Genomic DNA, 568,640 nt, shown 5'->3' with positions numbered 1-568,640 from the left:
ATCCATTATTGCTGAGGCAGAGCAAAAGAAATGTGTAGACTGCTCTCATAAGAGCCCGAGTGGTGTGCAGGCTGGCCGGGTAGAGCGTTTGTTTTACAGGTGCAATTCGGGAACACTGACGTTCTGGTGATTTTTGCCGGTGCCTTGAGTATGTTGTATTGGGAGTCAGAGGTCATGTTTCCAAAGTAGCTCTTCCAGATTCTTTGAGAGGTGTTTTCATTGGGGAAAGGAAAAAAGGGACCGTGCTTGGAGGAGGAGGGCTCATGAGAGATGTTTGAGGATTTTACTGACTAAACAAACGCCCAGGCCTCAAGGTGGGGCGGCAGAATGGAAAATGGATGGGTCGCTTTCTGCTACTACTACTGTAATCATTTCTGTAGCGCTACTAGACATATGCATAGCTGTACTGTACATCAAAACATAGACAATCCCTGCTCAAAAGAGATTACAATCTAGTCGAGAGAGACTAACTGGACAAGAAGGTGCATCTATACACTGCTCAGGTAGGAGAATTACAGAGGGAATGATAAGACAGATATTAGTGCTTAGCCAGGTGGGCTGGGCGTTGGAATTGAAAGAAGCTTCAAAGAAGTGGACTTTGAGTCTGGATCTGAGTACTCTTAACTTATAATGTACAGTATACTTGAATTTTCTGTCAGCAGTTCTTTTCATACTGTACTAAAACATTAATAATATGTTACACTTCTAACACTAAATTGCCTGATCATCTGCTATTAATTATTGTTTGAAATGTCTTCTTGTCCATCCGCTGCTTCTTGTAGTTTTTGTTTTGGTTTGTGGGTTTGTTTGTTTTTTTGCATGTTTTTCTGTTTCAAAAATGAGCCCCATAGGCACCTAAGTGTCTCTATAACATATCTGCACAGAAGTTGCCAAAATGAAACCCTCTGGATTCTTTGCTTATTTCTTAAGTTTAATTAATTACTATCTGTAATGTATGAATAAGATATCAAATACCATTATTGAAATGAGACAAAGAAGTAATATCTAAAAAGGTTTGTATACCAATGCCTTCAGTATGGGAAAAAAATTTCCAGACCTAGAGGCTCTAATGGTAGAAGCTAATTTGGATGTAGTAGCAGAGAGATGTGGTTCATGGAGAACCACGACTGAGATATAGTTATACTAGTGTTTAAGCTTGTTACATTAATGGGTGCTAGAATAAATTAGTCTGATCCAGTACGGTTATTCTTATGTTCTTACCCCCATATACAAGCTCCCATTTCCCCTTTTACCTTCCCTAGTTCCACCAACTTAAAAATCTGCCCCCTTTTTCTGTCCTTTACCTCCATAGAACTTCCTCTCCATTCCCCCTTTCCCATCAACCTTTGCTTCTGCATCTTTACTTATTCTTCCAGCTCCTATCTTCAGCCCGTTTTTCTCATATGCTCCCTTTTTAGTCCCCAGCTTCAGTCCCAGTCCTTTTCTCTCACATGTCCCCTTTTGTATCCCCCTTCTCCCACCTCCCCCTTTTTTCATCCCCAACTCCCTTCTCTCACACATTCCCTTTTTATAGCCCCCAACCCTAACCTCCTTCTCATACCTGCTCTTCCAGACCTCAGTTCTAGCCCTAGTCTCCTTATCACACCTGTCTTCCTTTTCAGCCCCCAAATCCAGACATAGACCTCTTCTCTAACAACTTACCTTTTGCATTCTCAAGCTCCAGCCCTCTTCTCCGAACTGTCTGTCTCCTACATCAGGTCTATTTTCTGAAAAACCCCCCTTTAAAGCCTCTTTCCTTAACATGTCCCTTTTTTCAGCCCCAGCTCCAAACCCTTTTTTAGCCCCCCAGATACCTTCTCCCATCTTTTCCCTTTCAGCCTCCAGCCCCAGCCCCCTTTTCTCACATGTTCCTTTTGCAGTCTTCCCCTCCTTCTCACACATATCCCCTTTTCTGCCCCCAGTCCCCTTCTCTTACACATCCCCATTGTCAGCTCCCAGCAGGTCCGGCAAGTGGCACCGCTTCCTCCGCCTCTATCAGTTTCTCCCGCCCCACAGCGACGGAGGCACAGAGTTTCAAGGCTCGCAGCATCGCCAAGGGAGGGCAATGGGGAAACCGCTGCAGGAGAGAGTTCTATTCTACTGCGCATGCGGAGGCATGGAGTTTCAAGTGCGCATGCGGAGGCATGGAGTTTCAAGTGCGCATGCGGAGACATGGAGTTTCAAGTGCACATGCGGAGGCATGGAGTTTCAAGCAGGGCTGTGGAGTCGGTAGATAAATGTTCCGACTCAGACTCCTCAGTTTTTTGTACTTCAGACTCCGATTCCAGGTACCCGAAATTTCCTCCGACTCCTCAACTCCGACTCCACAGCACTGGTTAATTTTCAGATCATTAAAATGGAATGTCAAGTTGAGAGACATGAGCATTTTCAACACCACCTTCTTTTTGCTTTTAATCAAGGTTCTAAGGCCGCAGAAGCTGCTCGCAACATTTGTGCTTTGTATATAGTGGGTGCTATAGCTGAAAGAATCGCTCGTGATTGGTATGCCAAGTTCAAAAATGGAGTCGGTAGATAAATGTTCCGACTCCTCAGTTTTTTGTACTTCTGACTCCGACTCCAGGTACCCGAAATTTCCTCCAACTCCGACTCCTCGCTCTGACTCCAACTCCACAGCCCTGGTTTCAAGTGCGCATGCGCGCTAAGGGTTTTATTATTATAGATGTGACAATAACCTATTCATGAGGAACAAGATAGGTAAAAATAATATTAAACTGACAGAATTGCAGGACATAGAGGGCAAAGTACACTGGGTTAATCTGGAAAAATTGAATAGAAAATGTATCTTTACATTATTGTGATACTCGTATACAGACCTTCACAGTCAGAAGAAATGGACAAAGATTTAATTGAAGACATTCGCAAAATAGCTATAAAGGGGGAAGTACTGAATATTGATTGGGGCATTCCTGCTGCAGGGTCATCTAGAAGTAAGGGAATCCTGGATTCACTACAGGAAGAATTGTTCCAGCAGTTAGTAATAGAACCCAGGTAGAATAAATCTATTTTGGACCTGGTGCTTACAGGGAAAATGTTACTGATGTCTTGGTGGGAGATAATTTGGCATCTAGTGATCACAGATTGGCGAGGTTCAATGATTTACTGTATTCAAGATTGAAGGTTCTAGACTAGAGAGTTGCGCGGGAACATAAATCTCACCCATCCCTACCTGTCCCCGTCAGGATCCTCTCCATCCCCGCAAGGAATTACCTCCATCCCCGCCCGTCCCCATAAAAAGCAACAATTACTTCTGACAGGATCATCAATTCCACAGTTTCTTTTGTGTTTGCGCTGCTGTTTTCCTTGTGGAATCTCTTTAGTGGAACCCTTTTTTTGTTTTCTGTTCAGGTAATTAACTTATAAACCCCCTCTTTTACTAAGGCTGACATGTCTATTATATTATATGGATGAACCCTGCTTCCAAAGCCTTCCATCCCCATGGGAGTCCCGTTGGCTAGAGGGGGGTCCCCGTGGGAGTCCCGTGGGCCAGAGGGGGGTCCCCGTGGGAGTCCCATGGGTTGGGGGGATTCCCGCAGGACCTCCGTGGGACGATCCCTGTTCCCGTGCAGACCTCTATTCTAGACTTCAAAAGAACTAACTTTATCATGGAGGAGTTAGTTGGATGGGAAGAGCTGAATGAAGTAGAATAGCAGTGAGCAAAATTGAAAGGAGTTATTTTAAAAGCAACAAACCTTTGTTAGAAAAGTACACAAAGGGAAAAAAGGCCGCTTTGGTTTTCAAATGTAGCTGAAAAGGTAAGGGGAAAAAGGTTAGCCTTCATAAATGAAAAGATGTCACAGAAAGAGGAAAACAGGCAAAAAAGCTACGAGTCAGAAAAGCAAAAATGCAAATGGAAGAAAAGATAGCCGATACGATAAAACTGGGGGACAAGATATTTTTTAGATATGTCATTAATAGGAGGATGTGTCAAAATGGCATTGTGGCACTTTCTCAACCCTCTTCAGCCTTCACCCACTCTCTCTTACATTATGTGACTCATAACATTTAAATGCGTAGTTTACAGAATTACAGCTTGAATGTGTAAGTATCGACACTTACACATTCAAAGACATGAGTGATACTGCTATAGTTTTAGCTGGTTGTGTCTTTTTGTAAAACAGCTGCTCTTGCTGCACTTGTTGCATGATAAACGTACTTTGAGTGGCCTTAGAGCAGGGGTCTCCAACATTTTCACCTTAAGGACTGCAAAGTGTTAGCGAGAAAGCTCTGAGGGCTGCAAATATCAACTTCATTCCACCCCCAAAGTTGACATCCACCCACCCACCTTGACCCTCCAAATCTTCCACAAATTTTGAAATATTGCTTCTCCAGCCCTTCCATCCGCATATGCTCTCTCCTTGCTACTTCTTTAAAATGTTATGCTCCCTCTCTCAGCTCTCCCCCTTCAGTCTTCATCACTCTTTATCAAATCCCGCTCAGCCTTCACCTACTCTCTCTCTCTCAACCTTCAGCCTTCACTCACTCTCCCAACCCTCCTTCAGCCTTCACCCACTCTCTCTCACTGATGTTTAAATCTCACCTGTGGTCATGTGGGCAATTCTGGTCATTCTAGGCTTACTTGGGGTTAAGTATAAGCCAGCATTCCTGACCCCTGAGGGTCACCTCGGAGCCAGTGCAGCTCTGTCCTAATTGGGTTCCAAGTGTAGGGAGTCTTAATTCCCACCCCCTTTGATAGTTAGGGAAACACCCTGGGTCAGCTGAACTATTCCCTTTTTCTGGGCTTAAAGGGACTTCCCAGCCACTCTTTTTGTAGGTCCCATCCCCCTCCTCTTTTCTGGCCTAAACAATAGGGTTGATTCCTTGTATGATGAACACTTAAGCACCCTCTTTTCCTTTTCCCAGGCTCGGGGCCCCTGTGACGGGACGTACGCCCCATCACCTACCCTCCCCCTTGGCTCAAACATTTGCAGTTGAGCATTTGGTGTGTCTGGTCCTACCTCACAGGACAGAAAATCAGTGTTAAGTTGGGCCTTCCTGGCTCTGTGCTGTACCCTGAAATTATAGGCTTGTAATGTGAGGTACCAACGCTTTAGCTGAGAATTACTGTTTTTCATTTGATTGAGCCATTTTAGCAGGGTGTGATTGGTGACCAATGTAAACTCCCTAAGAGATAATATTGGAGGGCTTCAACAGCCCATTTTACTGCTAGGCATTCTTTTGGTAGTAGAATACCACTGCTCTTTTTCTGATAGCTTATGGCTAAGATAATTTAAGGGGTGCTCGTCTTCTCCCAGTCCCTGACAAGACTGCTCCTAAGCTTACTCTCAATGCATCCATCTGTAGAATAAACTGTTGTTTAAAGTATATTTTTCAGGACTGTTTCTTGACAGGGATTCTTTGAGTTGCCCGAAGACCTGATCAACTTCCTCATTCCATTTTCCTCATTCTATTGTATCTTATTCTGCCGGAAATTCCACAACAAGTCAAACAGGTGGCTTTCTTCACAAAGTTTGGTATGAATTTACTGTAATATCCAATCATCTAAGAAGTGTCGCAGATGCTTCTTGGAGGTTGGACCATCTGGACCACTTCTACTTTAGACGACAGGCTTAACTCATCCACTTCCCACACAATAGCCCAGACTGCCATTAAGTGACATAAAACAAAAAGGTTGAGGCAAAAATTCTAATTGATCACTTAACACTCAAAAATAATAAACCTCTCTGTAATAGTGAACTATACCTTTAGAAGGAAGGACATCGTATGATTTTTAATATATCAGATCATAGTATCTCTTATGACACACAGTTATTCCAGATCCCTATCTTGTATTGTAACTTATAATCATCTGTCCACCCCCACGTCCATACAACAAAACAACGTAGGCAAAAATTTATGATGTTATATCTTCAACTTCTTGACATATTTTCTTGACTGTATCAAAACTTTTCAAAAAGTATCTTTTGCGATGGCAACACTCAAGGACTCATAATAGAAACAGATACATCTAAAATCTCATCCAAGTCGGCACTTGGACGATCAAAAAGAGAGGTCGTCCAAGTGCCAATAATCGAAATGGGGTTTGACGTATCCAGACTTTTTAGACCTGAATCCCACTGTGTGCTCAGACTAGAAAGGGGTGTTTTTGGAGGAGTGGTTAGGGCAGGGTGTGTGCCAACCTAGACTTGGTCATACTGCAGAGATAATTTAAAGTTTGCAAGACTACTTAGACGGAACTTATACGTTATGACTTAGGCGATCTAAAAACAGGTTTAAGTGCCTAAAAGGTAGGCAATTCGACCAGATAACCATTGCAGACACAAAGTATAGACCCCCCACACACTCCCCCAGTGATCACTGACCCCTCCCCCACCACCATAAAAATCAGAATAAAAATGTACATACCTGCCTTCAGAACATCAGCACCTGGCATAGGAAACCCTAGTAGAGCTGCACAGAGGTAGCTTAAGTAGTCTGGGCTAGTGAACCAAAGAGAGGAAGACCCAGGCCCATAAGCCACTCTAACCACTGCATTCTTGGTGGAAAATGTGAGTCCACCAAAACCCTACTGTACTGCCGTATAGGTGGCACCTGCATCCATAAGGGCTATTGGGGTTGTAGACAGGTGGGTATAGTAGGTGTTGGTGTTTTGGGGGGCTCACCATGACCTGCAAGGGAGTTGTGAGATGTTTATATAGATGTTTAAATTAGAGCGGGGTGGATGTTAGCGGTCTTGCATGAAATCCCTGACGAAGCGGATGCGAAACATGTTGGGTCCTACCGCTGTACTAGTTAAAAAGATAAGTACATACTTAAGCTAAAAAAAGCTAAAAAAAAGTTTATATTGATAAAAGTAGTTAGGACCAGTGAGGAGAATTACACCTGTGAAGCTCCCCGTTTGAAATATGAAACAAATAACAGTTGGAGGAGGGTGTTTCTGAGGTCCTTGAAAAATTTGTATCAATATATGGACCTCTTAGCTTATAGGCACATCTTTGTTCCAGCACTGGCGAACTTTCCTCACTCCCGACGCTCAACCAACTTGTGTGTGTTTTCAATTCAAACGATGCTTCGGGCTCATCTCAGCCTGTTTTCAGACCGGGAGTGTCAACCTTTTTTCAGAATTATATCTTCTTGACCTCCCTAGACAGTTGAGTCATTTAATTTTGTATCGACTGTTTTTCCGTCATTATCAAAGCCTTCCAGTGGCATCAAGCGGTGTACTCGGTGCAACAGGACCATTTCAGCTACTGTTCCATATAACTGATATGTCCAGTGCCTAGGATCTCAACACCATCCTTTCTCTTGGCCGCACTGCTCTAGACTGCAGAAGAAGTCGCTTAAGGCTTGTCGGCTCCAATTTCAAAAACTTTTTGGGGCAATTTTGGAAGCATTGAGGATGTCTGCCCAGAGACCATCCAGCTTCTATACCAGTGCAAACATCAACAGCTCGATCAACCTCTACATCATCGGTGCTGTCTCTATCAGGGGAATCGGCTAAAAAGGCTGAAGCATAAATGTCCTTCCCCATCCAAGCACACATCGGCGTTGTCTTAAATATATACACCATCAACACATCCCAAGCATCAGTGCACAGAGACAAGATCACCATCCTTGCTAGTGGTGCCTTGACACCATCTGTACCGATGACTATCATGGTACCATCCCTACAGGACCAAATCAGAAAATTGGTACAAAGGGTGTTGTATGGCATGTTACAGTCCCACGCAGCACAAGCCCCTGCTACAGTGCATCCAGTACCAACCCAGTCTAAGCAGAGCTAGATCTCGGACTCCACATTGTCGATGTTTGAGGTCAAGGAGAGCTGCATCGTTAAGACATCACAGTTCTTCCCAGTCCAGACACTCATCGGACCAGTACCACAGAACATCAAGTATTGTTTTGACACTCTCTTCAACAACATAGTCAACACTCTCCTGCACGCTCACCCTGACACCTCAACTTCCATCTCAACACTCCAGCTCTGAGGCAAGACATAGAGGAATATGATTCTGATTTATCTCACCATTCCTTCTCTGATTACCCAGAGCTGTCTGCTGAGGAATCTTATGGAATTCTGTCAGATCCATCTCTTCCTCCTCCTCACAGATCACCACCCAAAAGTCTCTCCTTTACGAAATTCATCAAGTAGATGGAATAATCTCTGTCAATAAAAATGGAATCGGAGCCTGAACCTAGAGCAGAACTCTTCAATGCTTTAGGCTACAAGGAATGGCCAAATAATTGTTTCAAACTTCTTTCCATAATTTGATGAATTTCAAGAACTGGGAATCACCCCCTCTATTCCAAGTGGCTCTATGCAAGCTGGACACTTTGTTTTACAGTGGCTAGTCTTGCCCAGGATTCAAAAAGCCCCAGTTGCAGCACCAATATCTCCTAGTAGAGTCTGAGTTGAAGAAGGCAAGCAGTTCAAGAACCTATGCCAGTACTCCTCCTGGTAGAGAAGGCAGAACCTTAGATAAATTTGTTCATAGACTTTTCAAAACACCATGTTAACCGGCAGAATACTCAGTTATAATTTCTACATGATATTTTGTATGAAATTATCTCACTATGAACAATACATACCTGAAGACAAATAATGCATTCCAGCATATCTCTAATTATCTAGAGAAAGGAAAGTATATGGCATGCTCTGTCTTTGATGTCACCTCACGAGCATCAACAGTATTTGTTGTCATGAGGATACAAGCATAGCTCAGTGTGTCTGACCTAGATGCCAACGTCCAGGAATGTTTGGCCAACATTCCATGCCTGGCAGACAGGTTATTTGCAGACAAAATTGAGGCCACCCAAAAAATCAAAAGGCATGAGGACTCAACAACTACACTGTTATCTTTAAAGTCATCCAAGCCAACCTCCTAAGCATTTTTACAATCCTAAACATTCCTCTTACTATCCCAAACACAGATATATTCCACTGTCTACATCATCCATAGCTCCTCACAAAGATGCCCAAGACAAAGGACTCAAAAATCCCAATCACAGACTCGGCAGAAATCTCAACAGTCTTTTTTACTTCATCCTGGACAGCCTAGCCAGCATAATACAACCTATTCCTCAGACTGTCCCTATTGGAGGTTGTCTCACTCACTTCCACCAAGGTTGGGCCCTTATAACAACAGATTACTGCAGGGGTGCCCAACGCATCGATCGCGATCGACAGGTCGTTCGCTCAGGCGACCCCACTCGATCGCACAGCAGGTTCCCTTCTTCCCTTCTCTTTTTTTCTCCTCCTGACTGGCCCGCCTCTTAAAGAACGCTGGCCAATCAGAGTGCTGGAAGGGCGGGGTGAAGGTCGGTGGGGGACGGAGCTCAGCGCATCACAAGAAATAGAAGCGCCTGTAATGATTGAGATAAGAGCGAGGCCTAATGCTGCCCGATATACAATTTTAAAAACCCCAAAATCGGCCTCCCAATCAGTGGCGTACCGAGGTGGGGCAGTCCGCCCCTGCCCCAGGTGCACGGTTTGGAGGGATGCACAGCCGTCCGGGTCCTCCTGCCCTTCCTTTCCACCGGTCTGCGCATGGGGCTCGCACCCGCCGCCCAAATGGTGCTGTTGGTTATCGCGAGACTCGCGGGAGTTGACGGCACCATTTGAGGGTCGGCGCGGGACCAGGCAGGCGCAAGCCCCGAGCGCAGACCGGAGGAAAAGAAAGGCAGGATGACCCGGACCTGGCCGGCTGTGTACCCCTCCAAGCCGTGCACCCGGGCGGATCGTCCCCCTTCTAAATCCATTGTACTTGTCTTTTATTCAGTTCCACTAATGAGCATTGTGACAGGCAGTTCTTGGAAGTATTTCTTTGTTTTTCTGTGCCTAAGTATTCTATTAATTTAACTTCCTTATTCCTGTGGGGATCTCCAAAGGGGACGAATGGGAGACGGCCGGTGGCAGGTGGTACTTTAGCAATTCTTACAGGTTGCCATAGGCCTCAGGAGCTGTCTTCCCTCTGCCGTGGTCCTGCCCCTCCTCTAAGTCAGAGACAGGCTTGGGGCAGAGGGAAGACAGCTCCTGAGGCCTATGGCAACCTGCAAGGATCGCTAAAGTACCAGCGATCCTCTCTGCAGACTGCTCCCTGCTGGAATTAGGTAAATGGATGTGGGGAGGGTAGGCCTTCGGGGGGGGGGGGGAGTGCAGTCCTTCAAGGGGTAGTGCAGGCCTTCAGGGGGGGAGTCAACCTTTGAGGGGGAATGTGCAGACCTTCAGGGGGGGTCAGGCCTTCGGGGGAGGGGGGCTGTATAATAAAAAAATATTTGAACATAAATATATATATATATATATATATATATATATATAAATAAATATATATATGTTTAGCATTTTTATTGTTGGTAGATCATTTTGACTTGGTCATTTTAAAAGTAGCTCGCAAGCCCAAAAAGTGTGGGCACCCCTGGATTACTGGGTCCTCAAAGTAGTGAGACAAGGTTATACCCTTCACCTACAGAAAAGACCTCCAAACAATCCTCCAAGAGAGTCATCTTTCAACTCCCATCAGACCACCCAACTTCTCGAATAGCTCTCAGACCTCCTGCAGCTCAATGCCATTGAACAAGTACCGTATTTTTCGCTCCATAAGATGCACTTTTTTCTCCCCAAAAGTGGGAGGAAATAAGGGTGCGTCTTATGGAGTGAATATACCCAGCCATAGAGAGAATTACACCCTCCTCGGTCCCTGCACACTGCCCTCAAGCGCTGCAGCTCTGCTGGTGTCTGGGTGAATGAGAAGGTGGGTTGAGGAGGCCGGGATGGTGATGCTAAGCACTCACAGCTGACCTCGTCCTCCATCCGCGATGAGCTCAGAGGAGAGCACAGGCACCGCCGCAGACACAACCGCAGGCCTCTATTAAGAACTTCCGGGACAGTGAACTGTGACCGCGGCTGTTCCCCTGCTCGGGGAGGAAGCGGAGCCCAAGGACGAAGAGCCGCCGGCGCCTACAGCCAATGGAGCCGGCAATGGGAGCAGCGGCATTCCCCAGCCAAAGCAGCACACCAATGCCAGAGCCCCCAAAGCCAACAGAGGTTCCGTCTGCAGCAGCGACAACATCAGCCCGACCCCCATCTGTAAGATCTGCTTCCAGGGTGCCAAGCGGGTACCGGAGCGCGCTCATACACACCCCTCTCGCTGTTTCTGCTTCACGACTGCCTTTTGCTTACTGGTATATTCTTCCTATTAAGAGAGAGAGAATGGTAAGTTTGGTGGTCTCTTCTGAGTTAGGGAGGGGTCGCAGGATGGGTTGTTTATTCTTTTGGGTGTTTTGGTTGGTTGGTTGGGAGGGGGAGCTGTTACCCCTGAATGTTGAGCTAGCCTGGCTGTCACTGTTGGGAGGGGTTGTCTGTGCTGGATCTCTGAGCCAGTGTTGGCAGTCGGGATCCGGGGATTATAAGAATCCAGATTCCTGGGTTCCTCATTTATGACTTTAGGGTGTATGGTATATTGGTATGTGTACCGTATGGGTGGGGGCAGGGGGATTTTTGGGGGTGTGTGGGCTGGTTTTGTGATGTATTTGTTACTTGTTTGTTGGATTTTTGTGTGCTATATTAAATTCAATAAAATGTTTCAACACTGAGAGAGAATGGGTGCATGGGGGGGGGTGTAACAAGCTGTGCATTAAAGATAAGATTTTACCAATTGCTGACTCTGCAGCATATACATGTGTCTGTGGGCACAATGCATGGACGTGTGTTGTACAATGTTAAGTTCACAAAGATTTCAGTGTGGCTATGTATTATTACATCTGCTTAATTAGATGAGACCTCAAGAAGATTCCTTAGAAGAAAGTAGTTCTGGTGAGGTTGTGATGAGGGTAACTTAAGTATGAAGAATTTTTTTTTTCTTGTTTTCCTCCTCTAAATCTAAGGTGCGTCTTATGGAACTAAAAATACGGTACCTCTGCAGGAGAGAGACTAAGAGTTCTACTCATAGTATTTCCTCATACTGAAAAAACTGGAGATCTTTGTCCAATTCTAGATCTCTCTGGACACCCTGTTACCACTATTGCAGAAAAATGACTGGCTCTCCTGTCTAGATCTCAAAGAAGCCTACACACACATTTCCATCCTCCTAGCCCACAAGAAATATTTTCACCTTTGAGTGTAAACACGCCATTTCCAATACAAAGTACTCCCATTTGGGCTGGCTTCTGCACTCAAGAGTATTCACAAAATGCTTAGCGGTAGTAGCTGCAATCCTCCGCTCTTGTGGTTCCCATGTGTTTCCTTATCTAGACAACTGGTTGATCAAGGCCCCAACATCTCAACAATCTCACCAGGCCATGAATACAACAGTTCATCTATTAGAACTGCTGTGATTTGCAGTCAATTACGAGACATCCCATCTCCAACCCACTCAAACTCTGGACTGCTGCTGGAAGGTCATAAAAACATAAGAATAGCCTTACTGGGTCAGACCAATGGTCAATCAAGCCCAATAGCCCATTCTCACGGTGGCCAATCCATGTCACTAGTACCTGGCCAAAACATAATGTAAGAGCAATGGCAACTTCAGTAGTTCATCTATGTTTCGCTCCCATTAAGGACATCTGTAAAGCAGCCACCTGGTCCTCAATTCATACTTTCACATCCCTCTACTGTTTGGAAGATAATTACAAACTGGATAGTTGGTTTGGCCAATTTATTCTCCATTTAGATGCCAACTTTCCTCCAACCTGTTTGGTTTTGTCAGGCTCACAATCATGATCCTAGCAGCTAGGGAGTTCCACATATGAGAATATGCTGCCTGCTTGTCCTAAGATAAAGCAAAGTTACCTGTAACAGGCATTTTATGAGAACAGCAGGCAGATATTCTCAAAACCCTCCCACTTCCCCTAGTTGGTTTCTTAGCTTTTTTACTGACCTGATGGTCCTATGAGCTGATATCTAGCAGGAAGGCACCAGCGCATGCGCGGTATTGGCAGTCTTGAAACTTTTCAGTCTTTTTTAAAGTAACAGTACACTTTTTGCACTGTCCGTACTGAGTTCTTCCTTGGGTAACACCTGTTATAGGTAAGTAACTGTGCTGTTCTGACTGGTCTTGCAGTTTCAAGTCCTGGAAGGCCTGAAGCCGTGAGACTCCTGAGCTTCCTGCTCTGTGCAGCTAAGGATTACATAGCCAAATTGCGGTGGAAAAGCTCTGCACTAGCACACTGCTTCTGAAGAGGGGGAGTCCTAAGCAGTCCAAAGCAATGGCAGTAGAGGTAGCAGTAGGTATGTGAGGACCACAATGAAGGATGGCCAGGGCTGCACGCTGCATGTTGGAGACCCCCTGCCTTGGAGGTATTTTACAGAAGGTTCTGCGTTCAGTGAGTATTTATAAAATACAGGTATCCTGAAAATTATGAACATCCAGACTTGGACATTTCTTTCCCCTACCTTAATGACCTATACAAATTAGCTTTGTTAAAAAAAAAAAATAACAACTGCGATAATACGATATGAATAATATAGTTGAACCATACAGTTAAATCCTTGTGTCTGTTAATAATCTTTTTCTAAAATCAATAATTGTATACAGATCTTCAAACTAACTTTACACACGCATGACAGTGTCATTAAACCTTGTTTGGTACTTAATTCACCTTGAACAGAAATGAAGGTAGCCTGCCCTAACCATATGTTGCAAGACATGGAGTAGACAGATTTTAATGTTCACGAAGGTCTTAAAATTATTAGTAACCATGAACCATCTGTGAACCACGGCTAACCTGAAAATAATGCAAATGGATTTCACTAGGATAATTTTATTCAGCATAACTGGATAGAAATATATGTACAGCTTACCCTATTAAAGAGGCAAACATGGCTACTATGAGTAATCATTGATAAATAAAACTGTTTAGTTATGTGACAAAAAATGACGTTGGGTCACAGAAAAGTTATTCTGGAAAATCTGAATAGAAGAAACCATGAGTATTTATAGAGGAAGGATTTGCTAATATGTTATCCATCTTCCACACATATGTACTTTGTAATGTTTATAAGGTAGCCACAGCAAGAATCTCGAGTCCTGGTCTGTCTTTCAGCACATTTGTAGGTCTCATATGTGGTAGAACAACCTCGTTTGCTATAGTACAGTGGAAATGCAACACATTCACAACAATGGAAGATTTTGAAATGGATGCTGAGTTGAGTAATCTGACAGAATACATGTGCCTAGACTCATGCTGTGATGTCTTCCAGTACTTGTGAAAGGTTGAGATCCCCGGGAGGTATAGACCATATACCAAACCATAAATAAATGATTAATAAATTAATAAGTGTGTGTATCCTCAGTGTCATTGGTAAACTATAACGACGACTGCCACAGCAGAAGTCCAGGCTTTAATCAATCGACAGGCTATTTTTCAATCCACGCCCACACCATCATAGGCATACACTGGTGTGTAGTGAAATAACACAAAAAAGTGCTCAAAAGTGAATTTATTAATATGAAAATATCTCCAGTGAATCTCAACCAATAATTTACTCAAAAACGGAATCAAAATTTCAAAATAATACTTAGCTCTAGTGTCCATAGTTCATCCTCAATTCATCTCAATCAAAAGCTTATTTTTCAAAAATACTCAGGTAAGTCCCAACTGTGGAGAAAATTATTTCAGGCTTTACTAAGCCTACTTTCGGGTAGATCCCTTCCTCAGGAGCCTTCCACCATCGCCAAAAGCAGCCTTGGGCTAAGAAGTTGAAGCCATGAATAAGCCAGAGAGAGTGAATTTATCACTAATAGCGAAGCCAAGTTTTTAACTCTCCTCCACCCCAATTCTTCCTCTTTCCTTTCTCCTCCCCCCTCCCCATGTGTACATCTTTCCTCCCCTCTCATCCATCCCTTTCTGTAGCATCTTTCTATCCCTCCCATCCCCCTGTGCAGCAGAACCCTACTAATCCTCCCACTGCTCTGAGGCCTCCTAAAGCAGCAGAGGTGGGGGTTGCTGAATCAATGAGTCTGTTTTGTTTTGGGGGGTTTTCCAGCAAATCAGGCAGCACTAGTGTCAAAGATGGAGTCAGGGAGTGTTGGGGACATTCAGGGGAGGGGGTGCTTCAGGGGTCAATCTTAACCAGGGCTTATTTTTGAGGTAGGGCTTATATTAGGAGCATCTTTAAAAATCATGCTAGGGCTTATTTTCGGGGAAACGGGGTAGTTACACACTGAAACCTTATCTATTATACCACAGAGAAAACTGATAGAAGGGGAGTGGGCAAGGGATACTTATTTAGGAGTCATTCCACTACCTGCATGTAGATTTAGCTCAGGCTTTTTTCAGATACAGCTCAAAGTTACATTTAGGTTCAGTAAATATTTTCTTGTCTGTAGAAGACTCACATTGTACAAAAAATAGTGATCACAGCATTTTCCAGTCTAGTTCTTATTTCTTTGATTTCCTTTCATGCAAGGAAGATGTTAAACCTATAAACCTATAAATGTTATTATTAACTGTAATCCAGGCTTAGGTGATGTCTCATTCTGCAGAGTTAAATGAATCATGATCTGAGATCATAAAACTGGGATTTTAATGAACCACGTCTCCCATACAGTCAAGAAATAATTTATACTCTGGTTTTATTAGACAGTTTTTAGCTAATCTGAGATTGCATTACACGTAAGCTTGTCTGACTTCAATTTATAGTAAGTAGTTAGGGATGTATATTTGTTAGTATGCATTTGGTTTGTTAATGTGCTTAAATTATGTGCGTAAAGTGAATTTAATATATTCCCCCCCCCCTTTACAAAGCTGCCCTAGCATTTTTAGTGCTGGCTGCGGCAGTAACAGTTCAGATGCTCATAGGAATTCTATGAGCGTCGGCGCTGTTACCGCCGCAGCCAGTGCTAAAAACACGTGGTTTTGTAAAGGTGGGGGGTTAATATATGAATTAATATGCATAAAACCAATGAAAGTCCAACAGGACAAAAAACCCACAGGAACAAAATCACACAAGAAACAGGGTTACTGGTGTAAAACAGTGTAAAAGAGTCTTATTTATTCCAATAAAAGGACATATAAAAACTGGACCCGACGCAGCACTGTGTTTCGGCAAATCAAAACGCCTGCATCAGGGGTCACTGTGATATTGTAACCCACAAACAAGTCCTTTGTCAGTACAAGGCTGGATGAAACAAACACAAAGGGCTCCTTTTATCAAGGTGCGCTACGGGGGTTAGCGCGTCGGACATTTCATCACGCGCTAAACCCCGCGGCACACAAAAAAAAACTAACGCCTCGTCAATGGAGGCATTAGCGACTAGCGCGGCAGGCGGTTGAACGCACGGTATTCCGCGCGTTAACCGCCTACCGCAGCTTGATAAAAGGAGCCCAAAAAGTCGAGTGCTAAAAAACTGTTGCACTTCTTAATATGCATAAAGCCAATTTCTATGCATTTTTTAAAAGTTCTGAAAATTAGTCAAAATGTTTTCCATGTGTACATACCTAATAGGAGTATGAATTGTGAACCAAGATTGTCATTTTGTGGCCTCTCCAAATGTAGCCTTGCTGATGGCATCACAGTTTATTTTTCTGTTTTGTCTTTTAAGCCTTTGAGTAATTATGTTATTAATTTGTTCCTTTTATTGGGAGATCATGGTTTTGTGATACAATTTATTGTTTTAAAAGTTTAAAATCATTTGAGGGAAAGTAGCTAGCGATATATGTACTGTAGTAAAAAGAAGAAAAAGAAATACATGAATTCTCTGATAACATCAGTAACTGATGGGTGGTTTTTCTAAGTTCAGAATTTTAAAAACATCTCTTAAAGACTGTAGTTTGACAATTTCCTGGCCAGATGGCTGCATTTAATGCCTTTCTGCTTACAGCTTTTTCTGTCTGACTAAGTTGCTGATGCTTTCCAGTACCTGACCTGATTATCTATTCTAAATGCTGATGCACTCATCAGTCAACTTGGTGAAAACTTCAGACCAGTACATCAACAATCTATTTATATAAATAGTTTTGAGTGAATAGTGCAATGGTTTTCTCTCTGTGCACAATTTGAACCCATGAGTACCTCAGTGCGTAACACCCCACCTATCTGTGTATCCTTGACCCCTTTGTGGACTTTCTATGCATGTAAAATAATTTAGCAGAATTTCCCAAACTTGGTCCTTAGCACCCTTTTATCAAGAATAACAAAATAAACAAACCAACCTGGCTCTCAAGCTAAGCATAAGTAAAATAGCTTATGCATATTTATTTAGGTTATCCTGAAAACCAGACCTGATTAAGACTGGACAATATTGAAGCAGAGCACAATTAATCGATTTTCTTTTCTCTGCCTATTTTACAGTTAAGCAGGATCATCTTGGAGAAATAATTTAATGATGGGCAATTTTGCTGTTGAACAATATTGTGTTGCATTCTTGTATCTCATTTCTCTTGATTACTTATTATGTATGTCAGTTTCATGCCCTGTATTATTTAATATTTCTCCTATTCTTCAGAACTTATGTTGGTTACCTGTTTGTTATCACATGATCGAAACATTCAAGATATTGAAGGGAATTGACTTAGTAGAGAAAGAGAGATTGTTCACTTTCTCCAAGGTGGAGAGAACGAAAGAGCACTCTCTAAAGTTAAAAGGGGATAGACTCTGTACAAACGTAAGGAAGTTCTTCTCCCAGAGAGTGGTAGAAATCTGGAACGCTCTTCCAGAGGCTGTTATAGGGGAAAACATCCTACAGGGATTCAAGAAAAGGTTAGATAAGTTCCTGTTGGACCAGAACATACGCAGGTAAGGTTAGACGCTAGTAGGGCACTGGTCTTTGACCTAAGGGCCGCCGCGTGAATGGATTGCTGGGCACGATGGACCACTGATCTGACCCAGCAGCGGCAAATCTTATGTTCTAAATAAGATATTAGTGCTCACCCACATATTAAGGAATTCCTCCTCATCGCTTCATTGGTTATTCTCCATGTTCCAGTCCATTCCCTTCATGCACTGCATGAACAACATGTAGTTCTTCTACTTCCTAACCGAACTTGGAGTCAGTACATAGTTTGGCCTTCTCTTTTTGGCTTGGCTCGTGCAGAATTCTTTGCCTACACCCTTGCATAAGGAATTAACCTTAAAGAAATTTAAATCTATACTGAAATCCTACTTCTTTAAGGTAGCCTATACCACCTAGTTTATTTTTGGAACAGTGATTCTCATGCAAAGATCTAGTTTTATTAATGCTACTAAATGGTTGTTTTATTGGGTGTGTGGGTGGGTGTATCCTATTTAATTGGAACGCCTTTCCTACTCTTTTAATAATTTATTTGCAAACTTTTGACCTGTTTTCAGAAAAAGTAGTTTATCAAGTTTTAATTGCCCTTTATATGGCCACTTAACCCCTAGGATAATACCATGAGACTACAGTATACAGTAGCTAGTGGTCTCTGGTGCCATTTTGAACTTGGTACCAGCAAGAGGCAGGGACAACAGGCGATTGCTCCTGCCCTGATCCCACTAGACACCAGGAAACATTTAAAATTGGCCTAGTAGGCTTCCAGGAGGGTGCAGGGTTTATAGGGAAGGGGGGTCTACTCAGGAATCAGAAATCTGGTTCAGAAGGGGAGTGATCTCTACCAGGACGGGGAGTTCTTCAAAGGGAAGGGAACCAGAGTTGTACAAGCCAATTTTCAAGTGCATCAGGTGGCTTTGCAGCCTGATGATCCCGGGACAGAAGGATACCATCAACTTCTTCCTGCAAGTATCTCACCAGGAATAATGCTTGAGAGCCACAAGACCACCAATGATGACCCCCTGAGTAAGCGCTGGGAGAAAGGGAGGGCTCTGGGGGTAGGCTTTATTTACAAGAAGTGATGTTTATGTGCTGGAGGTTGGGTCTTGAGTGGAATGGCCTGGGCTTTAATGGGGAGTGTCTGGGCTTAATCAGGTCTTGAGTGGTAGGGTTGGGGTTAATGTGTTGAGGGTCAGTTCTGTGATCAGAAAGATGGGGGGGGAGATCAAGCTGGTATTGGGTGGTTGAGGTGTGATCTGGGGGTCAGAGTCTCAGCCAGGAGGGTCAAATCTATGATCAGGTTGTATGCGGGGAGGGGGTTGGGGTTGTGACTTGAAGGATCATATAGGGCAAGGATGGGCTATCTTTGCACAGAGAGAGCAGTAGGTACTGCTATCCCTAGGGGGCTGGAACATTATGTAATGTCAAAACTAAAAATGCAACTGCTGTGATAAATAAATACATACCATATATACTCTAATATAAGTTGATCTGAATATAAGTCGAGACCCCCTTTTTCCCCAAAAAAGGAGGAAAAATGGTTCACTCGAATATAAGTTGGGTGGCTTAATATTCAAGTGTCCTGCCCTGTCAGGCTCTGCACCCAGCACCCTTCCTTTCTCCCCTCCCCTGTCAGGCTCTGCACCCAGCACCCTTCCTTTCTCCCTTCCCCTGTCAGGCTCAGCACCCTTCCTTCCTTCCCCTGTCTCGTGAGAATTCATGGGAGCCAGTAAGGAAGCCACTCAGCACCGAGCAGCAGTGCCAAATTGCACTGCTGTTCGTGCCGCTCAGCTGAAGAAACTGGATCTGCACTACAGGGCAGGAGTTTAGAAAGCTTGCTCCTGCCCGCTGCACCTCCACCAGGGATCGGCAGAGGTATGATAGGACAGGGAGGAGGAGGAGGAGGAGGGGGGCAGAGCCTGGCAGCGGCCTAAAAAAATTTGGGGAGGAGGTGTTGGCCCAAATATAAACTGGAACCCCCATTTTTGGGCCAAAAATCCTGGTTTATATTCGAGTATATATGGTAAGAGAAAATAATGATGTTTTCTTTGTATATTGCTCTTTAGTCTTATGGGCTGCCTATAATTCAATGGCTGGCCACAGGTTGTTCACCCCTGGGTTAGGGGGAGAGAAGGGAGGTGCACCACTATATCAAGCATTTTTAATTATTTAACTCCAGTAGACACAAGCAAACTGGGAAACTGCTCCAGTGTCTCAGAAACCACATCCAGCCAACCCAACCTAACTAGGAGCACCATTTATAGAATAACGCTCCATGTGGATTTTTTTCAGTGCCATTTACTGAATCTAGTCCATAATGCAGGGGTTCTCATCCCAGTCCTTGAAACACATCTAGCTAGTCAGATTTTCAGGATATTTACAACAAATATGCATGAGATAAATTTGCATGCACTACCTTTACACTCATGCAAATTTATTGTAAATATCCTGAAAACCCGATTGGTCAGGTGTATCCCAAGGACTGTGTTGAGAACCTCTGACGTAATGTGCACATCCACAGTTTTACTGACACCAACACTAGCTGTGTACAGAATAGCGTTCCAGCATGCACATATGTAGAAACATAGAAATAGACGGCAGATAAGGGCCACGGCCATCTAGGCTGCCCACCCCAATGACCCTCCCCTACCTTTCTCTGTGAATAGATCCCACGTGTCTATCCCAATTGGCCTTAAAATCAGGCACGCTGCTGGCCTCAATAACCTGAAGTGGAAGACTATTCCAGCGATCAGCCACCCTTTCAGTGAAAAAGAATTTCCTGGTGTCCCCGTGCAGTTTCCCACCCCTGATTTTCCACGGATGCCCCCTTGTTGCCGCGGGACCCTTGAAAAAGAAGATATCTTCTTCCACCTCGATGCGGCCCGTGAGATACTTAATTTACTCGCAGTTCATAGATTCTCAGAAGCTTGTTGCCCTAAAATAAGAGGGAGGGGATGACCTAGTGGTTAGAGCTGTTGCCTCAGTGCCCTGAAGTTGCACGCTCAATCCCAGCCTGCTCTCTGTGACCATGAGCAAGTCATTCAAACTCTCCATTGCCCCAGGTAGCTCAGACTGTGAACCTGCCAGGACAGGCAGGGAAAGGACTCATGAGTACCTGATTGCCATTTAAGATATTGAAAAAACTGCTTTGGGTTAACCTCTTCATGAAAATGTGGTTAATAAATCCAAATAAATACATTTTTGCTGCCTAACACCATAAGGTACCCTTCTTGTAAAGAACAGTTTGTTATTTTTTGCATTTTCTAAATGTATTTTAGGGGCACTTTTTTATTTCTAAAAACAATTTTGTGGTGTAACAATGCTCACAGCTCTACGCATATCTTCATCCTCATGGTAATGCACTCTGCATGACCATGAATAAGTGAAAATGCCTGTGAATAATGAAAATGGGTTACTCGGTTTTGTGCAAATAAGCAAATATGCCGCATGAATAGTGAAAATAGGTTACAATTTATTTTGCGCAAATAAGCAAACACACGGATAATGAGAACAAGATGGCGCTTGACTAAGTCATCAGCTGTGGTACTCTCCTCACCCCACTTATCTTATTCCGGGGGGGGGGGAAGTTTCCTTGCTTTGTATTTTTGTGTACTATTTTGTTAATTTCTCTTGTTTTGTTTTGACCTGGTTCTTTTGGTCTGGAGCCTCCAGTTTTAATCTTTACATCACTAACTTTTCCAGTTCGACTGTTGGCTCTGGTCCAACAGTCGAAAGGCCTCCTACCTGCTATCGGGCTGGGTGCTTGAGGGATGTTGACTCTGGCAAATGGCACTGGTTTGGGCCTCCTCTACTTCTCCATCCGGGGTGACAGGGATCCAACTTCGGTGTGGCTCCTTTGTGCTATCGATGATTGCACTGTACCTAACGGCCGTTCTGACAGCTTCCTCTCTCTAGAACGTGGTCTTGTCTCCAGGTTGATGCTGTGCCGCTCCCCTGCAAATGGAGATTATGGTGCTGTGGGCTGGACGCATCCTTTGCCGCCTTCTCCAGTTCACCAGAGGCGCAGTTCATTTTATCAGAGGACACCTGGATGTTGAGCGACCGAGTGGTGCTGGTGTCGGAAGACTTTCCTTGACCTGCCTCTTTGGCCAGGACCTGCTTGGCTCTTCGGTGCCTGACCTCTTCTGCCTCATCATCCATTTGTCTGGTCTGTTTCCTCCTACTCCAGCCTGTTGGGGAAGGTCCTGCTTTCGGCTGCCTCGAGTCTCAGCCAGCAGCTCCTTTTTCCTCAGGAAGTTCTGGACCGGAACAACGACAGGCCACTCCAGAGACCAGCTTCCTGTTCTTCAGGACTGTTTTCTATTGGGTTTGTTTTTGTTTTTGTTGTATTACTTTTATATTCATTTTTCCATTTTAGCTTGATTGTAATTATATATTCTTTTTGTTACCTACTACTTTATTTTTTGAAATGTAACTTTTTTTTATTTTCATCCTCCCTGGATACTTTGGGGTTCCTGTAGCTTTATTGTATGTTTCCTCTAGGGCAGTGGTGTCAAAGTCCCTCCTCGAGGGCCACATCCAGTCGGGTATTCAGGATTTCCCTAATGAATATGCATGAGATCTATTAGCTTACAATGAAAGCAGTGCATGCAAATAGATCTCATGCATATTCATTGGAGAAATCCTGAAAACCCGACTGGATTGCGGCCCTCAAAGAGGGACGTTAACACCCCTGCTCTAGGGCTTCTTCTCTTTTCTTTTATTCAAGCATTGTTTATTCTCAGGCACTTTAGTTTTATATTGAGAGCCCACCTGGGACAGAGAGGGTGGTTTTTAATGTGCCTATTATATTATTAGCTGTGTATACCGCTTAATACTTATGTACAAGGGGTACATCAAATTCAATGAGTACAAATACATTTATACAACACACTGTATTTAACTTTAATAGCATTGTTTATCAAACCTTTTGCTAGAGGTGCAGAACAGAGTGAACCCTTTAATAATAGTCCAGCCGATATTCAGCTGGCAGTGGTCAGCATTTTTTTAAAATGCATACTGTTTCCAGCTAGCTTAGCCTCCAGTAGTCAGTGTCAGGTCATGCCTGGGCACTGGCATGGACTATTGGGGACTAAATTACTTGGGGATGGCCACCATAACCTAGGTGGGTTCTGGCAGATACTCAACTGGAGCTACCTCCAAGCTTCCAAAAGTGCTCCCTCTCCCTCTCCCTGTCCGTCCCCCAGTCCTCAGGAAGCAAAGTCCCTCCCACAAACATTTCCCCCCCCCCCCAATAATCCCTTCGCCCCCAGGTCTACCTCCAACCAGTGGCGTAGTAAGGGTAGGAGGCACCCCTGCGCACCCCACTCCTGCGTCAATCCCCCACACCTTCCTGCTCCCCATTCCACACGTGCCTCCCTCCCCACCCCTACATACCTCTTAATCTTCGCCAGCATGAGTGGCTTCAGTAGCATGCTCCTCGCACAAGCGTTGGATTTCCCTCTAACATCATGACCCCTGGCCCTGTGACCCGGAAGTGATTCAGAGGGGAACCATGCTGGCACGAGTGAAGAAAATACAGAGGTATGGGGTGGGAGAGGAGGGATTGCGTGAGCATGGAGGGGTGCGGCGGAGAAGAGCCAGCGCCCCCATCGACTCGGTGCCCGGGGTGGTTCGCAACACCCACATCCCTGATGGTTTTCATGGGGTGATCGGAGGCCTCGCTACTGCCCTTTGCAGCTGCCTTAGTAAAATGTCTGCCATGACCTCTCATGGCAGCTCGCAGTACTAGACTGCACAGCTCCTGCGCAGCCAGAGTAATCTGTAAATACTATCCTTTTGTGTCACCTGCACAGCACCAAGAAGAAAAGGCTGAGATGTGCTAGGCCAAACCCAAACTAGGCCCATAGTTCCCAGTTTCAGGCTGACTGGGTGGTGTCTTCTTTCGCCAGTGATCACACAGACAAACCTTGTATGTTTTGTATTGCTCAGTGTACCAATTATAAAGATTTCTAGTTCAAGGTTTCTTTACCTGCTGAATGACCAGTTTGTGAAACTGTGAAATAGGACACCACACCTAGGAACGCAAGACTGCTGCAGGAAGCCTAGCCTTACAATATTTGAACTTGTCCTGGGTGTTTGGCAGTTTCTTTCCTCCTCCTTTTGAATATCCTGAAAATTTAAACTTACCATATGAATTCTTAGGCTTTGACGAGCACATTTGCTCCTCTGAAGGCAAATATAATTTACAAATAAAATGCAAAGTACTTGAAATACTTAGAAATAAAAACATAAAGGAAAAAAATTAATACCTTTTTTATTGGACTAACTTACCCCCCCCTCCTTTTTTTTTTTTTTTTTACAAAACCATAGTGTGTTTTTTTAGCGCCAGCCACAATGGTAACAGCTCTGGCGCTCATAGTAATTCTATGAGCGTTGGAGATGTTACCGTCATGGCTGGTGCTAAAAATTGCTCTACAGTTTTGTAAAAGCATGGGGGGGGGGGGGTTAATGTAGTTTATGATTAACTTTCAAAGGTAACCCCTTTGAAAGCTAATCATAAACCTCAATAAGTTAGTTCAATAAAAAAGGAATTATTTTTTTTCGTTTGTGTTTATGCTTTATTTCTACATATTACCTTGAAAAGTGGATGAACGCAGCCACCACACCATTTCACTTTAAATGCACCCTGCTTGATTCACTCTCTCTTTAGTGATAATTCATCTGAAACAGTAGTGGAACTGGTTGGCTCAGGACTAAGGTTACATCTGCACCATTAAAGAGCTTCCAGCTGTAGGCTGCTAAACCACAGCTAAAGTAGCCTATGTGAAATGAAATGGTCTTTTAGTTCAGTACCAGCACTCAAATCAAAGCTTTTGTCAGGTTCCTGTGACATGCGCAGCACACTTCATCGCTGACTTGAGACATTCCTATGACACAAAGAGAAGCAGTACAGGAAATATAATTAAACTGTGTACACAGTTCTGTGCTGCTGTAGAATGATTTGCAGTTAGTCACATGCATTAAAGTCAAAATACGTCTGACAGTTACATAGTATGAGGGAGTGAGAATATTTATTTCAAATTTTGGTTTCACAGCTGTGCTCCTCAGTTACTGTAAAGTGAAGTGCTGGAAGAGGTATGTGGGACTCTCAAGTGACCTTAACTGGGATTCTCAAGTGGCCTCTATTAAATTACACTTCCCCCTCCCCATTCACGGTTTCTGCACTCGCGATTTCACATAATCACGATTTTTTTCTGGGGAGGGGGAAAATAAAAAACCCCATATTTTTTACCTCCCTGCCACCTTCCCGGCCTTACCTGATGGTCTAGTGGGCTTTCGGGGCAGGAGCGATCTTCCTACACTCCTGCCCCATGCATATCGCCATAAGGAAATGGCTGTAGGGAGTTCCCGTCGTAGTCTCGAGAGACTACGAGAACTCACAGCAGCCATTTCCTCATGGCGATCTGCACGGGGCAGGAGCGTAGGAAGATCGCTCCTGCCCCGAAAGCCCTCTAGACCACCAGGTAAGGCCGGGAAGGCGGCAGGGAAGTGGGGGTGGGTCAGAGCCGGATAATTGCGGTTTTTCGCCATTCGCGGTCCGGCTCTGCTCGTATCCCCCGCAAATAATGAGGGAGAAGTGTATGTAATGTTAACAAAGAGGCTCAAGGAACACAGCTTCTGAGATTCTCTCTAAATCAGGGGTTTCAAACCCATTCCTTGAGGGCCACAAACCAGTAGGATTTTCAAGATATCCATAACTAATACTGTACGTATGTGTGAAATAGATTTACATATCCACCTGTTTCTATTGTATGCATTTCTTTCTCTTGCATATTCTTAGGTATAGCTTGAAAACCTGTCTGGTTTGCAGTCCTTCAGAATCCAAGTTTGAGACTTCTAAACTAGACCTTTACAATAAAAAAAAATTCTTAACATAGTACTGAAACTATGATGCCATGTAACTGTGTATACAGTATAAGCCCTTTAATTGTGTTTGTGTATATGCACACATTGTAAACTGCTTTGATGTTTGTTTCATTTAAATAGTCGCGAAAGTGGTACCATCATCATCATTTGCAATATGGGGTAGTGTATCAGTATTTCAGTTTCTAGAACAGAGTAGCAGTCTTGAAGGAGATTACAGGTTTATTCGTTTTGATATACTGCAAACTTACAATATCATCTAAGCGGTTTGCAATTTTAAATAAAATCACATATTGGAAAAGAACTCCATATATTTAGATAGGAAAGTCCCCACCAACAGTCCACCCAAATACAGAAAAACCCAAAGTATTATTTTTAATTTTTGTATTGCCCCATATTTCTCTAGCATGGGTACGTAGAAGTCATCTCCACCAAAGCGTCAGAAGAATATGATACTTTATTGCATAAACATCAGATAATACCAAGCAATGCAGACAGATATCAGATAATATACAAAGAATAAACAAATAGATGTCAGATAATATACAAAGAATAACAAACAGATATCAGCAAATTATACAAGAAATAGACAGAGAATATCTATATACACTTGACCATGTCTGGCATGCCCCCTTCCAATACTGACCGGGAACCTAATCGATCAAAGGAAGAGACCCAGTCTCATGGCACTCCCAGGGCCGCGGCTAGATTCAAAGTCCAGTCTGTGTCTCCTGGCCTTTATAGGGCACAAAGAGTACTTAATTCTCACACACACAGACACTGCTGTTTCTGAACACCAGGTGTCTGTCTTATCTCCTAATTCTCGGACATGGAATGTGCTGCTCAGGCCCCTAATTACTGTACCATAGGAAACCTTCGGCCCTTCTCAGTGAAATACAAAACATTACAAGAGATATGATAAACCACTTGCTCTCACGAAAGTAAGCTGTAAGGCTGCTAATTAGCACAGATGCTAGCTGAAAAAGCAAGTAGACCTGAAGATTCATTCCTCATAGCCAAAGTGACCACTTGCCATGCCCTGGCCAGCCATGGGCATAACATTCCACCCCTTGAATCTTCAGGTCTGCACTTCATGATAAGAAACCATCCGAATGGATGTAGTCATGGTACATTTATATACAAAATAAGTAAACCCACAATTGAAAAAAGGTTAACATCAAAATAAACAGCATAATAGTTGTTTCAATATGATCAGTCACTGAATGTAAGTTGTCACCTAAAAATGCAGTGTAACAAAGTGAGAGTACGATTAGCTTTATACAAAATATCTACATGCTAGATTATTAATTCAATTTAAAACAGTAGTAATACTACTATCTAGGCTTGAAAACACTATTATTTACGAAATGGAGCATAATATCATCATCATATTCCAAACTCTTGGTTATGTACAGTGTTGGAAGTCAACATCCTTCCTAATGAAAGACATCCACCATCCTTCCCTCTGACATATGGAAAAATGGCATACTATAGAAGTATTTAATAATGCGGGAGCATTTAGGGTTTATCGCATCAACATCCCAATTCCAGATTGATATAATGTCCCCTAGGCCACTGCTGACATAGGTTAGGCCAACCAAAAATTCTGGCTGCTAACATAGCCTTTCCTGTTTTACACTTCAAAATGAGGCAAGCTTGTGATCTACAACTGTTTCATAAACAGCCAGTTCGCCTTCTGCGGATGCCTCTTTTATTAGTACGTCCCCCCCTTAAGCCTGCGCAATCTCCAAGCTATGAAGATCCCATTATGAGTTCAAACCTCTGTCTTAGGTTGTACAGTCACCTGGGCGGGGAAACCCAGCATGATACATCTTACCCGTCTTTGAGCGAATGGACGGTGCATAATGGATGCAGGAAACTTTCTCAGGAGGTTCAGGCTGAAAGGTATCAGGATGCCATGAGGATGAGAGTATGGGACAGGAGATCATATATCATATCTGACCCTAGCTTGCGATGCAATAGGTCATGCCAAATTAACCAAATTAGAATCCAGTTAGCCAAATTAGCAAGTGTCAGAGAAAATTCACATATAAAATTGAATGCATGATCATTTCATAACACAGGAAAACATAACTATACATGGCAAAATTTGTTCAATACATAAAGTAACGATAGAGTGACTTAAAATATCAAAGCATGATAGGTATAGGCAAATGCCCAAAGAACAGTCCTCAAACTGAGACATAAGCGTCTCGTAGTAAATTTTCAACAGTTGTGCAATCTGTCCATAATATGATTCACTTCTTTAGAGGTAGTTTTTAAGTTGCTCAATGTCTGTAAAATTCACCAGCTCATGGAAGTGGGTGCACAGCAAATCTACACCAGGTATGATTTACAGCAAAGCATCCTCAGGAAGGTGGCTGTGAAAAGAACAGGTGAAAAAAAAAGTCTCTTTGCAGTCAGGGTGCAGGGAGATGAATTAGTCCAATAGAAGCTGACAGCCTCTTTAAACTGCACATACAGGGACTTAATCACAATTATTTACTGATTCAAAAAATTATGTCAGGAATGTGTCCTGAATTAATCTTATCCAGTGAACACCATAAAATAAACACTACATAAAACCTTTCCTTAATATAACATAGCCTACTTCACACTTAGGCTATGTACACTTATAACTAAAAGGATATTGCGCAATTGAACTAGTAAAAATATATATAAAGAGCTCAAAAAAAAATGGCCAATGTCATGTATCCCGGGGTACCCCTTAAACGGAAACAAATAAACAAAACAGAGACCACATGGCACAAACAAAACAGAAAACACAAAGTTTCAGGCTTGGAACAGTTCTTCCATTTGTCAGGGCTGAACTTAAATCTGCAGATAAATGCACAGTTATACAAAAACAAGCATCCATTATAGCACTAACCATTTTTAAATTTCTTATATAACATGGCATACTAAAAGGCATCTAAATGTCTACTGGAACTTCTGAAAGAGAGAACATAAGAATTTAATCACTTTGACTCGTTGACCTGCCTATTTTATTCATAGGACATGAGAGATAATGTAGACAGGGATGCAAACTGCTAGTTTGTGCTTCAATCTTTAAAAATAAGCAGAACTTACTAGTTTAAACAAGATACAGTGTACAATGTTAAATATAGAGGTATTCTGAAGTATTGCAATGTCAATTCTAAGGGAAAAAAAGAAACATGTTAAATCTTAAGTGCAAGGTTATTTCAAGGTTATTTAAAGCATAACTTTTTCCTCCTCTGGTTCAGCAAAAGATTCTTTGTGCCAAAAACGGGTCCGGAACAGCTCTGTATGTATGCCAAATGACTGCCAAGACAAAGAAGAGACATTTCAACTTGACACCACCCCTAAGGTCACTTAGCCATGTTCCCTTCAGGCTGACCTGGTACCCTTGTCTGCCACCTGGGTCTTGCTACACTCTGAGGAGTGGTCACTGCTGTGCAGAGGTTAGGGGTAGGCTAGATGTGGCTTCTTCAGTCTGCACTGTCCTTACATAACTATCTCCTTACTCTGGAGTTTTAACTACCAAGTTTATTTTAAATGTATTTCTTTTTCCAATTGTATTTAGAATTTGATTGATAATAACACTTTATACAAACGTGCATGGGAACAAAAAATTCATATTCCAAAATATGAGATACGACAGACCTAATAAAGAACACCAGTATACTGGAAAGCAAGGGAGACTATTATTTTTATAATTCCCCATTCTGTTCTTCCCTTCTACCCCTGCTAATATCATATACCACTGTTTTCAATTCTTTTTCCAAAGTAATACAACAATTTTTCCCCGTGAGGGATTTGTTTGTTTGGTTTTCCCTTCTTACTGAAAGCAAGATAAAGGCACTGATTTACAGTGTAACTGTAAATCTATAAAAATAATTTAAAATACTATGTCATTTATAGATGTGGGATATTCTATCATAGTTATAATTACCTACTTAAAACTATCCAGTGCAATCCCTCTGCCTCTACAATGTGCTTGGCACCTCGGTTCAAGCATAAATTAAATACTAGGCATAAGTAAACTTTTTCCTCTTTTTTTTTCCCCTCTCACATTCTCTACGCTAAAGCGGGAAGCGAGATAAGACTCCTATGGATTTATGACATTGCACATACGGTCACACATACAAAAACATTTAGCCCTGTTTTACTCATTAAAGCAAAGATCTCCATGTCCTTAGTTCAAACGGGCTATTTCCACAGTAACATATCTAGAATTTTGGCTCATACAAACTCTCCAAAACCCATTAATCAAGTTTCAAGTTTATTAAAAGACTTTTTAAACTGCTTAAACAGGTTTCTAAGCGGTGTACAATATAAGGCTAACGGGCAGCTTAAGGAAAAATACACCAGAAAGAAAACAATTTTCCCTAACTCCTATTGCTCCACAATTTCCAAAGTGTACAAACTACTTTTGCTTTTCAGTACAGGAAGCCTGTAATGATCTGTGAAGTAACTCCCTGTACTCCTCAGTATCTTAGCTTAATTATAATGGCTCCATCTACCTTCATAGATTATATTTTAAAATTCCTCAACCGGCTAATGTAGTTGGAAAAATCTCACAGCAACCCCTTCCTTTTTACCACAACTGGGAATGAGCCTCCTGTACTGTCTGTTCTTCTAAGCTCTATACCGGAAAAAGTAATCCGTCCCTTTGCCAAAATCTAATCTTTTTTATATTAACATACATATACACAACGGCACATTCCCTAATGCTATAGCTTCCTAACTCTTGCTAAGCAAATATATATACAGGCATCATAAAAAACAGATTATACTTATCATTAGATAATATTATTCCTTGCATGATTTTACAGGCAGCACATGAATATCATTTAACCAAAATAAAGCATGCATATGTAAAAAAATCATGTTTCTTACCCTCAACATTGACCAATACTGATGCGACCCCCAAGGCAGGCGGCTTTCCACCAAAACATGGTCCGTGTCCGGTCTTTTCAGCTGTTGGTGTCTTTTATTTATTGATTTGATTTTTATCCCATTTTCCCAGAAGCTCAGAACGGCTTACAATTTAACATTCATGATCAATTTAAGAACAGAATGACAACAATTAAGTTACATTTAGACAATTACAGAATTATTCGAGGGTCCAGCCTAGTCATAGCAAAGGGTAGTTGGAGAGTGCCCTATTGTTGGAAGAGGAAGGTCTTTATTGCTCTACGGAAGGACATTAGTGAGTCTAGTGACCTTATCTGTGTGGATAGCTGGTTCCATAGTTGAGTTTTTGGCTAGAACTTCATTGGTCCTCCCCTACTTTTCATTTCATATACTGATAACAGCCTTTCACCTGGCTGTTGAAGAGAATGAAAGGAAACTTGGACTTGCTGCCATCCATGGTTGGAATATAGGGTGGGGAAAAAGGCAATCTGGAAAATTTGTAGTATTGACATAGAACCATGCCCCATACTATTTCTCAAGGTCTGTGGGAGGAAAGTCATGAGTAGATGATTGATCCAGCTTTGACACCCTGGTTGCTAATGGCAAATAAATTGAGATTAACAATTAATACAAATTTTCAAAAAAACCAACAACTAACTTGAAATCACCAAACCACCTCCACTACCACCCCACACGTAAGCAGTGGATAAAAGACTGTAAGAGATGGCCTATGATTATGAGTTCACTGAAAGGTAGAACAGACTTTTTCCAGAAGAGTTGGTTGCCTTATCTAACTTTTCCTTACCTAACTTTTCCGTAACCAAAAAAAAATGGAAGTGAGAACTAAAACCACAAAAAGCTCCCGATTCTTTTGTGAGCAATATAAAAGAACCAGCAAAGTTGTTACTTATCTTTATTGAGCAACAAGGATTTGGTTAACACTGAAAGGGGCAAATAAATCTTTTGCAATCATTCTGTTAAGGTGCAGCATAATAATTACTGAGTCAATATTCAGCCAATGCGGCTGAGGCAATTATAAAAACATATTTATTCTGCTTCGCCATCTGGATAGTTAAAGGTGCTGAATATGCATACAGTCTGCTGACTGCCACAGAGTTTGTAGTTTAAAACGATTCATTTATTTACTGCCTTTTTGAAGGCATTCACTCAAGGTGGTGTAGCTCATGAAGTGGTTGTATTGATAAGACAAGTTCTAATTCAAACAGCCGTGGGCACTTGAGGTCACTGCTCCTCAAAAGATTAATTTTTAAAAAGAAAGAGTGTACTTTCTATGTTTACCATAGTAGAAGGGTGATATGTCATTGACAAAATATTAGAAGGATAATACGATGCAGTTACATTTATGCCAACCAAATGACTGGTGCAAATGCTCGTGCCAAACTGCGTCACTGGGGTTCCTGTGGGGATAATCAGCTATCATTTTCTTTCTATATCTTAGACAGTGTAAAGCTATTTTTAATATCGAAGAAAGGTTCATGCTTTAAAATGTTTTCTGAACTCAAAGACTACAGACATTTTATTGCATTCACTAGTGATGTGCAGAATCGATTACTGTAACTCATTTTTTAATGGGATGCCCTTTATATCAGATCAAAAGGTTGCAGGAAAGATGTTGTATAATGCTCAACAATCTGATCATGTAACACCATTGCTGAAAGTGCAACACTGTCAGCCAGAATTAAATTCAAGGTTTAGATTCATGCTCATACAGTTATGTAATATAGAATTCCAGTTTAGGTACATTCGTTATTACTAATTTGCCAATGTATTCATATCTTGCATTCATCACAAACAAATGCTTTGACTGTCCAGTCACAAAGATATAAAAAGGACGGAATTGGTCCAGAGGAAGGCTACTACAATGGTGCGTAGTCTTCATTATAAGGCGTATGGGAACAGACTTAAAGATCTCAATCTGGATACTTTGGAGGAAAGGTGGGAGAGGGGAGATATGATAAGAGACGTTTAAATACCTATGTGGTGTAAATGCGCATGAGTTGAGTCTTTCATTTGAAAGGAAGCTCTGAAATGAGAGGGCATAGGATGAAGTTAAGAGGAACCTAAGGAAATACTTTTTTTTACAGAAAGGGTGGTAGATGCGTGGAACAGTCTTCAAGAAGAAGTGGTGAAGACAGAAACTGTGTCTGAATTCAAGAAGGTGTGGGATAGGCACATGTGATCTCATAGAGAGAGGAAAAGATGATGGTTACTGTGGATGGGCAGACTGGATGGGCCATTTGGCCTTTTCCCACCATCATGTTTCTGTGTTTCTATAATTTAATTTAATGTGGTGCTTTATATACCGCTAAATCTCCCAAAGGATTTGAAGCCGTTTACAAAACAATTAAATTGACTTAAGTAATGGCTAAAAATCTAATCAGGTACTTTGAATTTCCTTCTCTGTCCCAAAGGGCTCACAATCTAACTATAGAACCTATGAAAGGAATAATTATTTACACAAAAGGAAGAGAGAAAAGATAATACAATAAATTCTGTACTATACGGCCTCTTTTACAAAGCTGCGCTAGCGGCTGCACTGCGCTAACGTCCCCAAAGCCCATAGAGATTTAAAGGGCTTCGGGGTTGTTGCCGTGCGGCAGCCGCTAGCACAGCTTTGTAAAAGAGGCCGATAGGTGTGTAAAAGGCACAACAAAAGGGAAAACTTCAATATCAAAGAACCCCAAAGAAAAATCCTAAAAGTAAAAGCAGGGGAAAAAAAAGCAAAATTAAACAAGCCCTTCAAAAATAAAGCAAAAAGAAACCCCAGTCATTCTCACCACCCTCAGTCTCAGTCAGGTTCTAATTCCATTTCCCCAGTCGAGCCAGGCCAGCCCAGGATAGTACCACAAAAGACAATATATTTAGATTGTTCACTTAACCAGTTAGTGCCGCTGAAAATATCCAGTTTGGAGAATAACAGAATGACAGAATTTATCCCCGCAGATAACCACGGGAAACCATCCTGTGTCATTCTTTAATATCTATCTCAACCTCAGTCCATCTACACCAGCATTCTTCAGGGCAAAGCTTGAGGGTCAGTAGCTTTGCCCATTCATACTCTGATTCTTCCCTCTCTCCTTAAAGCAGTATATCTCAAATTATGTTCCGAGGCACACTAGTATGTCTCCTGAGATTCCAAGTGTGCCGCGGCACACTGAGGAGGAAGAGAGGTGCCTGCCAGCTGACTTCCCTATGCGGTACAGCGCCAGTGTTACTCGATTCGCTGAAGGCTTGCATGTTTCCCTCTTCTCTCTAGCGTCCTCTGGCTTCCCCCTGGCCTCCCGGTCTCATCTTTAAAACTAATTACAGCAGCCTGCAGAGGATTGCTGGTAGGTGAAATTAATGAAAATGACAGCCAAGAGTGATTGCATAAAAGATATTGTGTAGAAATAGGCTTAATATTACAGATATGCAATACTTAGTAGAAAGATGCATCAAACATATGCTTGGTACTAAGGTATTGAAAAGATATTTTGTAAGAAAGCTGTTTCTGTGTGTGTGGAAGAAAACATGGCTTTCCCAGAACAGAGAGTATGTGGTTTACCTGCATAAATGTGTGTATGTGTGTTTTCTTAGGCCTGGATAATGGGTGAATAGGCAGAAAGGGAGAAAAAAGCAAATGGAAAATTCAGCAAGAGATGAGAAAACCAGAGAGAGGGAGTAGGGGTGGTCAAGAAAGGAGGCTTTTATAGGTTGGAATCATGTTCTAGAAATAGCATCTATTGTGATTAAATACCCATAATTTTGAAACTGTTTGAAACAATGGTAAGGAAGGTATTAAAGAGAGAGAAACAGGAGCTAAGCTTCCCTCATAGACTTAAGTTTCTGTTATTTTCCAGTATCTTTCTGTGACAATGGCTCTTAAAGAACATGCAGCTGAAGCTATTCTTTATCTTAAGCACCGGACCTTAGCACATCTATTGAAACTGTGGATCCTCCCAGCCTTCTGTCAGGTCTCTTTGTTAATCTTCAGTACTGGTAATTTTCTAATGTCTTTTCTGAGATTGAATGACCAGGAGCCCTAAGGTTTATCTGCACTGACATTACCAGGGTCAGATCTGTTTAATATCAATTTTCCATCTGTTTAATATCAATTTATTGACTTTGGCTAAGCCAATAGAAAATGCTGACAGCTAACAATGCCACTCCACAGGATCTAAGGGAAGAACCATCATTGTATCGGTTCAAATCTAAATTAAAAACTTTTTTATTCAGAGACGCTTTTAATACTTGAACGTCCTTTTCAGGACGACTTATGACTGTTAACTTTTAACTCCTTCTTTTAGCAGAATTTTAGACATCATTTGCTCCCTTTACTTTTGTTCTTTCCCTTTTAATGTTCTTTCCTAGTATTATATTGTAGTTCTTCCCTTTATTACCCCATTGTACCAGTAAGTCTCTAGTCATTGTTTAGTAAGTCCTTAAACGTTGGTCTTTGTAAAAAATGTAAAAATTAAACCTATGAGCTGTATTTTATTGTTCGTCGCCTTGAAACTTTGTTTAGGCAATTAATCAAATTTTTAATAAAACTTGAAACTAGTAAGGCTGACAACACCCAGGCCCTGCCAAAGCTCCATCCGCAGATGGCTCTGGAACTAATCAGACCTTAAAAGGATGGTTAGAGGTGACATTCAGTGGCACTGTCCAGTTAAGTGCTAATGAATGTCAGTGGATAGGAAGGCTCACACGTTTTAACTAGGCAAGAGCCTCTCCTGCTTGGTTAAATCACTTTAAATATTGAGCCATGATGATCCCAGATTGACAGTCAAGAAATTTTGCTGAGAGGATCAAAAAGCTCTTAGGAAAGCATATGGAATTAATAGTGGGTAGAAACACTGCTATTTTGAAAGGAATCTTGGAGGAGATAGGTAGCCAATGTTTAACCTTCAGTTAAGTAAAGGTCAAGTCTTTAAATATAATTGAGCTTAACAGCACTGGGAATAATAGCCAATAAAATTATTAATATTTAATGCAGGCTTTAAAAAATGTATAGACAATTCATCTAACAAAATAGTCACTAGATAACGTGAGCCAGGATAGATTATCTCAACTTGTAACTGCCATGCATAGATAGATAAAATCAGTAGCGCAGCGAGGGTGAAAGGTCCTGGAGTGGTGGTGCCCCTCCCTCTCCCCATCCCCGCGTGCCCCCCCTTCCCTTCCCTCTAGTTAAAGTTGTTGCTCGCAGCAGTCAACAACGTTCTTCATGCGACCCCGTCGGCTCTCCCTCTGATGTCACTTCCTATGCATAGTACCCAGAAGTGACCATAGCGGGAGAGCCAATGAGATTGCGGAGGTATGGGAGAAGGGAAAAGGGTGCACGCGTGTAGGGGAGGAATGGGAAGAGGCAGGGGGCGGAGAAGAGGAGGGATGCCAGCGCATCACCAACATTGGTTACCAGTCGAACATAGAAATAGTTACAAAATCTTATTTTTAACATTTACAAGATTAAATAATCAACCAGAGTTCATTAACACACTTTTAATTCATTATACTTTAAAATCGCTTCATTCAATGTCTCAAAATCTTCTCGTCATACCTTCTTTAAAATTGATCAGTACATTGCGTTCCAATAATTTTGCTGTCACTGCCCCTACTCTCTGGAATTTGCTGCCTAACTATTTGCGCAATGAATCTGAAATAAAACAATTCAAAGCAAAATTAAAAACATTCTTGTTCCAGGATGCCTTTGGACAACAACTGTCCTTTTAAGGATAAAAAACTTAAAATCATTACTTTTTACCCTAACCCACTGTGTTTTCCTTTTTTGTTTCACTTTTCTTTTACGATTGTAGTTCTTCCCCTCTTTTCCTATTGTTTAAAGTTGCTCTATATGTCTTATTAAGTGTTTCAGATTTTATCTAGTATCCCAAAATGTTTTTATGTAAATTGTATATTGTACACCGCTTAGAAATCTGATTAAGCGGTTTAAAAATTTTTTTTAATAAAATTGAAACATAGCGCCCCGGGCAGACCGCTCCCCTCACTCCCCCTTACTACGCCACTGGATGAAATGGCAAGATCAGACCTATCAATTTATAGCCCACCTCTTCATAGGGAAATAAGTGTATGTTCATAGAAGCCATAAGACACACCAGCATGTCTCTTTCAATCAGATGTTATTTGATAGTCATTATCACTGTTGTACCAGTAAGTAACCAAGTGGTAAATTAATTTTGTCTCTCTGTTCCCTTTAATTTAGAAAAAAAATATGTATATTTTCTAAAAAAAAATATTTCGCTGAGAAAATGTCACTGAATGAAAATCCCCAAATGTGGCAAAAGCAAACTGTTCTAGACTGCATGGTGCCGTTCTATAATTAACAAATCAGTTCTAGCTCTTCTTTAAAGACAGTAGGTCCTAGGATTAGTGGAAATAGTATGACCTTGGGGCTGCCACAGTATGATTTAGTGCTTGAACAGTGCTGTGGAAAAATTCTGAAACATGATTCTTTGTGATCTAACAGGAGATGAATCATTGCAGCCAGTTTTTATTTATCTATTTTAAAAACTTATATTCCGCTTAAAAGTCTGAGCAGATCACAACAGCAACATACGCAATCAAAATATGACAATAAAACATCACAAATCTCCTAACATCATATCAATCAGCTGCCAAGAAATTAAGATGACAAAAAGGCTTTAACAAATAAATGTGTCTTTAACATTTTCTTAAATGTTACCTAATTACTACACAGTCTAAGGCAGTGGTCTCAAACTCGCGGCCCGCCAGGTACTATTTTGAGGCCCTCAGTATGTTTATCATAATCACAAAAGCAAAATAAAACAGTTTCTTGATCATATGTTTCTTTAGCTATAAATGACAATATTATTATTAAGACTTAGCCAAAAGTAAAGATTTATAAACTATAAAGAGTTTTACCTCATGCAAAGTTGTCATTTCTTTAATAAGATGTTAACTATTTTTTCTGAGACCCTCCAAGTACCTACAATTTCCAAAATGTGACCCTGCAAAGGGTTTGAGTTTGAGACCACTGGTCTAAGGGCTCCTGGTAATGCTTTCCACAAATGTGGACCAGCAACAGAGATCACAGTGGACTGTGTACCATATATACTCAAATATAAACCGACCCGAATATAAACAAAGGTAACCTTTTTTTCCCCAAAAAAAGGAGGAAAAAAGGTTGACTCAAATATAAACTGCAAAAACTTACAGCAGTCAATCATAGACAGGAGTGAAGGAAGGTTGCTCCTGCCGCGATTCACTGCTAAACCACTGAAGATACTTAAGGTATGCGGGGGGAGGTGGGACGGAGATAAAAATAATTAGAATCGGCTGGGACAGGATGTGGGAGGGATCCCTCCTGTCCCTGCCATCGCTGGACCACCAGGTCTCATGGCAGGCCCGGCAGAGGCCTGCAAACAGGATCAGGAGGGGGCAAGTCAGCAATGACCCGAATATAAACTGAGACCCCCTGTGGAAGAGTAAGGGGTTTTCTTCTGTCAATGTGGCCAGTCTACCTCCATAAAGCAGGGGCTGCTAGTCTAAGACTGTGCGGACTGCATGTCCCAGACCACACTGGGCTTTACCTTAAGGTAAACATGCTGAGTCAGGGGGCGGGGTTTAGCAGGGAGGTGTTTATCTGCCACATAGGAGAATCATTTATAGAGGTCCTTGGTAGAAGAAAAAGGATTTCCTAGCTTTCCCCTAGACATGGCTGCGGCAGAAGCCTGGGGAAGTTAACTCCACTTGAGCTGAGGAAGAAAGACTATGCAAGGTGAAACAATTGCTGATAGCTTGGCTCAGGATATCTGGGCTGCATGTGTGGACCAGCTTTGTCACATATGGAGGGCCCCAGAGGGGACATAGGAGCTAGGGAAGCTGATTGGAAGAGCTGGCCTGGTTTGCTGATAGAATCTACTGGAGGTAAGATTCTCCTATGTGGAAAACTCTGGCTGTATTCCAGTGCCTGACCAGAGCTGTGATTGTAGGTTGCATAAAATTGTTTCTTGCAACTGATAGACTGGTTTGGGACGTGGCAAGCCCTACTGAAAATATGACCTGTGTTTAGCGAAAAGACTTATGAAAAGCATAGCTGTTTCTTGGGAAAAGAAACCATTAAGGGAAACTTGTGAAGAAACGGGCTCTTCCCTGCTGTTTTTTGTTCTGAACACTACAAAGTGTGATACGTGTGCTTGTACAAATCCTTTCCTGAGCACCATGCCCTGCTCTGTCACACTGCCATTTTTTGGCCCCAAAATCTCAGTTTTTATTCGAGTATATACGGTAGTCACATATTTTACTTCCCTCTGTGTTGCAACAGATACTCTCATAGCAGATTCAGATCACAGACATCTGCTCAGTACATATTTCTTCAAAGCATGGACCACATACCAACACGAATGGCCATACACAACCTGATGAATAATTGACAGGATCTTATATTCAATTTTAAACATTACAGGCAGCCAATATAATTGCTTCAACACCAGTTGAACATGTTTGAAGTGTGAAGCACCTACGATCATTCTAGCAGCAGTATTTTGTATTACTTGCAATGCTCATATCCTAGTTTTTGTCAGCCCCAACCATAGGTAAAACAGTCCAAATTCATCATTCTACTCAGTATTAAGAATAATTACCAGGAAGGAGATTGCTAACCCATTTACTTTGCTTTTTTTTTTTTCAGCACCACTAAACCAGGCACATTTGAACCTGCTGCTCTAAAGGAAGTAGAGATTACCGTATTTTTACTCATATACCGCGCACCCGTGTAAAACGCACACATGGGTATAGCGCGCAGGGAACTGTTATTTATGTAAAATTAATTTTTATATACCTGTATATATACCTGACGTCAGAGAAAGGGCGTGACCGCCGGAATAGGAAGCAGCGTAGACGCAGGGCTAAGAGAAGGGGCAGGACCGCCGGCAGAGGAAGCAGCAGGACGACGGTAGGAAACTTCTACATGATGGGGGGGGTGGGGAGGCTGTGGGGGTGCGAGCGGTCCTTCGGGGTGGGGGTGCGGGTGCGGATGCGTGTTTGAGCACGAGCGGTCCTTCGGGGTGCGGGTGCGAGCGGTCCTGCGGGGGGGGGGGTGAATCGGACGTCGGGGGGGAACTATGTAAAAAAAAGGGGGATAACCCGCTCACGAATATAACGCGCATGGTTATACATGGTTGGAGCCAAATTCAATTGCATTAGAGCCAAATTCAATTCTGGGTACACACATGTTTTTTTAATGTCTGTAGCTATACAGTCAAAATTTCCTCTAACAAGTATGTTACATGATCAAATCAAATACTCCTACAAATTTTGAGAGAAGTATAAAACAGTGTAGGAAGAAGCCTATGGCCTTCCTTCCCTAGAAGGAGTCTAGTAAAGAGGATTTCGTGGTACTTAGCCGACCGGGAGCAGCTCCCAGCCAGCTAAGTACCACTAAGCCAGTAACCGCTGATAGCCGACTATCTACCACAGAATATCCCTTAGGCGTTGGAACAGGAGAGGCCCCAGGGGCCATGGCCTCCCCAAAAGATGGCGGTCAGAAGAGTCAGTTATGGCTCTACTCTCCCACCCACCTCCTCCTGGCTGCTGTAATTTTAAATCTGTGGGCAACCACCATGCAACCACTCTGCAGTGTTGCTGTAAAATGAAGACTTCCGTGGCTGGCTGGCTCATTGATTCTGTGCGGTGGCTGCCTGAAGATTTAAAATTACAGTGACCAGGGAAAGTAGGGAGGGGAGTCGTCATACTACAGGATCCTGCTGGGGCTGGGGTGGAGCTTTTGGCTCCTCCCCCAAACAAAAACGTGTTCTGCTTCCTATGAAATATTTTATTCAGCAGATTGGCTGGTGACTGGCTATGTCGCATAACATATTCGGTCATCGCCAATATTCATCAACTCACTGGCTAAGGCGTGCAGGCTGATAGACCCACCTAAAAAGCAGGACTATCTTTGGCCACTAGGCCTTAGCCTGCCAGCCAATCAATATTGGCTTGGCTGGCTAAGTTCACAGCAGTGAACTTTAACCCAGAAATTCAATGCCAGTGGCCAGATACAGCCTGGCATTGAATATTTGGGATCACCACCAACTGCAGGAGGTAACCAGGATGCCTTCTGCAATCTGAATATCGGGCTGATAGTACAGTATATAGCAAGGGTGCTTAATGTTGGTCCTCAAGGTCCACAACCCAGCTGAGTTTTCAGGATATGCATGAGATCTATTTGCATTCATTGCCTCCATTGTATTCACATCGATCTCATGCATATTTATTGTGGAAATCCTGAAAACCCAACTGGTTTGCGGACCTCAAGGTCCGACACTGAGCACCCTTGGTGTGTAGAGTAGTAGATCTCTTGCCCTGGGGCACATCAGAGTTTTTTATCTCTACCCATGAGGCTAAGGAGAAGAAGGGAAAGGTCAGAAGTGGACCCTGATCCTGTTAATAACGAGAAGGAAAGTGTTGAAAGTTTGAAGTTTGAAATGAGCACAAGGTTCATTAAGGAGGAGAAAGGAGCAGACCCACTGAGAGGGAGGAATGGGGGACAAGATTCCCCCAGACTCAGCCTCAAGGGGGACCCAGTGCCGGCCATAGAAAAGCCATCCTTTACTTGCCTCAGAGACTGCATTGACAGTGCTAGCATGAGGGAGCCAGCTGGGCTCCACAGTCCTGCATCACCCTTCCCTCCTTCCCTTAACAAATCTCTTTCTCAAGGGATTGCTGGCAATGGCTGCAGCAACTCTTACACTTTACCTGCAGCTGATCTGGAAACCTCCCCTTTGCTGCATCCCACCCCTCTGATGCAACTTCCTGATGCGACAGAGGGGAGGCTTCTGGGTTAGCTATAGGCAGTGTATGAGAGTCACTGCTCCTACTGGACATTAAAGTGAAGAAGAGGGAGGAAGAGATGCATAGGAGGGATAAGGGACAAAGAGGAACATGTTGGATCCAGGAGCAGAAGGGAGGGAAGGAGAGATGCTGTACAATAGGAAGGAAGGAAAAAAAAGAGAGAGAAATGCTGTACCATGGGGGGAGGGGTCAGAAAGGAAGAAAGAAGAGATGGGAAGATACTAGGGAGGGGGGAGTGAAAGGGACTGGGAGATGTCAGGCAAGGGGAGAAAGACACTGAGAATATAAATAGTCTGTCTCTAAGCATTATATATAATTATAATATATTAAATTATAAATATTATCAAACTTTACTTCTGACTGATGGTGCAGTAGGGCTCTTAAGACTGCCTCGGGCCCAGCTTTGTCTCTCGGCAGCCCTGAAAAAGAGGGATCATAAAAGAAGTGTTGTCCTGTCCTCAAAGAGAAGAGAAGAAAATCATTGCATTAGGTTTACGTCCAAGTTGAGGAGAACACTGGAACCCATGGCAGTGCAATGTGAGTACATGCTAGAAGCCTATGTGTTAGGAGGTGGGACAAAATTAATTATTGTGCCAGTTGCAAATGAAACCCAAAGGAACAATGTACCTGGGTTAGGCTCTGTACAGAAACGTGCCCAAAGGTCTGACAAAATAAATCTTGAAGCGGCAGGCATATCCTTGGCACAGTCTCAGTTTAAGCCCTATGCTATAAAGATAAAATGAAAACAGAATTCAAAGCAGAGAGTACATTTATATTATCAACATGAGAAAAAGCACATGAGTTTCACAACTTTCGAACCGAAGTACCCCCCAGACGCCTATAATGAAATGCATTCTTAGCTTTCTCCTTCTCTAATGGATGACCTTCCTTCTGCATCAATCTTAGCAATAACAAAGATTCCTTCCAAACATTTGTCATGAATATAATGAAAGGTAAGCTCTCTTGAGTGTCACTTTATATTACTATTACCCTGAAAAAGAATCTGTCTTCTTAAGTTAGTGCAGATTCCATTGCACATGAATATGAACAAGCAAATAGGGTAGGAACCAGTGGATAGCATAGGAAAGGAACCCTTAAATGGGAGGGGGGAATATTCATGGCTCAGAGCCCTTCTTTCCATTTGGAAAAGTGGTGAGTTCCAGGGGTATGGACCCACTTAGTTGAGCCAACATCAGGGTCAGAGCCCCTTATAAGATCTCAGTGGGTGGCATCAGAGCTTAGAGCCCCTTCAAAACCATGACAGGTTCATCTCCAACCTATCTGTCCCACCAATTCGAATTGCCAGGCACACCTAATACACACAGTACCTACTTGTTCGCTTTTCCATCCCTAAAGGGCTGCACCTACAAGAGATACCTCGTCAGAACACTATCATTCCAAGCAGGCAAATGGAAGAAATGTTTAACCGTCATCTCAAACGCACTTTCGTACCAAACGTTTAGGAAGTCAGTAAAAACTTATCTCTTTGACAAATTTCTCTGAGCCCACTTCAACCTGATGTACTTCCAAAACGCTTCCAGATAAACCTGACTAAGCTTAACATGCCAAAGTAATTTCGAAAGTTCTCTGTAATGTCACTGTCTGTATACAGTCTCTTCTCTTGTAAACCGCTTAGAACTGTTTGTGGTATGGCGGTATATAAAAATAAAGTTGTTATTATTATTATTCCATAATCTTGGTAGAGGGGGCTTAATGAATTTTGATGATCCTTTAATTAACAGTGGCAGGTGGCAGGCTGATGGTGCCAAAGTTGCTAAGGTAACTGCATTATTGGCTGTAGTAATATTGTATTAGTCTATATTAATACATGTTAAAACACACGTTAACATGCTTTTTTTTTTAGTTCAATATTTTTTAATTAAAATTTCCATAAAATACAGTATAATGCATCAAAACTTGAATTTCATATGTAAATATAAAAGATTATAAAGAAACAATACAAATAATACTCATTAATGCTATCATAAATACTACAGTAAAGACCGTGTGGATGTACACTTCGCAAAACAAATCCTCATATTTTAGCAGGTGCAAAACTCTAATAATCCAAAGGCTCCCAAATTTTATTAAACTTTTTTAATGCATTCAATCTTTCAGCAGTAACATGCTCAAACTTAGCAGTTATGCACACAGTGTTCCACCAGGGTATACAGTATATTCAACCCTCGATACATCCTTCCAGTGTTTTAAGATAATTTTAATGGCTTAATTAAGCAATATCCTTAATAATTTTGATAGATCTTCAGATATTGGTTGTCTAAGTCCAAGATGCTTTGGCACCATAACTTCTAATGTAAATGGTTCATTAGTTTTCAGCAAATTGCAGATTGTATCCCATACTTTTAGCCAATAATCCCATATATTGTCACAGTAATATAGTGAGTGGACTAAGGTACCAACATCTTTTAAACATGACCAACATTTGTTTGATTGAACACTGTTAGTTTTTGACAATTTGACATAAAGAAGGAGGTTTCAGAGGAATGTTGGGAACAAGTTTGGAATTCCATTCATGAATCATTACGATCAGCAGCAATTAAACAATCCATATTTTTTGTGCTTCCTAAAGCTATTTGGACTCCTTATAAATTGTTAACACACATTTTTAACATGCTTTTCTAACTAGGCCTTTTAATTGTGGAAAGATGATTCCAGTTACAGCTTTTCAATGTCAATCCACCTCCAACTTCATTGGTGAGAATTATGTTTTTAATATTTTGGGTAATTATACTATGGGGCTCATTTTCAAAAAAAGAAAAACGTCCAAAAAGGGGCAGATGGACATTTATCTCGCCAAACCTTCCCATTTTCCATTTCAGATTTCTTTTCTTTTTTTTTCAGTTCAAATTTTTTATTAAAGTTTTGCAATAAAATCCATTTCAGATTTCTATGGTAGTTGTCTGCAGTGTATCTAAATCTGAAAAGGGGGTGTTTTACTGGCCTCCCTCAGTAGTACACTATTCATCATTTACAGATTCTTCAGAATACAACAATTAAATTGCTCTATAAAGCCAACTATTTTTTGAGCACATAACCCCTTTATTAATTGAACAGCATTGGCTTCCAGTGACCAGCAGAATTAAATATAAGACACGTCTTCTGGTTCATAACTCCTTTTAAACTGGACATCCATATCAACCTATAAGAACTCTACAAACCTTTATTAAATTGGTTACGACTGGGATTAGAGTTGGATTAGTGTTAGAACTACAATGAGGACTAGTGTTAGGGTTAGGTTTAGGGCTAGGGTTATAGCTAGTGTTAGTGTTTATGGTTAGAGCTAGGGTTAGGATTAGGACTAGGGTTAAGGATAGGGTTGGGATTGGGGTTAGAGATAGGGTTAAGTTTAGAGTTATAGTTAGGGTTAAAGGCAGGGTTAGAGTTGGAGTAAGGGCTAGGGTTAGGGTTAACATTAGGGATAAGGTTAGGGTTAGAACTAGGGTTAGGTTTAGGACTAATTTTAGGGTTAGGAATAGAGTAAGGGTTAGGGTTAAAGCATGGGTTACGGTTAAGGTCAGAGTTACAGTTAGGGCTAGGATTGGGGTTAAGGTTGAGCTAGGGTTAGGTTTATTGCTAGGCTTAGGGTTAGAGCTAGTGTTTGGATTAGTTTTAGAGTTAGGGTTAGGACTTGTGCTAGGGTTTGGGTTAGGGTTAGGGTAAACATTAGGACTAGGTTTAGAGTTAGGATTAGTGTTAGGGTCAGAGCTATGGTTAGGATTAGGGTTATTGCTAGGATTAAAACTAGGGTTAGTGCTATGGTTAGGACTATGGCTTGGTTTAGGTTTAGAACTAGAATTAGGGTTAGGAGTAGGGATTAGGGTTGGAGTTATTGCTAGGCTTAGGTGTAGGGTTAGATCTAGTGTTAGGCTTAGTGTTTAAGTTAGGATTAGTGTTAGGACGGGTTAAAGCTAGGGTTAGGGTAAGCATTGGGACAAGGGTTAGAGTTAGGATTAGTGTTAGAGTTAGATCTACGGTTAGGGTTAAGGTTAGTGTTATGGTTAGGACTAGGGTTTGGTTTAGGGTTATAACTAGGGTTAGGGTTTGGACTAATAGTTAGGGTTAGCATTAGGGATAAGGTTAGAGTTAGAGCTAGGATTATGCTTAATGTTAGGACTAGGGTTAGGGTTACAGTTAAGGTTAGGGCTTGGGTTAGGGCTATGGTTAGAGTTTTTGGACTAATGATAGGGTTAGGATTAGGACAAAGGTTAGGTTATGGATAGGGTTAGGTTTAGGACTAGGTTTAGAGTTATGGTTAGGGCTAGAGTTAGAGTTGGAGCTAGAATTAGGGTTAGGCTTTTGACTAGTGTTAGGGTTAGAGTTAGGATTAGTGTTAGGGTAACAGCTATGATTAGGATTTGTTTTATGGCTAGGGTTAGGGTAATTGCTAGGGTTTGGTTTAGTATTAGTATTATGGTTAGAACTAGGGTTGGGGTTAGAACTAGATTTAGGGTTAGAGTTAGCATTAGGGATATGGTTAGGGTTAGAGCTAGAGTTATGGTTAATATTAGGACTAGGGTTAGGGTTACAGTTAAGATTAGGGCTAGAGTAAATGTTAGGGTTAGGACTAGTGATAGGGTTAGAGTTAGGGTTATTTCTAGGATTTGGGTTAGGACTAGGGTTAGGTTTAAGGTGAGGGCTAGGGGTAGGGGTAGGACTAGGGTTATGGGTAGGTTCACACTTAGTATTATGGTTTTAGTTAAGGATAGGGTAGGGTTAAGGTGAGGGCTAGGGTTAGTGTTAAAGTTAGAGTAAGGGTTGGGGTAGGTTAAAGACTAGGCGTTGGGATAGGGTTTTGGTTAGAGCTAGGGTTATGGTTAAGGTTAGGGTTAGGTGTAAGGATAGGGTTAGGTTTATTTCTAGGGTTATTTTAGGGTAAGGTTTTAGACTAGGTTTAGACTTAGGGTGAGGGTTATGGTTAGGTTTACAGGTAGGGTTAGGTTTGCAGTTAGGGTTGATAGGAATAGATGGCATATCTAGATTAATAAACCATAAACCGTATCCAGTTAGTGGTATATATGGAAGCCTTTTAGATACCTAATTTAGGTGCCTGATATAGGTGTATATTTTAGGTTTAGGTTTACACTTAGGATTAGAGTTGCAGTTAGGTTTAAGGTTAAGTATAGGTTAGGGTGAGGGTGAAGGCTAAGGTTAGGTTTAGAGATGGTTAGGACTAGGGGTAGGTTTACACTTAGGATTAGTGTTGTGATTAGGGTTAAGGTTAGGTATACATTAGAGTTAGATTGAAGGCTAGGGTTAGGACTAGGGGTAGGTTAGGGTTATAGCTAGAGTTAGAGTTAAGATTAGGACTAGGAAAAGAGTTAGGCTAGAACTAGGGTTAAGGTTCGAGCAAGGATTACTTTTAATGTTAGGGCTAGGATTAGGGTTAGTTTTAGGGTTATGTATAGGGTTTTGGTTTGAGCTTGTGTTAGGATTTAGGTTATTGCTAAGGTTAGTGTTAGGATTAGGTTTAGGGTTAGGGTTAGAGCTGGGGTTATGTTTAGGTCTAGGGTTAGGGTTAGGACTAGTGTTAGAACTTGGGTTAGGGTTAGGACTAGGGTTATGGTTAGTATGAGGGTTGGGGTAAGGTTTACAGCTAGTTTTAGTGTTGCGGTTTGGGTTAAAGATAGGAATAGGTGGTATATCAGGATTAATAAACCATAATCCATATCCAGATAGGTAGTACATATGGAAACCTTTTAGGTGTCCTCTTTGACAGTCTTCTGGTTTCTTACCTGCCTCCAGCTAAGAACTGGGTCATGACACTGTTGAGTAATATCAGATCCTGAACCATCTACTGTTTCTAACATATTCATATAAGTGGCCTCAGTATTTGATAAATAGCATCTCAAGGGCAAAAGAAAAAAAAAAAAGAATCCCTTTAAATCGGCACCGAAAGGCATTAAAAGAGGATTACATTTGTGACAAATTAATGTTCGTTTATCCTTGTCAAAAGTATTATACTGTAGCAGAATTGATTTTTAAAACCCCTTCAACTGTGATCCATATATTATACATTTGAAGGGGTATTCTTCTGTAAAAGAATATTCAGATACTCATATGGCAAAATTACCATGTAACACCTCAGTGAATCCCACAGTACACTACTTTTTGCTGCAGTAAGCATGTATTAGTGCCTCCTGCAGCCCCTTAAAGTCTTTTTGCATACTTATTTTTTCACATTGATATTTGAGGTTCATTCTGGAGGACAATGGGAAGCCTATTGACGCATGTGGGGGATGCAAACATGCTAGACCCCAATCTTTGATAAGCCTAGACTCCCCTCCGCGTTTGCCCCCTGGAGCAATTGTAATTTCCTTGTGGCTTCAATCCAGCCATGCAGTAGGATTTTTTTTTTAACCTTTTTATCATTAGGATTAAAGTATTCTAATATATTGACAAAAATTAATGCATGTACTGCATAAATATTGAGTCAATTCAATGGTGCGTTATAATGTGTTTACAGTGTGTTCTTATTTCAAAGAAACTCTCTATTCAGTTAAATATACCTACATTTTATTAAAGGTTTTTTCTTGCAGTCTTTATTTTTCTTTTCCTTGTTATTATTATACAGGAGGCCCCTTCAAAATTTTTCTCCATAGGCCCCTGATGTTCTAGCTATGCAGTAGGTTAGTGGAGGAGTAGCCTAGTGGAGATCCTCTAGAGCAGTGGTTCCCAACCCTGTCCTGGAGGACCACCAGCCAGTCAGGTTTTCGGGATAGCCCTAATGAATATGCAAGAGAGAGATATGCATATAATGGAGGCGACAGGCGTGCAAATCTGCCTCATGCATATTCATTAGGGCTATCCTGAAAATCTGACTGGCTGGTGGTCCTCCAGGACAGGGGTTGGGAACCACTGCTCTAGAGAATTGTGTTCAATACCCTCTGCAACTCCTTGTGATTCTGGGCGAGTTGTTTAACTCCCAGGTACAAAGAAATAATTACCTGTATATATAACAGGTAAACCACTTTGACTGTACCTACAGAAAGGCAATATATCGAGTCCCTTTCTCTTTAAAGGTTACCACCTAGTTCTCTGTCCAATTAGCATGTCTGAAAAATCGACATATAACATTAAATATGCATCTTATCCATTTAGAATTACCCCTGTTAACTGAGCGTTTGTACTTTCAACATAGCCCACAGCCAACCCCAAACTAAAGTTCCATTTTAACACAGAGCCATGTAAAACCGAACCACATCCAACCAAGAAAAAGCACTTATGTGTTTGGCACAGAGGAGGACAGCCACTGTGTTGCCCTGCTTCGGCTGGTTGCTGCTAAATACAAGCTCGTGGATAAATATCGAAGTGAAAAGTTTTCCATAGTCAAGCTGTTTATTTGAATATCGGAATTTTTTGAAATTGTGTATTTTTAAAAAATGGGGTGGGGGATTATGCCAGTGATTGTAAGGTAGGAAGCAGATGAGTGTTGTTTTAACACTGCATAAAAGCTTTTCCTACTTCTGAGACTTTTCCTACACCATAAAAAAAAATAGAAAGAAGAATTCTTAAACACTGATAAAACTAGTGGCGCTAGAAAAGGTTCAAAGAAGAGCGGCCAAGATGGTAAAGGGGATGGAACTCCTCTTGTGTGAGGAAAGACTACAAGGGTTAGGGCTCTTCAGCTTGGAAAAGAGACGGCTGAGGGGAGATGTGATTGAAGTCTACAAAATCCTGAGTGGAGTAGAACCGGGTACAAGTGGATCGATTTTTCATTCCGTCAAAAATTACAAGGACTAGGGGACACTTGATGAAGTTAAGGGGAAATACTTTCCAAAACCAATAGGAGGAAATATTTTTTCACTCAGAGATTAGTTAAGCCAGAAGTTGTGGTAAGATCGGCTAGCGTAGCTGTTTTTAAGAAGGGTTTGGACAATTTCCTGGAGGAAAAGTCCATAGTCTGTTATTGAGAAAGACATGGGGGAAGCCACTGCTTGCTCTGGATCAGTAGCATAGAATGTTGCTACTGTTTGGGGTTCCAGAATCTTTTGTTACTCTTTGGGATTCCAGAATCTTGCTAATCTTTAGGATTCTGAATGGAATGTAGCCATTCCTTGGGTTTTGGCCAGGTACTAGAGACCTGGATTGAGCACGGGCTACTGGGCTTGATGGACCATTGGTCTGACCCAGTAAGACTATTCCTATGTTCTTTTTTTTAAGAAAAAAATTTCAAATAATGTTTACAAAGAAACATAACAGGATATAGAAACATAACAAATCATTTTACATAATTATTATCATTACAAAACCAGAAATTCCATCTAGCCCTCATAAAAAGAAGAGGTGCACTATTTAATAACAGAAATCTATTTCAAAGGAAAATTCCTATGTTCTTATACTATACAGTGGGCTTTAATAGTATGTTCTGGTTTATATACCACTGTCCTTATTGTTATTGAAGTGATAACACCGCCACCAGTCACAAAGGGCGTCTCTAGGGCAGTACAATAGCTCTTTCAGAATCAATTCCCTCGCTCGTCCTTTGATTCGGGCTGACTCAGAAGATGTAGCACTATGAGTTTCTGGTAGCGAGAAGCTCAGTGGTTTTCTTAACATGGAAAGTCTTATATACAGTATTCACATTCACCATTCAAGTGGTCAGATAAAAACAATTAAATAATTGTGAGCAAGGATCCTGTATCCATACAATGCAATGCTTGTGTATGTACACAGCAACAATCACAATGCAACATTCTTCCAGCTAAACTTATTTTCACATACAGAACAGCTATTCTTAGCCAACCAGATAAGCCTTGTACGCATCCTTTGTTTTCCAGCAGTCGGAAAATGCTAGAAGGTCAGCCTTAAGTGTATGTGATTGTTGTCTACAGAAGTCATGAAACTTGCCCTGACTATTTCAGACTAAACTCTTCTACTACTAATCATGTCTATAGCTGTACATAAAACATGAAAGAGACAATCCTTGCTTAACAGAGCTTACAAACTAATTGAAACAGACAGGACAAAGAGGGTTAGGGAATTTCTCACAGATGAAATGATCTCCCATTGCAATAAATGATATCCCTATTATTTCTGTGTCTACCACTAAAATCTTCAGTGTAATAATAGATAACAAACTGACTTACCACCCACAAATCAGCGCTGTAGTAAAGAATTGCTTCATTAGACTAAGGATGATTTGATCTCTTGTGAACATTCTGGACCCTCAATCTCTCAACATTTTAATACATTCTCTTACCATATCTAATCTCGATTAGTGTAATGCATTTGTCAAAAAGATATCCGTCGCCTACAATTGATACAAAATATTGCCATAAAAATTATCACAAACAGGAAAAAAATTTGACCATGTCACTCCCCTGTTAAAAAATGCTCACTGGCTACCAATTCCACACCAAAATCATATATAAAATAGCTATCCTCTCTTTCAAGTCTCAAAACACTAAAGAACCGGCCTTTATCCACAAACTTCTTATTCCACATGAACCTACAAGAGTCCTAAGATCCTCCTCTCAGCATCTTCTTCACACACCATCCTTGAAAATCATTAGCACACGTCGGGCCACCTCATTCGCAACTATGGCCCCTATGATATGGAATTCCAAACCACTTTATATCAGGGCAGAAAAAAATTTAGACAAATTTAAGAGAAATCTAAAGTGTTACCTCTTCCAAGATGCATATAATTGTTTTATTTATTTATTTATAAATTTTTCAAATATAACAATCAAGTACAGAAAGCAAAATTCAAGAATAAAGAAATTGATTCAAACATAATATATGAAATCAGGAAAAAGGTCTGTCTTAAATCTCACTCAAGTCCTCATCATTTGAGATCCAAGATTAAGTAAAAACGGAATTTAAGCAATCAATTAAAAAAGAAAAAAAAACAGTTATAGGTAAAACTGTGCTAAGGAAGTCATTTATCATTTTATCCATCTTGAGCTTTCTCCAGCCTTGACAGTGATAGGAATGTTGTCAGTTGTGAGGGTTCAAAGAAAACAAATTTATGCGACTTATAATGTACTATGCATTTACAAGGATACCGAAGAAAAAAGGTAGCACCCAGAGCAGTAATTGCTGGTCTCAATATCAAAAATTATTTTCTCCGCCTCTGTGTGTCTCTGGCCAAATCAGGAAACATTTGAACTCTCAGACCCAGAAATTCTTTATGTTTATTTTTAAAGTATAGTTTCAATAACCATGTTTTGTCCATTGTAAGAGCCACTGAAATAAGCAAAGTTGCCGGAATGGCTACTTCCCTATCTGAGGATTCTAATAAAGCTGTCATATCCAAAGGCTCTTGATTTACTTCTTGTAAATTTTTTTTATCTTTAGTGTCTTTAACAGGAAGATAATAAACCTGAGTGAAAGGTGGTATAGAAGATTCAGAAACTTCCAATATTTCCGTTAGATAGGGAGTAATCATTTCTCTAGGAGTTACTGTTGTAATCTTTGGAAAATTGATTAATCTAAGATTATTAGTTCTTGAGGAGTTTTCAATTAATTCAAGTTTTCTTCTTAGGTTTGTATTATCTTTGATTAATGCCTCCTGTACTACTTTGCAAGAGTTTATATTCTGTTGTTGATTTTCTCATTGTAATTTATTATCGGTGGTAATTTTCTGTAATTCTGAAATATCCTTGTCATACATATTAAACCGTTCTTCTACTTGATTTAATTGAGACGTTAGAGTTTTAGGAATAGTGGCAACCAAGTCCCACAGGGCATCCAATGTTACTTCCTGGGGTTTGTTTAACTGAGGAAATTGAAAATGTAAAGTCTTATGCTCACCCACTGGCAAGTCTTCCGCAAACTGTTCAGTCTGGACCAATCCTTCTCCCGCAGTTGTTGAGGCCTCGAACTCCATGCTCAGGTTCCCAGAAGAAAACTGGGAACCCGAATCTCCGTCCCCCGGACTGATCTACACTGCCTCTGAAGGAAGAAGCTCTCCGACTCCTGGAAGCTCCCCCTCCCTCGGGGAACTGGCTGTTTGGGGATGCGGGGGTGGAGCTCGCATTTCAGGGCTGAAGGTAGTTTCAAGCCCCAGGGAGAGCTGCTGCATGCCGTTCTCCTGCAGCGTCTCCAACGGGGGAAGCCCTGAACGAGTCGACGTTCCCTGCATGCGCCGGATAAGCTCCTCAATATTGCCCACCGCAGAAGTCTCGGAGCGCCGCGAGGCCGCAGCGGCGCTTCTCCCTCTTCGCTTGGGCATCTCAAAAGTAGGAAATTATATTCACCTCCAGAAATATTTAACTGCTTCAGGGAGGCTATTGGGAGCAAACGCACAGGCTACCTATCCCGTCGCCATCTTGGATCTGTATACTTTTTTTTTTTTTTTAAAGATGCATATAATTGTTGAACAGACTTGGATACAGCCAGAGTTGTTCAATAATCCTTATTCCCTAGCTTCCCTATTGTGGTTTACCTTTTATATATTCTTTACTTTTAATTTGTAGTTCTCCCAACTTTCCTATTGTTTGATGTTGATCGAGTATTATTTAGTGGGTATTTATTTGTTTATTGTCTCCCCCTTTTTAATACAAATTGTAAAACGCTTAGAAGTCTTGATTTGCGTTTTATCAAAATTTTAATAAACTTGAAACTTGATTAAACAGATATTAGTACTTTACAAGTGAGTAGAAGATAGGAGATTTTTTGAGCGCAAGGCCTAGACTCAAACTTGGTCTTCTAAATTTTTAGGAAGAAGGGAGGGAAGTAGAGATAAAAAGGAATCTTGTTTTCATTAGGCATTGTAGCTACAGAATAAAGGTATTTAATTATTGTACTTGACTATGTGATATGACAAGCCCTGTCTCTGGGACCAGAATTCTGCACCTTTGTCTCTGGTGGGTTTAAAATGTTCTCCTCATGAAGCTGGATTTTTTTTCCACAGCTGGCATCATGCTTCTTGCAGGTTTCCCGATCTCGCTGCATCTGGTCAGGTAGAAATTGACATGTCAGCCATGCTGTGGCTTTCTTCAGGGTATGCTGTGAGGTCTACAGTTTGTCTTTATATAGTAGCTCCTCAAACCCAATTGGTTGGGGCTTGAGGGGAGAAAATCTTTAAACCCACCAGAGACTTTTCCATTCTGTAGGAAAAAAAGACCAACTGACTTTCCCACCAAAATTCATATTTGTGACCAACCGACTTTCCTGTCAAATTCAAATTGGTGACCAATGGACTTTCCTACCTCTTTCCCCTCAAGCCCCAATCAATCGGGTCTGAGGACCTACTATATAAAGACAAACTGCAGACCTCACAGCATACCCTGAAGAAAGCCACAGCATGATGACTGAAACAACAAGACACAGCAAGACCTGGAAACCTGCAACAATAATGCACAGAAAAGATCTCCATACAACAGAGGCAGTGTATGCAAATCAATCTCATATATATATTCATTGTAGATATCCTGAAAACCTGACTGACAAGGGGGTACACCAGAACCATCTTAGGAAACACTGCTCTGTACAACCTGTCTGGCTTTTATTTTTATTTTATGTATTTATTTATTTAAAAAATTTCCATACCGTTTAAAACTAAATGGTTTACATAATTTACATAAATAATTTTTGTAAAAACATGATAAAACAGACACACAAACAGTCATCAAAAATCGTATCTACAAACTAATACCATAGCTTATTCAGGGGTAGGGAACTCCGGTCCTCAAGAGCCGTATTCCAGTCGGGTTTTCAGGATTTCCCCAATGAAAATGCATTGAAAGCAGTGCATGCAAATAGATCTCATGCATATTCATTGGTGAAATCCTGAAAACCCGACTGGAATACGGCTCTCAAGGACCGGAGTTCCCTACCCCTGGCTTATATAATGAGAATCATGAATAATTTATCAATTGTGCAGAGAGGAAAATTATTGGCTAAAAAAAGCACCTACAAATAATTGTGTCTTGAGTCATTTTCTAAACATGCCCTTTTCACTACAGTTTCATATTTGGCCTACAAGGGAGTTTCATATTTGAACTCCTGCATAGTATAAAGTCATTTTGCCAGTCTTAACAAGCCGTGGGTTAATATTTGTCTTCAGTAGAGCTAAATTCTTACAACATAGTGATCTGTTTGGTGTACAGCTAAGCATATTATTTTTAAACAATTTTGGTATGTTACCATAAAAAACTGATGTCAAATCATCACTGCTTTATATTGTATTCTGAAGGCCATTGGTTAATAGGCTCTTAATTAATTTCCACTTGTTAAAGACTCATAGAAACTACCTTTTACGTTCCTTCACTTTAAGGCTTTTGTAACCTGCTTTGTCCCCAGTTAGAGTGGAGTGGCATCTTAATAAAACTGATTACAGTTAATCAGGAAACTAAAACAACATGCAATACTATTACGAGGGGATCACTGAAAAGTTTTCAGCCTAACTACAAAGAGAGTGATATGAAAAATGTGGAATAACTTGTAAGTCCCCTTCAAAAATTATTATCAGCTAATAAATATTTCTTTAAAAAAATAAGACTTTAATGACTTGCAAAAAGAAAGGTAAGAAACCAGAGACCTAATATGAAAAGTTGCTGAAAAGTTCTCAGCCCAACCAAAAGAGAATGATAGGGACATGTGTCAATCAACGATCTGAAACAATGTCAAAACAAATTGGCATTTAATGAAATAACACTCTTTTCAGCTACAGTGTCAAAATAATGCTCAGAATTTAGGAAGTTGGTTGTTTGGGCTGAGAATTTTCAGCACCCCCTCGTACTTGGCAGAAGAGAACCTTTTACATTAAAACAAAAATAAATGGACTAGTACATAGTTTCTCAACACTTGGTACATGTGAGCCGCTTGTTCGGGGTACAAGGCACTGCACGGGTCTCCTGCCCTCCTTCCTCCTAAAGCTGCTGCTGCCGGGGATTCCATGCCCTCCTTCCTGCCCGCCCCCCTCCCCAAAGCCAACCCAGAAGGCTTCCCTCCAATGTCAGAGCCGATATCGGAGGGAAGCCTTCCGGATCAGCAGGGATCCCAGTTACCTCCTTCCAAGTGAGCTATTCCTTCCTGCCTTCAGCAGCACTTGTTGTAGGGACATGTGATTCTTGCACACTGCATGTGGCTGACCCAGAAGCCTTCTCTTTAATGTCAGAGCTGACATCAGAAGGAGGGCTTGTGGGCCAGCCAACCTGCGTCACTGCAACAAATGCCACTAAAGGCGGGAAGGATCAGTCCAACTGGATGGCCCTGAAGGAAGCGAGTGCAGCCCTGGAGTGAGCAAGTAAGGGAGAGAGGGGACATGATCTAGGACAAGGGGAGAAAGGAAGGGAGGGAAAGTGAATGTTAGGACAATGGAGGGGACATGATTTTGGGACAAAGGCTGTAAGGCAGGGAGGGGGCACAAACTCGGGACACAGAAATAAGGGAGGTGGTATGAATTGGGGACACAAGGGAGGAAGAAAGGAGGCACTAACTTGGGACATATGAGGGAGGAAGGGAATAGAAAGGGAGAATTGTTGAGCATGAATGTGTGAATGAAAGGGAAAGAGATGATGCACATGGGGAAAAGAAGAAAGGAAAATTGGGCATAGAGAGAGAGGTGCGAGGTAGAAATGCATGGGGAATAGAAGGATGAGAGGGAGAAATGTTGGATATAGTGGTTGAGAGGGAACAGAGGGACAAATTAAAGGGGATGCAAAGGAGAGGAATGTTGAACATAGTGATGGAGGGAGCGATGTGGCATGGTGCTGGAGAGGGGTAATAGAAGGAGAAATGGGCATGGGGCTGGTGGGCAATGCTGAGAAATGCTGCACATGATCCGGGGGATGAGAGAGGGAGAAATGTTGGATGTGACAGTAGAGGGGGTAGGAGAGATGCACCCTGGATCTCTATCTTTCCCCACTCTCTTTGAAGCAAAGGAAGGAATGAGAGAAAGACAGATGGGCATTGAGAGAGAGGGGGAAGGGAATGAGGTCTGGAGGAAAGGAAGAGTGCAGGAGGCAGAAATAAATAAATATTGGATGCACATTCAGAAGGAAGTGCAACCAGAGACTCATGAAATCACCAGAAAACAAAGGTAGGAAAACTGATTTTATTTTCAATTTAGTGATCGAAATGTGTCAGTTTTGAGAATTTATATCTGCTGTCTATATTTTCCACTATATTTGTCTATTTTTCTATAGTTGTTACTGAGGTGACATTGCATATTTTAAAGTCATCTGCCTTGAACTCTTTGAAGAAAAACACTGTGCTTTGTGTTTTTTTAATTTTGTGGTTACCATTATGTATTAATAAGGTTATATTGTGTGTATATGAAAAATGAATGGAAGAAATTGTATTACAATTAGTACTATTATTATGGGGGTGAGGTCAGGGGCGGAGCTTGGGCAGGTCTGGGGTGGAGCTTGGGCAGGGTATTCAGTTTATATTTGTTAGACTTAGTGGGTACATGGCTTGAAGAAGTTGAGAAACTCTGGACTAGTAGACCCGACGTGGAGGTGCTGAAAAGTTCTTAGCTCTACCAACCAACTTCCTAAATTCTGGACATTATTTTGTCACTGTAGCTGAAAAGAGTGTTATCTTATTTAATTAAGTGCCAATTTGCATGTTTGACATTGTTTCAGATCATTGATTGAACCATATCAATGTCATTCTCTTCATGGTTGGGCTGAGAACTTTTCAACACCCCCTCGTAAAACTTTGATGGAATTACAAGATTCTTCAGATAAGTAACCTTCCAAAACTTTATAAACCAAATATATTTTGAATAGCACACGAACACTGATTGGCAATAAAGATGTATTAATAACGGAGTTATGTGATCAAATCTTGAGCAGCAATATTGTCATGTCTGTCTGTCCAAGTTAGATTGTAAGCTCTTCCGAGTAGGGACTGTCTATTTAATGTAAAAATGTTCAGCTCTGCATACGTCCTTCAGCGCTATAGAAATGTTAAATGTTAGTACTGTAGTAGCATTCAGAATCAACTAGATACTGTGTAATTTTGCTTGAATGCTGGCATAAACAGCATTCAAGCTGAGAGAGAATTGGTGTTTGTACCATGACAGCAAAATGTTCTTGCGAAAAATAGGAACAAATTGATTGTAACTGCTTAAATCTAAAATAAAGATTTCCCCCTCAGAGTGCTTAACTGAGGCTCCATGCTCAACAAAGAATCTAAAACCCTCCTAAAACCCTGGAAGGGGATTCTGTTGTTGTGGGGAGCCAGAAGGGGAGTTGGGTCACATTGGAGGAAGTTGGAAAAGCATGGAGACATACGCATACTACCTGTCACTAGCCAGAAGCTGCGCAAGTCCTATTTGGTTGCTTGGTTATGCAGGGCTCCGGTCACAGTATAGCTGGTAAAGTAACCCCAGTTAAAAGCTGGAATTATTTTTGGGAGCATCAGGCTGCCAAGCTGCAGCCCAATGGAGGAAGAAAGCCTAGCCAAGTTCAAATTCCAACTGCAGCACCTTATTCCCTGAAGAAATCATTTAACCCCCTATTGCCTAAGTACAAAAAAAACTAAGATTAAGGGCCCAGTAGGGACAGAAAAAAGTACCTGCATATAATAAATGCAAACTGTTTTGGTTGTATCACAAAAAGTCAATTTCAAATGCATGACCCTTTACCCTTCAGTCAACGCGAGCCAAAGCCCCTCTTGTTCTCCCCTCTCCATAGTGCCAGCCTAATCGAAGGCTCCCCCCAATGGTGCCCCCATACCTGTAACCAAAGATATCGGTCACCCTAGATGAGCCCACAGCTGTGCCATGCCCCCCCCCCCTCCTGTAGTCAAGCATCTCCCCTTACTTTCTAATACTCTTACCCAGCCGATCAGCTTCTCATCTCCTCTTCCCTACTCCTCACCCCATGTCCATCATCTCCCTCTTTCCTTTCTCTGTTAGGCCTAACACTGCCGCCACCTATCCCCTTCCAGGTCATCCTGATGATTAAAGAAGCATCAGAACTGCATGTTAAGTACAGGCCCACGCTGAAGTGCTGCTTTCTCCCCTCCCTCCCCAAGGCAGATTTCCTGTCAAAGGGAGAAGGACGAAGTGATGCTTCAGCAGGGGCCTCTGCTTAATGGGCCCAGACAGCGATGATACTTATTTAGCATTCTGGTTACCCTAGGAGGCAAGGGTGGGGGGGGCAGACCTAGCAGCAAGAAAGAAAGCAGGTGAAGATGAGTGCCGCATCCCCCCCTTAAATTGTTCCATCCTAGACAGCCATCTAGTTTCCATAGTAGCTGTACCAGCTCTAATCTGGGCACATGCGGTGGTGTATTTCCTCTCTCACCCGGGCACTGCTCTATAGTTCCACCAGATTTACATAAGGGCAGCAGATTCTGTACAAGTCCCAAACAAGTGTTCGGATCACTCTCTCTGCACAGCTCCAACGTGGCATTTTATTTTCAGCTCTCCCTGGCTCAATCCATGGGTCCCTCGGCAATTCAGGTTGTCTAGGTTTAGTAGCTAAAACCCCGTGCAACAATCCTTCCAGCCTAGAGGGTGATGTCTCAGGGAGAAACCACAGTCAAGGGGATGAACGTTTAAAAGCTGAATCATAAAAACAGCTTTTAAAAGGTTTTAAACCACAAAGGAACTCAAACGGCTTCAGCTGGTCCAAAATGCAGCAATCCGACTCCTATACGGCCTAACTACCGTGACCCCACTTCTCCAGCTCTCCAAGCAGAACATTGGCTACCTATCAAGAAACGCTGCATCTTCAAAGCTCTAGTAATTGCTCACAAAAGATTCCACAACATAACCCCTACATACATAACTTCCAAACTACACCAGTACACTCCCAATCGCCCCCTTCGCTCAACCGCGGAAAGACGACTGTGCATCCCCCATGGAAAATCCCTCCAGATGGAAACGACCCAGAAACGCTCATACAGTCATTTCATTCCTCAGATCTCAGAACTCACTGATGACATTGCGGAGAGCAGTGAAGACCATACTTTTCAAGCTGAACTGCGACATGCAACAAAAACAATTCTTTTCATCTAAACAGACTCTGACAGACTGCCTCCCCCTTCTGTAACCCTCCTTTGGGCCCCTGTATTTAATGACCAATCTCAACCTTAGTCTCTGTGAAATTTCAACAATTTTCTCCCGTCGTGGGTAGAATGTCTGCATTGTGAATGTCCTGATGTAACCCGTTCTGAGCTTTGGGGAAGACGGGCTAGAAATCGAAATAAACCATTATGTGTCTTTATTACAGTAAGCTTTTTAAGGGCAATATGATATTTTGAGATCTGGTGTATATGGGAGTTATTTCTGCAGTATTTATTTGTTAAAGACATATCTCTCCTCTTCATAATGCGCCTGATCTTTACTCATGTATAAGCTAGACTCCATAATGCAACTTCAAAGAATGTCTGAACCAGTAAGGGGTGGGGGAGGGATGGTCTACCCATGGTGTGGTCCTCCTAAAGGCGTGGCACCACTTCTCCTCTCTTCCCCCATCCCCCACTCCTCTCCTTGCCGCTTGCACGTGCCCCTTGCCTTCCCCCGTACCTTTTTTTTTTTTTACTTCCCCCAATTTGCTGCCCGCGGCGTTCTCTCTGATGTCACTTCCGGGACCCGCGCCTAGAAAGTGACATCAAAGGGCAAACCGATACCGACATGGGCATGCTGCTCACGCCGGAGAAGTTAAAAAGATATGAGGAAAGGGAAAGGGGGGGGGGAGTGCGGCAGGGAGTGTGGGAGAGGGAAGCCCCCACCCCGGGCGCCCCTTACCCTTACTACACCCACTGGTCTGAACATCTTTTGAAAACTGCAATGAATCCTTTGCCAAAATTTTCATGGTATAAGAAACTGTACGCTAAGGTATGGTAGGATATGCCTTCTTCCCTGTGGTTCCTCCTCAATAGACGTAGGGTCTGTAATGCCATATGTTGTCCGTATCAGCAAGATGGTCAACAGAGATAAATGACTCCAACTGCGCTGCAGCCTCCGTCTTTTCTGATTGCTGATGGCTAATATTTAGAATTCCAGGCACACACTGCATCTTGTTTTCTGTTTATTATGCAGCTGCTGGAAGAAGAAACAGAAGTGTCTTCCTATTTTGCAAATCTGGTTTTTAATTGATTGGTAGCCTGAAACAGAGTAAAAGGACATCACGATCAATTTGTGCTAATAGGCATGCTTATTTTGCGCGGTACCATCACTAACTAGTTTATTTGAAATAATTAAATATCTTTACAGACTATAAGAGTGATTTTTTTCTCCTATTTAGACTGCTTTCCTTTCAATTCATGTAGAGATTTTGTGGAGTCAGTGACATAGAATTCTTTATGATATAGGGCTCCTTTAACTAAGGTGCACTAGCGTTTTTAGCATCTGCATAAGATTAGCGTGCACTAGCTGAAAAATTACCGCCTGTTTAAAAGGAGGCGGTAGCAGCTAGCACGCCTTTGTAAAAGGAGCCCATAGTATCGCCCTCAAAATTTTTAGACCCCCCAATGCACAAAAGGTTTCACTAAAGCAGTCTTACTGGCACAGAAACCCTCCTCCCCAATGTTCAAAAGGATTCTCCATAGCTGCTACCGATGCTCATATCAGCCGCCTTGAACCCTACGGAAATGCATCGCAAGGAGCTCATTAGTATTCTAATGAGCTCTCCTTGCGATGCACAAAAGGAAAAGCCACCTCTTTTGTGCATCGTTATTTTCCAGCTGCTCTGGAGCTGCCAGTAACTGTTGTGCATTCACACAACATAGGCACAACAGCTTTAAAGAAAAAAAGACCACAGTCCTCCTGTTCAAATTTATGCTGCTCTCCCTTCCAGTTGATCAGCTGAGCCGGCAGGGGAAGCCACCAATCAAATGAAATCAGTTCTTGCCACTGACTTAGAAACCACGGTGTCAATATTGAAAGGAATTTAACCAGAAAGAAAAAGTTTCTGCCCACTTAAACCCTGCTTAACCAGGGTAGTGCCGCTGAACAGCTGATCTAATCAGTCGTTGAGAAAAGGCTAGGGGCCGTCCAAAGGCAGAGTTTGGGTGGAGCCACTACTTAGCTGGTTTGCGGTGATATTCAGTCCACCAACTGGCTAATTAAGTAGAAACATAGAAACATAGAAAAAAAGCGGCAGAAAAGGGCTATAGCCCACCAAGTCTGCCCATTCCAAGTATCCCTCCCCCCTGAGTTTACCCCCTTAACGATCCCACATGAGTATCCCATTTTCTCTTAAAATCCGTCACGCTGCTGGCCTCTATCACCTGGAGTGGGAGTCTGTTCCAATGATCCACCACTCTTTCGGTGAAGAAGTACTTCCTGGAGTCTCCATGAAACTTCCCTCCCCTGACTTTCAGTGGATGCCCTCTGGTGGTCGAGGGTCCCATGAGCCAGAAGATATCCTCTTCTGTCTCGATGCGTCCCGTGATGTACTTATACGTTTCAAGTTTGGACAGCAAAAAGGATGTCCTAACTTTATCTGCTAAGTTAACAAGGTAGCACTCTTCCAGGTTGCCCTACTAACTCAAATATTCAGTGCCAGTGGTCAGAAGAGATGGCTCTCCCACCTCCCCTACCCACCTCCTTCCCGGTCGCTCTTATTTTAAATTTTCGGGCAATGACGATGAATGAGCTCGCTGTCATCAGCATGCCCTGGAAAGTCTTCAGTCTGCAGCATCCAGTTGCTGTAGGTGGGGGGATAGTGTGGCGCAGTGGCCAAAGCTACAGCCTCAAGCCCACATTGCTCCCTATGATCCTGGGCAAGTCACTTAATCCCCTCATTGCCCCAGGTACATTAGACAGATTGTGAGACCCTCAGGACCGACAGAGAAAAATGCTTGAGCACTGGAGCACTGGAGACCACACTACCGTAAGGACATGCTGAGGATCGAGTCGGTTCAGCGAATGGCCACCAGGATGGTCTCGGGGCTAAAGGATCTAACGTATGAAGAAAGACTAAAGAAATTGCAGCTGTACTCACTTGAGGAACGAAGAGAGAGGGGAGACATGATTGAAACGTTTAAGTACATCACGGGTCGCGTTGAGTCGGAAGATGATATCTTCTGTCTTAAGGGACCCTTGACCACCAGAGGGCATCCGCTGAAGATCAGGGGAGGGAAGTTTCATGGAGACTCCAGAAAGTACTTCTTCACCGAAAGAGTGGTGGATCAGTGGAACAGACTCCCACTGCAGGTGGCTGAGGCCAGCAGCGTGACGGATTTTAAGAGAAGATGGGATGCTCACGTGGGATCTAAAAGGGAGTAAATTCGGTAACAAATACTTGGAATGGGCAGACTTGGTGGGCTATAGCCCTTTTCTGCCACTATGTTTCTATGTTTCTTGAATACATTCATGTAAACCACTGTGAGCTCCCTTGGGAGAACAGTATAGAAAATTGAATGAATGAATAAATAAATAAATAAATACTGCCATGGCCTGAATACTGAGCCCCACAAATGTTAGTTTAACTTCCAAGCATTAATGTCTTCATGTCTTCAAAATTTGTATATGTGCCATTATTTATTATTTATCAGTATTTATTTTTTATTTATACAAGGATTCAACATATTGTATATACTCGAATATAAACTGAGATTTTTGGTCCAAAAATATGGCCCACAAATAGGGGTCTCAGTTTATATTTGGGTCAGCACCCACCCACCCCCTCCCAGACCTGTTGCAGGCTTCCACTGGGTTTGCCGTAAGACCTGGTGGAACAGCGGTGGGCCAGGACAGGAGGAATCCCTCCTGCTTCCTGTCCCAGACAACTCTAACAACTCTTACCTCCCTCCCACCTCCCCAATTAGTAATAAGTATACCTTTAAAATCTTCCTACACTCCTGCTTCATGCAGAGTCGCTATATGAATGGCTGCGCACTAGATCACCAGGGCTTACGGAAGTCCTGGTGGAGGCCTTCAAGGCATCAGGAGAGAGTGGGAAAGGGTGAAGAGCCTAGCAGGGCAGGGAAGGAGGGGGACAGGATGCAAAGCCTTGCAGGGCAGGGGAGCAAGTGAGGGAGGGAGCTGAGTGCAGAGCCTGGCAGGACAGTGCACTTGAATATAACCCCTACCCCTGGTTTATATTCAACCTTTTTTCCTCCTTTTTTGGGGGGAGGGGGATTAAGGTTACCTTGGTTTACAGTTGGGTCAGTTTATATTCAAGTATATACAGTAATAATAATAATAATTTATTTCTTATATACCGCTATACCGTGAAGTTCGAAGCGGTAATCACAAAGATGGACTTTGTGCCTTAATTATGCCTATAAGATTAAGAAAACATACAAAAGAATAAACCTAAGTCCAGATCTATAGTCCAGACTATTCATTTATTTTTTATTGTCTGTTGTTTACATGACTGTGTATGCTATACCGGTGGTTCCAAACCCTGTCCTGGAGGACCATCAGGCCAGTTCTGTTTTCAGGATAGCCTTAATGAATATGCATGGAGCAGATTTGCATGCCTGGCACCTCCATTATATGCAGATCTCTCTTATGCATATTCTTTAGGGCTAGCCTGAAAACCCAACTGGCCCGGTGGTCCTCCAGGACAGGGTTGGGAACCACTGTGCTATACTATTTTGTAAGCTACCTAGAATTGCTTAGAGTGAGATATCAATGGTTAAAAGTAAATACATTATTTGACTTCCAAACTGTGATGTGTAGATACATCTTTGTCATGGGGTTTGTTATATTCTACATTGATTCAAATCTTTTCTCCTCCCATTTATCCAGCACTGGGTCAGCTTTTCCTATATCAGAAAGATTCAAAATGAATGCCATCAAAGGCAAGAGTCGGGGGGCTCCAAGCCAGTCCTAGCTTTTGACGTTGCTCCAGGGCATTGTAGTACATGTAATGTTGCTTTAAGACTGAAGAAAGTGAACTGCAAAGATGATACATAGGGAGATAAGTTCCAAAACAACCAGTACTTGCCAAAATGTTCCCTAAACAAATTAGGCAATGCAGCATACAAACTGTATTTGTAAATCTGGCTGATACACAGTATTTGGATAAAGTCTCCCTGTGCAGGGATGGGCTCGAGAATAAAGTAACCAAAGCATTTATCATATATCCTGTTTCTGAAGGTGACTGCTGTGGCCAAGACCCTCATCATTGTCATCCCAACTTCTCCATTTTCTGTTGATGTGATTTTTGATTGTCTCCCGGCAAATTGTGGGCATTATTTAACGCCACAGATCAGCAATAAACAATCTTTTCAGCCATGCACTATGCACTTCCTTTGCCTAAATTCAACAGTTTGCACAGAGACTGTCCAAATATACCAGGAAGGCTGCCAGCAGCTGACAGCAACCTCGAATGAAAATATAAATCACAAGTTAGATGACAGTTGCTACAGCACATGATAAGGATTCCTTTATTTTACCATCCCATCTCAGTACAAACGTTCCAAGGAAATTGATATCGAGTTATACAAAGACTGTTGTTCCAAATCAGTCTTCACTCTGCACTGACATTCACCAGCGTGGGCAGACCTTATATGAGGCTTATCCAAGTTCAGTCCTCGAGGGCTGCAAGCAGACCAGGTTTTCAGGATATCCCTAATGAATACGCATGAGAAATATCTGCGTGTCCACTACATTCACTGTATGCAGATCTCTCTCATTGCATATTCATTAGGAATTTCCTGAAAACCTGGCCTGGTTGCAGCCCTGAAGGTCTGAACTTGGACAAGTCTGCTTTATATCCATTTCACTGCAGAAACACATCCAGTAAGGCAGTAGCTCTCAAAACCAGTCCTTGAGGCACATCCGGGAAAACCCATCAGCTGAGCTCCCCTGGCTCAGGCTATTCACTCTCCGGGAAAACCCAGACAGGTCTTCGCATCGCATCCACGCATGCTTGGAGGTCCTCTAGACGTGGCCCTGAGCTCAGGGAAGAAGAGACAGTGTTTTTGTGGGGGGCGGGGCTGGAGCTGGGCCACGTGTCCTCTTTTTTGCTTCAACAAATCTGGTAACCCTATCCAGAAATCATAATTTTAAAGGGTCTGGATTCTGCTATCCAGATTTTTGGACCTTTACTGTATGTAAGTGGCCACTTATGTGCTTTAATAACCTCTTATGGAATACTGACTAGCAGAAAAGTTTGTGCCACGATTTGATGCAAGTACTTTGACAATGGGCATGCCCCTGGGTGGAGTTTGGGCAGAGCATACAAGTAAACATGTTAATGATAGAATATTAGAAAAGCAGATGCATACTTTTCTCCTTAGAATAAGCTCACAATAGGTGTTCTCCTATAGAATTGTCCTCCATCCACTGTTCCCTCTAAGCTGAGCAGGAGTCCTCCACCTAAAATTCATCCAAAAATTGGGTGGAGGAAATGTCAATTTTCGAACCCCCCAAGACATCTATCTTTCTTTTTTCCTTTTTTTTTAAAGTGGTCCAGCTAGATATCTAATTTTTTTTGCCATTATCAAAAAAGTCTAAATTAAAAACGTCCAAAAGAAGCCATTTGCATGTAGGAGGGGCCAGAATTTTTAATGGACTGGCCAGAAGAGTAGTGGGGCACCTAGGGGGCACTGCTGTGAATTTCACATTAAGGTTACCAGGTACACATTTCATCATAACTCCCATTATATGGTGAGCCCACCCCAATAGCCCTTGTGCCTGCAGATGTCATCTATATGGCAGTACAGTGGGCTTTGGATGGGTTTTGGTGGGCTCACACTTTCCATCAGAAATGTACTAGTTAGGGTGACTTAAGGGTCTGGGAACCTTTCTCTGCTCTCCACTGTACGGCCCACCAGGTTATTCCTGAGACATGCTTGCAGATCCTAGAAATTTTTCCATTACTATGCAAGATCTGCAAAAATATTAACACAAAAGCACTTGTCCACCTCATGTTTAAGAGGCATTAAGTACTCCCTGTTAGGTCTGTATTCTCCAGTTAGCACAAACTAATGTAAATGTATTAGGTAGATAACATTTCCACATCCATTCCATGACCATAACATACCCCCTCCCCCCCCACAATTAAATAAAATAAATAGTGCATAATTAGCACATGCCAACAGGCAAATTACTGTAAAACACTAACACATTTTGTTGTAAGTCTTTTTTCCTGCATTGTGTATTAACACAACGCAGATTACTAAAAGGGCACCATGGTATCATATAGGAGTTATTTTAAAAGCATCTCTTTTTGTATATATTGGTTTTTACATGAGCAGTTCAGCTACACAAGCATATGGGGCTCCTTTTACAAAGCTGCACGCAGAATTTTAGCATGCGCTACGCAGCTAGAACTAATGCCAACTCAATGCTGGTGTTAGCATCTAATGCACACTAAAACCACTTTCACAGCTTTGTAAAAGGAGCCCATCGTGATTTTAGAAAGCTGCTATTTAAATTTGGAGATCCACGCCAAGCAGACATGGTTTGGGCATGCCCAAAATATTCTTCATATCCTCTTTCATGTACCAGAGTCACATCTGCTTGTCTGCAATCCTCTAGCACTGTTAACTTTGCCAGAAGTTATTTTTACCAATAACATCTGTAATTGTGTTCCTATTTGAGTTCCAGCAGGAAAAATGATTTTAGTTTCCTTACTTAAGGGTCCGTAGGTTTTGTGATGTCTGATGCGATCCAGATGCAGATATGACACTCTGGCCTATTTCACTTAATTTCCTGTCTCCATTCTGTGATAGCACTGCCCAAGTCCATTGCAAAATAAATTGTATTCAGTTTAAAGAATAACATTTATCAGCTCTATAATCTGGAGAACTCTAACAGAAGAGCTCTGTCTGTAAAAAATAAATAAATGATGGGCCGGGGGGGGGGGGGGGGGTGTAATCTAATTTTACAGTGTCAGTTTCATGGTGAGATAACTAGAACTAAAAGTCCTTGTGGAAACACAGAGGAAAACCTGATTTGAAACAATAGCCTTTGTACAACATAATATCTGTCTCGCTCTGGCAAGTTACTACTACTATTTAACATTTCTATAGTGCTGATAGGCATAAGCAGTGCTGTACAACAACATTTTTAAGAGATAGTCCCTGCTCAATAGAGCTTACAACCTAAATTAACAGACTTGAGGAAAGGGGTGATGTGAGCTTAGTGACTGGTGGAATATAAATTGTGCAGCAGCATTCTGAACAGACTAAAAGGGAGAGAGATGGTTACGCATGAGGCCAGTGAGAAGCAGGTTGCAATGGTCTAGGCCAGGGGTAGGCAATTCCGGTCCACGAGAGCCAGAGCCAGGTCAGGCTTTCAGGATATCCACAATAAATATGCATGAGATAGATTTGCATCTCAAGGAGGCAGTGCATGCAAATCCATCTCATGCATGCTCATTGTGGATATCCTGAAAACCTGACCTGCCTGTGGCTCTCGAGGACCGGAATTGCCTACCTCTGGTCTAGGCGAGAGGTGATGAGGGAGTGAATAAGGGTTTTGGTAGTGAGGAAAGGTCAGATTTTGGTGATGATATAGAGAAAGATGCAACAGGTGTTAGCAGTCTTTCAGATTTGCGCAGAGAAGGAAAGAGACTTAAAACATATGCAACCAAACTTAAACAATATTCTCGCCTCAATTGGCAGCCAGTGCAATATATCATAATATTTTGCAGTGAGAAGTGTATTTTTTATGTTTGTATACTTGTATGTACTTAAGAGCAACATATCAAAGGGGCTTCCACTATGAGGGACTATATAACACAACAAAGGTTACAGTTATGCAACAGTATACAGACAGTCCCCGGGTTAAGAACGAGTTACGTTTTTAAAGCTGTTCTTAAGTCGGATTTGTATGTAACTCATAACTTGTAGATTTTAAGATTCTTGCTGCTTACCTCTGCTCCCAGCTGACAAAAGGGCCAACTGTCCCAACCAGTGTTCCCACTAAGATGCAGCAGGCACAACCACACAGTATTCTTAATGTGACCATGCATCTTTCCTGAATCTGCTACGAGAAGTGTAGGAGTCTATGCCACTGGAAATGCTGCTCGGTGAAATCAGATGAAGCAGCAACCATGTTCTTAAGTATGAGTTGTACTTAAGTTGGGCATCTGTAACTTGGGGACTGCCTGTACTGCTAAGAGAAGAGCTAATAACCTGTCAGTTTTGCTCTAACTAGTAAAAGGAGCCCTTGGTTTTAGATCTTCCTGGGGCTTTCCACGGCCTTCCCAAGGGGGGTTCCCAATGGTGTCGTAAGGTGTGTCTTCTTGCTCGCAAATGCATTTTGCAATCTTGGACTGTGTCTCAGCCTCCCTCATATTGGATTTGGAGATCTTTGGTGCATCATTTGTCCACCTGGGAGGCCTGAGAGGCGGTTGGTCGCCCTCAACGTCGGCGCAGTACCTGCTGATTTGGGGAGCCTATATGACTTCCTTATCTCCTAGAGGTCATAGCCTCCTTTTGAATCCTCATGCCTAGCTTCGCTGGTGTTCCACGTGCTCGTTTCCGGGGTCAGTCACTGCCTACCACACTTTTTTTTTTGGGGGGGGATTCTTTCTGCTGTAGCCCATGGGCCACCAGAGTACGGGCCTATGGAATTTGTGAGACCTTTTGGTCGCTTTTGTATATTCTCTGGAAGGGGATATGGGGGGGTTGAATTCAGGGATTCTGGTGGATGGGTCGGGTTGGGGAGTTAGGGGATGGGTTTTCTATTTTGGCTATTGCTGGAAAACTGTGTATTGTTGGATGTTATTTTCCTTGTTCTTATAGTATTTTGTTCTTTGTACTTTTTGCATTTGCAATAAAAAAGATTTGAACATAAATAATTTATACTTTTTTTTAGCATTTTATGACTTATCTGAATCATTGTAGATCTTATAATAAGTTTATGCAATTCAAGTGGCTGGACCAATTGAACTGCATAAACCAGGGGTAGGGAACTCCGGTCCTCGAAAGCCATATTCCAGTCAGGTTTTCAGGATTTCCTCAATGACTATGCATGAGATCTATTTGCATGCACTGCTTTCAATGCATATTCATTGGGGAAATCCTGAAAACCCGACTGGAATACGGCTCTCGAGGACTGGAGTTCCTTACCCCTGGCATAAACGTATTATAAGATCTACAATGATTCAAATAAGTAAAAAAAATGCTAAAAACCTTATAAATTATTTAAATTAAGCTATTTATTAAAGAATTAATTATGAAAAAATGCCTAGGCCTATGAGGAACAAACACCAAAAAATCTCCCCATTAAGCAAAATATATACTGGACAGTGGAGTGGTGAGGCTTTTGATGCATTCAACTTCAGAAAATGGATTAAATGAATTAAATGACTGAACTGAATGAAATTTTGCAGCATCTTAGAGTATATAAACTTTAAGATTACTGCTTATAGAAAAGCATATAGAAATGCAGCTGATTAAAGGTGACTAGTGTTGTAAAAAAACCAAACTTCAATTAGGTTAAAATCTTTACAAAAATGACAATGTGTAGAAAGAAGAAAGCATTTCAGAAACTGTGGTGAAAGGACATTGCAGGTTTAACATTTGGGGCTCCTTTTACGAAGCCGCAGTAGCGGCTTTATCGCACGCAACTTTTAATCACGCGTTAGCCGGAAAACTACCGCCTGCTCAAGAGGAGGCAGTAGTGGCTAGCGCGGCCATCATATTAGCGTGCGCTATTATGCGCATTAAACCGCTAACGCGGTTTCATAAAAGGAGCCCTTAATCTACTGATTAAACAAAAAATTAAATATAACAAATTTGTACAACTTTTCTACTACTATGTAGCATGTTACCATGAATCCCATTCAATAAAAAAAATTTTCAAGTGATACAAAATTGGAAAAAAAGTATTTTCCATAAGACCCAATGTGCTCTTTCAGGGTTTATGCAGCTTACCAACTGACTTTCCCACCATAATTCAAATTGGTGACCAATGGACTTTCCTGCCTCATTCACCTCAAGCCCCAATCAATGCTGTTATAGAATTGTCGTCCAGTGCACGGCATCAGTGTGCCTAACTGGAGATGCTCAATTATAGAATTTCCCCTGTATTTTCTTTTTTTTTACATTTATTTACTTATTTATTTTTAAAAAACTTATAGTTCACCTATTACCTGGGCAGATTGCAAAGAACACACATAATAAAACAAACAAAAGCCCTAAACCCTTTAATCTCTCCTTAATGTCCTTTATATTGCAAAAATATCTATACAGTAAGAAATGCCTAAACAAAAGACCCGTGGCCACTGCATAAAAATAAACAGGTAACGTATCTGCTTATCTCTGTGCTCAATACTGTATGCAATCCTAAGCGGTTTTAGCGTGGGGAGCCGCGCTGCATGGCTCGCACTGCTCCCGATGCTCATTGAGTTCCTATGAGCGTCGGGAGCAGCGCGGACCATTCAGCGTGGCTCCCCACACTAAAACCACTAGTGTGGTTTAGTAGAAGAGGTCACTTGGATGAATTTAACTGTTTGGACTGCAGCCGAATATCACCAACACTTGGATACGAGTTGGCAAACACTGTCCAGAGGCAGGACCAAGTCAGTCCTGAAGTATCACCTTGCCAGTCACATTTTCTGGATCTCCACCACATGTATTTATTTACTTACCTGTAACCCGTCTTGAGCTCCTTGGGGAGGACAGGATAGAAAATGAATTAAATAAATAAATATTGGGATTTATTAACTGCTTTTTCATGAAGAGATTCACCCAAAGAGTTTTACAATACATTGAATGGCAGTCGGGTACTCTAAAGAACTTTATGTATGAAATTGATTTGCATTCACTGCCTCCATTATAAGCAAATCTCTTAATGCATATTAATTGTGGATATTCTGAAAACCAGACCTGCAAGGGGGTACTCCAGGACTGTCTTGGGAAACACTGCTCTGTCTAATTTTAGACAGATGAATTTTCCCTGAACATCCAGTTATCCAGCCAAAATGAGCCTGTAAGTTGGAACAGAATTTTAGAAAGGTATTTATGTAATTCACACACACTGTTGAATTACTGGCTTGTAGGGATGGAGATCTGATAAGTTCTGATCCAGGGCATCAGAACACGGGCAGGGTCAGCACACAGGCGGTTCTGAACACAGGTCAGATCGGCACACTGACCTAGGTCCTGTGTGCGGATCTAGGCCTGTGTGCGGATCTAGGCCTGTGTTTGGATCTGAGGTCCTATTTCTCATTCCCTCTCCTTCCTGCCACGTATACTTTCTAAGGAAGGACAAGGTTTTCACCTTGTGATAGAATGCTGAGGAATCTCTCCTCCCTTCCTGTCACATATTAACCTGACACACATTTACCCTTATTCCTTATCTTGTTTAAGCATTCCTTATTTGGGCAACAATCAGACTTTGCCTATGTGCCAAAGCAGACCCTGACTTAAGGCTAATCAAGAAAGCTTAAGAAGCATGCATTATAACCTTTGGACTGTCACATGCCATAGTAAGATTTGAGACATATCAGAAATGTACACATTGGGAATCACTTTATTGTAACTGTTATTATGTATTCAGATGTCACGTGAGATAGTAGCTTTGAGAAGCACATGATGTAGATAAACAATAAGTTACCTTGGTCTAATCCTCACTGTAAATGCATTATGAAATTATAACTTTGTAGAACATTAATTAAGTAATTAATGGAGCTATGATTCTCAATAAAAAGGAGGAAAGACCATTCATTTGGACCCAACCCAGCCCATGTGCCTAAAGGCCCCGCTGACAGGAGGAGCCTAAGGCTCCTGGGCCTATTCTGGTTGGCCCAGGCGCCTTGGACCCCACCTGTGGGCAGGGTTTGAGCCGCCTGGGCCAATCCGGCCCCATTCCTGGGATGGCTGGCCTGCCGGATGGGTGGCTTAGCACCCGTCTGTCCGGCCAATTATTTCAACGATTTCAAGGTACGGGGGTGGGATTGGGGGTGGGGGAGTCATGGGGTCGGCGGGGGGATTGATCGGGGGTTCGGGGGGGCAGTTGTGTGGGGGGGGGGCAGTTGTGTGGGGGGGTTGCGTCGAGGGCAAGAGGGCCTGGGATCCCTCCTGCCTGTATTTTAGTGGGGGGTGGGGGTTAGAGGGTGCCACTGGGCCAGGAGGGCTTGGGCTCCCTGCTGGCCCCATCGGAATCGGCAGGGGGGGTTTGGGGATTGCGGAGCAAGAGGGTTTGGGCTCCCTCTTACCCCGATGTTGACGGGGGGGGGGGTCGCAGTTTGATGGGGCAGGAGGGCTTGGGCTCCCTCCTGCCCGGATCATTGTAGGGGGGGGGGGGTTGATTCTGTATCGGTGTTGTTTTTGACAGACACCGGTTACAGAATCCAGCTTTTAGGCGAAGGACACTCCTCCGCCTAAAAGCCCTTGTTTTGGACATTTGGGGCTTAGGCCTTTTTTAGGTTGATTTTATGGTATAAGTTTAGATTATATGGTATAAGTAGTGGTGGTCTGGGCGTTTAAACAGCTGAACGTAGAGGCAGGCCATTATAAAAAAAAAAACGTCCTTTTGGACGTTTTTTTTTGATAATGGACATTTTCCCTGCTTCTACTTTCAACGTTTAAGGCCTTAGGCCAAAAGGGGACTTAGACATTTTTTATGATTATGCCCCTCCACGTGTATTAGTTAGAGTGGGATATGGGCCTGGGTCCCCATCTCCATAGTCCACTGTACCAACCACTAGGCTACTCCAGGGACCTGCTTGTTGCTCTAATAGGACTGGCCATAACATCTGAAGCTTTCATACATGTACTGCTTATTTTGCTTCTTGGGGGGGATGTCAGTGTCCACTGGGGGAGAAAGGAGGGAATGCCTTAATCTCTCCAGTCAGTGGTGTAGCAAGGAAAGTTTGTGCCTGGGACAGAAGAGCATGTCATCGTCTTGCCATGCACCCCATGTTCCCCTCTGTACTGCCACACCATGTGTGTCCCCCTATGTACCCTTCCCCACATCATGAGTCCCCTCTCTAGAGGCACTCTTCCCTGTAGCTCTCCACCCCTTACTTTCCTCTTCAAATCTTCACCAGCCATGAGAAGCATCTCTTACCTACTGCTCATGCTGGTCTCATCCTTTCATCTGATGTCACTTCCTGGTTCCTGTGAACAGGAAGTAACATTGGAGGGAAGATGAGGCCAGTTTAGGATAAAGCAGTGTAGTAGCTATGTTAATAAATGTTAATAAATAATGAAATGGAAATAAGGTACTATCTTTTTATTGGACTAATTTTAATACATTTTTGATTAATGTTTGGAGACCAAACCCTCCTACCTCAGGTCAGAACAGGGTACCATAACTGCTGTATACTGTCCTGAGCTGAAGAAAAGTTTTGGCCCCTAAATGCTAATTGAAAAAATGTATTTAGTCCAACAAAATTGTATTATTTTACTCAGATTTTGTTTTATTTGTATTATATCAGTTTTTAGGATTTACTTCTGCTATCTTTATATTTTGCACAGTACAGGGGAACGTGTGTCACCTTTTCTCTTTCTCCAGTGTTGCACTGTGGCTTCTTGGGAGAGTATTGCGGAGTGGGCTGGTGAACATGGGAACCCTGTAAAGTAAAGCATTGGGGAGGGGCGATAGAAAGCATCAGGGAAGGGGTTGTAGAGCATGGGGGGGCTATCTCAAATGTTGTTTATAGCCCATGATCAGTAGTAAAAGAAATATTTTAGTAGCTCGATAATTTTTGTTTTTCATTTTTCATATGCCACCTGCATCTTTTTGATTTAATTAGATATGGAATGGTACAGCTGAATTAAATATTGTTAAACTAGTAGATGGAATTTCTATTAAAACAGCAGTCATTGAAGGCTGAGGATTGGAGGCTGAGGAGAGGCTTTGTTATGTGACAATCTGGGTGTTTGATTTTTATTACATTTTAAATAGAGGTAGAATGGGGTTGATTAACCTTGTTGTATTAGCTGCATTAAGAAAGAAAGAGAGGAAAAACTCCCATCAGAACATGGCATTAAGGAATACAGATGTTTCAGTGTCCTTTGTGTAGTTTAATTTTATGGTTACCATTATACGTATATTGTTAATAAGGTTATATTGCATGTATATGAAGAATGAATGGAAGAAATGGCATTACATTTAGTACTAATATTATGGGGGTGAGGTCTGAGGCTGAGCTTGGGCACCCCCAAACAAAAAGGCGTTCCGTTGCCCCTGATGCTTACTCTGCCCCTTTGCCAACAAACACCACTCCCTTATACAAATTCAGATTCTGCACACATGAAGATGGTTTTACAGTCGACTCCACCTACATCAGATAAGAGCACGCTCCAGTTATCCGCACCCTACCACCATGGTCCCGGTTTTTTTACATTAAAGTCAATGGACGTAAACTGTGGATATTTGCACTTCTGATAATCACACAATCCGCTTATGTGCACTGATGTCATAGGTCCCACCTGTATTCTTTCAAGTTACCTTCACTCCGGTTATTGCACTGCATTTACTATCCCCCACCCCCCTCCCCGGAACCTCACAGCATCACGAGCCGTCCTAGGCAGCAAGTAGACGGGAGACCTACGCCAGTGCGCCGAGCACTCACCAGCACCTTCCTCTCAGCACTGCTTGCTTTTGCCGCCATCACCCCAGGTGATAATGGATTAACAACCGCCTCACTAAAAAGGGATACTCCTATTAAGCACACACTCCACTTAAGTGCACGTGGCGGTCCGGTCCATAGGCCTTGCACTTAAGCGGAGTCGACTGTAGTAAGTGCATAATACAGCATTGGCTTAGTCAGTTTCCCTTATTTTGGGGAAACTGAAGGCTCAGAACTATGTAAATGAGTTTCTCTTTTCAAAATCTTTTCCTTAAATTCTACAGGCCGCTACTGCTATAAAACCCAGTTTTATGTTTAAATCTTTTTTTATTAGAGAACAGATACCAGCGTTACAAAAGCTAATTCACAAGTCAAAATGGGATTTTAACAACAATGGCTACCCACCATGGAGGACTGTACTCTTATATCCTCCACAGGGACACCCCAAACACAAGAACCCTACCCCAGAACCCCACCCTAACTCTCCCCCCCCTCAGTCTCCCCACCCACCAACCCAACCAAAACAGTGTACAGACCAATATCAGAACTTAAACAGGTAGGGCAGTATACAATTGAAGTCCGTTCAAAATAGAGCTTCTCTACTCTCTGCAGACAAAATGTTCAAATATGGAGTCCAGGTGGCAACAAAGTCTCTGCTCCGCTAATCTGCATTCTCTGCTTACCTGTCTTTGGGGCATCCCTTTTCTTAATGGGACTCTGTTTTTTTTCTCTGTTACATCTCCTCACTTTCTGATCTTCTTTTCCGCCTAAATCCACACAAACAACTTCCCTCTTCCACCTATTCCCCCAAATACAACTATTTCTCTACTGTTGAACTCTTGTAGACATACTGGTAACAAAATTAAATTTAATATGCTCATAATTATAATGAACTGTTCCTTACAATCCAATTAATAATTTAATAACTTCTTTACTATGTGAGAAAATGTATAATGATCTTGATATTTATGGCAGCATGTATTAAAATAGGAAGACCAATGGTTCCCTTAAGCCTTTCCAGAGAAACTCTTTCATCCAAAGGTGCATTAGCAATCAAGGGCAAAAGAATTTCCTCAGCAATTTATTATTAATATTTATATACCACTTATAACCTAAGTGGTTTACATTCAGGTACTCAAGCATTTTTCCCTATCTGTCCTGGTGGGCTCAAATTCGATCTAATGTACCTGGGGCAATGGAGATTAAGTGACTTGCCCAGAGTAACAAGGAACAGTGTGGGATTTGAACCCACACCCTCAGGGTGCTGAGGCTGTAGCTCTGACCACTGCACCACACATTCCCAGTAGAGGTGGTGGAGACAAACACTCTGTCTGAATTTATGAAAGTGTGGAACAGGCACGTGGGATCTCTTAGGGAGAGGAGGAAATAGTGGATGTTGCCGATGAGCAGACTGGTAGGGTCATTTGGGCTTTATCTGCCATCATGATTCTATGTTTCTAAGCAACATCAACAAACCAGAATCCAATGGAGAACCATAATAGACCAGCCACTGATTTAAGCATAGAAATATGATGGCAGATACAGGCCAACTGGCCCATCTAGTCTGCCCATCCGCTGTAACCATTATGTAATGTAATGTAATTTATTTCTTATATACCGCTACATCTGTTAGGTTCTAAGCGGTTTACAGAAAATATACATTAAGATTAGAAATAAGAAAGGTACTTGAAAAATTCCCTTACTGTCCCGAAGGCTCACAATCTAACTAAAGGAAGGGTAATAGAGAAGTGAAAAGTAGAGTTAGAGGAAAAATAAAAATAAAATAAACATTTTAACAAGACAGCATTGATCTAAATACTTTGGAAGGTAGAAGAGAGGAGAGAAAGGAATAGAAGCAGAAGGGGGAGCCGTTGAACAGTAGAATTCTGGAGAAATTTAAATGATAGAAATAGAACTCTCCGAGAGATCCCACATGCCTATTCCAGGCCCTTTTGAATTCAGACCCAGTGTTTCAAAGAGCAATGGGGGAGTATACACCCCCACCTCACCAGGATAAGGACAATAACTATAACAGATCACTATCTTTGAATAAACACCCTCCCCAGCTATTTTTAGATTAATTGCCAAAGACTCTGCAATATCCTGGATTTTATCATTAAAATACTATGCCAGTTTTATATCTTATATTTCTCTTGATAAGGAGGACTTTACAGGTTTTTTTGGAGCAGGATCTATAGGGCAGTGTTTTCCAAGTTGGTCCTGGAGTACCACCTTGCCAGTCAGGATTTCAGGATAACCACAATGAATATGTATGAAATGGATTTGCCTACACTGCCTCATTATTTGCAAATCTCTTTCTTGCCTATTCATTGAGGATATCTCAAAAGCCTAATTGGCAAGGGGGTGCTCCAGGACCAACTTGGGAAATACTGTTCTAAGGCAATGCTTTTCAACCGAATCCAAAGGCACACATGAGTTTTCAGGAAAACCATAATTAATATGCATGAAATAGATTTGCATGCATTGCCTCCTTGATATGGAAATTTGTCTTATGTATATTCATTGTGGGTATCCTGAAAACCCGATTGGCTTGGTGTGCCCTGAGGGCTGCGTTGAGAAGCCCTGCTCTAAGGGGCCTTTAGTGTGTAAACATGACTTTATCAAGTTTATTATTTATTTGATATACCACCTATCATAACATCTAAGCGGTTTACAATAAAATTTTAAAAAAGCATATGTACAATATATTAAAACAGGGAATTAAAAAAAAAAGATAGCATCATTACAAAAAGAGACAATGACTGGAGACAAAAAGGAGGGAGAGAGAAAAATACAATATTCACAAAAGAAAAAGGCCACACAAATGGAGGGGGGGGGGAGAGGGGTAAAACAAATGTTCTGTGCTGATAGTGATCAGATCCTCTTCGATAGTATATGCATCCTTAAACAGAAAGGATTTTAGCTTCGACTTATATGCTGGCAAAGATGTTTCTTGTCTACGGTAGCTTTTTCCAAGGACATGTTTGCACTTTCTATGCTTTACAGCAGAAATTAACACACACTAAGTTCAACGACTATGTGGTGATTCTTGGAGGTGTGCCCAGATACTCTCTGCAGTTACTGCGCTACACATGTTAAGGCTGTTTGCAATTAGCATAGATGCACATGCAGCAAGTATACCTGCACAAATATCAGTGCAAGTTAAGTACCATGTGCCAACTGCAGTGTGCTGTCCACCTCATTTTTTGCCCGTAACCTACCCATTTCCCACCCCCTAATATAGCATGCAATTAACATGTGAATTAGCATGCGGTGACCTACCAATGTAGTAACAGCTACTGCACATGTACAATAACAGAGCACACTGATTTACTTGTCAACTGCTTAATCCACTTTAGTGAAAGGATTCCTAAATGGTTTTACAACTGTAGCATGACCACACTCCATACACAAAATGGTCTCTCTTTCTTTCTTTTTACTATCTTCTCTCTCTCTTTTTCCTCTCTCCCTTTTTCTTTCTCTTTCTCTCTTTCAAGGTTTAATAAGTATTTTGTATATAGTTTGTTAGTAGAAAATGTGTGCTTTTATCTTATATTCCCAAATATGTATATTTATCCCCTCTTTTACGAAACTGCGATAGCAGTTTCTAGCAAGGGGAGCTGCGCTGAATGGCCTGCGCTGCTCCTGACGCTCCTAGAAACTCAATGAGCATCGGGAGCTGCGCAGGCCATTCAGCGCGACTCCCCGTGCTAGAAACTGCTATCACAGTTTCGTAAAAGGAGACCCTAGTTTTGTTGTAGGTAAATTATTTAAGTTTGCTTGAATTATTGCCTGACCCAAGAGATTATTAATTCTGAGGAACTTAAAATAAAAATGATATGGTTTTATAATTCTGCTTGGAGTTAAAGTATATTAATTTGATGGATTTAAAAGTGAATTTCTGTTGTGGTCTCTGAGCCAGCAGAGCCATCTGGTCAGAAAAGTGTTAAATGCCCCATTCAATAGAGCTAAACAGAACTTTAACAGGATGTAGGTCAGCAGCATCTCTTAAATTCATCTCTGGACTACTCCAGTCTGCAAGAACAATAGAAGCTCATCACACCATTTTAAGCCACTCAAAGAAGATTCAATCACATGACCTCATCCACCTAGGAACAGAGAAAAAGGCTGGACTGCTATGCATCATGGGTCCGGGGAATTTAATCATGATGTCGTCCACCTAGGATTTTATTTTTAGAACAGGTCTCAACCCTATAAATATGAGGTGAAATCCTTTCTAACAACGTTCTCTCTCTCTGAAACCATCCCTTGATCAAGCTGCAATAACTCTTCTTTTTCCTGGATTACCATGCTGCAACATCAACCATGTGCTTCTAGACTATGTGCTTGGCCCTACCATGTGGTCTTTTCTCCTTTTAAGGACTTATTCACATCGTGAGTAACTTTTTGAATCCAGATAAATTGATCCTTCTGTTTTAGCAACATTTTGTCTTGTGTAGTACTATTTTTCCTAGCTCAAAAGATCCTATCTGTAACTGCTTTACCTGCTTGATTTTAATTTTATAATTAATCCTGCTCTATAAGAAATAAAATTCTAGTTTGCAAATGCTTTGAATCTTGGTCTTTTTGACTTAATACATTATTATTATAGAGCTAAATTTTAATCAAGTGAGCTTCTTTCCCCTTATTAATATTTCTTTATAAATTATATTCCTCTCTTGGAGAGAGTGTATAGTTTATTGGTGGAGTTCCATCCATCCTATATAATAAAACGCTAGCCGCACATGCGCACTCAGACCTGCGTGATCTGTAATCCCTGATCCGTAGGTCCGTGGCCAGAGTGCGTATGCGGCGGCTACACAAAGCGGGAGAAACAGACTCAGGATGGGAGGATGCACCGCAGCAAAGTGCTGCAAAGGTACTGCAGGGGAAGAGACACATAGAAGACACATAGACACATATCGCTTCTACACAAACCTCCCTTCAGCGTTGGCAGTCGCAGCACGTTAAACAGGCTGCTTCGCGACTTTCTCCTGCAGTTGAGTCCCTCTGCCGCGTCACTAATGATGTCATCAATGATGCGACAGATAAGACTCAATGGCAGAAGAAAGCCGCGAACCAGCCTGTTTAGCGTGCTGCGGCTGCCAACGCTGGAGGGAGGTTTGCTATTAAAGTCATCTCGCCGGAAGGGTCACAAAGTCAGCGGGGGTTGGGCTGGGAGGGGAGAGAACCGTCTGCCTCGGGTGCTTCAGGCAGCAGCAGCGTTTACAATTCGCTGCTGTTGCGGCTTCAGGCCTTCCTCTCTGGCGGGTCCTGCCTACTTCATGAACACAGGACCTGCCAGAGAGGAATACCTGAAGCCAGCAACAGCAATGAATTGTGAATGCTGCTGTTGCCCGATGAAGTAGTTGAAGGAGGAAAGTGAGCACAGGGGAGAGTGGCTTGGAGGGAAGAACAGATGGCAGGACATGGAGGGAAGGAGGAAGGTATGCCAGACCAAGGGAAAAGGAAAGAGGAGATGGAGAGAGGCCATATGGGACAGAGAGAGAGGGGGCGCACACTGGATGGAAAGAGAAGAGAGGGCAGTGAATGGAAGGGGCAACATAGAGGGTGAACAGTATTCCAGCACCCGTTAATGTAACGGGCTTAATGACTAGTTTAATAATAATTTGGTAACTAAAACAGGTCTCTGGATCTATAACCCCTTTCTACCACAAGTTGCACTGGCTGCCGTTCGAATCCAGAGTTCTATTTAAGTTCTCATGCATCTGCTATAAAACAGTATTTGGTATGTCGCCGGATTATCTTTACCCTCACTTCAACCTGAGCCACAACAACAAGAGCTCCCGCAGAATAAACCTGTTCGCTTTTCCCTCACTAAAATCGTGCCACCTGAAAAGATTCTTCGAAAGAACCTTCTCCTTTCAAGCGGCTAAACTAAATTCATGGCTCGCCCAAACTATACTTGATGCCTCTTCATATCTCAATTTTAGAAAGTAAATTAAAACTCAGCTATTCAACAGTCCGAATCCCAACCATACCACATGACCTACCCCTCTCACGCTTCTAAGACTGAGGCTCCCTCCTTACGGCTTGCATACTTTTTCCTTACAGGCTCTTTCCTCATGGCGTCTATACAGTTCTCCTGCACGTACTTATTGCATCTATTACATGTATTTTGCTGCATGTACTACGGCATGCACTTATGCATGTCCTTATTCCTTGTACTTATTGTAATTTATTCTCTTTGTACATGTTGCATGTATTTTTTTTTTTTTTTGCTCCCTTTACTTAAATTGTAGACGTATAACCAGCATGTTACTGTTTATAATTGCTTTGCTCGTTTTGTTGTCAACTGCACTGTTTGTACTGAATCTATCTGTTGTGAACCGTCTAGAACTCCCTGGGTATGGCGGTATACAAAATAAAAATTATTATTATTATTATTATTATTATTAAATATTGAGATATTACTACATTACTATTTAAATATTGAGATATTGCTACATTTTTTTTGCATGTGATCACTTTGGAATAGAGTGTAATTTGATTTGTGGTGGAGTAGCCTAGAGGTTAGAGCAGCTGCCTCAGCACCCTGAGCTTGTGAGTTTGATTCCCACTGGTGACTCTGGGCAAGTCACTCAACACTTCTTTGCCATCGGTACAAAATAAGTACCTGTCTAAAATATTTAAACTGCTTTAATTACAACCACACAAAAAAAGTAGCATATCAAGTGCCACCTGATCCTCTTTAAATAGTCTTCCCTAGTTTGCTATCCATCTCTAACTGCTTTATAGCTTGATGGCATATGTGAAACAGAATGTGAAAATGGCATAAGTAAACATCTTTGTTGTGGGAAAAATAAGTGGAGATTTTCTGTTTAAACTTTAATATAATGGTTTGTCTAAGATATTTAGAGGTGCTTAGGTATCAAGGATGAAAGGGTGATCTCGGAATCATCAAAAAATTATTAATCTACAGTGGAAGATGCAGTCTAGCAGATGTATTCAACACAATAAATGTAATTGTTTGCAGATGGGACTCCTCTTTGCTCCAAAATCATGGAAACCAGAGTTGTATTTTAGATACTCATGCCCATAGGCACAAACTGGAAGGAGAAAGGCCCCCCCATCCTCCCCACTGGCATAAGATCAAAGAGGTACATAGGCGTAATGCTCCTGGAATGCCTCTATGAGCTCCTTCCCGCCTACCAAACTCTTCTTCATCTGAGATCTTGACCTGTCACCTACACCAGTCATAAATAAAGAAAAAAGTCAACACTATGTTTGCTCATAGGTTTTGCAGAAATGCCACCACTCCTTGTATTTTCCCTGTCTTTACAACCTTTCCTAGCCCAGTATTGGTTCTGGATCATACAAATCTATCTCATACACATTGATTGTTGATATCCTGAACACCCAATGGGATTAGATGTGACCTAAGGACTGGGTTAGGAATGGCTAGGGTTACCAGACATCCGGAAAAACCCAGACATGTCCTCATTTTAGAGGACTGTCAGATGGACTTTCCAAAACCCAGCAGTTTGTCCGGGTTTTGGAAAGCCCCAAGCTCCGTCAGCATCTGGATGGCCTTTGACAAGGATGCATGGATGACGTCGCACACAACCGCGCATGCTGGATGCCCTCCAGACATGACCTGGAGGTCATTAAAAAAGAGACAAGGTTTTTCGGGGGCAGGGATGGAGGTGGAATGGGGCGAGAATGGAGGCAGAATGGGGTAGGTTAGAGGCAGAACAAGGCAGGGCTGGGGGGCAGAATGGGGTAGGGTTTGTCCATCATTAAATATGGTAAGTCTAGGATTGGCTGGACCATGGATTCCATTCGAAACACTGTATGCATGCACTATAGTTCCACCCACTAGGTTTCACCTTGACACCCATACCTACCCCTGGCCCAAATGCTTCCCTAGTCCCAGTCACTCATTGAGTGAAAGCTGAGTAACTGGGGCTAGTCTGCCATTTCTTCCTAAAGTATTTATTTATAAAACTCAGTAGTATTGAATTTGATGTTTCATCATAAATGTTCTTTACTGTCGTCATTTGTCTTGCGTTTAAAAGAGCAACATCTGACATTTAGGTCTGACAAAAAAAACACTTAAATGTTCTGACTGGTTAAATAAAGTTTTATCACACATGATATTTGCAAGTTTGTTCTCTGACTCAGGGAAAGATTGAAGGAAGCTTCCCCCATCTTCTGCTCATCTTCTGCAGTGCATAACAAATGCATACTATTAAGAAGAGCTGTTTAAACCCAGTTTAGAATTGCATATTTTTTATATGACTCTGCTTTGAAGGGTCATGAATTATTCCAAAAGGCTAAGGGAACTAGTTTCATAAAATTTTCACAAACATCCTCTTCCACACTTCCTGATAGAGGGCCCTAGCGCCAGGAAGGCTCAAGGTCATTCATTGCCAGCTCTGTGATCTCTGAACAAACTACCTTTCTGCCAGTCACAAAGCTGCAGATTTTATGATCCTCAAACAAAAAGCTTATTTTTTTCTCTGCCGCAGCTATTCTTCAGAGAGAGAGAGAGAGAGATTGAAAGATCCAAACACCTCTACTTGCTGTAAAGATTAGGACAGAGCTCTACCTGCTGGTGATATTTGCAAATTTCAGCCTATCGTAGCAAACATTTCTTCTTTCCATAAAAAGATCTGTATATTTATACAATAGTTACATTACTATTTTTGTTTAAAAACTGAAGTTTCATAGGATTTATTGGGTTATGTTCCCAGGTGCATTTTTTAAGGATCTTCTTGCCCGGCTTTAACTATCATGTCAGTTAAATTATTTTTCCACATCGTATAGGTCATCCTTGGCTGGATGTGTGATGTATAAATCCGTTTAGATAAATAAATAACTTTGATTTTATATGTAAAAGACTAAATTCAGACACCTTCAGAAAGATATAAACAGGATGGAGTCAGTCCAGAAGAAAGCTATTGAAATACTAAAATGGTTGGTTGGTCGGTCTCCGTCATAAAGCGTTATGAGGACAGACTTAAAAATCCCAATACATATACAGTAGACTCTGAGTTAACCAGCACCTATGGGGATTGATAAATGTACTTTCTGGTTGTTTGAGAGTTACTATTAAAAATAGACCTAACTAATACTATGCCTAACCCTATACTATGCCATACCATAAACTGTTCCAGACAAACTACTGGACATGTGGTAGACAAAGTGTGGGCATACTCAGGTATGGCGTGCCAAGTTTATACTTCAATTTGCACAAACAAAATAGAGAAGGCGACCTATGGTATTCAATATCTTTATTGTAGACAAGACTTCACACGTACTTGTTTCAGCCCTAAGGCCTTTCTCAGGAGTCTGGGCCTCAATGCAGAATAATGTATCACTACTCTTCTCTCTTATAACTGAAATACTTAAGTCAGTCAATGAGTAAAGGGTGCCTTCGTTGTGCTGTGCAGTGTAACAGTTTCTCCAGTTGTCTGAAAACTGTTCAATTGACTGTCTGACTCAAGTATTTCAATAATAAGAGAGAAAAGTAGTGATACATTATTCCGCATTGAGGCTCAGACTCCTGAGGCAGGCCTTAGGGCCGAAACACCTATGTGTCGAGTATTGTATTGAGCCATCTTCTCTCACGTCTGTTTCTTCTTAAGGATATCCCCAATATTACAATAACATATAGTCCAGATATAGAAAGAATGACTTCTCTATTAAAGTGCCAATGGGATATCAGATTCCCTCTGAGCCATCATACTCAAAAGGGTTAATTCCTCATTCTTCCCTCAAGGCACAACTTCATTAGTTCCTTGCTTTGATATTCTTATTAAATTTCATAAATATATAAAGTTTAATCAATAAATATATAACTTAGTTCATTAAATCATTTTAGTAGTATGAATTCATGATTTAGTAACACTACTTAGTTTTTCAGCTGTTAGTATTAATCCCCTCCACCAACGCATTTCACTTTCTTTGTCAAGGTACGGGGCAGCTCCAGAACTTTTTCTTACTCATACAGCCCTCGGCACTTTAATAGAGAAGTCATTCTATCTATATCTAGAGCAGTGTTCTTCAGCCTTTTGACATCTGTGGACCGGTGGAAATGAAATAATTATTTTGTGGACCGGCACCGGTCCGCGGACCGCAATTGAAGAACACTGGGCTAAGTCGTGCCCATCTCCACCCAATCTCCGCCCCAGATCCCGCCCCCATAATAGTACTAATTATAACACCATTTTTTCCATTCATTTTTCATATATACACACACAAAATATAATCATATTAACAGACAGCAGATGTAAATCAATCACTAAATATAAAAAAGAAGGCATTCCCCCTATCATTGTTGTCTCTCTCCCTCCATGCTGTGACTTGCCTTCTGGCCTTCCCCCTGATATTATCTTCGGGCAGGTCCACGGTCCGATCAACGTGGCGTCTTCGGGCCAGCTCCCTGAGTGCTGCAGTGCACAAAGCTGTGGGCTGCGGCTCCTCGTGCGCGTCCCGCACCTCAACTGGAAGTCTTCCCTCTGATGTTGCGACGTCAGAGAGAAGGCTTCCAGTTCAGGCGCAGGATGCACGTAGGAGCCTTTTCCCATGGCTTTGTGCACTGCAACACTCAGGGAGCCGTCCTAAAAACGCCGCATTGATCGCACGTGGACTAGCGACTGAAGAACACTGTCTTGGGCCCAATGGGCGTGCTGGCCCTGTGGAGCGGCAGAAAATTTCAGCGGACCGGTGGTTGAAGAACACTGATCTAGAGTATTGTATTGAGCACCATAGGTCACCTTCTCTGTTTTGTTTGTGTTTCTACTGTGACAAGGTAGGATCTTCTGTTTGGGTGCATTATACTTAAATTTCTGCCAGAAACTGATTTTATTTTCATTTTATTTAAAGTATTACAGTATTTCTTTGATTTTTTTTATTTTTTTTTTTTGCAGGTTGCTTGAGTTCCGGTTAACAGAGAGACTACTGTACTTTGGAAGAAAGGCAGGATAGGGGCAATATGACAGAGGCGTTTAAATGCCTATAACCATTCCAGACAATACTTATACACAATATATAATACGAAAGGGAGAGGGAAAATGGATAGGATTTGATATATCACCTTTCTGTGGCTATAATCAACACAGGTACTTATTTTGCACCTGGGACAATGGAGGGTTAAGTGACGGTGTGTGAGGAGGAACAAGGAAAGGACACACCACATAGTACACCTCACCTTTGCACTTCAAACCAGGAGCAAAGTATACACATCAGTTAAGATTTCAATCTGAAATCCCTATATGTACCTTCCTTACCTCAACCTAACCAGCCTCTTTTATTTGCTGGTAAAAGTAGTCACACTGCTTCAAAAATGAATGCTCTTGAACTTGTAATAAGAAAAAGCCATTTTTATGTGCATACAAAGTTTCTCTCCTTACCCCTACAAAACCCATAATTAACAATGACCAGACACCTTCGTACTGCTGGAATAAGATGAAATTAGTCCCTAGTCTTATACTCCGGTGTGTAGAGATTTTGAAATTCTGCTTTTCCTCTATTGCCATGGGATAAAAGTGGGCTGATTCAGCCTATCCCGTATGCCATAGAACGATTTGGTCATGCTACAGATAACATGGATATGCATCAGCGAAGGAGGATCTCCTGTGAAACACTGCAGGACCTTAACTGGAAATGTTTTCCGTCATGTCTTTTGCTTCAGACCTTTCCCGGCTACTCCCTCAGCTGTGAAAAGAGCTGAGCCAACAAAGGGTCTGCGCTCACTTGGCTTGTCTTGCAACTGCTATGAGAAATGACCCTGTCCAAACGCCTCTACTCTGTGAGCACTGGGCCACAACACAGCAAACTCCTACTGGAGCACAGAGGCCTCCGAGTCAATCTGCCTCCGAGTACATTCTCTTCAAGCTAGAAACATATTTGTTTTCCGGGAGGATGTTTCTTTTTACATACATGCCAGCACCCGCAGCAGCAGATTGTAATGTGAGATATATTATGTTACTGTACCATTGGGAGAAATTCAGCATAATAAATGCATGAATTTATCTCTGCTGGTCCTAATTCATTTTTTTTTTCTGTGCCCTTGTGCCTATGGCCTATGCAGCTCTTGTCAGTCATAGGTGCTCAGCCAATGAAAGCATGTTGCCTGAGTTTGTGCCTGCACCTTGTTCCTATTTTTTAAGCAACCCTAGAGCTACAAGGTTGTCTTTCGGTGATATTTTAACTGTTGTTTTTCCTGTGCTTCCTGTACCTGTCTAAAATAGGGTTTACAGATGTCTGGATTTACCCGGCCAAGTCCTCTTTATAGAGGACTGTCCGGGTGTCCAGATGGCTTGGGAACTTTGGAGGAGTTTGTCCCGGTATGGCTCAACGTCCCCCACCTACCACCTCTGCTGAACGTCCCCCACCTACCACCTCTGCTGAAATTTTCAATCTTTGGGCAGGCCAGCAGCATCGATGAGGTGTGCCTGCTGCTCTCAGCCTGCCCCGGAAGCCTTAATTCTGCAGCTATCCTGCCTACGTGGGAACAGGAAGTCGTTGCAGAATTAGGCTTCTCGGGCAGGCTGGCGGCAGAAGGCTCACCTCACTGACACTGCCGGCCTGCCTGAAGATTATGGACGTAAAGGAGTTTATGCCTGAAGGATGTTCCTGGTGGCAGACATAAACACCCCAAAAGTAATTTAAGTTCCTGCTTTGCCCGCCAAAATTGTCTTTGGTACTTTCCCACCTCTGATCTTCCATCTCACAGAGAAAGCCCCTATTTATTTTTTCCTGACAAACCTGCCACTGTCTCAGCATTTTATAAAATCAGTCTGCCTGTACCCCCAAGGGAGGGTAAACAAAGATTCAGGAGATCCTAGGACCAGAACCAGAACTAACCCAGTTGCTCCCTGGCATTGTGTGGTGCACATCAGAGAAATCCAAGGGTAGGAGAAGGAGATTTATTTAAGCAGTGCATTTTAATCCAGGCCACTGCTCTTTCCACCTAAGGGACTGGTTACATCTAAGACAGAGGGGGAATTTCATTTTCTATTCCAGCTAAGTTAAAGGTACAGTAGATAGCAGATCCTTTACATCTGACTATTGCTGGCTGTGTTTCCATCAATATACTACAATACAGAACTCTAACATCTGTAACTAAAGAAACAGTCTTATAACATCTGTTAAAGTATTTTCTGCTGGAGAGGAGAACTGATGTAAATAGATGACCACATGTACAAAGGGTTTTGGAGTTGCTTCAATTGAAAGCAATAGTAAAGTTGTGTTTGGTTCAGATAAAACCTGGTGTGGACTACTTTATTTCTAGGAGAAACCAGTCTGATGCTAAGCTTGCCTAGCTTTTCAGGTCAATCCTGATCCCAGCTTTGGTCCTCCACTAATACGAGGGTACATCAAAAAGTAAAGGCAAAATACCTTTAACAGCTTTAATAGAAGTAACTGTAAGCAACTGAACATATCACTTTTTTCACATAGTTCCCATGCAAGACAATGCATTTGTTAGCTTTTTCCTCCTTGTAGAATTGTCTATGGTGCACAATTACTTTTGTGTTTCAAGATTTCAAGAGAACAGAGTAGGTAAATAGAGGGGTTCCCCAGTTATTCAAAGTTGTTAAATCGCAAGAGAATTGTGAAAAATTACAAGAGGACCTTGTGAGGCTGGAAGACTGGGCGTCAAAATAGCAGATGGCATTTAATGTGAGCAAGTGTAAAGTGATGCATGTGGGAAAGAGGAACCCAAACTATAGCTATGTGATGCTGGGTTCTATGTTAGGAGTCACGGCCCAGGAAAAGGATCTAGATGCCATTGTTGAGAATACATTGAAACCCTCAGCTCAATGTGCAGCGGCTGCTAAGAAAGCAAATAGAATGTTAGGAATTATCAGGAAAGGAATGGAAATCAAAGATGAAAAAGTTATAAATGCCCTTATATCACTCTATACTATGGTATGGCCACACTCGACTACTGTGTGCAGTTCTGGTTGTCATATCTCACAAAAGATATAGCAGAATTAGAAAAGGTAGAGAAGGGCAACAAAAATGATAAAAGGGATGGGACGACTTCCCTATGAGGAAAAGCTAAAGCGGCTAGGGCTCTTCAGCTTGAAGCAGAGACGGCTCAGGGGTGATATGATAGAAGTCTATAAAATAATGAGTGGAGTAGAAAGGGTAGATATGAATCGCTTGTTCACTCTTTCCATAAATACTAGGACTAAGGGGCATGTGATGAATCTACTATGCAGTAGATTTAAAACAAACCGGAGAAAATATTTCTTCACATAATATGTAGTTAAGCTCTGGAATTTGTTGCCAGAGAATGTAGTGAGACGTCCATAGGCCATTATTGAGATGGCTTGGGGAAATCCAGTGCTTATTCCTAGCATAAACAGCATAAAATCTATTTTACTCCTTGGGATCTAGCTAGGTACTTGGAACCTGGGTTGGCCACTGTTGGAAACAAGATACTGGACTTGATGGACCATCGGTCTGTCCCAGTATGGCAATTCCTATGTTCTTATGATCTTATGAACATATCAGAATTAACCCTTTTGAGAGCAAAATACTAAAATAAAAAAGTCAAGTGCAGGCTTAAATATACACTGAGATCTTCATTGCTATCATCAAATACTGTAGATCTTCCAGGCAATGTAATTTCTGTAGTCACATGGGGTATTACACCATTGTCTGTTTTATATCATGATGTAATATTCTGAACAATGCAAGAGATTGAATTCTGTGCCTGAAGTATCACTAGCATCTGTCTGCTCCACTGTGGTTTAAAAACGAGCACACAGAGCTTTCGATGTCTGCTTAACAATAGTAATCAAAGTATAAAACCAATTCCAGTTAGCGCAATAGCCTTTGTATTGCCCCCCCCCAATCTTTTCCTTTAACCCAAGTTAATGGCTGCCCTCTAGACTGTCTCCAACTTATGAGCATGTTGCTTTATTGCAGTGATCAGTCAGTACCTTTCCTGAGATATTTATGTAGTTTGAGCTATTCCCGCCAACAATCCTTCTAACAAGTTGACTGAGGTCGGATTACACAAAATGCTTGTAAAACTGCAGGCTGAATATCTTCCTTTATTCAGTCTCAGAGGAAGATCTGCATATTCAGCTATGCTTGCTGGTAGTAGAATTTCTGTAGTGGTGATTATACCCCATATTCTATATATGGTACCCAAAATTATGCACATATCAGACACACTCCATAGTTGTGTGTGCAACTTATTGACAAATGAGCAGTTATTTGGCAATAATTAGGCACTCACAATCAATTCTTGGTGTTACAAGGTGTGCTGAAAGGTTCTCAGCCCAAACCAACTTCCTAAATTCTGAGTATTATTTTGCAACTGTAGCTAAAAAGAGTGTTATTTTATTTTGCAAAGTGCCAATCATAATTCTATGTTTTGACATTGTTTAAGATCTTTGATTGAATCATGCCAACATTTTAGCAGGAATCTCTGTCCTACTTAATTGCCAGAATTTCCACTCAGCCATCCACAGTGTAAGGTCTTACTTTTTTTTTTTATTCTAATTTGGGGAGATATTTGATAAATCTCTTCCTGTTAGCTGTTCTTGTGTATTGCTGAAACAAACATTCCCTCGAAATTGCTGAGAACAGAAACCCCTACATATCAGTGGTGTTAACTCAGATTGTGAAAGAAAAAATTTGTAAGGGCCAAAAAAATATTTGTTGATCTGTAAGTCGCCTTGACAATCATTTTTGCTTTCAGACTTTGAAAACTGTATTAATTTTGATCGATAGTTATATCATTACATTACATTACATTAGTGACTTCTATTCCGCCTGTACCTTGCAGTTCTAAGCGGATTACAGAGTAAGATAGCTGGACATTTCCAGGAATTACAAATAACAGTATAAGGTAGCTGGACATTTCCAAGAAGTTACAATTTACAGTATAAGATAGCTGGAAAACAGTATAAGGTAGCTTGACATTTCCAGGAAGTTACAATTTACAGCATATGGTAGCTGGACATTGCCAAGAAGTTGCCTTTTTGGGGATGATTACATAGTAGAAGCAGGGGATGCTTATATAGTGGATGCAAGGGAATTACAGAGTAAGGGTGTTGAATAGAAGGGAGGAAGAGGTTTAGGGTTGGTTTCGTGATAGGGTCAGAGGGGGGATACAAGTAGAAGGGGGACGTTAGCTAGTAGTTTGTGTGGAAGGCGGAGGAAGCGAGAGGAGGGAATAAGAAGGTTGTATAGTTTTTTTGAAAAGCAGAGTTTTGATTTCTTTTCGGAATGATTTATAGTCACTTGTAGTTGTCAGCAGGTTGAGGATGGAGGGGTCCAGCTTCGCTGCCTGCGTCGCCAGGAGGCCATCGTACATTTTTTTGCACTGAGTTCCCTTAAGTGGTGGGTAGGAGAATATGGTCTGGGTTCTTCTTGGTCTGGATATGCTGTTAAGATTTAGCCGGTTGTTGAGATAGGTGGGTGCAGTTCGGTTTGTTGCTTTGAATAAGAGACAATAGAATTTGAATTGGATTCGAGCTCGTATCGGTAGCCAGTGTGAGTCTAGGTAGGCATTGGTGATATGGTCAAATTTTCCGAGTGAATAGATCAGCCTGAGGGCTGCGTTTTGGATGGTCTGTAGTTGGTTTATCAAGATTGTGGGGCAAGGAAGATAGAGGATATTGCAATAGTCCACTAGTCCTAGGACAAGAGATTGGACTATGATCCTGTAGTGATCTTTTTCGAAAAATTTTCTTATTTTTCGTAAGTTGCGCATGGTGAAAAATGCTTTTTGAGTGGTTTTGTTGATTTGGATCTGCATTGACACTCCAAGGATTTTGAGGGAGGGCTGTATGGAATATTTGGTGGCATTTATTTCTAGTTCTGTTATGGATGAGATTTTGTCTTTTTCGAGTAGTAGGAATTTTGTTTTGTCCGAGTTTAATTTCAGTTTGTGGTCTAGCATCCAATTTTCCACTGCTTCCAGTGTTGTTTTTAGGTTGCCTAACGAGGAAGGGTCCTGGATGTCGAAGGGGAGTAGTATGGTAATATCATCAGCGTAGCTGAAAGAAGTTACATTTAGGGTATCTAGGGTGATGCCAAGGGATGATAAGAAGAGGTTGAAGAGCATAGGCGACAACGGTGATCCTTGTGGAACTCCACAGGGGTTAGACCAGGGGTCCGATTTGTGGTCGTTTGTTTTGACTCTATAGGTTCTTGTTTTTAGGAATTCTTGGAACCAGTTGTATACTACTCCTGAGATCTCTATGCCATCAAGTATCTGTAGCAGTATGGTGTGGTCGAACAGGTCGAATGCCGCTGAGAGATCAAGTTGAATTAGCAACATTCTTCTTCCTTTACTAAGGTGCTGTCTAGCTGTATCTAGTAGTGTTGCTAATAATGTCTCTGTACTATAGCTGGATCTGAATCCTGATTGAGAGGGGTGAAGTATGTTGTGGTCTTCTAGGTATTTGGTGAGATATTGTGCTACTAGTCCTTCTATTATTTTAACGTATAGTGGGATTGAGGCGATGGGTCTGTAGTTAGAGGGGGTGTCTATTGGGCCTTTGAGATCTTTCAGTAGAGGGGTGATTATAATTTCACCTAGTTCAGATGGGAATTGACCTTCCGTGAGTGTGGTTTGAATCCATTGCATGAGGTTGGCTCTGAATTTAGAAGTGGCATTTGTTAGTAGATATGAGGGACAGTTATTCAAGTCACATGAGGCTTTGCTATATTTTTTGTAGAGACGGTCCATGTCAGACCATTGAACTAGTGGAAAGGTGGTCCAGATCCTGTCTGCTGCTATGGGTTCTTCTATTGTAGGTTTTGTTGTGATCTCGTTGAGGTATGTTGATGAGTTGTTGAAGGTGGATCTGATTGTGGAGATCTTGCTTTTGTAGTGGTCAGCTAGCTGGGAGGCTGTTGGTGGGTGGTTTCCTTGGGTGGCTAAGAGAGGTTTGGTGTCAGTGAGGTTCTTTACTAGTTTGAAGAGCGTTTTAGTGTCTGAGTTTGCTGTGCCAACTAGTTTGGAGTGGTAGGCTTTCCGTTTTTCATTAAGTTTGATCTTGTATTGTTTGATTAGGTTTCTCCATTCGACTTTGGTTTGATCCTGGTTCTGTTTTTTCCAAGCTCTTTCGAGTTGTCTACAGTGCCTTTTTAGTTGTAGTAGTTCGGTGTCGAACCATTTGTTGGAAGGCCTGCAAATTCTGTTTTTAGGTTTTAATGGGGCTAGTTCATTCAGTGTTGTTTCGCTTAAGGTTCGCCAGTGGTGTATAAACTCTAAAGGATCTGATGAGTCTATAGTGTCTATAGCAGGGTTTATTTTTTCCCAGAATGTGGTTGGTTCAATTTTTTTGACGGGTTTTGTAGGAGGTTTTGTGGGGTTCGGGTTTTTGTTGCTTTGTGCCCAGTTGAAGGTATATTTGGGGTGGTCTGACCAGAGGGAGGGATGCCTGGTACCGTTAGTGATGTGGATATCTGGCGTATTGGAGTTTTGGGCTGTGTATGCTGCAATATCAAGTTGGTGGCCTTTTTCATGGGTGGGTTGGGGATTAAGGATTTGGTAGGAAAGTGCGTTGAGGTATGCGAGTAGATCTTCGACTTGTTTTGAGGTGTGGTCTTCTAGGTGTAGATTAAAGTCTCCAAGGAGCAGGTTATGTGTTGAGTTAAGGGAGTTCTGGAATATGAAGTCTTCGAGTTCGTGTTTGGAAGTGTTCCATTTGCCTGGTGTAATATAGCAAAGAAAATAAGTTAAGGTACCTGTGAGTGTGTGGTCGGATAGTTGGCATGCTAGAAGGTCCAAGTGGGGGAAGGAGCGTTTGTTCAGAACTTTTAGGTTAAGGTTGTTTTTTACTAGTATGGCCAGTCCTCCCCCTCGCTTGTTTTGTCGGCAGACTAGTTCTAGTTTGTATCCTCTTGGGCAGAATTCAGTTATGCGTGGGTCTGAGTCGGAGGTTAGCCAGGTTTCGGCTAAGAAGAGGCAACCTAGGTGTTTAGTTATCCAGTCTTTGATTAGGCCTGCCTTTGGGCTGATTGATCTAATGTTCATGTAAGCACAGGCTAAAGAGGTGAATTTTTTGAGAGGAGTGGAGGTGATCTTTGGAAGGAGTAGTTGTCTAGGAAGTGTCCAAGGTTTTTGAGGTGTTGTCTTGGGTTTTGGAGGAGGCCTTTTTCCCCAGATGGGGAAATCATAGGAATTTATTCAAAGAAATCAGTTTTTTCGACTTTTCTCATATTTATATTCTCAACAGCTACTGTGTTTTGGCTTTTCAGGGCAATGCCTCCTGAATTTTGCAGAAATGAATCCGTTGAGAACCCTTTTGATCAAGCTGCATTAGGATTTTTTTTTATCTTGGGTCACTACGGTAAAAGCTCCAACATTCATAGGAATTGTATGAGCGTCTATGCTTTTACCACAGCGTCCTACGATAAAAACAACCCTGGACTACTGCAACATCGTCTACCTGGGTATCCCACAAAAAACAATAAAAAAACTGAGATTAGTACAAAACACTGCAGTTTGCTTAATCTTCGGACTGCGAAAACAAGACCACATTAGCCCATATTACAAAAAACTGCACTGGCTACCAATGGAAGCGCGAATGCAGTTCAAATTTGCATGCATCTGCTTCAAGCAAATCTGGGGCCTAGCACCTTCCTACCTGCAAACACACTTTGCTTTACACAACCCCACACGAATAACCAGAAACAAAAACATCTTTGCCTATCCTAAAATTACTGGCTGCAAATACAAATCCTACCTTGACAGAACCTTCATGTTCCAAGCTAACAGACAACAATCCTGGCTGGGAAACTACATAAATAAAACCAGACAAGACCTACAATGCATTCCGAAAATCTATCAAAGCCACTCTGTTTGACAAATTCATCATCTAAACAGACCTATCCGCGCTCTCTACACTTTTTCTCCCTACAAACCCTAAGCAATCTTCAGGCAATTCCTAACCCTCTCACTTCCCCCCCCTTACTTCCCTCCCCTACTACCCTTTTCTTCTGTAACTTTCCCCTCATACATTTGTATTTCGCTGAATGTCCAGCCTTCTTTCAATGTGAACCGCCTAGAAGTCATCTGATTATGGCGGTATAGAAAAATAAAGTTATTATTATTATTATTATTATTATTATTTAGCTTGATAAAGGGAGGCCTAAGTTATGCATCTACAACTTTTCCTTTATTTAAAAAAGGAAATTGATAGAAGAAAACCAGTGTATTATTTTTTCAGAAATATAGAGTATTTCACTGCTATTCACATGACCATGTAATGAGAGTGATCTCCATAAAGACACCATGAACATCAACTCCATCAACAGAAATGTATTTTGATGCCGCTGAAAAAGTATCCTATCTGCTTCTGAGATTATTAGACGAGCTTCAGACATATGTTTTGGAAACCTTGACACAAATTAAGAAGCTTGTGAAATTTACAGTTTGGGAATGCTAGGTTATATGCTGGGTCAGCGACTGCACAAGAAAACATCTTTATTTTCCAGGATCTCTGCATGGGGCGCAAATATAATTTAAGTTCCAAAACCTATTCACTTTCAAATAGATTGCTTCCTGCTTCATTTGCAAATACAACAAAGATATACATGTTTTCATGAAGGACAGAAATGAGATGATAAAATAATATATAGGTAAACAAGAAATTTTTGGGGGGGGTGCAAAACTCATGGAGGGGCATAATCAAAAGGAACGCCTAAGTCCGTTTTCGTCCAAGTCGCAAGTCATTCAAAGTAAAAAACGACATAGGACACATTTTTGAAAAATACGTCCAATTTTTTTTTGTTTTGAAAATCGTCTAACTATACGTCCTGCTGATCTGATCGTCCAAGCCGCTAAATCGTCCATCTTTATACTACATTTTCATCCAACTTTACATCCAAGTCAAAAATGCCTAGAACAAGCCCTGTTGGACGTGGGAGGGGTCTGCAAAGTGATGGACTGAACACTCAGACATGGCACCTAAATAGTGGGGTACCTTACAGGGCACTGCTGTGAACTTCACAAAAAGGGTGCCATGTCATCATCTCACTACAGCTTCCTTATAGCTCATGGTGAACCCTCCAAACCACTTCCAGAATCCCCTAGACCCACTTATCTTGAGTACTGCGTCCAACATTGGTCGCCGTACCTTAAGAAGGATATGGCATTGCTCGAGAGAGTTCAGAGGAGAGCAACACGTCTGATAAAAGGTTTGGAAAACTTTTCATATGCTGAGAGATTGGAAAAACTGGGACTCTTTTTCCTGGAGACTTAGAGGGGATATGATAGAGACTTACAAGATCATGAAGGGCATAGAGAGAGTAGAGAGGGACAGATTCTTCAAACTTTCGAAAAATAAAAGAACAAGAGGGCATTCGGAAAAGTTGAAAGGGGACAGATTCAAAACGAATGCTAGGAAGTTCTTCTTTACCCAACGTGTGGTGGACACCTGGAATGCGCTTCCAGAGGGCATAATAGAGCAGAGTACGGTACTAGGGTTCAAGAAAGGATTGGACAATTTCCTGCTGGAAAAGGGGATAGAGGAGTATAGATAGAGGTTTACCGCACAGGTCCTAGACCTGTTGAGCCGCCGCGTGAGTGGACTGCTGGGCACGATGGACCTCAGATCTGACCCAGCGGAGGCATTGCTTATGTTCTTATGTTATCTGCCACCCCAATAGCCCTTATGACTGCAGGAGCCACTTATATGCCAGTACAAAAGGATTTTGGGGGTGTATAGGAGTGCACATGTTTCAATATCAATGCAGTGATTACAGGGGCTTATGGGTATGAGTCCTCCTCTCTATGGGTCCCTAACCCACCCCCCAAGACGGCTTAAGATGCCTCTGTGCAGCAAGACTAGGCTTTCCTATGCCAGGCGATGATGTTCTAGAGGCACAATTTTCAAGTTGTGATTAATATTTCTATGGGGTGGGGGGTCAGTGGTCACTGGGGTAGTGTGTGGGGGTCTGTATTATGTATTTGCAGTGCTTATCTGGTCACTTTAGGTGGGTTTTTGTGACTTAGACCATGTTCCGTCGATCCTGTGCTGTATAACTTTCGGTTATACATGCAGTAGGACTAAGTCTAAGCCTGCCCACGTCCCGCCCTTGACACTCCTCCTGACACGCCCCGTTTAGCTATGGTCATTCAGCGGCACTATGAAGGCCTAGGTCGTTTATAAATACATCCAAAACCTGGTTTTATTATCGGCACTTGGACGTTTTTGACTGATGATCGTCCAAGTGCCGACTTAGGCCGGTTTTTGCAGGTTTTGCTCTTTTGATTATGAGCCCCTTAATGTGTAGAAAGCAAAAAAAAAACCCTCTAGCACAGCTTTGTAAAGGAAGGGGAGAGTTTGGGAGCAGCACAGAGCTACAAACCGCTATTGATCGTTGTGTGTGTCATAGAACAGTCAGATCAGGAGCAATAGAAGAGTCAGCACAGTTCAAGCCTCAGAAGACAATGCCCACCCATCATTTTTGACAGGCCTCTTTCTTTACTATAACAAAAGAGGAATAAGGTTGCAGCTTTACCATTGGAGCTATTATTTTACTGTCAATAGTCTCTCTGAAATTGGGCTTTAGTATTATATGACTGTGTCTTGAAAGTTAGATGTTTCCAGGTGAAAGCAAAGATGTAAGGAAAATTGTATTTATTTCTTCCTTTGTGCATCACACAGACCTATACAAGCTGTAGGCAATATTACAGAGGAAGGGGTTAGAAGAGGGTAGGGAGGACTATGGAGGGCAGGAAGGAATGGAGAGGAGAGAAGCATGTAGAATAGTTCATAGAAATTCCTAACTTTACAGATAGGAGCACCATTTATGTAAATGATATGTAAATGAATTAAAGTAATATGTAAAAAGAATAGAAGGGAGGAACTGTTAAACAATAGAATTCAGTTAATAAAATAAAAAGAATAGGGGTAAAAACAATGGAATAAAATTTTAAATAATTCATAAACTGGAAGAAAAAATTGAAAAACAAAATCAAATAAGTCTGGCAGAAGTCCAATTTCCTGAAGCAGCTCTGTTGCCTCAGCATATTTTAAATAATCCCAACGGCAAAAATCCAATACTGGTCGCCGTACGGCCCAACGGCAAAAGTTCAATACTGGTCGCCGTACCTTAAGAAGGATATGGTGATACTCGAGAGGGTCCAGAGAAGAGCAACAAAAATAATGAAGGGCATGGAGAACCTTCCATATGCTGAGAGGCTGGAGCTCTTTTCCCTGGAAAAGCGGACATTTAGAGGGGATATGATAGAAACTTACAAGATTATGAAGGATATAGAGAAGGTAGAGAGGGACAGATTCTTCAGACTGGCAGGGACAACAAAAACTAGAGGGCACTCAAAAAAATTGAAGGGAGACAGATTCAGAACAAATGCTAGGAAGTTCTTCTTCACTCAGAGGGTGGTGGACACCTGGAACTCGCTTCCAGAAGAGGTGGTAGAACAAAATGGGATTGGACGAGTTCTTGAAGGAAAAGGGGATTGAAGGGTATAATTAGAGGGATACTATACAGGTAAAATGTCTTAAATAATAGATAACTTACAGGTCATTGATCTGGGGGCCGCCGAGGGAACAGACTGCTGGGCATGATGGACCTGTGGTCTGACTCAGCAGAGGCGATGCTTATGTTCTTATGGGACAGATATCACTCAGGCTTTCCAGTTGCTGCAGCCCTGACTCATTGCTTCCAGGCAGAAGATGCACAGAGATAGAACAATCCAGTGCCGGGCCGCACTTCTCTCAGTGGGCGGCAGATGCTCATGGGCAGCTCCTGAAGAATACAGTACTCTGTCTCCATCGGACAACCGATCTGGGTTATTTTAGTGGTACAGTACAATTTGACAAAGCATCTATCACATTTGGATAATGGATTTTTTAAACAAAAATGTAAAATATAGCATTTGTTTAAGGTTCTTTCTCAAAATTACCATATATACTGTGAAACCCATTGACATATACTCTCAAATTATATCTGCTGGATCTCACCGTTTGATTAGCTTGCAGAAATGCTATTTTGTCAGCAGAAAATAAATAATGCTTATTTTTAGAAAATTCAGCATTTTGACTGCATAAATATCATGCCATGCTTTATAATAGCACTTATTAAGCATGTAACTAAGAAAAAGCCCACTGATTCATTTGCATAAGCAACTGTTCTTGTATACAATACTTAATAACAAGCCACAAAGGATAGAAATTTGGCAAATCACATCATAACCACTTTATTACTCATTTAATCCTTTTTCCACACAGAAAGCATAAGGCAGGTTACTTCAGTAGAATTTAACAATTATAAGGAGGTCAGGGCTGGGACCACCTTTCACTGAGAGGCCATTTTGGTATTTAAAATCCACTTACTCTGTACTTCGCCAGCATACAATAATCCAGTCCATGCCAAACAGCTTACTGTAAACCCAAAATTTCTATTTAAACATTTTATCTGCCAAATATACTTACATCTATATCAGTTAGTTCATCCCCAGAGGGAACTCTAATGTAAATTTATCTTGGTAGATCAGGAACTGTTCTCTGATTCTCTTCTGTTCCACTAGGCTGGATGTTTCAGTTTCTCCACTTCTTCGCCTTGGAAGGACATGGTGGTAGGCTGGTTCCAGTGGTCACCTGGGAAAAATGAGCAGCTTAATCAGCTTCTACCAGAGACCTCATCCCTTTTCTGTAATGGTACAATGACCAGGGAAGCAGGAGTTGGTTGGGTATTTATACCAACACAGTTTCTCCAAGGGGTGTTTCCTCCTACCACTCTCAGGCCCAGATGCTCTAAAGCCAGTGATCATCACTAAACCTGTTTCAACAGCTTTAGCAACGATCGCATTTGCTGACCCAATACAGAAAAAGGCTCACTGCCTGTTTTTCTGCACGATCACTCATTCCCCAATCCGACCGTGCAAATAAGCTGATTAATATTAAAATGCCATGTAAACTAGTAGCGCGATTGATACTCTATCATGGCTTCCTGATGCACTATAAAAGTGATAACTTTTAGCGATCCAAAAAAAAGTTAAAGTGTTGACTGAAAAAAAAGAAACCAAGTTATTTTTCCTCCATAACTGGGGTCTTTCAGTTAAATAAACCATCTAGCACAGGACTTTCCAGCCTTTTTTGAGGCTGTGACCCATGATAGCAGCCAAATAAAATTTTGTAATACCCAGAGGTGCAGAATATTGAAGGGCCCACCCAGAAGATGATCCCAAAAGTGACCTCATGAAAGTGCTGATCTAACTCCTCCAGCAGACACAACCCAATTGAATAACCAGCTAGAAACCATCATAGTTATGTCCTGTATTATATTCAATGGAGCAAAGGAGTCAATATCTTTAAATGGAGCCATGCCAACTTTAACAATGGGCAAATGGTGGAGCTGCCTGGGCCCAGCTAACAAGAGGTCCATAAGTAAAAACAGTTCTGAGTGCATCACCCATTCTGGTCCAGCATCTTCCTTTCTTCCCAGGAATAAAAATGATATAAAGCCATGGAGCCGTTAGTTCATGCCACTGATGGTTCTGCTAGTTCCACCCTTTCTTACATCACTTCCTGTTTGAGGGGCAGGACCAAAAGAACCAACAGTGGCATGGACTTACAGTGGCTCTGTACCTTTATTCTGCTTTTTAACCCTAGCAGCAAGGTAAACTATGCTGATGGGGGGAAGAGCACTGCTGGGCGAGGGAGGACCATCCACAAAAGTTTGCCCAGGGCCTGATGTATAATTAATGCAGTCCTGAATGGAACCCACTATCTGATAAATTAAACTACAATAATATAGTGCAAAGCAATGGTTCCCAAACCTGTCCTGGAGGACTCTCAACCAGTCAAGTTTTCAGGTATACAATGAATATTCATGAGATAAATTTGCATGTAATGCATCTATACTGTACTGAAAACTCACCTGGCTGATGACCCCCTGGGCACTAGTGCTGTCCAATTCAGGGAAAAGTTTTTCGATTTGATTCAGCCTATTGAATTGATTTTTTGATTTGATTTTCCTGCCCAATTGGGTGTGTTTTTTTCAAACGTCCTGGCGGGTTTATTTTGTAGCCTCTTCACCCATCCCACCCCACTCCCTTTGCCCTCTCCTACCCATGCTGGCTGCTGTGTGAACAAACTAAACAAACAAAAAAGACTTTTCCTCTCTCTGTTAGGTCCTAGCTCGCATTCACTGTCTAACACCAGCTCTGGCAGGATACACATTTCAAATCTGACATATTGTAATCAGAAAACAAAAAATAAAATTATATTTTCTACCTTTTGTTGTCTGGTCATTATTCAAATCATGCTGGTCCCAGGCTCTGGTTTCTGTTTGTCTTCTGTTAACTCGTTTGCCAGAGTCTCTTGCCCATTTGATGTTTTCTTCCTTCTCCGTACTCACCATCCATCTTCCATCTCTGTCCTCCCCTTCCATTTTCCTTCCTTCCCCCAAAGGTCACCTCTTTTTTTTTTTGTCTCCATTTCCGCAGTCCAGCATTTCTCTAATGACCACTCCCCCATCCAGTATTTCTATACCCCTTCCCACCAGGCCTCCACACCATCCCTTGGGTTCAACTTCTTTCTTTCTTTTCCCTCCCTCCTTCCCTCTCCTCTGTTTTAAAACCCATTATTTCTTCCCCTCCCCCCACCCTCAGTCCAGTATATGCCCCTCTTTTAGACCCCTTCCCTCTGTGTACTTCTAATAGCTACACCAGGGGCCCCCCCAAAGACCGGCATGTTTCCCCCTTCTCTCCACTGTCGTCCAGCTTCCCCCTGACCTCCCGGTCTCACTTTCAAAACAAATTACGGCCTGCAGAGGATTGCTGGTGATGTAGCAATTCTAGCAGGCTGCCGTCGGCCCCCACCGCATGTTCCCTCTGCCGCAGTCCCGCCCCCTCCTCTGATGTCATGTCCAGTTTTGCTCTGGGATGGGCACCATTACTGGACACTGAAGCCCATAAAAGCAAAATGAGTTCTACAGAAGAATTATATCAGCTACTGACTAGGCAGAGGTAAATACCATACATGTATGTTCAAGAAAGGAAACCTTTAGAAAAATGCTGTGTACTTTTTATTAACGTCTTGCTCTTCAAATATGCAGATGTAAAAGAGGATATGTATCAAACCAATATTCAGAGGTGATGAACCTTAAACCACCCCTCAATTACCCTCAATTTCTTGTTAATAAATAATCTTCAGACCCTAAGTTGAAGGCGTAATACATTGTATCAGTAAAAGTAAACACTTTAGTTAAAAGTGGCCCGGTGAAGATTGGATGCATAAAGCCAGTTGTTATGAAATACATTTGAACATCTGGTGGCATTTCTGATGATCTGAAGATTATTTAACAAGAAATTGAGGGTAATTGAGGGGTGGTTTAAGGTTCATCACCTCTGAATATTGGTGTACTTTTTATTAGCACAGATTTAAAATGAAAGGACCTTCTTCAAGCAAATTCTGCTATCTTTAAGTATATGTTTGATTGTTCTTATGCATTTTGTTTTCCAAGCTCCCATGTAATGCCTGAGCTATTATGAAGCTGCACTCAGGTCTGGCTGAGTGCCTCCTTGTAAAAGTGATCATTAGCATGCAGCTGCAGTAACTTCTACAAGACTTACAAGCAATTATAATACAGTGCTGGTATTTTTCATTTTGAGCACCAACAAGATGAAGCATTGTCTCTAACAGACAGAGAATCTCAAGTATAATTCTGAAATGTTTTGCTTGATTTCTTTCACATAAATATTTATCTGTGTATTATTCCATATAGTTATAAAGCAGCACGATACAGTCAAAACACTGGAAATATAAACCTCTGGTCTTATTTCTAGCATTTTGGCTTTTGTCCGGGAATGGACATCAAATCAGAATGTTCTGACTACAGAATGTACCTGGTCATTTTCTGGTCAAATTAAAAAAGAACAGACTATAATCCCTGTTTTATAAGTTGGACAAAGCATTCTGTCTCAAGAACAAGACAGAAACACCACCTGAGCTTTGAAGAAATTGCAAGTCAATGCAAATGTCAGATAGTTAAGACCATAAAAGCATGTTTTAATCAACTCCATGTGTTGTATCGATTGAAACAAATGATTTCTCCTTTTGATTTTAGGACCGTTGCGCAAGGGATGGTTTTATTGAGGTTAGATTACTGCAATGCTTTTTATCTCGGTATTTCTAAAACGAAAGAAAGAGTGTTGCAGTTAGTGCAGAATGCTACAGCTCAGTTGGTTATGGGTATTGAGAGAACTCTCTGAACAGGCTTCTTATGGCCCACTGAGGCCTTCCCTCTGCCACATCACTGATGTCACTGATGACATAGCAGAGAGAAGCTCTGGTGGAGCAGGCCGCAAAATATCTCAAGGTGGGGAGGGGGTCAGTCAGGTCTGGAGGTGCTGAACAGGGGGATGGAAAACAGCTGCACAGGGGGATATGAGGGAGGTATAGAAAACTGCTGCACATGTGGGGGGGGGGGGAGAGGAAGAATTGTTGGACATGGGTTGGAGAAGAGGACAGGAGGTGCAACAAAGATGTAGAAAGGAGTGAGAGGGAAAAATCCTGCATATGGTGGAGGGAAGGGATACCTGCATGGAGAAGAGAAAAGAAGAAATGTTGGACATAGGGTGGAGGGCAGGGAAAAATGGTGCATGGGGAGAGAGAAAGAAATGCTACACATCATAATGGAGGGGAGGAAGGGAAAGATGATGCATGGAGGAGAATAGAGAGGTTTGACCCATGGCACAAGGCAGGGAGGAAGAGAGAACTGTTAGATAGTGGAGAGAAACAGAAATGTTGGATATGGCAGTGGAAGGGAAAGCACAGAGATGGAAGATGGATGGTGAGCACGGAGAAAGAAGAAAACTTCAAATGAGCAGGAGACCTTGGTGAGACAGTTAACATAAAACAAACAGAAACCAGAGCCTGGGACCAACATGATTTGAATAATAAAATGACCAGACCACAAAAAGTAGGAAAAATAATTTTATTTTCTATTTTGTGATTACAATATGTCAGATTTTAAATGTGTATCTTGGTGTTAGACAGTGATAGGACCTAAGAGAGAGAGGAAAAGTCTTTTTTATTTTGTTTACACCACAGAACTGGCGTGGATTGGAGAGGCTGTAACTAACACTATGTACTATTATATTGTAACACTATGAATGTTAAATTGTAATCCTTTCTGAACTCTCTGGGGAGGATGGGATATAAAAATAAATAATACTAAAAATATTTTTATATGGGGGGAGGGGTATTAAATATGATCGGCCCTGGGTGTGACATACCCTAGATCCACCACTGGCAGGGAGAGATGGTGCATGGGGAAAGAGAAATGTTGCACATAATAAAAGAGGGGAGGAAGGAGGGGAATAGCGAGGTTTGACTCAGGGCACAAGGCAGAGAGAGAGAGAGAGAGAGATGGTAGACAGTGGGAAAGAAATGTTGGATATGGCAGTGGAAGATAAGGCACAGAGATGGAAGATAGAAGGTGAGCACAGAGAATGAAGAAAACATCAAATGAGCAGGAGACCCTTGCAAGAGAGTTAACAGAAGACAAACAGAAACCAGAATCTGGGACCAGCATGATTCGAATTTTAAAAAATGACCAGACAACAAAAGGTAGAAAAAATAATTTTATTTTCTATTTTGTGATTACAATATGTCAGATTTGAAATGTGTATCCTGTCAGAGCTGGTGTTAGACAGCAAGCATGACCTAGGACCTAAAAGAAAGGGGGAAAGTTTTTTTTGTTTATTTTGTATATACAACCGTGCCGGCGTGAGAGATTGTAACCCTAGGTAATGTTATATTGTAGCATGATGAATGTTAAATTGTAACCTGTTCTGAGCTCTCTAGGGAGGACGGGATATAAAATTAAATAAATTACTAAAAATATTTTTTAATATTGGGGGGGGGGGGGGGTGTAAAAAATGATCGACCCAGGGTGTCACATACCCTAGGTCTGCCACTAGTCTGAGAGGGTATATTGGAGTGATCAACAAGAGTTCAATTATTAAAACATGGGATGGGGGAGATGGAGGAGAGAACTAGGGCCTAGATACACGAAAGTCAGCGATCCTCAAATAATTTGGCCTTTATCTGCCATCATGTTTCTATGTTTTCTATGCTCCAGAGTAATCTAAGGAAATACTTTTTTACAGAAAGGATGGTAGATGCATGGAACAGTCTCCCAGAAGGGGTGGTGGAGACAGAGACTGTGTCTGAATTCAAAAGGGCCTGGGATAGGCACGTGGGATCTCTCAAAGAGAGGAAGAGATAATTGTTACTGCAGATGGGCAGACTATATGGGCCATGTTTCTGTTTTCTATGATCATTGATAAACTGGTTTTGGAATAGTTTTAGAACAGTCAGATTTGCTGACCTGTTGCAGGAAACAGCTCACCGGGTGGTTTTCTTCAGGATCACTCCTCATTCTCCAATCCGGCCATGCAAATAAGGTCATTAATATTGAAATTTTAAAAAAACTCTGTGGAGTGACGATGTTCCTAAATGGACTTTATTTAATCTTTTAAACTTGGCAGTAGTATAGAGTTTTATATATGGTTTTAACCCCTGAAATTTTAAATTCAATATTATTTTAGTTTCCCACGTACTCACCTTTATAGGACCCCCAGGGTATGTATTCTTCATTAATTTTTTATCCTATATAGTTCCCTTTGTGTCTTTCTAGCTTGTTTAAACACAAGTATTCACTGATCATTTGTTTAGCATGGTCTTTGCACGTCCACCATTTTTATAATCCAATTAAGTTTTTCACTTCACTCTGCATTTTGCATAGACTCAAATATTTTCTGTTTTCACATATTTATGATATTTATCACTTTTTTCACCAACTCATTTTTATTAGTGCCATTTACATCACTGTGTCCTTTATTACATATCTGTCATACTCTTTGCATGTCAGATATCATTCATAGTTTCACATTTTATCACCACTACTATTCATAACTTACATGCATTCTTTTTTTTTAGTCAATGTTTATTTATTGAATTTTTACAAAATTACAAAGTATGGAATAAAACAATCCATAATAGTGGAAAACAAAAGATATGCCAATGAATGGAATCAACAAATACAGAAAATGAAATGCAGAACATGAACATGGATTCGTACATTCCTCAAGAAATTTTCTTCATAGCATATCTAATACAACAAACTGTATCCTAACTATCTAAACAAGCACGTTCCAGGTAAAATAAAGGTAGAGAGAGAAATGTGTGAGAAAGAAAGAAAGAAAGAGAAAGAGAAAAAAAGAAAATAAATACATAAATAAGTGAGTAAATAAATAAATAAATATATATATAAACAAATAAGTGAGTAAGTAGATAGACGAATAAGTAGATGAGTAAAAGAAAAGGGAGGAAGGGAGAAGAAAGACTAGAGAAGGGTCCACTCAAGGGAGAGAAGAGTGCAGGTAGAGTTTCAGTAGATTCCATCTAAGCTGGAAACGAGGAAACCTGTTGGAGGACTTAGCCAAATACGCTTCAGTTCTGTATGTGAGACAAACGAGGTTCCACCAATGAGAGTGTGAAGCTTTGGATAAATCCTTCCAATAAGTGAGAATAGTCTTTAAGGCCAAGGTGAGTAAAATATCAAAGAGAAGATGATCAGAGTCTGAGAGATCATCAGATATTGCGGAAGATTTTAGTAAGAGCATTTGGTAAGTCAGTGGAATATTGATCTGGAAGACTGAGCAAACTGTAGCCCAAACTGAGGACCAGAAGGAGCTGATTGCTGGGCAAGAGAAAAGAAGGTGCTTAAGAGTACCAACTTCAGTTTGACAGGTCCAACATTTATTGGAGTAAGTGGGGTTGATTTTATGAGATTTGACTGGGGTCCACGGAGTTCTGTGAAGCAAGAAAAACATATGTTGAAGAATGGATGCAGAGCGGGACGTTCGAAAAGTGGATTTATAAACCATATTCCAGACTTCATTGGATATTTGAATCCCCAAGTCCACTTCCCATGAGGAGTGTAATGGGGTTAGCGAGGAAGGAAGGAGAGATTTGAGAAGTTTATAAAAGTGTGATGCTGTATGACCTAATGCTAAAAATTGATGGGAAAGGGAATATAAAGAGGGAGTGGAGTTTACTGGAATAGGTAATAGGCCTGATTTATTGAGGGAAGATTTCAGCTGTAACCATTTATAGAAATGAGATTCGTTGATTGAGAAGGAGTCCATGACCTCACTGAAGGTAAGAAAAGACCCATCTGGTCGACATAAGGATCCAAGGTCCCAAATTTGTTGTTGAAACCAGGAAGGCCAGCAGATGGGTTTTTTATCTATCAGAAGACATTTGTTATACCATAAAGGGCAAAAGGAAGATTTGTTCCAAGGTGTGTCCAAGTGGGTATCAAGGTCCATGAGGGTTTTGTGTGTGGTCGCCATGATAGGATTACTGGAAAGATTTGGGGAGTAATTAGTACCCAGAAGTCTTATCAGCGGAAAGGGAGACATCAAAGACATTTCTAGGCGCAACCAATTGGGGTGATCATTGGGGGAAGGGGATACAAGCCATTCAGCTCCTTGTCTGAGGATAAAGGCTTTATGGTAACTGAAGAGATCTGGAAAGTTGACTCCGCCTTGTAAAGTAGGGGTTTTCAACTTTTTAAGAGAGATTCTATGGGGTTTGTCATTCCATAGAAAACTAAGCATTCTAGTTTCCAGTTTTTTGTATACAATAGGGGGGAGTAATAGAGGAAACATATTGAAGATATATGTTAATTTCGGAACCACAACCATTTTTAAAGAGTCGAGACGGCCCCACCAAGAGAGATGTAAGGGAGACCAGGATGATAGGGTGGTGGAAATCTGACTTAGAAGAGTGGAGCAGATTGCTTGGGTAGTGGAAGATAGGTCCCTATCGAAAGTGATTCCAAGATATTTGATTCCCTTAGAGACCCATGTGAAAGGTTGAGAGGAGAAAATAAAGGGAATGCAAGAATCATTGAGGGGCATGAGTTCTGTTTAGTCCCAATTGATTTTATAGCCTGAGAGTGAAGAGAAGGAAGTAATTAATTGCATTAAAGAGGTCAGTGAGGGTTCCGGGTCAGACAAGTACAGGAGGACATCATCTGCATAAGCCGAGATTTTAAATTCTATATTGGCGATGGTTATGCCTTTGATGTCCGTGGACTGTCTGATGGCTGTGAGGAGAGGTTCGAGGGCTAAATTAAACAAAAGAGGGGACATTGGACACCCTTGACGGGTACCTCTGTGGAGTGGAAACTGCGAGGATGCTTCGTCATTAACTATTAATTTAGCAGTGGGAGACTGGTAAAGCAGTGAAGTTAAATGAATGAAGGACGGGGGGAAACCATATTGAGCTAGGACAGCGAAAAGGTACTTCCACTCTAACCTGTCAAACGCTTTCTCAGCATCAAGTGAAGCAAGAACAGCTGGAGTAGTGCTCGTCCGGGCATAGTGAAGTACGTGGCAGAGGAGTCTAGTGTTATCAGCTCCATAGCGACCCTTCATAAAACCAACTTGGTCTCTGTGAATTAAGGAAGACATAACTTTTTCTAAGCGAAACACAAGAATTTTAGCAAATATTTTATAATCTATATTTAACAAAGATATAGGGCGATAATTCTTTACTAACTGAGGGTCTCTGTTCGGTTTTGGGAGAATGATGATATTGGCTGCTAGAAATCGATTGAGTCCATGTGGAGTTGATTGTAGATCTTGAAAGTAGGAAAGTAAATGAGGCGTGAGGAGGGTAGAAAACGATTTGAAAAATTCCGATGAGAGGCCATCAGGACCAGGCGCTTTGGCTGAAGGTAGAGAGGCTATGGCCTGAATAACTTCATCCGACGATATTGGCTGTTGAAGGGATTGTTGCTGCGTTTCTGATAGAGCAGGTAGGTTCAGTCGACGAAGAAAATCAGTGATGGAACTATCAGATGAAATATTATCAGATGAGTAAAGCTCTTCATAGAAAGAGCGGAAATCATTTAGCATATCTTTGGTAGAAGTGTGAATGCTACCATCAGAAGACTTGATGTGGGTGATCCGGTTTTTTGAGCGTTTGCCTTTTAGGTAAGTAGCCAGGAGGTGACCAGTCTTGTTGGATGATGAGTAATACGTGGCAGATCGACGAAAGATGGAAGCTGATGCAAGGGAGCTGAAGATTTCGTTGTATTGAAATTTTAATTGTTGAAGTTTCTTATATAGAAGAGGATCATGTCGACTGTACAGTTGGGATTCACTTGCGTGAATATCCATTTCAAGTTGATGCAAAGTTGATTTACGTTTTTTGAGTTGGAAAGCTGAAAAGCTGATTACTTCACCTCTAAGCCAGGCTTTATAGGATTCCCAAACGGTTGAGAAATGCGATACTGAGTTGAGGTTATTGGAGAAGAAAGTTTGAGATTCTGATTTGATGTGAGAGAGGAAGGTCTCGTCGTGTAGAAGAAAATTGTTTAGTCGCCATTGTCGAAATGAAGGATTGGCGGACCAGTTGAGGGTGCAGGATACAGCAGCGTGATCTGAAATTGTGATATCATGAATTTGTGATGAGGTGACAAGGTTCACAATGTCTTTGGAGCCCAAAATATAGTCAATTCTTGAATGGGACTGATGGGGAGCGGAGTAGAAGGTGTAGTCTCTAGTGGTGGGATGGAGGATTCTCCAAATGTCCGACCATCCATGGAGGTCCATGAGTTTGGTGAGAGCCGCTCGAACCCTCAGTTTGGCAGGACGGCAAGTAGAGGAGCGGTCGATGAAGGGATCTATCGGAAAGTTGAGGTCTCCTGCAAAGATGGTGTTGGAGGTCGAAGAAGAGGTATTGAGAGATTGAAAAGCTTGGAAGAAGGAAGGGTCATCCGCATTGGGGGCGTAGACATTGAAGAGGTTCAGAGGTTTGCCTAAAATGGATCTCGTGATTAAAGACCATCTACCATTAGGGTCAAAGCTGTGTGAGGATAGCTGGAAATTTAGATTTTTCTTTATCAAGGTGATAACTCCATTCTTTTTGTTCTGAGCTGGAGCGGCAAGGCAATGCTCCACCCAACCACCAGTTAGTTTCTGTGCTTCATCCAGAGTAAGGTGGGATTCTTGTATTAAGCAGATGTCCGCAGCAAGATGCTTGAAGTAGTGTAGAATCTTTTTCCTTTTAATTGGATGATTGATTCCTTTAACATTGAGAGAGACAATATGAAGTTTAGTCATCAAGGCGGTTGTGCAGCGGTGTAATCCAGATGATATTGGAAATAGGAGAGTGGAATACTGGTAGGAGCAATGGTGGGTATCTCATCCACAAGGGAGGAAGCAAAGAAGGAAAAAACTAAAACAACACAGGAAACATGCTTGTAGACACTGAGAAGAATAAAACAAATGAAGATCCAAGAATGGGATCGCATGCTGGCAAGAGAGGCTCAGCAATCTCTCCGCAATCAGCCCCATTGTCAGAACAAATGCTGGGTGCGGCCCCGCAAAGTGAAAAGCGGGTTTAGCAGTTTAGTGCAGGAGATCAGGTCATGACTCCTATGGTTTCATCCAGATATTTTTGAAGATCCACTGGATTATCAAAATTTTTGGTCTGGTTATGGTATGTCACTCTCATGCGGGCCGGGTAGAATAATCCATACTGCGCACCTATGGACTTTAGCTGAGGTCGCATGGAGAGAAAGGCTTTTCGTTTCTGAGCAGTTGCTTTTGAGACATCAGGAACAAATAAAATGCGTTTGCCATCTGCCATTAAATTTGAGGCAGACCTTGCAGATTGGAGAATTTGGATGGCTTGAGGGTAGCGTAGTAATTTTATAACTACCGGCCTGGGAGGCTTAGCAGGCGATGGAGGGCCCGAGGGAACCCTGTGCGCTCTCTCGATCTCTAGTGGTGGAGAAAACTGAAGTTTCAGTGTGTCCGGGATGAAAGTATGTAAAAACGCCATCATATCAGATCCTTCTATTAATTCTGGTAATCCAATGAGGCGCACATTGCTCCGACGCATTCTATTAGATAAATCTTCCAGGTCAGACTGCAAGGAGGTGATCTTATGTAAATCACGCTGGATTGCTTGGTATTGAGAATCATGTGCTGTAAGCCGTTCCTCAGCTAGATCTAGACGAGCATTATGGTGTTTTAGCTGGGACATTATGGTGCCCATCTCATTTTTAATTTCAGCGGTGGCAGCGAGATTCTCCTGCATTAGTTCGCGAAGAACTTGTAGGTCTTGGGAGATTGAGGAGTTAATCTCGGGTGTGCAGGAGGATGAGGCCTTGGCGGGAGATGGTGGCTCATGTTTAGAGCGCTTTGAGGCAGAATGTGACGTGCTGGGAGCCGCGGCAGAGGAGGAATCAGTCTTACCCTGTTTAGAAGACATTCTGCGATGTTATAAGAGCGATTTCCGGTCACTCTGAAAACTTCGGGGGCCGAGCATGGAAAAAGTTTAAAGGAGCTGAAGCGGAGGAGAGGAGCTAAGCGGCCATCTTACAAGCAGGCACGTGACGCCCCCCCTTACATGCATTCTTAATGTACTCCTCATTATTTATAGGACCCCTGAAGAAGACTTTTTGTCGAAACGCGAACCATGTTGGGTCCTCTATCCTTAGCGGACTACGTCCTTTAAGGCTCTTATGTGGATAGAATTATTTTATGTGGATGATTTCAGTGTACCTTTGGAACTTTGACACTTTCAAATAAAGTCCATTTAGGAACATCGTCACTCCACAGAGTTTTTTTTTTTTTTTTTTTCTCTGGATTTTCTTCTTTGTGGATATTTTGGGGTCAATTCCTTTTGTTTTTCATTAATTACATTACATTACATTACATTCGGGATTTCTATTCCGCCATTACCTTGCGGTTCAAGGTAATGGCGGAATAGAGCATCAAGCTATGTTAGAGCATCAAGCAGAACGATTGATGCTCTAACATAGCTTCCCAATGCACAAAAAAAAAAAAAAGATTGCTTTCAGTGATCCGACAAAAGCAGCTTGTCAAGAACAGTCGCTTACCTGTCCCACCGATACAAAAATATTTATAACAATGCCAAACATTTTTTTTTAATGGACACCAGGGAAAGCAGTGATCAGCAGGTATTGTGTGCGTGTAACACACCCACAACATCTGTGTCCATAAAAAAAAAAAAAAAAAAGTTTCCTGCCCCGACAACTGAGTGGCAGAGACTTCCCCTGCTGGCTCTGCCAAGTGTGAGAGCCGCTCTCACAGCAATCATTCAGACCGGAGAGACAGGGATTACGGCCAAACTCTGCAATTTGCATGCAAAATCTTCTATAGCTCTTTTATAATCAGCCAAAAATCGGATAGGAGCGGACCCGAGCGCTCTTACCGATCCTAGCCCGTGTCTGAAAGTTACTAGGTTTAAAGATGAAAGGTCGCTTAGGAACTCCAATACCCTTGCACCGGCCGAGTCCTCTCCAAATGTTGCTTCACTCAATAGCTACCACTGAGCAAGTGGTGGGAGTGATCAGTGGAGTCTGGAGTAGGAACGGTACGAGCGAGCTCTGAGCGCTGGGGAAATCTGCCCCCGTTGGTTGGTTGTTTGGGGTTTTTTTTAAATTAACAGTTCTGACTTCTATGCACCGAAAATGCAAATCCTGCTTTTTTCGCCAGGATCTCAATACAAGTCAATGAGTATCCTGGAAATCCTGGGTTTTCACCATGTTCCACATCGATGCTTCCCAGTGATTTTCTCTCGGGTTTTTGTGTTTTTTTTTGTTCTTCTAATAAACACCGATAAATTGCTTTAACCCACCCCTCCCCCAAACAAAAAAAAACCCCCCAAACAAAAGCCCGATCAACCGACGTCTTTCTAGTCTAGCCAGACATTCGCCGGCGCTCGCAACCTCGTCCAGAGCCGCCCGCCAGACGAGAGCGCGAGACGCGACTGGCGACACGAGCAGGCGCGCGAGGCGCCTCTGCGCTCCGCCTTCAGCCGCGGCTCGTCTCGCGAGAGTCCGGTCCCGTGCGCCTCTGTGTGGCGTGGTGGGGGCCGGCGTGCAGCTGCGCGCAGCCTAGGAAGAAGCCCCGACTTGTTTTGGAACCGAGAGCCAGCAGTCCATGAAGACGCTCGCCCCTCCGCGCTGCTTCGGAGGCTGAGGGCGGGGGGGGGCCGCTCTGTGACGGCCACTCCAGACCTTTGCCGAGAGGGCCGCGCGCGGGACCGAAGCGACCGGCTCGCTCTTCTTTTGCCTGCAGCGGCCTGTCAGCTGGAGGGAACTTGATTTGCACTCGGATTCTGCCCGGGAGGGGGAGGGGAGGGGGGGAGTGATAACGCTGGTTCTCCCCTGACCCTCTCCAATGGCGTCCGACAGCGACACGGAGGAGTTCTATGATGCTGCCGAAGATGTCAACATGGGCTCGTCCCCCGCGGTGTAAGTGTACCGCTTTTGAAGCTTGATTGTGCCTGGTTTTATTTGATATTCCGCCTTTCCTTCGCAGCTATAGTAAACTCTCTGAAGTAGTTTCCCTCTCTCCCGGCGGCTGACTTGCCCAGGGTCACAAGGAGCGGTGCTGGGCAGCTGAGGCTGCTTCCCTGCCTTTCAGCTCACTGCTGTCTTCCATCAGTTTTGCTTCTTAGGAGATGTATTATTTTTGCTGTGTTTGTTAAAGGGAGGGAAATAGATTATAATTAAGACCAGAAACTACAGAGAAAAAAAAAAGTGTATATGGTACTAATGCAAGAGAGGAATGGTAGGATTGGAGGAGGATCATTTTATTCTACTTTAACAGAAACAAACACACAGGCAAAAATAATAATAATGTTGTTTTTTTTTTTGTTTTTTTTTTGCTGTAGCTTGGGACTGTCTGCAACTGCTTTAAGGGCTGCTTTCCTGCTACAGTTTTAGAATACAGCTTGTGCTCTTTGCATTCAAGGTACTAACAGCATTTAAATTATAGTGGGTATAACAACCTGTAGCCTTTCCTTACTGTCCTGCTTTGGCATCAGCGTTTCTTGTCCTCAAGTTATGTGGTCCGGAGCAGATTAGGAAAGCTTTGAAGAAGGTAGTGAAAGGTAATTGGAACAGGACAGAAATATGCCAGAGTTGGTATCGCTGGTAGGCCCAGTGATAAACATGCTGCAGTTCAGAGCAGAAATTCTCTATAGTTTTGAGCAGGTGTAGGATCCCTGTGGTCCAGGGGTCCAGGGCAGTTGCCCTTTTTTTGAACCTTCCTAATGTGGTCCCTCTGTACCTGAGGGGGGGGGGGGGGGTTGTTTTTCTGTCACCGGATACTCCATATCCCATTCTACAAGCATTTGTAGATCTAACTTTTAAATCTTCAACAGATAAGATATAGGAAATGAGCTTTTAAGATGTCACATGCTTTTCTTCTAAATGGAAGATGAGGCCTGCTTATATACTGTAACTTTTTTTTGGTCCTTTAAAAAAAGGGTGTAACCTACAAAGATTCTAGTGCAGTCTCTTGAGTGCTGCACTGAGGAATATGTCCTGATATGCTTAGGTCCAGTTTCTTAGTTTTGCTGCTCTCCCTTTTTTTTTTTTTTTTTTTTTCAGTCAAATCACATTATTATGAGCATCTGCTGATATCCAGAATAACTGCTTATGGCAGCACGGACGGCAGCCAGACATCTTTGGAGTGACTCAGTAAGATGCTGGATGGTAGCTAGAGGTATCAGGAGCCATGCAGACTGCAGTGCATCCAACATTTGTTGATGGGTACAAGGTGATGGATCCAGTTGTTGAACATTTTGATCAAGGTGGTCCCAAATGTGCTCGATTGGGTTAAAGTCTGGAGAATTTGGAGACCAGGGAAGTAACTGGAAGTCTTGGTCATGCTCTGCAAACTACTCATGAACAATTCTGTTGATATGACATGTTGCATTGTCCTGTTGAAAAGATCCCTTCAGCCAGAGAGAAGACCATCAACATGTATGGGTATACTTGATCAGCAAGGATGGAAAGATATCTATATAGGTTGAGATTGCCTTCCATAGGTATCAAGGGACTCAGACCATACCAAGAAAACATTCCCCAGATCATAATACTGCCGCCACCAGCTTGCGTATGTCTAACAATGGTTGCTGGGTGTTTGTTCTTGGCAGTTTCACACCTGACATGCCAACATCCATTCGTTAAATGGAGCTCAAAATGTGACTCATCGGAGAAGGCAACCCTCTGCCAGTCAGTGCAAGTCCAATGTCAGTACTCCTGTGCAAATTGCAGACGTTTTTGTGCAATGAACTCTTCTGAGCATGGATGCAGTCACCAACCATCTGTTCCAGAGCCCCATTCGCAACACGGTTTGTTCACACATCTGGAAGCCCCTGGTTCATTTGGATGATGAGTTGCTCCACGGTAGCGTGCTGATTGTCTTGCACCAACCTGTGCAGTCGACATTCACCTCTTGTCCACTCACAGTACACTTTAGCCACAGCAGCCCATGAACAGTTCAAAAACTCCTTCGTTTCCAAAATGCTTCTGCCCTTGTCCCAATAGCTGATGACTATACCTTGTTCAATGTCCAATAAATCGCGCATTTTTCCCCTTAACAGCCACTGTTGCTATATTGGCAACTTGCTGACATCCCACCTTATATACCAGTGTTCTTCCTAGCGACTTTTAGCCGGGCACTTTGCCCGGCTAATTTAAGTGAGCGTCTGGCTGTGAATTTCAGACAGACAGTCTGGAACGGCACTTGTTAAATAGTGAAACCACAACTACCCTTCAAATTCTAGTTGATGGGATAGTACTGGCTACAGTGATTCTCATTACAGGAGCTCACAAATCTTTCCGCATTTTTGGGCTACTTTTTGGCCGGTTCTGGACTGCCTATTGCTGATGGGTTTTTTTTCATTGGTTGAGCTGTAGCACAACAGGCCAATTACAAACGACCTTAGAACTCTGAGGTCGTTTGCGATTGGTCCGTTGTGCCCTAGCTGAGCCAATGAAAATTCTGGCGCCGCAGCAGGAGCTTCGACTTTGAGAAAGAGCCGTGCCGCCATCGGTAAGGGAAGAGCGCCAACACTAGCGAGCCTGCCGTGGCCAAAGAGGGAGGAGAGCAAAAAACCTTTGGACAGACCCGCGCCGACTGGAAGCAGTTTATTTACAACCCGCGGAGTGGAGAGGTCCTGGGGAAGGAGCCTGGAGAGTGAGGGAGGAGGTTTGGAGGTGAACCGGTGGGTTATTTTATTTACCAGTAGCTTTCATCAGTGTGAGAGGCTTGTGTAGGTGTGTAGGTGTCTGTGTGTGTGCGCAAGCTGCCGCCGACTGTACAGTCTGTGTTCCCTTCCCTGAGCGGTGACAGCCTTCGTGTAATGAGAGAATGCGCTGGCGATTCAGATCCCAGTGTTACTGACTGCCTCGCCAGGAGAGATTTTTCTTGTAGAGTCTTTTTTTTTCCCATCTCCCACCAGTTTTGTTAAAAAGAAAAAAAAAAAGTCAAAATTTGCAGTATAGGGAAGCTAAAAAGAAAGTTGTAAGGGAGAAGGAGATGAGCTGAAGACTGAATGGAAGCCTCCTAAGGCAGACTGATGGGCCACTGACTTCTAAGTCCGATCTTGCATTTATTGTATTTAATTCTGTTCAACCCCCCCTCCTTTTTATTATTTTGTATGTAGAGGGGTCGAATGGAAGATAATTGGGGAAGGTAATTGAGGAGGAGGAGGAGCTATGGCATGAAATTGTCAGCCACCCTCTTTATTTAATCCTGCGGACAGCCATAGTGGTTCGGTGGATTTTGTAAAGTTCTCTAGAGTTGAACCTGCCGATCCATGTGTTATCCTCTCATTGTGCAGATAACCTCTTTTCCTCCACCCCATGAGCTCCTCTTTTTGTTGGTGTGTGTGTATGTGTGTGTGTGTGGGGGGGGGGGGGGGAGTTATGTTTTGCTTTGATTGGAAGTATACTATACTTTATTCTTTTCCCAAATGGGGGATGCTGTGTGTATACCCCATGTCTTTTTGAATTGCATAAAAACAAAAGAATAGCCTGTTTGGGATATGTGCAGTGTGTAAATAAACAGTTTGTATTTGGCAACCCTGACTCAAATCGAAAAGAAGTTGGACACTACAGAGCAGGAGTTAAGAGCTCAAAGGAGCGTCTGTTGCTCAGTATAGGGTAATTTTGTAGTACGATTGGTTATGTTTCTGTGCTCGGGGAGTTTCAAAAAGAAGAATGTGAGCAAGTTTGGCGGGGGGGGGGGGGGGGGTTATGATTAATATTACAGGGGAAAGGGTGTATGAATTTGTCGGTAACTTTAAAAAAAACTTTTCAGAGACGGTGAATCTGGACATGGAGGGAGGGAGAGGAGGAGGAGACAGAGATATAGAAAAGGACCTTGAGAAGGGGTGGGAAAGTAGACTTAAACCAAAAGGGAGGGGGAAGACAGGGCAGTTGCTGGACTAGAGGGGTATAGAGGGAGAGAAAGAGACTGCAGAGAGGGGAAACACCCTGAACCGAGGAGAGAGAGATGCATATGCCAGGTCCTGGGGAGGTGGAAGACAGTGAGAGTGAGAGATACAGAAAGACCTGAAACAAAGGTGAGAGGACTCGAAATGTTAGTAGTAGGAAGATAGAGGGAGAAACCTGAAACATAGGGGAGGCAGAAGAGAGGGGGGGCAGATGTTGAACTTGGGGATATATAGAGGGAAGAGAGAAAGAGACTGCAGAGAGGTGGAAAGATTCTGGACCAAGGAGGGAGGGAGGAAGGAAGGAGAGAGAGGCAGAGAAAGACCTGGAAGAAAGGAGAACAAATGCTGGACATGGGGGGTGTTTGTAAGCAACAAAGAGAGAGAAGCCCAGACCAAAGGGGCAGGCTGGATGGGCCATTTGGTCTTTATCTGCCATCATCTTTCTATGACATGAGGCAGATGCTGAACTATGGGAGGTGCAGACAGAAGAGACGGGGGTGGGGGGGGGACCTTGAGGAAGAACAGAGAGATGCAGGATCATAGCAGAGGAGGGAAAGACAGGAAGACATATTGCCAATAGGGTGGAAGAGAGAGGAAGGAAAGTTGGACTCATGGAGGGACAGAGAGAGATGTTGGTTGGGGAAGGGAATGAGGTCCGGAGGAAAGGAAGCACGCAGGAAGCAGAAAGAAAGAAATATTGGATTCACAATCAGAAGGAAGTGCAACCAGAGACTCATTAAATCACCAGACAACAAAGGTAGGAAAAATTATTTTATTTTCAGTTTAGTGATCAAAATGTGTCAGATTTGAGACTTTATAATCTGCTATCTATATTTTGCACAATAGTTGTTACTGAGGTGACATTGCATATTTTAGTCATCTGCCTTGACCTTTTTGAAAAATAAAACAGATATAAATTATAATTTTCATTTTCTCTGCATACAGTATGCATTGTGTTTTTTTAAAAAAAATGTTGTGGTTACCATTGTGAATTAATAAGATTATATTGTGTGTACATGAAAAATGAATGGAAGAAATTGCATTACAATTAGAACTGTTATAAAAGGGGGTGGGCTAAGGGGCAGAGCTTGGGCTGGGGTACTTAGTTGGTATTTGTTAGACTTACGGGGTACTTGAAAAAGTTGAGAAACACTGGTCTAGGTGACTATGGAGTTCACGCAGTAAGGGCCCCTTTTACAAGGCCACAGTAGCGATTCAATTCCTATGGGCTTCAGTGCATTTGATGTGGCAGAATTGCTATTGCAGCTTTGTATAAGGCAGGAACTACTGTCTCTGTGCTATGTCTTAAACAAAAATCAAATTGCTGGGGATGCAAAGCATTAACTGATTCAACATGAGTTTGAAGTTGGTTGAATACCACTCTCTCAAGCACGGTAGTTTTGAAAGAAATGGAAGGTTCGATACTGGCTGGTAGTTATTCGGAATAAGAGAATCTGCATTACTTTTTTACAAGGTTGGCTTAAATGCTACTGGAACGCTGCCTAAGCGTCAACCCTTTAAAAAGGGAGTCATATTGAGCATTGGAAAATAATAATACTAATTAATAAAAATAGTGCACATTTAATTTTCACTAAACAGGTATAGAAGATGAAAAAGTGAAGCCCAAATGGAAACAACCACAACGACCACAATCCTCACTGTTCGGATTTAACAAAAGGATAGCAATAAGGCTTTCAAAGTCGTCAATATCAGTACATCAAACAGATATATGTCTGGCTTTGGCTCATCTCATTGCCTCCTTATGTGATGTAGCTTGTCTAATTTACTTCTGTGTCATTTATCCAGAAATAAAAACTAGTTGACAGCATAAATTCTTTTTACTTATCGTTTTAATGCAGTGTCTCTAGCATGCCCCGACGGGACCCATTTCGCTCAAAAGGCTTTCTCAAGGGTTCATGGAGGAGCTCATTTACGGCATCCTTCCTCGTTTAGGGCTAGAGTAGAACTGCCGCACTGTGCACGAAGCCGCATGCAGCGGCTCCTCGTGTGTCCTGCACCTGAACCGGAAGCCTTCTCTCTGATGTCGCAACGTCAGAGAGAAGGCTTCTGGATGAAGCGCGGGACACGTGAGGAGCTCCAGCACGCAGTTTTGTGTGCACTGTGGCTGTGAGGAGGAGGGAGACGACCACAAAATAACACTGGGAGCATCAGACCGCGGGCTGCATAAAACGACCAGGCAGGCCAGTTTCGCCCCACGGGCCTTGAGTTTGACACCTGTGCTTTAGAAGGAAAGATGAGAGAGAGAGGATATGATTGAGACATTTAAATATCTCTATGGCATGAATGCGCAGGAGGTAGGTTTCTCTCAACTGAAAGGAAGCTCTTTAACGAGAGGGCATAAGATGAAGTTGAAAGGGGATAGACGTAAAGTAATGTAAGGAAGTACTTCTTCATGGAAAGGGTAGTTGATACGTGGAACGACCTCCCAGTGGAGGTAGAGACAGGGACTATAATTGAATTTAAGAAACCATGGGGCAGGCATGTGGGATCTCTTAGGGGAAGGAAGAGATAACAGATGATGTGAATGGGCAGGCTGGATGGGCCACGTGTCCTTTATCTGCCATCATTTTCTCTGTTTCTGTCTAAATTAGTAAAAAGCTAGGCTTTCAACCTCTTTCAAAAGGACAAGTAATTCTTTGCCAATCTAAGGTTAATGTAACTGCTGAGAAGACAAGCCTCCTAGAGGGAACTTAACAAAGTCTTTGGGCCCCTTTTACAAAGCTACGGTAGTGAATCCTGGTGTGACAAATGTGATGCAGCCCATAGGAATTGAATGGACTGTGTCGCATTTGCTGTAAGGGAATCATCACTGTGGCTTTGTAAAAGCCCTGTATGCCCTGTATGCAGTTTGTTCATAGGTAAAATGTGACTACGGTATAGCACTAACATCTTTATGGTATATTACAGTTTTTGAGACCATCCTGCCTGATGGGCCGCCGCGGGAGCGGACCGCTGGGCAGGATGAACCTATGGTCTGCCTCAGCGGAAGCAACTTCTTATGTTCTTATGTTCTGTTGTATTTAGTGAAAAATAAGCAGAGCTCTATAGAATAGCTTCATGAACATTATGCCTTAATGTGCTAGCACCAATGATGCATAAACTTATTATACGTATCTGTTCAAAATACCCACCAGCTCATTAGAATTCATTATACTTACAATTTTCAAATATTTTCCAATGTAGTAATCAAAAACTATTGCAAGAATCTTTTCTTTGTCTACAAAATCTTTTCTATTCCTTATTTAGATTGATTTTTTAACATTTTATTATTCCATGCATGACTAATTCAGTTACTCTTAATATCTGCTTAGAAGAGTTTTATAAGCACCTTCTTGATATATCTGCCTTATTGTAGTACAGTATACAAGCTGAGTGATTAAAATTCTCCAGTCCATCACACTATAAACTGAGGTAAAACAACTACGACTATTAGTGCTACCAGACGCAGCGTTGCACAGAGTCACAAAGAGTAAGAAAACAGTCCCTGCTCGAAAGAGCTTACAATCTAAACAGGCAAGACAGGCAAGCATACATAGTCGATAATAGCAGAAAGACCAATTTACTCAGTCTGATTTATTCTTGTCCTCATTACGAAGGATCCCAGTTTTAGGCTCCTCCCAGTGTATCCCAGAATGCACTGGGAAGGAGAAGGCCCGCCATTTTGAAGAGGTGGGCCTGCCAGCATGAGGGAGTGGGCACCCCCTCCTGCTTTCTTTTGGGTACTTGTTGATGGGGTGGTGGGAGGGAGGGCTTCATGTTGGTGATGTGGGGGGTCCCAGTGGCCCAGATGCACTAGGGTTGCCGAGGCATGAGTCAATGGGCATCCCTCCTGTCTTTTTGGGGGGGCCATCATTAGGAGGTCCATGGTTGTCAGAGGTTCGGTGGCTGTCATCAGGGGTCCTGCAATTGTCATCAAGGGAGGGCACGACTTTTTTTCTTTTAAAGATGACATATTTTATATGGGTAAAACATGCACAATATCTGTGCCCATTAGAAAAAATATGGCAGACCTGTTTTTTTTATTGTCATTCAAGGTAATCGCCAAATTTAATGCATGGTGAAGCGATGTTAGGGCATCGATCGGTGAACTAGTTTTAATATTAATGATTTCATTTGCATTCCATTTAATATTAATGATCCTCGTTTGCATGGCAGAGTCAGAGAATATACGAACGCACAATCGGGTCGGCAAATTAGATCAGTTTGACTATCGTAAGACAATTGGAGCGTTTAGTGCACCCTGGCCTGAGAGTTATTTAGTAGTGTTTGCTAATGCTGTTAATGTGCAGTATTTACTACAGGACTCATTGCAAAAAATGGGCCTTACATTAAATATGCACTAACCAGATTAGCATGCTTTAACTGTTAGTAAATGACCCCCTACTATGATGAGAAAGTATAATAAACCTACAACATTGACCTTGAATGAATTGTATGTGTAAGATCTAATTTCACTAAATGGCCGACTGCTTGCTCAACTATGGATAGATATGGTAGGCTTTCTAAAGTAAATAGATTTCATTTCATTTCCTGTTTTAATGAATAAGTACTAGGAAGTACATTTTTTAGATGTAATTAGATGTAATTTCTACCATTAATGGTGACTTAAGGGATGATTCTGCATTTATGTATTTTACTCTATGCAGCTTATTGTTCCCGTAAAAGGAATAAAATAAAGTTATTTGCAATACTAGTTTTTTTAGCCCGTTACATTAACGGGTGCTAGAATAGATGTGTAGACTTAGGCTTTTCTTTCTTTCTTTCTCTCTGCCCCCCTCTCCCTTACTTTTACCTCCCCCCTGTCCAGCAGCACCCCTTCCCTGCTCCCCCTGTCCAGCAGTAGCCCTTCTCCGTTCCTTTTATCTCCCCCCTGTCCCCCCTTCTCCCTTACCTGCTCACTGTCCAGCATCTGCTAGGCCGGGCAGCCTCGGGGCTTTTGCTAGGCCCGCCCACTTCGCATTATCGAAGTGGGCCGGCCTAGCAAATGCCCCGCGGCTGCTGCCGCTGCTGGTGAGAAGGAGAAGCGTCGTCAGAAGTCAACCAGCGTCGAAGATCGGGGCAGGAACGTTGCTGGGGAAACCACCGCACAGGTCGTAAACCGCCGAAGGCTCCTACTGCGCATGCGGCAACACGGAGCCACGGATCACGGTCACATGTGTGCTAAAGATTTATTATAGCGGATGACTGTGGGGTGTTTGAGGTTTTTTTTTTGGATGGGACAGAAGCCAGAATACAATTCAGTGGTTATTTATGAACTCCTGATGACAGCTATTATAAAGTTATTTACATTACTTATTACTACTGTGTTTCATCCGTACTTAGTCATCATGTTCCTTTTGAACAGGATGTTTTTCTACTTTTTCTCAAGACGAAGGAATGGAGATGTATTTCTACAAATTTGAATGAAAGTAACAGTGCAGACAAACTATATGGAAAACAAAAAAAACCCCACAATTTGTCTTCGAGAATTTTTCATTTGGACTGGATACAATGTTTTATTTAACCAGCGGCAGTAGACATACTGCAGTGGTTTATGCAGTTGGAAAGATGTAGAGGAAAAAAATTAAGAATAAAATATTGAAATAATTACAATATGATATTTAGATTTACAATACACTATTTAAACCATCTAAAGAAAGCACACAGGCTATGAAAAGATTTCTAAAGTCTCGTTGCCCCCCTGTTTTAATGCCAGTATGAATAGGTAAAGTTTGATTCCAGTTCTAAAACAGGAATAAGATCACTTTGAGGATGATAAGGGGAGTGAGCTCCACAAAAGTGAAGCTAAATGGCAGAACACTTTGATTTCTAGTCTATTTTTTTAAATTTTTTTTTTTTAAGCAGAAGTGAAAAAGGGTTGCTTTGGGAAGATCTACGGAATCGATTTGGGATATAGAGAATGAATAAATTTGAGAGGTAAACTGGAAATCCACAATGATCCACAAGATCTTAAATCCTCAGTTTGAAAGAGATCAGTAGCTAGGAGAGGGCAGATATGTGATCTCTGTAGCACAAATGCATAGGAGTTGAGACTTGATTTCAATTGAAAGAAACCTTTGAAATGAGGCAGAGGAAGCCAAGGATGAATGTGAAAGAGGATAGACTGAGATGCAATCTAATGAAATATTTCCTTATGGAATGGATGGTAGATACATGGAACAGCCTCCCGGTGTAAATGGTGGAGACAAAGACTGAATTGAAGAGAGCATGGGACAACGGAGAAGAAGAGATAGCAGAGAGTATGGATGGGCTGACATTATTTTTGCTGTCATTTTCTTTCTTCTACCCCCACCCCAAAATGTTTTAATTTTCTGCATTCAAAATCCAAAAATGAGTAAAGAACAATATAATACACAAACTATACCAAAATACCAAACTTTCATCAAGGGTGCATACCAGCAAGTACAACAGGAAAAGGCAAGGGAGACGTCCTTTCAACCAATAGCAAAGTCTTTATTGATTGATAGATATGGTCCCAACAAGTTTCCTAGTTTCGGCGTAAGAAAACGCCTTCCTCAGGGGACACTGGTTCGAGCAGCTGAAACTGTAAGAATGCTTTGAAAATACGAGCAAAAAGCTAAGAGCGAAACTCTGAGCGTCAGATTTTAACCCTGACATTGTATGCTGACTGTAGGGTTGTCCATGCGTGCTGACGAGCATTCTGCAGAAGATGTCAATTACAGCTTTTCAGCTCCTCCTCCTTCCCAGTCTCTTGCTCACAGAGGATAGAGGCACAGAGCATATAAAAAAAAAAGAAAGAAAAAAAACAAGATAGACATTTTGCAGTTTTGAAAATGGACTTTTGTGCGTCTTCTGCAAAATGACTAAACTCAGATTAAGACATCATATTGAAAATGGCCCTTTTTGTATCAGGAAGCTAAGTGCCTAGGCGGGTACTGTGAAATATGCCCCTCCATGACACATTTACATAGCTGTGATTATCCTGACATGTGCAGTTGTGTTCTCTTGTGTCTTTGGGCCATTTAAAGCAAATGGCTTGAATGAAGTACCTGTGAGTCAACTCACTTTCAAGACAGTGTTTCCACATAAAGGAATAAATACACGAGCAAAGACTCCAAAGAACATTGAGCACCATTATTATGAGGAATAGAGAAAAATCATAATTACGGTTTCTCTTCTTAAGTGCTTATCCATTGTAAATTCAGACTTTTTTTTATTTTCTAGCTAATCAGGGTCCTTTCATTATACAGAAAAATATTTATTGATGTTCTCATGGAGCAAGTTCCATTTGGTTTTCTGGTTGAATCAAAAACACACATTTGTGCAGCTGAGTGGAGGATTCAGAGCAGGCAAAAGGAGAAATGAAAGGAAATTAAACAGAAGTAGGATTTTTCTTGTATTCATCCAATAAACATCATTTTGGTTGGTACATTTTGTTGATTTTTTTTGTTTTGTTTTGCATAAGGATGCTTTCCTGGAGTTCATCTGTTAAAACCTAAAATTAAAAACCCTAATCATAATAAAAAAAATTTCCAAAGATATGTTTATCTTTTGTATTTTAAATGTTTATGTAAAAATATATTTATAAATATATATATTTTAATCCCAACAGGTCCCCAACCAAAGTTGGATTTCCAACATTAAAGGTATGGTTTATGTAATCATTTGTTGTACATGAAATAGTATCTAACATATACATTTTTTTAGCAAGTATGGAATTTTGTTGAGGTTATTAATAAGAAATTGTGATTTTTTTTGTGTGTGTGTTCATGAATCTGATACTATGTTAAATGTAATCTGCTGCTTGAACTGTTAGCAGTAATGCATTAAACCATTTTGATGTCTATATTTATGCACATATGGAGATATCATGTGTTTATGATAAATTATATTTTAAAAATGTGGCAGCTGCCGTATAAAGTAGTATGACTTTCTTCCTTCCATTAGACATGTCATGGGAATTGCCTGTCTTCTTGGCATAGTTATTAAGGCCAGTTTGAATGTACAGTCATGTGTGTGGAATCTGATTTAGCAGTGTAGCTATGGCACAGCCAAAATTAATTTAGTTGAGAAAACTGGTATTGCTACTCCCCACTCAGGTAAATAGAATGCTGACATCTATCAACTAAATATATTGTAACTACATTCCTGAGATAATTAAGTAGGTCAGGAATGACTGCATTACTATAGGATTTATTTTATAGAGAGGTCATTCACGTTAAAGGAGTGAGGGTTAATGAGCAATTTAAAAAAAATATTGCTCGGCTTTAAAACTATTGGCTGTTTTTTTTTTTTGTTTTGTTTGTTTCATCATGGAGTGTGTTCCAGTTATTCTTTTTCTTTGCTTTTTTTTGTTTCAATTGGTACTTTGTTTCAGTCTGAGTGTGGCGCAGTGGTTAGAGCTACAGCCTTGGCACCCTACGCTGCTCCCTATGACCCTGGGAAACTCATTTAATTGAGCATATGAGAGTCTGTCATAGGGGAAAAACACCCTCTAGGGATTCAAGACAAAGTTAGACAATTTCCTGCTGAACCAGAACATAAACAGGTAGGGCTAGTCTCAGTTAGGGCGCTGGTCTTTGACCAGAGGGCTGTTGCATGAGCGGACTGCTGGGCACGATGGACCACTGGTCTGAGCCAGCAGCGGCAATTCTTATGTTCTTATGTCCACTGCGCCAGACAGGGGAAATGCTTGAAGTACCTTTATGCAAACCGCTTTGAGTGTTTATGGTTTTTATTTATAGCCTGCGTTATACAAAGCGGGTTCCAAAAGCTCATACATAATAAAATACACAGATACCCCACACATTAAAAATACATACAAGTCCCAATCCCTTTCTAATCTAATCTAATCTAATCCTTAGGTTTGTATACCACATCATCTCCACGTTCGTAGAGCTCGACGCAGTTTACAGTAGGAGAAATAGGAACGAACTACAACAGAGGGTTAGAGGTAGAAGTGTGAAGAAAATTTAGAGGACTTGGGATGCCAAGATATAAGACTTTCCTTGATTCCTAAGTTGGAGGGAGACTTACATTTTTTGAGAAAAGCCAGGTTTTCAGATGTTTCCCTTCCCTTTTTCAATATATCATAACTTGCTAGGGGACAGGCGGGAGAGATGCTGGACTATTTGTGAGAAGGGGGAGAGAAAGTAAATGGAGGACTACATGTTTCGGTGGGAGAATGTAGAAGGTGTGCCTTGACAATTTTAGTGCCATGAGATGAAAAAGGTTAAAAATCTCTGTTCTAGCCCTTGTCCATCTGCCCATTGCTCCTCTTTCATTTATTTACCGTATTTTTTACTCCATAAGATGTACCTGACCATAAGACACACCCTAGATTTAGAGTAGGAAAACAAGAAAAAAACATTCTGAACCAAATTGTGTACTAATATATATCAGGCTCTGCACCCAACCCCACACTCCTTGCCAGGCTCTGCACCCTGCCCCCCTCCCTCCCTGCGACAAACAGTAAAAGGAAAATAAAGTGACAGCACTTATCATACTATATAAAATTCAGAGTACCAAACTCAAATACAATAATACTTAATTTCACAAAAAAAGATGCTTTTTCAATAATTTTTTCAAACTCCATAAATTATTTTGCTGATGGATATTTGATGGAAGCTTCCTCAATTCCTCGGGGCCTATATACAAAAATATAGTTTATCCCAGGACAAGCAGGCAGCACATTCTCTGGGTGACGTCATCCACGGAGTCCCGTCGCAGACAGCTTTTCAAGCAAACTTGATTGAAGATCTTAAAGTTTGCTAGTGCTGCACCGCGCATGTGTGTGCCTTCCCGCTCAGCTAGAGGGCATGTCTCCTCAACGTGGTCCTCAGTTCTTAGTTTTCCGTGGAGCCAGAAAGCCCTGTCTCTCTTCTCTGCGAATCTAAGTGCCTTTCTTGCACCGCGGCTTTTTTTATTGTTTTCATCGAAAGTTGTTGTGCCCACGTCTTTTCTGTTTTATTTAAAAATATATATATAAATAAATAAATAAATAAATTTTAATGTCATCGATCGCGACCGGGGGTCCCAGTTTTTTCCTAGGCCGCCCAGCCTCGCGTGGCCACGGCCTTTTTTTCCTGCCTTATGTCCCGGCCTCTTACTGGTTTCAAGAAGTGCATACAGTGCGGTCCGGTGATCTCGATCTTCCTTCGAGCGGTCTACATTCAAGGCGCGCAAAACTACCTGTTGGACAGGTTGAGTCACCTTCTCCACATGAATGGTCGCTCCACTCCGCGACTCTGCGTCAGGTGTTTGCTCAATGGGGGACACCGCAGATAGATCTGTTCGCCTCGCCCCTCAATCACAATCGCTTCTGCTCCAGGATTTACTCCCCGGATCATCTTGAGGCGGATGCTTTCCTTCTAGATTGGATGGGATGGTTCCTCTATGCGTTCCCTCCATTTCCTCTAATTCTGAAGACTCTCGTTCAACTCAAGTTGGTCCACACCACCATGATTTTGATAGCTCCTCGGTGGCCCAGACAGCCTTGGTTCTCCCTTTTCCTCTGACTCAGTGCCAGGGAGCCTCTGCTTCTGCCTGTATTTCCTTCTCTGCTGTCTCAGAGCCGGGGTTCGCTGCTGCATCCCAATCTGCAGTCTCTACACTTAACGGCATGGTTCCTTTCCACCTAACTCCCTCCTTCGGTTTTTCTCAGTCGGTGCGGGATGTCCTAGAGGCCTCTCGGAAGAGTTCCACTAGATCAGTGTTCTTCAACCTTTTTACACCCGTGGACCGGCAGAAATAAAAGAATTATTTTGTGGACCGGCAAACTACTAGGACTAAAATTTAAAAACCCCGTTTACGCCCCATCTCCGCGAGCTCGGTCCCCGCAAACCATCTGATCCCATCTGCACAAGCTGCAATTATGATTTTATATTGAACGTATTTTATTAAAGTATAAAAAGAAACAATATTCTGAACAATTGTGATTTTATAAATACAAATATATAGAGCACGGACCAACAAAACCCCTGTCTCTCCTCCCCTTCACATATATCCCCTCTACTATCAAGAAAACTGAACAAGCCAAGTTATTATAGAATGCTACATATAAATATCATGCTAACAGAATACTGCAGTCCCCAGTTATGTCTCTAGCAGGATATATAATTCAAATCTGATATATTCTAATGACAAAATAGAAATAAAATTATTTTTTTTCTACTTTTTGTTGTCTCTGGTTTCTGCTTTCATCTTCTTTTCACTCTTTTCCTTCCAGCATCTGCCCGTTCCATCCAATGCCTGCCCTCTCCCACTTCCATATGTATCTGACTTCTTTCTATGCCCCTCTTCCTTGTCCATCCTCTTCTCTCCTTTTTACATCATTCATTCCAGCTTCACTGCCTTCTTCATTTTTATCTCTCCTACACCAGATCTAGCATCTTTATCCCTCTCTCATTTCTCTGCTGACCCCCTTTCCAGCATCAATGTCTCTCTACTTTCTCATTCCTCTCTCTCCCCTTTCTCTCATCTGATCTCTCCATTCCACCCTGACCCCCTTCCCCTCCTGTAATCTCCCTGCCAGCTGTTTCCTTCCTTTTTTCCTTCTCCCTTCCCTCCTCCCTCTATCCAACATTAACTCTCTTCCCATCCCTTTCCCTCCTCCCTCCCAGCATCAACTCTCCTTCTTCTCCCTTCCCTCCTCCCTCTATCCAACATTAATTCTCTTCCTATCCCTTTCCCTCCTCCCCTCCCAGCAGCATCTCTCCTTCTCCCTTCCCTCCTCCCTCTATCCAACAGTAACTCTCTTCCCATCCCTTTCCCTCCTCCCCTCCCAGCAGCATCTCTCCTTCTCCCTTCCCTCCTCCCTCTATCCAACAGTAACTCTCTTCCCATCCCTTTCCCTCCTCCCCTCCCAGCAGCATCTCTCCTTCTTCTCCCTTCCCTCCTCCCTCTATCCAACAGTAACTCTCTTCCCATCCCTTTCCCTCCTCCCCTCCCAGCAGCATCTCTCCTTCTTCTCCCTTCCCTCCTCCCTCTATCCAACAGTAACTCTCTTCCCATCCCTTTCCCTCCTCCCCTCCCAGCAGCATCTCTCCTTCTTCTCCCTTCCCTCTTCCCTCTATCCAACATTAACTCTCTTCCCATACCTTTCCCTCCTCCCCTTCCAGCAGCATCTCTCCTTATTCTCCCTTCCCTCCTCCCTCTATCCAACATTAACTCTCTTCCCATCCCTTTCCCTCCTCCCCTCCCAGCAGCATCTCTCCTTCTAACTCCCTTCAAGTCCAGTAACAGCTCTCCCTTTTCCAGACCTTCCCAGCCTCCTACAGTGGCTTCCTCCCCTTCCAGCAGCTCTCGGTACTTGCCTGCAGGAAGTTGCCGGTAAATCACTGCCCTGGCAAATTGGAGAGCTGGTGGGAGGGGAGACAGCCACTGTGAAGGCTCCCCAGGATCTTGTTCGCACACGCTGACCATCTCCCTCCACCTGCACCTGAATCTGCAGCTCTCTCCGGTCTAATCGCAACTTCCCCCGCGGCCCTCTTCAGCAACTCGGTTGGGGTGGCGATTAAGACACGCTGCCAACGTCGGGACCTTCACTCTCTGAGTCCCGCCTATTTTGTTTCAACTTCCTGTTTCCGAACAGGCGAGATTCACAGAGGGAAGGCCCCGACGTTGGCAGCCTATCTTGATCGCCTGAGGCTGGGAGGAACATTAATCAGCAGGAACCGCAGTCGGCAGGAAATTTAACTGCCGACTTGATCTCGTCAGCCCTGCGCGGACCGGCAGAAATTTTCTGCGGACCGACACCGGTCCGCGGACCGGCGGTTGAAGAACTGTGCACTAGACAATGCTACTCCCAAAAATGGACTATGTGCTACGCATCGCGTGCAGCCGCTGTCTGCCTCCTTGTCCTCCGTGCTGGACTATCTGCTGCACTTGTCTCAAATCGACTTTTGTTCTAGTCCACCTCAGTGCGATTACTGCCTTTCATCAGCCGATTGATGGGAATTCGCTCTCCATCCGGTGATTTCCCGATTTATGAAGGGCCTTTTCAATGTCCATCCTCCACTAAAGCCCCCCCCCCTGTGGTTTGGGATCTTAATGTGGTTCTGGCTCAATTGATGAAACCTCCATTTGAACCCATTGATAAAACTCATCTGAAGTATCTCACTTGGAAGGTGGTGTTTCTGATTGCCCTCACGTCTGCTCGCAGAGTCAGTGAGCTGCAAGCTCTGGTTGGGGACCTGCCTTTTACTGTTTTTCATCATGACAAGGTGGTCCTTTGTACTCATCCTAAGTTCTTGCCTAAGGTGGTTTCGGATTTCCACCTCAACCAGTGCATTGTCCTTCTCGTGTTTTTCCCTAAGCCCCATTATCATCCTGGAGAGGTGGCGCTTCACACTCTTGACTTTAAGAGGGCGTTGGCTTTTTACCTCCAACGCACCCAGTCTCATCAGACGGCTCCTCAACTCTTCATATCTTTTGATCCTAATCGGTTGGGGCGTCCTGTTTCCAAGCGTACCTTGTCCAACTGGTTGGTTGCTTGTATTTCCTTCTGCTACGCTCAGGCTGGTCTCCTGCTGCAGGGTCTGGTCACGGGGCATAAAGTCTGAGCGATGGCGACGTCTGTTGCTTTCCTCAGGTCCACGCCTATTGAGGAGATCTGCAAGGCCGCCACTTGGTCCTCGGTTCATACATTCACCTCTCACTACTGTCTGGATACTTTCTCCAGGCGCGACGGCCAATTCGGCCAGTCGGTTTTACGTAATCTGTTCTCCTGAATTGCCAACTCTCCCACCGTCCCATCCTGGTTAGCTTGGAGGTCACCCACATGTAGAGAATATGTTCCCTGCTTGTCCTGGTATAAAGCACAGTTACTTACCGTAACGGGTGTTATCCAGAGACAGCAGGCAGATATTCTCACAACCATCCTACCTACCTGGGTTGGCTTCTTTGCTAGCTATCTGAACTGAGGACCACGTTGAGGAGACGCGCCCTCTAGCTGAGCGGGAAGGCACACACATGCGCGGTGCAGCACTAGCAAACTTTAAGATCTTCAATCAAGTTTGCTTGAAAAGCAGTCCGCCATGGGGCTCCATGGATGACATCACCCACATGTGGAGAATATCTGCCTGCTGTCCCTGGATAACACCTGTTACGGTAAGTAACTGTGCTATTCAGTAATAGTCATCATTATGCTCTGTGTTACCTGTTCACGCAAAGATTCTGAACCCTAAGCCTGACAGCCTGGGCCCAGGCAGAAGGAAGTGACTGTTGCTTAGGTTTCTGTAAACAGCCCAAGGCCGAAGCTGCTGTGCCTGCATCTTGCACTTAGTGATCTGGCCTCAGCTGTTCCGGGAGCCACAATTACCAGGCACCCCACGCAATCCCCCGCTTTTTTTTTTAAACAAGCTATTATCTAAGTCCGTCTAGAGAGCTCAAGTATTACGTGGAGACGATTTCCAATACAGGCGCCACTGTGTTATATAACGGGGCAGTTGCCGTAAAGGAGAAGACCGAGGGCTTGACGGCCATGTCGGGGTTGTGGGCAAGAGATGAGATGCTTGTGCGGTGCTCGGCGATGTTTCAGCTTCAGAAGCAAGAAATGATGAAGCGAAATAACGGGCTGGAAGCACATGCCAGCAAAATACATGTTCCGAGGATGGGGGGGGAGGGAATCCCCCCGAGAGAGGCCTAAGTGTGCTCTAGAATTCTTTTTTTTCCCATATGAAAAATTGCGGCACAGATCTCACGCTCGTCCCCCCTGGGTGATTCTGTGCCGTGGGACCCGAGGGAGCGTGTCCCGGCCAGGTTCGTCTGTGCTGCAGATAGTGGTACTGGAGTATCCATAGCTCTACAGGTTGCTGCGATGGCACTTTCTGCCTTTTATAAGACTCTGCTCGCCTTCTTCGTTGTGCTTCCGAGGTTTTTCAGAGGAGCAGGAACTGGCAGATCTGCGCGAGAGAGCATTTAAAAAATGGTACGGGAGAGGTGTTAAAAAAAAAATTTGTATTCGCTCCATAAGACACACCCACTTTTTGACCCACTTTTTTGGGGGAAAAAAGTGCATCTTATGGAGCAAAAAATACGGTATTTTATTTTTTATTTTTTTTATTTTTAGCCCATCCTCCCAAAGGAGCTCAGAATGGGTTACAAATCAGGTACACTAGCATTTCCCCTATCTGTTCTGGTGGGCTCACACCTAGGCAATGGAGGATTAAGGAGAAGATTCTTAAAACTTAATGCTGTCTTTCACGTGTCGATATACCTGCTCCAGCCATTTTAGCATGCATGTATTTTAGCAGTGGATGATCAAAATGGCTTACCGTGGTCTTTTCGTATCATCGAAGTGGGCCAACCTAGCAAAGGCCCCGAGGCTGCCTGATGAGTCTAAACTGATGATAGTGGCAGCTGTGTGGCTAAGTTAAAATCATACTGCCGCTGCTGGGGTGGGGAGAGAAGAAGAGGAAAGCAGGAGTCCTGGCAGCCTATCGGTGGCAGAAGGCAGGAAGTTGCAAATCAGCTGATGCCAGCGCCAGAGCCTCTCTTCCTGCCCAGTGTGTGGCGACAAATCTGAGATTGTGTACCGACTACGGGCTGTAAAATAGTTCCTGTCGGGCCGCATGCAGCCCATGGGCTGTGAGTTTGAGACTGCTGCTCTAAAGTCATCCAAGGAAAAAAATTTAAAATTACAAGATTCACATAAATTATAGTAGGTTTTTTTTTTTTGGGGGGGGGAGGTGGGACAAAAGCAAGCTTCTTGAGCGTATGTATTATAGGCATGTCTTATGTATTTCTGGCAGTGGCTCAGGATAAAGTTTGACATTAAAAACAAATTACAACATTTACATGAATTATAGTAGTTGAAAGCCTATGTTTGCATCAACCTTCCCTTCCCTTTCATCCAATAGCTCTGGCCCCTTCTCTTTCATCCAATAGCTCTGGCCCCTTCTCTTTCATCCAATAGCTCTGGCACGCACCAGAGAAGAGCGACAAAAATGGTTAAGGGACTGGAGGAATTGCCATTCTATGAGAGGCTAGAGAAACTGGGCCTCTTCTCCCTTGGAAAGAGGAGACTGAGAAGGGACATGATTGAAACATTCAAGATATTGAAGGGAATTGACTTAGTAGAGAAAGAGAGATTGTTCACCTCATTTGCATGCACAATTTTTTTGAGAATGACTTGCCTTTTTGAAATCGTTGTAATAACAGCTGCGACGGCGGTCCGTTTTTACTGTGAAATTTTAAGAATCTTCTCCTAAGTGACTTGACCAGGGTCACAAGGAACAGTGCAGGCTTTGAACCCACAATCTTAGGGTGCTGAGGCTGTAGCTCTAACCACTTTACCACACTCTCCAACCCAGCTACCTCCCTCCCTGTAATATTTATCCTAATCCAGGAAAGGTCACCATACTGCTCAGCCTTTACCACACTGTGGTGCTGATTTGCTGCAAAATGTATTATTCTTACTTGACTCAGCCCTGGGAGTTCTATTTGTATAGCTTCTTGCAAACATTAAGCACATTAGGCTCTTAGGTAGAAAGTTAAATCCAGAACCTCCAGGGTAGCATTTTCAGAAGTGCTCCCTGTGAGACTTAAAGATCTCAATCTGTATACAATGTCTGTGAGGAAGACTGGCATCAAAATGGCAAATGACATTTAATGTGAGCAAGTGCAAAGTGATGCTTAAGAACATAAGAGTTGGCATATTGGAATAGACCGAAGATCCATCAAAGCCCAATATCCAGTTTCTAACCGTGGCCAATCCAGATTGCAAGTACCTGGCAAGTTCCCAAAAGAGTAAAAATGATTTTATGCTGCTTATCCTAGAAATAAGCAGTAGATTTTCCCCAAGTCCATCTTAATAATGGCCTATGGACTTTTCCTTTAGGAAATTAACAAAGCCTTTTTGTAAACCCTGCTAAGCTAACTGCTTTTACCACATTCTCTGGCATTGAATTCTAAAGTTTAATTGCACATTGAGTGACAGCAAGAATTTCAATATTAAAAATGAAAAGAAAAGTGTATATGAAAGTCTACTTATTTCATACCAAAAGCACAAGTTTATAATACAACCTTTCCAGTCATTCGACTTTTGTAAGACTTCCAAGAGTGGATCTGCCAGGACTATCCTGCATAAGATTCCAACAATAGTCTGCCATTATTTGTGCATCCTAACTTTCTTGTTTTCTGGCTTCCATTGTTTTTATGTCTTGGTGAAATCTTTTTCACTTTGTTTAAGTCATCACGGTTCTCTGGAAAGCGATCTAAGTGACTGTGCAGATAATGGACTTTAACACTTACATTACAGCCAAGCCTGTTGTGGGAAAGAGGAACACGAACTATAGCTACATGATGCTGGATTCTGTGTTAGGAGTCAATGCCCATGGAAAAAATCTAGGTGTATTGAGGATATGTTGAAACCCTCAACTCAATGTGCGGCAGCAACTAAGAATGTTAGGAATTATCAGGAAAGGAATGGAAAACAAAGATGAAAATGTTATAATGTCCTGGTATCGCTCGATGGTATGATTGCACCTTGAATACTGTGTTCAGTTCTGGTGCAGTATCTCAAAAAAGATGTAGCAGAATTAGAAAATGATAAAAGGGATGGGATGACTTCCCTATAAGGAAAGGCTAAAGCGGCTAGGGCTCTTCAACTTGGAGAAAAGACGGCTCAGGGGTGATATGATAAAGGTCTACCAAATACTAAGTGGAGTGGAAAGGGTAGATGTGAATCACTTGTTCACTCTTTCCAAAAATACTAGCACTAGGGGGAATACGATGAAGCTACTAAATAGTAGATTTAAAACAAACCAGAGAAAATATTTCTTCACACAACATGTAATTAAACTCTGGAATTTGTTGCCGCACAATGTTGTGAAATCAGCTTAGCAGGGTTTAAAAAAGGTTTGGAAAGAGAAGTCCATATGCCATTATTGAGATGGCTTGTGGAAATCCACTGCTTATTCCTAGGATAAGCAGCATAAAATCTGTTTTGCTACTTGGGATCTAGCTAGGTACTTGAATCTGTACTTTGCACTACCTCGACAATTTATTTTCATCACTATTTCTAACTAAGCTTAGCTCCATGGACAATCCCACCACATATGAAAGAGACTATCCCAAAATATCCCCTCCAGTACGTGGGGTGGGATACATTCTGTAAAGAAGTTTGTACCTGTTCTCCTACAATTGTGCAGAGCATTCAGTGCTATAACTGTCTTACAGGTTATCTCCTGTTTTTCCTTCCCCAAATTCATCTTTCACCCCTTCATATACACTGTTCTCTCTAACTCCCCTTTTTAGTGCAGGCCGGCACACTGAATGCTCTGCACTGCTCCCGACACTCAGAGTTCCCATGACCGTCAGGAGCAGTACACAGCATTCAGTGCGCCAGCCTACGCTAAAAACCGCTATGGTAGTTTTGTATAAAGGGGTGTAAGTCTGGTATCATAAGCACCTATAGATAGGAAACCTTTCCTTTCCCTCCCTTAAACCAGATCTTCCTGGTAATTTTGTAAAGATTAACTGCTAGAACAGGAGACCTTTGTTACAGCTTCATACATTGTAAGATTTTGTGACTAAAGTATTTACTGTTGAGCTCTTAGTATGTCGTGGAAGTTCAAAGTTTAATGTGCGTTTAATATAAATCAGTATTTCCCAACCCAGTCCTAGAGGCACATCTCACCAGTCTTGTTTTCTGAATATCTGTAATAAATATGCCCAAGATTAATTTGCATAAACCAGGTCTCTAAAGCCATGGCAATATTTATTATGGTTGCTCTGAACATCAGAAATAAATATTAAAGTTAGCATTCTGTCTTTAGTCATTATATTAAGTCTGTTTTCCATGGAGATTAAAAATCTTTTTTTTCACCTCGTCGGGGTGTTATACAAAAGTTTCCTAGATAAGAAGCTGAAAATGTAAACATTATGATTTGCCCTGCTCTTTAGGTTTAATTTAAGATGAACTCAGCTATATTTGTTTTGCAAATTTATAATAATAGGAAAAAATATGTGGTGGAGCCTTGTCAAAGTTAAGCATTACTGTACGAAGGAGAGCTAGTAAATGTGAGAACCTTGTACCTTTTGATGTGATACTTTTGTGAGAGTTCAAGTATTAGGGACAGTTGAAAAGTTTCTGGCCTAATCAAGAAAACAATTTTTTTTTTTTTTTTGGCAGGGGGAGGGTGGGGAAATAAATTTATTATCCCAGGACAAGCAGGCAGCATATTCTTAACGCATGGGTGACGTCACCGACGGAGCCCCGGTACGGACACTTTTACTAGAAAGTTCTAGTTGGCCGCACCGCGCATGCGCGAGTGCCTTCCCGCCCGACGGAGGAGTGTGTGGTCCCCAGTTTCTTCGTTTCCGCGGAGCGAAGAAGACGCATGTGTTTTCAACGGCCGTTGAAAAGTCAGTTCCTGCCTTCCCGCTCGCGTAAATTTTCGTTCTTTTTCTCTTTTTCCCTTCGGGTTACTTCCCTTTTTAATTTAAAAAAAAAAAAATTGTTGATTTTTCTTTATTTTTCAGACCGGCCCCGGCGGGGCCTGTTGCCACCATACAGGCCTCCGTCTTCGATTTTGCGGAGGCCGTGTTTCCCTTCATGCCCCCTCAGCCGGGCTTTAAGAAGTGCCAGCGGTGTGCACACCCGATCTCCCTCACCGACCCACACAATTGGTGCCTGCAGTGCTTGGGTCCGGATCATCGGGTTGACACCTGCACCCGCTGTGCCACTCTTAAAAAGCGCACATTGAAAAATAGACAGATCCAGCAAAATATTCTTTTCGGTACCGGATTTGCAATGGAACCTGCCGCGACGTCGACAGCACCTCAAAAGTCGGCACCGCCTACTTCAACGCCACCGGATCCTTCTTCGGGGTCGCTGGCCCCAGGTAAGCCGGCTAAGAAGCCTTCCACTTCCCTTGAGCGCCCTCCTGCCACGGCTGCGACTCCGGTCCTCCCGGCATCGCGCCGACCCCACAAAAGCTCCGCTCCGATATCGGTGAGTGCCTCGTCATCGGCCTCCTCATCGCCGGAGCGTGGAGCGGCACCTATGGTACCGAAAAAGAAAAAAGCGGTACCGGTGCCTCCCCTGGAAGACCGCATCGCGGCCATACTCCAAACTCAATTGCAACAGCAGCTGCAGCAACAACTTCAGCACCTGTTGCCAGCAATGTTGGCCCCACACCTTCCGGTGCAGGACCGGTCCGAGCCTCGCACGGTCCCATCGGTGTCGACCCCCTCGGTACCGCTCAACACTTCCATGCCAGTGCTCTCGGCTGAACCACACCGTTCCCATCCTACGGTGCAGGCCCGCTCTGATACCGACCCTTCCCGGCACCCGGACCGGCGCCGGTCTTCCTCACCCGGTACCGCCTCGGTACGCTCCGGCAAGTCTCTCTCCAAGACCTGCCATACCGAGCCCTCCACACCGACGTCCCGACGTGCGCACCCTGACATCAGGGACCCGGACTTATGGGAAGAATCCCCACCCGTTACCGAGGAAGACGCTTCTTCAACAGACGAGGAACCCTCGGTGGTTGATACCGGTTCGAAACCCGAACAGTCCTCTTTCACCAAATTCCTCAGGGAGATGTCGGCGGCTCTTTCCATTCCCTTAGAGTCCGACTCTAAAAAGTCCCAGGCTTTTCTCGATGCCCTAGACTTTGAGCAACCTCCCAAGGAATTCCTTAAGTTACCCGTCCACGACATCCTAAGGGAAACTTTTTACAAAAATTGGGAGAACCCCCTCACTGTCCCCAAAGCCCCTCGCAAACTGGATAGCTTGTACCGGGTCATTCCAATCCCAGGGTTTGACAAGCCTCAATTGCCCCATGAATCTCTCCTGGTAGAGTCCACCTTGAAGAAAACTCAGGGCTCCAGTGTCTATGCCTCCACCCCTCCTGGCAGAGAGGGAAAGACTATGGATAAGTTTGGCAAGCGCCTTTTCCAGAATGCGATGCTGGCCAACAGGGCAAATAATTACACCTTTCACTTCTCCTTCTACATGAAGCATCTGGTGCAACAACTCCGCCTTACAAAAATACATCCCCTTACAAAAATACATCCCTGAACGTAAGGTCCCCCTCTTCCAACAGCAAATTTCCAGTCTGCTCCAACTCCGGAAATTCATGGTACGCTCCATTTATGACTCGTTTGAGCTGACCTCTCGAGCATCTGCCATGGCTGTTGCCATGCGGCGTCTGGCCTGGCTGAGGGTTTCTGACCTCGAAATCAACCATCAAGACCGCCTGGCTAACGCACCTTGTCTTGGTGATGAACTCTTCGGGGAGTCCCTGGACTCAACGACCCAGAAACTCTGGGCACACGAGACCAGGTGGGAAACTCTGGTGAAACCTAAAAAGAAGACTCCGCCTGCTCGCCCCTACAGACAGCAGTCTTCCTACCAGCGCAGGTTCTCGGCCAGACCTCTCAACCCGCCACAACAGCAGCCTCGCCGACCTCGTCACCAACATCAAACTCAGGCTCGCTCCCAGTCTCACCAGCCTGCCAAGCCTCTTCCTCCGTCAAAACCATCTCAACCCTTTTGACTCCTTTCTCCAGGGCATAGCCAGTCTCCCGCCATCATTGCCTCTTCCTCAGCCTATCGGAGGACGCCTCCAACTTTTCCTCAGCCGTTGGGAGGTCATCACATCAGACCAGTGGGTCCTCAACATCATTCGCCACGGCTACTCTCTCAACTTCCAGACTCTTCCACCAGACAGTCCTCCTATAGAGTCTGCTTTCCACTCCTCCCAATCTTCCCTCCTCCTGAGGGAGGTCCACTCCCTCCTTCTTCTCAACGCCATCGAAGAGGTACCCTCAGACCAAAGGGGTCAGGGATTCTACTCCTGCTACTTCCTGGTTCCCAAGAAGACAGGAGACCTCCGGCCCATCCTCGATCTCCGGGACCTCAACAAGTGTCTGGTCAAGGAAAAGTTCAGAATGCTCTCCCTGGCCACGCTTTACCCTCTTCTCTCTCAACACGACTGGCTATGTTCCCTAGACCTCAAAGAGGCCTACACTTACATTCCAATTCATCTGACTTCACGTCGCTACCTCCGCTTTCAGATACAGCACCGCCACTATCAGTACAAAGTGCTACCCTTTGGCCTCACATCATCGCCCAGGGTGTTCACCAAGTGCCTCATTGTGGTGGCGGCCTTTCTCAGGTCTCACAACCTCCAGGTGTTCCCCTACTTGGACGATTGGTTGGTGAAAGCACCTACGTCTCCGCTTGTGCTACAAGCCACTCAGCACACCATCTCCTTCCTCCATCTCCTGGGGTTTGAGATCAACTATCCCAAGTCGCATCTGCTTCCCACACAGCGACTTCAGTTCATTGGAGCCGTTCTCGACACCACTCTGATGAGGGCGTTTCTCCCCTCCGACCGCCAACAGACCCTGCTCCACCTCTGCCGTCAGGTGCTCCTTCATCACTCCATTCCAGCTCGGCAAATGATGGTCTTCCTTGGCCACATGGCCTCGACGGTCCATGTGCTTTCTCTGGCGCGACTCCACCTCAGGACACCTCAATGGACTCTAGCCAACCAATGGTCACAGACCACGGATCCTCTTTCTCATCCCATCTCTGTGACATCGTCTCTTCAGCAATCTCTTCAATGGTGGTTGAACTCCTCCAATCTTTCCAGGGGTCTACTCTTTCATCTACCCCCTCACTCCGTGATCATCACCACAGATGCCTCCCCCTGTGCATGGGGAGCTCACCTGGGAGATCTTCGCACCCAGGGACTCTGGACCCCTCAGGAGCGTCAACATCACATAAATTTCCTGGAACTCAGGGCCATGTTCTATGCTCTCAAGGCCTTCCAGCACCTTCTCTACCCTCAGGTTCTTCTCCTGTGCACAGACAACCAAGTCGCCATGTACTACATAAACAAGCAAGGCGGCACCGGATCTCCCCTCCTCTCTCAGGAGGCCATCCGCATCTGGACCTGGGCCACGACCCACAGTCTCTTCCTCAAGGCTGTCTATATCCAGGGTGAACAGAACTCCCTGGCCGACAATCTCAGCCGCATCCTTCAACCTCACGAGTGGACTCTGGATCCTCCCACACTCCGCTCCATCTTTGCTCGGTGGGGCACTCCTCAGGTGGACCTCTTTGCAGCTCCTCACAACCATCAGCTGCCCCATTTCTGTTCCAGACTCTTATCTCCTCATCGTCTGGCCCCGGATGCATTCCTGCTCAACTGGACGGATCGGTTCCTCTATGCCTTTCCTCCACTGCTTCTGATGTTGCGGTCGTTATTCAAACTCCGCAGGGACAGAGCCACCATGATTCTCATCGCCCCTCGGTGGCCTCGCCAACACTGGTTCTCCCTCCTGCTCCAGCTAAGCTCCAGAGAAACCATTCCTCTTCCTGTGTTTCCTAGTCTACTTACACAGCAGCATCAGTCTCTACTGCATCCCAATCTGTCCTCGCTCCACCTGACAGCTTGGTTTCTCTCGGGCTGACCTCTCCAGAGAATCTGTCTCAGCCTGTCCGTCGTATTTTGGATGCCTCCAGGAAACCGGCCACCCTCCAATGTTACCATCAGAAGTGGACCCGGTTCTCCTCTTGGTGTCTACTACATCACCACGATTCCACCTCATTGGCGGTGGAAACTGTACTGGACTATTTGCTCTCTCTATCCGACGCTGGCCTCAAGTCTACCTCAATCAGAGTCCACCTCAGTGCCATCACTGCGTTTCATGAGCCTATCCTCGGAAAACCTCTCATGGCTCATCCCCTGGTTTCCCGGTTCATGAGAGGCCTCTTCAATATCAAACCACCTCTGAAGCCTCCTCCAGTCGTCTGGGACCTGAATGTGGTTTTATCAGCCCTCATGAAACCTCCTTTTGAGCCTCTTGCCACCAATTCGCTCAAATTTCTTACGTGGAAGGTGCTTTTCTTCATTGCCATCACCTCTGCCAGGAGGGTTAGTGAGCTGCATGCACTGGTTGCCGACCCACCTTTCACTGTTTTTCACCATGACAAGGTGGTTCTGCATACCCATCCTAAATTCCTTCCCAAGGTGGTCTCGGACTTCCACCTCAACCAGTCCATTGTGTTGCTTGTCTTTTTCCCGAAGCCCCATTCTCATCCTGGGGAACAGGCGTTGCACACGCTGGACTGTAAGCGTGCCCTTGCATACTACCTTGACCGTACCAGGGCTCACCACTCGTCCCCTCAGCTCTTTCTGTCCTTAGACCCTAACCGTCTAGGTCGTCCTGTCTCTAAACGGACGCTTTCCAACTGGCTTGCTGCCTGCATTACGTTCTGTTATGCTCGGGCCGGTCTCTCACTGGAAGGTGCTGTCACGGCCCACAGAGTCAGAGCTATGGCTGCTTCTGTGGCTTTCCTCCGTTCCACGCCCATCGAGGAAATCTGCAAGGCTGCCACTTGGTCCTCAGTTCACACGTTCACTACTCACTACTGTCTGGACACCTTCTCCAGACGGGATGGACACTTCGGCCAATCTGTGTTACATAATTTATTTTCCTAATGGCCAACCATCTCCCCTTCCCTCTCTGTTTGCTTAGAGGTCACCCATGCGTTAAGAATATGCTGCCTGCTTGTCCTGGGATAAAGCATAGTTACTTACCATAACAGGTGTTATCCAGGGACAGCAGGCAGATATTCTTACATCCCACCCACCTCCCCGGGTTGGCTTCTTAGCTGGCTTATCTTAACTGGGGACCACGCACTCCTCCGTCGGGCGGGAAGGCACTCACTCGCGCATGCGCGGTGCGGCCAACTAGAACTTTCTGGTAAAAGTGTCCGTACCGGGGCTCCGTCGGTGACGTCACCCATGCGTTAAGAATATCTGCCTGCTGTCCCTGGATAACACCTGTTACGGTAAGTAACTGTGCTTTTTCAACGTAGTCTCCTTTTAACTCAATACATTTGCTTCAACGTATTTCCAGACCTTTCTTGCTGCCTTTTCATTGACAGTGTAGTTGTTCTAGTAATGGACTTGCCCTCTTGTAGCGGTTCTTTTTGCAGCTGTGTTTTGTAGTAATTGAAACCTCTTGCATTCCTTTTCTGTAATGCCACAATATAGTGAGTTGCAATAGACCAGGTATGGTATTAGGACAGATTGTGCTACTGTCCTGAAGTTAGTTTTGGTCAGAACTGATCTTATTGTCCTCAATTTTCTCATTTTAAAGAAAAATCTTTTTACTAGAGTGGTAATGTGTATGTTGAAGTTTAAGTTTGAGTCTAGTGCGACTCCCAGGACTTTGGAGGTATTCTCTATCTTTAAACGCTCACTAATGGACAGTTCTAGCTCTATGCTTGGTAGCAAGTTGTAGTCTCCAAACCATAATATTCTTGTCTTAAAGATTTGTTCAGTTTAGAGGAAGTTTCTCGTCGTCCAAGTACTTAGGTTGTTGAGGGTATTTTTCAGGTATGTTATGATGCTATTGAATAATTCTTTCTCTACCAATCAAAATTGTACCCACTTTAACTTGAATCTCTACCAATCAAAATTGTACCCACTTTAAAGTTGTTTGGAGTCATCTTTGACAGTAAATTCTCCTACCACTATCATATTAGCACAGTTGTCCAGAAATGCTTTCATCGTCTTAGAATGATTCATTCTCTTTCAAAACCACTGGAACCAGCTTCCTTGAACATATTAATCCACTGTTTGGTAATTTCCTGTATAGATTACTGTAACGCCCTTTATAAGGGCATAACAAAAAAGGAAATAAGATGCCTTCAGATTGTGCAGAACACAGCCATCAAAATTATCTGTAACAAAAAAAAATACGATCACGTCTCACCTCTTTTGTTCAATGCGCATTGGCTTCCTGTTGAACATAGAATCAGCTACAAAATTCTACTTTTAACCTTTAAAATACTTTCAAGCAATCAACCAAAGTTCATTGACAGACTTTTAATCCCTTATAGTCCTTCTAAATCGCTTTGTTCTATGTCACAGAATCTCCTTGTTGTACCATCTTTAAAGTCAATCAACACGTTGAGATCTAATAATTTCGCTGTCACTGCACCCTCTCTCTGGAACTCGCTGCCCACTTACGCATCAAATCCGCATTAAATCAATTTAAATCTAAGTTTAAAACATTCTTGTTCCAGGATGCTTTTGGACAATAACTGTCCTTTTAAGGACTAAAACAAAGCTTCGTAGTTTTTACCCTCTCCTATTGTTTTTTTCCTCTTTTTGTGCTCTTTTCTCCAAAGATTGTAGTTCTTGCCCTCTTTTTCCCATTTGTTTGAAGTAAGTCTATATGTCACGTCATGTGTTCTATTAATTTGCCCTGGTATTGTTTAGCATCTCTCAATTTTAATTAGTTTTTATGGTAGTTTTCATTGTACACCACCTAGAAGTTTGATTAAGCAGTATAAAAAATTTTAAATAAACTTGAAACTATGCGGAGAATGAAGATATCTGCATAAGAGAAGATATGATCCTGGGTCAAGGGATGGTTATTCCCTAGTACTCTTAAATAGATGTTAAATAGTACAGGAGATATTGGTGATATCTCCACAGCCCAAGCCATCATCAATGGGCAATAGCTTGGTGAGATTTATGGCTTGGGGCCTTTACCACAGGGAGTATGGGTCCCTATCCCTCCCCAAGCTCCCTGCAACAAAAAATCCTTATGGACTTGTTTGCTTAGCTTTATTCCCCTTTTGCTTATTTCTGACCTGAAAGCTAAAGGTGTTATTTTATCATAAAGACACATCTTTACAAGGTAGCCTATCTAGATAGCTTATGAAGCTTTGTAGTTTTGATTTTGGAATCTTGGATCATATTGTGCCATGTGCCTATGGCCCCACCCACAGGAAGGACCTAAGACAACTGGGCCGATTCCGGTTGGCCCAGGCGCCTCAAGCCCCACCTGTGGGCGGGGTTTGAGCCGCCTGTGCCAATCAGGCCCTAAGGCCAGCCATTCCCGTGATGGCTGGCCTGTCGGATGGGCTTGGCACCCGTCCGTCCGACCAACTTTTTTTAAGGTATGGGGAAGTGGGGGTGGGGGGTTCGTGGGGTCGGCGGGGGGGGGGGTGTCGCGAGTCGGGGGGGCCGATTGGGGGTTTGGGGGGGCAGTCGTGGGGGGGAATTCGTTAAGGGCAGGAGGGCCTGGGATCCCTCCTGTCCGTATTTTAGTGGGAGGTAGGAGATAGAGGGTGTCGCGGGCCAGGAGGGCTTGGGCTCCCTCCTGGCCGGATCGTGTGGGGGGAGGGGAGGAGATCGCGGGGCAAGAGGGCCTGGGCTCTTGAGGGGGGTGGTTTCTGTAAATGGTGTTGTTTTTGACAGACACCGGTTACAGAATCCAGCTTTTAGGCGAAGGACTGGATCCTCCTTTGCCGCAAAGCCCTTGTTTTGGACGTTTGGGGCTTAGGCTTTTTTTAGGTTGATTATATGGTATAAGTTTAGACATAGTGGTGGTCTGGGCATTTAAACAACTGAACGTAGAGGCAGGCCATTTTCAAAAAAACTCCTTTTGGACGTTTTCCCTGCTTCTACTTTCAACGTTTAAGGCCTTAGGCCAAAAGGGGACTTAGACGTTTTTTTTTATTATGCCCCTCAAAGCTTTTAAGACAAGAAAATCTAAAAAGAAAACACTTCAAAATACAAAATTTACCTTAAATCAGCTTAAGTATACAAAAGATCCAAAATGTAATATATAAACGGAAATTAAGGAAAAACTTATATGTTATTTTTAACATTTATTGTTACCTTCTTAGGAGTGTAGTTATAGAGTGAAATGAAAATGTGACTGGTTGAACTACGTACTCACAAGCACAACAGGGCCTGAATAGTTAACAATGGCAATGCTTTTTTTATTTGTAATATGTTTTCTGATAAATGAATATTTTTTAAGGTAATGTGTCTTACTGTCTACCTGTGTTTTTATAGGAAGTTTACAGTAATACGGAAAAATGTGGGGACGGTCCAATGGTTATAGAACATAAGAAAGATAACTCCAAAGAGGTTTGTTTTTAATTATTTATTTATTGTTTTAATATCAACTGGTTGACACTTGGTAAAATTCACTGGAGGAGCTATTCATTCCTCTGCCCCTGCTAAGTCACCTCTCTTTATCTTGTCACCTCTTTCCTACAAATTTAGCTCTTCTGCTATTTTTGCCTCAAACTCTGCTACTGACAACAACTCCAGCTTAAACCCATATCCATTCTCTCGCTATGCCAACTTCCTCTCTCTACCATGTACATTTGCTATCTCTTTGTTTGCTGTCCCCACTGGTTAGTGTCTCTTTCCCTCTGTGTCTTCCCACCCTCCTGTACTCACTAGCTCTTTCTCCCAAGAAGAGGCTGGGAGGGGGAGAGCTTTAGAGGTGTTTTCCTGCACTCCTTCCATATATTTTGTCAATGGTTCTTTCTCTACACCTATGGCGCAGTGTGGCACAGTAGTTAAAGCTACAGCCTCAGCACCCTGAGGTTGTGGGTTCAAACTCATGCTACTCCTTGTGATCCTGGGCAAGTCACTTAATCCCTCCATTGCCCTTGGTACATTAGATAGCTTGTGAGCCCACTGGGACAGATATGGAAAAATGCTTGAGTACCTGAATAAATTCATGTAAACCGTTCTGAGCTCCCTTGGGAGAACGGTACAGAAAATTGAATAAATAAATATCAGACTTCTCCAGAACCAAAGTGAGATTCTCCTAGTCTTGGATAGTGCTTTCTCCAAAATATCTGGATATCGGAAGAGAGTTGCAGAGGTGTGCTATATGTGCACATCTGCTCCACTTCCAGTTTCTATCGTACAGGTCTCCCTCTTTTACTCATTATAATTTGTGTCAGGAGGTCCACTCAGAAGAGCGGATCATTGTTGATCTGCTTCAGCAGTCATTTACTAGGGCTGTGTTCAGCTGCCCTACCGCTGTTACCGTATTTTCGCGGATATAACGCGCACCATTGTAAAACGCGCACAGGGGTATAGCGCGCAGAAATCACGATGATATGTACAAAAACTTTTCTATACCGCGCTCAGGCATATAACGCGCATGCTGCCCGACTCTCCTTTCGCCCGCCCTGACTTTCCGTGCGCTGTCCCGACTCTCCGTTCACCCCCCCTGACTTCCGTGCACTGTCCCGACTCTCCGTTCACCCCCCCTGACTTTCCGTGCACTGTCCTCCCTTGAAGTCCTGTCCCCCCTTGAAGGTCTGTCCCCATCCTGAAAGCCTGATGCCCCCCCCCGACGTCCGATACATCCCCCCCCCCCGGCAGGACCACTCGCACCCTCACCCCGAAGGACCGCCGACTCCCCAACAATATCGGGCCAGGAGGGAGCCCAAACCCTCCTGGCCACGGCGACCCCCTAACCCCACCCCGCACTACATTACGGGCAGGAGGGATCCCAGGCCCTCCTGCCCTCGACGCAAACCCCCTCCCCCCAACGACCGCCCCCCCCCAAGAACCTCCGCCCGTCCCCCAGCCGACCCGCGACCCCCCTGGCCGACCCCCACGACACCCCCACCCGCCTTCCCCGTACCTTTGTGTAGTTGGGCCAGAAGGGAGCCCAAACCCTCCTGGCCACGGCGACCCCCTAACCCCACCCCGCACTACATTACGGGCAGGAGGGATCCCAGGCCCTCCTGCCCTCGACGCAAACCCCCCTCCCCCCCAGCCGACCCGCGACCCCCATGGCCGACCCCCACGACCCCCCCACCCCCCTTCCCCGTACCTTTGGAAGTTGGCCGGACAGACGGGAGCCAAACCCGCCTGTCCGGCAGGCAGCCAACGAAGGAATGAGGCCGGATTGGCCCATCCGTCCTAAAGCTCCGCCTACTGGTGGGGCCTAAGGCGCGTGGGCCAATCAGAATAGGCCCTGGAGCCTTAGGTCCCACCTGGGGGCGCGGCCTGAGACACATGGTCGGGTTTGGCCCATGTGCCTCAGGCCGCGCCCCCAGGTGGGACCTAAGGCTCCAGGGCCTATTCTGATTGGCCCACGCGCCTTAGGCCCCACCAGTAGGCGGAGCTTTAGGACGGATGGGCCAATCCGGCCTCATTCCTTTCGTTGGCTGCCTGCCGGACAGGCGGGTTTGGCTCCCGTTTGTCCGTCCAACTTCCAAAGGTACGGGGAAGGGGGGTGGGGGGGTCGTGGGGGTCGGCCAGGGGGGTCGCGGGTCGGCTGGGGGGGCGGTCGGAGGTTCTTGGGGGGGGGGGCGGTCGTTGGAGGGAGGGGGGTTTGCGTCGAGGGCAGGAGGGCCTGGGATCCCTCCTGCCCGTAATGTAGTGCGGGGTGGGGTTAGGGGGTCGCCGTGGCCAGGAGGGTTTGGGCTCCCTCCTGGCCCGATATTGTTGGGGAGTCGGCGGTCCTTCGGGGTGAGGGTGCGAGTGGTCCTGCCGGGGGGGGGATGTATCGGACGTCGGGGAGTCGGCCGGGCAAGAGGGCTTGGGCTCCCTCTTGCTCCGATCGTGGATGCGGGTGCGGGTGGGAGCGCGTGCGAGCGGTCGTTCGGGGTGGGGGTGCGAGCGGTCCTGCTGGGGGGGTGAATCGGGCGTCGGGCGGGGTGGGAACTATGTTTAAAAACTTTTGTATACCGCGCTCAGGCATATAATGCGCGGTACGTAAAATCACGTATAACGCGCGCGTTATATCCGCGAAAATACGGTATATATCATTACACCTGACCAAATATACTTTATTCCTTAGCTGTTTATATGTTTTTGCTTACCTTTATCACTTTGTCCCATTCATTTTCATCCATGCTAGACCATTGCAGACGTGGAAATAAATATAGCAGTAGTTCTTAAACATTTACTGGGGACCCCCAGCCAGTCAGTTTTCAAGATATCCCGAATGAATATGCATGAAGCAGATTTACATATAATAGAGGTGACAGGCATGCAAATCTGCCTCATGCGTATTCATTCGGAATATCTTGAAAACCCGACTGGCTGGGGGTTCCCTAGGACAGTTTTAAGAACCACTGTACCAGCAGGGGGAAACAGAGAGTTCCTGCTGCATCTGCTATAGAGTGCAATGAGTTGCCTGTCAGTATTTGCTCTGTGTCCAACAAGGTAGGTGACTAGTATAGTGATGAAGACCATTCTGAAACATAAAAGGATGTAGGTGATTTTTGTTACCTGGTGCAAGGAAAAGTATGTGTTTTTTCCCTATGAAGAGTTCAGATCCCAAACGTTGTGCAGGCTGGGCTTGAGAGCGGCCTGGCATTTAACTCCTGTGTATAAGAGTTACCCTGCTAATACATCCTGTAAAGCTTAAGGAATAACAAGCCAGCAGGCTGCTACATCTACAAAGCATTACAACTCTCTGCTATCTGGTGATGATTGAATCTTTCTGAAAGACCAACAGGTTTTTATACTTTTTGGCAGTTCCCAAAGCGGTGAGGTGGTTTCAAAAGCCACTTTGGTCACAAGAATAAGGGAGGCCATCACAGTGACATATGGCACACACAGATATGAAGCTACAAAGGTCCCCAGAAGTGCATTTGTGAGAGAGGACCCAGTAGCCCCTGGACAGAGTATAAATTTGTTTTCCTGGAAGATATCTGTAGAGTAGTGATGAAAACATCTCTCCATCACTTTTCACTTCACTATAGACTGGAATTAGTTGCCAAAAAGAAAGTCACCTTTTGAAGCAGAAGTCTTTGCGACTGGTGGATTCCTCATACCATAGATAAAGAGGGTTTTTGTATACATCTTTTGACTGGAACCCACCCAAGGAGTATGCAGGTACTGGGAGTGAGAACGAGAGAGGAAGACATTGTGAGTTCCATAACTTACTAAAAAAGAAAGGGGAGTGGGTGGATATATGAGCATAAACATTGGACTGTAAGTGATAAGAGATTCAAGGGCTTAGCTATAGTGATGGCTTGCTAAATGAATACTGAAAGGTACCTGTGCACTGGCATATACAATAGAGGAATTTAATCTGTCTGATTATGCTGGAAAGAGGGTATATTTCTAGGATAGAGTGATGTTTGTGGCGAAATGTCTTTCATTGATAATAGTTTGCAGAGTGTGCACTCTTCTTATAAATTGTGCAGTGTGGAAAAAGGGCACCCTCTTTAAGAAAAGTGCACATGTAACAACATTTCTGAATGGAAAAAAATGGGCGTGAAAGCCATGCTCCTAAGGCTCCTCCCCTTGTATCCAGGGTACAGAGGGGGCCTAAGGGAGTCCCTGATTGGCTCAGACACCTAAGAACCCACCCAAGAGGAGGGGCTTGATGCCTCTGAGCCAATCAGGGCCTTAGGCCCCTCCATGTGCATCAGATGATGCACCAGGGAAGGGCTTAAGGCCTTTATTGCGGATGGGACTGACTGAGCACTCCTCCTGCTCTCGACTAAAGGTACCAGGGAGGAGGGGGTCTGAGGGAGGAGGGGGACCGATGGAGGGTAGCCTCTGCTGACAGGAGGGAAGGGCATCCCTTCCGCCATATTTAAGTTTGGGGGGAGGGTCTGGTGGCAGGAGGGAGTGGGCATCCCTCCTGCCATTTTGGGAGGTTTGGGGGTCTTTTGGGAGACGTTTTACTTTTTTTTTTTTAAATTGGGCAGATATTCTGCGTGTGTAATACATGCAAAATATATGTGCCAATTCAAAAAAAATGAAAAAAAAATCAGGGAGACCCGTCGGTAACACAATTACCGACAGGTCTACAGCAATCAGGTTTTAGGATCAGTAAAACCTGATGCTAAATAGCCAAGCAATGTAAGTGAATCATTCGCTTGGCTATTTTGCATGGGGTTTTGCTAATTTGCATAGCCGGATCGGAAAATGGACGATTGAGGGGAAAAACATGCAGTGGGTCATTTTGTGAATCTGGTTGGTTAGCAGCGATCGTTGCTAAACCTGTGAAAACAGGTTTAGCGACAATCGCTGACTTTAGTGAATCTAGCCCTTGGTTCTTTCCTCACACTGGTAGACCCCCCCTTCCCCAAGGCCTACCATATCTCTCTAGTTGTCTAATGGTGCATTGGGGCAGGAACAATCCCCATTCACTCCTACTCATTCTGTGTCTGTGGTAAAAATGGCTGCCTTGTTTTCCAGCAGCAGTCTCATGAGATTGCATTTGGAAGTTGTAGCAGACATTATTACCGCAGACAGAGCTTGGGCAGGAGCAAGTGAAGTTTGCTCCTGCCCCAAAGTGCCACTAGTCCACCTGAGAGGTACAGTAGACCTGGGGGGGGGGCACTGGTGGGTCTGGGAAGAGAGGGAGGAACTAAGTGCGAGTCATCCCTGTTTGGGGTGGGGGGAGGGAGTGAATGAGTCAGTGGGCTGGCAGTGGTGGTAACAGGGGCAGAGGAGGAAGGATACTGCTGAGAGGGAGAGAATGTAGGAATGCCGGACATCTCAAGGGTAGGAAGAAAGTAGGTCTCAAATATAAACCAAGATTAATTTTTGATGCCTTTTTTGGCCAAAAAAATCTATTTGTGTGTATGTATGTGTTTGTAAAATTTAATATATACCTATTAATCCATTTTTTTAGTGCTATAAACTATTTACATTTATTCTTCCATCCTTCCCCCTGCCCAAACAATTTTAAAAAAAAACCAAACTTGTGTAAGTAAAAGCTTGCTTTCTCTTGTTTTTCTTCTCCATGCCAGTTTTTAATTGCAAATCAAATTTATCAGGACGTATACCCCCCTCTTTTACTAAGGCGCGCTAAATGATGACGCGCCTATAGAATATAATGGACGCGTTAGCATTTAGCGCTCACTAAATCGGCTAGCGTGCCTTAGTAAAAGAGGGTGATAGTTATTTTGCTTATCTGAACCTGTTTTGGTTTAAACTCCTGAAAGCTAGTCAAGAAATATATTAAATTCGTCTAGTAAACAAGCATTGTCTATTTTTTTTGCTTTGTTTTTAAAGATTGAATTTTATTTCTGTGTTTCTGATTTAACAGTGATGAACATTCAATATTGTCATTCTTTTTCCTAGAAAACATTGTAATAATTGGTAAAATGTTGGGGGTGTTCTACATATATGTCTGTATTGTTTGCTTCTTGATACTTATGATGTACAAGTTCTTAGTTTTTAAGAGACACTTAATGATTTTTTTTGTAAGATTATTGACAGTATTCTAGAAGAAAGCCAGAAGTCAACTGAAGTGGGAGATGGACATTTGAACGTCACTGATAATGAAGTACCTAATGATCATATTTCAGATACCAGTAATTTAAATGCTGAAACAGATCTTCTTAAAAATATTCCCGAACTGTTAATTACAGAAACAACACTGCCAGAGGATATTGGAGACTCTCTGAATAAAAATTCTCATGAGCAAATTGAGAGTAATTCTGAAAAGCTTTACTCTCCTTTAGAGGATGTCTCAGAGATCCCAATAGATGAACTTACTGAATTAGCAGACATTATAAATGCAACTCAAGAGTGTCGCAAAATAGAGACAAGTAGTACTTCTGAAAAAAAATTGAATAATGGGGAAACAGAATTGAAATACAAAGACCTGGAAGAGCAGATTGTCTTGGATACTTCACCTGCCAAAGATTTATCTACCACAGAACAAATGCCTCCTGCTAAACCCCCAAGACAAGTTACTGTAGAACCAGATATAGTTGCTAGCACAAAGAAATCTGCTCCAGCCCGTCCTCCACCTCCAGTAAATGCTCCTCCTCCTAGACCACCTCCACCTTCAAGACCAGCCCCACCGCCACGAAAAAAGAAAAATGAATTAGAATTAGAGGTTCCGAAGTCATGTTTAGAAGGTCAGTATACGTGTGGATATAATGATATATGCTTTAAAATTCTGTTTTTTGTGATTATAAATGTGCACTAGATACTTTTTCTGACATGGTGTGTTTATTTTATATATTTACTTATTTGAAAAATGTGTATCCCACCTATCCACAAATCCAGGTGAATAACAACATTTACCAACAGAATAAAATAACAGAAATAACACAAACATGTAATAAGAATGCTTAGGCTATAACAGAATCATTAATCATGCAAAGTATCTATTTTTTGATGTGTCAAAAAAGCAGTACTTCTTACCAAAACCTCCAATCTAATGTCTTGGGGAGGATTTTCCAGATCCGTTAGATGAGTCTGATGTTATGGGCGGAGATTTTTCAAGGTGCCGGTCCCACTCCAGGGATTAGTTTGGCACAGCCTACACTGGTAGCTCCTGTCTTTCAATCTGATTCAGGGGTGAGTCTCGATCATCCCCAGTGGACAGTGCTTCTCATGTATGCCAATCTTCTCGGTTGGGGAGCTCAGTGTCACTCGGCTCAGAGATGCTGGTCGCCAGTGGAGGTGTCCTGGTTGATCAATGTTCTGGAGACCAGAGCCATTCATCTAGCATTGGTGGAATTCCAGTCCTGGCTGGAGGGCAAGTCAGTTCGAGTCCTCTCAGACAATACCATGGGAGTGGCCTGTGTCAATCATCAGGAGAGCACCAAGAGTTATCTGGTGGCACTGGAGACCTCTCTTCTCATGGAATGAGTGGAGACTCATCTTAGGGACACCTTGGCTTCCTACATTGCCGATGTGGACAATATCCAGGTGGATTTTCTCAATTATCATGTGCTGGATCCCGGTGAGTGATGTCTCAGGCTGGAAGCCTTCGAGTTGATTGTTCAGTCTTGTGGTTGGCCGATCATGGATTTCATGGACTCAAATGTCGACACCAAAGCACCGAGGTTTTATCAGTCATGTTCAGGGATTGTCAGGCCGAGGGTTTGAATGCTCTGGTGCAGGCTTGGCCAATGGAAGGCCTACTGCATGTCTTTCCTCTGTGGCCTCCAGTAGGCAGTGTTCTTCTTCACATTGCCCAACACGCCGGCCACGTGATTCTCATGTCTCCGGTCTGGCTCAGGCACCCGTAGTATGCAATTCTGGTTCGTCTGCTAGTGGCAGATCCTCTCCCGCTGCCCCCCCCCCCAGCCTGATCTTCTGACTCTGAGTCCTATTCCAGTGTTTGATCCGGGTCCTGTTAGACTTATGGCTTGGTTCTTGAAAGGGTTCGCCTAAGGAAAAAGGTATATTTGGATAAAGTGATCTCTACTCTGGCTTATATCTGTGGTTAGCGTATTTTTGAGGAGTAGTGTTCTGCACGTGGCATGGTTCTCCAGAATGTGAGGCTGTTTTGCCTCACATTCTGGAGTTTTCTGCAGGATGGACTGGAGCGAGGCCTTGCTTGGTTTTCCTTTCAGGTGTATATTGCTGCTTTGTCTTCCTTTCATTGTGTTTTTCATTGTAAGCAGGGCAGGATTAACCAATAGGCCAAGTAGGTACGTGCCTAGGGCCCGAAATGGTCAGGGGGGCCTGATGAAGGAGGGCATCAACATTGTTTTGTCCAAACGGCGATGGGCCCCTCCAACATCGATCGCCAACGCGGGCCCCCCCCAATCGGCAATGCGGGCCCCACCCTGATCAGCAATGCGCCCTCCCCCATCGACGGAAAGTAAGACAAGCAAGCAACGCGGGTAAGAAAGGCAACAGGAATTGTAATTGTGCAAGATGTGCTGCTTGCCCGTAGCTTCCTGTTTCCGCCTGGGCGCATGGTGGGGTGGGGTGGGGCAGGGGGCCCAGTGTACTTGGGTGCCTAAGGTCTCTCGACAAATTAATCCTGCCCTGGTTGTAAGCATTTAGCCTCCTCTTTGGATGTGATTCGGTTCTTGAGAGTTGCAAAACTGATCCGGCTACTGATCCGGTTGTCGGTTCCTGCCTGGGATCTCCAACTAGTCTTTTCCATGCTTGTGCTACATGAAAAAAGGCCTACAACACTGAAACGAGTCTTGCGGAAGTAATGACCCCCAAGAAAACCGCCTTAAGAGTAAGGTCCTTCAATGTACAGCCCCTGAGAGGTATTTACGTAAGCTTTCCATTTAAACCTTTCTATGCCGAAAAGCGGGCAAATTTTTTAAATGTTGCATGGTAAATTACGTTTCACGTAAAATAGCTGTAACTTCTGAATCATTGCTTATTTTTGAATAAAACTTTCAGTTTCTTTTCTTATATTGAATTCAGTAAAGCGACGTCGCATATGTGTGAAAGATAAACAACCAGAAAATGTCCAAATAAAGAGATTCCAGCAGGAGATTTTTAAAGAATTAAAAGAAGTAGAAAAGTATGATCGCTCATCGAAACTGACTGTAGAAGAAGCCATCCTCGTTTATCCCGAGATTATTAGTGATGTGGCTAGAACCGTAACAGCAATGCCACCCACCCAAGTCAGTGTTGAAAGACTATTTTCAGCTCTAAAAATAATCAAGTCAGATTTAAGAGCTTCTATGAAAGAGGATCTGGCAGAAGCAATTCTGTTTCTTAGAACACTACATTGAATTAGTTTTGGATTGCATTTAACAGCTATTCTACTCTACAACTATATTCCAAGTTTAATATATAAACTGTTTTAGGTTTTCCAGCTTTTGTTTTTGTTAATGTAGTTAAGCTACTACTTTATAGCCATTTGATAAAAACAATAAATAAAACTTTATTGTTTAAAATTTTTTTGTCTTTTATTTAAACTGGCCAATACAGTAGAGCGTCAGCTTCCTAGTCAGTAGTTCTGTGGTTAAATGGCGTGCATGTTGCCTTCTTTCAATCAATGTGGAAAATACATTACTATATTAAATAGTCGGAGTCATGGGTACAAGAAACTGAGGAGTCTGAGTCAAAGGATTTATCTACCGACTCCACAGCCCCCCTTCCCCTTCCAGTTGTCCAACATTTCTCTCTTTCCCCCTTCCTGTGGTCTGGTAACTCTCTCCTCCCTACCATAGTCTGGCATCTCTGTCCTTCCCCCCTCCAGGAAGTCTGAAATTTCTCTCTCCTCCTTCCCTAGTCTGACATCTCTCTCTACTTCCGTCCCCCCCTCCAGTAATCCAACATCTCTCTCCTTCCCTTTCCCCCTTCTTGTGGTGTGGCATCTCCTCTCCTTCCCTTCCCTTTTCCCTCTCCCTACTGTGGTCTGGCATCTCTGTCCTCCCCTTCCCTTTCCTTTCCCTCCCCCAGAGGTCTGGCATCGCTTTCTTTCTTTCCTCCCCATCCCCGTGATCCAGCATCTCTCTAGTACCCTCCCCCTTTGATTTCCTCCCACCTCCCACCCTTCTCCTTCCTGGCAATGCCACTCTGTCAGTCTTTGAAAACAGTAGCAGAAGGAAAGCTTTTAGGCTGTCAAAAGCAGCGTATTTACTTCACTCATGCTGCTGGCAGCCTGAGGAGTGAAAGAGTGGTGCTGCAAGGAAGGCTAAGCATGAGCAACTAATTAAACTCTGGGACAGGTGCGTGGGCCACCCAGAAGGTCTCTGTTTGCTGCCTTTGGCTCACGGCCTTACATTGAAAACCACTGTTCTAGGGTAACACATTTACTCCTTTTAATTGTGGAACAATCATGAGCAATCAGTTCAATAGCTGAAATAAAATGGTTATTTTCTTTTCTTGATGTAAACTGAAGTAGTAACAGTAAGAAATACTGGATAGTTGTGGTTTTTTGTTGTTATAAAACTAAGGCTGTAGGCCAAGATATAAATGTTATTTCTGACCAAGTTGTTTGGAGCTGCTTATGTTAAATAGGTAGCAATATACTATTATTGTAAATCTGTAATTTTTTTAAAAGTAAAACCTCAAATTTGTTGTGTTTTTTTAATTTACTTATTTTGTTATATATAGTTCTATAGAATACAGCAATAAAATGAACCCTTTGCATTAAGACTTTTCTGAAAATGTAAAATTTTGTGTGGGTTTTGGGCCCAAGATGAAACATTGTCTCTGGAAGCCTTAGGAAATATCATTCCTCACTGTCATTACACTTAGATAAGGATTCACTGAAAAGCAATACACTTCAGCTATGCTGACTTTATAACTTAACAAATTATAAATTAATTGAATGAAGCATCCAAGGTGAATAAATTATGAAAGACCTTGCCCCCTGACATTGATCATTGCTTAAGACTTTACAATACTAGTAGATCTAAAGAGGCTAATGCTTGTACTTTATTGTGTGTTATCCAGTTTGGGTTTTTAATATTAAAATATTTTACAGTTGCTAGGGACAGTTTTACTTCTGATGGTCTCCTGTCTCCAAATGCTGCCACAGAGGGTATGGCCAAAGATTCACAACATTCTTTGGATTTAGCTAGTGCAACTAGTGGAGAAAAAATAGTTACTGCTCAGGTTAGTATGCTTTGTATTTTTTTGAGAAACCCCTGATCCCTTTGCACAAACACTTTGCCATTCACCAATATGTGTACATTAATTTTATGCAATCCAAATTCATTTCCAGGAAAATGGAAGAGCAGCAGATGAACAGATAGCAACCATAGCAATTGAAACGTTCGGTCCTCAAAGACCCCGATCTAACTCCGGAAGAGAACTTACTGATGAGGTAACAGTCATCTAATAATTTAGGTTAACTCTGTAAAACATGGAAAAAGTACAGAGGAATGCTGGGTGTACATGACTAGTGCACATTCCACAGATAAGAACATAGGAATAACCATAGTAGGTCAGACCAGTGGTCCATCTAGCCCAGTATCCTGTTTCCACAGTGGCCAGTCTAAGTCACAAGTACCTGACAAAACCCCAAATAGTAGCAGCAGTGCATGCTATAGTTAATTTCTAAGCTGATAGCATTCATGATCATCAAGTTTGGATCAAAATTAGTACCTGAATAGTATGCTTGACCTGTACTCCATCTCATCACATTTGCTAGCTGACAAGAACAGTCTTACTGTTGGTGCTTTGGTTGTTGCTGTCATCAAGTTTTGTTAGATTGCCCAAATTGTCTCACCGGTGGCGGCGGTGGTGGCGGTGACCGTCTTAAAAGTGGTCCCTGATTGCATGTCAATCATGCGATAGCACCTTTTAGAGAATCGTGCCTCCAGCAAAGGTAGGCACCAGAAATGTAGGCCAGGGTTTTCCAAGTCTACACTTCCAGTGGCGTGAATTGCGCCACTGTAGGCATTAGCCATGCCTACAGTGACATTAGGTGCTGTAAAGCGCCTATGGAGGCAGGATTCTGGCACTTTTAGGTGCCTTGAAAATCGATTTAAAATGTTGTTTAAACAGCATTTTTCACTTAGCTTGGGTGCCTACCGGTTCTGTTAATTTTACACTTTACACATCACTTAAAATCTTTACAATATATAAATAGATCAATACATTTTTCCCATCAAAATATTATTATATAGTTATTAATGAAATATATTCATATCCTTCAAAAAGTGCAAATAACATTTTTCATCTTTATAAGGAAATAGTAAGCACCTATATAAATATTTAATTATTCAAAACCCAAACCAATCCAACCCACCCCATCAATCAATAAAAAATTCAAAAATTAAATTCAAAGAAAAATCCATCCCCCCTCCCCCTGGATGTGCATTTGATATATCAACAAAATTCAAAACTATAATAATTCTACAAACGACATCAATGGGCCCCATATTAATTTAAAAATTTTTATATTCCCCGACAAATCAGCATTCATGTTCTCATATTTATAAATTAAACATAAATTTGCCCACCAGAATGTGAAATTTAGACGGTCCCAATTTTTCCAGTTTCGCATAATCAATTGTATATCTGTACCTGTCATAATTAAAAACAATCGCCTCCTATATTTATCTAAGCAGGCCTTTCAGAAAGGGTTCCCTGATTGGCGTAATTTGAAAATTTTTTATAGTTTGCAGTTTCTCTCCTTTCAGACAAATATGCTAGGACATCAGGCCGCCAGGTGGTATAAATTAATATCAAAATTTGTGGCTAGTAAAGACCTGATGAACCCATGAAAGGTTTTGAACTAGGATCTCAATGACTGATGAACTTCACTGATTTTTAGAGGATGACTTTTTGTATAGGTTATATGGGTCAGAAAATGAGCATTTGGGATAATGCATTCAGATAAAAAGCATGTGTTTTTAGAAAAGATGTTCAGAGGATGGCATTACTCATGAAAGCGCATCTTGTTTTTGTTTTTTGGTTGGGTTTTTTTTTGGGGGGGTTCCTGTTGCAGATACTAAAGAGGTTACAGCTAAACGTAATCATAGAAACATTTGAATACAATGGCCAAAGTGGACCATATTGCCCATTGTTTGTCCATCCATACCAACTGCTAAGCTCTGCAGTTCCTTCCTGTCCCTTAGAGATCCTTTGTGATTGTTGCATGCTTTCTTAAATTTGGATGCCATACTCATCTCTACCATCTCTGCTGGGAGGCTGTACTGTGAATCCATCACCCTTTCATCTTCATCTTATGCCCGCTCATTCTGTAGGTACCTTTGTTACCTTAATAAAATAGATATTTTGAACATCTCACACAGGTGCCCTGCTACCCTTTATATGTATAAGTGGTAAATGTTGTAAAGCTGCTTGTCTGGGGAGCTAGCCTCTAAAACTTTTTATAATTTGAGGTGGGCTTGAGTTCTGGAGAGAAAAGTGCAATGCCTACTGAAATACATCTTGAGATCCAAATGAGAAGTTAGTTAAGAGTTATGCATCCTTTAAATTTGCCAGAATATATGTGTATTGTAGTTCAGAAGCATGCAATACACACATTCTTTGAAGAACTGCTCAAAACATACCTTCACATCTCTGTGTGTTATGGCATATATGTATAAGTAGTGCCTTTTATAACTGCTTGCTTTTTGGTTTGCCAGTATATCTACATAATCTTGATAGTGTTTTGAAAAGGTATTTTTGCATTTAACTTAGTTAATGCAGAGCTTTTGTGAATCACGGACTCTATTCTATAAAACCCAGATTAAACTCAAAGAAAAATTCCTTTTGCTAAAATTTCTACTTTTTGGGTTATTTGTATGATGTAAAGGCTCTTGTCTGCTTTTGTAATCTTTAAAAACGTCATATGGTGATAAGAATCTAAATGAAAACTTTGATAATGCAAAGCATTGCATTTATTATTGTGCTTTACTACAGGAGATTCTGGCAAGTGTAATGATCAAAAACCTTGATACCGGTGAAGAAATACCATTGAGCCTAGCAGAGGAAAAGTTGCCAGCAGGCATTAACCCCCTGACTTTACATATTATGAGAAGGACGAAGGAATATGTAAGGTATGGCCAGTTCCAGTGTATATTTTTTTCAAATATGAAGAATCTAGTTGTATTTTTTTTTTTTCTATATCAGCTGGGTTTTTTGTTTGTTTGTTTTATATATCTATGAACATAATTTAGTCTACAAAGTAAGGAACAGTGATTTTAGATGAACTTACCATTTAGAATCTTTTTTTTATAATTTTATTTTTGTGATCTTGGTCCTAACTGTACTGCAGTATTTAAATAGAAATTTAGAGCCAAATGTCCACATAGTTGACACTGAATATCTGTATGTTAAGGACATAATATTAAGCAGTTAAAATTCTGAGTGACTTTTTGAAGACTATTAGTGATGCAATTTTGATGCTGAATTTTCATAATCCATACACATTTTATTCATTAGCTGCATGAATCAACAACACAAGTGGGTGACATCATTCAGCTTCACCAAAACAGAGTAGCTCTCTTAGCTCAGAAAGAACTAGAAAAATGCACAGGTGCACAGGGATTCTTCAAATTAAGGATTGAAAAATAAAGGCTCTCCTCTACACAGAACCTTGCCAGGTCTGCAAATACGAGTCGAGTCTTCTGTGGAGTGGCCTGCAATCTTCTGACCATAATATTTCTTTTTGTGAACTCTATCACCTGATCTCAAAAAGAACCAGTCAGCTGAAAACTCTTACTCCTGCCTGAGGCATCAGAGGGCTCAAAAGTCCCAACCAGCTCCCCAGTCAGAGCAAGGGATGAGTTTTTGATTGGCTCCAGGAGAGAATACTTGTAGTAAAAAGTGACCATGCCAGACAACCTGCTGGTTGAGGGAGGCTGAATTTTTTTCAGGAAAAGTGAATCCTTATAACCTCAGACTAGTGGTTTCTCAGGAGTCCACACAAGTTACACATTTCATTGGTGAAGACTAGAGCTGCCTGATTCAAATTGATTCACTTCAGTTGAATTGATTCGATGTGGGGAGAAAATCGTCCTCACCAATTCAGTGCAGGCCCAGCGTTATCATGGTCAGGAACTTCTCCACAGTGGCAGCCTTCACAAAATGCTGCTCTTGCCAGTGTTGGGCCTTTCTTTCTGCCGGGTCCTGCCTTTGCAGAAACAAGAAGTAGGCAGGACCTGACAGAAAGAAAGGTCTGGCGCTGGCAAGAGCAGTGTGTTGTAAAGGCTGTGCTGTTGACAGGGTGTGTGTAAGGTGGGCGGTGACAAAGAGAGCAAGTGAGGGAGGGGTGTAAGGGAATAGGGGGAGTAATCAAACCTCGAGGGACATGGATGAAAGGTGCAGAATCTTGGGGGAGGAAAAAAATGATGCCTTACTACAGGGCAGGCACCCTCTAAAATTGAAAGGGGTTAGATTCCGTATGAACATAAGGAAGTTCTTCTTCACCCAGAGAGTGGTAGAAAACTAGAACGCTCTGCTGGAGTCTGTCATAGGGGAAAACACCCTCCAGGGATTCAAGACAAAGTTAGACAAGTTCCTGCTGAACCAGAACGTACGCAGGTAGGGCTAGTCTCAGGGCGCTGGTCTTTGACCAGAGGGCTGCCACGTGTGCGGACTGCTGGGCATGATGGACCCCGGGTCTGACCCAGCAGTGGCAATTCTTATATTCTTATGAAGGAAATGGCCTTGGAGACAAGAGAGAGATTAGATAAGACAGTGGGGAAGAGTGGAAGAGGAGGAAAAGAGAGAGAGATGCTGGGACAGGGGAGCTGGAAGAGAAGAGAGAGAGAAATGGGGAGAGTGGAAAAGATGCTAAATCCATAAATGGAGAGAAAAAGAGAGATGCTTGCCCTGGGATGAGGGGTGTAGGATAAGAAAGGGAACAGAAGGAGAAAAGCTGGACAGAAGGAGAGGCAGGGTCACGGGTGGGGGGATGATGGGGACACAGTGGATGGAAGGGGCAGATGCATGGAAGGGAGAGAGGACAGACGATGGAAAGAAGACAGTGAAGAGGATGATTAAAGCAGAAATAACAAAAGGTAGAAGAAAATTTTTTTTGTTGTTGCTTTATTGTAGTTCTATTGAAAAAAATGTTTTTAAATAGAAAATGGAAATAAAGTAATCTTTTTAGTAGACTAATTTTAATACATTTTTTACTAACCAGGTCGGGATAGGATACCAGAATAACAGTATATTGTACTAACTTGAAGAATGAGGGTTTGGCCTTTGAAAACTAATTTAAAAATGAATTAGTCCAGTGAAATGGTATTTTCCATTTTTGTTTTATTTCTATTTAATAATTTGTAAAGTGGTGATTAATATTTGTCAGTTTTTTCAAATTTACATCTGCTATCTTTATATTTTACACAGTGTTAGGGGACATGTGTTACTGTTTCTGTGGTGTTGCATTGTATGCAGAGTCTGGCTTCTTGGCTGTTTAGTTTAACTTTTGTCTACATATTTCTATCTTTAGTTTGTCATTACTTATTTCATACTGGGCGAAGGTATATCTGTGTTCTGTGTGTATGAAAACAACATGCTTTTCTGTTAGCATTGACTGTGCAGGATCAATCTGTTATTAATTTGGCTTGTTTAGTTTTACAATAAAAATTGATTCAACTTTAAACTTAAAAAGTTGTGTCATTGAAATCAAATTGAAAAATTGATTTGATAGGCTAAATCGAATTGAAAATTTTTTCCTTGAATCGGACCGCTCTTGTGAAGACTATCTTCAAAGTGCTCACCGAGAGTGTCAAAATGAAGCTCTCAGCACAAGGACTTGCTTCTACAGGAACTCTCTTCCATTTTGCAGGTCAATGAGATCAATCGATAGATACATTTCTTGTATTCTGCCAATTTCCAAAATAGGGTCAATGTGGGTCACAAAATACTGTGGAAAAACTCACAGAAAAAAATTTGCTGAGCAAGTCAGTCTTTAGATTTCTTCAAAGAATAGTAAGAAGATGAATGTTTCAGATCAATTTGGAAGAGATCTTTAAGAACAGGAGCCCTTTAGTGCCTTCCTATAATGAATTCCTAAGGAGGAAAGAAAATACGAGGTAGAGCAAATGTGTATCATTTGCTCTAGAAGTTCTCTTATGAAAGAAGGAATGATAATAAGTTAGGTAGATACTTGGAAGTAGAACTATCCAATATCATTGTGGTCGAGTCTGTTCTATCAAGGAAGAAATAAAGAAGATTTTATTCCAAGTACTTCTTGATCCCCCAAAAGACAGGAGATTGTTTTATCCTAGACCTATGAGCCAAAGAAAAGTTCAGGATGATTTTCTTAGGCACCTTAATCCCATAATTCAGGAAAATGATTGGCTTTGCTCTCTGGACTTAAACGATGTTTATACAACCACATTCCATATACTTTCCATAAAGCATCTTGAGTTCAAAGTAGGGATACACCGTTACCTGTACCACCTTCTGCCATTTTGCCTCATGTTGGCTCCCAGTTTTTATAAAATGTCTCATGGTAGTCACAGCATTGCTACACAGACTGGGAATTCGCGTGTTTCCTTATCTAGATGATTGGTGAAGAATACATCAAAGGAAGGAACTATTCGGGTGTTGGAGCTACTAAGGTTCATTTTCAACTACCCAAAGTCCCACCTGCTCCCCATCCAGTGACTGACGTTCATAGGAGCCCTGCTAGATAAGGTTCTCCCAGATCAGCACACATATGCCCTAGTCTGCATCACACTTCAGGTCCATCTATCCTACCATGTAAATTGACCCCTAATTCCCATCTCATCCCTCTCAGTAAAGCATTTGATGATGATAAAAGCTCAACATGCTTGTGCCACTTATTTGCCCAGTTTGTGACACTTGACAGTACTATTAGGATGACTGTTCTACTGATCACATCTCTAATTCTGTAATAGTGAACCTATTTTTAGTTCTCCAGGAAAGCACCTATTCTATAAATAGACATGTTTTCTTTATAGAATACTAATGTAGCAGGACAAATATGTGCCTATATTTTAGGCACTGAACCTTTCACCAGCCATAGAACGGGTATAAATGCCTGCATTTATGTTGCCAGGAAATGTATGTACATTATAATATTCTGCCAAAATGACTCGGATATCATGAAAAGTCAATAATAATATATAATAACACTTCAATTACAATTGATGCTTGAAGTCCAGCGGTATAAGTAATGTAAGGACAACATAGACTTTCTTCCAAATTCAAACTGAAGGAAAAAGCCTCAGACAAGGGCCCTCCCACCTCCACAAAAGTGGTTTCTTAAAGGTGGTTGAGCGGTCACCTCATTGACAAAAAACCTTCAACAAAAAAATGAAAAAAGCTCTATGCTGTGCTATGCTATAGAAAACAAAAACGATAGAAGAAAAATATATTTCCACTTATCTTTCGCTGATCGGTACACCGACGGTGGCCAGCGTTTCACAAATCTGCTGCCTCAGGATGTGACACAACCAATCAGACTTTAAAGTGGAACGTTGAACGCGTCCCCTGCCTCTTTTTTGTTTTTTATAGCATAGCACAGCATAGAGCTTTTTTTCATTTTTTTGTTGAAGATTTTTTGCCAATGAGGTGACCGCTCAACCACTTTAAGAAACCACTTTTGTGGAGGTGGGAGGACCTTTGTCTGAGGCTTTTTCCGTCAGTTTGAATTTGAAATAAAGTCTATGCTGTCCTTGCATTACTTAGATCATTGGACTTCAAGCATGTGGGCTTCTATTAAGCATGTGGGATCTCTTCATGGAAATTAGGGGGTGGATCATTAGAGTGGGCAGACTTGATGGGCCGTGGCCCTTTTCTGCCGTCATTTTCTATGTTTCTAATTGTAATTGAAAGTGTTATACATTATAATATTCTGTACATATATTACATAGCTCACAGAGATGTCCATTGTCTTACTGCAAACTAAACACCACCTTTTTTTTTTGTGCTTAAATATATGCACACTTATATGTAGAATGTGTAGACTGTTTCTTTTTGTTTAATAAAACTAAACATATGCTCAACTCTTTTGAAATATGTTGTAGTGATTTTTATTTTTTTTAAAAAATAGACTCATAATTGTTGTCCCCTTCTTTATAGTACTGATGCTGCACAGTCAGATGATGAGGACAAGCTTCAGCCACATCAAACCGATTCTGATGGTGGAAAGTTAAAACAAAAGACGTAAGAGACTTGTTTTAATAACCACTTTTATTGACTGATATGTTTAAAATCATGCAATGTCACATTTTGCATCCTTCTTGCTAGGTATTGTTTTCTCCAGAGTGGACTGTGCTTCTGTTACATAACATAAAATGTTGCTGAATATGGGGAGCTACGTGCTTTGGAGCTTATGTTATAAAATATTTTGGTATGGTACTTAGTTGTAGGGTGGTGCTATATAAATGACATAGAACAGCATTGGGCAAAATTAAAAAGTGCCATTGTAAAGGTGGCACATTTTTATAGATGATAGTGAAGAGAAAATATCTGGTTTCAGGGGTGGTGAAAAATTAGCATTCAAAATGTACAAGAGCTGTCAGAGGACAGGGGTACCTGCATGACCATATACATATTTAGCACATAACAGAAGCCCGTTATTCCACAGTAAATAAGGAAAATCCAAGGAAAAAGGAGCTGTGAAATCGATGTTCTTGATGCAAAAGTTTATTGATCACCATAAAAGACAAAATCATCCAAAATCAGTAACTAAGGACCCAACACAATCTGTGTTTTGGCTTCACAAGCCTCCTTCAGGGGTCCTGGCTTGCTCTCTTCTTTTTTTCTCTCCTTCAGTTCCCTCTGGAGCGCTTAGGTTCAATTTTATTTTTTATATCCACTTTCACTTTTATCCACTGAGCGGACACTGCCCTGCACGCCTGAAGAAGGCTTGTGAAGCCAAAACACAGACCGTGTTGGGGCCACTGTTACTTATTGCGGATGATTTTGCCTTTTATGGTGATCAATAAACTTTTGCATCAAGAACATTGATTCCACAGCTCCATATACATATTTACCCTCACCATATCTGTAGGATGTAGTCAACAATGCTACTGATAATGGAGGCAGAATATCTTAATTGTTAACTTCAAAATGCATTCCAGTCTTCTTCCTGGTTGCCTGCAGCTGAGCCTGAGTGGGTTCTCCAGCCTGCTTCCTGAAGCAGAAGTAGGGGCTTAAGAGGTAGAGATAGGTCTTGCTTACTTACATCTGTTGTTCCTGTTGCTGTATAAAGTAAATCAGCTGGGTTGTCTTTTTAATGAATTTAGGACAATACATAATATGAAATTAAAACCCTGCTATTCAGAAAATTTATCAAGAAAAACTAAAACATCTCCTTATTGTTCCCAATCATGAAATTTTCCAAGTAATCTCTCAACCATGTAATTAGCACCATTTTCTGTAACCTTCCTGAAAATGTCCAGTTATCTTTCTGTAATCTGCCTAGAACTGCAAGGTATAAGCAGAATAGAAGTTACTAATGTAATGTAATGTGCAGGCAATTCTTGTAAGGAAATGTAGACAAAAACCAAAGGTCAGGTAGGGTCTCTGATTATATAACAGGACAGGAAACTATAGTAGACTTTGGGCTCCTTTTACTAAGCTGCGCTAGCGGTTTTAGCATGTGCTGCATTGCCGCATGTGCTAGATGCTAACGCCAGCATTGAGCTGGCGTTAGTTCTTGGCGCTTAGCGCGCGCGGCAATGCAGCATGCGCTAAAAATGCTAGCGCAGCTTAGTAAAAGGAGCCCTTTGTGGTCTTATTTGTTTTAATTAAAAAAAAAAAAAAGCATAGCACTGATTAATTATTTGCTTTAGGGCCATCCATGTGCACTGTAGCTCAGGCAGTCTTTAGTATAGACTCTGTAGGAGGCTGCTAGTATGATGGCAAAGGTGTCCGAGGAGAGAGTTGTGCTCAGAGGTTGAGGCCTAAAAATAGGAAAAGGCAAAAATAAACCTTGTGATTTGTATTTCACAAGCAAATTGGCCCAGAGACAGTCCCATCTAAATATCATGAATTATTATATTGATTTATCGCATCACACGCTGGAGAAAGTATATAACCTTTTCTGTGTCTTCAGGACTCAGCTGAAAAAATTTTTAGGTAAATCGGTGAAAAGAGCAAAACACCTTGCTGAAGAATATGGTGAACGTGCTGTTAATAAAGTTAAAAGCGTTCGGGATGAAGGTAAGCTTAATTGCTAAATTATGAAAAAACAATAGTGAATTCATATATAAATTTGGGCAAAAAACAAACTTTACTTTATACTTATGGGTTCTGGTAGAGGAACATGGAGAGAGAACATCTGAATCCTAAAAGAGATATTTATTATCACTTGCTTTGTTTGTGTTTGAATGAATCATTTTTTAAACTTTTTAGGCCTGTATCGACAATTATGAATACAAAAACCACTCTCCATCTTCTTTGGTTAATACTGTGTAATTATTACCAGTGAGGAAACTCTTAAGTCTGTGTTAATGATGATGATGATGTCAGCTGTTCCAGCAGCTTATATTTCACTGAACATTTTTTTCTGTGCTTGATACAGTTTTTCATACCGATCAAGATGATCCATCTTCTAGTGATGATGAAGGAATGCCATACACAAGACCGGTAAAATTCAAAGCTGCACATGGCTTCAAGGGTCCTTTTGACTTTGAACAGATTAAAGTTGTTCAGGATCTCAGTGGTGAGCATATGGTACGTTTTATATTTTAAGATCCCACTAGATTATCAGTTCAGTGTTCTTAGAAATGATTTTTGTTTCTGTTAATGCTGACTTGGAGAGTCTAGATATCATGTTTCTCATGTTGAATTGGTATTTTGAGGTAATTCTGACCCCTTGCTTTTCTTTCCTGAGTCATAGACAGAAAAGGGGGTAGTGTCTGGAAAGCAGTATATACTAATGTTCGAAGTATGGTGAACAAGATTCTGGATCTAGAAGCTGTGATGGAAGAAGATGAGTTGGATATAGTGGTGATCACAGAGCCAGGGTTCATGGAGAACCATGACTAGGACATAGTTATGTAGTACAAAAGGAAGTGGGAACGGACAATGAGCACTGCACTGATGTAAAACCAACTTGTTTATTTAATAAAATGCTTCCATAGCTTTTCAGTGATTTTGGTTAATCTGGCATGTTAGTTGGACCAAGCTTTGTTTTATCCCAGTGAACATATAAGCCACAGTGACCCCTGATGCAGGCGTTCCTTAGACGCCGAAACACAGTGCTGTGTCGGGTCCACAGCTTCTGCTTGTGTCCTTTTCTGAAATATACAAGTTGGTTTTACATCAGTGTTCTTCAGTGGAGTGTTCATTGTCCGTTCCCACTTCCTTTTGTACTGTTTTATACCTGTGGGTTCTCTGTCCTGTTGGACTTTTTGGTGTTTACTAGGATATAGTTATACCAGGCTATAATCTGTTCAGGAAAGAAAGGCTAGGAAGAAAAGGAAGGGGGAATAGTGTTAAAAGATCATATTGTTGAGACATGTGCATGTTGTCAGCTAGCCATTTGATATAATTCAAGGTCTTGTGATACAGCAAGGCACTGGAGAATTGCTATTTCCTTTTCTTTCTCCATGATATGGTCAGATTGCATCTTCAGTCAATCAAACTTTTTTTATATATATTCTTTATTCATTTTTAAAATATATTCAATAAGTGAAATACAGAATATATTAATCATTTTACACATTAAACATCACTTAAATTTTTCAAGATTCATACATAATGCATTAATACTGAATATAGAAGCACCTTTTTCCCTATTGATTATTAGTGTCCTAATTCTAAAATACCACAGCATGCCTGCCTGCCAAATACTGACAGTAACAACATTTATTTATTTGAATTTATTAACCACCTCTATGAAGATATTTACTCAAAATAACTTGCAATAAAGAGCCATTTCTCTATGCTAATTGAATGGCAGATTGTTAGGAACACTCCTACCATGTTTCCTCGTAAATAAAACCTAACCAGAAAATAAGTCTTTGCATGATTTTTAAGGATGCTCCTAATATAAGCCCTACCCCCAAAATAATTCCTAGTTAAGATTGACCCCCGAAGTCCCCCCCTCCACCCACCCACAAAATGTCTGTGCCAAGAGGAGTGGCCAGTTCCTCCTGCTGCTGGCCTCATCATTCCCCAAACCCCACCAAACACTCCCCAACTCCATTCCTGACACTAGTGCTGTTCGATTTGCTGAAAAAATCAGACTCATCAATTCAGTGACCCCCCCATCCCAATGAGATCTGACATACCTCCGCTTCGAGGCCTCCTAAAGCAGCAGCTGCAGCAGTGCTCTGAACGGTAATGTCATCAGTGATGTGGCAGAGGGAAGCCCTAGCAGAGCAGGCATTGAAGCAGCCCATTCAGAGTGCTGCTGCCGCTGCTGTTTTTAAAGACCTTTGAGGTATGTTAGTCTCACAGTGGGAGGGTTGGTGGGGTTCTGCTGCACAGGGAGATGGGAGGGAGGGATAGAAAGATGCTGCACAAGGGGATGGGTGAGAGAAAGGAAAGATGCTGCACGTGGGGGGTGGGAGGAGAAAGGAAAGAGGAAGAATTGGGGTGGAGGGGAGGAAGGGAGAGATGATTGTTATACATGAAAAAATAAGACACCCCCAAAAATAAGCCCTAATGCATTTTTGGGAGCAAAAATTAATATAAGACCTGGTCTTATTTTCAGGGAAAGATGGTATCAATTAATACAGAGGCAAAAGTTAGTGTGCGTTAATTTTGTCCATTATCTACTGGCCACACAGGCAGCAAAACTAGACCACCAACTCTCCAACCTACTGATCACAACCCCAGACTACAAAACTTTCAGAAAAGAAATAAAAACTCTGCTATTCAAGAAATCAGTTAAGATAAAACTAACACTGCAGGAAGCATTTCAATCCCCTGAAGCAACCCACTCTACTCTGGATATGTCCAGGTAACCTCTTATGTAATCTGCCTTGAACCGCAAGGTAATGGCGGAATAAAAATCACTAATGTAATGTAACCTATGGCATCTGTAAAATTGTGTTACACTTTAATAAATAAGCCCACTGCTTTCTTATTTGCTTGTCAGTAATGGTAGTTTCTGATGTGCTTCTTGCAGGGAAGTGTGTGTGTGTGTGTGTTTTGGGGTTTATTTTTAATTATTTTGTTCTTATAGGGTGCTGTGTGGACTATGAAATTTTCCCACTGTGGCCGATTGCTCGCATCAGCAGGACAGGACAATGTAGTGAGAATATGGGTTTTAAAGAATGCTTTTGATTATTTCAACAACATGAGAATCAAATACAATAGCGAAGGTAATTTTAGTTCTTTTACACTATTGCTTGTTAGTAGCAAGTCATAACTTTGCCCTTATTGATTTTGATTTTTCAAACCACTGTAAATACATTTTTTTCTTTGTATTTTTGTGGTCTTAAGGACGTGTGTCTCCCTCACCATCGCAGGAAAGTCTGAATTCTTCCAAATCTGATACTGATGCAGGGGTATGTATGTATATGTGTATTCTGAATTGCAACCTGAATGTATGTAATGTATGTATTGCAAAATAATTAGTGTTACATGTTGTTGAATAATTATTAATGCATCATGCATCTATAAATTATTGTTTTCTGCCTAATACAAGAGGCAACTTATTTTGCTTTGGGCGTATTGGGTATCTTGATTTAAAAATATACTGCATATGGATGGACTTTGGTACAGAGGGTTTTTGGGGGGAGGGGATTGACAGGGGAAAAAATTTTAATACAAAATTTCATACTTTTTTACCTATGGCTATACAACCTAACCGTCACATTTCCTATGCTAGGACCTCATATATCAAGGCTAAAAAAAAAAATCATCCTTGTAAAAAGGGAACAACTAGGATACTAAAGCAAACACTAAATTTTAATTACATTTGATATGTAGTCAAAAATGTAGACGTATGTTCTCAATTCAAGAATAATATTGAGCAAGCTAGAAAAGTTTTACTTCTAATAGAGCAGCAGTGTTCAGGTCTTGGCTCAGGGACAACTAACTGCCTGTAGTTTTTCAAAGTTCTCTTGCGCGACTATTTTAAATATTAGCATATTTCAAATAAAACGCATGTAAATAGACTTGAATATTAAAATGAAGTGAATATTGGAATGTTTGCAAATGAAGTGATTAGTGTCATTGCTCAGAGAATGATAAATGAGTAAATGTTCTATCCTTTCCATTTATTGATCCCATTTACCAACTTCAGAGTACTTTAACAAACCAAAGTGTAGTATACAGCCACATATGACATTTAAAATTCAGTTTTAAAAATTATTAGTAATTCTGAAATTATAAATTACACTTTTTTGTTTATTTTTTAGTAAGCCCATCTCCTTCTCTTAGAAAAGATAGAGGGCAGCACCAAGACTGAGCTACTGTAATATGGGTTTCTTTTTCTTTTAAATCCCTTGTGAAAGGGATAAGGGAATTTGGTTTAGGAGTGTGAATTTGGTTCATTTCTATGAATTTCAATTTTAAGGTACCCAAATCACTTGTATGCACATATACCTACCTATAAATTAACACAAGCACAATTGATTTGCTTACTTAAAAGTTCTAGTGTATATAGAACGAATAGGAAAAGCAAATACAATCTACCCCCCCCCCCCAAAAAAAAAAAAAAAAAAATCTGGAAAAATTAGATTTAATTCTAGCACAAACCAAACTCATTTTTTAAGCATGTGTACCAGATTTCAGGTAGATGATCATTTTTGCATAGAACGAATGCAAGCCTTTCAGTCATATCTCGCCATGCCTCTTATAACTTATTTTTAATTCAGGCAAAGAGGACAGGTGCAAGGGATGTTTTATGTAGAGTCTAAATTATCACACTGTATCTTCTCTGCTGTATTTAAAATTTATTGACAGGGGTTTGTAGTTCTTTGAATATTGGATCTCGCTTCACATACCATTACAGTCTTCCCTTTTATACTTCCATTTTGAATATGTCCTTCAAACTGCTTTTTGAATATAGAAGAAGCATGGTGAATTTTGCTTTTATCTTCGTGGTTCTGACTTTTCAAAAAATATTTGAGTTAAAAAAAATTTAAGTTAAAAAAGTCAGGCAGCTTTAGCAAGTTGTAAACATTTTTTTTTTTTTAATCTTTGAAGATCTGGAACACAACATGTTCTTAAATTTTGGATTTTTTTAGAATTACAATTCTCCAGTTGAAATATATTTTAATTTTAAAATTAGACATTTTACTTCATGATGCAATGAACAGTTTAGGCAGTGCAGAATAATAAGCACAAGAATTACTGGGTAGCCACTTTAAGATAATTTATTCTACTACCATGTGACATTTTGAAGGTAATTATATAAACGACTTGTATGTAAATCTCTGTTTTAAGGATGTAGAAAACCTCATAGACTCCCTCTTTAATCAAGATGCACTAGAGGTTTTTAGTCCAGGCCAGTGAGGTAAGTGTTCCGATACTCATAGGAATTCTGTACGCGTCGGAGCATTTACTGTGCTGGTCTACACTAAAAACCTCAAGCGCAACTTGATAAAAGCTGGTAAAAATTACCACATGGTATATGCAAATGAAAGTATACACAATGACAAGGCATGTACTGTGCAGCCCAAGTGTAGGTGTGTTCAGGGGCAGAGTTTGGTCAGAACACATATTTTAATAAAATATGCATTTTCCTCAGTCATGTACATTTATACCTGCTCAGGAGGAAGCTATTTGTCTTTATAATATAACCTCAAAATAGGTGCCTACATGGACTCCCAACATAAGCAACCTTTTTTGTGCTCTGTTCTGATGGTTGTGCAATGTTTTATGTATGGTTTGCATTTTGTACAGGTTTATAGTGGAACTGATGAAACAGACCCAGATGATAAAAATGCACCATTTCGGCAGGTGCCATTTTGCAAGTATAAAGGACATACAGCCGATCTTCTTGACTTGTCATGGTCCAAAGTAAGGAATGTTGCATGTGCGTTTTTATATTTCAATTTGTACTTTTTCTTCCCACCATTCTTCTAATAGAGCCAACATCATCATTCTTTATATTCTAAGTTTGATATACAATAGGACAATGTAAGGTGACTCATTTTGCCAACAACATATCAGATACATATTCCAGTGCAAAAAACACATGAACCTGTGGGTAGTGCATCTTCACCTGCCAAGGGATGCAGAAGATATCGTCTTACATTTTCAACTCCGCCTCCCTTCATCACCGGGCACTGCCCTCTCTCCTCAGTTTTTTCCTTCTGCAAGGTGTCTTTTTCAACAGAACTGCTTAATATTTATTATTTTCGGATATTAATTGAAGTTTTTTCACAAAACTTTGGGTGCTTTAAAGCACTGCCTAGGAAAAGCTGCAGACTCGGGGTTCTGAAGTCTCTAGCTGGGCGGATCACCTTTGCTGCAGAGCATCTATCTGGCCAGCCTGCCCTAAAACTTGGATCAGTTCAGGGTTCAGCCCCTGGGAGTCTGCTCACCTGGTTTTGTTCAAAGCACGTGACCGCAGGCTGTTTTCAGGTCCTGCGCTGGTTGGGAGACCTTGTGGTTGTTGGCTGCATGCCCTTCCCCCATGGAGAAGTGTGTGGAGACTATCTGGAGATCTTGTGGGTACCAGCTGTGTGCCCCCTGCCCCCCTGAAGAAGCATTTAGAGACTAAGGTGTAAAGATTTCAGGCTGGTTCAGCCTGTGTAAAAGGAAGCCCAAAGAGACAAGCCCCTGGATATCTTGATTGCTTGTTTGAGGCAGAAAAAGCTTTTCCTCTATTCAGCTACAGTGTAAAATGATGCAGGCACAGCACATTGCAGCACAGTGAGTACTGCCCATTGCTGTCTATGAGAAACATTGGTGTGGAGTTGAATTGGGGGTTTTGAGGAGCTTCTGGGGCTTCCTTGAGGGTTTCCCTCACCTAAAATCCTGTTTTTGACCTTTTTCTTCCATTTTTATAACTCCCCTGGACCATTTTTGGTGCCTAAATTTCTGCCGCCACAGCCATCTTGGATCTCTCAATTTTATTTTAAAAGCCTTTTCCTACTTCAAAACACCTCATTTGTGTCTATTATCAGTCAGAATGGACTTGGTGGTTTAATCACTGTATCATGCCAATTTTGCGCTGGATGGACACCTGAGAAGCGACTCTGCACCATATGCTGGGGCATTCGAGAGGGCGCAGGAGCATTGGGCTTAGGCCCCCCCCAGATTTTCCTGAGGCTCAGAGGCACAAAAGCTCAAGAAATGGGACATAAATCCTTCCTAGAGCCCTCTCCTGTGAAGCGAAAATGCATAGATGCAACTTTTACAGGGAGGTCCCCTGAGGGGAGTCCTAAAGAGGTCCTCTGGGGATTCGGGTCAGATTTTTAACGATTGTGTGGCTCTTATGTATGAGGCCTATGTAAAGTACAAATAGTCTTTAAGCCCAGCTTAGGCTGTACCTGTTAGCATGCAGGAAAGTTTCTCTCTGCAGAATCTGGCTACTAACGGGGTCTCCAGGAGCCTGAGGTCCAGTCAAAGGAGGAGGACAGGGACAGTTGGAGATCCGAGTCTATGCCTCTTCTTTCTCTGCATTCTCTCTGTGGGAACTGGATTTAGAGGTTTCACACGAGATCTGTAGGGCCGCTATGTGATCCATGCTACACACATTTTCTCTTTTTTTTATATTTTTTTATTATTTATTTCTATTATTCAACAAAATTTACAAGAATACATCTTGCTACAATAAACACAGGGAGGCAAAAACAATACAGAAGTATTATAAACTCATACTTATAGAAATAAAAAAAATATTTCTTTATCCCCTTCTTAGACCACAATTTTAGGGGGATGGTCAATCAAAAAATATATGAGAGAAAAAGAAGAATTTAATTAACTAAACTAAACTAAACCATTAGGTTTGTATACCGCACCATCTCCGCATGCGCAGAGCTCGGCACGGTTTACAGCGGTTAAGAGGAAAGGAATTACAAAGAAGGGATATAGGAGAGGGACTGAGAGGATAGAGAGGGGCAGGGTACTAGAGAACGGGAGGAGAATTAGATTTTTGAGAAGAGCCAAGTTTTCAAGCGTTTACAGAAGGATTGGAAGGAGCTAGAATTTCTGAGCGGGGATGAGAGGTTGTTCCAGAGTTCAGTGGTTCTAAAGGGGAGGGATGTTCCAAGTTTTCCTGCGCGGGATATACCTTTTATAGATGGGAAAGATAGTTTCAGTTTTTGGGAGGGTCTAGAAGAGAGCGGGTTTGATGAATTCCAGAAGAGTGGGATAACGGGAGGAAGGACGCCATGTAGAATCTTGAAGGCTAACAAATAGGCTTAATGTATCTAAGCACCAGCTATTAAAATTCCATTATCCCTCAGTCCTTGATGATCTTCTTCACATCCAAGAATTCCTTCAGATGGTTTGGAGAGAAAAAAGTGTATTTGACTCCCAAATACCTAACCAAGCATTTGCAGAGGTATGCTAGAAGAAACGTTGCTCCCAAATTAATAGTATCTTGACGCATAGAAAGAAATTCTTTCCTCCGTTCTTGTGTAGTCTTTGCGACATCAGGGTATATCCATATTTTCTGTTCCCCAAATAATTTTTGTGAGTTTTTAAAGAACAATTTCATAATCATATTCACGTCTTTCTCAAAAACAAATGATACTAAGAGCGTAGCTCTATCAGTGTCAACAGTTATTATTTGTTCAAGAAGAGCAGTCACATTAGCAAATTCTATTTCAATATTTTTTATTTTTTCTTTCTCGATCTCATTCTCTCCTCCTTCTCTTCCAGGTATCTTCTTATTTGGTAAATAGTAAATTTTATTTATTGGAGGAATACAGTTTGAGGAAATCTTTAAATTTTCAATCAAATATCTTTTCAATAAATCAAAAGGCAATATACCTGGAATTTGGGGAAAATGTAAAATACGGAGGTTCAAGCGTCTATTAAAGTTTTCAAATTGCTCTAATTTTTTATGTATAGAGGGTACTATCTTTAATAGAAGCCACCTTAAACTGTTGTAAATGCAGTATCTCCTCCTGCATCTGCTTAGTTTGAGCCACAGAATCCAATTTCATTGTTTCCACAGTTTTAGTCAATGAGTCCAGATTCTCCACTATTTTAGTTACCTCTTCAGACGATTTTTCCATTTTTGTCTCCATCCGCTGAAGCAAAGTCCAGATATTGTACAAGGAAACCTCCGTTGGTGAAGACAAATTCTCCCCACTCTTGCTTGCTTCTGTCAGCTGACCAGGCTCGGACGCTGTGCCCTCGTCAGGAGATACCGCGCCTCCACTCCCAGGATCACATGTCTCTCGCCTCAGCGTCTCGGCGGTCGCTGGACACGGAGATGTGAGGGTAACCGGAGGAGACAAAGATGTTTCAATGCCCGAGAGGGCAAGCGACTCCCTCACCTCACTGCCCAAAGCCGGGCTCTCCACTCTGGAAATTGCGGGAGCCGGAAGAGCAGAAAAGAAGCGGTCCATAGTTTGCTGCAATGGGGTGGACGCCAAGGAAGGACCGGCCCGGGGTGGACACCAACGGGCTGGCGAGGAAGGACCCCTGACCACCCCTTTCCTCTTCATGTGGGGCATCTAAAAGCGAGGTGTAATTATTATCAGAAAGAAGCAAACTTGGAGAGATCTCAGCGCGTCTCTCACTGCTCCTCACATCGCCGCCATCTTGACACCCCCCCATTCCCGCTGCACACATTTACTAAGTTTTACAGAGTGGATGTAGCAGCAGGACTTTGCTTTTGGGTCTGTGGTGCTAGCAGCAGGCTCTTCTATCCTACCCTAGGCTTGAGGGACTGCTTTGATACATCCTACAGGTTCAGGACTCATCTGCTTTTTGCACTGGAATGGAAGATTAGGTTTTTACCTCAATGATAATCTTTCCAGTAGAAAAACACATGAATTCTGAAGCCCTGCTCTATCAGTTTTCAGTATAGCCTGCTTTTAGCCTCAGACAGGTATGTTTATGCAGAAGCTTATCTAATGGCACTCAAGCAAGAAGAAGCAATTCGAAGCTACAGCTTCAGAGAGACAGGTTTACTCTTGACAAAATCAGAGCCAAACAAGTGTTAGTGCTGCACTTAGGTAAGTGGTTGTTTTTGTTCTGCCTTGTTAGTGCTATGTTGCATGTGTTAATGAGTTGTGTTTTCTTGTAGAGTAGATCAAAAGTATGCAATCGGGGAGTTTCCCCGTGCCTCTCCTTGTTTTTTTCTCCTCTTTCAGAGGTTATTTAGTACAAACTGAGGAGAGAAGGAAGTGCCTGGTGATACAGAGAGAGGCAGAATTGAAAATGTAAGATGATACCTTCTGCATCCATTGCGGATGAAGGTGCACTACCCACAGGTTCAGTACTCATGCTTTTCTACTGAAAAGAAGATTACCAAAGTAAGAACCTAATCCTCTGTTGCTGGGATTCCTCTCTAGAAAATTATATTTAAATAGAAATAGAAATTGCCTTTTAAGATGCATTGCCCTACAATCTTCTTCAACTTGAGAGCAATCTTAAAATCATGTTTCCAGAAAATTTAATGACTTATGATAAGGTCCTTAAAATTTCTGTACAAGGTTTTGTTGAAAACAAGGGATAGAAAAATCTCTATTGCAACCAAAAATTAATTCCTGTGCTTCAGCTGGATAAGGCCCCAGCTGGGATGCATTAGGTTGAAGAGCTGGTGCTGTTGAATCTCCATGGAAGTTTTTCACTCAAATAATAGTTAAACTCTGAAACTCATTGCCAGAGGATGTGGCAATAGCAGTCAGCAAAACTAGGTTTGAAAAAGGTTTGAACAAATTCTTGGAGGAAAAATCCACACATAGTCTGCTGTTGAGACAGATATGAGGAAAGCCACTGCTTGCCCTGAGATTGGTAGCATGGAAAGTTGCTACTTTTTGGGTTTCTGCCAGGTACTTGGCCTGGATTGGTCACTGTTGAAAACAGAATACTGGGTAGATCAACCATTGGTCTAACCCACTATGGCTATTCTTAAGTTGTTGTTGACTAGAGGAATCTTGGAAAGGGGGAGGAATTTTAAAAATATGAGGCAGACTACTATATGAAGGAAAGGGAAAAAAAAAACAAATTATAAAAACCCAACAACAAAAATCTACTATAAAGCAAAGAAATTTTTTGAAGACCTAGGTGGGGGGGAAATGTTTGTGGATTTTTTGGGCTTTTATTGTGTGTCTGATTATTTTTTTTTTAAGTTCCTTTGCTTTATATTCCCACTCCCATTCCAGACATTTATTTACTGTGGCCTAGAGTGTAAAGGTGTTTGCAAAGAGGGAGGGGAATAATTTTGATTTGGGGTTCCCCCTGCCCCCCCCCCCCCCCCCCCGGCCATTTTTGGTTTTTTTCTAGCACACACTATTTCATGTTGGTATGTGCTAAGGGAAATAGCAAATGGTTAAAAAAAACCAAAAATGACACAACCCCCCCAAAAACATCCCTAGCCCACAGCAGCAGCTCCTGAAACAGGCTGTACTGGTGGTGTTTTTATGACCCTGGCCACAGTGGCAGCTCCATAAGCTAGACTCCTGTGGTAGTGGTAGTAGCATTCTGACTCTTACAGCAGTGGCAGTTTTTCAGCCATAGTCATGACCCTTCAGCTCCAAATGCTGCTGCTCTAAATTTTAGGTGTCAGGGCAACCTGGTTCCTGAGAACTTCCTTTCCTGACCCACCCTTCCCAAAAGTATAAAAGGAAATAAGATGGATATAATTATAGCTAAAAGAAAATGATAATATTTTCCTCCATCCAGATTTGTTTCTAAATATTTTTCTATCACTTGTTTTTAAAACTTGGATTACCATTTTCTTTTCATATGTGTATTTATTTATAGTGGTGTGTTGTTCAATGAAGGTCTCCTGTGTACTTTAGATAATTTAAGAAATTAATATTGGAATACAGGATTTTGCGTGTGAATCCAGTATGATTAACTATGAATTGGCTATGTTTATGGAAGACTGAGTAGATTCAAAGACTGTGAAACAGAGTTCACGTCAAATAATTTCAGCCTGATCAAGCAAGGAATTTGTTGTCAAGATATTTTTATGGCTTATCTATTTTACATTGCTCTTCAGAATTACTTTTTGCTGTCCTCTTCTATGGACAAGACGGTCCGATTGTGGCACATATCCAGGAGAGAATGCCTTTGTTGTTTCCAGCACATAGACTTTGTCACAGCGATAGCTTTTCATCCAAGAGTAAGTGGCTTCTTCGTATCTTTTTTTTCAGTGAATTTTAGTTTAACCTTTAGACTAAAGTAAGCATTTCTTTAGACAAATAATAGAAAACAAAGTATTTTATATACTTAAATATAAATTGAAATCTTTGGGCCAAATAAATGGGGGGTCTCTGTATATATTTGAGTCTGCGCCCACCCACCTTCTTCCTAGACCTGTTGCAGGCTTCTCCTGGGCCTGCCCTAAGCACTGATGGGCCAGGACAGGAGGAATCCCTCTTGCCTCCTGTCCCAGCTGACTCTAAAACATCCCACCTCCCCTACCTCTAGAATGCAAGCCTTGGTGGTCCAGCGGTGAAGTGGGGCAGAAGCAATCTTCTTACTCTCCTGCCCTGTGCGAGACGCTATCTAAAATGGCTGCTGTGAGTTCCCGCAGTCTCGCAAGGTTTGTCGTGGAAACTTGCGGCAGTCATTTTAGATAGTAGCTCGCACGGGGCAGGAGCATAGAAAGATTGCTTCTGCCCTGGTTCACTGCTGGACTACCAGGGCTTTCAAGGTAGGCATTCTGGAGTTCTGGGAAGTGGTATGTTTTAGAGTCAGTTGGGATAGGAGGCAGGAGAGATTCCTCCTGTCCGGCTCACCACTAGGGCTTACAACAGTTCTGGAGAAAGGCCTACAAGGCATTAGGGGAGGGAGTGGGTCAGGGTGCAGAGCAGGGAAGGGATTGGGGGATAGAGGGGGAATGGATGCAGAGCCTGGCAGGTCAGGGAGAGAGGGAGTGGGGCTGGGTGCAGAACCTGGTAGAGCAGGATACTTGAATATAAACCCATGGTTTATATTTGAGTTAGCCTCCCCCCCTTAGGAGAAGCATGTACTTTAATGTCTATTTACAAAGGATTTGAGGAGAGTAGCTGGTGTACTGTACACTCTACTTCTACCTATTTGTTATTATTGCATGGATCAGATTTTATTCTAGATGTATACACAGTAAAAGATTCTGTTTTATATTCAGTTAAGTCAAACTTCTAAAATATTCTGTTCTCAGTATATAAATGTAGAATATATCTTCATAGGTGAAGGGTGCAAAATGCTTTGCATAGAGAACCTTACTTTGTGATTTTTTTTTTTTTTTTTGTCCCTATAGGATGACCGGTATTTTTTGAGTGGATCTCTAGATGGCAAGCTCAGGTTGTGGAATATCCCGGATAAAAAAGTGGCTTTATGGAATGAAGTGGATGGACAAACTAAATTAATCACAGCAGCAAACTTCTGTCAGAATGGCAAATATGCAGTGATTGGTACCTATGATGGCAGGTGCATCTTCTATGATACAGAGGTGAAACACTTGAACACTGTTAAAACAGGAAGTTATTTTAAAAGCAGCCTTCATGCTCTTTTGCGCTTCTAGGGCTGGGATTCTGGCAGCATGAAACTTTATGCACAACTAGCCATGGAATTTTCCCCAATTTTGTATCCCCTTACAACTTAACTTTAATGCAGTCATTGCAGTGAGAGCTTTCAGTAGGGGACCACATGCCAGGTCTCCTTCCAGAACCTTGTAATCATGGACCCTAAATCTGGCCACTGACCGTTGCCATTGCACAATGACAGACTACTTTTCCTTCCCCCTCCCCATCCGAAAAAAAGACTGAACATTGTCTTTTTAACATCGCAGTCAACCTGGGGAACCAAAGACCTTATACAAATATAGAACACATTTCCCTCTGCATTGCTGTGCATGGTTACCGAGTTACCAGGCTGAACCAAAAGTGATTTTTCTTGGTACACTTTGGGCTCCTTTTATCAAGCCGCGCTAGCGGTTTAACGCGCGTAATAGCGCGCGTTAAACCGCTGGACGCGCTAGCCGCTACTGACTCCTCTTGAGCAGGCGGTAGTTTTTGGCCAGCGCGGGGGTTAGCGCGTGATGAAACGACACGCGCGTTAACCCCGCTAGCGCGGCTTGATAAAAGGAGCCCTTTGTTTCTGTTGTCAAAATGAAATAAATTTAAACATATAATTGCTAGCTGAATCTTTCTGTTTATTTTGGTTAAGAAGCTCAGCGGAAGTCAGTAAATATATATGTATTGGATGGTACTGCAGTACTATGTTCAACATTACATCAAGCTGTGTGGATTTTTGTTTTACTGACTAAGGAACATCTGTGAATTTTTAGTTAAAACAGGCCACTATCTTATCAAAATATTCTTTTTCAGATACACTCTCTTTAGCTGAGGCTATGTTTCTCTGTTCTTATATTTCTGGCTCTCAAATTACACTTCTCCCTCCGAATCCGCGCTTTCAGTATCCATGGATCAGGTTATTTTTTAAATCAATTTTAATTTTGGGGGCTATTTTTTAAGCCCTCTGAGACTCCCCAGAACTGTACCTGGTGGTCTAGCGGGCTTTCGGGGCAGGAGCGATCTTCCTATGCTCCTGCCACGTGCCAATCACGCATAGGAAATGACTGCCGTGAGCTCCCATAGTCTCTCGAGACTACGACAGAAGCTCACGGCAGCCATTTCCTATGAGTGATCTGCACAGGGCAGGTGTGTAGGAAGATCGCTTCTGCCCCAAAAGCCAGCTAGACCATGAGGTACGGTTCTGAGGAATCTCAGAGGGCTTAAGGTAAGGTCCGGGATTCCGGGGGAAGGCGGGGGGTGGGTCAGATCCATCCCGAATATTATTTACGGTTTTTTAATATTCATGGGCCGGCTCTGCCCCTAACTCCCGCGAATATTGAGGGAGAAATGTAACTCTTGTTTTACCCATGAACACTGGGCCTAAATTAACATTTACACTATAGTTCTGTTTTCCTACTTAATTTCTGTTCAGTTGTCAGGCAGTCCTCAAATGTTTGCTATAACTGTGAGGTAACTTTTTAAAATGTAATCATTAACAATACAGCTAATACATATATTAAGGTACATTTTGTTTTCTTTAGCATTTGAAATACCACACTCAGATACATGTACGTTCAACCAGAGGACGAAACAAAGTTGGAAGGAAAATCACTGGCATTGAACCCTTACCTGGAGAGAATAAGGTACTATAGTATATTCATAAGCCAATCTACACACGTGAGGGCTAATTTTTATAACAGAGAATCTATATGAGAAATTTTTTTTTTAAAAGCCTATTTATAAAGGTGTGTGATTTTTTTAAAATAGACTTGTACAATGACCTTTAGTAGTTTCCGTATATTCTCTCACAAATTTATTCCTGCTCGGAAGGAAGAGTAAATTTGCTCATATGTACGTACATTTAAAAAAAAAAATACATGAATACTGTACATCATAGCTCTGCCTAAGCTATGCCCCTGGGAATGCCTATTTCTTTAGCACTCTCCAGACCAGTAGAGGTTAACTTTACGATTGGGTATATATCTAATCATGACCAGCAGGTGGAGACTGAAAACAAAACTTTGGGACAGTATATCCTAGCCCCTCCTCTCTATTTCCCTCAGTCTTCTTTCAGTCTCCAGCAGGTGTTGAGTGATCTGTACCCATCTCCCTTGGTAGGGCTGTTGGAATTTGTTTAGAGGTTTATTGTCCCTGTTTTTAGCCGGACGGAGCTTGGACGGACTCTGTTTGGGGGTTCGTCCGACCTCGGGGGTGTCAAACCCGGCGGGTCACGAGCGGGGTCCCTCCCCCCACTTCCTCCACCTCCCCATATTTTTTTAGAGGAGCCTCAGCAGTAAGCCTTGCCCCCTAAATCAAGCAAGGCATATTGCTTCGAGAGCCTGTGGAGTCTGTTCTGTAAAAAAAAAAAAAAAAAAAAAAAAATCCTGAGGTAGTGCTGGTCTGGAGGGTTGTATCCCTTTAAGAAAACTGTATTTTACTGTATTTTTTCAACTAACCGGCACTTTTTTACAGCTAGGTCGCGTATGGAGCAATGAGCACTTCTAAAGGGAAAAAGTGCTCATTGTGCTCCAGACGCGAGGCACTCGCGGCCGGCCTGTGCAAGCGGTGTTCAGGCCGGTGCGGTGGAGGAGCTCCGTCGGCAGCGGCTGCAGGCGCCCAGAGCTCCCCGCCGATGGTGCCTCGCGAGTCGGCAGGGAACGGTGGAGAAGCCCGGTCTTCTCCGTCCGCCCACGGAGGGATTCCCCGAGCCGCCGACGGTCGGGTTTTAGAGGATTCCCTCTCAGCTGATATTTTGACAGCTGATGCCGGCTTGCCTGTTTTAGCGGCTGAGACTATTCAGGTCTCTCAGCCGCTTCAGGCTGTGGAGGGAGCTGTTTTGGCGGGAAAGACGCCATCTTCTCTGTCTGGCCCCTCCATTTTGTCTTCCACCTCAGGTGACCTTCCCCCTGTTTTGTCTAAGCAGGGGCAGGTTTCTGCTGGGTCCCCTGCTGTGGCAGGGAGTCCCTTGGGACCCTCGGGGGGTTTTTCCCCTGATTTTTTCTTTTCATTATGCAAAGCCTATTTTCAGGCGGCTGGGGGTCCCGGTTGCGCCCAGGGGGTCTCGGGGGGTGGGGTTTCCTCCGCGCTCCCTGCGGCTTTGCCTCTCTCGTCTGACGTGACGTCCCCTCCGCCGCCTCTCTTGTCCAAGCGTCCGCGGGTGTCGTGGGACGAGGATTTGTGGTCGGAGGAACGTGTCGGTATGGAGGAGGACCTGGACCCTTCTGAGGAATTCCAGGACCCTCTGGAGGGGACGGAAGCTGGCGGCGGGTTGTCGGGTTTCCCGTTCTCCAGTGACGAGGCGTCCGTGGTGCGCCTTTTTCAGAGAGATGAGCTGCCTGACCTTATTCAACAGGTTTCTTCGGCTTTGCGTTTTGAGGACGCGCCGCCGGAGACTCCGCGTGTGGGGGACCCTCTGTTACGAGGGATCCGTTCCGTTTCCCGCTCTTTTCCTATGCATCAGGATATTCGGGATATTATTCTTGAGCAGTGGAAAACGCCGGAGACGCCGTTTCGGCTGGCGCGCAGCATGGCTCGCCTGTATCCCATTCCTGAAGGGGATCGGGCTACGTTAGCTTCGCCAGTCGTGGATGCGGTGGTCTCGGCTATTTCCAAGCGGCATACCGTGCCTGTTGAGGGCGGTTCTGCCTTGCGGGACTCTGAGGAGCGCAAATTGGAGACCATCCTTAAGCAAAATTTTCAAGTCTCTGCCTTTGGGGTCCAGGCGGCTATTTGTGGGGGACTGGTCGCTCGCGCCGTGTTTCGGTGGGCGGAGCGGGTCTTGGATCGAGAGTCTGACGACTGGTCTCTGGTGGATCAGGAGGTAGCAAAGATTGAGATGGCTGCCTCATTCCTCTCGGATGCTCTGTATGACTTGGTGCGGATCTCGGCTAAGTCCATGGCTTTTGGCGTGGCCGCAAGGCGTGTGTTGTGGCTGCGCGCTTGGGCGGCGGATGCTGCGTCCAAAGCTAAGCTTACTAAATTTCCCTTTCGGGGGTCGTTTTTATTTGGAGAGGACTTGGATAAGTTAATTCAGACTCTGTCGGACTCGAAAGTTCCCCGTTTGCCGGAGGACCGTGCCCGCCCGGCGTCTCGGGGGGGTGCGGCCCGGGGGCGTTTGCGGGAATTTCGCAAGTATCGCCCTGGGCGTGGGGCTGCTTCTTTCCAGTCTCCGGGGTTTTCCCGGGGTCGGTTCTTCCAGCGCATGCAGCCCTTTCGGGGGGCCCGTCGGGGGGCAGGGAACCCCTCCGCCGGTTCCCCCGCTTCCCGTCCTGCACAATGACGCCTTGCCGGCGCCCCCCTTGGTTCCGGTGGGGGCCCGGCTGCGCGACTTTTTTCCCAAATGGGCCGAGATCACGTCCGATCAGTGGGTCCTGGAGGTGGTGCGGGACGGTTATGCCCTGGAGTTCGCCCGCTCTCTGCCGGATTTTTTCCTCGCTTCTCCGTGTCAGACTCCGGGGAAGAAGCAGGCTTTTCGCCAGACCCTTCAGCGCTTGCTAGATCTCAGGGCAGTAGTTCCGGTGCCCTCCCCGGAGTGGGGCACGGGCAGGTACTCCATTTACTTTGTGGTGCCCAAGAAGGAGGGGACTTTTCGGCCCATCCTCGATTTGAAAGGGGTCAACAGGGCTCTCAAGGTTCCCTCTTTCCGTATGGAAACGCTGCGGTCGGTCATTCTGGCGGTTCAGCCGGGGGAGTTTCTCACTTCTCTCGATCTGACGGAGGCCTACTTGCATGTTCCTATTCGGACCTCTCATCAGCGTTTCCTGCGCTTTGCGATCTTGGGTCGGCACTATCAGTTCTGTGCGCTTCCCTTTGGGCTGGCCACGGCTCCCCGGACGTTCACCAAGGTGATGGTGGTCGTCGCGGCAGCCTTGCGGTCGGAGGGCATTCTGGTACACCCCTACCTGGACGACTGGTTAATTCGGGCCAAGTCGTTGCAGGAAAGCTACCGGGTTACGGCTCGGGTGGTGGAGTTTCTCCGGTCGCTGGGCTGGGTGGTCAACCTTTCCAAGAGTCGGTTGGTTCCGGCTCAGCGTCTGGAGTACCTCGGGGTGCTGTTCGACACCTCCTTGGGGAAGGTCTTCCTCCCAGAGGCCCGGGTGAGCAAATTGCAGTCTCAGATTCGCCTGCTTTTGGCGTCCCGGTGTCCTCGGGCGCGAGATTTCCTCCAGGTCCTGGGGTCGATGGCGGCGTCCCTGGACGTGGTGAGGTGGGCGCGGGCCCACATGCGTCCTCTTCAGTATGCTCTGCTCCGGAGGTGGTCTCCCCAGAGGCACGGGATGGATGTTCCGGTTCCCCTGCGAGGCTTGGCGCGCTGCAGTCTGCGTTGGTGGCTCCGGACCCCTCACCTAGTTCAGGGGGTGGGTCTGGATCTTCCGCAGTGGACGGTGCTCCTTACGGATGCGAGTCTCCTGGGTTGGGGGGCCCAGTGTCTGGGTCACTCTGCTCAGGGAACCTGGTCCACGGAGGAGGCCTCCTGGTCGATCAACGTGTTGGAGACCAGGGCGGTCCGGCTGGCGCTGTTGGCTTTCCACTCCCTTTTGTTGGGCAAGTCGGTCAGAGTCCTGTCGGACAATGCCACGGCGGTGGCTTATGTCAATCGTCAGGGGGGCACCAAGAGCACTCTGGTGGCGCAGGAGGCGGCTCGGCTCATGGTTTGGGCGGAGTCGCATCTTCTGGACCTCTCGGCCTCTCACATTGCCGGGGTAGAAAACGTTCAGGCGGACTTCCTCAGTCGTCACTTCTTGGATCCGGGAGAGTGGTGTCTCGGCGCCGAGGCGTTTCAGTTGCTAGTGCGTGCTTGGGGGCAGCCCCTGATGGATCTGATGGCTACAAGTGGCAACGCCAAAGTACCCCGCTTCTTCAGTCGTCGCAGGGACGGTCTGGCCGAGGGTCTGGATGCTCTGGTCCAACCGTGGCCAACGGAGGGGCTGTTGTATGTGTTCCCTCCTTGGCCATTAGTAGGCAGAGTACTGCTTCGCATTGTTCGCCATCCGGGGCTGGTGGTCTTGGTGGCTCCGGATTGGCCTCGTCGTCCGTGGTATGCGGATCTGGTGAGGCATCTGGTGGCGGATCCTCTTCCTCTGCCTCTCGAGTGCGATCTTCTGACGCAGGGTCCCATTCCCATGTTCGACCCGTCTCCCTTTTGTCTTACGGCTTGGCTCTTGAAAGGGGCCGCCTGAGTAAGAAGGGATATTCCGACAAGGTGATCTCTACACTTTTGGGGTCCCGGAGGCTTTCTACCTCTCGGGCTTATGTACGGGTTTGGCGTCTTTTTGAGGACTGGTGCCGAGCGCGGGGAGTGGTCTCCTTTCGCGCTTCTCTGCCTAACATGCTAGAGTTTTTGCAGGATGGCCTGGATAGGGGCCTGGCCTGGTCTTCTCTTCGGGTTCATCTGGCGGCCCTGTCGGCTTTTCGGGGGCTGGTGACAGGTCAGCGTTTGTCAGCCATTCCTGATGTGATTCGCTTTCTTAGGGCGGCCAAGTTGCTCAGGCCTCCCATAAGGCCCTCGATTCCCTCTTGGGATCTCAATCTGGTTCTCTCTGTTCTAGTGCGCCCTCCTTTCGAGCCGTTGGATGGCTGTTCGTTGAAGGACCTTACGCTGAAGTCGGTCTTTTTGGTGGCCATTACTTCCGCTAGACGGGTGTCGGAGCTACAGGCTTTCTCTTGTAGGGCTCCCTTCCTGGAGTTTTCAAAGGAGCGGGTTGTTTTGCGGCCTGTTCCTTCCTTTCTGCCGAAGGTAGTTTCTCCTTTTCATGTCAATCAATCGGTGGTCCTCCCGGTCTTGGGTAGTCGGGAGGGTTCTTCTGAGCAACGACAGCTGCGCAAGTTGGATGTCGGTCGGGTCCTCCATGCTTATGTGCAGCGGACCCGGGATTTTCGGAGCTCCGATCATCTCTTTGTGCTTCTGGCGGGTCCTCGTCGGGGGGCTGGCGCTTCTAAGGCTACTATTGCGCGCTGGATCAAGGAGACGATCGCTTCCGCTTATCTTCTGAGTCAGAAGCCGGTTCCGGAGTTTCTCAAGGCTCATTCCACTAGGGGTCAGGCGGCTTCTTGGGCTGAGTCGTCGCTCGTGCCTCCGGTGGATATTTGTAAGGCTGCGGTTTGGTCCTCCTTGCATTCATTTGTTCGGCATTATCGGGTAGATGTTCAGGCGCGTCGGGACGCGGTGTTCGGTGAGCGTGTTCTGGTATCGGCCCTTCGGGGGTCCCGCCCGTGAGAGGGACTGCTTTGGTACGTCCCAATCGTAAAGTTAACCTCTACTGGTCTGGAGAGTGCTAAAGAAGGAGAAATTAGGTTCTTACCTGCTAATTTACTTTCTTTTAGCTTCTCCAGACCAGTAGAGGTCCCCTCCCTGTCTGTTGTTGTTGTTGTTGGGGCTGTTGCGCGGGCAGTTTTTGGTTTTTGCTGCGGGTTCTAGTATTTTTCTAGGGCCGGGGAGAATTGAAGAACAGCGGCTGTGGCTCGGCTGGCTTAGCTGGCGAGCTGTGGGGACCTTCTTCCTTCGGGAATTTCTCCTCTGCATTTTCCAACAGCATTTTTTGGGTATGTTATTTGTTACTCCTTTCGGAGTATTGTTTTTTCTCTCTGTTGTTTCCAGTTCTTGGTTCTGCTTGGCTATTCGGCAGACTGAGGGAAATAGAGAGGAGGGGCTAGGATATACTGTCCCAAAGTTTTGTTTTCAGTCTCCACCTGCTGGTCATGATTAGATATATACCCAATCGTAAAGTTAACCTCTACTGGTCTGGAGAAGCTAAAAGAAAGTAAATTAGCAGGTAAGAACCTAATTTCTCCTTACTGATGGTGTAAAATAGATGCTGGTGTTCATACACGGAATGTTTTCAGATGTTCGGTTCTCCACTGGTTATGGTTTTAGTGTCAGTTTTCCTGCTTGCAGTTTTATTTGATCCCTCATTGACCCGGGACCCCTGATGAAGGCGTGTTTACTGAAACAAGGACCATGTCGGGTCCCTTGGTTTGTTTTTAAGGTGGTATTTTTAACTGTTACAAATAAATTTAGCCTGCATCATTGTACGCGTTTCTGCAGTTTTCCTTGTTCTTGTAAAATAGATGCTATCATTCAGCACACCTACTTTTCCTGAGTGTATATCCATGGATAAAGCTTTATAAGGTTACCCCATGAGGGGAAAATAAATCAAACCATATTTATACCTGAGTAAATAAGAGGCAAATATTATATTTTATACCCTTGCCCTTTGATCCCCACCTCCCAGTATATGTAGGTAAAAGTATGTGCAGGGTTTCTCAACATGTGTGGTTTATTTATTCACAGAAAAAAGGCTGTAATTTTGGAAGCAAATGTGCGCACACATTTCATTTTGGAATCTTTGTATGTACTTTCCTGCTTATACTTTGCACCTGAGTTGTGTGCACTGGACAGATTTGAAAGGGAAACTGTGCAAGGAGAGTGCTGCTTCCGGTCAATGTTTTGAATGCTTGCTTTCCTTTCTGTATTTTGAAATTAGAACTATTTTTGAAGAACCAACCTGGCTTTAAGATCAAAAGAAGACCCTGTCAATAATATATGCTGTATATTTCCAGTGTAAATGCATATTAGAGAATGACACGGGGAAAAAATCTGTCCCCGTCCCCGGCCCACCATCCTCTGCACCGCCCCGTCACCGCCGTTCCCTTCACCGCCCCGTCACCGCCACTGCCATCCCATTCACCAGCCCATCACCGTCCCCGCTGCATCCATATAAGCCTTAGTACTGTAATATTTAGCTTATTCCTTTCTTATAAATCAAAGTTCCTGCTGCTGAACTAGAGAAAGAGATGTTCAGCTGGCAGGGCTTTGTTTATAAATTTTTATCAACACAACTAATATACTACTTTATCATAAAGCAAAAAATAAATAAATAAATAGAATTTTTTTTTCTACCTTTGTTGTCTGGTTTCTGCTTTCCACATCTTCTCATTCAATTCCTTCCATCCACTGTGTGTCTTCTCTCTGCGTCTTCCATTTGCTGTTACTGTGCCTCTCCCTTCACCCCCCCCCCAATTGGTCTAGCACCCATCTTCTTCCCTCCGCTCCCCCATAGTCTGGCATCTGTCTTCTTCCCACTCTGTCTTCCACATTTCCCTTCAGGGTCTGTTCCTCTCCACCCTCCTTCAATGTCTGTCCTATTCCTTTCCACCACCACCCTTCCCTCCCTCCTTTACCATCTGTTCCTTTCTACCACCCTTCAGCTCCTCTCGCGTGGCCTATCTATCTACCTTCCTCCCTCTTATTTTCATGGCACGTTACAATGCAATTTGTGCAAGCCACTGGAGCCTGCGAGCTCGGTCCCTGTCCCATCCCCACAAACCATCTCGCTTCTGTGCTCCTATTTTCCCCATTTCTAATATCTCCCCTATGTATTTGCCATTGCCCCCCCCCTGTGTCCATATACCATCCCCATGGCATGTCCCCTTTATGTCTCTGTCCCTATGCCCCATGCACATAATTTCCCCTCTTTCTGTTACCTTCCTGTGTCCAGATTTCCCCTATCTTCCTCTTCCATATCAGTGTGTCTCGTCTTTTCAACCCCATCTAGCTTTTTTCCCTCTTTCCTCCCCCCTCTGGCTCACCTGCCTGTCCTTCCCTTTCTTTCCTGCTGTGGGTTTTTCTTTCCGTCTTCATCCCCTTGGCCCAGAATCCTTTTCCCTTTCACTCCCTCCTTCCAGTTTGAGCCGGGAACACGCCGCAATCGCACAGTCCCCGCAGCCCCCACCCGCCTGCCCAATTGATCCTAGTGTTTAGCCAGCTCTCTCCCTTCTCCTCACCTTAGTTGGCAGGCTTTCTTTTTCGGCGACCTGCACGCTTTCCCAAAGAGGAAAGCTCAGTGTTCAATCTTCTGCTCTGCTGCAACTTCCTGTTTCTGGTTGCGTCAGAGCAGAAGATCAAAACTGAGCAGCAGCGGGTGCGTGGCTCTTTGATAGCGTGCGGGTCGCCAAAAAAGAAAACCTACAAACTAAAATGAGGAGAAGGGAGAGAGCTGGCTAAACACTAGGATCGATTGGGCAGGCGGGTGTGGGCTGCGGGGACTGCGCGATCCTTCATGCCTCACTGCAGGGACAAGACCATTCACCGCTCCACGGGGCTAAACACGGTGGCTGCGGGTAAACCGCCACAGTGTCATTCTCTAATGCATATATTGAAAAGTACTTTTCTTTAGTGCTGTTAGTTATTATTTGCATTACTTCGGGCTCGTTTTACTAAGGTGCTCTAGCGTTTTTAGCGCGTGCTGGATTGCCGCATGCGCTAACCCCACGCTACGCGCCAAAAACTAACGCCAGCTCAATGCTGGCGTTAGCGTCTAGCGCGTGCAGCAATGCAGCGCGCGCTAAACACGCGCTAAAAACGCTAGCGCAGCTTAGTAAAAGGAGCCCTTTGTGATGCTGTACGATTTTGGCTGAAAGTTAACTTCCAGGAAAACTAACACATAATGCCTAAAAGACCCAGGTTGTTATTTACCACATTACTTTGTTCTTTAACACTCATTTTCTAGCTAATCTTAGGGGTCCTTGGGTGCGCTAGCCGTTTTAGCGTACGCTAATGCGTCCATTATAGTCTATGGACATGTTAGCATTTAGCGCGCGCTAAAACGCCTGCTGCGCCTTAGTAAAAGTTACTACTGAACAACTAACTCATTTTATAAATGACTATTGTTTTTTAAGGCACTCAGGGATGACATTAAAGTGTTTACATAGATCAAATGCATTTTGCCCACGTGTAATTTGCTGACCAAAATTTCTTGTCTCAGTGCTGTACTTTTAGCCCTATTGTGAAGAGGCATCGATGGGGTGTGTGTAAATGGTAGGAGTGAAGTACATTGTATAGATTACATTTTCAAATCTATGCTTGTATTCTCAGTAAAATTCTACTCAGAGAGGTGTTTATAGGGTGATAGCATACTTTTGTATGCACTGCAAATTTCAAGCCAAAAGTACTCAGATATTTACACCTTGAAAACTGATGCAAATCCCACATGTAAAGAGTGCATGCAGTTTCTATTTTACTGTATGGATTACTGTTCTTAAAGTAACTGTATGCATTTAATTTACTTGTAGATACTGGTGACATCTAATGATTCTAGAATAAGGCTTTATGACTTAAGAGATTTGTCTTTGTCTATGAAATACAAAGGTTATGTCAACAGCAGCAGCCAAATCAAAGCAAGCTTTAGGTAAGATCATAATAGCAGAAATATGCACACAGTAATAGTGTTTCATAAATTATTTGATCACGATGAATGACCTGAGTGATTTCACCACATTTTAAACTAAAAATTTATATAGTTACAGTACTATTTTAATGAGCATTTTATTTGAATGGTTTTCTTGCCATTGTAAGATTTACAGTCGAGCTAACCCAATGATTCCATGACAATTCAGTACACACTGGAGATGCTTGGGTAACATTTTTACCTCAAGATTTCTGCTTTACTGGATGACTGGAGATGGTGATGCTGTAGAGATGGCATTCACAGCCCCTGGAACAGGAAGTTCGTCCCTGCACAGTGCTGATACCAAGTGGTCAGATTTAGTGCCCATGATTGAAGACTGCAGCTAAAATGAAAGGGCTAAAGGACAGATTCTCAAAACTAAAATGCCACTTTAACGTGTTTGCTAAACTGTTTCCAGCCAGTTTAGCATGCATGTATTTCAACGGCAGATTATTAAAATGGCTTACCATGGTCTTTTCCAAGTTTTCTAGCAGTCTCAGATATTGCCATGCAAATGTAGTACAATGAGATCATTAATATTAAAATGAGCACGCTGAGCGATTCTCTGTAATCACCGAATGATTCCCTAACCTCGTTGTGCCACATTTGCAGCCAAAATTTACCGACAGGTCTGAGCTGTCGTTGCCTTACTTTCTGATCAGTGCCTGAGCGCTGATTGGTTCAGGCACTGACAAGAAAGTAAGGCATTGACAGCTCAGAAAATTTTGCTACCATTAAGCAAACCCCCAACACCCCCCTCCACAGCAGCGGGAGAAGTGTCCACTCCTGCTGCCAAGCAATTCCCCCTGCCAGTAGGAGATATGCCCACTCCCTCCTGCCACCAAGCAACCCCCGACCCCCCCCCCCGTGCCTCAGACGAATCCCCGAAACCCCCCCCTTACCTTGTTTACGATGGCAGGCCAGACGGATGCCTATTGCCTGTTCCCTCTGGCTAGTAGACCCACCTCTTCAAAATGGCGGGCCATCCCCTCTCCAGTGCATCCCGGGATGCACTGCGGAGGGGCCTAAGCTCTAATTGGAAGTAATTCAGAGGGGAACCAGGCTGGCACGAGCAACAGGCAGATGTTGCTCGCGCTAGCGAAGATAATACAGAGGTAGGGGGAGGGATGAAGTGAATGGTAGAGGGCAGAGAGGTGTCAGCGCCCCCAAGCGACTTGGCACTTGGGGCATCCCCCTTACTATGCCACTGCCTCCCACCTCCCCTGGTTGGCTTCTTAGCTTGATTATGGAACTGAGGAACCGCAAGCTGACGAGTGGGAATGCACTCGTGCATGTGGGAAGTCTTGAAGCTTCGCTAAAGCTTAAAGTGACAGTACACTTTTAACACTGTCCATACTGGATGCGCCGTGGATGATGTCACCCACATGTGAGAATATCTACCTGCTGTCCTGGATAACACCTGTTACAGTAAGTAACTGTGCTGTCTTTAAGTAACTGCTATCTTTTCGTGTCAAATGTGGATTATCCTAGGACAAGCCAGCAGTACATTCTCACATATGGATGACGTCGTCCACAGAGCCTGGTACAGACAGTGCAAAAGTGTACAGTCACTTTCAATTTTTTAAGTCTGGAGATTACCTGTACCACGCATGCGCCAGTGCCTTCCCACCTGTCGTCAGTTCACGGGACCATCAGTTCTAGGTTTTCCACCTAGATGAGAAGTTGTGTTCTTTGGAGTTAGTCCAAAGCGCGTCAAACTGAAGGATTTTTGGGTTTTTTTTGTGCCTTCCCGTGTGTATATTCCTCAGTATTTTCCTTTATTTTTCATTTACTTCTTCACTTTTGAAAATAATTTTATTTCTTCCATTTTTCAGTTTTGTGCCTTCGGCCCCTAGCAATCCTATTTTCAAACCACCGATTTCCTTCTTTCCTTTCTTTTTTCCCTGTCTGTCCCAGTGGGCTTACAATCTGTCTAATATACCTGGGGCATTTGGAAACCAAGTGACCTGTCCAAGGTCACAAGGAACAGAACAAGTTGTGTTCATTTTGTTGCCCTCTCCTTATACACCTCCCAGAGAACTCTGTTCCTCAGATTAGTTGTAAATTGATCTTTATTTCTATGTATTTAAATGAAGTAACACAGCATCCGTACTCTTTTATTCTGAATTATCAAATCTTTCTAACCCTTCTATATTGTAGTAACCATATAAGAAATGTACCTTATATTTCTTGTTACATAGCAGGAATACATTCTGTGTTCTCATTTTTGTGCAGTGGTATTGTTCACATTTCCAGGATGGTAGGTGGAGAGAATAGGAGGGGAGTCCCAGCAGTATTTAATAGCAGAGCATAGGATACACTATGAAGAAGAATTGAGAATGGCTCCTGTATGCGCTGTGCTAAGGAGAGGGGGTAGGGATAAATGTGTTTTGTGCACCCAAGAGCCAGATGAACAAAAACTACTTCAGTTAGAAAGTTAAGAGATGTAAAGATGAAAACTTCAGGAACATTTTAACAAAGGGAAAAATGTAAATATACTAATATAGGCAGCAATAATTAAGTGCTTGACTTTTTTTGTTTTTGTTTTTTTTTGTTAAAGCCATGATTATACTTACATTGTCAGTGGTTCTGAAGACAAATATGTTTACATCTGGAGCACTTACCATGACTTAAGCAAGTTTACTTCAGTAAGGAGAGATCGTAATGATTTCTGGGAAGGTATTAAAGGTAAAAATCTAATTTTTTTATGATTGATAACACTAAAACTGGGTATAGTTCACTTAGAGCTCCTTTTACTAAGCTGCGTTAGCGTTTTTAGCACACGCAGCATTTTAGCACGCTCTAAACCTGCGCTGCGTGGCTAGAACTAACGACAGCTCAATGCTGGCTTTAAGGTCTAGCGTGTGGGGCAATTTAGCGCGTGCTGTTCCGCACGTTAAAGCCCTAACGTGGCTTAGTAAAAAGAGCCCTTAGCGTGGATGCCTTGAACAGCTGCTAAAATTGAGACGAATAGAATAATCTGGTATATCAATAATTTTAAAGAGGTGTATCGAGGTTCATTTGGGTGTTCTGTTTGTTCCAGCAGCAATTGTTGATTGATACATAAAACAAACTGACATTCCTTCTGTAGTCACATAACTGCTTTATTCTTTAGCGTTCCTCCAGACTGGCACAGAAACGAATGGGTTTACAGTCCTTCTGCCAGCAGGTGAAGACTGAGACACCAACTTTTGGCTATAGTACAAGTGGGCTTTTTCAGTCCTTATTACAATCAGTCCTTATTACAATCCTTATTATAGTCCTTATTTCAGTCCTTATTACAATCTGGACAATTTCTCAGTTTCCAGTTTCTCAATTTCTCAGTTTCCAGCAGGTGGAGTGGTAAGCTTGTTCAATCTGTGATGAGGTTTGTTTGGGCCTCTTGGATCTGATTTAGTGGATCTTTCTTGTCCCTTTTGCTGTCAGGACAGAGCATGGGGGACCCTCTTGAGAGTCCTACTGACTTCGGGGGTGCCACACTCGGAAGGGTTGAGCCCCTCCCTCCACCTCCCTAGCTTTTCTGAATTTAGAGGAGCCTCAGCTGTACGCCTGGCCACCTGTTCAGCACAGATTAAAGTTTAGAGTGCCTGTGGGGTCTGCTATTTTGAGACAGCTGGTGAGCTATGAGAAGTTTAAAAAAAAAGACAAGAAATAAAAGGAGCATAAAGAAGTCATGAGGCCGCCATTGTTGAACATGGGTTTTTGGCGCATTCATTATGCTTAGCTTCAAAAAAAGCAGCACAAGTGTGTTTTATATGGGTGCTGAACGATGGATGTGGCTGGCGGGTGCACAAAATGTTCCGTCTCCTGATAGGGGACCCAGCTTCTGGTGTCGGTGTGTCCAGCTCCCCTTCGCGCGCACACCACTTGTCGGTGGGAAGCGATGGTAACACCCGGGCCTCACCTGCTGCCCACGCCAGGGTTTCTTCATCTGTCAGTGGCCTAGCATATTCGGTGTTGTGGACCACTGGGGAGGCTGGGGGATTCCCTTATCGCTGCAACTGGAGCTGCTAGCGGTGTTTCTGTAGCGATGGGGGTCAAGTTTGGCTTCAGTGCCGCATATTATTTCTGGTGATAGTTTAGTGACGGCCCTTCCCTTAGTTTTGGTGAAAAGCGCGTCTATTTTGCCCACAGACTCAGGCGATCTTCCTCCTGTCTTAGAACGACAGGAACAGGTCTTAAATGTGTCTTCTGCTCCTATGATTGCTTCCAGGCTACCATTTTGCACTGGATCAAAGAGGCTATTGCTTCAGTATACCTTCTCCAAAAGAAGCCTGTTCTGGAATTTCTCAGTGCTCATTCCACTCGGGGTCAAGCATCTTATTGGGCTGAATTTTCTCTTGTACCTCCAGTGGATATCTATGCAGTTTGGTCTTCTCTCCATTCTTCTGTTTGATACTTACATGTGGACGTTCAGGCACATCGGGACATGGTGTTCGGTGAGCGTGTTCTTGTGGCGGCCCTTCGGGGGTTCCATCCATGATGGGTGCTGCTTTGGTACATCCCATCCATTTCTGTGCCGGTCTGGAGGGATTCTAAAGAAGGAGAAATTAGATCCTTACCTGCTAATTTTCTTTCTTTTAGTCTCTCCAGACTGGCACAGGCTCTGCCCTGTCGTTTTTGTTCAGTGTTTTTCATGAAGAGTGCGGGGTTTTTCTGTGGGAATTGGTTGTTTGGGGAGTTTAAAAAGAGCAGCGACATTTGGCTCGGCTGGTTTAACTGGCGAACTGTGGGGTGTTTCTGAAAGGTTCTTGTTCTAATCAGTATCCAACAGTGTTTTCTCTTTGTCTTCACCTTGTAAGTGGGGAGTAAGAATGCTATTGTTTTTCAGCCTTGTTGTTTTCTGCTTGGCTATTCATTAAGATTGATTGTAATAGGGACTGCACAGCCCACTTGTACTGAAGCCAAAAGTTAGTATCTCAGTCTCCACCTGCTGGCAGAGGAGTGTAAACCCATCCGTTTCTGTGCCAGTCTGGAGGGACTAAAAGAAAGAAAATTAGCAGATAAGAATCTAATTTCTCCATGCAGTTTATCTTTGGAAATGTAACTATAGATTATGCACGAAAGAATTAATGTAGTGCTTATAAGGATAATATCTTAAATCCTTTGTGTGAAAAATTGAACTACATAGCCCAGAGTAGTTATCATTGGGTTTAAAAACATGTCTTGGAAAATGTTTTTTTTAAAGTGACATAACCATAAGTTTTAGTAGCACAAAAAAAACGACCCCAGCGGTTGATCTTAGGCTAGTACAAACCTGTTTGTGTGTGTTTTTGTCGGCTCTCTTTAATTAGGTGCTGATGTTTTGCTTATCTGTTGGGATTATGTTAACCATTCTTCACTTTAAATATATAGAGGTGCTAGACTAGAACTTAAAGGACTATATTTATAGGCACCTGAATTATTTCTAATTGACATGCTGAAAGCAGTTCTAAGCTGTGTTTTTGTAACTGAAATAGACACTGTGTATGATTACAGCTGATCTGACATTAGAGTACAACAATTTTTTTTTTTTTTTTTGCATACTTCCATTAAGATTTTGTGTATAACCAAATTTACAGCACACTTTTTTTCACAGTTCAATGACATTTTCTACTTTTGATAAATTAAAGTTTAAAGTTTATTAGTATTTGATTAATCGCTTAATCAATTTGCTAAGCGATGTACAATCATATAAATAGAGAATAGGTTACAGAAAAAAAAAAAAAAAAAGAACTTACAAAGTAAGATAAATTTTATAATTAAAACAAACATGGAGCGGGTAGGAAAGGGGGGAAAAGTTACAATTCTTTCTTAAAGGGAATAAACAAAGAAGGATAAAACAAAAGGGAAGGGAGGAATTTAAAAAGCCTGAGACAATTATATCATGTCTAAAATTTAAATATTAAAAGCATTTTTAAAAAGATAAGTTTTTAAGGATTTTTTAAAAGAAATAAGATCCTTTTCGTCTTTAATGTATTGAGGTAATGAGTTCCACAATTGAGGACCCATTATAGAAAACATATCATGTCTTCTTGTGCCTACTATTTTTAGAGATGGGATAGCTAAGAGGTTCTGGGAGGTCGACCGAAGAGATTGAGAGATATTATGAGGGATTAGCATTCTGGTTATATATTGGGGTTCATTGAAGATTAATGTTTTAAATACTAAAAGTAGCACCTTAAAGGTGATGCGATGGCTTATAGGAAGCCAATAGGAGTCGATCAGTAAGGGTGTGATGTGGTCATATTTCTTTGCATTGTGGATTAACTTAACGGTTGTATTTTGAATAATTTTAAATATTTCCACACCTAGTTGAAATGCATGAAATGCTGCTTTTCATTTAATTTTAAAATTTTAGTCATAGGAGCCTATGATTACAATTTTAAAAGTGAATGACAAGCAGAACTGTAAGCACCTGTTTAGCAGTATCCGTAAAATCGCATAACATTATGAGAGTGAGAAGAGCTTATCCTTCAAATAGGACTGCTGCTAACATAGCATTAGTATTCACAGGAAGGTTTTGTAAGCAATATATCATCCTGCTGTTTAGCTGCCATTTGAGCTGATACACATGGCATACGTGGTTAAGCCTCCTGATTCAAAATGTTTTATGAACGATGCAGTTGTGCTGCAGGGGGACTTTGAATGAATTTAGCCTTGAGCCAAAAGGTCTAGGCAACAAGTTTAAAATGCTCACACCTGATGCTCACATCAGTTTACAGTTTTACTGTCCTTTAACCTTTTTTTTTATTAAGGTAAACTATTTATTTTATTTATTATATATCTTTCTGGTAAATACCAAAGTCAAAAGTCAATTCTAGTGCAAAAGGCATATGAGTCTCGAACCAGTGGGTTTTTCTCCTTTGCTCGTGAGTTTGCAGAAGGCATCCTGTACCTTTTTCTCTCAACTTTGCTTCCTGCATCTCTGGATTGTGCCCCATCTATAATCTAATACAAGATTTCCGAATCTCTCTAATACCGTTTAATTCAAGACGATTTACATCAAAAAGAAACCATAATAATTCTATGTGAAAATACAATTATTTGGATAAAAAGATATCCTTACAATTCTTTGATTAAAAATGCTAACTTTGCAGTCTATCATATAAAAATGTTTTCAACATTCTACAAAACTTTCAATAACTTCTATAAGTAAATCATTCCGAATAACAATAGCAGCATATGTAAAAGAAAAATAAATTGATGTTTAAAACATATACCTCTAAAAGGGGGAAACAGAAATTAAAAATGAACTAATCTATTAAATGAATATTGCAAACGTGAAAAGAACAAAGTAAGATGATCGGAAACCTCGGCCTGTATAATATGATTTATCAGACAAGCAGTTTTAAACTATACATTTCTCTTTAGACAGCCAATGAACTTTCTTATAAAATATAGAAACACTGTCGTATCTCTTCAGGCCATATAACAATCTCACTATAGTATTTTGAATCAGCTGCAATTTTTTTTTTTTTAACCATTTTTGAATTTAAGTTCAAGTTGTGATCATTTCAACATCTGAAGTGAGTTGGAAGGTGTCTTTCTAATCTGCTTTGATTTAGATTTTTTATTTTGGGGTCTTCATCTGAGCTGTGAGGCTTGCAATGCTCCATATGTTCCCAGTCTGACAAGGACAGCTCTGCCTGGGAGAAAGGACAGACTGTGGGGTCAGTAGTCTGTAGTTAGGAGGGAACTTGCCTGGCCAGTTGGGAACTGTTCCCTGGGAGCACGGCTCACCCTGGGTTTTTTTTTGCCTGAGCTTTAGCATAGGCTTTGTGAACAGAAGAATTGCCGCTGCTGGGTGAGACCAGTGGTCCATCGTGCCCAGCAGTCCGCTCACGTGGCAGCCCCCAGGTCAAAGACCAGTGCTCTAAATGAGTCCAGCCTCACCTACATACGTTCTAGTTTGTGTTCCTTTGAATGAAATGTGGTGGTATAGAATTTTGAACAATTTGTAGGTGTTTTGTTGTGTGTTTTTTAGGCTCCTTTTACTAAGCTGCGTTAGCGTTTTTAGCGCACACTAAACCCATGCTATGCGGCTAGAACTAATGCCAGCTCAATGTTGGCATTAGTGTCTAGCGAGCGTGGCAATTTAGCGCGCGCTATTCCACGCGTTAATGCCCTAACACAGCTTAGTAAAAGGAGCCCTTAGTTTTAATCCTTGTCCTTGTCCTGTCTTCCAGTTGAATGTTCATGCCTCCATTTATAGTTTTTAGTGAGCAGTTAGTTAAAATGATGCAGTAACAAATCGTTGTGAAGTCCCATGTCTCTCCTATGTTACAAGTTTTGATAGTCATTTTGAATTACATTAGATGTTAATTCTAAATTTGAAATATTCTTCCTTTGTTAAGCACACAATGCAGTTGTGACATCTGCGATCTTTGCACCAAATCCAACCCTGATGGTGTCAATGGAAAATTTATCTGAGAGACCAGAAGCTGATCACAAGGGGGATGATACTGAATCATCAGATACCATACCTTCTGGTAGGTACATAAAATCATTCATGTACCAACAGTGGAGTGAAAACTAAGTGTTCATGTGATGTGTTCTGTTTTCTCAAATATTTTTGCTTTGTACAACATCTTGCTATTCTTTTAGGAAATTCAGTATATTAAATCTAATAAATCATATTTTAGCTTGAGAGCTGTGATACCCTGATCCTTAATATTCATCACAAGAAAATTCTGGAGCTGCTTAACAGTTTTTTCTAGCACTCCCACCTTAGTATTCTGCTGCTCCAGATTCAAGGAAACAGTCCAACTTCTCTTTCAAGAGGTTTGCATTTTTGACCACTGATTTAGATATTAGATGGGAAAGAATTGTGCAGATCTTGAATAGCATTCCACAGGGACTCTACAGTCACTATAGCTGGTTTAACAACCTGCCAGGACTTCCAGTAGCAAGTTCTTCATTCCATAAAACAGCACTCCTGGAACCAGGCCACTACAAAGCTAGCAACATTCTCAGAGAGAAGTCACAGTGGGTGTCCCTCCTATACTAACAGACATGGCAACAGTATTTAGCTCTCCTTGTCCCAAAATGCTAACCTCACCAACATTGCTTCTGGATTGAAGTGGAGCTACTCTAGGGAGTGGGCTGAGCAAAGTTCCTTCCAAGCTGCAGTCTGTCAAAAACGCCAACAGACCCCACTGACATAGTATTAGTCTCCAGTGGCTGAATCTCAAAATGATCTGGCATCTGATTTGACACTAGGTTACTCCCAGAACCAGGAGGAAAGCCCCAGGACTTAAATTTCCTCTTACCCATCAAGGAAATACCATACCATACAGTTTCTTCTATACTGCAAATTTCAGCTAGGATTTAGTGTGGTTTACAATAAGAGTGATGAGATTTACAATAAGACATATACAGTTTACAATAAGGTGGTTGAGATTCACAATAGGATGTGGTGGATTCCTGACAAAGAGTCTTACTGAGGGCATGAACTCCAGTCAAAGTAATATAGGCAGATTAGGGCTGTACATATGTGTTTGGGGAGAAGAGGTGAGTCTTTAGCTTCTTCCTGAAGAGATAGTATGATCATATTTGTCATAAATGAAGCGGAAGGTTTTTCCGAGTCTTGGGTCCTTTGTACTTGAATGTGGATTCATGTAGTTTTTTTATGAATGACCTATGCAGGATGGGAGAGCATTAGTTTGAAATGTTGCTGTGGTCTGGTGATGAGAAAAGAGGGAGCAGTTGTGATTTCTGAGCTCAGTCCTGTGGAGTTATCTGTTCTCTCATTGGGGAGGGGGCTGGTGGTGTCTCCGGATCCATGGAGTGGGGCCATACTGTGGACTCCTCCTCCTCCCAGTTGTCCGCCGATGGAGGCAGAGTGCTGTATTCTTCAGGAGCTTCCCATGAGCATCCACCGGCCACCAAGAGCAGTGCGGCCCGGCACTGGATTGTTCTATCTCTGTGCATCTTCTGCCTGGAAGCGATGAGTTGGGGCTGCAGCAGCTGGAAAGCCTGAGCTGATATCTATCCCATCTGGACTTTTGCCGTTGGGATTATTTAAAATATGCTGAGGCAACAGAGCTGCTTCAGGAAATTGGACTTCTGTCAAACTTATTTGATTTTTTTTTCCCAGTTTATGAATTTTATTCCATTGTTTTTACCCCTATTGTTTTTATTTTATTAATTGAATTTCCCTGAATTCTATTGTTTGAACAGTTCCTCCCTTCTATTCCTTTTTACATATTACTTTGATTCATTTAGATATTATTTACATAGATGGTGCTCCTATCTGTAAAGTTAGGAATTTCTATGAACTATTCTACATGCTTATCTCCTCTCCACTCCTTCCTGCCCTCCATAGTCCTCCCTACCCTCTTCTAACTCCTTCCTCTGTAATGTCGCCTAGAGCTTGTATAGGTATGTGCGACGCACAAATGGAAGAAATAAAATAAAATAAATGGCCTTGTGGACCATGCAAGCTATCATATTGAGAGCCAGTGAAGCTTTTCAGGAGAGGAGAGACTGTCGAATTTGCTTCATCGGAAAATTAGTCTAGCTGCTGTGTTTTGGAGGAGTTGCAGTTTTTTGTAGTCTTTTTCTGCAGTATCACTGTATAAGAAGTTGCATTAGTCCAGGTAGAGGAGGATGGCTGCTTGTGCAATTGTTCTGAAGTTTGGTTGGCTTAGTGATGATCTGATTGCTCTTAGTTGTCAGAGGCGGAAGAAGAATTTTTTAGCTAGGGAGTTGATTTGGTCCATGCAGGGGAGATCTGAGTTTAGGAACACACCCCTAGTACTTTGAGCATCTCTCTATTTTGAGCTTTACTCCAGTTGTCAGTACCAGGTCAGTGTGAGGTAGTATGTTGAAGTTTCCGAACCATAAAATTTTGGTTTTCAGTAAATAGCAAGAGAAGAGGAAAAAGCTGGTACTTGGGAGCTCTCACATTAGAGCTGTGTCTCGCAAACTTTCCGGCCAATGGCACACTAAATCTAGGGTCCCGGCCGGAAAGCGCATGATGTCATTTTGTTGACGTCCACGCATGCACAGAGGCCCATCTGGCTGTGACCCGCTTCGGTGGAAGGGTCCGGGGAGAGGAGGAGAGATGCCAGACACGAGCATCATCTGCGCCAGATGACTTCCTAAAGGACGTGCCTCTTGCCATGTGGATGACTCTCCTCCTCACCAGTGTGTTGCGGTACACCTGAAATCTCAGGAGGCACACTGGTATGCTGTGGCACACAGTTTGCAATACACTAGCAAATGACGCAGGGAAAAAATTTGTCCCCACAAACTTAGCCCTACCCCGCCCATCCCTCCCACTTCAGTCCCCGTCAGCTCAGTGCCCACCCCTGCCCCGTCCCCATGAGCTCAGTCCCTGTCCCCACTCCGTCCCCACAAACCATCTGATCCCATCTGCACAAACCTCGAATTGTTATGATTTTATACTGAACTTATTTTATTTTATTAAAATATAAAAAGAAAAAATATTATGAACAATTGTCAACAAAACCCCTGTCTCCCCTCTCCTCCCCCTCACAAATATCCCCTCCACTATTGAGAAAACTGAAGTCAAATTATTACAGAATGCTAAATAGAAAAATCAAGCTAACAGAATACTTCTGTTACACATGGCACAAATAGTGGGGAGTGCAACTACGGCTACTACCCTCTGGTCAAAGAGAGCCTTAAGCCAGCTGGAAGCTAAATAAGCACAGCCTGGGCTTTGCAGTCCCCAGTTATGTCTAACACCAGCTCTAGCAGGATACATATTTCAAATCTGATATACAGTATTCTAATCACAAAATAGAAAATAAAATTATTTTTTCTAACTTTTATTATCTCATCATTCTAGTCTTCAAATCATGTTGGTCTCAGGCGCTGGTCTGTTTTCTTTTGTCTTCTCTTAGCTCACTTGTCAGGGTCTCCTGACCATTTGACATTTCTTTCTCCATGCTCACCTTCCATCTTCTATCTCTGTGTATGTATTGTTCCCCGTGTTCAGCGTCTTCCTTCTCTATGTCTCCTATATGTCCCTTTCTAGTATTTTCCCTGTGCCCATCTCCCCATTCTATATCTTCCTTCTGCGTTCTTATTCTCCCCCATGTCTAACCATCTTCTCTCTGTTTCCATATACCCTCCCATGTTTAGCATTACCTCTCTTTGTCCATATACCACACCCATGTAACATTACCCTTTTTGTCCCTGTTCCTATGCTCCCATCCATGCCCACCATCTCCCCTCTTTTAGTATATCTCACTGTGTCCAGCTTCTCCCCTCTCTTATTCCCTTACACCAATGTGTCTCTCACATTCTCTCTTTCTTCCCTCCACTATGTTCAATATTTCACTCTCTCTTCCTTCATCCCCTTGATTCAGCTTTTCTCTTTCCCTTTCCTTCTCTCTCTTGCTCCCTGCAGGTCCTGAACCTTTCTCCCTTCCCATCAGTCCATTGCCTCTATCCCCTCCCTTCAGCGCCCAGGTGTGCATCTGGCACCTCTCCCCTCCAGCTCCACCCATCCACCACATGGGCCCAACACCTGTTTCCCTTCTTCCTCCAATCCCCAGACCAGGTCCAGTAACTATTTCCCTTCCCTTCAGCTCCAGCTGTCCAGCAGCCCAAGCAAACCCTTCCCTTCTTCGCGGGTGTAGCAGCAGTCCGCCTCGTGAGTCCTGCAGCCCTCCTGCTCCCTATCATAGATCCAACAGCCCTCACTCCCTAAACGCTGGTGGAAAAACCAAAAACAAACACACACAACAAACTTATGACTGTCCTGCATCGGCCCCTTCTGCCTCCCAGCCATTTGGAAGCTTCCTGCACACAGCACTGCTCCGGGAACCTTCTTGCTGCCGAGTCTCTCCTTCCAATGTAACTCCTAGGCAGACTTAATGGATTATGTTGATTTTTCTCTGTTACTATAGATGATCAGAGTTTACTTTGGGGGTGTACCAGTGGTTCCCAAAACTTGTCTTGTGAGATCTTAGTCAGTCATGTTTTCAAGTTCTAGTGCAACAGACACTCCATTCCTGAACTTGTGGATGGTCAATCCCTTCTCACGAGAATTTTTGTAGAATTCTTGATATATTGAATAGCGGTATAGAAAGTGTGATAAAAACAAACAAAACAAAAGCAAACATTTAGTTCACTTTCCATCCTAGCAGCTAAGACCATGCAGTAGGAGGGTGTGGCTATTTTTTATGAAGCTAACGGGCAATTTTATATTACCACACACCTTACTGAGGATTCTTACCTGGAATTTCATGTATATTTGCATCAATGTCTAGGCACTACTTACACCAGTACCAGTTGATCACATGTTTTTCTGACATCTACTTTTGTTTTCCTTGAGCTCATAAATTTGGAGTAAGGGATGCTTTTCAATAGAAAGAAGTGTTGTTTTAATGCTATGGTCTACAGCAGGGATCTCAAAGTCCCTCCTTGAGGGCCGCAATCCAGTCGTTTTCAGGATTTCCTCAATGAATATGCATGGAAAGCAGTGCATGCACATAGATCTCATGCATATTCATTGGGAAAATTCTGAAAACCTGACTGGATTGCGGCCCTCAAGGAGGGACTTTGAGACCCCTGGTCTAACTATTTTATGATACCAAGGTAGAGTTTATATGTAACATGGAGCAAATCTTGCCTAAAGTGTGTACATTTTATATACATTTCTCAGGGGAGGAAGATTGATTGAGTTTTTATTATACGTTTTATATACCGCACTATCCGTAGTACTAGGCAGTTCACTAAGGTTCATATATGTAAAAAAAATATATATATATATATATATATATAAACTTATAGAAAATTAAAAAATAAAATAATTCACTAACTCTTTGACATAAAATTTAAAACCAAAAACAATACATCAAAAAAGCACCTGCTGAAAAAGCAAAGCATTCAGCTGCTTCCAAAACTGTAAATAGAACTGCATTGTATACAAATATTTTGTAAAAACATTCCACAGTTGAGCTCCTTCAACATAAGCAAAGGAGCAAACGAAACCTTCTGGAAATAGAAAATGAACAAAATAAAAACCCAGTGAGGTACAGATGACAAATCCAGGTAGGTTAGAAAATGACCATGATGTTGTAGGAACTACTTGTTTTGGCAATAATACCTGCATCAGGAATTCTCCATAGAGCCTTCAGTTCATTTGTACTTTCTAAGGGGATACTTTTCCTGCAAGCATCGCTCATAAGCACATAAGATTTGCCGCTGCTGGGTCAGACCAGTGGTCCATCGTGCCTAGCAGTCCGCTCACGCGGTGGCCCTTAGGTCAAAGACCAGTGCTCTATTTGAGTCTAGCCTTACCTGCGTATGTTCTGGTCCAACCTTTTCTTGAATCTCTGAAGGGTGCTTTCCTCTTTAGCAGCCTCTGGAAGAGCGTTCCAGATTTCCACCACACTCTAGGTGAAGAAGAACTTCCTTACGTTTGTACGGAATCTATCCCCTCTTAACTTTAGCGAGTGCCCTCTCGTTCATGCTTAAATGTTTCGATCATGTCCTCCTCAGTCTCCTCTTTTCAAGGTAGAAGAGGCCAAGTTTCTCTAGCCTCTCTTTGTACAGCAACTCCTCCAGTCCGTTAACCATTTTTGTTGCTCTTCTTTGGATCATAGAGTCTTTTTTCATGTATGGCGACCAGTGTTGGACACAGTATTCCAGGTACCGGGCGTACCATGGCCCGGTACAGCGGCATGATAACCTTCTCAGATCTGTTTGTAATCCCCTTCTTAATCTTTCCTAGCATTCTGTTAGCCCTTTTCACAACCGCCGCACATTGCGCGGACGGTTTCATTGACTTGTCTACAAGTACTCCCACGGTATCTGTGCTGAATTGTTCTGTACTCCTATCTAGTATGACTTTTTTGAATCCCAGTATTTCTCCATAGCACTAAGATTGATGGACTCCTGATGGCAGATGTCATCACCAAAGAATGGTCATGTCAAGTCCTTACAATGAAGTAGTCATTTTTTAACCTACCTGAATGTGCTATCTGTACCTTACTGGGCTTTTGTTTGTTTGTCTCCTTCAACATATAACATCTTAAATCTGTATTCTTCCAATCCTGAATGAAGGAATATCCAAAACACACTTATTTTCTACTGACCATAACATTTGAGGTGGGCAGTAAATACTGACTTGAAGCTCTTATTAACCCCCGCCCCCCCCCCCTTTTTACATAGCCGTGCTAGCGGCTGCTGCTGCGGTAACTGCCCCGAAGCCCATAGGGATTTAAAGGGTTTGGGGGGCTTTTGCCATGGAGCAGCCGCTAATGCGGCTTTGTAAAAGAGGGGTAAAAGCCTTATGAATTAAGGTCAGAATCTTAAATTGAATATGCTATCTTACTGGAAGCCAATGCAGTGACGACAACACTGGGAAATATGGTCAAATCTTATAACCTTAGACCAAATTCAGGCAGCAGCATTCTGTACAAGGAATTTGAATGCATTGTTTGGAACTCCTAGAAACAACGAATTACAGTAATGAAACAGGGGCAGGATATGTGCTTGTACAATAAGTCTAAAATTAGATCTTGATAATTTAAAAAAAAATCTCAAAACCATTATTTTATTTTATATTTTTGACTAACATTTAAAGATGAACCCTAAATGAAAGGGAAGAATCTAATTTCACCCCAAGGTATTTGATTTTCTTAACTATTTGAATCACAAAATCGCCCAACTTAAATTCTGGCTATACAGACGTCATTTAGCTAGTACATTTGGTCTGAACATTACAGCTATAGGCAAATTAGTTCAGACTAGACTAGAGTCTTCAACTTTCTTCAACTTATCTTTGTTTATCGAAACTTAACTGTTTCTTCTTCTTTTTTTTCCATTTTTAGGTGCTTTGAAATCTGACCATACAGAAGTGCTTTTATCTGCTGATTTCACTGGTGCAATCAAAGTCTTCATTAACAAAAAGAAAGCTATATCTTAAACTTTATAACCATTGAAATATCACTCTAAATATCCTACAAGTAAATCTCAATATGGAAGCAAATTAATTACATACAGCAGGCTTACAAATCTTTTTCACAATATTTTTTGCAGAGTTACTAAACCAGGTTTATGGGGATTTTATGTTGGCAACCTATTCATAACTGGGCCAATTAGGATAGGATGGACTATGTAACGATAGCAACACCAAGCAGTCATTAAATTATTTTTTAATGTTTTTTTTTGTTATGATTGTAAACATGCACAAATTTCTGCATGATCATATATTAATATATTCACACTTATGTGTGCCTTTTTGGGTTACATGTATTAAGTTGAACAGTAGACAAGTTAACTTATTTGGTGGCTTCACAGCTACTAAATCTTAAACAGAAATTAGCAAGTGTTTATTTTTGTTCTGTTTTATTGGTAAAGTCTAGCTTAAAAAGATAACTTTATTCTTTCTGTTTCTGTTGCACAAAATTCCAATTTTGAGAGACTTCTCAGTTTGTAATTAGCTATTGTTCTGAGGGTATACATTATAAATTTCTGATGGGTCAAATTAAAAAGTATGAATTTTTTATAAGTTAATTTCAGGTCATGTGGTAGTATTTTTGTTGTCTTTTTTATATGTTGCAGATTTTAGATTCCTTTTTTAAGTTTATTTCCTTCTTTGCACACTGGAGCAGCATATTTGTGTGAAGAAGCCTATCTCATTCCTTATTCATGAGCAGCAAGGCAATGCTAATTTGAATTAAAATTTACAGACTTTAAATGAATTGAATTATTTTCCAGCTATGTAAAAGAAAATACTGTTTACATATTTTTTTAGGCATTGTTAGTAAAATAAAAATGTTTTGGGGATTTTTTTTTTTCTGTGTAGAGCAATAGTACTGGATTTTGACATCTATGTAAATATTGAAAAAATGGACCAATGAAATAACATTTTGGATTGTCCAGCTTAAATAATGTTATTGATGGTTTCAGAACAGAAATAATGTATCATTAAAAAAAACAAAACCAATTACAGAGATTTGGTAAAAATCTTTTGATTTCTTCATTATTTTTGTTGGGGTTTTTTTTTGCTGTTAACTTATGTGTTCAGTGTTCTGATAACAAATTCTCTTTCTCAAGTGCCCCATTACTTCTCTGATAACCTCATTTCGCTATGCTAAGAAAAAACACAACATGACCTCTTAGTGCCTCAAAAAAATGATATCTGGTTTTGTTCCCATAGGTCAGAAGTAACAGAGTTATCAAAGATGATCCCAGGGCTATTAGGAGGAGTGTGAAAAAAAATCCAAAAAATATAGCAGGCATTTTATTTGGACCCATAGCCTGTAAAAAATTTTATAGTTATTTTCAGACCTAAAGCTACTGTCAAATACAGTATCTTATAGCTCGGGGGGGTCATCTTTCCCATAATTATCTGTTTGGCTTGCAGGAAGACATTGACTCTATTGTCAGATGTTTTCAACATCTCGTGGAGTCCCAAGGGATTGGAGACAGGCAGATGTGGCCCTACTTCACAGAAAGGAAATAGATATGAGATTAGCAGTTATAGACTACTAAGGCTGATTTGGGGATAGAAACATAGAATATGACGGCAGAAAAGGGCTATAGCCCATCAAGTCTGCCCACTCTAATGACCCACCCCCCTGACTTTACTCCCTTAGAGATCCCACGTGAATGTCCCATTTTCTCTTAAAATCTGACACGCTGCTGGCCTCAATCACCTGCAGAAGTAGACTGTTCCAATGATCGACCACCCTCTCTGTGAAGAAGTATTTCCTGGAATCACCACAAAATTTCCCTCCCCTGATAGACGTCAAGATCTCAATATGTATACTTTGGAGGAAAGGTGGGAAAGAGGTGATATGATAAGCTTAAAATACTTTACCTATGTAGCATAAATGTACATGAGGTGAGTTTCAAGGAAAACTCTGGAATGAGGGGTTGTAGGATGAAGGTGACTTAAAATACTTTACCTATGTAGCATAAATGTACATGAGGTGAGTTTCAAGGGAAACTCTGGAATGAGGGGTTGTAGGATGAAGGTGACTCAGAAAATACTTTTTCATGGAAAGGATGGTGAATGCTTGGAACAGCCTCCCAGTGAGGTAGTGCAAATGAAAACTGTATTTGAATTCAAGAAAGCTTGGGACAAGTACATTGAATCTCTAAGGGAAGAAGAAGGATTGTAGATGGCAGGAACAGGCAAACTAGATGGGCCATATGATCTTTATCTGCCTTCATTTTTCTCTGTTTATCTTGATGAGAATACATTAAGAAAATACACACAAAGAGGGTCAGAGTACAAAAAATCCAAACACACAAAGAATGCACAAAGGGCTAAGACTCATCTTTATTGACCCAGGACATGCCATGTTTTGGCATACAACGCCTGCTTCAGGGGTCTACAAAACACATCAATAACAGAAAATAAATATTTAATACAGATATGTCAATAAAAAAATATAGTGGTGTGCAGAAGTCTGGAACCACTTGTGAATTTTTGCATTCTTTCAACTTTCTGACTTTTTATTTTAATTTTTTTTGTTGACCCAATAAATTTGTCTGTATACCACATTATAAGGTATACATTTGGCTATTAGAATCAACTTTTTATTCTAGCTTGGCCATAAGTTTCTAAGTTTGTTTGTTAAAGTTGCCATGTTAATTGTTTTTCTACATAAATCGAGTAATGTACTTTGCTGGCCAAAAAAGTACATACAAGCGTCATCTATCCTTCATATTCACGTAGGTGGCCTTGAAAAAGCTGTTTTGTGTGTCAGTTATAGCTCAGTATTTGTTCTTTATCATCAGTCTGCACCGTGTTTGCATTGAGTGAACCAGTTTGATGAGGTGATCATGGGTGACAATGCAGTTCCAGGCTTCAATGAGTGACTCAGTCAACTCGCGTTTTGATGTTGGATGTCTCTTGTATATCTCCTAGGCCACCTTGTGTTACAAGTTCTCAATCAGATTCAGTTCTGGAGATTGGGCAGGTTAGTTGATCAACTCAATGATGTTCTGATGCTTCCAGTTGATCACCTGTTTGGAGCAATGGCAAGGTGCATTGTCATCTTGGAAGAGGATCTGGCCTGGAAACAGCTGCTGAGCTGATGGCACCATGCACTTTTGCAGTATTGTGATGTACTTGGTCCAATTGACCATTCCATTGACAATGTGCAGACATTCAACACCACTGGCAGTCATGCAGCCCCATATCATGACCTTCACGGTGAGGTTGAGGCACTCAGACTTGAACTCCATATGTAGGTGTGGGCCTGGTTTACCAAACATGTTCAGCTTGAATGCTTCCATGTCCATTCAATCCAGTTGCGTCTTTGTACGTCAGTCACCAGTGGCTTTTTGCGGGCTTTGCAGCCCAGCAGACCAAACTGCAGGTACTGGCAACGAACTGTTGATGAGCTGACACTGACATGACACTCGTCTGACCACTCCCACACGAGGTGAGGTTAACATACAATTGGTCAATTAAATGTGTTGATGTGCCCTTTTTTAGCGTCATCTTGATACACGTGGATGACTGGACTGAGGCTTGTCTACCACTGAACCCATCGCTTTCTTCTTTTTACTATGTGACTGCAACCAACTTTGCTGGTGATCTGGTGCCACAAAAATCCTTGCTCATCACTGACACATGAACACACTCCTCCAGTGTCAGGTTCCAAGTCTTGTTCATGGTTGATGCAGAAAGTGTATGAAATCCAAAGCCTATGTTTTTTATAGATGCCCTGTTACCTAGATGTTTAGACTGTTATTGCCTGATGAAAGCCTCCTGATTGGTCAGAAATAGCATGTGCTGATTGGATAGTTTATAGTAGCTATGTTCCAGTATCAACAAAATTGTAAAATTAGAAATAAGTGATCTTAAAAAGTCTAATAGTCAGATGTATCTTTTATAATGTGGTACACAGACAAATCTATTGGGGCAACAAAGAAATTTAAAATTAAAAGGTCAGAAAGTTGAAAGAATGCAAAATTCACAAGTGATTCCACATTTTTGCACACAACTGTAAAGATATATTTAATAAAATTAGAAACATATATAGTAGAATCCCGATTAACTGGTGCTCAAGCAATCGGCACTCTCACCCAACTGGCAAAAAAAAATCACCAGCCAGTAACTTATCCCATTCTCTACAAGGTTAGGGAATCCAATGTAATTTCCTCATCACCCTCCCCAGGGTATTTGACAGCACCACCCCTTAGGATAGTTCTTCCTCATAACGTCTATCCCACCACTGCATGCTGTTAACAATGAGAAAAAAAGGGACATTGGGAATTTCCTTTTCATCTCATACCCATTCCATATCTTAGGTCTTTTCTGGGACTTTTAGACTAGCCTACTTCATGCCCTTGGGGTTTAGCTGAGTCTTTCCTGGTTCTTGTGGTACTTCCACCTACATAGGAGCTTTCTTATCCACCCAGAGTTTTCTACCTTAGAGGAACCTTCTGCAGTCTTTTTATGATGGTACTATATATTGCTTGTGACCAATGGGGTTCATCGTTCTAAACAGTTCTATACCTGGCAGGGTACTTTAGAAGGAGTCCTCATTCTTCCTTCTCTCCTGATCATGATAAGTTTTTGGGACTGGTCTTGGGAAGGAGTCCTAGTTCTTCTTCCTTTCCTGATCAAGGCAAGCTCTTGGGTTGGGGAATGTGTTGGATAGAGAGAGTAGGAAGAAAGTAGGGAAAGCTATGTCCCATTCATTTCTAAGGTACTGCTTGAGCAAGATTCATATAGAGCTTAGCCCTTAAGTCAACACTAATTGAATGTTATTACTTGTCAACAGATTTGATGATCCCCAACTAATGTTCTTTCTCACTGCTGCCATTCCATCCCTTGATCTCTATGCCTTTTCCAAGTCCCATTTTTATCTCCCCCTATACCTAAAGTATTTCTCCACCTCCCACTTTCCGTCCTGTTTTCTCTTTTCCTCTTCATAGTAGGGGCACTTGATTTATTTTGGAAGCCAGGATTAAAGTATGACGAGTATCATGCTCCTAAATCAACCTACATGATTAATTTAGCATGCTTGTTACTGTAAACAATTTCAAACTATACTTTACACATATGACCTGTCTAAATTAGATTGTAAGCTCTTCTGAGCAGGGACCGTCTATTGTATGTTAAAATGTACAGTGCTGTGTACGCCTTTCAACACTTTAGAAATAATAAATAGTAGTAGTAGTAATTATGACACACTGAAGAAATTAACCTTGTTTCCACTAGATGGTGCAGGATGTTTAGAAACATGTCTCCCTTTTAACTCATTCACATACCTAAATACAAAGCAGATCACATTGATTGACTATACAGTATTTACAGAATAGATCATATTGATTGCAAAAGCATGCAGTATTTTGTTTCCAAGTGGCCATTATATAGCTCAATATGTTATTTAAAAAAAAAAAGATTGGTAAATCAGTACAAGCAAATTAATTTATTTTAATGGAAAAATAGATGTTATATAATCATGCATATGACACTGTATATTTGACATACAAAGCAAAAATATGCTTGTTATATATAAAATTGCAATTATAGTGTGAAGTAGAATGGTAATGCCCTCAAGACATGAACAACCTCTCAAGGACTCCTAAGCAACATAAGAATGCCATACTTTGTCTGACTGAAGGTCCATCTGGCCCATTATCCTGTTTCCAACAGTGACCAATCCAGAACAAAATACCTGGCAGAAACCTAAATATTAGCAAGATTCCATGTTAACAATCCCAGGCCAAGAAGTTACTTCTCCCATGTCTTTTTCAATAGCATGTCTTCTTCAGAGAACCACCAAACCTATCCCCCACCCCAACTTTCTACCCTTCAAGCCCTTTCTTCAGGGTCCCTCCATACATATCTTGTCCAAGGAAAGCGCCCTCCTCCATTTTTAAATTGGATCTGGATCAGCTGAAGTCAGCAACCTTAAAAATAAAAAAGCTAACAGGAATAGATAATAATAACAGTTTATATATTGCAGGACTGTGAAGTTCTATGTGGTTTACAATGATTAAAAGGTATTACAGATCGAGTGCAGATAATGGACTTATTTGCCCTGTGATGTGAGTAATAAATAGGGACTAGAAATGAGACCATTATAGAAACACAGAAATATGATGGCAGATAAAGGCCAAATGGCCCATACAGTCTGCCCATCCACAGCGTCCATTATCTCCTCTTCTCCCTAAGAGATCCCATGTGCCTGTCCCATGCTTTCTTAAATTCAGACAGTCTTTGTCTCAACCACCTCTACCGAGAGCCTATTCTGTAAAAAAAAGTATATTCTTAGATTATTCCTGAGTCTCACCTTTTAACTTCATCCTATGTCCTCTCATTCCAGTACTTCCTTTCAAATGAAAGAGACTCGCCTCATGCACATTTATGCCATGTAGGTACTTAAACGTCTCTATCGTATCTCCCCTTGCCCGCCTTTCCTTCAAAGCAGGGGTGCCCGCACATTTTTGGCTTGTGAGCTACTTTTAAAATGACCAAGTCAAAATGATCTACCAACAATAAAATTTTAAAAACCACAAAGCACACTGTACGCAGAGAAAATGTTAATTATCATATTTGAGTTTTTTTCAAAGAGGTCAAGGCAGATGACTTTAAAATATGCAACAACACCTCAGTAACAACTAAGCAAAAATAGACCTAGCATCCTTCTAGCTTTCACTGTCACCATTTTGACATGTTTGGCCACCTTAAGATCATCACATTATCCCAGGACAAGCAGGCAGGTATTCTCACTAGTGGGTGATGTCATCAGACAGAGCCCCGGTACGGACGTCTCACAAGCACGTGTTGCTTGTAGAAACTTAAAGTTTCTAGATGCCCGCACCGCGCATGCGCCGGTGCCTTCCTACCCGGAGATCCGGGCGTGTCTCCTCAGTTCTTTCTTTTCCGCGGAGCTGAGAAGTTCAACTTCTTCATGCGCTAGCTGAATTCAGTTAAATTTGCCTTCCTTGTCCGCGTTTTCGTTTTCGTTTCTTTTAATTACTTTAACAGTTCTTTTTCTTTTTCAAAAAAAAAAAAAAAAAAAAGGAGAAGATTATTTCCTCCGGCGGGTCGAACGGGCCGGCCACGTGGCTCAGGCCCACGGGCTTCGACCTCGCGGCAGAGATTTTCCGGCCTATGTCCCGGCCAATCACCGGTTTTAAAAAGTGCAGCAAGTGCCAACGCGCGATTTCACTCACGGACCCTCACTGGCGCTGTTTGCAGTGTTTGGGCCCTGACCACATCCCGAAATCGTGCGGGCCTTGCTCTACCCTTACGGCACGCTCTTTCAAGCGGCGTTGCCTATTGTGGGAATCGATGTTCAAGATGGACGCAGCTAAGGATCCCTCAGCCTCCACTTCATCTGATACCTCCCCGGTGCGGGCGAAACCGGCATCGACTCCTCCTGCATCGAGTGCGGTGAAACCGGCATCGCTCGCCCCGACACCATCCACGAGCTCGACGTCGGTGCCTGCCCCGGTCTCCTCGGTTCAGGTACCTCTTCCTTCCACAGTGCCACCAATGGTCATCAAAGTGCCGAAAGCTACTAAGCAGAAGCACTCGACCTCGAAGGAGCGCGATGCCCGTGCAGGAGGACCCCCTTTCGGTGCGGATCCCTCCCTATCGGCTTCGCTACGGTCCGTGCTGGAAGCTCAATTCGTTGAGCTCATGCAGACCATCGGACCCGGGCTCATCGCTGCCATACAGGGTGACCTCCCGGTACCGGTCCCAAGGGGCGGTCCGCCCCCTCCCCCTCACCGTTCGACCTCGACAACCGAGGACGAACGGGGGAGGGCGGCGATACCCACGCGGCAAGCCTCGCTTACCGACATGCCGCCATTAGAACCCATTACGCCTCCGCGCCAACATGGGACCAGACCTTCGATCGATACTCGAAGCCCTGGGCATAGTCAGGAAGAGTTCCTCCGTACTCCTTACCAGACTTGGGTAGCATCGCAGGAACCCGCATCGCAAACCCAGTGGCGATCCACTGCTTCCAGCCCTATCCACTTGGGGACCTCGGGAGACCATGCGATGCACAGACGATCCCGATCCCCGTCCCGCCACCGAGACGGGCACCGATCGAGACACTCATCCTGGCACTCCTCACGCTATTCGGAGGTGTCACCGCAGAAAAAACTGCAACGTAGGGGATACTCCTCATCAGAGGCGTCCCCTCCGAGGGGCCCAGAGTACGAGGAGACACCGGTGCCCGATTCTCCTTGTCACTCCCCGATGTCCACGGACCTGGAGGCCTCCTCCTCCGCCAGCCCGTCCCACAGACCGACGCTGGCGGAACAATTGTCCTTCTCATCATTCCTCCGACAAATGGCGGATGATTTGGATGTGACCCTTGACACGGGCTCCCGATACTCCAAAGAGTATCTGGACACCATGCATTTACCTAACCCCCCAACGGAGTCGCTTCGGCTCCCCCTGCATAAATTGCTGGATCAGACCTTCATGCAGTGTTTCGAAACACCGTACTCCATACCGGCGATTCCCAGCAAACTCGATGCTCGATACCGCATCGTGCACCATAAAGGGTTCGAGGGCCCCCAACTCTCCCACCAATCCCTGCTGGTCGAGTCCTCCCTAAAACGCTCTCATCCCTCCCAGGTCTACGCCTCTGTACCGCCGGGCCGAGAGGGGAGAACGATGGACAAATTTGGTAGAAAATTCTACCAAAACTCCATGATGGCGTCACGGGTGCTAAACTACAACTTCTTTTTCTCTTCCTATTTGGAGTTCTTCTTGCCGGTGCTCCGCAAGTTCACTCCGTTCATAGACAACCAAGCTCGATTCGAGTTCGAGGAAGTGGTAGCCTCTCTCTCCCAATTACGCCTCCAGCTGATGCAATCCTCCTTCGATGCATTCGAACTCTCGGCACGCGCCGCCGCAAGCGCGGTAGCGATGCGTCGCCTGGCATGGCTCCGTACCATCGATATGGATCCCAACCTTCAGGACAGACTCGCCAACGTACCATGTGCTGGAGCTGACCTGTTCGATGAGTCTATCGAAACTGTTACCAAGAAGCTGTCGGATCATGAAAAATCCTTTCAATCCATCCTGCGGCCCAAACCCAAACCGCAACAGTCTCGACCTTCCAGGCCACCCCTGATTTACCAGCGGCGTTACATGCCCAGACAAACGCCTGCTGCGAGGCAGCCTGCGAAGAGACAACCTCCCCAGAAGTCTCAGCAAAAACCTCAGCCACCGGCCGTACCTAAGGCCCCCCAGCCCTTTTGACGCCCCCTCCGGGAGCATAACCTCGGCCTCTCCCATAGGGGGCCGCCTCCATCTTTTCTACCATCGATGGGAGGCCATAACTACGGACCTATGGGTCCTCACCATCATGAGAGAAGGATACTCTCTTCAATTCCACCGGGTCCCCCCGGACCATCCCCCAAGAGAGTATCCTTCAAGCTCGACGCAGACCGCCCTTCTTCTTCAGGAAGTCCAAACCTTACTCCAGCTTTGGGCTGTCGAGCCAGTCCCGTCAGACCAATTGAACCGAGGGTTTTACTCCCGGTACTTCCTCGTCCCGAAGAAAACGGGCGACCTGCGACCCATTTTAGACCTTCGGGCCCTCAACAAGTTCCTGGTCAAAGAGAAGTTTCGCATGCTGACTTTGGCTTCTCTATACCCCCTCCTCGAGCAGAACGACTGGTTATGCTCCCTGGATCTCAAGGAGGCCTACACTCACATCCCCATTCACCCGGCCTCCCGAAAGTTCCTCAGATTTCGGGTGGGAAATCTGCACCTACAGTATCGAGTGCTACCATTCGGCCTATCTTCGTCCCCCAGAGTCTTCACAAAGTGCCTGGTGGTAGTGGCCGCAGCACTCCGGGACAGGGGTCTACAGGTATTCCCATACCTCGACGACTGGCTCATCAAGGCCCCGTCAGCCCCAGAGGTCACTTCGGCGGCCGTGGCTACAACCTACTTCCTCCAGAATTTGGGCTTCGAGATCAACTTCTCCAAGTCTCATCTACAACCCACCCAGTCCCTCCCCTTCATCGGAGCGGTCCTGGACACCACCCGACTCCGAGCATTCCTACCTCGGCAACGCATGGAGTCTCTTCTTCATCTCTGCCAGTCGGTGTCGACTCGCCAAACCCTACCGGCGAGACAACTGATGGTGCTCCTGGGCCATATGGCCTCCACAATACATGTGACACCCTTTGCCAGACTCCACCTCAGGATCCCCCAGTGGACCCTGGCATCACAGTGGAATCAGACATCCGATCCACTATCCAAACGCATCTTAGTCACACCTGCTCTTCGGCAGTCTCTACTTTGGTGGATGACCTCTTCGAATCTATCCAGAGGTTTGCTGATGCACTCTCCCCCCCCATCAGAAAGTCCTCACGACCGATTCGTCGAATTACGCATGGGGGGGCCCATCTGGAGGGTCTCCGCACCCAAGGATTCTGGACCAATGCGGAGAGACTACACCAAATCAATCTACTGGAACTCAGAGCCATCTTCAATGCGCTCCAAGCTTTCCAACACCTACTCCACGACATGGTAATCCTCATTCGCACAGACAATCAAGGCCGCCATGTATTATATCAACAAGCAAGGAGGCACGGGCTCGGCCCTCCTTTGCCAGGAAGCTCTACGAGTCTGGGACTGGGCGGTGCGCCACAACACCCTACTCAGAGCAGTATACATCCAGGTGGAGAACAACGTCTTAGCAGACAAACTAAGCCGTCTGCTACAACCGCACGAATGGACTCTCCATTCCAGCCCCCTTCACCAAATCTTCACGCAATGGGGGACGCCTCAGATAGACCTCTTTGCGTTCCCCACAACGCCAAACTGCCTCAGTTTTGCTCCAGGATTTACACTCCTCATCGCCTCGAGGCAGATGCTTTTCTACTGAACTGGGGGAAACGATTTCCTATATGCGTTCCCACCATTCCCGCTGATCCAGAAGACTCTGGTCAAGCTGAAACTCGAACGGGCCACCATGATTCTAATAGCTCCTCGGTGGCCCAGACAACCTTGTTCTCCCTCCTACTCCAACTCAGCAGCAGGGGAACCAGTACCACTTCCAGTGTTTACCTTCACTACTTACTCAACATCAAGGATCACTACTTCATCCCAACCTGCAGTCCTCTCCACCTGACAGCTTGGTTCCTCTCAACGTAACCCCTCACCAATTCTCACAAGAAGTGAGGGAGGTCTTGGAAGCTTCCAGGAAGCCCGCCACTCGACAATGCTACTCCCAGAAATGGACCAGATTCTCCTCATGGTGTGTTTCTAAGTCAAAGGAACCTCAGCGAGCTTCCTTATCCTCCGTGCTGGACTATCTCCTACACCTATCTCAATCTGGGCTCAAGTCCACATCCATACGAGTCCACCTGAGCGCTATTGCGGCGTTCCACCAGCCTCTACAAGGGAAACCCCTCTCGGCCCATCCGGTGGTCGCCAGATTTATGAAAGGACTCTTCCATGTTAACCCTCCTCTCAAACCACCCCCAGTGGTTTGGGACCTCAATGTAGTCCTTTCCCACCTCATGAAGCCCCCGTTTGAACCACTCAACAGGGCCCCTCTGAAGTATCTCACCTGGAAAAGTGCTTTTCCTTGTAGCCCTTACGTCCGCCCGCAGAGTCAGCGAACTCCAGGCATTGATGGCGGACCCACCATTCACAGTATTCCACCATGACAAGGTGGTCCTCCGCACTCACCCGAAATTCCTGCCTAAGGTGGTCTCCGAATTTCATCTCAACCAATCCATTGTACTTCCAGTATTCTTCCCTAAACCTCATTCTCACCACGGAGAATCAGCCCTTCACACTCTAGACTGCAAACGTGCCTTGGCTTTCTACCTGGATCGCACCAAGCCACACAGATCCACTCCTCAACTTTTTGTCTCCTTCGATCCTAATAAGCTGGGAAGACCCATATCAAAGCGCACCATCTCTAATTGGATGGCGGCTTGTATCTCTTTCTGCTATGCCCAGGCTGGATTATCACTTCCTTGTAAGGTCACAGCCCATAAGGTCAGAGCAATGGCAGCCTCAGTAGCATTCCTCAGATCAACACCAATCGAGGAAATTTGCAAGGCTGCCACCTGGTCCTCGTTACAACACATTCATCTCACATTATTGTCTGGATACCCTCTCCAGACGGGATGGACAGTTTGGCCAAACAGTATTGAAAAAATTTATTCTCTTAAGTCGCTCAACTCCCCCTCCATCCCACTGAGGTTAGCTTGGAGGGTCACCCACTAGTGAGAATACCTGCCTGCTTGTCCTGGGATAAAGCAATGTTACTTACCGTAACAGTTGTTATCCAGGACAGCAGGCAGCTATTCTCACGTCCCAACCCACCTCCCCTGGGTTGGCTTCTCAGGCTAGCTACCTGAACTGAGGAGACACGCCCGGATCTCCGGGTAGGGAAGGCACCGGCGCATGCGCGGTGCGGGCATCTAGAAACTTTAAGTTTCTACAAGCAACACGTGCTTGTGAGACGTCCGTACCGGGGCTCTGTCTGATGACATCACCCACTAGTGAGAATAGCTGCCTGCTGTCCCTGGATAACAACTGTTACGGTAAGTAACATTGCTTTCTGTCACTCCCAAGTCTCACTCCTCTTTCATACACAAAAGTTCTTCAACCCCCTAAACTGTACCGTTCCCTCAGGTATTTGCAGCCCAAATACATTTCTTAGCAGGCTGCCAAATTTCAGTCCATTCTTGAAGCTTAACTAAGTCCTTCATGTTTTTCACACCATCAGGAGTGTCTACTCTTGCAAATTTTGATATCGTCCGAAAAGATGCAAATCTTACCTGAAAGCCCTTCAGCAATATCGCTTACAAAAATGTTAAAAAGAACAGGCCCACTGAGAACATCCCTTTCCTCAGAATGATCTCCATTGACCCCCCCCCCCCCCTGTCGCCTTCCACTAGCCAGTTCCTGACCCAGTCTGTCACTTTAGGACCCATCCTGAGGGCACCCAGTTTGTTTATTAGATGCCTGTGTGGAACATTGTCAAAGGCTTTGCTAAAATTGAAATGCACCACATCTAGCGCACTCCCTCTAACCAATTCTCTGGTTACCAGTCAAAGAAATTGATCAGATGTCTGACAAGATCTGCCTCTAGTGAATCCATGTTGCCTCAGATAGGTAGAGGTCCTATAACTTGAAACACTTTGCCAGTTGAATTAAGAACTCTCCCAAGTTATTCTATGTTTAGAAGTGCACTAAAAACTGGGGTTTTCCATAAACATCTGTTCTAATCTGTATCCATATTAGAAATTTTACTGTAATTATTTTACTTGTGGAAATTGTACTCTTTAGTACTACTAGACCGGGGGTCGGCAACCTACGGGCTCCAGAGCCGCATGCGGCTCTTTTCCACCTTTGCTGCGGCTCCGGTAGTGTGTGCACGCAGGCATGCAGCTTAAGGTCCGGCGTCGCGGCGGGAAAATAGCCATGCTGAGCAGTGAGCTCAGCACATACACAGATGAAAGCCTTGCTTGCTGATTGGTCCGGCGGCCCCGCCCCGCCGGACCAATCAGCAAGCAAGGCTTTCATCTGTGTAGTGCTGAGCTCACTGCTCAGCATGGCTATTTCCCCCGCGACGCTGGACTTGTAAGGGTGCCTGAAAAAGAAATCATCCTAGGCCGGGGTCGGTGTCATGCTCCGGAGATCTACAGCCTTCCTATCTCCCCTCTCCCTTCTACCTGCTTCCGGCCACATCCCCTGCTCCGCGGCTCTCTTCGGTCAACTCAGCAGCAGCGATCGACACAAGCTTCTGACGTCGGGGCCTACCCTCTGCGAGTCCCGCTTGTTTCAACTTCCTTTTTCCACAAAGGCGGGACTCGTAGAGGGAAGGCCCTCGATGTCGGCAGCTTGTCTTGATCACTGCTTGCTGACGAGTTACTGAAGAGAGCCGCGGAGCAGGGGGGTGTTGCCAGGTGCAGGTAGAAGGGAGAGGGCCAGATGCAGGACTCGTGGTGAGGGAGGAGAAGAGAGAGAGAAAGAGAGAGGGGGAGGGAAACAAAAGGAAATATTTCATACTGGGCTGGGCCGGAGTGGAGGGAGGGTGGAAAGATTCTGGCTACCGGGTGCAGTAACAACGGAAAAGGGGGGGAAAGCTGAAAATGGAGATAGTGACACAAAGAAGAGAAAGAGTAAGCAGGACCTACTGAATAAGGGATAGAGATACAGAGGGGACATGAAGAGGGAGGTGAAATAGAGACATAGAAGTAATGCTGAAAAAAGTGTGTGGGGGGAGATAAAGACATTGAAAGGGCAAATGGTGAACATGGCGTAAAGATAAGGAACAGAGACAAATGAAGATTCTGAAAAAGTGGTGAGATAGGGGATATAGGGTGAGATGGACACAAAGAAGGGTGATGCTGGAAAATAGGTGGAATGGTAATTCTGACAAACACAGAAGGGAAATGCTGGATCAAGGAGAGATGGGGCTCAGGCTGGATGGAATGAGGAGAAATGCCTTGTTGGCCCGAACTTCCTCTCCTACGTCAGAATTGACGTCAGGGAGCGGAATGCTGGTCAGCGCAACACTTCTGCAGGGAAAGCTTGGGACGGCGGTGGCTTGGGGGCTGTTCCCCGATGTGCGGTGGCAGCAAACCGAGTGGCTTGGGGGACGCACGGAGACAGAAAGAAGGGGGAACAGGGAGACAGAAAGAAAAAGTTGGGGGAGAGAATGAGGTCTGGAGGAGAGGAAAGCATACAGGAGGCTGAAAGAAAGGAAGAAAGATTGGATGCACAGTCAGAAGAAGAAAGTGCAACCAGAGACTCATGAAATCACCAAATAGCAAAGGTAGGAAAAATGATTTTATTTTCAATTTAGTAGATCCTGTATATAGCATTAAGATAAGAAACAATATATGCAGTGTTAGATTTGTTTTTATAATGGTTTTGCGGCTCCAAGTTTTTATTTTCTTTTCGAAAATGGGTCCAAGTGGCTCTTTATGTCTTAAAGGTTGCAGACCCGTACTAGACATACACAGCACTGTTCACATTATATACAAGTATTTTCTCTGTCTCCAGTGAGCTCACAATCTGGGGTGGGGGGGTTCTACCTGAGACAATGGAGGGTTAGTGACTTGCTGAAGGTTACAAGAAGCACTGGTAATTTCTACAATAAACCACTTTGAGCTTCGTTGGTTAAGCAGCCTATAAATGTTTACATTAAATTAAAATTAAATAATGGAGGATGGTCGCTAGATAAGTTAAAGCAAACAGAAATGGGGGGGACCAACAAAAAAAAAAAAAAAAAATCTTGGAGTCTTTTGACATTTTATCTTTTTAAAATTAAAATAAAATATTAATTTGTGTATTTGAACTCGGCTTTGATTATGTACTTTAGTCATTTTTAATGTATTGGCATCATTCTTATGTCTTGTGAAGTGCTTTGAATTGGATGGTATATAAATATAACCTTTGGTTTGGGGTATTATTTTATTTATTTAGTTCTTCCATTTATGCCTCACACATACCTATACAAGCTCTTGGTGACATTACAGAGGAAGGGGTTAGAAGAGGGCAGGAAGATACAGGTGTCAAATGGATGAGTTTTTGGTTTCTTCCAGAATATGGTGTAGTTAGGTTCCATCCTGGTCATTTCAGTAAGGTCATTCCAAGTTTTTACGCCTAGAAAGGTGAGCATGGAGTGGAAAACACGTTTGTATTGCAGATTTTTTTGCGGAAGGGAGATTTAGAAGTATTTCTGTTGAGGGTTGTGCGAGAAGTAGACTATGCCTTGGAAAAGAACTGGATGAGAGGAGCCGCGGAGTTTCCGTGAAGTATACAGTGAATGATGCATTAAGTTTTGAAGGTTATTTGTGACGGGATGGGTAGCCAGTGCAGTGGCCAGATGAAGGCTGTAATCGAGTCATATTTTCTCAGGTTGAAGATTAGTCCAACAGTGGTGTTTTGGATGAGCTGCATTTTGTGAATCAGAGTAGTGTTGATTCCCATGTAGATGGAGTTGCAGTAGTCAACTAGGGCAAAGTGGTGTTGGTGAAAGTATGGGGCTGATTAGTCTTAGTTGTCTCAAGGTAGAGGGGAGACTGGAGATTTGAGGATGCAACCTAGCTTGGCTGTTTCTTCCTCCTTACCCGATAGCACATCAGTGCCCCGAGTTGTGATGCTATCCGAGGACGCAGCTACGGTGATGTTTCCCTTCCTAAGCAGGCTTTGTTGAGTGTTAGGTGCTTTTTTTTGAAAGGGCGGCACCCTCAATCTTGCTATGGTGTGAGAAACACGTGGGGTTATCCTAGTCCGCCTGAGAGAGCAGATGAGATTTGCACGGACATGGCCGCTAGATCGGAGCTAGCCGCCCCTCCCCAGTAGTGTCGCCGCCGTCTCGGGTACCGCGTTGTCCCGGGACGCTTCTTAACCCTTTCCCGCCTTCTGCTTCGAGGGGGAGGGGGGGCGACTTCGGTCTTGAGGAGAGAAGCGATGGCGATGGGGACGTCTAAGCCGAGGGCGTCGTCCCTCCCCCGTGGCGCACACAGAGCCTCGCCAGCCCGCCTCACTCCCCCGATACACCCCCGCCCCTTCTTCCGCCCTCCGCCCCTCCCCCCACCCAGCGCTCCAAGCCCAAATCCGGCGGCAGCGGTGGACGCAGGTTGAGCGGGGGCCCTGGGACCCCCCCTCCCCCCCCCCCAACGAGGGAAGATGTCCGAGGTGCGGAAATTCACCAAGCGGCTCAGCAAGCCAGGCACGGCCGCCGAGCTCCGGCAGAGCGTCTCCGAAGCGGTCAGGACCTCGGTGATCCTGGTAAGTGAAGCAAGAGATGGGGGGGGAAGTCCTGATCCCTCCCCCCCCCCCCATCGGCTACGCATATCGCCGGTCCCAGTTGCTCGTCTCTTCCCTCCCTCCCGTTCGTGCTAACGTTGAAAGTTTTCTGCAAACGGTACCAAAGCAGGAACCGTTGTCACCCAGCAAAACTAGATCTGCACGCGGAGGGGAGGGGAGGGGAGGGGGGGGGGAGAAGCGTTTTTGTTTCGATAGTGGCAGCGGCGACACCCGAGTTTTCTTTAGAAATAAACGGCTGCATTGAGGTGGGGTGTTGGTTCGGGCTCTTCCTTTTTTTTTTTTTTTGCTTGTTGCCTGATGCTGGCTCCCCTCTCGGTTGCGATGATGGAAAGCCCCACCCTGAGGCTGGGTGACAGCTGGGGAGGAGAGAAGAGAGCAGCCGGCGGTCACTTCCTCTTTCCGATGCTGCTGCAGCGCGGTGGCGCTTTCTAGGCTGGCCGGGGTCTCCTTTCGGTTGCGTCATGATTAGGACCAGAGTTCGTCCGATCGTTTGCAGGTTGAGACGCGGAGCTGGTGCTGACCCTGCTGCCACCACGTGCGGTTCGGTGTCTTCCGGCTCTGAGCTGATGCATTTTAGTGCTTGAGCTGCTCCGATTTCGTGTCGCCCTTTTAAGTGAGGCTTAGCACAGCCAGATAAAGATAGTTGTGCAAGAAATTGAAAACTCTCGAGCCTCTGTAATTGGATCAAGTCTTCAGAATGAGCAGAGTGGAAAAGCTGACATTGCTTTTTAACCAGATGAACTGTTGGCAGTCCCGAGTGAGAAGACACTGATTATTGGCACTTTAAGGGTCTGGAAAAAGAATATGTACTGGTATTTCATATTAAATTCTTTCCTGGCTTCAATCTTTCCTGCACTGTGGGGGGAGATCAAGGAGGGAGGAGCCCCACTTGCAGAGCTGCTCCCAGATCTCCTGGGGCAGACACTTGTTCCCCCAGTTTGCTACTGGCTTTCAGATGTTGTACTTTTTCCATCACCAAAACAGCTGTAGATTGATTTTTAATCTTGCTTGGCATTATTGATTATGAGCCTTGATTTGAATAAAATTATGGCATCCAAATAAGCTGTCAAAATTCCAAGGTCGTCTGTGACATTTCTTAATTCACTGCTAAATCGCATTATTAATGCAGCTTAATTTGGTGTGTTGCTATAAAAATTGCTTTGATGCCAAGAGTCTAGCTAATGCTTCCCTTGGTGATGTCAGACATAGAACAGTGTTTGCACTTCATGGGCTGGTGAAATTGTTCACACAGTGCATTTTAATGAGATTTCGGGGATTAGACAACTTTTTCATATTCTTGACTTTTTCCTATCTATAGTTCTATTTTACTAATAAATAGAAATGTTTCCTTGATGATAGATTGTGAGCCCACTGGGACAGACAAGGAAAAATAGTTGAGTACCTGAATAAATTTATGTAAACCGTTCTGAGCTCCCCTGGGAGAACAGTATAGAAAACTGAATAAATAAATAAATGAGATTATGAGCCTTAGGTGATTATTTTAGAAACTCTATTCTTGTTTTAGGTGTCTAAAGACTGGCATTTAGATGTTCAAATCCCAATTTTATAAAGCCAAGATATGGATGGCTAAAACTACAGAATATCTATATGGCAAGAGGGTGTTTTGGGTGGTACTAGGAAAGAGCCAAAATATGGACTTCAACTCCGATTGCAGAAGGGGAAGGGGTGTCCATGTTCAAAAAGATGGCCATATATATTTAGGCCTGATATGTGGCTTGTCCAGATTACTGAAAGGCAGTGGCGTAGCAGTGGTGAGTGGTGCCCCTCTCCCGCCCTCTTCCCTGCCGCCCCCCCTGCTGCGCACCCCTTCCCAGTATCTTTTTTATCTTCGGCACGAGCAGCCATAAACTTGCAAGGTCATGTTGGCTTTGGAGCTCTCTTTGACGTCACTTCCTAGGTGCAGGTCCTGGAAGTGACGTCTAAGAGAGTGCCGAAGCCGACATGAGCAGCAAGTTTGTGGCTGCTTGTGCTGAAGTTTAAAAAAAGTACGGGGGGGGAGGGGAAGGGTGCACGCACGGCAGGGGAAGGAGTGGGAGGGGTGCCAATGCTCCAAGGAAGACCGTACCTGGAGTGGACTGCCCCCCTTCCCTTACTACGCCACTGCTGAAAGGTACTCTTAATTGAGCAGCTGTCCACTGAATGGATTAAGACACGTCACCTCCCTAACCCCCTAATGGTTGCTGCTAGAGAATGACACAGGGACAAATTTTTCCCTGTCCACGTGGGAACTCATTTTCCCAACCCGTCCCCATGAGTTCTTTTCCTGTCCCTGCCCCATTCCTGAAAGCTCTGTCCTCATCTGAACAAGCCTCAAAGACTTTAATATCATAAGTAGCAACATTCTAGAGCTCAAATTGTGATGTCATAATGCCTCATTCCACCAATGCCTGAGCTCTGTTCTCATCTGCACAAGCCTCAAACACTTTACAGTCATATGTAGCAACATTCTAGAGCTCAGATTGTGATGTCATAATGCCTCATTCCACCAATGCCTAAGCTCCGTCCTCAACTGCACAAGCCTCAAACACTTTAAAATCATGTGTTCGATGTTTGTGCGGTTAAGGCAGAGCTTGCAGGAAAGGGACAGGGAGGGGGGCGGAGAAATTGAGTTCCTGCGGGGATGGGGGAAAATTTGTCCCCGTGTCATTCTCTAGTTGCTGTCTCTCTCCCTCCTCCAAATGTGAAACTGGCAAGGGATACCAGGCTCTATGACAGCTTCAGGAACTACAGATATTCCTAATAGTTCTCCTTGCAGATCTGAGGAGTAGCCTAGTGGTTAATGCAATGGAATGAGAACTAATGACCCAGGTTAAAATCCCACTTCAGCTCGTCTTTTTTTTTGTTTTTGTTTGTATATTGTGAGCCCTCTAGGGACAGAAAATACTTTATGTACCTGAAGGCTATTGAAGTGGTTTACATTCAGTTACTGTGGGTATTATTCTGTTCTTGGAGGACTTGCAGATAAAGTGGAAGTTGAAACTGGGTCGACTGGTTCTTAATCTACTGCTTCACCCATAGGTGTCAGAATGGGGAGGGGGGGTCCACAGGGGCAATGGCCTCCCTAATAATTGGCAATCAGAAGTATGACTCTTCCAACTCCCCCAACCTACCACCTCCACTGTAATTTAAAATCTTTGGGCAGCCGTCTGCCTGCCCAGGAAGTGTTCTTTCTACAGCATCTTGCCTACAAGAGGAAGTGCTATAGGGACATAGGCAGCGACTCACACGCTGTGTAGCTGACCCGCAACCTTCTCTCTGACGTCAGAGGGATGGATTGTGGGCCAGCCACGTGCAGCGTGTGAATGGCTGCACATGCCATCCCTACGTGGAGTTTCTGCTGGGAGTATGGAGCTTCTGTGGACGGGTCAACTTCGTGGGAGGGAGGGGTGTGTGGGCGGAGCTGGTTGGGATCCCTGGCGATGCAACTTAATTTTGTTACAAAAGCTGGAAGGCGGGGAGGGGGCACAAAATCGACACAGAAAGAAAAGGGGGTATGAACATGGAACACAGAATGGAGAGAGGAAGGGGGCACTTACTTGGGACATAGGGGGAGGGAATAGAAAGGGTGAATTGTTGGGCACAAGTGAGAGATGGTGCACATGGGGAAAGGAAGAAAGGAAAATTGGGCATGGAGAGAGAGGTGAGTAAGGTGGAGATGCATGGAGAATAGAAGGATGAGAGGGAGAAATGTTGGATGTGGTAGAGAGAGATCAGGGGGACATTTTGAAGGGGATGTAAGGGGGAGGAATTTTGGACATAGTGATGGAGGAAGATATGTGGCATGGTGTTGGAGAAGGGTGATAGAAGGAGAAATGGGGCTGGGGGACAGTGGTGAAAAATTGTTGCACATGATCTGGGGGATGAGAGAGGGAGAAATGTTGAATGTGGCAGTAGAGGGAGTAGGAGAGATGCCTGGATCTCTCAAGACAGATGAACAGTGAGAGAGAGACTTGTTGCCAATAGCGGTGGAGGATAGAGGAAGAAAGGTTGGACTCATGGAGGGTCAGAGAGAGATGTTGGTTGGGGAAGGAAATGAGGTCCGGCGGAGACAGAAATATTGGATACACAGTCAGAAGAAAGTGCAACCAGAGACTCAAGAAATCATCAGACAACAAAGATGGGAAAAATGATTTTATTTTCAATTTAGTGATCAAAATGTGTCCAGTTTTGAGAATTTATATCTTCTGTCTATATTTTGCACTATATTTGTCTATTTTTCTATAGTTCGTTACTGAGGTGACATTTCATATTTTAAAGTTATCTGCCTTGACCTCTTTGAAAAACTCCCCAAATATAAATGTAGTGCGCTTTGTGGTTTTTTTTTAATTTGTGGTTACCATTAATAAAATTATATATTGTGTGTGTGTATATGAAAAATGGATGGAAGAACTTGCTTTACAATTGGTACTATTATTATGGAGGTGGAGTCTGGGGTGGGGTTTTGGTGGGTCTGGGGCAGAGCTTGGGGAGGTCTGGGGCGGAGCTTGGGCGGGGGTACTCATTTGGTATTTGTTAGGCTTAGGGAGTATTTGGCTTGAAGAAGTTGAGAAACACTGTTATAGGGTCCTTGGCTATCTTAGATATACGCTATACCAAGAATACCATAACATAAAGTTAAATATTGTAATTTATTGATTTCTTTAATTCAATTCATATCCTAAAAACTAACAAAATTTATTTCATTTACATTTAAAATCTACAATAACATGTAATACAAAGTGCAAAGTGCTACTAATAAAAAATCATAGGCTGGGAAAAGCTACAGGTACTATCTAAAACTTTAAAATAGAGTCCATCAATCAATCTTCAAGGTTCTTAATGATGTTAAATTTTGAAGCCATTCAGGCCCAATGAAACTTATTTAACTTGATGACGAGTCAATTAAAGTCCCAATATCTCCTTGAGTAGTAATCTGTAGGCTTGACCAGGCCAGTTGTGTATAAAAATATGTCACCAAAAATGCACAGCTCACAAGACAAACTGGTACATCCAATCTCCTGTTCCACAATCTTTTTGTTGTTTTGCTGCCCAACTCAGAGTGCCATTTATAGAATAGCACGTAGCACTCATTTGTTTTGGTGACCAAACATGGGAGAATTTAGCCCACTATATGGATTTTCAGCATTTTCACACATGATAGTATTCTAAATTTTTATGTGCATAATTGATGCATATATGTTAGCACACCCTTTATAAATTATTCCCTAATGAGTTACCTCTGTACAGGTCACCTAAAATTAGGACCTAAAGTGTGTTAAGTGCAAATTCTATAACAGCAGTAGATCACCAGGGATTCCTAAGGTGGGAATATGCTGGAGTGTGATCATTGGGCCTCCACCCATTGGTACCCACCCTCACGTGGTGAGGGTGGGTAAAAAGAATTTCAATTTCAGTCAAAAATATGATTTTAGACCAGTTGTAATGCTGAAACTGAACCTAAAATTCGGTCAAACTCTATTGTGCACCAGTCCAAAAATGTGCACACAAGATTATAGAATGAGGGGGGTAAGTGGAGTAACATAGCAGCTGCAGGACTTTATCCAAGAGCTGCTGATAATGAACTAAATGTCCTGAAAAGAATATGCCCTTAAGTAATGTGGAGGACACTGAGATAAGTGATTTACTACAGTATTGCCAAAATGTGATGATGAATTATAAAAGGCTCGTACGCAAACACAATCTATTAATTTAACATTTCTGGAAAGGAAATCAAATAGTCTTAATAACTCACCTGGAATGATTTCAGAAAGGAGAGAGATGTAATTTGTCATGCTGGGCCGGGAAAAAGCTAGATTTGTAGTAGGTTGTTATACCATCTGAAGGATGAAAGACTAGAGAAAAAGGTCTGGTAGGTGCCTAAGCCTTGGAGACCACATAGGTCCCTTTTTGATGTTCCAGTATAGAATGTTTGTCCCAACCTAGCATAAAATTTGTTTTACTACTTGGGATCTAGCTAGGTACTTGGGCTCTGGGTTGGCCAATGTTGGAAACAGGATGCTGGATTTGATGGACCTTGGGTCTGTCCCAGTAAGACATAAGAACATTCTTATGTTCTTATGTGTATCCTCCCATACCTCTCATAGAGAAGACTGCTGAAACTCAAGGAAGATCAGGGAACCATGATCCTAATCGCCTTGATTTGGCTGAGGCAGATCTGGTTCCCATTTCTTGTGGAATTGTCCTCTGAAGAACCATGGAGATTGGAGTATTTTCTGACCCTTATCATTCAGAATGAGGGGTTTCTTCTGCACCATAACCAGTCTCTGGCTCTCATGGCCTAGATGTTGAGAGCATATGAATCCTTGAGCAGCAGTAAATTGAATTAAATGTTTCTCACATCACCCTTGAGCAATTTTGGCCCATTCTTTCACACAGAATGGTTTCAGCTCTGAACCTGCCTGAGGGTGTTGCTAGAATCTTGCTCAAGTTCTAGGAAATATTCCACTAAAAAATGTTATTCTTTTAAACGGAGGAGGTTTGCCATCGGGTGTCACTTGTCAATCAGCAGGAAAAATCTGAATGTGATTGGTGGTCCGTGGAAAGAAACCAAGAACCTTGCTACCTGCCTCAGGTTTACCAAAGGGCATTTAGATAACCCACAAGACTTCTAGAATATTGTTAAATTTTGGGCTTATCTGTCCATAAAACCTTTGGTTAAAACCAAAACATAAAACAAATGCTTTGTTTGGCACAAACTAAATCTTGCCTGGCTAAGTAGGAATTTCATCTTGTCAGACATGGTGGAGATTATCATGGGATGGGCTGCAATGTTGCCATCACTGATAGAACCATATATTCTGATTTATGATAGATAACCTGACAATCTCTTCGAAAACATTCTGTCTGTGAGCTGAAACTGAGCCAATTAATCTGCTGTACAATGGCTGAAGAAGATATTTTTTGTTCTGGATTGGCCAAGTCAAAGTCCTGACCTAAACCATATTCAGGTGGTGTGGCAAGACCTGAAGCAAGCTGCTTGTGCAAGGAAAACCATCAAATGTCACAGAGCTGAAACCATTCTGTGTTGAAGAATGGGCCAAAATTGCTCAAAGGTGATGTGAGGAACATTTAGCTCAACTTAGTCCTGCTCAAGGTTGTGCCACCAGTTATTGAATGATGAATTCACATGCTTTTCCACACAGGGATACATGGAGGTCAGTATTTATCCATGTAGCAAGTATACTGTCATTTGATTATGTATGTATTATGTGAACCGCTTAGGTTTAGGCGGGGTACAAGTTTTTAAATGAATAAATACAATTTTAAATGTATAAAATAAACATTTAATAATATATGTGAACATAAATAGCCTTACTGGGTCAGACAAATGGTCCATCAAGACCAGTAGTCCGTTCTCACGGTGGCCAATCCAGGTCACTAGTACCTGGCCAAAACCCAAGGAGTAGCAACATTCCATTCAGAATCCTAAAGAATAGCACAATTCTGGAATCCCAAAGAGTAGCAACATTCCATGCTACAGATCCAGGGCAAGCAGAGGCTTCCCCCATGTCTTAATAACAGATTATGGACTTTTCCTCCAGGAATTTGTCCAACCTTTCTTAAAACCAGCTACACTAATAAGAACATAAGAACGGATGTCTTACTGACATCTAAAATTAAACCTGACTCCAAACAACAGTGATGCATTGTGGGATGAATAACTTAAATTTCATTTCCACAATGCTAGGTTCCACAATAGGAATAGGACAAAATGTACTGTTCAGTGTGTGGCAGGGGTCAAAAAAGCAAACAGAATGTTAGGAATGATAAAGAAAAGGATAGGAAAAAAAACAAAAAAAAATTATACCTCTATATCACTCCATGATGTGATCACATGCTGAGTATTGCATGCAATTCACAATTCTGGTTACCAAAGTGCAAAAAAGATATAATGGAATTAGAAAAGGTACAGAGAAGAGTGACAAAAATGATAAAGGGGATGGAACAAGCCTCCTATGAGGAAGGCCTAGGGAGGTTGTGGTTCTTTAGTTTGGGGAAGACAGGGATGAGGGGAGATATGATAAAGCAGTGATTCCCAACCCTGTCCTGGAGGAACACCAGGCCAATCGGGTTTTCAGGCTAGCCCTAATGAATATGCATGAGAGAGATTTACATATGATGGAAGTGATAGGCATGCAAATTTGCTTCATGCATATTCATTAGGGCTAGCCTGAAACCCAATTGGCCTGGTGTTCCTCCAGGACAGGGTTGGGAACCACTGTGATAAAGCTCTAGAACAGGGCTGCCCAAGTCCGGTCCTTGAGATGTACTTGGCAGGCCAGGTTTTCAGGATATCCACAATGAATATGCATGAGAGAGATTTACATACCAAGAAGACAGGCAAAAATCTCTCTCATGCATGTTCACTGTGGATATCCTGAAAACCTGACCTGCCAGTAGATCTCGAGGACCGGACTTGGGCAGCCCTGATCTAGAATATCCTGAATGGAAAGAAGCGAGTAAACTCGAATTGACTGTTTTACTCTTTCAAAAAGTACATAGGGGGGCACTCCTTGAACTTATTAAGTAGTACATTGAAAACAAATCAGCAAAACTATATATATTTTTTCCACTTGGTGCATAGTTAAGCTCTGGAACTTGTTGCCAGGAGGATGTGGCAAAAGCAGTTAACCACAACTGAAATGAAATGAAGGGGCCTCTTTTACAAAGCCGCAGTAGCAATGCTGCCGCGGTAAATGCATCAAAGCCCACAAAAATCGAACGGGCTTCCTAACGTTCATTTACCGCGGCAGCTTTGTAAGTCGCCTTGATCCTTTGTAGGCAGAGCGCAACTCGCAGATTGGATTAAGAGGTCCTTTTACAAAGGCGCGCTAACCGATTTTAGCGCGTGCTAAATCGGTAAGGAGCCCTAAATTTGTTGAAGACTCCCAGAGTTTGAATAAATTCCTGGAGGAAAAGGCTATAAACCTGTTCACAAACAGATGTTAGATGGACCTAGGGAAAGCCACCGCTTACCCCTGGGAGCAAGTATTTTGGAATCTTGCTACGTTTTGGGATCCTGCCAGGTACTTGTGAACTGGTCGCCGTACCTCAAGAAGGATATGGCAGTACTTGAGGGGGTCCAGAGGAGAGCAACTAAACTGGTAAATGGTATGGAAAACTTTTCATACGCTGACAGGTTGAAAATGCTGGGGATTGAGGGGTACAGATAGGAGTAGAGGTAGGTTATAGAAATAGTCAGGGACCACTGCTCAGGCAATAGGCCTGATGGGCCGCCACGGGATCGGACCGCTGGGCGAGATGGACCTCTGGTCTGCCTCAGCGGAGGCAACTTCTTATGTTCTCCCTGGAAAAGCGGAGACTTAAGAGGAGACATGATAGAAAACTTCAAAATCCTGAGGGGCATAGAGAAGGTGGACAGGAACAGATTCTTCAGACTGTGGGGAACCACAAGTACAAGGGGTCACTTGGAGAAATTGAGAGGGGACAAGTTTAGAACAAATGCGAGGAAGTTCTTTTTTACCCAAAGGACACATGGAACGCGCTTCCGGAGGTTGTGATAGGCCAGAGCACAGTACAGGGTTTCAAGGAAGGTTTAGATAGGTTCCTAAAGGATGAGGGGATTGAGGGTTACAGATAGATGTAGAGGTAGGTTACAGAAATGGTCAGGAACCACTTCACAGGTCACAGACCTGATGGGCTGCCGCGGGAGCGGACCGCTGGGCGCGATGGACCTCTGGTCTGACCCAGTGGTGGCAACTTCTTATGTTCTTATGGATGTGCCACAGTTAAAAACAGGATACTGGCCTAGATTAATCTTTGATCTTGGCCAGGACTTTTTTTTTTTTTTGCAGTACTTCTATTTTTATTAGTGTAATTTGAAAGCTGAATTGTTTTGAGAAAGTAAAGAAATGCTGCCATTGATTCAGCTCTTAATGTATATAACTTCTGACATAACCTAAAAAATCTAAAACAACCTCTAGTTAAATAAATGCTGGGTACTATACCAAAAATTCACCCTAACCTTCCAAATGAAAACATTAAAGAGAAAAAATATTAAAGGGGGGAAAAGGTTGTGATTTACAACTTCTGACATGTCATTTTCAGAAATCTGTTTATTGCACCTACTTATTTAAATAACTATTCCCCTTCCTTTACTAATGAGTAGTGCGGGTTTTAGCGCCGGCAGCAGCGGTAACTGCTCCGACACTCGTAGGAATTCAATGAGCGTCGGAGCAGTCACGCTATGCATTAGTTCAGGATATACCCCCTCCTTTCCTCTCTGTAATTCTTGGTGGCTTACAAAAAACATGCACAATAAAAATTCACAAACTACAATATACAAGTAGCATCATAAAACAATTGGCAATAAACTTCTACCCTGAAATAGGACCTAAGAATATCCAAAAGCTACTGTAGTTACTATTACTACTACTAATCATTTCTATGATCAGCATTTCATTAGCGTGTAGTCGCGCTTTTCTACAGCGGCCAATCGTTGCTACACTTGTTTATCTTGCAGTTCACTAGCGCACATCTTATATAGCTTAAACCGTTAGCGTAGAAGCCACAAGGAAGGTGAAATTATGCGAGTGCACGAACGACGAAACTTGAGCTACACAGCGTTTTCTTATACCCTCACTTATCTAGCGATTCTGTTGCGCGCATCTTGTATAGCTTTCAGCGTTAAAAAAGTTAGCAAATGAAAATATAAACATACCTTGCAAATGAAGAAATTTGGAAGTAGTGTCGCCCTCACTAAAGGCGAGTGAAATCCGCGCAAGCGAAATACCTGTTGTAGAGAAAGTTCTAGACCAGACCTATAACGGACACAGTCAGGCAGCGAAAGGAAGGCGGACTGTTCTGAGCACGTATAAAAGGAGCAGACGTAACCAATCACAAAGAGGCTAGCGAAAGGAAGGCGGGCTGTTCTGAGCACGTAAAAAAGGAGCTAACGTAACCATAGTAACGAGAATGCATTCACGTGACTCACGTTTATGTGAACATGCGCGTGCTTGTCATTGCGCTCATTTGTCCTTCCGCTCATTTGTCTTGCGCGCAATTGTCGTTGCGCTCAGTTGTCATTGCGCTCACTTGTCTTGCGCGCAATTATCATTGCGCTCAATTGTCTTGCGCTCACTTGTCTTCATGCAGCTAAATAATTTCAGATCATATATAAGATAACATCTAGCTTGTGATAGGCAAGATAATTCTATTGCAGATATAGTACTAATTATGCAAGGGTTTCCATTGTTTGTTTTTTTGGTTATTATAATTTTCAAAATTATACAGTTATACAAAGTATAAGAATGGAAAGGGGGGTTCCATTGTAAGGTTTGTTTGTTTTTTAAATTTGCTTTTTGTTGTTTAATAGCATAGAATATATTTTATTTATTTTTATTTTTAGCATTTATATACCACTTATAGGCTAAGTGGTTTACATTCAGGAACTCAAGCATTTTTCCCTATCTTTCCCGGTAGATTCACACTCTATCTAATTTACCTGGAACAAAGAGGGATTAAGGCCTAGATTCACTGGCCTTACCGATCGTGTCCCTACCACTTTGCGACCCCAACCTGATTCACTAACCATCCTCCTGATCCAATCTGCACCTGATCCGATCCGCACATACAAATGAGAGGATATGGCATGCAAAAGTAGGAAGGCAGCGATTCACAAAAAAAAAAATCAGGAACACCGACTGGGCTGGCCAATCAAAAAAGAAGCGACTGCTGGGGACAATCGCTCACGTCCTTTCCGACTGTCCTGCTCTCTGCTGCCCTTCGAGTAATGAAGCACTGATACCACTTATCTTAACAGTCTTCTCTGACTCCAGCGCTGAGACGCATGGACATACATGTTTCTCTCGCAAACTGTCCAATGTGATCGTTTCGATCCCTCCGATCTTCATCCGGGGATTCTCAGAGACTGTGCCCTGCTGAGTGAAACTTAGGACATTTAGTCCTAAATCGCAACAAAACTTTCAATCGGCAGCGTTGCCTCTACTCCAAATCGCCAAAAGCTTTTTGGTTTGGTTAATTATTACCCCTTTTTCTTGTTTATTTAGCTACTGTGGGCATTAATCTGTTTGAGACCTTTTTTTTTGCTTTGAGTGCCTCTTATGGTACCATCAAGACAGAAGAATAGCATTGGGGATAGGGAAGATTGCTTTTTGCGCCCCCCCCCCCCTCCCGCAACTCCATACCCAACTCATAATCTGTCCCTCTGGTCTTCTGAAATTAAGATTAAAGAAGCTTTTATTGGCACGACAGAATTTGTACACATGCTGCCATAGTAAAATAAAGAGGTTATAATGAAAACAAACAGCCATAATAGTTCTAATAATAGTAATTAAAGTTACAGGGTTATGACTGATGTGTTCTGGAACTGGGATGTGTTGTCCCTGATCACAAAATACAGGGACTGGTGCCCAAACTGGTAGCCAGTGCCTTGCAGAGAAAAGCCTTCTCCCTACCTTTCCTCTTAGGCTGCAGCCTAAAATCAGGAGAGGGAGGGGTGAGACTGCCACAGATAGAACCGAACAAAGAATTCCTCTGCTTTCTAATCTAGCCCCTTCCCACCTGTCATTTTTCAGGGCTGATGCAGAAATCATGAGGTAAAAAAAAAAAAAAAAAGGTTCCAATACTAAGCACCATCAACTACTGGAAAAAGAAATATGTTCTGGCTAAGTATAAGAATACAAAAAAATTGCATAAGCCCCGTGCCGATATTATACTGCTTATAGTCACTCAGTAAAGGCCTTTTCTGTGTATTTCTCTCACAAATCATCATAATCCACCAAACACATTTGAGACAGAAAAAAAGCACACATTACGAGTATTAGCACAAACGGTTTCATTCTTCAGTATCTATATTACAAGTCTACGTTTTCCTTCATTACATGCATGAAACATTGTTAGCTGCTTGGTCATGGACCTGCAGTAGGATATCATGCAACGGAGGGTATTCTAAAATTTAGGGGGTCGATATTTAAAGTGATTTTACTGCTCAGAAACGACTCCTAACCAGTTAAGTCGCTTGTTCAGGGCTATCTGCTAATATTCAGCAGCAGTTAACCGGTTATTGCCGCTGGATATCGTCACAACATCCGGGGCCCATCATTTTTTGGCACCCCCCCCCCATCTGTAAGAAAAACATGATTTTTAGTAACAAACCACACGTCACACATGAGTACCTAGGAAAAGGCAGCATCTTACATATTGCAGTGAGCAGTACATCAATACACCCATTGTAAAACTAAACAAGCCAGACCAGCACAGATCAATCCTACACCGTCAATCCTAACAGAAAACCATGTCTTTCGAACACACAGAACACAGAAAACACCTTCGCCTAGTAAGGAATATGTAATCACAAACTAACCCCTCCCTCTTTTACAAAACTGTAGTGTGGATTTTAGCTACGGAGGTAACAGCTCTGATGCTCATAAAATTCTGAGCATCAGAGCTGCTACCACCAAGGCTGGTGCTAAAAACGCTTCACAGTTTTGTAAAAGGGGGGATAAAATAAAAATACATAGACAAAGGTTAAATTGAACCAGCAAGAAGCTGGACTCTGCATACAATGCTTCACAGAAACAGTGACACATGTCTCCTAAAGCAATAAATAAATAGAAATTTTTTTCTACCTTTGTCTTCTGTGGTTTCTCCTTTCCTCATCTTCTTGTAACTCTCTTCCTTCCATTCACTGTCTGCGTCTCTCTTCCCCTATATGGCATCTTCTCTCCTTCTATGCCCCTTCCAGAAACTGTATGCCTCCCCCTTCCATCTCTCCTTTCACCCCATTGGTCTGGCATCTCTCTCCTCGCCTTCCCTCTCCCACACCTCTCCTCATAGTCTGGTATCTCCCCTTCCCTGATTCTCTGGCATCTCTCTCCTTTCCTTTTCTTCCATCTTTCCCCCCCCCCCCCCCCCCCCCCCCCCCATCCCCCCCCCCCCCCCCCCCCCACTTCTCCCCCTCCATGCTCTCACATCTCCCCCTTCCTTTTCCCTTAGACTGGCATACCTTCCTCCTATGCTCCAAGCCCTGGCATCTCCTTTAATTCCCTCCCTCATCTTCCTTCTCCCTCCAGCTGGGTACCGCAACACTCTTCCCTGCAGCTCTGCACTTCCCCACAATTGCCATGCTTCGGTTCCTCTTCTTCCTTCCTTCCTCCCCCCCCCCCCGCGGGACCCTGCGGCACCATCAACTCTTACTCCCTCTAATGTCGGCCTGCAGCTCCAGACTTCCTCGCACCTTCTCCCCTCCCCCTTTGGATCGCTATTATTTTAAATGTTATAGCCGCGGAGCTGTATCCATCAGTGGAGATGTCTAACCTCGGCCTGCCCCGGAACTCTTACTGCAACAGTGACTTCCTGTTCCTCCTAGACGGGCGGCTGCTGCAGTAAGAGTTCCGGGGCAGGCCGAGGTTAGACATCTCCACTGATGGATACAGCTCCGCTGCTATAACATTTAAAATAATAGCGATCCAAAGGGGAGGGGAGAAGGTGCGAGGAAGTCTGGAGCTGCAGGGCCGACATTAGAGGGAGTAAGAGTTGATGGTGCCGCAGGGTCCCGCGGGGGGGGGGGGGGGGAGGAAGGAACTCTAAACTCAAAGCCGGCTAGTTTTTGGGCGGCCCGTGGGTAGAGTCGGCACGACCGCCTGAGCTAGGCGGATAAATCCGACTGCATGAAAGTCAGTCCTGTTTTGATGCGGTGTTGCGTCTGCGGTTAATTGTTGAATATTGCACTTAACTGCATTAGAGATATCTAGCTGCATAAATATAGATATTTAGTTCCAGTGCCTGGCATTGAATATCTGAGAAGAATGCCAATGGTGGCAACAAAAAAATATTCACCGGCTGAGTATCAACCCTTTTAATTTAAAGCATTTTTTTTTTTTTTTTTTCAATCTTCCGCTTAACTTTCCTGAACTCTTGACCTCCTTTTTTCTCTCTCGCATCGGCCATGCGTCTTCAGAAAACAAATGGACATCAGTCAGTCATGGCTTCCACTGCTGCCAGCGTTTTTAAGCACTGTCTGGCGCAAATGGGAAAAATAAACCAACTTTTGCACGGTGCCGTGAGTAGAGCCAGTTCTAATGCACTCCACAAGTGCCTCTGCTCGTGCAAAGGCAACAGAAGCAGAATCCTAAACAGAGTGATCTTGTGTTTGGAAAGTAAGCACAGTAGCGATGGAAACAAGAGATGAGCCACTTGTTGAATTATTTTATCAACAGAAGAGTTGTCTCACTAAATGGAACAAAACTTTCAAGAGCTGCAGTTAGAAACATAGCATAGTTATGCAGCAGAAAAAGACTTGTATGATCTATCCAGTCTGTCGAGCAGTCGCATTCATTAACTATTTGTGATGAAACCAACAGTATTACTAATATTGTACTTGCTAAATTCAACTTTGTTGTCTTTCCCTCCTCCACTGAGATACACAGCACCCACACTCACTATCCTTTTCATATGCAATCCTGCCAGATGAGCGACTGGCTCTCCATTCCCTGGAGACCTGTAGAGCTTACCTGTTAAACAGCACCCCCCACAGGCAGGATTATATACGGACGGCTTCAGCTTAACTTAGAGGGAATAGCGCTTACCATTTCAGAAGGTTTCTAGCTGCAATGTTTAAACAAAAAACATATCCCCCCCTTTTTTTACAAAGCCACACAAGAGGTTTTTAGCGCCAGCTGGCATGTTGGATGCTCTGCCCTGCTCCAACGCTCATAGAGTTCCTATATGTATCAGAGCAGCATTCAGTACACTGGCCAGCACTAAAAACTTCTTACACGGTTTTGTAAAAAATGGGGGATAATTAGTCCCCTCATATTTTAGTCAAACTTAACAAGGAAAGAAGGTTGTTCCAATTGCTAAAACCTTAGATGTGAGAAGAAGAAAAGCATTTCTTCTTACCCGGGTGGTCTTTAAAATAACCGGAAATACATTAATAGTCTGACCACAAAATTTTTTCATTGTATTTCGCAAAATAAACCTTCAAACATCTGGTATTTTTTTCTAATTCAGAAAGAAAAATCACAAGTAATGTAGTTCTAGCAGTAGTAATATCCTAGGAAGACTAGGAAATTAGGCCAAAGTGACGCAGATTTTTAAAAAGGGTTCCAGAGGTGATCTGGTAAATTATAGACCAATGTGTCAGGCAAAATGGTAGAGACTATTATAAAGAACAAAATGACAGAACATTCTACATATGCATGGATTAATGAGAGAAACCCAACATGGATTTAGTTGAGGAAAATCTTGCCTCACCAATCTACTGCATTTCTTTGAAGAGGTGAATGAACATGTGGATAAAGGTGAACCGGATGATATTGTGTATTTGGATTTTCAAGAGGTATTTGACAAAGAACCTCATGAAAGACTTCTGAGGAAATTAGAAAGTTATGGGATAGGAGGTAATGTCCTATTATGGATTAAGAACTGGTTGAAAGACAGAAAACAGAGTAAGTTTAAATGGTCAATATTCTCAATGGAGAAGGGTAAATAGTGCCGTTCCCCAGGGGTCTGTGCTGGGATCGCTGCTTTTTAACATATTTATCAATGATCTAGAGATGGAAATAACTAGTGAGAGAATTAAATTTGCTGATGACACAAAATTGTTCAAAGATGTTAAATCGCAAGAGGGTTGTGAAAAATTGCAAGAGGACGTTGTGAGACTGGAAGACTGGGCGTTAAAATGGCAGATGATGTTTAATGTGAGCAAGTAGTGCATATGGGAAAGAGGAACTTGAACTATAGCGACGTAATGCTGGGTTCTATGTTAGGAGTCACTGCCCAGGAAGAGGATCTAGGTGTCATCGTTGAGGATACGTTGAAACCCTCAGCTCAACGTGCGATGGTAGCTAAGAAAGCAAATAGAATGTTAGGAATTCTCAGGAAAGGAATGGAAAACAAAGATGAAAATGTTATAATACCCCTGTATCACTCTATGGCAGGGGTAGGGAACTCCGGTCCTCAAGAGCCGTATTCCAGTCGGGTTTTCAGGATTTCCCCAATGAATATGCATTGAAAGCAGTGCATGCAAATAGATCTCATGCATATTCATTGGGGAAATCCTGAAAACCCGACTGGAATACGGCTCTCGAGGACCGGAGTTCCCTACCCCTGCTCTATGGTATGACTGCACCTTGAATACTGTGTGCAATACTAGTCGTCGTATCTTAAAAAAAAAAAAAGATATAGCAGAATTAGAAAAGATACAGAGAGAGGTGTCAAAAAAGGGATGGGACGACATCCCTATGAGGAAATGCTAAAGTGGTTAGGACTCTTGAGCTTGGAGAAGAGATGGCTCAGAGGTGATATGATAGAGGTCTATAAAATACTGAGTGGAGTGAATTGTTTGTTTTGTTCTTTTCAAAAATACTAGGACCGTGAAGCATGCGATAAAGCTACTAAGTAGTAGATTTAAAACAAACCGGAGAAAATATTTCTTCACACAATGTGTAATTAAACGCTGCAGCTTGTTGCCAGAGAATGTGGTAAAAATCATTTAACTTAGCAGAGTTTTAAAAAGGTTTGGATAATTTCCTAAAGAGAAGTCCATAGGCCATTATTGAGATGACTTGTGGAAATCCACTGCTTATTCCTAGGATAAGCAGCAGAAAATCTGTTTTATTTATTTGTTTCTTCATTTTTATAGCCCATCCTCCCAGGAGCCCAAAATGGATTACGTAGAATACATACACAAAATTTTCAGAGATGCACAGAGATACGCATGCTACAGGATCATAATACGAATCTATCAACTTGCAACTTATAGGAAAATTAAAAAGAAATGAAATATAAATAAAATCTTCTCAATAACTAGTCAAATTAGTCTTAACTACAACTGTAAATATGAAATATAAATAAATAATAACCAAAACAAATGTAAGAAAAGAAAAATAAACAGGGAGAGAAATTGAAATGAAGGTGCCTCGGCCCAGATTCAGGAACGGCAGATCACTGAAGGAAAAGTCGGCTCCATTCCTACTTAGGATCTAGCTAGATTCTTGGGACGTGGGCTGGCCACTGCTGGAAACGGTATACTGGGCTTCACGGGCCTTTGTCCTGTCCTAGTAGAACAATTCCTAAGTTAAAAGGGGGTCCTTGTACTAAGGTGCACTAATGGATTTAGTATGTGCTAAATGTCATGCAGCCCATAGGAATACAATGGTAGCATTTGGTGCATGCTGAATCTGTTCGTGAGCCTTGGTATATTCACAAACTCTCTGACTATTCTCAAGAATTTCTAACTGAAAATGCACAAACTGTCTTTAAAGTCAGAAACACTAGCATTTTGTAAAGTCCCCATTGATTCTCACCTGGTAAATAGGAAGGGTCTACTTAGGTTATTTTTCTATTGATTTATTCATTCATTCATTCAGTTTTCTATACCGTTCTCCCAGGAAAGCTCAGAACGGTTTCCATGAATTTGTTTAGGTACTTAAGTGTTTTTCCCTGTCTTTCCTGGCGGGTTCACAATCTATCTAATATACCTGGGGGGATTAGGGGACTGGCCCAGGGTCACAAGGAGCAGCACCCCAGGGTGTTGAGGCTGTAGCTTTAACCACTGTGCCACACTCTCCCCTACTGTGCCACTCTCCCTCCCTATCTTGGTCCTCTAGTGGCAGCAATCTCAGATGAAAAAGCTGCAATCTAAGAATCAAAATTCTGGAGATAAGCCTCTGTCTGAGTCACGGTCTCTAAATATTTGTCAAAGTAACCAATCTCGCTCAGCATGCTTTTCTACTCTGATCCCCTCTGTCAGTTTATCCAACTGAGGGGGAGCTATAACCCAGAGAAGAGGGAGAATTGTAGAATTTTACTCCAAGGAAAGAAATGAGGTAACTGTTCTTGAGGCTTTTTCGCTCATATCAGGCTTGGTAACTCTTGCTGTTGGTGGGGTCAGGGGGTATAGCTGCCATTGAGCAAGCCTGGCAAAATGTCCAGGGCTTCCCATTGGTAGGGGCTGCCTAAAAGTGCTCCACCCAAAGGTCCAGCATCCCTACCTTCCTCCCTCTCTCTCTTTGGTTCCTCCCCAGTGCTGTGGTGGTTGACAAGAAGTGGCACAGAAAGTGCTGAAAACTGGCTGTCTCCGGCTAGTGGGGCCTTACCTCTGCCACATCTGTAATGCAGCAAAAGAAAGGCTTTGCTGGTCAAAGACAGTCTCTTTTCAATGTTGCCTCTACCACTGCTGGCCACCTTTTGCAGCACTGGGGAGAAACCAGAGAGTTAGAGATGGTGGGGTAGGGGTAGATGGAGGGCTGGAGAGATGCTGGGAGAGCAGGGGGAAAGAGAGAGAACATGGGGTATGGCAAGAGAGTAGGGGAGTAATGCTAGACTTTGTTGGGGGGATAGATAGAAGAGAGGGGGCAGATAGATGGAGATAAGAGAGGGATCTGGACCAAAGGGGCAGATGGAAGTGAGAGAGGGATCTGGACCAAAGGGGCAGGAGAAGAGAGAGAGGGATCTGGACCAAAGGGGCAGGAGAAGAGGGGCAGATTCTGGACTAGAGGGGAGGGAGAAGGGAGAGAGAGGGGTAGAGATGCTAGAACAACAGAGGGGGAGAGAGAGAGAGATGCTATACCATGAAAAGGGGGGGTGCAGGAGGATGGGTAGAGAAAGAAGGGGCACAGAAGAGAAGCTGGCATGGAGGAAGCGTAGGAAAAGGAGCACAGAGGGGTAATATTGGACACAAGGAAAGATGGATGGTAGACCTGGAGAGAATTTTTTAAAAACCCAGAAAAAAGTAGAAGAAATACACTAGGACTAAAGTGTTGCTCAGACAACAAAGGTAGAAAAAAGGTATTTTCTTCTTAATTTATTAACTGTAATATGCTAGCTTTGGGAAATCTGCATTCCTCTTCCCCTTGATTTTTCTGCCAGGGGCTCATTAAGTCCTGGCTAAGCCACGGGTGGAGGTGTTCTCAAATCTGGAAACAATGATGCTCCAGAATCTTGGGCAGATACAGGAGAATTTGTGACCTAAATAGATGCAACTAACTGAATTTGACCATCCATTGGACAAGTGGTAGAACTAGAAGCAGCAGTACATACAGTTCAAGAATTTCTTTTTCTTTGCCCATACTCTTGGGCACCTCTAGGCACTGAAGGGGCAAGGCATGCTTCTCTGGGCATCCCCTTTTGGGCACATCCCTGTGGCTGTAGGCTTGCCTTGGTATTAAGGCCACAGAGGGTGATGACATCAGTGTAGGGAATGGATACTTGGATCTTCTAGGCAGCTACCAACCACCAAAATTTCCTCCATAGAAACTTCACAGCAGCCAGCAAGCCCCTCGCACAAGTACTGTAACAGCAAAGTTCTCCTTCCACTCTCAAAAAAGTATTTGGCAAATTATTTTGGCTATTTGTCATTAAAAAAAAAGCATGTAGTGAACAACAGTACACAATGTAGTCTGATAGGAATATATTTTTCTTTAGGGTAATTAAGTAGTTTTATGTATCTTATTTAGTATATTAGGCAGGACCTTTTTCCTGCCAGTACTATTCTTCTCTGCATCCAGCCCCTGCAAAATGACAGGAGATGAGGGGGCTGGATTTGAGAGCAGAGTATAGTAGTTCCTTGTTCTAATCTGTCTGTCCTAGACTCGCACCCTCCTCTCCTGATCTTTACAGCAGTGCTCTCCAACTTTTTCAAGCCCAAGGCACATTTACATCAATAAAAATGGAGCAGGCAGTGTGGACAAGGAAATATATGGCTTAAAGAAGAGCAGGGAAACACTAAAACATCTACCAGTGATTGGAAGGGTTCAAAGCAGTTTGGGGGAGGAAGATGGGGGAGATACTATGTGCAATTTGCACTCTGCATAAAGTGAGGCCTTGGCTGACTATGGGCTCCACCCTAACCAGGATGGAACCAAGCTGATGGTATCAACATTTAAAAAGGAGATAGAGCAGCTTTTAAACTAGAAACTGGGGGGAAGGCCGACAATTGCTCAAAAGTGCATGATTCGGAACAAGATATCTTTAAAAAAATATCACCAAAACATGGAGGATAGGTCATCCCATTAGTGAGGCTACAATAGAGACCATAGTTGATCAGGTGTCATTAAATACAGAGCAGTTAGATTTAAAGATCGCAAATTATCCATGTCAACCTCTAAGCAAATTGTAAATAGGAATGACAAACTGTTTGAAATGTCTATATGCAAATGCCAGAAGCCTAAGAAACAAGATAGGAGAGTTAGAATATATAGTAAAGCCTTGGTTTGCGAGCATAATTCGTTCCAGAAGCATGCTTGTAATCCAAAGCCCTCGTATATCAAAGTGAATTTCCCCATAGGAAATAATGGAAACTCAGACGATTCGTTCCACAACCCAAAAATTTTAGTACAAAATACTATACATACTTGTATTGCAAGACCTCACTCGTTTACACCCGCAGCGCCAGAGAGAGAAGAACCATCAGCTCAGTTGTGATGTGTGTATACTGTATGTACTTGTATTGCAAAACATTGCTTGTATATCAAGTTAAAATTTAATAAAATGTTTTGCTTGTCTTGCAAAACGCTTGCAAACCAAGTTACTTGCAATCCAAGGACTTTTTTTTTTTTTTTGTAAATCTTTATTGATTTTTAAACTTTGTCAGTGCAATACAAATATTGCAATAAATGAAAGGATAGCTATAATAGACATCTCTGAGACCTAGTGGAAGGAATAACCAATGGGATACTGTGTGATCAGGGTACAAATTATTACAATGATAGAGTAGATCACATTGGAGTTACGCTATATGTTAGAGAGAATGGAATCAAACAAAATAAACATTGTGCATGACATAGATAGCAGCATGGAATCCAGATGGATAGAAATTTCATGTGTGAAAGGAAGAAATATACATGTAGGGCTATACTACCTTCTCCCAAGGCAATGACCAGACAGATGAAGAAATTTTTACAGAGACTAGGGAAACTGGCAAATTGGGCAACAGTATAATAATGGATGATTTCAGTTACCTCTGACAAAACAATACATTTAAGGACAAGGATGGTTATCAATCATAAAACTACTCTATTCTGCTGAAATAAGGAACTGGATCCGTAATAGTGGAGGAAAAAGATCTCGGCTCTACTAAAAGCACTGCAGTTATACACACAGCATTTTAATAAGCAACAGGCTTTCCATTCATCGGCCAGAAAAAAACCTCCATTCTTTATCATTTGTTCAGTAATCAAAGCTTCTCAGTTCCTTCAGTCAGCAGGAAATGCCTCCGGATATTATAACTTCTTCTTAAAGATTGTCTTCGTGACCCAAGCACCCCAACGGTCAAATGTCTCCAATGTACACTACAAGGTATCTGCTCCAACACAGTACATTTAAAAGAGGAAAATGCATGTCTCATTTCTAAACAGTGTTCCACTAAAGGTTCCATAATTTTACCAGCTATAATGCGGTGTTTATGTTCTATCAATCTAGTCTTTAGTAATTTTATGGTCTGCCCCATGTACAATTTATCACAAGGGCAGACCAGAACATACCCCCACATACGCCATGAAATTTCCCATCCCTGATTTTCAAAGGATGCCCTCTTGTTGCCGTGGGTCCTTTGAGGAAAAAGAGATCCTCTTCCACCTCGATACGGCCTGTGACATATTTGAACGTCTCGATCATGTCTCCCCTCTCTCTGCGTTCCTCGAGTGAGTACAGGAACGACTGGGTAAGTTGCAGTTAATAATAGTAGAATATAATTTTTTTGTTTGTTTGTTTTAATTTATAACATTTTATTGAAGAAATCTAGTAAATATACAATAATATAATACAATAAAATAGTCATTACATTAAAATTCATCATATTAATTTCCATCAAATGTCTTTCATTTCTTCAAAATATATTTCCAAATTACCCATTATATATCTCAATACTCTCCCCCTATTTCCTTCCCCCTTCCCTTTTCTCTATTCACCTCTCCCCCACCCCACAATTTTTAATTATAACATTGTAATAAATGAATTAAACAAAATACAATTCAAATAATTCCACATATATTACTATCATCCCCTTTTACCACTCCGACTCTAGAATGAAAGGTGACATCAATTACCAAATACTAAAAATGCAAAGAATGATTCCAAAGCTTCAGTGTAAAGTATTAAGAATCATACTTCTTGCTCTAGAGGATAATTTTAATAATAATAGTTTGTTTTGTCACATTAGATTATGTGCGTTTAAGTGAAACCCTCACAGAACTGTGGATGCAGCGGGATACAAATTTTTAAATACATAAATAATTATTGCAGACTATTTGAAGTGAGGATTGTTATAGGTTGTGAGAGCTGGATCGATTTGCCGAATGCGGCTGTTTATCTCGCTCCCAGAAAGGACCCAGCTATACATAAGAAACCGCTATTTATAGAAGATAAGTGACTGCATTTACAGTAATTTTTCATTTGGATAGTTGTGTGTACTGTGAATGTATAGATGGATAATGCTGTTTATGTTATAGGATGAAAATGTGGGTGTGTTACTGATTTGACCGTTAGGGTGTTCGGGCCATGAAGACAGTCTGTATGAAGAAGTTATAATGTCCAGAGCCATTTCCTGCTGACTGAAGGAACCGAGAAGCTTTGATTATTGAAGAAATGATAAAGAGTGGAGTTGGGGGTTTTTTGACCGATGAATTAAAGCCTGTTGCTTATTGAAAAGCTGTTCTTATTAGAAGCTGTGGTTATATCTGCAGTGCTTTTAGTAAGGCTGAGGGGTTTTTTTTTTCCTCCACTATTACGGATCCATTTCCTTTCTTTCAGCAGAAGAGAGTGGGTTATTTAGTAGTGCTAAAGAGGTAAAATTCCTAGATGTAATAAATGGCTGTTTCTTGGAGCAACTGGTCCAGGAATCGACAAGAGGGGGAGTTACTTTAGATTTAGTCCTTAGTGGAATGCAGGGCATAGTATAAGAAGTAAGGGTGTTGGATCCGCTGGGTTCTTAACATTTTATCATTATAACTTTTTTTATTCTTCTTTAAGATTGTTGTACCCTTTTTATATGGCATATATGTATTTTTCCTATATTGTATGCACATAACTTGTTGATGCTCAATGATTTGCATTGTTTGTATTACAATTAACTGTTGTGAACCGCCTAGAACTTTTTGGGTATGGCGGCATATAAAATAAAATAATAATTATTATTATTATTATAACATGCTCAGATTTGAGCTGATACATGGAGTGATGTCACTAAAGAAATCTACTGTAGCGAAATTTAATTTTCGAAAGGGTGACTATGATAAATGAGGAAATTGGTTAAAAATAAGCTACAAAAATTGACGGCATAGGTTAAGACTTTAAATCGGGTATGGACGTTATTTTAAAATACCATCGTGGAAGCCCAAATCAGATGTATTTCACGTATTAACAAAGGTGGAAAGAAAAGCAATCAAGAGATGGCATGGTTAAAGGTAAAGCGAAAGAGGCTATTAGAGCCAAAAGAATACCCTTCAAAGAATGGAGAAAGGATCCAAATGAAGAAAGTAAGAACAAACTAGAGAAATGCGCGGGGACAGAAATCCCACCCATCCCCGCCAGGATCCTCTCCATCCCCACCCGTCCCCATCAGGATCCTCTCCGTCCCCACCTGTCCCCGCAAGGAATCACCTCCATCCCCCCCTCCCCATAAAAAGCAGCAATTACTTCTGACAGGATCATCAATTCCACAGTTTCTTTTGTGTTTCCGCTGCTGTTTTCCTTGTGGAATCTCTTTGGTGGAACCCTTTTTTTGTTTTCTGTTCAGGTAATTAACTTATAAGCCCCCTCTTTTACTAAGGCTGACGTGTCCATTATATTATATGGGTGAATCCTGCTTCCAAAGCCTTCCGTCCCCGTGGGAGTCCTGTTGGCTAGAGGGGGGTCCCCGTGGGAGTCCTGTGGGCCAGAGGGGGGGTCCTCGTGGGAGTCCCATGGGTTAGGGGGGATTCTTGCGGGACTCCCACGGGACCCGTTCCCGTGCAGACCTCTAGAACAAACATAAGCACTGGCAAGTTAGATGCCAACCATTGACAAAGAAGGCGAAAAAAGAATATGAAGAGAAACTTGCCAAAGAGGCAAAAACTCATGGTAACAACTTTTTCAGGTATATCAAAAGCAGAAAACCTGTAAGGCTTGAAGTTGTCCAGAGGAGGGCGACGAAAAAAGGAGGTTTGCGACAAAAGACGTATGAGGAGAGACTGGAAGCCCTGAATATGTATACCTTAGAGCAGAAATGGGCAACTCCGGTCCTCAAGGGCCTGAATCCAGTCGGGTTTTCAGGATTTCCCCAATGAATATGCATTAAAAGCAGTGCATGCAAATAGATCTCATGCATATTCATTGGGGAAATCCTGAAAACCTGACTGGATTCCGGCCCTTGAGGACCGGAGTTGCCCACCCCTGCCTTAGAGAAAAGGAGGGACAGAGATTCAGATGATTCAGACGTTCAAATACTTGAAAGGTATTAACGTAGAACAAAATCTTTTCCAGAGAAAGGAAAATGGTAAAACCAGAGGACATAATTTGAGGCTGAGGGGTGGGAGACTCAAGAGCAATGTAAGGAAATTCTTCTTTACGGAGAGGGTGGTGGATGCCTGGAATGCACTCCCGAGAAAGGTGGTGGAGAGGAAAACAGTGATGGAGTTCAAAAAAGCGTGGGATGAACACACAGGATCTAGAATTAGCAAAAAAAATAATAAATATTGAAGAACTAAGGCCAGTACTGGGCAGACTTGCACTGTCTGTGTTTGTATATGGCTGTTTGGGGGAGGATGGGCTGGGGAGGGCCTCAATGGCTGGGTGGGTGTAGATCAGGGGTCTCAAAGTCCCTCCTTGAGGGCCACAATCCAGTCGGGTTTTCAGGATTTCCCCAATGAATATGCATGAGATCTATGTGCATGCACTGCTTTCAATGCATATTCATTGAAATCCTGAAAACCCGACTGGATTGCGGCCCTCAAATTGGGACTTTGAGATCCCTGGTGTAGATGGAGACTTCAGTAGTTGGAACCTAAGAACAGTACCGGGCAGAGCTTTGGATTCTTGCCCAGAAATAGCTAAGGAAAAGAAGAAAAAGCCCCACAAATTTTTAGATTTAATCAGGTTGGGCAGACTAGATGGACCATTCGAGCCTTTATCTGCCATCATCTACTATGTTACTATGTAAGGCAGGGGTCCCCAAAGTCCCTCCTTGAGGGCCGAATCCAGTCGGGTTTTCAGGATTTTCCCAATGAATATGCATTGAAAGCAGTTCATGCACATAGATCTCATGCATATTCATTGGGGAAATCCTGAAAACCTGACTGGATTCAGCCCTCAAGGAGGGACTTTGGGGACCCCTGATGTAAGGGAATCCATAGGACTGTTGGATCATCAATGAGCGAAAGGGGCACTTAGGGGAGGATAAGGCCGTAGCAGAGAGACTGAATAAATTATTTGCTTCAGTCTTTACAGAATAAGATGTAAGAGATGTACCTAAACCAGAAATTATTTTCAAGGGTGACAATGAGGAGGAACTGAAAGAAATTTCATGAATTTGGAAGATGTACTGAGCCAAATCGACAAGCTAAAGAGTGATAAATTAGATGGTATACAACCCAGGGTACTGAAAGAACTCAAACATGAAATTGCTGATCTGCTGTTAATGATCTGTATCCTATCACTAAAATTGTCTGCAGTACCTGGAGAGTGGCTAATGTTATGCCATTTTTTAAAAGGTTCCAGTGGTGGTCCGGGAAGTTACAGACCGGTGAGCCTGGCTGCAGTGCCAGGAAAAATAGTTGAAATCATTATAAAAAATAAAATTATAGAACATGTAAACAAACATGGTGTATTGATAGAGTCAGCTTGGGTTCAGCCAAGGGAGGTCTTACCTCACTAATTTGGTGCATTTCTTTGAAGGTATGATAAAGGTGAGCCAGTTGACATAGTGTATCTAGATTTTCAGAAAACTTTCAACAAAGCTCCTCCTTGAGAGGTTCCTGAGAAAATTAAATAGCCATGGAATAGGAAGCAATGTTTTGTTATGGATTAGGAATTGGTTATTAGACAGAAAACACAGGGTATGGTTAAATAGCCATTTTTCTCAATGGAGGAGGGGGAATAGTGGAGTGCCACAAAGATATGTTCTGGGACCAGTGCTATTTAACATATTTATAAATGATCTGGAGAATTGGAACGAGTGAGGTGATTGAATTTGCAGATGACACTAAACTTCTTAAAGTTGATAAAATGCATGCGGACTGTGAAAAATTGCAGGCAGTCATTAGGTAATTGGAATATTGGGCATCCAAATGGCAGATGAGATTTAATGTGAACAAATGCAAAGTGATGCACATTGGGAGAATAACCCAAATCATAGCAGATGCTAGGGTCCATCTTAGGTGTCAGAAGCTAAGAAAAAGATCTAGGTGCCATCATAGACAATATGCCGAAACCTTTCACCCAGTGGCCAAAAATGCAAACAGGATTCTAGGAATTATTAGAAAAGAGATGGTAAATAAGACTAAGAATGTTATAATTCCAGTGTATCGCTCCTTGGTGCAACCTCACCTTGAGCATTGCATTCAATTCTGGTCACCATATCTAATAATTAGAAAAGGTTCAAAGAAGATCAACCAAGATGATTAAGGGGATGGAACTCCTCTCTCATGAGGAAAGCTCTCATATGAGGAAAGACTAAAGAGGTTAAAGTTCTTCAGCTTGGATAAGAGACAGTTGAGGGAGAGATATGATTGAAATCTACAAAATTCTGAGTGGTGTTGTTGAGTGGGTCTAAGTAAATCAGTTTTTTTTACTCCATCAAAAAATTACAAAAACTACCCCCAGCCCAGGCAGCCTCTATCCTTCCTTCCTTCTCACCTCCCCCTCCCCCCATTAAGCATGCCATTGAGCCCTGCTTGTCCCACCACTCCAGAGCTTGGGATTGTGGCAGGCCAGGAGTCTTCCTTCACCAGAGATGGAGTGCTGGGCTGCATGGAGGCGTGTGAGTGGGACTGCCTCTGCAACCTGACCCAGACACAGTTCCTGAGCCACTGGGGCAAGCTCTTCCACGACCTGCACTGCATGGGTGAGTGCTGGGCCGTTATCCCACACATACTCGCAGTACCACTGGGAGAGACTGGGCAGGCCTGAGCTGAGATTGGGTGAGCAGGGCCTGCCCAGGCCCACCTGTAGCTATACCCCTGCTGTAACTTGGATCGACCATGTGGAAACAAGATAAGTTAAGGCACCATTTAGAGAATATGGGTTTTCCTTATATAGTTGCTCTGAAGCATTGAAGTTTGACCTCCATATGTAGACTTTATTGACTGATTGAAATATGCTGAGTGAGTGGATTAAGCTTTGCTAGTTTCGGCCCTGACCGTCAAACAACAGTCCAAAATCAGTGCTCGATATTCACTGATATATAATTTAAATTATTTTAACCTCTTTGGTTTACTTTGGTGAAACATGTAAAACTGCTTTGTTTCCTGAATCAACCTGAGGAAAGCTCCACTGGAAGAGGGGGGGAGAAGAGATAAAGAAAAGCACAAATGGTGTCCCACCCCATCTATCAGTCGTCTTCTCCCCTGTTCCTTTCCCCATATCACAATGGCGGCACTGCAGAGGAAGCATCTCCAGAAATGAGTGCTGTCCTTTTATGCCTGCTATCAGTAGGGGGAGGAAGGTTGCACTAAGACTGAGTTCTCTAGTTGGTTGCAGGGGATTCCACCGCAGTATTTTTATTTCGTGACGCTTTTACCTGTGCCTAGAGCCTCTCCTTTTTTAATTAACCAACCGCTTCTATAAAGCGACCCCCATCCTATATGTCTTACCCTATTCCCTCTTTTTCCCTTCTAACTATGTAACTTTTCCCTTCCTTTCCCTTTTCCCCTCACTCTCAAGTCTGTCCAGTCAATGTCCTTGATGTACACTTTCATTATTTTTTTAAATATTTATTATCATTATCTTTTTTAAATATTTTATTGTAAACCGGCCAGATACTTGTTGATGGTCGGTATATTAAAAGTCAATAAACTTGAACTTGTATCCACTATCTCCTCCTCTCCCTAGGAGATCTCACATGCCCGTTCCACACTTTCTTGAATTCAGACACAGTCTGTGCCTCTACCACCTCTACTAGGAGACTACTCTAACACATCTTACCACCTTTTCCCTGAGCCTATCGCCTAACTTCATTCCATGCCATCTCACACTGAAGGTTCCTTTCAATTGACTCACCTCGTGCATTTATGCAACATAGGTATTTAAGTGTGTCTCCTTTCCTGCCTTTCCTCTAAAGCAGTGTTTCTCAACTCAGCCCTGGAGTACCCCCTTGCCAGTCAGGTGTTCAGGATATCCACAATGAATACGCATGAAAGAAATTGACATATAATGGAGGCAGTGTAGGCAAATTTCTTTCATGCATATTCATATGGATATCCTGAAAACCTGACTGGCAAGGAGGTACTCCAGGACTAAGGTGAGAAACACTGCTCTAAAGTATACCTATTGAGATCTTTGAGTCTCTCCCAGTACGCCTTATGATATAGTCCACTGACCATTTTAGTAGTCTTCCTTTCAATCAACTCCATCCTGTTTATATCTTTTTCTGAGGTGCGGTCTCCAGTATTGAACACAATATTCTAAAAGAGGTCTCTCCAGAGTCTTGTACAGGGGCATCAATGCCTCCTTTTTTTCTACTGACCATTCCTCTCCCTATACACCCAAGGGGCCAAATTTTGGTATCAGTGGGCTCACTCACAGGAAATGCTTCAACCTGCCCCTCAGGGGCTTCTTTAAGCACTGTGGCTCACAGTGCTAATGCTTCCAAGGCTCAAAAGGGAAAATCACCTAAAACTGAGCATTGCCTCAAACACCATAAGCAGTCGCATGCTTCCTCAGCACCAGCTGCGAAGATGACACGGTCACAGGCTGTTTCACATGCCATTCCAACACATAGTTCATCCTCTAAGTCAGGGGTGTCCAACCTTTTGGCTTCCCTGGGCCGCATTGGCTGAAAAAAATGTTTCTGGGGCCACACAAATGTGCAAACGCTGAAGCAAGACAGAGGAGGGAGCCAACAAGACAGTAAACACCCGGGGGCAGCATTGCCCTTGACCAGGGCCACACAAAATACTTCACGGGGCTGGACACCCCTGCTCTAAGTCAAGGCTGCCCAAGTCCGGTCCTCGATATCTACTGGCAGGCCAGGCTTTCAGGATATCCACAATGAACATGCATGAGAGAGATTTGCATACCAAGAAGGCAGTGCAGGCAAATCTCTCTCATGCATATTCATTGTGGATATCCTGAAAACCTGGCCTGCCAGTCATCTCGATAACCGGACTTGGGCAGCCCTGCTCTAAGTGTTCCCGGGATTCCACTCCTCCACCACTCATGGTGCAAGGTACCGACACACCTCAACCAATTAAAAAGTGAATAAATCAAAACACCTCTCGCAGGAGCAGATTCCCTTCAGGAACTCTCTGTAATACCTCTAGTTTCTATAACTATGCAGTACCAATCTACTCAAGATGCTATTTCTCTGCTTTTGCACCTGCAGGATAGAAAGCTGATTTGATGGGTCAATGGACACATACCTAGCTTAAGATTAATAATAATAATAACTTTATTTTTCTATACTGCCATAATTTTGCGACTTCTAGGCAGTTCACAGAGAAGATTAGCTGTACAGTCAGCGAATTACAGTGTACAGATAAAGAAGAGATTACAGCGAATTACAGTGTACAAATTAAAGAAGCCTATGTAACTGAAACCAGCTTTAAATGTTTTACAGTTGGTCCATGCATAGGCAGTCTGTTATTTCTCATAAGCGTTTGCTGTTGTTCTGGGTGACTCAGTACGACACCAAGCTCTGCTTACTGGCTTCAGGCCAGATAATGGGCCAAACACGCTCTGCTATCTCCTGTCAATTAAACTTCCTTGGGTGCTATCACCTCTGTTCCCCGAAAACTGGAGTCCTCTCACCTACAGTCTTGCCACTGGGGTGGGTGCTATTTTACTATCAAACACTTCCCAAACCACAACAATGTGAGTAAATAAACTGATCCAGATACCTCAAAAACAGTTTACTCAATGAAAATCCATGCCACTGTGATATCAAACTTGATGCCTTAACAGCAAAAGAAGTCTTGACACAACCGTATTGTCACACACTTTGAAGAGGCCAATTTGGTGAACTAGGTTCCCGTCAGTTTATTGATTGAACGTCTGCTATGTTGGGAGTTCAGTGAGATAAACTGTGTTCTCAAGATAAGTGATTTATTCATTTTTTTCAATATTGAATTTTGCTGTGGATGTAGAGATTCAAAATGGTCTTAAAGAGACAGAATCCTTCTATATGATCGCTGTTTTTGCACCATATCCGACATAGTGGTTTTTATTTCATTAAGTTCCGTCAGGATGAAAATTTCTTTTGTTGTATAAATTATTGAAAGTTAAAGGACAAAAAATTACACATGTATGAAATGAGAATAAATGGATGTTTTGATACTACAATAATTTTATTTAAAAAAAATTGAAAAAATATGTTGCAGGTTTTTCAAGATCAATGAAAGAGATTACAATCCAGCTATAACCAATAGACACTAAAATAGTCTATGGTTTGGATTCCTAAGATATCTTTAATCAAGTTTGATATCATAGTGGCATACATTTTCATTGAGTAAACAATTTTTTGTGTGATTTTACTATCTCATGTTCAGTAGTAAGTTCTACAGGACACCAAATAATTTGTCTATCCCTGGCAATTTAAAGTACAGCGTTGAGGCACCCCACTGGCAGCTGTGCAGTTGGAGGACTTCTGCTCAGTTTAAAGGAAACAGTGAATTACTATGATGTTCTAATGCAATGTGTAATTGCCCTGATGCCTTCTCCCCCCTCTCCCCTCCCAAGGATGATCCTGCAGTACTTACTTTCTAACTAATGTGGGTACTCCCTGTTTGAACCTCTGTTTGGAGAGGTGGATGCCTGGGGATTGCAGAATATATTTTTTAATTTTTAATATTTGTTTTGGGGTTTGGTTTTTTTTTTTTTTGGGGGGGTGCTTAGGTCATATGGGTGAGACACTTTTCCAGAGTACTATACTAATGTGGTGTACGCTCCATGTCCTTTTCTGGTGCCTGTGTACAACATGGAAATATGATGGGCATACAGATGAAATCAAGTCCACTCTTCGCAAGTTCTCCACTCCTCAGTGAAGGAGTAGTTAAGAAATGAGTCCGCAGCACACTTGTGATATATAACTGAAATGCCAGCTTTGCTACAGGAATTTAGGGCAACAACTTGGTAAAGTACCTCCATCTAGACAGAACACCATTTTCTTTTGGGTTTCTTCTTGGGATAGTCATATATAACTCATTTGTCCAGTTCCCCTGGCTCCTTGGATAGCACTAATGAGATCCCCTCTGCTTGGGAGGCCCTCTTCATTCTGGTGCTAACTCATATTGGTTCCTGTCTTTTCCTTAGTATTTTTACCTCATGGTTCTAAGGGTACCATACCTTAAAGGATCTGAAGCTCTCTTCTCATCTACTTCTTGGGAGGCAGGAATAGTGGATCCAAAAATAACACCTCTCCTAGGAGTTTACCTCCTTTTTCTATTATCCTGAGATCTGAATGATTTCTCAAGACCCAACTGTACAAGGCTTTGATGTGCTGGGTATGGATGTTTCACTTGTTTTCAGATGGCTAAAAGAGTCAGAAAAAGGACTTTTACCTTCCAGAGCTCTGACCTTGAATAACCTATGGAATGTGCCTAACTCTTCCCTTGGGCATATCCTTATTAGTTACCCTGCTAGAACAATCCTTGGTGTTTATCCCCCCCCCCCCCCCCACACACACACACACACAGTGCAGCTTCCAGGGCATTTCAACTGCCTGATGGGGCCTAAAAAGAAGATCTTCACTATTAGCATGCAAGGCTGTTAGTCATTCTAGGAAAATGGCACTTCACTTAGCAGCCCTCTCCTTTGCAATTTCTAGAATGAGGCCAGAATTTTAGGAAGAGTCACGGCTTCCTGGCAGTCTCTTCTGGTTTTCTAGCCTGGAAGTCTGCTCAGCTCATTATGTATCAAACTGCAGTACAGAGTTGGCACCAACACATTTATTGAAAATGATGCAAATTATTCAGAGAATCAAGGTATGTTAAGAACAAAAACAATTTTGTAATCTTTTTTTTTGGGGGGGGGTTTCTCCCTCTTGTGCAGAGGCGTACCTAGGGTATGTGACACCCAGGGCCCATTGTTTTTTGACACCCCTGCCATCATTTTTGACACCCCCCCATGTAAAAAAATATTTTTAGTAATGTTCCCCCCAGGTGCAAGCCATGAGGGGGTGTTCCCAGCCTGGGAGTCATGATCCGGGAACTTCCTTTCTCACAGCCTGGTGCCAAGGCTCTGGATAGTCCCCGTGGCCCAGCATGTTCCCAGCCTTCTCTCCCTGTACCTTCCGTGAAGCTGAAAAAACTGCCGGCCTCGGCAGTGATTCAGCTCCATCGTCAGCGGCTCCCCTTCCTGCTTTCCATGTCTGTCTCTGCCGCAATCCACCCAGACGGAAACAAGAAGTTGCATCATTGGCAGATGCGGAAAGCAGGAGATGGAGGTGGAGATGGAAGAGAAGAGACAGAGATGCCAGACTATGGGTGGGGTAGGAAAGGAACAAGAGAAGGAAGAAAGATAACAGACCTTTGGGGGGGATTGGGAGAGAGGGAAAGATGACTACGGTAATTTTCATTTATAAAAAAGTGTGTATGTTTTGATATACTGGCTTCCTGATGGAAAGAAAACAGAGAGCAGAGCGGCAAAGAAAGAGAGCGGACACTATATGGAAGGAGGAAAAGGGCAGTCAGATTTGAAAGGAGAAGGCAGACAATGGATGGAAGGGACAGAGAAAGAGGTCAGATACTGGATGAGGAATGCAAGAACCAGAGACGACAAAGGTTAGAAAAAAAATCTTGAAAAATGTATTAGTCCAATAAAATGTATGTTTTTTTCCATATTTTTGTTTTATTTCTGTTTGCTAATTTGTAAAGTGATTGATATTTAACAGTTTTTTTTCAAATTTACTTCTGCTATCTTTATATTTTGCACAGTATTGGGGGACAAGCATCACCGTTTCAGTGTGTTGCATTGTATGCAGAGTCTGGCTTCTTGGCGGTTTAGTTTCACTTTTGTCTACATATTTCCATTTTTAGTTTAAGATTACTTATTCCATATTGGGTATAAAAAAGAAATGGTTTTCTGTACTAATCTGGTTTATTTAGGGCTCCTTTTATCAAGCCGCGCTAGCACACGCTAAACCGCCGGCCGCGGCTGCTACCGCCTCCTCTTGAGCAGGCGGTAGTTTTTGGCCAGTGCGGAGGTTAACACATGATGAAAAGTCACGCGCGTTAACCCCGCTAGCGTGGCTTGATAAAAGGAACCCTTAGTTTTACAATGGATGTGTTAATGTTTTAGTGCTCACTGCAGTATTTAAGATGCTGGAGACCCAAAATCAAACTAGGGGAATACAAATCTAATGTTTGGTGGATCCAAATGATGAACAATTCAATGATATAAATAACCGATCCCCGCCCTAAATCACAATAAAATAATACAATAAGATTAATCAAACAGATTTGCAGTGTAGGAGTAAGTGTAGTGATAGACCAAGAGGGTTTGCATTTTGGTGCGTGTCCCCATTTGTGGCTTCTCTACCTGAGGGTTCTGAGCACCAAACCACGCTTCCCTAGCTTTATTTGTGTACGCAAGAAAAATGAAGGTCTGATACTTTTTGAACAGCCCTCATACATGCATATGCATATATGCACATACATATATACACATATTCATACATTGGAAAAGCAGCACAGTCGTATAGAACCCAATCAGTTTACATATATGTGTATACATTTAATGGCTCTTGATTTTGCTAACTGTATTTGTTGTTTTGTCTTTATATACCATACTATTTTATCTATTTCAGAGTTGCTTTTATAGGAACTCATTATGTAGTTTCTTTTTTTTGTAAATCTTTATTCATTTTTATACGTACAATAACTGTGATAATACATAAACACATTTGCACATTGAGAATATCACTTAATATTTAGCAGTAATACCAATCATAAAATCTTATCTCCCTCCCTTCCCACCCCTTCATAATAAGTAATTAAATTATTTTATATAAGATGTTATACTTAAAATCCCCCCCCACCTGAAAAATGAACTTTAAGAATTAAGGGAAAAGTAACAACTAATCATTACAAAATTTTGTTAATGGCTCCCACAGATCTTGAAATTTCCTAATATATCCTCGCTGTGTTGCTATTACTCTTTCCATTTTATACATATGACATAATGAATTCCACCAAAGATTATAATTTAGTCTACGCCAGTTCTTCCAGTTATAAGTAATTTGTTGAATGGCAACCACAGTCATTATGAGTAATAGCTTGTTATTATTTGATGATATCTGACTCTTTGCTCTCTTTGACATACCAAATAATACAGTATCATGTATGTTATGTATTTTCTTATACTTCTGTATGAGATCAGTCTGGTAAGAAGCCATTTATTTAAAAAAAATTTTACATAACATTTTAAAATTTATTTATTTATATATTTATTTGGAAAATTCACAATACTGAAAATACAACATTCGTAAACACAGCCCAATCTGAAAAAACAAATGATAAGAAAGTCTACCACGTGGTTCTTCGCGTAGACTATATGGACACGGAAAACACACCCATACCTCTCACCCCCAACCCACTCCCCACCCCAGCACTCACTCCAGTGTCAAAAATTCAGGAGAGTACTTCAGGCTCTATGGGATAAGTTGTTCCGAACAGGTGCCCAAATAGCCCGGAATCTCCTCCAATGCCCAGGACCACCATGTTTAATATCCAAATGCTCATATTTTAACAAAAGAAACACTTCATTTCTCCACATGGTAACAGTAGGTACTTCAGCCTGTCTCCACAATAAAAGAAAACATTTCCTAGCCAACAGGGAAGCTTTTTGTAACAATCGAGGATGACCCCTAGACAATCCCAAAGAAGAAAATTATGAAAAAAGCAAAACATCCGCCTGCAGAGGCATTCTGCACCGTAATATCGTCTGCAGATATAGACTGACAAAGGATCAAAAAGTTTGCACTCGGTCACAAGACCAAAACATATGAATAAAATTTTTTATTTTATGTGAGTGTTTATTATTCTTAATGTGTTTTATAGATTTGAACTCTTGATGAAGGCTTCATAGCCAAAACACAGCTTGTGTCGAGTCCTTTACAAGAACTTTTTATCAATAAAGAGCTTCAATGAAATTGATTACTTCACTTCTCTCCATTGTGCCTTTTAGACTCCCACTTGCTTGAACACTTTGCTGGATTTTTGTGGGTTGTTCATATCTTTGGTGCACTGCCAAAGTTCTGTAGTTGGAGCTATAATAGGATGTTGTGTTGATAGTATGGATTGTTACCTAACTCTTCCCTTGTTAATTTTCAACAGTTTGTTCTTTTCAGTTCTGGCAGCAATTTTAGGCTATAGTTTTGTAACTTATGTTTCAGCTACACAAGTTCTGCAAGGTCTTTCTGCTAGAAGACACCTGTCTGATAATATTTGCATATGGTGTTACATCATCATGGCAAAAGTCCCAGAATGCAGTATATATTGACATGGTGGCTCTGCTAAAAATAATATAAATATCGGTAAAATCTGGCTTCCTACAATAACAGGCTGGTCCTGATTATGAGTTGAGTAAACTGAGGACTCATTATCACAAATTTCTAATGTATTAATATATATCAATTATAACACGATTATTTAATGTGGTTTACATCTTTGATACTGATCTCCCAGTGTATTTGTTATTATTAGGAGGAATTTTTATAGTTCCAAATTCTTTTCCTTGTTTTGGGGTTTATTTTTTGTTCAAATTGTTTCCTACAATTTAAAGCACAGGTGTCAAAGTTGGTCTTCGATGGCCGCAATCCAGTAGGGTTTTCAGGATTTCCCCAATGAATATGAATGAAATCTATTAGCATACAATGAAAGCAGTGCATGCAAATAGATCTCATGCGTGTCTGCCCCCCCCCCTCCGCCCCTCCCCTTGCTACACCATTGATTGTGAATAACCTGAAAACTCAAGAACTGGATTGACAAACCACTGATTTTAGGGAAGGAATTGTGAAGGAGTTTATTTCATTGCTTCAGGATTGGTTGCAGAGCCAGTCAGACCTACGGCACATTCCGAAAATCAATTAAAACCATTTTATTTGACAAATTCATCGCCTAAACAGATGACCTTTTCTCACTATGATATTTCCCCTTGGCAAACCTGATGTAATTCCTCATGCAACTCCTATTTCTTATGTAACTCTTCTCTCCTTTGCTGATTGTCCAGCCTTCTTCCAATGTAAACCGCCTAGAAGTCATTTTGACTATGGCGGTATAAAAAAATAAAGTTATTATTATTATTATTATTATTAATGCTTTTGTCTTCCTCAAGATACCATGTAGAGGGGGAGCCTTTTCACCAAACTCTGATAAAAAGTGTCCTTAGATGGGTCTTCCCAAGTGCTAGGGCCATGTTTACCGCCGTCGTAAAATGACTAATTTTCTGTTTTTTTTAGATAAAGGCCAGATGCCAATCATGTTTTTTGTTTCTTGCGCTCAGTAGAACAAGCAGTGTCGCAGCCTCTGTTGTGATCTCTTCGTGGCGGTTATTGTGAAAACACTTTGTTGTGAATCAAGGCTATGCATGTTGTCCTTTGATTCTATATGTATCTCTGAGGCAGACTTTTAAGCCAAAATATGGACCGTGTCAGGTCTACTTTTATCAATAAATTTATTTTATATCCAAAATTCACCTTCAGCATTTATTCTCAGGTGATGTGTACAGCTCCATCCCCACTTCTTTGGTTGTGTTTGTTTCTTGTGGTGCTCTGTTTCCTTGTTCCTAGGATTGACAGATGCTATTCTTGCCACTAGTGCATGAGCCACTAATTTTGTAAGTGGTATAGGCTCATGAGCTAATCACGTGATAATCAGCAGTGGCAACGTACTGTAGCTACGCTGATTCATACTGTTAGACCCACTCTCCTTCCTCAGGTATGCCCCTTTCTGAGAAAATTAAATATATTTTTAATATGCAGTTTGCACATCCACATTGCAAATTTTACCACAGAGCCTTAGTGTTCCTCATGGTAAGAAACGACAAAATCTACCATAAGAATTCCACAGGGAGAGCAGGAAGGCAGGTACAATGATCTTGATCCAAACTTTATTCAGAAAAAGCTTGATCTACAAGGTGCAGTTCAAAAATCCAAAACGAGAATACACACAGATAAATTCTGGTATAGACCTGATAACAGCCCGTGTTTCGATCAGGAATGAACTTCCGAGGTCTGGTATACTATGAACCACAAGGGATGGTATGCTGATAAGCAGGACAAAGTACTTGTGTATTAGGGAGCGTAGCTGATTAAGCAAAGCCGCCTAGTACTGACCGAAACACGGACCGTGTCGGGTCTATACCACAACTTATCTACTGTGTATTTTCGTTTTGGATTTTTGAACTGCACTTTGTACGTATATCAAGATTTTCCGAATAAAGTTTGGATTAAGATCATCGGTTCCACAGTTGTTTCCTTTGTACCTGTCCCTCATGGTAAGCCATTTTACACTGCGATAAGAGTGTGCTTGTACTTACCCGAGCTTTGTAAAAGAACCCCAGAAAAACAGAGACAAGTGAAAGCAGATAAAGACCACGTGGTCTATGTAGTCGTAGGTTTACCAGATTTCCACTTTTAAAAAACGGAGGACACCTGGCTCCACCCTCTTCCAGCCCTGCCACCACACGAACCTCGTGTCTCCTTCCCCAAGCTCGGGGCCGTGTCTGGAGGACCTCTTCGCATGCGCAGACATCAGTGCGATGATGTCATATGCATGCGTGTGATGTTGCCATGTCGATGTCCATGCATGCAGAGAAGCCCTCCAGGTGCAGCCCCGAGTTTGGAAATTCCTCCGGGCACCTAGACAGTCCTCTAAAGCAGTGGTTCCCAACCCTGTCCTGGAGGACCACCAGGCCAATCGGGTTTTCAGGCTAGCCCTAATGAATATGCATGAGAGAGATTTGCACATAATGGAAGCGACAGGCCTGCAAATCTGCTCCATGCATATTCATTAGGGCTAGACTGAAAACCCCATTGGCCTGGTGGTCCTCCAGGACAGGGTTGGGAACCGCTGCTCTAAAGAAAGGACATGTCCGGGTTTTCATGGACATCCGGTAGCCCTCTCTAGTCTGCCTATCCATGCCATCTACTGTCCTTTCCTTTCCCTTAGAGATCTGATGTACTTGTCCCAAGCTTTCTTGAGAGCTAAGAAGTAATTGGAAGAAAATTGTATTTGATAAACCTGTTGTCTTCTTTCAGCCTTTTGCTCCAGCTGTGTATCAGTGGAACTCATAAGTTTGTTCTGTATGCAGAGTCTGGCCATGTTCGTCTTCTCATTTCCTGGGAGATTACTGTTTTGTACTTGAGAGAGTGAGATTTGCGTCGTGACTCTTTTGGCTCCCATTAATTCACATTATCCCCCTTTTCCTACCTGAACCCCAGCCAGCCGTCAAGTTTCTTCTGCACAGGTTGCAGAGGTGCATTGATTTTTGAAAGCTGTTAATTAACTTGATCTCACAAAATAATTTAGCTGGATGTTCTAAGCAGTTTTTCTAGAGATACAAAACAGAATAATCCCTTAGTATTTCTGGTTCATTGGGTTAGTGCAGACATGGGCAACTCTGGTCCTTGAGGGCTGGAATCCAATCAGGTTTTCAGGATTTCCCCAATGAATATGCATTGGAAGCAGTGCATGCAAATAGATCTCATGCATATTCATTGGGGAAATCCTGAAACCCCAATTGGATTCTGGCCCTCGAGGACCAGAGTTGCTCATGTCTGGGTTAGTGGCTCCTGTGGTAAAAAGATAGATATATGTAATGAACCTGTTGCCTTTAGCAAGCTGTTAAATATACTGTACTGAAAGAGTGTACTGTAAATTAAGACAATTGCAATCCAGTAGAAGTAAGTGAGGTGCAAGCTATATCAGAATTAAAATGGGGAAACACTTCTAGGAAATTACTGTTTAGAGAAGGCCAGACGTACCAGCAGGACAAATGAATCCAAACTGACAGATTAATTTAACCTTTTATTCGGTGTGCAGAATACTTTAAAAAACTGTAGACAATACATTTAGAAACAGCCTTTTAAATCCAACATTCAGGTTTTTATTTTAAAGTATCTACCTTTTGTAGAACTGTTTTTTAAATCAAGTTTAATGCATATTTGTGCTTTTCACTTTGTTCCTTAATAAAAATGGGGGCAGGATCCAAAGAAGGTGCGGTATTGCAAAAGTCAGGGAAAAACCAGCTGGGTAAGTGCCACTCCTGTTGTTTTCCCATCTCTTCCTTCATTCTCAAGCTCTTCTCCTCATCAGACATACGGATTAGAGAATGGCACGGGGACAAATTTGTCCTCATCCCCACAGGAACTCAATTTCCCCATCCCCACGAGTTTTGTCCCAGGCCCTGTCCCATTCCTGTAAGTTCTGCCTTAACCGCACAAGCCTCGAACACTTAGGATTTTAAAGTGTTTGAGGCTTGTGCAGATGAGGACGGAGCTTAGGCATTGGTGGAATGAGGCATTATGACATCACAATCTGAGCTCTAGAATGTTGCTACTTATGATTGTAAAGTGTTTTAGGCTTGTGCAGATGAGGACAGAGCTTAGGCATTGGTGGAATGAGGCATTATGACATCACAATCTTAGCTCTCGAGCTCTACTTATGATTTTAAAGTGTTTGAGGCTTGTGCAGATGAGGACGGAGCTTGCAGGAATGGAGCAGGGCCAGGAAAAGAACTCACGGGGTCGGGACGGGAAAATGAGTCATAAGAACATAAGAATAGCCTTACTGGGTCAGACCAATGGTCCATCAAGCCCAGTAGCCCTATCCAGGTCCCTAGTACCTGGCCAAAACCCAAAGAGTAGCAACATTCTATGCTAGTGATCCAGGGCAAGCAGAGGCTTCCCCCATGTCTTAATAACAGACTCTGGACTTTTCCTCCAGGAATTTGTCCCCGTGTCATTCTCTAATACAGATCTTTATGACATGTATTATATACAGAAATACATCACAGAACATGACCTTCATTTTACTAGCCTGGATGTTTCATTCTAACTACCCATGAATTTTGTCACATTGCATGCATGATGGTCACTACACATCCTCACGCTGCCATGGCATGTTAATTTAAACACTATTGAGCACAGCTGACATGGAAAACATCTTAACAGTTGCATGTGGAATATATTTTAGTAGAAGTGTTGCTATGTGTTCCTTTCCCTCAACAATACAATGAATGTTTAAAAAAATTATGTATTTTTATTTTTTTACATCTTAAGGGAAAGTAATGGAAAAATCCAAATGTAAATGGTTGTTTGAAAGAATAAATAACAGTGGTTTCCAGTGCAGCAGTAGATCCAACAATTTTAAACATTGCCCCTGTAGGATTCTTGCATAAAAATGGCTTGGCTGGTTGAACCCCTATTAGAAATTTAAAAACTGCCCATGAAGAATGTCTCTCAGTGCCTGCTTTATCTAAGATAAGCCCCCCACCCCCCCTTTACAAAACCATAGGGCGGTTTTTAGTGCTGGTCATGGCGGTAACAGCTCAGACGCTCATAGGAATTCTAATCCAATCCTTGGTTTTATATACCGATTCATCCCTACAATAGGGCTCAACTCGGTTTGCAGAAATAATTATTGAACATGGAAAGAGTATTAAGTTACAAGCTTCGTCATTTATAATCACTAATTTTAAAATAGAAGAATCAGTTAGGAATTTCTGAAACAGATAAGTTTTCAAGGCTTTCCAAAATGTTAATAGAAAAGGGAGAAGTCTAACTTCTGAAGGAAGTTCATTCCAAATTTATACAAAAGAAAAAGCAAAACCTAAAGCCTTAATTCCTATAACAGAAGGAAAGGCAAGTTTGTATTTTTAAATTTCCCTATGAGCGTCGGAGCTGCTACCAACACGATCAGCACTAAAAACACACTACGGTTTTGTAAAAAAATGGGGGGGAGGGGAGGTTAAGTAGCTTCTGCTATAAGCCCTTCTCTGACGTTGGGTCTAGATCAGGTGTGTCAAAGTCCCTCCTCGAGGGCCACAATCCAGTCGGATTTTCAGGATTTCCCCGATGAATAAGCAAGAGATCTATTTGCATGTACTGTTTTCATTATATGCTAATAGATCTCATGTATATTCATTGGGGAAATCCTGAAAATCCGACTGGATTGCGGCCCTCGAGGAAGGACTTTGACATCCCTGGTCTTGATAGTGAAATTCCCTTCCTAAAGAAACATAGCTGTCTAAGGGATCATCTTTTTATTGAAGAACCTCAATCATCATATGTCTATTTTCAGAGACCTATGAATACATAGCATTTCAGTTTTTATGGGTTTATTGCTGTGCATTCTGCAATTGTATGTTATGTTGTATGATTTTCCCTGAAATGTAATTTAAAAAACCAAAATTGGCTTACCTTTCTACCTTTTTTTTTTTTTTTTTAAAGTTTTAAGTGATTTATTAATCTTTGATTTGACATATATTTTTTTTATTCTCTTCTATTCTTTGATGCTCTTACATTCCTACCTGATCACATTGAGAAATACAGTTTACAAATGTGATAGCTAAATAAAGGGGTCCTTTTCCGAAGGCGCGTTAGGGCCTTAATGTGCAGAATAGCGCACGCTAAAATGCCGCATGCGCTAGCCGCTACCGCCTCCTCTTGAGCAGGCGGTAGTTTTTCGACTAGCGCACGATAATCCGGTGCGTGCATTAAAAACGCTAGCACACCTTCATAAAAGGAGCCCATAGTAACATAGTAGATGATGGCAGATAAAGACCCGAATGGTCCATCCAGTCTGCCCAACCTGATTCAATTTAAATTTTTTTCTTCTTAGCTATTTCTGGGCAAGAATCCAAAGCTTTACCTGGTACTGTGCTTGGGTTCCAACTGCCGAAATCTCTGTTAAGACTTACTCCAGCCCATCTACACCCTCCCAGCCATTGAAGCCCTCCCCTGCCCATCCTCCACCAAACGGCCATACACAGACACAGACCGTGCAAGTCTGCCCAGTAACTAGCCTAGTTCAATATTTAATATTATTTTCTGATTCTAAATCCTCTGTGTTCATCCCACGCTTCTTTGAACTCAGTCACAGTTTTACTCTCCACCACCTCTCTCGGGAGCGCATTCCAGGCATCCACTACCCTCTCCGTAAAGTAGAATTTCCTAACATTGCCCCTGAATCTACCACCCCTCAACCTCAAATTATGTCCTCTGGTTTTACCATTTTCCTTTCTCTGGAAAAGATTTTGTTCTACTTTAATACCCTTCAAGTATTTGAACGTCTGAATCATATCTCCCCTGTCTCTCCTTTCCTCTAGGGTATGTACAGAAGGTTTCTTTATGGCTAAACCTTCCGTTAGCAAGTGGCATATAATCTAGACCAGTGGTTCCCAACCCTGCCTGATGGACTTCCCAGCCAGTCGGGTTTTCAAGATATCCCTAATGGAATATGCATGAGAGAGATTTGCATATAATGGAAGTGACAGGTATGCAAATCTCTCTCATGCATATTCATTAGGGATCTTGAAAACCCGACTGGTTGGGGGGTCCATTAGGACAGGGTTGGGAACCACTGGTCTAGACCAGGGGTAGGCAATTCCGGTTCCCGAGAGCCGGAGCCAGGTCAGGTTTTCAGGATATCCACAATAAATATGCATGAGACAGATTTGCATCTCGAGGCAGTGCATGCAAATCCATCTCATACATATTCATTGGGGATATCCTGAAAACCTGACCTAGCTCCGGCTCTCGAGGACCGGAATTGCCTACCCTTGGCCTAGACCTTCAGAAAAATTGTTTTCCCTGTTTGTGCATACATTTTTGCTTCCTTAAAGTGTTATAATTCTCCTTGGTTCTCTCAATTTGTGGATTTATGTGTATGTGAGATATGAATTAGGACTTTTATTTTCCTTTTTTTGTGAGCACATGGATGTATTTTTCTTTACCATTTTTTTTCAACTACTATATTCAAAACTGAAGATAATAATAAAATATTTGCCAAGACCTGAAGGAAAATATTCTGAGTTGGCGTTGCTGCTGAAGATAGTCCATTAAGATCTGTTGCTATGCCCACATTAAATTCAGACACATCTCTAATTGTTTTTAGGACTCTGGAAGTCTGGAAACCTGACTACATTTACTTCTGCGCAAGGCTGGCATATGTTGAAGCTCAAAATGTTGTGCTCTGCAGCTCCTGTTACCTGTCAGGACAAAATTTACTGATGTGTGCTACTGCATTAACCTGCACTAATGTGTTATTAATAAATAGCTCCCAGTCATAAAGTAAAACCTTTAGTAAATCACATGTTTATAATGTTAGCACCTTTTAGTAAATCTAGCCCTTAGATCCATCTAGAATATATTAAACACACATTCCACTTCCCCCCTCCTAGTCACATTATATTAAAGTAATTAATAAAACTAGAAAATAATATGAAAGTTATCATTCCTTCAATATACATTTCAATATGACCTATTTCATCCTACCCATACACCCCCCAATTCTCCGGGGTAGTAGGGAGGTTGATATAGGTCATATGGAAATATATTTTGGAGGAATGATAAAAAATATGTATGAAAATATTATATTTGTGAATCTTTTTGAAATGAAATCTATTTGTATTATATTATACCTAATGATTTCCTTCAATAAAATGTTATAAAGTAAACACACATTCCAGTTCCAAAAACACAACAGATGAATATTTTCTTCAACTAAATGCAGATATTATAGATTCCATTCTTCCTTTATTCGGTCATTTCCCCCACTTGTTCCTATGGAATTGGTGGTTGTCAGTGTTTATATATTATTTTTAGTCAGATGTTTGGGCAAATGTTACTGACCTCTGAATTGACTTCATTCTGGAAGCTTGTTCATTATCAATTTCTTTCCAATTTCTGGAATCCAGTCTGCACATTGGAAAAGGCAATTATGTATTGCGGTGGGTTTAAAGAACACGTGAAGTGTGTTTATTGAGTTTTCTAGAGTTACATGGGGATTCAGTCATGTTTTTTTAAACCTAGGATCTGATTATTTTTGTTCACTCAGTTCAACAAATAGCGTGGTTGACCGTACATTTTTCTAAACTCTGAGTTGACCCCATAATGAAACATGCAAGCAAACTTTTCGCAAACTGACTTTTCTTTTAAGATGAAAGAATTGCTTACACAAATTTCTGTTATACCGCTCATCATTCAGAAGCCGTGGGTACATTCTGAGTGATGTCTCCAAATAGATTAATTTTGCCACAATAGGAATAAACCTTGTTCCTGGGCCAAAGTATGTGGGAGATGATCTCGGTTTCAAATTCACAGTCAGTATTTGCCTAAACACTTGCATTTTTCCAGAGAGCATTCTTTTGGAGATCATAAAGTATAAACTATTCAGGCAACATATCAAGCCACACAGGCTGGTGGCACCGAGCAGAATTGGGATAACTGTATCTTTCTGCTACATTTTCTTGGTCTCTGGTTGTATTTATTGGTACTTGAGGCTCTTCTCTTTCTCCCCACATAATACGGAATAGTCATTTAATACTGACACTTCAGTAAGGAGTACTTTTCTCCTATAACGCACTGTCTGGTTGTCTTTGCATTGAACCTTTTATCTGTGGCAATCAAAGGTAACCACAACTTATTCTTTCTCCAAGGTTCTGGGTTCATAGACAACGGCGCGAAAGACAAAAGCGCACGCCGACAATTGAGTGCGCGCCGCACAAAATTACAGTTTTTAGGGGCTCCGACGGGGGGTTTTGTTGGGGAACCCCCCCAGTTTACTTAATAGACATCACACCGGCGTTATGGGGGGTTTGGGGGGTTGTAACCCTCCACATTTTACTGTAAACTGAACTTTTTCCCTAAAAACAGGGAAAAAGTTAAATTTTCAGTAAAATGTGGGAAGTTACAACCCCCACACCCCCCACAACGCGGCGCGATGTCTATTAAGTAAAGTGTGGGGGTTCCCCCCATGCCACCCCCATCGGAGCCCTAAAAACTGTAATTTAGAGCGGCGCGCGCCTCCGTGCTGCGCTCAATTGTCTGGGCGCGCCTTTGTCCCGGCGCGCTTTTGACCTGACACCAAGGTTCTGTCTGGGTCATGATTCCTGTATGTTCTTGTACAATGATATTAGTGTCTACACCAGTTGCTGTGAAACTGTAGGTTGAGACCCCAAATAAGGTCATATCATCAGTGGACGGTAATCCGATTTTGCAGAGTCTGCATTTGGCTGCCTGTTGCACAGCGTATTGAGTTAAAGACTCTGTGTTTGATCTTTAAAGTTTTGATCGATAAAAGTCCAGTAGTTTTGAACGCATCGTTTTGCCGTTATCAACCAAAGGGAATTTTTCGTTCCAAGAATCTGATGAATCTTGAAGTACAATAAGAGATCAATAAAACTTCATCAGTTTATGAGGTCCGTTCAGGGAGCTGTAGTATGGGATCCATTGCCTGTTGAAATTAAGCAATCCTCAAATGTGATGCAATTTAGAAAAGGAGTGAAAACGAAACTGTTTGAGAGAGTAAGTTACTTTATGTATTGCAGGCAGGTTTTTATTTTACTGAGAGTTTAGGACAGGTGAAAGTAAATCGTATGCAGCAGTGGTCTCAAACTCAAACTTTGCAGGGCCACATTTTAGATTTGTAGGTACTTGGAGGGCCTCAGAAAAAAATAGTTAATGTCTTATTAAAGAAATGACAGTTTTGCATGAGGTAAAACTCTTTGTAGTTTATAAATCTTTCCTTTTGGCTAAGTCTTAATAATATTGTCATTTATAGCTAAAGAGACATATGATCAAGAAACTGTTTTATTTTACTTTTATGATTTTGATAAACATACTGAGGGCCTCAAAATAGTACCTGGCGGGTCTCATGTGACCCCTGGGCCGCGAGTTTGAGACCACTGGTATACAGGTAGTCATCGACTTACGACCGCAATTGGTTCCGACTGCTCGGTCGTAAGTGGATCAGGATGTAAGTCGGCCTATGTTAAATTAAGGCACGGATATTAGACTGGGTAATGATATTTTAATCATCATAAAGCAATCTGTTAACAACATTTTCTTTCTTTGGAGATCGGAAGTCACGTCATAAGGTCGAACAGTCGTAACTTGGATAGGTCGTAAGTTGATGACTACCTGTACTGTATTTTCCCCATATATAGGCCGCGGCCTATACATGGGTTTTACAAACCTGTCTATGGGGCACGGCTTAGTTAATTGGGGCGACCTATCTAACAATTTAAAATCATTCCACCGGTACCTTTTTAAATCATCCCCCCATATCTTTTTTTTAAAAAATCTCGCTGGATGGTTGCCTCCTTGAATCTCCAGCGGTGCAGAGCAGTTGCGATCTCTTTGGCATCCAGCCTGGCCCCGCACCACTTGCTGAATGGCTGCCGTCAGCTCTTGCGAGTCCCACGAGAACTGACGGCAGCCATTCAGCAAGCGGTGCAGGGCCAGGCTGGATGCCGAAGTGATCACAACTGCCCTGCACCACTGGAGATTCAAGGAGGCAGCCAGCAGGTAATGTACCAGTAAGAAAAGCCGCGGCTAATACCATGGGGTGGCTTATCTTCCAGTTTTAAAACATAGGTTGCCCTTTTCTATGACCTATATATGAGGACGGCCTATATGTGGGGAAATATGGTAAGGATTTTCCTTATTATTTATTGTTTATTTGCTTGTCATCATTTTATTATGTATTTATGTAACCCACTCAGAACTGTGGATGTAGCAGGATTTAATTTTTTTTAATGAATCAATCGGTCACAGAAACAGTGACTATGGGACTTATTTTCAAAAGACAGACGCATCCAGTAAGCGAGCCTGTCCCTTACTGTTGAATATCTGATAGTGAAACAGCATCCCCTACTGACAGGATTGTAGGTGGAGGACTCCCGCTCAGTTTAGAGCAGAGGTGTCAAAGTCCCTTCTCGAGGGCCACAATCCAGTCAGGTTTTCAGGATTTCCCCAATGAATATGCATGAGATCTGATAGCATACAATGAAAGCAGTGCATGTAAATAGATCTCATGCATATTCATTGGGGAAATCCTGAAAACCCAACTGGATTGCGGCCCTCGAGGAGAGACTTTGACACCCCTGGTTTGGAGGGAATAGTGCTAGTTAGTATTATATAATAAAACATTTACGTTTGCATGTGGCCACATATATTTGGGAATGACTTTATAAAATTACCTCCCCCCATCACTAGTTTGATCACCATATCATTTTGATATAATTTGTATCCTGGTACCGTAGTATCTCATTGGTTTGTCTCCTTCCATCAGGTCTCCCAAGATGTCTTTTTTGTTTTATATTTTATTTTAATACCATATATTCTGACACTATTTTTATATTTTAGACTTCTGGCATTTATATACAGATGTTTCAATGTGTAGGGGTAATTTGGCATCATTCATCTCTTTGCACTCTTACCTTGGCTACTTCTGCGTTTTTTACAATTCTCTATTTATTATTTATTTATTTAAAAATTTTACAATTCTAAGCAGTTTACAGTCAACATACAAAGTATTTAAAATAATACATCTTATATCTAATAAAAGCTTCTGCTGCCCACATTGCTGACCATATGCCTTCTTAGTCACAAAATCTCATAGATAAAACGCTATGGGCCTGTTTTACAAAGCCCCGCGGCAACAGCCCCGAAGCCCTTTAAATCTCTCTGGGCTTCGGGGCCGTTACCGCGTGGCAGCTGCTAGCACGGTTTTGTAGAAGAGGGGGGTATATCTTCTGCTTTATAAGAAATACCACAAATCCCATTCAATCATATTTGCTCTTTTCACATAAACACGTCATCAAAAAGCTGCGTCTTTAAAAGACTCTTAAAAGTATTTCTAGGACTATACAAGCGCAACTGACTTGGCATTGTGTTCCAAAGTTTCACACCAGCAACTGAAAGCAGAGAATTTCTAACTCTTGCATGCACTATATTCCTCTCCTCAGTAGATAATCTCATGGCATTTTCTGATCTTAACACCTTTCTTAGGCGATAAAACGCTAACATGTCTTGGAGACATACAGGTGCTTTATCATATAGTGCTCGCTGGATTATCGATAATACTTTGTATTGTGCCCTTTTTGTATAGTAAGCCAATGGAGTTGCTTCAAAACCGGCATAATATGGGTCATCCGTGATACACCTATAATCATAGCAGCTGAATTTATCAACACTTGTAATGCCTATGTAAATGTTAAAGATGATAATATAATAGATGATAATCAACCCAGATCTGTGTGCACACCCAGTTCAACACTGCATATTACATAACAGAACAACTGCAGATGCATAAATGCAGCTGGGATGTGCATAACTTGAGAGCCTCATCCACATCTGGCCCACGGTCTGCCCATGTATATGACCCCTTTCATTAATGTGCTATGTCAGTGGTTCCCAAACCCAGTCCTGGGGGACCCCCAGCCAGTCAGGTTTTCAAGCTATCCCTAATGAATATGCATGAGAGAGATTTGCATATAATGGAAGCGACAGGTATGCAAATCTCTCTCATGCATATTCATTAGGGATATCTTGAAAACCCGACTGGCTGGGGGGTCCCCCAGGACAGGGTTTGGGAATCACTGTGCTATGCTGTCACTTTCACTGATGAGTGTGCAACCAATGCATACATATGGCTTCTCCTGTTATCGAAATGTCCTTAACAGTTTTTTTGCAGCCCTTAAATTCAGAGGGCACAATATCTGACTTTGTTGCTGCTCTTCCTGAAAACTCAGTTCATTATGTAGAAAGCATTGTCTACTCTCTCTTTCTTTAATGCTTTCACAGGAAAAACCCAGAGTCGTTGAGCCACTGGAGTATGAGAATGTCGTCTCGCAAAGGAAAGCCCAGATTTTCAGCGATCCTCTCAGAGACCTGCTGCTGTTTCCAATGGATGATGTATCTGTGAGTTCATTTTATATTAACTTAGAGATAGCTAATGCATATTCGTTTAAACGCAAAGAATAAAAGTGTTATACTTTACAATTTTCTTTCCAGATTTCCACAATAGGCCATCATTTGAGGACTATCCAGTCCACAGTACCTGAGGATGCTGAAAAGAAGGCTCAAAGTCTGTTTGTGAAAGAAGTAAGGAAGGAGTCTGCAGGAATACAGATAAAATTTGGTAGCTGCAATCCATTTAGAATTCAGTGGAGAGGATAGCCCTACCCCTTACCATCCTAACTTGACACCGAATCTAGTTTTCTTTCTGCCTTCCTGGCATTTCTTTCTATCTGCCGGTGTCCTCTTCCTGCCTTTCTTTTGCCTCCCTCCCTGACCCATGGAGAGCTACAGTTTGAAAATACTCTTCCAGGCATATAGGGTTTTTACAATGTGTTCTTTCTTTCTCTTTTTTTTTCTCTCTCTCTTTCTTTCTCTCTTTCTTTCTCTCTTTCTTTCTCTCTTTCTTTCTTTCTTTCTTTCTCTCTTTCTTTCTCTCTTTCTTTCTTTCTTTCTTTCTCTCTTTCTTTCTTTCTTTCTTTCTTTCTTTCTTTCTTTCTTTCTTTCTTTCTTTCTTTCTTTCTTTCTTTCTTTCTCTCTTTCAAGTGTGCTGAGTGGTGGTTCTTTGTCTAGAAGAAGATGCACACCCAATCCAACTTTGCACATTCCACCATATTCAGTGGTATAACAAGGATGAGAGGTGCCCGAGGTGGTGGCACCCCTCCCTACCCTCTTCTCTGCTCCCCCACCTCCACATGTTCCTTCCTTGCCCCCTCCTGCCATATGCGCACCACTTCCCTTCCCCCCTACCTCTGTAACATTCCTGGTGCGAGCGGCAACCCCCAAGCTGCTGTCGAGGCAGCGTCGGATCTTCCTAGGCACAGGTCCAGGCCATGACGTCGGAGGAAGAGTCAATGCTGGCGTAACAGCAGCTTGGGGGTTACTGCTTGCGCCAGAGATGTTACAGAGGTATAAGTGAAGGGAAGTGGCGCACGTGTGGCAGTAGGGGGCAGGGAAGGCACGGGGGGGGCATACAGCAGAATGGGTGCCTGTGCCCTCACCAAGATGGCGCCCCGGACCCCCCTCCCCCACGTACTATGCCACTGACCACATTTATTCACACAGACTTGAACTGCATGTACTTTTTCTGTTCAATAAGTTTTTTTATTATAGTTTGAATAATACATTATCCAATAATATAAAGGAAAAAAATAGAATCTACAAACAAAATACGTAATACATCATACATAAATCCTTTTTAAGCCCACTAAAAGGGGAAACAGGATACTACATTCAACAAAGAAAATAAAGAAAAGATAAAGGAAATAATTCTCAGTTCACCTACGCGAACCTTGTATCATTCCTTACTGTTTTAGGGGTACATTCCTCCTCAATAGCTTAGCAATGAAACATACAAGAAAAATAATACTCATTTCTGCTCACGAGCAACTAGAAATTGTTGTAATTGAATGGGATCCCAAAAGACATATTCAACATCATGTAACTTAACTAGACATTTGCAAGGAAATTTTAAATAAAAAGATGTCTCCAGAGCCAGAGCTCTAAGTTTTAACCTCAAAAACTCTTTCCTTCTGCATTGAGTAGCTCTGGAGATATCAGGGAAAATCCTGACTAAGTCACCACAAAATTTAATTAACCTATTTTTAAAGTAAAGTTTCATGAATAACATTTTATCTATCTCACTCATGCACGTTATCACCAGGGTAGACCGACTCTGAATCACATCTTGAGTATCTTCCAGACCTGCATGTACTTTCAGTTACACACTGACCCACCCGCATGCACAACTCCAGTATGTGCTCACTTCCCATCTGGCCTATAGGCGCAACCATGACTTGTTAGGAGACAGTGGAGTGTGCATTCATTCTTCATCCCTATCCCAACTTAAAGGGACGTCTAGTAAATCATTGGAAATAATTGAAACATTTATTTGGGTCTTCCCGAGAAGTCAATCATGTGTTTGCAGTTGCTGCAAACACCCAACAGCCTGGCTGATTTTGGGGTACCTGAGGTGGGAAAAGGTTACCCTTCTCTTGAACACTCTTCATTGGCTCCCTATACAGGCAACAGTCTCATTCAAGCTCTTGACTTTTTCCTGTAAGATCATATATGAGTTGGTGCCAGTGGCGTAGTAAGGGGGGGGCAGTCTACCCCTGGCGCCATCTTGGTAGGGGCGCAGCGCCCATCCTCCTCTCCGCCCCCCCCTGCTGCACGCGTGTGCTGCTTCCATTCCCCCATACCTCTGTAACATTTGTGGCACAAACAGCCATCGTGCCTGCTCTTCTTTTTTTTTTTTATTCTTTATTTATAATTTTAATAATTGACAACAATTACAAGTCAATAGAAGAAAACATACAATGTAAGTTGAAATTAAATCAAATTTCCAAACAGCTAAAGAATATCAAACTATACAACGCATTATTAGTCCATAATTTGGAGACGAAGCTGAAGAAAAAGACTGAAATAAGTCAAACCAGGAAATTTAGTATAAGGCAAACAAAAGAGGCGGTTTGAGTGCTCTTGAACCAATCTTTAGAGCTTAACTAGAGAACAAAGAAGCTCATGAAGACTCTCTATCAGAAATAAATTTAGATAACTGCTGTGAATCATAAAATACATACCTATTCCCCCCAAATGTCAAAACGCATTTACAGGGATATCTTAGGATGAAAGTCGCCCCTAACTGTACAGCCTGAGGTCTCAATATTAAGAATTGTTTTCTTCTTCTCTGGGTTGAATGAGAATCATCAGGGTACATCCTAATTATATTTGTCATGAATGGAACATCTCTGTGCTTAAAAAACATTTTAAGCAGCCAATCCCTGTCTGAATCAATTGCAAACTGTAATATTAACGTAGTGGGGACCTGATTCTCAGTATCCGACCTCTCTAGAAAATGTGTCAAATCCAAACTGTCAACCGATAAATTCTGCTGATTTTGATTTTGAGATTTAACTCTCGTTGGAAGGTAATATATTTTTCTGAGAAGTGGGTACGAAGTTTCTGGTACCTTCAAAATTTCTGACAAATATTTTTTAAACATAACTAGGCCAGTTGTTGTTTGTACTTTTGGAAAATTGATAATCCGGAGATTACTTCTCCTAACAGAATTTTCCAACATTTCTTGTTTAAAGTGCAAACTAGCACTGTCCTTGACCCAAGTCAGGGCTTGTACTTCCAGAGTTTTACTTTAGTCTCAATGTCACTCATTTTATTCTCCAGACTTGTTACTTTATTTTTGAGTTCCAAATTTTCTGATAGAACAGTAGTACAGCGCAGAGATAATTGTTGAATTTGACTCCCCAGTGAAGTTTGCATATTAGATATGGCCTCCTATATGGATTCCATTGTAATTACCTTAGGCCTTTGCAGGGAACAATCTCAGTTCCAAGTGTCCCTGCTATGCCCATCGAAACAGACCACTTCAGTTATCAAAAGATTTTCTTGGGCTACCGAGATATCTGTAGCCTCCGGGGTGCTTGAAGAATCTCCTTGGGCTTGCTGAGATCTCTTCACTGCTTGCTGTGATCTTGAAAGCTCTTCCTCCCCCCTTCCAGGGTCAATCCTCCCACTCTGAGAGGACAGCAAGAGGGCATCTCGAGCCGGCAAGTCGATGAACGACTCCTCCGTCGCAGCGGGACAGCTGGGCGGTCTTCGCTCATCCGGAGAAAGGATGACAGCCTCGAAGGAGAGATCCCGCACCTCAGCCTGTGCGGTCTCTCCAGCCGTGGCACCCTCCGGCTGTGGCGTTCGTGAGCCGCACTCCACGAAGATGTCCATCGGGCCTGATGGTGCCGCTGCCTCAACGTGGAACACCCGAAGTTTAGACTTCCTTTTCACCATAACTCATAGGGAATCCTCACCACGAGCGCTGCCATCTACTCCCAAGCTGCCATCTTGGGTAAGCTCCGCCTCTTGCTTTTCTTCTGATGCCACTTCCTGGACCCGCACCTAGGAAGTGACATCAGAGGGAGATCCCATGCAAGTGCAACAGCAGGTTGAGAGTTGCTGCTTGCGCCAGGCATGTTACAGAGGTATGAAGGAAGAGAAGCAGGGAGCACGCACGGCGGTGGGGGGGGGAGTTGGGGGGTGAGGAGGGAGCATGTAGGGGTGGGGTGGAGAAGAGGGCAAGGGAGGGGCGCCACCATCCGGAGCTGCTCTCGCCCTGGCTACGCCACTGGCCAGACTATCTAAGTAAATTGTACGAGTGATATGCAGAATGGCCATTGATTGAGATTTCCATCTTGCCAGACCCGCAGGCTGGCAGCTATTCAGTCTTTTACTGTAACTAGTGTCACTTTGCTTTATGGCACCAACTACTTGCCAAATTGTGTAGAAGGTTCTTGTCTTGGCTTTTCTAGAAAACCTATAATGCAATTATTTCAAAAGTTTGTTTTTAATTAATGGGTTTGTGTTTTCAGTTCAGGAGTAAATGACTCATATAAATAAATGTTTTTATTATTCTTTCTCTGATTTTATGTATTTAAAGAGCTAAATGTCTCTATGGGTAATGATTAATAAGCAATGATTCTAATGAGCCCTGGATTTAACAATTGGACAATTTAGCTGAAAATAAGTTAATGTTGTGTAGCTTATCTGTGTGTATTTGAGGCAGATTTCAAATTCACTCTTACTTTGAAATGCTTGTTTTTTTTAGAGCAGAGTGTCATTCCAGAGAAAGAAGCTGCCGGGGGTTCCTATTTTCCCAGCAGAAGCCGACTCCAGCCCCAGGAGATATAAACATTCCACTGGGGTTCCCAATCCAAGCAACAGGCAGCTCCTATGCCGTGATTAAGAAACCAATTTGTTGAATAATTACAATAAAGAAGGGTTAGTGTAGCAAGGGCTTCTACCATTTCTCCTGAGGGTAGGGCCTGACCAATTCTGTCTCGCTACCAGCATCAGGACTGCAGTGTGTCTCTGCAGCCCGGCAGCCTCTGATTTCACTAACTCAGCCTTTTGGGATTTTCATGAGTTTTGTTTTTCTATGAGAATCAATGACGTATTCAATTTTCCTTGTAGTGCATTAAGTTTTACAGCTCTGAATGGAAAGTGGTAAACTACAAATATGAAGAATATTCTGGAGACTTTCGGATTTTGCCCTGGTGAGTGACCTGTTGCAGGAATGTTGTATTTGGTCTGTGTTTGCCACTTGGCTGTAGGTAAAATACTGCTTATGAGAGCAGAACTGACAGGTTCTTCTACTAAATGGTACATACCATATTTCCCCGCATATAGGCCACCCCTCTGCATAGGCCGCAGAAAAAGCCAGCCTATGTTTAAAATCTGGAAGATAAGCCACCCCATGGTATTAGCCACGGCTTATCTTCTGGTACCTCCCCTGCCTTTTACATTCATCCCCCCCCCCCAACCCGGTACCTTTTTAGGAAGCCCCCTCGCTGGCGCAAGGCTTGGGTCTCCAGAGGTGCAGGGCAGCTGCGATCTCTTCGGCATCCAGTCTGCCCCCATACCGCCCACTGAATGGCTGACATCAACTCTCTTGGGACTCGCGAGAACTGACCTCAGTCACTCAGCATGCGGTGTGGAGGCAGGACGAATGCCGAGGAGACCCGAGCCGCGTGCCAGCAAGGGGGCTTCCTAAAAAGGTACCGGGGTGGGGGGATGATTTAAGAAATACATTACATTTAAAAGTTTTATATAGGCTGCCCCATATAACTAGGCCATGCCCCATACACGGGTTTGGAAAACCCATAAATAGGCCACGGCCTATAAATGGGGAAATACGGTAATACCAGGGCAAAGCAATAGGTTTTGTGTTAATTTTTTTTTACTTAGAATGCACTAATTTTTTGTGTGCTTTGGAAAGGGATAAGGAAAAAGGGGATTGGACTTGATATTCCACCTTTCGGTGGTTATTTGCAGGTACTTATTTTGTGCTTAGGGCAATGGAAGGTTAAGTGGCTGCAAGCTGTTAGGTTTACTAAATCATGTTAGCGATCTCTGAATAATTATAGCATACATTAAAGCCATTTAGCTTGTGCAAAAATAAAAACATGATACAAAGGGCTAGATTCACTAAGCCCACCGATCAACTTCCGACCACTTAGCGACCTCTTTACGACCCGATTTCCCTCTGACCCGACTCACTAACCTCTGTCCTGATCATCCTCCGATCCGCACATGCGAATGAGGGTGAACGGCATTCAGATGCAGGGAAGAAGCGATTCACTAAAATAAAAAATCAACCCTGACTGGGCTGGGTGATCCAAAAATAAGTGACTGCTGAGGACCATTCGCTGAGGTCCTTGCCAATTGCCCTGCCTTCTGCCACCCTGCTCTCGGCCCTGCTTCTCTGCTCTCTGCCCCGAATCTCCTGCTCTCACCCCCGAATCTCTCCTGCTGCCCCAACTCGCCCCGAATCTCTCCTGCCCTTCCTGCAGAGCAAGTCTGTTTTTTTAATCCGTGGGTTTAAAGCGGGTTAAAACCATGGGCTCGCAAAAAAGTTAAAAACCAGTTGTTGTGTTTTTTGGTTTTTTTTTTTTAACTGCTCTGCCGGGCTCGGAGGGCCAGCGCACGCGCGTTGGAATTGCTAGAGAGCGATCTAAGCAGTCGAATGGGGGGCTTGATTCCGATCGCTCTCATTTGCATGAGGGTGATTCGTGAATCAACCCCCCCAAACATGGATCGGATCCCTCACGGATCCGATCCAATCCATGCCCTTTGTGAATCTAGCCCAAAGTGTTGTTTTATTGTTTGTGTTCTGTTGGATTGAGAATGAAACAAAAATTTTTTTTACCTGTGCTATGTTAAAAAGGCAGTGCATCCATAATTTTCTTCATAGCAGGATTCTGTGAAGGAGCAGCAAGGTCTTGTTATATTTCCATGGAGTTAAATGTTCAGGCTGAATGCAAACCGGATGAATTCTGACGGTGTCAGGTCAAAAGCGCGCTGGGACAAAGGCGCGCCCAGACAATTGAGCGCAGCGCGCGCCACCACACCGCTCTAAATTACTGTTTGTAGCGCTCCGACGGGGGGGCGTGGGAGGGGAACCCCCCCCACTTTACTTAATAGACATCGCGCCGCGTTGTGGGGGGTGTGGGGGGTTGTAACCCCCCACATTTTACAGAAAACTTCACTTTTTCCCTGTTTTTAGGGAAAAAGTACAGTTTACAGTAAAATGTGGAGGGTTGCAACCCCCCATAACGCCGGCGCAATGTCTATTAAGTAAACTGGGGGGGTTCCCCAACAAAACCCCCCGTCGGAGCCCCTAAAAACTGTAATTTAGAGCGGCGTGGCGGCGCGCGCTTTTGTCTTTCACGCCGTTGTCTATGAACCATTCTGACACATCACTTTCTGAGCGTTCCTTTAATTTTCTGCTTTTATTGTACTTTTTCAGTAAATCACTTAGACCAGACAAAATCCCCAGTCATGTATTTGAAATTGATGAAGACTGTGATAAAGATGAGGTAAGGAAGAGGAGGAGAAGGCGTTATGAGTTAGGGTCGGTGTTAATGAGCAGAAAATGGACGCTTTAGTGTCAAGTCAGCTGTGTAATTTCTATGTCACAGTAACTGGTTTGATAACTTGTGTTGGTTTGTGCTTCAGAGAAACTTATTTTGCTCTTTGCCTAAATGCTCTGTTCATTTTGAAAATGCTAAACCTTTATTTATCTCAGAGTGGTCAATCTCATTTTTCTAGGTCTTTGCCCAGAGGGGGATCTGGGTTTTAGGGGGGGGGGCGATATTCAGACAATAGGAGTCAGTAACTCCCGCAGTTGACACTGATCCTGGATATTCAATGGCGGTCCATTTCCAACAACTGTCATTGAATATTTGGGGTGTTTTTGATCAGCGCTACTTTAAAACTAACCCCCCCCCCTCCTTTTACTAAGCCATGGTAGAGGCATGGCCTGGAGCACTAAATGCTTCAACGCTGCTCCGACACTCATAGGATTTCTGCCCAAGATGACCCAGCATGAAGAGCAGGTCTGCCTGCTTGACTGTGAATTTTTTGTTTTGGTTTTTTTTTGTGGTGGGAAGGAGGGTGCAGCTATTGTGCATGTGTTGTGTGAGTGCACAGAAAAATCTCTTCATAAATGGAGGGGGGCATTCCCTTTCATTCATCACAAGGAAAACTCATTAGAATACTACTAATGAGCTCCTTGTAATGCATTTACATAGGGTTCTCAGTGGCTGCTTTTGTGCATCAGGAGAGCTTCCATGACTGCTTTAAGAGTCTTACTGGCACAGAAAGCTTTTGAGCATTGAGGCCTCGGTAATCCCCTGGGGAATCTCTCACAAATCCTGGCACCTTCTTCCCCTAGGGGGTTTACTTATATCTAATCTACATGTAGACACAATTCTCTACATTACATACCTAGATTATTTGAATAATTACCTAGATGTTGATTTCTCTTGATAGTCTTCATTAATATTTCAAGCTCCTGAGTAAGGTCTAAATATTGAGCCCAAAACCATAGCTTAATGTTTATCCTAAATTCTGGAATATTCTATCAGCTGCTTAGAAATTAATAATAATCCCTCTGTAAAGGTCAAGAGATACACCTTAAGTATCTTATACAATTCAGAGCCAAATGGTTCTGGTTTGGGGAAAATCACAAACCTTGAGGCCTTGATTTATAAAAAGTAATATAATTCCTTAATTATAATTAATCTGGTGTTCTCCATTTTTCTTTTGATAAATGTGTTATCCTTTACTAAAGTTGGATTTATAACTTGAACTTCTTTATCAAACTGATTTTATTTTTAACATTTTCAATCTTTTTTTCTGTGGAATATTTTTTCTCTTCTGGTGTTTGACCAGAAATGAAATCATCAGGCCAAAAGATGTATAATATGTCATGATTCTGAAAACAACCTAACTTGCTGTTTTTCTTGACTTTCCTTTGCCCTCAAATCATGCTCTGCATTTTAAATTGAGAATATCTAGTAATTTTGGTTCTATTCATTCCCATTAAGTGCTCAGCTGGCACAGATCCAACACTTGCTATATTTAGGGGTTTTTTTTTTTCTTGAAGTAAGATGACTGAAAACAGGGGACATTTAATTCTGAGAATTATATGTACATTTAATGAGCAGGAGAGAAAAAAAGTTCTGAACTGACTAAAATATAAATCTTCCTATTTGCTAATGCACTCTAAGATTGTAATGGGCATGGGTGACTGCTAACAGGTTAAATATATATAATTTGTTGTAGGATTCATCGTCATTATGCTCTCAGAAAGGAGGAGTAATAAGGCAAGGCTGGCTCTATAAAGCCAATGTGAACAGCACGATCACTGTCACCATGAAAGTAAGGCTTCCACCAACTTTTCAAAAATTCATCAGAATGTCCATTCTGGGTGATGTGAAACTACAAGGAATCTGTGTTTGCATATTTATTATAGAGAATTGCTGATAGCAGAATTGCTTTGAGGGAATGTATCATCACTGTCGCAGACATTCAGAATGTATGTAAAGTCCCCTAGTGGAGATGTGATGCAATTACATTACTATTTAATTACAATTAAATGTATGAGATGTTATAATCACGGTCAGATGTTTCAATAGGTTTCCCCTTCAATTCACAACAACACAGAAGTTAAACATTTAAATGTTTGTATTTATTTGTTGCAACTAAAGAAAAACAATGACAGTTGAGGGTGAAAGAAAACTAAATATATTCAACAATTGTTTTCAGAAGTTCAAACAAGGTAAATTAAATTTAAATATAAATGTAAGATAGCAAGGCTAATTTACCATTCATATATGATCAAATTTACATTGATAACATCATTATAGTTAGTGATAATATTCAAACCTCAAACAAACATGGCATGCCTTTCAACTTAGCACCAACTTTGTTCTAGGATATCCTAAACCACAGGTAAATATTTGACTAGCTGATGTTTTTAAAACCAGAAAGTGTTTCTCTGTCCCAAAGTTCAATAAAATACAAAAATGTGTATATCTGTGTACACACAAAAAATGATGAATTTTAAAAACCTGTTTTCACCAGTATCGCCACTTCTTGCATTGGGTACCGCCGAGTTGTTCTCCCATCACCTGTCTGGAACCAGCAGCTCCTCTGGAGATCCAGATGGTTGCTACTATCCTATCTGTAAACAAATGAAAGGTAGCAAAACCCTAATCTTCCTAGATGAATGCAGGCTAATCAGTGTCTTCTTAGGCCAAGGCCCTATATTTCTAACTAACACCCCCCCTTTATGCAAAAGAACAGATAATTCTTTTATCCCTAAGCTGACCCTCCCAGGAAAATTAGAAAAAAAATGCTTCTGATATGAAATCAGCTCACAGAGGTTCAACACACATATTCACACAATATCTGAGCAACCTCAGCTTTATCCGTGTATCGAGGTAATTTTGATTAAGAAATAATGAAACTTCTCTATAATTATCTCATAGTTCAACCCAGCTTCCTCACTCAGAGCCTTCTAGTATATCAGAAATGCTGACTGCAAACAAGCTCTGCACCACAGAAAAGGGTTGCCAGATTTCCTCTTCAAAAAAAGAGGACACCTGACTTCGCCCCATTCTGCCTCTAGCCCCGCCTGTTCTGCCTCCAGCTCCTCCCTGTTCCACATCAGCCCTGCTCCAACAAGAACCTCCCTGAGCCTGGGGCCGTGTCTGAAGGGCCTCTGCACATGTGCAGACATCAATGTGATGATGTCATGTGCATGTGACATCATCGTGTTGACATTTGCGCATGCACAGAGGCCCTCCAGATGCGGCCCCGAACCTGGGGACTTCCAGAACCCAGGCATACTACTAGGTTTTGGAAATCCCTCCTGGTACCCAAACAGTCCTCTAAAAAGAGGACATGTCCGGGTTTTCCCAGATGTCTGATAACCCTATGCTTGAGGGTTGGGCTCATGCACAGAGCCTGGGAGCTGCATGAGATCATAGAAATGAGGGACAAAAGGACAGAGAGTCTTCCGCAGGAAGCTCTGTATACAATAGCACAGTGTTACCAATTGGGCGGTTTTCAAGCCTAACGGTGGGAAATAAAGGTCATGGGCAGGTGACGGGTTTTTGGGCTATTTATTTCTGTAGTTGGGCTATTTTGGGCAAATGTCCTGATTTTTTTTTTCCCCATTGATTCTTCTGCAGCACAATGGGCCAATCACAAATGACTTTAGGGGATCTGAGTTCATTTGTGATTGGTCCATTGTGCTCCAGCTGAACCAATGGAAATGAGACTAGAGCGGAACAGCATGCACTGTAGTGTAGGGCAAGCACAAGCAGCATGCTGTGAGCATGGCAGAGGGCAGGAGGAGGTAAGAGGAAGTCTTTCGGCGTGTGACGGACTGCGGCAGAAGGAAAGTGCAGCATAGAGGCTGTGGGCTGCCTCTGAGAAATGCTTCAATGCCAGCGATTCTCTGCAGGTGGTAATGATGTCTAAAATTAGACTGGGAAGGGAAGGGGTAAGGCCATGAGGATGCTGGACGAGGGAGGAAACAAGGGGGAAGCATGACGGCCTTTGGGAGGGGGGGCTCCTAAAGCTGCAGGGCTTAGGGCAACTGCCATGTTTGCCTTAAAGGCCCTTGAAGTTCCCAGGGTAGGGGGATCAGACTGAGGGTGGGGGGAAGAAATAATGGACCTGGAAACAGGGGAGAGGGAGAGAGATGGTGGACAAGAAAGGGGGTGGTGTGGAGGGAGAGGGTATAGATTAACTGAATAGGAGGGTAGTTGGGAAGAGAAAGGGAGAGATGGTGGACCCTGGGATGTTGGGGAAGGATGGAGAGAGATGTTGGATGAAAGAGTAGTTGAGAAAAGGAAAGATGGTGGGTTTGGGGATGGTGGGATCCATTGCTGCATCTGCTTTTTCACTCTTTGTGCCGCCGGCAGAAAGATTGAAGTAAACCTGCTGCCTGGAAGCTTTCCCTCTGCTACTGCTTCTTGTCCCCACTTAGGAGCGAAGCAGTAGCAGACGGAAAAATTCCAGGCCACCAAAGACAGCGTATTTACTTCACGCTGCCGGCAGCCTGAAGAATGCATGAGTAGCTGCTTTATCGGATCCCATGGAGGGGAGGAAGGCAGTGGGATTGCAGGGAAGTAGTCCGTCCTTAGAAATATGCTGGACTGCTGGGATGGAGAAGAAAAACAAGAAAGAGATGCCAGACTTCCAGGAAAGGGAAAGGGAGGACAGAGATGCCAGACTGTGGTAGGGAGGAGGAGGGAACAAGAGAAGAGGAGATACCAGACCACACGAAAGGAGAAAGGGAACAAGAGAAATGTCGGACTACTGGAAGGAGAGAGAGATGCCAGACCATGGAAGGGAAGCAGGAGAGAAAGGTAGGTGAGAGAAGGGGAAGGACAGGGATATGGGAGGCCACAAAAGAGAAAGAGAGAAGGGAAGGAGGAGAGAAAGATGCCAGACTGTGGGAAGGAGAGAAGAAAGATGTTGGACCACCGGAGGGAGGAAGAGAGGAAGCAGATGGTGTGTGTGAAAAGGGTATGGTTTTCTGTTAGCATTGCCTATAGCAGTCAGTAGTAGTAGTAAGAACATAAGAATAGCCTTACTAGGTCAGACCAATGGTCCATCCAGCCCAGTATCATGTCTTCACGGAGGCCAATCCAAGTCACAAGTACCTGGCAAAAACCCAAATAGTAGCAGCATTCCATACCTTTGATCCAGGTCAAGCAGTGGCTTAACCCATGTCTGTCTCAACAGCAGACTATGGACTTTTCCTCTAGGAAATTGTCCAGACCTTTTTTTTTTTTTTAAATTAGCTACATTAACCACTCTTACCACATCCTTTGGCAACGCGTTCCAGAACTTAAGTATTCTCTCAAGTGGAAAAATATTTCCTCCTTTTGGTTTTAAAAGTATTACTCTGTAACTTTGAGTATCCCTGAACTCCCCACTCTGACACCCCCCTAAACCCCCACCAAACATATGACCCCCCAACCGCCAATACTCCTGACCCCCCCAACACCCCTCAAGCTTCAAACCCCTCCCCCCCGACACCTCCCTCTCCCCGTACCTTTTGTAGTATGGCTGGCCGGAGGGATGCCTACACTCTCTGGGTGACAGGTCTGCCTCTTCACACTGGCGGGCTTTCCCCTTCCCGGTGCATAGAAGGGGCCTTAGGCACCTGAGCAATCAGGGCGTTAGACCCCACCCACCCCTTCCCAGTGCATCCTGGGATACACTGGAAGGGTTTTGGTCAATGGTCAAAATGATACCCCCACTGTGAGTTGCATCTTCCATAAAATGTGACTGGGTCAGTGTGTGACTATGCTGTTGTTATTTTTATAGGTGTTTAGAAGGCGTTACTTCTACCTAACACAGCTCCCTGATGGCTCCTATATTCTTAACTCCTACAAAGATGAAAAGAACTCAAAAGAAACCAAAGGCTGCATCTTCTTAGATTCTTGTATTGATATTGTTCTGGTATGTCTACTGAATCCTTATCAACTCTTTGTCATCTGCTGTCTGCAGGTGAAACAGTGTACGAGTGAAATATTTTTTGCCAACATTGCAGTCTAACCCCCCCCCCTCACCCCCTTTTACTAAGCTGCAGTAAAGGTTTCTACCACGGCCCGGAGCCCTAAATGCTCATATAATTCCTAAGCAAAAACAAACAAAACTGAGGAAATCACAATGTTCTGGACCTCTTGTTTTATTTCTTCCAGCAATCTTGAAAACAGCCTTTGGGACTCTGCCCACATTTCTGCGTGGAAGAAATAAAACAGAAGTCCAGGACATTGCGATTTCCGCAGTTTTGTTTGTTTTTGTTTCGCTTTTTATCCTGTGGAAATGTGGGTCGCCTTGTTTTGCTTTCCTGCATAGAATTCCTGTCAGTGTCGGAACTTTTAGCACCTCTGGCCACAGTAGAAATCTCTTACTACTGGCTTAGTAATAGAGGGCCACAATTGCTAAATTGTATTATATGCAGGGTGTGCTGTGCATAAGAGAAAAAAAAAATTTTTTTCACAAAAATATGTCTATCTTTAGTTATTAAGGCCCCTATTTATGAATGCTTAGTACACAATAACAGTATTATTAAATGCTACAAAGTCCCATTTTGGTGACATTATATAATTAGGCACCCTAGGTTTTTCCCTGCCCCAGAGGGCTTACTTAAGACTGTGTTCTCAACCCTGTCCTGGGGACCCCCCAGCCAGTCGGGTTTTCAAGATATCCCTAATGAATATGCATAAGAGAGATTTGCATATAATGGAAGTGACGGGTATGCAAATCTCTCTCATGCATATTCATTAGGGATATCTTGAAAACCTGACTGGCTGGGGGGTCCCCAGGACAGGTTAGGAACATAAGAAGTTGCCTCCGCTGAGGCAGACCAGAGGTCCATTGTGCCCAGCGGTCCGCACCCGCGGCGGCCTATCAGGCCTAATTGCCTGAACAGTGTCCCTGACTAATTATGTAACTGCCTCTAATCCTCTAATCCTATCCCATTGATCTAAGAGTATCTGAAGCAATGGAAGTGACTTACTCAGGTTACAATATATAGTAGGGGTAGGGAACTCCGGTCCTCGAGGGCCGTAATCCAGTCGGGTTTTCAGGATTTACCCAATGAATAGGCATTGAAAGCAGTGTATGCAAAGAGATCTCATGCCTATTCATTGGGTAAATCCTGAAAACCCGACTGGATTACGGCCCTTGAGGACCGGAGTTCCCTACCCCTGATATATATTGATAGTGGGATTCAAATCTATGGCTTCTCTAGCTCTCAACCCACTTGCACTAACAAAGAGTCTCTTCCTCCACTCTGCTAGGCTCTTTCTCCTAAATGGATTGGAGGACTAGCCAAATGTTTAGAACAGTGAATACTGTTCACCGTTCCTGGGGAAGGGGGAGAGGGATACAGAGTTCTGTTTTATCATGCAATGAGGACACTTACAAGTATAAGGACATATTAATAAGACATTCCCATGGGCTTTTATAAAATTACCCTCCTGATATGAGGACAAACTTGTGTAGTGCGTGTATGCACTCGTATATGTTCCTAAGTTTATCTAGACTGAGCGGAGGCATTGCTGAAAGTGGGAATAGGGGAGGGATCATTAAAACATAAAGAGTATAACAGTTGCCCTACTGGGTCAAACCAAGCTCAGAATCCTGTTTCCAACAGAATTCTGTCCAGATCACAAGTACCTTGTAGAGTCTCCCAAAGGAGTAAGATTCCATGCTACTTGACCTCAGAGTTAAGCAGCGGCTTAGCATTTATGCTCAGACTTGATAAAAATATGTGTGTACGTGCATAAGTTAAATGGGGAACTTTTCACGCGTGCATAACTTTCCTGGGATAATTTTCAAAGTAGAAGTTTTGCGCAGAGGGCCTGATTCTCTAAAGCAGTGTATCGCAAACTGTGTGCCCCACGAGATTTCAGGTGTGTTGCGAGATGCCAGGGAGGAGGAGAGGCGCCAGCGCTGGCTGACTGCCTACAGGACGTGCCTCTCGCAGCGAGAGGCACATCCTGTAGGCAAGCAGCCGCCGCCAGCGTTTCTTCTTCCTGGCGTTTCTCCTCTTCTCCGTGCCTCTTCTTTTTCAGGACCACCTCCTCCCCCCTCCCCCCCACTGGTGGCTCAGGTCCCCATCTGGAGGGCCTCCAGGCTTGCATGGACGTCGACGTGATGAGGTCACGCATACGCATGACGTTATCGCGGCGACATCCGCACACCTCTGGGTGCCCTCGAGCCATGGCCACCAGTATAGTGTGCCACAGCTTGTAACGTTTGTGAGACCCTGGTCTAAAGGATGCCAATCCCGGCGACCGCCTAAGAAGCAGCTGCCGCTCGTGTGTCAATTAGAGAGTTGAGTGGGGACAGAAATCCCACCTGTCCCCACCCGTCCCCGCCAAAATCCCACCCATCCCCACTCGTCCACGTGAGGAATCCCACCCGTCCCCGCAAGGAATCCCCTCCGTCCCCGCCCATCCCTATAAACTTCAGAAATAGTTATTTCATTTAATTATGCTACTGAATTAAAGGCTCTGGTAGAGACCCATTTACAAATAAGCAAAGAGACTTTATTAATTTGGAAATATTAATTGGGAAGAATACATACTTTGTAAACGGGTTTCTACCAGAGCCTCTAATGTAAATATAAAATACTCAGCTGATGAGAACCCCCAAGCTGTCAGCTGAGGACTTCCTTTGCAGTTGGCCGGGGGGTCCCTTTTGCCAAGCTTGGCAGGCAGCAGTAGCGTCCCTGAGTCACAGATGCTGGCACCTCAGTGGCTCATGGATGTTGCCAGCGACTGCTGTGCTTGGTGGAGGGGAGTTCTGGCGGTCTCTAGAGGAGGTCCTCTGCTGGCGGTGCTTGGGGAGCCCCACCAGTCACAGCAAGGGTCAACAAGTACTTCAACACTGTAGAAATAAAACCAGAAATGCATTTCCTTTTCTTTTGAACACAAAAGCCCTCCCTCTGACGTCAGCGCTGACATCGGGGAAGACTTCCGGTTGGCTATGTGTGCTGCGGCAGAGTAGGTAGGAAAAAGAAGACGAGCCTCGCATCTCGAGTTGCATCGAACCCCGCGGGATCCCCGTGACCCTAGGGGCGTCCCCATGGGATCCCTGTGACCCTAGGGGGCATCCCAATGGGATCCCCGTGACCCGAAGGGGGAACCCGCGGGATCCCCGTCGTCCCTGTTCTTGTGCAGCTCTCTAGTGTCAATCACCCATTGGCATCCTTTAGAGAATCGCGTCGTTTTCTTTTTCTTTTTTTTTTTCTAACAAGACACCTTAAATATAGGCTAGCATATTACAGTCCTAATTTAAGGTGTCTTGTCTCGCACATATGGACACTTACAGATGTCCATGGCCGCTTCCGTAGGAAACCACGCCAATGCTGGTCTTGGGCATTGGTTGGCATGCCTAGATGCCTCTGTTGGCACGAGTCAGAAGCCTATATTATAAGCATCCTTCTCAGCATGGATTTTTTTATTTATTTATTTTTTTAAATCATGCATCCTGATTGGCTGGTGAGATGGCAGTAGGACGTCTACCTTTGTCTACATTCGGGATACCTTTTGAAGAATCAGCCCCATACTGTCCTTTTGAAATTTGTTGGTTCAATGTTTTTAGGTGCTCTGGGCAAACCTTTAGCCTTGTCTTTCAGACCCCTGGTATCCTTCCAAGATTTTGATAGTTAAAACTCAGCAATCATGGTTGTACCTGCTTTTTGCTAACCCCTAGAAACCAATTCGCTAGGCAACTACCTGGTCATCCTAACGGGTGAACTGGCCCTGCTGGTGCCCATACAGGGAAGGTATTCACATACTACTTATGCATCTGTACAGTTATAAAATAACACCTAACCTCCTATCTCTAGACTTCAGGGCCTTCAGTACATAAGAACATAAGAATAGCCTTACTGGGTCAGACCAATGGTTCCATCAAGCCCAGTAGCCCATTCTCACAGTTGCCAATCCAGGTCACTAGTACCTGGCCAAAACCCAAGGAGTAGCAACATTCCATTCAGAATCCTAAAGAATAGCAAGATTCTGGAATCCCAGAGAGTAACAAAAGATTCCGGAACCCCAAACAGTAGCAACATTCCATGCTACCGATCCAGGGCAAGCAGTGGCTTCCCCCATGTCTTTCTCAATAACAGATTAGGTTTTTAGAAGGAGCATCAGTGACTAATCCTGGCCGTAGACTGAGTGAGTTGGGAGGGGGATATTAAATAAGAAGGGACCATCCCCAGTCAAAGATTCACTGGTTTCAACTGAGCTGGAAGTCCAAAGAAGCAGGAGGAAACTACAGTGTACTCAAACAGTTTTTTTAAACAAGACATTATTTATATTGAAGTTACAGGAAAAAAAAGGTCAGAGAGTTGGAGTCTGAACCAGCTTTGTTTGCCTCTAGTGTCCCAAGATGCGGCGCAATGCCTTTGAGCTGAAGATGCTGGATAAGTACAGTCATTACCTGGCAGCTGAAACAGAACAGGAAATGGAGGAGTGGCTGGGAACCCTGAGGAAGATCATTCAGATCAATACGGACAGCTTGGTCCAGGAGAAAAAGGACACAGTGGAAGCTGCTCAAGGTTATAGCTTTAGGAGAAAATAGCAAATCATTGTTCTCAGCCCTTGCGGTTCTTCTCTTTTAGCACACATCAAAGAGTCTGTTGTGTGATCCTGTTGGATAACTCGATTGCTTTCCTGTTAAAGATTACACTTTCATCTTTTAAGCCAAATGCATCAGATGTTTAACATGCTTTTCAGTTTATGCAAGGTAATATATAGAAATTTTTAAAACTAAACTAAACTAAACCTTAGCGTAGAGCTCGGCACGGTTTACAGGGTTAGGTTGAAAAGGAGCTACAATGAAGGGTTATAGGAAAGGAGCTAGGAAGATAAAGAAGGTCAGGGTACCAAAGAGCGGGAGGTGTTAGATTTTTGAAAAGAGCCATAAAACATAAAGAAAAAAAAATACCTTTTTTATTGGACTAGCTTAATGTAGTTAGCTTTTGAAGGTAACCCCTTCTTCCTCGGATCAGAAATAAGCAAATTTTGGCAAAATCTGTATATATATATATAAGGGAAACGCCTCTTTGGGCTAGAGGCACTAGAGTCGGCGATCGTCGCTAAACCTGTTTTCACAGCTTTAGCGGCGATCGCTTTTACCGACCCGATGCACAAAATGGCCCACTGTGTGTTTTTCCCCTCGTTTGCCCATTTTCCGGTCCATGTGCAAATTAGCGAAAACCCCATGTGAAGTAGCCAAGCGATTGAAGCACTAACATCGCTTGGCTATTCCCCAAAAAATGGGGTTTTAGCGATCGGAAAAACCGACTGGTCTACCTGTTGGTAACTGTGTTACTGACAGGTCTGCCTGGGTTTGTTTGAGGGGGAGGTTTCTTTTTTTTCCAACAGCACAGCTATTTGCTCGGATGTCAGACCTTAGGCCCCTCCCTGTACTTCACATGGGATACAGAGGGAGGAGCCTAAGGTGGTGGTTGGTGATGGTAAGAAGGAAAAGAGATGAGACAATTATTGAGAAGATGGCAGGGGGTAATAAGAGAGGTAAGGGCAGAGGGAAGAAGAAGGTGCCAGTATCACTGGTGCATTAACCTATTTTGACAGCAGTACAGACTTGTGTGATGATGTTTCTTTGAACTAAAAGCTACAGCTTTTTGTCAAAAATGTGATTTTTTTTTTTTTTTTTTTTTTAAATCAAAACTAGGCATTCTTTCTGAGAACACCTAGCCCATCTGTCTAGGCAGGGGTTCTCATCCCAGCCCTCGGGATGCATCTAAACAGGTTTTTTAATATGCGTGAGATAGATTTGCATACAATGGAGGCAGTGCGTGCAAATTTATCTCGTGTATATTCACTGTGGCTATTTTAAAAATCAGATTGTCTCGTTGCATTCTCAGGGGAGTGGGGAGAATCCAAAAATCACATCTGCACAGGAATGGTAAGTTTCTTAAGTATTAGAACATTAATGGAAAATTTGGAAAATGTTCAGAAATCTGAGTAAAGTTTCTTTTAGCTACTCGGGTAAAGTTTGAAGAATGTAAAGGCAATTCTTTAACCAGGTGTGTGCAGTAACCCATGCCTTGCGTGCATAAATATGCCAATTAGCACAAATTACATGCCCACTTGCCCTACGTAATAGTGAGGGAGATATACATGGTGTAGTATCGATGGGTCATGGGTGTGGCTCTAAATGAGGCAACAAAGTTATAGAATTACCCCCTATATGCTTATTTCTGTTGTCGCTCATTGTTTCGTCTGTTTTTTTTTCTTGATTTTGTAGATGATGATACAAACAGCCAGGGCAAATCAGAAAGCATCATGGAAAGTCTGGAGAAAAGCATGCACCCTGAATTGGTGAAGGTGAGAAAGCAGGGCGGTAAATAGGGGCAGAAAAAGTCCATCCGGCATTCTAGTTGAAATGACTTCTCTGGTGTTCTACCACTATGGGAGGATGAGCATAAGGATTTCCAAATGAAGACCGGTTCTCTTCCTTGTCCTCCACAAACTCTGCAACTGCCCTCCTCTGCTGCTTTCCACATCTGTCTCAAACATGTCCAAAATTTGCCAAATTTCTGGCTTTTGTTGGACCCTAGGCAAACAGATATGTTGGGGCCCCTCATTGTAATTTAAATATATTCGAAAGCTCCCACAAATGGAGCCTTGCATGATTCTGACTGCAGAGGAAAACTGGCAGAGGAGGAAACAGCAGATAAGAAGCCTTCCTCGCTGGCTCCCCCTGCTGACTAGAAGGCAGTACACAGGGAGTGAGGAAAAACAGCCAGACCTCTGTGGTGAACAATGGCTCTGCGCCCTCCCGATTCTCCTCTCTGTGGCAGCAGCTAAGGTACCAGGGCAAAACTCTGACTTGACTTACACATTTGAGAGGGCCACTCCTAAATATTTGGGCCCTAGGCCCATGCCCTTCTTTTATCACCTATACTAGAAGCCATTTTGCCATCTTCCTTTCATACGCTGACAGGTTGAAAATGCTGGGGCTGTTCTCCCTAGAGAAGAGGAGACTTAGAGGAGACATGATAGAAACCTTCAAAATCCTGAAGGGCATAGAGAAGGTAGACAGGAACAGATTCTTCAGACTGTGGGGAACCACAAGTACTAGGGGTCACTCGGAGAAATTGAAAGGGGACAGGTTTAGAACAAATGCTAGGAAGTTCTTTTTTACGTGCTTCCAGAGGTTGTGATAGGCCAGAGTACAGTACAGGGGTTCAAGGAAGGTTTAGATAGGTTCCTAAAGGATAAGGGGATTGAGGGGTACAGATAGAAGCGGAGGTAGGTTGTAGAAATGGTCAGGGAGCGGACCGCTGGGCGCGATGGACCTCTGGTCTGATCCAGTGGAGGCAACTTTTTATGTTCTATGATTCTTGGACAAGTAAAGACTGATTATCTGGGTTCATGCCTTCTTCCTAGGTTCTGTCATCATCCTCGCATCCACTAAAATTAGTGAGACTCGTGTTCAGGTCATTCAGCATACCCATGTTTGTTTGGGTTTTTGCCATGTAGAGTACCCCAGCTGTTTGAGAAGTTTAACACTACTGTACCACTGTAGTTGAGGGTTGTACCAAACCTGGCAAGGCTATGGGACTGTTATCTGGCCTCGTAATACCTCATGAACTTACTGGACAGTACCTGGCCACCATCAACCTGATGTCCTGACCCAGTTAGTTTCTGGGGAGTCATAGGCCACTAACATCAACCTAGATTAGGGGTGGGCAACTCCGGTCCTCGTTTTCAGGGGTGGGCAACTCCGGTCCTCGAGGGCTGGAATCCAGTTGGGTTTTCAGGATTTCCTCAATGACTGTGTATGAGATATGTTTGCATGCACTGCTTTCAATGCATAGTCATTGGAAATCCTGAAAACACAACTGGATTCCGGCCCTCTAGGACCGGAGTTGCCCATCCCTGGCCTAGATACTCCCATGACTCGCAGGATTGCTAGTTTGTGTTTCCTTTGTCTGCTCTTTCCTTGACCTTATCGCATCTCTTATCTGTCTTCTTGAAAAAGTGAAAGATGGGTTGTTTGATATCATAATCTCTCATCTTAATGCTGTATGATAGCAACAGCTACTTGCCTGTGTAACATACTCAATTCTAACCCTGGATACCACACTACTGCCATTTTAATATAGTAGACCCAATGGTGAGGCCTTGTGGCCCTCCCACTTTCTCTTTCTTTTAGCAAAGGATATTTCCTGCAGTGACTAGGTCAGGGGTAGGAAACTCCGGTCCTCGAGAGCCATATTCCAGTCGGGTTTTCAGGATTTCCCCAATGAATATGCATTGAAAGCAGTGCATGCAAATAGATCTCATGCATATTCATTGGGGAAATCCTGAAAACCCGACTGGAATACAGCTCTCGAGGACCGGAGTTCCCTACCCCTGGACTAGGTTCTCCAGCGATCAAGGACATGATATTTATTAGTGTGGTGAATTCTCTGAGATATGTTCAGAAAGTATTAACCTGTCACTTGATTCTCACTGCTTCTTATAGTACGGAAGAGAAACCGAGCAGTTGAATAAAATAAACAGAAGTGAAGGCAGACAGAAACTCTTTTCCTTTGACCCCGATGTCCAGGTAATTCCAACTTTTTCACCTCATTTTCAGCTGATGGGGGGGGAACAGTGCTGTGGGCCAGACCGTGACCTTACTGCCACCTTTAAAGGGTGTTGGGATATCTGAAGCAACTTTGCGCTTGCAAAATCTTTCCATATTACCGCCATTGCATGTGTAACGTAAAAGAGCAGCAGAGACCCCTGGAGTATCATTAACAATATGTTGTCTTTGTATAAGCAGAAACATTAATCTTGATAAAAGAAACGTTTTGATGGGCTTTCTTTTTTTTTATATATATTTAAGTGTTTATTAAAAGTTTTGTAAGAACATATATACACTGACTGCATTATTCAACACTAGTGTTAAAGCCCGTTACATTAACGGGTGCTAGAAAGCAGCCCCCTTTCCCTCTCTCCCTCCAGTTCCTCCGTGACTGTCTCTCCGTGGCCCCCTTCTGTCTCCCCTCCCCCAAGCAAAGCTGTCTGCCTCCCAACACACCCCTCCCCCCAAAGCAGCCTCCTTTCCCTCTCCGCCTCCAGTTCCTCTCTGACTGTCTCTCCGTGGCCCCCTTCTGTCTTCCCCCCAAGCAAAGCTGTCTGCTTCCCAGCACACCCCTCCCCCAAAGCAGCCCCTTTTCCCTCTCCCCCTCCAGTTCCTCCCTGACTGTCTCTCCGTGGCCCCCCCAAGCACAGCTGTCTGCCTCCCAGCACACCCCTCCCCCAAAGCAGCCCCCTTTCCCTCTCCCCCTCCAATTCCTCCCTAACTGTCTCTCCGTGGCCCCCCTTCTGTCTTCCCCCCCCCAAGCAAAGCTGTCTGCCTCCCAGCACACCCCTCCCCCAAAGCAGTCCCCTTTCCCTCCCATCCGACCCTCCCTTCCCGCAGTGTGGCCGGCTCCCTTAGTCCCTTGCCGCCCCCTTCCCTTCCCGCGGTTCCGACAAATGTCCTGATTCCAGCAGCGGCTGCAGCACTCTAAACACGCTGCTTTGCGGCCTTCTACTGCCCTGATTTGCTCTGCTGTGTCAGGCAGAGCAAATCAGGGCAGTAGCAGGCCGCGAAGCAGCGTGTTTAGAGTGCTGCAGCCGCTGCTGGAATCAGGACGTTTGTCGGGACTGCGGGAAGAGAAGAGGAGCGGCGACAAGGGACTAAGGGAGCCGAAGGGAGGCTCGGATGGGAGGCTGAACGGGGGTTCGGGTGTGCCGGGGAGAGGGGCGAAGACGACGCCGACGACCTTTACAATTGGGGCCTTGACTCCCTTAGTTCTGACCGAAGTTAGTTTTAAGTTCTAAGCCATGGCAGCGGCTTCTCTCACGATCCCTGCCTGCGTCGGAAGCCTTCTCCGACGCAGGTGCAACTCGTGAGAGGAGCAGCGGCTTGGAACTTAAAACTAACTTCGGTCAGAACATTACCTTTGGTTCCGCAATCTAGTCCTGTTTGGTCTGCCACTGCCTGGAGGAGCTGAAGAGCAGGGAGTCCCGCGTACAGATTCTCTGCCGGCCACTGTCACAGCTAGGCGCGCATGCGCACTCCTGCGGCCACAGACCTACAGATCATGGAAGCACACAGTTCAGAGTGCGCATGTGCAGCTACGGTTTTATTATTAAGATATACAGCCAATGCATAGTAAACAAGTACAAAGCAGTAAAGCACATCAACATTACAATTTTCTCCCACATACCCCCCTTCCCCCCTAAAGCCATATCCAATGACAATTGACCACCCAAACTCCCCCTCTCCTCCCCTCCCATCGAGTAGCAGACCAACAGAGTAGTAGGTTGATGGGCTTTCTTGGGGCTCTGTTGACAGTGACCCCATGAGAGCATGTACCAGTAGAAGCATCTGGTATACCGCACAGCCCATGTATAAATATCTTCATATATATTTATGTTTATTAAAATCTTTATATACCGCATATACATCCCAAAAGGCTCAAAGCGGTTCACAATATAACTCAATCAAATTCATGAAAAGAACTCTGTATGTCTTCCTATCTTCACCATCCTATATGCTGCATTAAAATTAACAAGGCTATGGTTGTTGTGTCCCAGTCTACTCAATAAGCTGAAATTCAGTCCCTCTTTTACTAAGGTGCGCTAATCAATTAGCGCGCGCTAAACGCTAACATGTGCATGTTAGTCTATGGACACATTAGCATTTAGCACATGCTAATTCGATTAGCGTGCTAATCAGTTAGCGCACCTTAGTAAAAGAGTGTGCACAGTGACTCATGCACAGGAGTAAGTTTAGTGGGTTCTAGTATAAATTTAGTGGCAACACAATTGAGGTACAGGCAGCCCCCGTTTAAGAACGCCCAACTTACATCGGACTTGTACTTACAAACTGGGGTCCTGCTTCTCCCTTCATGTGCTGACGAGACTTTCTTCCTTCCTTCTGTGTCCCAATGCACCCGTCATCCTCCTTGTTTGCCTCCCTCCCGTGGGTGTTACCTCCTGTAACCGACTCCCTCCTTCCCGCTCTACTTCTCTTCCAAGGTTGTGGTTCCTACACGCAGCCTGCAGCTGACTTGGAAGCCTTCCCTTCCTGCCCCAATGTGCCCCTCTACCTTCCGTGTCCCAATGTGCCCCTCGTCCTCTTTATCACTTGCTTCCCTCCCGCAGGTGTTAACATCCTCTGGCCGGCTCCCTCCTTCCTGCCATACTTCTCTTCTCAAAGCCACGGCGCTGACCTGGAAGACTTCCCTCTCTGCTGGGAAGGCTTCCAGGTCAGTTGTGGCCCCATGCACGACCCATGGTTGCAGATTTGAGAAGAGAAGTACAACAGGAAGGAGGGAGCTGGCCAGGGGAGGTAAAACCTGCGGGAGGTAGGCAAGGAGAAGGAGGACAAGGAATGCATTGGGTCATGGAATGGAGGAAGAGAGGCACATTGGGACACAGAAGGAAGAGAGGAAACTTCAGACAAAGGATGGAAGGGAGAGAGGGAAGGGACATGAACTTGGGACATAGGATGGAAGAATAGAAAGAGTGAGGGAAAGAGATGCAGAGGTGGAATAGAAAGGAGAATTATTGGGCATGGGAGTCTGAGTGAACATGGGGTGCACATGGGGAAATGAAGAGAGAAGAGGATTTTTTGGGCATAGGGAGGGAAAGAGAAATACTGGACATGGTGGTGGGAGAGGCATGAGGTACAGATGCATGGGGAAGAGAGGGAGAAATGTTGGATGTGGTGGTGGAGAGGGAACAGTGGGACGGATAAAGAACGAAAGTAAATGTAAACCTATCTTTTCTTTCTATTTAAACCACAGTACTTTATTTTGAGGACTGTTTCTTTAATTTTTAATGTTCTTTAATGTTTTTATAGACTTGTGTATTGTACAGGATCTGAGTTTCATAGAAATTCAACATAAGAACGTTTTTTAAAAAACAGAACCTGTTCTTAACCTGGGGACTGCCTATAGTCGGGAGTTGTGGGGCTGCAAGAAATGAAATCTGGCAGTCCTAGAACCCAGTGCAATAAAAGAGCTGAAAAAAGAAAATTGTGCTTGGCACAGTTCCTTTGCAATGAAATTTTAGGACACGTATTTTTAATACTGTAGTGAAGTAAACAAATGCTATGCAGACAGAGCTAAAAAGACTGGAACAGAAGGGGAAAGAGAAGGGGATTACAGGGTATAGATAGAAGGTTACACTACAGGACAAAAGCGAAAAGCATATCTGAGTTTTAGGGTAGGAGCACTATCAGGTCCTGGACCTGAGGGGCCGCCGCGTGAGCGGACTGCCGGGCACGATGGACCTCCAGTCTGACCCGACAGAGGCAAGTCTTATGTTCTTATGTTCTTAACAATATGTAAAGGTTAAAAATAAGACATGCACTAGCTTTTTAATGTGTAAGTTATATTTATCTTGAGTTTTTAAAAACTTGAGGTTCTTTGGGTCAGCCCAGGATTCCCGAGGCAAAGGGATTCTACTCGTAGAACTGAAAGGTTTGTATTGAGAGAAGATTGCAGTTTAATTGCTGAACTTAACTAGAGTTTTCCAACTGAGGTTTGTTGTTTTTTTTTTAATATAGTATCTGTGCATCAGTACTAGTCATGCATATTAATCTTTTCAAGAAGGAACTGTGCCAAGCCCTGTGATTTAAAGGGATTTTATTCTAAACAGAAGACAAACTTCTAAGAGCTCTTCATTGTCTCCATCTCTCGATTTTCTTGGCGTTTGAATCCTCATGTGAGCTCACTGCGTGCTGTGCTAATTCTGTTCATGCCCCTTCAGGAACTGATCCAAGCTTGCTAATTACTGTTAAGAAATAGGGACCAGTAGTTTTTAGTGTCAGCTTTCTGGTTGGCTAGCTGAGCTACAGCCTGATTTTGATTGGCTGCTGTTGAATGAAAGGAAAACGAGATCGGAGATGCTAATTTAATTTTCAGTTGTCATCATACAGGGGAGATGCTTGCTTTTATAGAAAGAATAGTCTGAGGCACGTGAAATGACATAGGACACGGATCTGATCCGATCTGTGTCCGGGGGGCTGATTCATGAATCACCCTCATGCAAATGAGAGCGATCAGAATCACGCCCCTAACTGCCTCCCCAGATCACTCTATAGCGATCCCAGCGCATGCACTGGACCTCCAGGCCCGGCAGAGATTTTTTTTTTCCTTTCTTTTTTTAGCTTCCGTTGGAGCCCATGGTTTTAACCCGCTTAAGCCCACAGGTTAAAACCACGGGCTTGTACTGTGGGGAAGGGTGGGAGAGTCGGGGCAGGTGGCAGTTAGGGCTGGCAGGAGATCCGGGGAAGTGGGAGAGTTGGGGCTGCAGGAGGCGTTTGGGGCGGGCAGATCAGGGCAGCGGGAGAGTTGGGGCTGCAGGAGGTGTTTGAGGCAGGCAGATCAGGGCAGCGGGAGAGTTGGGGCTGCAGGAGGCGTTTGGGGCAGGCAGGAGATCGGGCCAGCATGAGAGATCGGGGCTGACAGGGCGGCAGAAGGCAGGGCAGCCGGAAAGGGCTTGTTTGTGATCAGCCAGCCCAGTCGGTGTTGCAGGGTTTTGCCTACTTTGCATGCTGTTCCCCTCATTTGCATGCGTAGATCGAAGGATGGTCGGCAGAGAGGTAAGTGAATCAGGCCGGAGGGAAATCAGGTCGCAAAGGGGTCGCAAACTGATTGGTACACGATCAGTTTGCTTTGTAAATCTAGCCCATAATTGACTAGCTACATAAATTTCCAGGTCGCCATAGACCCCTGCCTAATGAGGCTCTGTCTTTCAGACCAGAGATTGAAAAGAGTTTCAGAAGGAAGAAATGGGAGATGATGTCATCACCCTCAGGATGTGCTGGAAGCAGTAACTCTATTACCCAAGCTAATTGAACATATTAATGGCTCATTTTCTTCTTGTGGTGTGCTAGAGAAAATTTATGTTGCCACAAGAATAGTTTTTAGGACATATAACGTTACAGTGCCTTCTGAAATGGTATGCAATAAATGAACAGTAAGAGGGCATCACATGAAGCGTTGAACCCAGTGGGAGCGTGGGTTGTTTTTTTGGGGGGTGGGTTTCTTCTACTCCCTGATAAGGCTCTGTCAGCTCTGCAGTTAGAATTGCAACTCGTCTGAATGTATATTCCCACATTCTGCTTGGATTCAGTATAGGAGGTCCTAACCAGGGGCATAGGGATGGATTTAAGTAATGGTTCTTAATCTTGTCCTTGGATGCCATCCAGGCAAAGTGGTTGTCAGGATATCCACATTGAAACTGCTTAAGCCACATGAGGACATGGTGTAGACCAGGGGTGTCAAAGTCCCTCCTCAAGGGCCGCAATCCATTCGGGTTTTCAGGATTTCCCCAATGAGTATGCATGAGATCTATTTGCATGCACTGCTTTCATTGTATGCTAATAGATCTCATGCATATTCATTGGGGGACATCCTGAAAACCCGACTGGATTGCGGCCCTCGAGGAGGGACTTTGACACCCCTAGTGTAGACAGTGCATCCAAGGGTAGCAGACTTCCCAGGTGGTCCCCATGTGACTAGAAGGAGAATAGGGGACCAGTTGACTTCAGGAGGTCCTTTTGAGCTCTATTGCGATTTTCTCAAGGTTCCTATCCTTGTGTGATTCTTATGGCATTTTATGAACCAGTGTCAATATTGGCAGTTTTGTGGAGCACCATCCTTAGAATGTACCTGAATTGCAAGAAGATTGTATTGTATCCCGATAACCAGCACCTCATTCATAAATTTCTTTTCTAGCGGTTGGACTTCTCAGGAATTGAGCCAGACATACGGCCTTTTGAAGAGAAATGCAGTAGATGTTTCACTCTGAGCTGTCATGATTTGTCCTTTAATCTTCTTGGTCAAGTAAATGAAAGATCAGAAGGACCCCCAACAAATGTATGTACTTTCCATGCCAAGGTCCTGTTATTTGCAACACTTTCCTGTGATTTATTAGATTAATGTTTTTCTGAAGTGTCACACCATCACTGATAGTCATGGAGAATACACAGCCAGTCTGGGGAAGCTAAAGATCACCTGGAGCAGGACTCAGTGGAACAATAGCTTTGTCCCTGATGGAACTTATATACGTTCCACATGAATTTTTTTATCCTTAATTTAATATCATACTTCCAGCAGTTTCATAGTTCTGGAGGGATAGTCTTGCTCCCTGTCTGTGTGTTAACAGTGAAACCCCATTGGAAAAGTAACTTATTAGGCTCGGATTCTAGTAGCAGCATTCCGAAATTAGGAGATGGTAGGCATCCCTCCTGACGTCTTAACCAATCGGGATGCCCTTTAAAAAAAAAAAAAAAAAAATGTGGTGAACAGCGTCTACGTTGAAGGCACACCTACGGAAGGGTCTAGGCATGCCTAAGGACGCCTGAGGCCGGCGAAGTGGCCTTAAGTGTCCTTAGGTGATGCTAAGCGCTTCCATAGGCGCCTTAAATGTAGGCTTGTCAAATGTTGGCCTGTTTAAAAACAGCCATGATTCCATAAATGTCGCCAATGCATGATTGACACGTGATCGGCAGCCGATTTTAGTTGGCCACCGATACCAGTGCCGTTTATAGAATCTGGGCCCTAGTGTCCTCAACGTCAGGACATTCATGAAGTTTCTCTTAGAAAAATGCCCATAAATGAAAGAATAGAGCACGTCAGTCCTGCTAGCAGTGAGCCGAGGAGATTGAGGGGGCAATTGTTGTTTTTTAAAATGTACAGCCTGCTATATCCCTCAAGCACAGCAGGTTACAACATTACATACACAATAATAAAACAATAAAAAGACAATGTAACAAGTAAAAAATATAATCCAACAATAAAAAGTGCGATCATACATGCAATAAATGAAATGGTCTTCAACTCAAAGTTTTGTGACCCCCCACTAGATGCAAAGAAAATGGGGTTAATCATATACATTTCCAAGTGTAATGGTCCAGGATCACCAATAACACAGCAGCAATGGTCCAGGATCTCAAAACGAGCAATTACTCAGCGCTGCTATTGTGTGAAAGATCAAGAATTCGCAGCCCTGCTGTTTACAAAAAGGTATAACCGATCGTATCATAAATACAGTAAAACCTTGGTTTGCGAGCATAATTAATTCCAGAAACATGCTTGTAATCCAAAGCGCTCGTATATCAAAGCGAATTTCCCCATAAGAAATAATGGAAACTCAGACAATTTGTTCCACAACCCCAAAACTTTAATACAAAATACTACACGTACTTGTATTGCAAGACCTCGCTCGTTTAGAACAGTCACTACGCTCCCACAGCATCAGAGAGAGAAGAACCATTGGCTCAGTTGTGATGATGTGATGCGTGTCTACTGTATGTACTCGTATTGTAAGACTTTGCTCATTTAGAACAGTCACTCCTGCAGCATCAGAGAGAGAAGAACCATCGGCTCAGTTGTGATGTGTGTATACTGTATGTACTTGTATTGCAAGACATTGCTTGTATATCAAGTTAAAATTTAATCAAATGTTTTGCTTGTCTTGCAAAACACTTGCAAACCAAGTTACTTGCAATCCAAGGTTTTACTGAATTTCCATTTGTACTTGCCAGAGAAAACGATAAAATAGCAATCGCTGTAATCCGTAAGATAAGATTAACAGAATGAAGCAATGAAATTCTCAAGCATCACTTCCCAAACCTTCACAATTAATTATAGTTGGGATAAGTGAGCTGAAACAAGGTTTCAGTTCTGTTAAGGCCCCCTTTGTAGAGCCAAGTGTCGCGTGGCAAATGCTCAGATGCCCATTTACTTTCTATTTAAACATTTTAGGACCCCTGAGGAAGGTGGTTTGCCGAAACACGGCCCGTGTTGGGTCCGTACTATACAAATGTGGACAGTGTTTTTAGTTTTTGAAGAAATAAAATGAAGATTTTGAACATTGTTGGTTTCTACAGCTCTGTCTTGTTTGGGTTAGTGCAGCCATAGGTAGTGCAGCCATAGGTATTGATACCTCATGACTGAAAGTTTTATGCACTAGCAACAAAACAATGTTAAGAATTTTGCATAAAATCCTGTTTTTCACAAATATATAAACTGGCTGATATCCCTCCCCCACCAATTAACCACCCTGTGTTATAGAGTGGGGGGGCAGTCCCATATTTCAGAAGTCTGTTGAGATATTTGGCACGTCAAACAGGGTGCTTGACTAAAACATTTTTTGTAAAATATACTGTAATTTATTTTTGCTTTTTTAAAAAAATTATTTTCAAATTACAATTTGACAAGAAAAGCAATCAATATACTGACATGGAATCTCTAAAAAGGAAAAAAAAAATCTGATTAACCAGTGATAAATATAGAAAAAAATAATTGCACAGATTTCATGCCATTGAAAAATGGGAACTATGAAAGGAAAGAGCTTATTATCAAATTCACCTAAATTAAAAGAAGAAAAACAAAAGGATAAAAGAACGGATTCCCCCCCCCCTCACACACACACACAGTATCAACACTTGCCCTGTCAAATTCTCTACTTATTATGCCAACCAAATTTTTTTATTTTAATGGATTTGCATTCAGTTTTGCTTGTTTTAATGTACAGCGTTATGAACCGATAAGTAATTACTTCTGTAGAGGTTTGCATCTTATTCTTTTATTAAAAAGTAGATTTTTGCACAGGAGCTCTCATGAGCTAATTAACACTCATTAAAAGTGCTAGCAGCAGACATAAAGCGGCAGCTCTATAACCAAGTGTCTTTGAGATCTTGGGATGGAGGGAGGAATTTGGGCCTTCAGTTTAATTGGGGGAAGGGTGTACGGTTGAAGACCTGCTGAGTGCTCCCAGTACTCTTGCATCAGTCCTGCATTTCAGGCATGAATAGTACTTAGAGACCTGGTATAAACTTCTTGCCGCAAGCAAAATCCATTTTTCTTACCATACAGTGAGAAGCCCTTGCACCCCCTAACAGCAGGTTCACTCAGCATTTTTGCTCTGATGTCCCCCTACTGATCTTTCTTACCTTGACCTTGTCTAATCAGGCCTCTGCTACTTCCCCAGCGTTTTCCAAGAGCAACTAACTTAGGCGCTTAATTAGACTCGGCGGACTGACCAATTAGGTTAGCTCTACCTTTGGTCTATCTCTTTTGCCAGACTAAGAGGCTCTTTTAAAAGCATTCAGTTTTGGAAGAGTGGCCTAGTGTTTAGAGCAGCGTCCTCAGCACCCTGAAGTTGTGAGTTCAATTCCCGCTGCAGCTCCTTCTGACTCTGGGTAAGTCACTTAACACTTTGTTGCCCCAGGTACAAAATAAGTGCCTGCCTAAAATATGTAAACTGTTTGGATTGTAACCACACACAGAAAAATCGGTATGCAAGTTCCATTTATTTATTTATTTTAAAAAATTTTTATTCCACCTATCAACTATTACGGATTACAAAGTAAAACATACATAAAATGAAAAACCTACCAAAAATACAAATTCAACTAAAAACGTACTAATGAAAATTACAGAAAGAGGTAAAGTTCAGCCAAGACCCTAAGGGGGAAATTGTCGAAATGGCATCTAAACTTAGGCAGATAAGTTAATTAGCAAACGCCATTTAAAATAGCAAAAAAATACAATGTTAAAAGTGCCTACCGGCGTCTAAATAATACGTGCCTGAATCACACCTACCTAGGCACTTTAGGCCATCTAATGCCACTATGGGCATGGCTAACGCCAGAAGTGGGATTAGGTGGCCTAAAGCACCTACCCAAGGTACTATTCACGAAAAAGATAGGCGCTGGAAAAGTAGGCCTGGAAAACCCTATCCTACATTTCCAGTGCCTATCTTTCGTGGAGGCACGATTCTCTATAGGGCGCCGTTGCGTGATTGACATGTGATTGGCGGTGCTTTTTAGGCAGCCGTCGATATCAGTGCCCTATAGAGAATCCAGGCCTTAATGCTGTTGCACAGTAATATGTTTCCATGCGTTAACCTTGCATTAAAGGCTTAACCCCATTTAATAAAAGGGCTCTTAAGTTTGGTTCTAGCTCTCTTGACTTATAGTCCCCCCCCCTCTCTCTTTCTTAAGGTGTCATTACGTCTTTTTCTTTCTCATTTCGCTCTCTGTTTTTTCTTTTGTAACACCTTCTGCTACTCTGGTTGACTAACTCCTCCCTGTCTCAGACCTGATTTTTACAGGGTCCTTATTTCACCATAAAATCAGTAGTTGTCAATACTTGATCTTTGGGGCTGTAGATTAAAATGTGGAAGACCAAGTGATAATGCTCTTATCCAATGTGGCTTACCTCCAGGAAGAAATTCTGCCCTGATTATATTAACGTAAACTTTTGTTCTTATGACCAGGTTGAACCTTTTTTCGTCAGCTTTGCATTATTTGATTTGAAAAATAATTGCAAAATTTCTGCCGATTTCCACGTGGACATGAACCCTCCCTGCATACGTGAAATGCTTTCAGATGGCTCGGCAGAGCCATTGAATGGAGGACTGCCTCGAGGAGCTTCGTCCGGTGAACCTGCCACTCATGGACTCGATGAAGCTCTCTTTGTTGACATAAAGCAGGTGCTGGATTTTACTGGTTTTAGCTTGTTGACTGTGCTGTTAAATTGAAGGGTGCCCCTACGATTCTTGCAAACTAAACTCAACAAAACTACTGAAAGCTCATTTCTGTTTGCCCAAATTCCCAGATTCTGTATAGGTCACCCAAATTTGGTGCGGATCCCAGATCTGCGTGTAAACTAATTAGTTAATTTAGTGCTAACAATCAATTATTGGATATAACAAGCACTGGATTGGCAATAATTAGGACAATAGTTCTTGTTTGGATGAAAAATCTGCAATTTTATCTGTCATTGTTGAATCCAAGTCAATTAATCTCTAACCCTGTCCACCATGGATTAACTAATGAGCATCTGAATTAAAGGTTATCCAGGCTGCTATGAAAGAGGTAGGCCGGATTCTTAATAAAGTCTCGTAAGAATCCCTGCACCCCTCCCATATTCAAGATAGGACACCCTAGTCTAGCATTGGCTAGACCTAGCCCTCGTCTCAAGGAATCCAGAAGTACTCTAGGGACCGAATTTTGTATATGCACTAAAAAAATAAGTGCTGATAAAAATTAGCTCTAAGTGCTATTCCATAAATGGCACTTAGATTTGGGTACAAACTAGCATACCACTATAACCATGAAGTGCATCACACTCTTCTACCACGGTCTCAGAACTGGAGCCTACGCATGGTATTTATATCGCAAACTCGAGTGATCAGCGTAGCAATTTAGATTTGGGTATCATTTTTAGAAGAGCATTTGGTGCTGGGGTTCGTGTCCAGTTTTGGGCGCAAGGATTTATACCAGCTGAAACCTGGTGTAAATTCTTGTGCCTAAATTAGGCACAGATCTCTCTTATTCTGTAACAAGAGTGCACAAATTCCAGGAATACCCCTGATCGACCCATGCCACTCCAGTGGCCACGCCCCTTTTTCAGATCTGTGCGGTTGCGCTTGGATCCTGGCGCTTAAAGAAGACATTTAGCTCTGATAATTGATTAGCACTCAATTATCGATGTTAATTGGCTTCCGTGGCCTAACAGCTAGGGTTACCGGATTTCCCATGATATGCCTTCCTTTTGAGGACATGTCCAGGGGTCAGGACAGCTTTTCAAAACCCGATACTTTGTTATATTAGGCAAGCAGATGGCTGGTAGTAGGGTTGCCAGATTTTACGATTGTAAAATCCGGACACCCTAGACCTGCCTCCCCAGGCCCGCCCATCTCCACCCCAGTCCCACCCTAAAAGTTGAGCTCATTTCTTTGCTCGCTTCAAGCCTGAGGCTTTTTCCTCCATTGAATTTGGATTTTCAGTATCACGCTGTTGCAGCGAATGGATGGAGTTACATGGTGCTCACGTTCTTTTCCTACTGTGCATTTTTAGATTGTACACTGCCTTGCTCTGTGCCTACAGCTAAAGATGATGTAGAAAATACGGAATAAATAAAGAAAGAGGGGTGTGCAGAGATACATCTGTAGCTGGTTAAGGAACACTTGGGATTAGCTAACGTGGAGGTTCTTTTGCCCTCAAGAAAGACTTTAAGGCACGTAAACAGAGCCTAAAATATAGGCAACGAGGGATGCAGTGTATAACACTTGTCAATCTTAAGTTTCTCAATAACAGACTATGGACAAATTCCTGGAGGAAAAGTCCATAGTCTGTTATTGAGACTACTGCTTGCCCTGTATCGGTAGCATGCAATATTGCTACACCTTGGGTTTTGGCTAGGTACTAGTGACCTGGATTGGCCATTGTGAGAACGAGCTACTGGGCTTGATGGACCATTGGTCTGACCCAGTATGGCTATTATTATGTTCTTACGTGAGCCAAGTATAGGACAATTAACTATTGTAACATCACTGATGAGGTTGGCTCTGAGGCACTGTGGAATGAGGCATTATGACATCACAATCTCAGCTCTGGAAGGTTGCTCTCATTGGGGTTCTGGAATCTTGCTATTTTTTGAGATGCTGGAATGTTGCTACTCCTTGGGTTTTGGCCAGATACTAGGGACCTGGATTGGCCACCGTGAGAACAGGCTACTGGGCTTGATGGACCATTGGTCTGACCCAGTAAGGCTATTCTTATGTTCTTATGTTAGGCACTGTTTATAGAATCGTACCTAGTGCTGCCTAAAGTAGACTTAGGCAGTGGTAGGTGCCTGAACCTTAGGCGTACCATATTTATGCCAGGGTTTTCTTGGTCTAAATGCAGCACCAAGTCCATTTTAGGTGCCTACATGCAAAGCGCGCCCATGAGCCACCCCTAACCATGAGTGCTCTTTGGTCTAAGCGCCTACTGAGCTAGGCCCCTTCCACCCAATTAATTTTAATTTGAACTGGTTACAAAGTGCTAATTGCTTGTTATTGCTGCTAATTGAGCTTTTTAAATAATGAAGTTAGGCATGCCAATCTAGGTGCCTATCTTTAGGTATCTTTTATAAAATCAGGGCCTAATTTAGTAAAAAAAAATTAAATTAAAATATTTGTACACTTAACATAATAAAGCACCTACAAGGAAATTTTAGTGGGAACTTAGGCCTCAGAGCCAGGACTCTTGGTTTAACTACCTTCATCTGTCTTGTGTCATTCTAGAAAGATCAGGAAAAATTCTAATAGATGAATCCATAAACAGTTCAGAAATATGTCTAAAGTATAGCTGAAGAACAGTGTTATGATCTTGCTCACATGCAAATGACTTAAAAGATGTTGTCAAATTGAGATTTTCTTCCTGAACTGCCCTCTGACCACTAGCTGCTCCTCCCGAATCCACACTAAAGATGTTTAAACAAGTTGCTCCAAACATAAAGGGCAAATTTGATTCAGACATACCAAGGATATCCTTGAAGTATCTTTTAACCATATCTAATGAGGGGACTTCAGATAGTTCAAAAAGCATAAATTGATTTTCCAAATAACAGTGGTTCCCAACTCTATCCTGGAGGACCCCCAGGCCAGTCGGGTTTTCAGGATAGCCCTAATGAATATGCATGGAGCACATTTGCATGCCTGGCACCTCCATTATATGCAGATCTCTCTCATGCATATTAATTAGGGCTATCTTGAAAACCTGACTGGCCTGGGGGGTCCTCCAGGACAGGGTTGGGAACCACTGTTCATTGATCCTCTCTCCTTGATATGTCTCTAGGAATTCCGTTCTAGCAACCTGCTAGTTCTGGATTTCAGCTTGATCAGTAACTTTTTTTTCAATCTCTTCGATAACTGAAATGAGTGTACCTGGAGAGGATAATCCATCTGCTGCAAAGCCATCCTTAAGGTGTTCATAGTGACAACTTCGGGTTTTTAGCGTCATTGCAGCTCACAATGAAGCTGTATTGTTCCTACGAGGCCACCTAATGAAACAATAACAATACCCCAAGGTGCCTCTGTTATCCCCAACAAGGCGGTGAAGATGCCACTGGCTCTTCAAAGCTGTACCTCCACAATTCTTGAGAGTGGTACTTCCAGCCAGACTGCTTCCAGGTTGTGGCGGTATCGCAGGCAATATTGGGCTTAATGAGGCCCCATCCAATAATAACAGACCCACCCATAGCCAATGGGGGCCTCCAAAGTTATATGCTTCATAAGGGGAGGCTTCACAGGACCTGGTGGGGTAGGTCTGTTTTGACTTTCTCCTCCCCATTGTGATAGCAGCTCTGGCTAAAGAGCTCAGTACACAGTGGCTAAAGAGCTGCTCATTACTTAAATTCTATTTATTTATTTTTAAAATTTATCCCTCTATCCTTCCTTGCCCCGACACCAACTACCACCAGATCTGCCCACAGACATAAACTATCCTTCCCCTCTCTACACGGCATCCTCCACGCAGGTAAACTGGGTAGATCCCTCCTTTCCAAAATCACCGGCCTCTGGAACGACCTCACTGTCCCGCTGCGGAACCTGGACTCCCTCCAACTATTCCAAAAACAACTGAAAACCTGGCTTTTCTCTAGCATATAATAATCTCTTCTCCTGATTACATCCCCTCTTTTTATGCTTTGTAAACTCTTTCTCTTCTCTTTTTACCCATATTTTTAAACTCTGTAAACCGTGTTGAGCTCCACTTCAGTGGAGAAGATGCGGTATATAAACCTAAGGCTTAGTTTAGTTTAGTTTAGTTTATACTCTGCTTACTCCTAAGCAGTTTACAAAAAAGGCATATATAAAACCATCACAGTAAAACTGACAAATATAATGAATTACATCATCAAATCAAAGCTTGTAAAGATGGGTTTGAATTGAATTTCTGCCACGTACTGCGTAATCTAAAGTGCATAAAAACAGTCCAGCAGTAAACCTAGACATGGTGCACTACAGTAATTAAAGTATGAAATCACTGGACTTTGAATTACAATTTAAAAGTTAGAAAAATTCAAATAAACTTCCTATACTTCCTTAATTTTTTTAGAATTGGTATTCATGACCATCAGTGGATAAGTGTATTTTTCCAGCATAATCATACGATATAGCTGCCAAAGGACAAAATCTGCATCTTGACCATATTAAGGCAGAAGCGACTGGCTCGCATCCAGGAATTAATTGAATGCAGGCATAATTTAACAAACTCTAATGTGGAATCAATAGATGTTTCAACTGGGACAAAAAAACGGAAGATCATCAGCGTAGAATCGATAAGTCATTCCCAAGAAAGGAAGTACTTTACAAATGGGAATCATGTATATTAAATAACATGACCAATAGTGCGGTACTGTGGATGAGCATTTAGAACCCTGAAAAACTCTAAACATTTGATTAGAGAAGATTCAAACCATGAACCGAGGAGGTGCTGAAACGTTCTCGGCCCAACCAGTTTCTGAGCGTTACTTTGCCACTGTAGCTGAAAAGAGTATTGTCTTATTTTGTTAAGTGCCAATTTGCGGAAACGAAAATTCTCTGTTTTGACCTTTTCAGATCATTGATTGCTCCATATCCGCGTCGTTCTTTTCTTGGCTGGGCTGAGAACTTTCCAGAACCCCCCTCATAAAGGTGTACCAATTTAGATTTTTAGTATTCTATAACAGCATCCTGGTGCTCTGGGCACAGCACTGGCACCTAATTGCAGGTGCCAGGTTATAGAATCGCCCCCTTTATTGGAGTTTATTATTTGCCGTACATGAAGAAGGACACGGTACTACTCGAAAGGGTTCAGAGAAGAGCCACTAAGATGGTCAAGGGGTTGGAGGAGCTGCCATACAGCAAAAGATTAGAGAAACTGGACCTCTTCTCCCTCGAACAGAGGAGATTAAGAGGGGACATGATCAAAGCATTCAAGGTACTGAAGGGGATAGACTTAGTAGATAAGGACAGGTTGTTCACCCTCTCCAAGGTAGGGAGAACGAGAGGATACTCTCTAAAGTTGAAAGGGGATAGATTCCGTACGAACATAAGGAAGTTCTTCTTCACCCAGAGAGTGGTAGAAATCTGGAACGCTGTTCCGGAATCTGTCGTAGTGAAAACATCCTCCAGGGATTCAAGACAAAGTTAGACAAGTTCCTACTGAACCGGAATGTACTTAGGTAGGGCTAGTCTCATTAAGGCGCTGGTCTTTGACCAGAGGGCCACCGCGTGAGTGGACTGCTGGGCATGATGGATCACTGGTCTGACCCAGCAGCGGCAATTCTTATATTCTTATGCCATTATGAACAAATCCAGTCAGGGTATACAACAGGTAACATGGTCCTTATGTATTAACTGGTGTCATGGTTGCGATACATTGAATTGTGATGTGGCAATGTTTTACCAGCGAGGTCAAAACCCTGTGGTTAATTCATTCTGTCCACAGTCTGGATCTAGTGGTGCATTGGCACCGACAGCTAAATACTGAATCTGGGAAATTTCTTTCTTTATCGTTGTGCCTGCAACTCTAAGGGCACCTAAATCACTAGGGACCGTTGGAAATGACACCTAGAACATGTCAGTCAAAGGTAGGCGCTGTTTCCAGAATAGAATCTACTGGCATTTAACTCAACTTAGGCACCAGTAGGCATCATAATGTTAGTCACTAGTATATTATTTACTGGGGCCTAACTTATACCACGCCTATACTCCTCCCTTAACCATGCCGTCTTTTCGGGTAGGTACCTCAGTGTGAGCACTGCGCTGAATTCCACGTGTAACTTTTAATGTTTTTTAATCATTAGCTTTTAATGACATTTTCAATTAAAATGGCAATTAAGCTAGTTAAAAAATTTTTGAACTGTGCGCGGAATATGGTTAGGTGCTGCCAATCTGGCCACCGTTTATAGAATCTGGCCTTAAATGTTTTGCTCTTATTTAAGGTAATATAAAGAAATAAAACAAAGGAAGTAAGGTGATACCTTTGGAAAGAGGCATGTTATTACGTTGGTGAAACAAACCAAACGCTAAAGACCAGAATCGGCCTACATAGATGTCATATTAAGAATTGCGATACCAACCGGGATGTCACCTCTGTCAGGCAACACTTAGGAAAAACTAACCATTGCACCGATGATTTTATGGTGAGAATACTAAAAGGCAACCTTTAAAACAATCCAAGAACATAAGACCCTTGAAATCAAAATGATAAGGTATATTGACACCTACCAGACAGGAGTTAAAGATCTGGGCTTCCTTTCTCATTACAAAGACATTTAAAACTGCTCTGCCACCTTTCCATCTCCTGCCCCGCCTCCCCTCCCTCTTCCTATCCCTAAAATGCTTTCATGTTTTCCTCATATATACTGATATTTGTCTACATTTGCTTTTTTTTTTAACTGAAGAAGAAGGATTACCTTTGAAAGCTCATCATAAAATGCATTGAGTTAGTTCAATGAAAAGGTTTAACTTTATTTCCTTTGTTTTTTGTTTTATTTCTTTATATTAGCTTGGAAAGTGGACTAACATAGCCATAACATAACAAATTCACTTATATATCGCAGTAACCTCTCAGTTCAATGCGGTTAACAACAATCAAAAGACTGTACAAGCCCAGTGTATTATAATCACCTTCAGAAGAATTTATCAAATAAGTAGGTCTTTAGCATTTTTCTAAAGGAAAGATAGGAGTTGGGAGTTTATCAGGACAGAAAGGGTTTATCCCATGATCCAGCTTGAAAAGATAAAATTCTATGGAAAAATCTTTTGTATGTGCAACTTTTTACAGTTTTTGCTGTGAGGGTGACCTGTACTAGCTTAAAGACCTCAGATATTGGAGAAAGTTCTCTCTAATGGGAGAGAAGCCACAGCTCACCCGTTAGTGCTACAGGCACTATTGCAGACTGTGTTTGGTAGGGATGCGCATTTGTTTGGTAAATCTGCCTTAGATTTAGGGCTCCTTTTACTAAGGTACACTTTCGGGTTTTTTTTAGTGCGCGTATCGGATTAGCGAGCGCTGCCCCCACGCTACACGCCAAGAACTAATGCCAGCTCAATGGTGGCGTTAGCGTCTAGCGCGCGGGGCAATGCAGCGCGTGTTAAGTGCACGCTAAAACCTCTAGCCCAGCTTAGTAAAAGGAGCCCTTAGGGTGTGCAAAATTTGTTTAATACACCCTAACTCATCAGTTAACATGAATGCCATTGATTTGTATATGTTAAAAAAAAAAAAAAGACTTAATGTGTATTAAAAGGTTATTTATTAAAACAAATCTGTGGAATGAACAAACCCCACCCCCCCAAAAAATGGGGAAAAGCCATAATTTTCCAAGTGCACGGAGCTACCCATGCGTGACACGTGCATTATTTTGGTGACCACTAGGTGTTGCTGCTTCTCTAGAAAACATTTAGCATACCTGTAAGTACTGAAGTTATTTGTTTTGAACTGCTGTGTATAAAATTGGGAAAGAATAGCTCTGAGTACTCAATTCACAAACTTTTTTTAGGAGCGTTTCCTAATTATATATATATTTTTATAAATTGCAGGGAATCTTTTCAGTTACAGACCCACATCCTGACATTTTCTTGGTTGCACGTGTGGAGAAGGTGTTACAAGGAAGCATTACACACTGCGCTGAGCCATATGTTAAAAATTCAGAGCTCGTCAAGGTAGTTGCTGAGGGCCCATGTTGAAAGTCTTTTTATGTTTTATTTGTATTGCATCATTTCCTTAATTATGAGGTTAATTATTTAACAGGGCACCTATTAAAGGCATTGGTTATGGTGCCTATTTCAAGCCTGTTCTTTAAAGAAAAGGAAGCACCTTCTTTTCTTTAAAGAATATTACTGAAAATGAAAGAGGACAGGCTTAAATTTAAGGCACAATCACATACTCCAGCCCTATAGTTATTGTCACTGTTCCCTCTAAGCACCGCAGGAGTTCTTCAGTGGTGCTTCAATATTGTGTTTTTCAATAGCTAAAGAGACAGGCAAGTTCTCTGAAGTCCTGCAGAGCTTGCCCATCCCTCATTATTGAAAATGTGATAGAAACAGCGCCCTCCATTGGCAGGATTGTAAGTGGAGGACTCCCTCTCAGCTTAGAGGGAACAGTGATTACTGAATATGTCTGTCTAGATATGCACTAGAATGCATTTAAATTATAGTATTCTGTAATTTATGGGGCCAATATTCAAAGAGATTTAGTTGGCCACTGACTGGTTAAATCACTCAATCACGTCTAGCCACAGATTTTCAGCAGCACTTATGGCCCCTTTTATCAAGCTGTGCTTTAGGTTTTTAGCATGGGCCAACGTAATAAATGCTTTGTCGCTTTTAGAATTTCTATGAGCATCAGAGCACTTACCTCACTAGCCTGCACTAAAAGCCTCTAGCACCGTTTGATAAAAGGGGGAGAGGGTTAATGAGCTAAGTGCCACTAAAATTCACTGTGAATGACTAATTCAAAGCTGGCTAGGTTGAGGGCATTCCTTGGTTGGAGTCAACACTTGACCGCTTAAGGGCTAATATTCAATTAAGAGGCTCCTCTCTCAATTAAGTAGGCTGTATATATTAGGTTTAATAGTATTCCACGCTTGTTGAAAGAGTATAAATAAAATGCTACATTAAATGCAAATATTTGCATTAATTATTTTAAATGTATTTTTTTTAATTAAAAAAATATATATATATTTACCCGCTTAAACCTAAGCGGCTTACAAAATACAATCATAATCATAAAATAACACATACAAAACATAATACAGTTCCAACATACTCATAAAAAATCACCACTCATTCACTTAAAAGCCTCCATAAACAAAGTTGTTTTTAATAAACATCTTAAATTTCTGAATATCTGAAAATAATCTCAGTGATTCTGTCAAATTATTCCATAGTGATACCCCTGCTGTTGAGATTACAGATGCTCTCATATTTTCATAATGTGTATGTAAAAACTCATTTGTAGATAATCGCATTGCGCCCTCTGACCTCAGGCTGGTAAAGTGTTATCGCCTGTGTCAGATACCAAGAAATTTTATAATGGATCATTTTAAAGACCAACACAAGGACTTTAAAGACAATATGACATTTTACAGGCAACCAATGAAGCTTTTTCAGACGTGGTATAACATCTTCAAATTTGTTTCCAGCACATATCAAGCGTGCTGCGGCATTTTGAATCGTCTGTAAAGCTTTATGCCGTGAAGACGCTATTCCCAATAGAGCGCATTGAAGTAATCCATCCTCAAAATAATTGTGGTCTGTACCACCAACCAAAAATCATATCCTGATAGCATCAGTTTAAGTCTACTCAGTAAGCGCATGTGATCGAATGCAGATGTAATCACTGCCACTATCTGATCTTTCATACAATATCGAATCCAGCCAGACCCCCCAGAATTTTCAGTTGTTTATGTATCTTAAGTTTCATACTATTTACCTCAGTATTTTGGGACCACATGGGGTCTTCGCTCCTTCCAATCTACATTCAGTACCAAATTGTGATCTAACATCCAGTCATTCACAGCTTTCAAACACATCGATAATTTTGATTGCCATTCAATTTTCCAATCACTCATGGGGGGGGGGGGGAACTGAATTTCATCAGCATAAAAATGATAGCTGACATTCAGTTGCTGAAACACAATTCCCAGAGAGGCCATATAAAGATTACAAGGTAAAAGCCGAGAGTACTGACCCTTGAGATTTTTATAATGATGATGATCCCCCTTTAATGGGAGATCCCAGCTTGTCTGTGTGTAAGGACCATTAGCCCCATCTAATCTATCCTGGTTCAGTCCTGGATCTCTGGCTTCCCCTCTCTTCCATAGTGCTCCATCATGGGTTTTCCTGAGCTTGGTGACTGCATAGGTCTCCATCACAAGAAGACTGTTCCATGCTCTCTTCCCCCCCCCCCCCCCCTTGAGAGGTGGTCTTGAATCTAACTCACTTGGGGCCTCATTCTTGGACTGTTTATTCTAGAGCAGGGTTTCTTAACCTGGGGTTCGTGGATCCCTAGGGAGTCCATGGATAGGTTTCAAGGGGTCTGTGAGGGTCAGATACAAATTAACATTTATATTCACTATACATCCCAGCACTGTTGATTTTTCTTGCAGATAACGAGAGAGTAGATGTAGTAGTAAAGTAGATCTGTTTTAATTTGCACAAGAGGACTGTATTCCATAATTATGAGTGGCCATTACTTTTTGCATAAAAAAGGAGTGTTTTTTTAGATTGTTGTGTATGTTATATATGTATGAGACAGTCAAATCTCAATAAATAAAGTACATTATATTCACTGCATGCAAATTTGTGTTTATGTGAATATGTCTGGGGAAGGAGGTCCATAGCTTTCATCAGATTCTTAAAGGGGTCCCTGATTCAAAAAAGGTTAAAAATCACTGCTTTAGAGCAGTGTTTCTCAACTCGGTCCTGGAGTACCCCCTTGCCAGTCAGGTTTTCAGGATATCCACAATGAATATGCATGAAAGAGATTTGCATGTAATGAAGATGATAGGAATGCAGATCTACCCCATGCATATTCATTAGGGCTATCCCAAAAACCCGACTGGCTGCTGGTCCTCCAGGACAGGGTTGGGGACCACAGCTCTAGAGTATTCGTTCTTTTGATAAATGTATTCTGATGTGTGGTTTTTGAGTTCTGGATATGTCGTACTGAAATGTTTCTCAATGTTACTTTAGACTTGCCAGAAGGTGCATAAGCTTGCTAAGCTGATCTGCAGCAGGCTGGGACAGTATAAGATGCCATTTGCTTGGGCTGCCAGGTTAGTTTATTTTAAGAGCCATCTTGGAATGGGGAAGATTCCTTTTGTTTTTAATTAAAAAAAAAAAAAAACAGTCTCTTTATAATAATGTCTTGACTGTAGATTTAGGACCCTAATGATTGCTTCTCTTGCAGTGTGATACACACTTGGATTGAATCAAAGATTTATATATGGAAGCATGCATTTTGACTTCTTTTCTTTTTTTTTATTTCTAATTTCACATTAAACTCCACAAGAGTAAATCTTGCACCATTAAACACAGGGAGGAAAATCAAATCAAGGCATTGAACAAATCAAACTTACAATATCAATCAATCATAATCCCCTTCTTAGACCTCAATATTGGGGAGAGTGGTCAAACTGTACGAGAGGTGAAAAAAAAGGAAATTTGTTAAGTGCATTTTGACTTTTTAATGAAAACCTGCTTGTTACAATGCTGCCTTTGGCCAAGGGCCTCCTAAACCTGCTCTGGGGACCCTACATCCAGCAAGATCTGCAATCGGTATGCAAGAGATAAGTCTGCATGTACAGAGTCTCCAGTGCATGCAAAATTATCTTAAGCATATTCAATGTGGATATCCAGAAAACCCATCAGGTTGGCAGGGGGGTGTCACTAGGGCATGTTTGAGAAGCCCTGTTTTAACCCCCAGTCTTGTCTCTTTACAGCACCTTTGGCTAATAGAAGCAGTATACTCAATCTATTATACAAAAACCTACCAAATGTAAGACAATTATCAAAATATGTTCCATCAGTATCACTCCTCTTACCCTCCTCTCGCCAGCTCTAGTATCTCCCTCTCTGTCTTGTTTCTCATGCTGACCTGGAGATTTCAAACACTTCTCCTTTCCTACCAGAAGCAATTATGGATCCTCCAAAATAACTCCTCTTCTTTGTTGACTGCAGCACTAATTTGAGGGTGGTGGCAGACTGGGGTATGGCCCACCAGAGGCACGAGTGCTGAAGCCAATGTTCTGTATTAGAGAATGACACAGTGACAAAATTCATCACCGTTCCCGTCCCCGCAGATAACTGCGGGAAACCATCTTCATGTCATTCTTTAAGGAAAGAGGAAAGAATCAGAGTATGAATGGCCACAACCACTGACCCACAAGCTTTGCTTTGAAGAATGCTGGTGTAGAAAGACTGAGGTTGAAACAGACACTACAGAATGACAGTCTCTGGTATCTAGAGCAGATATTGTGATGTCATAATGCCTCATTCCACCAGTGCCTAAGAGCCAATCACATCAGTGGTGTCACAATGGCTTCATTATCCTTGGCTCACATAAGAATCAGAGCATGAATGGCCACAACCACTGACCCGCAAGCTTTGCTCTGAAGAATGCTGGTGTAGAAGGACTGAGGCTGAAATAGACACTAGAAAATGACATGGGATTATTTCCCGCGGTTATCCGCGGGGACGGGAATGGTGATGAATTTTGTCACCGTGTCATTCTCTATTCTGTATCACTGTATATCAGTGATGCCCTGAGCTGAGCATGGAAGGGAGGGGACAGGATTTTGCTGAAAAAGACTACTGTGGCATTAAAAAAAACCCTCTGCTTAGCCCTGTTGCAACAAGGGTTGCATCTTTGAGTTTTACTTCTACTAGGGTTACCAGATTTTCCCGAAGGAAAATCCGAACCCATGGCCAAGCCCCTAGGCATGCCCAGTTCCACCCATTCCACCTGTGTCATGCCCCATTTCGCTCCCCCAGCCCTGCCCCCAAACGGAATCTGTGCATGTGCGGACGGGATGCAGTGACATCACGCACACATATGCTCAGATGCCCCTTCCTGATGGGAAGCTTTTCAAAACCCAGACAATGTGCCGGGTTTTGAAAAGCCAGCTGGACCCCCGGAGGACATGTCCTGGAAAACCCAGACATCTGGTAACATAACTTTTCTACTGGCCATAAAAATAAATAAATAAAATTGTGACAATGACAAAGACTGTGCTAAGGATCACTGAATTAAACTGATCCATTAATCAAAAGGGAGCAGCAAAAAAGAGGGCTATTCCTCCTTGCATTTTTATCCCTATCCCTGCAGGGGGCAGTCTTTTTCCATTTTCCCCACTTTTGCTGCTAGATAGTTTTGTTGGCTGAACTGAAAGGAGCGTGTCCAGTAGAGATCGGATTCGGAAAGCAGCACAAGCCTGAACATAGGCCGCTTTTGTTCAGGCCCTGTCTTCCCTCTAACATATTCCACTAGGGTTACCAGATTTTCTCTTTGGAAAATCTGGATCCCTAGATCCGCCCCCCAGGCCCGTCCAATTCCATTCATCCCCGTCCTATTACGACCTAGCTCCGCCTTTGCCCCGCTGCCTGATCTCGTCGGGTAGGAGTAATGCAATAATGTCTGTCATTGCGTGGCATCCACACATGCCCAGATGAGCTCCTGCCTGACAGTGATTTGTTCCAAGAATTCCATGAGCCATAAGATCAGATATACTGCTGAAATCAAACTGTAAGATCAGTGCTGAATAATTTGTGAAGATGATCCGGTAAAGAAACTAAAACTGTTTCCGTACTATGGAAGGAACAAAAATCAGATTGGGTGTCATGTAAGATAGCAAATTGATCCAAATAATTCATCAATTCAGTGTTAACCAGACCTTCCATAAGTTTTGCAAAAAATGGAATACCTGCAATTGGTCTGTAATTACTAATTAAAGACAAAGATTAATTTGGATTTTTTTTGTTATTGGCATAATAATGATAAGACCTAACTCTTTCAGAAATTCTCCTTTACATAATAAAGTAATTATCTATAAAACTGATAGGAGCTGGTTTCATAATCACTGGAGGATAGATATCTAGTGAACAATATGATTTTTGCATATTTTGAATAAAGTTTAATAAATTGATTCCAATCTGGAATTGTACAAGAATTCCAGTTTAAATCTGCAGAAGATTATTTTTTGATGGAAGCATCATTCCCATAGATGTTAATCTTAGATTAAGAACAGAACTAAAAATAGGAACTTTGACTATTTCAGCCTTTGTAACTGTGTAACGGTGAGAAAATCACGAGTCGGGGGATGCTCCCCTGTGAGTGTTTTCAATCGTCTATCATTGCACCATCTTCAATTGGTAGAAAGGGGATGAAATAGACTTCAACAAAATTTTAAGTGAACTTTATAGTGTAGAACAGATTCCCCCCAAAATTTCTAAATAAAGCTCATAAGTTAACAAAAAAGTTTTTAAACTTAACTTTCTACCAATTGAAGATGGTGCAATGATAGACGATTGAAAACACTCACAGGGGAGCATCCCCAGACTAGAGGTCTGAACGGGGATCGCGGGGGTCCCGCAGGAATCCCCCCTTAACCCACGGGACTCCCACGGGGACCTCCATCTAGCCAAAGGGACTCCCACGGGGATGAAAGGCTTTGGAAGCAGGGTTCATCCATATAATATAATGGACACATCAGGGGGTTTATAAGTTAATTACCTGAACAGAAAACAAAAAAAGGGTTCCACCAAAGAGATTCCACAAGGAAAACAGCAGCGGAAACACAAAAGAAACTGTGGAATTGATGATCCTGTCAGAAGTAATTGCTGCTTTTTATGGGGACGGGCGGGGATGGAGGTAATTCCTTGCGAGGACGGGTGGGGACGGAGAGGATCCTGACGGGGACGGGTGGGGACGGAGAGGATCCTGGCAGGGATGGGTGGGATTTCTGTCCCCGCGCAACTCTCTACCCCCGACTCGTGATTTTCTCACCGTTACACGGTTCTGAGCACCGCTTTGGTTGCAAAGGCTGAAATAGTCAAAGTTCCTATTTTTAGTTCTGTTGTTGAGTTCTACACTTTGGGAACTTCTGTGTTATATTCTCACCCAGTAGTCTAGTTGGGAATCTTAGATTAAGAACTTTTGAACTAAAGTATAATGCTTAATCATCTGAAGAAGGGAGAAGGTCCTGTTGGGTTTGCCTAAATTGACTATATATCAAAATTGTATTAACCAATCTGAGCAACTCTTTACTATTCAATATATTGGCTCTTATTTTTGAAGAATAGTATTTATTTATTCAATTTTCTATATCGTTCTCCCAGGAACGGTTTACACAAATTTATTCAGGTACTCAAGCATTTTTCCCTATCTGGCCCGCTGGGCTCACAATCTATCTAATGTACCTGGGGCAATGGGGGAATTAAGTAATTTGCCCAAGGTCACAAGGAGCAGTGTGGGTTTGAACCCACAACCCCAGGGTGTTGAGGCTGTAGCTTTAACCACTGTGCCACACTCTCCCCCTTAGTTATGACATTTCTTCTTTACCACCTTCTTATAATCTTCTATCCTTGTTCTCTATTTCAGTCTATTTCCATCTCTTTTTGTTTTTACTCCAAATTCTTTCAAGCCGCCTTGCAGCACGTTTTAAGTCAAGAAGTTCAGAATCGTACCATCCATCAATTAAACTTTGGTTTTTTTCTAGTGTTCTTACTGGGGCAATTTTATCTAAGGTGGTCTTTCTAAATTTCTTCCAATTAGAATTCAAATCCGTACTTGTAACCTATCCGGGTAGCAGGAATATTCGAATAACTTATCCAGAGAGTGGACTGAATATCTTTGGATAAGTTCCAGCACTGGCCCCGTTGTCCTGGACGTTCAGTATTGACTACTAGCCAGATAGCCACTGAATATCTAGATATTTTTGTACCACTGTGGCTGGTGTTTTAAAAAAAAAAAAAACCCAGTGGCTGAATATTGATATCTAAGTTTGTACCTGAATCAGCGGAGAGTATAATGACTTGCCCAAGGTCACAAGGAGCTATTCAGTAAGCGATTCCATCAAGGACATTAAGAGGCTTCTTGCTCTGTTGTTTTCCTCTCATTTACCAGCAGCAGTATGGGTTGAAAGTTTGCCGAGTCATTTCTTGAAAGCTCCTCACTCTTGGCCACGTCTGCTTCTGTAGAAATAATTAAACAGGGCTGCTATTACAGGGACTGACATTTAAAACAGTCTTCTTCAACCGCCGGTCCACGGTGCGATCGATGTGGCGTTATCTTCGAGCCAGCTCCCTCTTCCTAACTGATTCAGTGCACAAAGCCACGGGCAGTGGCTCCTAAGGGCATCCTGTGCCTGAACCGGAATTCTTCTCTCTGACGTTGCAACGTCAGAGGGAAGGCTTCCAGATGAGGCACGGGACGTAAAAGGTACAATTAGTACTATTCTGGGGGCGGGGTCTGGGATGGAGATTGGGTAGAGATGGGCGGGGTCTGGCCCACGACTTAGCCCAATGTTCTTCAACTGCCAGTCCACGGACCAATGACGGTCCACAGAATAATTCTTTTATTTCTGCCGGTCCATAGGTGTAAAAAGTTTGAAAAACACTGATTTAAAACACCTTAGAAGCATGAACACAGCAAACACACACGCTGGAAGGGCGACTTCAGAGAAACAAGTTGTTTGACAACAAGCTGCCTGTCCTAATAAAACAGTCAAATGTTTATCTGAAAAAAAGGCATGGGGCTCAATATTCAAACTGATTGAACTAAGCAGGTGACGCTCCTGCCTGGTTAAATTGCACTGAAAGGGCCAGGGGAGGGTATTCAAGAGCACTTGTCTGGGTACTGCTACTGAATATACCCTCTGTGCTGGGGCAGTCTAGAGGCAGAGTATAGGCAGAATTCAAGAGTTATGTGAGCACTTAAATATTTATTTATATACCACTTATATCCTAAGTGGTTTACATTCAGATACTTTATCCTATTTCCCTATCTGTCCCGGCGGGCTCAAACTCTGTCTAGTGTACCTGGGGCAATGAGGGGCTTAAGTGACTTGCCCAGGGTCACGAGCAGCGAGGGATTTGAACCCACAACCTCAAGGTGCTCTAACCACTGCACCACACACGCCCCTGTCTTTGGTTAACTATGTAGCTACCTCCACTGACCTGAACTTTAGTTCAAGTGCTTGAATATCTGGTAGTGGTCAGTGTTTTTATTTCTTGTATTTGGACTTTTCTGCCTTTCTGCTGCTGAGTTTGTATTCTGTCTGGTTGTGACCCTTTTAACTTTGAATAAAATTATATTAATAAAATAAAAACATTTAAAATGATATGTGTTGATTGTCCTCCCTCTCCCCCCCCCCCAACAATTTGTTGCTGTAGGGTTACCAGATTTGTTCAAGAAAAAAACAAAAGAGTACTTTTGGTCCCACCCCAGCTCTACCCCCACCCAAACTTTGTCTCTTCTCCTTCCCCGAGTCTGGGCCGCGTCTGGAGGGCCTCCGAGCAGGTGTGGATGCGACACAATGATGTCACACTTTATGTGCACAACTTGGTGTGCATCTTCTATAAAATCCATGTCAATTCTAGTACGTGAATCTGGAAAGGGGGCTTGGTTAGGGGGAGGAGCATAGACGGATTTGGGGGGTGTTCCTAAAAGTTAAGCGCACCATTATAGAATACGCCCAATCTACGCACAAGTTAGGTGCAAGTATTTAGGTCTGGTTTACCTTGGCCTAAATAGTAGAGCCTAAAAGTTGTGATGCGTGCTGGCACTTAGCATGATTCGATAAGTTTTGCATACCTTTTGTAGAATGGTGCTAAGCGCCATTCTAGTCGCACACATATAGAATATGGCTCTTAGTGCGAAAGTACCTGACACAGCCTTGACCCAACTATGCCCCTCCTAGGTTAACACCCCCCTTGCAATTACACGCTATAGTACCTAAGGCAAGGGTGGGCAACCTCGGTCCTCGATCGCAATCCAGTCGAATTGTCAGGATTTCCCCAACAAATATGCATGAGATCTATTTGCATGCACTGCTGCCATTGCATGCAAATAGATCTCATGCATATTCACTGGGGAAATCCTGAAACCTGACCGGATTGTGGCCCTCATTGCCCACCCTTGACCTAAGGGCAGTTACGCGTGTAATGACAAATTGGTGCCAGATAATGCACTAAGGGTCATTATTGGCAGTTCAACCCAATTAGCACCCACTTAAAACAGTTATGTTTGGCTCTGTTCTATAACTTGCACTAGTTGCAAAATTGTGCATCCGAGTTTATAGCATTAGGGGGGTAATGTATAAGCGATTTTAAGATAAGCAGCATCACTTATATGATTCCAAACAATTTTACATATAAAAGATCTCTAAATCCTTCACTTTCTGCCCAGCACCTTCCCCCCCCAAAAAAAAAAAAAATGCCCCCTGTTGCCTTTTAACTTTATGTGCAAATATATTTTATTGAGCTAAATCTTAGATGGAAAACTCCAGATAGGTCACCTCTCTGATCCAAAGTCAGACCACCTGCTTAAAGAAATAAAGACCACCCTATTCAATAAATTCATTTCCTAGCCAGACTTCCTCCCCCCTTTTCAAAGTTACCGCTTATTTTACTGAATCCTTTTTTCCTCATTTATGACACCCTGCACTCACTGTCTGTTCAATGCTCTCTTCACAATTTGTATCCAGCTATTCGCTGGCTTTTTTTTTACAACCATTTCAATGTAAGTTGTCAAAAAAAAATTTATATAGTAGCTTCCTCTTGCCAATTTGCACCATGTAATCACTGACCGCCCTGTGATCTCTTCTTTATCTGTACACTGTAATTCGCTGACTGTACAGCTAATCTTCTCGGTGAACCGCCTAGAAGTCGCAAGATTATGGCAGTATAGAAAAATAAAGTTATTATTATTATTAAATGGCCAAGCTTTCAGAAGCTTAAAGGAACAAATCTCTAGTTGGTATTACACAACTGCGGATCAATGGTAGAAAAAAGCTCATCTCTTTTTCGTGGAAACTTTGCTTGGGACAACACTGCAACATTTAAAAGTGACTCTTGCGAGGAATACAATAGCCTTCTTGCATTTTACATTTTGTTATTAGGTGCCATTGGCTCATGTTCAAGTCCTAACATTATACATCAGCAAATATTGTTTCTCTCTTTGACGTATGATGCGTGCAATCTTTGTTTTGTTTTAGGCCACTATTCAAGGACACTCAAGGCTGTTTGGATCTTGAAGCAAAATTCTCTCCCTTGTATAAACAGGATAGCAGCAAACTCTCAAATGAGGATCTTATGAAATTGTTGGCAGAACTGAGGAAGTAAGTGGGTTGGTTTGTGTTTTTTCAACAGAGAGCCTTTTCAGTGAGGATGAAATTTTAAACTTTCAAAATAGCTGTAAAAATGAATGTTAAGCTATACATCTGGTTTCTCCATGTATCAGCGGACAGAGACATACTGACAAACGTGAAATAGTGTTAAAAATTCCCTTTTCTCTAACAGATGCCATTCTTAGAACCACAGTTATAATTAGGGCTTCCGATTTTAAGTTTTCCTGATAAACATCGATAAGAACATAAGAATTGCCGCTGCTGGGTAAGACCAGTGGTCCATCATGCCTAGCAGTCCGCTCACACGACGGCCCTCTGGTCTAAGACCAGCACCCTAACTGAGACTAGCCCTACCAGCGCACGTTCTTGTTCAGCAGAAACTTGTCTAACTTTGTCTTGAATACATGGAGGGTGTTTTCCCCTATAACAGCCTCCGGAAGAGCGTTCCAGCTTTCTACCACTCTCTGGGTGAAGAAGAACTTCCTTAAGTTCGTACGGAATCTATCCCCTTTCAACTTTAGAGAGTGCCCTCTCGTTCTCCCTACCTTGGAGAGGGTGAACAACCTGTCCTTATCTATTAAGTCTATCCCCTTCAGTACCTTGAATGTTTCGATCATGTCCCCTCTCAATCTCCTCTGTTCGAGGGAGAAGAGGCCCAGTTTCTCTAATCTTTCGCTGTACGGCAGCTCCTCCAACCCCTTGACCATCTTAGTGGCTCTTCTCTGGACCCTAAGTGACACAAATGTACATGTTTCATTCCACTGGAAAGTACCAGCAATAGTACCTGTGGTGTAAAAACAGATATCAACACTAAGAACATAAGCAATGCCTCTGCTGGGTCAGACCTGAGGTCCATCGTGCCCAGCAGTCCGCTCACGCGACGGCCCTCTGGTCTAAGACCAGCACCCTAACTGAGACTAGCCCTACCAGCGCACGTTCTTGTTCAGCAGAAACTTGTCTAACTTTGTCTTGAATACATGGAGGGTGTTTTCCCCTATAACAGCCTCCGGAAGAGCGTTCCAGCTTTCTACCACTCTCTGGGTGAAGAAGAACTTCCTTAAGTTCGTACGGAATCTATCCCCTTTCAACTTTAGAGAGTGCCCTCTCGTTCTCCCTACCTTGGAGAGGGTGAACAACCTGTCCTTATCTACTAAGTCTATCCCCTTCAGTACCTTGAATGTTTCGATCATGTCCCCTCTCAATCTCCTCTGTTCGAGGGAGAAGAGGCCCAGTTTCTCTAATCTTTCGCTGTACGGCAGCTCCTCCAACCCCTTGACCATCTTAGTGGCTCTTCTCTGGACCCTAAGTGACACAAATGTACATGTTTCATTCCACTGGAAAGTACCAGCAATAGTACCTGTGGTGTAAAAACAGATATCAACACTAAGAACATAAGCAATGCCTCTGCTGGGTCAGACCTGAGGTCCATCGTGCCCAGCAGTCCGCTCACGCGACGGCCCTCTGGTCTAAGACCAGCACCCTAACTAAGACTAGCCCTACCAGCGCACGTTCTTGTTTAGAAGAAACTTATCTAACTTTGTCTTGAATCCATGGAGGGTGTTTTCCCCTATAACAGCCTCCAGAAGAGAGTTCCAGCTTTCTACCACTCTCTGGGTGAAGAAGAACTTCCTTACATTCGTACGGAATCTATCCCCTTTCAATTTTAGAGAGGGTGAACAACCTAGGAACATCCCCTACCTTGGAGAGGGTGAACAACTTGTCTTTATCTACTAAGTCTATCCCCTTCAGTACCTTGAATGTTTTGATCATGTCCCCTCTCAATCTCCTCTGTTCGAGGGAGAAGAGGCCCAGTTTCTCTAATCTTTCGCTGTACGGCAGCTCCTCCAACCCCTGGACCCTTTCGAGTAGTACCGTGTCCTTATGGAAATAACAGCTGTTTATTAGATAAATATTAATAACACATTTTTTCCTTTAAGACTCCCTTGGTTTGTCTATATCCTTCACTCTCCTTTTGTGCTTTTTCTGCACTGATGACTCCTAAGTGACACAAATGTACATGTTTCATTCCACTGGAAAGTACCAGCAATAGTACCTGTGGTGTAAAAACAGATATCAACATTAAGATATCTGGGTCATACCTGAGGTCCATCGTGCCCAGCAGTCCGCTCACACGGCGGCCCAACAGGTCCAGAACCTGTGCTGTAATCCTCTATCTATACCCCTCTATCCCCTTTTCCAGCAGGAAATTGTCCAATCCTTTCTTGAACCCCAGTACCGTACTCTGCTCTATTACGCTCTCTGGAAGCACATTTCAGGTGTCCACCACACATTGGGTAAAGAAGAACTTCCTAGCATTGGTTTTGAATCTGTCCCCTTTCAACTTTTCTGAATGCCCTCTTGTTCTTTTATTATTCGGAAGTTTGAAGAATCTGTCCCTCTCTACTCTCTCTATGCCCTTCATGATCTTGTAAGTCTCTATCATGAAGGGTATCCTCAAATAAGCTGAAAAATAAACACCTACATTTATAATTCTAAATATATAAGCATAGATGTTCTGATATACTTACTGATGGTGGTCTCATATTTAAAGTTGTAACATTGAACTACTTCACATGGATCTTCTACCTCCAGATATCGATCTTCGCATCGACATTCTAGCTCATCTCATCAATGTTCTCCATCGAAGCATCGCCTCTCTTCTTCAACACAGCGTTCTACACCAAGGTACCATAGTTCCTCATTGTATCGATCTCATGCTTTGAAGCATAAAAGGTATACTTATCGATCCTCATCATCGGATTGGATCATCGTCTTCATCGGATTTGAAATCTGACTCGAGAGTGTGCACTTACTTTATCTGCTCCTGAATCTTCTGTCATACCTTCAGAACAGTCACCACAGAAAATGTCTCCCAGAAGATCATCTCTACCAGAAAGACTTCCCTTTACTTAGATATATTAAGCAGCTGGGCAAAGCTCTACCTGTCCAATTGGAAACTGACACTGGACCAAGTGCTGAGTACTTGAACGTCTTGATGAGCCTTCCAAAGAAGGGGTACACAGGCTGCTTGTTGGGGGTACGAAGCCTGGCCGCTAATTCCCACCTGTCCGTAGAGGCCAGCACTGGGAAGCCCACATTCCTCCCCCCCAGCGCTGAAGCCTCTTCCAACATCTCCCCCCACCCCCCGTACTGAAGCCATACCGACGATCCTCACTCCTGAAGCCGACACAGAAACCTTCTAGCCGCACTGGCTCCTTCCCTCTTCAGCGGCATTCCTTGCGTGGGCGGCACACGGTGGTTATCCGTGCACATGGGCACTGTAACAGGTGTTATCCAGGGACAGCAGGCAGATATTCTCACATCCCACCCACCTCCCTGGTTGGCTTTTTAGCTTACTTATGAAACTGAGTAACCGCGAACCTACATTGGGTGGGAAGGCACTCACGAAAGCACGGTGTGAGCAGTCACGAAGTTACTTAAAACGACAGTACACTTTTCATACTGTCCGTACCGGGCTCTGGGGATGACGTCACCCACATGTGAGAATATCTGCCTGCTGTCCCCGGATAACACCTGTTACGGTAAGTAACAGTGCTGAACTGCATGTTTTTTTGAAATCAAGTGAGAGCAGGCAAAAGTTAATATTCAGCCATTGGACATAGAATTTCGACATCCAAATGATGGCATGTAAATCACAGGTCCAACTTTAAGATTTTTCCATGTGTAAATCGTATTTTACTCATGGAAAAGTGATTTTATTTAATTTCATGACCACATATATGTTGTGTGAAAGTTAGACGAATGGAAAGTGTGCTGTATGTAAGCATTCTAGGGGCATGTTTTGGCGGGAGGCAGTTGCAATGCATATGATATATGTTCTAAAATCAAACTCACAATTACTCATATTTGCAGCAGCACAATCCATAAATATAACTTTTGTTTTGTACTACTAAAGAGATTTTTTTTCTTCTTTTACCTTCTACATTACACTTAAGACCAGAGAAGACAAAACTACAGGTTATTCCTGGTCATCTAAATGCTACAATTGACTGTGTCCCCCCAGACCTTTCAAGTAAGTCTTTTGAAACAGAATATGAAAGTACACAGATATTAGATATAGAGATGCATTCAGAAGGGGTTCCCTGATTGGCAAAATCTTAAAATCAGTATAGTTTGCCAGTCCTATACTTCCAGACAGATTTCCTGGGTCATCAGGCCACTCAGTGGTACAACTTAATATCTACATTTTTGAATAAGAAACTAAAGACTGGTCTTCGTGACATTTGGAGCATTGAGATAAAGCAGCAGATTTCTGCGTCTCAATGGCCACGAATTTGGACTTGGAGGATGAGATGTACGGCGTCTGCATCTATGAGACAAATATGGATTTTTTTTTTGTTACATAGATCTTTTTGGACCACTGTCATCTTGAGGTAGGGACTTTGGATCATTTACTGTACTATTGTCCCTTGATACTTGGGTTTTGGAGATCCATTTGGGGTCAAGTGAATAAAATGTTGGAAAGTCCAGTGGCATTGTCATACGATACCGTGCTATTTGGCACGTTAATGAGGGCTAAAAGCCAAATATCTTCCCAGAATAATAAACTTCTCTTTATTATGACAGGGGTTGCCATACAACTTCTTATGAGAAACTGGAAAAGTTGGGATCGGTTAAATTATACTTTCTGGTGGAAATCTCTATGCCACACGTTTAAAATGGAACGTATGATTGTTATACAGCAGGGACATTATAGAAAGTTTATGGATATTTGGGAGCCATTGACAAAATTCTGTAAGGAATGACTGTTCATTTTGCCAGGGTGAATGGGTGGGAGGGGGGGTGGGAAGATACTTTTAATTTGAGTGCAATTTTTGGAAATGTAGAAAAGGGGGGATGATATATATTTGTCATAGAATATAATTTTGATTGAATTTAAGGGCTCTTTTTACGAAGCCACATTAGCAGCTTTATCGTACGCGACTTTTTATCACACGCTAACCCCTGCGCTAGCCGAAAAACTACCGCCTGCTCAAGAGGAGGCGGTAGCGGCTAGCGCGGCCGGCAGTTTAGCACGCGTTGAACCGCTAACGCGGCTTCGTAAAAGGAGCCCTAAGTGCTGTTAAAATGTAAAATGTCTGTATATGTTGCACTTATTTTTGGCTTTAAAATGAATAAATATAAAAAAATAGCGATGCAGGATTTCCATGCAGCATGAAACACAGTTGTGAATCAAAACATAAATGACTTGCACAAAATAAAGAGCTTAAAAGGGGTAATAACATGCACAGAGCAGCAGGTAAAAACACTAACAAACGGGGGAGAACAGCCGGCAATGAGTGGAAGGTGCGATCCTGGCCACCTTTCTGGGCATACTGGATGGATCATGCTGGTCCTTATTTGCCATCATTTACTGTGCTACAGTGTTATTAAATTTCTCCTGATGCAAAAAACAACTGTACTTAACTCTAATGCAGTTTTGTTTTTTTACTTGTGTTATAGGGATGAATTGCTCTAGAAACACAGAAATATGTCAGCAGATAAAGGCCATCCAGCCGGCCCATCTGCAGCATCCACTATCCCCTCCTCTCCCAAAGAGAATTCATGCTTTCTTGAATTCAGACAGTCTTTTTCTCCACCACTCTACCGGGAGACTGTTCATGCATCTACCACCCTTTCTGGGGAAAAAATTATTTCCTTAGATTACTCCTGAGCCTATCACCTCTTAACTTCATCCTATGCCCTCTCATTCCAGAGCTTTCTTTCAAATGCCACGTAGGTATTTAAATGACTTTATCATATCTCCCCTCTTCCATTTTTCCTCCAAAGTATACATATTGAGATCTTTAAGTCTGTCCCCAAATACCTTATGATGACCATTTTAGTAGCCTTCTTCTGGACAGACTCCATCCAGTTTATATCCTTTTGGAAGGTGCCGTCTCAAAAATTGTACACACTATTATAAATGAGGTCTCACCAGATTCTTATACAGGGTCATCAGTACCTCCTTTTTCCTAGTGGCTATACCTCTCCTTATGCACGCAAGTATCCTAGCTTTCACCATTGCCTTTTCAACCTGTTTGGCCACTTTAAGATCATCACATACTATCACACCCAAGTCTCGCTCCTCTTTCATATTCAAAAGTTCTTCACATATAAACTATACTGTTCCCTCAGGTTTTAGCAGCCAAAATGCATCACCTTGCACTTCTTAGCATTAAATCTTGGCTTCCAAATTTCTGTCCATTCTTCAAGCTTCGCTAAATCCTTCCTCATCAGAGATGTCTACTCTGTTGCAGATTTTGGTATCGCCCGCAAAGAGGCAAATCTTACCTGACAGCCCTTCAGCAATATTGTTACAGAAATGTTAAAAAGAACAGGCCCAAGAACCGAACCTCGAGGCACACCACTGGTAGCATCCCTTTCTTCAGAGCGATCTGTATTGACCACTATCCTCTGATGCATTCCACTCACCAGTTCCTGACCCAATTAGTCACTTTGGGGCCCATACTGAGAGCACTCAGTTTATTTATTAGATGCTTGTGTGGAACACTGTCAAAGGTTGTGCTCAGTTCTCTGGTCACCCAGTCCATGAAACTGATCAGATTTATCTGACAAGACCTGCCTCTAGTGAATCCAGGTTGCCTCGGGTCTTGTAATCCACTGGATTCCAGAAATGTCACTATTCTCTGTTTTAAAAGCATTTACATTGATTTGCTTACCACAGAAGTGAGACTTCCCTACTTCTTCCTTCCACTTTTGTGGAGAGGGCCCACATCCGCCCTTCTCCAGTCCTCCAGTACCACTCCTGACTCTACGGAAGCATTGAAAAGGTCAGCCAGTGGAGCCACCAGAACTTTCCTTTCAGTACTCTTGGATGTATACCATCCAGCCCCATCGCTATGTCCACTTGTACAAAATAAGTACCTGTATACTCGTATATGTAAACTGCTTTGAATGTGTAACCACAAAAAAGTGGTATACAAGTCACATTCTCTTCCCTTTTAGATTAAGTAGCTCCTCACAAGCACAATCCTCTGAAAATTGATCTGGGTCTACCACACCTCCATTCCTATTTGCATTTGTCTTCTGTGATTCTGCTCCCGGCACTTCAGCTGTGAACACAGAACAGAAATATTTGTTAAGCAATTCAGCCTTATCTTTATCAGCTTCTACATAATTGGGCCTGAAAGCCCTGAAATGCAAAGCTCAAAAATGTCAATGTTAGCCCAAGTGCCCCTTCAGATCCCTTCAATCCCTCTATATTTACCTTTAAGTTTGGAGACAGAAGCAATAACCACTTACTCCTGCCTCCATACTGCCATCTTGAAATTATCAGCACATGACCTTGCACTGTGCATCCCGGGGTATCCAGCACAGGAACATGTGCTGCCATATTTCAATACTGTATGCAATTCTGATCACTGCATTTCAAAAAAAGATATAGTGGGATTAGAAAAGGTACAGAGAAGGGGGACAAAAATGGTAAAAAGGATTGGATGACTTCCCTATAAGGAAAGGCTAAAGCGGCTAGGGCTTCAGCTTGGAGAAAAAATGGCTCAGGGGAAATACGATGGAGGCCTATAAAGTATTGAGTGGCGTTAAATGGGTAGATGTGAATCACTTGTTTACTCTTTCCAAAAATACTAGGACTAGGAGGAATGCAAGGAAACTACTAAATAGTAGATTTAAAACAAACCAGAGAAAATATTTCTTCTCTCAACGTCTCTCTTCGGTATGGCAATTTTTAAGATAGCAATGTGAAGGCAGGAGCAAATGGGCATCACTTCTGCCTCCCAACTTACAGGTGCACGGGGAGTGAGGGGTGGAGGTCAGGGACTGTTTGGGCCACCAAGGACATTTTTGAGTTTGGGGATGAGGGTTCGGAGGTCCACATGTGCCACCAGAGATGTTTTGGGATTTGTGTGCTATGTACGAAAAAGAGAAGAATTAAAATAGGCAAAGACTGTAAAATCCACTTTTTCTATAGCTGGACCCATACTTTGGAATGAGATTTCTGGAACAATACGATTGTATTGCAATTTAGGAAACTGCTTAAAACTAACTGTTCAAGCATGGGTGAAATGATGACCTTTGACATTCAGATGGATGTGAAGTAAGAATGTTTAACAAATCAGATTAAGAGATGACTTTCGCATGATATCTCCGTTGGTTCTTTTTAATGTTTAGATAGATGCTTTTTTGTCTTTTTTATGATTATGTATGTTTTTTTATAGTAAGCCGCTTAGGCTATTAAGCGGATAATAAATAAAATTTGGTTTCTTGAGGATTCGCTTAGGCCACTAGGGTCCTTTTTGAAGTCCAAGGATGGAGGTCCAGGAGATGACAGGTGGTTCACTCGGGACATGCTTGGGACTGGGGGTGGGGTCCAGAGAATTGTGGGTGTTGGGAGTATCCAGTGGTGCCGGAGGATATCTTTGAGTTGGGCCTGTTCTAGTGTCAGCTGGAAGTCTTGTACAAGACCTTCAGGTGACAGAAATGAACGCCCACGTGCACCTACAACCAGTGTGCTTTCTCGTGTTAGTGTACATTTTTTACATCAGGCCTATTTGAATACTATTTGGATACTGCACTGGGCAGCAAAACTCTGGCATTAGACTTGCATTAGGAAGCCATCGGCTAAATTTTAGTGCACAGCTCTAATGCAAGCTTACTTCATCCCCTCTTTCTGGACGGTTCTTAATTCCTTTGAGTGGATGAGCATGTAAACCTTTTCTGTTTCTGCCAGGAGTTCTGTAATTGTGCCTGTTTTAACCCACTCCTTATTGGCTCTGCCAGCCTGCTTGTATGACAGTAATAGCTGAAAACTGGTGTGAGTCTGCTCAGTGACTGTAAGCCCAAATGTATATGTAAATCTTTAAACAAATTTCCCCTGGGTTCAATGTCTCCAAACAGGTTTCTTTTTTTTGCATACTAAGATAAGAGTGAATGGCACCTCTGTGCAAAGAGAGAGCGGCTGATCCATAAAACAGCTAATTTTCTTAGACCTAACATGACCTAATATTAGACTGTACGGTGGCTGGTATGCGCTGCTACAGAGTCTGGCTATATCTACAGAACCTGTTCTGCAAAATTTGTAAATGCATTAAATTTATGGATTTATATATCCATAACTTCAACCTAATATACCACCTCTGTCATCAACCTGAAGCAGATCACAACAGCTACAAAGTACATAATAAAATTACCAATTAAACAAACAAAACACACCTGCACAAAACTTCCTCACAAAATTACAAATAGTGAAAAAAGATTAAAAATCTTACAAATCCCTTTTCATCAATGCTCAATTCGTATCTTTTATCACAATACCTCACCACCTGTACATCAGCCCATATTACGAGTGCATCTGCCTGTTGCATACTGTTGGGGAATATTACGCAGGCAATCCCCGGGTTAAGTACGAGTTCCGTTTTTTAAACCGTTCTTAAGTTAAATTTGTATGTAACTCTGATCCTGTACAGTACATAGTCTATAAAACCATTAAAGAAACAGTCTTTAAAATAAAGTGCTGTCGTTTAAATAGAAAGAATAGATAGGAGGTTTACACTTATTTTTGTTCTTCATCAGTCCCACTGTTCCCTCTCCTCCACCACATCCAATGTTTCTCCCTCACCTGCTTGCTTCATTTCCCCATGTGCACCAACTCTCTTTCCCTCTCACCCTGACCCCCAGGCCCAACAATTCTCCCTTTCTATTCCCTCCCCATCTCAGCATCTCTTTCCCTCACTTCCTCCATTCTTCCATTCTGTGTCCCATGTTCATGCTCCCTCCCTCCTTTCTTCCATTCTTTGCCCAAAGTTTTTGTGACCCCACCCTTCCTTCTGTGTCCCAATGTGAACCTGCTTTACCCTTCCTATACCAATGCAGTCCCTCTTCCTCCCTTCCTGTCCCAAAGCGACCTTTCTCCTCCCGTGTCTCAATGCACCCTTCATCGTCCCCCTCTGTTCTGCATCCCGAATTCATGCCTCCCATGGGTGTTTACCTCCTCTGGCCAGCTCCCTCCTTGCAGCCGCACTTCTCTTAGCAAAGCCGCAAGCGGCAGTTTCTGCACGCAGTCCATTGGTCTTTGCGAAGCCACGATTGGTGGCTCGTGCACGCAGTCCACAAACCCGGAAGCCTTCCTTCTGGCATCTACGTCAGAGGGTAGGCTTCCAGGTCAGTGGAGCACATGCACGAGCCACCGATCACGGCTTTGCAAAGACCAGAGGACCACTTGCAGGAGCCGCTGCTTGCGGCTTTACCAAGAGAAGTGCGGCTGGGAGGAGGGAGCTGGCCAGAGGCGGTAAACGCCCGCGGGAGGCACGAATTTGGGACGCAGAATGGAGGAGGACTACGAGGGGAGTGTGTGTGTTAGTGTTATGTTGTTCCCATACCCTAAAGCGGTGATCCCCAACCCTGTCCTGGAGGACCACTAGCCAGTAGGGGTTTTCGGGATAGCCCTAATGAATATGCATGGGGCAGATCTGCACTCCTATCATCTTCATTGCGTTGCAAATCTCTTTCATGCATATTCATTAGGGCTATCCTGAAAACCTGGCTGGCTGGTGGTCCTCCAGGACAGGGTTGGGAACCACTGTCCAAAAGATGTTGAACTCTTGCTGCCATTTGATTTTGGTCAACCCTACTCTTCTTGGAAGCTCCATTGTTAACAAGGTGCCTCCATTAAGGTAACCTGATAATGCATGATAGGAGCATATTCTGTAAAGGACACCCAGGAATCATCATAGAACACAACCATAACCGGGAATTGGCATGCCTAACATATACTGTGTTTCCCTGAAAATAAGACACTGTCTTATATTAATTTTAGGCCCAAAAAAGGCGCTAGGTCTTATTTTCGGAGAGGTCTTATATTTTTTCATGTACAATGATTATCTCCCCCTTCCTCTCCTCCACCCTAATTCTTCCTATTTCCTTTCTCTCCCCCACATGTGAAGCATCTTTCCTCCCCTCTCACCCATCCCCTTGTGCAGTATCTTTCTATCCCTCCCTCCCATCCCCCTGTGCAGCAGAACCCTTGCAGCCTATATCCCTCCCTCCCCTTGCACCTTATATTCCTCCCATTCCCCCGTGGAGCATTTTTTAATCCCTCCCATCCCCCTCACCACACACCCACCCCTCTCCCTGCTGACCCTTCCATCTCTCCCATCCATCCGAACCCCGACTGCGAGACCGAAATACAGTACCTTATAACAAACCACATTGTCGGCAGCAAAGGCCCCATCGTGGCTTTCTCACACCCGGGCGTTCCTCTGCCGCATTGCTGATGGGGCCTGTGCTGCCAATGACGCAGTTTGTTATAAGGTACTGTATTTCGGTCTCGCGGTCAGGATTCGGATGGGTGAGAGAGATGGAATGGTCACGGAGGGAGCACTGCTGCTGCCGGCGACTAGGGTTTATTTTCGGGGATAGGGCTTATATTAAGACCTACCCCGAAAATCATGCTAGGGCTTATTTTGGGGGAAACACGGTACATACCCACAGTTAAACTAGCCACAGAGCTGGCAAAACTCTGGATGCCTAAATGCAGCTGGAACACACATAACCCCCAAATTCTGTATATGGCGCCTTAAGTTGTGTTCACCAATCGTGCACCCAGCTGATTTGCACGCACAACTTAATTGTTTAATAGGTCTAATTGATGCCGATAACTGGCAATTGATACCTCATAATTGACACTTAATTGATGCTAATGAGAAGTTACATTTGCAGTTGGTAGATGCATCCTATAAAGTGGTGCGCATCAGTTCTAGGGTGTGAATCCGAAAAAGGGGCATGGCGGGAGAAGGAGCGTAGGCGCACCTAAAATTCACGTGCACAGTTGCACATACAAGCAAGGCGCAGGTATTTAGACCTGGTTTTCCTTGGCCTAAATGGGCACGTCTAAAAGTTATGATGCGCTATTTTAGTCTGTGCCAATGTTTTGGGGTACCGTGTATAGAATATGGCCCGTAACAAAGAGTATTCTATAGGTTACAGGTGTGACTGGGAGCCTTGCCTATCCTCCACTCTTGTGTATGCTCTTTGCAATAGTACGTAAACTTGCTCTTATAGAATAGTGCACAGGGTGCTTACACAACACATAGGTGCTCATATTTTCTCTGCATTTATGAGCACAAGGGGGCACTAAACTACTGATGCTTATAGAATTACCCTTTTGATGTGTAGAGTTTGACTCGGCATTGGAGGAAGGAGTGGCGTAGTGGTTAGAGCGACAGCCTCAGTACCCTGGGCATGTCGCTCAATCCTACATTGCCCCAGGTACATTAGATAAGATTGTGAGCCCACCGGGACAGATAGAGAAAAAAAAAATTCTTGAGTACCTGATTGTAAGCCCCTTAGATAACTTTAATAGGCGCTATATAAATGCCTAAAATAAATAAATAAAGCTTGAAACATATAATTAAAGTCTTTTGTGTAAACCTGTCGCTCCTCTTTAGATTGCGTCACATCGTCATACATTCCTGTCAAGCCTTTTGAAAAGGACCGTAAATGGGTTGCCGTCGAAATTGAAGAACTTGTGCCGGAAGTTACAAAGTACTGCTACCCTTTCACCATTTACAAAAATCGCCTCTACGTCTACCCTTTGCATTTAAAGTATGACGGCCAGAAAACATTTGCCAAGGTAAGCGACTCGGGAGTAATGCTTCTGGAAAAGGTGACTTGTATTTTAAACATGTTTGCAACATATTTCCTCATTTTGTCTTCTCCCAGGCAAGGAACATTGCGGTCTGTGTGGAATTCAGAGATTCGGATGAGGGTGATGCAGGTGCTTTAAAGGTTTGCCCAGTTACACTTGTCAGTCTTAATGCTGCCGGATCAGAAGGCTCTTTGCACAACAGTAGGATAAAATTTGGGCCTAAGTAGAGTAATATCAAGTCCAGATTACTTTATGTCCAGTTTATCTTTCTTATGGTTTCTTAGGACATTGAAGGTTTATTTTTTTTATTTATTCAATTTTTCTATACCGTTCTCCCAGAGGAGCTCAGAACGGTTTACATGAACTTATTCAGGTACTCAAGCATTTTCTCTGTCTGTCCCGGCGGGCTCGCAATCTACCTAATGTACCTGGAGCAATGGGGGGGATTAAGTGACTTGCTCAGGGTCACAAGGAGCAGCGTGGGTTTGAACCCAGGGTGCTAAGGCTGTAGCTTTAACCACTGCGCCACACACTGTTGGCAGAAAGGACCATTTTGTCCATTCAGTGTACCAATTTGTGTCTACTGAATTTTGTAGATCTCGCTCTACCTCAGTGGCATACCTAGCATATATGACACCCAGGGCCCATCATTTTTTGACACCCCCCCCCAATCTGTATGAAAAACATGATTTTTAGTAACAAGCCACACGTCACACAAGAGTGTACCTAGGAAAAATCAGCATCTTACATACTATAGCAGTACAGCATCCATACACTCATTGTAAAACTGAACAAGCCAGACTAGTACAGATCAGTCCTGCGCAGTCAATCCTAACAGAAAACCGTGTCTTTCGAACACATAGAACACACCTTTGCCTAGTATGGAATATGTCATCACAAACTAACCCCTCCCCCCTTTACAAAACTGTAGTGTGGATTTTAGCCACAGTGGTAACAGCCCAGACGCTCATAGAATTCTGAGCATCAGAGCTGTTACCACCATGGCTGGCGCTAAAACACACTTTACACTTTTGTAAAAGGGAGGATAAAATAGAAATACGTAGACAAAGGTTAAATTGAACCACCAAGAAACTGGACTCGGCATACAATGCAACACCACAGAAAGTGTAACACATGTATCCTAAAGCAAAAAAATGCATAAATAGAAATTTTTTTTACTACCTTTGTCTTCTCTGGTTTATATCCCGCAGCACCCCAAATTTCTATTTGGGTTACAAACATACAATGGTTTCTACCCACATTTCAAATATTCTTCTATTCCTGCTGAGGTTTCCTCCCTTCAGCCTCATGTGATGACCTCCTTTCCTAGAGCTTTTTATTCTCAAAGTTACAGTCTAATGCTATTCCAAAATACAATGCAGAGTACATTTTCTTTGAGGGTAGAATACGACATGTTGGGGTTTTTTTTTTTTTTTTAATTGAACAGGAGAGCTGCTGGTCTTTTGCAGTAGCTTTGGGTAGACTCTGTGGCAAAGAGTTTTTTTTTTAAAAATGCAATACAGTGTCTGAGATTCTGTAGTAGTACATGGCTTAATATGGATAACATCCAAGTTTAGTGTAGAATATTTTTTTTCTGAATATTTTCATCTGATAAGGTTTACAACTTTTGTTTCTGAATTTGTTTTCATTTATCTCCACTTTAGTTTTAAGTTTCATTCCTTATGTTCTCCCTTTTCATACCTCTTCTCTCATATCCATTGCCTATCCTTACCATCTTTTATGTCAGTCTGTCAAAGATGCCGGTCTCACTAGGGTTGTCCGGAAAAACCTAAAGTTGGAAAAAACGGTGCGAATTGAAGTCTTTCCCGTGAATTTGATTATGCTTGATCAGAAAATAAAACAGACTTGATTTGATGTCTTTTTATCAGTGTATCATTGCTGAGTGTGAAAACGTAAAAGTTAAGCAAAAATAATTAAGCAAATAATTAAGCAAAAATAATAACAAATTTTAAGAAAAACTGAGCTTTATGTAATCAGTGGCTTTGAGGGACCCATAGGCGTCGGAATGGGGGAGGCCACAGGGGCCATGGCCTCCCCAAAAATTGGCGGTCAGAGTCAATTATGGCCCTACTTCCCCACCCGGCAGCCACCACACAGCGTTGCTGCAGAATGAAGACTTTCGGGGGCAAACCTGCTCGTTGTCACTGCACGGCGGCTGATGGAAGATTTAAAATGACAGCGACCGGGAGGAGGTGGTTGGGGGAGTTGGGAGCTGGAGAGAGGTCATGCCACAGGATCCTGCTGGGGCTCGGGCTGAGCCTTTGGGCCCCCCAAATGAAAAACATTCCACTACCTATGGAGGGACCCCAGGATAGGCTTAAAAATTTTTTAAAAAATTATTTTCTGATCAAGTACAATCAAATTCATGGGAAAAACTTCATTTTACTCAGTTTTTCCAACATTAGGTTTTTCTGGACAACACTACTGTCTCACCTAACTGCTCCCCAAGGCTCTCCTAGCATTTCCTTCTGTCTCCCTTCTATTCCATCCTTAAAATATATTAACACTTTAAGATCCAATAATTTTGCAGTGACAGTACCTTCCCTCTGGAATTCCATTCCTAATTAAAATAAAGGAAGAAACTTCTGTAGTCCTATTCATAGACACTTTTGATACATAACTGCCCTCGTAAGGGCAACAATCTCATTGTTTTGTTTCAGGTCAACCTTCTCCTTATTGTTCTTCCCTTATTTGTTCTTTCTTTTACTTATTGTAGTTCTCCCTTTTCCCTCTTGTTTTTACTTCTGTTTGTCTAGTGTATGTATTTTTGTTTTTACTGACCAATCCCCAGTAATGATATGTTCTGTTTTTAATCATTTGTTTTTGTGCTGATAATGAATTTTATTCTACACCGCTTTGAATTTTAGATTAAGCGGTATAACAAATTTTTTATAAACCTTGAAACCTTGAATTTACCCATCTTTACTGTTTTTTCTCTCTGTATGTCTCCTGTTTTCCTGATGATCGTATCTTCCTTCCATGCAGCCTGTGCTGTTTGAATTCTGTTTACTGTCAGACGCTTATGGGCTGGAGCTAGCATGGGCGGTAGAAGTGTGAAAGAAGGCCCTGCAGTTGGAGAGAATGGCCCCAGGAGCACCTCTCCGCAGGTGTCGAGCAGAAGAAGAGAGAGAGCTGTGCTGGTAGAAACTGGTAGTGGAGGGGTGTGGGAATTTTATTTGATGGGGGGGGGAGATAAAATCTGATGGAGGTGAAAGTAGAATTAGCAGAACTTGGCAGGAGAAAAGAGTATGTGGAGGCAAGCGAGTGGTAGAAAGCAACAGACTGCGGTGAGGCGGGTGGGTAGGTACGTGAAAGCAACAGTGAGATGCCGGTGACACCGGTGGGCAGTTCACGGCAATTCCACGCCAAAAGGACAGTTCAGCCGTCATAGCTGAAACGGTAAGATTGTACCAGGTCTGGGCTCTGGGTAGAAGGAATCCTGTATGTAATGCTCTCCATCTGCCTGCATTCCTACTGTCCAGGCTAGCCTGCATTTTCTTTCTATTTCAGTGTATTTATGGAAAGCCCGGAGGCAGCATTTTTACCACCAGTGCCTTCGCCATCGTTCTGCATCATAACCAAAGTCCGGAGTTCTACGATGAGGTAAAAGGAGAGACAACTTTGCAAATGGCCTATGAAAGTAGTATTTTTTTTTTTCTTTTGGAAGAAGCAGGTGGAGAAAAACCAAACATTATCTCCCCCCAACCCCCACCCCTGATATTCAGCAGGACTTAGCTATCCGGGAACGACTCCCAACCAGCTAAGTCCCATATGTCCAGCTATCTATTGATATTCAGCGAGAGATAGCCAACTATGTATGATTTTTGTAGTATGTTTCTAATTCTGCAAAACTATTGTGCATATAGTTTAAAAAAAAAAAAAAAAAGGGAGATTTGAATTAGCACAAGATGGAAACTTCAAAGCAGCAGAGTATGTTGTCAAGGCTACTGTACATTTTCATATTACTTGTAAGCATTTGTAATCCAAGTACTTAAGTTATAAATCTTTAATTCAATCACCTTATGCTCAGATCAATAAGAAGAGCCAGGCAAAGCTCTAATGGAGCAGTAGACGCCATCTAACCAGAAGCTCAATAACCTCTGCTGGTCTGTACAGATCAGCTTGAAACTTACCCCCCTCTTCTGTTTTAGCGCAGAGAGCTGCGCTGAATGGCCCACGCTGCTCCCGACGCATCCATAGACTAACATGCGCGCGTTAGCATTTAGCGCATGTTAAATCGGTTAGCGCACCTTAATAAAAGAGGGCCAAAGATTTTGAACATTGTTTTTGTGTGGTTAATAGTTACACGCAGTCTAAATGCATGATTAAATTACATTTTCTTTTTTTTCTTTGATATTTTTGGGCCACAGACTGTAGAAGTCCACCCGATACTGTCCTTAGGTCTCAACTACTGGAGTTGCTGTCGAAGCTCACTCCAGCCTATCTAAACCATCTCGCCATTTGTAGGATACAGACCGTAAAAGTCTTCCCAGCACCGTCCATATGTTCCAAATTACTTGTGTTTCCCATTGAAGCCCTCCCTAGCCCATCCTGAACCGAATTGCCATATACGGGGCACAGACCATGCAAGTCTGCCCAGAGCCGGCCTTAGTTCTTCAATTTATACTATTCATTATGTAATTAGTGATCTTCTGTGTTCATCCCACACTTTCTGTCACCGTTTTCCTCTCCACCACCTCTCTTGGAAGGGCATTCTGGGCATCAACCACCCTCTCCATGAAAAATAATTTCCTAACATTACTCCTAAGTCTACTTTCCCACAAACTCAATTCATGCCTTCTAGGTTTACTATTTTCCCTTCTCTGCAAAAGATTTATTTCTATATTAATACCTTTCAAGTATTTAAACGTCTGTATTATCTCCCCTGTCCCTTCTCTCCTCTAGAGTTAGAGGTCTGCATGAGAACGGGGATCGCGGGTCCCGCGGGAATCCCTCCCTAACCCACGGGAGTCCCACAGGGACCCCCCTCTGGCCCACGGGACTCCCACGGGGATGGAAGGCTTTGGAAGCAGGGTTCGTCTATATAATATAAGGACACGTCGTCCTTAGTAAAAGAGGGGGTTTATAAGTTAATTACCTGAACAGAAAACAAAAAAACAGGAAAACAGCAGCGCAAACACAAAAGAAACTATGGAATTGATGATCCTGTCAGAAGTAATTGCTGCTTTTTATGGGGATGGGGGGGGGATAGAGGTAATTCCTTGCGGGGATGGGTGGGGGAGGAGAGGATCCTGGCGGGGACGGGTGGGTATGGGTGGGATTTCTGTCCCCGCACAACTCTCTACTCTAGAGTATATATATTCAGGTCTTCCATTCTCTTCCCATACAGCCATTTAAGTGTCCCACTTACCTGCCTAGCTATGTGGGCATTGGTCTAGCATTGAATATCGCCAGTGCCCGCATAACTCGCAGCTCCACATCCAGATCGTCCTTGTACTGCCCAAATAGTGATATGTTGGTCAGAGGGGGTATACAGCAGCACTACCCTGTCAAGTGCTGCTCCTCCTGACCTGCTCAATGTGATTTAACTGAGCAGGAGCGTCTTGTATATGGATAAATTTATTTATTGAATTTTCTATACTATTCTCCCAGGGAGCTCAGAGTGGTTTACATGAATTTATCCAGGTACTCAAGCATTTTCCCTGTCTGTCCCGGCGGGCTCACAATCTACCTAATGTACCTGGGGCAATGGAGGGGATTAAGTGACTTGCCCAGGATCTCAAGGAACAGCGTGGATCTGAACCCACAACCTCAGGGTGCTGAGGCTGTAGCTTTAACCACTGCGCCACACTCTCCCCTGAATATCAGATCCGCTGAGAATGAAAAGATGCTTCATTTCATTGTATGTTTAAGTATTACTGCAACATGTTTGTTTTTTTTTAATTTCAGATAAAGGTGGAACTTCCCATCCACTTGCATCAAAAACATCACTTGCTTTTCACCTTTTACCATGTCAGCTGTGACATCAACACTAAGGGAACCGCTAAAAAGCACGACACTGTTGAAACTGCCGGTATGTTTCCCGTCTTCGATGTTCGGTGTATACACTGAGAAGTAGAGTTTAGAGAATGACACAGTGACAAAATTCATCACCGTTCCCGTCCCCGCGGATAACCGCGGGAAATAATCCCATTTCATTTTCTAGTGTCTATTTCAACCTCAGTCCTTCTACACCAGCATTCTTCAAAGCAAAGCTTGCGGGTCAGTGGCTGTGGCCATTCATACTCTGATTCTTATGTGAGCCAAGGATAATGAAGCCATTGTGACATCACTGATGTGATTGGTTCTTAGGCACTGGTGGAATGAGGCATTATGACATCACAATATCTGCTCTGGATACCAGAGACTGTCATTCTGTAGTGTCTGTTTCAACCTCAGTCCTTCTACACTAGCATTCTTCAAAGCAAAGCTTGCGGGTTAGTGGTTGTGGCCATTCATACTCTGATTCTTCCCTCTCTCCTTAAAGAATGACATGAAGATGGTTTCCCAAGGTTATCCGTGGGGACGGGAATGGTGATGAATTTTGTCACCGTGTCATTCTCTAGTAGAGTTGTGGAGCTGCTGTGGGTCACTGTCTTTCTACTAGCATTCTGTTTCCTTTGGATGCCCATTTTCTCATGAATCCCATGTTTATAACAACAGTGCTGATACATTTTTTTGCATGCAAGCATTAATTTGTTCTATCATTATTGCAATATAAAACCTCGTATGGCCAAACTCGAGGGACATTATGACCGCGTTATACCCTGCTAGAACCGTAGGTTTTCTGCTGCCTCTCTCACAAGTGCCTTATCTGTTGGAAATTATAACCAGTGGCCAACATCATTTGTAAATTCTCACAAAAAGTTCTAAAGCAGTTGTCTCAAACACGCGGCCCGGGGGCCACATGCGGCCCGCCAGGTACTATTTTGAGGCCCTCAGTATGTCTATCATAATCACAAAAGTAAAATAAAACAGTTTCTTGATCAAATGTCTCTTTAGCTACAAGTTACAATATTATTATTAAGACTTAGACAAAAGGAAAGATTTATAAACTATAAAGAGTTTTACCTCATACAAAATTGTCAATTCTTTAATAAGACATGAACTATTTTTTCAGAGGCCCTCCAAGTACCTACAAATCCAAAATGTGGCCCTGCAAAGGGTTTCAGTTTGAGACCACTGTTCTAAAGCAATTACTAAAAGCTGTGTACTGTGTTATAGATAGCATTCTACCCCTGAGGTAGTTTCCTGGTAAACTAACCTTTTGACCCTGATTCTTTTAAAGTCTTTCTAAAGTTAGGTGCCAATTTTGACGCCGACCTTAATCAATAAGCTTAATAGGTGCTGATATTGGCGCTCAATGCCTCATAATTGGCTTTAAATGGTGGGTGTGGTTAAGGGGGTGGATCATGGACATGTATTCGAATTAGGCGCCTCTTTGTGAATTAGGTGCCTTTGGGCTCTGATATCGGCGCTTAACTTTAGGTGAAGAAAGCCCTGGCATAAATGTGTGCCCAAGTGTTAGAATGCTTAATGCCACCTAAGCATGATGGGTGCCTAAGTTTTATAAAATTATGCTTGTCAATATCGACGTCAAACTTTAGGCGCACACAACCTTTGGGCATATGCAGATGAAATGAATGGATTTCCATTCCAGCTGTCCAGAAGCTTCTATGAGATTAATCAGAAGTCATTGAGCAGAGCATTAAAGCTCAGATTCTCAAACCGGTGCCGATTTTTGAGGCATCTGTAGACACCCATACCTCAGTTAAAAACACCATCCAAACAGCGTTTTTAACTGAGATTTGAGGTGCATACCGGCACCTAGAAAATTGGTCCCGGAATTGTGCCTGCAATAAGCACCTTAGGCCGCCGAACACCAAAGTAGCCATGGCCAACGCTGGAAGTGGCGTTAGGCGTTCTAAAGTACCTACCTACATAGGCGCGATTCTCGTGAAAATGGGTGCCAGAAATACAGGCCCGGAAAAACCTGGCCTACTTTTCTGGCGCCTGTCTTTTGCTTTGGTGTGATTCCAAAACCAGCGCCAGTGCATGATTGACACGTGAGCGGCAGCCGCTTTTAAGGCGACTGACAATATCGACGCTGCTTCAAGTTCCGAGTGAGAGGGCATAGAATGAGGTTAAGAGGTGATAGGCTCAGGAGTAATCTAAGGAAATACGTTTTTTACAGAAAGGGTGGTAGATGTGTGGAACAGTCTCCCGGAAGAGGTGGTGGAGACAGAGACTGTGTCTGAATTCAAGAGGGCCTGTAAAAGGCACGTGGGATCTCTCAGAGAGAGAAAGAGATAATGGTTACTGCGGATGGGCAGACTAGATGGGCCATAGGGCCTTTATCTGCCGTCATGTCTCTGTTTCTATGACCTTATAGTATTTTCATCGCATTGTTCAATGTAAAATAGTATTTTCATCGCATTGTTCAATGTAAAATGGGCCTTCACTTGTTAAGCAAATATAACGGTGGTTGATTCCTCCCTTTTTTTTTTCTCCTGTCTGCAGTTGGTTATTCCTGGCTCCCTTTGTTAAAGGATGGGAGGATTACCACTTCTGAGCAAGTGTTACCAGTTTCTGCTAACCTCCCTGCAGGGTACCTGGGGTACAATGATACAGAATCGAAGCGGGTAGGAAACAGATTTGATTGACTTCTCAACGTATGGTGTACATGAATTTCCTGTCTTTTTAGAAATAATGTTCTTGCTTTTGTCAGTACTTGTGTATTGTTTCATTTCTTTGTAATATTTTTGAAACACCCCCCAAAAAAAGATAGGCAAGCAATCTGCTAAAATCTGTAAGATCCAGTCCCAAAAACAAAACCAGCAGACCAATGTTCGCCCCCTCTGGGGTTGTATCAGAGGCTGAAACAAAAACAGTGGCAGTCTTAATTGTAAGCACAGTACGCTGCTCTAGGAGCTCCTAGAGAATGGGCTGTGCTTACAGTCTGTGGCGTAGTAAGGGGAGGGGGCGGTCCACCATGGGTGCTATCTTGGTGGAGGCTCCTTCCTTGTCCCCCCCCCCCACCACTTACCAAGCACGTGCACACCTTCCCTCCCCTCGTACCTTTTTTAATGTTCCCAGTGCAAGCAGCAACTCCAACCTGCTGCTCGCGCCAGCATTGGCTCTTCCTTTGATGTCACTTCCTGGTCCCTCACCTAGGAAGTGATGTTGGAGGAAGAGCTGACGCTGGCACGAGCAGCAGGTTGGGGTTGCTGCTCACGCCGTGGAGAAGGAAAGGGGGTGCATGCACGGCAAGAGGGTGTGGGGAAGGGACAGGTGGGGGTGGGAGGCGGAGAAGAGGGCGGGGGAAGATCGCCACTGCCCCGGGCGCCTCTCAACCTCGCTACACCACTGCTTACAGTAACCTAGTGACCTAAACAATGAGCTTTGTTCAAATGTAGACTGCTACTGACTTGAACAGTGCGCTATGTGTACAGTTAGATTGTCACTGACCTCTTTTTGTGAAACATGGCCATGTCGTGCAATTGAGAATTGTCAGTGTTCATTGCAATAAAACGATTCATTTATATATTTTTATACTGGTCTGCTGGTACTGTTTTAAAGAAAAAAAAACCCACAAGTTTAGAATTGTATAACAGCTTAAAAGAGTATTTTTTTTTACTTCATGACTTGCATGTGTGTATGCGTCATGGACTTGCTCCGGTAGGGGAGAATGGAAGGTAGGGTATATTCGTATGAATGTTGGAGGGACGGCTGTAGGAATGTCTGTAGGGGAGCTTTGGTGACAAGGTGAGGGAAGGTGTGGTTGAATGGACTTATATGACATGGGTATAAGGTATGTGGAGGTTAAGTGCATTTAGGTGGTTGTGTGGGTGGGTGACCTTGCTGCTGCTTTTTCTAGTTGTTTCACAGGATCTACTGCTGCTTCCTTCTGATGGCAGAACCTGCAACATCTTACTAGATTCCCTTGTTTTCTTCAGATGAGGGGTGGAGGGTGTCTGGGAAACCCTGCCAGCTAATCTGCTTCCTCTGGCCTCACATTTTCTGTGGCTGGCACAGCTCCGCTGCTTTGGTGTTTCAGAGCTTCCCCACCAACCCTTTTGTTTTCTGTTTGTTACCTGTGACAATGTCACAAACAATCCTTAACCCTACTCCTCTGCCCTGCAACCCAGCCAGCTGATTAACTGTTCCCCTTAACTGTATCCATGACATCCTGTTTGTTTTTGGGAAGCAGAGTTGAGATTGTGATGTCATAAAGCCTCCTTCCACCAATAAGAGACAACCTCATCAGTGATGTCACAATGGCTTGATTGTCCTGTACTCCCCTCTGCCCTCCAACACAGCCCGCTGATTAACCGTTCCCCTTAACTGTATCCACGACATCCTGTTTGTCTATCGTGCCTGTTTAGATTGTAAGCTCTTTCGAGCAGGGACTGTTTTCTTATTCTTTGTGACTCTGTGCAGTGCTGCGTGCGTCTGGTAGCGCTATTGAAATAATTCATAGTAGTAGTAGATGAAAAAAACAAAACCAGCAAAAATAACCAGTGTATGTCACAGGTATTTGCTGCTAATCTGCAGAAAAGAAAACTGCTTTCCTTTTCGATCACAGCAGGCCTGTTCCGATATCAAATGGGTAGATGGGTCCAAGCCGTTGTTCAAAGTCAGAAGTCATCTAGAATCTACCATTTATACCCAGGTAAACAAAGCATATCATTCCTGTACTGTTAAACCCTGGTGAGGATGCTTTGTTTGTTGCTAGAGGTTTTATGCCTAGTAGGTAGACTCTTTGTTGGTTATGACATCTCTTTAAGTGACCCCAAAGAAAAGATGTAGTGTTGGAGCTTATGAAACCTCACAGGCCTTTTCTAACCTTTTTACTGTTGATCCTTTGTGATGTATTACAGACTGGAAAGACCCCGGTATTCTCCAGGAGCAAAGTAACTAATACATCATTATTCACAATACAAGCAGTCCCCGAGTTTCTGACGCCCGACTTAAGTATGACTCGTACTTAAGAACGCAGTCGTGGCTTCATTTGATTTCACTGAGCAGTATTTCCAGTGGCATAGACTCCTAAACTTCTGCAGCAGATTTCAGGAATGATGCATGGCCACATTAAGAACACAGTGTGTGGTTGTGCATGAATGAGTAACATTTTTAAAGCTGTTCTTAAGTCGGATTTGTATGTCACTCAGAATTTGTAGATTTTAAGATTCTTACTGTTTACCTATGCTCCCAGCTGACAAAAGGGCCAACTGTCCCTACCAGTGTTCCCTCTAAGGCAGTGGTTCTCAACCCTGTCCTGGGGACCCCACAGCCAGTCGGGTTTTTAAGATATCCCTAATGAATATGCATGAGAGAGATTTGCATATAATGGAAGTGGCAGGTATGCAAATCTCTCTCATGCATATTCATTAGGGATATCTTGAAAACCCGACTGGCTGGGGGGTCCCCAGGACAGGGTTGAGAACTGCTCTAAGGTGCAGCATGCACAACCACACACCATTCTTAATATGACCATGCATCATTCCTGAATCTGCTACGGAAGAAGTGTAGGAGTCCAGGCCACTGGAAATATTAGTGAAATCAAATGAAGCTGCAACCGCGTTCTTAAGTACGAGTCATACTTAAATCGGGTGTCTGTAAATCGGAGACTGCCTGTATTGTGAATGTTGATGTATTAGTTACTTTGCTCCTGGAGAATTCCGGGGTCTTTCCAGTCTGTAATACGTCACAAAGGATCAACAGGAAAAAGGTTGGAAGAGGCCTGTGAGGTTTCATTTATAGTAAGGTAAAATATAAACAGCATGAAAAACGCTTCTCACTGTAGCCACAAAACGACTGCCTCTACAAGCAAAGAATTATTTAAAAAAAGAAATTCAAGATACAACTACATCATCTCTCAGGGGAAAGTTATCAATGTGGGCTACTGTTAAGTCTGGTTGTTTTACCACAGAACGCCTATGATCAAAAGTTGCTTTGATAAAATAGCTTTGTTACCACCCCATTCGGACCAAGGAACATTTAAAATCAAAATAAGCTAAGTACTTTAAATATTTACATAAGAAAGTCTAATAAATAGTACTGATAGCTTACAGGGAGATCATTGAAACCAGTCATAACTTGCATTAGGCAGTTTTGACTAAGATTTGTTCTAATGTTTTAACTGCTGCAAGCGCTTGAGGTTTCTTCATCGGCTGGGGTTCGGTCGAATGGTGCATGAGTGGTACATATAAGTCTATAGTTTACGTAATTGACCATTTATTAGAAGATCGGAGAAAAAAAAAAAGAAGAAAAATTCAAGAAGGAATCATTTGCTTTGAATATTGATATAAGGAAAAAGAAAAATTGATGAAAAAGAAAATATATCATTTCGCATCCCCGTAATTTGTGTGATTAGGGTAATTTGTTTTGTAACATTTTGTGAGGGTGTTGGATTTTACCACAGGCAGGGTTTATTTTTTTTTTTAGTGCAGGGTCTCATTGGGACCCTGTGTTAAAATAATCACAATTGTGGTAAATAACCTAATAGTCTACGTTGATAACTCCCCCCCCCCCACACACACCTTAGTCATCTTCTGCATGCTCACTTTGTAGTATCATTGAGGGAACACTTGGGTCTCTATGTTTAGATGCATGTCCAAATACTCATTATATTATTTAATTTAACTAATATATTTCTAAAAAACCCAGCTAGAATAATTTTCACGGGATTATTTTCTTTGTCTTCAGGATCTGCATCTTCACAAATTCTTTCACTACTGCCAGATGCTTCAGTCGGGCTCTAAGGAAAGTCCAGGAGAACTTGTGAAATATTTGAAGGTGTGAATTGCTATTTCAGGGACGACCTGAATTTTTTATTTATTTTTTTTTCACCACATCAATACTTAATTAACCTCCCTCCCCCCCCCAATACTTTTATGATACCACATTAGTGGTTTTTATTGCTGGCCATGACAGTAAAAACTCCTACGCTCATAGAATTCCTGTGAGTGCCGGAACTTTTACCACTGCGACCAGTGATAAAAATACACACTAATGCAACTTCATAAAAGGGGGTAAGATATGTTCCTAACTTTAGATACCTATTTATTTAGGTGCCTGTTATAGAATTTCCCCCTTGGTCCATACTGAATTGATCTAATGTGCACTAATGAACCAAATGCACACTAAGAGTCGCATACATTTAATAATAAACATCTAAAATCCTGTATATAATATGCATTATTGTAAGTCTGTTTATCCTTTTCAGAAACATCTTGTCGGTATTCTTTTAGGAGCAGCTAAATCAGTTTGGCTGCCTTGGATGCTTCAGTAAATATCACCAAGCTGCAGCACTGATTCACAGTCTCAAACACAGGACGAGCTGTCTTCAAAATGTTGCTTTTCTTTATTCTGATATAGTGCTTGCACGCCATGGAGAACCAAGTAATGATCCAGTTCCTGCCGGTGATTCTCATGCAACTCTTTCGAGTTCTCACCAAAATGACTCAAGAGGAGGATGTTGCCGTAAATTGTACCATGTAAGTTTTGTTTTAAAATCTGCCGTCCATAAGAGGAGTAACCTAGGAAAGACTCAGTGGTGTAGCAGTGGCATCCCCCCCCTAACTCCTTTACCACCCCTTGCCATGCGCATGCCTTCTCTCTTTAACTCTTTGCCAGCGCGAGCAACTTCTCCATCTTGCTGCTTTCCCTCTGATGTCACTTCCTTGTCCAACCAGGAAGCGACTTCAGAGGGAGAGCCAAGGCTGGCAAGAGCAGCCGGTTGGAGATAAAGAGGTATGGAGGGCAGAGAAGAGGAAAGGTGCCGACGCCCCCACCAAGACAGCGCCCGGGTGATACTATGCCACTGAAAGGACTTCTTTTTTTTCCATGAATATTATGTTCCTTGTAAGTCGGCCTAGTGTTCAATTGCATTGGTGCATGTTGACCTAGGTTTGATTTGCAGTTAGATATTTTTTTTGGGCTGGTGTTGGGAATTCTGAAGTGGCAGGATTCACAACCATTCACTTTTCTTGTCCCTTTGCAAAAAAAAATAAAAAAAAAAAAGGTGTTGTTTGGGATCTCTCAAGGCAAAGGATGCCTAGCAAAACAAATCAATAGTGACCCCTTAAATCTGGTAAAATGCATCATTCAGCAGTAGCACTGGAAGTAATACAAGGATGGAGTCATTATTTGCTCTTGCTTATTGCCTGTCTGAAGCCAAATATATCGCAGCCCTGGTTGCGTACGCTGCCATGGCTTCCGGCCACCACCTGCTAGTTAACTGCCATCTGGTCCTCAGCAATTGTCTTTTGGCTGAGCTCTACCTTTGGGTCCTGCTGTCAGCTTGGATAAGGACTACCATGTCTTGTCATCTGTTTTCTTCTGTGCTAGAATTTAGGATCCGTGCATAGTTAATTTCAATCTGTGCTGCTAGAATTAAAGTCTTTTTTGGTTTTTAACTAATGCTTAACTTGCACTTCAATCTAGTTCACTATTAAGTGTCTTTCTTGACCAATGCAGGAAAGTTTCAAGTTTATTAAAAGTTTGTTGTACACACAATATCAAATACTTCAATGCGTATGGCAATTTAAAATTGGGAGACAAAATAAAACAATTTGTACACATAAACGTACACAAGTAATTAGTGATACAAAAGGGAAGAGAGGTGATAAGAACATAAGAATAGGGGATTGATCCAAGATGGCCGCGAGCTTACTTAGCTGAGCACCACGCTGTAGGAACTCGCTCTAACTGATTAGTTTCTGAGTATTTGATAGTACCTGCAATGCCAAAACGGAGAGAAAGAAGTTCCGCTGGGGCCTCACAGCGCTCCGGAGCAGCCGTTCATGGCAACATAGAGGAATTACTACGGCGGATGGAGGACATTGGGTTGCCGTCTGTGACTTCCCCACTGGAGCCGCACTGGAGAGGAGAGGCCGAGCCAGTCTCCTTGGGTTTGGAAACCATGCTGAATCCTGACACTAGGGCACCTCCCCCACGTCCTCAGTTTATAAGCTCCCCACGGGGGTAAGGCGAGTATCCGGAAGCCAGAGCTCTCTCTAGCCAGGAGGCCAAGGAAGAAGCAGCAGGGAGCAAGGAACCAGACTCTCCACAATTACAGGAGAGTCGGATGGAAGCCGAGGACTTGACTTAACACTTGGGGACGGATTATTCCAAGATACTCGGCAGGAGAGATCGTCAGATGGTGAGCAAAAAGATACTAACTTACAACTATCTCAAATACAAAACCCCCAGGGGGTGACATTAGAATCAATATGGGAACTAGTGGCAAATCTGCCTAGTATTATTAACCACAGTTTCAACAAATAGAAAGAAAAACAAAAGCTCAGTCGACTGAAATAAAGGGATTAAGAAAAGAAGTAATTGAATCCAAAACTTCTATAGGACATATTAATCAGGAATTGAAAGTCTTTAAACAAATTCAAGATACATTGGCTAAGGATAATATTAACCTCAGAAGAAAGCTCGAGGAGGCATTGGAGAATTTCTCAAGGGGATTTAACTTAAGACTGGTTAATTTCCCTAGGATTACTATGGTAACTCCTAGGGAGATGTTTAAAAGATATTTACAAGAAGTTTTGGAAGTTCCAGAGGAGGCTTTACCTCCATTAACACAAGTTTATTATCTTCCTTAAAAACAGCAACAAACAACCGTTCAAGAACCAGTAAGGGCTCCTTTTACAAAGCCACGCTAGCGGTTTTAACGCACACACTGGATTAGCGCACGCTATAGCACGCACTAGCCGGAAATCTACCGTCTGCTCAAAAGGAGGCAGTAGCGGCTAGCATTCTCGGCAATTTAGCACGCTATTCCGCGCATTAAGGCCCTAGCGCGGCTTTCTAAAAGGAGCCCTAAATATTTATACATTGTTGGAACTTTCAGATAAAGAACAAGCAGCAGCTGCAACTTTATTCTTGACGGTTGCTTTAGCTACGGACAAAAATTGGTTACTGAGACTTTTCCTCAAGAATAAACAGAAGGACTTTCTGGGTTTAAAAATTCAAATGTACCCAGATTTGGCTAGAGATACCCAGAGACGTCGTAGAGAATTTTTACTTTTGAAACCAAGTGTGTTAACTCTAGGGGCGACTTTATTTTTGTGTCATCCATGTAAATGTTTCATGTATTATTCTTCACAAAAATTTGTCTTTTTTGAGCCTTTCCAACTGTCAACTTTCTGGTCAGTGTCATGATTGGAAAAAGAAAGTGCTAATGCCCTCTAATATAATATGGAAGATATCCTGAAGCCCAGCTAATTAGGCCTAATTTCTTGATTATGATTTGTTCCTTTAATTCTCGCTTTTGTAACATTTTGGATCCATTTATATTGAAGGACTTGAGTGGAATTTAAGGGTATGCTTTGCCTTTTGAATTTCTTTTTTCTTTTCTTATGTATAACAAAATTGCTTAACTTTTGCTTTCTGTACAAGTTTAAACTTGATATGTATATTGAAAATTATAAATAAATCATAAAAAATAAAAAAAACATAAGAATAGCCTTACTGGGTCAGACCTATGGTTCATCAATCCCAGTAGCCCGTTCTCACGGTGGCCAAACCAGGTCACTAGTACCTGGCCGAAGCCCAAGGAGTATCAACGTTCCATTCAGAATACTAAAGAATAGTAAGATTCTGGAATCCCAAAGAGTAACAGAAGATTCCGGAATCCCAAGGAGTAGCAACATCCCATTCAGAATCCTAAAGAATAGCAAGATTCTGGAATCCCAAAGAGTAACAGAAGATTCCGGATCCCCAAGGAGTAGCAACATCCCATTCAGAATCCTAAAGAATAGCAAGATTCTGGAATCCCAAAGAGTAACAGAAGATTCCGGAGCCCCAAGGAGTAGCAACATCCCATTCAGAATCCTAAAGAATAGCAAGATTCTGGAATCCCAAAGAGTAACAGAAGATTCCGGAACCCCAAGGAGTAGCAACATTCCATGTTACCGATCCAGGGCAAGCAAAGGCTTCCCCCATGTCTTAATAACAGATTATGGACTTTTCCTCCAGGAATTTGTCCAAACCTTTCTTAAAACCAGCTACACTACTAAGAACATAAGAGCTACACTAATAAGAACATAAGAATGGCTGTCTTACTGTCATCTAAAATTAAACCTGGCTCCAAACAACAGGATGAAACACTGCACCTGCTGAATGTGAGGAGAGTCTTGCACCACTATCTCGAAAGGACCAATGACTTTTGCCTTTGAGACCACCTTTTTGTCTTAACCAGTTAGACTTGATAAGGATGTCTAGCTCCCAAGATATCTATTGCCAGATTAATTTGCATGGCAATTTTGTTGGCATACATTGGATGTGGCAAATAGCTGCCAATTTCACTGAAGGCTCATTCAACCAAAAATGTGGCATTGTCATGGGCGGAGATCTGGACATTACCGCCCAAGGAAATCTGCAGGGCAGCTACATGGTCTACCCGTCATATCTTTATGAAGTTCTACAGAGTGGGCGTGGATTTTGGGTCCTCGGTATTGTGGGCAGGCTCATCTGTCCCACTCTAAATACAGAGGACTGCTTTGGTATGTCACCGGCAGTCCAGAATCCTTTGTCCTTTTCACTGCAAGGGAAAATTAGGTTCTTACCTCAATAGTTTTCTTTGTAGTAGGACAAAGAATTCTGGATGCCCCACCCTGTCAGTTGCTTCACCTGCTTCCTACTTCGGACAAATCTACGGGCCCAGAGATGGAGAGCTTCTCCTGCCACTCAAGTGAAAAAAATAAGAAAAAGACAAATAAATTAATAAGCTAAGGCAAAGAGAATTAACATAGTTGAGTCTTTATGAACTCGGAAGGTATTAGTGCTGGTTGCATGCTAGAAGGTGTCTGGTTTGGTTCACCTAGGTTTTATAAGTCTGTCTTAACATTGTTCACTTTATATGTTGCAGAGCAGAGTAGAAAGTGTTTTCGGGGAGATCCCCTTGTACCCCTCCTTCTAATTTCTTCTCTTACAGTGGGCTCAATTGCTTTGGTACAAACTGAAGGTAGGCAATGCAGCCCACTGGGGAAGGAGGAGGAGCTAAAAGGCGTGAATGACATTCCTCTGCAAGCAACTCGCAAGTCAAGGATAATAACCTACAGTCCGGAATCCTTCGTCCTTCTACTACAAAGAAAATTATTGAGGTAAAAAACTAATTTTCCCATAATGAACTTATTTGCCATGGTTCCCTTATAGAATGGACTTCTACTGTGCAGCCTCAGGGTGCCTAAATGGAGACACCAAGTTATAGAATTTTCCCCATATTGCATAAAAAAGTAGATGCTGAGTACTTGCTTATAACAGGAATATACCAGGAGAATTTTATAATTGCCTGTTTAAACTCAAAAATGCAACTCTGCATGTTTAAATTACGTGCACAAAATCACTGAGTGTGCAGATTTAGCATACATCAAAGAAGCTAGGTGTAAGGCAGTAAGTTTTTATTTAGCTGTTTAGCACAATTACTAGTTAACCCTCCCCCCATTTTACAAAAACCATACTAGTGGCTACTAGTGCTGGCCGATTTCCGATTCAAATCAATTTGTTTTTTTAAAAAATCAGCCTCCTGATTTGGTGACCAACCCTCCTTCCCGTGCCTTCCTAAAACAGGAGCTGCCTCTTGCTGGCTGTCCGCTGCCACTTTAGGGGGCGAGGGGGAGAATCCGTCAGGAAGGCCTGCATTCCCCTTCCTCCAAAGGCTTGCATGTTCGGCCAGTTTACCCACTCTTACCTTAACATAATACGGCAACCTGCAGGATCGTCGGTGCTATAGCAATCCTTGCAGCTGCCGTCATCAGCGGCACATTCCCTCTGCCGCGTTCCTGCCCCTGATGTTAGGAGGGGCGGAACCACGGCAGAGGGAACGTGCCGCTGATGACGGCAGCTGCAAGGATCGCTACAGCACCGGCGATCCTGCAGGTTGCCATATTATGTTAAGGTAAGAGCGGGGAAGCTGGCTGAACATGCAGCCTTTCGGAGGGGGAGAAGGCCAAGCCTTCATGGGAAGCTGGGAGAATGGGCAGGCCTTCAGGGGAAACATGCAGGCCTTCAAGGGGGGTGGGGGGAAGGCCTTCAAGGGAAGCTGGGGGAACATGCAGGCCTTCGGGGGGGGGCAGGCCTTCAGGAGAAGCTGGGGGAACATGCAGGCCTTCAGGGGTGGGATTGGTGGGGCAGGCATTCTGGAGAGGGTGGCACTGGTGAAGAAGGGGGGTTCAAAGAGATGTGCATATAATGTGGGGGAGGGGGAATAATGGGTCTAAAAACAGGAGAGGGAGAGAGATGTTGGACAGTGGGATTTAGGGAAGGAAGGAACAGAAAGGGAGAGAAGTTGGATACAAGGGGTGGTGTGGAGGGGGAGTGGAGGATAGAGATACTGGATAGGAGGGTAGTTGGGAAGAGAAAGAGATAGCTGGTGGACCCTGGTGTGGTGGGGAAGGAGGAAGAGATGCTGGATGAAAGGTAGTTGAGAAAAGGAGAGATGGTGGATCTGGGGATGGTGGGGTCCATCACTGCAGCTGCGGGGGGATGGAGATGTAAAAAAGAAAAGATGACAGACCTCCAGGGGAGGAAAGGAAAACAGAAGGGGAGGACAGAGATGGAAGATGGATGGTTAGCACGGAGAAAGAAGAAAGAAGGAGGGCCCGATCAGAAGACAACCAAACCAACATGGGACCAACATGATTTCAAAAATGACCAGACAACAAAAGGTAGGAAAAATAATTTTATTTTTGTTTTGTGATTACAGTATGTCAAATTTGAAATGTGTATCCTTCCAGAGCTGGTATTAGACTGCAAACGTGAGCTAGGATTTAACAGAGAGAGGAAAAGTATTTTTTGTTTATTTATTTTGTTTACACCACAGCACCGGTGTGGGTAGGAGAGGGCAAAGGGGGTGAAGAGGCTATAAAATAAACCCACCAGGATGTTTGAAAAAAACACTCAATTGGGCAGGAAAATCGAATCGAAAAATCAATTCAGTAGGCTGAATCAAATTGAAATTTTTTTTCCTGAATCGTGCAGCAACTGCCCAGAAGTCATTTAGATCCCTATGTCCTTTGGGGCAGTTACCGCAGTGGTCCGTGCTAAATGGCTTCTTAAGAGGCCCTAAAATTGTTGTCCTGAGTGTAAGTGCACAGTTCACATGGTTGGCTTTAGTCTGACCATGTACATGTTGTGCTGTCAGGCCATATGGTATCTCCTTTACTTCAAAGACATTTGCCAAATGATGCTGCTTTCTTAAGACGAGTAATCGCAGTGTATTAAAAATAAGACTCTTGTTAATCGAAGGGGTTAATATACTGGATATTGTTGGTTGCAGGGTTCTTCTACACATTGTGTCAAAATGCCATGAAGAAGGCTTGGATCATTATTTAAGATCGTTCACAAAGGTCAGTCATGAAAGTTTGGAAATAGTTTCACAGCTAATTAAATTTTCTCTTATAAAGTGCTGTCATTTGTAAAGGCATTGCGCTTCTTGAGACAATTGTCATAGCCACTAAAAGAGAGAATCAGTGATTTGAGCAGATGGTTCGTTTGAAAATTAATACCCTTTTCCATCCCCCTCACCCCACCACCCCCACCACAATTCCTCTGACTGTTTCATTAAAAGCACATAGGTTGTCCTGTGTTCAGATAAAGCGTTCCTGGAGGAGTATTTAGATTTAGAAAGGAAAAAATGTAGACATTACTACTATTTATCAATTTTATAGGCATATGTAGCGCTGTACATTTTGACATTTAATAGATGGTGCCTGCTCAGAAGAGCTGCTAATCTAACTTGGAGACGTGTTATATAGGGTTAAGGATGCAGAACCCAAGGTGAGAGGAGTTAGCAGTTGAAAGCAGTGACGAAGCGAGGGTGAGAGGTGCCCCTCTCCCACCCTCTTCTCTGCGCCACCCCCCTGCCATGCACTTGTGCCCCTTCCCTTCCCCCGTACCTCTAACGTTCCCGACACGAGCAGCATCACCAACTTGCTGCCCGCAAAGGCGTCTGCTCTCTGTCTGATGGCACATCCTAGGTGCAGGACCCGGAAGTGATGTCAGAGGGAAAGCCAACGCTGGAGTGAGCAGCAGTTTGGAGTTGCTAGAGGTATGGTTGGGGGGAAATAAAGGGGAGGAGCGGGGAATGAAGAGAAGGGAATGGGGACTTGTGTTCCGCCTTTTTGTCGTTTTGGCATGTCAGAGCTGACATTCAAAGCGGTGGGCACTGGAGGATTGATTGAGTTGCCCAGGGTCACAAGGAGCAGCACCGGGATTTGATCTCACAACTTCTGGGTGCAGAGGCAGCAGCTCTACCAGTCAGCCTACAGCCTGCATGTGATGTCACTGCATCTGCGCATGCGCAGATGCCCTCCAGACACAGCCCCGATCTCAACGCTTTTCAAAACTCGGACAAAGTGCCGGATTTTGAAAAGCTTCCCGGACACCTGGATAGTCTTCTAAAAAGAGGCCATGTCCAGGTAAAATCTAGACATCTGGCAACCCTACAAACGGTGCTTATTTTTCTCTGCTCTTCCTACAGTATGTCTTCCAGACTGAGAAATCAAATGCTTCGCAGTCTAAGATGACACATGAGATTCTGGCCACTGCGATGATCATGATACTGAAGCAGTCTGCCGATTTTCTGGCTATAAATAAACTACTGAAGGTAAGAGAGCTGTGGGACTGATGATGAATTCTGGGGGATCTTTGCATCCCACACTTATTAGGTTCTGAGCCTCGGATAAGTTGTTATAAATTCTGAAGCTAAGATGTTACATAAGAGATTGGTATACAGTTCTCTGTCTATATTCGCGTGGGTTAGGGGCAAAGATGGCCCGCGAATACCCCAAAAATTACAAATAATTTTTTGCTTTCATATTCGCAGGGTTAGAGGGTACAGCCCTCGCAAAGACCTTGAATTTGTAACTAAACTCTTCCCTTTGTATTCACGATCATAGATTGATTTAAAAGAAAACAAGTTCTTACAAAACATTCCAACATTTCTCCGAGGCTGGCGTTTGCCCGACCGCACTGAAGTCAACACACGCTTCTCTGGCGCTGGAAAAAAAGCACTGAAATTTTCTTTTGGCACTCCAGGATGATGTCACTCAGGGGGGGTGTGGCAGAGTCAGCAAGATGAAACCCACAAATAATCGAAGTCGTGAGCGCCAAACCCGCGAATATGGGGGGGAGGCCTATATATGTTATGTAAATCTTTACCTTTTTTGTCAGTGTCTTATTGTTCTTCTACTCTTTCGTTACATCTGTCACTGGGATCTATGCCTGCTCCTTTCGTTCTTCTTGCTTCCTTATTTCGCACTCCTTGCATGATTGCGTATTATTGGTAAAAATTATTCCAGTAGCCCCCTTCTAGTTTCTAGCCTTTCTAATGCCCTTCCCAGTGCTCCTCACCCCCAATATTTTACCATCTTTTCTGAGATCCGAGGTTCCCAGTCCTTCCCTGAGGGATCCTTGACCAATTTAGTTTCCAGGATGTCTGAAATGAATATGTATAAGGTAGATTTGCATATGGGGGAGGCAATAGATATTCTGGAAACCCAACAGGCTGGGGATCTCCCAGCACAGGGTTGTGAAATTCTTCAATAAATCAAATAGGGAGCCACTTTTTACAACCAGAGTTGAGGACCCAGTTTTATAAATGGTGCCCAATTTTGGTCACCAATCAAGCATACACTAAGCATTATTCTATAAATGGCAATCCAAGTTGGGCAGCATTTACAAAAGAGCGCGTGGTGCTGGGATCCGCGCCCAATTGTGGGTGTGAAGATTTACACCAACTGAACCCTAGTGTAAATCTCCACGTCAAAATTAGGTTCGGATCCCTGAATGCCATAACACTGCCTGGAAATCCTAGAAATGCGCCTGACCTATCCACACCCTATTTGCAGATCAATGCGGAAAAATTTACACGCTTTAGAAGAGCAGACCTGAAACTCAATTAGTTTCTCTGATTTCTAAGGTTCATCGCTTACTATCGGGAATCGCTATGCCATTTTACTTCAATTTGACCTTTCCGCTGCTTTTGATGTAGTCAGCCATGATATCTTGATTCAGTTACTCTCGGATATAGGATTAGAAGAAAAAGTTCTAAGCTGGTTTAAAGGATTTCTCACATTGCGCTCTTATGCGGTAAACTTTGAAGGTAAGACATCTGCTTCATGGGCGCCAGATTGTGGTGTCCCGCAAGGCTCTTTCGTTGTCTCCAATTCTTTTCAACATTTATATGACTACGCTAAAATACTATAAATTAAGTTCCATCAAGACGATGTTCACTTACGCTGATGATATCTTCATCCCGCTAGAAGCTGATCCTAATTTGAGCTAATACAAACTCTTATATATCTAAATTGCAATCATGGTCACTTCAGGCTCATTTGAAGCTTAACACAACAAAAACAAAATTATTATGATTTGGTCCAGAAAATGGTAATTTGCCATCTTCAGTTATCCTTAATTCCAGTGAAATTTTGCATATAGAATCATCTAGAGCAGGGATCTCAAAGTCTCTCCTTGAGGGCCGCAATCCAGTTGGGTTTTCAGGATTTCCCCAATGAATATGCATTGAAAGCAGTGCATGCACATAGATCTCATGCATATTCATTGGGAAATCCTGAAAACCCGACTGGATTGTGGCCCTCGAGGAGGGACTTTGAGACCCCTGATCTAGAGTATTGGGGGATGTTTTGGATTCTTCTCTCTCTTTTCAATGCCAGGTAAATAATCTCACCCAAAAATGTTTCTTTAGGGTTCCTTTTACAAAGGTGCGCTAGCGGTTTTAGCGTGCGCTAAGATGCCACGCGCGCTAGCCGCTACTGCCTCCTTTTAAGCAGGCGGTAATTTTTCGGCCAGCGCGTGCCAATCTTGTGCATGCGCTAAAAACGCAAGCGCACCTTTATAAAAGGAGCCCTTAGACTCCGTACTCTGAGAAAGGTTTGTCATCTGTTCCATCAAAACCAGTATTGGTTCAAACCATTATCTTGGCACAGCTGGATTACTGCAATTCCATTTATTGAGCCAAGGAAACGAGAAACGGCTGCAGTTGATTCAAAATGCTGCAGCCAGCCTGATTTTTGGAGAGAAAAAATTTGATCACGTGTCACCTCTGCTGAGGAAACTGCATTGGCTTCCGTTTCAGTTGAGAGTTCAATTTAAATGTGCCCATATAGTCTTTAAAATTTTACATGGACTATTTGTTCCTCTGATGCCTTTATCTCTAAACACCATGAGATCTTCGGGCACGAGAACAACTCGTATGTATAGGCTCTCTGTTCCGTCATTAAGAGGAGTCAAGTCCATTAGTAAAATTTCACACTCCTTTCCATACTTAGTAACTGTGATATGGAATGGGCGACCTCCTCAAATGAGATCGTGTTTATCTCTTCAGATCGTTCACAAAACCTTAAAAACCACTGTTTCATCGCTTTTTAGGCAATAGCTCCAATGAATGTTGATGGATCTTTCTTTATGATTTAATTACGATATGTAAACTGAATCGAACTCCCATTTTTTAGGAGATGACTCAGTATATAAGACTAAGAATTAGATTAGATTAGATAGTGACATAACATAATAGCAAATTTCTAGACCGCATAACCTTTAGTTCAATGCAGTTAACAAAAGATTATGCTATTGGAAAATACAGAGATAATGCGATGCACAGAAATTTAGCTAGCCAGAAATTTGGAGAAAAGAAAAGTCTTCAAAAGTTTTCTGTAATGTTTATAAGATATAGATGTAATCAATAATGGACGGAAATCTTTGTCATAAGAAGCAGCTTGATAGGAAAGACAATGCCCATGATGTTTCTTACTTTTACAAAGCAACAAGCAAATAACAAAAGGAATTGACCCCAAAATATCCACAAAGAAGAAAATCCAGAGAAAAACCAAAAAAACTCTGTGGAGTGACGATGTTCCCAAATGGACTTTATTTGAACGTATCAAAGTTCCAAAGGTACACTAAAATCATCCACATAAAACCTGCAGTACTCTAGAAGGAATGCGTGATGTAAATCTAGTCTAATGACTTCTTTATTAAGTTCGACGATATCCTTCCACTGTTCGAAAAGGGTAGGTGCATTTTCATTGACCCACTATGACCTTCCAAGCTTCCCAGAGGAACGATTACAGAACCTTTTAAGGGATTTACCCCCGATGGAAGCTGATGAAAATGCACCTACCCTTTTCGAACAGTGGAAGGATATCGTCGAACTTAATAAAGAAGTCATTAGACTAGATTTACATCACGCATTCCTTCTAGAGTACTGCAGGTTTTATGTGGATGATTTTAGTGTACCTTTGGAACTTTGATACGTTCAAATAAAGTCCATTTGAGAACATCGTCACTCCACAGAGTTTTTTTGGTTTTCTCTTATTTTTACATCCTTTTGCTGAAGGAAACATAAATAGGGCATCCTCTCATGTGTCATGATAACAAATCTATCAATAAGATATGATGGGGCAACACCAAAAGCAACTTTATAATATAAACATCCCAATTTGAAAATCACCCGGACCTCCACTGGGAGCCAATGCAACTCACGATAATAAGGAGTGACATGATCATTCGCTATATATAGAATTAGTGAGTAAAGGTATAAAGGTTGTCCCTTATGCTATTTGGGCTTTCTCAAAAGCAGTTCCTGTGAGGTCTGGTTGGCAGGTGCTTTGGACCACCTTGAAACTGAATACTTCTGCATGGCAGGATAAATCACTAAGAAGCAATTTTTTTTCAAATACGTATGTCAAAATGAAGCAAATTGGCAGCATGTTATAAAGCATGCCCCCTGAAGAAGCCAGTAGAGTGAAATGGATCGGCCAATGTCGGGAGCAAGTTAAGTGCATATCTGCATTTATTTGACTAGTTAATTTATTTAAGTCACAAACATTTTAATTTCACAAGTATGATGAACAGTGGTTTGATTTATTAGTGTAGATAGTCACTTTGAAGTGGGTTAGGTAATCAAAATTTTTTTTAATGTCCGGTCAATATTTTGAGGATAAATCACTAGCCATTAGAATTCTGGGCTGACCCCACATTTATCTCTTCATAACAGCTGGAATACTTTCAAGGGCAGGAAAGAGTCGAGTTCATTATTTTTTAAAATCCACATTTTAGAAATTCCTACAGGGATCGATGGGAATTGGACTGAAATACTTCCTTGCAGTAGAAAAAGAAATTATTTTCAGAATTCATATGAATGCAGTGGGCTGTTGTTTTTGCAATTATCAGTTGTTTATCTTTGGTAATTTCTTGTATAGATTATTGTAATGCCCTTTATAAGGGCATTACATAAAAGGAAATAAGATGCCTTCAGATAGTGCAGAATACAGCTATCAAGATTATTTATGGTGCAAAGAAATATGATCATGTTTCTCCTCTTCTGTTCAACACACATTGGCTACCTGTTGAACAAAGAATTAACTACAAAATCTTACTCTTTAACTTTTACAACTCGCTGAAACAATCGACCAGAGGGTGGTGGACACCTGGAACACGCTTCCAAATGAGGTAATAGGACAGAGTACAATACTGGGTTTCAAAATGGGGCTGGATGACTTCCTGGAAGCGAAGGGGATTACAGGGTATAGATAAAAGGTTACTCTACAGGTCATAAGCGAAAAGCGTATGACAGTTTTAGGGTATGAGCACTATCAGGTCCTGGACCTGAGGGGCCAACGCGTGAGCGGACTGCCGGGCACGATGGACCTCCGGTCTGACCCAACAGGGGCAATTCTTATGTTCTTATGTTTTATGTTCTTAGTTCATTGATAGACTCCTAATTCCTTATAGTCCCACTAAATCGCTTCATTCTGCGTCACAGAATCTCCTTGTGGTGCCATCATTAAAATGAATCAACACGCTGAGATCCAACAATTTTGCTAACACTGCACCTTCTCTCTGGAATTCGCTGCCTAATCATTTACGAATCGAATCTGTGCTAAAGCAATTTAAAGCAAAATTAAAAACATTCTTGCTCCAAGATGCTTTTGAATAACAACTGTCCTTTTAAGGACTAAAACAACTTTTATAGCTTTTTTACCCTTACCTGTTGTTTTTCCCCTAATTGTGCTCTTTTTCTCAAAGATTGTAGTTCTCGCCCTTCTTCCCTAATTAGTACCGTATTTTCACTCATATACCGCGCACCCGTGTAAAACGCGCACACGGGTATAGCACGCGGGGAACACAAATTTATGTAAAAAAATTTAATATAGCGCGCACACGCGTATACCGCGCATGCTAAAACCTCCTTCCGCCTACTCCGAACTGGCATCCTCCCCCCCGCTCGCTTACCTGAGAGAGCTTTTTTTTTTTCATTCGAATCCGGCATTCCCCCTGCGGAGGGGAGGGTGACGCGAGCGAGGGGGGAGGATACCGGTTTGCAGGGGGGAATGCCGGATTCGAATGAAAAAAAAACATGTGTACAACACGCTCACACGTATAGCACGCATGGTTATGCACGATTTGTAAAATCGTGTATAACGCGCGCGTTATATGCGTGAAAATACGGTAGTTAATATATGTGTTTACTAACATAACCTGGTTCTGTTTAATAATTTAACTTTAACTTGTTTTTAAGATACTTTTTATTTCTGTACGCCACCTAGAAATTTGATTAAGCGGTATAAAATTTTTTTTTAATAAACTTGAAACTTAATACGCGTTTGGTTCATTAGCATGCCTTAAATTAGATGCATGCAAAATCAATGTAATGTAACATACAGTGGATGTTCGTATTAACAAGAATATGTGATTGGCTAGTGGCACTAATTTTAAATAAGGGCAATATCCAAAACACCACTAGAAATGTATGATGTATAATTATTAAAGGATAAATAAGCTAAAAGTAAAAAAAAAGCAATATTATAATTGATCCGGTGACGATTTGGAACATAAAGCCACATACTATGAGAATGATTTGAGTATGTGGTGGCCCCTCTGATGATCTGGAAGGCTGATATAGTAATAAGGAGCATAATGAATGCTAATTAAATCACGCATTTCTAGTGGTGAACATGAATATGTGAAATACACACACAAAAAAAATCAAAAATTGGACAAATGGGTTCTATAAATAGACATTTTTTCCCTGTGCATACTCGTATCTCGGGTGTTCATAATTCACTGTTGTGTAGTTGTCATCTCATTTTGTTTACATGGAACTGTACATTTTGGTTTGTTTTAGTATTCCTGGTTTTTCTTTGAAGCTCTGGCAAAGTCAATGGCACTGTATTTGTTAGAAGAAAACAAAATTAAGGTAAGGAAGACAATGCAATGAATTAAGTCTATAAATATCTGTATCTAATCTTGGTTGATTCTTAGGTCCAAGCACAGAATCCAAACAATTTGCTGCTGATGGTCCCTTTTCTTGACCTTGGATTTAGTTTTCAAATCTGTGCTGTAGAGGGGGGTTATCACCCTTACCTCTCAGCCCCCTATCAGAGTAGGCTGAAGCCACCACCTTTGGAAAAGGAGGCGTGGCCCAGTAGTTAGAACTTTTGCCTCAGCACCCTTAGGTTGCAGACACAATCCTAGCACCACTCCTTGTGACCCTGGGCAAATTACTTAACCCTCCAATGCTCTAGGTTCCATAGTTAGATTATGAGCCTGCCGGGTCAGATTGGGAAGATACTTAGGGCCCCTTTTACAGAGCTGAGGTGGCAAGCCTATCATTTCTATAGCTCTGCTGGACATACACATGCTGTACGTTAAAATATGCAAGAGACAGTCCCTTCTCAGTAGAGATTACAATCTAATCAAACAGACAAACAGGACAAGTAGAGGGTCAGGGAGTTTATCAGGCATTGGTTCTTTACAAGCAAATGTGGTGGGGGGAGGGGTTAGGAGTTAAAAGCAACCTTGAAGAAGTTGGGTTTTAGCCTGGATTTGAATACTGCCAGGGATGGAGCTTAATGTACTGACTCAAGCAGTCTATTCCAGGTGTAAGGTACAGCAAGAGAGAAAGAGCGTAGTCTGGAGCTTGCAGTAGAGGAGAAGGGTACAGATAAGAGAGACTTGCCTGATGAGCAGAGATCCCAGGGAAGGAGTATAGGGAGGGATAAGAGAGGAGAATATATTGAGAAGCTGCAGAGTGAATGCAGAGTAAGTCAATAAGAGGGGTTTGAACTGTATGCGGAAATAGATAAGGAGCCAATGAAGTGACTTGAGGAAAGAAGGGTGATGTGAGCATAGAGACTCTGGCGGAATGTAAGTTGTGCAGCAGAATTTTGAATGGATTGAAGGGGAGAGAGATGATTACATGGAAGACCTGTGAAAAGCAAGTTGCAGTAGTCTAAGCGAGAGGTGATAAGGATGTGGATGAGGGTTTGTAGTGTGCGAAGAGGAAGGCAGGCAGGCAGGCATTCAAGGGGGAGGGGGTGACAGGCAGGCAGGCCTTCAAGGGGGGGGACAGGCCTTCGGGGGGGGGTGCAGACCTTCAAGGGGGAGGGACAGGCCTTCAAGGGGGGGCAGGTAGGCCTACAAGGGGGTGGGCAGGCCTACAAGGGGGTGGGCAGGCCTACAAGGGGGTGGGCAGGCCTACAAGGGGGTGGGACAGGCCTTCAGGGGGGGTGCAGGACTTCGGGGGGGGTGCAGGCCTTCAAGGGGGGGGACAGGCCTTCAAGGGGGGGACAGGCAGGCAGGCCTTCAAGGGGGGGACAGGCCTTCAAGGAGGGACAGGCCTTCAGGGGGGTGCAGGCCTTCGGGGGGGGGGTGCAGACCTTCAAGGGGGGGGACAGGCCTTCAAGGGGGGGATAGGCAGGCAGGTCTTCAAGGTGGGGGGACAGGCCTACAAGGGGGAGGGACAGGCCTTCAAGGGGGGACAGGCCTACAAGGGGGTGGGACAGGCCTTCAAGGGGGGTGCAGGCCTTCAAGGGGGGGACAGGCAGACCTTTAAGGGGGGGCAGGCCTTTGGGGGGGACCCTGGTTTAGAAGTACACGGAGAGAAGGGGGTGTTCAAAGAGACGTGCATATGCCAAACTTTGGGGGGGATGAAGAAATAATGGGTCTGAAAATAGAGGAGAGGGAGAGAAATGATGGACCATGGGATTTAGGGAGGGAAGGAACTGAAAGGGAGAGAAATTGGACACAAGGGATGGTGTGGATGAGGGATAGAGATACTGGATAGGAGGGTAATTGGGAAAAGAAAGGGAGAGATGGTGGACTCTGGGGTGGTGGGGAAGGAGGGAGAGATGCTGGATGAAAGGGTAGTTAAGAAAAGGTGGATCTGTGGAGGGAGATGAAAAAAAGGAAAGATACCAGACTTCCTGGGGAGGGAAGGGAAATGGAAAGGGAGGACAGAGTTGGCAGATGGATGGTTAGTACGCAGAAAGAAGGAGACCCTGGCAAGCAAGTTATCAGAAGAAAACCAGAGCCTTGGACCAACAAGATTTGAAATATAACCAGACAACAAAATTAATCTTATTTTCTGTTTTGTGATTATAATATGTCAGATTTGAAATGTGTATCCTGACAGAGCTGGTGTTGGACTGCAAACGTGAGCTAGGATTTAACAGAGAGAGGAAAAGTCCTTTTTGTTTCTTTATTTTATTTACACCACAGCGCCAGTGTGGTTAGGAGAAGCCAAAGGGGGTGAAAAAGCTATAAAACCCACCAGGAGTTTTGAAAAAAATCACCCAACTGGGCAGGAAAATCGAATTGAAAAACCAATTCAATAGGCTGAATCGAATCAAAATTTTTTTCTTGAATCTGGCAGCATTAGTTTGCGCTACTGTCTTAGACTTTAGGACCTGGGATTGGGGAGAGATGGCATCCTCAGTACTTTATAATGCAAGTGAAACGAGGATTTGGTCAGACTTTTGAAGGGTCTGCAGAAAAAAAATATTGTATAGGCCGGGGACATGAAACAGCAGGAAATGGGAACTTTTCTTCCTTCTATTTTTGTGAATGGAAAGGCTGAGGATGTCAGAGAGTTCAGTTAAAATATGTGCTTTATAAGAAAATATAATAATGTGTTTTATAAAGTTTATAGCATAGCTGGCCTATCCAGTGAGGTGTTTCTAGTGGTGGTGGTGGCAGCGTGTCAATGTGTTGAGAGGAAGAGGTGGTCTGGGAAATTCTGCTGAGCAAACTCCGGGCCCATTTCCACCCCCCAGTTAGTCCACTCCACTCAACTGGTTCACACACTGAGTGGGTCTTTGGGTGTTGTGTTGGGATCTCTTCCAGTGGTTTATCAGTATCTCCTTCTGGTCCAAGGAAGGAAACTTTGTTATCCTTAGCATTGACCTAAAGAATATGTTTGTAACAGCGCTGCTTGTGTGGCATTAGGCTATGTAGTGATCGAAAGAAAAAAACAGACCTTTGCACATTTTTGCACTATATGGTGGGTGTATGAGGAGATTCACATTTCCTGCACAGCTAAGTCCATGTGAAGTTACCTTGTGCTGTATTTGACATCTAGCAAGGTCTCTGTTTGAAAGGAAAGATCTAAACTTAAAAATGAAGTGGCCAGAAGTTATGGTAAAAGCAGATAGTGTAGCTGTTTTTAAGAAAGATTTGGACAAATTCCTGGAGGAAAAGTCCATAATCTGTTATTAAGACATGGGGGAAGTGTCTGCTTGCCCTGGATCGGTAGCATGGAATGTTGCTACTCTTTGGGTTTTGACCAGGTATTAGTATCCTGGATTGGCTACCATGAGAATGGGCTACTGGGCATGATGGACCATTGGTCTGACCCAGTTAGGCTATTCTTATGTTATGTTCTCATCTGTAGGGGCCTTTGTTTTCACTTCTTATTTTAATGTATTTTTTTTCTGGGAACTTATCAGTGTTTTTTATAATGGGAACAAAAATGGAAGAGAATTAATGTATGTGGGATGAGGTGGTAACTAATTTCTTCAGCTAAATAATTCAATCCACTTCAAACAGACATAGGAGAGCTCACGCACCATTCACACACCCTCCAACCAAAAATGTCAAAAGAAAAAAACTGTTCGACAACCTCCTAGCCATTCGAGCTGCAACACTCGACCCCCAACTCTACAACCAATTGACATCGACCACAGACTGCAAAACTTTCAAAAAGAAATAAAAACCCTTCTATTCAAAAAACACATAAAACCGAACTAACACAATCAGAACTGTCCCAAGCATCACCTGCAACTACTCCATATGTACTTCTGATGTCATGACAATTCAGACATAATTTATGTTATGTTATGTTTGGAATATAAGAAAATTTTCACTGCCTGTTTCTATTCTGACCATTTATTCCGTTTCATGGTCATTACAAAAAATATTTTTTTACATGGGGGGGGGTGTCAAAAAATGATGGGCCCCGGGTGCCACATACCCTAGGTACGCCACTGGAGAGCAGACACAGGATAGAAAGGAGAGAGAGGACAAACAGTAGATGCTTTCAAGCAGGGGCTCTCCTTTGTAACCCTGTATGTGTGGTTGCACTCTAGAAATAATTAATAGTAGTAGTAGGAAGAGGGCAGACGCTGGATGGAAGGAAGAAAGTGAAGAGAAGATGAGGAAAGCAAAAACCAGGGATAACAAAGGTAGAAAAATATATATGTAGTATTATAGCTATGTTAATAAACATTTATAAATAGAAAATGGAAATAAGGTGATCTCTTTATTGGACTAATTTTAATATACTAAGTTTTGGAGACCAAAATCTCCTTTCCTGAGGTCAGGACAAGATACTGTAATTGCAGTATACTGTACTGATCTGAGGAAGGAGGTTTTGGCCTCTGAAAACTAATTGAAAATTGTATCGGTTCAATAAAATGGTATTATCTTATTTTCCATTTTTTGTTTATTTCTATTTGTTAATTTGTAAAGTGGTGATTGGTATTTTGTCAGTTTTTTATTTTTCAAATTTACATCTTCTATCTTCATATTTTGCACAGTATTAGGAAACATGTGTCACAGTTTGTTTCTGTGGTGTTGCATTGTATACAAAGTCTGGCTTCTTGGTGGTTCAGTTTAATTTTTGTCTACATATTTCTATTTTTAGTTTGTGGCTACTTATTCCATACTGGGTAAGGGTGTATCTGTTTTCTGTGTGTGTGAGGGGGGGTGTTAAAAATGATCAGTCCTGGGTAGGGTTACCATATGTCTCCAGAAAAAGGAGGCCGGATTGAGACATCCATTGCTTTCAATGGAAGTAAATCCCAGATGTCTCAATTTGTCCTCCACTTTCTGGAGCCATGTGGTAACCTGGGGCTCCCGGGTGTCAAATATGCTAGGTACACTACTGTTATTTATATACAGTATGCTCATCTAATGTGTGTGTATATCTTTTCTCTGTAGCTACCAAGAACCCAGAGGTTTCCTGAGTCATTCCAAAATGCTCTGCACTCGCTGCTTCTTGCAATAATTCCTCACGTTACCATACGGTATAGTGAAATCCCAGAGGAGTCCAGAAGTGTGAACTTTAGCTTGGCCAGTTTCATCAAAGTGAGTGCTTTCCAACTTGGAGTGGTTTGTGGAACATAACCAATGCATGATGTCATGGCTCCAACGGTCGGGGATAATACTATGTTTTTGCATTATAATCTGGTCTGCAGTCTGTAACCGTTTTGGGATAATCTTTTTGTTTTTGTTTTAGAGGATATAGCAGTTCATACAAACCAGACTTGCAGGGACCAAGCATTAGGGATCTGCAAAGGTCACCTTAGAATAGTTTCTCCGCCTTGCCCTTAGAATACACCCAGCCAGCCAAGTTTTTGGGATATCCAAAATATGTATGAGAGGGATTTGCATGCCTTCATTATATGCAGATCTATGTGATACATATTTACTTTGGATATACTGAAAACCTGGCTGGCCGGATTAAGAAATACTACCTTACGCGTAAGGCATATAGGATGAATAAAAATGAGCAGCATGGAAAGGGATAATATTTTATCATTATTTTGGATTCAACTCATAGCTTTTTCAGTTGCAATCTAAGGCAAGTTTCATTCACATACAGTGCCCAGAAGGCTCACATACCTTTTTTAATCCCCCCGTTGTACCTTTTTAAATCCGTCTTAAATCCTGGTAGTCGAACAGTGTAGCGACAGGAGTGAACTTTCCGCGCTCCTGCCCCTCCCTCGCTGGATGGCTTCCTCATTATCTTGGGACCAGCGGCACACAAGGCAGGAGCGAGCTTTTCGCACTCCAGCCTAGCCCCATGCCGCTCCCTGAATGGCTGCTGTCAGTTCTCACGAGTCCCGCGAGAACTGACGGGAGCCATTTAGGGAGCGTCACAGACCCACGCTGGAGCATGAAAATCTTGTTTCTGCCTTGTACGCCGCTGGCCCCGAGATAATGAGGCAGCCATCCAGCGAGGAAGGGGCAGGAGCGCAGAAAGCTCGCTCCTGCCAATACACCACTGGACCACCAGGATTTAAGAGGGTGTAAAAAATTGTTAGTCAGCTGGGACGGATCCCTCCTGTCCTGGCCTACCACTAGACCACCAGAGAGGGGACAAGGATATAGGGCAGGGTGGTGGGACAGGTTATAGAGCCTGGCAGGGAAGGGGAATAGGGTGCAGAGCCTGGCAAGGAGTGTGGGATTGGGTACAGAGCTTGGCAAGGAGTGAGGGGGGGCTGGGTGCAGAGCCTAGTATATTTTATGAATATTTTTTTTCTTGTTTTCTTCCTCTAAACCTAGGTGCGTTTTATGGTGAGGTACGTCTTATAGTGCAAAAAATACGTTATATTGATGCTGTAAACCACTTAAAAGTTTTTGTAGATTTTACGGTGTATCAAGTAAAGGCGAACTATGAGCTATAATTGTATGGGCACACCTCTGCATATGTGCTGGAATGCTGTTCTGCTCATAAATAATGGCATTGCAAAACTTTTATGCACAGAATAGCCTTCTAGCACACATGCAAATGTCTGCCAGTACATGTTTTTCTGCTCAGACATGCTTGGAGCACTAGCTATCCTCGGTGCAAAAACCATGTGTGCATGAGTCCAGTGTGCTCTCCCATGTTAGAGCATGAGTTTTGCACAGATCCCATTTGCATACACTTTGTTTACTGCATCAGCGAGCAAAGGTTGATGGTTCCGCGTGCATTAGGAAGCTGTGCTGTAAGCCACCGGTGCATGTCTCTACTGCATGCTTACTGTGTTAGCTCCCCAGGGCATTCTGGTCTCCCTCAGTGGGGTATCCGAGCTCCTGAAGAGCAGCATCTGGTTCAAAGGCTCAAGTTACAGAACACATAACTTCTGAGGTGGCTTCCATGAATAAGACTGGGCAGAGTGACAAAGTTATTGTATTTTTCACCTGTGATACTGATAGTGTCAACCAAGGCAAGGTGGTTTACGTGTCCCGCATTTGGAGGGGTATGGTTGAAATTGGCAGGTTGCCTCATGTGTTGTCTTGAATTACTATATTATATTCGTTAATCTCTCCTACAGCGTTGCTTGACTTTAATGGATAGAGGATTTATCTTTAATCGGATAAATGACTACATGTCTGCATTCAGTTCAAAAGACCCCAAGGTAAGATCTAAATATCTAAATACGGAGGTTATTATTAGGATATTTTTAAGGGATTTCCATGGGTAATGAGTGCCTTCCTGATGAAAATTACTATAGGCGCTTTTTAGGATGATGAGGAAACGGGCTAGTAGAAGTACAAATAGGCTACCCAACAAATATTAAAAGGGGAAATGCTTCTTACAGGCTCATGTGTGCCAAGTACCCACAATTCTGAAAATATTTCCCCGCTCCATATATTTGCTGTACGAAAACACTGTCTCCTTTGGGATTCAGTTGCTGCTTGTGCTTCCTCAGATGGTTCCTTCCGGCAGATTCTAAGCAATACAAATCCAGCATTAGGGTTCTATTTCTCTAGGGCTTCCTGGCAAATCCCAGAAAACAGTGCCTGTTCCTTGCACATATATAAAGTACTTTTTGACTTGCAACTTTTCAAAAGCAACTATGCAAAGCAGAACTTAGCTAGAATTCTGGAGTTGCCGAAGCTTCACCTGTCTGTTGTCATTTGCAGGAACATAGACTGTAGAAGTTTGTCTGGCATCAGCCTCAGTTCCCCTGTGCTGAATTTCATCATCTTAACAAGACAAAAAATAGAACCCTAAATCGAGGAGGTACACAAATAAGATAACAAATAAAGAACCTCCCACACCCCAAGAAGTCTACAAAGATTAGGGGAAAGAGATGAAGTCCAACTCCAAACTGAGTAAAAATAAGGAGAAATCTATGATTTAAGAGTATTAAACGGACAAGCCCTCAGTCACCCAGCAACCTCTGGAATCTCCAGGGAAAAGCTGTCGCGGGTTTACACCCAGAAAGGTGTTAACTGCGAAACATCCCCGGGCTTGCTCCGGATAATATTTCTAGTGCCTGAATAGTGCAAATGTGCAATGTGTGAAAAACTCAAATGAAAAAAACACACATTATCAAAATGAAGAAGGAATTCATCTCTTACCCCTAAGCTGGGGGCCAAGCTGGAAAGTTAGTGTCCAAATCCAACCAAACTCGAAAATACACAGCCTGAAAGAACTTAGCTTCTCCGTGTGTAGTGGAGGTGATGATCCACAAGCAGTAAGCAAAGTAAACGTATTATCCGGAGCAAGCCCGGGGATGTTTCGCAGTTAACACCTTTCTGGGTGTAAACCCGCGACAGCTTTTCCCTGGAGATTCCAGAGGTTGCTGTGTGACTGAGGGCTTGTCCGTTTAATACTCTTAAATCATAGATTTCTCCTTATTTTTACTCAGTTTGGAGTTGGACTTCATCTCTTTCCCCTAATCTTTGTAGACTTCTTGGGGTGTGGGAGGAATTTCATCATCTGACATCCTATGTCAAAAGAATGTGTGTACTTAACCCTTTATTTCCTCGGGTATAGAAACAGATTGTGAGCCCAGTAGGGACAGAGAAAGTACTCTACCTGCCCAGAATATGTAAACAGCTTTGGTTGTACGACAGAAAGGCAGTATATCAAGTCCATGACCCTTTATCCCACCCCCCTATTTACTTACAAACTCTGTCCCCTGAAATTGTACTATGCTTTGATTTACCAGCGACATAAAAGCCCTTTCTCACAGATAAAACTTCCCCTGTCAGCCAGCAAGCATCCATTAACAGTAAAGTGGCTAAAAATGGCATTCTTTTCTCTTCACAGATACTGACTGAATACAAATTTGAATTTTTGCAAACAGTTTGTAATCACGAGCATTATATCCCTCTGAATTTACCAATGCAGTTTGCAAAGCATAGACTCCAGCGTGTTCAAGGTACAATGCCCAAATATATTTTCTGTTCTGTTAAACTGGTCTTACTTTTAGGCGTGCTATGCGTGGAAGAAAGCGCACTGATTCATTTCATGGTGTTAGTTCTTCTGTCTATTTGAGCACCTGCATTAAGCATAAACTTTGCATATTCTGTTAATACCAAAGAACCAGAGAGAGAAAAATGTCGGAGAAATTTACAGTAGAAAATGACACGGGGACAAATTTTTCTGTCTCTGCAGGAACTCATTTTCCCGTCCCGTCCCCGCGAGTTCGTTTCCTGACCCTGCCCTATTCCTCCGTCCTCATCTGCAGAAGCCTCAAACACTAAAATCATAAGTGTTTGAGGCTTGTGCAGTTAAGACAGAGCTTACAGGAATAGGAATAGGAATGAGCGACAAAACTCATGGGGACGGGACAGGGAAATTGAGTTCCTACGAGGACAAATTTGTCTCCTTGTCATTGTCTAATTTACAGTAGCACTGACTTATCAAAGACAATGCCACAGTAGCAATGTTAAAAAACAAAACAGTACTGGGTCAGGGACAGTACAGCAGGGACAGAAGAATGAATTCAGAAAGGTCCAGGTTGGTAATCTTCATGGCCTGCAGAAAATTGCCAATACAGATATGCTACTTGAAAGCCTAAGACAGACCCTTTGAATAGAGTGCCAAACAAAGACAGTATTAATTTGAGTAATATGCCTTTTTTTTTTTTACTGCTGGTATAAATTTAAAATCTGTTAATCAGCTACCTGTTTAGCATGTTTACCTTGATAAGGGGCAAAATTTCCACAGTACATTCCAATCATATGCGTAATTTACGATTCGATGTCAGGAATTGATAGTAATACACTAACCATATGTCACAAATATACAGCAGAGATCCATGTCCCCATCTTTCAAGTTTAGTTGCATGTTTTTAACTTTTATTTAGCCAGTATGTTTTATTTCTATCTTTTCTTTTTTACATATTGACTAGATTATATTTCATATGCTGTGGATCGGTTCTCTTCATTAGGTAGGTTGGAGTGGGATGATCCGATTACTTTAAATAAAATGAAAGCTTGCATTAGCATAAATTAATTTTTGCATACACTAATTAGACTAACAATGCTGCATCTTGCTATTAATTTATTATTTGCTGAGAAAATGCAGTTTCTCTAATTCAGTAGTAGACCTTTGAATGATAACATGGTGCATATTTTTAAGTAATTCATTCGATGAGGCCATTCGAAAAAAGCTTTTCTTGCGTGCAGGAAAGGTTTTTGATTTTTTGATTTTTTTCTTAAATTGTATACACACATAGTACTGGATTTTGTAAATATCTCCCAAATGTGGGTGCGGAAAAAAATGAGCACAGCTATTCTATAGATCATAGTGCCAGGATCCACATCCAATTTTTGGATTTGTACCAGATACGTAATTGCTTTGAAAAGGGCAGGTTTAGAAAAGTACTTAGGACGCAGTTATTTGTAGATGCCTTTTTCTAGCTATCTCTAGTAAAGTTGATGAACTATCCACGATTTTTAGTATCCAAATTGAGTTTTGTTTGCATGTTTATTTTATCACATGTCTATTTTATCATGTGTCTATTTTAATATTATGTATGTAAATTATATAAACCGATTAGTTTTTAAACGGTATATAAATTTTAAAAGTAAATAAATACCAACTGAAACCAGGTGTAAATCCTTGCACCTAAATTAGGTGTGGTTCTGCCATATTCTCTAATACGGCGCACAATTTCTAAGAACGCCCCTGATGCACCTATGCCCCTCCAAATCCCTACTAGGAAGATGTGCGCATAAATTTTAATTGTTCCCAATTAGCGCCCTATTAACTGGCTTGTTATTCAATTGGTTTGTTCAATTAAATTGCATGCATAAATTGGGCACATGCCCAAATTTGCAGGCACAATTTTGAGTGCCATATATGGAATTGGGGGAGATAATGGGAAAAGGAAGGGATTTTGTAGTTGACTCATTTCTTTTTCAGTAGTAGCTCAGGGTGAGTTCCATTCAGGAACAATAGATATTTTACTGCCTCTGAGGGCACCAATATTTAGGCAGTCCAATGCCATGCACATAATGCCAGTTCTGGTGCCAAGATGCAAAATAAGCCAATGAAAGCTGTTTAAAATTAAAATGCTTCTTTTTTTTAATCTTTATTAATTTTCAAACTTTGACAGTGCAATACAATTCATTTAAACTTAAACACTACAAAGAAGGCACTTTAAATACACAATTAATACATAAAACAATCATTTTCTCCCCCCCCCTCCTCCCCATAACTAATAGAAGACATATTATGTAATTACAATATTTTAGTTAAGTAATTTTAGTAACCAGAATACATTTCCCTCCCCCCACCCACCCACCCTGGATGTGTAAGGAAATCTAATAAATGCTTCTTTGGAAGAGTTTGGGTTTAGTATGGAACTTTGGTAGTGTTCCGTTTGTGACTTTGAACATAAGACTGTCAGTTGTTACATTTGAAAAAAACAAAAGGAATTGACCCCAAAATATCCTCAAAGAAGAAAATCCAGAGAAAACCAAAAAAACTCTGTGGAGTGACGATGTTCCCAAATGGACTTTATTTGAAAGTATCAAAGTTCCAAAGGTACACTAAAATCATCCACATAAAATAATTCCATCCACATAAAAGTAAATCATCCACATAAGAGCCTTAAAGGACCTAGTCCGCTAGGGATACAGGACCCAACACGGTCTGCGTTTCGACAAAAAGTCTTCAGGGGTCCCTGGGGGGTCCTATAAAGGTGAGTACATGGGAAACAATTGTGTGGTGAACCGGAAGTGTTGGGTTCTGTATCCCTAGCAGACTAGGTCCTTTAAAGCTCTTATGTGGATGATTTACTTTTATGTGGATGGAATTATTTTATGTGGATGATTTTAGTGTACCTTTGGAACTTTGATACTTTCAAATAAAGTCCATTTGGGAACATCGTCACTCCACAGAGTTGTTACATTTGATTCTGAAGATTTGGTTTTGGACTCCTGATGCAGGCCTTGCGGCCGAAACACGCACTATGTTGCGTCCCTTCTGCCACAAATTAATGAGTTTTTAATAAAGGACTTTTAAACAACTTCTACTGTGCATCATTTTGGTTTGCTATTGTGGTTGCTCTCCACTGTTTGGTTCTGCTTGTTTGCTTCGTAGTGGAGATTCTTCCTCCTCTTTTGTGGTATTAAAAAAAACAGAACTTAAATGGCTGCATAGGTGTTGATGTGTTGAGTGGCACTTAGATGGTGACTTCAGCTTTGAAGAACTAAGGCCAGTATCAGGCAGACTTTTGTGGTCTGTGTCCTGTTGGCACTTCGGGTTAGGATCAAGTTCAAGTTTCAAGTTTATTTTTGATTTGATAAATCACCTATTTAAATTTACTAAGCAAGATACAACTTTAGTAAAAAAATATATATATATATAAACATACAGTTAAACATACAATTTAATAATTTTAGAATAGAGAAGAGAACCATAAAAATATGGGCTGGAGAGAGCTTTGACAGCAACTCCAATACTTGAAACGTAAGGACGGTGCCAGGCAGATTTCTCTAAGTCCCAAAAGTGCCCCAAAAAGACATTGATCAAGTATTTTATATCACATTCATTTTGGGTTTAATCATGTATTGATGAGTGTGCATGTTCCGCAGACTAGATGAACCATTCAGGTCTTTATCTGCCATTATTTACTATTCTATTGGGTAAATTTCTTTTTACATATATTGACAAAATTGACTTCATTTCAATGCATAGAAGTAGCATTTCCACAAATTCTTCAAATGTTTCTCATGTTTGTTTTTATAAACTAGTCTTTTTGCCATAAGTGTTTATAGAACAATTTTTTTTTTTTTAAACACATTTAACGGAAACATTTTATAGATCAGGTTGTACATCTATAATGAGATTCCTATGGTTTATGAATATCAAAGTTACATGAAAGGCAACTTGGCGTATCCATGAACATAAATACACTGCATGCTATTCTATAAGAAGGAGTAAGACAAAATTTAAATGTGTAACTGGACATAGATGTAATAATTTTATAAAAGCTTTTCCAGAGGTGGGGAAATGGTAAAACTAGAGATGAATTGAAGCTTTGGAGTGGTAGACTTAAGAGCAACGGCAGAAAATACTTTTTCATGGAGAGGGTAATCAATGCCTGGAATGTTCTCCCAAAAGAGGTGATGGAGACAAAAATGGTGACGGAATTCAAAAAGGCATGATGTGAACACAGATGATCCCTGATTAGTAAGAGGACAGTATAAAAACAAAACCTAATCGACTGCATGAGTAGTGCTTACATGGTGACTCGGGCTGTGAGGAACCAAGGCCAGTGTGAGGCAGACTTACCATATTCTCTCTAATAATTGCTGAGGAGATTATTAGAAACATCAGGTCTTCTGAAGTCTAGGGTGGGTGATTAATGGAGGTATTATTTCTCACCTCCGATTCTCTCCCTGTGATGACCAGATGACCAATTGTCTTCTCCACCCTGCCCTCCACCCCACGATGACTACCTTTTCTGTCTTCTATCCTGCCTCCAGCTGTAACTGACCTTGCACTCCTCTACCCCACCCCCACTCCCCCAACCACTCGATCTCTCTTCTTACCTTGTCTTGAGGTTATGGTGCTGGGCTGGTGCGAGGCTTTGATTATATGTGCATGCTCAAAGCCTTCAACATGTGCAGACCTGAAGACCCTGAACATAACCTCAAGATCGGGTAAGAAGAGAGATCTATTTCATTTCAGATGACGATGGAGGGTGGTGGAGAGCAATGCCAAAGGTGGGGTGGGGGCGCGGAGTACGATTATTGGGGGAATTTTGATTTGATTTTAAAACCAAATGACATGGAGTTTTGGGGTCCTGAAGAAGGGGGTAGGTAATTATTGGAGGTGGGTGATTATTAGAGAGAATATGGTATATGGTCCCAGAAATGGGAAACAACATTCAGGATCAAGTATATATGTTTTGTAGCACATTCATTGTTAGTTTAATCATAAATTGACAATTAATGTGACTGTTGGGCCGACTGGGTAGACCATTCAGGTCTTTATCTACTGTCATCTACAATGTTATTAGCTGCTTCATACATGTACGTCTCCACAGCACACAGATTTCAAGGGGGCATGTTTTGTGTGTGAGGTTATGATACCAAACAACAGTAGGAATATAAAATTTTTTTTAAATAAATATGCTCTTCAAAATATGATTATCAAAATACCACTTTTTTTTCAGTTTTCTTAGTAACTGCTGTAGTAACATCTTTGTATTGGGACGGAAGAGTGCTGTGATGGTCCCAAACTTGTTCTCGTAGCGGCACTGTCTGTGCAGGCGACAAAGGGCACTGAGTACTTTTCACATTATGGGCTCCTCTTACAAAGGTGCGTTAGGGCCTTAACGCGCAGAATAGCGTGCGCTGAATTGCCGTGCGCGCTAAAAACGCTAGTGCACCTTAGTAAAAGGAGCCATATATTTAATTTACTATTTATGGACATTATTGAGTACATTTTATAAGATATAAGCTGGTATTTTGATAATCATATTGTGTGTGAGGTTGACAGATTTTTCAAATATACATCCAATTTGAGTACTTTCTGTTTTATAATGCATATATAGTCGACACTGATTTAACGGATTTTGTAGTAACAGTGCTGTCATTAGTTATTTGTCGGTCACAGTCGAGATTTGAGAATTCAGAAGCAGCAGAATTCCAAAACAAAACATTTATGTGTATTTACAATATATATTTCTTAATTCATGATATGTAATGTTCTCACACATAGCTAAATTTGAGGGTTTTATTATGAAAATTGATTATATTGCACTTAAAATATAGCATTTAAAATTTAGCGGACTTTTGGTTTTGCATATTTTGATTTAACGGATAAACTGATTTCATAGACACCTCCTCCCCCCAATTAGTCCATAAATCATGGGTTGACTGTATATTTCCAAAGGGTTTATGCCTGCATATATACGTTCTCCAAATCAAAAGTGAGAGGGCGATAGTGTTTATCTCTTTGGCCTTAGAAACCGCCTCAAAAAGCCAAAACTTTAAAGTTTAAAACCCAGTTGCTCATATTGCTCTCATGCAGGACTACCGCATTAGTGTCAGGTACAGTTTTGTCCATTTGTTGCAAATGGAAAAAGGTAAAGGTGGATCGTGAGTGTAAACCCAGACCCATAATCTGGTCATAGGGTTAGGGCTGTGTTGCACTCCCTTCAATCTGATTGCAGCCTGCTGTTGAATAAACACTTTTTCTAATGATCAATCACTTGATCATGGGAAGTTGGCTTATGATTGTGATTCAGATTGGCAACTTTTTTTTTTTTCTTTCCTGGAAAGTGAGGGGAATCGGTTCTTTACGGTAATTTTTCTGTTCAATGCAGATATCGGTCTTGAATACACTTTGTCTGATGAATATTGCAAGAATCACTTTTTGGTGGGACTGCTGCTACGGGAAGCAGCCATCGCCCTTCATGACAATTATGACATCAGATGCACCACCATTGTAACCTTAAAGAATCTTTTAATAAAGCACTGCTTTGACAACAGATACCAACACAAGGTAAGGCAGCTTTAATCGACTGATGGCAATATTGTAGAAGTGTTTGAAAACGGTCCTAGAAACAGTTCATAGGATGAGAGTGTTAAAAAGCTAAATATTTATTTACATTTGATATACTGAAAGAGGGTCAGGGACATGGAATCCATGTGGTTTATAATAAATGTTAAGAGTAGCAAGCAAGTACGTAGTGGAGAGATATTTATTTATTTAAAATAACTGAATTATGGAATGATATCCCTCTATGGTTGAGAGCATTAGGTTCTCTTCAGTCTTTCCGTAAAAATTTAAAAACCTGGCTATTTTTGAAATTGACAGTCTTCAGTTTATTGTTTCTTTCTAACTCTTCTATTTTATTTACTGTAAACTAAGTCGAGCTTTAATTTATAGAGATGACACGGTCTATAAACTCAAGTACATGTCTGTTTATTGATATTTTGTTCATAACAGTGTTGATTTTAGAGTTTTAATACATCCCATAGTGGTTTTCTGTGGTTCTATATGTGATATTTATGTTTATTTTTACTTGCCCGCGGCACAATCAGATTTGGTGAAATGTAGCCATGCGCTTGTGTTTGGAAGCAGGTTATTAATATATAAACTCTGGGAGCTTTAATTATCAATAAAGACTGCTTTTTTCTTATAAATGTCTGGTTCTTTTTGGTTTCCATGTTGGATCTACTGAACTATTTGCCTTGCTGGTTTCTTTCTCTCGTGCAGGACTTCTCCTCCTGTGGAAATTCCTTCAATAATTGTTCCTTTAAAGATGACGTTGATATAAAATTAGAAACATTGGGTTCAATATTCAAAAGGGTTTAACTGGGCAGGAGAGGCTTTTGCTGGGTTAATCCCACTGAGCTAGTCATCTGCTGATATTCAGTAGCACTTAATTGGGTGCTGCTGGATATCACCGCTAACCAGCGCTTAATTTGTTAGGGGAGAGCCTGGAACTATTTTCAGACTCCGGAGAAGCAAAGGCATTCTGTTCTAGTCCCTGTTTTCCCAAGCAGCCTGCAGAGAAGTGGAGGGTAGATTGTGAGCTTGGAGAATTACTGTAAAAACCCTTGTCCACGCTCTTGTCACCTCGTGCTTAGACTACTGCAACGCACTTCTCTCGGGCCTCCTGTCTTTTTTTTTTTTTTTTTATTCTTTATTGATTTTCAAACTTCAATAATGCAATACATAAAATGTAACACATACTAATACAATAAAAGCACATTCAGCTTACATAAATTCATAACCAACCATTTTCTACAACCCAATAATTATTCAATAAAACATGAAAACATAGATTATCACAAAAAACCTTACCCTAATCCAATTAATGATATCCTCCCAACCACCCACCCACCCCCAAGTGCAACACCCCAAAGAACAAAATTAAGACAGAAATAATCCCCCCTTTCCCCCCTTCCCTGGATATGCATGAAAACAAACAAAAACTAACACATGATCAAAGACCTACTATATTGAAGAAATGTAAGATGTCAATAGACCCCATACCAATCTAAATGAATTACTGTACCCCAAATTATCAGCATTCATTCATTCACATCTATAACTGGAGCACAGATGTGCCCAACAGAAAGGGAAATTTAAACGGTCTTCCAATTTCGGATAATCATCTGGATGGATGGTCCTGTCTTTCACCTCTTCAATCTATTCAAAATGCTGCTGCGTGACTTACATTTCGTGAGAGCCGCTATTCTCACATTACCCCACTACTCCAGTCGCTTCATTGGCTCCTCATCCGTTTCCAAATACAGTTTAAACTCCTCTTGCTGACCTACAAGTGCGTTCGCTCTGAAGCCCCCCCAATATCTCTCCTCGCTTATCTTCTCCTATGCTCCCCTCCCCTGGTGATCTCCGCTCATCAGGCAAGCCCCTCTTATCTGTACCCTTCTCTTCCACTGCCAACTCCAGACTCCGTCCCTTCTTTCTTGCGGTGCCGTATGCCTGGAACAGGTTGCCTGAATCAATATATCATGCTCTGTCCCTGGCAGTGTTCAAATCCAAGCTAAAGGTCCACTTTTTTGAAACTGCTTTCAACTCTTAAAACTCCCCCTCGCTGCTGTCAGATACCTATACCTGCTATAATCTCCCCAACCCTGAAATGTCCTGTCTAAATTAGATTGTAAGCTCTTCTGAGCAGAGACTGTCTATTGTATGTTATAATATACAGCACTGCGTACGCCTTTCAGCGCTATAGAAATAATAAATAGTAGTAGTAGTAGTAATCCCTAATCCATCCCTTCTTCTCTGAATGCTCCTGCCCCCCGGCTTACTTAAGCCTTTTCCAGCTCCAGAGTTCCATTTCCTTCCAGCTAGTTTATGGGCTCACACCATTCAAATGAAACTAAACGAGACCAAAACAAAACTACTTTGGCTCGGCCCAAAATTAGATCAGCTACCCATCCTCATCCCACTATCCTCTGGCACTAAACTGCAGCTTGAGCACTCAAGCAAAGTTCTGGGAATCATCATTGACTCTACACTGTCTTTCAACGATCACCTCAACTTCTTGGTAAAAAAATGCTTTTTTCAATCTTCACATGTTAAGGAAAGTAAGATCCTGCTTCCACCAACAACACTTTGCTGTCCTCGTTCAATCCATTATTCTATCCAGACTGGATTACTGCAACTCCATCTACTTAAGCCTAACAAAGAAAAGTCTTCTCAGACTTCAGCGAATTCAGAACACTGCGGCTAAACTAATCTTCGCAAAAAGCAAATTCGACCACGTCTCCCCGCTTCTGTCTAAGCTTCACTGGCTCCCAGTTATCCTCAGGGTTCACTACAAATGCACCTGTCTAGCCTTCAAATCTCTACACGGCATCCTTCCTCCCCTTTTTCCACTATCTGGGCTCTCCCCGAATCCTAACTCCACCAGATCCACTCAAAAATTCAAACTATCCTTCCCCTCTTTAAAAGACATATCCCATACAGGAAAACTTGGGACATCCCTCCTCTTCAGGATCACCGAGCTGTGGAACAGCTTTACTGCCCCTCTTCGGAGTTCGACCTCCCTCCAACGCTTCCGAAAACATTTGAAAACTTGGCTTTTCTCTAAAATCTAACTACTCCCTCCCTCTCCATTATACTAAGTCCCCTCTTTCTTTCTTTTTTTACTAAGCCCTTCTTCTTTCCATTGGAGTTGCTTTCTATATTAATTCCTGTAAACCGTGTCGAGCTCCACTTCTGTGGAGATGATGCAGTATACAAACTTAAGGTTTAGTTTAGTTTAATGGGTGGACCTGAGGCACAGTTAGGCAGAGCAGCTACTAACCAGCTAAGTAAACACATAAAGTTAAGACAACAAAGCATCTGTCCTAACTTTATCCACTGAGTTAACCACGTACAGGTCTGAATATCGACTGGTGCGTGGTTAACTTTCAGGTCGATGCACTTACTGGATGTTTGGTGCTGGGAGGTACACATTGAATGCCTGGGGTTAGGTTAGCTGGTGGCCTGAAGCCACTTACTACAGGCTGAATATTACCTCTAATGACCGATAAGGACCATTATATCTATCTAGCCATCCCAGTTTCATCCTGGTGTAATGCCATGGTTCCCAGTTTAATCGATAGTTTTTCTTTCAGTACTTTACTAGAAGGGGTCCTCCATTGGGAAGTTCCATAAATCTTATCCCCTCTTCGCTGTGTAGAAATATAATCTATGTTACTCCTCTTGATGTTTCATGTCCTATGACCTCCTGTTATAAAGCACTGTTCTTTCTGCTTCACAGAACCATCAGGCTAAAATAGCCCAGCTCTATCTGCCGCTGCTCGGATTGTTGTTAGAGAATATATCTCGACTGACCGGCAAGGACACTCTGTACCAATGCACAGCAATGGCTCGTTCTGTGAGTTACGCCTTGGTTTTCTGTCCACATTGGATTGCTGAACCTTCATGCCTGCTTTTGCATATTCTCATAATAATCTAGAGCAGTGGTTCCCAACCCTGTCCTGGAGGACCACCAGCCAGTCGGGTTTTGGGGATAACCCTAATGAATATGCTATACCCAGGTGATGAGTGAACCTTTCATGGGACCTTTTTAGTGGGATTTATTTTTTTTTTTTTTAGCAAATGTATGAACTTAGGGGGGCTCTATATGTATGTTTATGTTATATGAGGTATATTTAAGAGTAATAAAATTATTTCATATCAAGTTAATAATTAATGATGAATATTGTGATTAAATAGCTTTTTTTGAATTGATGATTTATACAATAGTGATTGAAGTTATTGAAAGTTTATTGATAAGCCCTGATAGAGATTTGCATATGATGGAGGTGACAGGCATGCAAATCTGCTCCATGCATATTCATTAGGGCTACCATGAAAACTTGACTGGCTGATAGTCCTCCACAACAGGGTTGGGAAGCACTGATATATTGTAAACAGGTTACCTATGTATGAAGGCTAAGTAGGTGGCTATTTTAAACCTGTTTTATAAAAAAGCCACAGATGCTTAGGTGTCTTTATAAAATGCTAAGGATAAAGTGAGATTGCACTTAGACTGAAGCCACAGACTTTTATGTTTGCACAGTACCAAGTGCAAATGTTTGGGCATAAAGTACGCATGTACATGCTTATTTTATAAACCATGGGGCAAATTGTAAAAACGATGCCTTAACTTAGGCACCTAACTTAAGAGGGAAACGCCATTTGAAATTTTACTATTTAAAAAAAAAAACTACAACATTGTAGTACATTTGATTGAATACAGAAAAATATTAGAGATTACACCTTTTTATACAATTAGTATATAGAACATAACTTTACCTACCCACCCTTCAATCAATTATTAATAATACAAGACAACTTTATTACATTGATACGAAGAATTAATAGAAATTATTCAATTACCTCTCCCTCTCCTACCCCCCCCCCCACTCGACTCCCCCGGATGTGTAAGGAAAAACTTAGGGAAAAATACATAAACCATTAATGTGAAGCAGCAAATAAAGCCAATGGATTCCATACTTTATTAAATGAAACACTGGATCCTAAACATTCTGCATTCATTCTCTCATATTTGTATGTACAGTCAAACCTCGATTTGCGAGTAACCCTGTTTGCGAGTGTTTTGCAAGACGAGCAAAACACTCAGCAAACTTTTGACTCGCAAACCGAGTGTTGACTCGATTTGAGAGCACCCCCCCCCCCCCCGATAACCGGCATCGCTTACCCCCGCTGGCAAAGGCCCCCTCGCTCCAACCGGCACCCCCCCACCGCGCGAACCGCCCCCCCCCTGCCAGTACAACTTAAATTTACCCAACTCCCCGTCTAGCACCAGCACCGGCACGCAGGCACAGCTCGTGTGCCTAGAAAATCTTCCGGCTTCGGTTCATAGTCAAAGCGCACCTTTGTCCCAGCGCGCTTTTGACCTGACACCTCCGGCTTCTGCCTGCCTGCCTTGAGCATGCATCTGCGCATGCTCAAGGACTTCTAATTCTCCCTCTTTTGCTACTTGGGATCAAGCTAAGTACTTGGGACCTGGGTTGGCCACTGTTGGAAACAGAATACTGGGCTTGATGGACCTTCAGTCTGTCCCAGTATGGAAATTTTTATGTTTTTTTTACTGAGCTTGGGCACCGTTTAGAGAATCCAGGTCCATATATAGAATACGGGGGATAATGTGTGGACATGGAAAATAGCTTTACAAATGAGCACCTGGGTCATCATGGTACATAGGCACATAAGTGGTCTTTATAAACCTTTAGGAAATAGCTTTCTGATGACTCATGCACAACAAAGTTACGCCTGCTCCAAGATGGAAGTATCGTATTTTCACACATATAACGCGCTGGTCCAAGGCATTTCTGTAAAAAAAATTTTATATAGCATGCACACGCGTATACCGCGCATGCTGCTATAACCTCCTCCCACTCCCGCTTACTCTTCTGGCCTGCGAACTGGCATCCTCTCCCCCGCTCGCGTCACCCCCCCTCCCCTGCGATCCTACATCCCCCCCCAGCACCGCAAAACATCTCTTACCCGATTGGGCACCGGCACCAGCACCAATGCACAAGACGTGCCAGTGACCGAAGATCCTCCCTCATGGTTGCTGGGCTGGGCGGTGCGAGGGAGATCCTCAATCTGAGAATCTCGGAGAGAGCGAGACCAGAAGGCTTTGAGCATGCGCAAATGCTCAAAGCCCAGTCCAGCCCGGCACAAAGAAGGAGGATCTCCCTCGCACCGCCCAGCCCAGCAACAACGAGGGAGGATCTTCGGGCACTGGCACGTCCTGTGCATTGGTGCTGGTGCCGGTGCCCAATCGGGTAAGAGATGTTTTGCGGTGCTGGGGGGGATGTAGGATCACGGGGGGGGGGGTGACGCGAGCGGGGGGATGCCGGATCGGAATGAGAAAAAAAAAATTGTACAACGCGCTCACACGTATAACGCGCAAGGTTATGCACGGTTTGTAAAAATCGTGTATAACGCGCGCGTTATATGCGTGAAAATACGGTAACTTTGCTTATATATGTGCCAGTAAGAATCTGCATATACATATAATTTTTGAACTACGACCATAAGTGCCAATCTCACCTTTGCCCAGGAATACCCACATGTATTTCACATAAACATAGGTGCTGTGCTTTTTAAGCATCTATCTTTATGGGTATGTACCCCAGCGGTTCCACATGCTCAAGATGCTCATAACATTATCAACTTAGCATGCAGGTTATATTCTGCAATCCATAGATGAGATTCCCAATGCAGTGAAATGGTTTTGCATAAGTGTGCCACTTATATACTGTAATTATTCAATTTGTAAATGTCAGTTTAATTGTGAAGAATATTATTATAGCCTACGTATGGCCTCTCATAGTGCAGGGGGGCAGCATGTGCTCAATATAATCTGGATCACTTGATTATTGCAGGGCTCCAGAGAAGAATTCATGCTCAACCTTTCTTCATCTTCAAACAGATCAAGTCTCATTTCAGACAGAGATTCAGGTGAACTCAGCATTTCAGATTCTCATAAACAAATTATTTCTGTAATAAATGCATCTGAGAAAGGTTAGCAATTATATCCTTTGATTATGTAAATCATTATGAGATTTTGAGAGACATCTTAAAAATGTTTTTAGCAGATGAATGCTTTCTTGGGCTTTTTAAGACATCTATTTGCTTTAAAAATAAGTCCCTTTGTGTTAATGGTACATAAGATGAATGAAGAATGGCAATTAGCTTTATTGTTTTATGCATTGGACATTATTGTAAACTGCTTTAGAGCCTTTCTCTGAGAGGTGGTATGTTAAAGGAGCAAAAACTACATTCCATTTACAATATTCTCTCTTTCTCTCTCGTGTTAGCTTATGGTACACCATTTATGAACGGATACGTGATGAAAAGAGAGGACTCAAGGGGATCTCTGAACCAAGAAGTGGTGGCAGGTTCTCCAGAACAGTGCAACTCTGGTGAAAATGTAAATCACGCTGTGGTATAATCAAATCAGAAGCTTGCAGTGGTGAGGGTATTCAAGGCATGAAGTAACAAAAGGTTCACCCAAAGTGCACAGCTCTAGAGTCTTTAAATTCTAAATGAATAAGAGAAGTGGAGTGAAGGGAAACCAGATATAGATAAAACAACTCCAACAAAATCTTGTCATTTTATTTTACGTTATCAATATACTCTATCGTCAAATGTTATCACAAATTTTAGAGAGAACACAAGTGAGAAGTAAAAGGCCTCAGCAAAAATGGCTACAGGCCTGCTTTTAACTTTCAGTCATTGGCACAAAAACATTGGAGATGGACCTGGGCTATGTCTGTCCAGATGAAGCTAAATGCTGCAAAAACTAAACTTTTATGGCTAGGCCCAAAATTTGACTGTCTTTTTCCAACTGTAACTTTGGATTCCGGGGTCTCCCTGCAGATTGAGTTCTCTTTCAAGATATTGGGAGTTCTCATAGACTCTTCTCTTACTTTTAAGGATTAAATAAACTCTCTTGTCAAGAAGTGCTTTTTTAGTCTTCGAATGCTGAAGAAGGTCAGAGCTCTTTTTTCATCAACAACATTTTTCTGTCCTTGTCCAATCTATCATACTATCCCGGTTAGAATACTGTAATGCTATCTGTCTTGGCATAACAAAGACCTGCCTTCAAAGATTCCAATTGATATAAAATACCACTGCGAAATTAATCTTTGGAAAGTAAATTTGCTTCTAAACCTGCACTGGCTCTCAGTCCATCTCAGGATTCACTTTAAATGAGCATATATTGCTTTTAAAATTTTATATGGCATCTTCATCCCTCATGTTCCTTTATTATGGAATGCTTATAGATTCTCCTATGCAAGAGGCACCCAACAATTCAAACTCTCCCTTCCTTCAGTGAAAGGAATCAAGAATTTCAGTCAATCCTTGGTCTTCAAACTATCTCAACTGTGGAACGAATTTCCTCTTACCTTAAGGGGTCCTGGTCCTTTTTAACTCTTTCGCAAACTTTTATGTTTAAATCATATTTATTGAGCAACAGAGAACAAACACAGCCAACACGTGAACCAGCAATAAAAAAAAAAAAGTATCAAAACCAGTAAATAGCAAGCTCAAACATTTTTCAATTTCAACTTCCAATCCCAGCCCAGCCCACCCCATCCACCCCCACCCACCCAGCCAACCAACCATCCCAAGGCAAGGAAGCAAAGAAATAAAAGAGAAAGAGGGAAAAAAAAAAGGACGACAAGAGGAAGTAGCAAAAATAGAACACGCACAGTATCTCAAGTTCAAAAGTCTACTCCTTGGGACAGTGGAAAAAGAATTCCAGAAGGGCTCCCAAATGTGCATAAACCGCCAGCCTGCTGCAGATTCTAGAGTTTTGAGCTGGGTGCGCTCCATTTTCAGCAAAGTGGTCATATGCTGTCTCCCTAGGTAAAGAGTAGGGGTCCGCTGCTCCAGCCAAAGCAACAAGATAGTCTTTTTTCCTTGAAGCATTGCCTGTTGAAGAAAAGCAGGGTAGCCCTTAGGAGTAGGAGATTGCAGAGAGAAAACATCAAAGAGGACATTCACCTCCAGCTGTACGTTGCACTTCCAGAGAGAGGAGAGAGTCCGCAACAACAGGTCCCAGAAGTGTTGCACCGGAGGGCACTGCCAGAACATATGTCCCAAAGTGGCCTCCCAGCATCCACACTTAGGAAAGCCGGTGATTGACAATAGGCCCGGTGGGGTCTATATGTAGACGAAGAGCAAATTTATACTGGAGCTCCCAACTGGCTACATTGATTGTGACCTTGCGAATAGCAAGAACAAAGGACTTGAAAGTAGCTTCCGACAGAGTAATGGAAAGATCCGACTCCCACGCTGCGGCATAAGCTCGGTACATAAGGGCTGGAGAAGAGTCCAATAGAGCTCTGTGATGGTATCTTAGAGGAACTTTATTTTGAGTCCGTAGAGTAAATAAAAATTTCACAAACTTTTAAAAACTTCTTTATTTGCTAAACACTTTGGAAATCAGGCACATTAATGTTTTTTTCTTTGTGTTTCTTTTAGTCTCTGTTAACCAAGTTAAGCTCTGTTTTGGTTGATGACCTGGTATACAAAGCTAAGTTTTAGTTTAGTTTTACTATAAATAAGTCATTATTAATTAACAAACTGTTCAGTTTTGATGCTTTGTAAGAGTGTTGTTGAATACTTTTACAATGAAATACTTTCATTAATTGAACTTCTTTTGCTTTCTTTTGATATAGATGCGGAGAAGTTCCACGAAAAGTAACGTGTCCCACTACAACAGGCTGGATGGGTATGAGATCAGAAATCTCCTGTTGTGCTTTCTGTACATAATAAAAAAGATTTCGGAAGGTGAGCTGGTTTTTATAAAATCAAACACATTATACTAGGGTTTGGAAATTCCAAGTGGAAGTTGAGCCTGCAGAGCAGTATGATTAAGGGGACAAACTTAAAACTGTAACGAGAGAAATAATGGGTGTGCAACAAAACAGACTTTTCATTTTTAGTGTGCATTATTTGCAAATAATCCCCTAGATGCTATAACAATGTCTCGCAAACGTTCCGGCCAGCGGCACATTAAATCCAGTGCCCTGGCCGGAAGGCACCCGGAAGTATGCGGACATCGATGCAATGATGTCACGTGCACGTGACATCTGGCCGCGACCCACTTCAGTAGAGGGATCCGGGACTTGCGTGGAGAGGAGGAGAGACACCAACCAGGAGGAGAGTCATCTGTGCCGGTTGACTTCCTACAGGACGTACCTCTCACCGTGAGAGGCATGTCCTGTAGGAAGTCAGCCGGCATGGATGACTCTCCTCCTCGACAGTGTGTTGCAGTACACCTGAAATCTCAGGAGGCACACTGGTGTGCCGCAGCACACAGTTTGCGATACACTGCTCTATAAGGATCACCCAAATTTGGCTATGAAATGCACACGCAACTTAATTGGTTAACAAACCATTAACACTCAATAACTGGGCACTAACAACCAATTATTGATGTTAATTGGAACCAATTACAGGTTGTGTGCACTTTGTTCATAGTGCATAACTGAAAAGGGGGAGTGGCCATGGGCGGCAGGTCAGGAGTATTTCAAATGTTTGGATGCATATAGAATACAGGGGATGCGTGTCAGGATTTACACCAGGTTTTAGTTGGCATAAGTCTTCGCACCCAAAATTAGGAGCAGGATGAACAGAATAGCACTGAGGATGGATTTTTCCCAGCACCATTTTCTCAATGGGACTGATTCTGTAAATGGCGCGTAGCTCCTAAGCGCCACTAGGCGCGGTTGTCAATCAACTGCTAAGCGCTGTTTACAGAATCACACCTAGAGGCAGACACAGTACTACTCGAAAGGGTCCAGAGAAGAGCAACTAAAATGGTTAAGGGGCTGGAGGAGTTGCCGTACAATGAGAGATTAGAGAAACTGGGCCTCTTCTCCCTTGAAAAGAGGAGACTGAGAGGGGACATGATCGAGACATTCAAGATAATGAAGGGAATAGACTTAGGGGTCCTTTTACAAAGGCGCGGTAGCGGTTAAACCTCCTGCCGCACTAGTACCTAGCACCTACATTGACGAGGCGTTAGGATTTTAGGCTGACGCGGGGGTTAGCGCGTGATGAAATGTCCGACGCGCTAACCCCCATAGCGCGCCTTGATAAAAGGAGCCCTTATTAGATAAGGACAGGTTGTTCACCTTCACCAAGGTGGGCAAACGAGAGGGCACTCTCTAAAGTTAAAAGGAGATAGATTCCGTCCAAATGTAAGGAAGTTCTTCTTCACCCAGAGAGTGGTAGAAAACTGGAACGCTCTTCTGGAGTCTGTCATAGGGGAAAACACCCTCCAGGGACTCAAGACAAGGCTAGACAAGTTTCTGCTGAACCGGAATGTTCGCAGGTGAGGCTGGTCTCGGTTAGGGCGCTGGTCTCTGACCTGGGGGCTGCCACGTGAGCGGACTGTTTGGCGCGATGGACCACTAGTCTGACCCAGCAGCAGCAATTCTTATGTTCTTAGAGGCGCTTAAGCAGATATAGGCATGCTAGGCATCCTAGTGGTCGTGGTATATTAGGCCAGGGTTTTTCTAGTCTAATTTACCGGCGCCTACCATAGACGCCTATCTTCCACCCCCTAACCTTGCCTACTTTTCAGGCAGTCGTTAGGCACCGGTAGGTATCATGCGGAATTCCGTGTGCAACTTTAATCGTTTTTAGATTTTATAAAAAATTCATTTTTAATGGTGTGGTCAATTACCACCCCAATTAAGCCCAGTGTGTTTCAGTTTAATTTAAAATTTTTAATCCCTGATAGATTTGAATACGAAGGATCTTCAAAATGTTTCTATACTTTTATTTTTTTTAACATTATTTATTAAATATCTCAAAAGCAAATTAAATCACTTTTCTCCATAATCGCCCTGTTTTGCGATACTTTTTTCCCCGGCATCCTACTAACTTCTTAATGCCATCAGGAAAGAATGTTTTTCGGTTGAGCGCAAAAATATGAAAGTGCGGACATGTTTTGAAGATCTCTCGTAATACAAAAATATTGATGCCAATAGGGTGATCTTTTTTGATATCTCCAGATGCCTCCAGTTCTTTTTCACTTCTTGATATAGAGCTCCTTTTATCAAGCCGCGCTAACGGGGTTAACATGCGTGACGTTTCATCACGCGCTAACCCCCGCGCTGGCCAAAAACTACCGCCTGCTCAAGAGAAGGCGGTAGCGACTAGCGTGGCCGGCGGTTTAACATGCTTTAAACCACTAGTGCGGCTTGATAAAAGGAGCCCATAGTTCTTTTTTTGTAGTCTTATCCTAGCTGTTCTGATTAACATAATTGTATTCATGCACATAACATATATTTAGGTGCATAACTTGGACAAATACGGCTTGTTTTATTTTTTGGAAATAGTTCTTAAAGCAAGATGTGATATATTTCTTTTTAAAATTTTTTTATAGATACGCTCATAACTTACTGGAACAAAATTACTCCCCAGGATCTGATAAACTTCCTCACGCTTTTGGAGTAAGTGTCGGCAACTGTAGAAATGTAGAAGTGTTTAGCTTAGATGCGGATCAGTAAGGTCTTCTTTTACTAAGGTGCGCTAACGGATTAGCACGCGCTAATCGCTAACGCGTGCATGTTAGTCTCTGTAGAAATGCATAGCAAGAGTTAAGACCTGATCTACTTATGGTCTTGAGCCTGCAGATGCCTCAAAAAAGAACCTGTGAAATAAGCCCCAAGACCGTGGATCTATTTTATGAAGCCACGTTAGGCTTTTTACGAAGCCACATTGCATTTACTGGATTTAACCTTTTATTATAAAGAAAATATTCTATTATTGTCCTAATAAAGACCCCTTTTTATAAAGCCGCGTTAGGCTTTTTTATCACCGGCTGAAGCGGTAAAAGTTCCAACACTCATAGAATTCCTATGAGTGTCGGAGCTAATACCGCCGCGGCCGGTGATAAAAAGGGGTCTTTATTAGGACAATAATAGAATCTTTTCTTTATAATAAAAGGTTAAATCCAGTAAATGCAATTTTAAAGCATAACAAGTGAAATGAAAACAAACCAGCATCAGACTGGATCAGCAGCTCCCCTTCCGAGTCAGACATGTCATCAGGAATTGGCTATTGTAGGGAAATTTTCAGAAATAGGTTTACCATAAACTCCATAAAGATTTCCCATGTATTATCACCCAGATATTTATGACTTGGTATTCCTGGCGCAAACACCAACTCCAACTTGCTGTCATGCCAGTGTCAGCTCTTCCTCTGACCCACACCTAGGAAGTGACGTCAGAGGGAGAGCCGACATGGGCAGCAAGTTGGCAGTGCTGCTCGCGCTGGGAACGTTAAAGAGATACGGGGGTAGGGAAGGGGGTGTGGGGAAGGAGCGTCACAGCCCTGGGCGCCTCTCACCCTTGCTACATCACTGGCCATGGGTCTTTGCATACGAAAATGACAAATATATAGTCATGTGAAAAAATTAGCACAGACTTAACTGATGTTGCACGGCTATCCGTTTTCGTGGCGTAGATAAGAACCTTACAATAACAGAGGAACTCCTCTAGCTAATACCAATGCATGATACTACGAAAGCTGATGACATTTTTAACAAAATTAAAGTAATGTTTGAGGAGGAAAAATTGTCTTGGTTGAAGCTAGCATCATTGGTGCACCTGCCATGGCAAGTGCTAAAAATGGTGTTGTAGGTAAGATAAAAAGAAAAACTTATTGATGAAGGGTCAGTTATTCCATTTGTACCTTTCCACTGCATCATACATTAAGGTGCACTTTGTGGCCGTGTTTTAAAAGTTGACAACATTTTGAAGCCTGTAGTAAAAATTATTAACTATATTCGCTCGAAAAGCTTGCACTACAGACAGTTCAATACTTTTCTACAAGAAATTGGCTTTGAGCTAGTGAAATTCTGTATCACTCTCAAATAAGATGGCTTAGCTGTGGAAGAGTATTCCAACGATTTTGGGATTTGAGAGATGAAATAAAGATGTTCCTTGAAAGAAAAAAAAATCAAGATGTCTCACTCTTTGATGATACAAAATTGTTATGTGATCTGGCATTCAGCACAGACATAACTGGCTACTTGAATGATTTGAATGTCAAACTGCAAGGCCAAAATAAGTTGGTCACTGATATGATTGGCAATATTAATGCATTTGTGCGCAAACTACAGCTTTGGGAAGTTCAGCTTCAAGCGGGAAATCTTGCTCACTTCCCAACTTTGAAGTCTGCAATTACGGCAGAAGAGGACATTAATTTTGCTGAGTTTTCTACAAAAATTAGCGTGTTAAAGGAAGACTTCGACAGGCGATTTGAATGCTTCAGGAATATGGAAAACATCGTTAACATATTCATGTCACCATTTTCTTGTAGTGTTGATGAGGCACCTGAAGAACTTCAAGTAGAATTAATAGATTTTCAGTGTGATGCTCTGCTACAAGAAAAATTCAACCGTTGCAGTCTAACAGAATTTTATCAGTGTGTTTCTTTAAAAAAAAAAACAACAACTTTATTTAGTTTTTAATGCCAACAAAAAGTGCAATACAATTTACGTACAAATAATAATAATCAAATAAGCACTTATAAACAATCAGAATCTATACAAAAGATAAAAATTCCCTCCCCCATCCATCATTACCATCAGGAATAATACCAAAACAAAAGATATACCCCCCTCCCACTCCCCCCCCCCCCGAATGTGTGGGTACAATACAATGGAAAATAAAGACAAATATAAAAACATTCACAACCTACGGGTTCTATCTATGTTCAGAAGCACATATTCATGCGAACAGTTATTTTCAAAAATGAACCAAGTGAAATCTCTTCAAAAGAACAAGTTAAGTGTTTTGAAAGTTGCATGTTCTAAGGACATTGATCCGAATATTGATAACTTGGTGTCAGAGAAGCGTGCCCAAGTTTCTAGTCAGAAAAGGTCACATGTTGTGTGCTGCATTCAGTATTTACTTTACCAAATTTGCAATTTTTGAATTAATCAAAGATTCTAACTGTTATAATCTTTTGTTAAGGAAAAGGAAAGATGTTTTAGGAAAGATTTATAAACTATAGAGTTTTATCTCATGCAAAGTTGTAATGTCTTTAACAAGACATTAACTATTTTTTCTGCGGCCCTCCAAGAACCTACAAATCCAAAATGTGGCCCTGCGAAGGGTTTGATTTTGAGACCACTGGTGTAGCGTGTCCTAATTTATTCCTCAATTAGATTACCCATTTTTATGGATATCTTTTGTTTCATGAGTAAATCAAGGAACATTTTTGTTGTTTACCTGCAATTACATCACTTTCTTTTCCAAAGATTTAAAAAAAAAAAAAAAAAGATTTGGCTTTGATATGTGAACATTTCTTAAGAAAGAACTGAATATTTCATGGGGTGTCCTAATTTTTTCACATGACCGTAAAGTAACCATCTTGGTGATCGTTACCTTCAGTTCAGTGCCTCCCTAGTAACTTAGCTTTAGAATTATCCCTGTCCATCCGCTGTGAATAGATTGTAAAGTCTTCATGGAGTAGGTACTAGAGAGTTGCGCGGGGACAGAAATCCCACCCATCCCCGCCAGGATCCTCTCCGTCCCCACCCGTCCCCGCCAGGATCCTCTCCATCCCCACCCGTCCTCGTCAGGATCCTCTCCGTCCCCACTCATCCCCGCAAGGAATTACCTCCATCCCCGCCCGTCCCCATAAAAAGCAGCAATTACTTCTGACAGGATCATCAATTTTGTGTTTGCGCTGCTGTTTTCCTTGTGGAATCTCTTTGGTGGAACCCTTTTTTGTTTTCTGTTCAGGTAATTAACTTATAAACCCCCCTCTTTTACTAAGGCTGACATGTCCATTATATTGTATGGATGAACCCTGCTTCCAAAGCCTTCCATCCCCGTGGGAGTCCCGTTGGCTAGAGGGGGGTCCCCGTGGGAGTCCCATGGGCCAGAGGAGGGTCCCCATGGGAGTCCTGTGGGTTAGGGGGGATTCCCGCGATCTCCATTCCCATGCAGACCTCTAGTAGGTACTCTAGCTTGCTTCTGTCTAATACTGTCTACGCCCTGTTGCACAACAGTACATAAATGTTTAGTCATAGGGTAGTAATAGAAAAGCTATTTTTATTGCCTTTCTCTTGTGCAACTGCTCTGATGCTTATTTCTGGAAAATAAATAATCCAGGAAAAAGTGGTATTAAAAAAATAAAGATGACTTTTAGGCCAGAGAGACCTTGGTCTTAATTATAACTTGCTAATCAATTTCACATTCACATCGCCTTAGTAACCGGGGGAGGTTGAGATCTGTAAACATTCACTGTTTGCCTAAAAGATATGTCTTACGTTCCCTTGGCTTGGCTGGTTTCCCTTTGCTGAATTTTGGAACATAGATATCAGTGATTCTCAGTCCTGCCCTCTGGTACGCCCAGACAGGCTACCCGGAATAGATTTGCATACAGTGAAGACAGAACATGCAAATCTGTGAGATTCCTATTGATTTTGGGTTGAGTGCCCCTAATAAAGATTTATCAACTTTTCTTTGATTGTTCTGCTAAGAAAGCTTTATTTCATTAAACTGTAGCACAATTTTTCTAATACAATTTTGTTTTCTCTCTAGAGTGTGCTTGTTTTACTTCAAATATGTGGGCAGACGGAATATTGCGAGGTAGAGTAATGTGCGGATTTAAATTCTCTTGAATTCTTTAATGTTCTTTTGCTGTGATATTTTTATTCCTGCTCCAATTGGAAATGGGAGGCTCGGTTTTATATAAAAGTTGCATTTCGTGGAGTTCTTGGATCAGGGTTTCAATGCTGCCCAGTGGCGTTTTGTTTATGTTGCCCTACTAGTAGCCAAACGGGGGGGGGGGGGTCCTTAGTAAGTAGACATATACAGAACCCCCGGTTTTGGTGGGGTGGCAGCGGGCACTTTAGGAAATGGCCCACTGGGAGTTACGGGGTGTGGAGGGGCGGTTGGAAGGGCCGATGCAGCTCTATAGGTCTCTCTGGGAGCAGGTCCTTGTTGATCTTCCTGCTTCTCTTTGATGCTGGTTTGTTCCTTCTTTTTTCTTGCGTTTTCTTCTTCTTTTCTTTTTTGCTTCTCATTTTCCTTCATCCTTTCTTTCTTGCTTTCTCCTGTTGCTGAGGGGGGAAGGGGTTGGGGGAATGTAGGGGGGATGTGGTGAGGTTTCTATATGGTTTGGGTGTGGGGGGGTTTCTTTTTTCTGGGGGAAATAGCAGGAGCCCGCGGCCAGACTGTGTGGCTCTCTTTAGGTCCTTCTCCATAACTGTTTTGTGGGACCTGAGTCCTGCTGGGTACTGGCTGGTTTCTAGGTTTGGGGAGGGGGGGGGGAATTGTCGCTCTTTCTGCGTGGATGGTATTTTCTGCTCTTGTCCCCTCTGCCACTCCTGGCCTTTCTGAGTTGGACTATGTACCGTATTTGCTATATTCTTGGATACTGTTTGGTTGTATTGGCCTTGTCCGTCTGTTGGCTTCTTAATAAAAATGTTTCAAACCAAAAAAAAAAAAGTTGCATTTCTTGGTCATGAGGTGAAGTATTGCATAGAATTGCAAACCAGCTTTCACCTGTGTGCAATCTGTTTCCAAAAAGGATTTTTTAAAAATGGGACTCTGCCAAATTCTGGAACCACGTAAATGAGCCAATACTAGGAGGTGGCAGACATTGTCGTGTTTTTTTAGGGTGATGCAAAGATAGCCATCTGATAACCATTTTGGTGCTGGACAAATTTATTCTAATTTTCAAAGATAGTTGGGTTTAATATTTTACCCTTTGCAGTCAGTAAGCATTTTCAAAACTACTGGCACGGATAAATTAGACTCTGATATTCAGTGTCAACACTTATGCGAACATTGGCACTGAATATTCAGGTCTCTTGTAGCATACGGGCATTACAGGGGTACAGCCTATATTTAGTGCTGTGCTAGCATAACTACCTTATAGGCGGTCCAGCATGCCCAATCTCAGCATCAGCCTTGAATCATGACAGCATCCAGATAACGTCTGGGTCCAATCTGACTCTGTGCCCGGACTGCCCTAGGACTAACTGTAGAATGCCACAATAGTTGCAGCACCTGTTCAACCGCACTGTGGTTTAGTCAAAGAGGGAGCCCCATTCTGCCTGATTAAAATGCTTTGAATATTGCCCAGACTAGTTTACATAGCCAATGTCATTTTTGGACAGATGAACCTTGCCCACAAACAGGGTTGGCTTACCCATCAAGTAAACTAGGTGGTTGCCTAAGGCAGCATTTTTGGGGGGAGGGGGAGAGAGGGGGACAAGCAGCAAAAACTTCTGCAGTCAAATCATAATAGATCATGCTAGCCATAGAAACTCAGAGAACCATCAGCCTGTGCGTTTAACAGTTTAATATTGAAAAGTATGATGTACAATCATGTTTTTTTACAAGATCATTTTGGAATTGATGATATTAAAATCATATGTGAGGCCTTAGGAGCCTGAAAGTTAATGGGGGGGGAAGAGTTGGCACAATGCTGAAGGTTTACTTGGAGTGGCTAATGCCCTTGACCTGCCCTTCTCACAGAATTCCTAGGTTAGCATTTAAACATCTCTGATCATAAGCAGGCTGATTATCAACTGTGTATTCTACCTCCCCAACCTAGACATACCCCAAGGAGGGCCTCTGCTCATTGAAGCTAGAAGCTTGTACATTGTAGAATTCCCTACATATTTTTCATTTTCATTGAGGCTGGGCTGTATTCTGACAGTTTCATAATCATTCGCGTGCGGGACTTCGGTGCGCCGACATTGCAGCGCCGACAATTCGGCGTAAGACCCCAGCACGCCACCTAAAAAGTTACTTTTAAAGAGCTCCGACGTGGGGTGTGGGGGGGAAACCCTCCCCCCCCAGTTTACTTCATACTGTTCGCGCTGCCGTTGGGGGGGGTTGGAACCCTCCATTATAGAGTAAACTTAACTTTTTCCCGATTTTTTTTTTTTTTTAGGAAAAGTTTACATTTTCTCTATAATGTGGGGGGTTGTACCCCCCACAACGGTAGCGCGAAGAGTATGAAGTAAAGTGGGGGTTTCCCCCCACACCCCTCGTCGGAGCTCTTTAAAAGTAACTTTTTAGGCGGCGCACTGGGGTCTTGCGCCGAATTGTCTGTGCTGCAACGTTGGCGCGTCGAAGTCTCGCGCGCTTTTGTCCCGTCACCATTCTGACAACTCGTTTGCACTGATAAAGATGTTTTACCTACAAAAATTGGCATTCAAAATTGAATGTGCCTTGTTGCTCCTTGAAAGCATTCTCAGTGAAGTTGTACTTAAAGATGTTGTGGCCAGGTCATACATTCTTAGTACATGATTGCTGTTACACAAGCTATTTTCACACAGATGGTGATTGCTATTTGTTGTAGGGTTCATGATGCCTGGTTATCGAAGCACTCGGGCACTGACAGAAAGTCACAGACTATGCCTGCCCTTCGCAGCCGAGCTGGAGCTCGACTCCAGCATCTCAGCAGCCTGGAAAGTTCTTTTACACTTAATCATGGTAAGCACTGATTGAATTGAATGTTAACTTGGAAACTCCCCGTGTGCTTTTCCACAAAGAATCCCCCTTTCAGGGTGAATTACAAATAAAAATGGTAAAAGTCCCACACTGAGCCAGTAACAAAATCTGACAAAACACAGAAGTACAATTCTTAGTATCTGTAATAATACAATTAAAAAAATTATATAGAAGTATAATGGAAGTGAGTTATGTTTTTTTAATTGTACAGCCAGGAGCTACAACAGATTTGGATCTAACCATTTGGATCTAACTATCTGTCCTGATGATTAGCTGTAATGGTGAGGCTCCTATTTAGTTGCACTATATCAAGATAAAGTTATCCACATAAGTTACCTGGATATTCAAAAATCAACCAACTAAAACTAACTGCATAACTTACCCAGTTAAAAGGTGTTCTTATCAATGTGGACTACTGTAAAGACTGGTATTTACCACTAACTTGTGTTGTTTTGGCCCAGGGATCTCAAAGTCCCTCATTAAGCTGGCATTGGTTCTGGCCGCGTAACATAGGTTTAGCGTGCGCTAAAAACGCTAACGCAGCTTAGTTAAAGGAGCCCTAGGTTTCTTTGTAAATATGAGGTAATTTATCAATCCCCAAAATATATCTTTTTTGAACCATTACAATTTTCTAGATTTCTTCAGAGTAAAAAGACATCCCAGTGTGCTGGAGAATCTCAGGATTTATCTTTGAGTCCAGCTAAACCAGATGAAAAGGTTTTATAGAATTTGAAGTTATGACAGTTATAATGGAAAGTGTCTTATTTAGAAGGGGGAAATGCAGGTATAATTTCCTAAATAGTTTCTTTTTCTTTTCTGATTATTATCTTCCATTTTTCTCCTCTTGGATCTACTCTTGATTTAGTTTTGTTAGGATTATGTTGATAAGGATTTAATTTCTTTATTTCTTCCATTTGTGCATCACACATACCTATACAAGCTCTAGGCGACATTACAGAGGAAGGGGTTAGAAGAGGGTAGGGAGGTCTATGGAGGGCAGGAAGGAGTGGAGAGGAGAGAAGCATGTAGAATATTTCATAGAAATTCCTAACTTTACAGATAGGAGCACCATTTATGTAAATGATATGTAAATGAATTAAAGTAATATGTAAAAAGAATAGAAGGGAGAAACCATTAAACAATAGAATTCAGTTAATAAAATAAAAAGAATAGGGGTAAAAACAATGGAATAAAATTTAAAATAATTCATAAACTGGGAAAAAAAATCAAATAAGTTTGACAGAAGTCCAATTTCCTGAAGCAGCTCTGTTGCCTCAAGTTTCAAGTTTATTTAGTTTCTTTGATTACCTCGCATAGTCCAAATCCAATGCGATTTACACAAGTTCCAAAATTATGTAAAATATTAAAAACCAACAAACATAACATTCATTACTAGTACAATAGTACATGTAAGGAGGGAAGGGATTAACAACAATTAGCATAAATACAATTCTAAAAAAAACAAAAAAAAAACCAATTAAAAGTGAAGATAAAACAAGGGGAGGGTTAAGTCACAAAAGGTTTGGGAACAAATACCCACTTGATTCTATTAGATCGTCTTCCTGAAACTATTATAGGCTAAGACAAATCTATTGGAACGCGTCCTTGAATAGCCAGCTCTTTAGGAGACTTTTAAACTTGCTAAGTGATTTTTCTTCTCTTATATTGAGTGGAAGTGAATTCCAAATTTGTGGAGCATATTTTAAATAATCCATGCCTGTGCCCGATGAAGCCAGTGTGGGATCAGTGGACTCTGCTGCTGTATAGGCTGGGCATTTTTACTTTACTGCTGCTGATTCTGTCCTGTCACTTTATAAACTGTGTCCAGGTTGTGGGACCTCAGAAGCTGACGTCGCGCACCAGGCATTACTGGAAGGTAACAGTGCCACAGAAGTCTCTCTAACTGTGCTGGATACCATTTCATTTTTCACACAGAGTTTCAAGGTGAGAGCTGAAGGCATCAATACATTCCAGAGAAGCAAACGAGAAAGAGGAATGGGCTATGTTTTAAAATACTTTAACGGGAACTTTATGATCGGGAGGCTAAAAAAAATTCTTAAAAGTGCACCTTTTCTATCCTTATTTTAAAGGCAACATAGGAAACTATTTGCCTTTAGAAATTAAGCATTCAAAGGAGCAAATTCTACAAAGGCTATCTAAAGTTAGGTGTATAGCTAAATTGGTAAATTGGCTTCAATTTAGCAATCTAATAATTGAATAAAATCAAAATTAATTGGGCGTGATTCTGCAAAAGACAGGCACCTAAAAGTAAAGTAACCATGTTTAGGGGTGGAGAGTAACTTAGGCACCGCTAGGCGCCATTCTCTAAAGCAGTGGTTCCAAACCCTGTCCTGGAGGACCCCCTGGCCAGTCAGGTTTTCAGGATAGCCCTCATGAATATGCATGGAGCAGATCTGCATGCCTGGCATCTCCATTATATGCAAATCTCTGTCATGCATATTCATGAGGGCTAGCCTGAAAACCCGACTGGCCTGGGGCTCCTCCAGGACAGGGTTGGGAACCACTGCTCTAAAGGACTTTAGGCATCTAGAATGTAGGCCTTTGAAACCCTGGCCTACATTACAGATGCCTAAGTTTTAAGTTAGGCCCCACTAAGCACAATTCTGTATTGAGTGCCTCAGAGTGATTGACGTGCAATACTGGCGCCTATCTTTTTAGGCGCCATATACAGAATGTGGCCCAAAATGCGCACAAAGGCATGCACATAAATTTACACCTGCACCCAGGCAGATGTAGATGTGTGAGTGTGTACTCTGTTTATCCAGGTATATCGTGATTCCTCCAGCTCACCTTCCCAACCCCCCCTCCAATCAAGACTTTGTGCAGTATCATGGGAGCACATACTTTTATATGCCGAAAGGGACTTTTCTGAAATTGTGCTGCTGTATCCATGTATATAAGAGACTTTTCATGCAGAAAACCCCTTTCTCATAAAAATAGAATATGAAGAATCATTTCTGTTTCTGATTACCAAACTTGAGTGTTCATAATGTGAAGATGGCAGGAATTCTAGCACCTAACTGGCAACAGCTTGTTACTGGCAGTATTTCCTCAGGCCCGTAACTGACAAGACTGAAGATAAAAAAAACAGGAAGTGCCAAATTCTAGTCTAGAGCTCATTTCTATGAGTATTTATTTATTTATCTAGTGTTTCATATACTACTATTGGAATTTTAAGAATAACAGCATGGCAGTTTACAATCCAGAAAAATAATCTGGAATGTAAAAACATCCAGTGAGGAACATAAAAAAATAATACTGTGTTCCCCACGTGTTCTAGGTAGGGAATGGAGTAGCACAACAGAGTAATCCTGTTGACAATCAGAGAATCCAGAAAGGGAAAGAAGGGAACATAAGAATTGCCATACTGGTCAGACCAAAGGTCCATCAAGCTCAGTAGCCAACCCAGGTCACAAATACTTGGCAAGATTAAAAGGAGTAAAACAGATTTTGCTTAACCTAGGAATAAGCAGTAGATTTTCCCAAGCCATTAAATAATAGCTTATAGACTTTTGTTTTAGGAAATAATCCAGACCTTTTTTAAACCCTGCTTTCACCACATCCTCCTGTAATGAATTCCAGAGTGAAGAAATATTTTCTCCAGTTTGTTTTAAATTTTGTGTTTTGGTCATACTGCAGGCACAACTTCTCAGCAACGATGGGCATAACCCACTGATGAAAAAAGTCTTTGATATCCATCTTGCTTTTTTGAAAAATGGGCAGTCTGAAGCTTCTTTTAAACATGTGTTTGCTTCACAGAGAGCTTTCATTAGCAAGGTAGGACACATTTTTTGGCTTGAAATAAAATTCAGACCCATAATCGAGAAGCTGAAAAGGTCATGTCTCCCTCGTGTTGGAGTCTTTTGAAAACGGAGGTTTATTTCTTATCAGTATCTCGTCTACAAGTTAAAAATTTTATTTCAGTGTTGAAAATTATAATAATTTCTACTATTTAACGATGCTTCCACCTTCCCCCCTGGGACCAGTCCTTCCATTAAACAACCTAAACGGTTGCCTGGAGCATCAAAATTTGGGGCGTGGCAGAATCTTAGAGTACCTGGATGCTGCCTGTCCCACTTGTAAAGAATAGACCATACAATATCACAATGCTGGACTAGTGCAAACAGTTTCACATAATAACTTTGTTTTTTGCTATTTCATGAGTATGCCTCAGCCCCACCACTCCTCCGCTGTGTTATCTTGTGACTGCGTGGAGATTTATGTGGCACTTCATCATCGGCTGCTCATATTTTTTATATATAACTGTGAAAATCCTTCATGCATTTTAAAAAAGTTATCCTCTATGTAAAGGTGATGTAAATACTTAGCTTGTCAGCCAACGTCTGGGAGTCTAACCCGACATGTTTCGCGCCAAACGGCGCTGTATCAAGGGTCTCCCTAAGCATAGTATAAAAAGAAAACAGTTATCAGTGTGTTCTGCATAACTGCCCCTACAGCTTGACCCTCTACTTAAGTAATTTAAAATTAAAAAAGTTGTGCTTATCGAGTACGCACTAGTCATCCGACTCATAGTAATGTTAAGAGTAAGATGGCCGCGGCGTCTGACCTCGAAATATATGTAGTATCTACAGTCATTCATAAACCTGCACCTCCCCCACAGAATCGGATTGGACAACTCCCTAACCAACCAAAGACATCCACTCTATCTCAGCATTCAAACCTGAAGGTGCTACAGTATCCAATGTAAAGATATACCTCTGTTCATTTTCATTCAATTTGCATATGATCATATGATCATAGAGTGGATGTCTTTGGTTGGTTAGGGAGTTGTCCAATCCGATTCTGTGGGGGAGGTGCAGGTTTATGAATGACTGTAGATACTACATATATTCCGAGGTCAGACGCCGCGGCCATCTTACTCTTAACATTACTATGAGTCGGATGACTAGTGCGTACTCGGTAAGCACAACTTTTTAAATTTTAAATTACTTAAGTAGAGGGTCAAGCTGTAGGGGCAGTTATGCAGAACACACTGGTAACTGTTTTCTTTTTATACTATGCTTAGGGAGACCCTTGATACAGCGCCGTTTGGCGCGAAACATGTCGGGTTAGACTCCCAGACGTTGGCTGACAAGCTAAGTATTTACATCACCTTTACATAGAGGATAACTTTTTAAGAATGCATGAAGGATTTTCACAGTTATATATAAAAAATATGAGCAGCCGATGATGAAGTGCCACATAAATCTCCACGCAGTCACAAGATAGCACAGCGGAGGAGTGGTGGGGCTGAGGCATACTCATAAAATAGCAAAAAACAAAGTTATTATGTGAAACTGTTTGCACTAGTCCAGCATTGTGATATTGTATGGTCTATTCTACATTTTGGGACTGGTATAATTATTTACTATCATAGCCATATTTGTGGAGGCCACTGGTAAAGAAGGCATGACACTGACTGCTAACATGTTTAAAACTAATAGCTGGCAGATTTTCATTGATGATGTAATACATTGCAAAATCTGTGGTTAGGACATCAAGATATATCGGCATGCTAGTTTTAAAAATGTCTGAAATGTCAGAGCTTTTCTCACCAGCAGCTAAAGATTATAGAACATCTCCCATAGCCCCTAGTGACTGAAATTAGCAGTGAACTATTTCCTTTATGTGTCTCACATTTACATATTAATGATTTCCACTAAATTCTCCTGGTAAAATCCACTTTTGTGTTATCTTCACTCATGAGATACAAATTTGCTCTCACCCCTTTTTTTCCCCCCCGTTGAAGTTTCCCTCAGCATTTTTCAAAGGAAGAGTGAACATGTGTGCAGCTTTTTGCTACGAGGTGCTGAAGTGCTGCACCTCCAAACTCGTCTCAATGCGTAACGAGGCATCCGCTCTTCTGTACCTGCTGATGAGGAACAACTTTGAGTTCACCAAGAGGAAGACGTTTCTGAGAACACACCTGCAGGTCAGTGAAAGGAGACGTTATCAGCCTCATGGTTAAAACCCTTTCAGGACCAAGGGACATATTTGTCCCATAACTTTAAAATCCTATACATTTTGATTGGGATAGTCTACAGTTCTAAATTTGATATGTACGGATCCCATATGATACTGCCTTTATGTAAACAAAATGGTTCCGACATTCATTCATTAGCGTCGTTGCCAGATTGACGAGAAGATTCACTTGCCACACTGTCCATAAGCCAGAAGTTTGATTTTTTAAATAAAAATAATGATATTTCACAAAAAAAATCAATTTTTTGGCATCTGCAAGCCCTTTTTACCATAAAAATGTCGTCAAAACCACAAAAATTGGCCTACGATCCTTATGGTCCTGAAAGGGTTAATGTCTCAGGCACCACAGGTGAGCTTATACACAAGGTAAAATTTATGGTACCAGTTTTATTACTCTAATAAGCAAAGCATATTAGAATATTTGGCAAGGGAACGCGCTTAATTGTAGCAAAACGCCATCATTATTCTTAAGGAATAATTTCTAGTATCTTTAAAGCTCGTTTTCTAATGCTGTTTGCTTGTTCAATGTGCATTTTAACGTTTGGATATTTAAACATATCTAATAAACTTTGCATTCATTTATCTGCTTTTATGACATCCAGAAGCTACAGTTCCACTTTGTTTTAGCTTTGGTGCTTAATTTTATAGACGTAAAAGAAACTTTCTTTTGCAGGTCATAATTGCAGTGAGTCAGTTGATAGCAGATGTGGCATTCAGTGGAGGATCAAGATTTCAGGAGTCGCTGTCTATTATCAATAACTTTGCCAACAGCGACAAAGCAATGAAGGTACCTTTTTTTTTTTTTTTTTTTTAGGCTGCTTTGAACTCTTAACCTCTTGTTCACCTGTTATTATTTAAATCATTCCCATAATAGATGATACTCCCTAATCCTTTATCCAGTGGTGTAGTAAGGGAGGGGAGAGGGGGGGGCGGTCCACCCCAGGTGCCATGTTGGTGTGGACACCGGCACTTCTCCTCCTCCACGCCCCCCCACCTCTTCCCATTCCTCCTCTCCATGCACACGCCCTCTTCCCTTCCCCATACCTCTAGTTGAAATTGTTGTTAGCGGCAGCTATCAACATGCTCTTTGCGACCCCATCGGCTCTCCCGCTGACATCATTTCCGGGTGCCGCACATGGGAAGTTGGAGGGAGAGGCGACGGTGTCGCGAGGTGCACGTTGTTGACCGCCGTGAGCAACAACGTCAACTAGAGGTGAAGGGGGAGCTCACGCGGCAGGTGGGATCGGAGAAGGAACGGACACGAGGGCAGGGCGCCACCACCCGGACGCCTCTCGCCCTCGCTACGCCACTGCCTTTATGTGTCCTCTTGAATGAATCATAAACTCTTTTGAGCAGGAACTGTCTCTTGCATGTTACATACATCTAGTAGCACAGTAGATATGATGTTGTAGTGACAGTAACTTCTGCTGACAAACTGTTACTGTGATGACGTAATACTAAAACTTGTGGTACATTGAGTTTTTATTATGCTGACTATAGAAAGATGGAAGGTACAAGACTTGTAGCTTTTGCTGACCACCACTAATGTTATGCCAAGAAATGTAATGCCCGGACTCTGGCATTATATGGGTCCGTTTCTATAAACGGTGCCTACGTTAGGCATCGCTAGGTGCCCTAAGCGTGTGCAACTTAGTTTTTAATGGGTTAAATTGCATGGTAATTGACCACGCCATTAAAAAAAATTATTTTATTGGCAATTAAGGCGTGGCATCTAGCAACACATAAGTTTATGCTTATTTAGGTCCTTTTATAAAATTTGTTTATTTAGGTACTTAGGCCAGACTCACCCGGAGCACTGCGCACATGCAACACAAACAACCCCTGTAAAAAGGTGACGCAACAAGAAAGCTTTTATTTTTCTAGAGACCTGAGTCTGTTTCCTCACAGACTCAGGAAAGGCACAAACTGCAGAGTTTCCATAGTCTTAATTCACTTCCACATTTATTTTTCTTATGGGCTTGGCCTATCCTGCTTCAGTAGAGACCAGTTACCCTTGAAGATTCTTGCACACGTCCCAAACCTTTCCAAGGCTCCCTCAGCCTACAGCTAAGAAAGGGGTAATCTCTCTCTCCCCAGGGCTCCTTCCCTGCTCAGAGATTTCCTCTCTCATGGGGACCTCTCTCCAATGATTCTCCTCTGTGGCAGATAAACACCTCCCTGCTGAACCCCATCCCTCAGCAGGGTTATCATGTTAAGGCATCTCAGCGCTGAACTGTAAAGCTCAGTGCAGTCTGGGACATGTAGTCCATCCAGGGCTGGCAACCCTTCTGTATTGAGGTGGAATGATAGCATTAACGGAAGATAACCCCTTAGTCTTCCGCACCACCCTTCACAAGATCGTCAAGGCGGTTTTACATTTAGGTACTTTTTTTTTCCTTATCTGTCCCCTCAGACTCTCAATATATCTAAAGTAGGTGTGGTTAGGAGCAGAGAATAGACGTGATAAACTTAGGTTTTACCTAGCCTAATATACCAGCACCTAACTTGCACACCTAGTGATGCCTATTTCTATGAAGCCTAGTGATGTCTAAGTCTGTTTAGGTGCCTCTAGACATGATTCTATAAAGAACGCCTAGCAGTTGATTGACAACCATGCTGAGCAGTGCCTACAAAGTTGGGCACCATTTATAGAATCAGGCCCTAAATTTCTATGTTTTCAGAGCTGTCTAACCTGTTACTGTTTACTATTCACTGAAGTTTATGTAGTTTATGTAGTTTTCAAACTTTATGTGGGTGAACACATATTTACCACACAGAGAGCTCTATTGGAAAATTGCTTTAGCTGAGCAGACTTGCTTGTAGCAGCAGTGCTAGGCCGTTGTACACAGAGCGACTGTGGTGGGAGAAGAACTGTTGAATGCGGAGTTCTAATGTTGAGAGATAGATAAGTGCATGAAACATTAGAACGTTAAGATTCTAACATTTTCATTCTAGCATACATCCGTATGTAGTTCTAACTCATTAGCAGGAAGCGATTTCATGGTCGCACCCTGACTCAGCTGTTATACTAGGAGCATTGGCAGTTTGGCTCTCAACTTTGAGGAGTTTGTTGATTGCATTTCAAATATGTATTTAAAATAAAGAAAGAAATTTGGAGGAATGGATGGAGGAGGAGTTTTTGATGCCGATGAGATAGCTCTGTTTGAAAGCCTGGATGCGTGCTAAACCGCAGCGGCAGGTGTGAGTCTGAGGCTTTTTCCTCCTCCTTTTGAAAATCCTCAAGTCTCTTTAGTGATTTATGGATTATTCACTCCAGTTATAAGTTGCGAGCCAATGAAGGTTTAAATCATTTCTTACACAGGAAAAGTGATATTGATTTTTTTTCAAGGGTGGTAGAGGTTTGATTATTTTGATCCCATGAGTTTGTGGATGTGGAGTTTCACTTGAATTAAGTGACTTGCCCAGGGTCACCAGGAGCAGTGTGGGATTTGAACCCATCACCTCAGGGTGCTGAGGCTGTGGCTCTAAATACTGCACCATACATGTGTATCTGGGTATGGTGAGCCCCTAAGGGTACAACTTTCCTCTTTCCTATTAATTTTGTAGTTCCTTTTCCTGCTTTATCTATCCCGCTATTATTAACCACTAAGATGATATGTTCCTTTAGTGATAATATCAAATAAAGATAAACCTGAACCTTTCCTATTACCAAAGGGTTATAAGGTGGAAATATGTACTCTCAGCAGATCTGGAACCTGATAGTGTCTAAAGCTGTGTTTATCCTTTTATCCCTGTGCAGAGTTGCTCAGTCAGGCTAAAGTTTAGTGTGATTAGGTCAGGTCTTTGGGGAGTTTGGTTTATGTTTTGGACTTGTTTCTATTTCAAAAAAGGTTATTTATGTTCTCAGAGATTGTTATGCATGCTGAAAGGATTTGCATTACATGTGCTGCTGGAAACATTCCCAGGAAGACAGGAGACTTTATTTATTTTCCAATATTTGATTCTACATTTCAACAGTCAGTCCAAAATGTGTTAAATAAAACAATAATAAAAATAGTCCCAACCCAGTCTTTAGTGTTTTAAACTTAATTCTTTATCTAACCAACTACATTTGTTCTCCAACTACACTCGTTCTCCTAGACTAACTCTCTGTACAATCCTTAAATTTAACCCCTAAGCCTTAACCATCCCACTGAATTACACTCGTTCTCCTAGACCAGGGGTAGGCAATTCCAGTCCTCGAGAGCCGGAGCCAGGTCAGGTTTTCAGGATATCCACAATAAATATGCATGAGATAGATTTGCATCTCAAGAAGGCAGTGCATGCATATTCATCTCATATATATTCATGGTGGAGATCTTGAAAACCTGACCTGGTTCTGGCTCTCGAGGACCGGAATTGCCTACCCCTGTCCTAGACTAATTCTCTGTACAATCCTTAAATTTAATTCCTAAGCCTTAACTATCCCACTGAATTACCTTCATTCTCCTGGAATAAGAAGGGTAGTGATTAAGGTGGAGTAAAGTGTAGCTTGACTTACTATACCAATTACCAATCAGTGGTAGCTCAGTATAGTACCGCAGGTTACTGACTCCTGAGTAAACGAATAAGGCTGCTTGTGAGCCACCTTGCAACCAATGGTGTTCTGCCATTTTCATCTGACTTCTTAATGACAAATTCCAGTCAGTACACTCTTTGAGACTGGACACACATGATTCTTTATTGTTTCAATAACCAAGTGCCAGACTTTTGCCTCTAATTTAGATATGTTTTCTGATAGGCAACTGCTTTTCCTTCAGAGGTCAAAGACTTGACTAAGAGAATCCGTACAGTAATTATGGCTACTGCACAGATGAAGGAGCATGAGAAAGATCCGGAAATGCTGATAGATCTGCAGTACAGCTTGGCAAAGTCCTACGCAAGTACCCCAGAGCTTCGTAAGACCTGGCTGGACAGCATGGCCAAGATTCACCTGAAAAATGGAGATTATTCAGAGGTGACTGATGTAAAAGTGAAAAAGCGTGAAGATGAGACTGAGTTGCATAGATGAACTTGTGGATACTGATATGTATTGTCCTCCACAGGCAGCCATGTGTTATGTTCATGTAGCAGCCCTAGTTGCAGAGTTCCTGCACAGAAAAAGTAAGTTTAGTATTGTCTTAGAAAAAGTTCAATGTGCCTGCCTCACCAGTATTGCTGAGGGTAAATTACAATCCCTAACAGGCCAATTTTCAAATTGCCTGTCTTGACCAGAACCCAAGGGTACTTGTTAGCCACAAACTTTGCACCAAGTGTCAAAGGGAAGGTCTTATCACCCCCTTTTAGTGTGGGCACAATTCTGCCAGAAAATAATGCACCAAGATTTGAAACTTCAGGCTTTCTGGGTTATTTTCAGAACCCACTAAAAATATACCTCTGGAATGTCTTGCCCTAATGTGCATGTATGTTTAGCTAGAAAGAAGGAGGAAAAATTTGAGACAACCAACTTACTAGGGCAAATAGCTTTGAAAATGTCCTTCTAGGAGTATGTAACAGAACAGAAAGAAGAAGGGGGCTAGCCTCGATAATAAAACAAGAACAAAAAAGAGGCAAGAAAGGTGTCTGAACCAACCAACAGTTATATTTTTTTCAGGCCAACATAAATTGAAATAAAGTCATAGGTCTTTAAAAAGACCATTTGAAGTCCCATACAGGGGCACCTTATTTGATTCCACTTGTAGTCTCGTCTTTTAAGAAATCATCTTTTAATTGCAGGAATTGTCTAAAGTTAAATTAACCATTGGTTTAAAAGAGTGAAATATAAGAAAATGTTGACTTCTACTTTTCAATATCAATCAGTTGCTATACAGAATAGCAGTCCATTGGAAGTGAGACGGATTACGAATTATCTCAAATTTAGAAAGCTAGTCAAGGCGATATGTTTTGATGAATATCTGAACTGATTTGACTTTGGGAAATGCTAGGGAGGCAAAATTCCTAGATGTCATAAATGACTGCTTCTTAGAGCAACTGGTCTGGGAACCGACAAGAGGGGGAACTATTTTAGATTTGGTCCTTAGTGGAATGCAAGGCATAATACAGGAGTTAACTGTGTTGGGTCTGCTGGGAAACAGTGATCATAACGTGACGTCGCAAAAGAAATCGAAAGGGTGACTATGATAAAATGAAGACAATGGTTAAAAAGAAGCTAAAAAGATCAGTTGCAAAGGTTAGGACTGTAAACCAGGCATGTATGTTATTTAAAAATAGCACGAAAAAAAACTAACTCAATTCAACAAAATATTTCCAAAAGAAGTGAGAGAAAGTTCATGTGCTTATAGTATATTTAGTTTATTTTTTTAAAAAAAGGAAAAGAACCTCAAACCTCACCCTCCAATGAGTGTCTTACACACTCATTGGAGGGTGAGTTTTGGTGTTATTTAAAAATACCATCGTGGAAGCCCAGACCAGATGTAGTCCACGTATCAACCGAGGGAGATCTTGCCTCACCAATTTGTTTGACTTCTTTGAAGGTGTGAATAAACATGTGGATAAAGGTGAGCTGGTTGATGTAGCGTATCTAGATTTTCAGAAAGCTCCTCATGAGAGGCTCCTGAGAAAATTAAAGAGTCATGGGATAGGTGGCAAAGTTCAGTTGTGGATTAGGAATTGGTTATCAGATAGAAAACAGAGGGTAAGGTTAAATGGTCATTTTTCTCAATGGAGGAGAGTAAACAGTGGAGTGCCGCAGGGATCTGTACTGGGACCGGTGCTGTTTAACTTATTTATAAATGATCTGGAAATTGGAGCAACGAGTGAGGTGATTAAATTTGCAGATGACACTAAACTGTTTGAAGTTGTTAAAATGCATGCAGATTGTGAGAATTTGCAGGCAGAGCCTTAGGAAATCGGAAGACTGGGTGTCCAAATGGCAGATGAAATTTAATGTGGACAAATGCAAATAACCCAAATCACAGTTACCAGATGCTAGGGACCACCTTGGGGGTTAGCACCCAAGAAAAGGATCTGGGTGTCATCGGAGACAATACGATGAAACCTTCCGCCCAATGTGCAGCAGCAGCCAAAAAAGCAAACAGGATGTAGGAATTATTAAAAAGGGATGGTTAACAAGACTAAGAATGTTATAATGCCCCTGTATTGCTCCATGGTGCAACCTCATCTGAAGTATTGCATTCATTTCTTGTTGCCTTATCTCAAGAAAGATATAGTGGCGCTAGAAAAGGTTCAAAGAAGAGCGACCAAGATGATAATGGGGATGGAACTCCTCTCGTATGAGCAAAGACTAAAAAGGTTAGGGCTCTTCAGCTTGGAAAAGAGACAGCTGAGGGGAAATATGATTGAAGTCTACAAAATCCTGAGTGGAGTAGAACGGTTACAAGTGGATTGCTTTTTTACTACATCAAAAATTACCAAGACTAGGGGACACTCAATGAAGTTACAGGAAAATTCTTTTAAAACCAATAGAAGGAATTTTTTTTCACTCAGAAAATAGTTTAGCTCTGGAACACATTGCCAGAGGTTATGGTAAGAGCGGGTAGTGTAGCTGGTTTTAAGAAAGGTTTGGACAATTTCCTGGAGGAAAAGTCAATATTCTGTTATTGAAAAAGACTTGGGGGAAGCCACTGCTTGCCCTGGATCAGTAGCATAGAATATTGCTACTCCTTGGGTTTTGGCCAGGTACTAGTGACCTGGATTGGCCACCATGAGAACTAGCTACTGGGCTTGATGGACCATTGGTCTGACCCACTAAGGCTATTCTTTAAGGTTGAAATATATGAATGTTATCCAATATATTAAATTTGTAATCCACATGAAGTCTACCTCTGGCTAAATTCTCCCGCTCTTCACAAACAAATGATTTTCTAGTATTAAACATAATTTGAGATGAATTCATCCTATGCTCCCATCCACATCAAGTTTATCAGATATCTTAATGCCAATTTAGAAAAGGTTGAAATCTTTCACCCAGTGAAATGGGTGGCCAGCCTATGACACTGCATGAGGAGACCAGAGGATGGAACCTAAGAACTCGCATGGTAACAGTGCAGTCATACTACTGCATCTTCTTCATAAATCTCAACCCTCCTCTGTTGCTGTTTTAGGAAACACATCAACCTTCTTACCAATGTGTAAATGGATGAACACAGAGGATCTCTAATTAGAAAATGAATGGTATAAAACAAACTAAGGCCAGTACTGGGCAATCCTGTACGGTCTGTGTCCCATATATGGTGATTTAGTTTAGGATGAATTGGGGAGGGCTTTGATAGAAGCTGCAGTGACAGGATGATTAGGATAGGCTGGAGTGGGAGTCAATGGCAACTCCAGCAGTGGGAACCTAAAGACAGTACTGGCCAGACTTCTGTGGTCTATTGCCTAGAAATATTAAAGAAAATACAATTTAACCATGAATATATTGTATATTAAGTGTGACTATTGGGCAGACTGGATGGACAGTTCAGGTTTTTATCTTCCGTCATTAGGTATATGTAAATGCTATATAGAGCTAAGAGGTTTAATGGTGGAATGTAAGTGCTGTATTGTATTGTAAATTCAGCAGCCAGATAGAACTGCGTAAAAAGCAGGTCTATCTTTGGCCACTAGGCCTTAGCCAGCCAGCTGATTAACTTCGGCTTAGCTGGCTATATCTAGGCCTGCCCCCCAAAAAACTGGAAATTCAATGCCAGTTGCTGGATATGGCACCAGCATTGAGTTTCTAGTTTTGCTGCTGACCACAGGAGATAGTCGGCTGTCTCCCGCAGTCTGAATATTGGGCAATATGCCTTTGGAAAGTACATTGCATGCTATTAGGAAAAACATATGCACTTTTTGGAAAAAAGTGTGCAATCTACTTGACGTAAGAAAAAAAAAATCAGATTTTTTTTGGGGGGGGAGGGGATGGGGTCCTGTTGTTTTGGGAATGTTTCCCATGTCGTTTTAAACAATTACCCAACCCTTTCAATTTCTAAGAACGCTCACATGTTTGTGCTATCCATCAACTTTCTCAATTTTCTTTCCAGAATTATTTCCTAGTGGATGTTCAAGCTTTAAGAAGATTACTCCAAATATTGATGAAGAAGCTGCCATGAAGGAAGATGCTGGCATGATGGATGTCTTCTACAGTGAGGTTAGACATTGGATAAATGGGGCAATATTTCAAGGCAAAAGAACAGGCAGTGTTGAAACTCCAAGAGCATCCTTCAGTAGTTGGAGAACAAGGCCAGTGCCGGGCAGACTTCTATAGTCTGTGCCCAGATCATGGCTGGAGAGACTTGGAAGGTCTGCAGTGGGGCTTCAATGACAGCTTCAGTAATTGGAGAACAAGGCCAGTGCTGGGTAGACTTCTACGGTCTGTGCCCTGAAAATGGAAAGGATAAGTCAAGATTAAGTATGTGTGTGCAGTATCGCATCATACTTATGTTATGATTTTAACTTGTTGTTCAGATTGGATAGACCATACCAGTCTTTATCTGCCACCATCTACTATGTTACTTTATGTTATTACCATATCATACCATACTGATTCTTGTATCCCACAAATGTCGACTAGAAATCATTGCGGCTTACATAATATTAGAAATGATACAGAGGTATAGGCCACATGTACATGAATACGTTGTAACAGATCAGTGCAGTGAAGAGAATAGATGTGTTTTCAGTGCCTTCCTGAATTGAAAGTGTGTGGTAAGTCGTCGTAAGCTGCTTGGGAGTTCGTTCCAGACTTTGGGTCCTTGAAATTCAAAGGTGGTCTCGAAGAGAGCTTTTCTCCGGACCTGGCATGGGGAGGGGAGTGGAAGCTTCCAGCGTTGAGTTGTCCTCGAGTCATTGAAGAATTGTAAGACCGGGATGAAAGAAGAGAGTCCAGCTGAGCTTTCTCCATATATGGTTTTATGGACCATACATGCAATTTTGAACTGAACCCTGCTTTTAACTGGTAGCCAGTGCAATTCCTTAAGAGGTGGACTTGCCCTCTCATATTTGGTTTTGCAAAAGATGAGCCTTAACTGCTGTGTTTTGGAGTACCTGCAGTTTCTTAAGGTCTTTCTCTGCGTTGCGGCAGTAGAGGGAGTTACAGTAGTCCAAGTAGGGGAGGAGGACTGCTTGGGCCACTGTCCTCAAGTTTTTCGGACTTAGAGCGTGTGTCTTATTTTGCAACAAAAAACTAAATACTGGACTTTGGGGGAGGCATGTGCCCTCTTTGCCTTGGTGTCTGGCTTTCCATTCTGCATGGCTGCTAAGTGATTTCCTGCTCATATTTTGACTTGCTTTCCTTCACAATCTGGCTGTATCTTGCCTCAGTCCCACTTCCAGCTGTTTAGGAATTTGAGGTTGAGGTTTTTTCGGTGGGTGGGACGCCCTTGCTCCCCACCCTTCCCACCAACATCCACAGTCCCGACTGGCCCAGTGAACCTAAATTAAATCCAGACATTGAACCTGGTTCTCCTCACGTGATTTTATCAGGTCAGCCCCACTACTTATTCTTTTGTTTCTGAAATTCCTTCTTCAGTATAATCGAGCTACTGGTATTTTTAATACCTTTCCATATGCATTCAAATCTACTTACTGTATGAATTGTTCTGTTCAGAAAACTCATTGAACCTGATATTCAAAAAGCACTTGGAGTTGTGTCAAGGGCCTGTACCGAGTTTTGTCAATATTGGATTTCATTATTAGTGCTATAAGGGCAAATCTATAACACGACATCTGGAGGGCACCTAGTAGGAGTCTTCTATGAAGGAGCACAGGCACCTACTTTGTTTTATAGAAAGTAGACTAACCGGGTATATGCATACCTAATTATTAGGTGCAAATACTTAATGCCCAGGCATAGAGCTGGTGTTAAGAGTTAGTGCCTAATTTTTGCATACAGTCAAACCTTGGTTTGCGAGCATAATTAGTTCTAGAAGCATGCTTGTAATCCAAAGCATTCGTATATCAAAGCGAATTTCCCCAGAGGAAATAATGAAAACTCAGACGATTCGTTCCACAACCCAAAATACCGTACTGTATAAAATACAGTACGAAAGATATGCGCACTTGTACAGTACGCTTGAACTGCGGGTGAATTGGGCGTGATGCTTTTACTACGTTCAGCCGCGCTCAGTGTGAGATTTGCGTTGGTGCACGCTTAAACTCGATCTCGGGAGGGGAACCCCCTTGTGTGCACTTTACCATATTCGGTCAACAGTCACAAAGTGTGTGAGATTGTCACAAGGTATTGGCCTACGTTACAAGTGCATCCCAATTTAAGGGGTTTAGCCAAGTTTGCATTTAGCCGCAATCAGCGATGCAATGAAACGCACGTATACATGCTCGTACTGAAAGACAACGCTCGTTTTTTGAGTTAAAATTTAATAAAATGTTTTCCTCGTCTTGCAAAACACTCACACACCACGTTCAAGTTTATTAAAATTTTTGATTAAACGCAAATCATGGTTTCTAAGCGTTTTACAAATTATATTTTAAAAAAAAGGGAGACATAAAAGACAAATATCCACTCAACAACACTAGACCAACAAAAACATTAGGAAAGTTGGGAGAACTACAATTTAAAGTAAAGAATACATAAAAGGAAGACCGCAATAGAAAGGAGTGACAATCAGGATTAACGAGCAGCTCTGGCGAAGATTGAAATCTATTTAAGGGTCAAATGCATCATGGAAAAAGATTTCCCTTAAATTTGGCTAAGGTTTTTCTCCTCTCTGATATCGGGAGGGGGGGGCTGTGACTCACTATCCAAGGTTTGACTGTATACCTGTGTAACTTATAGTATTCTATATGTTTCATACATAAGTCTGGGATCTGCCCAAGCTCTTCCCATTTGTTTGCTCCCATGGCAAATCTGCACTGTGCAAATTAAGCAGGAATTCACAAGCTAGGAAGGGGCGTGGCTAAGGTGTTCCATGGCCAGGGCCAAATATACATATAGGTTATATGCATGGATTCTGACGTTCAGCCCCTGTACAAGTATATGTGTTCAGCTCAGATATAGAAAATTACTCCTTGCCAAATGTATGAGATATTTGCCAATTCTGCTTCTAACGTACACATAAAAGCACTGATATTCTGTGTTTCTTAATATTCTACACATAATTCTATGTTTAGTTATTCTTGCATGTCCAGTAGCATAGTAACATAGTATGGCCCACCCAGAGTTGTATTTTCTTTCCATGCCTTTGAATGTTCAGTTTATTCAAAATATCTACAGTAGATTAGACTTTTGAAATCATTCCCCATATGCTTTATTCAAAAATGAACCGATAATAGAAACCTGTAACTACAGTGAATACTTAAGATCTGCTGTTGCTTATCTTTTCTGCTAAAGATGAAAATGTGTGAATTGTGAAAAGATCTTTTAGCCAGCCACATAGAAAAGTGGGGAGGGGTGAGCGGCCTGCCCTGGGTGCCATCTTAGGGGGGAGGGCATCTGCCCCTCACCCCCCGTACCTCTTTGGCTTTTCAACAGTGCGAGCAGCATCACCAACCTGCTGCTTGCACCAGCCTTGGCTCTCCCTCTGAAGTCACGGACTCGGGACTAGGAAGTGATGTCAGAGGGAAAGCCGATGTTGGTGCGGGCTGCAGGTTAAAGATGCTGCTTGTGCCAGCAAAGAGTTAAAGAGGTATGAGGGGGGAAGGGAAGGTGCATGTGGTGATGGGACGGTGAAGGAGCTATGCCACTACCTTTAGCTTTACTAGTTCTTATTTCTTCTTTTTGCAGGAAGTATTGGTGGAGTTGCTGGAGCAATGTGTAGATGGACTATGGAAGGCAGAACGTTACGAAACTATTTCAGAGGTTTCAAAGCTGATCATTCCAATTTATGAAAAACGACGGGAGTTTGAGGTAGTCACGATATATTGAACTTTCTATCACTAGCTGACTTTACCCTTTCTATTTCCAAACTGAAATTCTTCACAGAACAGTTCAGCAAGGTTGTTCCCATGATTGCCACCCAAAGAGAGGGGTCATTTTAGTTTTACTATTTCAGTGTTCAGCAGTGGCATTGCCAGAACTGATTTTTCTGAGGTGGGGGCCTAAAAGTAGGGGTATCCAGGTCTGAGCCTTATCTTCTTATTGACAAGTAATGCCTTCAAGTGACCTAACAAGGTATTTTTGAGTAGTCTGCAACAGTTCGCATGCATCATGGGTACCCTTAAAACTTTTCAAACCCCTTAGCACTGCTAAAGCCACATACGCACATATGGAAACAATTCAATTATATCTAAAAATAGTGTTCCGTTATTTAATTTAATCTTTACTTAATGAGGAATTATTATTTATTTATTGGATTCATTAACTACCTTTGTGAAAAGATTCACTGAAGGTGGCGACCAGACACAAGTCTACTATAAGGACAACAACCTCAAAAAGCGTTCTACAAACCCTTCTTGATGTTATGGCAAATTAATTGTACAGAGGAAAAAAGCAAGGCAGATGTCCTTCCAATCAAGCAAAAACTTTTATTCTTTTAAAAACAATCCCAACAAGGATCTAAGTTTCGGCACGTATAAACGCCTTCCTCAGGGGACAGAGAGAAAATGAAAAGATGAATTCTTTTCTGCATCAAACCCAACAGTGGCAATGAATTATGTTTTCCAAAACTGTCTGATAAATGTCAGTGTTTTCCTTGTCCTCTTGAAAACTTTATACCTGCCATTTTCTCACACAGAGGGAACGGAACCAGCGTGGGGGGGTTCAGCAAAGCGTGTTCTAAGGATGTTTTTAAAAGAATAAAGGTTTTTACTTGGTTGGAAGGACGTCTCCCTTACCTTTTGCCTCTGTACTGTTGCTACTATAAGGCGAAGTTCTCTCTGTCTGTTTGTATGACAAAATAATTGCTATTATTTACCATGTATTTTTCAACCTTGTTTGATGACAAATAAATTCCTTATTTATCCGCATTAATGAAGCAAGTAAATAGTGTAACCCTTAAGTCATCTTTGTTTTTAAATTTTATATCTATTACAGTTCGGAAGTGTGCAGACATCAACGCGATGATATTGCGTGCATGCGTGACATCATCCCATCAATGTCCGTGCATGTGCAGAGGCCCTCCAGACAAGGCCTTGAGCCGCCAGTGGGGGGGGGGGGGTGCGGGAAGGAGGAGAGGCGCTAACAGCGGTTGACTGGCTACAGAATGTACCTCTCGCCACGAGAGGCACATCCTATATGGCAGTGAGCCGGAACTGGCGCCTCTCCAACGTCTGGCAGCACACCTGAAATCTCACGAGGCACATAGTTTGTGATACACTGTCTAGGGGCTCCTTTTACTAAGGTGCGCTAGTGTTTTTAGCGCACGCAGGATATTACCGCGCACTACGCGGATAGAACTAATGCTAGCTCAATGTTGGCATTAAGGTCTAGCGCGTGCTATTCCGCACATTAAAGCCCTAACACAGCATTGTAAAAGGAGCTCTAGGTGTCCAGAATGCTTAAGGCAGAAAGCAACATAACTGCAATAAAACAATAGTAATCATTAGAACATAAGCCCCTAGATTCTATTAAAAAAGCATGTGCGATTTTGGTCCTGTACCCAAATGTGCGCACAGTTTAATTTAATAACAAGCTAATTAGAGCCAATAATTGGTTTCTTAACCAGAAATTATTGGTGCTAATTAAAATCAATTCCAAGTTACACACATAAATTTATGTGCGGGGATGCACAAGTGAAAAAAGAGGGTGCGGAAATGGACGTGTCACGGTCAGGTCATGGGTATTACTTTTGGTTACATGTGTAATTATAGAATATGGCTGTCTGCATCTAAAATTATGCGCAGGCATTTGCACCATCTTTTCCTTGGTGCAAATGGCCGCACTAAACTAAACCTTAAGTTTATATACCGCATAATCTCCACGGAAGTAGAGCTCGGCACGGTTTACAAGAACTTAAAAATGAGAAAGGGTAGGAAAAGGTTTACATAAGTTTATAAATCGAGTGGAAAAGTAAGGGAAAAGAAATTACATGTTAGAGAAGAGCCAGGTTTTTAGTTGCTTGCGGAATAAATGGAGGGAGCTCAGGTTCTGCAGCGGGATAGTAAGGTCATTCCAGAGACCTGTGATTTTGAAAAGAAGTGATTTTCCCAGTTTACCTGCGTGGAGAATACCATGTAGGGAGGGGAAGGATAGTTTTAATTTATGGGCGGTCCTGGTGGAGTCAGGGCACGAGGAGTTGAAAGAAAATTTAATTGCATTTCCTACCACAAATGCTATTCTAAAAACCATGCCTAACTTTAAGCGCAGCTTATAGAACAGCACTTTTTTATGCTAAGTTTTTGGGGTGCCATATATAAAATTTAGCTTAAGAAGTGCAGCCTAACATACAAAGAGCTGTATTCAAGTTCTGGTGTCGCTGTAGTAAAAGCAATAAATGCACCCCCCCCCCCCATTACCAGACACTGAAGTAAAACATGGAGGCAGATTTTAGATAGTACACGGAGAGGGGAATTCATAAGAATAGATCAAAATGTGGAGAATTCCCATAATATTTTACAATCAAAAGTAGAGCTTCTTGTAAAATAGGTGCAGGACTGTACATTTGTCTCTGCGTGCAACAGGAGCAGCAATGGGGAATAAAACATGGTTATATCCCTCACATATACTGTATAACATGGGAGTAGCTTTCCAAGATTTCTGCTCCGCATCACCTGTTGTTTCAGCGTTCTAATGTGTGCCTACTAAAGTGTATTCTTCTGTATTATGCTTGCATCACGAATATCATATCTGTATTATGCGAATGTACCTTCTATGCCTTGTCTGTTGCTGTCTTTTATTATATTCTTATTATATGATCATTCTACTTATGTTTCTATATCAGGATGGAGTCGGTCCAGAGGAGGGCTACTAAAATGGTTGGTGGTCTTCATCATAAGGTGTATGGGGACAGACTTAAAAATCTTAATATGTATACTTTTGAGGAAAGACGGGAGAGGGGAGATAAGCTAGAGACGTTTAAATACCTACGTGGCATAAATGTGCATGAGGCGACTCATTTGAAAGGAAGCTCTGGAATGAGAGGGCATAGGACGAAGTTAAGAGATGATAGGCTCAGGAATAATTAAGGAAATACTTTTTTACAGAAAGGGTGGTAGATATGTGGAAATGTCTCCCGGTAGAGGTGGTGGAGACAGAGACTGTGTCTGATTTCAAGAAAGTGTGGGACAGGCACATGGAATCTCTTAAGGAGAGGGGGAGATAGTGAATGGGCCATTTTGTGTTTATCTGCCATCATATTTCTATATTTCTGATACTAAACATATTACTCCTAATTCTAGGATTCAGTTTGCCATCACCAAATTTACCCCGTTGATTGTATTTATGTTTGGTCATTTCACTATTATATTGTTAAGAAAATTGTAAATTATATGCAAAACTGTATCTGCTGCCCGCCACGTTGGATGAATCTTTCATAAAGGTGATTAATAGATCCCAATAAATGAATAACTAAACCTAAGCCAGTTTACCTCCGCCTGATGACAACACTGACCCCTTCCTCACCATCCCGTAATATCCAGTCTCACCACCCGCAGTCCCTGCCCCTCTCCCAACCCTGGCACAAAGACCCGGCACAGACAACAACAAATCTCCCTGAGGCCTCATTGGCAGACCTCTGCCACTATCCCCTTCCCCAGTCTCATGCCAAGAGCCGTCGTGTCTAGTGGGAGCAGGAGTGATAATGAGTTAATCAAAATGTTCCGTCCAGTTTTCCAGGTTGAGGTTAATCAGAGTTTGGTAGATGTGCTTGTAAAATTTTAAAATTGATCCAACACCAACTCGGTCTATACTTTCAACCCTCCCTTCATATCTATTCCATAAGTATCCAAAGTCCATCAAAGCGATGAGCTACCCCGGATGCTTTCTCAGAACCTTGATGCAATTGTACTATTGCTATTTAATGTTGTAACTCTTCTTCACACAAGCTACTCCGTGTTTAATTACCATAATTTTCAATCAGAGTGATCATCCCTTGCACAAGCAATGTGAAGAATACAGGAAAATGAAAAATTTAAATATGAGCTAGATCACTCTATAATTAGTCCACTTAAAAGAGAGGGACCAAGGAGTGGAGGTGTAGCCTAGGCTGAGAACTAGGGAAGTCAGGATTGGGGTAAGTCACTTAAGCCCTCCATAATCTCAGGTATTAATAACTCTGTATTGTAACTCCACCACAGAGCCCCCAGGTACAAAGTAGGTACCTGTCTAAAATATGTAAATCGCTTTGATTGTGTAAAAGCAGCATATCAAGTTCCATCCCTTCTTATAAAAAGTGTTTGTCATACAGAATGCAGTGAGGAGTGGCTATGTCAGATGTGCCTGGGAGAAGAGAGGAAAATCCTGCAAAAAGTCCTTTCCCTGCTGATGGAAAAACAGGGCCAAAGGGACGGTGCATGGCCTGGAACAGAGGATTAGAATACCACAAAAAAAGTGGAAAACTGCTGGACTAATCCCCTCTTTTACTAAGGTGCGCTATGCTTTTTAGCGTGTGGTAAATATTAGCGTTCGCTAAATGCTGACGCGTGCATTAGTGATTAGTGGATGCGTTAATTTAGCGCACGCTAAACGCGGGCTAAAACTCTTAGCGTACCTTAGTAAAAGAGGGCCTAAGTGTATAGCCCCCGACGGAGACGTCCCTTACTTTGTTGATTACTGTGTGGCGCAGTGGTTGGAGCTACAGCCTCAGCACCCTGAGGTTGTGGGTTCAAACCCCGTGCTGCTCCTTGTGACCCTGGGCAAGTCACTCAGTCCTCCCTAGCCCCAGGTGCGTTAGATAGATTGTGAGCCCACCGGGACAGATAGGGAAAATGCTTGAGCACCTGATTGTAAAACCGCTTAAATAACCTTGATAGGTGGTATATAAAAACCTAATAAACTTGAAACTTTTCAGTGGCCCCTCATAGACTGTCATCTCATTTCACATAGACTACCATAGGAGTGACCTAGAGGTGAAATCTGTGAAAAATTTTTCTGAGTCATCCAGTCTCCAGACTGCCTGAAATGTTTATTGCAGAAAGGAAGCCCACAAATCCGGTTTGGAAGAGTTAAAGATATAGGACATGCAATATGTTTGACACATGGTAACTCTAGATTTCCAGTATTGCTTTCTTTTTTGTGTCATGATGTTCGTCAACAGCAGCAAAAGCCAACCTGTAGTTGGCAGCATTTCCCAGATTCTTTGGACTTTTGGTTTGTGTAACTCAGTGGTCTCAAACTCAAACCCTTTGTAGGTCCACATTTTGGATTTGTAGGGACTTGGAGGGCCTCAGAAAAAATAGCTAATGTCTTATTAAAGAAATGACAATTTTGCATGAGGTAAAACTCTTTATAGTTTATAAATCTTTCCTTTTGGCTAAGTCTTAATAATAATATTGTCATTTATAGCTAAAAAGATATAAGATCAAGAAACTGTTTTATTTTACTTTTGTGATTATGATAAACATACCGAGGGCCTCAAAATAATACCTGGCGGGCCGCATGTGGCTCCCGGGCCGCGAGTTTGAGACCACTGGTATAACTCAAAGACTAAATGAAAAAAATCTGACATGCTTTCATTTCAATGCCTTTTTATAGTCGTTGCTTGCAGGCACCAATCAAATTATTATTTCTGTATTATTTTATTAGGACAGGTCCACCTTCCCCTCCATTGTGACTTAATATGCTGCATTCCTCTTCTCTCAGTGTAAGGGACAGGTGCATATTTCAGTTTGTGGCACATTGCAGATATATTTATTGTGTGCTTATAACCGGGTAGCTGCTCCTTTTCCATTTCTCAGATATTGGTCACTGTGTGGTATGTCCATTTTTTTTTTTTTTTTGTAAACGAGGTACGTCTAGCATGCAAGGAATTCATGCATATTTGTTTCTGATTTTCTGTGTACCTTCCAAATCAAGTGGGTCCTTTCTTCCATGCGTACTTTGATCAAGCTTTTGTGTGTGTGAACGCCGGAGTACTGTGGTTACAGTGTTATTACATTTGAATGCACAGAAATAAAGGTTAGCAGGAGCAAAGGTAAATTTAAAATATTCCAGGACCTTAAAGACATTTAAAATGATCAGACACTTGGAACTAACAAGAAAGAACTGTGCTTTTTAACTTAATGTGAATCATAAAATTCTGCTGTCTCTCACCTTTTAATCACCTTTACACACCACCCCTACTATCACCTTTGTGTATCATAATATCATTGGAATGACTTCATGCTAACTTTGATCTGACTTTTGGCTTAGCTCTAGAAAACCGGTCAAGAAGGGGGCAAGTCTGCCACAGGGGGCCTCCATTGAGACATCCTGGTCATGTGGAGCGAGAGCCTATTCTGCTCGTACATGGCTCAGTCAGTCTTCGAAAGCCCAGTTGGGTTTTTAAGATTTCCTCCAATGAATATGCATGAGGTCTATCTGCATGCACTGCCTCCATTGTATGCAAATAGATAATCATGCATATTTATTAGGGAAATCATTGCAACCCTTGAGGCCCAACATTGAACATTCCTGCTTTATGGATACTTGAACGCTCAAGTGTCCTTACTAAATAGTCTATATCAGTGGTTCCCAACCCTGTCCTGGAGGACCACCAGGTCAGTCGGGTTTTCAGGATAGCCCTAATGAATATGCATGGAGCAGATTTGCATGCCTGACACCTCCATTATATGCAGATCTCTCTCATGCATATTCATTAAGGCTATCCTAAAAACTCGACTGGCCTGGTGGTCCTCCAGGACAGAGTTGGGAACCATTGGTCTATATAGTTAAGTGCATAGTTGGGCCCAGATTCTGAAACTGGTGCTATAAATTACACCGAGATCTCACCTACCAATGCTTAACTTAATTGCTCTAATTGGTGTGGTAATTGACCATGCAATTTAAAGCCAATTAAAAACTCATTAAATAGAGGAATTGCGCCTTCAGCATGGCATCTAGCAGTGCCTAAGGTCAAAATAGGCACGGTTAGGGGATGGAAATGACTTTAGGTGCCGCAATGCGTGACTTTCCTTAAAACTTAGGCATTGGGAATGTAGGCCTTTAAAACCTTGGCCTACATTACTGGTACCTAATTTTCTTCTTAGGTGCTGGTAGCTATGATGTCATTAACAGTGCCTAAGCATGATTGACACACGGCTGGCGCCGATTTTGTTTACAGAATCCAGGTCTTGGTGTGTCAATGTGACCTGTTATAGAATTGTCCTTGACGTGGATTGGTAGTCAAATGAAAAGGTATCGTTAACCTTTACGTCTGTGTAGTCAAGCTGCGATTCGTTAGGGATACATTTGAATAGGTGTCTTCATGCATCAACTGTGGGCATACTGTGACTGTTTAAATCCAGATTTTCAGTTAACCTGGCCCTGTTCTCTTTTCCAGAAACTTACTCAGCTATATCGAACTCTCCATGGTGCTTATACTAAAATCCTGGAAGTCATGCACACAGGAAAGAGGCTTTTGGGCACTTTTTTCAGAGTAGCCTTCTATGGGCAAGTAAGTTTGATGCAACTAAAAATGCTTTATTCAAACATTTACTGTAAAAGAGAAATATATGTAATCTCATGCAAGTCAACAGAGCAATCCAATTGTGCTGTACAGCACAACTAGCTCTCTGGCTCAACACCTTGAAACACTGATTTAAGTAAAAAAAAAACAAAAAAGCAAACAACTGTAATAAACATTCTATAGGAATATGCAAATCTTCCTGGGAAATACATGAAAGAGATTTTACAGAGATATAAAATACAAAATGCCTCATAGCAAATCATTTAGTTATCAAATTACAAAGGTATGGAACTCACCTCAAATTGAAATTTGTGCAACCACTGTATATACACCGTTTTGCAAAGGTCTGAAAACATGACCTTTCAAGAAGTCTCCGTTAAGGGCTTTAAAAACTCTGTAATGCCTACTCCCTCCCACTGTCAAGCAATGCCCTCCAACACCACCAAACATCCCCCCAGCAGTGGGACAGATGCCCATTCCCTCCACCAAGTGACGCATCCCCTCGGCAATGGGAGAGATGCCCACTCTCTCCCGCCGCCCCACAACCCTCCTCCTCGTGCCTCCAACAATCCACACTCTCCCCACCCCTTACCTTTCTTAGATGGCTGACCGTAGGGATACCTACTCCCTCTGGCCAGCTGGCCCGCCTCTTCAAAATGGCGGGCCTTCCCCTCCCTGGTGCATCCTGGGATGCACCGAAAAGGAGCCTGAGGCTCTGATTGGCCTTAAACAACCTGGGCCAGTCAGAGCCTCAGGCCCCCTCCCCGTGCATCCCAGGATGTACTGGGGAGGGGAAGGCCCGTCATTTTGAAGAAGTGGGCCTGCTGGCTGGAGGGGAGTAGGCTTCCCTCCGGCCATCCATCTAAGTAAGGTAAGGGGGAGAGGGCCGTGGTTGTCAGAGGGACAAGGGGGTTATTGCGTGGCAGCGGGAGAGAGTGTGCATCTCTCCCGCTGCCAAGGGAGTGTTGGGGGATGTTGCTTGGTGGTGGGAGAGAGTGGGCATCTCTCCCGCTGTCGGGTGGAGGGTTTCTTGACTTCGGCACCTCAATTTTTTGGAGGGGAGGGTTGCATTTATTCTGCACATGTGCCCATTGCTATCACTAGCGATGGGCACATGCAAATTTACCAAATCTTCGCTACTCTCTGCCATCCTCATTAGCATGAGCATTTTTTGGAAGAATGAGTAGCTTTTTTAAAAATCGCTACTATAATGTCTGCGACAGTGTACCGTCGGTTTTTAACATGAATTTTTGAGAATCTAGCCCTAAGTGACTTGTCCAGAGTCACACGGAACAGGCTGGAATTGAACTCGTAACATCAGGGTGCCGAAGCAGCGGCTCTAACCGCTAAGCCACTCCTCTCATCCATAAGGAAGAGAATTCCAGAGAAAAGGTCCAAGATAACCAGAGGCACTTTTATGTGAAATGGTGAGATGAAAAGAAGAGAGGGGACCATGAGTAAGTTATGATTAACAGAATAAAGAGTACGAGTGGGAGAGTATGGAATAAGTGAGTTATTTATATAGGCAGGTGCCAGCAGTGAGTATCTTTTGAAAAGTAGGAGTTTAAATTTAATTCATGCTGCTTTAATTCTTTCTATAGTCCAGTAGAGACGTAACATAGTCAAACCATTTAGAATGATGAAGAATTTTTACTGCTGTAGATTGTACAGAGACTGAAGCGGGCGTCCGGTGTGTAATGAGAACAGTATGTTGAAATAAGGATGAAAAGAGGAATTTTGCTGCATCCGGTCTGACGATGCCAGGCAAGAAATTGCAGTAAATTATGTAATTGAGCAAAGCAGACCCACTTGCAATATGAAGAAAGGATAGTGTGGCAAGAGAATTGCGAAAAAGGGGAAGAGAAAAGACAAAACAAACAACTGCTCTGTTAGAGTTCACACAAAAACACGGGCAGCATATCATCAAAGCACAGTCGTTTCCTGGTTTATTGAGAAGTGTCACTGTATCAGTAGACTAAAAGCAAGCCTATGTGCCTGAGAGATCTCTACTTGGCACTGGAAGGAGGCTAGAATTATTAGAAGAGGAGGAGAGGCTCATGGCATGTGGAGTGGGTACTTCCCAGAGGTCCTGATTCTATAAACTCCACCTAAAGTTAGGCACCGATCTCAGCACCTAACTTACCGTATTGTCACGCATATAATGTGCGCGTTATACACGATTTTACAAACCGAGTATAACCATGCGCGTTATATTTGTGAGCACATTGTCCAAATTTTTTTTTACATAGTCCCCCCCCCCCCCGACGTCCGATTCACCCCGCAGGACCGCTCACACCCCCCACCCCGAAGTTCCGCTCGCACCCCCACCCCGAAGGACCGCTCGCACCCCCACAGCCTCCCACCCCCCATCATGGAGAAGCTGCTTACCATTGTCCTGCTGCTTCCTCTGCTGGTGGTCCCGCCCTTTCTCTGATGTCAGAGAAAGGGCGGGACCGCCGGAAGAGGAAGCAGCGCAGACGCAGGGCTTAGAGAAGGGGCGGGACCGCCGGCAGAGGAAGCAGCAGGACAACGGTAGGCAGCTTCTCCATGATGGGGGGGGAGGCTGTGGGGGTGCGAGCGGTCCTTCGGGGTGGGGGTGGGGGTGCGAGTGCGAGCGGTCCTTCGGGGTGGGGGAGCGAGCGGTCCTGCGGGGAGGTGAATCGGACGTCGGGTGGGGGCATCAGGCTTTCAGGGTGGGGACAGGATTTCAAGGGGGAGAGGAGAGTCGGAGTGGGCGAAAGGAGAGTTGGGGCGGCCAGAGGAGAGTCGGGGCGGCATGCGCGGTATACGGGTGTGCGCGCTATATAAAAATTTCTTTACATAAATTACAGTTTCCCGCACGCTATACCCGTGTGCGCGTTTTACACGGGTGCGCGGTATATGAGTGAAAATACGGTAATTGGTGCCAGTATTGGCATTCAATACCTCACAATCTGTTTTAATTGTACTAAATTGAAAATTAGGCACCTAACTCAACTCAATTCTATAAAAAGTAGGCACCTAGCCCAAAGCGCCTATACTAAAGTGGGGGTGGTTGGAGCAGATCATGAGAGTGTTTTTGATTTAGTTGCCTCTTTGTGAATTAGATTCCATTAGGCTCCGATATTGGTGCTTAACTTTAGGTGAAGACACCTAAATGTTAGGATGCTGAGGGTCACCTAAGTACGCTTAGGCGGCACTAAGCATGATTTTATAATGGGAGCCTATGTTTTCTAAAACTTGTGCCGATATCGTTGCCTAACTTTAGGCTTACTCTGCTGGTTTCTTTATTCTCAAAGGTTCAGCAATTACATTCGACTAATAAATTTGCCATTCTATTACAATTCGACCTGTCCGCGGCTTTTGATGTTGTTCATCATGACATCTTGATCCATCAGCTCTCAGAGATAGGCCTAGATCATGTGGTCCTAAGCAGATAGGCCTAGATCATGCGGTCCTAAGCTGGTTTTCTAATTTCTTACGTTTTCGATCTTATACTGTCGACATGAACGGTACAATGTCACTCCCCTGGAAGCCGTTATGTGGCGTCCCACAGGGATCACCTCTATCTCCTATTCTTTTTTATATTTATATGACCACTCTGAAATATTTTGAGAAACATCCATTCTCGAATCCCTGTATACTTACGCAGATGATATTTTCATCCTCCTTGAGGTAGACTCGAATCTCTCAAATTTCTCTGCAAACATAATCCAGTGCATAGTGAAACTACAGGCTTGGGCTCTTTCTGTTCAAATGAAATTAAATGAAACCAAAACTAAGCTGCTATTGTTCAGTCCAAAGCTGGATCATCTTCCCTCTTCTGTTTCATTGCTGTCAGGGGCATCTCTATAGATTGAGTTTTCCACTAAAATCTTGGGTGTTATCGTAGATTCATCCCTTTCATTTAATGAACAAATTAATTCCTTGGTTAAAAAATATTTTTTTAGCCTTCACATGCTGAGGAAAGTCAGCAGCATTTTTCTGTTCTCATTTAATCCATTATCCTGTCATGGTTAGACTATTGCAATTCTATTTATCTAAGTTTAACCAAGAATAGCCTGCTGATTCAAAATACCGCAGCTAGGTTGATTTTTGGTAAAGGTAAATTTGAGCTTGTATCTTCTCTGCTGGCTAAACTTCACTGGCTTCCGATACTATCCAGGATACAGGAGTGTGTGGCGCAGTGGTTGGCGCTACAGCCTCAGCACCCTGGGGTTGTGGGTTCAAACCCCGCACTGCTCCTTGTGACCCTGGGCAAGTCACTCAGTCCTTCGTAGCCCCAGATATGTTAGATAGATTGTGAACCCACCGGGACAGATAGGGAAAAATGCTTGAGTACCTGATTGTAAAACCGTTTAGATAACCTTTATAGGCAGTATATAAAAACCTAATAAACTTGAAACTTAAATGCACCTGTTTAACTTTTAAGATCTTATTCGGCATATGCCATTTTCTCATTCCTATGTCCTGGAACTCTCAAAGACTGGGTCTGGTTAGAACTATGTAAAAACTTAAATTGTCTTTCCCTTCTCTTAAAGGTATAGCCTCTATTGGTAAACTGAAGAAATCTTTTTCATTTAAACTAACTGAATTATGGAATAATATCCCTCTATGGTTGAGAGCATTAGGTTCACGTCAATCTTTCCGTAAAAATTTAAAAACCTGGCTATTTTCGAAGTTTTCAAGTTTGTTTCTTTTTCTAATTCTTCTATTTTATTTACTGTAAACTGAGTCAAGCTTTATTTTAAAAAGATGACCCAGTCTATAAATTAAAGTTTTAGTTTAGTTTAATTTAATCAGGGCCATTGGCAGACAGGCAGTCCAAAGAAGGACTGCCAAAATGGTACAGAGCGCAGCTTATAAACTGAATGAAGGAGACACCAGGAGGACAGTGTGATGCAGAGGTTAGAGCTACAGCCTCAGGACCCTGAGGTTGTGGGTTCAAACCCTGTGCTGCTCCTTGTGACCCTGGGCAAGTCACTTAATCCTCCACGGCCCCAGGTACATTAGATAGATTGTGAGCCCACTGGGACAGATAGGGAAAATGCTTGAAGTACCTGTATGAAAACCACTTTGATTGTGGTTGTAAAAGTACAAAAAGGCGGTATATGAGTATACTGTGAAGTTACAATAGGAAGAAACCAATAGGAGGAAATTTTTTTTCACTCAAGAGAAGAGTTAGGCTCTGGAACGCATTGCCAGAGGTTGTGGTAAGAGCGGATAGCAAAGCTGGTTTTAAGATTGTAAAATCCATAAAGATTTTTTTTTTAAAAAAAAAGAAGATTTGGACAATTTCCTGGAGGAAAAGTCCATAGTCTGTTATTGAGCCTTTTATGAGTGTCAGAGTTTTCACTGCCATGGCTGGCAATAAAAACGCCTAACGTGGCTTTATAAAAGGGGGATTTGTTTTAAACCTAAATTTTCTATGGTCTTCAAAAATCCTTTTTCATACAGTGATAAATGTCATCTAGAATAAATATTAAAATCATCTATTACAATGAAATCCTGAAAATCTAACTTATGAATTCATTCAATCTCCCTAAAATATTGGGATTAGGCAAGGAAGCCAATCTAGAATTTAATAGAAATCTTCTTGCATGTTGATGCCAATTGAAAACCCAGACTTTTATGGACAAGCAAAGCCATACCATCTCCTAGATATTTAATCCTAGATACCTGATAATGGTGTGTAAAGTTTTTTAATTATGTATTTTTTGCTGACAGATCTATTGAAATTGAAAATGAATGGCTCTAGATATATTACATTCAATTCCATTTGATGTCAAGTTTTCTTCTGATATGCATCCAGATGATAAAACTGCTTGATGTAATCCCTTTTATGAGCACTGAGTGCAAAATTGAGCATGCATTTAATTTAAATGTGTGTTTTGGGGTATTTTTTTGGGGTGGGTTTAGGCTTTCTTTGAAGAGGAAGACGGCAAAGAATATATCTATAAGGAACCAAAACTTACAGGTCTTTCAGAAATATCCCTGAGGCTTCTAAAACTTTATGGAGAAAAATTTGGTGCTGATAATGTAAAAATGATCCAGGACTCTAACAAGGTATCAATCAGCCTAAGTAAGAATTAATTATGAAATGTGAGTAACAAGCTTGATTTAAAAAAAGAAGAAACTGCATTTCTTGAATACAGTTGAACTTACCACTTAAAATCTCATGGAATTCTTGAGTTGATTTTCAAGGTCCATTCACCTATGATGGTTCTCTGGAGCAAGGAAATTAGCTTGTTCAGTGAGCTCCATTATTGTTACAGTTACACAACATTGTTGAGATGCTATATATTAGTTGGATTTTTACATATAGCCTAGAGCAGGGGTGGGCAACTCCAGTCGGGTTTTCAGGATTTTCCCAATGAATATGCATGAGATCTATTTGCATGCACTGCTTTCAATGCATATTCATTGGGGAAATCCTGAAAACCCGACTGGATTCTGGCCCTCGAGGACCAGCGTTGCCCACCCCTGGCCTAGAGTCAAGGCAAACCTTCTTGCAAACTGATCCTCAGTTTGTTTTGCATAGCTGAAAACAAGATAGAATTATTTTATGCAGTACTGTGTGCAGGTACATGGGATATCTGGGAATATGCCATTGTTATAAGCACCAGAAATAGGTGAACCTGTACAGGAATGCCTAGGACAGGGGTAGGCAATTATGGTCCTCGAGAGCTGGAGCCAGGTCAGGTTTTCAGGATATCCACAATGAATATGTATGAGATGGATTTGCATGCACTGCCTCTTTGAGATGCAAATCTATCTCATGCATATTTATTGTGGATGTCCTGAAAACCTGACCTGGCTCCGGCTCTTGAGGACCGGAATTACCTACCCCTGGCCTTGGAGAATCCACACCTAGCCATTTGTAAATACTGGAGCATGGCAGTGTTTTCTGGAGGTCGCGTGTCAAAATTATCAGCTGATTTTTTTGTTAAAAATATGATGTGTTATCAAAACAGCATTGCATAGGTTCCCTCAAATACAGGTATGGGATATAGTTTTTTTTTGTTTCACAGTTTTGATTTTCTGTAAGAGTAATAATATAGAGTGCCCAATTACCATTATGTGGAAACTTTTGAAGAAATTAGTATAGTACGACATATCATTTTTGGACAAATATGACAGTTTAAATGCTATATGTTTTCCTGAGGCCTTGTACATAAGGAATACAAAATCTACTGTGTTATGCAGGTGAATGTCAAAGATCTCGATCCCAAATATGCCTATATCCAAGTCACATATGTGAAGCCGTACATAGAGGAGAAGGAGCTCTCGGAAAGGAAAACGGACTTCGAAAAGAATCACAACATTAGCAGATTTGTTTTTGAAACTCCTTACACGTTATCTGGAAAAAAGCACGGATCTGTAGAAGAACAGTGCAAGCGAAAAACAATTCTGACAAGTAAGATAGGCTTTGTTTTTTAATGTGCTGCTAGAATCCTCAAACAAAATATGGATTGTGCCTGTGCTTTGATCCGGAGTCTTCCAGATTTTGGGGTAATAAGGATTTTTGGGGGGGGCAGATAAAGGGCATTTATAAAATTTATCTGAGGGTTGTGCATTTATAAAGTAGGCATTGAGAATGTTCATGCCCACTTTTACACAAATCGAGTTTAGGTGTGTTCAGGAAAGAGCACCGTTGAACTGCACATAGGCAAATTTACATCAACTCCTGAGCAAGTGTAAATGTATGTCGGGAGCATTTACCTATAATTGAAGGTTTCATGAGTCTATTTTGTAAGGATGAACGGGTGTCTAGGTTATCTTTATAAAATAAAATATCCTCCTTCTACTAAGATGACTCACAAACTGGATAAGCTCCGGCTCTGCCCAAGCCCCGATCCCAGACCACTCTGGCATTATCCAGACAGAAGACATATTTAGCAGCCTTGGCTGGCACTTATCTAGTTACCACTACTGCTAACTGGTTAAGTACCTTTGAATATTGACCCCAAAATGTCCTACTCAAATCTTAGTCTTTCATGGGAGATTAAGGCCAATGTACTAATTTGTAAACAGCTTCGCAAACCTGGGTCTCAAGCCCTGTTAAATACATTCCCCAGCCAAAGCCCTACCACAAGTTGTCAAAGAAACCTTGTTGTAGCAGGTTTCTGGGTCTCGCCATATCTGTGTAGAAAAGATCCAACGTTTCAGTGGCGAGACCCGGAAACCTGCTACAATCATGACACCAGCCGCGGAAGCCTAAGAGAATAAAAAAGCCTTTCCCCCACATCTCTGGCTCCATTAGAACCCCTAGTACTTACCTGGAGGTGATTCATGGTAGTCCAGTGTACCAGAACAGTTCCACTCTGTCTGGCTCTGGGAATCAAAATGGCCACCATGACCCATAGCAAACGTCTTCAGTACAGCTGTTACAGTCATGCAATAGTTCTCATGCTTTTTTCTACAGTTTGTTCAGACCCAGTGCTGGGATTCTGATGATGTAGGCCTTCTTTCACCACAAACTGGAAATTATTCCCCTGTTTTTAGAACTTTCACTGTTCCTAGCCTAATCTTTTTTCTTTTTTTTTTTTTTTTTTTTGCAATGGTCCCGAGCCAATATCATCTGCCCTTAATTACAAGCATGACTTCATCCCCCCAGGAGCAGTCTAATCTGGGAACTGAACCATGGCCTTTCTGCATGATAATGTGCAGCATTGCCACTGAGCTACTAGGTCGGCCATAAAATAACTTTTTAAGGGTTTTTCTTTGCCCTAAGGTAGTGTTCAAGAGCTCTGTTAGAGGCTGCAGAAGTCTAAGATCTTCAGCAGGTTGGGCAGGTCAGGTGGCAAGAGGAAACATCCGCTCTATAACTCTCAGTGATACAACGCCCTAAGCATCACTGAGGCCAGAGTGCTGATATATCAAGGCCTTCACTGACACTTCAGCACTTTGGCAATTCAGCTCCAACAATGAAGGCGAGCTGTCCAGGTAATGATGCAGCAAAGCAGGCCCTCCCCTACTGTGTTACCTTCCTACCTTGCTTGAAAGAATCTTACTTTTTGTTTGGTTTTCACTTATTATTTTTACAAACCAGTTCCATTTTTGACTTGCTTGTCCAGAGATTATTCTAAAAGTCTTTGTACCATCCCAATACTCTTTGATCAACATGAAGCAGGCAGCAATAGTGGCTCTACCTAGCTGTCCTCCCATGAGCACTATTCCCATTCAGGGTTTTTTTTTCCCTGCAGGTTAACTCATGAAGCCCTCCTAAGCCTCATACTGAGATATGAGTCTGGGATTCTCTGTGTTCTTGGGCTTAGGTTTACCAATGTCCTTGTCATGTCCTCTTTTTAGAGGCTTGTCCGGGACAAGACGGATTTCCAAAACCCAGCACTTCGTCCGGGTTTTGGAAGGTCCCGAGTTCAGGGCCGCATCTGGAGAGCCACCAAGCACGTGTGGATGTGACGTAATGACATCACACGCATGCGCATACGCATGTGATATCATCATGTCACATCTGTGTGTACTCAGAGGCCCTCCAGATGTGGCCCGGACTCAGGAAAGAAGAGGCGAGGTTTGTGTGGGGATGGAATGGGATAGGTGTAGAGCAGTGGGTCTCAAACTCGCGGCCCAGGGGCCACATGCGGCCTGCCAGGTACTATTTTGCGGCCCGCAGCCTCTACTAGTGCTGCTCGCTCTTTGCAGTGTCCTCTGGCTTCCCCCTGGCCTCCCACTCTTACATTCAGATAATTATCGCGGCCTGCAGAGAGGATTGCCGATGCTGCAGCGATCCTTGCAGGCTGCCGTGGTCCTCGTCTTGCCCCTGACGTCAGAGGAGGGGTGGGACTGCGGCAGAGGGAACATGTTGCGGAGGCCGATGGAAGCCTGCAAGGAACATTACAGCACCGGTGATCCTCTCTGCAGGCTGCGTTAATTAGCTGAAACTAAGACTGGGAGGCCAGGGGGGAAGCTGGATGACGCTGCAAAGAAGTGGGGAACATGCAGGCCTTCAGGGGAGGGGGGGAAGATTTATAAACTATAAGGAGTTTTACCTCATGCAAAATTGTCATTTCTTTAATAAGACATTAACTATTTTTTCTGCGGCCCTCCAAATACCTACAAATCCAAAATGCGGCCCTGCAAAGGGTTTGAGGTTGAGACCACTGGTCTAGAGGTAGCATGGGGCGGAGCCATGTGCCCTCCTTTTTTTTTTTGCATGACCAAATCTGGTAACCCAATTTGGTCTGATCTTGACAGGGTGCTTATTTCTGAGTAAAGTCGCTGTAACCGTCAACTTTTTCCATTTGTAGAATTTGGGGGTGGGGGGGAGGTAACAACTGGTATAAATGTTGCTATTTAATTATTTACATATATAAATAGCCACATAAGCACATCTCTTACCAGTATAAAAGTACATAAGTTATTTGTAATGTGCATACTTTGATGATGGACATATGTATGGGTGGTGATTGGGCGTGTACAAATATGAATATACATTATAAAATACTATGATTTGCACATGTTCTTACTAACATCTGTGAATTTCAATTCTCAGGATATAATAATACATTTTTAATACAATATTTTTTTTTTTTTCTCTAGACATTTGAACTTTCCAGGCTTCAGCGGTGTCACTCGAAGCTCAGTTCTCTTTCATTGCTGTGAGATTCACACACCCACCTCGCATTCAGCCTTTCATATTTCTCATTTTAGCGTTTTTAATTCTTAAATCAAACATCAATCAGCTCCACCACCATTTCTTAAATGACTAGAATTCTGAATTCAAACTTATCTTTAAAGCATTTCGTCCGTCGGCCAGCGGGGAGTGTGTCCAACATGTTTCGCCAAACAAAAGCGACTTTTGCAAGGGCAGACAAAATGCTTTAGAGATAAGCTTGCATTGAGAATCTCTAGTCACTTAATACAATATTTTTTTTTTTTCTCTAGACATTTGAACTTTCCAGGCTTCAGTGGTGTCACTCGAAGCTCAGTTCTCTTTCATTGCTGTGAGATTCACACACCCACCTCGTCATCAGCCTTTCCTATTTCTCATTTTAGCTTTTTAAATTCTTAAACATCAGCTCCACCACCATTTCTTAAAAATGTATTATTATATCCTGAGAATTGAAATTGGTATTGTGAAACTCGTGGAATAAAAAAATTGAAGTGCCTATTATATTTTGAGCTTATTAACATCTAGGCACAAGTACATATACCAGCCTCAGGCACCTGCTTTTCTTTATAAAATAGGCTTACAATGAGTGCCATAAATAGCATAGTTGGTAGGTATCCTGTTATAGAATTACTTTCCATTTGTCTATCGGTGGATGGATGGAGCCCCAATTGTGTAAAAATAGTCTTATAACCCTGTCCAGACCAGTGAGCATTAATATCCCTTTTCCTTGAAATGTCTTTTGATCATGGTATAATGAGTTTCTAGTAACTTAGCAAAGACCAAATTATTTTAGAGAGGATTCTCATATGCTACTGTACAGTAGAGAATGACACGGTGACAAAATTCATCACCATTCCCATCCCCGCGGATAACCGCGGGAAATAATCCCATGTCATTTTCTAGTGTCTATTTCAACCTCATTCCTTCTACACCAGCATTCTTCAAAGCAAAGCTTGTTGGTCAGTGGTTGTGGCCATTCATACTCTGATTCTTCCCTCTCTCCTTAAAGAATGACATGAAGATGGTTTCCCGTGGTTATCCGCGGGGACGGGAACGGTGATGAATTCTATCACCGTGTCATTCTCTACCATACAGGTATATCCTGCAGGCTGGCTAACTTGTAACACAGTTATTTAAGCATTTGACTCTAATTAGACAATTGTGCTAAGAAAATGAGCTGTTCACACTAATTCTAAATAAGTCTCATTGTTCCTGCTTTGTGCAATACTGTGTTTCGTTTATACTCTTTTCAGTGGCGTACCAAGGGGGGGCGGTCCGCCCCGGGTGCATGCCTTGGGGGGTGCACAGCTGGCCAGGTCCGGGTCCTCCTGCCCTACTGTGCAACTGGACCTGCACCTCAGCACCTCCTTCCTTTCCCCCGGTCCATGCCGCTGCAGTCTTACCTAAGTTGAACGGGACTGTCCCCTTTTTAGATCCTCTGTCCCGCTGTCCCCACGCACAGCTTCGGGACGCCAAAATGTCCCGTTTTCAGAGATAGCGTCTCGAAGCTGTCCATGGGAACAACGGGACAGGCGATCACTTTCCCTCCCTCTAGCGCCGAAGCTTGCGCCCCCCCCCCCCCCCCCGGACTGACCCCCGCTACTGCTGTCTACCACCACTTCAAACCCCCCCCCCCCCCCCAGTTTTGAAGGTGACATTGGACCGGCACACTTAGCTGTCCTGTTCTCACTCCCTCTAACGCTGGCCCTGCAGCTCCGGATTTCCCCACACCTGCTCCCACTCCCCCCCCCCACCCGGATTGCTATTATTTTAAATGTTATGGCAGCCGCGGCACTGTATCCATCAGAGGACACTTCTAACCTCGGCCTGCCCCGGAACTCTTCCTGCAACAATGATTTCCTGTTTCCGCCTAGGTGGGTGGCTGCTGCAGGAAGAGTTAGAGGGAGTGAGAGCTGATGGTGCCGTGGGGGGAGGGAGGAAGAAAGAAGAGTAACCGAAGCATCGGCAATTTTGGGGGAGCAGGTGTGGGGAAGTCCAGAGCTGCAGGGGAGAGTGTTGCTGTACCCAGCTGGAGGGAGAAGGAGAAGGAAAATGAGGGAGGGAATGAAATGAGATGCCAGGGCTTGGAGGGAAGGAGGAAGGTATTCCAGACTAAGGGAAAAGGAAGGGGGAGATGTCAGAGCATGGAGGGGGAGGGGAAGAAAAGGAAAGGAGAGAGATGCCAGAGAATCAGGGAAGGGAAGATACCAGACTGTGGGGTGCGAAGGAAAGAAAGGAGAAGAGAGAGATGCCAGAGCATAGGGGAGAGAAAAAAATGGAGAGGTGGCAGAGCTGAAATCAATCATGTACAAAGGAGAGAAGGGGCACAGGATAGATAGTTATGAAAGGAGCATAGAAAGAAGGAAGAAGTCATATGGAAGAGAGAGAGAGAAGGCAGACATTGGATGGAAAGGGCAGAGAGGGCAGTGACTGGAAGGGATGCGACAGAAGGTGAACAGTAGAGGGAAGGGGTAGAGAGAGAGACTGACACTGAATGGAAGTGTGGGAGAGAGGAGGGGGAGCCACTGAATGGAAGTGTGAGGGAGAGGGGGAGCAGACGCTGGAAGGAAGTGGGGAGGAGAAAGAAAAAAGGGCACATGCTGGATTGAGGGACGAGGATAGAGTTAGATACTGGAAGGGGTGAGGGAAAGAGGTGACAAGCTTTAGGTAGACAGTAAAAAAGGACATTGATGAGAGGGTAGTAAGAATGTAATCTAGACAGATGCAGAAAATAAATTGAAAAGGAAAATGAAGGAAAAAAGGGAAGGGGATTGCAGAGGAGAGGTGTGGGAGAGGGAAGGAGAGAAGAGAGATGCCAGACCAATGGGGGTGAAAGGAGAGATGGAAGGGGGAGGCATATAGTTTCTGGAAGGGGCATGGAAGGAGAGAAGATGCCATATGGGGAAGATAGAGGGCAGACAGTGTAAGGAAGGAAGAGAGTTACAAGAAGATGAGGAAAGCAGAAACCACAGAAGACAAAGGTAGAAAAAAAATTTCTATTTATTTATTGCTTTAGGAGACAAGTGTAACTGTTTCTGTGGAGCATTGTATGCAGAGTCCAGCTTTTTGCTGGTTCAATTTAACCTTTGTCTATGTATTTCTATTTTATCCCCCCTTTTACAAAACTGTGGAGCGTTTCTTAGCGCCAGCCGCGGTGGTAGCAGCTCTGATGCTCAGAATTCTAGGAGCGTCAGAGCTGTTACCTCCGTAGCTAAAATCCACACTACAGTTTTGTAAAAAGGGTTAGTTTGTGATTACATATTCCATACTAGGCGAAAGGTGTTCTGTATGTTCGAAAGACATGGTTTTTTGTTAGGATTGACTGCAAGATTATTCTGTACTAGTCTGGCTTGTTTAGGTTTACAGTGGGTGTATTGATGTTGTACTGCTCATTGCAATATGTAAGATGCTGCCTTTTCCTAGGTATTCATGTGTGACGTGTGGATTGTTACTAAAAATCATGTTTTCATACAGATGGGGGGGTGTCAAAAAATGATGGGCTCTCCCTGGGTGTCACATATGCTAAGTACGCCACTGACTCTTTTCATTATATAAGAAAATACTAGTTTCAGTGTAACAGGGATATCGTGGTAAGAGCTTGTAACCTACTCTGTTGGATGCTTACAAATTCTGTGTTCTGTTTGCTAAATGTTTAGCTTCAAATTCTTTTCCGTACGTCAAAAAGAGGATACCAGTCAATTACGAACATCAGGTGGACCTGAAACCCATTGACGTTGCTACTAATGAGATAAAAGACAAAGCAGCAGAGCTGCAGAAACTTTGCTCTCCAGTTGAGGTTGACATGATCCAGCTGCAGTTGAAATTGCAGGGCTGCGTCTCAGTACAGGTAATGCGTAAGCAGCAATAAGTTAGGATTATTGCATGTTTATTTAAAAGAAATAATTAACCAGCACAGTCAAGCCATCTGCTGCATACACTGTTTAAATTTAATTGGAATTCTTCCAAGACCTTCATATATACTTTCTTCTTGGTGCTGGGTCTCTAATTAAGTGTGTAGGAGTATCCTGTCAACCAGCTGTGATTGCCTAAGCTGAAAATGTGCAGTGAAATGAAAACATTCAGTAGAAATGTATTCAAATACGCTGTCTTGAAACCGTGAAGGTTAGAATTAGAAAATGACACAGGGACAAATTTGTCCCCGTCCCATCTCCACAAGTTTTGTCCCTGTCCCTGCCCCATTCCTATAAGCTCTGCCTTAACCACACAAGCCTCGAACACTTATACTTTTAAAGTGTTTGAGGCTTGTGCGTATGAGGACAGAGCTTGCAGGAATGGGGCAGGGACAGGAAAAGAACTTGCTGGGATGGGAAAATGAGCCCCCGCTGGGACAAGGAAACATTTTTTTCCCATGTCATTCTCAAGTTAGAATTATATCAAGCCTTTTCAGCATGGTAAAAGCAGTTAGCTTAGCAGAGTTTAAAAAAGGTGTGGCTAATTTTCTACAAGAAAAGTCCATAAGCCATCATTAAGATGGACTTGGGAAAATCCATCTAGGATAAGCAGCATAAAATCAGTTTTACTTTTTTGGGATTTTGAGAGTTACTTGTGACCTGGATTGGCCACTGTTAGAAACAGGATACTGGGCTTGATGGATCCTTGGTCTGTCCCAATATGGTAACGCTTATGTTTTTATATTTATTTATTTAACACATTTATATATAGCCTAAAATCTAGGCAGTTTCCAATATCAAGGACATTCATGTTCTCTAATAACACCGTATTAATATTCCAGGGATTTCAGGGTTAACAGGAGACTTATGTGCTGGCCTAGTAATCGCGCTGCATGGCGGGAAGGGAGGGAGAGGGGGAAGGGAATCGTAGACATTACACACTGACATCTAGGGTTCCTTTTACGAAGGTGCGCTAGTGGTTTTAGCGCACGTACCGGATAAATGTGCGCGCTAGCTGAAAAACTACCGCCTGCTCATGAGGAGACGGTAGTGGTTAGCGTGCACGGCATTTTAACGCACGCTATTCCGCGCGTTAAGGCCCTAACGAGCCTTCGTAAAAGGACCCCCTAGTGACCAGACAGAAGAAACATACTGTATATAATGGGCCAAAGTCCGTGATCCCTAGCTAAAGCCTGACACTACAATATCTATTTATTTGTTATTTTATCACGATTGCATTCTACTTCTCATGGACTGACATCAAGGTGATTTACAACAAGTCATAAGAACTGTTCAAAGCATGAAAACAAAGACTAGAAAGGTAATAGGCAAAGCGAGGATAGAAAATAAAATTATCTTGAGTAAAATAAATCTGTACCCAAATCTTAAAAGATTTTATGAGTGTTCTTCCATTAGCAAACTTCCAAATATATCTCAAAGAACATTTTATTTAAATATTAGAAAGACTAGTAAATAAATGGTTAAAAGAAAAAAAAAAAATCACAGGTCAAAAAATGTCAATTTGAATGGAACGTCACATGTGCTGTATGAAATTTAATTGAAAGATAAGTTTCTAATATTACTTCATATGACTTTGAAGCTTCTGAATATACTTTGTATTTATTAATTGAAGCAGGACTGATGGAATGTCTGTTTTGCCAAAACAGAGAGTTCTGTTTGGATAAGTGGAGTTTTGTACTGACCCGTGAGTGTGATAATAAACTTCCAACCGTGTTGCTGTGTGCCTGTGGTTTGTGCGGTTTTTTACAGAGGTATTTTTCTCCACTTATTAGCCTTTTTAATATTTATGAAAAATGTTCTTTGAGATCTATCTGGAAATTTGCTGTTGGAAGAGCTCTGATGATGAAATCTTTAAGATTTGGGTAGAGATTTGATTTGATTTTCAGGTAGAAAATGCAATCTCATGAAAACAGGAAAAGAGATGATAGGGAAGGGGATACGGTGTACTACTGAATATAGAATTACAGCCGCCATTGATAAAAGCTTGACATTTCAAACAAATGTTAGGGCCTGAACCCTGATTTTTAAATTTGCAATGAATCCCAAAAGCGCAGACCTGTCCTGTATATTTTTAGAAAAGAAACCTGAGGCCCGGATTCTATAAATGGCACCGTCGGCAGCTGCCTAAAAAAATGGTGTTGGTCACGCAACGGCACCATTTATAGAATCGTGGCTTTGTAAAAGGTGTAGAAATTTAGGCCAGGGTTTTCAAGGCCTACATTTCCAGCACCTACCTTTCATGTGAATTGTGGCTATGGAGGCACTTTACAACGCCTAATACCTCTTCTGGCTTTAGCCACGCCTACAGTGGTGTTAGGCGTCATAAAGCGCCTTCATAGCCGCAGTGCATGCGCCTTTTTTTAAAAAACCACTATTACTCATTTTTAAACAGTGTTTCCCACTTAAATTAGGTGCCAATAGGCCACCTGCCAGCGCCTAACTTGAGGCACCATTTATAGAATATGGGTCTGAGTGAAGACATAAATCTGATGATATATTAGAAATCATTCTATAAAGTGAGGGAAGGATTTAAGTAAGTACTCACCCAAGTACGAACCACTCATCAAAATGCCACCACAAAAGTAGATCATTTGCATTGCTCTCCTTACATCACAATGCCCTCCCTAAAGTGTTCAGATTATTTGTGAAGAACTGAAAAGTGTAACTTTAAATATCACGTGAAAAAAAATCTCATATCTGCAATCAATCTATATGTGTTCATCCAAATACTAGTCCCAAGTAATCAAAAGGCTGAAACTTATCTTGGATGTCAATTCATGAAAATGCCCCCACTAGGGGGGATTTTGTTTTTTTTAAAATCCCCCCTTTTACAAAGCCGCATAAGCTAAATGCCGAGCTGCCCATATGGGTGGCTCGGCATTTGGCTCATGCTGTTTGGCAGCTCAGCTTGATGAAAGCAGTTTATAGGGTCTTTTTGTGGCAGGCAAGATGTTGCTCCTGGGTCATGCTCCAGGAAATGACAGCTGTTCTAGGAGAAGTCAGGATTAATTTCCTTATGCTGGCTCTAGCCAACCCAGTCCTCGGAATGGTGAGCTGCTTGTGTTGTTCTAAAGATAAGAAGACCACAATGGAGAAGAAGATGAGAAAATCCCATGTCCCAAAGAATCTGTGAGTCTTAGGGTGTTGCCTTGATTGGCAGCACTGAGATGGTATGCCCCTCAGTGTCTTGGGCATAATCTGTAGAAGGAAAAAACTGGCAAAAAAAAAAGCCTGTGGCATAAAAGAAAGTCTTTGGGCTCCTTTTACTAAGCTGCGCTAGCGGTTTTAGCACATAAGAATTGCCATCGCTGGGTCAGACCAGTGGTTCATCGTGCCCAGCAGTCCGCTCACGCGGCGGCCCTCTGATCAAAGATCAGTGCCCTGAGACTAGCCCTACCTGAGCACGTTCCGGTACAGCAGGAACTTGTCTAACTTTGTCTTGAATCCCTGGAGGGTGTTTTCCCCTATGACAGACTCCGGAAGAGCGTTCCAGTTTTCTACCACTCTCTCCACTGAGCTGGCGTTAGTTTTTCCGCTGAGCATGCGCTAAAAACACTACCGCAGCTTAGTAAAAGGAGCCCATTGTGTCCGCAGAAAATAAATAGTCATAGTCTTCGTGATCAATGCTGTATGCAAATACTTGAACACTGGAAGCAGGCTATCTGATTACATAAATTGGAGTTCATTGCACATACATGGTAGAAAAACAAAGAACAGTGTCTCTTTCATAATTTCATACCCGGCAGCTTGACAGTACCGTAGTTTCACAAGTCCAGAGTTCTCTGCAGTAGAATCCATGATTCTGGCATCACATGGGCTCACAAAAGGTTGGTCCTATTTTAAAAGGATCTGTATTTTGCGACTTCGTATCCCTTCTTAATTTTATGAAAGAAAATATTTGTGCTGCTTCTCACAACTAAATCTAAGCTCCTTTATGTGTTATATCTTTCAGGTAAACGCTGGCCCACTGGCTTATGCTAGAGCTTTTCTACATGACAGCCAGTCCAGCAAATATCCCAGTAAAAAAGTGAATGAGCTAAAGGACATGTTCAGGTAATCTACAGATCATTCAAAATGCTACAATTAAACTTATAAAGCTAAGAAATTCAATCACATGACTCCTCTTCTTAAGAAAGCGCACTGGCTCCCAGTCGTGCACCTTATAATGTATAAATTTAAAGTCTGCTTACTTTCAAATCTTTGCTATACAAGACTCCGGCTTTCATTTATAAATGACTGATTCCCTATACCTCAACTAGACTACTGAGGTCCAATGATCAACATTTACTAGTTATTCCCTCACTTAAAATTATTAACACACAGCTGCATTTCATCTTTTCTGTCACAGCCCCTCAAACATGGAATTCCCTCCCTATTTACTTAAGGGAAGAAAACAATTTGGATAAATTTAAGAGCAAACTAAAAAGCTTTCTTTTTAAGGATGCATTTGATAATTTGAAAACTTGACTAGGAGTTTCATTCCAACTCCATAACTTCTCTGAGGTTCATTGTTCTCTCCCTTCCTATTATTTTTTACCATAATTGTCTTCTCTCCTAGCAACAATTTGTATTTCATTTCCCATCCTTTCCTCTTGTTTTAATATGTTTGTAAAGTTAGTTTTCAATATGTTTCGTAAGGTTTAGTTCTTTGTTTGTTTTGTTGCCCCCTTAATTTTGTAATTTTACTGATGTGTTCATCGCTTAGAATTTTGAATAAGCGATCAATCAAATTTATAATAAACTTGAAACTTGATATTATATTGCACAATATACTTCATACTCATAGATGAAAAATAATGACTCCATGAGAACATATAGAGGCCATTTCTTGTTTTACTTAAATAGGGAATATTTTTTATTCTTTCAAGTAAATAAAGTATTTGGCATAGGGCTGATGCCACTTGTTTCTGTCCTGTTCAAATGATTAGCCCCCCTTTCATGAGCTTCTGAATTCTTTTAAAGGTACAGTGGGGTTAGAGTAAGGCTAACAGTTTTCAGGTGAATTGATATAAGACACTTGCTCCGCCTACTGCCAGTAATGCATTACCATCCCACTGCCTTTCTCTCTATCCCTCCTTCAACCTGGCCTTCTTTTTCCTCTCTCACATTATCCTTTAGATCAGGGGTGTCCAACCTTTTGACTTCCCTGGGCCGCATTGACTGAAAAAAATGTTTCTAGGGCTGCACAAACACGCAAACGCTGCAGCAAGACAGAGGACGGAGCCGGCAAGACGGTAAACACCTGGGGGCAGCAGAGGAAAACACTGCATTGCCCTCGAGCGGGGCCGCACAAAATACTTCACGGGGCCGCATGCGGCCCTCAGGCCACAGGTTGGACACCCCTGCAGATAATAACTGTGCCTAGTCCTAGTATAAATGTGACATTCCTGTTAAAAGATTGTAGTTCCTTTCTCATTTTCAAATGAATTTTAGTGATGCACACCTCTTTCACCTGCTAGTTAGGAAAGGTGGTATAAAAGAAATCTGAAATAAATAAATAATGAGCAAGTGGACCCTGAGAGAAGGGGAAGCAGTTCAAGTTCAAGTTTATTCATTTTAATATACCGACCATCGATGGGCACCTGGCCCGTTTACAGTGTTAAAAATGAAAGGTTAAAAATAAATTATTATAAGGGGAGGGGGAAATGTGAACATTAAATGGACAAATTACAAGTACGAACATGAGCTTGAGGGGGAAGGGGGAATGGAAAGTTAATAATTACATCATTAAAAACAAATGGAGAGAAAGAGAGGGGGAGGATATAACATCAGGAAAGGGGATTGCTTCTTAAAAGTTGATGACCAGTGGGGCTTATCTTCCCATAAGATATACTTGAAGGCACATATTTTAGGCATTACCCCCCCCCCCCCACACACACACACTTTTATAAAAGCGCGGACGAGATTTCTAGTGCTGACCAGCGTGTGGAATACACTTCACTGCTACGATGCTCATAGGAGCTCTGACAGTTGGAGCAGCGCAGAGCATTCAGCGTGCCGGACGGTGCTAAAAACCTCTTATGGTTTATTAATCTTGTTATACCGCTTGATCGTTTTACTGGTCCAAGCGGTTTACATAATATAATCAAGTAGAAAAAAGAACTCCGTTGATATTCTATAATAGACCTAATTCACCCAACATCAAATACTTGTAAAAGGGGGGAAAAGATAGGCAAAGACTAAATACCATAATAATAATAATGAAATAATAAGTTTCTAATGTTTTCAGTTCCATTTTCCTATTGAACGAAAATACCAGAAACTATACAGAAAGCAATGAGTCAGCAGAAAACAGAACTGACAGTTGGTAATGAAGAAGGGGTTAGAACAGTGTATCGCAAACTGTGTGGCTCCTGTAGGCAGTCAGCCGGCGCAGATGACTCTCCTCCACACTGGCGTCTCTCCTCCTCCCAGATCCCTCTACCGAAGCATGTCGCAGCCAGATGGGCCTCCACGCAGGCGCGGATGTCGATGCAATGACATCACGTCGACAACCGCACATTTCTGGGTGCCTTCCAGCCAGGGCACAGGGTTTAGTGTGCCGCTGGCTGGAAAGTTTGTGAGACACTGGATTAGACGGATATCAAGAAAGAGACTATTCCAGGGAGACTCTTAGCTTTGTTGTTTGTGATCGCTGTGATTCCACTGTTAGTCATACTGGCTAGAAGACTGGAAGAACATCTCTCAAAATTTCACCTCTGCTGTGCAGGGATGATTTGAAGCTCTATGGAAAATCACAAGTGGAAATCAAAATTCTACTAAATATTTACATTTTCAGTGACAATATTACTGTGGAATTTGGATTAGACAAATGTGTCACCCTAGCTATAAAAATGGTCAACACTGAAGGCATAGAAATGCCCCATAATAAGATCACCAAGGGATTAGAAAGTGAAGGAGCCTACAAATATACAGGCATATAACCTCAGACATATGATAAAGAACACAATCACCAAAGAATACATTAGAAGGGTTAGGAAACTCAATGGTGGGGATTCCATCAAGGCCATCAACTTCTGGGCCTTAAGTGTCATCAGATACAGTGCAGGAATTATAAATTGGACTAAAGCAGAGCTAGAAACCTGGGATCAAAAAACATGAAAAATCATGATCATCAACCACGCGAAGTACTCCTGCTGTGATGTGACAAGCTTTATCTTCCTTACAGCATAGGTGGAAAAGGACTACTGCAGGTGGTATAGACCAGTGGTTCCCAACCCTGTCCTAGAGGACCACCAGCCAGTTGGGTTTTCAGGATATCCCTAATGTATATGCATGAGAGAGATTTGCATACCTGCCACTTCCATTATATGCAGCTCTCTCTCTCCTGCATATTTATTAGGGATATCTTGAAAACTCGATTGGCTGGTGATCCCCCAGGACAGGGTTGGGAACCACTGGTATAGACAATAGGAGAGGAGAAATGAGGCTTGGCTGCCTACATTACTAACAATGAAGAGGGTGCACTAAAACTAGCAAATCAACAAGGCTTACTTAAGACCAAAGAAGCCAAAGAGGTCAACGGAAAAGAACAAGTGAGAATTTGAGAAAGTGGCACAAAGGAAAACCGTCAAATCAAAAATGTGGCACTAGATGTGGAAAAGGATGCTGAAGAAAGAAACTGAAGGGACCTATCTTGGCAATAATAAATGCAATAAAAATAAAACATCCTATGACAGCAAGTGCCATTTGCCAAAGAGATGGTTGACAATCTTAGCCACTGGTTGCAAAAAGATCGCACAGACTGGCCACAAGGAAAGACACAGCAAAATAAGCAGCCATGATACACCGGAATATCTGCCAAAGTATCATTTGCTTATAACCACAATTTGATAGGACCCCCACAATTGAAACCGTGGTAGAAAATCAACAAGCAAAATCAGTGTGTTTCTGAAAAAAAACATTTTTAAGAAACTATGCCCAGTCGAATACAAATCCAAATTAACTAATAACACCGGGTGATTGAGTTGCACAAAATCGTCTTTATTAATATTCCGCCTGGTAACCGTTTACTTAAAAAAGAATTATATTTAAATAAGAAGGATATACCAAAAAAATGGCCAAAAACAAAACCCAAAATTATCAAACCCTAAATTGTCAATTCAACGGAAAATTTGGTAAAAATATATATGAGTGTATATATAGGAAACTGAAAAGGCTAATAGACCCAATCACTATGGGCTCCTTTTACGAAGGTGCATTAGGGCCTTAACGCACGGAATAGCATACGCTAAAAAGCCGCATGTGCTTGCCGCTACCGCCTCCTCTGGAGCAGGCAGTAGTTTCTCGGCTAGCATATGGTAATCTGGTGTGTGCGCTAAAAACGCTAGTGCACCTTTGTAAAAGGAGCCCTATATTTAAAAAGAGGGGGAAATATTACACAAATTCTCTAAAAAGTGTATAATGTGAAAAAATAGTATGAAAAAGTAAACAAACTTATTTTCAAATTCTCCCCTCTTTTTTATTCAATTTTTATTCAATTTTCATTTTCACAGCTCACGAAATAAAATCATAAAAATAATTCAGAATCAACTTATCTGAATCCAAAGTCAATATTCGCTGCCCAACAGAACTCCATTTCGTAACTTCATCAGTAGCAGGAACTTGTTTGACCTTTAGCGCGTAGAGCAAGAAAGAGTCCTCAAAATGACCACAATAAACCTGCCCAACAAAACACAAGAAGGGGAGCCTAAATGAATTCAACTCCCCTTACATCGCAATAGCAGTCATCGAGAACAATGGCGTCTACAATATCAAACACAGTTTAAAACCCCCACGAAGGCAACGCACCCCCCCCATGACGTAATCAACAACAGCTTTATTGAAAAGCACAAAGCTAAAGCCAAACAGCCAACATTCTTCAGTGCTGACAGATACATTCTCTTGAGCATTTCTCTACACTTTCCTGTAATCTTAACAGGCGCAGATGTTAATGGGTGAAAAGTCCAAAGATTCTCCCATGATGAAAAATATGCAGAAATATACCAGTCACCTACTAATGTAGTCAGTGGCGACTGGAAAAGACTCATCACCGTACCCAGAAAAAAAACTCCTCTCAAAAATATCAAACCACTGTATTCCAACAATAACAAAATTGAACAAATTATTATTCAACAAAATTACAAAGCAAAAAATACTTATCTGAAATTAGTTGTGCTGATGAAGGAAGGGTAAATACTCATTTCCTTCTCAAATAAACTTAATGAGACGATGCTTCATAATTAATCAAATACAACTAATCATGGTTCAGGATAAAAGATCTGGTTTGAAACTCCCTGAAGAAACCCATTGGGTGAAACATAGTGCTGCAATGGAGAAGAATGTTTATTTGGGGAAAGGGGAATGAGTATAGACAAGACAGTGTTAAGTTTTGATATCGTCTTAGAGCAGTGGTCTCAAACTCGCAGCCCGAGGGCCACATGCGGCCGCCAGGTACTATTTTGAGGCCCTTGGTATATTTAACATAATCACAAAAATAAAATAATAGTTTCTTGATCATATGTCTCTTTAGCTATAAATTACAATATTATTATTAAGACTTAGCCAAAAGGAAAGATTTATAAACTATAAAGAGTTTTACCTCATGCAAAATTGTCATTTCTTTAATAAGACATTAACTACTTGTATTTTTTCAGAGGCCCTCCAAGTATAACATGACCATTTATTTTTTTCATCTAAACGGGACATCTATTAATATTCAGTCCCGCCCTAGCCCAATCCCGCCCTAGCTTCACCTTAATCCTGCCCTAGCCCCACCCCTAATCCCACCCTAGCCCTGCCCCCAATTTCTTCCATACATTTTTCATGTACACACAATATCTTATTTCATAATGGTAACCATAAAATTTTAAAAAACACAAAAGCACCCTATACGCAGAGAAAATATTAATTATCATGTATATTTGGGGGGTTTTCAATGATGTCACCTCAGTAACTATAGAAAAATAGACAAATATAGTGCAAAATATAGACAGCAGATATAAATTCTCAAAATGACACATTTTTATCACTAAATTGAAAATAAAATCATTTTTCCTACCTTTGCTGTCTGGTGATTTCATGAGTCTCTGGTTGCGTTTCCTTCTGACTGTGCATCCTATCTTTCTGCACTCAGGCCCAACAATTGTCCCTTTCTATTCCCTCCCTCCTTCCTTCCTATGTCCTTAGTGTCCCCAGCGCCTCCTTCCTATGTCCTTAGTGCCCCTTTCTATGTCCTTAGTGTCCCCAGCGCCCCCTTCCTATGTCCTTAGTGCCCCCAGTGCTGCCTTCCTATGTCCTTAGTGTCCCCAGTGCCTCCTTCCTATATCCTTAGTGCCCCCAGATCCAGTGTCAGTTCTCCTTTGTACCTTTGTTCCAGGTCTCCTTCTCTCTCTCTCCCTCTGTTATGATCTTGCCTTTCTCTGCTCTTCCTCAGGGGCTCTCACCCTCTTTCTGCACCTCCCAAAGTCCTGCTTCTGCCTCCTGTCTTTCCCCTTTGGTCCAGGTCTTTATCTCTCTAGTCTTTCTTCTACTTACAACCCCCCCCCTTCTCTGCCGTTTTCTCTCCTTCCTTCATCCCTCCTTCCTATGTCCCCTCACTACCTTCCAGCCTTTGTCCCACATCGGAGAGGACGTTCCGGGCCAGCCAGGCAGCGATTGGCGGGCCCGGAATGTCCTCTCCGACGTCAGAATTGACGTCGGGAAGAAGGCTTCCAGGTGCGAGTAGTGGCAGGAAGGTAAGCAGAGGAGAAGCAGCGGTGGATCAGGGGAAGTGTAAATCGGGCCTGGAGAGAGGCTTTTTTTTTTTGGTGCAGCAGGGGAGGGTCAGGAAGCGATCGCCTATACCGTTGTCCCCGCGCACAGCTTCGGGACGCTGTCCCTGAAAACGTGACATTTTGGCATCCCGAAGCTGTGTGTGGGGACAACGGGACAGGGGATCTGAAAACAGGACGTATGGTCACCTTATCCAAGTACCTACAAAACCAAAATGTGGCCCTGCAAAGGGTTTGAGTTTGAGACCACTGTCTTAGAGCAATATCAAAAGACCTGGAACCAAAACTGAACTCTGGGCCTTGAAAAATCTCTGTCAATTACAGAAGGCTCTGCTGTTTGGAACTGCCCCATCCTGTGTTGATGCCTCTGAATATCCTATGTTCTTGGGAAGGACTCTTGAGTGCCAAACCCAGCCAAGAACATCTGGTAGACTGTGCAACATTATGATAAAAATATATTTTCAGATCTAGTACAAAGCCATGTCTTGTGTACAGTAAAATTCACCTGATAAAAATTCAAGTCGTCCAACAAAATCCCTCTGTTATTAACATTAATTCTATGTGGGAGACATTGATCTGGGTTCTACAATGTTTTACACTGAGTTATTAATATTCTCTATCACATAAAAATAGTTTCCAACCTTTGGTGTCAGTGACTTGAATTTAGGTCAGTGCCTTTCTTTTCTCATTCTCTGATCTTGTTGCTGTTCTTTTTATTTTGTTTTGTTTTCATTCTATTGTCTTCTTTCTTTTCTTTCAATTCATTCTCCTTCCTTTATCACTTTCCCTCAGACTAGATATGTTAATATTTTTTTCCTTCTCTCTTTCTGCTGTTTTCTCCTTCTTTTTTCTTTTTCATCTTCCTATTCTCTTCCTGCTGCTCACCTTTCCCTATTCCTCCTTTCTTCTCTTTTTTTCTATATTTTCTCTTCTATTCCTCATTCTTTTGCTCTGTTATCCTCCTAGATTCCCTGCCTCTCAATATCTTCCCAAGTCGTCAATCGCTCCCCTCTTCACAAAGATACAGGAAGGATTGGTCAACCTTCAACTAGTCAATTACCTGGACAAATTTAACCTCCTTAGCGAACACCAATCAGGATTCAGAAAAGGATACAACACAGAAACTGTCCTAGCCTCCTTGCTGAACCACCTTTATGATCTCTTTAGCAAAGGCAAAAGCGCACTGATCCTACAATTAGATCTCAGCAGCGCGTTCGACCTGGTAGACCACGAAATCATGCTACTGTGCCTTGAAGCAATGGGAATCTCGGGAAAGGCAAAGAAATGGTTCCAAGAGTTCCTAACAAACAGATCTTACCGAGTAATCAGTAATGGAAACTACTCTAAACCATGGAAAAACCCTTCAGGCGTGCCTCAAGGTTCCCCCCTATCCCCCACACTTTTCAATATCTATATCGCCTCCTTAGGTCACCTACTACAAAAACTAAATTTAATATACTACATCTATGCGGACGACATATCCATCCTTATACCCTTAAACGACATCACAAAAGAAACTGTAGATAATCTCTCAAACACAATGACCGAAATCGATAAATGGACCACTAATTTCAAACTAAAACTAAACGCAGAGAAAACAAAAGTCTTTCTGGCTAGTCCCAATGACAAAATTACGAAAACATCGATAAAAATAAACAACCACAAATACCCAATTTCCAAAAACATAAAAATACTGGGTATCACTCTTGACACTCACCTAACTATGACTGACCACACAAACTCACTTGTGAAAAAATGCTTTTATACGCTATGGAAACTAAGAACCATAAAAAAATTCTTTGACCCTTCATCATTAAGGTTGCTGGTACAGGCACTGATCCTATCCCTTCTTGACTACTGCAACATCATCTACCTAGGCATCCCACAAAAAACAATAAAAAAACTAAGATTAATACAAAACACCGCCGTTCGCCTAATTTTCGGACTTAGAAAAAACGACCACATCAGCCCCTACTACAAAAAGCTGCACTGGCTTCCAATAGAAGCGCGAATTCTATTCAAATTCGCTTGCACCTGTTTCAAACAAGCCTGGGGACTAGCACCTTCATACCTACAAACTCACTTCACCCTACACAACCCCACAAGAACGACCAGAAACAAAAACATCTTTGCATACCCAAAGACTACAGGCTGCAGATACAAATCCTTCTTGGACAGAACCTTTAAGTTCCAAGCGAACAGACAGCAAACCTGGCTGAAAAACCACATAAACGAACCAAATATGACTTATAATACATTCCGCAAATCGATCAAAGCCACCCTATTCGCTAAATTCATTGACTAAAACGGTCCCCTCCCCCACTAAGACCCCCCTCATGGATGTTCTAAATCCTTCAGACACTCATTACCCTTAGATCTCCAATTAATATGTAAGTTTACCATTTAGACTATTGTACGGCATCTAGACTCTTTGTTCGGTACTGTATTTAAACTTATTGTATAGTATTGTATTTAGACTTACTGTATTGTATTATATGTGGACTTATTGTATTGTATTAGCATTGTACTGTACTAAGACCTTTGTTATTCGCTGAATGTCCAGCCTTCTTACATTGTAAACCGCCTAGAAGTCGCCTGACTATGGCGGTATAGAAAAATAAAGTTATTATTATTATTATTATTATTATGAGCCTTCCGTTTTTCTCCCTCTACACAGTAACTACTACTTTTACCCTCCTCCACCCTCTCAATTCAGGATCCTTTCTCCCATTTGCTCTGGCTCCTGCAGCTCATCTCAGGTTCTCTCTCCCTCAAACCCTGATCCTCTCACCCCTTCTCTTCCTCCTCACCCCCTGCCTCTTCATACTGGGTCCTCTTTCCCTCCACTTCATCCCCTACCTCTCTATCTCAGGTTTGATCTTCAGTCTCCTCTTCTCCAGTAAGCTTCACCATCATCCTCTCCCCCAGAGCTAGAAAGCCCTCCCTACATTTTCTTTCCCAACTCCTAGAAAGCTCTTCCTGCATTACTTTAACCCCAGGAAGACTCTTCCTGCCTGCTTCTCATGTCCTCCACATCTGTGTTTCTGTGTCATTCCCCAGAAAGATTTCCCCACATTCATCTCCACCCCCTCCCTTAAACTCTTTGCATTTCTTCCAAGTTATGACTAGTTGTCCATATTCTTCCCTTTTCCGAAGGCCAAACCTATTTACCAAGTACTCAGCAAGTATGGCAAACAGTACAAAATTTGACTTCCTGTTTTCCCTCTGCTACTGTTCCTCCTCTTTCCCATCCTGCACCCTCCAGACTAGTTGCAGACATAGCATAAATAGACTTATTTCCTCTTTCCTTCTGCTGTCAATGGTGGTAGGTAGTACATAATAGAAAAGGTCCTAAGTTTCCTACTTGCAAAGTTAGCCTTGCAGTATTTCACAAACAGGAAATTCAGGGCATCTTCTGTTCTGTGCTATCCACTGGAGGTAGGGAGAAGGTTGGTTCCTATTCCTGTACAAGGAAGGGAGAGATGCTATGTTGCAGCCATCCAAATGGACCCTGGACCTCAAAATGTCATGCCTCAATAAATTGCTATAAAGTGACACCTGCATCTGTCATTTTGATACACCAGGCTAACGCAGCAACCCCTTTTGAAGTTGTTATCTTGGTTCACAGGAAGTTCATACAGGCCTGTAGCCTTGCACTTGAGTTAAATGAGCGTCTTATTAAAGAGGACCAAGTAGAATATCATGAAGACCTAAAGACAAACTTCAGAGAGATGGTAAAGGAACTCTCCAACATTATCCATGAACAGGCAAGTGATTGGAGTTTTAGAAGACTCTAAGGAGGTAAAAAGGCTTACTCCTTTTGTTGTGTCTGGTAAATATGCCATTAGGTTGCATCACATACAGTTAGCAGCAGCAACATGATTTGAAGATAGAGCCATTGAGGGTCATTTTAGAACAGGCTGCCTATGGAGCTCATAATCAAAAATTAAAGATGTCCACAAAGCATCATAAGTTAGCACTTGAACGTCCTCCTAATCATCGGGACGTCCAAGTTTTCAAAACTGACTTTTTGGACATCTAGCAAGGCATTTTGCCCGCTGTGCATCCAGAGGTAGGGGAGGCATGTTATGCGTGGGTTGGACTTGGACATCTTGCAGCGATAATTGAACTTTTCCCAGGACCTCCTAGACGGAACTTATGTTTTGACCTAGGCCTGTTTTAGAAGTATTGACGTGCCACAAAGGTACCCATACTTACCAGATGACCATTGGAGGGATTAAGTAATGACTCCCCCTCCCCCCACTCCCCTAGTAGTCACTAACCCCCTCCCACCCTATAAAGATCTAAATGAAACAATATATATCTGTCTTTGACAGAGACTTCAGCAGTTGGAACCCAAGCACATTTCTTGCCCAGATATAGCTAAGAAGAAAAAAAAAAAATTTAAATTGAATCAGATTGGGCAGACTGGATGGACCATTTGGGTCTTTATCTTCCTTCATCTACTATGTTACTATGTCTCTAGAACAGCATCACTTGGTATGGGAAAGCCTGGTACAGCAGCACACAGGTGTCTTACGAGAGTAGCCTGGGGGCTGGGCTAGTGAACCATTGAGAGGAGGACCCAGGCTCATAAGCCACTCTAACCACTACATTTATGGTAGAATGTGTTTGCCCACCAAAACCCTACTCTGCTGCCATTTAGGTGCCATCTTTAGCCATAAGGGCTATGGGGGTAGTAGATAGGTAGGTATAGTAGGTTTTGGGAAGCTCACCATAATAAGAGAAAGATTGCTCCAATATCTTTTTTAAATTAATATACTTAAAAAGCAGGAAAGAGCAATATGCCAAAAGAAGAACCTCGCGGGAGCAATTTTACATGGAGGAGACTTGTTTTCAAGACAATAATACAAGTATTCCCTTGATAAACACAAAGTATAGGGATTCTTGTCACTGTGCATACTTTTACACACATTTGTAAAAGGCCATTTACCTGCAAAAACTCCTTTATAAAATTACCCCATTGAGGGTAATCCTTTAAAATTATACCTAGATTTAAATGGCAAGAGCAGACGTTAATGACTATTTTCTGGCTATATGGTATTCTGTAAGTACATTGCACTATTCGGCGGTGCATACATTGCAGATGGGCGTTCACACAGGTGGCATTTGGACAGTATGGGCAGGGTGCATAATAATGATGATCAGTTATGTAAAATTATGCAATTATGTACAATTTATCACAATCTAGGTTACTACTACTAGCATTAACATCAGCTCTAAGGCTGGTATAGTGCTTGTACCTAAAATATAGGTGTATACGAGGGTGGTTTGAAAGGTTTGGTAAAAAAAACCAAATTAAACAATGTTGTCTCAATCGAGGGCTATACACTTATTCCAGCGAGTTTTCGGTTTTTTCGTATCGTAGGAAAAATAGCTTATAAAAAACTGGAAATTCACTGAACTAAGGGTTCCTTTTACAAAACTGCGGTAGCGGTTTTAGCACGCGCTATGCGTAAAATCTAATGCCAGCTCAATGGAGGCGTTAGCGTCTAGCAGGTGCGGCATTGTAGTGCATGTAAAGCGCGCGCTAAAACCGCTAGCGCTGCTTAGTAAAAGGAGCCCTAAGTGTATAGCCCTCGATAGAGACTGCATTATTTAACTTGCTTTTTTACCAAACCTTTCAAACCACCCTCATATTTGGCCTGTTGTGCTAGTATTCTATGAAGACAATTAGGTGCCTACGTTTTTGTATAGAATAAGTTCCAAATGGTGTTTTTGGCACCTAAAATTAGAAACCCATTTTTAGAATTATTCTCACCGTGTACAGACTTATCATTTGCATGCTGCTGTTCCTGCTGGCACTCTGGGTTTTAATACCTATAATATGCAAACTAAAAGCAAATTATGAAAATTAAAGCACCATGCCCATTCTGTTAAACCTATGATCCGTTTTATAGCAAATAAAGTTGTTACAATGGCGCTTTTTCTTATCAGTCGTAAGTTTTCTTCTCAGCAACTGCTTATTTACCTTTCTCTTGTTGAAATGGTAGATAGTAGAACCATAATTTTTATTTTATTTTATTTCCGAGACATATTTTGCCTGAATAAATCAGATTATTAAAAAAATAAGAATTATATAATACACGCAAAATTTGCAATAAACACAATGAAAAATATATAAAAAATAAAATTTACAGCAAAAGACAAAAATAAAAGTATATGTATTTTACTTTAATATAACTAACAAAGCCAAAACAACCTACAGCCTGACGGTGTAGGATAAACAAGCTTTCAAAAGCTGTGACTGTAAAACAGAGGCATAAGAATCAAAATATCTTATTTAGCAATTAAGTGACTAGACTAGTCTACAAATTCTGCTATCTAAATTCCAGCATCAAGATAATTGCTTACAGATGGAATCTACAATTTAGATTCATTAAGCCTTAATCTCTCCATTTTGTACAAGCCAGATGTAAAAGGGTTCTCAAACTGAAATTTTTTTGTTTTATTTTCAAGCAACAAAGGTTTCCATAAATGTAGAGCTGCAAAAAAACCCCCTTCTTTCTTAAAATCTAATCCAACAAAATTTACTGGGGCCGTGGCATAGCTACAGATGGGCCTAGGTAGACAGGGGCCAGTACTGGTGAATCCATTGACTTGTCCGGCGTTGGTTGGGGGCAAAGTGGATCCTCATGGTCCAACATCTCTCTTCCTTCCCCCATCCCCCATGGTCCCCCTATTGTGCAATGCCCTCCCTCCCCCCCATTGTCAACTTAAATGCATGTCTTTGTTGTAAAGGTTGCTGGCAGCAGCAATGATTCATTCATTCAGCCTTGACTCTTCCCATGCCTTCTGATACAACTTTCTGTTTGTGCATGGGCGGAATGCATCAGAGAGAAGGCTTCAGGATTGGCTGGGCAGTAGCATGAGTAAATTGCTGCCAATATTGGTGATCCCTATAACAAAGACATCCATAAGGTAGATGAGGAGGAAGGATTACAAGAGAAAGGGAATTGCTTGACCACAGGGGATGGGAAGGGAAGTACTGGAGGGAGAAAGAAATACTGGAATATGGATGAAGGAAATGGAATGGGCAAGAGGGGAGAGAGATGAAGGGACAATAAGATGTTGGAGTGGACTGGAAGGGAAAGGGAGATGCCAGGCCATGAGGGTGGGGTGGGAGAGGGAAGAGATGCTGGGTTATAAGGATGGAGAGGGGGGAGAAGAAGGAGATGCTGGGAATGGTGGTGCAATGTTGAGGTGATCAAAGGGTTTGGCAAAGAAATGAGTAAGAAGATAGTGAGTGCAGAAGGTAGAAATGTGGTAATAGGGAGTAGTTAAAAGATGGAAGGAAATGGGAGGTTGGAGTGAGTTTAGAAATGGTAGAGCTAGGGGGTGAGAGAGGAGATAGAAAGTTCATAGGTAGGTGAAAAGTAAAAAGAAGGGTGAGAGGGTGAAAACCAAATGGACAGAAACAGAATTCTTTTTTAAATGAAAGAGCTAAAAGGTGTAAGACGAGAGAAGAGAAATGGCAAATCGAAAGCAACTATTGGAAAGAGAATTTGCAGAAGGTAGGCAGGAAAGCAGAAAGAAGAAACTGGGACCAACGTGATGGAAAAATAAAATGTCTGGACAACAAAAGTTAAAAAAAAAAAAAAAAGTTTTATTTTGGATTTACTAACTGGAATGGGAAATGTATATGACAGATGCCTTTGTATTATGTTCAGTACAAAAGGAAATGTATTTCTGTTTTATTCCTCCAGTGTTGCTCTAGATGCAGAGTTTAACTTCTTGTGGTTGCCAGTTCAATTTTTCCCTACCTATTTTTCTCTCTCATTTGTGAGCCCTTTTTCTATATTTGCTGGGAGTCCATTGGTGTGTGATAGTAGTGGGGAGGTTCTTCATAATTTCTGCCTCATGCCCCAGCAAGTCTAATACCGGCCCTGTCTGTAGCTGACAGGTATCTCCAATCCCCTCCAGCTGAGAACCTCTTTCAAAAGTAGCCAAAACTTTCTTCTACCAAGCTCAGCAATTGGTGACAGTGTCCAGGAGCTGCCATTGGCATTCTGTGCATGTGCAAAGCTAAACCCGTGTGAGATGCTGGCATTGATGGCTGCTGCCAAGTAAAGGGAATTCTAGCGGCCTTCAGAGAGGAGATCCTGAGTTGGCAAATTTGGGGATACCCACCATCTGAGGACACCAAGGAGCAGAGAGAAGATTTCATGCCTACCCACTTTGGGCACAGGCCCACCCGAAATTGGCTGTCTGTCTACAGCACTGTATTCGGGTAGGGTTATAATATTTAAGGAGGCCTTTTAACTGCATTTATAAGTTGTTTTTTTTAATACAAATAAGCATAGTAAATATTGGGGATCAGTTTCTTATTGCATGAAAAGTCTGTGAAAGACGTACAGCTTGGAATGCTGACAGGACCCAGTGCAGCCCCTTCAAAGACCCCCTGTCCAGGGTTACCTAATGTCCGGATTTCCCTGGACATGTCCTCCTTTTCGAGGACATGTCCGGGGGTCTGGACGACGATTCAAAACTTGGCACGTTGACCAGGTTTTGAAAAGCTGCTAGCAACGAGCGACATCCTGACGGCATCTGCGCGTGCGCGGACGCAACACGGTGGCATTACACGCATCATTGCATCACACTAGCGCATGTGCAGATGCCGTCATGATGAGCAAACAGGTTGAGGGAGCGGGGCAGAATGGGGCGTGGCCGGGTGGAACAGGGCGGGCCTGGGGGCAGGGCCATGGGTCCAGATTTCTGTTCCCAAAAATCTGGTAACCCTACCCCTGTCTCTGAATTTTTCCACATTTCTGCATTTGGTACCACATATATGGTAGCATGGTATATGATGGAAGAAAAGACCGTCATAGTCCATCCAGTCTATCCAACAAGATAAACTCATAACATATGATATGATGGGATATAACATGGGATATGATATGATGGGATATGGTCTCGATATGTCAGCATCATTTTCAAGGCACAGACCGTTGAAGTCTTTCTAACACTGGTCTTTCTCCTAAGCTACCGGAATTGCCTTCAAAGCCCACTCTAGATCATCCAGATCTGTCTAACCATAATTGAGGTACAGACCATAGAAGTCTGCTGAATTACTGGAGCTGCTTTCTAAGCACCACTAAGGGCTCCTTTTACAAAGGCGCGTTAGCGGTTTAATGCGCGTAATAGCGTTCGCTAAACTGCCGGCCGCGCTAGGCGCTACCACCTCCTATTGAGCAGGCGGTAGTTTTCTGGCTAGCGCGGGGGTTAGAGCGTGATTAAAAGTCGCGTGCGATAAAGCCGCTAACACGGTTTCGTAAAAGGAGCCCTAAGTTTTGTTTTGATCTGTGCACCAGCAAAGGCGGTATGTTAAGTACTAATAGTTTATGAAGTAGACATGTCATTTGGTAGTTATACTTGTTGAAAGATGGACCAGATCGATCATCCAACTTTTTTCTGATTAAGGCCCCGTTTTATTAAACCGCGCTAGCAGTTTTTAGCACCGGGAGCCGCGCTCAATGCCCTGCGCTGCTCCCGAAGCTCATAGAGTTCCTATGAGCGTCAGAAGCAGTGCACAGCATTCAGCGCGGCTCCTGGCGCTAAAAAACGCTAGCACGATTTAGTAAAAGGGGGTGTTAGTAATTTTTCTCCTTATATAATAACTCAGAGGAAGGTAAGAGAAGTCCATAATGGAATAGATGGTGGGCTTAAAGGATGAGTGGTCTGACATAGCAGCAGAAGAGAAAATGGTTCATAAATCTTTCTAAGAATATTCAAAAAGAATTCGTAAAATATGGAGGATCAAGGCGTTATCTCTGCAACCATAGATTTTGGACAATGTGCCTTGTTCACCAGCTTTGACTCTTCTTGGGTATAGAACAGCAAAGGAATGATGCAGACCAGTGTGATAAAGCTATGTAAAATTTATTCATCACAAGCAAATAAGAAGTAAAACACCGCCTAAAAACCCGAAACAGCCATGTTTCCCCCCCTCTCAAGGGCTGCGTTGGGGCTGAATAAAAACTAGAATAAATACATAAAAGAGTATCAGTTTTTTGTATTTAATTCTGTGCCATCTCCTTACACATCCAGGGTGGGATTGCGTTGTATTATTTTAAATAAGTGTAGATTATTGAAAGAGTATACACATTTGTGTTAGTGATTAATCAGTGGGTGGGTGGGTAGGATAAAATGATTGATTTTGAATATCTGTAAGTTGAATCTGCTTTTCTTGACTTGTTATATGTTCTTATACCTGTGTATTGCACTGTTAATATTTAAAAATTAATAAAGATTTATTTAAAAAAAAAAAAAGAGTATCAGTATAGGTAATAAAAACATAAAGGAGTATAAGTTGCATACCACAAAAAGCTTTTGAAACTTATTAAACACCCGACGTAGTTACTTATTCATACAATCCATCAGCACTTTAAAATACATTGAGGTGAAATAAGGGCTTACATACCCAGCAGGTATAATTCCAAACTTTCACCTGTCTGGAAGAAAGGAAGAGTTTTCTTAATACTATCAAATAAAACAGGAGTGTCAACGATGAAATCCCAGTTAAGCATAGAAAGCAAAGCATTAGTCACCAAAATTCTGGCAGTCACAGCTTCAACTCGCACAGCAAACTGCTTGCACTGAATGTGCCACAGCTGTTATGAAACTTTACATGTGTTTTGTTATCTGATTTGGTTTAAACTATAAATAACTACCCCCCCCCCCTTTTACTAAGCCACGGTAGAGGTTTGTAGCACAGCCTGGAACGCTAAACGCTCCGATGCTCATAGAATTCTTATGAGCGTCAGAGCAGCATCGGAGCATGTAACATACTGGTCCGTGGTAGAAACCTCGACCGCTGCTTAGTAAAAGAGGGCCTATATTTCTAGCTTTGCTGTCCTTCCATATTTATTTATTTATTCCTTTTTCAATACTGTTCTTCCTTGAGAGCTCAGAATGGTTTTACATGAATTTATTCAGGTACTCAAGCTTTTTTCCCTGTCTGTCCTGGTGGACTCGCAATCTATCTAATGTACCTGAGGCAATGGGAGGATTAAGTGACTTGCCAGGGTCACAAGGAGCAGCGTGGGTTTGAACCCACAACCTCAGGGTGCTGAGGTTGTAGCTTTAACCACTGAGCCACTCTAGAATTCATAATAGTAGTAAAAGTGAGCCAAGTATAGGGCAATCAAGCCATTGTGACATCACTGATGAGGATGGCTCTAAGGCAGGGGTGCCCACACTTTTTGGGCTTGCGAGCTACTTTTAAAATGACCAAGTCAAAATGATCTACCAACAATAAAATAAAAAAAAAACACAACGCACACTGTATGCATAGAAAATGTTAATTATCATTCCTATTCCAGGGTTTTTCAAAGAGGTCAAAGCAGATGACACTATCACCTCAGTAACAACCATACATAAATAGACAAATATACCCCCCTCCCTTTTTACTAAACAACGATAGCAGTTTTTAGAGCGCAAGGAGCTGCGCTGAATGCCCAGCGCTGCTCTCGATGCTCATAGGCTCCCTGCGCTAAAAAACTCTATTGCGGTTTAGTAAAAGGGGACCTTAGTGTAAAATATAGACAGCAGATATAAATTCAGACACATTTTGATCACTAAATTTAAAATAAAATCATTTTTCCTACCTTGTCTGGTGATTTCATGAGTCTCTGGTTGCACTTTCTTCTTCTGACTGTGCATCCAATCTTTCTTCCCTTCTTTTAGCCTGTATGCTTCCTCTCCTCCAGACCTCGTTCCCTCCCCCAACTTTTCCTTCCTCTCTCCCTGCCCTTTCTTTCTCTCTGCCTCCCTTTCTTTTTTTTCTGTTTCTCTTCTTTCCTTCTGTCTCCCTGCCTGCCCTTTTTCTTTCTTTCTCCCTGCCCTCCCACAAGCCACTACCATCGGGGACCAGGACCCAAACCGCCACCAATAACAGGCCCGAAATACGACGACGCCCAAACCTCTCCCTGCTTCGGCCGACCAGCATCGCGATCGAGCTGTTGGGGGAAATGCTGCCGGGTCCTGCCTTCGCGGAAACAGAAAGTAGGCAGGACCCGGCAGCAAGAAGAGCAAATGCTTCACTAACCTGTCTCCCGCCTTAGCCCATAGCGAACACTTGCTTCAGGGCTCTTAACATGTGCGTGCCGACTTCCCTTCTCCCCCCCCCCCTGGACATAACTTCCGGTTTCGGAGGGAAGAGAAGGGAAGCCAGTACGCACACGTTAAAGCCACGGAGCATAAGTTCACTACGGGCTGAAATCTCCAAGCCGTTTTTTTTTTAATGTTCAGCAGCGGCGGCAGCAGCAGATGACAGCTGGGCGGACCGCCCAGCTAAAAGGCCCTAGAGAGAACACTGGAGAGGAAGGCTGATCGGCCCGGTAGATCAGGACGGCAACACGAGTCTATCACGGAGCCCGGGATGGGCTCCGCGATCGACTCGCGTTGCCTTCCTGAGCTACTGGTCGATCGCGATCGATGTGTTGGGCACCCCTGCTCTAAGGTATTGGTGGAATGAGGCATTATGACATCACAATACCAGCTCTGGTTACCAGAGACAGAAACTTTTCACACTGTTTATTTATTCAATTTTCTATACTGTTCTCCTAGCGGAGCTCAGAACAGTTTTATATGAATTTATTCAGGTACACAAGCATTTTTCCCTATCTGTCCCTGTGGGTTCACAGTCTATCTAATGTCCCTGGGGCAATGGGTGGATTAAGTGACTTTCCCAGGGTCACAGGGAGCAGCATGGGTTTGAACCCAAAACCCCAGGGTGCTGAGGATGTAGCTTTAACCACTGCTCCACACTCTCCCCCCCCCCCCCAATAAAGCTGTTTACAAATTAGAGGGCCCTTCTACTAAAGTGCGTTAAGCACTTAGGACTAGAATCCATAACTGGCACCTAAAAACTGTCCTATAAACAGCGCTCCAAATTGGGCATCGTAAATAGAACAGTGCATAGTTCCAGATTCATACTGAAACCTCATGTAAATCCCTGTGCGTAGATTAGGCGTGGATTCCCCCCCCCCCCCTAATTCTAAACTAAACCTTGGGTTTGTATACCGTATCATCTCTACATTCGCAAAGCTCGACACGGTTAACAAGGGTTAGGATAGAAAGGAACTCCAGTGAAAGGAAAAGACAAAATGAAGAGAAAATTTAGGACAGAGAGGAAGAGTTACATTTTTGAAAATAACCAGGTTTTCAGATGTTTACGGAAGATTTGGAGGGAGCTCAGATTCCTAAGAGGGGAGGTAAGATTGTTCCAGTGCTCTATAATACTGTGCGCATAGTTTATAGTTTTATTATGTCTATTCCACTTTGATATAGATCAGATTACAAATATTACTTACATAATAAAGCACAAACAAAATCACAACATACAAATCTCATTCATAAATCTATCCACACTTTTCTCAAAAATGATGCTGTAAAAGGGAAAAGCTAAAAGTCAATCAGAATCTGTATGTTAAGGGGCATATTTATTTCATCTGACAAAAAAAAGTCTTTTCAACATTCTCTTAAATCGATGTATATCTTTCTGTTGCTGAAGATACATGGGCAGTCTATTCCATGCTGATGATCCAGCACATGAAAACATACTTTTCCTTATAGATTCATAGTGCAGAGATTTCTGAGTAGGATCAACCAACCCAGATTGAGCTGAGGAACACAGGGATCTTTATGGTACAAAAGGCAAGGATTGACCCTACTATTACTATTTATCACTTCTATAGTGTTGAAAGGCGTACACAGCACTGTACATTTTGACATTTAATAGACAGTCCCTGCTCAGAAGAGCTTACTACAATCTAACTCAGACAGACAGACATGACATATAGGGGTGGCCCATCCATGCCGCTCCCATGAATATACCCTCTTTTCAGTTGTGTACTAAGAAATTTCCGTACGCCTCTTTATAGAATAGCACTTACTCGTAGTAAGATATGCATTCAAATTCTAATTGGAACCAATTAACTGCAATAATTGGTTGTTAATTAGTGGCTTGTGCTGTAATTAAATAACATGTACAAGTTGGGCACATACCCACATTCGTGTGTGCAATTCTGGGCGCTAATTATATAGAATCCCGTTAATTCAAGGAAACAAGCTACCGTGTGACTACATTAAGGGATTTTAAAGGACATTCCCTGGTTTGTTTCCACAGATTAAACCACATTACTGAATTTTTCAGCATTTTTCTCTCAGGAGGCCTGACGTGAGCAGAGAGTGAGAAATGTTAGCTAGCATGTTACGCTGAAGCCTACCTTGCATATATTCCGTTTTGTGCACATAAAATACTACTTTTTGGCTCAGAGCAGGTTTGTTTGTTGTTTTTTTTAATTAGCTTTCTAGAGAAACCGAGGGTGCAAAATTTAGGCACTTACAGGGAAATACTTTTAAAACGAATAGGAGGACATTTTTTTTCACTCAGAGAATGGTTAAGCTTTGGAACGTGTTGCCAGAGGTTGTGGTAAGAGCAGATAGCGTGGCTGGTTTTAAGAAAGGTTTGGATAATTTCCTTGAGGAAAAGTCTATAGCCGGTTATTGAAAAAGACATGGGGAAAGCCACTGCTTGCCTTGGATTGGCAGCATGGAACGTTGCTACTCTGGGATTCCAGAATCTTGCTATTTTTTAGGATTCTGAATGGAATGTTGCTACTCTTTGGGTTTTGACCAGGTACTAGGGACCTGGATTGGCTACCGTGAGAATGAGCTAGTGGGCTTGATGGACCATTGCTCTGACCCAGTAAGGCTATTCTTATGTTCACTTAGGCTGGTCAGTTTTCAGAGATGTTGATCTAGCCAGTTAATCCTTATTCAGATAGCTTAGATCCATTTGTAACCTGACCGCCAAATATTTTGTATATCTCTGAATTTTGCACAGTGGAGCCCTTAGTCTTGAAGTTCCAAATTTGCAACACAAAAAAAAGAAAGAAAGATGTACTTGAAGATCTCTTCTAATCTATGAATAACCTCTCTGTCTTGTTTTTAAATGCTGCCTTTGCTCTACAGCTTTGAAGACCAGGTTGGGCTAATGTTTTGCTATATATAACTCATGCATGAGATGTACTTATCAGAATCCAATGAATGATGATAAACCTGAACTGCACTTTTAGTGTCTGACTTGTTCCTCCTTTGCATTGCAGATATGTCAGGAAGACTCGATGCATTCCCATTGGCTGCAGAACTCACTCCATGTCTTTTGCGCAATCAGTGGAACAGTGACTGAATAGATTCTTTTCAGAAACAAAACAGGAGATGCAAATTTCAAATCCCACAATTTGTATACAGTAACACGGTAAATGACAGCAGATAAAAGACCGGCATGGTCTTTCCAGTCTGCCCAACAAGGCGGCCAGAACCACGTTCACCAACCTTTACAGGTCATGCTCCTTCATGACAGAATACTGGCATCACAGCTGGCAATTTGTTACCATGCCTATCAGATATAGGCGGTTCTATATCATGCCACACTATCATATCACCATGCCAATAAAGAAACATAGTACCTACATCTGATATAAATGCAATATAAAATAGCGCATACTTGATTCTGACCTATCTTTGCCATTTTTGGAACAGACTAGAAGTCTGCCCCGCCCTAGCTTTACTTCCCAACTACTGGAGTTGACATCGAAGTCTTCTCCATATCTCTCAGGAATATGTGGCAACGGGCGCAGGGATTGTAAAATTGAAATGCCTGCCCAGACTTGTTCAGTATTTTGTTTGTATATTACATTGCTTTCTCCTGGGGTGATGCTTACTTAGTATTTAAGTTTGTTAGGTGCCAGTGGAGGTCAGCCAAGTTAGACTTGGATATTCAGTCTGGGTACTGGCACTGATTTTCTGGGTGTTTGGCAGCACCTAGAAAGTATCTGGATATGACCAATAATCAGTGCCATATCTGGATAGCTAATCAAGCATACTTTGGACTCCTGTGCACTCCAACACGCCTGGTTAGCTCTCTGGGCCCCAGCATTAATCAGAGGTGACCGGATAACTTCTGAGTCTACCCCAACTCTGCTCTTAGACCACCCTGGCATGAATCAGATTGTGCTATGGCAATCAGAGCTGATATGCATTTGAGCCATTGAATATTTCTCTAGGGCTGCCCAGTGTGATTTAACCAGGCAAGAGCCTCTTCTGCCCAGATAAATCATTTACCCCTCCCCCCTTTTACTAAGCTGCGGTTGAGGTTTCTACCATGGCCCGGAGCGCTAAATGCTCCTGTGCTGCTCTTGACACTCGAATTCGTATGAGCGTCGGAACAGCGTTGGAGCATTTATCGCGCCTGGCTATGGTAGACACCTCTACCATGGCTTAGCAAAAGAGGGCCTTAAATACCGACTGCCTATGGTTTTATTTTTAAACCCAGCAGAACTCCAGTGATGACTCAGGCCCTTGGCTTGTAAATATGTGTTGAACAAAGAAGTGCCTGACTGATTATTTTTTACTTTGTTTTTAGTTGAATGTATACACTGAAAGACATATATTGGGGAAATATTTGCTAAATAGCTTGCCCACATTGCTAACAATTGTAGAGACTCAGATTAATAGTCCTCTGTGAAAGATAATAAAATATATAAAGTATTCTTTACCCGAGTAAAAGCAATATTTGAAGAAGAGGCAAATAATGTAAAAGCTGTGTGTTTGTCTGGCATAGGCTCTGATATATGAAGAAAAGTTGTCATAAATCACAGATTAATGTCAACTGTATTGCATAGGCTATAGAAACACACCAAACAAGGTAAAGAAAAGTATAATATCTTGTTTAGCAGCAGATCGGAGCTGGTCCACATTCTTTGAATGACCAGTGCCAGGAACAACTGTTTCTGCACATGGCATAAATATTCAGAATTACTCTCATCATTTACTCTGTAATGCTTTAGATTTTTCCTGTTAATTAAAAAAAAATGCCTTGTTTAATTTAAGAATATCTAGCTATAAATACTTTTGGGGTGAAATAGGAGAGTTGTGTAAATAAAAATTGCAAAATAAAATAAGATTTAATTGTTTCAGCCCAGCCTCGACTCAATTTTGCCTTCAGCAGCAGTGGCAGCATTCCCCTATCCTCTGCTGTCTCTCTTCCCCCCCCCCCCTCTCTCTCATCACAAGCAGTTGCTGTCTTTCTCCTTTCTAAAGCAGCAGGTCCTCAGGGAACAACAGCCCCTACAGCAATGATTTTGCAAACTTCTGTCTCTGAACCTAGTGGAAGAAAACATTTCTTGAGCACTAGTGGGAAAGCAGTTATAAACCCATGTACTTATTAAAGCAAGGATGGGCAATCTGTGGCCTCTCTGAATTTTATGTGGCTGGTAAGGCCAAGAGAAAACAAAGAATACATCATTAACTAGAGTTTTGGTGATTTTAGTTCAAATCTTTATTGATCAAATAAAACAGTACAAGTTGCACAAGCAGAACAATAAGGCAATGTGTTTGAACCAGGTGTAAATTAAACCCAAACCACCCCATGGCCAGCCTCCCCTAAAAAAATCAACAACCACAAAAAACCCTAAGTAAGAAGGCGAGAGAAAGGGGGGCGTTCATGCTAAAAGGCAAAATAGAAACACTCAATTAGAGATTCAGGACTTTACTACGAGCATACATTATTAAAGAAGACCAATAGGGTTCCCAGAATCCAGGCCTTTACAGAATCCATATCAGTGACTTCCATTTTTAATTGATGAAGCATCAGCATACGCCATTCAGAGACAGGAAGGTGCAGAGTCCGGCCAATGTAACAGGATCAGTTTCTTGGCCAACAAAAGTGGATGTCGCAAAAAAACTCCTTAGGCCCTTAGGAATATGATGCCTCAATGTGGAAAGTGAAAAAAGAAGCCTAGTATGAGGGACACACTTAGTCTTCCATAAAGAAGAAATATGAGCGTGTAAAAGTGCAATATCTTGGAACAAGAATAAAATGTGACCCAACGTCGCAGTTGTCTGGTGACATTTAGGGCAACAGGAATCTGGGCACAAGTTAGCTTGATGTGCTCTAGCTGGTGAAATATATAAATTCGGTATCATCGTGTATTGTAATTCAAACATAGGAAGTGATGTCCGACGTTGAGATGCTGTTTTAAGGGCGTTTTGTAGCAGAGTAGCTGAAATCGGAATGGACAGGTCAGCCAACCACCACACTCCCAAAGAAGTAAAGTCAATACTTGGTGACTCCAATAGAAATTTATGGTGGAAGCGAAGGATATCACAGATTGCGCTTCTAAACAAAAGGCTTCTTTCAAGGCAGTCCATACAGTCAAAGTTAAAGTTTCCATTGGCAGCAAACGGATTGGCGGAGTTGAAAATAAGGTAAAATCTCAATAACTGTAAGTCCATAACAGTGCACCGATCCCCCAGCCCTATCCACAGAGAGCCCGTGCACTACACTCCTAACCCCCCTCAACATCCCTTGACACCTCTGACAGCACAGGCAACACCCTCCCCCTCACCCAACATCATCCGACACTCTGGACAGCACTGGCAACACATACACACATCACCCAACACTCCTGTACCTTGAGCTGCAAAATCAGCAGAAGGGAAGCCCACTCCCTCCTGCCTACAGAGCTGCGTTCTGCGAATGATAGGCCTTCCCCCTCCCAATTGATCATTTATTGAGTGCACAAATGATATGGGTATATAAGAGGTTACATACAAGAAATATATGGACTCAGCCATACAGTCATATCACAGTACATACTTCCATGATATTTTGAATATTTTAAAATTGCTAGAAGTAGTGTTTACTAGTCAGCGTATAGGGAAGTATTTGGCTCTGCTTACCACTGGTTTAGTGGATGTGCAACCAAAAATGAAGGATAAAGATCCAGCCTGTAAAACCAGAGAGGGAAAAAAAACAGAGAGAGAGAGAAAAAAGAGAGATCTGTGCCTGCATGCCGTTGTTAGACTGGGGGGCCCTTTTTGAAGCTACGGAATACCGTGAGTTAAATGTATATTTTATTTGTATACTAATACTAATTGAAAAACAATGCATCTTAAGATGCAGTGGGCGGGGCCTAACATCACAAATTAAGAGCACTTAGGAACTCCTTCATTTCTTGACTGTATACATCATCTGGTCAAAGTTTCAAGTTTGATATACTGCCCATCACAAAGTGTCTGGGCGGTTTACATAATAATCTTTAATAGTGAAGAGAAAGAAAAATATAAATATAGCAGGGTAGAGGAGAGGAACTCCATTAATTAATAGGACAGGAGGGAGAGGGCAAAACAGAGAGCATTATTTGAATGCATCATTAAACAAATCTTAAGTGTGGATTTGAATTTTTCAAGGATGGGGAATTGAACAGAGAAAATATAGTGCTACTTTGGTTGGATTCATATATTATTTGTCTGGAAATGGGTACAGTGAGTAGATTCTGCTGTAAAGAACGAAGAGTGTGTGATGGTAAGTATGGAATTATCAGTTGATCGAGAAATGGTGGAGAATAGAACAGACGGATCTTGAGCACTAGTAATAGGATCTTATACATCCAGGTAAAATAGCCTGTATACTTTTAAGAGGCTGTAGCAATTCCAAAGCTTAACTGGCTACATTTGCAACCGATATATATTTTTCTCTGAATCTAAGACCAGCTAGACTTACACCAATTTTTCCACTCTACAGTTAACTTGCTAGTGCTGAAAATTAATAGTAACTGGCTAAGTTCCACCACTGTTAAGATTCCTCTCTTATTTTAACTGGCTAAATGGTATGTGCTTTGTGTGTTTAAATTCGGTTAAAGTTTACCAGGTCAGAGGGAAGCCATTTTCATTTCATGAGGTTTGACAGGCTAACTAAACAAACAAAACTTTTTGTAAATGAACCCCTTTAACTTTTAATACCTTATTATGACTATATCTACTCGTCTGGGACCATTTTGGTTCATTCTGTATTCATTGTTTTTGTTCAAGCATCAAACTAACAGTACCATGGTCTATTTAGATTGCTAATGATAGGAATGGCCCTGAAGAAGGAGAGTTCAAAAATGTTGTAGATATTATCTGTTTCAACTGGAATCAAAGATGGTTTACTGCAGGAACTAGCAAGCGACAACAGCTGGTTTTCTTACTGCGATCCTGGTTTCACTCACACTCTTTTGGGCATCAGCTACTGTAGTTCTTCAGGTCAAGTTCCCATGACCAGGACCTACAAAACAAAGTTCAGATTTTTTAACTGGGCACAGTCCGGGGCTGGACTTACTCCTGTAGGCCAAATAATTTTTTTTCCCCTGGGACCAATCACTTCATATAATTTTTTTACTTAATTGGAATAAATCAAACTGAGGCTGATGAAAAATTGAACTTTACTTGAAGTTTACTTTACCTCTGAACTCCCCCGTCAAGCCGGCACCGCTCCAACAACACGCGCACCACGTACAAGCATGCAGGACTTCCTGCGGGCTTGTATGTGGTGCGCGTGACGGGGGAGTTCAGTGGTCCAGCGCATGCGTCTGGAGGATGGCGGCTGGCTTGGATCGGAAGCCGGGAGGCGCTGGTGGACGGCAGAGGCATCGGCCGAGGAGGGAGGATAGCCGCACGGGTACCCCAGGGAAAGGAAACCACCACGCTGCAAAGGCTGCAGCACCCACAAGAAGGTACCCACCCTTGGGCCACCATAGTAAACCTTGGTTGTGGAACAAATTGTTTCAGTTTACATTCTGGCCTATGGGGACATGTGCTTTGATATACGAGTACTTTGGATTACGAGCATGCTTCTGGAATGAATTATGCTCGTAAACCAAGGTACCACTGTATTTTAATCATTCGAAGGCAATGACAAACCACTCCTGTATTCTGCCTTGAAACATCACAGGGAGGATTCCTCACTATGCATGCAGCCATGGGTCGGTAGTTGATTCGAAGGCATACACACAAACTTTAATCATTCATATGTGCAAATGGTCATGTAAATAAACTGTTATTTAGCATTTATAGCCTAAGTGGTTTACATTCAGGTACTCAAACATTTTCTCTGTCTGTCCTGGTGGGCTCACACTCTATCTAATGTGCCTGGGGCAATAGGGGGATTAAGTGACTTGCCCAGGGTCACAAGGAGCAGCATAGGATTTGAATACACAACCTCAGGGTGCTGAGGCTGTAGCTCTCGCCACTGCACCACTCATTCCCCACAAATATATAAATGAGCAGTAAGTGCATGTTAGCATGTCTACTTTCTCTGTGGGTGTGCACAAGGGTGTAGTTTGAAGGCATGTGAGATTTAAAGGCATTGATTATAAAATACTGTACTTCAAGGTATGCCTATTTGCAAGGTGTAAGTGCACTTGTTTACAGCAGTTCTGGAGTTGGTGCAAATGATTGCACCTTAAATTGAAGCATATTTTCCATCATTTAAATTTTGAGGGCCAGATTCTGTAATATCACTGGTAAAATCTGATGGGTCGCTGTAGTGGCCATAAATGTAATGATTCAAAAAAGAGCCATTCTCGAAGAGCTGCACATGCAAATGAGGTTCACGGAGGGTTGTCACATTTACATGAGATGAGTCGCTGGTGATAGCGATCGGTACATGTGCAGAATAGTCCACGGAAAGAGGCATGAGTGGATAGGACGGGCGTGAACTACCAGCAACGCTATATCATTGTGTCAATGATAGGCATGCCAGTGCTATTGGATGGAGGCGACGGGAGAGGAGGTGCAATCAGCTTCAACAAGTGTGTATAAGACACACATTTAATACACGCCTCTAATGCATGTGCTTTTGAGATTTTTTTCCCCATCGCTACATTACTATAATTTATGCGAATAGTGTGGGTTTGTTTTTTAATTTTAGCCTGAGCCACAGCAAGAAACGTGCCTGAGACACATTTTTCACCCCTGGACCCAGCCGGTAATTTTTTGGTCATTAAAAGCTGGCGCTTCGCTTGAAGAATAACCCGGCGATGATCGTTTAAATATTAATGAAATGAGCCCATTTTAATAGTAATGACCTCCTTGTACCACATTTGCATGGCGGAGTCAGAGACTGCTAGGAAGCTCAGAAAAAGACCACGGTGAGCCGTTCTGATAATGCGGTAAGTAAAATACTGGCATGCTAAACGGGCTGGAACTGGTTTTGCAACCATTGTTAAAGGCACAGTAAGTTTTGAGAATCTGGTCCTGCCAGCTCTTCAGGAGGGTGTCAGGTCAAAAGCACACTGGGACAAAGGTGCGCCCAGACAATTGAGCGCAGTGCGGAGGTGCGCACCGCAGAAAATTACTGTTTTTATGGCTCCGACGGGGGTGTGGGTGTGGGGGGAACCCCCCCACTTTACTTAATAGAGATCGCGCCGCGTTGTGGGGGGTGTGGGGGGTTGTAACCACCCCACATTTTACTGAAAACTTCACTTTTTCCCTGTTTTTAGGGAAAAAGTTAAGTTTACAGTAAAATGTAGAGGGTTACAACCCCCCAAACCCCCCACAACGCTGGCGTGATTTCTATTAAGTAAACTGGGAGGGGCTTCCCAACAAAACCCCCCGTCGGAGCCCCTAAAAACTGTAATTTTCTTCGGCGCGCACCTCCGTCTTGTGCTCAGTTGTCGGCGCGCACCTTTGTCTTTTGCGGGGTTGTCTATGAACCCTTCAGGAGTGTGAGCAACCCCCCCCCCCCCCCACATTAAATAAATTGCCAGGCAGGCTTTATATTGTTTTATAAAATGTAACTCCTATGAGTAAAGCAGTACCTGTACTTTTGAATCAGCTTGTAATACGGTACTACCCAGACCTATGAAATCTGCCAACTGTGATGACAAACTATATGTTTTAGTTTCACTTTTAAAGAAGTGGACCTAAGTCTTAAGACCAGCATTTCCTTTACACATACCTCATCTGATAAGAAGAAACCGCTCCCGTGTGAGGAGGAGGAAGAGTAGAAAAGTTGGGGCTGTGAGGTGGGAGGGAGAGATCAGTGGGATGGAGAGGAGGAGGAGGCAGTGCGGGAAGGGGAGGTATTTAGGAAGAGGGCGGGAAAAAGTGGGAAAAGAAGTGAAGGCGGGAAGATGGTCTGAAAGGGGAAGGGAGCGTGGGAGGAGGGGCTGTAGGGTGACAGAAGGGAAAGGGGGAGGGCTTTGCTCCCGTTCGCCGGGGCAGAGATCTATTGGGAAGTCTGGCCCGGGTGTTTTCCGAGGGAGAGCGATGGCGGCGGAAGCCTGGGTTGGCTACAGGAACTTTTTCAGTTTCACTTTATTGGCTTTAAATGGGCTTCGGAAGATCGAGAATGTGGACAGTGCAAATTCTTCTAACGGTCAGTAAAAGAAACGGAGAAGGGGGGTTGTTTAGTCGGGTTTTGTCAAAGCAGACTCGTAAAATGATGAAGTTCAGGAAGCATTTAAAAAAAAAAAAAAAAAAATTCCTGGAAATCAAGCTCTTTTGGGAGCCCGCGGGTTGGTGAGCTTCATCTTTAAATGCCGAAAAGCAGTGCCGGATCCTTTCCGGGAAAGTGCGAGATACCCCCCGTGGCTTCTGGGAGTGTGTCTGTTTCGGACGTCAAAAAAGATACCCCCAGGTTACTGGTGCAGCTCAGAGTTCGCTGTTTGCCCTGAAATCAATCAATAATTAACAGGCGCCAGGAAGTTTCTTCAGAATAGACTTAAGGATAGCTACATATACGCAGATTGATATATATACCGTAATTGCGTATGAATCTGTATATAAGAGTTGTACAACTAAAAAAATTCAGGAATACAATCGTAAATAATTAATAAATATTTATCAGAAACGTATTGTAGATAATGATTAATAGCAGCGAGTCATTCAAGCCACATATACACGAATTGCTAGCACAACACAAACTGTATGAAAAATCATAATACAACGGAGAAAAATAAACCTCAATTGTGGAAGGCTGGGACTAATAATTTAGTTAGTTTGGGATTCTGGTCACTCCTTTTTGGACACGATTAATGCATTGAACTTTACGCACACTGCTTGTACTAGAAAAAATTTTTGAAGAAAAGTGGATTCTGTATGAATGGCAATTATTTATTTATTTACTGTATATAAGAGACAGGGAGGAATGGAGGAAAGTATAGTACAAAAATTCAAAAATATTACTCCGAAACAAAAGCACCACACAAGCCAAGAAAGTGAAAGAAAAGCCTCAGACAAACGGAGAGGTGTGCCCACACTCTTCCACCAAAGCATCATAGGCAAAAAAAAAACAACAACTTTCACACAAGTTTAAAGTTAGCAGGTGGGAGCAAAAAATAGCCAAGAATATATTAATGGTAAAAAAAACACTGGACATGGTTATAAGCTCCACAACAGTGCTTTGAAAGTTGTGTTTGGCTTGGGAAAAACGCGAGAATTGCTTTAATATCTTTACAAAAGCCGATTATGGAGGGTGGGGTAAATTTCCCCAATTTTTATAGGTATCATCAGGCCTATATAATGTGCCAGGGAATGTATTGGATCCTCCCCGTGCTCATTGAGCATTATCCAGATTGGTTACATCTAGAATGGAAAATTATGTCCCCTTTGAGACTATCTCATATATTAAGTATCAAAATACCTAGATATGCTAAGGACAACCAAATTATATTGGATACATGGAAAACAATTAAATTTATTGATAAACTAACCAGCAGTTTCCCATTGGATATAACATCATCCAATGTCTGAATACCTGCCTGCATCCAATTCTTCCAGGCAATCCCAGCACCGCCTATTTGAATCTTGGAGTTTAACCATAAGGACTGCAAAGTAGATTTCACTATAGGAACATCTGATTTTTCACGGCTTCAGCAATCATTTGGCATTTTAAAATCTCAACAATATAGGGGGTTCCAGCTGAATCAGGCCATTCAAAGTGGGTTCCTTGAATGGAAAAACTTAAAAACTTATTATAGCTTGCAGATCCTTTGCTACCAGACAGATTTAGTAGGACATCAGGCCGCCCAGTGGTACAAATTAATTTCACAATTCTTGAAGAAAAAGCCAAAAAATAGTCTCAGGGATATTTGGAGCATCGAGATAAAACAATATACAGTGGTACCTTGGATTACGAGCATAATCCGTTCCAGGAGCATGCTCGTAATCCAAAATGCTCGTTTATCAAAGCGAGTTTCCCCATAGGAAATAATGGAAACTCGCTTTGATACTTTCCCACCCCCCGAGGCCAGCGGCGCTGCTCTATCCCCCCCCCCCCACACGAGAACTGGCATTGCTCCCCCCAAAGGCCCCCCCCCCCGTGATTGGGCACCCCCCCTTGAGAATCTCAGAGAGAGCGTGAACTTGCAGGCCTTGAGCATGCGCAGATGCTCAAGGCCCAGCAAGAAGAGGAGGCCGATCTTCGGGCACCGGCACCAACGCACAGGACATGCCGGTGCCGGTGCCCAGATGACAGTAAGAAGCAGCAGGGGGGGGGGGGTGCTGGATCAGGGCGGGGAGGGTGCCGGATCGTGGGGGGCGCCGCTCGCAAATCAAGGCACGCTCGGTTTCCGAGGCGCTGATTTTGTGAATGTTTTGCTCGTCTTGCAAAACACTCGCAAACCGGTGCACTCGTAAACCGAGGTACCACTGTATATCTGAATCTCGATGGCCACGAATTTGGACTTGGAGATTGAAATGTACAGCTTCAGCATCTATGAGGCAAACATGGTTATTTTTATTGCATAGGATTTTTTGGACCCCAGTTCGATTATAAAAGTTGGATAATTCTAAGTCTAATAGATGCTGGCATTGTCATATTAATATAGGGACTCTTGATCATCTGTTATATTTTTGTCCATTGATACTTGATTTCTGGAGGTCAATTTGGGGCAAATAAATCTTATTCTTGATTCATCTATTCCTTTGTCTTATGAAGTCGTAATTTGTGGCACGTTGTTACAGGTAAAGCCTGTTTTGGATAAATATAAAAGCCGTCTTTTATTGATCATGACAGGAATAGCCATCCAAATGGTCACGAAAACTGGAAATGTCATGACAGACTTAATTACACATTCTGGTAGGCAAGTGTATGTAATATATATAAATATGAAAGAATGCATGCGAAATGCTCAGGTTTTAGTAACGCATTTAATAAAGTATGGAACCCATTGACTGAATTTGTTAACATACAAAAATGGTAATGTATCTTTTCTTTTTTAGATTTCTTTGCACATCCAGGGTGGGGGGAAGGGAGGGAGGGATTTTTATTTGAAGATTAAAAATTATTTAATTATAATGTAATACATAATATGATTTGGTATATAAATAATTGGGAGAAGGGTGGGGAAAATGATTGTTTTCTTTAATATTTGTGTGAGAATGGTGCATTTTATGTAATCTTTATGTTATATTATTTGTAATGCGCTGTCAAAGATTGGAAATTAATAAAGATTAAAAAAAAAAAGAAAGTTGTGGTTGAAAGCAGCAGTTAAGATCTGCGTACTGTAAGTAGTTGGATTAGCTTTTGCTCTTTTTCAGCTTTTAGCAGGTGAGCAATTTCATTTCCCTTTTGGGTTTGTGTTTTGTGTTATAGGATAGACTGAATTTGGCGCTAAGGCCCTGAAGCAGTGGTTACCAGCCATGAAACGATCGTCGGCCTGGCCTGTTTGTGTTCAGTGGTTTTTACCATTAATCATTCTCGGCTATTTTTTGCTCCCACCTGCTAACTTTAAACTTGTGCGAAAGTTTTTTGCCTATGATGCTTTGGTGGAAGAGTGTGGGTACACCTCTTCTTTGGTCTGAGGCTTTTCTTTCACTTAAATAATAAGCTAGCTTTCTTGGCTTGTGTGGTGCTTTTGTTTTGGAGTGATATTTTTGAATTTTTGTACTGTATATAAGAGATGCACGTGTGTGTGTGTGAGAGAATCTGCATGTGGGTGTGTATATCTGTATATAATGTATGATTGTGTATGTATCTGAGAAGGGCACAGTATATGAAGGCAATGAAAATGGTAATATTCATGAGTAGTAACTTAGCAGTGCTGTCCAAATAATGTTCCATGTTTTTCAACCTTTTTACACCCGTGGACCGGCAGAAATAAAAGAATTATTTTGTGGACCGGCAAACTACTAGGACTAAAATTTAAAAACCCCGTTTCCGCCCCATCTCCGCAAGCTCAGTCACCTCAGTAACTATAGAAAAATAGACAAATATAGTGCAAAATATAGACAGCAGATATAAATTCTCAAAACTGACACGTTTTGATCACTAAATTGAAAATAAAATCATTTTTCCTACCTTTGCTGTCTGGTGATTTCATGAGTCTCTGGTTGTGTTTCCTTCTGTCTGTGTATCCTTTCTTTCATTTCTTTCTTTCTGCACTCAGGCCCAAGAATTGTCCCTTTCTATTCCCTCCCTCTTTCCTTCCTATGTCCTTAGTGCCCCCAGTGCCTCCTACCCATGTCCTTAGTGCCCCTTCCTGTCTTTAGTGCCCCCAGTGCCTTCTTCCCAAGTCCTTAGTGCCCTCAGTGCCTCCTTCCTATGTCCCTCTCACGCCTTCCACACTTTGTCCTACCCCCACGCCCGAAGCCAGCCTGCCTGCCTATCTACCTCTCTCCCTCCCTCCCTGGCCAAAGCCAGCCTGCTTGCCTGCCTACCTCCTTCCCTCCCTGCCGTGCAAAAAAAAGCCTCCCTCCTTACTTTCCCTGGGTTGGCTGCTATCTTACCGCCCTGCTGCTGCAACTGCTAAAGCCGACACGAAGACTTCTTTCCGACGTCAATTCTGACGTCGGAGAGTACGTTCTGGGCCAGCCAGGCAGCGATTGGCTGGCCCAGAACGTCCTGTCCGACGTCAGAATTGACGTCGGAAAGAAGACTTCCTGTCGGCAGCAACAGCAGCAGCAGGGCGGTAAGATAGCAGCCGACCCGGGGAAAGGAAGGAGGGAGGGATTTTGGGGTTTTTTTGCGTGACAGGTAGGGACAGGAGGTCTGAAAACAGGACCTACGATCACCTTAATCTTGCCGGCCCTACACGGACCGGCAGAAATTTCCTACAGACCGGCGGTTGAAGAACAGTGCCATAGAAGACCATACTAAACAAGTATGTGTGATAGTTCCAAACTTCTCTGAGATTGAATTTGTGGTGCTGCTTAACACAATTCCACCAAATGGGAAGTAAATGGGAAGATTTCCACTGCAAGAGAATTTTGTTTTTGACCAATGGTAAGGAGTATATCATACCGTTTCTTTTGTGAGTCTGGAATTAAAACAGAAGGCAAGCATGATTTAAAAACTGAAGTTTCCGGGACCAAAAGTAGCAGAAATAGAAAAAGATTGCTCTCATGATGTTGGTCCAAAACAGTTTAACAAATTTGCAGTCATAGTTCATGTGAAATAATGTAGCTACAGTTTCAGCAAGAACTACCTTTTCAATAAATCTGCCAAATGCATTTTCTGGGGGTTCATAAAATTCTATGAGAATTGCATTCCTCAGATAAGCCACTCTTAGCTTTACCCTTCTTTCATCTAGCTCACTGTTCTTCAACCGCCGGTCCGTGGACCGGTGCCAGTCTGCAGGAAATTTCTGCCGGTCTATGGAGGGCCGGTGAGATTTATGAACTTCAATTTCCTGCCATCCAAGCAGGGCCGGCGAGATCGACGAGATGTCATTTCCAGCTGGTCCGCGCAGGGCCGGAGAGATCATGGGGATCCTCTGACAGTGGCTTTCTACCCTCTCAGCAGCTCTCCTTATTTACCAGTGCAGCGATTCAGGAAGGCAGCGTCGCGGCTGCCTCTCTGATGATGCAACTTCCTCTTTCCTCAGAGGCGACGCGACCCATCAAAGGACCCAAGGCTGCCTTAGTGAATCGCTGCGCTGGCAAGTAAGGAGAGCTTCTGGGAGGGGAGAAAGCCACTATTGGAGGCTGGGAAGCTGCTGGGCAAGGGATAAAAAAACAGGACAACTGCTACTGGACCTGGAGGGAAGGAGAAGGAGATAAGCAGCTGGGAGGGGAGGAGGGAAAGGAATCTGGGAAGCTGCTGGACAAGGGAGAAAAAAGAGACAGTTGCTACTGGACCTGGAGGGAAGAAGAAGGAGAGATGCTGCTGGGAGGGGAGGAAGGGAAGAAAAGAGAGTTACTGCTGGACAGGAGGAGGAGGGAAGGAAGGAAACAGCTGGCAGAGAGATTAGAGGAGGGGAATGGGAGAGACAGGCATGAGAAAGTAGAGAGATTGATGATGGGAAGGGGTCAACAGAGAAATAAGCAGAAAGGGACAATGATGCTAGATCTGGTGTAGAAAAGATAAAAAAAATGAAGAAAGCAGTGAAGCTGGAATGAATCATGTAAAAAGGAGAGAGGGGGCACAGGTTGGATTGAAAGGGGGGCATAGAAAGAAGACAGATACCATATGGAAGGGTGAGAGGGCAGACAGTGGTTGGAAGGGGCAGATGCTGGATTGAAGAGACAGAGAGGGCAGATGCTGGAAGGAAGAGAGTGAAAAGAAGATGAAAGCAGAAACCAGAGACTTACAAAAGGTAGAATAAATAATAATCTTATTTTTATTTTGTGATTAGAATATATCAGATTTGAAATATATATCCTGCTAGAGCTGGTGTTAGACATAACTGGGGACTGCAAAGCCCAGGCAGTGCTTCTTTAGCTTCCAGCTGGCTTAGGGCTCTCTCTGACCAGGGGGCAATTGCCCTAGTTGCACTCCCCTAACACTATTCCTGTCATGTGTGACTGCATTATTCTGTTAGCATGATATTTCTGTGTAGCATTCTGTAATAATTTTGCTTATTCAGTTTTCTTGATAGTAGAGGGGATATATGTGAAGGGGAGGAAGACAAGGGTTTTGTTGATCCTTGCTCGGTATTATTTGTATTTATAAAATGACAATTGTACAGAATATTGTTTCTTTTTATACTTTAATAAAATACATTCAATATAAAATCATAACTGAGGCTTGTGCGGATGGGATCAGATGATTTGTGGGGACCGAGCTCGCGGAGACAGGGCAGGGCGGAAACGGGGTTTTAAAATTTCAGTCCTAGTAGTTTGCTGGTCCACAAAATAATTATTTTATTTCCACTGGTCCAAAGCATTCGATAGCGTACCACACCGCAGGTTGCTGAGCAAGATGAGTTCTATAGGATTAGGTGACACATTGACGAAATGGGTTGGGAACTGGCTTGGAGGTAGGCTTCAAAGGGTAGTGGTGAACGGCACCCCCTCTGAAATGACGGAGGTGATCAGTGGCGTGCCACAGGGCTCGGTCTTGGGCCCGATCCTATTCAACATCTTTATAAGAGACTTGGCAGAAGGGCTTTGAGGTAAAATAACATTATTCGCCGATGACGCCAAACTAAGTAATGTAGTGGGCAAATGCACAACGGATGAAGATTCAATGCCCGACAACCTGATGCATGACCTGCTCCTACTGGAGCACTGGTCTAGGAACTGGTAACTCAGCTTCATTGCCAAAAAATGCAAAGTTATGCACCTGGGCAGCCATAATCCATGCAAGACTTATACCCTTAATGGCGAGATCCTAACAAGAACGGTAGCAGAACGAGACTTAGGGGTGATCGTCAGTGAGGACATGAAGGCTGCCAATCAAGTGGAGCAAGCTTCATCCAAGGCAAGACAAATCATAGGTTGCATACGCAGGGGTTTCGTCAGCCATAAGCCGGAAGTCATTATGCCATTGTATAGATCCATGGTAAGGTCCCACCTGGAATACTGTGTGCAATTTTGGAGGCCGCATTATCGCAAGGATGTGCTGAGACTGGAGTCGGTTCAGAGAATGGCCATCCGGATGGTCTCGGGACTCAAGGATCTCCCGTACGAAGAACGGCTAGAAAAATTAGAGCTATACTCGCTTGAGGAGCGCAGAGAGAGGGGGGACATGATCGAGACGTTCAAGTATCTCACGAGCCGCATCGAGGCGGAGGAAGATATCTTCTTTTTCAAGGGTCCCACGGCAACAAGAGGGCATCCGTGGAAAATCAGGGGCGGGAAACTACGAAGTGACACCAGGAAATTCTTTTTCACTGGTTGATCGATGGAATAGTCTTCCACTGCAGGTGATTGAGGCCAGCAGCGGGCCTGATTTTAAGGCCAAATGGGATCGACACATGGGATCTATTCACAGAGCAAAGGTAGGGGAGAGTCATTAGGGTGGGCAGACTGGATGGGCTGTGGCCCTTATCTGCCGTCTATTTCTATGTTTCTATAGGCGTAAAAAGGTTGAAGAACACTGATCTAGCTGACCCATATACCTGGAATAAATTACCTGAGTTTGTCTGTCAAGCCCCTTCCCTTGTTTAAAAGCAGACTGAAAACCCACTTTTTTGATATGGCCTTCAATCCTTAACCTTATTCCTCTGCCCTCCAACCAAGCCAGCAGATTAACCGTTCCACTTAACTGTATCCAGACATCCTGTTTGTCTGTCTTGCCTGTTTAGATTGCAAGGTCTTTCTAACAGGGACTATTTTCTTCTTCTTTGTGATTCTGTGCAGCGTTGCATAGCGCTATAGAAATAATTCACAGTAGTAGTAGTATTTTTAAGCTCAGAGGATAATTGAGCCAAGATAATCTGTTGTAAGGGTTCACACATGGCTTCTGAAAACCATAATAGAGAATATTGGTGATCTTTTAAAAAAACCAGTTGCAACCTTGATGCAAGATAAAGGCTTTGTGATAGGTAATGAAATCAGGAAATAAAACTCCCCTATTGTCTTTAGACTTGTTTATGCAATGCAATTTTGGGAAATTTAGATTTCCACAAAAAAAAAAAAAAAAAAAAGAAGTGAGCAGCTTATTTATTTCTTTATAAAAGGGAAGAGGAAAGATTGTGGGAATCATACGTAAGATAACTTTATTTTAGAGACAACCATCATTTTGATGTTTTCTGGTCTACTCCACCAGTTAAGATTTATTGATTTATTTAAGACATTTGTATACCGCCAAAAATCTCAGCAGTTTACAAATTCACATACTGTACATAAAGGCATGATTCACATGCATAAAAACACAAAGCACACATACACTAAAGCATAACAATCCGAAAGCATCACACACATAGGGCTCCTTTTACAAAGGTGCGTCTGGGCCTTAATGAGCGCAATAGCGTGTGTTAAATTCCCGAGCGCGCTAGCCACTACCGCCTCCTTTGTAGAAGGCAGTAGATTTTCAGCTATCGCGCACTATAGCATGCGGTAATTTTGTGTGTGCGCTAAAAACCTTAGCACACCTTCGTAAAAGGAGCCCATAGCTATCGACACAAGAAAATGCCCATAATAATATCATCAAATACTCATAAGATTAATAATATCTTCTATATATATTGTGACGGAGCCAGGAGTAAACCTAGCGCTGGCAACCCGGCTCCCGCCCCAGGCACAAGTCTGAGCGCTCCTTGGAGGGCCACTCTGGGTTAAACACAGCAGAAAAGAAAAACTCCACAAATAATTGCCAGTTCCAAGTATTATTACCCGGTTCAAAGGCACTGGGTCTATGAGGCTTGCAAAAGATTTATCATAAACAACAAATCGTGCACTCAGCACTTGGTGCTCTACCCCTTGGTCCGGAGAACAAAGACACTACACAAGCGTTTTCAACTAGTGTGGAATTTATTAGGCCGCAGCCATAACAGCACTATTACATCACAACTGTCATCCATTGAGCAGAATAACCAATCAGGTATGACCACCACATGATCAGGTGCACAGCATATGCCTCTTCATCCTCTCCGAATCTGAGTTGCCGTAACAGCTTCCCCTGCTCGCTGGACCTATCCCGTTCAAGGATGTGTCCTCTCATCAGCAGTACGTTGCTGTGAAGATCAGGGCCTGGCCTCCCTGCCGTCCAAGCAAGGTGACATGCCCAATTTCCTAAGCAATGTAAAGGTGTATGTCGTTGACTCATATGCTGTGCTTACCCTCCTTTCCAGTCTGGCTGCGACAGAAGTAGAGGGTGGGCGGGAGGGAAGCCGCGTCCGCCTCATGTGAAGCCGGATCGAAAGGGGCGACCTCCCCTCCGCTCACCCTAATCTATCCTACCCCCCTTCCCCCCCCCCCCTGCGCCTAGCCGATTGGCCCCCAAGGCTTCGGCCGATTTGTCATCGCTCCTCCCTAGGTGGTTCGGAGCTTGTTCTCAAATCGTGCACTCAGCACTTGGTGCTCTACCCCTTGGTCCGGAGAACAAAGACACTACACAAGCGTTTTCAACTAGTGTGGAATTTATTAGGCCGCAGCCATAACAGCACTATTACATCACAACTGTCATCCATTGAGCAGAATAACCAATCAGGTATGACCACCACATGATCAGGTGCACAGCATATGCCTCTTCATCCTCTCCGAATCTGAGTTGCCGTAACAGCTTCCCCTGCTCGCTGGACCTATCCCGTTCAAGGATGTGTCCTCTCATCAGCAGTACGTTGCTGTGAAGATCAGGGCCTGGCCTCCCTGCCGTCCAAGCAAGGTGACATGCCCAATTTCCTAAGCAATGTAAAGGTGTATGTCGTTGACTCATATGCTGTGCTTACCCTCCACTACCCGGGATAGCGAAACCTCGCTTATCGCGGGTTCCCCCCAAGTGCTGTAGCTGCGGCCTATATGCTACCCACTGCATGGGTATGCAAAGGTACTGATAACTTTTCGTACTGAATCGCCTCAGTGTAATGAAATATACTCAACCCACTGCACGGGTTTCATCAACTGATATTTGCAAAACTTCATCAACTGATATAACTTCATTGTCTCCGCTTACTCAAGTTATGTATGCAACCCACCATATATATATGGCCCTGTACTGATGAGCCTAGCCAATGTAGGAGCCTAGCAAATGTACCGAGGAGGACATGCTATGTACTGATAAGCCTAGCCAATGTAGAGCACATGCGATGTGCTGATAAGCGTTGCCAATGTACCGAGGAGCACATGCAATGTGCTGATAAGCATTGCCAATGTACCGAGGAGCACATGCAATGTGCTGATAAGCGTTGCCAATGTACCGGTGGCCGTGGAAGCCCCTGCTGTTAGAGCCGCTGATGTTGTATATTGCTGATATTGTGCTGCCGTAGAAGCTGCCGCTGCAGTTGAGGCCGTGGAAGCCTCTGCTGTAATAAGCCAATGTAGAGCATTTGCGATATGCTGATAAGCGTTGATAAGCGTTGCCACTGTACAGCGGAGCACATGCAATGTGCTGATGTACCGAGCATGCAATGTGCTGATAAGCGTTGCTGATGTACCAAGGAGCACATGCGATGTGCTGATAAGCGTTGCCAATGTACCGGTGGCCGTGGAAGCCCCTGCTGTTAGAGCCGCTGATGTTGTATTGCTGATATTGTGCTGCCGTAGAAGCTGGCGCTGCAGTTGCTGATATTGTGCTGCCGTAGAAGCTGCCGCTGCAGTTGAGGCCGTGGAAGCCTCTGCTGTAATAAGCCAATGTAGAGCATTTGCGATATGCTGATAAGCGTTGATAAGCGTTGCCACTGTACAGCGGAGCACATGCAATGTGCTGATGTACCGAGCATGCAATGTGCTGATAAGCGTTGCTGATGTACCAAGGAGCACATGCAATGTGCTGATAAGCGTTGCCAATGTACCGGTGGCCGTGGAAGCCCCTGCTGTTAGAGCCGCTGATGTTGTATTGCTGATATTGTGCTGCCGTAGAAGCTGGCGCTACAGTTGAGGCCGTGGAAGCCTCTGCTGTTGTATATTGCTGATATTGTGCTGCCGTAGAAGCTGCCGCTGCAGTTGAGGCCGTGGAAGCCTCTGCTGTTGTATATTGCTGATATTGTGCTGCCGTAGAAGCTGCCGCTGCAGTTGAGGCCGTGGAAGCCTCTGCTGTTGTATATTGCTGATATTGTGCTGCCGTAGAAGCTGCCGCTGCAGTTGAGGCCGTGGAAGCCTCTGCTGTTGTATATTGCTGATATTGTGCTGCCGTAGAAGCTGCCGCTGCAGTTGAGGCCGTGGAAGCCTCTGCTGTAATAAGCCAATGTAGAGCATTTGCGATGTGCTGATAAGCGTTGCCAATGTACCGAGGAGCACATGCCATGTGCTGATAAGCGTTGCCACTGTACAGCGGAGCACATGCAATGTGCTGATGTACCGAGGAGCACGTGCAATGTGCTGATAAGCGTTGCCAATGTACCAAGGAGCACATGCCATGTGCTGATAAGCATTGCTACTGTACAGAGGAGCACATGCAATGTGCTGATGTACCGAGGAGCACATGCAATGTGCTGATAAGCGTTGCCGATGTACCGCGGAGCACATGCAATGTGCTGATAAGCGTTGCCAATGTACCGAGGAGCACATGCCATGTGCTGATAAATGTGCTGATGTACCGAGGAGCACATGCAATGTGCTGATAAGCGTTGCCAATGTACCGAGGAGCACATGCAATGTGCTGATAAGCCTAGCCAATGTACAGAGGAGCGTATCCAATGCACAGAGGAGCCTATTCGATGTACTGATAAGCCTAGCACATGCAATGCGCTGATAAGCCTAGCCAATGTACAGAGGAGCGTATCCAATGTACTGATAAGCCTAGCCAATGTACAGAGGAGTATATCTAGTGTACCGATACAGAGGAGCACATCCCATGTACTGATAAGCTTAGCCAATGTACAGAGGAGCACCTGCAATGCGCTGATAAGCCTAGGCAATGTACAGAGGAGCATATCCAATGTACCGATACAGAGGAGCACCTCCAATGTACTGATAAGCTTAGCCAATGTACAGAGGAGCATATCCAATGTACTGATAGAGGAGCATATACCGAGGAGTATATCCAATGTACTGATACCGAGGAGCACATGCAATGTGGCCTAGCCAATGTACAGAGGAGGATATCCAATGTACTGATAGAGGAGCATATCCAATGTACTGATAAGCCTAGCCAATGTACGGGGGAGCGTATCCAATGTGCTGCCTACCTAATGTACAGGGGAGCCTAGCAAATGTACAGAGGAGTATATCTAATGTACTGATGAGCCTAGCGATGTACAGAGGATCCAGAGTACAATGTACTGATAAGCCTAGCCAATGTACCGAGGAGCATATCCCCTGTACTGATAAGCCTAGCCAATGTACCGAGGAGCATATCCCATGTACTGATGAGCCTAGCCAATGTACAGAGGAGCATACCCGATGTCCTGATACAGAGGAGCATATCCAATGTACTGACGAACCTAGCCAATGTACAGAGGAGCATATCCAATGTACTGATGAACCTAGAGGAGCATATCCCATATACTGATGAACTTAGACGATGTATAGAGGAGCATTCAATGTACGGATAAGTCTAGCAGCCTATCCAATGTACTGGTAAGCCTAGGCAATGTACCGATGAGCATGTACTGATATCCCCTGTACTGATAAGCTTCGCCAATGCACAAGGGAGCATAACCAATGTACTGATGAGCCTAGCGATGTACAGGGGAGCATATCAGAGGAGCATATCCACTGTACTGATGAGCCTAGCTATGCACAGAGAATTACCGAGGAGCGTATCCAATGTACTGATGAGCCTAGCAATGCACAGAGGCTCAAATGTAAAATATCTGGATCAGTGTGTAGATATCAAACTATGCTGTTAAGGTAACGTAAACCTTCTTAATGAAGGTCTTATGTAAGTCGTTAAATGGATAAAGCGATAGTAGGCCCTTTAAGGTAAATTAAAATGATTTGTGAATTTATATTAATTTATTGTTGTGTTGTACACCCCAATGTAAGGGCCGATAAAGCCATGTCCCTTCATGTATCGGACTTACCTCCCAGATGCTGATTATCGCATTGCCGCTGCTTGTACAGGATTCCAGAGGTCAGCTGATGTGGTCTCTGTGCTCTCGAATGAAGCCAGTGTTGTACAGTAGTATACATCGGATCCATGAATCGAAGTCTAAGGGCAGGACCTGTGAATCGAAGTTCCCGCCGAGTGGATGCTGCCCCAATCTCGGGAGATCCTATCCTAGGCTAAGCAATTGGACTATCTCATTTGCCCTCTAGCTTAGTGGGGTTAAAATTGCGGGCGGTGCTGAGCTCCAGCTGAGATGTGCGGCCGTAGAAGCCGCGGTGGTAGCGCCTCTTTGGTGCTGGTGGCTTCTTCGGCACGGCGGCATGGATCGTGACTTGTGCTGTCGAGAAATACTTATAGAATGATACAGTAAGTACCGGCATAAGGAGAGTGGAACATGATTGTATATCAGCATGTCATGTCAAAGGAAAACAGAGCGGCCTCCAACTAGTGTCTTCCTTGTTTTATGAGGTAAAGTTATATAGCAGAAATTAATAAGGAAAAAACAGTACATTTGTAGGTTGTCGGCAGTCAAATCCAGTTGCCACAGCTATTCCCTATTGCAAGTTCTAGTTAAATTCTCGGAAATAAGAAATTTATCACTAAAGATAATTCCCGGAAATAAGAAATTTATAGTTAAAGAAAATTCATTGAATGAAGAAATGTGATGAGTCCAGTGTCATCGCTGTCTCATTAATTGGAATAACTGGAAAGATAAATGCTTTTAATATTTCTCATCCCAAGGATAAGAATTATCGGATCATTAAAATTAGCTGATTGGATAGATGGGAAGACTCGAAATAACCCGTGAAGCATAACTTCCTCATCTAGCACAGCCCTGAAGGCAAGGTCTTATATTTTGCCCAGCACATTGCAGCCGAGAAGTAGACTCAGGTAGCAATAAGGAAAGCACAGAATGCAGAGAATTACACTCAGATAGCAATAGGGGAATCCGAATGCAGGGAATTGTCAAGATAATTAAATTTGTCGATCCCTCCCTGCAGAAACCGCAGCGATGGCCGTGCCGAGACATGTGGCCGTGGCTGGCAGCCTCCCGGGTGCCCGGAGCGGTCACCCGCCATCTGCCTCGTCGGACCCAGGTAGAAATGCAAATGCACTTTTCTATAGTTAAAAGAAAATTAGGACAAGTTCCTGGAGGAACAGCTCATGGCTGCCACTGAGACCCTGGGCGGGTGCCCAAAGCGGTCAACCGTCATCTGCCTCGTCGGACACAGGTAGATTCCTGGTGTTACGTCCAGACTGAGTCAATATCCAATGGTGCATTTCCACAGGTTTTACTCCCTCTGTCCAAAGAAAAGCGCACTACTGTACGCTGTTCTTCGATGGTGTAATCTTGCAAAGGAGCGCCTATGTTTCTGACCTCGCGGCTGCCACATGACTAAACTCCGAGTGCTACACCGAGCGTGGATAAACAATCCGACAGGCAACGTGCGAGTACATATGTTCCGGTTCTTGCGTAATTTAACAATTGCCTTTAATTTTTGATTCGCCCTCGTATTAGTTTGTAGGAAGTAATCAGGGTAAGGATGAACTGAAATTAGTTCAATTGAAGCTCTGTCCCTTTCTGAGGAAGTTTCAAGCCACACGGTGGCTGTAACAGTTTCAGTTTAATAACATTAGTCATGTTTGGGTTAATTAGCATTTTTGTTAAATCTGATTAATGATTAGATTATACGTTCTTTATTTGGGGTAATTAAGACACTGGAGCTCTGTTAAGAAGTATGATTCCTGCATAGTTTATACTGAAGAAGAGAACACAGAAAGAGAAATGAAGAAAATTAAACATTTGAACATAGAAACATTATTTTTCTCCTAATTCTGTTCAGTTCATCATGGAGAAAAAATTTTTTTTTTTTTGAAAATGGTACTATGCTATAATCAGCACGAGTAACTAAGAAATACTGATGCACCAAATAAAAGGACCCCTCTTCCAATTGCTTTTAAGCTCCGAACCACACCCGATCCGCAATGGGCCCCCGTCGGGACATACCGCCGCGTACAACGCCCCAGCCATGGGCCCAGGGCACGGACAGCAACCGTTAGCGGCCGGCCGTAGTCGGGATGCCACGCGGCCCAGTGCGGCCGCAGGCTGCCATGATGCCTGGTTCGGGGTGGGAGCATGGCAGCTGGGAGGCAGCGACCCCAATCCCCTTCCCCCACCGCCGGAGTGCTTAGGGAGGGGAAGGACGCTGCTGCAATGGGCCCCGCGTGGCAGGAGACCCCTATCCCCCCTTTCCCCACCGCCGGATTGTTCAGGGAGGGGAAGGAAGATAGCCACGCATCGCGGGAGGGATGGCGCCAGGGACCGCCGCCTCGCCGCAGCAGGAGATGGGCCGCGCAGCTAAAACCGGCCGCGTCGGGACGAGCAGTTGGCTGCCGCTCCCGGCGCCCCCGGCAACAGAGGCAAATCCCCCCCTCGCGGCACAGACGGGCCCGCAACGCTGCCCGTGCAGCAGCCCCCAGCGCTCACACCCGCAGGTCCCCTCACAGCGCCCGGGCCGCTGGGACCCCGAAGCCGCGGCCGTCCCCCCGCCCACCGCAAGGCACAGAGCCAGAGAGGGCAACAAACGAGGTGAGGAACCCAATGCCTTATTTTTTTTTTTTTTTTTTTTTTTTTTTTTTTTGAGAGTGAGCGGGAAGGAAGTCGCGTCCGCCCCGTGCGCGCACCCGGACGGAGAGAGCGCACGCAGCAAGAGAGGACACTCGGCGAAAAGGAGCCGCAGACGGGAGCTCCCGGCCACGCGCCCAGGCTGCCCGTGCAGCGGCCCATCCCCGCCGAGGCCCCCAGCGCCCCCACCCGCCGGTCCACTGGCAACGCCTGGGCCGTCGGGGCCACCAAGACACGGCCGCACTCCGCCCACCCCAATGCACAGAGCCAGAGAGAGAACCTCCCTCCGTGGCGACCAGCCACCCAAATCCCTGCAAGCGAAGACGACGGCAAAGCCCGTTGCTGCCGGCCTGTGCAGTCGAGGGTGAGCGGGAGGGAAGCCGCGTCCGCCTCATGTGAAGCCGGATCGAAAGGGGCGACCTCCCCTCCGCTCACCCTAATCTATCCTACCCCCCTTCCCCCCCCCCCTGCGCCTAGCCGATTGGCCCCCAAGGCTTCGGCCGATTTGTCATCGCTCCTCCCTAGGTGGTTCGGAGCTTGTTCTAAGTTCTCTTTTATAGCAAGTCCCTGCTTCTTTCAAGAGTGAAAAAAAACCAAAACTATTTCCTTTTAAACAGGATTTCTCTTTCTCTAGTGCTGCTGCCAGGCTTTCACAGTTCTGGGCAGACCTTTGGGTTTCAAGAACCCCCAAATCAAAGTTCAGCTGTCCCCTTCTTGGACTTGGAACAACTATTGCTTCGGTTGCTTCAGGAAGTTTTCCCCACCTGACCTCCTGCGTTCTAAATACCCCCACCAACCGCTTTATTTCAGGGCAGGGGCTGTGAACCATCCACCCTTTGTTTTAATGGTCTAAGATTCCCCTCCCAAAGTTCCCTCTATCAGGGCTGTGCAATGTCAGGTCACTGAATTCACTCCGGGCTTTACTTCTCCCTTCAAGGTTAGTTAGCAGTATCCCTTCCCCACTTACTATGCTTAGCTTGCATACAGGGACTCTGGTTTAATTTCTGCTACTAACCAAACCTCACATTCACCCCTCCAACACTCATTCATTATACAATCCTTCCTAAGGACAGAACTGTTACTCTTAAGTAAACTAGACCATTGTTTCAGAACAAACTTTCATTCCTCTCCCCTCACACAGTACCTTACTGACACACGCTGCAATCAGACACAAGGCTTCAGGGCTACAGTCCATGTCATTTCTCTCAGAGAGGTCTCCCTCTACCTCCATGAGAGATTCCTCACTTTCTGAATCTGGATACAGGCTGTCCTCTGAAGCAGCCTTTGGCAAGTCCTGCTCCTGGAGCTTTTCTCTTCCCCTTAGCCTCTGCTTGGGAAGCAAAGTTTTGCTAGTCTGCCAGTGCTGTGGGTTAGTGAGTTTCCTAGCAGAGTGCTGTAAGACTGAGCTGCTAGCTTTCCCTGCTCTGTAAGGCAGACCCTTCCCTCCAAGTTCCTGATTGCCTCCTGGTGTGCTCAGCTGGCTGTGCTTTATTCTCTGGAGTAACCTTCACTCCTGCTCTAGCCAAGATCTGCCTGTCAGCTCCACCCCTTTCCTTAACCCTTACTGGGTCAGATTTTCTGACCAGAGGTTTAGTTTAGAGAGCTGAACGGGGATGACCGGAATCCCACAGGGATCCCACGGGTTCCCCCTTTGGGTCACGGGGATCCTGTGGGGACGCCCCCTAGGATCACGGGGATCCTGTGGGGACGCCCCCTAGGGTCGCGGGGATCCTGTGGGGACGCCCCCTAGGGTCGCGGGGTTCCTGCGGGGTTGGATGCATTCAAGCCGCAAGGCTCGTCTTTTCCCTACCTGCCCTGCCGCAGGACACAGCCGACCCGGAAGTCTTCCACGATGTCAGTGCTGACGTTGGAGGGAGGGCTTAAGCAAAGCCCTCCCTCCGACGTCAGCGCTGACATCGGGAAGATTTCCGGTAGGCTGTGTGCTGCGGCAGGGCAGGTAGGAAAAATTCAAGGCAGTGGCATTTGCGCATGCTCAAAGCCTTCTGGTCTCGCTCTATCCGAGATTCTCAGATTCAGAATATCGGAGAGAGCGAGACCAGAAGGCTTTTAGCATGCGCAAATGCTCAAAGCCCAGACCAGCCCAGCACAGGGAAGAGGGAGGATCTCCCTCGCACCGCCCAGCCCAGCCCAGGTGAGGGAGGATCTTCGGGCACTGGCACTGGCACGTCCTGTGCATTGGTGCTGGTGCCCAATCGGGTAAGCGATGTCTTTGCGGTGTGGGGGGGGATGTAGGATCGCGGGTGAGGGTGGGGTGACGCGAGCAGGGGGGGAGGATGCCGGTTCGCAGGGGGGATGCCGGATTGCAAAGAGAAAAAAAAAATTGTATAATGCGCATGGTTATACTCAGTTTGTAAAATCGTGTATAACGCGCACGTTATATGCGTGAAAATACAGTACTTATGTTGCATTTCACTAGCTCTGTTCTGGTTATCGCATAATTTACCTCCCCTTTTACAAAGCTGCATTAGGCTTTTTTATCACCGGCCATGGCAGTATTGGCTCTGATATTCATAGGAGTTCTATGAGCATTGGAGCAAATTCCACCATGGCCAGTGTTAAAAAAGCCTGACCCGTCTTTGTAAAATGGGGTAGGGTTAACAATTTACTTTAATTTTTGATTTGCCCTTGTATTTTATAAAATTCACTAGAAAGGCCATCGGGCTCTAGTGCTTTCCCAGGAGTAAGACTCTCTAGTCTGTTTCTATAAAAATAAATCAAGCATATAAAATATAAATGAACAATTAATCTAGGGCACTATGACTGGGGGCTTGATGAAGACACCAGACCCCAAGGCATCAAGCTGAAGGGGTATGTTTCACATTGCATGTCCCTTGATGTGCATGGGAGGCATCAGCTTTCCTCTTTCTATTTGTGTTGTGAATATGGGTTTGTTGATCCCTCATATAGTTGGGAGGGGGCAATTGGTAATTTTTGCAGGTCTTCCTTACCTGATGACAGTCCAATTCTTTCCATCTGGCAGTATGCTTTGGATGAAAGGTTTTCTCAATGGTCTCTGTGCTTAGGCTTCATCATTTGCCTCAACAACTAACTGGTAAATGTCATCTCGCTCATTCAATGGTGAAGCCTGCTGATTAGCCTTCTGCTTACATTAACGCTTCTTGCATCTTAATTTTCTTCTGATTAGCTATTTTGCAGGGGTATACTATGGACATATTTTGTAGCACTGCAATCTGGCATACTGGATACTCTGGTTTTGTAGTGCATTCACTGACCTCTTGGTTATTAGATTTTGCATCAGTCAAGGTTTGTTCAGTCCATATATATCTGCTAGAAATTTAAGATCTACGAATAAACAACTGATTATAATTCCATCACATAAAGAAATAGTCCATGAACATATCAGAGAAGCAATTTTCTCTATTAATGGCCCAAAGTATTGGATTTCCATACCTTTGACGCTTAAATCAACAACTTCATTGACAGGTTCAAGGAAGATCTGAAAACATACCTTTTTTCCAAAGCATATTCTCAGGTTTAACGGGTAGCGCTGCTGGTATCTTGGAAAACAGAAGAATGTCCCCAATGTTATTTTCTTCCCTCACTTTGTTATAATATTTTGTATTTCTGTCCCCCGAACCTCAATTTTATGTATTGGGTGTAACACTGGACCAGAACCTAACCATGAAAGACCAGGTGGACTCCATAATCAGAAAGGGTTTCTTCAATCTCTGGAAGCTTCAGTCCATTAGAGCATATTTTGATGTGTCATCATTCAGAATTCTGGTACAATCCCTCGTACTGAGTCAACTTGATTACTGTAATATCGCCTACTTGGCAATTTCCCTGAAGAATATGCGGCGACTACAACTAGTGCAAAATACAGCGATCAGACTGATCTTCGGGTTGAAGAAGTTTGACCATGTTACACCTTCCTACCGACTTCTGCATTGGCTGCCGATGGAGGCACGTGTGAAGTTCAAGTTTGGTTGTTTCTGTTTTAAAGTACTATTCGGTTTAGCCCCTAAATACATAACTGACCTTTTCTCTTTCTCAGCCAACAGACATAAGAGAAGCTCACACTTGAATTTTGTTTCCCCTCTGGTTAGAGCAGTGGTCTCAAACACGCGGCCCACGGGCCGCATGTGGCTCTCCAGGTTTTATTTGCGGCCCGCGGTCTGGAGGCATCATTCTCTTCCTTTTGGAGCAGCAGCTGGCTTGTTCGTTCAAAGCCGCGGGTTGGCGGCTCCTTGCGCTATCCACTCCTGCATCGGAAGCCTCTCTGATGTCACAACATCAGATAGGCTTCAGACGCAGGCACGGATCTCGCAAGGAGCCGAACGAGCCGGCCAGACATGCTGCTGCTCCAGTGGCATACCAAGGGGGGGGCGGTTCACTGTTCTCCCTAGAGTGCGGCTCGCGGCTCGTCTAGAGGTGCCGAACCTGCTTCCCTTCCCTTCTCACTGCTGCCATCGGGGATCAGGCCGGCACCGTGTTCTTTGATCTCCCTGCTTCTCTTCCCTGAGGGGCCGACCAACTCTCACGGCCGTTGAGAGGACGTTCTGGCTAGCCAATCGCTGCCTGGCTGCCCGGAATGTCCTTTCCGACGTTAGAATTGACGTCGGGCAGCGAGAGTTTGTCGGCCCGGTGCAGAAGAGAAGCAGGGAGATCTCTGCCTGTTCCAGATAGCGGCAGCAGCCTATTCCGCGACGGCGGTGGCATGGGGGAGGGCAGGAAGGAAGGAAGAAAGAAAGAAAGAAGGTGGGGTGGGGACAGGGAGCCAGAAAAAAAGCAAAAAATGGGGCACGGAGGAAGGAAGAAAGAAGGAGGGGGGACAGGGAACCAGAAACAAAGCAAAAAATGGGGCACGGAATCAGAGAAAGACAGACAGAGAAAGAAAGAAAAAGTTGGGGGAGGGAATGAGGTCTGGAGGAGAGGAAGCATACAGGAGGCTGAAAGAAAGGAAGAAGTATTGGATGCACAGCCAGAAGAATAAAGTGCAACCAGAGACTGATGAAATTACCAAACAAAGGTAGGAAAATGATTTTATTTTCAATTTAGTGATTGAAATGTGCCAGTTTTGAGAAAGAAAAGATATTGAACTTTAAATGTGAGTGCTGCAGAAAAAAATAGAGTACTTGGAGGGCCGCAGAAAAAATAGTTAATGTCTTATTAAAGAAATGACAATTTTGCATGAGGTAAAACTCTTTATAGTTTATATATCTTTCTTTTTAACTGTTAAAGGAAAGTTTTATAAACTATAAAGAGTTTTACCTCATGCAAAATTGTCATTTCTTTAATAAGACATTAACTATTTTTTCTGCGGCCCTTCAAATACCTACAAATCCAAAATGTGGCCCCGCAAAGGGTTTGAGTTTGAGACCACTGGGTTAGAGGATGTAAATTTAAGACATCATCAACATCTCCTCTCACATCAGGCAGCATTATGGGGTAAAGATCTAGAGCAATTGCTTACGTCTACTACTTACGGGGAATTTAGGAAACGCCTAAAAACATATGTTCCTAAAGTACTTAGGCAACTAATCTGCACAATCTCATTCCACAATAACTGATCCCTAGAGCTGTTAATCACTAGCTTTTAACTTTGTTAAATCCACTCAATTTGTAGCATCTTTTAATTATTGTAAACCACATAGAACTTCACGGTCCTGCTGTATATAAACTTATATTATTATTATGATGTCAGTTTTTATTTTTACATTGTATTGTAATTATAATTTGTCTTAGATTGTAAGCCGCCCTAAGGCTCCCCCTAGGGCGAGATAGAAAATTTTAAATAAACTTGGAAACTTGAGGCTCCTTTTACGAAGGTGCGCTAAGCGTTTTAGCGCACGCACCGGATTAGTGCGCACTAGCCGAAAATCTACCGCCTGCTCAAAAGGAGGCGGTAGCGGCTAGTGCGTGTGGCAATTTAGTGCGTGCTATTCCACACATTACGGCCCTTATCGCGGCTTTGTAAAAGGAGCCCTTGGTTACATAAGCAGGGATTAGCGTTGCTCCAATTTTAAAATAGACCATAGAGGTTTTTTTTAAAAAAAATAATTGCTATGCAAATCTATTCATGAGAGTGAATACATGCTGGTGAAATCTAGAGAAGATATGTTCCTGTTACTAAACTGATACATGTGTCTCCAGGCCCACTAGTGATCAAGGAGGTTTTGTTCATGGGTTGTTGGTTTGTTTGTTTTTTTTAAATCTTTTTTAAAAGTTGGATCTATACAGTGTCCAGAAAAAAAGGGACCCCTTGCATAGTTTTAAAATACTTTCCAATTGTTTAAGTATTTAGTATTACCTTTTGAAACATATTAGTATAATGTTAATTCATAGTTTCTGTTCAAAGTGTCCTCCTTGAACTATGACACAATCCACAAAGTTTTCGACACCACTGAACTGTTGGTTCAGTGGATTCTGGGATTTTATTAATCAAGAGCTCAACCGTTTTCTGAGCTCAACGTGCTGGAGCTTCATCCTATTGGAAATTAAAGTACTCAAAAATGTCTTGAATTTCAGGCAGAGGGTTCTGCTGCGGTAGGACGTTTTGGGATTATTTGGAAAAATGTTGGGGGTCCCTTTTTATTTGGACACCATGTAGTTTTGAATATTTATTTATTTCTTTCACTTGTGCGTCACACATACCTATACAAGCTCTAGGCGACATTACAAAGGAAGAAGGTAGGGAGGAGGACTATGGAAGGCAAGAAGAAGTGGAGAGGAGAGAAGCATGTAGAATATTTCATAGAAATTCCTAACTTTACAGATAGGAGCACCATCTATGTAAATGATATCTAAATGAATATTTGATTATAGGAAATTATAGGGAAGGAGAAAGGATTTTGGATTTAACTCATACTGTTTTCAGTGGTAGCTCAAGATGGATTACATTCATGTACTGTAGGTATTTCACTGTCCCTACAGGGCTTATCTAAGTTTGTACCTGAGACAACATAGGGGTTAAATTACTACTGCTACTACTATTTATCAAGTTTCAAGTTTATTTAAAATTTCTTATACCACCCAATCAACCTACTAGGTGGTGTACAAAATCATAAAAACATACTTTAGCTAAAATACAAATTTAAGCTGGCAAAGCATCACCAAACAGTAACAATAACTTGCGAAGACTTTTAAAACCAAAGACAAACAGGAACAAAAGGTAAAAAGGCAAGAACTACAATAGTCAAAGTAAAAGAGAACAATTAGGGAAAAAACAATAGGAGGGGCTGCTATAAATAATGTTGAACTCAATTGCCCTTAAAAGGACAGTTAGGTCTTGAAGACATCAAGAAAGAGAAATGGCTTTAGCTTCATCTTAAAATTATTAAGAATTGATTCTTCACGTAAGTAATTTGGGATACTATTCCAAAAAGAGGGGGCAGTGACAGAGAAGATAGTAGACCTCTTTGTAGTTATATACTTCAGTGACGGAATAGAAAAAAACGTTATTGGCTGTCGATCTTAGAAGAATTATAAGGGGTAAGAAGAGTATTAATAAATTCGGGTTGATTGTTTTGTCTGGTCTTAAATGTTAACAGAAGAATTTTGTAAGTGATTCTGTGTTCCACTGGCAACCAGTGGGCTTCTGTAGCGCTGATTGCAATCTAATTTGGACAGACAGGCAGGACATAGAGGGGTTGGAGAGTTTCTTGCAGAGAGAATGATAGGATAGACATAGGTACTTTTACTGTGAGTGGGAGTAAGGAGTTGAAAGCAGCCATACTGCTTTCTAAGATCACAAGGAACCACGGTGGGATTTGAAACAGGCTTCTATCATTCTCAATTTGCTGCTCTAAACCTCTGCTCTACAGATTATTTGCCATGTTTGCTAGCTATTGACTTCTCACAACCTCTCACTTAGCTGGATTTGATGTTTTCATTGAATTCCAAAAATCATGCACTGGATCTATTATTATTGCCTGGTTCACTGACAAGGGGTGGGGGGGAACTGCAATGCAGGTACCTCGATCTGATCACTTACTTTCCTAATGAAAGGTCCCTTCTTATCTCAACCAAGTGTGCCACCTTCTCTGAGGCAGCTGGCTTCTGGGGCAGGTGGGAACAAGAGTTTCGTTTTACCCTTAGACGCAGACACTTTGGAGAAGAAATTGAGTGCATGGAATCAATGTCTTAAATGTACAGAAGATGAGGCTTGCTCATTGCCGGGGATTCTGCCAGGTGCTTGTGACCTGGATTGGCCACTTGGAAAGAGGATATTGGGTAGATAGACTATTGGTTTGACCCAATATGGCTATTATGTTCTGTATATAAATAAAATAAAAAATCAATCAGTATGGGCCCCTATGATAAGATCACTGCAACACCAAAAAAGTGGAGAAAAAAAGACCTCAGAATACATGTACCTAAATTCTTCAGTACAAACAAAAATCATAGATTGTGTGGCGCAGTGGTTAGAGCTACAGCCTCAGCACTCTAAGGTTGTGGGTTCAAATCCTATGCTGTTCCTTAACCCCCCATTGCCCTAGGTACACTAGATAGAGTGTGAGCCCACTGAGACAGACAGGGAAAAATGCTTGAGTACCTGAATGTAAAACCACTCTTAGGCTATAAGTGCTATATAAATGCTAAAAAAATAAAATAAAAATGCAAATTGGGTTTTGGTCTCTGAAAACTCCACAAAATACAAGAAATAAAGAAATTATTCTTTCAGAAATACGGCTCACTTAAACATGAGGGTACTACAGGACCACATAAATCTCAAATCACAAAAATTGGTTCAGACTACGAAAAGCAAAATTGGTAGAAGGCAGTCCATAGTTTACACACAAGGTTCAATCAGCCCGACTCGACAGTTGGCCCTGTTTTACACAAAACTGTTTCAAGAGTCCAGGTGAAATTCTATTTTTAAAAAAAACAACAAACGGCTCACCAGACTATACAGGGTAATTTCTCTTTCTGTTAGCCGTTTGTTTTTTGAATAGAAGGGGAAGATTTTCACCTGGACTCTTGAAACAGCTTTGTGCGAAACAGGGCCAACTGTCGAGTCGGGCTGATTGAACCTTGTGTGTAAATTATGGACTGCTCTAAATGCTCACACACCTATGTTCCCTTCAAATTGCACCCTTGTGCACACCCACAGAGAAAGTAGACAACATGCTAACAATGCACTTACTGGTCATTTACATATTTGTGGGGAGTGAGTGGTGCAGTGATTAGAGCTATAGCATCAGCACCCTGAGGTTGTGGGTTAAAATCCCTCACTGCTCCCTGTGACCCTGGGCAAGTCACTTAATCTCCCCATTGCCCCAGGTACACTAGATAGAGTTTGAGCCCACCAGGACAGATAGGAAAATATGATAAAGTACCTGAATGTAAAACCACTTAGGATATAAGTGGTATAAATAAATAAAATAATAATAAATTTAAGATATGTGCATAACAGTGAACAAATATTGCATCAGGTGCTTCTTTTTGAATCATGGATTGTACCTCATGCAAATTTGAAGCCATTAGTGTTGCACCATCTAACACTTGTGCTACAAGCTTTTCCAGGCACTTGAATTCCTTAAAGGTTTGGAGCAGTGGTCTCAAACTCACGGCCCGGGGGCCACGTTCAGCCTGCCAGGTACTATTTTGAGACCATCAGTATGTTTCTCATAATCACAGAAGTAAAATAAAACAGTTTCTTGATCATATACTTCTTTAGCTATAAATGACAATATTATTATTAAGACGTAGCCAAAAGGAAAGATTTATAAACTATGAAGAGTTTAACCTCATACAAAATTGTAATTTCTATAATAAGACATTAACTATTTTTTCTGAGGCCCTCCAAGTCCCTACAAATCCAAAATGTGGCCCTGCAAAGGGTTTGAGTTTGAGACCACTGGTTTGAAGGATAAGTGTTGAAATTTTGTGCGTACTCCTGTCTGTCACTTTGAAACCCAAACATCTCTCCTTTGTTCCACGTGCATCTGTAGCATATCTCATAGATACAGAAAGTTGACAAAGATTAGCTACCTTAGAAAATTCATCGTCCAAGGCAGAAAGGTACTTTAGTTAGATTGTGAGCCTTCGGGACAGTAAGGGAATTTTTCAAGTACCTTTCTTATTTCTAATCTTAATGTATATTTTCTGTAAACCGCTTAGAACCTAACGGATGTAGCGGTATATAAGAAATAAATTACATTACATTACAACAAAGGCTGATTTCTGCAATTCTTCTTTAATTGAATCAATCACTGCAGCAACTGAAGCAATTGTCATATTTGAATATGGTTTGATGTTTCTGGGAAAGCTGTAGCTGTTTCCGAGAACTGACTCAAAAGTGAGTCGTGACTTGACAAAAACTGTAGCAGTTGCACATAATTCCCTCCGTTGAGTAACTGTGCAGACTCATCGTAACCTCGAAATGCTAGTTCTTGTTGACAGAGAAAATCAGTGGCGTAATAAGGGGGGGGGCCCCGGGTGCCATGTTGGTGGAGTGCCGGCACCCCTCCTCCTCTTCCCACTCCTCCCCTCGCCATGCACGTGCCCCCTTCCCCCATACCTCTAGTGGTTCACCGCCACAAGCAATAACTTCAATGTGTTCCTCATGACCGCGTCGGCTCTCCCGGGTGCCATGCATAGGAAGTGATGTCAGAGGAAGAGCTGCCGGGGTCGCAAGGAGCATGTTGTTACTCGGGGCAGTGAACAACTAGAGGTACGGGGGATGGAAGGTGGCGCGCACATAGCAGGGGGGATTGGGGTAGGAGCGGGAGGGGGCAGAGATGAGGGCGGGGGAGGGGCACCTCCACCCCAGTGGCCTCTCTTGCTATGCCGCTGGAGAAAACCACAATTAATCTCTTCAAATCATCTCGGTTTTTTTCTGACCATCTCATGTTTTCAGAATTCCGTCTGCGTTGTTCATCAAGTTGGAGATCAATATAAGACTGGCCAGACATTTTGAGCTACAAAGTAGCTCGTAGGTGTGCCTGAGAGCATTCATGCTTTTGGAACGCTTTTGTCAAATTATACAGTTGAGAAAATCCATTGTAGTTGCCTGTTCTTTTGTCAGTGTTGAAAAACAGAAATGCAGAACAAACAAAAAGAGAGAATCAACAAAAGCTGCAGTGAAGGATGCAAAACCAAAACGAAGAAAAAACTGCAGAAGAACGTACAATGATGCAGGCTAAATTTATTATATCAAATGGTTAAGTGTGGTTGATAATGCCTCCTTAAAAACAAACCAAGGGACCCGACAAGGTCTGTGTTTCGGTTAACACGCCTTCATCAGGGATCCCAGGTTGAGAGGGGATCAGATAAAAACGCAAACAAAAAGCTGTAAAAAAACCTGTAGCCTGTGCAGATACAAACACCGTAGGAGTTCACACACAAACTGCTTCTCGGTGTTTGTATCTGCACAGGCTACAGTTTTGTTTTGTTTCTTTACAGCTTTTTTTTTGCGCTTTTATCTGATCCCCTCTCAACCTGGGACCCCTGATGAAGACATGTTAACTGAAACAGGAACTGTGTCGGATCCCTTGGTTTGTTTTTAAGGTGGTATTATCAACCGCGCTTAACCATTTGATATAATAAATTTAGCCTGCATCATTGTACATGCTTCTGCTGTTTTTTCTTTGTTTTGTAAAAGCAGAAAGGCCAGTAGAAGAGTTTAAAGTAACACTTCCTGTTAACCACTCTGTTGTATCATTCCTACTTCTCTGGAAGTGGTAGACAAACTTTTTCATCCTGCATTAACTTAGGAAAATCTGGAGGGCTGCTTCCTCTTGGAAATAATACTTTGTTTTTCTTCAAAATTTAATCTAAAGAAAAGGCATTTTAATCGGATGTTGTACAATGTCTTCATCGTTTTCACTGATGCTGACGTGCGAGTGTTCTGTGGAGTAGCTGAAGCTTTCCATCCTGAAGTGCAGTACCTAAACTCTATTGCAAAGTCAAAAGAGTGGTCACATCAAATCAGATGACCCTTTCTTTTTAGTTATGGATTTCGGGGGGGAGGGGGGCTGAAATCTGCCCTGCTCCTGTATCTATTTAGTAAGTGGAGAAGGTGGTGCTGCAGATAAGCTTCTATATCAGGGGTGTCAAAGTCGGTCCTCAAGGGCCACAATCCAGTCGGGTTTTCAAGATTTCCCCAATGAATATGCATGAGATCTATTTGCATGCACTGCTTTCATTGTATGCTAATAGATCTCATGTATATTCATTGGGGAAATCCTGAAAACCCAGCTAGATTGTGGCCCTCGAGGACCGAATTTGACGCTTGTGTTCTATATGCTCTGTTCCACATTGATTCAAAAGGAGGTGGTGGTGGTGGTGATCTGTGGGTAGCGGTTTTGGTGTAGGGTTATCAGATTTTTTGGTTGAGAAAGAGGATGCGTTCTGCCCCCCCCCCCCCAACTCCGGACACACACAAACCTTGTCTCTTTGGGACTGCGTCTGGATGGCATCTCTGCAGGCACAGATGCAATATGATGATGCCGCGTGCATGTGCACATACATGTGACATCCGCACATGCACAGATGTCTTCCAGATGCGGCCTGATCTTGACACTTTTCAAAAACCCGGTTATGAAAAGCCATCTGGACAGTCCTTTTACAAGAGGACGTGTCCTGGTAAATCTGGACACCTGGTAACCCTATGTTGAAGGTAGTGGTTGACAGTTGTCTGTGCCAAACAAAAAAAGTTTAAGCAGTTACTACTACCCAGGATATAACACCACCTGTGCCCACACAATATTTCTTACAGAACATAAGAACATAAGCAATGCCTCTGCTGGGTCAGTGGAGCTCGGACTAAAAAGGACTGCGAAGAATTGCAAAGGGACTTGAACAAACTAGGGGAATGGGCGACGAGATGGCAGAAGTTCAACGTTGAGAAATGTAAAGTATTACATGTGGGAAACAGAAACCTGAGGTACAACTATATGATGGGAGGGATGTTATTAAATGAGAGTACCCAAGAAAGGGACTTGGGGGTAATGGTGGACATGACAATGAAGCCGATGGCACAGTGCGCAGCGGCCGCTAAGAAGGCAAACAGAATGCTAGGCATAATCAAGGGGGGGGGGTTTCAGTTGGGACACACCTGATGGATGATATTTATATACTTGACGCACTTCATTACATGGGACCTTTTGGTCTGATGCAGTATGTGCAAAATAAATTAATTAAGTGTAAACATCTGTATCATTAAAATCCTATCTCTACCCCCCCCCCCCCCCCCCGCCCAGTGAGACTGCTACTAATCTCTGCACAGAAATTCTGTGCATATAGAATACCACATCTCAGCCACATCCAAAACAATGGCAAAGTCTAAGCAAATACAGACAGACCAAAGGATCACAAATTAGAAATAAAAATTAGAGAATTACACAGTGACAAAATTCATCACCGTTCCCATCCCCGTGGATAACCGTGGGAAACCATCTTCATGTCATTCTTTAAGGAGTGAGGGAAGAATCAGAGTATGAATGGCCACAACCACTGACCCACAAGCTTTGCTTTGAAGAATGCTGGTGTAGAAGGACTGAGGTTGAAACAGACACTACAGAATGACAGTCTCTGGTATCCAGAGCAAATATTGTGATGTCATAATGCCTCATTCCACTAGTGCCTAAGAGCCAATCACATCAGTGATGTCGCAAAGGCTTCATTATCCTTGGCTCACATAAGAATGAGAGTATGAATGGCCACAACCACTGACCCACAAGCTTTGCTTTGAAGAATGCTGGTGTAGAAGGACTGAGGTTGAAACAGACACTACAGAATGACAGTCTCTGGTATCCAGAGCAGATATTGTGATGTCATAATGCCTCATTCCACCAGTGCCTAAGAACCAATCACATCAGTGATGTCACAATGGCTTCATTATCCTTGGCTCACATAAGAATCAGAGTATGAATGGCCACAACCACTGACCCGCAAGCTTTGCTTTGAAGAATGCTGGTGTAGAAGGACTGAGGCTGAAATAGACACTAGAAAATGACATGGGATTATTTCCCGCGGTTATCCGCGGGGACGGGAACGGTGATGAATTTTGTCACCGTGTCATTCTCTAATAAAAATATAAAGACAAAAATTGAACTGGGGACCCAAAGAAGTCCGATCATGTACCGTAACATAGGAGAAATAAAACCATACATTAATTTCCTCTTGTACTGGACAAAATACAAAGACCCCCGTGATGCAGATTTCCCAGAGCTAACATATTCCACATAATAAAATTCAAAATAAGGGCCCTTATGGCCACTATTTACCACTGTTTGGTAAAAAGGGGATGGATATACCACTTATTGGTGCAGTCCTCCCTTAGGCTCAAAGAAGAGCAACCAAAATGATTAAGGGGATGAAACTCCTCTTGTATGAGGGAAGGCTAAAAAGGTTAGGGCTCTTCAGCTTGGAAAAGAGAAGGGTGATATGATCAAGATCTACCAAATTCTGAGTGGCATAGAATGAGTAAAAGTAAATCGATTTTTTTACTTTTTCAAAAATTACAAAGACTAGGGGCCTCTTTTACAAAGCCTTGCGGCAACAGCCCCAAAGCCCTTTAAATCTCTATGGGCTTCGGGGCTGTTACCGCAGCAGCCAGCACTAAATGGCTTTGTAAAAGAGGCCCTAGGGGACACTCAGTGAAGTTACATGGAAATACTTTTAAAACCAAATAGGAGAAAATACTTTTTCACCCAAAGAATAATTAAGCTCTGGAACTCATTGCCTAGAATGTTGGGTTTTAAAAAAAAGGTTTGGACAAGTTCCTGGAGGGAAAGTCCATAGTCTATTGAGGCAGACATGGGGGAAGTCACTGCTTGCCCTGGGATCAGTAGCATGGAGTGAGCTACTATTTGGGTTTCTGCCTGGTACTTGTCACCTTGGATTGGCCACTGCTGGAAACAGGATGATGGGTTAGATGAACCTTTGGTCTGAACCAGTATGGCTATTCTTACGTTAATGTTTGCTGCTCGTTTTAATACTCTTTCATTTAAATAACCCCATCACTGCACAAGGTGTATTTAATTTGGTTTCCTTTTGCTATTTTTATGTGAACAGAACATCTCCCGCCTCCATCCAATCTTAACGTTTTTAAGGAGGATCGTTTCACATTAAACTGGACATGGTCCCCCTCTGAAAATATTCTTCTCAATCAAGGATGTAATCTTAAATACCGGAGTATGATAAACGAGAAAACCAAGGTAAGCAGAATGCAGTTACCACTATACTTTGTGGTCACGCACTAACAAATATTACTCTGTGGGCATCTGATTTTGAATTTAACCAAACAACAATAACACAACCCTGATGCAAAAAAAAAAAAATAAAGGTTGCTTATTGGATAACTACTGCTTCCCCTAGTATTCTCTTACCCCTTCCTTGTCTTGTCTTATATCCTCCACTGAGTCTTGCAAATTTTCTGTACAGACAACTTCTAAGTGACACAAAATACATATTTGATTCCACTGGAAAAGTGTCCAGCATACTGGTGGTATGAAAACAAAATAAACTATAGTGTACTAAAGGTGGGGTGGTCCGCTCTGGGTCCAGGTAGTTGAGGGATGCATGGAGCAGTTGCTATGCCATGGTCCACATGTGCGCAGCCGTTGGCTCTGCTGGCCCCCATTCCGGAACAGGAAGTTGACATCAGAGGAGCGGAGGACAGCAGAGCCATTAGCCATGCACATGCGGACCGCAGCCCTGCGATCACTCTACGCACCCAAACTGCCTGAAGAAGGAGGATGCTCCGGCTAGAGGAGGAGGGTGCTGAGCAAAATACGTCTCTGCCAATAAACACTTTTTTATAGACTTTTAAAGAACCCGCCCCACCCCCTTCCCAATTAGCTGGAAAACAAACACCTAAGAACAGAGGCCCTAATTCTACTCTAGCAAAGTAAAAGAAACCATTTTTAGCAACCTGTGAAATGTGATAATCCCTTTTGCGAGACTGGTACACAGGAAGGATTTGATATTGTTTAACTCCTCCTTCTTTCTAAAGTGAGCAACAGAAAATGAGCAGAACTAACTTTATTCACAAATTTTTCCAACATAAAAATACAGCATTCACTCCCTACAATGCTCAATAACAACATTCTATAGTTGGCTATATTCCACAAATTTTCCCCTGTCCCTAATTCCTCCTTCTAACCCTTGCTCCTTGTCCTCTACCTTTCCAAGTTTCTTCTCTTTTTTTTTTAACTAATAGCTTAGGTTATATCTAAATTCAGTTTTCCTGTCCATTGTTTCTCTCTCCACTATATATACGCAGACGTATATATAGTGGAGAGCCTTCCCCTCCCTGTTGCAGCATGTAATGCACGGGATATACGCCTAAGGCCCTGATCCTAATCCCCTTAAATGACATCACAAATGAAACTATAGATAACCTCTCACACACAATGATAGAAATTGAAAAATGGACCACCAGCTTCAAACTAAAACTAAACTCAGAGAAAACAAAAGTCTTTTTGGCAAGCCTCAACAACAAAATAACGAAAACATTGTTAAAAATAAACGGCCATGAATATCAAATCGCCAAAACCATAAAAATACTGGGTATCACTCTAGATACTCACTTAACCATGACTGACCACACAAACCTACTGGTGAAGAAATGCTTTTACATGCTGTGGAAGCTAAGGACTATTAAAAAATACTTTGACACAACATCATTCAGATTACTGGCGCAGTCGCTGATCCTATCTACCCTAGATTACTGCAACATCACCTACCTGGGTATCCCAAAAAAAACAGTACAAAAATTAAGATTAGTGCAAAACACTGCAGTTCGCATGATCTTCGGACTGAGAAAAAAAGACCACATTAGCCCCTATTACAAGAAATTACACTGGCTACCTGTGGAGGCACGAATACTGTTCAAATTTGCTTGTATCTGCTTCAAACAAGTCTGGAGCCTAGCACCTTCCTACCTGCAAACACACTTCACTCTACACAACCCCACACATACAACCAGAAACAAAAACATCTTTGCATACCCAAAGATCACAGGCTGCAAATACAAATCCTTCCTAGACAGAACCTTCATGTTCCAAGCAAACAGACAGCAATCCTGGCTGGGAAACCACATAAATAAAGCCAGACAGACCTACAACACATTCCGAAAATCAATTAAAACCGTTCTATTTGGCAAATTCCTTGCTTAATCAGATCACCTCTCTCAGGTACTTTTTTTTTTTTTTTTTTCCTTCCCGTTATAACCCCATTGTATTATGTAACATCTTTCTTCTCTCATGTATTCTTTCCCCATGCTTCTCCAATTCATGATGTAACTTCCTTCTTCTTGCATTTTGTAATTCACTGATTGTCCAGCCTTCTTTCTATGTGAACCGCCTAGAAGTCAGTTTGACTATGGCGGTATAGAAAAATAAAGTTATTATTATTATTCATAAGCCACAGCAGCGAGCCCCAGTGTAGCAAATGGGATGCAGCCCAGAGGAACTGAATGGGCAGTGCCACTTTGAGAGGATACCAGGGTTTGACCATGGGACCTCCCCACTGATTAGCCTGCTATCCTCTGCTTCTCCTTCGAGGGCACTAAACCCCCTTCAGCTAAATCCTTGACCACAAAGAAGTACTGGACCTACATTCTCTGCTATATTCCATCTTACCACATGTCCAGCACTGATATTGTTTATCTATTAGGCCACCCACGCCCATACCAGGTCATCCTTAGAAACCTGCCCCTCTGTGGCATCCAATTTCCCTGTGCTGCCTGTATTATGATTTCTTGTTCATTATTAGGGGTAACTTGTAATCTATTCTGGTGAGGCATTTGCTGTGCGGGAATCGCTACCGCAGCTTTATAAAAGGGTCCCCAAGATGTTTTCCATTCTATCCAGACACTATTTTGCCCCATCTCATAATCAAAAAACATAAACATCCAAAAAGCATCCTAAATTGGCACTTGGACGTTCAACTGCTAGGATGTCCAAGTGCCGATAATTGAAGCAATCTTTCTGAATGTCTAACGAGGTGGCCCAGCCTCTGTGCATCCATAGCATGAGATGGGCATGGTGGAGGCATGCTATGGGAGGGCTTTGGGTGTTCCCAAGGTCGGGTTAGGCATAGATGTCGTGCAGCGATAATCAAATGTTCTGTAAAACATCCTCGATGGAACTTAGATGTTTGGAACTAGACCCGAAGAAAAATGTTCTCACACTAGGTGAGAAGCCCTTTTGTCTTGTTGGCCCTTGGTTGTCTAGGGTGAACCTATTCACTCTTTACAAAGCTCAGCCCTTCAGCTCCACACACTCTTTCATTCTGTGTGTTCATTTGATTTGTTTAACAAGTTTGACTCGTGCAGTATTCTCAAACCCATTTTTTATCAATCTAGGAACGGAGCAAAAATCTTTGGCGTTCTGAGTACAAAAACTCAGACCCAAATGATGCAGTTTGTCTCAAGGTGAGAGCAGAATGTGTTGAAAGAAGCTATCCATATGGAGAGAGTCACTGGATAAAAAATTGTACATTACTTTCTCCAGGTAAAGATACATTTTTGAGGGCATATGTTTTGCTATATGTGATATGTATAAATGTTTGTATTGTATTATATTTTTTTAATGTATAGTTTATCCAGAACCATCGCAGTCAGTATCTCAACTTAAGGATCTGAGGTGTCCCTGACACTCCTGAGTACAAGGACTATAAAGATGTTGTTCAGAAGATCACTGTGAAAAAGTGGAGATTCCTCTCAGCACATGAAAGTGGAATGGGCACATCGAGCTTTGGGGCTGACTCAGCCAAATGTTGATAAGGATGTTGGGGTCTGTTTTCATAACTATTCCCCAAAAGAAGCTTATTTATGCAGCAGCAAGAAAGCAAGAGCAGATCTTTTGGGATACATTTGAGATTTCGGTTTTCACTAATATTTCCCCCAATAACACTGAGAAGGAGGAGGGAGCTGCACGAGTTCATAGCGGAACTGCCCTTAGAATAGATCCATTATCGTTGAACGTTTCCTTTTGGATTACAATTTAATTGCGATGGGAAAATGCATAGAGTAATGTCGAAGTCCTCAGCGCTGCAGACTCTGAAGTCCTTGGGAAGGATTGTTGAGGGTGATTTTACAGTCAGAACCTCCCTCATCACCTATTTTGCTACCAAGATGGCAGCGTGTGTCCGCTGGAAGGGGGAGTTTACGTTCAGTGCAAAAAAGGAATAATAAGACATGAACTTAATGAGTTGGACTGTTTTTTTTTTTTTTTATTAACCTGTTACTTTTTGCTTTTGGGTTTGTTTTGTAGGCAGGTTTTTTTATTTATAGACTAAAATTTTTAAGACTTGGCTAAAGTACAAGTCACAACTACCCACAACAGGTAATATAGAGAGGTACATGGGATCTCAAACGCTCACAGCTAAAAGCCCGATGTTTTTTTCAAGGCTAATAACTATAAAGTGAGCTATCATTGGTCCAATACACTCTCTATTGATATTTCACAAATGATTGGATTATCATGAACCCAACCCCTTCAGCAGTAATAAAACCTAATGTAAACCTCAGACGAGTAGAAATCAATATATAGAATCAACCCTCCTAAAGTACCTGTTCACACTGCCGGCGCTGCAAAATCACATTTACAAATTTGAGAAAGAATCTGTACGTTACCGGGACACAGTCACTACAGTGTCCAGCTCCGACTATGAGCCTGATCGAATCATTGAGGAAAATCATGGAATTTAAACCCCAGGAGAGCGTCTGACTTCACTTCCGGTCAGAATTCTGACCGGCATAAAGCGCTACATTATTTAAACACCCTGGGTTTAACTTAAATAATACTATCATATATGATAACTTCCGGGTGTCATTCACACAAACAGAGGCCCATAATGCCCTCTATAGGTTATATCTGAAGCAGAAATCATATGTAATCACTTCCGGGTGTCATTCACACAAACAGAGGCCCATAATGCCCTCTATAGGTTATATCTGAAGCAGAAATCATATGTAATCACTTCCGGGTGTCATTCACACAAACAGAGGCCCATAATGCCCTCTATAGGTTATATCCGAAGCAGAAATCAATCGGAACTCAGTGTCATTTAACCAACACAGCCTGAAGATAGCTTTTATCTAGAATATTAAAAATAAAAGTAAAATGACATCTTCCCAAAACTTGTTAGGTCAAAAAAAGATCTGCCAATTAATTGCTACATTTAGCCCCTGTGGTTATAAACTATGCAGGCGGTCGATCCATCTTTGCTCAATTTGTAGCAACTTGTACCTCTCTCTATTACCTGTTGTAGGTAGTTGTGACTTGTACTTTAGCCAAATCTTAAAGATTTTAGTGTGTTTCACAACAATTTGGATTTTTATTTATAGAGCCAGTTATATTTTTATTTCTTTCTTCTTCTTGTTTTCCATGGCTTTACGAGTAGTTACTTTAAATGTTATAAAGGTCTAAACTCTACTTTTTAAGAGGTAATGTTTGTTTAAAGAGCTTAGGAGACTATAAATGCCTCAGATGGTTTACTTCAAGAAACACATTTTAAAAGGCGAGGTGAACACCTTCTCCTATCTAAGGATTTTCCCCTTCAAGTGTTTGCTTCTCATCCTTCTAGGAAAATTCAAGGTACTGCCAGGTATCAATTTGAGCTCTTCATATGAATCTGACAGGGTCATTGTATAATTTTGTCAGTATTTGTGCCCAATGAGAACGAAAAGATCTTCTTTCTTAATCTGGAAAGACAGCTAACATCTCATTGGTGGTGATTTTAATGTTACTATATTTCTCCCTTTAGATAATATAAGTGCTGTTAGATATCATCTTCAGGATAGACGAGCACCAGGCTTTTATAGCTAATATGGGGCTTGTGGATGCGTGGAGAGTTTTTCACCCCAAAGATAAGCAATTTACTTTCTATTCCCATGTTCATGACTCTTACTCACGTTTGGGCTATCTCTTTGTGGACAAGCGGATTGTCTCTGGGATGACAGGAGCTGAAATTGATGTAATTACTTGGTCGGATCATGCTCCTGTTTCTATGGATTTTTTGTTTGGGTGTCAGGATAAACCTCTTCAATTTTGGAAGTTAAACGATTCTATTCTGGATTATGAGGAGTTCATGGTTGATGTGCAAGGGGTTATACTCGAATATTTTAAATGTAATACAGGCAGGGAATCTACCTGGGGAGTTATTTGGGATGGCTTTAAAGCTTATATTAGGGGTTTTCTGCTTAAATTGGCAATCCCGTTGAAAACATCAGAGAGAGCAGAAAGATGTGCTGTTGTGTCAGGAAATACAGCTTTGTGAATAGCAGTTTTTTGCTTGGAGGTCTACTATGCTTCTAGAACAACTTAAAGCACTGTGGGCTGATAAAGTGCATTTTGATTTGCTTATGGCCCAGCGAACTTTCTTTGAAGAGGGTAATAGAGCTAGTAGACTTGTTGCCCATCAGTTAAAAGCTAGACAATTAGTCTTTTATATACATATTGAGAGATTCTCAGGGGACTGTTGTGACTGATTCTCCTAAGATTCATGACTTCTTTTTTGCAGTTCTATCAATCTTTATATAGCTCAGAGGTGAGCCCTACTTCTGCAGAAATCACCTCATATTTGGTGGATGCATGCCTCCCTCACCTTACTAGCAAGCAGGTGCTGTTCCATGAGCATCCCATTCAATTGTTGGAGGTTCAAGAGGCTATTTCCTCTTTAAAAATGAGAAAAATCGCCTGGGCTAGATAGTCTAACTTCAAAATTCTATAAAAGTTTGCGAGGGCAGGTGGCTCCAATTTTGGTTGAGGTTTTTAATGATGTTCTACTGGGTGGTAGGCTGCCCTCTTCTATGTTAGAAGTTGGAGTGACTGTACTTCCTAAACCGGGGAAAGATCCAACTCTCTGTGGGTCATACCACCCAATTTCATTATTAAATTTAGATGTTAAAACTCATAGCAATCTACTAGTGATAATGTTAGAAAAACCATAGAATTAATCAGATATGCAAAGTGACAAGAGGTTCACTTGGCCCTCTTGGCTATTGATGTGGAGAAGGCCTTTGATAGGGTGGAGTGGCATTGTATGTTGTATATACACTACAACATTTTGGTATGGGCCCAAATTTTAGGAGTTGGATCATGGCATTGTACTCTGCCCCTACAGCTAGGATTCGAGTGAATAGGAGATACGCTGGGGCTTTTGCGTTACAGAGGGGCACCTGACAAGGCTGCCCCCTCTTCCCTTTACTCTTTGCTTTGGTCGTTGAACCCTTTGCAGCAAGGATTAGGAATCAGTTGCAGATAAAGGGAGTGACAGTGGCATAAGAGGAATATAAGATATATTTTTTTGCGGACAATATTCTCCTGACTGTAAGTGACCCTGCTGCTTCACTCCCCTATGTGCTCCAGGAGCTGAGAACATTTGGGGTTCTGTGGGGTTCAAATCAGAGCTTCTTAACATAAATTTGAATCCCTCTACTGTTGATACTCTTAAACAGGAACTTCCTTTTGGATGAGCTTACAACTATGTACATATTTAGGTGTTAAGGTGTCTGGAAATCTTTCTTCCATTTTTCAGCTTAACTATGGTAAGTTGCTTGTTGAATTGTCTGTGGCTTTGGATAGTTGGCATGGCATCAGTCATACGTGGTTGGTGATTTTGCAAAATGATGCTGCTTCCCAAGTTTTTTTTATCTCTGTCAGATTTTACTAGTTAGTTTACCCAGGTCAGAAATAAGGGTTTGATTATATTTGGATAAAATGTCCACTATGTATTGCTTAAACGATTTTGATTAGGAAAACAGCTGAGGGGCTGGGTGTTCGGATCTCTATCGATATTATTTAGCTGCTCAGTTACAGAACTTAATGGATTGGTATGCTCCTGCACCTAAGGTCTGAGTTCATATACAACAAGGATATCTGCCATCTTACTAGTGGGTGAAGGATATCTGCCATCCAAGTTGGGTGAAGGCAGCCGCCTTGTATTTTGTTCATTTCTGTTCTCTACTTAAGAAGTGTAGGCCGCCTACACTTCTTAAGTAGAGAGCAGAAATGAACAAACTGTTAGGTACCAAACGATTATCTCTTTGTACCCCTCTTACAGCATTGTATCTGTTTGCTCCTGGATGGACGACCTCACTTTTTACTGGTTGAGTTTGGTTGGGCATTCAGGTTCTTGGGAATTTGTTTGATGGGGGGGGGATACTTAAGTCTGTTCAGCAACATTGTGAGGAGTTTAACATTCCTCACTCTGACTTTTTTATTTATCTACAATAAAATCATTTGCTAATTACTTCCCCATATGGAAAATCTTTTGATTCTCCCTTATTTCCAATAGAAGAATTATTAATGGGTAGCCCTGGTCATAAACATTATATTGCTAGCTTTTACTCTGTGTTACAGGGGTCTAGTTCTAATAAACCAACTTATATGGTTAAGTGGGAGGCTGACTTGGGATAAGTGTTTTCTGACAAAGAATGGTCTTGTGTACATGATGATTCTTTTACAGTCTCTATCTCTGCTAATTTGAATGAGCAAGCTTTGAAAGTTTTGTACAGATGGTATTTGTCTCCTACTAGACTTTCTTTTTTCTCACGGGCATTGTCTCCTTTTGCTGGAGAGGGTGTGGACAGACCGGAACCTTTTATCATGTATGGTGCTGGTGTCCTCTTATTCAGGTTTCTTGGGTGCAATGTGCTAAAATGATGTGTGGCCTTCATGATAAGGCATATGGAGTGAAGTAGGCCGCTGTCTAGGCCTACCTCGTAATGGAGACTCCACACACTATATACTGGTTTCAATAGGTATACATTTATTAACAAATCAGTAACAGCTTACAATAATAAATCATTCAGCATATAATGGAACAGATGTGATCCTCAGGCCTGAGGGTCCTCTGATGTCTGTTCAGCTTACTTCTGCTTATAGGCCTGATTTTATACATTTTTTGGTGGTCAATACCACGTTAGCCTAAATCACATGATACATCTTTATTGGTTGTTTTTCTTATACGTCAATACATAAGTAGATTCATTTATTGGCTTATCTATTTGTGTCATCTTATACGTCTGTTCAGTTTGCCGTAAGGCCTAACCTTTTCCTGCAAATGTCCTTTTCCCCTTACCATATATGCAATTCCGAGTCCAAAATTCCTTCTCTGCTGTGGTAACACATGATATATCTTGCTAAATAATGTTCTTGAGTACTCTGTTTTGCTGACCATGAGCTGTGTTCCTCTTTGCATAATATCCGGCCAGGTGCCATGCATCGGAATTTAAGTCTTGTTTCTTACAAGTTTTTGCTTACCATAGCTAACTCAGAAACAGAACATTTCTCAATCACTATAGGCCAGCTGGCAAGTGGGTTATGAAATATTTTTTACAGTTCATATACTGATTTATTAGAGCAAGAAGGAGGGGAGGGGGTTTTTCTCTTGTGAGGTCTGGTTACTTCACCTTTATCCAAAGGACTTGTCCTGCTTCACCTATATCACACCAGGTCTTCTTCTTCTTCATCTCATCCTCTTTTCCCTCTCATCCCCTCTTCAAAGCCCCTTCAGGTGGCTTTGACATCCGGATATTCGGGCAGGTAGATTGTGTCAGTGATCATACAGCACAGGCATAGGGCCACGTACTTGAAATTGTATATGGTAAAAATGAAAAGGACAAGTGCCCACCCATACTATACTAACCCGGAACAGAGCAGCATAACATGTCACAATAAAATTATTAATACAATGTGATAATATGCAATCAATAATTAGGATAATATGCAATGTAAAAGTCAGGTAGGCATGACTGCAGAGCTTACACAAGTGTGTTAGAAATATCAGAATAAAGTACTGACGTGGTGGTGGCTCTTGGGAGGGGAAATCAGCTATTGGTGTTTCATAGGGAGGTGCATCAAAATCGGCCAAGTCAAGATTATCAAAAATGTTGTGTATGGGTCTCTATTTCAACATTTGGGATAGTTCGAGCAACTAGGCATCTGCAGGGGTTCATAATTTAATCTGATACGTTTTAATATATTCTCCTTTTATGGCTTCATCCTGTTATGAGCATACTACATCCAAAAGGGATGGAGGGATAAATTAACAAGTTAGATTATTTCCATGCTCTTCCAAAATAGCTGGGATCAGTGCAGACTCGACTGGGTCCAGACGCCAGGGGTGAAAGTCCAGGTAACCACATCAAATCTTACGTCATCATCCTTCAGCTGGGCTCATCACTTCTTCTTCACTGCACTTCTCCTCAGCTTAGCAGCAAGAAAGGGGATGGAAAGAATCTGACTGGAAGGGAAAATAACTAGGGAGCTATTGTGGGAGTCAAAACAGGATGAAAATGCATAAAGTCACAATCAAGAAAAACACCCAAATCTTGCAATAGGGCTGTTAGAAATAATTATCAACACATGAAAAAATATATATACTAATACTGCATGAGTCCATAAAAGAGTTAAAGTGCAAATTAATAAGTCCATAATTAAAGCTGTAGAAGTTCAAGGTCATAAAGGTCATCCTGTCTTTGGTAGCAACAGTCAGGAAGTCTTTGCTGGTAAGTCTAGGCGCTTTCTCTGGTAGCACGATCCTTCCTTTGGGGCTCATCCGTCATCAGGGTTTCATACGGCTGAAAATTTTTCATCGATGATATTTCAAATAGCATTAGTCCATAATTATGTAAATAAGTCATTAATTAATTAAAAGGGTGTAAACACGGATTCTCATGTAGCATACAGCTTCCTCTGATATGGCAATTGTCTTTGTGAAGTGATACACAATTAATAAGGCAGAAATATCTGTACTGTATATATCATCTAACTTGTTTCCAACAATACCTGAGCAATATTACTAACAGGATAGGTACAGCGTTAAAAGATGACATACAAAAGAAAACAAAAACTTATCTGCTTTAATTCAAATAGACTAAGGTCTAATATATGTAATGGCTGAATTATATTTGTCAGCCTAAGGGAATTATAGTTACAATGGCATATGATGTTCAAAGGACAGGAGTAATATGCTAAACATAAATATGAATTAGCAAAGAGTCAAACCCAAGCAAAAGGATGGCTAAGCTATAGCCTTAGACATATTAACACATAGGTTGTATTGAAACATACTAAAATAAAGATGATAAACCCTAAAAATTAAAATAAAATAGGATTTATGGGAGAAATGTCCTTCCCATGGGATTCTATCGAATCATGGGTTCAATTTTGTTTGATTCACCAATATTGACTTTCACTAATATTCAATCAGCAAAAAGACCTAAACTACAATATTTTTGAATTCCAATCAATAGGACTGGATATTTCCTTCAGCAACTTATTAGAAAAGTTCTTAAGCAACAGTTAGAACCATTTTTTTTTTTTTTTAATAAAGCCAAACGCTGATTGTATTGTATTAAACCAGAAAGTATTCCTACGTGTATCAGAGAATATATAAGAAAAAGAGGAAGTAACATTTCTTTTACAAGTTCCAAGAAAAGGCAGAGAGAGAAAGACTGCTAGAAGTTTTTCAAAACTGTTCTGATAAGTAAAGGAACAATAGTTTTTTCTTTTATATTGCTAATTATATTGAGTACTCATAAATAGAAATCTAGCAAAGTCATAGTTGTTTAGCTCATAATATATTTCATTAAGGGAAAAAAACCAAACAGAACAATACACATTGCTTAAAGCTAGACAAATAATTTTTCTAACAAGAAGTGAACAACTTTTAATGGGTTAACATTATAGAATATGTTTCTCTGTTGGAACACTCAAAAACTTGGCTTGGGGTTTAAGAAATAAAAAGCAGAAGTTATTCTCACTTCGGTATGTTAGCACAACATTAATTAATATTACCATTTGGGAAAGGAGTGGATCATAAGAACCCTATGCAATATGTTCCAATTATTGTAGAGACATGAATAATAAATAAATGAATAAATCTTCTTTCTTTATATTGATAATTATAGAGAGTGCTCATAAATGGAAATCCACTCGTATTTCCAAAGACACTGAAGTTGACATATGTCATAATACAACAAATAATAACTCATGTACTGGAAAACGGACCGACATTAATTGCTAGCAAGTATTAAGGTAGCGCCCCTCTAGTATAAATTTTTATTTATTTATTTATTTATTTTTTTAAATTTAGAGTACTCATAGAAATCATTCGGTGTTCTCTTCAAATGCACTGTAGTTTTCCCTAACTGTAGAAACCAAATGATCGTTAGTAATGGGAAAAAGTGAGTTGATGGGAAATGCCCATAATAAAAATCCAAGACCTAGAAAGACAAAGGGTACGTTTATTTTTACATTGCCAGTTATCATACTTAATGCCTGTCAGTTATTTGGTTAGACATAATCACTTGTCACGAACCCTTCCTATCTACGTACACAAATCCTTCCTATAAACTTCAATAATCTGCTTATATATTCCCTTCATTGCCAATCTAACATAACACTTTCTATTGACTTCCAGTATTTGTCTCTTATCCCTTCTTTCCAATACTGTTTGTCTTTATATATAAAAACAATAGTGATCTCAAATCTTTTCTGTAATTTTGTTCTTCTCTTTCTCAAAAACAATCCTTTATAATCCAGCAAACTTATATAAATAATTGTTTTAATGAAAGCTTATGGTAACATTGAAACACAGTTAAAATATATACTTCCTCTTTCAGTCTCATTCAATCTCATCCCCCTCAGGAGACAGACTTAAAGATCTCAATCTGTATACTTTGGAGGAAAGTTGGGAGAAGGGAGATATGCTAGAGACGTTTAAATACCTACGTAATATAAATGTGCATGAGTAGAGTCTCTTTCATGTTGAAAGGAAACTGCAATGCAAGGGCATAGGATGAAGTTAAGAGGCGATAGGCTCTGGCATAATCTGAGGAAATACTTTTTTGCACAAAGGATGGTAGATGCGTGGAACAATCTCCCGGAAGAGGTGGTGGAAACGGAGACTGTGTCTGAATTCAAGAGGGCCTGGGATAGGCATGTGGGATCTCTCGGAGAGAGAAAGAGATAATGATTACTGTGGATGGGCAGCTCTATGACCTAACGATGCAGGTGCAAAGAGCCTTAGCCTATAGGAAGAGGAGATGTAAATGTTAAGAGCCTTAGCCAATAGGAAGAGGAGGAGATAGTGGATGCTGCAGATGGGTAGACTGGATGGGCCATTTGACCTTTATCTGCCGTCATGTTTCTATGCTTAGCTCTTTTCTGATATATTGGTTCATCCAGTGCCTTTGTTACCTTAATTGTTTTTTGTTACACTGGCAACCTACGGGGATGGCTGATTCTCCTTGCAAAGTTTTACGAGTGTGCCTAGCAGTGGTACGTAGAGAAGTATCACGTCTCTAGAGTGCTACCATCTATGGTCTTGATTGTTTCCAAACTGTGGCATGCCTGCTATCTTAGCAAGCTCACAGCTATCTGACATAAAACATCCAGAGAAGAAGGACACGGTGCTACTCGAAAGGGTCCAGAGAAGAGCGACTAAGATGGTTAAGGGGCTGGAGGAGCTGCCGTACAGCAAAAGATTAGAGAAACTGGGCCTCTTCTCCCTCGAACAGAGGAGATTGAGAGGGGACATGATCGAAACATTCAAGGTACTGAAGGGGATAGGCTTAGTAGATAAGGACAGGTTGTTCACCCTCTCCAAGATAGGGAGAACAAGAGGGCACTCTCTAAAGTTGAAAGGGGATAGATTCCGTTCAAACGTAAGGAAGTTCTTCTTCACCCAGAAAGTGGTAGAAAGCTGGAACGCTCTTCCAGAGGCTGTTATAGGGGAAAACACCCTCCAAGGATTCAAGACAAAGTTAGACAAGTTTCTGCTGAACAAGAACGTGCGCTGGTAGGGCTAGTCTCAGTTAGGGTGCTGGTCTTAGACCAGAGGGCCGCCGCGTGAGCGGACTGCTGGGCATGATGGACCACTGGTCTGACTCAGCAGTGGCAATTCTTATGTTCTTATGCACAGTTTTGAGAAGCAATGGTATGATTTTGAACTATGGTATTTGACCAAAGGCTCTGTATAACTTTATATTAAGTCACCAAGATGTTTTGTATTTGGATTCTTTTGTCTCTACTGCATTGTACTAGTGCTACTGTGTTCTTTCCTGGCCAGTTAGTACGAACTTGGGCAGATACAGCCCAAAATTTCAAAGTACTTATAGGTATGTTGGGGATTTGATAGGGTGGAGGTGGGGAGGGTTGGCTTGGGGATTCTTTTATATTCTGGTGGTGTTTTCTGATGTTGTGGTTATAGTATTACTGATTTTAAAATCTTTAATAAACATTCACTTTTTTTTTTTTAAATGCTATGCTGGCCCTGACCCCTTCCCCACCCTTCAACCACCCACCCCGGAAACAGAATAGAGGCAGGAGCGATGCCCACTCCCTCCTGCCACTGCAGAAACCCCCCTGCACCAGCCAAAATTGGCAGGAGGGATGCCCACTCCCTGCCACATGAACCCTCCCTGCGAGTCTCCCCCTGAACTGACCCCGGCAGGGGGGAGTGGTACCTCTTACCCTCGCTATGCCATTGATTACAGGGATTTGAACTTAAGGAGCAGTAATGTGTTGTTTTTTTTGGGGGGGGGTTTATTCTCCAGCTGATATTTGTTTATCTCTACTTCATCTTTTGGCAAAGGTAAATAATATATATATAAAGATATTAAACACAAGCTGAGGTGAGCGAGGGGACCGTCAACACAGTCCCTGAATCCTAGCATCTAAGTTTGTCACCTTCTCCAAAGATGTACTGCCGTGCTTTCCACTTCTCACCAATTACAATAACTCTTTGTCGATTTCTCTTGTATGTGCCTGCGAGTACATACCCATAGAAGGTGTTTTTGTTTTGTCTCGTAGAAGAGAGGAAGGGAAGTCACAGAAAACTTAATCTAGCATAAACATGCATATTGATGCTTGCTTTTCCATTACAAGGAGATCCAGCCACTTCTGTTACCAACTTCACTTGTGTTTGGTACAACAAAGAATACATGAATTGTACGTGGCAGCCTGGGAAGCGTGTACCTCCTGATACCAGCTACATTTTGTACTACAGGTTTGTATTAAAGACATAAAAACACCTTTAGTGCTGTGCACTGAGAGCCCGGGGAATTGGGTTCAGTTCCCACTGCAGTGTCTTGTGACCCTGGGCAAGTCATGTAACTCTCCATTGCCCCATGTTCTAAAACAGATTGTGAGCCCACTAGGGACAGAGAAAGTACCTGGATATACTGTAATAACAATATAAACCACTTTGATTGTACCACATGTAGTATATCGAATACCATCCCCTACCCCTTGTTTCTTAAATCTTTAAGATCATATCAAGTTTATTTAAAATTTCTTATACTGCCTAATCAGAGTTCTAGGCGGTGTACAATATTAGTAAAAACATATATTGACTATAATACAAATTTAAAATTGGTAGACATCTATAGGGGTAGTTAATACATTCAAGTATTTCAAAATAAAACTACATTCAAGGATGCTTTAACCAAGCACAAATAGGAATAAAAAGAAAAAAAGGTTGGAACTAAAATATTATAGAGAAAGAGAACACAATTAAGGAAAATACACTGGGAAGGGTTGTTGCGGTGGAAAACAGCATGCTTTTGCCTGCGCCTGAACCGGAAGCCTCTCCGACGTCACAACGTTAGAGGTAAGGCTTCCAGATGAGGCGCGGGACGCACGCGAGGAGCTGCTGCCCACAGCTTTGTGCAATGCAGCACTCGGGGAGCCGGCCCGAAGACGCCACGTTGATTGCACTGTGGACCGGCCCAACGATAACACCGGGGGGGCAGGCCAGAAGGCAAGGCACAGCATGAAGGGAGAGGGACAACAGCGGTAGGGGGAATGCTTTTATTTTTTGATTTAGTGATTGATTTACATCTGCTGTCTGTTCAGGAAGAAATGCATTCACAGTGTGAATTAGCACGCACTGTCAGAACAATGCAGTAATTGTTATCAAGGCCACGTGCTAAGGGGTAAATTCTAAATGTGGTTCTAGAAAAAATGTGCTTAAGTGCCATTCTATAAATGATTCTCCAAGTTGGGTGCCATTTGTAGAATAAGCTTAGCACCAAGATCCGCAGCAAAGTTATAGGCATAGGCAAGATAATGCACGTAAATTTTGATTGTCAATTAGTATCTAATTGCTTGCTAGCACTAATTGGTTTGTTACTAAGTTATTATTTTGGTTTTATTTACTGGGATTTATTAATAGCCTTTTCATGAAGAGATTCATCCAAAGCGTTTTACAAGTATTTTCTCTATCTGACCCATATTAAATTGGACATGGTCACAATTTTATGTACCGTATATAGAATCCGGGAGAGGGGGGGGTGATGTGGAGCTATTTTCCCTTCATTTTGCTGTGGCTTTGAATGAAAGAGCTTGCATGCATTTTTTTTTTTTTTTTCAGATATGGAAACCTAAAAAGTGATCAACAGTGCCATGAGTATAGCTATAAGAACCAGATAGCTATTGGATGTCACTTTTCAAAACTTGAACTTCCCAAGGAAGGGAAAATCTATTTCATGATCACAGACAGTTCTGAGAAAATTAGATCAATCTACAGTGATGTAGACCTTGATTCCATCCGTAAGTTTAAGCATGTTTTATCCACATTTAGATATCCCATGTTTATACAATATTTTTTCAAATGTTTTGTAATTTTGTGGCGTTATTAACCGCTTTATTTTGGAAGGGTGAAAGGGTCTGTTGATGTGATTTGCTAAAGCACATGCAAGCTTGTTTGATATGGTTAAATTTAGTCTGGCAGTGTAATTAGTATCCAATATTTTGTTCTTGACAGCTGGACTTCTTATCTGTGAAAAGGCGGCAATTCCTCTCTGAGAGGAGCATCGTTTATTGAACCAGCAATTCCTTCCTGTCTCTTTATGTTTCCAACTTGATCAAAGCCAAGTGTGAGATTTGGTGCCATCAGCCTTTATTGGCAATGACACTGAGATCATTCCCTCCTATTTTATATTATCTTCCATTCCCACCAAAAGGTGGCCCCTTTAGATTATTGGGGCTGAGAGATACTCTAGAGCAGTGGTTCCCAACCCTGTCCTGGAAGATCATCAGGCCACTCGGGTTTTCAAGCTAGCCCTAATAAATATGCATGAGAGAGATTTGCATATAATGGAAGTGACAGGTATGCAAATTTCTCTCATGCATATTCATTAGGGATATCTGGAAAACCTGACTGGCTGGGGGTCCCCTAGGACAGGTTTGGGAACCACTGCTCAAGAGCATTGCTCTTCAACCCATTCCCTGGTATGCAAATCTCATGCTTATTCATTGTGGACATCCTGAAAACCCAATTGTCTGGGTATGCCCCAAAGACTTATCCTTCATCTATGACAACTGTGGGCCAGACTAGCAGCTTATTACTATTAGTAATCATTTCTATAGCATTTATTAGATGTTACCAGTACTGTATACAGTATATGCTGGTATTTTCTCTGTCCTTAGTGGGCAAAAAATCTAAGTATTTGGGGTTGTTTTTTTTACCTGATGCAATGGTGGGTTAAGTGACTTGCCCTAGGCCACAAGGAGGTACAGTGGGAATCAAACCCAGTTCACCAGGATCAAAGCCTGCAGCACTGACCACTAGGCTATTCCTCCACTCTACTCCAACCTCTTAACTCAGAGTTTTATACTTCCCCCCCAAGGGCCAGATGCACTAAACAGGATTGGTAAGACCACGAGGGTCTGCTCCAATCAGATTTTTGGCTGATTTCTAAAAGAGCTGTTGATGCACTAAAAATTTTGCATGCTAATGATTCACATGGAGGTTCCTTGTAATCCCTGTCTCTCCCGACTGATTGATTGCTATGAGAGCGATTCTCACACATGCACAGAGCCGGCAGGGGAAGCCCAAACAGCTGAGAGGCAGGGAAGCCCCAAAACACCCTCCTGCCACTCAGCTGTTCAGGGCAGGAAACTTCTTTTTTTTTTTTTAATGAGCACAGATGCTCTGTGTGTGTGGTACACACACACAATATCTGCCCCATAAAAAAAGAAAAAAAGCCCCCCAACTGATGATGACCCCCCTGACATCTCCCTGACGAATTGGTATGGGGGACTGACTCTTCCCCCCCCTTGACAGTGAAAATCACCAGGTGGGATGCCCACTCCCTCCTGCCTTGCCAACACCCTGCACTGCCTTCAAAAATCGGCAGGAAGGATGCTCACTCTCTCCTGCCAATGGAGCCCTCCACCCCCAAACCAACCCTACCCTACCCTACTCCCTTACCCCCAAAAAGGCAGAAGGGATGCCCATTCCCTCCTCCCACTGAATGCTCCACCAAAAACTTCCACCCACCCCGAACCTACACAGTACCTTTTTCATAATTTGGGAGCAGGAGGGATGCAGTCTCAACTGCTCCAAAGCCCGCCATGTCCAAAATGGCGGGCCTTCCCCTCCCTGTTGCAGCATGTAATGCACGGGATATACGCCTAAGGCCCTGATTGGCCCTTGGGAAGGGCCTTAGGCGTTTGTGGAGCGGAAGGCCCACCATTTTGGATTGGCAGGTCTCAGAGCATGTGGGACCGCATCCCTCCTGCTCCCAACTTGTGAAAAAGGTACCGGGTGGGTTCAGTGGTGGTGGGGGTTCAGGAGAGCCTCCAGTGGCAGGAGGGAGTGGGCATCCCTCCTGTCTTTTTTTGTGTAAGGAGGAAGAAGGAAGGGTAGAGGATGGTTTGGGGGTAGGCTGCCTGGTGCAGGGGTGTGGCCTTCATTGGCAGGAGAGAGTGGGCATCCCTCCTGCCATTTTTTCTCACATGGTGGAGGTCATAATGGCAGGAAGGAGTGGGCATGTGTCCTGTCTTTTTTTCTTACATGGGGGGTGGGTTCAGCAAGACAGGAGGAAGTGGGCATCCCTCCTGCCATTTTCACTGCCGTAGGGAGGGGTCAATTCCCAGTGCTGATTTGTCAGGAAGACATCAGGAAGGACCATCATCGGGGGGAGGGCTTTTTTTCTTTTTTATGTGGCAGATATTGTGTGTGTGTGTAACACAAACACAGCATCTGTGTCCATGAAAAGAAAAAGGGCTGAACTATCGGTGACAAGTCTTGACCAGCCACTTTTGTGGATCGCTAAAACCCCTGGTTTCTTTTTGTGCATAGCCAAGCAATGTTATTATATCAATTGCTTGGCTAGTTTGCAGGGGTTTTAGCTAATTTGCATGGCTGGATCAGAAAATGGGCGATCAAGGGGAAAAACATGCAGTGAGCCGTTTTGTGCATCGGGTCGGCAAATGTGATCGTCGCTAAAGCAGCCAAAGCTGGTTTAGCAACGATCACTGACTTAGTGCACCTGGGCCTAAAAGCCAAGATTTCAATTCTGTTTGGCCACTTTCCTTTAATAGACCACTCCCCTGTTCAAAATTGATTGGTGCTTTTTTAGAGCAGCAGCCCAGAATGTTGTTCCTGCAACTGAAAAGAAAAGCAGATTTTATTAAACGGCTGCAAGAATGCATAAATACAGAAAAAAGGATGGAATCCAATTCAAACAAAGCTTAAATGACTTCATAGCTGGAGTGAGCTTTCACAGGAGCCCCAGAGGTAGGCAAGTGGGATCAACGTTGGGAGAATTTCTACGGTTTGAGTTCTGTGAATGACAAAATCAGATCATGATCCACGGCTAGAGCAATCTTTGGTAGCAACTCCAGTAGTTGGGAAGTAGAACTGGTACAGGACAGATTTCTACAGTCTGTGCCCTGAAATTGGCAAGGAGAGATAGATTACTAAAAAAAAAAAAAAAAAATGTATATAAAGGAGGCTGGGGTTAAAAAATGATTGGCCCAGGGTGTCAATTATACTAGATTGTCATTTTTAACACCCGACACTGCTACCCCCTCCCAACAACAACTCCCCCATATCCCTGACTCTACACATACACAGCAGCAGGAGAGATGCCCATTCTCTCCTGCCATCGCCCAACCCTCCCCCGTCAACTCCCCCCATACCCCTGACTATATACACATACACACACACACAGTGGGAGAGATGCCCACTCTATCTCGCAATCGCCCAACCCTCCCAACAACTCCCCCCGTGCCCTCGATTCTACACCCCCCTCCTGCAGTGGGAGAGATGCCCACTTTCTCTAACCATTCCCCTGCCCCTCCCTACCTTATTCAGGAAGTCCAGCCAGAGGGATGCCTACCTGCTCCGACTGGCAGACCCGCCCCTTACAAAATGGCCCCTTCCTTGTGCATCCTAGGATATACTAGGGAGGAGCCTAAGGCTCTGATTGGCCCAGACACCTAAGGCCCCTCCCACTTAGGCATAAGGCACCAGTAGACATCCCAGAGTAGACATAACAGCGCCAACACTATAGAACATAAGAACATAAGTAATGCCTCCACTGAGTCAGACCCGAGGTCCATCGTGCCCAGCAGTCTGCTCATGCAGCGGCCCAACAGGTCTAGGACCTGCGCAGTAGCCCCCTATCTATACCCCTCTATCCCTTTCTTCAGCAGGAATTTGTCCAATCCTTTCTTGAACTCCAGTACCGTACTCTGTCCTATTACGTCCTCTGGAAGCGCATTCCAGGTGTCCACCACCCGCTGAGTAAAGAAAAACTTCCTAGCATTTGTTTTGAATCTATCCCCTTCCAATTTTTCCGAATGCCCTCTTGTTCTTATATGTTTTGAAAATTTGAAGAATCTATCTCTCTCTACTTTCTCTATGCCCTTCATGATCTTGTAGGTCTCTATCATGTCTTCTCTGAGTCTCCGCTTTTCCAGGGAGAAGAGCTCCAGCCTCTCCAATCTTTCAGTGTATGAAAGGTTTTCCATGCCCGTAATCATTCGTGTCGCTCTCCTCTGGACCCTCTCAAGTATTGCCATATCTTTCTTAAGGTACGGTGACCAATACTGAACACAGTACTCCAGGTGCGGGCGCACCATTGCCCGATACAGCGGCAGGATGACTTCTTTTGTTCTGGTCATAATACCATTTTTGATAATACCCAACATTCTGTTTGCCTTCTTCGCGGCTGCTGCGCATTGCACTGTTGACTTCATTGTTGTATCCACCAGTACACCCAAATCTCTTTCAAGGTTACTTCCCTCTAATACTAATCCCCCCATTTGGTAGCTGAACATCGGGTTCTTTCTCCCTATATGCATGACCTTGCATTTCCCTACATTGAATTTCATCTGCCATTTATTCGCCCACTCCTCCAGTTTGTTTAGGTCCCTTTGTAGGTCCTCACACTCTTCCGTAGTTCTAACCCTTCTACAGAGTTTAGTGTCATCCGCAAATTTTATAACTTCACATTTCGTCCCCGTTTCCAGTTCATTAATAAATACATTGAACAGCAGCGGTCCAAGTACAGACCCCTGCGGAACTCCGCTCGTGACTTTCCTCCAGCCCGAGTAGTGACCCTTCACTCCAACCCTCTGTCTCCTGCCTGCCAACCAGTGTTTGACCCATCTGTGTATGTCCCCTTCCACCCCGTGGTTCCACAGCTTCCTAAGTAGCCGCTCATGGGGTACCTTGTCAAAGGCCTTTTGGAAGTCAAGGTAAATGATGTCTGCAGGTTCCCCTTTGTCCAACTGGCTGTTTACCCCCTCAAAGAAGTGCAGTAAGTTTGTTTGGCACGATCTTCCCTTGCAGAAGCCATGTTGGCTCGCTTTCATCAGCCCATTTTTTTCGATGTGCTCACAGATGCTGTCCTTTATCAGTGCTTCTACCATCTTGCCTGGAACCGATGTCAAACTTACCGGCCTATAGTTTCCCGGGTCTCCTCTTGACCCCTTTTTAAAGATAGGTGTAACATTTGCTAACTTCCAGTCCTCCGGAATCTCTCCAGTTTTCAAGGATAGGTTGCAAACTCATTGGAGTATTCCCGCTATCTCATTTCTTAGACGTGCCCTGGTACCTACTTTTTTTAAAATGAGTTTTTAATTTGTTTTAAATGACGTGGTCAATTACCACACTGATTAAAGCCAATTAAAACAATTAAGTTAGGCAGCGGTATGGCACCTAAGCCCCGCTCCACCCCTAACCACTGTTTAGGGGTGGAGCGGGGCTTAGGTGCCATTAGGTACAATTCACTAATGAACTTAGGTGCCTACTATGTAGGCCAGAAAAACCCTGGCTTATATTGCAGACGCCTAAGTTTTCTGGTAGACATTGTTAACCGTATTTCTTAAATGGCGCCTAAGCGTGATTGACATGCAGTTTTGTAGGCGGCTGCCGATTTTAGACGCCGCTTATAAAATCTGGCCCAGAGTGTGTATCACCTGTAAAGCCCGAGGACCTAACTTCAAAGCTTTATATGTTTTAGTAAAGCCTAGTGCACCAAGAATTGCGAACATTTCGAGGACCTCAGATAACGAAATCTCTGTGAGCTGGAGTAATAATCTATGGCCTGTGCGTGACGCTTGCCTTCGTTCGGAAGTGGAATACAAGGGAGACGCACTCGATGTGGAAATATTTCCAGTAAGTTTTCATGATCTTTTGGTTTTGCCATATTTAGGAATGAAGGACTTGATATTCACCATGGGTTAAGGGGCAAAAGAGCTTCTGTATGCTTAAAACTATGCTGAGGAGGCTGGCCGCCGATATTCAAAGGCACTTGATGCTCCTGAATATCAGTTCTAATTGCTTGCTTCAGCACAGTCCTGGGGTGGTCTGTGGGCAAATCAGGGACAATCCAGTGGTTATGCGGGCACTGACCATATTCAGGGAGAGATTATCAAAAGTTTGCCATGCAAGTAAGCTGGTTGTAGTCGGTCTTACTTGCAAGGCATCTCGGCCTCCAATGCTCAAAAGGGATCTTGGGGGCTTCTACCAATCACAGTAGCAGCCACCAATAACCCTTTGCAAATGCATTACAAGGAGCTCATTAGTATTAAAATGAACATTCCTTGTGATACTCAGAAAGAAACGCCCACCTCTTACCAGGTCAAATTTTCCAGCGGGTCTGGAACTGCCGGTAGCTGTTTGTGCTTCTGCTGTACGAGTGCATGTCCTGTGCCTATGATCAGAACACAGCTGGTGTGCGCGGGACACACACAATCATACAACACATGTACAACAGCTGCGTCCATGTCATGGCTGAGAAACAAACAAACAAACAAACAAACAAAAAAACCCACAAAAATAAAGCTCCGGAGTAGAGAATGACACGGGGACAAATTTTTCCCCGTCCCCTCAGGAACTCAATTTCTCTGTCCTGTCCCTATGAGTTTTGTCGCTGTCCCTATTCCTGCCCCATTCCTGTAAGCTCTGCCTTAACCGCACAAGCCTCGGACACTTATGATTTTAAAGTGTTTGAAGCTTGTGCAGATGAGGACAGAGCTCAGGCATTGGTGGAATGAGGCATTATGACATCACAATCTGAGCTCTAGAATGTTGCTACTTATGATTTTAAAGTGTTTGAGGCTTGTGCAGATGAGGACAGAGCTTAGGCATTGGTGGAATGAGGCATTATGACATCACAATCTGAGCTCTAGAATGTTGCTACTTATGATTTTAAAGTGTTTGAGGCTTGTGCAGATGAGGACAGAGCTTAGGCATTGGTGGAATGAGGCATTATGACATCACAATCTGAGCTCTAGAATGTTGCTACTTATGATTTTAAAGTGTTTGAGGCTTGTGCAGATGAGGATGGAGCTTGCAGGAATGAGCCAGGGACAAGAAAAGAACTCAAAGGGACAGGACAAGAAAATAAGTTCCCACGGGGACAGGGAAATAGTTATCACCATGTCATTCTCTACTCCAGAGCTCCCGTGATAAGGAACTATAATAGACCTGTGCAGAAGAGCTGTGCCTATTGCTTAGCTCTTGTGTGCAGGTGCCAGGCACAATTCTTCCCCTTTTACCGGGCTACTCGGCACAAATAGCGTGCATATGATTTGCATGTTATTTGTGCTAAGCATGTCCTGGAAAACCAAAATTGCTCCCAATCCAGTATTTTTTTTTTTTTTTACTGGGTTATTAGAGCTTTGTGTATCCTGCCTTCAGTGCGAGAGCCCACACAACTAACAAGTCTTATATTTACCACTTAGCAATTCTGGTGCCACCACTCAATATCAACTAGCATCCACATAACATCTGGGTCCATGGCTGAGCTTTATTTGGGCATGGTTAGATTCGGTCCACAGCAGTCAGCGGCTTTAAAATTGCTGAGCACCGATGCGTGATTGTTGGGCAGGAAGCTGACTGCCTTTGATGTCCACTTAGGTGTCTGAAAGCAGATTTCTATGTGTAAATTGTTATACACGTATTAGTAGTGATTTTTGAGAAAGTGCTCTTGATAACTGTAGATAGCAGCAATATGCAGACATTTCAGGTGGACGTATTCAGAGCAGTCCTTGAGTGCACGTATATAGGGTGAGACAAAAAAAAGTAATCCTCTAGAGCAGTGTTCTTCAACGACCGGTCCACAGAAATTTCCTGTTGGTCCACAGGGCCAGCACGTGCATCAGGCCCAAAACAGTGTTCTTCAACCGCCGGTCCATGGTGCGATCGATGCGGTGTTATCTTCGAGCCAGCTCCCTCTTCCTAACTGATTCAGTTTACAAAGCCACGGGCAGTGGCTCCTACGGGCATCCTGCGCCTGAACCAGAAGCCTTCTCTCTGACGTTGCAACGTCAGAGGGAAGGCTTCCAGATGAGGCACGGGATGTGCAAGGTGCAATTAGTACTATTATGGGGGGCGGGATCTGGGGTGGACATTGGGTAGAGATGGGCGGGGTCTGGCCCACGACTTAGCCCAGTGTTCATCAACCGCCGGTCCACGGACCGATGCCGATCAACAGAATAATTTTTTTATTTCTGCCGGTCCATAGGTGTAAAAAAGTTGAAAAACACTGCTCTAGAGCAAGGGTGTCCAACCTGCAGCCCCGTGAAGTATTTTGTGTGGCCCCGGTTGAGGGCGATGCAGAGTTTTCCTCTGCTGCCCCCGGGTGTTTACCATCTTGCCGGCTCCCACCTCTATCTTGCTCCAGCGTTTGCGTGGCCCCAGAAACATTTTTTTTCGGCCAATGCGGCCCAGGGAAGCCAAAAGGTTGGACACCCCTGCTCTAAAGCTTTTTTTTGCCATTTTCTCAGCACCAACTTTGAATTTCAATGAGAAATTTTACATACTTATTCATCATACTTTTGTATTAATATTAAACAACATTTAATTACCGGTATCTTATTTATTTAATTCATTTTCTATCCCATTTTCCCCAAAGAACTCAGAATGGGTTACAGGTTAAACATACATTTCTCCCTCCGGATTCGCGGGGGATAGAGGCAGAGCTGGACCGTGAATGGTGAAATACCACAAATATCTTCTGGTCTGGCTCTGACCCACCCCCACCTCCCTCCCGCATTCCCCCCGGCATCCCGGCCTTAACCTGGTGGTCTAGCAGGCTTTCGGGGCAAGAGCGATCTTCCTACGCTCCAGCCCCGTGCAGATCACCAATAGAAAATGGCTGCCGTTAGTTCCCGTAGTCTCTCGAGACTAAGGCGGGAGCGCACGGCAGCCATTTACTATTGGCAATCTACACGGGGCAGGAGCGTAGGAAGATCGCTCCTGCCCCGAAAGCCTGCTATACCACCAGGTGAGCCCGGGATGCCAGGGGGAAGGCTAAACTATGCGGGGTTTTCTTTTTTTTCCCCCTCCCCAAAAAATCGCAAATATGTGAAATCGTGATTGCCAAAACCGCGAATGGGGAGGGGGAAGTGTACATAAAATACAGTCGATAGTTATTATCTCCCCCTTTTACTAAACCGTGATAGCGGTTATTAGTGCAGGAAGCTGCGCTGAATGCTCCACGTGACTCCCGACGCTCATAGAGTTCCTAAGAGGGTCGGGAGCAGTGCAGGTTATTAGCGCGGCTCCCTGCGCTAATAACCGCTATCACGGTTTAGTAAAAGGAGGAATAAATTACATAATTACAGTACGAGTTTACAATACAGGGTTGTGTCCTAATTCGATACATACTAGGGTCTAATACCAATAAAGACAATATAGAGTTTATAGGTTACAATTTACCATAGTTATCCTTAGCAGTGCAAGTTTTTTCAATACAAGCCAAATATTTTGAAAAAAGGTAAGTTTTCAATTGTTTTCTAAAATGTGCATAAGAGTGAGATATAAATAATAAGTGTCAAAAATCCTTATCATAAAAAAGCTGCCCGATATTTCTTACTTTTGCAACCCTTGACAGAGGGAAATACGAAAAGAGCATGAGATCTTCTATTGTTCCTTTGAGAAGCTAATGAAAATCTTATCAACTAAATAAAGTGGGGCATGACCAAAGGCGAGTAGAAAAATATGCTGTTTGGTACAACTCTAGAACGTTCTACAAATGCATAGACACCAGTTCTTACTAACACACAAGCGCATATATTTACACCTATCTTAGACCAAGAGTATATACAGTATCTGTGCGTACTTCCTTTGGGGTTAACTTTAGAATGGGACATAGGCACATATGTAGCCTTTATACTCATAAATTTGATGCAACCTATGTACCTGGTTCTCAAAAGTTTGTCTTGTTAGGAAATTACCGTCTAATCCCCTCATTCTAAAACAGGTCACCTAAAGTGGATTGCCAATTGTGTGCTTATGCATGTAACTGTAACAGTTTTGTAACGAGGACTTCGCTGCACTTGTGTTTTTATGGAATAAATAAATGTACATAAGTTTCTTAAGGCCTACTTGAGCATGTAAAATGTTGCTCTGCAGTCAGATCTATAAAATTAACCCTCAGTATACATCTTAATGCACTTATAAATTTGGTTATTCAAGTAACTGAAACAAAAAATGAAAACTAGCATTTTATGTTTAAGTTGATAGTTGCCTTACTATATGTAACAAAAAAAATGTTCTTATATGTCTTTTACTTTTTTGGAAACAGTTAAAATATTTTGTCAACATTTTTTTTTTTTAATTCTTTATTCGTTTTTAAACTTTCATCAAGTGTACAAAAATCATAATAAACACTATTAATTAGATCACTTGAACATCTTATCATTGTATCTTATAAATATAAATGCAACCCTCCCTCCACCCCCCTTCTAAGCCCATTATTCATTATAAGATCATAAACCCTCCCATTAAACCCTTCCCCTCTTTCAACACCAAGTGGTGTATAATTAATTAATAGAAAAATGGCATTTAATTATGACAAAAAGATGTTAATGGCTCCCATATTTTTATAAAACTTTTATACTTTCCATTCTGTACCGCCAGTGATCTTTCCATTCTATATAAGTGACACAACGAATTTCACCAGAAATTAAAGTTAAGTCTACTGTGATCTTTCCAGTTATTAGTAATATGTTGGATGGCAACTCCTGTCATGATCAATAAAAGTTTATTGTTACTCGATGATATCTGACTCTTTTTTCTCATATACATTCCAAATATCACAGTATCATAAGATAACGCTACATGATTTTCCAATAAACAATTTATTTTGTCAACATTTTATTATTGTCAGATTGGACTAGCTTGAGAAAATCTAATTAAAAACAAATGTTTAGTATGGTTTTCCATACGGATGCCCTAGCAACTGTATCGTGGATTTGTTTTTAAGGAAGACATTTTTTTAAATCATTTGGGGAAAAATTATAAGACCATAAAAACAGAAATACACTGCTTAAATCCGAGTAGCCAGATGTTAGCAAAGTCACTGAGTGAAAAGTTGTCTTGTCTTTTCAGGAAGGCACTGCAGAATGTAAAACAAAAAAAAAAAAACATAACCGTCATTGTTTTTTGGGGTTTTTTTTATTCCTGACTGCTCACAGGTCGACAAGAATCGCAGTTTCATCATACGCAGAAAATGTTTTCCTGATGAGTGCTGCACAGTCAGAGTGCGAGTGAAGATAAATAAATATTGTCTTGAAAGCACATGGAGTGACTGGAGCCAAAAGGAAAGCTTGGGTGAGAAAACACAGTTACACACTTATATGCACACAATAAAGATGGTAAGGGAGACCCACTGAAATAACTCCAAAATAACAGGAATATCCCACTGGTCAAAGCATAAGGTGTAAAAGAAAAGGGGAGGAAAAGGATCTCGGAAACCTTCTTGGTGACAGGGAATAAACCTCGGCCAAGTCTGACAAGATTCCACATTTCATTCATTGATCCTTCAAAACCTCCCCCTTCCTTTTTGATTCTAATTCTTATATATTTCTTATGATTCTTTCTTCCTTTTAATATTAACTTTTATAAAAATCTTCTCCACTGAGTCTTCTCTTAAAACTATATTCGTTCAATGTGGCTGCCTGCAACATTTGAGATAAGTAAATTTGAAGATACATTGAACAGTAATTCAAACAAATATAGTTTTAAAAGAAGACTGAGTGGGATTTCAGTATTATACCGCCTTGAAATTTGACTTGGCGGTGTAACAAATTTTAATAAAACTTGATCTTCCTGGGTGTTTTTTTGAGAAAACAGAGCTCCAACTGAGGAGCAACTATCCACTATAATAAAACCCTTAGCGTGCATGCGCATTTCAAACTCCGTGGCAGCATGCCACGCATGCGCAGTACCTGCCTCAGCTGATTTCCTGCCCCGATCTCTGACGCCGGCTGACTTACTGCCTTCTGACTATGCTGCTGCTGCTGGGACACCTCTTCTTCTCACCCCCGGACCAGCAGCAACGGCAGCAGCCGCAGTTTCATCAAGCAGCCGCGGGGCATTTGCTAGGCCGGCCCACTTTGATAATGCGAGGCAGGCCGGCCTAGCAAAAGCCCTGAGGCTGCCCAGGCTAGCGGACAGTGAGAGTAGGGAAGAGAAAAGGGGTACTACAGGAGAGGAGAGAGGTAAAAGTAAGGGAGAAGGGCTATTGCTGGACAGGGGGAGCTGGGAAGGCGTGCTGCTGGGCAGGGGGGGAGGTAAAAGGAAAGGAGAAGGGCTATTGCTGGACAGGGGGAGCAGGAAGCAAAGAAAGAAAAGCCTCAGCACCTTATTGTACTAAAAGTTTACACATCTATTCTAGCACCCATTAATGTAATGAGCTTAAACACTAGTAAGTATATAATTTACCTGAATCCATCTAAAGGTGTCTCCAGCAGCTATCTAGTGTTCATTTGATGGCTAGATGCATAGTGTGACAGTATTACAATTAATTGAGCCCTTTAGAACCAAAGTGGACCATGGCTATTTGCTTTATTTCAGCCTTGCATTATTTCTATGGCCTAAAAGACTTAGAACAAAAATCAGCCCATGTCCATATCTAACTAATTCTGCCAGCTGGTGAGTGACTTTTATGAACTTGGTACTTTCTTCATAGTTTTTGGAACGAGTCGTGTCCAATGTTGTAAGTCTTGCACAGCTGACATACCACATGTGTGTAGATCGCTGGCAGGTTAAAGCCAATCAGGCATTGCTTGTTTTTTTGATTGAAATTTGGCCATAAGGTGAGTGCTTAAAATATCTTCACGCTTGGAAAAATCACAAGATAAAGTTCTGTTTAGAAATGCAAAAAAATGGATACGGCTTGGATTCCGTCTTCACCCCCTAAACTGTACTGTTCCCTTGGATTTTTGCAGCCTAAATGCACGTGACCTTGCATTTCATAGCATTCAATTTTTAGCGGTCAAATTTCAGACCATTCTTCAAGCTTCACTAGGTCTTTCTTCACGTTATTCGCACCACCCTGGGTGTCTAACTCTTACTGCAGATTTTGGTATCATCCGCAAAGAGGCAAATCTTACCCGACAGCCCTGCTGCAGCAATATCGTTTCTCTTTCTCTCTAGACTGCTGCCTAGAATTTAGCGAACTGCATGAATATGCAAAAAACTGAAATTATCCCCCATCCTATTGCAAAACCATGCGAGACGTTTTTGGCGCTGGGTGACACGTTGAATTCTCTGTGCTGCTCTGATGTTCATAGGAACTCGGTGTCAGGTCAAAAGCGCGCCGGGACAAAGGCGCTCCCAGACAATTGAGCGCAGCGCGGGGGCGCGCGCCGCTGAAAATTACTGTTTTTAGGGCTCCGACGGGGGTGTGTGTAGGGGAACCCCCCCACTTTACTTAATAGAGATCGCGCCGCATTGTGGGGGCGTTTTGGGGGGTTGTAACCCCCCACATTTTACTGAAAACTTCACTTTTTCCCTGTTTTTAGGGAAAAAGTTAAGTTTACAGTAAAATGTGGATGGTTACAACCCCCCAAACCCCCCATAACGCCGGCGCGATCTCTATTAAGTAAAGTGGGGGGGCTCCCCAACAAAACCCCCGTCGGATCCCCTAAAAACTGTAATTTTCTTCGGCGCACGCCTTTGTCTTTCGCGGGGTTGTCTATGAATCTAGTAACTCTATGACTGTTGGAGCAGCAGAGAGCACTCAGTGTGCCAGCCGGTGCAAAAAACCTCTTGTGTGGTTTTGTCAAGGGGGGGGGATATTTTCAGTTTTTTGCATATTCATGCAGTTAGCTAAAATCGAAGTAGTAGTCTAAAAAGAAAGAGAAACAATCAGCATGTTTACAAGGAAAGATGTGGTAATGGGAACAGAACATTTTATATTGTCGGCATATACCCGATGGAAAACGCCTTTCCTTTAGACAATAAGCACAATAAGGGTTTATTTAAAAAAAGAGGGAATCCTTACCAGTTGTGGCGGAAGTGGCAAACATCACCTTGTCTCTGCTTGTTCAGATTCTACAGAATACTAATCCATGTGGAATTTCCTCTGCTGCAATGGAGTAGTTCAAGCCTGCCAAAATCTTATGCTGTTTTAGCTAAATCCAATTATATTCTGCTAAGTAAAGACTTGCCAAATGTTAATGAGATCAAAGCAGACGAAATATGGCTAGGATTACAGTATTGGAATTCAAGGTAATATATAGAAATAAAACAAAGGAAATAAGGTAATACCTTTTTTATTGGACTAACTCAATGCATTTTATGATTAGCTTTCAGATCAGAAATAAGCAAATGGTGACAAATACCAGTACACAGTATATAAGAAAAACATGAAAGCATATCAGGGAGGGGTAGGTAGGTGAGCAGGAGAAAGAGAGATGACAAAGCAGTTTTAAATGTCTTTGGGCTAGATTCACAAAGGGCACGGATCAGATCCAAACCGTGAGGGGAGGGATCCGATCCGTGTCCGGGGGGGCAGATTCACAAATCGCCCGCACGCAAATGTGGGCAATCAGAATCACGCCCCCATCCGACTGTCTCTAGCGATCCTGATGGTCTGCGCATACTTAAGAGCAGCGACCTTTTTTTTTTTTTTTTTTTACTTTTTCTTCGCGAGCCTACGGGTTAAAACCACAGGCTCGTAGTGCAAGGGAAGGGCAGGGTGGTGAGTCGGGGCGGCAGGAGAGATTCAGGGCAGGCAAGAGAGAGCAGGAGATTCGGGGCAGACAGTAGGGAGCAGGAGACTTGGGGCAGAGAGTAGATCGGGGCTGAGAGCAGAGAAGCAGGGCGGCAGAGGGCAGGTCAGTCGGAAAGAACCTCAGCGATTGGATCTCAGCAGCTGCTTATTTTTGGATCGGCCAGCCCAGTTGGTGTTGCTTTTTTTATTTTAGTGAATCGCTTCCTGCCTGCATTTGAATGCTGTTCCCCCTCATTTGCATCCGAGGATCGGAGGACAATTGGGACAGAGGTTAGTGAATCGGGTCAGAGGGAAATTGGGTCGTAAAAGGGTCGCTAAGTGGTCAGAAGTTGATCAGTGGGCTTAGTGTATTGGGAAAGAAGCCCAATATTGGAAATCAGGAAGAGCTGAAAGAGATTACATTACATTACATTACGGATTTCTATTCCGCCTATACCTTGCAGTTCAAGGCGGATTACAAAAGATTTGACTGGACATTTCCAGTGATGATCACATTACAGAGGATTTTACTGGACATTTTCCAGTGAGGATACAAATTTTTTTTTTTTTTTTTTTTCTTGGGGAACTTATGGGTTGGATAGAGAACTAACAGTGCCTAGCAGTGTGATATTAGCAAATGGAACACAGTTAGAGTAGGCAAGATTACAATCTTTTTATGGTCTGTTTACTTGAAGGGTGATTAGGTGTGATACTTGGGGGAGGAATGTCTGATGGTAGATGAGTTCTGTCGAGGTAGGTGAATTATCTGGAGGTAGGTGAACTTAGCTGGGGTAGGTGAAGTGGTTTAAGGTTTTTGGATGAATTTTTTAAAAAGCAGGGTTTTGATTTCTTTACGGAATGTTTTGAAGTCGTCCGATGTTGTCAGCAGGTTGGAGATGGAATGGTTGAGTTTTGCTGCTTGTGTTGCCAGAAGGTTGTCAAACATTTTCTTGCGTTGTGTGCCTTTGAGTGGAGGGAAGGCAAAAGGATTTGGGGTTCTTCTTTGTCTTGTGGTGGAGATTTGGTTTAAGCGGTTGTTTAGGTAGGATGGGGAAGAGCCTTGTATTGCTTTGAATAATAGGCAGAGGAATTTGAATTGAATTCGTGCTTGTATGGGTAGCCAGTGGGAGTCTAAGAAGGCGGTTGTTATGTGATCGTATTTTCTAAGTGAGTAGATCAGTCTGAGGGCGGTGTTTTGTATGGTCTGGAGTTGCTTTATCATAATGGCTGGACAAGGAAGATAAAGGGAGTTGCAATAGTCCAGCAGACCTAAGACTAGGGATTGTACGACTAGTCTGAATTGTGTTTGGTTGAAGAATTTTCTGATTTTGCGTAGGTTTCTCATGGTTAGGAAAGCTTTCTGGGTCGTCTTGTTGATTTGGGACTGCATTGTGCAACATCTGTCTATGGTGACTCCTAGTAGTTTTAGTTCGGGTTGTATTGGGTATTTGGTATTTTTGATTATCAGTTCTGTGATGGTAGGAGATTTGGCTTTTTCAAGCAGGAGGAATTTTGTTTTTTCTGAGTTTAGTTTTAGTTTATGATCCATCATCCATTTTTCTACTGTATCTAGGGTTGTTTCCAGCTTTGCGGTGGTGGTGGGCTCTGAAGGGTCGAAGGGGAGGAGTATGGTGATGTCCTCTGCGTAGCTAAAGGATGTGACATTTAGGTTATCTAAGGTGGCTCCTAGGGAGGAGATAAAGAGGTTGAAGAGTGTAGGTGAGAGAGGTGATCCTTGTGGAACTCCGCAGGGATTTGCCCATGGCTCTGATTTGATATCATTGTATTTTACCCTATAGGTTCTTGATTTGAGGAACCCTTGAAACCAATTGTAAACTTTGCCAGAGATCCCTATGGCGTCGAGTATCTGTAGTAATATGGTGTGGTCAACTAGGTCAAATGCAGCAGAGAGGTCAAGTTGTATTAGTATCATCTTTTTTCCTTTACTGATGTGTTGCCGGGCTGTATCTAGAAGAGAGACAAGTAGTGTTTCTGTACTATGGTTGGTTCGAAATCCTGATTGTGAGGGGTGGAGTAGGTTATGTTTTTCCAGGTAGGTTGTGAGGTATTGTGTGACTAGGCCTTCTATTATTTTGACGTATATTGGAATTGAAGCGATAGGTCTGTAGTTGGAGGGGCTATCTATTGGGCCTTTGTGATCTTTCATGATTGGGGTGATTAAGATCTCTCCTAAGTCCTGTGGGAATTGGCCTTCTGTTAGTGTGGTTTGAATCCATAACATAAAGTTGGTTTTGAATGTGGTGGAGGCGTTTGATAACAGGTAGGTGGGGCAATTATTTAGTTCGCTGGAGGCATGGCTGTATTTGTTGTAGAGTCGGTTCATATCCGACCAAAGTAGGATTGGGAAGTTGGACCAGCTTCTGTCTGCTACGATGGCTTCGCCTGTTATTGGGTTTGTTGTTATCTTTTCGCGATGGGTGGGTGTATCGATGAATGCAGTTCTGATGTTAGTGATTTTGTTTTTGAAGTAGTCTGCTAGGTGGATGGCTGTCGGTGGGTGGGTACCTTGAGTGGCAAGATAAGGTTTAGTATCAGTGAGGTTCTTTACTAGGTTGAATAGCTTTTTTGTGTCTGGGATTTTTGTGCCTATCATTTTGGAGTAGTAGGCTTTCCGTTTTTCCTTGAGTTTGGTTTTATATTGGTTAATTTGATTTCTCCATGCAGTTTTAGTGTATTTTAAGCTCTTATTTTTTTTCCAGTCTCTCTCTAGTTGTCTGCAGAGCTTTTTTGATTGGAGGAGTTCGGAGTCGAACCATTTATCAGAAGGTCTACATATTTTAAATTTTAATTTTTCTGGGGCTAGTTCATTCAGGATGGTTTCGCTTATGGTTCGCCATTGGGATATGAATTCGTTGGGGGCTGTGTTGGTGATGGAGTGGTCTGCTTTGTCCCAGAATGTGGGGGGTTCAATTTTTTGGCGTGTTTTGAAGGAGGTTTTTTTTGGCGGTTGTTTGTTGATGCTTTGAGGCCAGTTGATGTTAAAGGTGTATTCATAGTGGTCTGACCAGAGTGAAGGGTGCCAGGCCCCATTTGAGATATGGATTTCGGGTTTGTGGGGGTGTTGGGTCATGTAAGCAGCGACATCTAGTTGGTGGCCTTTTTCGTGTGTGGGTTGGGGGTCGAGGATCTGGTAGTTCAGTGCTTTGAGGTATGAGAGTAAATTTATTACTTGTTTAGAGGTGTGATCTTCAAGATGGAGGTTTATATCTCCTAGGATTAGATTATGAGGTGAGGTTAGGGAGTTCTGGTAAATAAATTCTTCGATATCTTGTTTGTTGTCATTCCATTTTCCTGGTGTTGAGTAACAGAGGATGCATGTTAGTGTTCCTGTGAGAGAATCATCGGATAGTTGACAGGCTAGGAGATCTAGGTGAGGGGTGGTGTGTTTGTCTAGGGTCTTTATATTGATGTTGTTTTTGAGTATGATGGCTAGACCTCCACCACGTTTTTTTTTCCTGCAGATCAGTTCTATTTTGTAACCTATAGGGCATAGTTCTGTGATGGTGGGATCGGATTCCGAGGTTAGCCAGGTTTCGGATAGGAATAAGCAGCTTAGTTGCTTTTTAACTATCCAGTCCTTAATGAGGTCTGCTTTTGTGCTTATTGATCTGATGTTCATGTATGCGCAGGATAATGAGATGTTGAGAGTTTGGGGAGTGGGTGAGCGGTTTGGGTGGAGGAGATTTTCTTTGGTTTGTGGATGATGGTTGCGGTATTCTGGCTTTGGTTTTGGAGGTGGTCTTTTTCCCCAGCTGGTTGGTATGCTGATGTGGTTGAGTGAGGAGCAATCTATCAGGTTTCTGGGTGAATGGAGTTTTCTGGTAGGTAGTGGGAACCTTTGGGATTCTGTTAAGGTTGGGATAGAGGATGTGTGATAACCTTCTGTTTTTCTGTTGGTTAGGAGTAGGAAGAGTAGTAGATGTAGGAGTGCGTTTGTTGAGAATTTGGGAGGCATGGTATGTTTGTGTAGGGTGCAGGAGGTTCTGCTGTTTGGTAACTGGTGTGATGTGCAGGTTGGGAGGTGTGGGAATGTTAGGGGAGGAGGAGGCGTTTTTATTTTATTTTTTTCCCTTTTGTTCTGTAGCGTCTGTGACCTTCAGTGGTGAGTTCAGAGATGGGTGAGTTTTCTTCCCATTGTTGTGAGAAGTGGAGCTCTTCTTTGAATTGTGAGGGTCCCTACTGGTTCGGGGGAATACTATCAAAGTTAAGTAGGAATGGGAAGAACAAACGAAGAGTGTCAGCTATAGCAGTTTGTCTGTGCTTGTCAGGATTTAGGGGATAGACAGGATTTAGGGGATAGAGATTCCTTTTAAATAATAGCTTTAGCTAATTAAATAAGAGCGGCTATGTTTGCTTTTAGTAACGGCATTTTCTGTTCATATTGATTCATTTGGATGGTGTAGGAAATTTTCATCCCTTCCCCTTTTCTGGAAAAACAGCCTTTGCTTTTTCCCAGAAGAGGACAGAATCTTGCCTATGAGTTTCATTCTTTCCAGGAAAACAGGAGGTATTTTGAAAGTTTTCAGCTTGGCTCAGAACAAGATTATTATATCATTATATCTAACTGCCCCCTATGCCTGGAATAAATTACCTGAGTTTGTCCGCCAAGCCCCTTCCCTTGTCTAAAAGCAGATTGAAAACCCACTTTTTTGATTTAGCCTTCAATTCATAACCCTACTGCCCACCAACCCAACCAGCAGATTAACTGTTCCCTTTGACACAAATCCATGACATCATGTTTGTCTGTCTTATCTGTTTAGAATGTAAATTCTCTCATGCAGGGACTGTCTTCTTTGTGACACTGCATACGTCTGGTAGCGCTATAGAAATAATTAATAATAATAGTACTAGTGGTAAATATGAAAGTTCTTTCTTGGCCAATGAAAGAAAAAGATTCTCTCCAAGGAAAAGACTCTTGAAGTATATAGTCAGTACATGATAAAGTTAATAAACATAGTGGTATCATCTCTTATATGGGAGTGTAGTACTATTACCGTATTTGCCAGTGTAGAGGACGCACTTTTTTCCCTCAAAATACGTTTAAAATTCACTGGCGGCAGTGCTTTCTCTTTCCCCCCCTTGCACAGCATATTTCCATCCCTCCTTCCCATCCTGCGTAGCAAAATCCCGCCAACCCTCCCACCGCCCAACCTCTGTTTCAAACTATAGCTGGAGCATTCCCTGTGCTGTATAAGTGATGTCATCAGTGACCTGGCACAGGGAAGGACCCGGTGGGAAAGGCTGCAAAGCAGCCTGTTCAATGCTGCCGCCGCTGGAGTTTGAAACAGAGTTATTGTATATCGGCCTGGCGATGGTAGGGTCGGCGGGATTCTGCTGTGCGGGATGGGAAGGAGGGATGGAAACATGCTGTGCAGGGGGATGGGTTGGGGTTGGCGGCGTTCTGCACAGGGGAATGGCTTCGTATTACCGTATCTATTCCACAAAGATCTCAAGACTTTATTTCAGAAATGTTATGACATCTGAATTTCAGTTTGTTTAAGGATGATCTATAATTTGTTTAAAAATGTAGAAAATTATTTTTTTTTCTTAAAAATGTATACAAAAAAGGGGGGGGTTTGTCTTATACGCTGCTGCATCCTATATGCCAGCAAATACGGTAATTCAAACACAAGCAACAGTAATATTACAAAAACAAATCCAAATGTCCAAATCAATAAATTGAGGGGGGGGGAATATATATATATATACACATACTAGTTTTTTAGCCTGTTACATTAGCGGGTGCTAAAATAGATGTGTAGACTTAGGCATTTCTTTCTTTCTGTATGTCTGTCTTTCTTTCTCTCCCTGCCCCCTTTCTTTATGTCTGTCTTTAGTTCTGTCTCTCTCCCTGCTCCCCCTGTCTGTCTGTATTTCTTTCTTTCTTTCTGTCTATCCCCCCTGTCCAGTAGGAACCCTTCCCTGCTCCCCCTGTCCAGCAGTAGCCCTTCTTCCTTCCTTTTACCTCCCCCCATGTCCAGCAGCACCCCTTCCCTGCTCCCCCTGTCCAGAAGTAGCCCTTTTCCCTTCCTTTGACCTCCCCCCTTTCCAGAAGCACCCCTTCCCTGCTCCCCCTGTGTAGCCCTTCTTCCTTCCTTTTACCTCCCCCCTGTCCCGCAGCACCCCTTCCCTGCTCCCCCTGTCCAGAAGTAGCCCTTCTCCATTCTTTTGACCGCCCCACTGTCCAGCAGCACCCCTTCCCTGCTCCCCCTTTCCAGCAGTAGCCCTAAGGGAATTACTATAGCGGATATATTCACCCAATATACTAGCAATACAAAACAATATCCAGTACAAAAAAATATAGAGGAAAAAAAAGACCTCAAGAGATATCACTTCCATTAAGAAATTCCTCTGGCATGGCTTTCTTCATTCATCAGTCAAAAGAACTGCATATTACAGTAAAGTATCCACATATGCTAAAGAAATACATTTTCAAATTGATTGCAATCAAGCAAAAAAAAAAAAAAAAAGAAGGAAATAAACCAACAGTCCTCTGATCACAAGCTAACTACACAACAATGCCCAAATCCTGACAAAGGTTATCCTTTCACTGGTCCCATTGTCAGAGGATTCAAGAGATTTTTCAGCTGGGCTGAGTGTAGTACTGGTCCCATGTGCTAGTGCTAGCCAGGGTGCCTGATAGAGGCTCGGCAGATTTTTTCTAACTTTAGATGAACTACACATTTGAAATTACTTCTCACTATAATCTTAGGGAGGAAAAGAGATGATTTTAAATGTGACATGCGCAAACCAGAAAACTTCTTGGTGTGTTCTGCACCTGGGTGGTCCGGTGGTTCCAAAGGTTGCCAGGTAGCTGCTTCAGCACTGTGGGGGCTTCAGACCCTTCCGTGTCAGCGCTGAACTCGATGGCATATTAAGGGAGAGGGATGGGGAGGGGTCTGCCCTGGATGCCGTCTTGGTGAGGGCGCAGGTACCTGTCCTCCTCTCCGCCCCCCCCCCCCCCGCTCATTCTCCACTCCCAGTGCCACACGTGCATGCCACTTCCCTTCCCCCGTACCTCTGTAACACTCCTGGCACAAGCAGCAACTCCCAACCTGCTATTACACCAGCATCGTACATCACTTCCTGGACACCCCCCTCCTCTGGCAGCACTCCTCCCACCCCTCTGATGCCTATCTGTGGTCCAGGAGTGGGGGGCAGCCAGGAGTGATTCCACATTACTCCTGGCCTCTCCAGTGCCACTGCCATCTCACCAGACTACCACTAGGGGGCCATATTTTCCATATAAGGACATTTTCCAGATCAAAAGTTCACATCCGCACTACTGGCACAAGCATTCAGGGTCACTACTGAGCTATTTGTCGCAGACAGAATCTACGTGCTCTCTATACTTATAAAGATCACTCTCTAGTATCATTGATGTTGGTAGTGGATGAGGAAATGGAAATGCGTGGATGAGGAAATGGTGTGAGGAAGAAGGATTCCACTTCGTGAGGAACTGGACAACGTTCTGGGGCAAGAGCAAGCTCTACAGGAGAGATGGACTGCACCTGAGCACGGCAGGAACTAGACTTCTAGCAAACAACGTCAGAAGAGTAATAGAACAGGCTTTAAACTAACAAGAAGGGGAAAGCCGACAGTCGACCAAGCGCCGACGATTCGGAAGAAGGTATCCCGTGAAGATACTGAGGGGAAAAAATGCCGGAAAGAAGCAAGGGACAAATTGCAAGAGGAGGTTAGAAAGATTGTAGCAAAAGAGAAGAAAATAAAGACCAAAGCACAGGGAATAGAAATGAAGACAACAAAATATCAGGATCTAAATTGCATATATACCAATGCAAGGAGCCTGAGAAACAAAATGGGGGAACTAGAAGCCATGGCCAATGCAGAAGACATAGACATCATTGGAATCTCTGAAACATGGTGGAATGAGGAAAACAAATGGGATACAGCACTGTCGGGGTACAAGCTCGATCGCCAGGACAGATCAGGACAGAAGGGAGGTGGAGTAGCCCTATACATAAAAGAAAGCATACGATCGACAAAAATGGACACAGCAGAGACGGCCAACAAGCTAGAATCGCTATGGGCTAAAATACCAGGAAGGAAAGGGCCTGAAATAAAGATAGGCCTATACTATCGTCCACCTGGACAAACCGGAGATATCGATGAAGAAATGGAAGCCGAGATGAAGCGAGAATGCAAAAGCGGTAACACAGTTATTATGGGAGACTTCAACTACCCTGGGATAGACTGGAGTCTTGGAAGCTCAAAATGCGCTAGAGAGACAGAATTCCTGGAAGCTACACAGGATTGCTTCATGGAGCAGCTTGTTAGAGAACCGACGAAAGGAAATGCCACTCTGGATCTAATCCTAAATGGGTTAAGGGGACCTGCAAAGGAAGTAGAAGTAGTGGGACCGTTGGGAAACAGTGATCATAATATGATCAAGTTCAAGGTTGAGGTAGGAATACCGAAAGGGAAGAGAACCATAGCAACAACTTTTAACTTCAGGAAAGGAAACTACGAGGCAATGAGGGAAATGGTAAGGAAGAAACTTAGGAACACTTCCAAAAAATGGCAAACGGTACAACATGCCTGGTCTTTTTTCAAGGGCATGGTGAGCGAGGCGCAAAATATATATATCCCCAGGTTCAGAAAGGGGTGCACAAAGAGTCGAACAAAAGACCCGGTGTGGATGACCAAAATAGTGAAGGAAGCAATAGGCAATAAGAAAAATTCATTCAGGAAGTGGAAAAAGGACAAAACTGAGGGGAACTGGAAAGAGCACAGGAAAAATCAAAAAGAATGTCACCGTGTGGTTCGAAAAGCCAAAAGAGAGTACGAAGAGAGGCTAGCCAGGGAAGCACGAAACTTCAAACTGTTCTTTAAATATGTTAAAGGGAAGGAGCCGGCTAGGGAGGAGGTAGGACCACTGGACGACGGAGACAGGAAGGGAGTGGTGAAGGAGGAGAAAGAAGTGGCAGAAAGGCTTAACATGTTCTTTTCGTCTGTATTTACAAATGAGGACACATCAAACATACCGGAACCTGAACAATTCTTTCATGGAAGTCAAGCAGAAAAATTAACATCCATAGAAGTGAGCCTTGAAGACGTACGCAGGCAGATAGAAAAACTAAAAACTGACAAATTCCCGGGTCCGGACGGAATACATCCAAGGGTTCTGAAGGAATTAAAGGAGGAGATAGCGGAACTATTACAGCAAATTTGCAACCTATCCCTAAAAACAGGAGTGATCCCAGAGGATTGGAAGATAGCCAACATTACGCCCATCTTTAAAAAGGGATCAAGAGGTGACCCTGGAAACTACAGACCAGTGAGTCTGACCTCAGTTCCGGGAAAAATGGCGGAAGCTCTGATAAAAGAAAACATCGATGAACATTTTGAAAGGAACAAACTTCTGATAACCAGCCAACATGGTTTCTGCAAGGGGAGATCGTGCCTAACGAACTTATTGCACTTCTTCGAGGGAGTTAACAAACAAACGGACAGAGGAAACCCCATAGACATCATATATCTAGATTTCCAAAAAGCCTTTGATAAGGTGCCCCATGAATGTCTACTCCGGAAACTGAAGAACCATGGGGTGGAAGGAGATGTACATAGATGGATCAGAAACTGGTTGGAAGGTAGAAAGCAAAGGGTAGGAGTGAAAGGCCACTACTCGGACTGGAGGAGGGTCACGAGTGGTGTACCGCAGGGCTCGGTGCTTGGGCCGCTGCTATTTAATATATTCATAAATGATCTAGAAACAGGGACAAAGTGTGAGATAATAAAATTTGCAGACGACACCAAACTATTTAGTGGTGCTCGGACTATAGAGGACTGCGAGGAATTGCAAAGGGACTTGAACAAGCTAGGGGAATGGGCGACAAGGTGGCAGATGAAGTTCAACGTTGAGAAATGCAAAGTATTACATAAGGGAAGCAGAAACTTGAGGTACAACTATACGATGGGAGGGATATTATTGAATGAGAGTACACAGGAAAGGGACTTGGGGGTAATGGTGGACATGACAATGAAGCCGAGGGCACAGTGCGCAGCGGCCGCTAAGAGAGCGAATAGAATGCTTGGTATAATCAAGAAGGGCATTGCGACCAGAACGAAAGAAGTTATTCTGCCGTTGTATCGGGCGATGGTGCGTCCGCATCTGGAGTACTGCGTCCAATTTTGGTCGCCGTATCTTAAGAAGGATATGGCGTTACTCGAAAGGGTCCAGAGGAGAGCGACACATCTGATAAAAGGTATGGAAAACCTTTCATATGCTGAGAGATTGGAGAAATTGGGTCTCTTTTCTCTGGAGAAGAGGAGACTTAGAGGGGATATGATAGAAACTTACAAGATCATGAAGGGCATAGAGAAAGTGGAGAGAGACAGATTCTTCAAACTTTCAAAAAATAAAAGAACAAGAGGGCACTCGGAAAAGTTGAAAGGGGATAGATTCAAAACGAATGCTAGGAAGTTCTTCTTTACCCAACGTGTGGTGGACACCTGGAATGCGCTTCCAGAGGACGTAATAGGGCAGAGTACGGTAATGGGGTTTAAGAAAAGATTGGATAATTACCTACTGGAAAAGGGGATAGAGGGGTATAGATAGAGGATTACTGCACAGGTCCTGGACCTGTTGGGCCGCCGCGAGAGCGGACTGCTGGGCACGATGGTCCTCAGGTCTGACCCAGCAGAGGCATTGCTTTGTTCTTATGTTCTTAGTGTTTTTATTTTATATCAATTCAGTTATACTAACAACTACAGAATACCCTCACATTAAAAATGGATTATTTTTATCCAACCATTGTCCTGTGTTTTTCTCAGTGAAAAGGTAACATTGGCTTTCTCAAAGCCACAAAGTTCCCACGGTGAGTATTAACTTTTATTCAGAGCTTTGGGCAACAAGTGGTGATGTCATCAGCCAGTAATATAGTGCACCTTCCCACAATGCTAGAAACAAATCGTGTTGTTTCTACACACATTCACAGGTCCACAAAAGTAGGTTAGAAAATTCTTTCTTTTCTCTTTTGCCTGGGCTGCTTTTATTCAGAGCTTTGGGTGGTGAGTGACTGTGTCATCAGCCAGCAACAGAAGCCACGAGCTTTGTTTAGGGCCACGAGCTTTGCTTTCCAGATACCCAGGGACCTCTACCACCTGCTCCTTCAGTGTTGTACTGACAGTCCTGGGCCATGGACTTGGAGACTAGAGAATGACACGGGGATAAATTTTTCCCCATCCCCACAGGAACTCCATTTCTCTGTCCCTGCCCCATTCCTATAAGCTCTGCCTTAACTGGACAAACCTCGAACAGTTATGATTTTAAAGTGTTTGAGGCTTGTGTAGATGAGAACAGAGCTTTGGTATTGGTGGAATGAGGCATTATGACATCACAATCTGAGCTCTAGAATGTTGCTACTTATGATTTTAAAGTGTTTGAGGCTTGTGCAGAAGAGGACAGAGCTTTGGCACTGGTGGAATGAGGCATTATGGCATCACAATCTGAACTCTAGAATGTTGCTACTTATGATGTTAAAGTGTTTGAGGCTTGTGCAGTTGAGGACAGAGCTTTGGCATTGGTGGAATGAGGCATTATGACATCACAATCTGAGCTCTAGAGTGTTGCTACTTATGATTTTAAAGTGTTTGAGGCTTGTGCAGAAGAGGACAGAGCTTTGGCACTGGTGGAATGAGGCATTATGACATCACAATCTGAGCTCTAGAATGTTGCTACTTATGATGTTAAAGTGTTTGAGGCTTGTGCAGTTGAGGACAGAGCTTTGGCATTGGTGGAATGAGGCATTATGACATCACAATCTGAGCTCTAGAATGTTGCTACTTATGATTTTAAAGTGTTTGAGGCTTGTGCAGATGAGGACAGAGCTTGCAGGAATGGGGCAGGGACAGGAAAAGAATTTGCCGGGACGGGAAAATGAGTTCACTCGGGGACAGGGAAAAATTTGTCCTGTGTCATTCTCTATTAGAGATCATACATCAAGGTGCCTTCTGGGACCCTGCAATCATAGGCTTGAATTTGGACACTAGATATCAAACTTAAGCGAGGACCAGGCTTCCCACTCTAGGAATCTTTCCTAGAGAAGATTTGACTTGGGAATCGAGACCTAGCAAATGACAGTGTACAGAAATACTACTAAGTTAGCAGGCTAACCCTGTTTATAGATTTTTTTTTTTTGTATGTTGTTCTGTGGCACCCTGCCTAGACCTGTGGAATAGAGCAGGTAATAATTAAAACATTTTTTTAATAAAATTAAATTGTTTGATGCACGTAACCTGCTATGATCTAGCCCCAGACTTCTGTTACATCAGATTTACTCACTTGCTGTTAGCACATATCCCCTGAGCTGCTTTGTTCCTGCTCATAAACAGGCGAGCTGAAAATCTGGCGAGGAGGGAATCTTATGGAGCCTAAGGACAAAATCCACAGTGTCTGGTAGTACACGGTTTGTTTGGTTTTTTTTATTTTTGTGCATTTCAAGTGCAAATTAGAATGTAAGCTCTTCTGAGCAGGGACTGTCTATTGTATGTTAAAATGTACAGTGCTGTGTACACTTTCAGTGCTACAGAAATAATAAATAGTAGTAGCAACATGCTGCTATAATGATTATATGGTGTTTGTGCATAGCTTAAGGACAAAATCCACGGCATTTGGTAGTATACGTTTTGGGTTTTTGTTGGATTTTTTTGTGCATTTCAAGTGCAACACGCTGCTATAATGAGTATATGGTGTTTGTGCATAGCTTAAGGACAAAATCCACAGCATCTGGTAGTATACGTTTTGGGTTTTTGTTGGGGGGTTTTGTGCATTTCAAGTGCAACACGCTGCTATAATGAGTATATGGTGTTTGTGCGTAGCTTAAGGACAAAATCCACAACATCTGATAGTGCACGTGTTGGGTTTTCTTTGTGCATTTCAAGTACAACATGCTGCTATAATGAATATATGGCGTTTGTGAGTACCTTTTCTGCAATACTTCCAGACTAGGCTGGTCCCAAGTACCGTAGTAAGAGACTTTGGGTTGCAGGCCTCCTTTATGGAAATAGAGTGCTGTCTGTTGCATCAGCAGAATTCTGTTTACTGGGGCGCAATAATGTTTGAGAATAAACACATCTGTTCATTGATTGTTTATTATCTCTGCCTTCTAAGATTTCTCAGTTGACAGAAAAGCCAAAGTTATACTGAACCTCGATGGCCCCCTGTAGGACTTCTGACTCACTGCAAAATTCGAAGATCCAGGAGCCAGGAGGCTAAAGGAACACATTTTCTCCCTGTTTCATTTGCAAAAATAGACTGGCACAGGCTAATGCTGGGTGGACAGGCTGGTCTGTGCCATGCTAACTCCCACCTTTTCTGCCAGGGCTGGGAGTAGTCCAGTCTAGGGTTGTGTGCTAGAAGGACTGTGGCTTTAATAGATTAAGGCAAAAGCCTTCCATCTCCGAGACCGAGTTTTTTAGAGTTGAGGAAGGGATCCTAGTACACTATCTGCTTACAACTGGTTCAAATTTTAATTTTAGGTTAATATTAGGTAACCTCTTCTCCCAGATTGAAAACTATCCGTTCACAGAAATAAAATTTTTTAAAAAAATGCTCACAGATGTATAAATAGAAGCTTTAGAACAGAGTTGTGCAGTCTTGAAGTCTGTCTGTACAGATCTCTGGGCTGGTTATATATTTTCAAAGAAGCCTTGCTTGCATAAAATCAAGACTTTATAGTTTCAAGTTTATTGAGATTTTGATTTTAACGCAATATCAAGTATTTTCAATGCGTATAACAATAATAATTTGGGGGGACAAATAAAACAGTTTAAAACCATAAACATATAGTTTTATCCATAGTTACTTTAAAGATACATAAGGAATGAAAGGTTAAATTACATTTGATTTAAAATAAACAATTAAAAATAAAATAACAGTTAGGGAAGAACAACTTTAGGAGAGGTATTAAAGAAATTTTTTTTTTTTAATGAAGACAGTCTAAGAGTAATTGTTTAGGTAAGATCTGATCTAAAAGTAAATAGGAGAGTCAAAAGGATTGTCCGATCTAAGATTCATAAGCATCTTTATAAAAATAGCTTTTTAGATTGCTTTTAAATTTTTCTAATTTTTTTACTTGTGTATCACTTCATTTACCCAAATGACTTCCTTGAAATGAGAGTCAACAGCTGAACAACCTTAAAGCACTCATGTCTGCTTCAGCCTGTAAATGGTGACAGGGTGTTCAGTACAGCCCCACACCCTGGATGATTAAAACCTTAGTGTAGGAGAAGCCAGGACAAGGAACTTGAACGCTAGAATTTTGGCCTTGAAATGAGGAAGGGTTAGTTCTCCTAAACGGCTCCTGTTGAGGCTGGTACAGTGCTTCTCTGCCCCATGAGATATGAAAATAATTTGGGTAGATGTGCAGGAAATATAACTACAGGTGTCTGTGACTTCTGCTCCCCATTTGTAGCCACAGCTTGACGCAGCAGAGTGGAACAGGAATTTTAAACAAAGAAAGGAAATTAGATGACACTGAGGCAGCAAGTGAAAATGGCACAGCTCTGCCCTAAAATTCATGACAAGGAAGACATGGGGGGGGGAACCCATAAATCCTGCTGCCAACCTAAGAGTGAGTCATAGCCACAAATATATTTGGGTCTTCTCAAACATCCTTTCCTGCTCTCCATGAGCTCCCCCCCCCCCCCCAGCCATTGACTGTTCATTGCTCAAAGAGACTCTCGTGTCTTAGTTTACTCAAACTCTGATAGGGTAATCACTGCAGTGATGTCTGCACTGATCAGACTTCTCGAAAACGATTACTAAGTGGTGGCTGAAATACCATGTTATACAGAGTGGATAGTGGTAGCTAGTTTTAAGAAAGGTTTGGACAAATTCCTGGAGGAAAAGTCCATAGTCTGTTTTTGAGAAAGACATGCGGGAAGCCACTGCTTGCCCTGGATCAGTAGCATGGAATGTTGCTACTATTTGGAGTTCTAGAATCTTGTTGCTCTTTGGGATTCTGGAATCTTGCAATTCTTTGGGATTCTCTATGGAATGTTACTACTCTTTGGGTTTTGGACAGGTACTAGTAACCTGGATTGGCTGCCGTGAAAACGAGCTACTGGGCTTGATGGACCATTGGTCTGATCCAGTAAGGCTTTTCTTACGTTCTTATTCTTGAGTTTTCATTTAGACCTTGTTAGGGTTAAATGCATTGTCTAACTTCAAGGTATTAACTTCCGTATTTCTCCATACAGAGCTGCTTCTTTTAATGCTGAGAACAGTTGTTCCTGGCCTTGGCTGAGTGAACTGTTATTGTAGGAAGTTGAGAAATTGTAGCTACGTGCACCAGTCAGTGTGCATAGCAAGAATAGAAGGGTCAAAAGTAGGGTCAATTTTAAAACATATCCTAACTAGTCTGCCTAGCTTCTTTTCCTCCTGCAAGTCTACTTGATCTCCAGCTTTTCCCAAAGATCATTAAGCGTGTCCGCTTTGCTTTTCCCCCAACTTCTGTTACTCAATGTACCATCTCCTATTTTTCCAGACTGTTCTATCAGTGTTCACAGGACTGCACATTGAATAAGACCGCTTCATGAGCCAATAAAGCAAAAGAGAAACTGATGAAAGAACATTATTAATAATGCACAGAAAATCAGAGCAAGAGGAAATACTGAAATAACTTACTGTTTCCAGGAATAAGATAGTCAAGAGGAACCTTCCAGGTTAGAAAAATTCCATCTAAGGCACTAGTTCACTAGCGCAATAAGTAGTTTCCTAGTCATAAATAGTACCTTGTTTACATTTGTTGAACACGATAGTAAAGACAAGTCCTGTTTTGGAACACACTGAAAATTAGACAAAGCAATCGCAGGACACCTGAAAAAAAAAAGTTTAATCATGGCACTCACAGCATATTAGCAAATGTTCATCTAGGACAGGGATCTCAAAGTCCCTCCTTGAGGGCCGCAATCCAGTCGGGTTTTCAGGATTTCCCCAATGAATATGCATTGAAAGCAGTGTATGTACATAGATCTCATGCATATTCATTGGGGAAATCCTTAAAACCCGACTGGATTGCGGCCCTCAGGGAGGGACTTTGAGAGACCCCTGATCTAGGACATATATGGAGGGGCATTTTCGATATCATGTCCAAATCCAAATTTGGATGTTTTGCAGAACACACAAAATTCCAGTAGCAAATATGACCGTTTTCCAAAATAGAAAAAGTCTCTCTTTTTTTTTTTTTAAATTGCTTCAAAAATGGCCATTCCTATCTTTTGGAACTATTTTGAAAATAACACGTCCAAAAGAAAAACGCACAAAACAAGATGTAGGAAGGGCTAGAATGTTTAGTAGACTAGCCACAGATATCCTAGCAGCGCAATGGGGCACCATCGGGGGCACTGTGGTGAACTTCGCAAACTTGTCCAAACCTTTTTTTAAACTTGGCTAAGCTAACCGCTGTTGCCACATCCTTCTGTAACAAATACCAGAGCTTAACTATTCATTGAGTGAAAAAATATTTCCTCCTATTTGTTTTAAGAGTATTTTTATTTATATTCTGCATATCCTACAATTCTAGGTACTTAAGAGGGCTCACACTCTATCTAATGTACCTGGGGCACTGGGGGATTAAATGACTTGCCCAGGATGACAAGGAGCAGTGTGGGATTTGAACCCGCAACCCTAGGATGCTGAGGCTGTAGCTCTAACCATTGCACCACACACTCCCCACAAGGGGGGAGGGTGTCATTGAGTGTCCCCTAGTCTTTGTATTTTTTGAAGAGCCTTATTTCATATGAGAGGAGTTCTGTTTCCTTTATCATTTTGATTTCTCTTTGAACTTTTTCTTTTATATCTTTTTTAATGTAACTGTTGGCACCTAACATTAGGTGCCCCAATGCCAACCTTACAGAATACTGCAATCAAAGTTCTAGGCTTTAAGAAAAATTTTGATAGGGTAACACCTCTTTATTTACAATATCACTGGCTACCCATTCGTTATAGAATCCAATTTAAAGCTCTATTTCTTACGCATAGAGTTTTCTATTCTCTACAGCCTGCTTATTTACATTCGTATTTGATTCCTTACTTGCCATTAAGAACTTTGAGATCTATTCAAGATAATAGAATGGTAATACCCTCTGTTTATAGAGCTAGATGGGAGTCTACTCGAAATAAAGCGTTCTACTTTGCAGTTCCAAACTTATGGAACCATATGCCACGAGAGTTGAGTTTAGAGGCAAATTTAAAGTTTTTCAAAATGATGTTAAAAACAGGTTTGTTTGTTTTTTAAAAAAAAGAAGCATTCGTGCAAGATTTAAATCAATCTGATATTACTCACATATTCTAAATCAGGGGTGTCCAATGTCGGTCCTCGAGGGCCGCAATCCAGTCGGGTTTTCAGGATTTCCCCAATGAATATGCATGAGATCTATTAGCATATAATGAAAGCAGTACATGCAAATAGACCTCATGTATATTCATTGTGGAAATCCTGAAAATCCAACTGGACTGCGGCCCTCGAGGACCGACATTGGACACCCCTGTTCTAAATGTTCTAGATCAGGGCTGCCCAAGTCCGGTCCTCGAGATCTACTGGCAGACCAGGTTTTCAAGATATCCACAATGAATATGCATGAGAGATTTGCCTGCACTGCTTTCTTGGTTTGCAAATCTCTCTCTCATGCATATTCATTGTGGATATCCTGAAAACATGGACTGCCAGTAGATCTTGAGGACTGGATTTGGGCAGCCCTGTTCTAGATCTTCAGTTAGCAGTCCGGTGAAATTTTAAAGTTCAATGGTATTTGTATGATTTTATTTGGGAGTGAATGCTTTTTGCTATAGCTGGTGTTTATATGGTCAGATTTATTCTGTTCAACAATGGATTTTTGTTTTTTTAAGACTGAATGTTCTTTAGTAAGTTTGCTGTTTATATGGGCTAGGTCAGGGGTGGGCAACTCCGGTCCTCGAGGGCCATACTCCAGTTGGGTTTTCAGGATTTCCCCAATGAATTTGCATTGAAAGCAGTGCATGCAAATAGATCTCATGCATATTCATTGGGGAAATCCTGAAAACCTGACTGGATTCCGGCCCCCGAGGACCGGAGTTGCCCACCCCTGGGCTAGGTCTATCTATAATGGAGTTCTTTTTTATATTTGTTTTATTTACTTTTATTATATTCTGTAAACCGCTTTGATCAGTAAAATGAACGAGCGGTATAACAAGATTAATAAACCATAATGGAATCTTGGCAGTGGTGTAGTAAGGGGGGAGGAGGTCCGTCCCGGGCACCATCTTGGTGGGGGGGCGCTGGCACCCTCTTCCTCTCTGCCTCCCCACGCCTTCCCTGCCCCCCCCCCCTCACCACTGCGTGCTCATCCCTTTCCCCCGTACTTCTTTAACGTTCCCAGCACAAGCAACAACCCCCAAGCTGCTGCTCGCGGCAGTGACGGCTCTTCCTCTGACATCACTTCCCGTATCTGTGCCTAGAAAGTGCCATCGGAGGCTGGCGCGAGCAGCAGCTTGGGGTTGCTGCTTGTGCTGGAAATGTTAGAGGTATGGGGAAAGGGAAGGCACGTGCACGGCAGGAGAGGATGGGGAAGAATCATGGTGCTAAGATGCCGTTATACCATTGGTGCTAAGTGCATGACACTGGGGTGCCTAATTCTTTGTTCTAGTTTATAGCCTGTAAGCCCCCTGGGAGCAAGGAAGTACCTGGAAATGTATTTAAATATATTTGCCTTGAACTGTTAAAAGACATGAGCTAAATCCAAATCTCTTTCCCTTTACCCTCTGTCAATGAATTGAACACCCGGATTGCTGAAATAAACTTGTCGTGCCAGTGTGGTGTTCATTTTAGCCACTTTTGCTTATAGACCACTCTCTTTCTCAACGTCATTGTACATGTTGTTTTGTTCCAGGGGAAGATGGAGGAAGAAATTATGATAGCTCTGTGATTTACTTACTGATGATTCCCCTTGTAGGAGCAGCTACAATCATCCTTATCATATTCCTGAAAAGGTAACGCAAGCATACTCCTACTTTCACTTCCTAAGAAGTTATATCACCATTTTTATAGTGATGGGACAAAAGCGGGTGAGACTTCAGCGCGCTGACATTGCAGCGCCGACAATTCGGCGCAAGACACCAGCGCGCCGCCTTAAAAGTGACTTTTAAAGAACTCCGACAGGGGGTGTGGGGGGAACCCCCCCCCACACACACTTTACTTCAGACAGTTCGCACTGCCGTTGGGAGGGTGCAACTTAACTTTTTCCTAAAAAATCTGGAAAAAGTTAAGTTTTCTCTATAATGGAGGGTTCCAAACCCCCCCTCCCAACGGCAGGCTTTGGGGAGAGACTAGGATATATCTCCAGCGCCAGTGTAGGCAGATTGATGCCATCGATCCCTGAAGCCTGAATCCAACACAACCCCTAAAACCAGGGGTCTCCAAAGTCCCTCCTCGAGGGCCGAATCCAGTCAGGTTTTCAGGATTTCCCCAATGAATATGCATGAGATCTGTGTGCATGTACTGCTTTCAATGCATATTCATTGGGGAAATCCCGAAAGCCTGACTGGATTCGGCCCTCGAGGGGGGACTTTGGAGAGACCCCTGTCTAAAACAGTCATTTCTGTGCCTGTGCTTGCTCAAATGAATTAACTGGTTAACGCTGACAACTGGTGCTACCTGGCTGACTTTCTTCATCTAACCCAGTGGTCTCAAACTCAAACCCTTTGCAGGGCCACATTTTGGATTTGTAGGGACTTGGAGGGCCTCTGAAAAAATAGCTAATGTCTTATTAAAGAATTGACAATTTTGCATGAGGTAAAACTCTTTCTAGTTTATAAATCTTTCCTTTTGGCTAAGTCTTAATAATAATATTGTCATTTATAGCTAAAGAGACATATGATCAAGAAACTGTTTTATTTTACTTTTGTGATTATGGTAGACATACTGAGGGCCTCAAAATAGTACCTGGCGGGCCGCATGTGGCCCCCGGGCCGCGTATTTGAGACCACTGATCTAACCTAACCTCCCCTGGAATTATCTAGAAATGAGAAGCTAAGAAGGGATTAATTAGAGCAGTGGTTCCCAACCCTGTCCTGGAGGACCACCAGGCCAGTCGGGTTTTCGGGCTAGCCCTAATGAATATGCATGGAGCGGATTTGCATGCCTTTCATTTCCATTATATGCAAATCTCTCTCATGCATATTCATTAGGGCTAGCTTGAAAACCCGAATGGCCTGGTGGTCCTCCAGGACAGAGTTGGGAACCACTGAGTTAGAGAGCTAGATCCCTTTGCAAATCTGGTGAAAGAGTTCATTAAGAATGACAGGTTAAATGGGCATTTCCCTCACCTCCCCCTACCACTGGGAATTCTCCTTTTCTCAGCAAAGGATAGTAAGCATGTTTACATTTGGTAAAGGGTAAAAATGCTAACTCTGTTGCACTGTGCTCATACTTTCTCATACAGAGGCTGGCCAAAGTGTGTGTTTATGCTTGAGCACATCAGTTGACTCGTGGGAACATGGAATATTGTCGTCTTTGTACCCCCTTGAGAACATTTCTATTCATTTTATCTTCAGTTAATGTTTGGTGAATACAAAAGCACAGTCTTAAGTAAATAATCTATTATTATCCTTCATTAAATGTCCTGAAAGGTAGAGCAAATATGTTTTTGGCGTTAACAAAGCGACAAACATACAAATGTGCTAAATTACATGGAGAAATATGGACTGACTATTCTCTTTTTCTGATTGATGATGTTTCTTTTCACATCCACTAGGATCCTGGTCCTTCTCTTCCCACCAATCCCTGACCCTGCAAAGCTGTTCAAAGGCATGCATTTGGAGCAAAATGGGGTCTGGCAGGTTTGTAGGCTGTACATTCCACTCTGACTCCCAAATACTTTGCAGAGCCTCTGTGTTATCTTCCTTTTTCCAATTTGTGGCTTTCCTGCTTCAAATGTTTTAATTCTTTCTCTCATCTGCCACCGGCATGCAACCTACAGAACGTGCTGGTGAAGGAAGTTCCTGCCTCTTGCTTGGGCCTTGAGCATCTGCGCATGCTCAAGGCCTTCTGGTTCTCGCTCTCTCCGAGATTCTCAAGGCCCAGGCAAGAGGCAGGAACTTCTTTCACCGGCACATCCTGTGGGCTGCATGCCGGTGCCAGATGGGGGGAAGGTTGAATGCTATTCAGGCGGGGCGGGGGGGGGGAGTGCCAGTTCATGCAGGGGAGGAAGCGATGCCGGTTCTCGGGGGGGTGGAGCAGTGCCTCGGGGGGGATGGGAGGGAACGTATCAAGCGAATTTCCCTTACTTTTATGGGGAAACTCACTTTGATATACAAGTAATTTGGTTTACGAGTATGCTTCTGGAACAAATTATGCTCGTAAACCAAGGTTCCACTGTATTCATATCCTTAGTGTGGGAAACCAGGGAGATCAGATGAGTGAATTTGGTCTTTTTCTGCAGTGTTACTGGGGAAAGCTCCTCTGAAAATAGTGTTCAGCCTCTGTCCTTTTCATTGTGTTTTCTGCTGTTTGTTATACTCTCTCTGTCTCTCATGTCTTGTTGTTTTGTGCTTAGATGTTACACTTGGTCAGTTTAGCCGTTCAATTTTCTTCTTCCCTGCTTACTTTTCTCTTATTAGCTGTCCTCCATTTTTCTTTCTTACCCTCAGTACTTTATAATCCTAGTCTAAGATTTAAACTTCCTATTTCTTCCCTTTCAATTAGTCTAAGCTTTAACTCTCCCAGGTTTGCCATTCATTCTTACCATCTATCCCTCATTGTCCCTCCCATTCTTGCCCTTCCTTCTGAAGTCTCCTTAAGTTATTGTTCGCTGGTCTCCTCCACTCCTAACTAACCTCTTACTGTCATTCTAAACTGTTGTTCCTCCTTCACTCTTGCTATTATCCTTTTCTGTAAATATGTGATCCGAGACCAGATTGAAGATTAGAAAGGTGTCGATATATTTTACATTTGGAATGAGTTTTTATAAATTTCCTAGATTTTCTAACTTCTTTGTTTATCTGCTTAACACATAAGTTGCTAGTAGTGGAATATAGGGAATATTGTTATATATTCCCCACCATTTCCATCAATTACTCTTTCGCACATATCATCTACTGGTCTAAGCTGTTAACTGCCCTTCCCCCCCCATTCACTTTCTCTGTCTTCACCTCCTCCCTCACCTCTCCTACTCATCCTGCTTGGGTGTTGCATAAGAGGCTTTGGAAGGTAAGCTACTAAGCTTCTCCAAAATTGTTATTTCAATGTGTATGGGAGCTGCTTAAGTGTAAGCGGAATATACATTTTTAAAAGAAGGAAAGCAGAAGCTCCAGCTGACCGCAATAATGATTTCAGCAGAGTCATCAAGAGGAAGATGCAGGGCACTGGCAGCCCATAGAGCAAGAAATGGTAATATAGGCAGCAGAGCTTATCCTGCACATTAGCAAGGATGAGTCAGCAGCATATGCTGAACTTTCATCATTTTTTTAACAGACAAGGGGGGAAGGGGATTGGGTTTTTGGATATACTGCCTTTTTGTGGTTACAACCAAAGCAATTTACATATTATATACAGGTAATTATTTTGTTCCTCTAGCAATGCAGGGTTAGGTGACTTGCCCATAATCGCAAAGAGCAGCAGTGGAAATCCATCCCAGTTCCCCTGAGGTGGAAGGTGTGGCTCACTGGTTGTGAGATCAAATCCCAGTACTGCTCCTTGTGACCCTGGGCAAGTCACTTAATCCTCCAGTACCCACCGCTTTGAATGTCAGCTTTGAAATGCCAAAGCCGCAAAAAGGTGGTATACAAGTCCCCATTCCCTTCCCTGATCCTCAGCAGCCCACTGCACTAACCATTAGGCCACTTCTCTTATGACTCCTCTCTTCCATTTGCAGTGGGACTGAGAGATCAGTGCCACATCAGCACCCAGAATGACAGCTGCTCAATGGGGGAGGAAGGATCTTAGTGCTTGTATGGTAGATGGGGAACCAGCACAAGCTAGAGACAGCTCCAATTGGAAGAGCCAAGCCATATGGATAGTGACATAGGGTGAAGACTACACTGCCAAGGAAAAGGGAAGTGGATACTAGCACCAGGCAAATCCTGTGCTATTTGTGCGAAAGGTTGATCAGCACCAGATGAAATCCAAAGAGAGACTGGCTGGCACTCTTTGAGGATTATGCTAACTTTGGGAGTGAGGTGTATGGCAACTGGCACTGGGTGAGCACTGTGCTGCTTGCTGGGCACTGGCACCAGGTTTGGTCTGTGCATGGAGACCAGCAATCATAGGTCCTTGTAAGCTAAGCGGAAGTCCTCCACTACAGTCCTGCCAGTGGGCATTGCTGTTTCACTTTCACATTTGCAATAGTGGCCTATGCAGGACTCTAGGGATCCTGTCTGTCTCTAGCAATGGAAAACACAATATTAAAGCAACACCCTCTACTGGCAGCAGCAATGCAGTTGGAGGACTCCCACTTAGCTTAGAGGAAACAGCGTCAGCAACAGAAGCCTGCTTGCCCTGCCTTGGTCGGTGCTGGCACAAGCCTTCCTTGTTCTGAATGTAGCAGAGGTTTGCCAGAGGATATCTGAGGCAGTTCCTAGATCTGTTGCTCCAGCCCCACCCAAGGCCCTGTACCACAAGAACTGAGTATGTTGTTGTGCACTTCGGTCAGTATCTTTCTCAAGGAGATGAAGGCTACCAAGAGCACTGGAAGAGTGCTGCTACTCTAAGAGGCTTTGGATGTGAGTAACTCTTTAACAACTTCAGTTCCTGATACCCTTCATCTACTTTACTCCCTACTTAACTGTATCAAGGAAAGGCTTCCCCTAACTCACCACCACCACCACATCCTTAGCTGAAAGTATTCTGAATGCTCTGTCTAAAATACCAGAAGAGTAGGGGCCTATTATGCTCATCTCAGGCATCACAAGATGGAAGACTGGCTCATGTGTTTTGAAATTGCTCATGATGCTTCATTGGTATTTTAGAGCAGTCATAATTGGAACAACCAGTGTTCCAGGAGAATAATCTCCCCAAATTTCCAACTCATACACTGCCTATGATTTCCTCCATTACCATCTCTGAGCTATTAAGCTACTGTACTCCCTTTCTTCCTCATTCTTAACACACCCTTCTTTACTGTGTCTCACTTTTGCCTTCCTTTTCGTACGAGTACAGAATTTGAAGAAGATTCATAACTTGAATTCTAAATCAAATTAACTTTCTTTGCATTTTCTTGTGTTATATTTTTTTTGACATATTCGTTTAGAAAATATATTTTACAAAAATAGAAACTGATTTAAAAATTTCTCTTTTTGCCCAACAGTGGACAGAATATAGTGAAGCCAGTGTTTGCAGCAAACCAGTCAAGGAAGAAACATGTTCTTTAGTTTTGATGGAGAGTCCATACACTTCATCGTCTGAAAATTAGTACAACTAAAGGGGTTATTTTCCCCTTCCAGCTGATAGACTGCTACTGTTGAACATTTGTTTACGTTAAATGACTTCCAAAGTGACATTCAAACTCTGATGAATTGGCTTCTTTTTGAGGAATATTTTTAGTCTACTGGACCTCAGAAGCTATAAGATAAGGCCTTAGGCTAAAAGGAAGAATCCATTTTTGAGAAGGACCTTCCATCTCTTGAACAACTTTCACAAAAGACGTGCATGACCATGGATGAGCCTATCTAATTCACTTTTGTGGGGTGGAACTACCCAAGATTTTGTACTTTTGTGCCATCAAATCTTGCAAAACACCATCTTAACAGTTTCTTAAGCATGTACTATACAGGCAAATGCACTGATGCTGTATTACAACAGCAATATATTTTTACTAATATTTGTACTAAAACTATAAATTGATTGTCTCACAAAATAATTCTTCTCTTTCTCTAATGCAAAACAAGGCTAGCTTATGCAGCTCTTATAGCTCATTTAACTCCCCCCCCCTTTTTTTTTTCCAACAAAACCGTAGCGTGGTTTTTAGCGCCAACAGCAGCGGTAACAGCTCTGACACTCCTAGGAATTCCTATGAGCATCAAGAGTTGTTACCACCACGGCTGGCGCTAAATAACATACTACATTTTTATAAAAGAGGAGGGAGGGTTATTTTGGCCCTAATTTTGTTTACCATGGACTTATAGGAAAGAAAAGTTGCAACTTCTCCTCTTCTCCCCAAAAAAAGCTGGCTAAGAATATTTTGAAGGTGGGGGTTGTCCGGGTACTGTTTTCTGTTCTTTTTTGGGATTTCAGCTTGCTTGGAATCAGCATCTATTGGACTATGCTATCATATCAAATCAGCTTCTCTGTTGCTGTGTAAAAGAAAATGTTCCTCTCTATAATAACTTCACCTGCCCTTTGTCCCCCACTCCCACCCACTCTGAAGCTCCATTCCCAGAGTCTAAGAGTCCTGATTGGCCTTTCTCTTGGGGAGGGGCAGTATCAGATATGCATATGTAGTATCACATCATACCGTATGCTCTGAGTTTATCTTGTTGGGCAGACTGGTCGTTGTCGGCCATCATCTACTATGTCGCTGTGTAATTGACAGCTTTCTATAGCAATTCCTGAATTTGCATTGCTTCTAACTCTGATGGAGTGGCAACTTTCATAGCAGGGCATTTTTAAAGTCACCTTATTTTAAAATATTCCAAGCACTACTTTTTCTGTCCTCTTGGATGGGTTCCCTGACCCAGGAGGACTCCATTCTGGTTATTTCTCAAACATACTCTCTTCTTGATTAAAGTCAGTATTCCTCAGGTAAACGACAACACTTGCTGGGAATTCTCTCTTCACCACTGGTCATAATCTTCCAGCTGTCCATTTATAGCCTACATGTCCTCTCCCTCAGGCTAACTCCAGCATTGGCTATGAACTGACAACAGATCTCCCTAGGTTGTGTGTCGTCTTCTCCCTCCCCCCCAACCCCATGTGATCCTACATGGCTATAAGCTTTCCTAACTCCTTGACTCTTTGGGAGAGGGAAAGAAGAGGCAAAAACACTCTTACTTTTCCTCTGGTCCAAAGCCTTGTTCATCAGCCAGAACATCACCAGCTCAGCAGCCCTATCCTCTCTTACAGCAGATGGAAAGCAAAGCCAAGATTCCCTTCAACGCCACTCCCAACTTACTACCTCAGTGACCTCATCAGCTCCTCCCATGGCTATTCACAGTGGAGAGTGCCAACTAGAAAAAATACTTCCCTTGTACTATATCATACATTCAGCTAAAGGCAAGTGGTATCTTTAAACAATGCCACAGAATAGGTCAACAGCATAACAGTGTTAAACAAATAGGTAAAGGAGGCTTTTCACGTTCTATTGGTTTTGTGCTTCTCCTAATTAAGAACCTATGAAGAGCGAAAGTACTTAAGACCAAACCATGTGCCAGGGTTCTCCAGTGACCAGGTAGTACAGCCCAAGGAATTGTCAGAGTGTCCACGAGGAGATTCAGAGAGATTTCCTGAGGGAGTTCTGAAGAGATTGGGAGTGAGAGTAAGAGGACATCGTCTTCTGGCTCTGTGTAAAGTTCTAATTTTGGGAGAAAAATGCCCAATCTCCTATTCTTGGTCAGGTTTGGAAGTGGAGAGCCCGAGATGAAAAAATAAGATATTCTACCTTGATTCATCATTCTCAAGATGTTATTATACCACTGGCCATATTGAAACAGCAATTAATATAATATGAAGTCTTAAAAGGGAAAAAGAACCCAGAAAAATCTCTTACCCAAAAGAGCAAAATGTTCAAAAAATGGCATTTGGACATTTTGGCCCATGTTCTATACATGGTGCTTTAAGTCAGGCGCCCTATCATTGCCTAACTTAAGTGGAAAACAAAATAAAGGCTTTTTTTTTTTAAATGTAGATGCCTACTAGCACCTAAAAATAGGCACCTGCATGGTGGCTATGGAGGCGCTTTATGATGCCTAAGGCCACTGTATGCAGGGCTAACGCCAGAAGTGGCATTAAGTATCAAAGTGTCTCCGTAGCTGCGATTCACGTGAAAGGTAAGCACCAGAAATGTAGGCCTATTGAGCCTTGGCCTAAATTTCTGGCACCTACATTTCATAAAGGTTCATAGACAACCCCGCGAAAGACAAAGGCACGTGCCGACAACTGAGCGCAAGATGGAGGCGCGCGCCGAAAAAAATTACAGTTTTTAGGGGCTCCAACAGGGGTTTTGTTGGGGAGCCCCCCCAGTTTACTTAATAGAGATCGCGCTGGTGTTGTGACCCTCCACATTTTACTGTAAACTTAACTTTTTCCCTAAAAACAGGAAAAAAGTGAAGTTTTCAGTAAAATGTGGGGGGTTACAACCCCCCAAATCCCCCATAACGCAGCGCGATCTCTATTAAGTAAAGTGGGGGGGTTCCCCCCGTTGGAGCCCTAAAAACAGTAATTTTCTGCGGTGCACACCTCCGCGCTGTGCTCAATTGTCTGCGCGCGCCTTTGTCCCGGCGCACTTTTGACCTGACACCTTTCATAAAGCCATGAGTCTATAAACCACCATTACATTATTGATGTGATCAGTGGTACGTGGCCTCCAACAACAGCGCCATTTATAGAATTCGGGTATTTGTCCAAATTGTCATTATCCAAACACATTTTTAGACAGTTTTCTATGCTGTTTGTCTGCAGTGTAGCTAAATTTCAAGGGGGTATGTTGGGCCGTGTTCTGGGTGGGGCTAGGAAGTCTCCAGCTGAACGTCCAAACGTGGAGGTACAAAAGGGCCTTTTTCGAATGGCAAACTGCTGGATGTCCAAATATAATTTTTTGTTGAAAATTGTCTACTTAGACGTCTTGGCTGCCAGGACGTCTACACTATCAAAATGTCTAATGGAACATTGCAGAAAACGTCCAGGGCAAAACTTGCATGTTTGAGGCTAGACCTGTTTCGATAATGAATAAATGCCAAAAAGGTGGCCAAAATGACTAGATGACCCCTGGAGGCATGAAAGCATGGCTATCCCTTACTCCCCCAATGGTCAGTGATCCCCTCCCACCCAAAAGATGTTGAAGAAACAGCACATAACAGCCTGTATGACAGCTTCAAATGTTATGGCCAGTCCTGTTAGACCAGCAAGCAGGTCTCTGGAGTAGCCTAGTGACTGGTGCAGTGGACTGCAGAGAAGGGGACCCAGGCCTATATCCTACTCTAACTAGTACAATTGTGTTGGAAAGTGCGAGCCCTCCAAAAACTACCTAAAATCTATTGTATCAACATATAGGTAACACCTGCAGGCATAGAGGCTTTTGGAGTGATATATAGTTGAATACAGTAGGTTTTGGGTGAGTTTTGGAGGGCTCACTATAAGGGGATTATGGTGAAATATGTGCCTGGGACCTTTTATGTGAAATTCACTACAATGTCCCCTATGGTGCCCCACTGTTCTGCTGGGATGTCTGTGAAGCCAATCGGCTTAGAATGCTGGCCCCTCCTACGTCCCAATGGTTGTTTTTTGTGCGTTTTTCATTTGAACTCTGAACCATTTTTGAAAGAAAAAAAAAAAAGATAGATGCACTGAGGACAAACACATCTAATAAATGGCCATTTTTGAAATGAAAAAAAAAGATAAGACATTTTTCTGGTTTGAAAATGGTCATTTTCTCTACTGGATATTTGGACATTTTCCCCCAAATTGAATTTGGACGTCATATTGAAAATGCCCCTCCACATCACTTCATATTATACTAATTGCTAGGCATTTTAACATGGAGTTTTTGAAAATTTTATAGTGTGTAAATTATTTTGATTCTATATGTGTGAATGTTTGGATTAACAATTGTCCATATTTTAATTCTGAACTAACAAGATTTATTCAACAGCAATGTGGCTTGAGAAAATGGATCTGGTAATTCTCTCAGCTCTGTCCTCGTACCAGAATTGGAGTAAGAAGGAAGGGGTGGGGTGGGAAGAGAAGTTTCCCCTAAAATAAGGCAGTGTCTTATATTAATTTTGGGTCCAAAAAAACACACTAGAGCTTACTTTCGGGGATGTCTTATTTTTTTTTTTCATGTACAACAATCATCTCTCCCTTCCTCTCCACCCCAATTTTTCCTCTTTCCTCCCCCCCATGTGCGGCATCATTCCTCCCAACTGCCATGGCGTGCACTACAGCGGAACTGCAGAGCATGCTAACTGCCATAAATGTACTTCTTTAAACACTAATTTGCATTTATATGAGCATCTGTATAAAGTCTTTACAGAGTTGCATGAATATGGATTAAAATTAAAACCTTCTAAACGCAAATTAGTGTTTAAAGAAGTACATTTATGACAGTTAGCATGCTCTGCAGTTCCGCTATAGTGCAGCAGATGGCGCTCAAGATCAAGACCAAATTGCCTGTCTTTTCACTGTCCCAATGTTAATTTGCCATATACTATTTATAGATGTTTATTTGGTTTATTTGGTTTTCTTGCTTTCAGAGCTAAAGGATTAGTTTTTTGCTTGCCTCTCGGAACTAAACCTTTCCTAATCTCTCTGCATTGTTTATCTAGGGTGGTACATTGTCATTGTAAATGGGTGTGTATTAAAACTTTCTTTTCATGTTGCATTTATATATTGTTTGATTTTCCCTTTATATCATTGTGCAGTGTCTTACACTTTTACCACATGCACACTTTTTTTTTTTTTTTTGCAGACTTTAATTTTATGTCTAGGTTGAAACTTGTTAGCACATGCTGAAGTTCAGTGTGTACCAGCGATCTTTAATTAATATTTTGTATTGTTCAGATGGGAAATAAACATTACTGACATTTTCCTATCATACTGACATGTCAGCACCCTCCTAGTAAGACAACACATCAGCAGCAGATTTAAATGCAGCTGCTGGGAAGTCAAATTGTATGTGTTGTACTGCACGGTATTACATAAAACTGTTATTGTCCTCCCTAGAATTTTGCCATAAGGA

General features: G+C 42.7%; 3 protein-coding genes and 1 long non-coding RNA gene across 13 annotated transcripts; 3 read left to right on the top strand and 1 right to left on the bottom strand.

Moving 5' to 3' along the window:
• Nucleotides 1-112,425: 112,425 nt before the first annotated feature.
• On the top strand, nucleotides 112,426-207,521 carry WDR44 (WD repeat domain 44). 2 transcript variants are annotated; one of them, XM_033946776.1, is made up of 20 exons: nucleotides 112,426-112,978; nucleotides 124,571-124,604; nucleotides 144,801-144,875; nucleotides 150,943-151,600; nucleotides 155,884-156,014; nucleotides 156,124-156,225; nucleotides 158,775-158,911; nucleotides 163,914-163,997; nucleotides 165,895-166,001; nucleotides 166,363-166,514; nucleotides 168,976-169,114; nucleotides 169,236-169,300; nucleotides 171,645-171,761; nucleotides 177,877-177,999; nucleotides 179,122-179,313; nucleotides 180,919-181,020; nucleotides 190,448-190,563; nucleotides 193,163-193,290; nucleotides 198,939-199,073; nucleotides 206,397-207,521. In XM_033946776.1, exons 1-20 carry the CDS (start codon nucleotides 112,905-112,907, stop codon nucleotides 206,489-206,491), a joined length of 2,766 nt encoding a protein of 921 aa, XP_033802667.1. In that variant the 5' UTR covers nucleotides 112,426-112,904; the 3' UTR covers nucleotides 206,492-207,521. The 2 variants fall into 2 exon arrangements, with proteins under 2 accessions (XP_033802667.1, XP_033802668.1); XM_033946777.1 differs by lacking the exons at nucleotides 112,426-112,978; nucleotides 124,571-124,604 and adding an exon at nucleotides 148,475-148,640 and having other exon boundaries at nucleotides 144,795-144,875.
• Nucleotides 207,522-223,110: 15,589 nt separating this feature from the next.
• On the top strand, nucleotides 223,111-470,251 carry DOCK11 (dedicator of cytokinesis 11). 8 transcript variants are annotated; one of them, XM_033945540.1, is made up of 55 exons: nucleotides 223,111-223,285; nucleotides 263,662-263,709; nucleotides 273,267-273,383; nucleotides 273,477-273,566; nucleotides 278,463-278,545; nucleotides 280,798-280,867; nucleotides 282,618-282,713; nucleotides 286,683-286,817; nucleotides 291,258-291,435; nucleotides 293,151-293,230; nucleotides 295,377-295,460; nucleotides 301,639-301,779; nucleotides 306,188-306,403; nucleotides 314,267-314,389; nucleotides 317,423-317,505; nucleotides 325,444-325,566; nucleotides 329,532-329,608; nucleotides 338,001-338,185; nucleotides 338,275-338,340; nucleotides 341,732-341,824; nucleotides 344,132-344,255; nucleotides 346,742-346,863; nucleotides 348,810-348,893; nucleotides 350,930-351,019; nucleotides 351,602-351,720; nucleotides 358,515-358,584; nucleotides 359,718-359,843; nucleotides 366,384-366,455; nucleotides 371,477-371,623; nucleotides 373,579-373,662; nucleotides 375,306-375,417; nucleotides 376,393-376,431; nucleotides 381,826-382,004; nucleotides 385,747-385,863; nucleotides 388,889-388,964; nucleotides 389,324-389,436; nucleotides 391,694-391,805; nucleotides 394,414-394,480; nucleotides 398,588-398,635; nucleotides 401,364-401,497; nucleotides 403,344-403,459; nucleotides 405,176-405,313; nucleotides 407,286-407,468; nucleotides 408,192-408,305; nucleotides 412,260-412,475; nucleotides 412,564-412,621; nucleotides 416,500-416,606; nucleotides 420,198-420,320; nucleotides 427,828-427,941; nucleotides 433,852-433,998; nucleotides 435,139-435,349; nucleotides 442,222-442,412; nucleotides 446,450-446,550; nucleotides 456,877-457,015; nucleotides 468,380-470,251. In XM_033945540.1, exons 1-55 carry the CDS (start codon nucleotides 223,184-223,186, stop codon nucleotides 468,464-468,466), a joined length of 6,270 nt encoding a protein of 2,089 aa, XP_033801431.1. In that variant the 5' UTR covers nucleotides 223,111-223,183; the 3' UTR covers nucleotides 468,467-470,251. The 8 variants fall into 8 exon arrangements, with proteins under 8 accessions (XP_033801431.1, XP_033801430.1, XP_033801434.1 ...); XM_033945539.1 differs by having other exon boundaries at nucleotides 348,807-348,893; XM_033945543.1 differs by lacking the exon at nucleotides 263,662-263,709 and having other exon boundaries at nucleotides 348,807-348,893.
• On the bottom strand, nucleotides 416,502-436,394 carry LOC117360920. The gene is made up of 3 exons (XR_004539554.1): nucleotides 436,212-436,394; nucleotides 434,098-434,159; nucleotides 416,502-416,837 (listed from the first exon to the last, which is right to left on the bottom strand). It is a non-coding gene; the product is annotated as an uncharacterized LOC117360920 (long non-coding RNA).
• Nucleotides 470,252-476,285: 6,034 nt separating the features above from the next.
• IL13RA1 (interleukin 13 receptor subunit alpha 1) lies at nucleotides 476,286-563,684 on the top strand. 2 transcript variants are annotated; one of them, XR_004539535.1, is made up of 10 exons: nucleotides 476,286-476,475; nucleotides 507,542-507,684; nucleotides 510,837-510,984; nucleotides 522,373-522,493; nucleotides 523,859-524,037; nucleotides 529,746-529,900; nucleotides 535,210-535,345; nucleotides 554,264-554,441; nucleotides 557,646-557,745; nucleotides 559,509-559,536. XR_004539535.1 is itself a non-coding variant. In XM_033945372.1 (10 exons), exons 1-10 carry the CDS (start codon nucleotides 476,367-476,369, stop codon nucleotides 563,160-563,162), a joined length of 1,281 nt encoding a protein of 426 aa, XP_033801263.1. In that variant the 5' UTR covers nucleotides 476,288-476,366; the 3' UTR covers nucleotides 563,163-563,684. The 2 variants fall into 2 exon arrangements, 1 of the variants encoding a protein (XP_033801263.1); XM_033945372.1 differs by lacking the exon at nucleotides 554,264-554,441 and adding an exon at nucleotides 563,058-563,684 and having other exon boundaries at nucleotides 476,288-476,475; nucleotides 559,509-559,593.
• Nucleotides 563,685-568,640: the final 4,956 nt, after the last annotated feature.

The sequence above is a fragment of the Geotrypetes seraphini genome, chromosome 5 (genome assembly GCF_902459505.1).
Source record: "Geotrypetes seraphini chromosome 5, aGeoSer1.1, whole genome shotgun sequence".
Lineage (NCBI taxonomy): Eukaryota > Metazoa > Chordata > Amphibia > Gymnophiona > Dermophiidae > Geotrypetes > Geotrypetes seraphini.
This window is presented reverse-complemented; position numbering and strand designations above follow the sequence as displayed.

Bases quoted from the DNA above. Each gene is read 5' to 3' on its own strand.
- WDR44 (XM_033946776.1), top strand. From the start codon at position 112,905: ATGGCGTCCGACAGCGACACGGAGGAGTTCTATGATGCTGCCGAAGAT. The intron at 193,291-198,938 runs GTAAAAATCTAA...TCCTTTGTTAAG, and splicing joins TTTCTGGGAAGGTATTAAAG to CACACAATGCAGTTGTGACA. The intron at 199,074-206,396 runs GTAGGTACATAA...TTCCATTTTTAG, and splicing joins ATCAGATACCATACCTTCTG to GTGCTTTGAAATCTGACCAT.
- DOCK11 (XM_033945539.1), top strand. From the start codon at position 223,184: ATGTCCGAGGTGCGGAAATTCACCAAGCGGCTCAGCAAGCCAGGCACG. The intron at 286,818-291,257 runs GTATGTCTACTG...GTTTGCCTCTAG, and splicing joins CTTGTATTGATATTGTTCTG to TGTCCCAAGATGCGGCGCAA. The intron at 398,636-401,363 runs GTAGAGTAATGT...TATTTGTTGTAG, and splicing joins GGCAGACGGAATATTGCGAG to GGTTCATGATGCCTGGTTAT.
- IL13RA1 (XM_033945372.1), top strand. From the start codon at position 476,367: ATGGCGGCGGAAGCCTGGGTTGGCTACAGGAACTTTTTCAGTTTCACT. The intron at 476,476-507,541 runs GTCAGTAAAAGA...TTATGTGAACAG, and splicing joins CAGTGCAAATTCTTCTAACG to AACATCTCCCGCCTCCATCC. The intron at 559,594-563,057 runs GTTTGTAGGCTG...TTTGCCCAACAG, and splicing joins AGCAAAATGGGGTCTGGCAG to TGGACAGAATATAGTGAAGC.